At 34.9% G+C, this 518,570-nt stretch overlaps 27 protein-coding genes, 3 long non-coding RNA genes and 3 other non-coding genes across 65 annotated transcripts; 16 read left to right on the plus strand and 17 right to left on the minus strand.

The window, feature by feature from the left end:
• The first annotated feature begins 4,404 nt into the window (after positions 1–4,404).
• On the plus strand, positions 4,405–7,756 carry LOC123715212. Its single transcript, XR_006754402.1, has 3 exons — positions 4,405–5,244; positions 5,976–6,437; positions 6,763–7,756. It is a non-coding gene; the product is annotated as an uncharacterized LOC123715212 (long non-coding RNA).
• A 211-nt stretch (positions 7,757–7,967) lies between these two features.
• Positions 7,968–11,996, minus strand: LOC123715211. 3 transcript variants are annotated; one of them, XM_045670138.1, is made up of 5 exons: positions 11,853–11,996; positions 10,880–11,371; positions 10,307–10,564; positions 9,550–10,037; positions 8,919–9,315 (listed from the first exon to the last, which is right to left on the minus strand). In XM_045670138.1, the coding sequence occupies exons 2-4, from the start codon at positions 11,312–11,314 to the stop codon at positions 9,567–9,569; spliced, it is 1,164 nt and encodes a 387-aa protein (XP_045526094.1). In that variant the 5' UTR covers positions 11,315–11,371; positions 11,853–11,996; the 3' UTR covers positions 8,919–9,315; positions 9,550–9,566. The 3 variants fall into 3 exon arrangements, with proteins under 3 accessions (XP_045526096.1, XP_045526094.1, XP_045526095.1); XM_045670140.1 differs by lacking the exons at positions 8,919–9,315; positions 11,853–11,996 and adding an exon at positions 7,968–8,405 and having other exon boundaries at positions 10,880–11,606; XM_045670139.1 differs by lacking the exon at positions 11,853–11,996 and having other exon boundaries at positions 8,919–9,328; positions 10,880–11,606.
• Positions 11,997–12,210: 214 nt separating this feature from the next.
• Positions 12,211–38,929, plus strand: LOC123714947 (monocarboxylate transporter 13-like). 3 transcript variants are annotated; one of them, XM_045669645.1, is made up of 8 exons: positions 12,211–12,404; positions 21,375–21,570; positions 25,386–25,502; positions 28,164–28,307; positions 29,819–29,945; positions 30,463–30,642; positions 30,991–31,117; positions 36,986–38,929. In XM_045669645.1, the coding sequence occupies exons 2-8, from the start codon at positions 21,456–21,458 to the stop codon at positions 38,144–38,146; spliced, it is 1,971 nt and encodes a 656-aa protein (XP_045525601.1). In that variant the 5' UTR covers positions 12,211–12,404; positions 21,375–21,455; the 3' UTR covers positions 38,147–38,929. The 3 variants fall into 3 exon arrangements, with proteins under 3 accessions (XP_045525601.1, XP_045525603.1, XP_045525602.1); XM_045669647.1 differs by lacking the exon at positions 36,986–38,929 and adding an exon at positions 34,618–36,693; XM_045669646.1 differs by lacking the exon at positions 12,211–12,404 and adding an exon at positions 16,632–16,724.
• A 3,852-nt stretch (positions 38,930–42,781) lies between these two features.
• Positions 42,782–55,961, minus strand: LOC123715552 (myb-like protein A). The gene is made up of 13 exons (XM_045670661.1): positions 55,791–55,961; positions 54,973–55,107; positions 53,908–54,143; positions 51,498–51,668; positions 50,138–50,737; positions 48,705–49,615; positions 48,483–48,615; positions 47,424–47,515; positions 46,509–46,668; positions 45,759–45,891; positions 44,980–45,052; positions 44,029–44,156; positions 42,782–43,250 (listed from the first exon to the last, which is right to left on the minus strand). Exons 2-13 carry the CDS (start codon positions 55,087–55,089, stop codon positions 43,122–43,124), a joined length of 2,883 nt encoding a protein of 960 aa, XP_045526617.1. The 5' UTR covers positions 55,090–55,107; positions 55,791–55,961; the 3' UTR covers positions 42,782–43,121.
• Positions 55,962–56,359: 398 nt separating this feature from the next.
• Positions 56,360–78,078, plus strand: LOC123714948 (xaa-Pro aminopeptidase ApepP-like). Of its 3 annotated transcripts, none has more exons than XM_045669650.1 (17): positions 56,360–56,430; positions 62,721–62,847; positions 67,026–67,197; positions 67,263–67,375; positions 67,530–67,665; positions 68,000–68,095; positions 69,194–69,393; positions 70,574–70,660; positions 70,832–70,921; positions 71,146–71,276; positions 73,034–73,186; positions 73,359–73,488; positions 74,308–74,485; positions 75,188–75,279; positions 75,714–75,827; positions 76,948–77,073; positions 77,993–78,078. In XM_045669650.1, the coding sequence occupies exons 2-16, from the start codon at positions 62,752–62,754 to the stop codon at positions 77,071–77,073; spliced, it is 1,914 nt and encodes a 637-aa protein (XP_045525606.1). In that variant the 5' UTR covers positions 56,360–56,430; positions 62,721–62,751; the 3' UTR covers positions 77,993–78,078. The 3 variants fall into 3 exon arrangements, with proteins under 3 accessions (XP_045525606.1, XP_045525604.1, XP_045525605.1); XM_045669648.1 differs by lacking the exon at positions 56,360–56,430 and adding an exon at positions 60,808–60,944; XM_045669649.1 differs by lacking the exon at positions 56,360–56,430 and adding an exon at positions 62,167–62,357.
• Positions 56,458–59,267, plus strand: LOC123714950 (histone chaperone asf1). Its single transcript, XM_045669651.1, has 2 exons — positions 56,458–57,446; positions 58,279–59,267. The coding sequence occupies exon 1, from the start codon at positions 56,798–56,800 to the stop codon at positions 57,443–57,445; it is 648 nt and encodes a 215-aa protein (XP_045525607.1). The 5' UTR covers positions 56,458–56,797; the 3' UTR covers position 57,446; positions 58,279–59,267.
• Positions 78,079–80,488: 2,410 nt separating the features above from the next.
• On the plus strand, positions 80,489–81,347 carry LOC123715217. The gene is made up of 2 exons (XR_006754403.1): positions 80,489–80,626; positions 81,196–81,347. It is a non-coding gene; the product is annotated as an uncharacterized LOC123715217 (long non-coding RNA).
• A 524-nt stretch (positions 81,348–81,871) lies between these two features.
• LOC123715587 (ruvB-like 2) lies at positions 81,872–90,280 on the minus strand. The gene is made up of 12 exons (XM_045670729.1): positions 90,154–90,280; positions 89,705–89,891; positions 89,123–89,239; positions 88,772–88,853; positions 88,158–88,320; positions 87,201–87,297; positions 86,736–86,867; positions 85,978–86,090; positions 85,416–85,636; positions 84,554–84,692; positions 83,387–83,504; positions 81,872–82,006 (listed from the first exon to the last, which is right to left on the minus strand). The coding sequence occupies exons 1-12, from the start codon at positions 90,157–90,159 to the stop codon at positions 81,975–81,977; spliced, it is 1,407 nt and encodes a 468-aa protein (XP_045526685.1). The 5' UTR covers positions 90,160–90,280; the 3' UTR covers positions 81,872–81,974.
• A 402-nt stretch (positions 90,281–90,682) lies between these two features.
• On the minus strand, positions 90,683–104,044 carry LOC123715316. 2 transcript variants are annotated; one of them, XM_045670280.1, is made up of 9 exons: positions 103,769–104,044; positions 102,037–102,144; positions 101,517–101,629; positions 96,895–97,006; positions 94,641–94,767; positions 93,820–93,987; positions 93,083–93,203; positions 92,283–92,569; positions 90,683–91,877 (listed from the first exon to the last, which is right to left on the minus strand). In XM_045670280.1, the coding sequence occupies exons 1-9, from the start codon at positions 103,840–103,842 to the stop codon at positions 91,845–91,847; spliced, it is 1,143 nt and encodes a 380-aa protein (XP_045526236.1). In that variant the 5' UTR covers positions 103,843–104,044; the 3' UTR covers positions 90,683–91,844. The 2 variants fall into 2 exon arrangements, with proteins under 2 accessions (XP_045526236.1, XP_045526235.1); XM_045670279.1 differs by having other exon boundaries at positions 90,683–92,569.
• Positions 104,045–107,064: 3,020 nt separating this feature from the next.
• LOC123715423 (60S ribosomal protein L4) lies at positions 107,065–112,017 on the minus strand. The gene is made up of 10 exons (XM_045670418.1): positions 111,927–112,017; positions 110,943–111,123; positions 110,472–110,553; positions 110,115–110,278; positions 109,659–109,783; positions 108,859–108,957; positions 108,497–108,632; positions 108,049–108,184; positions 107,520–107,679; positions 107,065–107,276 (listed from the first exon to the last, which is right to left on the minus strand). The coding sequence occupies exons 1-10, from the start codon at positions 111,927–111,929 to the stop codon at positions 107,088–107,090; spliced, it is 1,275 nt and encodes a 424-aa protein (XP_045526374.1). The 5' UTR covers positions 111,930–112,017; the 3' UTR covers positions 107,065–107,087.
• A 169-nt stretch (positions 112,018–112,186) lies between these two features.
• LOC123715338 lies at positions 112,187–113,317 on the plus strand. The gene has a single exon (XM_045670309.1). It carries the CDS (start codon positions 112,333–112,335, stop codon positions 113,263–113,265), a length of 933 nt encoding a protein of 310 aa, XP_045526265.1. The 5' UTR covers positions 112,187–112,332; the 3' UTR covers positions 113,266–113,317.
• Positions 113,318–114,245: 928 nt separating this feature from the next.
• LOC123715516 (la-related protein 1) lies at positions 114,246–167,462 on the plus strand. Of its 6 annotated transcripts, none has more exons than XM_045670551.1 (28): positions 114,246–115,039; positions 133,362–133,488; positions 133,928–134,004; positions 146,139–146,252; positions 146,716–146,818; positions 147,179–147,292; positions 148,048–148,229; positions 149,670–149,917; positions 150,786–150,975; positions 151,064–151,351; positions 151,648–151,832; positions 152,733–152,840; positions 153,220–153,320; positions 154,822–154,901; positions 155,725–155,867; positions 156,537–156,690; positions 157,112–157,168; positions 157,328–157,459; positions 157,833–157,927; positions 158,835–158,942; positions 159,442–159,593; positions 160,261–160,369; positions 160,675–160,823; positions 161,559–161,692; positions 161,850–161,986; positions 162,232–162,321; positions 162,815–163,137; positions 164,080–167,462. In XM_045670551.1, exons 1-27 carry the CDS (start codon positions 114,692–114,694, stop codon positions 162,894–162,896), a joined length of 3,807 nt encoding a protein of 1,268 aa, XP_045526507.1. In that variant the 5' UTR covers positions 114,246–114,691; the 3' UTR covers positions 162,897–163,137; positions 164,080–167,462. The 6 variants fall into 6 exon arrangements, with proteins under 6 accessions (XP_045526507.1, XP_045526509.1, XP_045526510.1 ...); XM_045670553.1 differs by having other exon boundaries at positions 162,232–162,317; XM_045670554.1 differs by having other exon boundaries at positions 149,700–149,917.
• Positions 167,463–175,554: 8,092 nt separating this feature from the next.
• Positions 175,555–183,417, minus strand: LOC123715768. Of its 4 annotated transcripts, none has more exons than XM_045671046.1 (9): positions 182,858–183,417; positions 181,409–181,710; positions 180,289–181,022; positions 179,825–180,002; positions 179,283–179,340; positions 178,013–179,190; positions 176,750–176,847; positions 175,805–176,143; positions 175,555–175,727 (listed from the first exon to the last, which is right to left on the minus strand). In XM_045671046.1, the coding sequence occupies exons 2-9, from the start codon at positions 181,652–181,654 to the stop codon at positions 175,598–175,600; spliced, it is 2,961 nt and encodes a 986-aa protein (XP_045527002.1). In that variant the 5' UTR covers positions 181,655–181,710; positions 182,858–183,417; the 3' UTR covers positions 175,555–175,597. The 4 variants fall into 4 exon arrangements, with proteins under 4 accessions (XP_045527002.1, XP_045527000.1, XP_045527001.1 ...); XM_045671044.1 differs by having other exon boundaries at positions 182,572–183,417; XM_045671045.1 differs by having other exon boundaries at positions 182,568–183,417.
• LOC123715767 lies at positions 183,414–196,709 on the minus strand. Of its 4 annotated transcripts, none has more exons than XM_045671042.1 (14): positions 196,309–196,709; positions 195,959–196,129; positions 194,701–194,994; positions 193,251–193,984; positions 192,791–192,968; positions 191,495–191,552; positions 190,228–191,402; positions 189,541–189,647; positions 188,660–188,974; positions 188,006–188,184; positions 187,357–187,561; positions 185,221–185,404; positions 184,506–184,679; positions 183,414–184,203 (listed from the first exon to the last, which is right to left on the minus strand). In XM_045671042.1, exons 2-14 carry the CDS (start codon positions 196,043–196,045, stop codon positions 184,039–184,041), a joined length of 3,855 nt encoding a protein of 1,284 aa, XP_045526998.1. In that variant the 5' UTR covers positions 196,046–196,129; positions 196,309–196,709; the 3' UTR covers positions 183,414–184,038. The 4 variants fall into 4 exon arrangements, with proteins under 4 accessions (XP_045526998.1, XP_045526996.1, XP_045526997.1 ...); XM_045671040.1 differs by having other exon boundaries at positions 187,357–187,573; XM_045671041.1 differs by having other exon boundaries at positions 187,357–187,573; positions 195,959–196,709.
• Positions 196,710–197,561: 852 nt separating this feature from the next.
• On the plus strand, positions 197,562–199,135 carry LOC123715697 (28S ribosomal protein S35, mitochondrial). The gene is made up of 2 exons (XM_045670923.1): positions 197,562–197,892; positions 198,306–199,135. Exons 1-2 carry the CDS (start codon positions 197,683–197,685, stop codon positions 199,110–199,112), a joined length of 1,017 nt encoding a protein of 338 aa, XP_045526879.1. The 5' UTR covers positions 197,562–197,682; the 3' UTR covers positions 199,113–199,135.
• Positions 199,136–199,696: 561 nt separating this feature from the next.
• On the plus strand, positions 199,697–225,043 carry LOC123715429. Its single transcript, XM_045670425.1, has 12 exons — positions 199,697–199,872; positions 200,628–200,699; positions 202,694–202,872; positions 203,234–203,372; positions 211,575–211,708; positions 212,241–213,154; positions 213,865–213,993; positions 215,487–215,611; positions 215,909–216,072; positions 222,943–223,090; positions 224,283–224,428; positions 224,901–225,043. Exons 1-12 carry the CDS (start codon positions 199,791–199,793, stop codon positions 225,036–225,038), a joined length of 2,370 nt encoding a protein of 789 aa, XP_045526381.1. The 5' UTR covers positions 199,697–199,790; the 3' UTR covers positions 225,039–225,043.
• On the plus strand, positions 206,575–208,638 carry LOC123715432 (putative aminopeptidase W07G4.4). Its single transcript, XM_045670430.1, has one exon. The coding sequence runs from the start codon at positions 206,619–206,621 to the stop codon at positions 208,152–208,154; it is 1,536 nt and encodes a 511-aa protein (XP_045526386.1). The 5' UTR covers positions 206,575–206,618; the 3' UTR covers positions 208,155–208,638.
• LOC123715431 (heat shock protein 68-like) lies at positions 218,365–221,579 on the plus strand. 2 transcript variants are annotated; one of them, XM_045670427.1, is made up of 4 exons: positions 218,365–218,821; positions 218,981–220,431; positions 221,190–221,277; positions 221,435–221,579. In XM_045670427.1, the coding sequence occupies exons 1-2, from the start codon at positions 218,536–218,538 to the stop codon at positions 220,423–220,425; spliced, it is 1,731 nt and encodes a 576-aa protein (XP_045526383.1). In that variant the 5' UTR covers positions 218,365–218,535; the 3' UTR covers positions 220,426–220,431; positions 221,190–221,277; positions 221,435–221,579. The 2 variants fall into 2 exon arrangements, with proteins under 2 accessions (XP_045526383.1, XP_045526385.1); XM_045670429.1 differs by having other exon boundaries at positions 218,766–218,821; positions 218,904–220,431.
• Positions 225,044–225,297: 254 nt separating the features above from the next.
• LOC123715433 lies at positions 225,298–225,999 on the minus strand. The gene is made up of 2 exons (XR_006754429.1): positions 225,813–225,999; positions 225,298–225,449 (listed from the first exon to the last, which is right to left on the minus strand). It is a non-coding gene; the product is annotated as an uncharacterized LOC123715433 (long non-coding RNA).
• Positions 226,000–226,182: 183 nt separating this feature from the next.
• Positions 226,183–226,896, plus strand: LOC123715430. Its single transcript, XM_045670426.1, has 3 exons — positions 226,183–226,305; positions 226,386–226,681; positions 226,826–226,896. The coding sequence occupies exons 1-3, from the start codon at positions 226,290–226,292 to the stop codon at positions 226,826–226,828; spliced, it is 315 nt and encodes a 104-aa protein (XP_045526382.1). The 5' UTR covers positions 226,183–226,289; the 3' UTR covers positions 226,829–226,896.
• A 4,880-nt stretch (positions 226,897–231,776) lies between these two features.
• On the minus strand, positions 231,777–239,208 carry LOC123715704 (zinc finger protein 33A-like). 3 transcript variants are annotated; one of them, XM_045670938.1, is made up of 8 exons: positions 239,069–239,208; positions 238,559–238,668; positions 237,340–238,288; positions 235,902–236,107; positions 234,274–234,396; positions 233,733–233,927; positions 233,172–233,379; positions 231,777–231,890 (listed from the first exon to the last, which is right to left on the minus strand). In XM_045670938.1, exons 1-8 carry the CDS (start codon positions 239,162–239,164, stop codon positions 231,807–231,809), a joined length of 1,971 nt encoding a protein of 656 aa, XP_045526894.1. In that variant the 5' UTR covers positions 239,165–239,208; the 3' UTR covers positions 231,777–231,806. The 3 variants fall into 3 exon arrangements, with proteins under 3 accessions (XP_045526894.1, XP_045526895.1, XP_045526896.1); XM_045670939.1 differs by having other exon boundaries at positions 238,918–239,202; XM_045670940.1 differs by lacking the exon at positions 231,777–231,890 and having other exon boundaries at positions 233,242–233,379; positions 233,830–233,927.
• On the minus strand, positions 236,877–236,950 carry Trnan-guu. The gene has a single exon. It is a non-coding gene; the product is annotated as a tRNA-Asn (tRNA).
• A 605-nt stretch (positions 239,209–239,813) lies between the features above and the next one.
• LOC123715657 (oxysterol-binding protein-related protein 8) lies at positions 239,814–278,836 on the plus strand. Of its 5 annotated transcripts, none has more exons than XM_045670869.1 (23): positions 239,814–240,223; positions 245,568–246,253; positions 246,719–246,782; positions 247,366–247,469; positions 248,442–248,612; positions 249,191–249,277; positions 250,616–250,760; positions 251,497–251,617; positions 252,214–252,314; positions 252,563–253,025; positions 253,550–253,689; positions 265,009–265,163; positions 265,656–265,834; positions 266,900–267,077; positions 267,603–267,699; positions 267,967–268,106; positions 268,357–268,413; positions 269,304–269,429; positions 271,955–272,095; positions 273,082–273,202; positions 273,408–273,450; positions 274,416–274,586; positions 276,293–278,836. In XM_045670869.1, the coding sequence occupies exons 2-23, from the start codon at positions 246,146–246,148 to the stop codon at positions 276,540–276,542; spliced, it is 3,162 nt and encodes a 1,053-aa protein (XP_045526825.1). In that variant the 5' UTR covers positions 239,814–240,223; positions 245,568–246,145; the 3' UTR covers positions 276,543–278,836. The 5 variants fall into 5 exon arrangements, with proteins under 5 accessions (XP_045526825.1, XP_045526824.1, XP_045526828.1 ...); XM_045670868.1 differs by having other exon boundaries at positions 246,162–246,253; XM_045670872.1 differs by lacking the exons at positions 252,563–253,025; positions 253,550–253,689.
• Positions 245,455–245,528, plus strand: Trnan-guu. Its single transcript has one exon. It is a non-coding gene; the product is annotated as a tRNA-Asn (tRNA).
• On the minus strand, positions 247,728–247,799 carry Trnac-gca. The gene has a single exon. It is a non-coding gene; the product is annotated as a tRNA-Cys (tRNA).
• A 2,238-nt stretch (positions 278,837–281,074) lies between the features above and the next one.
• Positions 281,075–282,252, minus strand: LOC123715287. The gene is made up of 2 exons (XM_045670244.1): positions 282,144–282,252; positions 281,075–281,825 (listed from the first exon to the last, which is right to left on the minus strand). The coding sequence occupies exons 1-2, from the start codon at positions 282,184–282,186 to the stop codon at positions 281,101–281,103; spliced, it is 768 nt and encodes a 255-aa protein (XP_045526200.1). The 5' UTR covers positions 282,187–282,252; the 3' UTR covers positions 281,075–281,100.
• Positions 282,253–284,532: 2,280 nt separating this feature from the next.
• On the minus strand, positions 284,533–325,475 carry LOC123715286. 2 transcript variants are annotated; one of them, XM_045670243.1, is made up of 28 exons: positions 325,359–325,475; positions 319,397–319,488; positions 318,891–318,944; positions 312,138–312,284; positions 311,310–311,391; positions 308,440–308,561; positions 307,381–307,550; positions 306,189–306,295; positions 304,711–304,818; positions 304,443–304,515; positions 303,452–303,633; positions 302,484–302,563; positions 301,976–302,088; positions 301,347–301,501; positions 300,325–300,418; positions 299,676–299,782; positions 298,573–298,710; positions 298,167–298,270; positions 297,222–297,423; positions 296,753–296,835; positions 296,003–296,097; positions 295,552–295,690; positions 294,423–294,612; positions 290,353–290,479; positions 289,534–289,691; positions 289,060–289,146; positions 288,641–288,749; positions 284,533–287,816 (listed from the first exon to the last, which is right to left on the minus strand). In XM_045670243.1, the coding sequence occupies exons 2-28, from the start codon at positions 319,458–319,460 to the stop codon at positions 287,688–287,690; spliced, it is 3,219 nt and encodes a 1,072-aa protein (XP_045526199.1). In that variant the 5' UTR covers positions 319,461–319,488; positions 325,359–325,475; the 3' UTR covers positions 284,533–287,687. The 2 variants fall into 2 exon arrangements, with proteins under 2 accessions (XP_045526199.1, XP_045526197.1); XM_045670241.1 differs by having other exon boundaries at positions 318,891–318,947; positions 325,359–325,474.
• A 14,289-nt stretch (positions 325,476–339,764) lies between these two features.
• LOC123715414 (ATP-dependent RNA helicase abstrakt) lies at positions 339,765–353,513 on the minus strand. The gene is made up of 12 exons (XM_045670408.1): positions 353,105–353,513; positions 352,750–352,932; positions 349,595–349,762; positions 348,391–348,580; positions 347,526–347,662; positions 346,441–346,538; positions 345,728–345,891; positions 344,363–344,568; positions 343,394–343,510; positions 341,753–341,943; positions 340,603–340,699; positions 339,765–340,101 (listed from the first exon to the last, which is right to left on the minus strand). Exons 1-12 carry the CDS (start codon positions 353,307–353,309, stop codon positions 340,013–340,015), a joined length of 1,845 nt encoding a protein of 614 aa, XP_045526364.1. The 5' UTR covers positions 353,310–353,513; the 3' UTR covers positions 339,765–340,012.
• A 59,365-nt stretch (positions 353,514–412,878) lies between these two features.
• LOC123714990 (phospholipase DDHD2) lies at positions 412,879–495,978 on the plus strand. 7 transcript variants are annotated; one of them, XM_045669731.1, is made up of 20 exons: positions 412,879–413,141; positions 464,068–464,625; positions 472,985–477,324; positions 477,949–478,078; positions 479,248–479,362; positions 480,330–480,402; positions 481,663–481,803; positions 482,361–482,495; positions 482,998–483,148; positions 484,162–484,247; positions 484,530–484,688; positions 485,918–486,067; positions 487,690–487,819; positions 489,446–489,554; positions 490,412–490,497; positions 491,324–491,517; positions 492,556–492,677; positions 493,272–493,392; positions 493,759–493,783; positions 494,711–495,978. In XM_045669731.1, the coding sequence occupies exons 1-20, from the start codon at positions 412,988–412,990 to the stop codon at positions 494,743–494,745; spliced, it is 7,014 nt and encodes a 2,337-aa protein (XP_045525687.1). In that variant the 5' UTR covers positions 412,879–412,987; the 3' UTR covers positions 494,746–495,978. The 7 variants fall into 7 exon arrangements, with proteins under 7 accessions (XP_045525687.1, XP_045525692.1, XP_045525691.1 ...); XM_045669735.1 differs by lacking the exon at positions 412,879–413,141 and adding an exon at positions 423,415–423,722; XM_045669730.1 differs by lacking the exon at positions 412,879–413,141 and adding an exon at positions 436,691–436,726.
• LOC123714991 lies at positions 413,776–451,744 on the minus strand. The gene is made up of 20 exons (XM_045669737.1): positions 451,573–451,744; positions 442,779–443,085; positions 442,180–442,297; positions 439,762–439,995; positions 433,203–433,303; positions 431,054–431,218; positions 430,658–430,780; positions 428,986–429,090; positions 428,071–428,200; positions 426,639–426,762; positions 426,197–426,339; positions 421,396–421,492; positions 420,678–420,790; positions 419,755–419,921; positions 418,490–418,576; positions 417,475–417,572; positions 416,301–416,401; positions 415,698–415,880; positions 415,111–415,284; positions 413,776–414,840 (listed from the first exon to the last, which is right to left on the minus strand). Exons 2-20 carry the CDS (start codon positions 443,067–443,069, stop codon positions 414,686–414,688), a joined length of 2,709 nt encoding a protein of 902 aa, XP_045525693.1. The 5' UTR covers positions 443,070–443,085; positions 451,573–451,744; the 3' UTR covers positions 413,776–414,685.
• Positions 495,979–498,424: 2,446 nt separating the features above from the next.
• Positions 498,425–509,721, minus strand: LOC123715165 (protein MEMO1). The gene is made up of 9 exons (XM_045670035.1): positions 509,599–509,721; positions 507,134–507,215; positions 506,150–506,218; positions 505,361–505,473; positions 504,885–504,996; positions 504,052–504,117; positions 502,453–502,606; positions 501,654–501,758; positions 498,425–501,057 (listed from the first exon to the last, which is right to left on the minus strand). The coding sequence occupies exons 1-9, from the start codon at positions 509,645–509,647 to the stop codon at positions 500,920–500,922; spliced, it is 888 nt and encodes a 295-aa protein (XP_045525991.1). The 5' UTR covers positions 509,648–509,721; the 3' UTR covers positions 498,425–500,919.
• On the minus strand, positions 507,794–509,060 carry LOC123715166. The gene is made up of 2 exons (XM_045670036.1): positions 508,532–509,060; positions 507,794–508,251 (listed from the first exon to the last, which is right to left on the minus strand). Exons 1-2 carry the CDS (start codon positions 508,900–508,902, stop codon positions 507,843–507,845), a joined length of 780 nt encoding a protein of 259 aa, XP_045525992.1. The 5' UTR covers positions 508,903–509,060; the 3' UTR covers positions 507,794–507,842.
• A 271-nt stretch (positions 509,722–509,992) lies between the features above and the next one.
• Positions 509,993–517,825, plus strand: LOC123715567 (ferrochelatase, mitochondrial). The gene is made up of 10 exons (XM_045670693.1): positions 509,993–510,321; positions 510,782–510,903; positions 511,556–511,721; positions 511,945–512,062; positions 512,399–512,500; positions 513,337–513,499; positions 514,500–514,655; positions 515,290–515,406; positions 516,048–516,175; positions 517,218–517,825. Exons 1-10 carry the CDS (start codon positions 510,306–510,308, stop codon positions 517,306–517,308), a joined length of 1,179 nt encoding a protein of 392 aa, XP_045526649.1. The 5' UTR covers positions 509,993–510,305; the 3' UTR covers positions 517,309–517,825.
• Positions 517,826–518,570: the final 745 nt, after the last annotated feature.

Below are 518,570 nucleotides of genomic sequence, written 5' to 3' on the forward strand. Positions count from 1 at the left end.
CCGTTTACGAAAGAGTTTGAACTTTTCTGTCGATTGAAATTATGATTTTCGCAATAATTATTTTGTTTTTTTTTGTTTTAGTTATAAACTGGTTCGGTACAAAATATAAGATTGATAATGATGCTTGGAACATGATAATAATGATAAAGAGCCAGAAGATCTATTGTATGGCATGTAAAAAAATTGATGATGTCCAGCAAAAACTTTACCATTGCTCTGGGAAGGCACATATAGAAAATCTCAAATTATGTACACCAGTTGAGAAATATAAGAATTACATTATAAGGAAGGTAAATATATCTTAGTATTAATATTAATTACAAAAATAGTGGGGTGGGGGGGTGTATGATATCCTTTTTTGGTGTTTACATCAACAGTAATTATTTACTTTTATACACATTACACACACATTGTCTATGCTTGACGAAATGCATTTACGTGGATTGCTAAAAAAAATACGATTATGTACTCTTTTTTTTTTTTTGAGTTTTGCTGACAAGAGGAGGGGGGGGGAGATAAATTGCAGAAAACCTGCTTGCTAATAATTAATTAGCCCCTATTGACTCAGTGCAGTACATGGGCCTATTTTATGATGGAAAATAAAAGTATTAAGAGTGTAAGCTGTATTATGGAGTAAAATAACTTGATAAACATTAATTGTAGCGGCGTTGGTCTGGTGGCTTCATCTCTCACTCCATCCACTCACATCGCCGAGATGGGGTTCGATCCCCGGCTTACCAATACTTTCTATATACGCATTTAACATTTGATCCAACGGTGAAAGAAAACAGCGTGTGGAATCCGGCTTTCTTAAACCCAAAGTATAGTAGTAGTATAGTAATAGTCGGTGTGGCTAGGCACAGGAGTACTTGCCTATTAGATTTACAAATGATCATGAAACTGATACTATTATATTAGATAGATATTTATTTATCAAAAAAGAATTTGTACGTCAGTCACGTGACACAAAACAATCACAAATAAATGTTTTCGTATTCCTAATACAGTATTGGGATTAGACACAGAGAGGGAGGCAGACATTTTAATTGAAAAATAACTTAATTGTGAATTTAGGAACGATAATAAACACTATAAAAAATATTTTTACGGGCCTGGTAGGTCTTAGGGTCTGGTATGAGGCCATATCTTTTTTTATATAATAGAAGGGGAGTCTAGGGGACCACCATAAAGAGTAGTCAACATAGTCATTACAGCCAAGGATGACCCGTTTAGTGGGTTCTTAAAATTTTGAATTTTGAAAGAGTATACTTAGCAGAATTAAATATAACATTTGTATAGATTCTATTATCTAAATTAGGGATGCATGTGATACCGATATCGGCTATACTTTGGGTTTGCCGATACAACGATACTTCTCAAATTTTGCACTTAAATGTAAACGCGTATCTTGTTTGATCTAGTTCGTTGCAAACGAGGCACGGACTATGCCCGGGAAATCCCCGCGTTTTATTCTCTCATTGCATTGTTGTCTCTCTCACTCGCATTGTCCCCGAGTATTACATTGCGCTAGACACTTTAGTTGGTTGCAACTGCTATCGCGAGTAGTATTGTTTCGATACCAAATTAAATAAAATACAGAATTACAAAAATCTTGTCAAAGTTAATTTTAACTATTATTCTTATTTTAATTTAATTATTAATAATTAAACCTTGATATATTTTATCTTAATTTAATTTTAATTCAATAAGCGTTGGTATCGATATAGGTTGTATTTCTATAAGTATATCGGCATCGGTATCGTATAGGCAAAAAGGCGTATCGATGTATGCCTAGTCTTAACAAATAAATCTGAAATTATTTTTAAAATCTTGTCAAATAGCCCACACATGTGAATGTCTTCCGTTGACTTTATCCTCTTAAACTTCATACCGCTCTAGATAAGCAACTAATCGAATTTAAAGGCCAGCAATGCACCCACGGTCATGGATATCAAAGCCGCTGTTGATGGCTGCTCCGTAAGCTCGCCTATCAAAAAATTGGAAAGCATAGCAGACTCCCTCAACGACCGGCAATGCATATAATAGATAAGAAGATGCGCATAGAATGTGTGTTCAAAAAGATACCATTAGGACTGAAAATGATAAATACATTTGGGGATCTCTTGTTTAGGTTCCATTCAAAGCAGTTGAATGACGCTTTTGAATTGAAAACAGTTGTTCGTCAGCTTAGGAGTTTTATTTGTGATCGCCCGCATAGTGCGATCACCTTCCTTTTACCTTCACTTCCTTTTTAATATTTGTAGGTAGTTTCAGAAAATTAAAATTTAAAAAAAGCGTATTCAGCTGTTTATTTGTTATTTAACTATCATTATTGACGTGATTTGTGCCCGATAATTTTTGGTTTAGTTAATGCTAAGCGCTAATATATGTACTGAATACCTCATTTACACTTTTCTCTTCTACGACTCCTGTCGCTGCCCAAAATATGGTACAAAAGTCTTGTCTGAAGGAAAATGTTTTGTGATATCATATTGATATTAAATAAAGAAGTTTTATAATTTTAGGTTGACGAGAAATTCTACCACTGCGCCAATTGCAATAATCTTCAACTAGAGAGTACGGTCGCTCATCATATTGAACGGACACACAAACAAAAACCAAAGCCACTGTTAACCACAGGAGTGCCAAGAAACCCGAGAAGTGAAATTCAAAATGAGAAAGAACGTAAAATAATCAGCAACAGTATGCAAATGAACAGCAATAAATATAAAGTTACTAAAGAAAAGTTTCAAGAAATTACCGTCACAAAAAGTAAGGGTCAACAAATAAATGACACCCAAAATCAAGCAATAAACGAGATCGAAATTAAAAGCCAAGCCATTAACGAGATCAAGATTCAAGGTCAAAAAGCCAATGTAATCAATTGTCTAATAAAAAATAATGATGATGATATAACCAAACATGAGATTATAATACAGCAATTCGGTTGTAGTATAAAATTATCATTACTATCGTTTCATTTAATGTTTGTTACCCTAAATAATGATTGTTACTGTAATCTATGTAATAAAACTATGAGTAAACAGTATATTTCTCAGCATCTAAAGGACGATGTACATATATTTTTGATGCAGCGAATGTTCATACCAAATATGGGTGTTAATTTAATAAGAATTATCAATGTCCTTTTGGAGAATGGAAACGTACGGGTATGTTTCAATATTTAATATATTACATAAGATTAGATTGTTAGACATACATTTAATATTGATATAGTCTCTATAAGATGTTAGGTTAGCTAATTACAAAATGTCCTTATTCATTACATTACATATTAAAATATTAAAGGCCAAGCAAAAAACCAAATCGAAATTAAAGACCAAGCCGTAAAAGAGATCGAAATTGATCGATACATTATTGTATCTATCATTGATCTTACAAGTTGCCAAATCTATTTATTTAAAACATACAATTAATATGGTCAATATAAGATGTTAGGTTAACTAATTACGTAATAACTTAACAGAAGGTCCTTTAAGTAGGGACTGAAGAACTTAACCTACTTGGTATTACATCACAATTTTTTACGGTAGAACTGAATTGCTAGACTTGGTTTTTATAACCCAAAGTGGCATACAGCCACGTTGGGTTTGGCCCACTGCTTAACATCAGATCAGCCTTCAGCCCTGTGCCCCCTGTTATATAAAAAGAACTCTTAAGTACAGTACAATGTGTTCCTTTCGGAAAATATTAATGTGTACTTAGAACTAAAAATTGGGTTTGAAGGCACACTCAGAGACCTCATCCTAAATTTCTATCTAACACTATAATTGTTTAATTTTGTAGTTAAATGGCGGGTTACATTGCGCTTTATGTCATTTCGTTATGAACAATAACAGTTTAGAACTGAACAAGCACATAACGACGTCATTTCATATTGTTAACTTAAATAAAGCCCTTTGTAATGGTCAAAGAACCCAGGATGTCAATACAGAAGAAAAACAGGACCATATACCAATAGAAATAGAAAATGATGATGAAAATATTATAGATAAGGGAAATAATGGTGAAGATACCCCAATAGGTGTTGTTTACTTAAATAAAGCCCTTTGTAAGAGTCAAAAAACTCAGGTTGACATTACAGAAGAAAAGAACGACCTGATGCCAATAGAAAAACATGATGATGAAGAAAATAAACTTCAGGATACACCAATAGGTGATATTGGCTTAAATGAAGCCCTTTGTAATGATCAAAGAACCCAAGATTACAATGCAGAAGAAAATAAAGAAAGTGATGAAGAATATATAAAATATGAAGGAAATAAAGTTGAAGATACACCAACAGGTGTTGTTGACTTAAATAAAGCCATTTGTAAGGGTCATACAACCCAGAATGACAATACAGAAGAAATTAAAAACCCGAGGCCAGTAGATAAAGAAAATAATGGTAAATATACACCAACAGGTGTTAACTTAAAAAGAGACCTAAGTGAGAGTCAAAAAACCCAGGATGACAATACTGAAGAAAAGAAATACCAGAGGCCAATAGAAAATGAAAATGATGAAGAAAATAAACGTCAAGATACACCGACAGGTGTTGTTATCTTAAATAAAGTTCTTTGTAAGGGTCAGGATGACAATACAGAAGAAAATAAAGACCAGAGGCCAATAGAAAAAGAAAATGATGAAGAAAATAAACGTCAAGATACACCGACAGATGTTGTTATCTTAAATAAAGCTCTTTGTAAGGATCACGATGACAATATAGAAGAAAATAAAGACACGAGGCCAATAAAAAAAGCAAATGATGAAGAAAATATTAAATATACACCAATAGATGCCGAAAAGCCAGATAAAGACGATAATTTGGTCAATATTGAAAAACCCTCTGAAACAAATATTAAGCATACTGAAAAAGTAATTCGCAAATCAAAACTTATTACAGTTTCAAAAGAAAATAAAATAGAACGAGATCCAGTGAATGAGATTTATACCGAATTAGTTAATAATTTAAAAAATCAAGGTTTATGGAAAAATATCGGTGACCAACGTGTGAATGAAATTTTCTTTGAAATAATAATGGCTAAGTTGAAGAATAAAAATATAAAAATTAGTTTTGCATCATACAACACATTTGTGTCTGTGGGCAACGGGACTTGGTATTGTGTCGTGTGCTCTGTGGAATTATTTAAAATGGGCGTGCACTTTACTATTGATGGTCATTTGAAGAATTTAAAAAAATACACTTTTATAGATAAATACGATATTAATTTAATTCGTCGGGTGAGTTTTTTGATACTTAAATTTTGTTGTTGATGTCTATTAAAGCAGTTTTGGTATAGTGGCCTCAGCATACGACTCGCATCCCTTAGCCTACGACTAGATTCGATCCCCGGCGGATCCCCTGCACCAATGGACTTTCTGTGTATGTGTGCATTTAACATTCGCTCGTAAGGTGAAACCGGTTTGCCTTAGACCCAAAAATGGCTAAAGGCGTGTGTCAGGCACAGATCACGGAACAGATACAAAATCTAAGGCCCAGAGCTAAAAAGGATGTAGCGCCACTGGGGTTTTATGTAGAAATTATGTTCCATATATATATATATTAGGGGTTAAGAGTAATCTGTTTAAATGTGTCTTTAAAAAATGTTATTGGGTAAAATGTACTCTGAAGTATTTTCCTTAATTTATCAAAACATATTCATTGACTTTAAACGTCAGTCACGTGACAGAAAACAATCAAAATAAGTTAAATAAAGGATGACATAGCATGGTACTAAATAATGCCCTCGTCCCTCTTCGGAGTCTATTTTTAATATTTTTTTTAATTTCATCGGAGACTGATATTGATCGCAATAAATACTATGACAATTAAAAACTTGACTTTCGAAGCATGGTACGACGCCATCTTGTCTCGAAAAGAATGAAGAACGAATGAATTAAAAATAACATTTTGTATAGTACTAATAAGTAATTTGACATAATACGTTAATTGGATTATTTTCTAATTTCAGAATAGGCAATTTTATCACTGCGGAATATGTAATATAATGATCACGAAAGAAGAGTTACAAACACACATAGCATGGAATGAACACAGTAGTAATTTGTCTGATAGTATAAAAAATCGGCACAGAAATTTAAGAGATTTAAAAACAATCGAACTCAGTCTGGGAAAGGAAACACAATTCCAGGACGTTTCGTTACACACAAAAATTGTTGCAAACTATAAATTCGAAGCTGTCATCACTACGAGTGTTGCCAAGAAAAATAAAATCATCACCCACGCTGGCAAATCTTTTAAGTTAACGTGGGACGCGTGGCAGGGTGTTACGAAGAATAAACACGGCTACAAGTGTATATTGTGCAGGGTCGAAATGAAAAACTACGATTTATCGGGCCACGTGACTTCAGAGAGACATACAAAATTATTGAAATCATTTGACTATAAATACTTGCCAGCATTGATAAGGAAGGTACGTTTAACACAATTCGATTTTGCTAAGATTTTTTAAACTTCATATTTGTAACTTAGAGTGGAGTAGTAGAACACTCTCATCCCTGAGGTCATGTTTTCGATTCCCGGATCAATGGACGTTTTTGTGGGCATTTAACTTTCGCTCGTACGGTGAACGAACACGTGAGGAAACCTTGCTTAGACCAAAAAAGTTAACGGCGTGTGTTAGGCACAGGAGGCTGATCCCCTATTATTTTGACAAATGATCATGAAACAGATTATTTTTAACACAAATAAAGACTTTTCACAGCAAGATTGATTTTATAAAAAAATATTTGTTTTAGATCAATGACTCGACTGTCAATTGCCTCACTTGTGACAGTGAAGTATCGAGCAAAGAACACATATTATTAGATCACATAAAAGGTAAAAAACACTTAAGAAACCATAAATATATCCTTAATGTGTCAGATAAAAGTTGCTACGATGATGTACTTAATCTGTAATGTCAAATGTCTACGATATGATATCTGTCAACAGATAATGACATTTCTCTAAAAAAATTATATTTATACATATGTTTTAAAGACTGATTATATTTTTTTTATATCTAATATCTTTATTGTTACGAGTCGTTTGAGAAAAAACTTAAAAGTCTACGTCTCGTAGCAATTACGCTGTTTAGAGAATTGCTTCTGAGACTGTTATATCTTTTTTTAATTTGTAATCTTTTCTGTAAGTATTTGCGGCCAGGCTCAACTTTCCGTCTTTCGACTTCGCCTAATATATTCTACTTTCAAATTATATTCTGGTCAAATAAATGTTAAATGTCAGTGAAATACTGACGCATAGACAAGCTGTTTGAAAGTTAATTTTATATTTTAGATTAACTGTCAAAATGTATTGCACATTCCGGACATTTTGTAAGACAGAGTCCTAGATTAAATTATGTCTATTAGTACATTATATATAATGAACGGTGCAAATTATTAGTTAACTCTTAAAGATTCTTTAAGTTGCATTTATAGTGGATAAATCCTTAATAAATAGTTTATGTAGGTTAGGTAACTTTTAATGAACGATTCTGAGTAGGAGTGACTGTGATTCTTATTGTATTTTTATAGTGATTTTCTCTCTCTATGATGATTTTTCTTTTTTACCTTTTCTATATTGAAATAACTTTGTTGATTTATTTTTTACAAAAGTGACCAAAGTAATTTTTCGTGGCTTGTTTTAATTCAATTAAAACAAATTAAAGCTGCAAATAAGTAATTTGTAATATTTTTGTAAATTTTAAATTTATGAATATCCTCTCATATTGTATAGCGAATTTAATTAGTAACTTTAGTGTAAGTAAATTATTTATTGAAAAATACAGATTTAGGGTAAATTATGTCGGTATGTCGAGACTTAGCGCGAACTATGACATATGTCCAAGCGGAGTACTAGACGTGTGTGTCATGCTCTTACTCCCGTTTGACATAAACGTCGTAGTTCCGGCTAAGACATTTCGTCTCGTACATTCAACAGCATTTAAGTGTTACAGTATTACATAAAGCCATATTGTAAAATTATAACTAATTAAAATAAAGTTGTTGTCATATTTGGTGTTTTTTTTTAATATTAAAAAATGTCATCATGGTTCGACATTTTAAAATATTTTGGCAAACGGGCAGGAGGCTACCTGCTGCTGAGTGATACCGGCTATAGACACTCACATTTCCAGAGGGCTTGCAAATTGCCGGCCTTGGCCTTTTGCCTTTCTTGATCCTCGGTCGAATTGGTTCGGAAATAAACCGTTGGCAGGTGGCTCCGCTGGTAATTATTTTCAGTAGTAATAATAAAGGCATTTTAATTGTGAAACAAAAATATTTTATACTATATATTCTACAGATGTTGTTTTTAAGCCTAACCACCTCCGACGTCAAATCACGATGATTTTCTTCGCCATACAAGCTTGTGTTTTCTGGTTATGTTATAGTAATACCTGCAAAACACATACTGATAAGACCTTGTGCTAGACATACTATTTATGTTTGTTTATTGGTTGTATTAAAGATAATATAAGTTTTACGAAATGAAAATTTCTCAAATCATAACTTCTTGTTTACTTCGGACCACACTGTTAAAAAAAATACTCTACCGAAAAGTGATCCTGTATAACAAGTTTTGGTGCATTTAATATGGATTCTAAAAAGGTATTAGACATGGTCATGATTGGCTTTAATTTTTTAGCGGCCTCTCAGGCTTTGTGTGACTGGACTGGAGTTCCTAATAGAGACACAATTATATTCGGTTCAGTTCAGAGAGGTTATTCCTAACAAAAATACAAACTTTGAGCATAGACTATGACTTTAATTGTCTTTGATATGAGCATAGATTTGTATGTGTGGAAAACTGATATACCGGTTTTTTTTAAATTAATTTATAACCCTTTACTCCCCTGCCATAGTGTCCAGGGACTTTTCATCTCACATTTTTTCCAAAAATAAAAACAAGATACATTTAATTAATTTTACTAGTTCGCGAATGGCGGGCTACGCGTCGCGAAATACGCCCCGACTGCATCGGTAATATTTTTATTTACAATATTCATGGGCGAGCCGGGGCGCAATTCCTTGCGAGACCCGCTCTTTCGGTTTTGTTTGCCTCCTTTAAATATGTAATATTTTTTCCGCAGAACCGTTCCAGGCGCGGTCTGTGCTTTATTAACATGTCCTGTAGGTCGTCACGGTCTACAGTCATCTGCATTTGTTGCTCCAGATCGTGCCTGGACGATGCGAATATAGGGCAGTGTAGAAGCACATGTTCCACTGTTTGTTCTTCATTAATGCAGGCACATGTTGGGCTTGTCCTAATTTTAAACCTATGCAGGTAATGTGCAAAGGCTCCGTGCCCTGTAAGAATGAACTGAAATGTCATTCGATATAAATTTTAAAAAGTGACAGAGTCGCGAAAAATATCTTTTATCTATTCAAATGCGTTAATAAATCGTAATTCTTTAATAAATATTAATAATTTTAGCTACGTCGTGTCGTGATATTCTGCAGTAAAAGTTTGAGTTAAATTAACGCATAATTCCATCTTTAAATAGAAATCACGTAAATAAAGTTAATATAAATGTCAAATACCTGTTTTATTTGAGTTCTCAATAGTCATAATAATCCGATTCATTTTCAACTTCTTCGTAGAAGTCCTGAATTTTCTTGCATGGTGTTTTTTCATTTATCGGTTTCTTATTTATCATATCCGATTTAATAGGTTTAAACCATTCTCCCGAACTATATTTAGAAGTTTTCTTTTTTGGATTTTTATAAATCATTACAGCATTGTTTTTTAAATTAAGGTTATTCAATAACGGTTTTTTAGTACTCGATGTTGCCAGTTGATAAACTTTGCTTGTAATAAATGTTTCATTCATGTTCTCTCTTTTGTTTTTTAGGTTATGTAATAAATCAAGTACAATGTGTTTTTCATTTTTAACAATGTCATGTTGAGGGGTTATATAACCGCAATCATCAACGCATGCGTAATTCGTTTGACCACTTTTCATTACACGAGAGTAAATTATATGATTGGTTGAATTTATAATACGAAATGTAATTGAATCTTGCTTGATCTGTAAACGATATAGTTTAATGTAAAAAAATAAGTATATATGACGCGAGATGTGCTATTCGGTATTTTTTTTGTAAAATTTTAAAATATTGTTTTAAAAAAATTATATTTTTACATATGAACTGATTTGGTATACGAAATGGTATGAAAGAGTGTTTGGACTTGTGTTATGACGTTATGCTTACAAATATATACAATGTATATTTAGGAAATTAATTGTTTTAGTGACAGAAATATGTTGATTTAAATATTAATTTTATTTGATATTACCGAATATAATGTTGTTATTTCGCAATTATCCCTTCCTTGGCAGATGGTTATCGAATTCTCGCTTCCAGAGTAATTACGAAGAATCCTCCATTTTGTTTCTATTGGATTACTACATGTTTCCATCAATTTATCTAAGCTAATTATCTGAGGACAATGCTCAAATGGTTTATAATATTCTGTTATATTAATAACACATAATATTTTTGGTTGTATTAGCGAATAGATTTCATAAGGGCAAGGTGGACTTTTGTCTATAATCTGAAAAAAAAAACAATAATATGTTGTGAGTAATATTTAAACCGTCCAAGCATTCTTTGACGACACAAAAGTTATTCATTAAAAATAAATATTAAAGTTTTTCAATTATAACGAATTATACAGTAGTAACGGTGCACTCCATTCTGCTAGTAGCGATAAACAGCGATTTTTTATTTAAAAAAAATGTACCTATGTGGGTATATAATTTATGAAATATGTTTTGCGTATACGTCTAACATTGTTAAAACCAAATATAATACTAAAGATATTCTTCTTAAGTTAATCCATAATAATTTCTTATTTAATAATACTAACCCAATAGCCATTGTAGCATTTAGCACACGAAACATTTAAATAATTCTGACACTTGTAGCACACAACTGTTTCATTATTGTTTAAATTTATCTTTCTCCATGTCCGCCAGTAAAATCCTCTTTTGTAGACATATGTTACTCCATTCATAGTAAAAAATTCTCTGAACACGTTTTCGTAGTTTATAGAGTTTTTTTCACTTATCTTCGTATGTAGTATATTTTCTGAGTACACAGTGTTAATTGATAATGTGTCAAACATCTTCAGTCTCATATCTTGATTTTTATCCTCTATTTTCCTATCAAGAAATCTTCGTCTTAAATTGTCTCTCTCAGTTATCGAATGAAAATCATAGTCAGGGAAGATCCATCGTTGGTTTAATTCAATTTCCCAAGTAACTTTAAAAAAAAATACTAGGCCAAATAATTTCAAAAGCATATTTCTGGAAAGCGATAGTTGAAAACAAGTTTCACTTTCCGAGTCACCACTTTAAAACTACGAAATCGAGTAAAACGTTATAAAACAGTAAAGTAGGGCGTATGTTTAGTCTAATGTTTATAAATATTTGACTCGCTATCGGAATATTCATTTTGTATGTTACACGAGAAAGTTAATAGAGTTCGCATGCGAGCATGTGAACTGTAAATTGTAATTATTTTAAATTTTGTTAGGAGTCTTTAATGTAGTTAAATTATTGACAAACTGCACTGAACGACTACGAGAGGCTGAAAACTAGTTAAATATATAAATATTTACGGAATGTTTCCACCAATAAGGATGAGAGGGTTAAGGTAAAGTCTTGGCCAGTTTAATAATGAGCAATATTCTAATCTTTATTTTAATTAAATTACAGCTTACAGTGATATCGGTACATCGCGCACCTTCAGCTCTATATTGTTGGGACTACCGCGTCAGCATTATCATCGGTTAATCAATATTCTATAAAATCTAAGCAATTTACTATAGTACAATTGACCTTCCATATCGGACGTCCATGGAAAAATGTCTATAATATATATAAATTATAATCTCTAAATATCAAAATCACTTGACACCGTGAACAGCGCATATTGCTTATTAATTGTATTAGCCTAACAAGTAGCCACTTGGTAGACACCACAATGCAATTGAACTCGGAACATTCTTGCAGTTTAAATTAGCATCGCAATTCGGTGAAGAATAACCACAGAAACAATTGTTTATTTTATTTATTGTAGTGTTTTGCAGAATATATTTTTTTGTAGCTGAAGTATAATTCCTTAATTGACAGTCTAATCAAAATTGGTAGTGGCAACATTTCCTTCTGACAACTAACAATCAAATACGAATTGTCAAATACGTTCGTCGACGGTCGTACGTAGTATTTTCACGATTCATTGAATTTTTCATTCATTGTTTTGCGATTTGCAATGTGATTCAATCCGAATTATTATTTTTGTGAATTTTAATTTTTGTGTGAATGTCGCGTAGTTTCTGTGAAGTGATCCTATGACGTGATATTTATTTACGTATCGATTGTATTTAAATGGTAAGTTTGATGAATTCTCTAAATAATATTATTATTACAATATGTTTGTAGAGCGTGGAGACGAGAAATGGAAATCTATGACTAATTTATTGCTGATAATACATTAAATTACGATATGTGCATAAAATAAGATAGAAAATACATATGGTTATATAAAGTAGAGAAGGAATAAAATATTTCAGTTGATTTATAGAATAGTGCTGCATAAATATTACTTCTATTGAATAATAATAACACGAAGATTATCTAGTGGTAACAAGAAATTATAATTAATAAACATGATATATGATGATAAAATAGTTAAATACAAATCATTGGTTACTTAGAAATGCAGCTCAGTTTGGCTTAGTACAAAGAAATGTAGTTCTTAAGCTTAAACAGATAATGGTAAAAAAATTCCATAAAATTAAACTTCTCACTTCTTGAAGTATCAACTTAAGTATACTTTTTTTAATCATATAAATTGTTTTAAAGATAAACAAGGCCAAATTATGTGGGGATTGTAACTTTTAATTGACTGTACAATGAGAAACACAAAGACTACATTTATTAAACCAGCTCATAACTGTTCATATATATATATTAGGAATAAAAATGAACAAAGTTTTTAGTTGCCTGTCACTGCTATAATATGTTACTAGCAGTAGTTTTATGCCAGTGATATAAATCTATAAATTTTAGATACTTAAAATAAAAAGATTATCCTCAATAGAACACTAACTGTAATTATTAAATGGCCTCGTTATTGAAAACAATAACTCACCTACTTAGCAGAATACAATTTAATTGCATCATTTATTTAATGATCAGAGTTATCAGTTCAGTTGATTATTTGTTGATTTAAATATATTTCTATCTCCATATACATAGATAGACGGATAGTTTGTTAGTTAAGTTTCTGAGAAAATTTAAGTTTTGTACTAAAGAACATTATTGTATGATAACAAGTTATGCTAAACTTAAAAGGATAAATAAATAGTTATAGGACTTGCTCCATAGTCACACTGTCTAAGTTCACAAGAATACTGGCTATTTTGACATGACATGCGGTAGTTATCCACAACCTTGTTTGCCTCCCATACTATAAAAACTACATGTAATCTTAATTTTTAATTTGGGACACATACACTTAATTGTCCTCTAAAAAAGACCTAGCTGCAATAGAAAAAAAGGTTAAATTTTAATTTATTAACAACAATTCATTATCTGGTTTATTTATATATATATATATATATGGTCAAGTCAATGTATGGTTATTAATTTTTCTTAGCTCTGAATAAATAAGTTTTGCCTTTGTTTAGGCAAGTTGGCGAAAAGCCTTCTGTGATCTGGTTGAATCATGTGCTAGTTATTTACAACTAATATCTCATTATTCAATATGGAAATTCTGTATTCTGGAATTTCCATGGGAGTTTTCTTAAATGATAAATGGTTTACTTTGGAACATTGCCAATTTACAATGTTTTGCATTGTGTAATAAAAACTCACATCGTAATACTTTTCATAGCGCTTTTGTGTACTCCTTTGAAAAGTGATTAATAACGATATAATACTTAGGACAGTATGACCTCGCGGTATTTTCCTTCACCATTCGGGCAAGTGTGTAATTGGAAAGATTCATTCAACCGGGAATTGAACGTACCACCTCATTATTGAAAGTCACGCGCTTTAACCACCACCAGGCCAAAACTATCCTAACTTTGTAAAACGTTATAATGCAACTATAGTTTCGGAATTCATATTTTAAAGTTCTGAATTGAACCACTTGTAGAACCGCACGATACGTTAAATTGATCTGGAACTAGAGATTTCACGTCCTTTCCTAAAAGTGATTAAACTTGCTTCAACATAATATATATAAATCCGAATATAAATTAATACGAATATTAAACCGAATATATTATAAAGATAAAATATATGTTTGGAATGAATAAAATTCTTTTGAACTGATTTCAAAAATTCTTTCTCCTAGTCAATGCTACATTTTCGCTGAGTAACGGAAGCTAAATTGTCGAAAATATTTTAAAAATATACGTGCATCCGGGGCCAGTTTAGTAAATTTATATTACATAAACAACCCACATGGAAATGGTTCCCACATCTTACATATACTATACTATATATCTATACTTACATTAATGCATATGTACTTATAATGAATAAACACATTTTTTGAAGTGAAACTTCATTATCGGCGATGAAAAAAAAATTACCGTCACTTTTTACTGAAGAGATTCGAAGCCAGTAATAACAAAAATATATAATAACGATAATAATGATAGTAATAATTCTATTACAATTAATGAGATTCTGTAATAATATTAGTTGTAATAAGGTAAAATGAAATAATTGTATTATTTGTATTCATGTCTATGGTTAGACTTGTTAAACTTTATCTAATTAAATTTATTTAACGAATTTCTGTAAATTTGCATATAGTAGATCATTTTTCGAAAAATAAGGTCATAAAGAAGTTTGACTTCTCACGTGCGTACACTAGTGCAAGCACACAATTTTTTATACATATATGTCATATTTTCTTTGGACTCACTGAAAATGAGGTACTACTACGATTTAATACGTACTTTCCATAGTTTTTATAATAATAATAATAATTTATTGCAAGAATATGGTACAAAAATGTGTAATGTGGTACAATAGGAAGTTCGCATATTCTGCCACACAATGGCGCGCAAATTTATCTTTAAAGGAATTTTACATTATTAGTCATATGAATTGGTCAACTCTTATATTATTTGTATCGTACATATCATATAAAACGTTATTGCATTTATATCAACTACAGTGGCTCACGCAAATAGTAATTTATTAAAAAATATATTTTTTTCAAAGTTATACATCGAGTCGATTTTTAAACACTCTTCAAGATCTCAAGATCTTTTAATTCTTTTGGTAAATTATTGTAAACATCAATTGCCATACAAAAGGTGTTTTTCCTAAACAGTTCCAGATTGATTTTTGGCACAGCCAATTTCTCCCCATGTCTGCTTCTTACTTCGACATAAAAATATGTATGTTTCTGTGCACGAATAGGGAAATTTCTAAAATATAAATACAGGGAAGAGATACATTTTGATTTTGAACTTCTTAAATAAAGGTACGCAACTATCAAGACAGTTCGCTCCACAAATTACTACTTCACAATGAACACATGTCTGTGTGTTCATAATATTTTCTCCACAATACTTTAGAGATGATACAATCTACATGGCTATTTGACAGTATATGAAACGTGAAGTGTTATCTTAATATCTATTATTTAGCCACGTGACACAAAATGGTCACAGACTAGCATGATGATAACATGTAAATAATGTCGTCGCGTGTTCATCCTAATCTTTTTTTTTTGATTTGAGACTGTTTTTGATCGAAATATGTAAAATATGAATGAAGAATGTTTTTGTTGATTTTACTTACACTAAGGATCACATAAAAGAGTGCTTTACATGAATTACAATCTAGCCTATACAATATAATAAGTAATATTATTTTGAATTTTCTACAATACTAATGAATAGCTTAAACTAAGGTTATGTTCATTAACAGTCTTAGTGTTGATAATTAACACGTAAAAAACTAGACGACTTTTTGTGTTTAGAAGTATCTTGGCGGGTTCTAGAAAAAGACTTAATTTAAATTTATTAAAGCCAAGTAACCGAATTAGAAATATCTGTTTGTGTAGGTTCTATAAATAAACTGAAATTTCTTTTAAAATCTTGTCAAATAACTCATTAACCAAGTCCAAATATGACGTTGAAAACTTATACTCGACCGGACTAAACATTGAGCGTTTTCCTTATAATGTAGGTCATTGCAATAAAGTTTTTCAAGATACGGAAATTTATAAGCGACATTTGCGAACCACAGTTATGTGGTACGTATAGTAGATAACTTTTGCAAAACATGCCTTCTTAATTTGGCTGTCTTACCGCGAACCATGACTCCAGTACGTTTAATATGATATATTCTTTGCTCCATACATTTGGTTTTGTAATTATTGTCAAAGCTGTTGGCTATCTAAATAAGAAAAATATATTGGATTTGGGAGCGTTCAAGTATTACGTAACGAATTTGGAGGGGGGGGTCCTCTTGTAAAAGTTACGACGCGGGGCGGGGATTGAATTAAGCGTTATTGTTTATATTATTTTCTACTTTCCAGTACTTTACACCACATAATGGTAAGTTTTAGGTATAAAGAGTCACTGGTGGTCACGAAACGTTTTACTATTGGATACAGAAAACGTTACGGCGCGTTTCATGGGGGCGGAGGTCAAAAATGCGTGACGTAAAACTTTCATAGTAAGTCATAGTTTCGGTCTCTCTTGTTCTCTACATTTTTATATTTAAAAAAAATTGGCGGTTAAAAAGAGAGGCGGAGAGTAAATTGCCAGTTCTTCTCTTCCGTTCTATGCCCTTGATTTGAGAACTGGCAGTAAATGTAAAATTAGTAGTATTTCATGAATAAATGATTTTTTACTTTGTCGTTGACTATAGATCGCGCAAAGTGAATTACCCTAAGACCTTAAAACCAAAGATCTGCAGAAAAGCCCATAAGGTGATAACTGATAAGTTGCAGCGCCAGGTTATAAATTAAATTAAAGAAACAGATCCTCTTAAACCAATTTTTTTTTCTCATTCCGATTTAGGAAGTGTGGAGGAATTTGTAGCCTTATCGCCCGATCTACGGCCTATATGAAAAGGCTTACAAACATTTTAAAGATTTTAAAAAAATGTTTATGGCGTGGAATCTGCATCAAAAAATAATACACAATACTTCTCCGCCTCTTTCGGTCAAATTGTATTATTGCTGCGTCGAAATGAGACAAATAAATACTTTAGTTAAAAACTAGACGGATTTTTTGAATTACTAGCAGACCTGGTCGCTCGGAAGTGCGAAGTGCCTAGCTAAGTTCTGAGCTTCTGGGAGGAGCTAGGCTGACTAAGTCAGCCAGGACTTTACGCACAACAGACCGAGTACGAGTCTAAGTGCGGAAACTGGGTCCACCAACCGTTAACCATTGACTAGCGGACCTGGCTGACGTCTTGAAATCTTAAATATTCTCGAAACACAACAAAACAATCAAAATCCGTCCACTTTGGGAGTTTATTTACGTACAGAAGATTTTTACATAGAGATATATCTACAGATATATAGCTATGTGTATATTTGATATTTCGTGATGAGTAACGAGGACAATATTATTTGCTTTAATAAGTTGCTCCCCCGTTCATTGATATTAATGACGCACTGTTGTTTCAACATATTTAGGACGATGTGTACAAAGTCTTTTAAGTGTTTATAATTATTAATTATAAGTAAACTTTAATATATTTTCATTACTTTTTGTTATTGCTTAATATATTTTAAATAAACTAAAATTAAAGAATAAAATAAATAAAAACGTGTTACATCATTTGACAACAATTCATTATATTGTGTGTGTTAAATCTAATTAAAGAACATATAAAATATAAACAAATGCATATGTCAGCACAATGGAGTAACTGTCAGCTGTCATTGTCATAATGTCACATGCTCACGAATTATCAACGTCAACGTCAAATTAGTTTTAAACCGTTAATACTTTCGTTTTGCTAATCTATAAATTATCTACTTTTTTATAGTATATAGTAATTGTGCAAATGTTGTATGTAGTAGACGTTCAATCAACAGCCTAGCCTCTTAACAAAACAGTGCACTTTAACTAACGGCCTGAATATTTAGCCAATTAATCAAACAGCTAGGCAGACGACTTGGAACGATGACGTTTCATTACATGCCTGGCCTGTTGACTGTTAATTTAATTTTAGTTACACTTTCAGCTACTCTCAAACGATGTCTGAAACTCTTCAAACTGTCTAATAACGGCTCTTATGGCGTCGGCAAACCACAACCTTGCTGGTGTTCTCCAAAGTTCAATGAAAAATAACAAGTACAATGGATGAGCGTAGTGTCCAATAATAATGTCAATTTAGCTGTGACTGAATTAAGCAATTTAATTTTTAAAGAAATATTTTCTACATCAGATGTTTGATCTCTTTTATTTCTGTCATGTGGTCACTCTAACGTACAACTGGCATTAGCCAGCCAATTTATTAAACGGTATCAACGCTACGGGTGAATCTTTGAGGCCGCTAGTTAAACGGCGCTGTTGAGATAAAATGCTGTTAATTGAACGGCTTATTAAGCTAGTTGGCTGAGACATATATAGCAGGGGGCAAACGGGTAGGAGGCTCACTTGATGTTAATTGATATAGCATATAGCAGGTCTGATTTTAAAAATTATTTCACTATTAGAACTCTACGTTATCCCTGATGAACATATGCTAAAGAATTTCCAAAACGTTATGGTTATTTTACGACAGTGTAGGTGAGAATACCAATAACAATTCCTAAATCGCGTGCGCAGCGGAAACTATGTACAACAGTTTTATAGACGACTCTCTACAAATAAGTCGGTGATATTACAAAATAAAATAAAAATGTGGCGCTACAACCTTTTGATGTCTGGGCCTCAGATTTCTGTATCTGTTTCTTGATCATTTGTCAATGTATGGCCTTCATCAGCCTACTGTAGCTGACACACGCCGTCGACTTTTTTGAACCATGGCAAGCCGGATTCCTCAGGATGTTTTCCTTCACCGTTCGAGCGAATGTTAAATGCGCACATAGAAAGAAAGTCTTTATTGCACAGATCGAACCTACGACCTCATGGATGAGAGTCGCACGCTGAAACCAGGCCAACACACCGCGATACTATATGTCTAAAAAAAATTTTTTTTTTCATTTAAAAGTCTATTGATAGAGGTTTATACAGGTGGAACTGCAGAGCACAGCTAAAAAAACAACTCCTTTAATGTTGTTTCGTTTACATTCTAAATATAAATTAAATATGCCTAAAGTAATATTTATTATACTTATTAGCTATATGTAAACGGTTAATTATTTAATTACAGTTTGTCCTTCGATAAAGGCATTCTTTAAGATTTCCAGTCTTGGCGTTCTTTTGCGGTTTGAATTCACATTGAACCCGTTGCCTTCTTTATACCGTCCTCCCGTCTGCCTGCTTTTGTTTCGTTCTTTTTGCTTCTTTTCTCTCATAGTATGACCCGTCCATCTCCACTTTAGTTTTCGCTATGTGGTGTACAGCTGTTTTAGTACAATTACGTATATTTGGATTTGTGGACTCAGTTTCCGCTTTAGACTCTCAATAGGTACGTTGTGCGTAAATTACGATTATTATTTTCAAGACGATTTAAAAAATATATAACCGACGACGTATCGAAAATTTTTAAAGAAAGAAAAAAGATTTCATATATATTCTTCGAAACTGTTATAAACCAATTTTAATTAATTTACAGTTAACATTAATTAGTTTCGCATGTAAGATTATAAAACTGTTTTAAATAATTATAAATGTAAATTGTATTTACTTTTAAAGTGATATTGTAATGTAAAAGTTATCTGTGTTAATAAAAAAAACCTTTTAGCTGTGGGCCTCAGATTTCTGTATGTATCGTCGCCATTTTTTGTATAGACAATTAGTGATCAGCCTTCTGTCACTGAAACACACTGTCTTGTGTATAAGGCATACCAGTTTCCTCATAATGAGGTCCTTCACCATGCGAGTGCTTAATAACACAATTAAAAAGCCCACGCACAGCCGGGGTTCGGCTCCAACCTCTGGGAGTAGAAGCCGCTAGGCCCGGCTGGTTTTTTTAAAACAAAAATAATTTTCTCTATCCAAAGTTACATAACCGTTTGGACTATTCAACTCTTCCTATTATTACTGTTAAGAAAATTAACACCGATCTTTGATAAGTGTATTTAAAAATACATCATGCGTTGATAAGAGTGTAATGACCTTGTTTGATGATTAAAGGATTGTACTGTTGATATGTGGTAAATAAAATTCTGGGTTATCCAAACTTGAGAACGATTTTGGACAATTTATACTTTGTTCGTTGAAGTATTTCGAGTCTGAAGTATATGTGCTCTCCAACATCAGGCATAACCTAACATTTCTCCTTAGAACATATTAAACGGGGTTTATTGCGACTGTTTTTATTTTAATAACACCAAAGAACCGCTTGAAAAAATTATTGCTTCAACAAAGACAATCAAAACTTATTACGGCGAGGCAACTATATTTAATGGCAATATGCTTTTTTTGGAATCAAACATCGCCCATACAACTCCATACGCAAATCAAACCGACATACGACTGTAAGCTACACAAAACATTCTTCGCCCACGGCTATTGAAATATTTTATATTTCTCTGGCTTCAGCAAAGAGTAGAATTAGTAGTAGCGATAATTTAATTTCGTGGTACAATTAGTAGTCTTTTTTTTATGGTTGTTTGTATCTACTTGTTTTCGCTGGTCGTGTCCGCATGGTGTACATCAATTTGTATCATGTGTCTGTTCTGATATTGTGAAAAAAGAACTCTTAGAACGTTTTTTTTTCTTCCTAAAAAAGGATGATCGTTTTACAACCGCGCTATTCGTCGATAGTATGTAAGTAATGACCTTGGAATAATGATTTACTGATAAGATTTCGCCTTGAAAGTTTATTGCACTTTATATCGCAATAAAATGTTGTGTGACATCAGTTTTAAAATTTAATAAGTTATATGATTAACGTTGACTATTATGTACTATTATATATTAAACTATTTTATAGGCGAAAGTTTAATAAAATTTAATAGGCGAAATAGGTGATTGCTTAATAACCTACCAAGATACCGTCTGTGGTCGTTTTTATTTATAACCGGACTGAAAAGTTCTTAACACAGGTCTTAATTTAAAAAAAAACTATCTATATTTTTATACCTTTCCTGAACTTCCACAAATATTTCAAGATCAAAATGAACCATTATCGGTTTTCAGCAAGACAAACGAACAGCAATAATGTTATATATAAAGATACATAATATTATCATTGCAGACCGAAACCAGCCAACCAGAAGACTGACTATGCAACTAAGCCACATTCCACAAAAAAGCATGCGCACGAGCAAGTGACAATATGGCAGCACCAGCGATACGGCAAGAGGAGGTGAGCGATGAGGCGCAGGAGAAGTTGTTGGTTACTCCTGTCGTCCAGGATGAAGGTTTACTATCTGTCAAGTCTTCAAAGAAAGGTGGGTAACATCAAAATAATTCTTAGAAATAAGTTTCTATGTCATTTGTCACTGTCTTTTCATATTTATAAATAATTTCATCAATACGCACAGTAGTTGCTTTTAATTGTATTTAGACACTCTTTAAATGAATAAGAATATCATTACATAAATTAAAATATATAGTCAATACTTTATAATATCTGTGAAATTTTTGATACTACCCTCAATTTTAATTTAACTTAAATAACTGCATGTGGGTGGGTAGTAGGTGTCAGTGAAGTTGTATTGTGTGCCATTTAGTTGTAATATTTATTGAAATCAGGTTATTAAATATACAAGAGTGTGAAATGACAAAATACCAAAAATTAATAAATAAAACAAATAAACTCGGTAAGTATTGACGAAGTGATTTTTAAATTTGGAATATACTTAATGCGCATGGGGTTATATGCTTCTAAAGAAGAACTAACATTTCTCTTCATAACTACGATATATTTGTTTATATCGATATGTCGCAGTATAAATTAAATAAAAGAGTTAATTGAATCTCTAGACAGTTAATTAAATGTCGATATTCAATCTAGAGATCAATTAACTCTCTGATTTAACTACTTACTATATATATATTAGGAAGTTTCTTAATGTATGTATATATATGTTTGTACAAAATATATGTTTAGAGTAAGGTCCCGCACCACAAGAGTCGGGAATATTGGGAACTACGATACCTTTGGCTTTGGATAAATGTTATTTTTTTTCAATTGTTTTCTATTTATTTATAATATAATAAAATCGTAATATGTTACATTATGGAACCGCTATGGTCTGTATAAATCTAAACATAGCAGTCTTTCAACAGTTTTTTATCTTACTTTTTATGTTGGTTAACGTTATGCTAGAGTATTGTTGGCCTAGAGGCTTCAGCGTGCGAGTCTCATCCCTGAGGTCGTAGGTTCGAACGCTACGCATTTAACATTACCTCGAACAGTGAAGGAAAACATCGTGAGGAAACCGGCTTGCCTTAGATCCAAAAAGTCGGATCAGTCAGCTACAGAAGGCCGATTACCTACTTGCCTAATAGATTAACAAATAATCATGAAACAGATACAGAAATCACAGACCTAAATACGTTGTAGCGTCATTGATTGTTTTTTTAACGTTAGGCTATCAGCAGTAAATACCTCAACGTTATCTGGCCATATACGTTGTTAGCTCTCGATCTTACAGCCCGGGTTCGTACGTCATGCTCAACTCGTTTTTTATGTCATCTCGATAAAAGGGCTCGACTAGAAGACATTTATACTTTTTCTGTTATACGCAGTAAGGTATAGAAAGTTTTAAGTTTCCATTCCGGCGTGTCATAGGCAAATTTATTAGCTTAGATACCAAATAATAATTATAATAAAGTATGACCCGGTGAACTTCGTATCACCAACATATATTTGTGTTTTGTAATACAACATTTTTTAAACAAACAAAGACATCGAATCTCGTATTACAGTTAATACACAAAATTTCTGATTCTATGAACAAATGAGTGACAATTTCTGTCCAGCCATTCTCGAGTTTTAGCGAGACATTAACATCAATTCGTATATATATTTGTTTATTCCACATCATTATTCTATATTAAGAGTTACTACAAATTCGATAGATAAAAAAATAATTCCCGGACCGATTATCCTACATAAAAACATTAAAATATATATTTATATACATAAATTTCATAACTAACCATATAGCTAGCAACTCTTGTGAACACAGCCAGTTTACAAACAAATAGGTCTACCTCAATAGAAATTTTGTTTATTTGTATCGCCCGGCACATCCAAAAGTTTAGACGGAAGTATCTGGTTTCTACTAGGTCTACCAGTCTCTCCATTATATCAACATAACGAACCCAACCCCCCAAGTATCTTAAATATATACACTGACAAAGTTAGCTCTCTTCTGAGGTCACAACTAAAGTGACCATTTATTCTTTGATTCAAAACGGGACATTGGTTAATCATAAATTATATATTGTCACAAAATATAGGTAGCCAAAATGATTAGTAGTATTCATATTTATCAGAAGAACAAATTTGTTTTAATATAGCTGGTGACGATTTCAAATACGAATGAAATTCTCGATCACGTCACGGTTTTTTTTTATATTCTGCTGCTCAAATTTTCACGCGGTCTTTGAAAACGAGACAATTTTGCGTCCCATTCTTCATTTAAGGGATACCGGGACTCGTAATTGGAAAAAGGGACGTCTGGTCTAGTCATAACCCACCTTATCAAGAACAAACACGGTCGGGTACATAGCTATGCTATTTCTACTTAAATAAAAACATCTTATATTCGTGTTCCCATACCTTTTACAAATCTATCCAGTTCTGGCCCAGAACGGAGGAAATGGTTGAGCAGCTTATAACATATTCGATGGGGATAATTACAAACTTCAAGGCATTTTTGTTGCTAGCTGTTTTTTATAGTTCAGGTGACAAACGTTCACGGAGGTTCACCTGGTGTTAAGTAATAGTGAAGCCCATGAACTCTGTATGCCAGAGTTTACGTAATGGGTACGCTCTTATTGACCCTAAGTCGAATCGGTTCGGAAATATAAAGTAGGTATTTCGATATACGGAAGTCTACGCGCTAAATCTCGTCTATGAATGACCTGATCCCATTTAGACGCGTGTAAAATTTGTTTTTTGACCTGGCAAATCTCGACTTTGTATCTAAGCCATGGAGTCTGTGAACTTTGCAGTATAATAACAAGAATATTTGAATTAAATTTGTATATGTTTCCGTTACGATTTGGCACGAGATAAATATTTTTTGGACAGTACAATTGTTTAATTATTCGCACAGAACTCGTGTAAAATATGAAAATTATACCTCCTGTGTCTTATAAACTATGATTTTTTAAATTGTTTTACTCAATATTACAATAATTCATCATTTTGTGACTCTAAACATATGGTACAATAAATTCGCTTAAGTGTCTTCAGCACTGATACCCAAATCGAATGAATCGATTTCGAATATAGATGGTGCTTAGAGAGCGTTCATTTATTACGTAGTAGGTATTGGACATTTTTGACACCCTTCCCCCCCCCATGTAACGCGCCGTAACGTTTTTCTGTACCCCTCTCTGCCCCCTAGTAAATACATTGGTCATTTTGAAAAAAAAAATTTTTTTTTGCTTGAGTGAATCTCTGCCGTTCTGACGGGTTTAAAAAAACAATGTTACCTTACGCGTAGTTCCAACCAGTTTCCGCCCCTCATTGTAAAGTTTTAAAAATCCCGGAAACTTAATACAATGAAATTATGTATATGACTTTAGTGTGTATTATAATGTATATTTATATTTATTTATTAAAATTAAAATCAATGAACACTATTTTTTAGGTCTGGTCTAATTTCTGTAAATGTTTCATGATCATTTTTTAATCTAATAGGCAAGTAGGTGATCAGTCTTCTGTGCCTGACGCACGCCTATTTGGGTCTCAGGCAAGTCGGTTTCCTCACGATGTTTTCCTTCACCGTTTGAGCGAATGTTATATGCGAACGTAGAAATAAAGAAAATCCATTGGTGCACAGCCGGGGATCAAACCTACGACGCACGTTCTGCTCAATTATTTACACATAATATACATATATTAATTTTTCTATGGTATTTTAAAACACGTGACAATAACGGTGAACGTAAAAGCTTCACAAAATAATAACGACACGACTAAATCCAAACATTAAAAGTAATTTCCTATTTATAACAATGCTGATAAGGTACTCGATAGGCGCTGGACAAATCTTTTTTTTTTAATTTACTTATTATGTTACAGTGAAACTACCCGAGGATGAAGAGGGAAAAGTCGGACGTTTTACGATCGGGCCGGCTCCTGAACGAGACTGGGAGATGGTGCCTCCGGACGGCAGGTGGGGCTGGTGCGTGCTTGTAGGTGAGTGAACCTTATCACCTTTACTTTAACCAGTCAAATTATGCGACTTTAAAACTTTTTATTGCATATTTGTTCGTTTACATTAATTAGTCATTCTAGTTGGTTGGACCTCGGTTCGATTCTTGGTTGAAATAATTCATGTACATAAACTTGTAAACGTTGAGTCATTTCGTAATCCTAAAGCTAAAATAAATTATATATAACAAAATTAATAAAGAGCCAAAGATAGAATACATTATATATGTATACAAAAGGGTTCAACATTTACGAAAGAAAAACAATAAATATAATTAAATACATATAGCTAAGTAATACGTAATTCGGGTGTGATGTGTGGATGGTGTGTGTACGTTCGTGAGGTGAGGTGTGCTCATGGTGCTGGTTATTTAGCGCTTCTTAATACTCCTTTCAAGCTATCCGTGATAGCTTAAACATGTCGAAGCCTAATTGGTGATGGTTGAATCTGGAAGTGATGTGAGGAACTTAAAAAAGAACGATTCAGAAGTGCGTTTATTCTGCGTGGGATGAATACGTACATTGTTGTTGTCGGAAGTCTCATTTGTAACCGTAACTCGTATAACACATGGCTTTTCGAAAGCCTTTCACAGAAACATTTCTTAACCATATCCTACGCCTTTGTTACACATTGTTAAATGCCGGGGAGTGTAGGGTTCAAGGTCGTAAAATGTGATGATGTATGGGATCCACTAAAGCCACGAGGGACAACTGTTCGCAATGGGACGAGGGCGTGTAACAGACATTTTGACCGCGCCCCGTCCAGACCATATCCAATCCTGCTTAAACGTGACTATTCATGAAGTTTAATATTAGATTGGTTAATAAAACATTCACTAACACTTAAACAAGATCTCATCCTGTCTTGTCAATATCAACAGTAGTTTAATTATAAAAATGTAAGTGTTATGTAGAATTTATTTAGTATTTAAAATAATAAGTGGTATCGAAGAGACTAGCTGCCCACGACACAGGGAATCCTTGGGGATCTAGCGGACTCTCTCTTTTGTTATACACTTGCTACCGATAATTCCGCCTGTTACATTCTTTATTTGTATGTCTAAGTTTTACGGTTATACATATATACACCGTAACCATGGCAACAACTTGTTTTATAGTAAGGTCAATCGACGTTATAACTTGTACGGAATGACGATTAATCTTAAGCGTTTTGTGCTAATTCTTCTAGCGGTGACTCATTTTATAAGTAATAGGGGCAAGGCGAAACTGTCTTACACTTGTTCATGAGGACTTTACTATAATATTATGAAGAAACTTGCTGCCCCCGCAAAAGCAATAATTCTTATAGTAATGATAAGTTTGATAGTGAATCGATCATGACTACGTCCTGTTAGATCTGTTTTTAGATTTTAATTGATAATATCCTTTGAACTGTCGATACACGTCAACATCCGTTGTGGAAGACTTTTATTATAATTTCCATTCTTCTATATCTGTAGTTATTTGTATTTTAAACTGTTATAATGGTTCTTAATTTATGAGGCGGGATTTGATTTTTATTTAAAATAACAATTCCAATAAAGTTATATAATTTGTAATACTATTACAAGATGGCTTTGGCTTTGGCTTTGGTGATGGCTTAAGGAATAATGCTTCGGAGTTATTATATTGATAAAATAATTACGGTCGCTAATTGTTTGTGGCATTAATCTTGAAAATCCATGTTGTTCACATGGCCAGTTACCTATATGTCGGAATACGAACAAAACTATTTATATACGCGTCAGAAATACAAACAAAGAATGTTGTTTATCATAAAGCATTAGGATAATAAACACTTTGTTTCTGAAATATTTTTTAGTTATTATACCAATTCGAAATTAATAGTCATAGTTAAGACAGGACAACATCTGTTGGGTCCGCTAGGTATTTTTATAAATAATAATTATATAAATGTAGCTTTTATACAACAAAACCTAAAATGACGATATTTTCCATTTTTTTAAATATCGCGCCGAATACACAAATCCGTATTATTTGTATGTATATAACAAATAACATTGGTAACATGAATAACCTTGCGTTAGTCCTTAAAAGGATTATTTTAACTAAAGTACCTACTGCTGTCTTTTTCTGTCAAATTGTGTTAACGCTGTGATGAAAGGAGTCAGTAAGAAGCTGTACATCAGTTAAAACAGTGAAATATGATTTATTTTTATGACGAAGGAGTATGGGCTCAACTAATGTTAAGTGAAAAGCGGTATGGACGATTACATAGCGAGAAGACTCGCAAGTACGTTGCCGACGTTTAAGAATTGGTACGCTCTTTTCTAGAAGAAACCTAAGTCGAATTGGTTAGGAAATATTTCAGTAGGCAGCTGGTTCCACATAGTTATGGTGCGCGCAAACTGCTTTAAGAAATGCTCGGCTGTGGAACTGTGAGATGATACGTGTATAAACAGCCTTAACGAGTTAATTAAAGGCCGGCAACGCACTCGCGAGCCCTCTGGCATTGAGAGTGTCCATGAGCGACGGTATCGCTTATCATCAGGTGAGCCTCCTGCCCGTTTGCCCCTTGTTCTATATCAAAAAATTAAACACTGTTTTTTATTATATATAACAATTAATTTTACAAGAAATAACCAGAAAAGCTAATCTGTAATGTAATATGACTAAAAATTCCAGGTGCGACGCTCGTGAACATCCTCATCCCGGGCACGATCAAGTCATTCGGAGTGCTTCTGGTTGAGTTCAACGACGTATTCCAGTCGAGTGCCTCTGCATCATCAGGGATAGTAGCTTTATGCTACTTCTTGTACAGTAGTCTGGGTAAGTCTTTAAGTGTTTTTGTTTAAGGCATTGCGAGTGATATATATGGAATATACGAATAACGAATGGTTTGAGTATGAAAACTATGTTAATCGTGAGATTAACTACAAGTTATGTTTATATATATTTTCTAACGCATTAGTTTTATATCTGGGTTCTATATCATATGTGCATATGTGACTTTTCTTACAAAATCTTATCTGTATAAGATTTCCCATTGAATGGCAGTAAATTTAAAAATACGTGACTTCCAATTTTTTTATTATTTTTTCTGGCGTCACCCTGTACTTGCCTTATCACCTGCGTGATTCCCTAAGCACCCGCGTGACCACTTTATCCCGGATTGGGGGTGACTTATGGGACACTGTATAAAAGGCTTAGGCTAACTCACGTCATGTTTCTAAAGTGGAGTGCGCTACCAACGGCTGACAGTGACAAAACTTTGTTGAAATAGAAGCATCATGTGCTCATATGGATTTAGAACAGATATTCGTTGTCTGTGAACTCATCAGACTCAGAAAAGCAAAGTAAAAAGAATACTGGATACACCCCCTTTGGAGTCACAGGCTAACACTAAGTGGAAAGTTCTACACTATGTTCTCATCGCGTAAAAAAATGTATCACACACTGTAAGGGACAGTCCTGTTAAGGTCAATCAGACCTTATGCCCTAAAATCTCTTATCTCGATGAAAGGAACTTTGTCATAGTCCGCTTCTCCAGGTATTTTCTTTCGCCAGCTAGCGAGCAGTGGAATCTGCTTCCACTTGAGGTCTTCCCTGGTTCATTCAATTATTTTTAAACAGCATACTTCTCCCTATAAAGATAGACAGATAAAAGGTGAACTTTAAAGACAACTATGTAGAAAGGACTAATGGGATATGGAGAAGAGGGATCCCCAAAAAAAGGTGGAGAGAAGAAATAGAAGCGGTAGCTGGAAGCGAATATAAAAAGAAAGCCATAGACAGAGTCAGCTGGAAAAAGCTGGAGGAGACCTTTAACCCGTGAAGGGTTTTCCATCGACGGCACCGGTTGTTAGGGAATAAGATATATTTTATTGCCGCGATTGGAAATGAAACGAGTTTATTTTTATTATTATACTTCTCCCTAAGGTAAGGCACGCATTACCATTGGCGGTTATCCATGGGCTGCCTTTTATCGCTGTAGACTCGACTGCCTTATATTGGAGAAAAAAACCTTTTTTTATAGAACAGGGGGCAAACGGGCAAGGCTCACTTGATGTTTAGTGACCGCCGCCCATGGACACTCAATACCAGAGAGTTCGCGAGTGCGTTGCCGGCCTTTCAAGTATTGGTACGCTCTTTTCTTGAAGGACCCTAAGTCAAATTGGTTCGGAAATACTTCAGTGCGCAGCTGGTTCCACATAGCGGTGGTGCGCGGCAAAAATTGCCTTAGAAAACGCTCAGTTGTGGAACGACGGACGACGAGGTGATACGGGAGGAATAACACACAGAGACAAATAGTTACTCATTGTTATAACACTTAATTTCAGGGCCACTATCGTCAATTCTATCTGTAAGATGGTCGTATCGGACAGTTACTTTAATCGGAGGCAGCTTTGCAGCCTTCGGAATGATTTTCAGCAGTATGGCGTATTCAATAGGTTATTTGTATATTAGGTAAGTGAATTTTATGTAATTTACACTTCGTTAAATTTATAGAAAAACAATAAACATGCTACATACAAATTAGACGGGATAATAAATTGGCCAGTTATCCCTAACAAGCGATCTCTTTCCAGGCAACCCTTGTAAGAAAAACATGAAATGTGATGGGTAAAGTACAAGAAGTTCAAAGTACAAGAAGTATATATCCTAAAACTATATGTTATATGTATTTTTCACTTTTCGCCTACCTTATCTAATTGAATACATTTTCAATTTTTTTCTCACAGTGGTTACCAGGAAGAGATCGCTCGAAAGCGATAATGCCGCCAGTGACCCTTAGTTTTTTTTATATATTTTAATGCAACGAAGTGGTAATAAATAATAAATAAATAAAATAAACTAAAAATTGTGATACCAGTATTTCAAAATATTGACCAGGATAGGATATGGTTATGTAGAAGAGTTTGATGTTAGGATATTTCACAACCAAATTACAAAAAAAAAACAATTTAATCGTTTTGTTTTTTAGTTTTGGCGCCATGGTGGGTACAGGAGCGGGGCTGGCCTTCCCCCCCACAGTATACATCGTGACGTCGTATTTCGTTCGTCTCCGCGGATTAGCAAACGGAATTTGTATGTCTGGTTCAGCATTTGGCAGTATCATCCTACCACCAGTATTGAGATACTTATTGGAGACGTATGGTTATAAGTGAGTATTTTTATATTCATTTTTATGAACCAATTTTCTTTTCACAATTAATTCTTTGATATTACAAATATCGAAATATTTTATATTAATATTTATTTTTTACTTTGATGGGGCCCACCCATGAAACGCGCCATAACGTTTCTGTATCCAATAGTAAAACGTTTCGTGACCACCTAAAACTTACCATTATGAGGTATAGAGTACCGCGTAATAAATAATAATAAACAATAACGCGTAATTCAATCCCCGCCCCGCATCGTAATGTTTTACAAAAAGACCCCCCCCCCCCCCCCCCAAATTCGTTACGTAATACTTGAACGCTCCCTAACCGTTTGACGTATATTTCAGGGGCGCAGTGCTGATCCTTGGTGGTATTATGCTTAATGTGTGGGCTGCTGCGTTACTCTTTCAACCGGTGGAAGAGCATATGGTGAAGAAATTCAACGAGCCTGAGGAGGATGAAGAAGGGCCGCAGGTAAGAAAAAAAATTGTAATAAAAAATCACAAAAAGTTGAAATTTCATGTTGAGGACAGGTTCTTCAACGGCTATTTTTTTCTATGATATCTTGATGTTGGTCTTAAGGGCTATTTTGGCGAGTATAGCCTGAATGGGCGTTTTCCCACGACGGAAGCTTTCTCGAGTGAGCGAAGGTCCACGCCTTCCCCGGTGAAAGCGTTTTAGGTTATGACGTCATTGTAGCGATTTGTACAGATTATAGACTACAAGAAAAACTTCTTGCTTAAGAAAGTTTTTTTAATTTATATATAGTATATTTTTATCGCGATATTTTGGGTAGAGTTTTCGTGGATTTAATAAAATCTAGTTGACAGTTCCAAAGTACAGATTATCGTAAAAAAAATTTTTTTTTGATCGGACATATGCTACGGGCTGCCAGTTAGCAATATCTTCCAGTAACACTTACAAAAAGAAATACTAATAATAACATTATTGCAATACTTAGTACTATTTTTAGTTTTAACTGTTCGTTTTTAAGTACTATTCGTAAGATTGTTTGTTAATGATTATGCGAATATGAAAAAATACACACGACCACATTTTTTTTAAATACTTTCATAATGTTTCTCTGAACGCAATTTGGCAAGATTCGTTCGCAGACATGCGCACGAGTTCTTGCCAAGTTTTGTTTTGATAAAGTGTTTTGAAAATGAAACGAACATAAGGAACGGTGATTTCTTCTCATAAAGTAAGATATTTCATTTTTTATTCATGTCAAGTTGTCGAAAAGGTATTTTTGACAATTTACATTTTTACGCTAATATTGCTTCATTGTGTTTGTGTGGGTGGCAGTCTAAAACTTGTCAAACTGTGTGTTTGTCACCCTAAAATCTTTTAGCAGCTAATGGACATTCACCGAAATACTAATCCATATACAACCTGCTTGTTTTATCTATGTCCGAAAATATGTAGTCTGTTATGGACAACAGAAATGTCTTTGGTTTACAAATAATATATATTTAATGACGGAAAAAAGCGAATCACAACATTTATTGAACTCCACATTTTGAAAGCATTATTTGGTACATTTCTGGACGTTCTCCTTTCGGTACGCCCTGCATCCACTAGAAGCCAACCTCGTTCCAGTCCATCGAGTCGATGGGCGGCCCGCGGTCATTTGTTCTGCTTAGGTCTCCATTTTAGAACCTTCAGTTCTTGTCCTTGCGCGCTATGTGGCATCCCACACTCGTTTACACTGCGACAACCTTTACTGTGTCACTCACGTCCAGTCTTTTCAGCTAATATTACCATTAGACTAAAAATAAATAGTAAATTTGTTTGATTAATGGCCACAAACTACATCTATTTTATATTTCGTTTAATAATGGAGTCACTACAGACTATGAAATAGTCGTTAACCACAGGTTTCGATATACAGATTAACGACGACGTTACACTAATTAGACTTTGACGTTAGCGTGACTGAACTCATTTAAAATAAACTTAAGATATATAATGGATACAAAAAAGTTTTCTGGTAATTTTATTAAAATCATTTACATGTATAAAGTTTTGTAATATTTTTAGTTAAAATCTGGCCATACATTTGCTGTATATAAACATTGACGATGACAGCTGACAGTATAGCCATTGTTCCGACATATAAATAAAAAAATACAGTTAATGATAACACGGTAGTCTTATAACGCATTTTCATATTACGCGATTTCGGTCCCTCGTATAACACGGGTATTTTGAAATCTTTCGTAATTTTAGACAGAAAAGTTAAACGAAAATATTTTTGAACATAACGCGTTATATGTGGCCATACAAGCGCGTTATGCGAAAATACATCTACAACGCAGAACCAATCTACCGTGTTATAGCTGGGATATACCATCCCAAGTCCTACGTGTTGACACGCGTCATCCGTCATATTACGTTGACCAATCACAACGCAACGATTCGGTAGTTTTACGTTCTCACTGCGATGCTTTCAAAATGTCAATGAAATATATAATAATAATCTTAAGAAAACACTTTTTAAACGGAATGAATTTAAAATTATGTAAATAATTAAAACTATATAATAATAATACATAGCTTCAATCCGTTTAAAAAGTGTTTTCTTAATGTGTAAAAGCTATCTTAAAAAAAGACAATAATAATAAACTATTAAAGTTAACGAATTAGGTTAAAATTTCTTACTAACACTATTCAATTTGGAGACTGTCACTTATACATTCATTATCACAGCTTTGCACGACACTAACGCACATCGGTTCCAATATTTAACTACAACAACTTTAACGAACGGTTTAAATATGGGAACCGGCCATTAATAATCACTTTCCCTAACGTGTGAAGTTTCATTTTCAAAGGGCATTTTTACGCTTAGTTATAAAGTTAGTTAAGAAAGTGATTATGGGCGGGTAGCGCCGGCTTTTGGTATAGTTTTAACATGTTTGGGTGTGGCAATGTAACCAAGTTTAATAATTACGTACTTTAAGTATAGGTGTATTTTGGGACGATGGCCAACTTCGTGTCTAAACGTTTCTATTTTTACTTAGTAGATTTATTGTTTCAGAATTTCAATTAAAAACTAACAATAAAGCATATTGGTATTTTGATTCATGTACAGTAAAACGATTTTCCTTTGAATAGTGTGCGATAGAAAATTACAGCTTATATACTGTGTCTGAAGTTACTGTAGTTCAGAAACATTTTGAAGCATGATTTATGAGAGTCGAGACCTAAACTAACTTCTTGTACGTTTTTAAGTCTTTAAAACTATAATAATAGGCCTGAAAAACAGCTTAAAATTGTGTCACTAATTGTGTGTGTCAATTGACTGACAGTTTATTAAGATTACATATATGTCGCAGTAAAGCAGTTAAATAAGAGAGTTAATTGAATCACTAGATAAATAAAGATCGATATTCAATCAAGTCGCTAAAGTTCCGTCAGACAAGTGAGTGAACAAACGTTTAACGAGTTTCCTAAACGTTCCGAGGCAACAAGACTAACCTAACCATTTACAATAAAGCAAAACATGGAATTTCCAAGCTCTCAGTTCTTCAGGATCACACCGAAATAACAATAACAAATGAAATAATCATGGCGGAGTCTTGTTTTACATTGTTAATCAACAAGCTGGCTTTCGGTCAGACAGATAGTTAAACATTTTCGCCACTGCTTTATTTAAATCAAAATGCTAGCGACTTGATTGAATATCGACATGTAATTCACTTTCTAGAGATTCAATTAACTCTCTGATTGAACTACTTCACTGTGACATATATATCAGGCCGCTTCCAGAAATTCTGTGATACCAAAACACGCAAACTGAGGCCCCTATTCTTAAACGTCGATCAAACCTGTATATAATTTCAAAAGCCGTTAAACCATTTTTATATTTGACAGCGCTCTAGATCAGATAATTAGAATATGGACCAGAAGTTACCAATTTCATAAATGATTAATAGTACTACAGATTCTAGCGATTTTTTTCTTTGCAGGACGACATTTTATTCGAAGAGGAGGAACCAATTGAGACGTTCAATCTACGTACAGAAAAACAAAATGGCGAACCCGACTTAAGCAAGGAGACCTCTGAGAGGACCCTTTCACAAGTTCAAATACACACGCCACGCACAAATTCCACACAAAACCTACGTCAGAATGCTTCCAAACGGAAGCTTTCGTACACTCGTCCCATTCCAAAACCCACCAGTTCGGCTTCCATGGCCCTAGATGGCGTACCCGATAGTAGAAAACTCGGCTCCACTGAAACGTTCAGCAGACGGCTCAGTACTACCAAACGGAACATGTCGACCACTAGCTTTGCGTACGTCTCCACACCATTCCACGGTTCTACTTTGTCAGCTTTCGATCAGCCGAACGAGTTCGCCTCCCAATTTTCCCTGAAGTCCATAACGGACAGCGTGGCTGATGTCGCATACTGTTGTTTCTGTTGCAAGCGGAAGAAGCGGAAGGAGCCAAATAAATTCTTTGACGTTTCCCTTTTGAGTGATCCCACGTATTTAGTCATTTTGATTTCCAGCAGCACAGTCGCCATCTCCGTGACGAATTTTATTATCCTCCTACCCTCATACGCGCAAAACATCGGCTTCGATAAGTCGCAGGGCGCGTTGTTACTCAGTACGGTGTCGGCGCTCGACTTGGTCGGACGTATCGGCGGCTCCGCGTTGTGCGACCTGAATATTATACCGAAAACCGTGTATTTTGTCGGTGGTCTATTCTTTTCCGGTATTATATTAGCGATTATACCGTTTTTACATTCCTATACAACGCTGAGTATTTTCTGCGCGCTGTTCGGTTTGACTTCAGGTGTAAATAACGGTGTTACAACTTTAGTAATGGCCGAAATTTTGGGGGTGGATCGGTTAATGTCGACTTACGGTATTAGTTTATTTGTCAACGGTCTGTTGCAGTTGATAGGACCGCCAGTCTGTGGTCTATGGTTCGAGCACGATAAAAACTTTGTCAATATGTTTGTTACCTTTGGGTTTATTTTCATAGCGGGGTCGTCTCTATGGTTGTTTATGCCCATAATTAATAGACGTAAAAAGAAGTTGGAGGGCCAACACGTGTAGCGTACAAATTAGTTTTAAGGTTTTTTTTTATATTTTTAGTACTAATAAAAATTTTACGCGCAAATGTATTTAGCACAATTTTTAATTATATCTAATAAGATATGTACGAATTTATAAATTTTACATAATATATTCGTTTACATCGAGGCTTGAATTTTTGCCAAAAAATACTTTTATAGCGGGTCAGCTGACGTCCACACAGTTCTTGCAGGATAAAATAGGAACCTCCTAGCTTGAGATTCAGAACTATGACTCGTATGTCAAAAAAACTTGGATTTGACATACGGAAGTCATACTTAGCGCTAAGTATCGACTCTAAATATCACCATTCTATGTGAGTTACCTTTGTTTATCCTAAGTAGTGATGTCAAACTTAATATTTTAGACAAACGAATTTTTAACGAGTATTTTAAATATAGTTACCTTTTCTAGTTTTAAAGCGAGTTACTTTATATAAAAACTCAATTATTTTTATAAGATAGAATATTTCATAACATACGTGTCATTTCAGTGACACCCAAAACAGTTCGTTAAAATGATAAAATCCTAATTAATTATAAATTTAAGTATCAAAATTCGTCAGCGAATATTTTTATCATATTTAAATCACTGACAAAAGATTCTCAATCAAAAATTCTACTAATACGGGAGAAACCCGTGAATTATGACCAATAATTTACTACGAAAACGTTACGTCTCGAGAACTGTCAAAAGTCAGTGAAACTTGACACATCTAAGGCTGTCTTTGGTTGACGCGAGTAAATTTAATTAATTTCTTTTACACAGATCTAGGCAATTTATAGGGATTTGACGTTTCGAGTGCCGATTGAGGTTACACGAGGCAGTCTTGATTTATCCTATTAGTATTTTTTACGAGAGATAATACAGAGTAAATAATGTATTCATACTTGTAACAGCACAATGTATGTTACTAATTAGGGGATTTGTATTGTTATGTAAATAAATATTTTGATATTTTTAATGTTTTTTATTTACAACATTTGTAACACCCTAAAAGTAAGATTAAACAATATTGCTAATACACGGATTTTTTTAGGAGGCTGTGTTAAGTGATACCACCCATGGATACTCACATTGCCAGAAGGTTCTCAAGTGCGTCCCGGCCTTTAAAATAATAAATTGCATATACATACAATATTTATAATTTAGCTTACACTTTTAGAGATTACTCGTATATGTTCAAAAAAGTCACTACTGGACCTAACCTAACCTAAAACCTATTAAAAGTAAATATCTAATAATTTTTCAGTTGGAAACTTTCATGGAAGAAGACCCTAGTGATTTGAATCTCTCAAACCCAAAACTGGTCTTCACCACTGAGGATGATCAAGAGAAGCAGCCGAACGGATCCCCGCTCAAACACAAGCCAAAATCTAATACACACTTAGACGAGAGAAATGATGTCGTAAGGTCTGTGAGCTCTGCCCAAGTCAACGAAAGGATTCGTAAAGTATCAACTTCCAAGGGCCTACAGCATATATCCAGCAAGGTTTCCAATCTTCCAAGCAATCCATCCTTTCTAGAATCTGTGCCAGAGGGAAGGACCAGTCGCGTCAATTCTCAAGAGGGTTTCGGAAAGAAATTGTTACCGAAAACGCCCAAACGCAGCCCTTCCACCTCAAGTTTCCAGTATATGTCAACACCATTCCATGGTTCCACTTTATCCGCGTTTGAGAAACCAAGCGAATTCGCCTCACAGTTTAGCCTAAAATCCGTCACAGATAGCTTAGCTCCCATAACCTACTGTTGCGGCTGCAGAAAACGTAAAGACGACGGTACGAAGAAGGAGCCAAACAAATATTTCGATGTAAATTTATTAAAAGATCCAATTTATTTAGTGATATTAGTATCGAACTGTACTAACGCAATATCATACACGAATTTCCTCATTTTGGTTCCGTCGTACGCGCAAGAATGCGGTTTTGACAAGACTTTAGGCGCGTATTTACTATCTATAATATCGTTGCTCGATTTGGTTGGCAGAATTGGAGGATCCGCGCTGTCAGATGTGGTGACAACACCGAAGCGTTATTTTTTTATAACCGGCCTACTACTCTCTGGTATAAGTTTGTCTATGATCCCGTTGGTTTCTAGTTATTCGGCGATCAGCGCTTTTTGTTCTGTTTTTGGGCTTGCTTCAGGGATAAATACTGGTGTGACCGCTTTAGTTATGACGGAGATGTTGGGTACAGAAAGATTGATGTCTTCTTATGGTATAAGTTTGTTTGTAAATGGTATATTGCAGCTGATCGGTCCGCCTATATGTGGAATATGGTTTGAACGTACAAAATCGTATAAGTCGTTATTTGTTACACTCGGGTTTATATTAAGTTTCGGCGCGTCGCTGTGGATCTTTGTACCGTTCATTCAAAGACGTAGGAAGAGGTTGGAAAACGCTGAAAAGGCGTAATTTAGCGAGGAAAATGGGTTTTAGTTTTAGGTGTAAAGAATCATTGTGATAATTCAACTTTTAATGCATTCGTTTTACACTCAGTATTTAATGAAAAACATAAATGTTAAAGTAATTATGTGATATACCTTACCCTCGAATAAATAATTAATAATTACTCGCACAGAGGATGTACAGCCAATATATGTTTGTATAGCGCCATGTTTTATAAAGCTACCAAATTAAAGAGCCAATATCCCCCACAGATACTAATAAAATTGGTGACATTCCCAAATTACTATTAGTAATTGTTTCGAGAATTTGTTAGATAATCTGAAATGTCACAGTTATATTGAATTTCACTTGAATGGTTATTTTATTTCTAAAATAATATATTTCAATTTCTAATAGATGGCGCTAAATTAAAATATAATTCTGACATTGTAAATTGTCAATTTGTATTTAAACTGCCTTAATAGATTAACTTTAAGCAGATGTTGTTTAAAGGTTTTTAATGTTACTCATTTGAATACTTTGTAATTTGATTAAACTTATTTTTTTATTGCTAATAATTAAATCATCACAATTCGAGATGAATGGATTCTTTAAAGGATTATTGTAAAAGTATCGTTATTAATGTTCCTGAAGTGTTGCCAAGTTTTTATTAAACTTATTTAGATAATTTTACATCACCTGGCGAAAATCAACAAACAATCAAGACAACAGTTTGTCTATTATTATTTGTTGATATTGACGTTAATGTTTTATAAAACGACGAACAAAATATTTTACGTACTATGCATTAATTTTAGTTTACGATTTCTATATTAATTAGCTTTATTAGCGTAATTTTATATTTTAACTAATAGAATTGCTTTTACAAATAATTTTATGTAAATAATAATAGGATTTGTTTTAATTATTTCAAAATATTTTTCATATTTTATTTCTTAATCTAATGTAAATCAACTTATATACAGGTTTTGGAACTTTTAAATATATTTTTTAATCGATTAAGATTGTTTTATTACTGGTACAGTAACCTAGTTTCTACATTCTACGTTACTGTCTACATATGTTTCTACCTTCGTCGTAATACTTTAAAATCAATGGGACAAATCTACTTACGGGAGCTGTCTTTTTTGTACGAAGCCTGACATTTTTGACAGCGCTAAACAATAGATTGTGATTCGTGAGATACAAATTTTTAAAAGTATCAAAATTTCTGAGCGATACCTTTATCCTAACATCAATCCTTGGAGCCTAAGGGTTAGCCAGATCTTCACCGGTCAAGCGTAGTACAAATTTTCTTTGAATTTTACTATATTACTCGACTGTAATACTTTTTGAGAAACCTTAACACGCTTTCCCGCGTTTTTTGTAAATGTCCATAGACATCATTTTTATCTCTTTCTAGCTCTACCACAACTTTCAAAATTATTAAACTTTACACATATGTCTTTAGTTTAGACAAGTACTATGTAGGACTATGTAACTATGTAGTTAAACTGACGGGAAACGGTAATTATTCGCATATAATTACCGTAAATCACTGGAAAAGGATGGAACCAATTTGCGATTATATATACGAAACAACTTTTATTAACGCACAAGATTTTTACTAAAAAGTAGCTTTTCATGTACAACACGCTAGTTTTTTTTAAAACAAATGTTATTGCAAATATTATTCATGAATAATTTGAAGCTTGGGTTAAATAAAACAAAATAATTCTTATAAACATATATTGATCACAATGTTAGAGATATGTATACAATAGTGTACAATACAAAATATCAAAGACATAAATTACTTAAATTCGAAATTGGTCGTAAATTTTGAGAATTACAGCTAAACTGTTTTTGTATAACCAAAAAGTTTTGTATGAGAGTCGAACCTCGGCCACGGATATAGGCCGTTGGACTACGTTTCTTATTATACAGTGTTATTTCGTAGAATATAATTATGTAAATGGACATTTTTCTTGTGTTTAAACAATAAAGAATATTACTAAATATAACAAATGTAAATTGTTGGTAATGGGTTAATAACTCTAAATTAATTCAGAAAGCTGCTTAAAATACACGGGCACAAGATACAAAATACAAATTAAATGGAACTAAAGTAGATTTTAGCACCCGGCATAGACTTCGTACTAAATAGCATAAAATGTAAACATTCCACAGAACTATTTTACCATTAACTTACTGACTTATTTTTAGCAGAAAACTTCGTGTGCCACGATGCAGATGTTTTGATACAAAGACGTGAGATTGTGTAAAGTTCGTATGTACTTAGTAAAATACCTAAAACATACCTTCTAACATCTAATATTATTCACATTTTTTATCACATCTATTCAAAAAGAGTTTGTTTATTCTTAGTGCCACATACTTTTCTTGGCCGGCGGCTGACATTGCTACTACTGTTCATTAAATAATTTTACTATCTACCATCTAACAAAAATCCAAGTAAAATGTATTTATTTTTATTCCTTGCATATTAAATATGGCAAAGTTTTAACTGTATTTTCTAGTTACATTGTTTTATTAAGACATTTCAATAAATTATTAAGTTAGCCTGCATGACTTCAAATTATTCCCCTTATATTGGTTAGTTTTTATTTACTGGCAATACTAATATTCATGACAGCAACAACGCTCTTACCGGCCAAGAAAAGTAGGTGTGTCCCTAGAAATCAAGTGATTTGAATTTGGAATGTGGATAATGGTTCAATCACCAGAGAGTATCGAATGCTGTATAAAAACGATACTGGGTGTCAAAATTTTATCTATGTGAAAAAAAAGGTTATGTTAAAATGTAAAAACGCGCGAAACGCTTCTTTTGTTATTATTATACTGATTTAAAAGTTATGTCTGCCTAATAAAGCATAGTAATAAACTTTACTTCACAAGTTACATTTATTTTCTGATAGAGGTGATAAAAAGAGTTCACCTCGGAACGATGTTCAAATGACGTAATTGAAATCCCTCGGTTAACTCGTGGTTTGCCACCTTCGAAATAATATTCTATTTTATATCATGATTATGTTACATTACATTTTTTTTCAAACACCTTATTGTTAATATTTAAGTAAATATTTCCAAAATCTCCATAAAAACATATCATTTGGTACTTTTACATTACACCTAATAATTTTACATAATATACAGTCGCGCTATATTTAAGATCAAACGAAATAGTTGCCTAGGGTATAATATCTTCTATTCTCTCTACAATTTGACAGCGATTTATATTTTTATAAATTTCTTAGTTAATATGGACAAAATTTACCAAAAACAGGTAAAAATAAAAATAGAAACTGTACGTTCTGTTTGTTTGTGATTGGTCACAGTTATTATTGGAATAGAGATTCTGACATAATATATATTATCTCCGGTTGTCCAAATCACAATATAACGACACGTTTTGTCACCTGCTTTACAATCACTATTCTGGGACTTCGACAAACCAAATGTTTTCAAGCTTTCATCTTTTACTAAATTATGAACCACGCCATTTATGCTGCTGCTGTCAACTTAAATATCTGTGTTCTTAATAGAACAGGAGACAAATGCAAACGGGCAGGAGTCTCACCTGATGTCAAGTGTTACCGCATGGACATGGTGATACACTGCCAGAAGGCAAGTGCCAACTCCTTAGGAAACGGTACGCTCTTATATTGAAGGATCCTAATTCTCTGTTGGTTGCAGTAGTTCTCTCAATATCTGTAGCGCTGGTGTTGCCACCATGAGCGGAAATTCTCTCGGATCTTACAGATTATATCAAAATGTCACATGATACCAACGCCCATTGACAAACAATTATATATTTTTAAAGTTTGTAATAATTTAATGGGTCGATTTATCTATCGGACATCTATAGTTTATTACAACAGGCGTTCAATATGGAGTTGCAATATAAAGGACAAAATATATCGTGTTGATTATATTCTATAGAGATATTGTCCAAAGAGACTCGTCGTTGGAAGGACGTATTTCAAGTCTACTACTAAAAAAAATCTTCGAATTAGAAGTTCTATTAAAATAAGCTAAATTAAATTGTTATAAAAAGTCTGATATGAAAGTGCACAGTCATACAATTGCATTTGTTAATCACATTTTCGTTAATAATATAATTAAATATAATAATAATAATGTATTACTATATATAAATTATTTATTTGCAATCTAGATTCACTGTCAGTCTAATCGAATAAATCAAAAATTGTCTTTTGTTAACATAGATTTTATACATTGAAAGAAAACACTTTTTTTACCGGACTGAAGCTATTTATTATTTTAAACTTATAATTATAACAAACAATCCGCGAAAAAAGAGGACACCGAGAGTCATTTCTGCAAAAACCCGTCATCTTTTAGTCGATACCAACTCCGGGCAAATAAATAAAAATTAAATTATTTTAATTATTTATTAAAATTAAATAAAATTTTAAAATTATGTAAAATAATTATAAGTTTATAATACATAGCTTCAATCCAGTAAAAAAGTGTTTTCTTTCAAATCAAAGATTATCAAAATGGCGTATAAAATGTTTACATAAATGACGCGATAATAATAAAATTTAAAACATTCTTAAAATAAAGTAATTAAACAAGTTATAACGGATATAAACGCGAATTACATTTATTCGTTTAAGTATATTTAAATAATGTACGGCGTAATTTAAAAAAAATATCATACTTATAAATATTATAAACCAGGTGCGAAAATAATCTTCACATGAGTCTAAATAAAATTATAGACCTTAGCGATATTATTGTATAATTGTTTTCTCTTAAATGTATAATATTGCTGCCTTTACCTTACAGGTCCTTGAGGTCAATGTCCGCTCGGTCATTGATCCCTGAATATTAAGTTCTTATAAAAATCCGATGAAAGATGACTTTAGTCACAAGTTTTTTTTATGAATGAAGAAATTCCAATGAAATATTTTGTATATTAGTGTATATATATATCGAAAATCACAATTAAATATTATCTTATAGCCAACAAGGGTCTGCCTTTCAGAGCTGCCCGCAATTTTTTCACTAACGCAGTCGGCTGAATGAGAATCGATACCTCCGTCCCTCTCGCACTCAGTCTATTCATCTCTTCTTCGCCCCCCTAAAATATATTTCATACACACCACAATATAAAACACCAATTCACAAAAGTAAATTTTAATTAGAATCGAGGCATCTGAGCTTCGAATGATTTTTAGAAGAAACAAATCGTTGCCTGTAAAGTCGGTTTACGAACTATAGTTTAACGTGACAACGTCTAATACAACTTACTACGATACTTAATTATAAAGAAGAGAAACCTTTTTATCTATCATCAATTATATGAATCATAATTATTTTTTTGTCAATTGTAACACAACGTATCATATCTGCACTCGGCGAGCGATGCTATTTTTAAAAAATACAAAATGTATAACGTTTATAAATGTCGAAAAAGTTCACGAGTAAGTTGTGTGCTGCCATTGTCTTTCTTCTCCTCGGACGCATAGGAATCGAGTGAAAGAGACAAAGATGCGTAACGGGACAATGGCTCATGCTTCTTCGTGCGTCGGCTGCACGACGTTCATCCATTTATTAGACGTTGTCACGTCATAAAGTAATTTTAAAAGATTCATTCTCGTTTTTAATTTAAATACATCGCAATTTTAACTAATAATTTAAACACACACAGAACAACTGAGCTAAGCGAAGCTATAGATCGAACAAAGTGGGGATAAATAACTAGTTACAGAGACAAGCGTCAACAATTAAGAATATAACTCGAAAGAAGAAGTTTTATGACGTTTAACAGACTCTGAGTTAGATTTATAATTAAACCTGTTCATAACAGACAATCAAAGTAAGCTCTCTTTAAAAAGCTAAAGCAGCAGTAAACTTACCTTAAGTAAGTTAACAGGCCGGTTATTGACTTCAGTGACCGCCCACTTACCGGGCGGTAAACCGACCCGAGAGGCAGGGCTATCACTATCCACAGATTGTATCGTACATTCATTGTCTAGTTTTATACCTGAAAACCATGATAACTATTTGACAATGATGTCCACATTGATGGCCAAGGGGAGAAAAGAAACATGCTATTTTTGCAAAACATGTGAGACAAAACCTTCGCTTCATCCTGGGTTTTTTTTCGAAAAATACCATACCAAAAGTCATTATAAAGATTAAAATTTAGGATTTTAATATAGTATCATGTAATTACTCATAAAATAAAGTTTATTAAATAAGAAAAATTCGTTTTTAATATACTATACAGATATATAGTTATATTTACGGCTCTTTGTAACATATAAGTCATGTTTAATAATACTTAAAATTCCTTAAAATAAAATACAGTAGCATGTTAGTGCCTATTTTTTTTATATAAGTTGTTGATTAAGGGCCTTAAAGACAAAATTTTGGAGCCGTGTCGAGCCCGAGGTCGTAGCTACGATCCCTTGATGTGCACCAATAAACTCATTTTCTTTCGAACGGTGAAAGAAAACATCACAAGGAAACCGACTTGCCTTGCACCCAAAAAGTTCGGCGTGTATCAGCCACAGGAGACTGATCACCTGTGCCTATTAGATTGACAAATAATCACCAAACAGAAATCTGATGCCTAGACCTAATAAGGCTTGCCGCCACTGATTTATTTAACGACAAAATTGTATTTTTGTAAATATTTATTTAACCAAATGTCATTACAGGTCACACATGCGTAAGTATTTTCACTTATTAGATAAATGAATATAAAAAAAAAACATCAAAAACTAGGACATTTATTATATATATACATATATATTACATATATTAAGGACTACAAGACATAGTATAATGACAGGAGAACTTACCTAAACTCTCGTGGTCCTTCTTGGTTATAACATAAATCTTTCCTAATGGCACCCGGTGAAACAGTAAGTCTACCTGTAAATGGAAAATGAAATCATTTAACAAAGACATAATATCCATAATCCGTAACCCCAGCTTGCTAAGGGCTTGTCGAATTGTGAATCTAGAGACATTGCGTCTCTATGCGTATTCTACAAAATGTACTATGGACAGTGTTCTGAAGAGTTGTTTGGGTTGAACCCTCCTGCCTCATTTTCATCAATATAACCTTGATGGGTGGAAGTCTTCCACAGTCACAAGGCATTTTCTTTAGCGAAATAGCTGTGGAATCGACTCCCGGTGGAGGTCTTCCCTGAGAGATACAACGTCCAACTATTCAAATTTAGAGTGTACTCCTCCGTCAAGCGCCGGCAACGCATCCACTAAGCTGCGAGTGGTATATCGAATACCTGGACGTCCGTTGTATTTTAGCTGCCGGTACAACAACTCAACAAATCACACTCTAACACTCTAAATGCGGTAGAAGATGCTGGAGGAGCTTTACTCAACGCCATTAATGTCAATTTATTCCCAAAAAATATACTAATTATTAGTAATGATTACTGTCGTACTATAATGACGTAACAATGTACAACCTAACTGTACTGCTGCCACACGCCAAATCCCACGAAGATTCTCTTAAATATTATATTGAGAAAGAAACCACACAATCAGCCATACTACTGTGCAGCAGTATGTCTGTTCTGATTACGTGCAACCTCGAACAGCCAGTATAACTCACCATATGTCTATTGGAGCCTTTCATGAGATGCCTCGCGTGTTGCGCGGACGTAGGCTGGGTGCCCCCCACCGCTGCCAATCTGTCCCCCACGCGGCCCCCACAACGCACTCCGGCCCCACCCCAACGGGCCACCCTGGATAACACAAATTGACAAAGGCCCTAAACAAAACACGACTTCAAACGTTCAAAGGAAAAGAGAGATTAACAAAAGAAGAAAAAAGGGGGACGTTTGTACATTCCATTTGATTAGGATTGGCAACTTTGTAGTCTAGTTATTATAGATAACCTTACCATAAAACATGGACTATTACTTTTTAAGAAAACACTTCTTAAATGGAATGAAAATGAACGTGTGCTTTACAGCGTGCGTGGTCACGGTGAAGCACGAAAAACGTCGGAAAAATTAAAAATTATGTAAATATATAATAAGTTTATAATAATACATATCTTCAATCCGTTTAAAAAGTGTTTTCTTAATGTGTAAAAGCTATCTTAACAAAAGTACTTTTATTATCTTAACTAGTACTTTTTATATTTCATATAATGTTGTATACATCAAGGACATACTAGACAAATCTATCATGTCACATATTATTTATGAGTTGTGGACCCATTATTATCGAATTATCTAGTTTTCTTTACAAATATTTGAGGTAAGAAAATATCAGTAAATATATATCGATATTTCCAGTTACTTTTACCGATCTTTCTAGTTATTTTTACAGAGTTTTTTAAAGTTAAAAATCTTACCAAATCTGCTTCTCATAATCACAGAACAATGGTGGGTCTCTAACTGGGACTGTGGTCGCTACACACGCCCCGCGGCGTTGTTCGGCCAACAGGGAAGCCGCTTGACGCGCCCGAAGGGGTAGAAGCGTGGGGGGAGATTGTGGTATCCTTGGGGTTTGACCTGCGAATGTGAATAAATGAAGATATCTTCAAATGATATTTAACTTTAAGCAAATCAATAATCATTAATTTTAAATTTAATATAGTCAAAAACTGTTATGAGGACATCTAAGGGACTACTCATATGTGGTCGTAAAAACCGATAGTCGTAAAAGCCGAGGACGTTATTAAGTAACTACTACAATAGAATTCAGCCGGGACCTTTGATTTTGGTCTGTAGCATACACATGTATAGTATTTTTATCGACACTCGCACGTACCTACAGAAAACTGGTTTTGCATGATTCGCGCGAATGTGTGCGTGCACGCAGGTAACCGCGTTGTACGTAAGAAGTGCGCTTGGTGGCTTTGTATTGGATGCACATATTATGTTTACTTCTTTATAACAAAACATTAAAATACAATTAATTTACTTTAAAATGGTGGTTAATTTATCTACTATCTACCCCATAGGTCACTATAATAACCCCGGTATGTTGTTCTAAACGATGTCATAAACGGCTTTGACTATATTTCTATTAATTGTTGATGTTATTTAAATTTTCACTTGTTTTCCCGAAGGGGTAGGCAGAGACAACAGATCTCCACTTGCTACCGTCTTACTTGTGTCGCTTCATCCAATTTTATAACCATTATTTTATTACATATATTTGCAAATATTCACTAACACAAAAAAATATTGCTGCAACAGGATTATCCCTGTGTTTTCAAACAGTTTAACTAATTCACTTAATTAGAATTTTAAATCAAACTCACCATTGCTAAGAGAGTTACTTCTTCTCCTACTGCTGTCCACTCTTGTATCTGCTCTTGAGCGATGGACCACTTTCACTGATGATGTTACAGATCTGAAATGTATTTTATTACTAATTATGGAGAACGATAATTATGTCTTCTATTCACGTAATTTCTTCCGGGCCGATATAATATACAAAAAAATTTAAACATAAACAAATAACGCGTGGATGGAGTGCGTGTTTCGTAGCCCTATACCATGGAATCTGCATTTCGCAATATATCAAGAATAACACGTCGCTAATGTTACATGGTGTCGAAACTTACACGAGTTACACGAGCCTCACGTTGCATAGTGTCAGCAATTGGTGCCTCTTCGAGCCTTATTATTTCCATATTTTATGCGCATTCAATTTCCTTACTTCGGGTTGTTTAGCCGTATTTTAATTATAGTTTAAATTGTAATTTTATTTTTAAAATAAATTAGTTTAAAACATTTGGGTTTTTTTGAAACCTTCGGCTGTGGCCTTCGTAATTTGCGATATGTATGTGTCGCAGGAAAGCAGTTACATAAGAGAGTTAATTGAATCTCTAGATAAATAAAGATCGATATTCAATCAAGTCGCTAAAGTTCCGTCAGACAAGTAAGTGAACGAAACAAGTTTCCGAAACGTTCCTAGGCAACAAGACTAACCTAACCTAACGATTTACAATAAAGCAAAACACGGAATATCCAAGTTCTCAGTTCTTCACGATGACACCGAAATAACAATAACAAATGAAATAATCATGGTGGAGTCTTGTTTTACATTGTTAATCAACACGCTGGCTTTCGGTCACACAGATTGTTAAACGATTTCGACGCTGCTTTATTTAAATCAAAATGCTAGCGACATGATTGAATATCGACATTTAAATAACTGTCTAGAGATACAATTAACTCTCTTATTTAACTACTTTACTGCGACATATATAGAAGGTGTGGTTAGTGATAAAACGTGATTTTCCTTCATAGTAATGTTAGTTTATACTATAAATGAATTCATAATAAATGGACTGGAGTGAAGAATTTGAAAATACCTGTCATTTTCATTATTCTGTCTGGAAGGACTTTCTTGACGTTTTAGGCTGATACTTTTTAATCTTGTCAATAATGACAGCTCCGTCAATCCGCGCCGCCATATCGGTTTCTGATGTGGCGTTTCCGGTTTGTCTGAAATTTAATATTATCCGATAAAATCTAGCGGGTTTATATAACAATTTAATTGCTATTGACACGAAATTAATTGTAACATCACTCACCATTTTTTGTCTCTGTCTTAGGACTGTTATTCAGCAATCTCCGTCTCTCTCTAACACCAGGTGCAACATCATATGCATTCTGACTATGTGACCTTTCTATATTAGACCTTAACCCTCTTACATTAGAGTCTATGATCGGTCTAGCTACGTTATTCGAATTTCGAACATTCGAAACAAAGTTTACATTTGAATTAGATATTGAAATAGGACAAGATACATTCGAACTGGGAATGCAGTTTGAAATTGGAACAACAGAACCGCCATTCGAGTTTATGTTTGAATTTAAAATTGGAACACTTGAAACGTTTGAAGTGGGCACAGGCCTCGAAATTGGTATTATAGACTTATTAGACGAATTTTGAACATTTTTAGAATTAATGTCCACATTGTTTAAACTATTAATTTGACTAGGAAATAAGCATTCATATGTGGACTCCGACAAATCTAAATTAGGTAATGATGATTTCCGGACTTTATCGACATTTTGTAAGCGCCTTATAGGTAAAGGGGAAGCGTTCGACGTGGACGCCATACACAACCTCTCATATACAGCATCATTTGGCCCTTTGTCACCATTGACATTGGTCACAGAACACCCATTGGGGGCAGCGCTGCCAACCGCACTGACATTTGTAACAGAAGTGACATCAGTCAGCGAATTGACACCCGATCTGGTGACACTGACAGTTGTTGTCAAGCTTATATGGCCATATTCCGAGTCGGATTTTTCAAAAACCGTTCCATAATCATTTTGTTCCGTGTTAACTATATTAACGAAATCGGGTTTAATTTGTAAGTTTTGTTTAAAATTAAAGTCGAAAACATCTGTTTCTTGGCCTAGTACAGGTATGGCGGTGTGTGGAGGACCCTTATTTGAAACTTGTATGACCGTTATATTAGAACGTTGTTGGCTGAAACAAAAATAAAAATTGTGAGAAAGAATCCTATTTAAAAGTTTAGCAACACTAATACAAATTATTTCGCAATCCTACACTAACATAGATTATATACAACAGAAAACAATAATACTAAACATATAGCCATAGATGATATACATATGCAAAAAAGGTTCACACATTTACGAAAGGAAAACAATAAACATGATTAAATACGTACTAAAATCTATTTACAAATTATTTTTGTCAGGCTATATAACGTTCAATGTAAGCAGATTACTGCAATTTAATTTCACCCCCCCCCCCCCACCTCTTCTCAGCAAAAGCAAGCAAAACTCTCAAAAATAATATTACATAAACGTATTAATATTTTGTAGGAATCCTCCACAATGCATTTCGTTTTCAAACATAGACAATGTGTGTGTAATATGTGTAAAAAAGTAAATAATTACTGTTGACGTAATCACCAAATAAGGAAATCAAAGACAACGCCTACAGATCTCCGATCGTAGTGTCTTATAGTAATAAAATACATACCTATCTGAACCTTCAGGAACTTCATCATCATTGATTCTCAATCTTTGTGTATATGTAAAATCGTCATCATCAACAGAGTCACTAATCCTATCAAGCTCAGCAAAAAATTCATCATCACTATTCCGAGATGTCCTTTTCAAAATTGAATCGTCCAAACAGACATTTTGGCCACAGATCTTGGCAACACTTTTGGACTCAATTTTATCACGTGTTTTATTATCTGTTTCTCTACTTGTACTTGGCGTAGCATCCCAATTCGAAATGTCAATGTCAGATGTCACTATACTGTTTAGTGCGTTTCTGACATTTGTCAGTGATGTTGTGACATTAATGTCATTAAGTGTGGAGTTGACATTGGTCGTGTTGACTGTGAGCAGATTTCTCGCGTTTGTCAATGTTTCCCTTGTTGCTTCACTCTGTACTGATAAGTTCGTGGCATTTGTAACATTATCTGTCACTGTTGTGACATTATTTATACATCTGTGATTTTCTGGTTCTGGGTTTATATGTGTAGTAGTTGTTATACTATTTGTGGTAGCATTTTCTGTACTACTTTCGGTTACTGGACGGACATTTGGACCCAACTCAATGCCTGGTACCCTGAAATTCAAATATAATATCAATACCTTATACCAAATTAATAAGAAAGTTGTGGGAAATATTTTTATAACTTTTAACTTTAACGTTTGAGCAGTGTTAGGCTTCAGCGTGCGACTCTCATCCCTGAGGTCGTAGGGTCGAACCCCGGCTGTGCATCAACGGACTTTCTTTCTATGTGCGCATTTAACATTCTTTTAAACGGTGAAGGAAAACATCTTGAGCAAACCGGCTTACCTTAGACCCAAAAAGAAGACAGCGTGCGTCAGGCACAGGAGGCTAATCACCTACTTGCCTATTAGATTACCAGATTTTTATATTTCACTTACCAGAGTTTAGCACTTAAAACTAAACATATACTAACACTAATGGTTTTTCCTTTTTTTCCTAATCTTGTCATTTTGCTCTTGGTGTCAAGAAGCTGAATATCCTCGACATTCAAGGGGTGTAAATGATACAAATATGCTACTTTTGCGGCAAATGGGCAGGAGGCTCTCCTGATGATAAGTGATACCGCCCATAAACACTCACATAGCCAGAGGGCTCTCAAGTGCGTTACGGCCTTTTAAGAATCGGTACGCTCATTTCTCGAAGAACCCTTAGCCATTTATTTATCACAAGTTCAAAAGATGTAATTGCAAGACGAGACCTAGTATCAAGCATTTCATATAATCGTACTTAATTAGTTGTGATTGAATCCTCTGAAATAGATTAAACCTGAAACCAGACGTATAGACTTATTACAAGCTTAATAGATACTCACCTATCAACTGGTACGGGCGGAGTAGGTGGCAAAGGTGAATTGGGATCACGTGCTGCAGCACGGGGCAAAGGGGCGACTGGAGGCGCCCCATACACATTCTCGCCGCGAGAGAGTATTCGTAGTTCGTGCAATTTATTTCTAAGTGTCGTAACCCAGTCTTGCATTGCGTCCCTGGAACATATAAATATTTGTTCTATAGTGTCTAACTCTATTACATTAAAAATAATCACTTCAGAGTGATTAAAAGCCGTATTAGACGCAATAGATGGCGCTATAATTTGGAAAAACAATTTTTTGTTTAAAACTGAAACTTTACCTTGTTACTTGGGAGACAAGTAACAAGATAAAGTTTCGGGGTAGTTTAGGGGTAGGGGTTAGGGGGTATATTTATTTAAGGGGATATTTAGGGAGTACTTAATTCAATAAATTTATTAGAATTTCTTTAAAAAACGCACATTTTTTTACAATTAAGCCTTCAAAACACTCCAAGCGTGTGTTAAGTTCAGTGGCGGTTGTATATGTTCAGGTATATGTTAAATGAAACAATTTGTTTGAAACATGGTAACAACTGACTTTACTCGTTTAAAATATAAGCTTATAAGTAACAAAGTTAGGCCTAACTTATTTAGGAGTTCATTAATATAAATGACACCTCAATAGTGTACTCGACCTATTAGGGCAGTATGGGAAACAAGAACGTTGCAATACAATGTATGATAGTGGAAAAAAACTAAAGCGCTCAAGCTAGCTAGCTTCAAGTTTTAGGCGATTGCTAACATTTGGTTCACGCTTGTGGTAATTAACTTAAATACTGTCAAAATCTTTTAACGACATTGAAGGAACTACTCATATTTGGTCGTGAAAACCGATAGTTATAACAGCCGATGACGTTGTTATTAAGTACCTAATGCAATAGAATTCAGCCGGGAGCTTTGATATTGGTCAATATAACCGGTATGTTGTTCTAAACGATGTCGTTGTAAACGGTTTTGATTGTAAATAAAAGAATCTAATATTGAGTTACATTACTCGTGCCATATACGTGACTGACGTATCAAATACTATAAATATTCCAAGATTGAAATAACAGAATAATAATACTTAAAAGTATTTTTGTTGTGAAACTTCTTTGAGGGTATTTTTTTTTAGTGATGAAACGCAATAATAATAATATTAGCGTCACGAAGATGTGCAGCGGTTTTGTCGAAGAAAAGGGAGAGAGCGATTGAGACCGTTTGAGAGAGAGTGAGAAAGGGCGAAGGGAGCATGAAGCAAAAAGCCATGGAGCGAGAGCAGAACGACAGTAGATGCTATTTTTTACCATATATTTAAATAATGTTAAAACGAGGAACTTATATCGCATATTTTACTTATCATAATGCTTTAGTCACAACAATACCAATAGAAATCGCGTCGAATAATGTAAATATCGAAGAACTAAATTATAAAAAAATAATTTATAATTTGTATTAATTTTCGATAGGTACCTTTAATATTTTAATGACAATTACATTCCTAATATATCCTCCCTCTAAATCTCGGAAAAATAACTTTTTGATTTGTATAAATATGAACGAGACTTAAAAAATTGTTTGCCAAAGAAGTTTCACTTCTGACATGTGCGCACGCACTTTTTGATGCATATTTGAATTCCTTAGTGTACAAACAAAAACTTAAGAGGTCTTTAATCAATATATAATAGGGGTATTTGAATTTGGTCCTTCGAACATTCTATAGGAGTTACTGTTAGGCATTACTGCTTTTGGGTAAAACAAACCCAGTCATCATACCATAATTTGACGTGACCGTGACGAATCGTGAGCTTATGTCACTCCCATAAAAATTATTTGTCGTTAGCGCGCCGCAAAGTGATTTTATCTCATCACATCAATCACCCATTAATTAAAAATATTACAGAGGCCAGAATGTCAAAGCAATAATGTTTTTAATTGAGAAACAAAATACTCAGCTCGCAATAGGCACTAGCTCATATGACAGGAATGTATTTTCAAACCATTTGTGATATACAAACAATTACTGTTTCTTTTTAGAATGTTTATGTTAAGACATTTTAAACTATGTTTCTGAGTCGAGATTAAAAACGAATCTTGTATAAATTCTCATAATAATGATAAAATATGTGTACTGTAATACTTTATAAACTTAGTAATTCTTTATAGTAACTGTATTGCTAAACCTATTACCTAAAGTCTATTGCAAATTGCAATGTAAAGATATATTTTGACTGCCTTTGATTTTTAATCACATTAGTTATCTTGAATAAAATTATCCTTACATGTAAGGGAGTGGTTTGAAATAGGTTGTAGTCGTGGTTTGTACGCTTATCTTTAGGCGGCCTAGTTCCCTGATCATGTCAGTGAATTTGTCAATAAATTAAAACCAAACATACCAATCTGGCGCAAGCATTCTAACAGGCCCAACATCTGTGTCAATCAAAAAATCATACTCCTGCCCACAGACGGGTTTCACACTTGCTGTCACGTGTCTTGTGGTTTTAAGACAGGCTCTCCATAGTGGTCTATGAGCATGAGTGGATGAACAGTCCTGCTGTGGATACTGTTCGAGATATGGTATTTTACCATTGTGCACACAGAATAATGTCCACATAGGCTTAAGAGGCGGCTTCTGAAAGTGAATTAATAATGGTAGGATAGGATTTATATGTAATACAATAAAACTTATGATAGTAAAATGAGTGAAATATTTAGAGAAAGTTTTATAATGAGCAAAAAATTTATTTTTTATTGTTGAAGTTTACACACAAAGGACCAAAAGGACAAGTGTGAAAACTAACCCAACACTACACATGTGTGAACTTATAAATATGTATATATATATATATATATATATAATATATAATATATAATATATAATATATAACTTTTTGTATAATAAGTGAGGCCCATTTCTAATCCTGGTTCTGTTTGTATATTATTAAAAAGAAATAATTAATCCCAGAGATCTTACACCTGTCTTATTAGTTTTATCAACAATTAAACTAAAACACAATTAATCTTTTACTATACACACACACAACTCCAACATTAGTTATAAACACACTTCATTATTATGCTATTGCTAAAAGTGAAATTCTATAACCCCAGGGGCAGTGGGTAATAATTATGCATTTGTTTTAATTATTACTTTTCTTTTAAGCAAGATGGTAACAAATTTATGTTTTCTGAATTTAGTTCTACAAGATTCCCATCTACATTCCATTATATCCTTTACATTTGATTAAATAGAAAGAAAAAAAGAAAAGTTATTATGAAATGTTATTAGCATTAATTGATATCACATATTCAAAATTTTAATATTGGAAAGTGTTACTGTTTGCCAATCGGCAACATCCCTTACTTACATTTTATAGACATGCATGCATAATTGCAAAATAATATGGCTTCTCTATACTCATTAACATCTTATAGGATACATGTTTTTTTTATCAATTTACCTTATGCACCAATGGTCGCAGCTTTCCACCATTGAAGTCATCTGGTATTCTTTTAAGATATGCATTTTTCTGTATCTCACGGTAGTACACAGGCCCTTCCTCTCGACTTGATGACATTTCAACTACATTCAGGAGCTAAAATTATGAAGGGACTGTTAAATAAAAAAAAATAAAAAGAATATTCGATAGAATAGAATATATATTGAAGTTGCAGTTCAATAATGTTTTCTACCTTTATATAATTTTTCAAAACTGTTTATGTGCATTATTTACTTAAAAAATCAATAGCATTAAAGCCTTTATCTATCTCTAATTGTTTACATAAAAATCACTAGCACACAATTGGTTTGTTGTCCAACAGATCTGTGGATATATATTAATACCTACAATCTATAGATACAAATATTGCATGTTCCTTCAAGTCGCTAGTACTACAGTTAATTACAAAATGTTATTTTATAAGCATGTGGAAAGATAATACATAAATTTCTCCATATCCAAGTTTAAATCAAACATGATTGCAAAATATCTTGACCAATTTAGGTATTGCGAACAATTAAATGAACTTGATGCCACCATTAATAAAGAATAAATTAGGGTCTCGGTGAGTCAATAGAAAAAAATGCGAATGCCATTTAGGGAAGTAGAAAAATAAGAGAAAGTATATTGCGACATAACATTGTTTAAATACTGAGGATTAGAATAGTTTAGGTCATAAATATAACAATTATTTTTAATCAATTATAGTGTATAGTAACAATATTCTATACAAATGGCAATTAAGTTAAAATACAAAATTAAATTAACAATAAAGTTACCTTTTCAAAGCGCGCATGAACGGTTTCACTAGTTAAATATTCATTTAATACGCTCGACCTTCATTATTCTAACGATACATATCCTTGTTTCAAATAGTGCATAGCATTAATTAATAATGGATTATATATCATAAATGACAAGGGACTTCACTTAACAAACATTAGATTGGCACGAGCCGAAGCCATATTTGTTTATCTGCTTTATTTTTTTTTAATTACGATTTGCTGAATACAAGGCATTTTGCAAAAAATACACGATGAGCGTTAAAGAACTTGAAATTAATTTAATGACTTAATTACATTTTATTACTATTGAAACAATTCATTTTATCCGTTAATTTAATACAAGTGAAACATTAATCATAATTAAGGCAATAGTTGTATACCACAACGACATTTAAATACCTTATACATTTTTAATGGATTTGTTTCTATTTTAGTGTGTATACAAACATAGAGTAATCATAACGAAATTTATCAATAAAAATTATTTGCTGTAATTTCTTTGTCAAAAAGACTAGTACCTAAACAACATTTTATCAGTATTATTTTAGAGATTTGACATGTACTTGACGTCTAAGTTTTGACAGTGCCTTGTTGTTCAAGAAGAAACAGGAGGTTAAATTGAAGAAAATCTTAGGTAAATAAAATTTAATTTGATTCCTTGTTAGTTAATCGTATAAACGATGTATTCACTTTTCGTTATTTACACAGAACCGTAGAAAAAATATGCTCCAAATTTATCAAACTGAGCCAATTATAATTATCCAAAGCGATATCTCATGATTGTCAAAATTGGAATGACGTATTTTGATCACGTGATTAAGTAAAATAACCGCCAAAATGCTTGTCACTGTCATTTTCAGCAGATCGGCATTTTTCTAAATGTCTTATTGTAACGTATTTCTTTCTGTTAACAATTAAACCTATTATCACTTTTACAACAAATTTTAAATAACTTTATACTACAAGCATATTGATTTTTTTAAAGAACCGTCACATTCGTAATGGCTAAGGTGCATATAACCAATGTTGTTGTACTCGACAATCCTAGTCCTTTCTTAAACCCTTTCCAATTCGAACTAACTTTCGAATGCATAGAAGAGCTCAAGGAAGACTTGGAATGGAAGATGATATACGTCGGATCAGCTGAAACAGAGGAGCACGATCAAGTATTAGACACAATTTACGTTGGTCCTATACCAGAAGGCAGGCACATGTTTGTCTTCCAAGCACCACCACCAGACGTTAACCGAATTCCAGAGAACGACGCGTTAGGCGTAACAGTTGTACTTTTAACGTGTTCTTATAGGGGGCAGGAGTTTGTCCGCGTCGGTTATTTTATTAATAATGAATACAGTGAATCAGAACCCGAATTACGTGAAAATCCTCCAGCAAAACCGCAATTCGACAAAGTATTAAGAAATATTCTAGCTTCAGAACCTAGAGTGACACGATTTAAGATCAATTGGGCAGAACCAGATGCAGTACCAACAGATTCTGGTGATGGAAACATAGAATCAACTCATGCACCTAGCAATGATTCATATGGGGCATCTTTCAATGCAGATAGTCAAATAAGTGGTATAGAATTTCAAGGAAGCCTTAGTGGATATGGTGATAACTCAAACTCTATTGCTCCTATGGAGTGCTGAAGTAAGTTTGACACTTTTGATAGCTAATATTTATAATATTTTGTATTTAACTAATAAGAATGATATTGGAATTAAATCATATATTTTTTTTTATCTAGATAGTTCAAAAGAATATAACAAGGATAATTTAGTTAAATGAAGTAATCTAAAGCATGTATAATATTATTATTATGTAACTATAAAAATTAGTAGCTTTATAAGCTGATGCCTACATATATATTTTCACTTAAAAAAAAAGAGTGTCTCAATTCCTGGAATTTTATAGATTTCAATGAGATTTCCTCTTAATCTCCTGCTTCCTAATTCATTAACATCAAGTGCTTCCGATGCTCATTATAAGGCTTGTTCCTAACCATTATCATGGCTTTTCTATAAAACCTTTGAAGCATATTATTTATTCATGAAATAATTATCCCAAATGCTGTAGGAGTAGGTCTAATGTAACATTTATATATCTTCAAGTTTGTTCTTGGTGTGAGGTATTTGAATGATTTTCTCATTTAATAGAGCATGGAATTAGGCTTTTTTTACAATATGCATGTGATGTGACATTCCTATTTGAAATCATAACAGATAGTACCCAAGCCTTTGTGCCAGTATGGCTGCAGTTGATGTAGACAATAAGTATTGTGTTACAGACAATAATAACAAATTGGTGTTCGCAAAGATTGAATGTCTATCATGCCTTTAATTTAGTTGTCTTGAGTCAAATTAAGAATAGTTACGGGGCAATAAAAATCTGAACACCTACTAGCCATTAAAAGAAATTAGTAAAATAAAGAAGCTATCTACTTAATAAAAACAGGAAAGATAATTTTATTGTTTCTTTTCAGATTGTATATAATAGATAATGAAGATTAAATTTGAGCAAGTGGGTCTAAAACTAAAGGACTGTTGTGATAATGTTTGTGAAATAATTTGAGGTATAACTATAAAACAGGGACTGAAATTATTTTGTATCTGAACTGTAATGTGGTAATTTAGTGTATGTTATTTCAAATTGTAAATACATTCATGACACATAAAACAATTGAGTGGGTTAAGTTTTCTGGTATAAGTGGATATATTAATGTTATGATTTTTTTGAGAGGAAATATGAGATTATAAGTTCAAATCATAAAAAAATATTGTTAGCTTATCAGAGAATTTAAGTTTAATTGGCAACTATATATAAGTCTCTCCCTGACTCATGAATTTTTTAATAGTTGGGACTATTTACCAATTAACTACAATCTGTATATGGAGCTTTGATTATTATACTAAATGTAATTAAGAGTATACAACATTCACATCAATAATAATAATAGATAATGTTTAATTGATGATGAACTTTATTTGTATGGAAAAGAAACATGAAAAAATTTCTCCTTTTTTTTAATTTTTACATCATGCTCTGCTGGCATAGTATGCTTAAAAAGGTTTTATTTGTTATATGATTTAAATACATCCAATAAGTCACATATAACTTTTGAAATTATCGTCTATACCATTAAACAATCCTAACTCAAAAACACTTAGTTGATGTTAAACTATACAACATCAAGTTATTTATTCATCATGAAACATATGGTAACAGTTAATTCTAAATCTTCTTGCAATTGGTTATTTATGCATTGGTATAGCAGCAGTGGACATCATATGGTCACATTACTCTCTAACATTTTATTTGTTGTAGGCCTAATTAAAGAAAAACATAATGCTATCAAATCAATGCCTTTAATTAGTATCATATGAATAAAAACAAGTTTCAGTGTATTTAAGTATGTAACAAATTGTAGATATGTTATTTTTTAATATTAGGCTAATAAAAATATAATATGAATGCAGTTTTTTATTAAACTAATACAACCCACATTCTTCGTTCATCTTATGGTCAAAACATGAGTTTATTACATAGATTTTCCATAAGAACTCTCTTATGTAAACATTATATATAATTTTCTTATTCATGTGGAAAATCCTCAGTTTTTTTACATACAGAACTTGACACTGAACCTTACTCTAAATATTGTTATTTGACAATTATTGTCTAGTTACTATTCTTAGACAAATGGCCAATCCTTAAAGCTGAAGTACTAAAAATTCCAATATTAGACCTCCATGGTTGCCGGATGTCATCAATAATATTTGAAATTGTGTGTAGTAATAGTCTTTATTACATAGCATTAAAATATATTTTTATTAATGTAATATGTTATAGTCATAGTAATCCAGGTCTGCATAATTTGCTACAGAGGTGACTCTTCAAGCCATGAGCATATTAATATTTAGTACTAATTTTAAGTCAAACAGTAAATATGTACTTTAAAAGGTCATTTCAGAATGCCAAGTCAACCATAAAATTTGACCTTATGAGAATAGACTCTGTATAATGATTTTAGGTTTTATTATTAGACAAGTGGGATTATAAGATCTTTAATTATTAAATTGATTAACTTTTTTTGTTTGGGATTTATGCTTCAATATGAGGAGTTACCATACAACCTTCTTTCAATAGCGGCATGTCCCCTATTTTAGAAAAACATATATAGTACATAATTCTAGAGACAAATATAATTGGTTAAGAAGTTTAAAGTTTATGATTTACAATACAAATCTCTTTGTGTTTAAATCATTAATAAAAAAGAATAATGTCACTTTAACTAAAGTACTCTTGTCTCTTTCTGACAAATTGTGTTTACACTGTGATGAAAAGGAACAGACGAGCGCTTCTGTTAAAATGGTGCAATTACATTTAGTTTTTACGAATAAAGCAATATTTTGTTTTCAGATGTGTATTTTGTAAACCATTGACCTAGTAGCTAAACGCGTGATTCTGAGTTACGTTCTGCGCACCAATAAATTTTTCTTTCTATATTAACTAAAGCAGGATTATATTTCGCAGTTAGCAGAGAAATAAACCACTGAAACAAATAAATATCCCGAGGAAATCCTCATGATCTAAAAGTCGACTAGTGTACCTACAATGCTGATCAGTTATCATTAGTGAGTTACATACCTAACATAAAGTAATAATAACCATTGAAATAATGTAAAACACTAATGTTTTATGAATAGATAATTTGTATTTACATATAAAATATACGTACAAGATAAAGAAAACGCAAGGTATTTTTTTTCTACTTGTAAGCGGATCATAACTAAAATCTCAAATATAAGCGTTAAGCCAGGGGATACCGCAAATTTTTGTTTGATTAAAAAAATTTGAAAGATATTTTTTTTTGTATATATTCTCCATAATATCATGTTTCTGGATCGCGGACTGTCAACCGATGAGTCCACTAAGTCCGTGGCGACCTCTCTATATACAATTAATGATCATTCTCTCTTCTACTTTATTGATAATGTAACGTATTTTTTGTCATCAACTGTTATTCACATTACGTAAATTAGCAATTTTTTCCTAAATTAGAAAACAAATTGGTTCATTATTTAAGTAATTGCTTTCATATGAGAATGTACTTTAAATTGTAAAAATGTGGTTTTGTTGTATTGTCATATAAGTATTTTTGCTTTGATTCGCTTATATTCTTATTAATAGCGTAAAATCGGTTTTAGCTGACGAGTGTTTCAATTTTAAATACGATAGGTTTATTTTATGCGGTCGCAAATATTTGTCTATCCTGGGTTATTTTTAGGTGGGTCTGGGCGTTTTTTTACGTGTGTGGCTTACAAACGGTAACCTCACCATCGCAAATGGCTACGAAATAGTTGTATATAAATCAAGTAATAAATGTTCATTGACATATACAGTGTAAACTCCATGTAACGACGGACGGAAAAATGCTCCCTCGATTTGCTGGGTGTCAACTGGCTTCAACATAAAGGGGTAGTGAGGTTGGGGCGCTATAAAAGTACTTTATTTAAGGTTTCTTAAATCTAAGTGACCAATGAGGAGTGAGGGCCTAGTGGCTTCAGCGTGCGACTCTCATGAATAAGGTCGTAGGGTCGTGCCCCGTCTGTGCACAAATGAATGTTGTTAAACGTGAGGAAATCTAAGTGACGTCTCAATACAAGTGTATTGGACATTATCAGAATCAAGAATGTTATATTAAAATGTATCAGTTACTTACTGACATCAACAATAATGAGTCCTTTTTGTGTGTGACATTTGGTTGCGCTTAGAATTATTAAATAAAATATAATTTAACTTAACGTGGCAAGGTAACATAACTCGCGGCTCAATTTTTTTTTAATATTTCGAAAATAAATCTATGTACTACGAACACAGGAATGGTGAAAGAATTTTTTTGCTCTAGTAATTTTTAAGTTGAGTCCTTATAAAAATGCAAATATTTCACCTTTGTAATGCAAAATGTATGAATATTTAGTCGTATGGTGTGCTTTGCTTGCTTAATCATTTATATTGCGCAGCTTGAAGGCTCATTAACATTAATGTGAAAAAGGACAAAACAAAAGTTTAGCTTTAATTAAGCACCAAAACTGAAAACAATTGTTTTTTGTTATTTTATACACGTACACAATTAAATCAAAAAGCTTTGATTGAAGTTTTTTTAATGGATGTAAATAAGGCTTGGCAGTTTCGCAAAGGGTCCTAAATCGGTTCAAATTAAAGTTAGTTAGATGTAGGATTTCGGTAGATTCAGAGATGTAATTTTTATACTGTGGAAAAAAGCATAAACAAATATTCTATATGGCATCTGTAGACGCGGTTCTATAGTTTATTTTTTAGAAGTATGTAATGTGGGTAGCGTTCAAATACTACCGACATTTTACATAATTGACAACTCCATGTTCAAAAACCAGTTCTTATTCAATTCCATGTGCCTCATTTTTAAATTCTTTTATAATGTTGCATGGTGAATCATAAGACGTGTATATAATAGTATATAACTTTTGATTGAATCGTGCGCCGTGTATATCGTGTATTAATTAGTAATTGCGTATTTGGGTAACGTATGATATTTTTAAATCTTCCTTATTATATAACCGTTTAGCACAGTACAGCGGTCCAGTTCAAACTTGTTCATTATGTCTAACGGTTGAATACTATATAATTAGATAAAAATATGTCGGTTAAGTGGAAATCTGTTACAAAATTTTATGCACTATTATCGATTATTTTAAGGAATTGAAAGACCCTTTTTTAGCTTCCGATGGCCTTATCATATTATAATGAACTTATTTGATCTAATCTGTAAAGTTACCATGAACCCTTTACGAATATAAGTCTAACGAACGTCAGATGCAGAAACAACAGTCCAAACATTGTCTCCTGTATGTCAAAATCAATTTTTTCCTGTTATTGTTACAGAGTCATCCCGTATGTGGCGTGCGTAGACAAGATGGCGTTACAACGTTTAACAACGCTGCGGGCGTTAATGGCCAGTCAGCCGACTGCGTTATCAGCTTACATTGTGCCTACAGCAGACCCTCATAGTGTGAGTAACCTCAAATCGTGGTTATTGTTGCACCCTCCCTCGCGAGGGGGGTGTTTTGTCTTGTTCGGGGCGTATGCCCCCTTCAAGTGGTGTTTCTGTTCGCGCCCTGCTGATACAGGGCGGTACGGGGGCGGGCATATAGCCCATCGGTGGGGGCTGCAGGCGCGCGGGGAGACTCAGTCTCTACCCGCTGCGCGCAGCCTGTGGGGTCATGTCCGGGGTGTCAAATCCGGTGGTAATGAGGGGGCCAAGGAGTAGTCTCGACTTGGCCCTGGTGTCATGATAGGTGGTATCGGGCAGCTAGCGCGGCTCGCGGTCAAGCTCCGCCGGGTGAGACCCCCAGTGGACCCGGGGGAGGCCCAGCGAGGCGACCAGCGGTCGAAGCCGCAGCTGCTGCCCTGGTGTCGTCGGGACCCGCGGAGAAGAGCTCACGCGGGTACTTGTATCGGTCGGGCGGCCTGGAATGCCACGGCGCGATGTTTTGGAGGTGAGGATGTTGAGAGGCGTCCGCTCGATCAAACATCCTCATCGCGAGCCGTGCGACGAACTCGTCGATCGACTCCATCCGCAAGTCTCGCGCTATGGTGGCGTTCCTCACGTAGCGTGGTGCCTTTACTGCGCGTCGTAAGACGGTGTTTTGCACGATGCGCAGTCTTCGGCGGTTGGTCTCGCTGGCATAGGAGAACCACGCCGGTGCCGCGTACGTGAGGTGAGGGCGCACATACAGTTTGTGTAGCGCGAGCTTGGTGCGGAGGGGTAGGTTGCCTGTGATCAGTGGGCGAAGCGTGTGCGTCGCCCACTTGGCGCTCCTTACAGCCCTGGAGATGTGGTGCTTCATGGTAAGACTCCGGTCTATGGTGACCCCTAGATAGGTGACCGGCGACTTCCACGGCACGTCTCGATCCAGGAAGCGTAAGGGTGGTGGCAACCTACCCCGGGTAACCTCAAAAAAACTTATCTTTGCTTTTATACCTACCTTGTGGCCTCCAAGTGTTACCATTTAAAAACTTGTGTTAAAAGTTTTTATAGTATGTGTATCCTATGTATAGTCTATAAACTGTTATCTGAATTCTTTACTGAAATTGTAAAGCTGATAATAAATATTGGGAAATGATAAACAGAAACACGAACATGCATCTTTTAACAGCAAGGGTACCCTTAAAAGGTATTTTATGGATAACCTGGAAAAAGATTTAAAAAGTAATATTATGATCTAAAAATTTATTTTTCTCTCCGTTTATTGTACGTTTTCGTTTGGTTTTTTGTGTTCATTGTATTTTTTAAACTCTAGTTTATATGGAATCTAAAGCACTGTTCTAGCCCTTCAGACACCAAGGCAACCCCACTGTGGGTTTTTTAGTACTTTATGTTTATTTATAATGTTGCAATAATAAAAAGACAAAAATAAAAACAGACTTTCGGATGCGTATTGACATTTGTCAAGTCTACATGTATAGTATGTGTATGTGTACAAGTCGATATGCCAGTTTCAGATAGCATACATATATTATCTATTATATGTTTTTTTTTTTAAATAAAAATTACTTTTCTAGATTTGGTCACTTCATAGAGCAGTGACCAAGTGTCTTGCGTGCGACTCACATCCAGTCGTATTTTCAAACCCCGGCTGTGCTCCAATAGACTTTCCATATGCGCATTTTAACCAAAAATTTGCGCGACGCGTGTCAGATACTTGCCTGTTATAAACGAATGAATACGAAACACAAAAATCCGAGTCATTTTGAGGGTCGTACCGCCACTGGTTTTTTTGATTATCAATTAAATGGTAACCAAATGATTACTTAGGACAATTTTCTTTTTGTTACTTACTTCCCTGGGTCTGCAACCCACAAAGTGTTTTGAGCTTAGAAAATAAGAAACTTCCTCCTACCAGTCCTGTGCTACCTCTCGCGAATTGCTGGCTTTCAGCTGCAGCAGGTCCACACAGTCGATCCAGCGGTACCTTTTTTTTTTTTTTTTTTTTTATGAAGGAGGTAAAAATGCACAACTGCAGGCCCGCGAGCGCATGCAGTCGCTATCGCGGGGACTGTGGGGATGGTTAACTCTTATCCCTCTGCTAATCAGAGGGGAGAAACCCGACCCACTAAAATTTCCTCCTGAGCCCTCCATATCGCCTGCTATGCCAGACACATTCATTCTGAATGAATGACGTCTGGCACCGCATTGAGTCCCCCGGGGGTCGCACTAGGCATTCAACCCAGGGAACTCAGGCGAATATGACTGCATACGGGCTCAGCGACGGCGCAGGGGGATACTGTTGGGCAAACGCTCCTCGCGTCTTGCCCCCGCACCCCCGCCTCGCCGCCGCCGAGCACAACCCCTTCGGCCATCGCCACGCACCTCCCGCTGACGCTCGGCAGCCTCCTTCTGCAGCAGGACATGCTCACAGAAGAAGGCCACCGCACGCCATGCCTCTTGGCTACCAAGCATTGCTGCAACAACGCTCGGTAGCGAGAGGTCCGTCCCGACGACCGACACTAGGTCATGGCGTTGCCTCGACCAAGTGGCACAATCGGCCAGGGTGTGCTCCGCCGTGTCCTCTGGGGCACCACAATGGTGGCAGATGGGAAGGGTTTCCCGCCTCGCCACCCTGTGCAGATACCGCCCAAAGCACCCATGCCCAGACAGTATCTGCGCCATCCGAAAGGACACGGCTCCACTCGGGCGATTCACCCATTCCCGTAGGCATGGGCGAATCGCCTCCACGGTGCGTACTCCCGCCCTAGGCATAGCCAGATCATGGGCCCATCTATTAAAGGTGGCCTCCCTGGCTTGCCTCCTTGCCGGTCCGACCAGTTCAGCCCATCGGCCACCTGCCCTAGTCTCACACTTGAGACGATACAGGTCGCCTAGGGCCAACGCCTCTAACTCCCAGGGGGGAGTCCCCGCCAACAGGCACGCCGCCTCGAACGAGACGGTCCGGTAGCATCGAGCCGCCCGAACCGCCATCACTCGCTGTGGCCTCCTGAGTAGGGTGCGGTTCCTCGCCCTCAGCCTATCATCCCATACAGGGGCCCCATACAATGCCATACTGCGTATGATTCCGCAGTACAGCCTCCGCACACTCTGCTTAGGGCCCCCAATATTCGGCAATAGCCTTGCAAGCGCCCCCGCCGCCCCTACAACCTTCCCCCCGAGAGCTTCAAAGTGGGCCTCGAAGTTCCAGCGGCCATCCAAGACGAGACCAAGGTACTTCATCTTGGACGCCACCGGAACCCCCACTCCTTCCACCATCAAGACCGCCCCAGGAGGTGGACCATTCCTAGGGCCATGGAACAATAGGGCGTCCGTTTTTTCAAGAGACACCCTAAGGCCCAGGGCCCTTATCCGTCTCACAACAAGAGAGGTGCCGACCGTTGCGAGTCGAGCCACCTCCCCATAACTTGCCCCGTTGGCCACTACGAGGGTGTCGTCTGCATAGCAGAAGACGCGCAATCCCGGAAGAAGCGCGCCCCTCAACACCCAATCGTAGGCCATGTCCCACAGAAGCGGCCCAAGGACTGAGCCTTGAGGAACCCCACACCGCACAGGGTGGTAGGAGATCGTGCCCTCCATGTTGGAGTACACGATCCATCTTTCCGCAAAATAGTCCCCCAATCCAGCGGTACCTAGGCCGACCTACGGTCTCCGAGCTCTAGGTAGCCTAAGGTATGCCTGGCCAACATAGGTCTTGTAATTCGCCTAAACTGTTGGGCTGCTCTACCAATTCTTTTATTTTGGCATTTTTTCGAACTATCCATGACGCGTGATCCCTCCTTGTCGGCACTAGGATTTTACGCAGTATTTCGCAATCCTTTACCAGTCCTGCTTCTCTTTCATGGTTAGGGTACAAGCCCTCCTGTACATTAAGACAGGTCATATAACGGTATTGTATAAGTGTGTATGCTCAATTTGGACTTTTCGTTAATCTAATAAATAATACATAGAGAATATTCTTGTAGGTGATTAGTACGTGTCGTAATGAAACAGTGATGTGTCCTGACAAGGACAGTTGTAAACGTTATCGTCATGAAACAATAATTTGTTCTGAAAAGAACACTTAATTGCGTTATCGTTAGCCCACGATATCGAACTGTTCTGAGAAGAACACGTTCGTACCCTTCCTTCCTTCCTAAACAACCTAAATTCTCAATATTAACTAAACGTTATTATTACAGTCAGAATACATAGCAGATATAGATGCGAGGCGGTCCTGGTTGACAGGATTCACTGGATCCGCTGGTACAGCCGTTGTGACAAATGACAAAGCGCTGGTATGGACTGATGGGCGGTACTACACACAGTTTGAAAAGGAAGTCGATTTGAATCTGTGGACATTGATGAAGCAATGTTAGTATTTTTTTGTCAGATCTATTTGGTGTCATTGCTTTGTACGAACCTGTGTTCTGTTACAGCCTTGCCAGATACACCATCAATCGAGAAATGGTTGAGTTCCAATCTGGCAGCAGGGTCCGTTGTTGGTTACGATCCCCATATTATAAGTAGAGAGGAGAAAACGCCTTTACAGGTACCTTATCACTTCATTTCAATGTTCAGTATGTACCACGTAAACGATATTAAAATGTCAAAATTATTTAAATGTTTAATATGGCATAGGTTACTCGCTAGTATTTTATATATGAGAAAGAATTGTACTAAAATATTGTATGATTTGTTTACAGCTAGCCCTTAAGAAATCAAAGATTCAACTTCTAGCAATATCGAAAAATCTCGTGGATGTAGCAAGAGTGGAACTAAAGAATCCTCCACCAGAACGACCACACAACGATATTATTTTTTTACCTACTAATTATACAGGTAATATAAGGGGGGGGGTGCTGGACAGGGGGAGACCAACGTTTTTAGGTCTGAGACTCAGATTTCTGAATTTAAAATTCATTTGTTAATCTAATATGCAAGTAGGTGATCAACCTCGTTGCCTGATACATGCCGTCGATTTGGTTGACTTGGCAAGCCGGTTTCCTTACAATGTTTTTCTGTTCGATCGAATATTAAATGCGGCCATAGAAAGAAAGCCATTGGTACACAGCTGGGAATCGAACCTACGACGTCAGGGATATGAGACGCACTCTGAAGCCACTAGGCCAACACTGTATACGTAATAAAAGTTATACATAAAAAAATTTCATAGGTAAAACTGCGGGAAAGAAAATCGAAGAGTTAAGAGAAAAAATGACTGAAAAACGAGCATCTGCCTTAATTATTACTGCCTTAGATGAAATTGCTTGTAAGTGTATTTAATATATTATATATGTGTGTTTCATAATCGGACGTCAAGACAGAATACGAAATTCGACCTGTAACATCTCGACGTCCGTCGTTCCACAAGTGTTTTTATGGCAATTTTTACCGTGTATTTTGAGACACAATAAACATTTTTGATTTTTTTTTGTACTAGTGTACACACTTAAGAAGTGAAACTTCTTTATGACCTTATTTTTCGAAAAATGATCGTTATACATAAATAATACAATTATTACTATCATTGTTATCGTTATATTGCTTGCTATTAATCGTTATATTGCTTGCTTCGAATCTCTTCGAATCAAACGTGGTAGGGACAAGATAAACAAGTTTCACTTCAAAAATTCGATTAGTACATGTGTGTTTTTAGGGGCTTCATTAAATTGAATCTTTGGTAACGATAGACATGGGGTATACTTAATAAACGATTCGTTTCTTTCTATCATCACATATTTTACCCCATGACTCACTGCTAGTGTTGAATACTGGAATAATCTTACGCTAGTAATATAGACACGATGATTGATACACACGTCTATACAGTATGGTAGGCACTGGGGCTCGGGACATCTCTTTTAGGCCGACAACACACTTGCGAGCCAAAAAAATTATTGAATCGCCTTCGTCAAATCATCGGCATATTCTGGACTTAGTGAATTGACAGGACTATAAAACGCCGAAAGTGGAAGTAGGTCGGCCATACGCTCCCCAGGGATAATAGTCATATTGCTAAGCAAGCGCTGGACTGGAATCCTTCCTCATCCAACCCTGAAAGCGAAAATAAATGCCGCCCAAAACTGAGATGGCAATGAAGCATCACTGTAGAGGCTTGATGACGTGGAGTGATGTTAAAAGAGCTGGCCAAAACCGATCAGGTTGGTTATCTACGTAACCCTACCTGGGGGACATAGAACCTTAATCAAGAATGCATTAACATTAGTTCACGCTTTGTGAACGTGACCATTTTCATAAAATATTCCTAAACGTGAAACGCGAAACGTCACGCGGTCCGACAGGCGTGACTTGTTTCTTCTGTTCCCTACGATATATCAATTACTATGTACTGATATTTTGCCTTCAGATACACTAAATCTTCGTGGCAGTGATATTCCATACAACCCAGTTTTCTTCTCGTACCTCGTTATAACACCTGCAAAGGTGAAACTCTTTTGGCACGATGGAAAAATACCAGAAACGATTTCAAAGAGTATGGACGAAGAGGGAGTCCAGATCGAAGGTCTTCCGTATGATCGAGTTGTTCCAATTCTGGAAAATATGGCTGTGAGTTCATTATCTATTTTATTGTACCTGTAAATGTTTTAAATGTCAGATATTAAATCAGTATAACCCTGGCTGAGTTTCGTGACTTGTTTGTCTTTTTGCGACTTCCAACGAAGTTTCAAAGTGACCATATAGGGTTTAGGCCTGAGAATTGTTACGTATGCCAATATGTCATAGACTAACATTAGATAGTCTCATTAATTAGACTCTAAATATTACTTTAAATTATTGATATTTAACAGACAGGAAGAAAACCAGTGATGCGGTAATGCATTAATATAGTTAGCTATTTGACATTAGAAAAAGAGACAGTAGAAAAGAGCAGTGTTGGATTTAACGTACGACTGAGGTCCCAACGTATCCCTGAGGTCGTTCGATCCCCGGCTGTGTACCAATCGACTAGTCTATGAGCGCGTTTCACATTCGCTCGAACGGTGAAGGAAAACATCGTAAGGAAACCGTCTTGCCTTAGACGCAAAAAGTCAACGGCGTGTGTCAGGCATAGGCGGCTAATCTACTTGTCTATTAAATTGCGAATGATCGTGAAACAGATACAGGGGTTCTAAAAAATTATGTTAAATTTGAATTTTTTCAAAATTGAGATATCCCATGTATAGGATCCTTATCCACTAGTAAATAATTTAAAAATGGTTCTCAAATAGCCAATTCTAATTATAAAGCTCATTTAATTAATCCACGAAAAAATATTTTTAGTGAAGTTTAGTTTTCATAAATTATCAAGATCGTCATATAAAAACAAAGGTATTCTACAACTGCAGCGATCTCAAATCCCATGACAGTTCTCTTTCTGCACAGACTACAGAAATAGTAGTTTATGGTTTAAATCGAGCTAAACTAGTAAAGCTCGATGATGTTTCTAGTAACTTCAATCGTATTCTTTTTAATCTATTAATTAATGAAACGTCAGTGTCATGTCTTTTTTTTCCTTTATCATCCTATATCAATTGAAAGACTAACCAATTGTATTGTAATAAAAATTGAAGCGATTTAAAAAATAATTTCACTCTTACACTTGTACGTAGGCTTAAATTATCTCTTGTTCCTCGTCTCTTTCTGTCAAACACTTATCGCTATGATGATAAGAGGCAGATATGTACTTTAGACTGATTTGTTTTAAGGAATAGGTAAACTTTTAGTGACGATGTTATTTATTTTGTAGAAGGAGCTGTCAGAGAGTGGTGACGGTGAACATGACATCTGGCTGTCAAGTGAAGCGAGTGAAGCCATACATAGAGCAGCTGGAGGGGTAAAATGATTGCACAGTAATATTGTATTAGGGAGCGTTCAAGTATTACGTACGGGAAATTAATGGGGGTGGGTGGGTCAAGATCTCCAAAAATTGCGTGACGTAATAATTGAACGCTCGCTTATTAAAATTGTATTATTATGATTTGTGTTAATAATAAAAATATTTTAGGAGGACGTTTTGCAGAAGCCTCTGACTTTGATGTCTGAGGTCTCACCCGTCGCACTTATGAAATTGGTGAAAAACAATATTGAAATGGAGGTAACTAATAAAAATATACTCTTGAAAGCAATCGCTAAGCGGCGGAATCACATTCAACATCAGGTGTTGTTAAGTGTTCGGGTTGTCTGGAAGGACCTTTTTTTAACAGTAGGCTCCATCTAAATCCTTAGTCTTTATTATTTTTTAAACCCTGTTTTGTCACATTATGTAAATTGTTACGATAATTTCCAAAGACTTCTAGAGGTTTGTATTTTTGTTTTTAGGGTTTCAGACAGTGCCATATACGTGACGGTACCGCGGTAGTTCGTTTCTTCAAATGGCTTCACGATGAAATTGCTTCCGGTACCAACGTAACTGAGTTGGAAGCTGATGCCAAATTGTTAGAGTTCCGACGGTAAGTGTTTATTTAAATAAATAAATGATTAATAGCCTTTATTCGTCAAGTAGAGCGACGTTTTTGTGAAGCGTAGGAGTAATATTATTAAGCCTTTATTGCTAATACCCAGTATTATATATATGAACACTTGTTTTAGTTTTGATGATCAGCGTGACCTGTGAAATATAGGCCTCTCCCAGCTGATTCCATTATTTTCTAATGTTAGCTCTTCTTGTCCAAGTTGAACGTCCTATTCTCTTTATATCGTTTGCCTATCTCTTTCTCTTTTCTTTCCTCCTGCTGCCTCTTGTCATGTGCCCGGTCCAGCGCCATTTCAATGGTCTTATTCTATTGACAATATCCCCTACTTTGGTCGTTAATCTTCTGCTCTTTTGCGATGTCCCAGTGTTACTCGTGCTTCTTTCAATTCCTCTTTGGAATGTCCTCGACTTTAAACGATATTTCTGAGATAATTCCCAATGGGGGGTAATTTTTATTTATTTATTTATTTTATTTATTTATTAACTCTTCCTTACACTACAATATAAAAAAAAATTAAACATATTTAAATCTAAATGAGGGCAGCTGGCGGCCTTATCTCTTCCAGACAACCACTGACACGTGAGTGAAGAAAAAAATAAATAAAAATGTATTCAATTACATAAGATAGGCAAGAAGTACAAAAATACATGTTATTCACAGTTATTAAGACAAAACTAAACAGGAACAAAAAAAACAAGCTAAACTAAAAAGATGATACATTAAAAATAGAAAGTAAAAAGACACATAAATCACGATAATTTAAGATAAGTCTCACGTCAGTAAGTAGTAAGAAAGCTAGGGATAAGATGTGGACAGGTAATGTTTGTACAGAAGAAATTTAAAGAATTTAATATACTCTGATTTAAAAAATATACTTTAAAAAGATTAATGAATAGCAAATGGTTTTCAGGTAATTTTACAGAAATCACGTAATTGAATAATATTTTAATTAACAAAATTAATTACGAAGTCTTTGTCATTATTTAGCAGTAACAATTGAGTTTTAAGTTAAATATATCGATTATTAATTGTCGTTTATTTAAAGTTTATTTTTTTTGTCTATTAATGTTTTGTTATTCTTAATATATTTTGTATAACAATGTAGATTGTTTTGTTATTCTTAATATATTTTGTATAACAATGTAGATTAAGGTTTTAGCTAGTTTGGTTTACAGTTTTGGGTTTGTACATTTTCTTAGTGTTTTCTTGTATAACATGTATGTGTTAGCTGAAAATAAATAAATAATTAAGGCTTGCCTCATATCTTCGCTACTAATTTTCAATCTTTCTCCGCTATTGTTTCTTCATTCCCATGTTTTCTGGTGGGTATCCTCACCCAAACATTTAATCTAATATAACCTAGGATAAGTTAGCTAAACAAATATACATATATAGTATAAGATAAATACTTATATTTTACTTAATTTTAACACTACAAATAAATTTGTCCAAATTAAAAATATTAGTACTGGCTGGAATGTGTCCATGGTTCGCTTTTTCACAGGACAATTTCTTTTACGAACTATCGAACTGTGGAACTACTCCCGGTAAGGGAGTCTTCCCTGGGAGTTACTATCCGAATTGTTTAAAAAAACAGCATACATCCTGCAAAGGTCGCACCTACTAGAATGGGTGTCCATGAGCTCTGATGACTACTCTTTTTGTCCAGTAGGCTCGGCTGCCCCATATCTTATATTTATTATTACAGTAATAACATAGTTTATCTGTATCAGAGACGAAAAAGACTTTATGGGTCCCTCGTTTGACACAATCCCTGGTGCTGGGGAAAATGGCGCGATCATCCACTACAGCCCATCGAAGGACGGACCCCAACGCATCATTAGGGGAACAGATATGTTTCTGCTCGACTCTGGTGGGCAATACCGGTGAGAAAATTTACAAATATGATTTAATTCTATTTCCTATACAGTACTCCAGTAAGTCGTTACCAGTATAACGCGATGTCCGTAGTAGTAACGCGTAACTGAATTTAATAGAACTTGTATGTTACACAGTCCAATTCGTGTTCCCTATAGAATTCCAGATGTATTTTCACAGAGACGGGACAACTGATATAACTCGGACGCGTCATATGGGCGAACCTAGCGCGGAGCAAATTAGTGCGTTTACACGTGTACTAAAAGGACAAATATCGCTGGGATCAGCACTGTTTCCCAAAGGAGTTAAGGTACAATGTTGTTCTAAAACGAAGCAACCAGAGGCTCGCCTAATTGCGAATGCGTTGCCGACATTTCATTAGTTCTCTTATTTTAAATTCGATTATTGAGTGTGAGATTCGTGTGCCAAAAACAGACCGGCAACGTATTTGGAAGCCTTCCGGCAATGTATGTGTTCATAGGCGACGGTATTAGCTGTCACCTATCATGTCATGTTGACATAACTATTTGGTCTTGATTAGTCTAATATTTATTGCTTTATATTCTCCTGGACTTTACCAATTACTTTATTGTATTTCCCGTTTATATTTTATATCAGTTCAAAAGTTTTATTTATGGATATGCACCAGCTTTTTTAAATTTCCTGCCATTTGGTTGTTTAATGCCTGTAGTCATTCAGACCTCACAGATTATGTCTTTAAAAACTGAACTAAGATGATACCACTTACACTTGTTGTGTTTTAATACTCTGTGCATATATTTAATTACGTCGGGTCTGGAAGAATCTTTAAGCAGTAAGGGTGACCTTGTCTTGTGATGTAAATAAATCACTAGCTTTTTAATTTTGACGATTTTTGATCCTAATCCTTGAGATTGGTTTACTTCAGTGCAAACAATTTGTATGACTCAAAACTTGGCGATTAAAAAGAGTGGCGTAGAGTTTCTTCGCAGTTTTTCCCGGTCTACGCCCTGACGTGTGAATCGTGTGAATCGGTAGTAAATGTAAATTTAAAGTTAACATCTTTTCTCTTGACATTCATAAGTGTACTTGGTTACCTATATGAATAAAGTTATTTTCAGTTTGAGTTTGAAATATATCATTATCACAGGGTAATGTCCTCGACACATTAGCCCGTAAAGCCCTTTGGGACGTGGGCCTGGATTATGCCCATGGAACGGGACATGGAGTGGGACACTTCCTCAACGTACACGAGGGGCCATCAGGCATCTCCTGGAGGCCATACCCGCATGACCCTGGTCTAAAACCTGGACAGATACTGAGTAATGGTAAGTATTGGGTGTCTCGTGGGTGCTCGAAATTAAATGTTTTTGAACTTTACTGCATTATTTTATGAGTGAGTCTTGTTTTTATATAATGTAAAAGTTAGACATGTCGCTGCCTTGTAGGCATCATATATCTCTCATCGTTGCGTTTGTAGAAAACCGTTGCGTTTGATGTTTTTTTTTACTTTGCAAGTATGCCGACTTTACCTTATATATAAACTCCGACAACTTCCCTGTCTATTGGTGAAATAATTTTTAAAATCTGATCTGTAAATACAGAGTATAGGCAAAATAAATGTATTTGTTCTGTGGTCATTTCTAATAGTAGGTGATTAATCTTCTGTGCCTGAAACACACCGACTTTAGGTCTATGCTGGTTTCCTCGCGATTTATTCCTTGTGAATGGGACATGGGCTCTTCTTGTTGTTGGACCGAGGACGCTCGACTCGGTCCTGGGCTCATATTCTTGGTGTCGAATCCGGTGGTATGGGACCAAGGTTTAATCTTCGCCTTGGTCCGGGTGTCGTAGTAGGGTACTTGTATGGGTCGGCAGGTCTGGAATGCCACGGCGCGATGTTCTGGAGTTGAAGATATGCATCCGGGGAGGAGTTAACTGTATTCTGATTTCAGCGTCGCTATATAATTATATCTTCCTAATACATAGACAAGTAAAACTACAATGAAATTGACCAAGATATGTTACAGAACCTGGGTACTACAAGGTGGGAGAGTATGGCATCCGCCATGAGGACCTGGTGGAGATTATTGATGTTAACAAAAATTCCACTCATCCGAGGGTGAGTTCCACAAGAAAACTGCTATTTTTGAACACTGTGCAGTGTATCGCGATTTCTTTCCCCCATAAAAGGTGTATATTACCCCCCCCCCCTATAACGTGGAGATTTCTCAAGTTAAATTTCTGTAGTGAGAGATTTATAATTATTTTTTTACTTCGCCTACCTTTTTAGTATATATGGAACATTTTTCTATGCTACCCTATAGATATACGTTCGTGTACGTTCACAATTATAGAAAAAGTCAAAACAAAAACTGGTTTTTAGGATTGCCCCTGCAATTTATTTCTGTACAAAAACCTTCTTCAGAGTTCATGGAAGAAATCTTCGAATTTTGTGCTTAGCGGTTATTTTGCGATCTATTTTTATTCATATAGATTCAATCAACAGGATCATCAGGTACCACAACTTACTATTAACGAGAAATTTGTCCACAGGCATCAAACCTGCTAGGAAACTATGACGGTCGAGGCGTCCTTGGATTCTCCACGTTGACAATGGTGCCTCACCACGTGAAATGCATTGATTTGCAATTGCTTGATGATTTTGAGGTGAGATCGCCGGAACGGATATTTTTTGTAGAATCTGGATCTTAAAAATTTATTTCAAAAACGTAAAATTATTTTTAATATGAAATAAGTAACAATATTCTTTAATATATATAACAACTAGCTGCCCCCGCGAACTTCGTTTCTCCTTAATATGGTTTTAGTTAGCCTTAATACCGCGACACGAAAGATTTACACTTGATTTGATTTGATTTACACTTCGGTCTAAGTAACACGTGGTTAGCTATGTTAACACCAAAAATTAAAAAAAAGTAGAAATAATTGAATTTCACGGTATTTCGTTTACTACAAAATAAATTTAATTTATATTTTAACCTTAATAACACGTGGTAATCATGATATTGATTTTTAGCTTATATGACACGTTTGTCGGTTTACCATAGCAATGCCATCTATTGATTACCCTCTCAATCCAGTCGAAAAGTATCGACATATGTTCGAATCTTTTGGAGTTGACAGATAATTGTGACTGTCAATTAATTATAGACAAATAATTTGCAATAAAATAATTTTTGCGACTATAATTAAAGATCTAAGCTATCATATCTCTTAAGTTGGACCAGACTGCTCACTGTGTGCCAATTTAATTTAAAATCGGTTAAGTAGTTTAGGAGTCCATCGCGGACAAACATCGTGACAGGAGATTTATATATTAAGATGGCGCTACAGCCTTTTAGGTACGGGTGTAAAAATGACTAATTATTGGAATTGGGAACTTAAAAATTACTAAATATTAGAATTAGGTTGTTGAAAATTACTATATGTTAAGAAATTATTAAAATAATCCCCTATAAAATTCTTGCTCATTCATAAACTGAAGCAGTCTTTCATCTCTTTCTGATTGCGGTTTGTTAAATAGAGATAGATTCAGTGGCTGATTTACCAGCAGGTTCAGTAGGCAGGAGCCTAGGGCGGCAGATTTAGAAGTGTATTTTTTTTGCTTTACAAATCAAGAAAGATTTCTGCCTGACGGTTTTCTGATTTACAGATCTGAGAGAAGTCTGCAACAAAATTTTCCGATGACTTTGTACTAAAAAAATGCAATGTAATGGGAAATTATTCGTTATATCGTATAAAATATGGTATAAATATTTTTTCGCAGTTGTCATATTTAAACGGATACCACGCTAGAGTGCTGAACATATTGGGACCGATTCTTAAACAGCGTGGCCTTTTGGAAGATTATAAATGGCTTGCGAAGGAGTGCCAGCCCATGAAGAGACAATAAGTATAGTATTGTCTTTGTTTAACATAGCTTTTACACATTTAAAGAAAACAATTTTTTAACCGGATTAAAGCTAATTGTATTATTATAAACTTATAATTATTTACATAATTTCTTCAGTCACCGTGACCACGCACACTGTAAAACACGCGAAACGTCGGAAAAATATAAATTTAAAATTATGTAAATAATTATAAGTTTATAATAATAAAAATAGCTTTAATCCGGTTAAAAAAATATTTTCAGACAATGAGTAATTTAAAGTACTTATTTCTAACTGACTAAGAAATTTCGTCATAACATTCATTAGAATTTATGTTGTATTATTGTGCAATATTTTCTTGGATGTCAAAGGGATAATATTATTTAAGTAAACACTTCAAGATTCATCCAAATCGGTACAGTATTTGAGAGATGGGTGTATCTCTGAAGCGGACATTTATAATATAGGTTAATGACGTTGATAGGTATTTATTTTTCGATCAGAATGTTTAATTTTTCTGAAATTGTTTTACCATTTATTTCATAAAGAACAGAAAAACATCGATTATTTAGTGATAGACTTGATTTTGAACGAAATTTTTAATTCTGTGGCTTTAATAATTAAACAATTGTCATTGTACGAGCCGGCCATAACTCCTAGACAGTATTCGGATTTCAAGGCAAACACATCTTGTCTTGTCTCAATGTGTGAAACTTCATACAAAATTATTGGAATGACAGCTCTTGCATTTTTTTTTAATAATAGATTATGGTCTATCATTTACGACTAATCTGTGACCGTCTTGTGTCACGTAACTAACGTATAAATTTAGTTATCGATTGTCGTTAAATTTATGATTAATTGCAAATAGAAACACATCCTATTTCAAACTGTCAAAGTTTATTGTAAACTTATATAAAATGCTCCTTTTTGTTTCAGGTACAAGCGCAAACAACGCATATATTTCATACCTACTTATATTTGGTGGCAGTAAATTTTATTCATTAAATTTTATTCAGCTTAAATTGTTTTTATTTAGTATACCTTAAATCATATCATTATTTATCCTTTGTCTGTCTATTTTATATTTATACGTTACGAATGACAAAATAATTTCCATAATCATTTTTACACAGATTATTGAAAATAAAAAATAAATATATTAATTTAAAACCTATTTGGCTCTAAACGTTTTATATGACTTATTTGTAGAGTGAATGAGACACCTATTTTTCACACGTGTGCTTTTTGCTTGGTGGTCGTAAACTCATTTATAAAATTTTCATACTCAATGCTTTTCCCTTTGTATATGTCGCAGTAAAGTAGTTAAATCATTGAATCTGTAGACAGTTAATTAAATGTCGATATTCAATCAAGTCGCTTACATTTTGTCTGACCTATCTGTCTGACCGAAAGCGTGTTGATTAACAATGTAAAACAAGACTCCGCCATGATTATTTCATTTTCAATGTTATTATTATTTTGGTGTGATCGTGAAGAACTGATAGCTTGGAAATTCCGTGTTTTGCTTTACTGTAAATGGTTAGGTTAGGTTAGGTTAGTCTTGTTGCCTAGGAACGTTTCGGAAACTCATTAAACGTTTCGTTCACTCACTTGTCTGACGGAACTTTAGCGACTTGAATGAATATCGATTTTAAATTAACTGTCTAGAGATTCAATGAACTCTTTGATTCTACATTACTGCTACATAAACATTTATTAAACAGCCTCTTTCGTCATTTGCTACTCCAGAAAAAAATTGAATTTGAAGGGGGAATACCTACACAACCCTTAATTCCACTCTTTTTTATTACTTGCACGTACAATACAAGATCACTTTCAAATGAGAGACTCATCAAAGGCTCTCTGAGATACGAAGAATAGGACATTGGAAGACTAAGAACATATTTTTTATGACTACGGCAAAACTACAGGGTTATACGTATAGACATGACGTATAATATACGTCGGTTTTGCGATGAAGAAAAACGTAAAATTTTTATAGCTTTTTACCAATTTTAGAATTAGTCTGTATCCAAAATTTTGTATTTCAATAATTCAAGCTTATTCTCTTAAAAGCGGTGCCAACTATACAGTTCAATGTCGATGTTTAACTACAGCACGCTATTGATCAAAGCAACAAAAATATTATTCTTTACATATTTCAAGGTTTTTTATCGGTCAGGAGCAAAAAAATAACGAACGCACTATATGTCAATATTGTTATGGTACAAGAAATAAAAGAGGAGAAATTCTTGTTCATTTTGCCCAAGAAAATAATTTTACCTTTGTTTTTACCTTTTTAATTTACCTAAAAGAAATGTGTTAAAAAGAAGGAGAAAAAGGGCTTAACCTTCATTATAAATCATCAATTAAGGTACACAAGAATATAAAAAGGGAGTATTATGCACATAGACTACATACTCTGGAAAATCAATAACTTAAAAAAGCCTTTAAGGAACTGTACTCTTTAACTACTACTACTTAAAATACTACTTACACCTATTCACACATACATAATATTATTTAAGTGAGATGTTGGTGTATTACGCACCTTCAGCTATTAACATTTTGGAACACACGTGAGTCGTGTCAGCAATTGATCAATATTCGAATAAAATATAATTCAGAATTACTCTTCAGCTAATAATATTTGGAACACACGTGAGCCGTGTCAGCAATTGATTAATATTCGAATAAAATATAATTCAAAATTACTCTTCAGCTAATAATATTTGGAACACACCGTGTCAGGAGTTGGTCAATTTTCAAATGAAATCTGAACACTTTGATAAAAAAATACTGCAAGCTTGTCTAGGAATCTCAAGTGGCCAAGAATCGTAATGTCAAACTTAATTGATTTTTATTTTTTGTACGAGCCTTGCATGATTTTCGCTAAAGAGGCGAACCAAACCAATGCCTTGACTGCACGCGCGAAGCTCGCAAATGGTTCGCAAGCTGCACATTCGCGGCATATTCGCCAGATGTGGCTGCACCCTAAAGAAGTTGGTGGAGAAGATTGAGAGATGAAGCCAATTGGAGGAGACCTATACTATTTAAGATATTCTTGAAAAAAAACACATACATAATTTATTTATGTTATGTGTGTGTGTATTTAATTAATATTTCCAGTAATAAAATAATGCCAAATGTTTATTATTTAATGTATTTTTTAAATTTATATTTGAAACTACCTATCAAAACGAATGTACAACAAAAAGTCTTTTTGGGTTGCTCATAAATATTAAGGAGACTTTGAAGTTGAATTCAGAGAAAACATTCAGTAGGATTTGCTCAGCGACTATGGCCATTTGATTACACATGACATTCATGTGTTGTAGCTGACAGTTGACAGATAGCATTTTTTCAATAATCTCATAGCACAACATTAAATTTTATTTTAAAAAGTACGCTCGTTCTCCTGCATTGCAGTGTCTTTAAATTGATTGATTAAAATATACCATGCAAGCCGTCAGAAGCCTTTTAAGGACGACTCAAGTCGTCAAGAATGCTCCGCAGGTCAGGAATATGAGTGTGGTCTCCATCCCAACCAGAAACAAGGTTTCCAAGGGGGTGAGTATCATATTTTTATTGGTATGTCGTTATTATAGTGTTATAATTGTCCTTAATATGTACTATAGGTTTATCCTCATAAATTCTACGTTATAGTTAATCGATCAAAGTATTTTTGGTTAATCGATATATTACGTAATTTTATAAAAATAGGTTATCTTTCTCATCGTTTAAAGGTTGATAACACTTTTTATGGGATTATTTTATAGGCTTTTGTCCTTAGAGAATTAACAAAAAGATTCAATCACTAATTCGTAATTATGGTTCTTTATTTATTATTGGTGGTGGATTCTGTCAATTCTAACTTTGTTTCTAATCTCTGTAGTTTAGCATGTCTATTATGAGACCAACCAAAATAATCATAAGGTACCATTTCAATATTTTCTGGTCTATTCTGATATTTGTGTTAAATACTAATTAAATCAAGCTATACATAATCTTTAATGACTTTGAGTACAAATGAAAGAATTACCTGTACCTATTAATGTTAAGTCAAGGAACCAAAAACAGTTATTAAGTTATTACAGTGATCTTTCCCAAGCTCTTTTTAATTAAATTCTGATTTTCAGGAAATGATCACACTTTCCGTTGGTATGGTGTTTGGTTGGTTGTTTATTCCTGGGTGGGTTCTTGTCAACATGAAGAACTACCGTAGCAAAGAATAAATGCTAATATTAATGTATTATTGTAGTGTATTAAGTAAAATTAAATTATAAAAGTATTAAATTATTTTCATTTGTAACCTCTTATATTAACACTTGTTGTTCATTTAGTATAGATTTGGAACTAGACCTTGACATGCACCTCTGACCAACAAAGCAATAAAAACTAGCCCTTTGAAATTATAGAAAAATAGTGACTTGGTTTTCCTATACTTATGTTAGTCGTTTTCCTGTTAGGAGGTGATAATTTATATGCAAAAGATCCATTTTAGAGATGGGTATATTTAGCTGTTTTCAAAATAAGGCAAGCCTAGTTTCATAACGTTTTTTCGGTGTTTTGACATTATTTTTGATTTTAAAAACATCTAAAACACAACTCAAAAATGGTTCAATTTTGAATAATGAATATGGGGTTTTAAATTATCACTAATGGTCACCTATATTACATCCTAACAGGAATATGTCGAGTTACAATTAACCCCATGTATGAAATATTTAATTGAATTTTCAAATAAATTTTGTCCAAATTTAGGATTTAATTTACCTAATAAATTATCTTCTGACATCCAAAAAAACACAAGTCTCTTATGATATAGTATTTAATTAGTAACAAAACATAAAGCTAACTTCTTATAGTAACTTAAACAAAATGTCCTTTTACAATTAAAATTTTTCACATTAGATAATTACTGAGACACTTCCATCAATTGTGGTCCATCTGAAATAATATAGATTACATTAAAACAAATTAAGAATAGAAATCGAGATCTATAAGTTTGATTAATAATTTTTGTTCAACATTTTGAAAAAATATGGGTGTTGTAATAGGACCATTAAAATAGACCGCAGACATGTCAGCTCTTTTTTATATAGAACAGGGGACAAAAAGGCAGGAGGCTCATCTGATGTAAAGTGATATCGCCATGGACAATCAATCGCAGAGGGTTCGCGAATGCGTTGCCGGCCTTTCTATTATTTATACCCTATTTTCAACCATATATTTGGGGCTCAAAATGTTAGTTTAAAGTTTTATTTATTGTTCTGCTTGTAAAGTATCAAAAATAATAAAAAAACAATATTCATATATAAAATGAAAGATGGACAACTTCAGAAACGCGGCGCATGCGTATTTGGAACGAAACGGAATAAATTCGTTCAGTAAATTGTATATAATATCTATAAGATACGTGCAAACTATCACAATCTAACAATTGGGAAAAAAAAATTATTTTAAACGTCAAACCCAGCTGTAGTTAAGTGAGACTCGGCCTAGAGGGCGCGCCTGTCTAACAGAAGCCTGTTTAACCTCGGCTTATATGAACCTATCGTAAAGTTAAAGCCAGGTTGACAAATCTTTAAGGTTCTCGGTTTCTATTATAAAACCAGCCGATTTAGCAAAATATCAACTGCGCTATTTAATAGTTACATCTGTTTCGTTGTGATGGAGATTAATAAATAATAAATTATTTATCAAAAATTCCAATTTGTATTTATATCTATATTCATTGCATCTGTAAATCAATTATTCATCTAAAATAATATTATAAAGGAAAGATTAATATTCTTTTTTTTTAACTGAGGGCAGGAGGCGTACGTGATACCGCCTCCCATGGACACTGAATGGGGTTCGCGAGTGCGTCGCCGGCCTTTTATTCAATTTCACCATAAGATACATAGTACGCCAGTTTTTTTTTTGGGGAATGGCATCTCGCTTTTGGCCTCAAGGGCATTTAAAGGTCGGCTTGGCCGGAATTGGCGTTTTTCCCGCGACGACCACAAGGGCGTCTCCTGCCATACTCGGACCTTAGCTTGGGCCGGGTGGTCAATCCCCTGAAGGGCAGGCCGGAAGCTCACGGAGGGAGCGAATTACGAAGTAAAGGTCCACGCTTTCCCCAGTGAAGGCGATTTGTTATCCTAATCTGTTTTTGACTATCATTATTTGCCGCGCTTTTAATTTATTGTTAGCTACAGTGATTGGATCCGTTAGAACATATCGGGAAGGAGTGATACGCCTGAATATCGTAGGCTTTATTTATTTTGCAGCCATGTGCAGTCAGAAATACTGATATATTGTTATTGGTAAATAATATGGACCTACCACCAGATCCAGATACATCGCTAAACATAAACTCATCCTGATATTCCTTAAGGAACTGCTCAGACCGATGCTCATCAAGGAATAAAGAATACACCTTCTTCACATCCTCCATGCTTACCTGAAAAATATATTTCACATACAAAAACTAATACATGTCATTATTAATTTGGATACACAGACGGTCAATAAATATCGTCAGTAGTCACAGTTGACTTACTGACTAGTATTGCCATAATATAGGGCAAACTTTAATTTATCTAAATGCTATATTAAGGTAAGTTCATCAAAACAATAAATTTGCGTAATCAGTACACACAAAAATACTTTTACAGTGATCCAACATCTTACCCTGAGTGCTCATCCAAATCATCAACACAACACAAACACAGTCAATAAATATTGATGGATAACAAAAAAAAACTAGATTTCATGTCAATATGCTCAATATTTATTTCTGCCGTGTTTACTTATCAGTAAATATTGACGAGATCTCAAGGATCACGATATATATATTGACCGCCTCAGATAAATGTTCCTTTTTATGGCAACCGAGCCTAATAAAAATAAAATCAATGGCGCTACAACCTTTTTAGGTCTGGGCCTCAAATTTCTGTATGTGTTTCATGATCATTTGTTAATCTAACAGGCAAGTTGGTGATCAGCCTTCTGTGCCTGAAGCACGCCGTCGACTTTTTGGATCTAAGGCAAACCGGTTTCCTCACGATGTTTTCCTTCACCATTCGAGCGAATTTTTAATGCGCACATAGAAAGAAAGTCCATTGGTACACAGCCGGGTAACGAACCTTAGACCTCATTAATTAGAATTGCACGCTGAAGCCACTAGGCCAACTCTGCCTGACCAACAACCGGGACTAAGGGACGCCCAAAAAGGGCTGTCGTCGCGTTTGGCCATGTCGAACGGATGAAGGAGAAGCGTTTAACGATGTCGGGTTAGGTAAGCCTTGAACATAGCTGGACCAAATCCAAAAGACAAGTTAAAAGTATCCAAATGGGACGAGCGTGCATAGTGAATGAAGCGAGAGGATGTCTGGACTGTAGATGGAGATCCGTGTCTACCCCGTCAGGAAAAAGGCATGATAATATAAATAGATATTTAATTTTAAATCAAATTATTAAAAGAAGAAGTTATGTAAAAGTAGTACTCACTTCGGTGGCCTTCCTCCGTTTAGCAACAAGCGATGCAGTAGTGATAAGCTGTATCGCATAGCGGAGTGAGGTCTCTGTGGCGACACGCGTCAACACTGTCAACGCGTCGTTTGACATCTGACAGTCTTCCTCTTCACACCTATGTAATTAATTAAAAAAAAATTAATTAAGACATCACGACCGCAACGGCAGTGACATTTTTCGTCATAGCCATGTCATCAGCCTTCCATGCCTGACGACACATATCTACCATATTTGTGTGCGTGAGGTACTTATATAAAATTATTCATATGTACGGTATTAAAATACACAAGCACAACAGTACAAGTGAATATAATACTAAAGGTTAAAATTAACTTCCTGTAGCTGTTAAAGTATTTTTATTACATTTATTAAATTAAATTAAACTCATCTTTTAGCTTTGTTAACTAAAACATCATCATTAACTATTAAAAAAACTCTAAGTTTTGCTACCACCACTATTTAAGCCATGACTTTTAAATGTGCACATAGAAAGAAAGTCCATTGGTGCAGTCAGGGATCAAACCTAGGACCTCAGGGATTAGAGTTACAAGGCCAACACTGCTCAACAACCTAAATATAAATAGTTATAAGTTCTTAAAAAATAATAATGGCTGAGGTGTAACTTCGACCAACAAAACGTCTAATACTTAAACGCAAAATTAATGTACATAATGTATCACATATGTAAAAAAAGTATACAGTTACAGATTACTGCATGCACTTGATACATACACAATCCTGCATAGGTCAGTCTCAACAGGAAGAGCCATCGTGTTGTTCAGTTTGCTTAAATCCGTGGATTATTATGAGTATTTTTGTAAAAAAATAATTAGCTTACCTAATATTAAGTATTTCTTTTAATTCCTGGGCCGAGTAAGGTGCTGTGGGGACTATGATCATTCTATCCAGAAGGTCCAACGGTATTCCATGTGGACTTTTATAATTTGTCCCTCGGATTCGGGTTATCCCGCGGTTAGTTGCCATTATTACCACTGGAGCACTTTCAGATTCAAGAGCTCGGTTGAGGAATGAAAAACATTCTATATCCAGCATGTGTGCCTAGAAAAGATATTGAAGCTATAGCTGGTAAAAATTGGCAGCCTTACTACTCCACAGCCACACTAATATTCATTGCAATGAATCAATTTGTTTCTATATTTTGTTACTCACAAGAATGATCATTAATTTGATATAGTTCTTTTATTATCGACAATTTTTTTTTTATGGAAACCTGTTTTTGCAATCTCAGTAAACACACGGTAGTAAATAAACATTTGGATTTTGAAAAGTATAGACACTAAATGTTGCTTGCCTCCAAGCAAAAAATAACTGAGAACTCCTTAGTAATAGAAATTCACTGACATTGGACTAATAGCTACTTCGATATTCCATAGTCTTACCTCATCTATAAACAATACTCCAGGAATCATTTCTGCCTTCCCCTCCTCCCTCCACTCGGCCACTTTGCTATTAATCTGCTCCCTTATTTCTGACTTAATTTCACCAGTGTCACCTGAAATTTGTTAAATCAATGTGTAAAAAGGTTTATTTACACAGATAAAGTAATAAACATTTACGTGTTTAGAAACAGTAATGCCACCGACTTAGCGCTATCGAATCTAGCGCAAGTTTTAATCAGCGCTAACCAAATTATTAAGCGTCTAATAAGTCGATTATCTTATCGATGGGATGATGACATCAAACAAATCGCGGGTCCTCCTCAATGGATGCAAATAGCTCGAGATAGAGAAAGATGGCAAGCCTTGGAGGAGGCCTTTACCGGAAGGGGTTCCTGATACATACTAATTTGAGGCTTATCAATAAAAAAAATGTTTTGTTTTGCCCCAATTACCGAGACTTAGTACGAAGAACAAATAGCAAAGTTGCAAGATCAAATACGCAAGCAAACTCCCTAAAGCTGTTATGTTTCACCAAGATAACGCCCCGTGCTCGAGTTCAGCCTGCCCAGATACCTTCGAATTGGTGGAACATTCTCTATATTCATCAGACCTATTTCTGGGGTTAAAATAACATCTGAGGTGCCATAGATTTGAAGATGATGACGCAATACTTTTTTTAAAACTAGCTTTAGAATAAAGGTCTTCTTATTGACCACCTCTACTTAATATATAAATTAATATTCTCGATAGAATCTCACCAGAGAATAAAGCTAGAAATCCATGTGTCCTCGAGTTGATGACATCTACTTCATGCAATGTGACGGTGTGGACTACTTCTTTACGCTTCTGAAGTTCTCCTTCGGGACATTGAACGAAACGGGCTTGTTGACCTGTACAATGATATATATCAGGGCGTGAGACACTGTACTTGATATAAATTTAATAACGTTCGATATGATATGTACGATACAAATGTAAGAATTGACCAATACATAGACTAATAATGTAAAATGACAAACTCCTTCAAAGACAAATTTGCTAGCCATTGTGTGTGGCAGAATATGCGAACATACTATTGTACCACTTTACACATTTTTGTACCAAATTCTTGCAATAAATTATTATTATCATTTAAAATACATACATAACTTTGATTCATGTGTATTGTTAGTATTCCTCTAAAATAAATAAATTTTAGGACTTCAATAAAAAAAATATATTACCTGTAGCATCATAGTCTCTGGCTCTTGCAAAACTTCTGCCGAGTTTGTTTATCTTTCCCGTTGCTTTGTCTATGGTAATTACATCCCCTGCTTGCACCTGCGATTGTATAATGAATTATTAAACTAGTACTGTTACAAAATCAATATTTATCAAGTTTCTGCTTATTAAGATAAAACTGCTGTAACAAATATATGTAAATACATATACCACGTTTTAAGGTGATAGATAAATGTGTGATATACACAAATTAAAAATTATTGTCACTATATAGACTAATTAGTTAGTCTATTGATTGAAATAGCAATTTACAATCTGTTATTTCCTTTGGTCACGTCATCACGCGTGAACGACTGGACCGATTTCGCTAATTCTCGTTTTTTTGTGTTTGTTATAATCAGGAGAAGGTTCTTATAAGAGAAAAGAAAATCATTTTTTTTTAAATGAATAGCGCCTTAACAATTAATTTTTTTTCATGTACCCTTCATTTTCATGTGACACAACATTGACAGTACGCGTGCTGTAAATATCGTCAAAGAGGATGTAAGAATAATGTATATCGTTTAAAATAGATGCTTCGATCGGAGTTATTATATTGATCAAATACATATAAAATAATTACAGTCGGTAATTGTTTGTGGCATTAATCTTGAAAATCCATGTTTTTCACATGGCTATATGGTTATATGTCGGCTGTTCCCATGTCGGAATACCAACCAGAAAAACAAACAAAGAAATCATATCATAAAGCATTTTTAGTTAATTATACCAATTCGAAATCAATATTCATACTTAAGTCAGGACAATGTCTGTCGGGTCTGCTAGTATTTAATAGAAGAGCACTGTACTTGAGTTATGCAAACAGTGTGATTTTCATTTTGCCCTTAAACAAGTTTTATTTAAATGGTTAACCAAAGACAATAATTCAGTAATGCACCGACAGACAGAAGTAGAAATACCTTCTCTTTAAGCAGTGAGTCGATCATCTTAGTTCCCATATCATAATTAGTCTCCATATCAGTTGTCTTTAAAGTGAGACGACCAGTTCTGGCTCCACCCCCACCTGCTGCCCTTTCCACCACTACTTCTACCACTTCTCCTTCTATTATCTCTGATTCTTCTCTGTTTACAAAAATTATCAAATGTTAAACTAAAGCTAAGAACTATAACATTTTATATTTAAACTTTAAAGACCTGTAAAACCCATAATACTGTCACGAGGAACACAATCTGTTAAATTAATAATTCTTCTAGCCAGACATTTTAGTTTTGCTAGAAAATAAAACCACAGACCACAGAGGTCACTTAAAGGCAAGCAAGATACTGATCCAACTAATTCTAATTGATTATTCATTCAATTTATTAAGTATTTTTAAGGGGGCAGAAAGAAACAAATTATCGAAGATTCAGATTAACAAGCATCAAATCAACTGTATTTAAAAAACAACCAATAAAGTAAAAATAAAAAACAGTGTATTCCTAACTGGGGGTACATACTGTATGTGATTCTATAAGCTTAAAAAACTATTGCTAGTAAACACATTTAATACAAAAAAAATCGAAAAATACTTACTTTATTCTTATTCCAATGGACTTCCTGATGGCTTGAGTTAATGCTTCAGTCTTACTCATTTCCAATGAATATATTTCAGATCCTGAAACAGTCATGGATGGACCATTAAGTACAATAATTATAAAAAGTACAATATAATAAAACCATATTATAACCTTATTCTCTTTTAATTAAAGTATCCTTCTGTCCAATTGTGTTTACAGTCTGATGAAAAGACAAAAAACTACTTTTATACCTGTTGATGAGAATTAATAATGAAACCACTACAGGTACCACAGTACCATTGAACACATACAAAGTGTGATTTCTTATTAACATATTATGTTAAACTTGAATTTAATTTCTCAATACCTGCCATGCTGGTGAATGGTGTGTCAGGTCCTAAAGCTTGTGCCAATCCCATTGCAATGGCAGTCTTGCCAGTGCCTGGCTGTCCAGCTAATAACACTGCCCTGCCTGCTATTTTACCTATATTATTAAAAAAAATATGATAAAAGCAGAACATTCTTGTTTTAAAACTTATCTAAAAAGTCATTATTTCCTTTGGTCACGTCATCACGCGTGAACGACTGGACCGATTTTGCTATTTCTATTTTTTGTGTTATAATCAAGAGAAGGTTCTTATGAGAGAAAAAAAAATCTTTTTTTTTTAAATGAATAGCGCCTTAACAATTAATTTTTTCTCATGTACCCTTCATTTTCATGTGACACAACATTGACAGTACGCATGCTGTAAATATCGTCAAAGAGGATGTAAGAATAATGTATAATATAAATAGACAAAGAATTAAATCCACCTGTTTATTTCCCAAAATGTTTAAGAAAAAAAAATTGTTTATATTAAAAGGCTAAATCCTAATAAACATGATCGGTCACCTCACACATTTTAAGCAATGTGGTAGTCATGGCAACAAACAGATTGATCAATCATACCTTCTCGTATCATTTGTAGAATGACTCCAGCTGCCTTCCTTGCCATCTTCTGCCCCACCATACCCTGTGACACTGCTCGTGGCTCCAAGGCATCATCAAGACCTAAGCCACGTATATGGGAATGCGCGCCAATTCTTTCTATTCGAGTTATTGAGCGTACCTCTTGTACCTGTGCTGCTGCTAGGGACTAAAACATATTTTATGATACAGGAGAGTAACTAGTTTACCTATTATAAAGAATGATAGATTTAAGCGCCATATGATAAATAATAAAAATGTACTATTATTAAGTTTAAACACAGTTTTTTAAACGCATTTTAGAGATTTAAGTATAAAACTGACTTCATGTTTTAGCCGACTTTGAGGTTATATTGGAACAATAAACAATTCGATATGTCATGAACTTCCCAAAGATATTCAATAGTTATAACAAACTTTCCATTACTTACAGCCATCTTTTTGTTTTGTTTTCCAGTAAATAAGAAGTAAGATATGCCAAACAAACACCTAGCAACCACACTAATACCAACGCAAAACAATACTGTTTTTGAATTATGAGGCAACGGAGTACGGACACTTAATAAGATGACATTGACGGATACTGCCACATAGCCACAGGCTTCTTTATTAATTACTGGTCGGTAACTATAGAAATTTTATATAAAATAATGTTATCCTGATGTGATCCATTTTTTTTACTAAGTAACTAATTAGAGACGAAGACCTATTTTTGTTCAATCGTAATGTTCTTCCGTTTAATGCTTCATGATTCTTCTATCTAATCCTCTGACCCGACAAGAGTTGCGTTATCTATATAATTATAAGACGAAACATACTTTCTCGGCTGTTTAAAGGTGATTTCTTGACCCCATTCACGATTTGAGGACTGTGGGAATAAATTTAGGACAGTGAGATGTTCGTTCTCTACAGTTCTTTATGATCGTGCGAATATAGTTAGGGATAAAATAAAACACAACATTAAAATGTTATTATATTCAGTACGTAACGAAACTCAAAAACATAATTTTTGTGGAAGAATGGCTAATTTATACTAGGTGAAAAGCCATTATCTGTACATAATTTATTTATATGTAGGATTTCAATGATAAGTGTTTCTTCTGATGTACTAAGTTAACATTAGAGCCTTGTCAAAAGTAGTATCTAAATAGTGTAGATACTGTAGTTCACAGTAATCATTGATTAAACATAACAAGAGAATTGTACATCAGATATTGAGCTATGCTTCACCCTGCTGTCAATGCTAGGGGTAATATTCAGAGTAGACTTATTGCGTAGGACTCGTAAGTGTCAAATACATATTGGTTTTGACATACTTAAATCTCTGTCTCCACTCTGGATCTTACCCTGATTCAGGGGTTGTTGTAACTGAGGTTCACAAATAGTGCAACAAATATAGTAAACACCTATTACGGCTCATTATCTTTTATTTTTAATATGAACATCTAAATTACTTAGCTTGTTTTGATTTTTTATTAAAGTTGAATTAATAAAAATTGGCTTTACACATTCTTAATATAGTGCTCTATTTTTTATACTTTTATTTAACTTAACAGATAGTGCATTTTATGAACATGAATCACCCCACCTTATTATTAACGGGTATTGATGCAACATGGAGTAACACAATTAGCATTTTGAATTAAATACTACCCCAACATTATAAAATCACCTATGATTAATCTTGAAGCAGTTATTTTTTAAAGAAAACTATACTATTGACAAACAATCAAATATTCTCATCTACCCTCAAAATTTCTATCTCTGTTAGGAATTAAACTTAATTGTGAGTGTAGATGAAAATTTTCTTAACATTAATAACGTGAATTACACTAATAATGATTATTTAGGAAGCAAAAAAATACATTTATAATATATTAATATCTATACTACACATTTTATTTCCAGTTATGTAATTAAGGAGTAGAAATTGAAGATTTTTAGTCAGCTCCTTATTTGAGTTGATTTTACACAGGAATAATTCTCCATTTAGTATTTGCCATGTTTCTTTTCACACTAACATGAAACAAAAGGAGCTTTTAAAATAACTGCTGACCCTGTTTTAAGAGAGTGAGAACCAACCTCCTTTATATATAATTCCTTTATTAATGGCTTTTCTGTATTAGACATTCGTTGAAAAATCATTTAAATACACCTAAAACAAAATTTTATGGGTCATCCAAAATTCTATTCAGATAATTTATAATTTATTTCACCACTGTCAATCGTTATGATTATGAACCAAAAACAGTAGTATTTTTAATATTGCAACATGCTCATAGAACTCTCCTCCCTCCATAGAACAGATACCTGAGGTGGAATAAGATATCAAACAGCAAAATTATCTAAATTCAAGATTGTCCCAAATTTTTGAATCAATCAAAAGGAACGGAATAGAATAATTTTAATTTAGTATGTGATATCTAAATTAATACAAACTGTCACTTTGACAATTTTAATTATATTTCCATCTCAGGATCTCAAACCTGTGTACAACTCAAACAATACAAGTCTATGTGACAAAATCATAGCCTAAATATTTTTTATTTTTTCTCCTCACCCTGGCCGCTTTCTTGTCATCATATTCTTCATCTTGCTCCTCATATATATTACTGTCAATTACCCAGTCTTCACCAATTTCAGTTTTTATTTGCTTTACTTGCTGTCTGACGGTAGGGGGAGTTTTTTTTTTCCTCTTTCTTTCGGGATCACGTTTTCGTGGTCGCTCCTCTAAGACCAAGTGGGGATACTCTTCGACTATGTAATTTTCCTGGTCATAGCTCGTAGTAATTTCAACACCAACTGAAGGGTCTACATCGGGGAGTATGTAGTAGTTTTCGAAGTCACCTGCAACATCAATTAATTTTAAGTCTAATATTAACTACTTATTATTAATAAACATCTAATGACAAACAACTTAACCAATTTGTTACTGACACTGCATGGAACTAGCGTTTTAGATACAGACTAGGCCTAAAACGCTAGTGCTCATAAAAGTATAGTGGTTCAAAGATACTTTATTTCTCAAAGAATTACATTCGCTTACCGAGAATATTTAGAGTAGGTTAGTTGTGTACATCACGTTATGAAATTATTTGAAAAAAAAAGAAAAAACTAAATAAAATTAAAGCTGTATAAAGTAAAGCTATATATAAAGTTAACTAAAATTAGTATTGTATCTCAACAATTCTTTGTCTATTGTATGTTTACAAAATGTAATGTTTTTGGAGTCAAATAGAGTAATTGTTATTATGGTCCATGGTATCGTTTGGGCAGTCACAAAAATCTCCTTTAGCAGAAACAACAATAAAATTACAAACATACAAAGAAAAAATAATCATATAATGAAGTAATAATTACCTTGTAAAGAGATGGTATTCATTTCTGATGTGAAGTGTCGCTTCTTCTTGCCCGAGTTGCAATGTTTGATGTACGCGTATTTGGGTTTAGAGTCGTCCGGTATTATGTTAACAGTCCACTCCTAGAAAATAAAAATTAATAATAACTATTTGTTGATTGCTAATTAACAATTATATTTTAAATATATAAATTCTCTAAAATGTACCTTACTAAATATATGCTACCTTAAAAAAATAAAAATCCTGGGTTTTTTAAAATGATCTCCAGTACTAAATTCTTCTAATATATGTACTGAATACTATACCAATTTTATTTGTTTAATCTTCATTATATTGAGTAACCACCAAAATAAGAAGACTTGGAGAATGGCGATGGGCTGGGCACAAGATAGGGAGGAAAAATGGAGTAAAATTGTGACACAATGGTACCCTAGAGAAGGCAAAAGGAGTAGAGGAAGACCACAAAAAAGATTGGAAGACGACATCGGACAAGTAGCAGGAGTGCAGATCAGATATGCAGAAATCAAGCAAGATTCATATAGTAGAATAGTTTTTTCAACTTCCTTACACCTAGTTTAATATAATGAACTATGTTTATGTGTGTACCTAATTTGATGAGACTAAATTCTAAACTATTTCTCAATATATTAATATTATTACACACTACCGGCCCTTCCGAAGCATACTTAAATTAAATTAAAAAGTAGACAAAAATCAAACAACTGACTAGTCAATTACCTGATTCTCAGCAGCCGGTATTTCCTTCACTTCATCCATGGATATCTCTTGTTCTTCAGCAATCTCATATATGAAGTTATCTCCGATTGTGCCATCGTCTATCATTTGAAGCACTTCAGTCTGGTTTTGAAGACTGTTGTCTACTGATTGAGATGTTTGTGGGATTATCTGTAAGGATCATTTAATATTAATATGCACCATTACAAATAGATATACACAACAAATTGTATTGAAGCAAAAATGTAAGGTACAAATTATTTTAGATGCTATTTTTTTTATATTATTTCATTGTCACTATACACTACTGTGTTGGACATTTTCAGTTACTTAATTTGTATATAAATATGTGTACCTTTTTAATAAAATCAATTTATTTTTATGGGATAGATCAAATTCAGCAGGAAGATATCGATTTTTTTATATATATAAAATAAAAAAAAAAAAAAAAAGAGAAAGTCAACACTTTCGTTTTAGGAATTTACTCCACTTTTTAAGAAATTTTCAATATATTATATATTATATGTATAACTTAGTTTTGATATAAAAAAACCAGTAGCTCTACTATCTTTTAGGTCTGAAACCCAGATTTCTGTATCTATTTGCAAGCAGGTAATCAACAGACACACAGACAGAGTTTTTGGGTTTTAGACGTGTTGGTTTCCTCGCTATGTTTTCCTTCACCACACGAGCGAGTGTTAAATGTAGATATAAATAAAAAGTCCATTGGTACACAGCCGGGGATCGAACCTACGATCTGCCATTAGGTCAATTCTGCTTTCTAAAATCATAAAGACTATACATTAAATTAGTATTAATGTTACCTCTATAATCTGTTTAGGATCTTGCATCTTAGTGATGACCTGCTCCGACTGAGTGATGGAGGCTTCAGCTTTATCACTTTCCACTTTCACCACCCATAATTGCTTCTTCTGTAGGTTCTTAAGTGATCTGTAATAACATTTAACAAATTTATTTACATTACAAAAATAACATACATACATACATTTTCACTGATAGATATTTTTTGTGACATATACTCACTTTCACACCACACAACACACCCGAATTTAACGTTTACGGTATTACGTTGTTAAATGTATAAGAATATTTATTGCTTTTCTTTCGTAAATGTGTAACCTTTTTGTATAGAAATATGTATACCATTTTTTATTATATATTTATTTTATTTAAAAGTGTCCCGCGCTGTGTACGATTCGCAAGCTTTCCCCCACTCCCTTGTTTAATGCTCAAGTTTGCCGGTATCTGGTATATCTTTAACTTGTTTGTACGTAATTTTTTATGTAATAGCAGGCAAACGGGCAAGAGGCTCACCTGATGTGAAGCGATACCGCCGCCCATGGACACTCATATTGCCAGAAGGCTCGCAAGTGCGTTGCCGGCCTTTCAAGAATTGGTACGCTCTTTTCTTGAAGGACCCTAAGTCGAATTGGTTCGGAAATACTTCAGTGGGCAGCTGGTTCCACATAGTGTTGGTGCGCGGCAAAAACTGCCTTAGAAAACGCTCAGTTGTGGAACGACGGACGTCGAGGTGATACGGATGGTATTTTGTATTTTGCCTTGACGTCCGATAATGAAACTCAGCTGCGGGTATTAGACCGAACAACTCTTCTGAACACTCCCCATGGTAAATGCGGTAGAAGATGCAGAGGGACCCAACATCTCTACGCAACGCCAAGGAATCAAGCCGCACGGAAAGTGATTGGTCGTCGACGATTCGAACCGCTCTTCGTTGAATACTTCGTTCAAGTGGAAGGAGCTGGCATTGGGGAGCTCCCGCCCAGAGGTGAGAACAGTATTCCATGTGGGGCCGAATTTGCGCTTTATAGAGTTGCAAGCGGTGGCCCGGAGTGAAGTACCGTCTCGCCTTGCTGAGCACACCAAGCTTTTTGGAGCCTAATTTAGCCTTCCCTTCCAAATGACCGCGAAACTGGACGTTATTCGATATGTCAACGCCCAATATTCCGATGTTAGCTGAGGCTTTAAGGAGAGTGCCTTCAAAGCGGGGAGTAGCGGAAAACGCGCAGACTTGTGTCTTCTTGGGGTTAAATTGGACTAGATTTAGTCTACCCCAGCCCGAGACTCCACGTAAAAGAGTTTCGACTTCAGACACAACTTTGTTCCGGCACTCATCAACAACAGCCCGAGAAATACCTGCCCGGCCTGTATAAAAAGTATCCCCAGTGCTGTCGTCCGCATAGCAATGAAGGTTGCTAAGTTGCAACATATCATTAATATGCAGAATAAACAGGGTCGGGGATAGGACACAGCCTTGTGGGACACCAGCATTGACGGGTTTAAGGTCGGAGCATGCTCCGTCGATGACGACCTTAATGCTCCGATCAGCGAGAAAGCTGGAAATCCAGTTGCATAATTTCTCGGGGAGCCCATAGGCTGGAAGCTTAGAGAGCAGTGCTCTGTGCCACACCCGATCGAAGACTTTCGCTATGTCCAAACTTACCGCCAGCGCCTCCCCCTTGGACTCAATTGCCTCTGCCCACCTATGTGTAAGGTATACAAGGAGGTCACCAGCTGAGCGACCACGACGAAAGCCGTACTGAGAATCGCTAATCAGCTGGCTGCCCTCTAGATACCTCAAGAGCTGGCCGTTAATAATGGTTTCCATTATTTTGGAGAACAAGGAGGTTATTGCGATTGGGCGATATTTGGACGGATCAGAGCGATCGCCTTTTTTAGGGATCGGATGTATCAAAGCTGTCTTCCAGCACTTCGGAACAGTGTTGAGGGAGTACAGGTACCGGAAAAGGCGCGTTAGGACCGGAGCCAACTCAGGAGCACAAGTACGCAGCACAATTGGGGGGATGCCATCAGGCCTGCTCGACTTATGGATGTCCAGGGAAAATAAATGTTTACGGATAGCACGTTGCCGGAATGTAACTTCAGGCATCGTAGTATCACACCGCAATAATGTCGGTGGTTCCTTCCCCTGTTTATATTGTTTGTGATATAAATAAAGTGTTATTATTTATCTATCTTTTTCTTAACAAGACACTGTATATGTGTGTGTCATACAATTAAATGTAAAATGATACTTACAGATAACCGAGTGTATCAACCAATTGCCTGACATTCAGACGAGAAATAGACTCCGGCTCCTGCTTACAAGCCTCCATGCTATAATTGTGTTCCACACGAATTATTTCCGCGGCTGTAACAAATAACTATAATTTTAATACAAATCAAACGGAAGGTCAAAAGGAAATAGTACTAGTAGAGTGTGATGCCAACTCCTAAGCAACTTCAAATACCCATAACTAAATATTGATTAAAACCCTCTAAAGTTTTTGTTTGTACACTTGGTTTGAGAGGTGAATTCAAATATCTATCAAAAATACATTTAAGTAGCAAGTAGTATTCAATGGCTGTTATTTCGGTATTGGAGTAGTATATATGTAGAATTGATGTTTAGTTAAGTTTGTTGGTTTGATTTCCTCTAAATTTGGGAGCGAAGTTGGTATGAGTGGTTGGAGTCGAAACCAAGAAGATTAAACTAGGCGATATATATAGCCCCCACCATTGCAGACGCGTCATATGGTTCGAGCAGCCGGCGCTGCGTCACGGATAGAAACTTAGCTTAAAATCATTCCCTTACCTTAATGATAACCGTAAAATTAGTATAAAACATTATCAGAATAGTTTAGTTTTGGATTTTAAAAAATTACAGAAATTGCGGTGGAACAGTGCTCACAATTTCTCAGTCCACCAAAGCGTCAACATTCATCACAATAATGTTATATTACTTAAAACAAAATTAACTGCTTGAAATAATGCCTATTATTTTAAATTAAATTAAAATATATATTTTTATTCTCAGAATGGAATTTCGATGTTGGCCTTAAGGGCTTTTAAAGGTCAGCTTGGCCGGAATGTGCGTATTTCCCGCGACTACCACAAGGGCGTCTCCTGCCTGACTTGGACCTCAGCTTGGGCCGTCGCGGGGTGGTCAATCGCCTGAAGGGCAGGACGGCAGCTCACCGGAGTGATCGAAGTACGAAGTTCACGCCTTTTCCGGTGAAGGCAATTCTTTTAAGCCGCTTTTTTAAGCTTTTAATTTATTGTTAGCTACTTGTATTGTGATTGGTGATCCGTTAGTATATATCAGGGTCTCCTTCGGGCCCTTCGCGAAGAGGTAATAGTTGATGCTTTCACGCGCCAACGCGCTATGGTAGGGAGCTCCAGGGAGGTCGTGGTGGAGGTCGACTTTCCTCACGTAGAATGGCGCATCGCGATTCTCATAGAGGACAAAAGATGCCTTCTTGCGAACGGCGGCTATGTGTTTACGAAAAGACATGCCACTATCGAGCGTGACTCCTAGATATTTGATGGGGAAACTTTTGCCACGGGATGGCTTGCCCGTAAATGGTTACCTCTTTTCTGAGGCGAGATTGTTACCGACAATGAGCAAGAGCAACCGGGTTGCCCATGCAAAGAGAACGAGATATATATTGCTATTTTTATGATTCCACGTTTATTCAAATGAAGAGCGAGAAATTCAATTCTGTCATCAAATATTTATACAAGATCCCGTTACTAGGGTAAAATGAAACTTCACGCAAATATTTTTATGAAAACGGTTTCGAAGACGTATAAAAATGTATTATAGTTTCCAACTCATGCGTAACATCCATATTACATTGGGTTTGAGTACCTTTTTGGTTCCCTTTAGCGAATTTTGCAAATAGGTCTTGGTACGTTGACCCTGCAATAAGAGGGCAATCTGAGTATCTCACAAGCGAATACGCGTATGTCGGAATAAATTTAAACGAAAACACAAACAAAAGAAACGAATTTTTATGAATCGTTCCCACGATATATAATAATAAAAGATTTTAATACATAACATATATCTTATTTCTCAGAAGGTAAAGTTCAAATCAATATAACAATTAATGCCAACAATGCAAAACAGGTGGTTAATGTCTTTCGGCTGCAGATCAGGCGTAAAGTAATTAAACGTAAAAATCTAGGAAAGGGTCTGGAGGAAAGTTGGAACTTTGATTTAGTTCCCTTTGGAGAACACTCTTGGGCTGTGGGGTTCCAGGGGCTCTAATAAAAGATTTAAGTTGGCACCTGGTTTCACTGGTGATCCGAGAGCTGGTGATTTCCTCCATAGCCATAGCATAGCAACCTATTTTAGTGGGTGCGTGACCGGCCTTGGAGGAGCATGCTCTGTTTTTAAACATATCAGGGACGACTTTCCGGGAGTCGATGCCACAGTTCGCAAAAATTCCTAGTGAAGCGGACCGTAGTGCACTGCCATTGGGACCAAACTTTTAAACTTATTTTAGTATTATATATACCTTTAATAACAATCAAAAAATGAAATATAACGCTGAATCGATGGTATGACGAAATATCTTAAAAAGCAAATAAATATACATTATTGAGACTGCGAGTCGCTTGTATTATTAGAAATTATTTTATGATTACTTAAGTATTAATATATTGTGATTAGTTGGTCAGAACTTAAATACAGTCCATGCGGAATGGACACAGAAAGATTATTTAAAAAAATTACTTTTAATTTATTTATGCAATGGCGTACTTTGCTTTGTGTAGAGCCACAACTTGCTCTCAAAGTATGTTATGATGCCTCCATCTCTGGGATGATGTAAAAAATGTAAACTACTAATCTTTTTATTTATTCTTCAGGTAAACATATTAGATTTAGTTTTTATTAATAAAAATAAAGATTTGCTCCAAAACTACTGAAACGACTTAAAAAATTATTTCACTATTTGAATCCTACCTCCCTGTTCAACATAGACGTAAAACGCTGACGCTGCGATAATAGACCAAAGCGATGTGCAGTTCATGTACTACAGTTTTATATAGGACATTAATACTCAAAGTCCGCGATAAATAGCCATGCGAAACCGAACGAAAGTTATGAATAAGCAGGTTTATTTTTACTTCAATAAATAAAGTTCGCCGGGGTTTGCTACCACAATAATAAATCTTACTATGAAAAGAGTCTGACCCCCACTGAGTCTAATAACATTTTTATATCAGGGATACATTGGTGTTTAAGGGTGATAACCGATATTCTAAAAACTTAGGAAAACTGTCGTATGTCACGTACGTCTCTGACATACGAGTCATACTTTGTTCTGAAATCGAATTCGTATAGCAAAGTCTTGTCACAATATGTCAAACTTCATACAGAAAGAAGTGATTTGACAGGCTGAAACTAGGTTTAAATTTTATTGACTCTACCTACTATCTACTTAGACTCTGAATTACCATTTGCTTAGTATTGGGATAAAACATCCAATGTTCATTGGGGCCGTTCAAATATTACGTAAGCATTATAGGGGATGAGGACTTTTTCCATTCCAATTTTTCTCTCCATAAAAACCTTTCTCGAAAAATTACTCTTGATTAAATTAATTTTGAGCCAAGCAATTTTTTCCTTTTTCAAGTTTTTCGACATCACTCCTTTCACCAGTCTTAAAGATAGGCGTTATATAAGATAATTTCCAGCAATCAGGAAAAGTGCCACTGGACATACACTTATTGAATATAATCTGTAAAGGGACACACAATGAACGATGTGTATGCTTTAGAAAAACTGGTCTAATTTGATCTGGACCAGGACCTTTACTCGGATCAAGCAAATATAGTTCCTTGCTGATCTCGTCTACATCGAAATACAAGTTATGCACAAGGATCTGAGAGTCACTGGAAAGGCTCTCTTCAACTGTCACAGCGTCTCCGTCCGAGTGAGTTTGAGGTTCAAATACTGACTGAAAATAATTTGAAAATAACTCAACTATTTGTTTGGGATCGTCGGATGAAATGCTGCCATACTTCATTAGTTTAGGGTAACCTAAATTACTTTGTTTTAGAGTGGACGTGTATTTCCAAAAATGTTTGATATTAGATTTAAGCGATTGTTCAATCCTTTCTATATAGCGATTATAACAAAGTTTCATAAGATTTTTAACACGTGCTCTTAATAAAGAAAACTCTTGATAGTCGAGTAAGCCTTTGTAGGTCTTCCAGCGACACCAGAGTTTCTTCTTACGATTAAGTTTTCAAGTTTTTCCTATTACTTTTTATTTATATAGATTTTTAATAAACATTTTTTTCATTAAATGACGTAATGTTGTAAATACTTTATTATTCAAATAAAAGGTTTTATATTATTCTTGAGTTTAGTCAGCTGTTCATTCAAAATTTGTACTACAGTCGCAACCGTTTACGAGTACATCGTTCAGAACGGCATCACGGTAAAAGTATTGGATACTTAATAACAACATCATCGGCTGTTACGACTATCGGTTTTTACGACCAAATGTGAGTAGACTCACGATGTCGTTATAACAGATTTCGACTATATTAGTTTTCTTAATCAGTATATTATTTTTATACTTAAAGAACCTGACACATTTATCTTCGAAACATACACACTAATGGCGCAACACCCCTATGTCTTAGCTTTAAACAGTATGAATATATTTGTTCATTTTATTTTATAGACAAGTAGGATCAGTCTTCTGTGCCTGACAGGTTTGTGTCTAAGACATGTTGTTTCCTCACTGTTTTTCTTTACTATATGAAAAAGTGTTGTTTGCGATGATTAAAATGAATTGAGCAGTTGGGATTCAATTAGGGACAAGGCCAACACTGTACCTGGTAAAACAAGAATATATTACCTTTTTTCTCTTCGGGGGTTTGTCTCATGGCAGCTTGTTCTTGAGGCGACAAGAGCTCAGGTAGCATTGGTGAGTCTATCCAAAGGCCCTGAGAGTCCAACTCAAAGTGATACCTGAAAAATTATATAATAAAGATTTATCTTTTCTCGGTATGTCATTTAAATGCATCTCATGCGTTCATTCACAATTAGATTTTGACATTGGTAAATATGACTATTTACACTAAGTCTCGACTCTGAATGTATCCCCAGACTCAGGCTATATAATATATAAAATGTAGTCTTCCTGGTGTAAGGAGTTTACTGATTCATGTGAGTCAGTGTTGCAAATTATTACAATTTTACAAGTTTAACTTGAACAATTAACTTGTAGGATAAATGAAGACAAAAAGGTTATCCTATTAATCCTATTCAATAATTTCTGTATTTCATACTCTAGAGAACAATTGTGTGGCACAGATGGATTTAATATATAAAATAATTTTAATGGCAACAGGGTAGATGTTAAATATGATACATACCCACACAACTGTAAGTTAACATGTCGCCAGAGACACTCACTCTCCTCATGCATCGCCCCCTCGATCCAGTCCTGTCGCTTCTCATCCACTTCTGATGAGGTGTTAACACTAAAAGAAATATTCTCAAAATTAATGATTTTATTGCATATATTCACTTCTAATTGGAGTGTACAAAATACAAAAACCTTTATAGCTGATAAGCAATAATAATAACATCTGTTTTGTTTCTAAGTCAGTGTATTCTGCATACACATAGGCCTTTTTCAGCAAATTTCCACCCCCATATATCTCCCGCCACTCTCAGCCAGATGAACCAGCTAACATTTTTATCTTCTACAACCATCGATTGAGCTGTTTCCCACATTTACGATGAACAGCCTGCGAATATATGAAATATATTCTGTGGTTTTCCTTGTTCACTTCCCTGTTTCTCTATGTGGCCTGTGTGCTTCCATTTGAGTTGTCAACTTTTTCAAACAACACCCTCAAGCTTCATGAATTTTCTAACTTCTGGGGCCCTTTTCTTGTTACTCCTCCTGTATCCTATGGTGCTTCTCGCCAAGACTCTCTGGCTAGTTCTTAGTTTATTGTGAAGGGTTTGTGTAATAGAACAAGTCTGGCAACTATGTGTGAGTATTGGTAAAATCTCTGTATTGAAGAGTTTCCTTCACTGATATGGTGGTGGCATTCTTCATGGAGTCTTTTATGGACAAGTACCTTTTCCACAATTTACAATCCTTCAATAGATTTCCAGTATTTTTCTTCTTAAGTTATTATTCTATCATAAAACCAAGCCCATACTCTTCTTTTGTTACTTCTTTGTATATTATGTAGTCGCTATGCTCTTAAATTATATCTTATAATCTTCTTATTTTACTGAGGTATATCATATATTAAATAGGGGAAGTAATATAAACATACTATACTAAAATAAGTTGATGGTTGCAATTTAATCCTTGATACTACAAAAGTTAAGTTTATTATAGTAATAATTGAAAAAAACAGTCACAACCAAGTATTTTGACCGATAGAACTTTATATCTCAATCTTGCCAACATTCAATTTTTAATTACAAAAATTGAACTTACTATACTTAATTTACTCCCTGCTTGAGACCATGACTTAAATGCTTTAATAATTTTCTTTACCACTGTACCATGGAAACTCTTGGAAACTGTGTTTATCTTTAGTGATACAGGTGGTAGTAAGAGTAATAATGTACTTTTAATATTGGTTTCATGCTTCTCATTAAAAGTAGTTCAGCTATTAATTTTTAATGAACTTGTTGGTACATACATATGATAATAATAAACAAACATTTTTATTCATAAATAATGAAACAAATAGAAAGTTACTTTATTGCAAGGATTAAGAGAAATTTAATGATGACAAATCCATCAAATGTTCATTTTATTTATGACCCTTACTCCCATATAAATAGAGTTCAGTTTTCCACCAAAAATTACATGTAATTCAAATTTAATATAATGCATTTTGGAATTAAATTTGCATGAAATCTTTCAAGTTACAACACTTTATAGTCAGTTATCATGTTGTTATGGATAAAGACAAAATGTAAACATCCAATAGGAACTAAATGTATAGGCTAGCGTTATCAAGCGCTTTTGGTGGGAACAACGCTTCGAGGTCAATGGGCGAAGCCCGGGATATCCTATACAAAGCAATAAGAAATTTTCAGATTCAATTGAATAAAAGGCGGGAAAACACTCACTTGTAGAAGGAGAAACTGCACACTACATCATATTCCAAGTTGCAGCCCTCAACAACGCATTTCTGGGCACTCATCTTGGGTACCTTGAAACGCGCTAACCAAACACGGGTCCTGTTCACTCACATTCTTATTTTAACGTAGAAACTTAAAAATATACACACTTAGCGCCTAAAGTAACTTTCAAACAAACTAATTTGATGGATCTTTGGAAAATTATCAATCAAATGTCGAAAATGACATGCTGTCACGAAAAGTCCAAGTCCCAAATGCGTGCCACTGCCATGAAAATATGGTGATGTAATTTACAATAGAAATAGATTATAGCAACACTGAGTAAGAGTTCAATAATCGAATACGAACCAGTGTTACTTTTCAAAACGATAATCGTTTCTGATTTAAGAAATTGATGATCTATTTGAAAAAAAAACTTGTAATAATAAGTTTTTAGTGTTACACAGTCTGTTGTGCTGTAATTTAAATTTATAAAAATTTTGACTGGATTGGTAAACTGGTACTCAATTATTAAAGTATTATGAATTTTTCTTTAATATACAATATTCCTGTATATATTATGAAAACTTTCCTTTCATTGTCATTTTAATTTTTTACCTTCAATGTCGTTATGTCGAATAAATATATCGATAGTAAATTATTGGGTAATCGAATCATAGTATTACAAGATGTAAAAATAATATCATAAACTAAAAAATATTTTTTAATTCATTAACGAAAAAGTTTAACTAGAAATGTTGCCATCAAAAATATATAAAGAAATGCTTAAATAAAACGTTACTTTTACGCTTAAAATTATGGTATTAACCTTAAAGTTTTGCATATATTATTAAGATAATAGTAGAAATGTCCACACTAATAATGAGTATTTTTCTTTACTTTAATAATTCTTAATACGAGTCATAGACAATGTTTGTGTATTGATCCGATAGCTCTCTTCGCCGTGTAACTTCCGGTGCATCAAGGCTATTTTTGGAAATAACCTATTTGTAAAATTTTCTCTAATTTGCATGCATTTGTTACCTTCAGCTAACGTAACACATTCAACTTTTTGTTTTCATAAATAAGACGTCATTGTCATTTAAATAATGACAAAAATTGACAATTATTGTGTCAAGATGTCAAAGGACAATCGCTGATTTGTCCTTGAAGATGTTATGTGATAGGAAAAGAAAAAAAAAATGTACTAAGACCGATATTCTAAACAACAATAAAGGGACATCTGGATATTGTAAATTATATTATATAATTTGCTTTCTATATTCGCATAATTTAACTAAGCAGTGTTAAGATATAGGTACTAATACCAGTACCCGGTGATTAAGTTTGAAAATCTCAACTCTAGCACAGTAGTAGGTGTGACCCGACTGTGCACGAATGATTTTTATGTCTATATGCGCATATAAAACTCATTCAGTTAAGGATACAGCGTGATACCTAAAAGACACTATGCCAAAAAAATATGATGCTCTAAGAGGTATCAACCACTTGCCTAGTTTTAAAAAATTATTAAAGTTTCATTGCAGAAATCTGGGGGCTTATTTTTATTATTCAATTAGCAAAATACTATTTTAGGAACTCAAATTATTACCTTATTGCAAAGAACTTTAAATATGCTACACAGAATTGTAGCATTACCCACAAAACATTATTTCCTATCGTAATTAGTAAATTTTTTTATGTAATAGGTGGCAAGCGGGAAGGCGGCTCACCTGATGTTAAGTTATACCGCCGCCCATGCTCACTCAAATAGCCAGAAGGCTCGCAAGTGTGTTGCCTTTCAAGAATAGGTACGCTCTTTTCTTGAAGGACCCTAAGTCGAATTGGTTTGGAAATACTTCAGTGGGCAGCTGGTTCCACAAAGTGGTGGTGCGAGGCAAAAACTGTCTTAGAAGAAACTCAGTTGTGGAACGACGGACGTTGATGTGATCCGGATGGTACTTTGTATATTGCCTTGACGTACGATAATGAAACTCGGCTGCAGGTATTAGACCAACTCTTCTGAACACTCCCTATATATGGTATGGTAAATGCGGTAGAAGATGCAGAGAGACCCAACATCTCTACGCAACGCCAAGCCGCACGGAAAGCAATTATTGGTTGTCGACGATTTTATGCTCATTTCGAGAAAAGAACTGTTTTCCTTTCTAACTATGACAAACGGTTGCTGAAGTCTTTTAATGTTAAAAAAACATAACATTCGAGAGCTTAAAGGGTTTTTTCTCATAAATAAATTTACTAGGTGTTGCACGTTACATTTTGTCCATTCATCTACAGAATACAGATGAAACATACGACTTAATATAGGCCTTACCTGATAAACGGTGTCCAATCTATGTATATTTTTCTCTTTCTAAGTTTAGAAAGATGCCAAATATCTTTCTACAATTGAAACGCCAAAAAATAATTTGTGTAAATTTTATTAAAACCAATCATCTAATGTATGCAAGTCGAATATGCGTATGATGACAATTCTGTTTTAAACACACATTCCTGGATTGTTTTGAAGATTTTCATGCCGCGAGAGCTACTGTAGTTATTTTGGTAGTTCCTGCCGTAAGAACCGTTAAGACCTCGCATCAGCTTTGGTCATGTATAATTTTTAATGAGTGAGATTTCTCGTATTCACAAGTTTTCTTTTTTAAACGTACCTGTAAAATGACACCTGGATCCGTCCTTGGCCAGACTATAAACGAATGTAGTACGAGAAAAGTATACTATAAAGCGGAGAAGCTAGTTGGAAAGGGGTTTTTCCTTAATTAAGTACGTATGTTTCAGACATAGTAAGGCCTTGTTCACATGTAACGCGCCTTAACGTAGGTCAACGTGCCATCATGTTTGGATTTAAAATGACAAGCGCTAATTAATGCGCGTTTCGATAGAGCATAGAAAATGGCTCTAAGCAGCTATTACCTTTAGATTATGTTACATATTTAGATTTGTATACCAAAACAAGTCGCTAAAAAAATGTGCAATCGTGATGGAAACGTGTGCTCAACGGAAGATACATACATAGCTATCGAAGCACGCGTTACCCAGAGTCTTTTCTCCGAGTCTCGTAAACACTCAGACGCGCACCCATGTGATCGGTTGTACGTAATAAATGCCATGTTGTCTAGTAGAGCGATTTGAAAACGTGCGTCAAAATTTTTGAACATTGCCTATATGTAGCGTTAATATTATAAAGTCACAGTAAAGTAAAAGTTCTTGATAAAGATCAAGGGAGGCGTTATAGCTTGAACTAACAGGGGTGAAAATAAACACAGCTAAAATAAAACTCGACAATCAATGGATAAATTTATTATCTTTACTTCTTAGCCGGCACTTTCTTTTCCTTCTTTTCGGTCTTTTCTGCCTTCTTTTTAGGAGGTGGTGGCGGGGTCTTCTTAGCTACGGGCTTCTTGGGTAGCTTGGAACGTGCCAATTTGATAGATTTAAGGCGCTTCTCACGGAGCTTTTCTCCCTTCACAGCCACGTCGTCTTCAGGCAGTTGAACCTGAAAAATGAAGATGATAATTTTTTTCCTAGTGGTAGTTTTTTTATATTCTTGTACAAATCATCAGAAAGTGTCAACGTGATGAGTAATCATGGTTAATCATAACCCAATGCTCTGATAAGAGAATATCATCATGAATTAAAATGTATAATTATCTTATCTATCTCATACTTTTCCTCAACAGAAAAAAACAGGCATTTTAGGGGTTGATCAAATTTCTTAATCTAGATTACATATACTTACACCACGCTTTTGAGCGAGTGTAATAGCTCTGATATTCCTTCTCCTCTGCTGGTCCAAGATAGCTTTCCTCTTGAGTACAGCAGCGTAAGGGTTAAGTCTCAACATCGCGCGTGTGTTGGTCAGAGGGTTCAGCTTACGCTGGGCATGTTCCACGCGTTTGCTGAAAGATTACTTGATTTAAAATTGAGCCATTTGAAAGAAGACTAAGTTAAATTCGTCGTCGAGAATGTCAGAAATTGTCAACGTGATAGGTAATCATGGTTTTTCATAACCCAATGCTCTGATAAGAGGATATCATCATGTGCAAAGCAAACAAACCAGGAACAGTTTATTTATTTATTCATTTGGGAAACAAACAGATACATCTCTAAAAGGAGAAGTCAGAAAAGAAATATAAACATAAGAATTAAAGCATTGGATATATCCACAAAAAGTTTCACTGATAAAAAAGTGATAATTCTAGTATTTAATTATAAATTTACCATCTAAATCAGTTTGAAATATGTATAAAAGTTTATCGAGGACTTACTTGGCTGGTCTGAGGACTTTTCTGATCTCGTCTGATTTAAGCAGTCTGGTCAAGTCAGTGTTGGCCATCTTAGGCTGAGGCAGGTTGAAGTTCTTCTTCAACTTGGATGGGGTCTTCCATGAACCAAAGAGGGCATCTGTTAAAAGATATGATTTTATAATAATCCAGATACAATACATACATGCAAATGAAGGATAACATGTATCATAATATATAGCTGCGTTCTGTACTCTGTACTAGTGTATGTTGAACAGAGTTACAGAGAGAACATAAATAAAAATGTAGGCCTCATGTCGACACACCAATAGACAGATTGTCTCTTTGATGTTTCCTTCGGGCCTATCTTAATATACCCCTTTAATTGTAACCTGAACCAAATTTAAAGATACAGGTAAGGCTTATTGGGGACACGTTTCGGTTTTGTAACTAACGAAAGTATGTACTTTACCTAGCCTCTCAAAAGCAGAACGGGTCCAAATGATGAATCTGCCAACATGGCCACCAGGGGCAAGTTTAAGCAGGTTCAGCTTGTTTACGTTAAGCATCTCAACACCAGGGATGTTTCTGAAGGCTTTGCTAAGACCCTAAACAACGTCAATAATATAAAACGCTATTCCCACAAATAAATCATTGAAGGTATATATAAAACAACAAAAAAAATATTTTCTTAGTTAATGTTAGTTAAGTTAGGTTTAAGTCAATTTCATTGGATACACAAGTTGGATCATTAAGAGTTATTATTGCTTTAAATTAACAATACTAAATTTGGTAAAATACATTGAAATATTATTACAAATCAGCTAATTTTACCTGATCTTTGAAATATACAATCAATGGCCCCTTGCGTTGTACGCGACGACGGTTGCGCATTTTACCTTTTCCTGCGCGGAGACGTTGCGATTTGTACACCTAAGAGCAATTGTTTTAGGTTAAGCTACATTTAAAGGATTTAATAGCTATTATATTTTATAATCATGTTTTTGTTTTCCAGACTCTATATCATGTTATGATGTATTAACACGATTGTTGTGCCAGAACTTTAATATTGTCCCTTATGGAATAACACACAGATTATACACTGAGTGACATAGAATAGGGACTTGGGTTAGTGACCCAATTCTTTTGGTAATTATAATCCAAAATTATTCCTTTTATACATAAAATATGATGCAGGAAGTATAGGGACGTTCAAGTATTATGTATGCAGATTTAGTACAATTTGTTCCCCTCCCTCCTCTTGTCAGCAAAAGTAAGCATTTTTAAAATAATAGCACATAAACAAATTATCTTTTTGTAAGAATCCTCGAAAATGCATTTACTTTTTGAAGCATAGACAATGTGTGGGTAATATGTGTAAAAAAGTAGATATGACTGTTGACATAATCACCAAATAAGAAAATCAATGAACCCCTGCCACACTATAGTGTTACGTAATATTTGAACGGCCACTATGTACCATAACAATATGTAAAATTAATGTCAGATTCAAAGGAGTGTATGTATTTAGTAAGATTCTATTGCTTGAAGATATGTGCTTTAAGAAAATGTTTGAATGAACTAAAACTTCGACAACTTAGTTGTTCTGGTCTATTAAAATAAATAATTTGCACCTTAAGCACGTCAGACCAGGCCTTGACGCGTCTTAGGAAGATCACGGCTTCCTTGGTCTTCTTGATTTCTTGCACCTTGTCAGATACTACCAAGGGCAATTCTGGGATCTTCTCGATCACGTGACCTAAGAAATTAAAATTATAACTTTAGCAACGAGCCTCAGATGGCATAGCCTAAATAATTGATTTAGTCTTAATGCCGCGTACTTCATCTATTTTATATGTGTAAACTGACAAATATAAGTAAATAACATGTATAACTATCACTACTTTATTAAATGTCCCCCTGTGTGTCTACTTTGGAAACATTTTATTTTACTATACACAGGCTCATTATCAAAACAACATAGCAAACATGACTTTATGTCACCACATACCATTATCACAAATAACCAAAAGTGTTTCCAAGTAAAAGAATAAGTATGAAATAAAAAATGTATCTTTAAAAAATCTTACCTCTAGCCTGAACCAGCGCGGGAACTCCTGCAGCGGCAACAGCGGCGGCGGCAGCAGCCCTACGCTGACGTAGGTTTACGCGGCGGTGCCACCTACGCCATGGCTTGGTCGGCGCAAACATACGACCTCCACGACACATGTTACCGAATGCTCCCTGGCCAGACCTGAGGAAATAAAGATAATTGGAATAGTAATATATATTAAATAAAAACATTAGCTTCTACTGTTGATAACAGTAATGTGCTTCCCAAAATGCGTTAAACCAACTTCTTTCTTTGTCCTAAGAGGCCTATTAATCCAAATTATATATTTTATTCTAGTCAAGATGGAAAAAATTCATATTGAATTTCATGTTACCTGTGAGTACCACCACCACGGACACGGGGAATACGGGCTACAGCACGACCTGTACCCCATGACTCAGCACTTGTCTGGTGACCTGTAAAGAATAGGAATCAACATTAAGTAATTACTTTATACATAATTGCAATAATTCTTTGATTTGAGCTTAATTAGGGTTATACAGTGAATTATAAACATAACTTAAAAAGGGCCTATCTTTCAGGCTACTTTTGATAAAAAGAAAATAATTTGTTGTATACACAATGCACCCATCGCTACTACAGAGAAGCTATGGAACGCCTAGCAAATACATCAATATAGCACTATTCCGCAGTAACACTCAATGATATTTATAATCATTTGAATGTGGACATTTAGTGCACTTTATTTTGCAACATTTACTTTCATGTTGTAGTTACTGGCATAAAATTAGGTGATAACATTGCTTCCTGTTTATATCATGAGATACAAAATAATTATTCTTACCAGCTTCCTTGCTAACGGAATAGGGTTGTCTAGCATTCTTGGACATTGAGACATGGACATCATTAACAAGGTCTGGGCGGATGGGTGCCTTGAAAACGAATGGAAGTGGAAGAGAGGCATCTTTGACCACCTCACTTTTCTCTGAATAAACCGACACAAGTGGTCGGGCAACTGATAGACTCTGAAAAAGAAAAGTATTTGGTTATAAAAACTATTTAGTCTTATTGTAAAATTTGAACTAATAAAGATGTATGGATTTATTTTAGTAGCTATTTAAGATTATTATGATAGTGAGAATAAAGATACATAGAAAAAATAAATGGACGAAGTGTTTAATGTTTTCCATATGTCGACACATCATGAATAAAGACATCATGCTGTTTCCTAGAGGAAATTTTAATTTTCCCCCATACATGTACCTAGGAGACAACAATGCACAACTAGGAAGAGTTTTAGGGGGTTGTTCTAATAAGCCTCATTTTAATCGAATTGGAACAATAACCACCATTAAGCGGACAAAAAACCTTAAGTTGAAAAAAGTTCTCAACATAGCATCAGAAAAAAAATACATAGAACTAAGTATAACCTCAAAAATAAGATCCAAACAGTATAGATAAAATATGAAAATATGTCATTTAAGCTATGTAAATCACTGCAATCCGTAGCAACGCCAAGTTTTCGTCCATGTTTTAACCAACACAATTCTTCAGTGACACCATAACCACAACAACAAAATATTCATTATAACAGAACCATGAACTCAACAATTTTAGAAAATATGCAATAAATAGCTCTAGGAAAACCCAATCATACCATAAAATTTTCTTATTAACGCTCAAATTGAAGTTTTTAAATCTATTTTGCACACCAACACGTGGATTCCACACCGCGAATCAAAAACAATTTGAAATAGTCGATTCATAACAGTTCTTACCACTAAACAAATATTAACAGTTATTGCATGGTTATTTTAGCTTTACTTACCATTTCGCTTGTTTAGCGAAGCTATTACTCCAAAAACACACTATCGGCGGCGGTATAGACCATCCGCCATGCCACGGAGAAATAAAAGGACCGGAAGACACGCATTGTCAAATTCACCATAACGTCGCTTTGACAAGTTTTAACGACCGTTACCATATAAAATAATAAAAAACCATTAACTAAATAGCAGAGTATAAATTTAACTCTCAAAGAATAAAAAAATATATCTAAATATTTTACTACAAATTAATTTTTTCGGGTCACTGCCATAAAAATTATGACAAATTAAATGTTTGCATGTCAAAATACTATTAAATATCTTTATAATATCTATTTGTCAGAGCTTTTTGTGCCTCTTAAAAATGTAATGTGTACTGCATAATAAGTGTATCAATTTATTTTAAGAATGGAAAATAGAAATCTACAGATAAATTTAGAAGACAACAACCCTACCACATCGCAAGAAATTCAAACTACGCAAGATAATGACGACTCGTCGATAGTTTCGAATGAATTGGTTACTAATACAATTGACTTCACATCCACTGAGACTGAGCAAACGATGTCTCATACGTTACCAAATCATAATGTGGAAATATTACCAATTAGTAAGCAGCCGACGACTTCAATACCATTATTAATTTTTAGTAGACCAACGTCGGTGGTAATGCAAAACCCAGTGGCACCATCATTTAATAGCAGTATAAAGAATAAAACAATTATAAAATCTGAAACCATTCCTAATCAGCCACAAACTTTATTTTTACTAACTTTGGCAAAGTTAAATGAAAGTTCTATTAGCTTAGCTTTCGCTAATAATAAAAAAATTAGCGAATTACTTAGTAATACCCTCAAAAAGGAATATACATGTAATTTACCAGAGCTTTCACCACCTGACTCCATAACAAGCGCACCTCCTTCTTATTCTTTTGTTCTACGCCAAATGAATGCTAGACGAAGACCCAGACTTATGGGAACGTTTATTCCATCACCTTCTTTTGTTACACATCCTCCTCCTCCGAATTATGCTGCTGCTTTTGACATTTATTTGGGTAGTACTTTACCGACTCCGACCACTCGAGTTTATCATTTTGGATTTACTTCGATGCCTGTAATTTGTACAGAATGTGGATATACAGGAATGACTATGGTTAGGACAAAAGTAACATTATGTACACATTTGTGTGCATTTGTCTTGTGTATATTTTGTTGCTGGATTTGCGCACCTCTTCCGTATGTTTTACGTTCTTGTAAAGATGTATATCACTATTGCAGAAATTGTCGTAACTATTTAGGTATGTACTGCCCGACAAACCCAGATAATCATTCATATTCGTAATATACATTGCAAAACTTTAGCATTTTTATTCTATTATATTATCCAGATTATATGTTAATTTCTATAGACTATGGTTTGTTAACCTATTTTTTATATAATATATAATATTTTATAATTTAATGTAATTAATTTTTAGATAAATTGAAAAACTACTCGTTTCCAATTATTTCTTTCATAAAAAGGTATAGAAGCTATGAAAGTCATAAAAACCTATATGTATTCGCATCTAATCAAACTTTAAGACTGATCTTATACAACACGGTCTATAATTTTTCATATAGAACCCAGCCTTCTGGTCCTCCGTTAATAATTAGAAATTTTAGGAATGCATCGAGAAAATGAAACTTGATTTTGAATGAATTTGTTATTATGAATCCATCTCGTTATATCCTTTGTAACATAAAGTTAAATTTGTAAAGAAATAATTTCACTGTTCGGGTCTAGTGATAGAGTGTTACCTATGCGAGGACTAAATTTTAATCTGTCGTTACAATAGAATAAGAAAAGATTGTTAAATGTTGCCATTTATTTATTTTTTCTTATCATAAATCGTATTCAACATTGGGGTTTATAACAGATAATAATAACATGCATCGAAAAATGTTTGCCTACAAAAATTTTCGTTAACATTGCAGACATATTTGATGTTGAATAGAGGATATTGAATAACTTAATTAGGTTATGTTGAAACTAAAGGTCAAATAGAAATGCAATGTGATTTTTTTTTGCAGATGCGTTCAAGCTTTATATGAAATTAAATATGAATATAAAATTTCAAATTTAAGTAACCTCGTTGTATAGCAATATTTTACATAGTTTTGAGATAATTTATTATTAATGTATATATATTATTTTAAAAAATTCCCTAAACATTGCTTATATGTAATTTTAGCTTCAAACTATTTGAACGCAACTAAAGTCAACCACTTTAAGCGCCCTCTGCTGTCAAAACGTCGTTTTGTATAATTAGAAGTCGGCCTTCTGCAAGTTCCGTGTGTGTTGCGGAAAATACCCTTTTTGGGCGTCCGACCACATGTGTGAATTGTGAACAAAATATGGTTTTTGAGTGATTTTCGGTTCTGAAAGGCCTGTACGGTGGTGTAATATACTTCCATTTGTTACGAAAACGAGTCCTCGTGTTCAAGTGCTTGAAATAGTTGGAACAATTCGACGGAAGTGAATTTTTTCGATGTAAATACGATCGGTCCAGGGTCAACCTGGTGAGCATTACGATTTGTGCGCATATATCTCAGTGACCGAGTTTTTGTTGGATAGATTAGTGATACAGATTTAACCTTCGATATATCGGGAAAGTTTTTCGATTGCTAGTTTCGTTGCAAGCATGTGTTGAGGTTCCATGGCGTCGCGCTCGTGATCGTCGGTTGGCGCGGAGCGCGCGCCTGCACTTACATAACTCAGCAGTGGTATGGCCACACAGGTCTCCGTCGAGGGAAGCGGACCCTCGTATGCGTCAGTTTTAAATTTCGGTGGTGCGGAGAGTAACAAAGAAAACATTGAGTCCACGGAGGTCGTGGAAACTCCTCCTCGACATGAAGACGAGGGGGAGGAAGGTTTTGTGCCTGTAGTTTCGCACACGAGAAGACCAGGAAAGAGCCGCAGAGAACGGGAGCGTAGGGCGGCTCCTCGGGCTCATAACAAGGCATCGCAGTCACATTCAGAGCCCCAGCCAACTCCTGAGCAGCAGCAACAATCAACAGATCCTCAGCCTAAGAAATTTGTCGAGGCTCCAATACCCAAAGTAAACCCTTGGCAGGTTAGTGATTTCCTTGTGCTAAATCGTTTTTCATTGAACTTTTTTATTATATATTAATAATGTACATATATTATTCATATATACTCATTATTGATCCATATGCATACATTGGTACATACAAATTACTAAATATTGTGTAAGTTTGTATGTGCATAACATACAATTTATATTATATTAGTAGCTATGATGTAATGTTAGTCTGAGTAAAATAATATTTTAAGACTGACATGTTTACATAGCTCACATAGTATTAAGAAATTCTCAAAATTTAACAGTTTCTGTTATCACCATGTTTTTCTGACATAACCTTAAAATTTATTTCCTGATAGTATTGCCTAATGTTGAATATTTTAGCGTTATGTAATTTTTGCATCAGGTTTATAAATTTAAATAAGAAAAATATACCATACTTTGCCCTGGGCTAGATACATTAATGTGATATTAAAAAAAAATTAAATTGGAAAGTACTTTGTCATTATGCCAAATGACAACATGTTCCACTAATAAGATACATGTTGTTTACTACAAGACAACTGCTTATTTGTCAAATTATGATGATTTGTCCACCACTCATCTAATTATTCTCATAAAAGTATTATTAAAAATTATACATTGCTCTGTAATAAGTTTTCAGGGTTATTTTTTAAGAATCGTAAGTATGTAATGTAGTATGTTAGCTGAGATTATTTATAATAAAAACATAAGAAGTTGCTGGGGCATATACAGTCAGGTCAGATTAAGGGTTGAGACTGCCTCTTGAAGTTGAAAATGTGTTAGTTTTGAGAAATGGGTGTCATACTTAGTACTAACCACCAAGTCTTGAATCTAGCTCTGACACTTATAATACTATTCTTATCTTAGTTAGTCTGGACCTTATTGACTATAAATATACAGCGTCTGCTTATTCACCATGTTTACCTTAAGTATTTCATTATACAATCAGAAAATTACTGTCATTACTATTAAATTACTTATTCTTGATCAATGTCCCCCCAATGGGAAAGGGAAGTCCCCTATAATGAATCAATAGTTTTAATGTGCATGGAAAATTGATTTCAAATTAAAATTTTAGGCACTTATTCTTATTATTTATTAATATTTTTTCATAATCCTTATTTTTTTTATATCAAGGTAACTTTCAGAAACCATAGATGAGTGTTGTTAATTTATTTAAATGTGTTTCAGTCTGTCCTAACATTAATTTGCATGAAAATAAAAGTATCATAATGATGCCATAATTGAGGTATAATTGATAACAATATATACTCAAGTTTAATACAGTTAATAGAATTTATATCCTCCTTGGAAGTTTTTTATCCTAAATTGCATTTACTGCTTTTAAAGATAGTATGAATGTTAAGGATAGTGTGTCTTATCTTTTTGTTAGTTAACTATACATTTATACCAACAATATGTAGAGGGGTGTTATTTGTTCGAAACTTTTCTTTTTTGAACCTACCTACTTTTTTTCATATCTTATAAATTTTCTTAGTATTCTTGTGTTCAAATTATATATTGAAATAATAATTAGTAGCAATACAGTTTGTGTTAAATTTTAATTAAAATGTTCCATTTTTGTTCTTCTAATGAATTGATTATTAAAAAAGCAATTTCACTTTTAAATTTTATTAATTGATCAAATTCATTATGTGGAATAATTATTGGTCTAATTTGTTACATTTTAGAAGTCATTTGTTTGATGGAAATTTTTATCGTCCTGTATATCAATCCTATGTTTTTATAATTTTAAAAGATTCAATGGCTGAACCAATTGGATGAAATTTTATATGGGTCATCATATAGATACATAGTAGATTACTTTGCAGAAGTTGAGAAAGGCTAATTAAGATAAATTACAATAACAAATAGTCCTTATTATTTAGCTGTTGCTATAACAAATATAATTTGAGTTACTATAGAAGAAAGTTTTAATATTGATAAGAGCTTTTAAACTTAATGAAATTCTGTATAGGATACATTTATTTAAAACGGCTGTTAACTTCAACTGCATTCAGTTGGATAAAAAGCATATGATGTCTGTTACCAAGGTTACAAATACTAATAGGTAATATGTTTATTATTTAAATTAACTTTTTAAATTTAATTAATTTAATAATGATAGATGTATTTATTAATATTTATTATTTTAGAAAGTGTCTTTTATAAGTGATATTTTTCAAATGTTAGATAATACAATGATAACATATCACCTACAATAAATACAATCTTCATTATTTACAGTTACTAGAGTAATGCTAATATAAATTCATAGCTTGTGGTGAAATATATTATTCAGGATGAATTCAATTCCCAGAAAATAATCATTGTTTTAATTTGGTTTTCGCAAAAGGCATAACACTGACTTGATCTTTAAAAAATATCAATTAAGCAAAAGCATGTCTGGCTATGTCCGATGAGACTCCCATTCTTAGGTGTTTAGAGTACAAATAGTTAAATAGAAAAGATATCATTGTTTATATTTTACAATTACATAAGGTGACCAAACTTGTGATTACTTAATAAGCTTGAAACCTGTTATAAATATAATTTTCCTGTTACTATGAATCACATTAGATAACCAATGTATTACGATAGATTCTTAAGACTGTAACAGATTATTATAGTTTAAGAGATATGTCAAAGAGTTTTTAATTTGAGGTAATCAGTACAGCCATGTGCCCAGAACATTACACTGACTCACAAAGGTCTTGTGCATTGATAACTCAGTAATTTTATTGGCAAGTAAGACATAGTAATAATTTTTCTTTTGTACAACGTCTTATCAAAATTCAAGTCTGGACAATGCTTTTCTTTTTAATTAAACACATAAACTTTGCTTATATTTTCAATGACTATGATATTTTTTTAATAAATAGTGAATTTTTATTACAAAGCATGTTATCACAAAATATAGGTTAATGTCTGTAAGATCATTTATTAAAAAGGACAAAGCCCATTTACATGTTAGTTCAACAGCTGGATTTTCCATACAATTTGTATATGTTATATATTTTTTAATATGTAAATAAATTAAAATTCCTGCTTAGTTCTAAATGTGTCTATGAAGTGCTCCTAAAGTTTCTTTATAGACAAAACATAAGTAACTGTTAAATATTTGATTTTAGTAATTAATATAGTAGTGTAACTTGTTTTTTCTGTATTTTTTAATAGACAGATCTGTGCTTATTTTTTAATAACAATTGTTATTGTACATTACCCTTTCTTATAGAGTAGGCTGAATAATGGAATAGATTTTGATTTTCATGTATGGATTGTCTGAATATGAGAAACAAACGAAATATAAAATCACTCTCACTCGCACACTTGGCCAGCTTTTGTTATTTGCCACATGTATATTTCGTAAATACGCTCTATTTTGTATTATATTACGTATTGTGTAACGAAAGATTTGCTTTCGTCGTTTTCGTTTTTTTATACATATAGGCACTTATAGATAAAATATTACATTTAAAAAACACAGAAGATAAATAAATTTGCACGATATATGTAGAGATGTTACATAATATTAAAAAAAAAAAAGAATATTTTAATTAATTATGTTGGAATAATGGCCGCTAAATTATATACTTGCCATGGAGACTATAATTTCAATTCATTTCTATTATTGTTATCATTTGGGACATATCGAGATTATTTATTTAAATAAAAAGACGTAACTTTATCTAAAAACAATTCTACGATAGGATCTACCTGACATACCTTTAATGACAAAATACTTGTAGTTTTTATCTACTTAAAAGAAAATGGAAGGTTGTCAATTCAATATTTAATTTCATTATGAAATTTAGACCTACTGTATGTATTGACTGTATTACTGATTTCACAAGAAGACCAGTGGCAACGCTTGTCGTAAAGACAAGTTGTTCTTATGTATAACACTAGAGGAACGTTTAAATAGAGTTTTAATGTGGTTGATACGTTATCACTTCGTGGTTTAGACATAAAGATGTAATAAACTCATTAAACGGTTAAAAATCTAATTATTTATAGTGAATCGTGCATTAATACATTTTAATATGAAGCTAAGCTAAACAGCATAGAGCAATTAGTTAATAGTAAAGTTCGCTTCAAAATTGGATTTGTTGGTCAATTGGGCTAAAAGCGGCATTTTTTTTTGTAAGTGACTCGTAATTGACTTCAGAGTTGTTCGGATTAATACTGAGTTTCATTATCGTCGAGGCAGAATACGAAATTCTACTGAGCGTTGCTTAAGGCAGTTTTTGCCGCGCACTACCACTATGTGGAGCCAGTTACCCACTGGTTAATCAAGTCGTAAAAGGCCGGCAACACGCTTGCGAGCTTTTCCGCAATGTGAGTGTCCATGGGCGATGCTATCGCTTAAAAGGAGCGCCTCTTGCCCGTTTGCCTCATATTACTAAAACATATTACTGATAATAGAATCTATATGTATAAAATTATAGATGTAATTTATCAATTGCTGTGGTTGGTATAGAGGATCATACGTCAATTGTTATAAGGCCAGTTTGGTACAGCACTGTGGGTGTGAATATTTGTATGCGTATGAAAGCAAAACCAATAATAATGCATTATTTCGCAATTTATATACATATTATATTTATCGGAATCCTATCAGCTCCTTATCATAATTGTAAGATAAAAAGCCATGTGCTTCATTCGGTGTTGCCATTGAACAAATGTTGCACGAATGTTTCAAATATGATGCGGATCCTTTACCTGGGTCTCGGCTTGAGAACGATAGTCATTGTAAAAAAATTGTATAGCATATCTTTTAGAACAATTCATTATTTCTGTTCGGGATATCTAGTTATTGTCTCGCCTTTTGTAACAATCTAAAAAGGGATACCTTTTTTGTACTTAACTTGTTAAGCAAAATTTTAGTGACGGTTGTTTTTGAATCTCTTGTCTTTGAGCCATGAAGGATTAGTTGGGTATATATAATAATATGTCTTCTGGCTTCAATTACAATGCCATTTACATTAAAATAAAGATCGAATTGTTTTATTTTTATTTAATTGCTACCGAATTCTTTAAAGCATTTATAGTGTAATCAGTTTATTTTAAGCCTTATCGTTCTGGATAATTGTAAGCTTCATATATCCGAAATTATCGATACGCGCCGATAAAGTAATTTGATTGCGATATCGCCACGTTGTCGTTGTTTTAAATATGCAAGCACAGAACAAGACATTTTGTCGTAGCTATACAGATAAAGATTACAAGGCCGAAGCTGATGCAGAGTTGACCCAGTGGTCGTGCGTTCGAACCACGGCTGTGCACCAGTGGTGTTTCTTTCTATTAACATTTAAGATTGCTGAAGCAAAGTGTGAGAACCGGCAGGTTGACCCAAATGTCGTGGGTCAGGCACATAAGGCTATTATATATATATTAAGAAAAATAAGTTATTACGAAATCTAAAGGCCACCTAGAGGTTATAGGCCACTGCTTTGTTTGAAGGCTGATGCGGGACTGTTTCAGTTTTATTAGCGGCTGTTTAAACATATTTTTTTATTAAAAACATACTGTTTGAACAGTTATATTGATTTTTTATTGGACACCGTACACTTACCATGGATTGTAGGTAAATTTTATTAGGTTTTCACCCAGGGGTATTGAATTAATTGATTTATAGTGGTCTAAAAACGCCTTTACACCTCTGTTACTCGGCGTTCCGAGGTCGATATCCGTCGTAAAAACAATTTGTTAAAAGTCAAAGTCAAAATCATTTATTCAATAAAGTACACGTATGAACGTAAATAAATACATACATATTAAATGCTAAATGCTTCAAGTTTTACATTTACTGCCAGTTCTCAAATCAAGGACGTAGAGCAAACGAGAAGAACTGGCAATTAAGTCTCCGCCACTCTTTTTAATTGCCAAGTTTTTGTTTTATATAGTGTTTATAAGGATCTGCCATTACACCATTTTGCACATGACATCTTAAGTAATTAATATTGAAAAAAAGAATAAAAAACAAAGATTTGTCCTCTATCAGCAGTAGGCAGGGTGAAATAGGAGCACGGCAAAAGGATACGGTGGTTATATAAGTATATAATATCGTAGAGCACAGATAGCGATATTCAATATAGGGTGATACGACCTAAGAAAAAGATATTCCTTCCGCAATGGCTGGCAACACACACAAATATCTCCTTTTTACATTAAGTAATCAAGGAAATATGTCTGCCTCTAATGCTTTTAAATTAATTTGCATTTCATCCAAACATATGAGAGACGGTGAGCGCAAAGTCGTTTTTTTAATCAAAACTGTGTTACTGTGCTATTAGGTAAAGTTAGCGAGAACAATATAAAAGATATTTCATGTTATCTTCAAGGCCATTTGACGACAATGTACGTCATATTCGGTTATCGTAGGAAATTCGTCAGACTTAATTTAAAATATTATTTAAAAATAATTGCCACGTTCTGTCGTTATAATTATTATTTTTCATATAACATGATTGATGTTTGTTTGTCAATGTTCGATGGTGTATCAAACTACATATATACAGTAAAACCCGCTTGAGACGATTTCTCAGGGACCCTACCAAAAACGCGTCTTAAGCGAAAAAGGGTATAATACGGGATATGGAAAATAATACGTACTACATATTATTATGTTCGAATTTTGGTATATATAGGTATTAAATTATACATTTATAATTACGTAGTGTAATTATAATTACATTATTTAAAATAACCACTTATTTTAGTTTGACAGAAAGATTTTAATTCATTAGCAATAAAAAATAATACATAATTCAACTTTTGCAGCGCGTCTTCGCTTTGATCCAAAGAAGCTACATAGTGTCTTAAATCATTAACACCTGATAATGCCTGGGCGTTTGACAAAACCGGAGTTGACTCATCTTCGTTTTCATCATTATCACTTAGGGCCTCGTTTAGTGATTGAATTTCGTACGGTGCTACATTGGTATCAATGGAAGGCGTATTAAACGGGATGACGAATCGTATTAAACGTGATCGTCTTAAACGGGTTCTACTGAATTTTTAAGGAACACGAAAATGTTGTATATCGTTAATCATCATCATAAAATCATCTATTAAAATATAATTAGGGTAATCTTGGTAAGGTAAAGGGTTATCTTTGAGCTTAGTTTAGTTAAATAACACCGTTTCATCACCGTTCGACCCGAACTCCAGATTTCTTCCACATCACTTTGAAGGACACACGGTTTACGTTCCGCTTTGCTAGGTGAACTAGGGTATCGAAGTCCCGTAGGAGGGCTTCCCCGGAAGATACGACCTCCAATTGTTCAAAAAGAGAGCATACTTCTCCCCCAAAAACTCATTATAGGTGGTGCGTAAGGCACGTTTTCACACTAATCCTATAAAAAATAATTCATATTTTAAAACAAGACTTATAAGTTTATGCGCCGATCGATATGAAAACTAACAGTTCTTTAACTTAATATGAATAAGTTATTATTTTATTACTGTGATGAGGACAGAACATTTCATTTTTAGGGTATGGGGGGTTGCCTCAGTGATTATTCTAGGACATAACACCTTTCAAAGTGACGTCAACATGAACGACCTTGCACATAACACTCGCAAATAGCTATTATATGGTGACTACTGTTTTAGCACGCGTAACGTTTGCGTACGAATGCCAGAGCCTAAAATTTAAATATCTTACGGATCTCGTTAATTAGCAATGTTATATGATAGATTAATTGAATATGAATTGTCTTAAGTGTTGTGCTTTATTGGACATACCTGAATGGGAGTGGTTGCTATAAAATAATTAATTAATATCTACTAATACGGCAATATTATAGCGGTGAGGTTTCTACTCTTTTCTCTCCAATGAAATTCTTTCTTTTAAGTGAATATTTAATACATGCTGGTGTGGTAGAGACAAATCTGCTAGTTTCTCCATGAAAATCCCTTAAAAGTCTACGTCTGGGGGTTTACGTATGAATCTTTCTTCATCCATTATAATAATAATAATAATAGTTTATTTGCCAAGATAGTGGTACAGTGGTTAGATCGATCAACTACAAATATACGCATAATCAGACATATATAAATAGGCATGTAAATGTCATCAATTTTTACAATGTCTTATAATAAGAACATAAAATAATGTCAAAGTTAAGTTATTTAGAATAAGTTAAATAAAATTAATATAGAAATTTGAGGACTTATGCATGGTTGTTGCGCTGGAGTCCTTTTCTATAGTCATTCGTTGTTCCACAACTTTTTTAAGGCAGTTTTTGTCGCACACTACTATGTGAGACTCACTCAAGTGTTTTCGAACCAATTCGACGGCTCCTGCAGAAAAGAAATGCATTAAAAGGCCCTCACTTGCGAGCCTTCTGGCTTTGTGTGCCCATGGGTGGTATCACTTAACATAAGGTGAGCCTCATGCGCGTTTGCCTCCTGTTTTATATACTATACAGTTAATATTAAACTCTCCTCTGATGGAGATGTTTTGTGTCGAATATGACAAGTTGCAACGTAACAAAGCCACTGGCCCTGTGACCTCTACGTATCTGAATATCGAATCTGCGTATGACAAATGCAACCTGGCAGACATCCAGCCGTTATAATGAACATGACCTACGCCCTTGAATTGTATTGATATAACTGCTTTTCCCTTTTAAATATCACCGTAACTCCTGATCACGTATGCATTGAACAAGAATACCATTGTGCCCAATACGGCGGCACAAATATCCTAAATGGACACCCATTTAATCAGAGTTTAAGATTGCATCCGTTATTATTTTATTGGCAAGTAGGTGGGCTTCTGTTTCGTGTCATCGAGATTTTGGATTAGAGATCAGTTTCGTGCCGATGTTTGGGTTCTGTGCGAGCAAGTTTATATGATTGCCGTGATTCGAACCACGACCTCAGGACCGAGGGTCGCATGCATGAGCTACTAGACCATGGCATTCGTATGACAGTTGCTGAATGAGGCATGGCCACTATTTTTTCTCAGTTTCTTGTTGCCAATTCCACCAATGAACGCCACTAACACAAAGAGAGCAGTGTTGGTCTAGTAGCTCATGCGAGTACAGTCAAAAACGTTTACGACGATATCGTTTAGAACGACATACCGGTTATATCGACAAAAATCAATGGTCTCAGCGGTTAATGTATTAGGTACTTAATAACAACGTTACCGGCTGTTACGATTCTCGGTTTTTACGTCCAAATATGGATAAGTAGTCCCTTGGATGTCGTTTAGATGATTTTGACTGTATATATGTATAGATATTTATCGTCTATTTGATACTTATAAATGGTATTAAATTAACGCGTGTCCCTATGATCTTTTATTAATATAGATTAGTTATTAACGTTATGAATATTCAAGGAAAATTATTTACATAAATATACTCAGCTCATTCTATAAGTAGAATACAACAGCCACGAGTTAAGTTCGGTGGCGGATGATTGAGGGATGTTCAAATTAAATGAATATTTGTTTGAAGCCGGTTGCCGGAACCGTTTCAAACTTGGGCTTAAAACTAATATAAAATTAGGGGTGGTGGGGCTAGTCAAACAAAAAACTAATTTGACTTATCTAATGGTTCTAAAGTCATAGTCAAAAATCATTTATTCATATAGGTAACACAATGTACACTTGTGAACGTCAAAGAATATTACATTAATTTTTCATTTACTGGTACTAATATTAGTAAAGTCGACCTATTGGACATTGTCGGAAACGAGAATGTTATATTACAATTTGTGAGTGTGAGAAAAATACCAAAGGACTCAAGTGTACGATAATTGCTAAAATTTAGTTGATCGCTCCTAATGATTAACAAAAATATATATATGTAACATAACTATTGTTAGGTCACATAACATACGTTACAAATTAAATCATGATGATATGAACATTTGTGAAATTTAATATAGATTTTTTATATATTTAAACCTACTTCAATATTTGAATTCTTCTGGTGCCTCTCCATTACTGAAGGTTGGCCGTCCCGTGAAGCGTATCTTGTCCTGTGTCAGATGAAGCAACTTCCACTGTCCTCAAACGTTATACAGCCTTGATTTTTTCCTTCTATCATCACGCCGTTTATCCTGGATCATACCCATCATATTGAAGGAGGTGGTACCGGTCATGGCCTCAACACATGGCCCAAGTACGCTCTCCCTTGCTTGATGTTCTGAGATGCTTTTTCGACATTCCGACACATCGTGAACCATCTCGTTTAGGATGGAAGGATTTTTTTTCTTCTAATTAGCATAATTAAGCTTGTAAGTATTTTATAAAGCTGTTCTCGAACGGGAATTCGTTTTACTAATTGTTTTATTGTTTGTTTCGTCATAGTGATCAGCTGAACTGTTAACATTGGACCAACGCCAGTCACTAATAATACACAACGCAACCTTAGATTACTTTATCCATACCTTTGGGTTTGACAAATGTTAATTTGCCGAAGAATTGATTCGTATATAAGGGATATTCAGTTATTTGCTTCAAAAGTATTAATGTTTAAAGGCCTTTATTTCTCAAATCAAAAAAATGATTTTTTTTTACATGAGAAACTATATACATAATATGCGAGCGAGATGAGATACACGTCGCCAATAGCGGTCCCAATTTTAGTCTAATAGGTTCACTTTGACATGAATCTTTAATGAATTTGTTAAACGCTCTAATATTGCGAATTTTCAATGGTAATTGATTAAACAATTGAACACACTTACGCATTCAACGTACATATACTAGTCACCGTGACCACGCACGCTGTAAAGCACGCGAAACGTCGGAAAAAATTAAATTAAAAATTATGTAAAATAATTATAAGTTTATAATAATACAAATAGCTTAAATCCGATTAAAAAATTGTTTTATTTCAATGTGTAAAAGCTATGTTAACCAAAGACAATACTATGTACATATACTAGACAAAAAGACTGACGGAACCGATGTCATATCACAATCTTTGTAACTAAAATAGCATGGTCATGTAACATGATACCTAGAATACAGATGGAAACAAGGGAAGTTACCACCCGGGAAATTAGGGTGGGCTGATGACTTGATTGAAATAGCAGGAAAATACCGGCAGGCTATTGGCAAAGATGATACAGAAAGGGTTGAAGAAGGCTTTCACCCAAGAGGGGTTTATATAAACGTACTACATTGGAATCTCTATAAATCGAATGTCAAATCAAGTTAACGAGTTTTAGACTTAACAAGAACTTCGAGATACATATGATTTAACTTCTGAAATTTCGATACACAGTCGCGCGATTTCTTAGCGTATTTTTCGTTTGTATGCAATTAATGTATTCATGTATTCATTGATTGCACGTGTACAAGAGAAAAACAATAGATTAGAAGCCCCGAACCCGAAAATTCATTTTGGATTTTATTGCCATTATTTCGGGAAATTCCAAGTAAGACGTCTTTATATGTTACTAACTACGACTTACGGAGTCTCCTTTTTGAAGTTCTAGTATAAATATGTATTATCAAATACTACGTAGAAGAAAAAATTTCGTTCGCGTCTAGTCTTTAGTCTCAAAGTCTAAATAATTCGTGATACCGCGGTAGGAAACGACAATTTTTTTCTACTTTCTGAGTATTTCAACTTAACTAGGTTCGAGGTATATATTAATAATATTTGTATGGAAATTATTCAGTTAAAGTCAGGTAAAGCGTCTAATTTCTATAGATCATGCTCAGGTAAATGAAGACCTTCGGTAAGAATTTATTGTGGGACTTAATTAATTTCACGTAAAATTTGGTTATTGTTGGCTTAGCCGGTCATAAAACTATTGTATGTAAAAATTACAGACAAAAGACCCAACTTTTACTGCCATAAAACAATTTACCAAGGGTTCAAAATCTTTACGAAAGACGTTAAGCCGATTTTGGGTTTACAATGTACTTCCTAGAAATCGGTACAATGTGATGCGTGGTATTTTTTAAATTGTTGATGCATATTTAGAATTTAATAGTTAATTTTGCGAAAATCTAATATAATTATTATAAAACAGCAGACGTACGTGGCAGATAGTGGCAAAGTGCTGAGAGGAATGACGGGATTTGGAGGAGGCCTTTGCTCAATAAGGACACACAGATACCTAAAAGAAGATTGATATAGAAACGTGTTTAAATGTAAAAGTATCTGAATTAAAAGACTATCAGTATTAGAATAATCAGAGTCATGTAACAGGGCGTGGTTAAATTTTTTAACTAAAAATATATAATTGTTATGCAAAAGTGATTTTTTATATAACACAAGTAAGTTTTTACTTACACAAGTCAAATGTTGATGATAACACATAGTCTTAATAACTATTTATTTCCAGACTTTCTCTCTTTAGTATTATTGTTTTTTTTATATTATTATAATGTATTTTTAAGAGGAGTTTTTGAATAAGCGTGTGTCAGCTTTTGGAATGAGTTTTGGGGGTTCTCACAGAAATTTTGGAGGAATCAAGATGTCCTGGGGAGTTTTTACTAGATTTTTTTCTTCATAAAAGACGCACGATTCTACTAAATTTATATTACTATAACTGAAATATCAAACTGCTGTAATACTTCGAAGTTCGAAATTTTAAACGACTTGAATTTTTGATCGCTTGTACACAGTTTTGGGGTTTAAAATCGGTATTTAGGGGTATTTGAAGTTGGTTCAAGTGTGGAAATTCTGTAGGAGTTGGTATCACCGGAATAGGCTGATCTATATTGACTATGTTCATGCGCAACCCGTCGTAGGGCGAATAACAATTTTACCTTGTCATTCTGAACGCGCGTCGTTTTTGGCTCATAGCCAGACATTTCGTCTGTCACAGTTACATTTACTTCTTTTTATGGCTTATTTATTCATCTGTAGACGTAATTAACAAAAAATTATGTACACTTTTAGGTGGTTGCTGTCTGTGTTATGTCAGAGGGTAAGATTCCGATCAGGTAGATTCGGAGTGCAGTCATGTATGAAATACTTAACTTGCCAACTCCAAGTGGGGCAGAGGGCTTTCAGCGTAGAAAACCAGTCTGATCGATCCTGGGCAGCTCTAATAATTTAACATCAATATTGTGCAATGCAATAATGTGTAAATAAAAAAAATGTGTGCGTGTACTACTGTACACACGTAAGAAGTGAAACTTCTTTATGACCTTATTTTTCAAAAAATGATGTACTACATGCAACTTTACAGAAATTGGTTAAATAAAGTTTAACAAAAGGCTTTTATATCATAGACATGAATACAAATAATACAATTATTTCATTTTACCTTATTACTGCTAAGATTATTACAGAATTTCATTAATTATAATAGAATTATTACTATCATTGTTATCGTTATTATATTTTTGTTATTAATGGCTTCGAATCAACCGTGTTAGGGACAAGAATAATATGACGTGTAACCGAAAATGTGACGGTAATTTTTTTTGCAACGTCAATAAAGAAGTTTCACTTCAATAAATTATTATTAAGGACACTATAAGTTTGGGTTTTAATTAACCACAGATGATATATGTAGCAGATTTTTTAATTTTTAATAATTTATTTAATTGGACGTTGCATACACGAAATGTTGTTGCGATAAGCGGTGTGGCAACCAAATTAAAAATGAACTAGTAACCCATACCGGTTTTATGGCTTTCTTCCGTCAGCTTCAAAAATTAAGTAGAGCATAGACCCTTAAATGCCGGCAGCGCACCCACTGACATACTTGTCCATCATCTCGTTTACCTCCCTATCATATTAAATAAATATAAAAATCCCCAAGTTCTATTATAGAATGTTATATGAAAAGTATTAGTTTTGTGCGCATGAGTGTGTGTGCAAATATATAACGACATATTTTATTCGTGTAATATAATATATGATACTTTTCCAAACATAGTAGAGCCACTGATTGTAGCTTCTATGGGTGAGATCCAAAGTACTAAGTATGACTTTCGTAGGTCAAAAACGTATCCGAAATTTACGATATGACTTACAAGTATTTTTATGTACAGACACATTCCAGCTACATTTTTATAATATAGAAGATAATGCGCTGGCGCAACTATTTAACTGATTAGCGGGACCTTGGCGCGATAAGGAGGCATCGATCTGCTAATATCGTGTCTTCATTGCTCACGGGCCTGTGTATTGATTATATGCTCTGCAGTTAAACAGGTACTGGGCCTGGGCCACCAGATATGGAATCCTGTCGTAAAGTCTTGGATATATCAATAGATTTTTTTGGCAAAAAGCAATGATTTTTTCACACACGAAATTTTATCCACTTTTTTAATCCCACAAACTAATACGACAGTTGGAAAATTTATACGTGTCTTTTGAAGGTTAGGGATAACAAAAAATCATATTAACTTAATACTAGTAGGCGTCAATGTTTTAGCCTTTCAACGAACCTTTCAGTCCACTATATCATTATAATACACTTAGTATATTACAAAAATTACTGTTATTTAAATATATTTAGCACAAAATTTTAATAATATTAATATTTTTTTTTTCAAAGTAGACATGTACTCGATATTACACATATGGCAACCCTTTTGGCAATCCACTCCGAGAGCTTTATGTGACCTTGTTGGAACTATACAAGGTGGTTCGCTCCTCAGAGAGCAAAGTGGAGGATGTGAAGTGGAGTGGATAATCCAAAAGATTCCGTCAAAAAAAGACAGTGATACCTCGTTGCCGTATCTATTAAAAACATCTTTAGTTGATGTCAACGACCAATGTTACAAAAAGTGCTAGCTACATTTTTGACGTCTCGTGGGTGTTTCGTGCTGCCTATGGCCAGTAAATCGGCGATTATTTAAAACTGATATATGTTTGTACGGTCTAGTTTACGCTGACATCGACATATTTTAAAATAAATCTATCTATTTCCAACTCACAAACAGTATTTACAATATTTACAATATTTTTAGTAATAAAAATAATTTATAAGTAGGAAATTAACACATATTTGTAAAGTTTAGTCCCTGGGGCAGTGTACCTGTAAGGCTGGTGATTATACTGTGTACCAGAAATATTCTTGCTAATTTGTTTTATAGCATTGGTATACGGTCCGTGTGAACGCGTATACACGCAATACTTGCTTTGATCCAAAACAGTGCCAAACTAATATTCACAATAGTCTTTTCGTGGCCATTACGCGATAAAAACGGAAGTTTTTTTTGTATAAGTGCGCAATCGTGTAAAAACAGCTTTTGGCTGTGCAATGATATAATACTTTAAAGTTCCTAGACGCTTGTCGTCGTACGATTAAACAAAATGGCCCCGAAATGGTGTTCTATGTCGATCCAACGGTTTTTGGTTCAGATCACGGAGGCTCTTCGACGTGTAATGAGTCTCAGTCGGCATAGGTTCTACGAAAATCGACTAAGTTATATTCTTGTCTATCGCGTTTTACTTTTTTGTGAACTCGAATTATGTATTGGTAATGTGCAAAATGAATACACTCGATTCTTTTATCTATTGTGATGATTTTGGTGGCAAGCGTGAAGTCATACAAAACATAACTACGATAAATAGTTGCCTGGCCAATTGGCTACTCTTTAAATTTAAAAATTGTTTTATTAAAAATAGGAAACAAAGCACTAGATATATATATATATATATATATAGTGTTAGTATTTTTTGACATATAGAAATCAGACTTATCTTGTTGAATCTTCCTTTATAAACAATGAAATATGTTTAGAAAGATAATAAGATAGCCAGAGTATTGCCTATAAAATAATTTCAAATAATTGTATGTGCTTTGACAAAAGTACATCACAGGACGCATTCTATCCCCTTCGCAATTTTGATCGAGGGTTGAAGACCAAGGGCGTTGTTGGGGTGTACTAGCGTGGATTAAATAACATTTTTGGCAGTTTCGTTTGTTAATATCGAACAAGAAACGAGGAGAACTTTATAAAACCAAGTCTCATTACGAATACAGGAGCAGTAGTAATGTTTTGAATGCAGTATAGTATATAAGAAGTATGTCCTATTTGAACATATACATTCGAATATATATGTATATTACATTATATACTCGACGTTTGGATTGCTTTAAGGAAATCATAGTGAGAGTGAAAAGTACTCTAAAAATAGATTATTGTTATTTTTATCGAACAGGGGGCAAAAGGACTCATCTTTTAAGTGATACATGGACCTTCAATGCCAGACGGCTCGCGTGTGCGTTGCTGGTGTTTTAAAACGAATGTTAGATAAGGATAAATATATTGTAATGCGGTTTTATGCCTAGTCTTCTATTTCCACTAGAATTGCAATTATATTTTTTATAAATTATAGTAAAAAGGCAGGATATGAATGGTCAAGTCTGGACATGGCGTGGTATTTCTTGTACTGGAAAGGTCTTACGGCAAAAATGTATCATGGGGGACCAGATAACAGCGTCATTGGTCATATGCTTCGTCTTTAAGAATGTCTAATAAACTAAAACAATTTGGTAATAAGCTCTTTAATTGTTTTCTTTTCTACAATATTGAATTTTATTGACAAGTTAGTCCATAACAGACGAGAATGCATGATGATTGTCCTGAAAGTGGATGAAGCGTAAGAGGTACGTCTGGACCGCAGCAGGTAGAGCTCTGTGCTGCTCCCTTCCTACCCCTTTGGATAAAGGATAATATTAATAAATGATGTTTTGTCTTAACTATAAATAATTTCGGGGCACTCCTAAAAAAGTTGCATAGAAGAAATAGAAGCCATGAATAGAGATATTTGGAAAAGGCATTGTTTCAAACCCCTCTAGGTTTAGATCAATGCTCTGAAGGAAATTAATATATTACGATAACAAGAAATGAAATGTATAGAACATAAATTATACGGGCTCCATTATAATTAATAAATAATTTCATTCGTTTTAAATACGCAATATGACGTAGTAAATGCACTTTTACCACATAATATACTTGAGAAATGAACGTATACTAATTACTCAACTGAGTTGACATATTTGTCCTAATGACCCGGGGAATATAGGTTGTATCACCCGCTAATAAGATCCAGATTGGTATGCAATTATTGTAACGAATTATAGCGAATTGATACCATTTGTAAATGATGCCTGGTCCAATTTGCGGACGGGAGCGATTAAATGATTTAAGTAGGCCTTACTTTATTTTCTTTATAAACACTTCGTTGCAAGTATACATAAATATAGTACAGTATTAGGGAGGCAACTGCCGGCCTTATTGCATTGGAGCGATTTCATCCAGGCCACCCCTGTAAGTAACAAAATTAGATAAGATAAGCGCGAGACGTGTAAAAGACATATTTAGACGAAACTCATGAAACAAAGCAATTCAAATATATAAACAGTGAAAGGGACTCAATAATTAACACTAAGACACAACGTGCACATGAATCCCGATAATTTCTGATCAGTTGTTAAAGTTTTTTGTTGTTTTAGTTAATTGTAGCCAGGGTTTAAATACATTACTTAAAATGAATGTATACCGTTTATTGTAATTTGTATTATAATCAAATTTAAATTAGTTTCATTAGCTGTCAAATGAAAAGGAGGGCAACTGGCGGCCTTATCGCTTTCGAGCGATCTCTTCCAGACAACCACTCTGAGTAAAGAAAAAATAATATCAATGTATTAAATTGCATAAGATAGGCAAGAAGTGCAAAAGTACATGTTATACACAGTTATTAAGATAAAACTACACAGGAACAAAAAAAAACTAAACTAAACATTAAAAATAAAAAAAATAAAAGACACACGATAATATAAGATAAGTAATAAGATAAGATAATATAAGATAAGTCTCACGTCAGTTAGTAGTTGGAAAGAAAGTTAGGGATACGATGTGGACAGGTAATGTTTGTACAGAACAAATTTAAAGGAAGATAGAGAAGGAGCTACTTAATATAAATCGCTCTTTGACCATGACCTGTTCCACACATTTTTTTTTGACACAGAACAGGTTCTGATATCAAAACTTGATTCGGTCAAGATTACAAAAATCGCTCGGCTTGTTGCAATACGAGATGCAAGTAGCAACAGAAATATATATATGCTATAATTACTGGATATATAAGTTTATATCTTTCTCTACTCTATTTTTATACAAACTGGTAACCATGGTAACAGACTTTCGAGTTTTCCCGTAAGGTTATAGTCTTAATGCAGACACTAATGGAGCGGGTATATATTTATGTATATTTTATTAATGTTTGCGTAGGATAAGAATTCTCTGTACCACTAAGAACCACTTTACTAATAAGACGTTTCCACTAAATATCATTTTGTAATGAGAAATAAAGTTCTTTAAACATTATAATGAATATCATATCTAGATTTAAAAAAAATATATTTTCATCAGGTTCGTGGCGGCAGTACCGGAGTGCCTCCGCCAGCGCCGCCCGCCCATGATACGGAGAAGAGATCGCCTCTGCTGCCGCAGCATCAGCAACAACCCAGGCCTGCTCCAGTGCCGGTTGTAGCACCAGGTATTATTTGACAATTTATTTCAATTATCTCCCGACTTCGTGTATGTGGAAGGCTTAGTCCAGCTACAGCTTTTTGGCTCAGTTTGATAATTATTGCAGACAGGTGGTCTATAGGGAATATCCTCTTGAACGCTCATAAAAATCGGTTCAGCCGTTTAGGGGTTTAATTTATATATTAATAAAAGACATAAAATGTTTTGAAGCTAGAACGGATTTAACGGAAGTATGTATGCTTATGTTTTTGGTGTTTTAATATATGTTATATATGTTTGTCACCAAGACCAATGTTCTCTCAAGGTCAGAAATTTGCCAATCGTTCCGGTCTATCTATATAGAATCATTTGTATATAGATATACAAAAATCAGCCTGCGTAATTATATTAATTCGTTTTTGTATGTTAAAGGGGACTATGATTATCATTAATGAAATATCGTTTAGTTCCAGAGCCGCCACCGCCTGTTGTAGTGAAACCCATAGTGGTAAAAGCTGTGAAGAATGTCAAAATCAATCAAAAGGTATGTTTTATAATTATATATAGTCGAAATTTGACACTCGGTTTTTTCTTCTTGTTTTTGGAAAATAAATATATATACATTGATAAATGGAATAAAAGGCAGTCGAGGCAGAATACGAAATTCCACCCGTATCACCTCGACGTCTGTCGTTCCACACCTGAGCGTTTTGTTAGCACCGCCACTATGTGGAACCAGCTGCCCGCTGAAGTATTTGTGTACCAATTCTTAAAACGCCGGCAACGCACTCGCGAGCCCTCTGACATTGAGTGTCCATGGGTGGCAGTATCCCTTAATCCGATGAGCATCCTCCCCGTTTACTCCGTTCTATAAAAAAAGATATTTGAAGTCAGGGCTTCCATACTCTCCATAATTTGAAGTGTTTATCATGCATACCTGATATTACTGACAATAATAGTCAGAACTTGCTCACTCAAAGATTACAGACTTCTTTTCGAAATAAAAAATTGTGAATTGTATTTATTTGTTAAGTTTAATATTAAGTTTAAGCTCTGATAATATTTGGTCTATGGATCAGCTGTAAGGTTCCGATTCAATTTTTTTTGTTGTCAGAAATAGAGTTCTGTCACCCAGTAGGTGATAAATTCCGGTTCTTGAGGTTGAAAATTGAAAAATAATATAATTAAAGTGATTAGTGCGTCAAGGAATATAATAATGTTTATCGAACAGCATATTGTAGTGTGCAAAAACACGTTTCCATTTTGTTCTGTGTAATGGCCTCTAGTGATGTATAAAGGTCGATAAATGGAAAAGAATCTTAACGGTTTAAGTGTTGATAAATCGGTGTTTAATATCTATCATGAGTAATTTTAATTATACCGTTATTTCTTAAGTAGTTAGGGATTTCCTAATTGTTTTTCTGTATAAACGCAGACAATAGGGGCTTTAGGCCAGCTGTTATATAAATAAAACTATACATTGTTAACGTCATAAAAATATATTACCTTTTTATTTCAAATATCTTTTGTTTTTGGGGATAATACCTTTGCACCGCCGCCTATTGTATAGGTTTCAGGTATCGAGCCTTACCCAGCTCTAGCGTCTCTAGCCACAGTCAGTTCACCTCCGCGCGTCTCGGGTGTCGGTTGTGTGTCCGCATTATTCGAATTTCGAATGAAAATAGAACTTTAATTTGAATTCCGAATTTAAATTTGTAAAGTTCTATAACGTGCCAGTAGTGTCGCGCGTTAATTGTTGATAGAATCTAGTGACAACAAGTGGAAGTTTTGTTGGTGTATGTGTGTGTTATCAGAAAATTGTTTTCTACCAGATTTGTTCTGGTGATGGAATGTTTATATGGTTTACATAACGCAGTAAATAATTTATTCTCGTCTGGGTTTAATGTAAATTGGAATGCATACAACCTTTGTGGTTAAAATCATTAAACATTGCATCGCAAACAAATGTTGCAAAATCTAAATCCCGAATACACTGACTCTTAAGTACCGTACTCGTAAGTTTAGGACGTAAATTTATTCATTTATTAACGTACATCATATATATATATTGTATTTTCTACAGTATATGTTATAAGATATTCTAAAATACATGACAATTATGGTAAACAATTAAAGAAAACACTTTTTCAACGGATTGAAGCTATGTATTATTATAAACTTATAATTATTTTACATAATTTAAATTTTTCCGACGTTTCGCGTGCGTGCGTGCGTGGTCACGGTGACTGACAGACATTTTTTTATTGTAAACATATTTAATTAAGAATAATAATTCCACCTAAGATACATATATATACATAGTTTATTCGAGCTAGTATCAACGTCTCGCGGCTTTTCACGGCTGTACTTTGGAAATAAGTATAGTATTACTCATATAATGTAGCATTTTAATAGTGCAATCGGTTCAGAAGTTTTGAAGCTTAGAGGTAGTTAAAGCATTTAAACATATAGCAAATAATATAATTATTGAAGTGGTTATTATATCGTCATATGATAAAAAGGAGTCTTGAGTATTTCGTTTTAGCTAGTTTAAATAATAAAGAAATACAGACTCAAATCAATGTCAAGCTGAGGTCTGGTAATAAGGCAGCTGATTAAGGCTAGATAATAATTCAGATGTTTCGTGATCATTGTATCGATAAAATTTATGGTTTCTTAAAATTCTTTTCTGAATAATTTATATTTAAAATGCATTTTTTGTTCTGGGGTACAGTGCTGATAGATTATTTGCATATAAATATACGTTCCGTCGATCAAATCGATATCAAAGGTCAATTAAAAGTAACGATAAAGGTCAGAACGGCATGTATCGTGTTGTAACTAGTTTTTTTTTCCATTTTTTCTTCTCTTTATTATACAAAATAATATAATCAGACTATGTTACATTAGAAAACCGCTGTGGTTTGTATTAATGTAAACATAGCAGTCTTGTTTAGGAGCGCGACAATTGCATATAAAAGTAGTTTTTTTAATTTACTGTTTAAGTTGGTCAGCGTTAGGCTGTCTAATATCTGATCGGGTAGACCATTAATTAGCCGCGGTAGCAAATACCTCAACATTCTCTCGCCATATAAGTTGTTTGCTCTCGATGTACACAGCCGAATCTGCGCTTCCGCTCGAGTCTTTGTCATGCTGCACTCGTTTTTTTATGTCATCTCGGAAATTTTATACATGTTGTATATGTAAAACGTGTTTGTAAACAAAAGCAGCGGTGCTCGCCTAGTGGCTTCAGCGTGCGAATCTCACCCCTGAGGTCGTAGGTTCGATCCCCGGCTATGCACCAATGGATTTTCTTTCTATGTGCGCATTTAACATTAGCTCGAACGGCGAAGGAAAACTATGTGAGGAAACCGACTTGCCTTAGACCCAAATAGGCGTGCGTCAGGCACAGAAGGCTGATCACCTACTTGCCTATTAGTTTAACAAATGATCATGAAACAGATACAGAAAGCTGAGGCCAAGACTTAAAAAGGTTGTAGCGCCATTGATTTATTTTATATGTAAAACGTATCTCTAGTTTAAAAAATTATAAATTTCAAGAAAAAGTTTTGACTTAAAACCTTTTTTGGAGTAAAAAATAAAAATAATAGTTACTACCCAAACATACTACTACTATGTGGAAATATTTGTGTTTTAAATACTAACAACTATGTGGAAATATTTGTGTTTTAAATAACAATCCAATCCCAGAATAGATAAGCATCAACAAGACCTGGGTGTATGGACTAAAGTCCTTTGCCATTCCCATTGAGATAAATTAATATCATCATCATAATAGACAATAATCCAATACATATCGAGAACCTTAGGAAAAACAGTATTAGAAATTCAATAGATGTTTTCGCGTCATGCTCTAATTGAAAATTATTAAAATAAAACATATCGTGACTGTTATGTGTTTTGTTTATACATAATGGTATGTACATATTATTGATTATTACATTGATAACGAAGTCCCCGGTTCCGAATTCAAAAACTATACAATGTTTTTTTGAAATGTTACCAAAAGATAGTGTTCTTTGACGAAGGTTGAGAAGTACAGTGAATCCCTCTAACGCGGTAGACTAGGTCCACGTTACAGGAAATCGCGTTGTAGGGTTGTTCTCGTAATACCACTTTTTTTAAACAAATTAAAAAGTAAATTTAGTTTAATTTTATCTTATTATTTAATATTTTTTAACACAATTGAAGCAGCTGCAAAGGTACGCAAAACTTGACAAATCTTTTCTAATTGTACAGAAATATAACTTAAGATTATTCCGCGGTATATGAGTGAAATCGCTTTATAGAGGATATAACTATTACTATGTTGAAATAAAATGATTATTTTTCTATCTTGTCAATTAACAGGAAATCTGCAGTGAAGCTGTGTTTTTGTCCTGATACAGCTTTAGGTGTATAATTCATAGATAACTTGAATAAAAATGTATGTACAGTCAAGATCTATTATAACGACATCAAAGGGACTACTAATATTTGGTCGTAAAAACCGATAGTCGTAACAGCCGATGACGTTGTGATTAAGTACCTAATGCAATAGAATTCAGCCGGGAGCTTAGTTTTTTTTTTCAATATAACCGGTATGTTGTTCTAAACGATGTCGTTGTAAACGGTTTTGACTGTATTTATGTAATACATTTATAATATACCGTATTTTTAATATATAAATGTTATTATTTCGCACATTAGATCAAGTGGCTTATTTTTTACAAAGGAATACACTTACGGAAGTAAGGTTTCTAAAATTCAAACCGTACATCTAAATACTTGCCTATATTATTAATAGAACTTGGCCAAACATCAACATTGCTTTGGAAATTTGTATACAATGTTGTCATCTAAACACAGTTTTGTCTGTTACGCGTTTACCGCCAATATGCTGATTGATAGTGCAAAACACTTTTCTGAATAAATCTCATAATTATATCTATGAAAGCTATAATAATAGCTAACCTAACCTTTTTCTAAATTATGTGAAAATGCCCTGCGCAAGCGCATTTTCACCCGCGCCATGGATGTCGAGCCTGCCGCGAGGATATTGGGCTTAGGTGTACGCTCAAAAACCCTTTACTATTCAGAGGGCTAGCGAGATTCCACACACAAACCCCATCACACGCCTTAAAGATGGGCCCTCGGGGTTCGTCAGGTATTCTACCCAAGGTCGCTAACCTAACCTGACCTGCGAGCCTTGTACCCAAAAATCTGATTATTTATTTACAAAAGCTTGCTAACACTCGACAAATACATACATACATTGGTAAATAAGGAAAAATACAACGTGACCAGCACTTATAGGCAAACAAGAAACACGAAGAAAATATATATATTCATAATTATATAAACAGAAGGAAAAATGATTTATATATGAGGAGAGTGGAGTAGGAATGTGAGAGGAGAAACTATGGATATCCATCCAGACTAAGCTCGTGATCAGAATGCTCAATCTGGATATCGATGAGTTTAGGCCAAAACGCGTCCTTTTAACGAATCATGTCGGAGAGTCTGTCTTGAAAAATATTGGAGTGGGATGACGAATCATTGTGATTTAGGGCTTTCATCTTTTGTATAAAATGTTTCGATAGTATTTTTGAAACATTATACTACGAAATAAAGTAATAAAAGTTTCATAAGATTGTGGAATTGTGCAAAATGTTACGAATCGGACCGGTCTAACAGGTGAACGTAAATGACGGACATATTAATTATATATGCGTTTTAATTATACGCTGATGTTGTATTTGTCACGTAAATTTTATATAGTCTTATAGTCGGTTTCGGACGCATTAAGTTGGTAGTGAAAAAAAAGTACACAGTAAGCCAGAGACAAAATAGACAAACGTAGCTTGGTACGAGAGTTGAATTAAAAAAATGAACTCTCTTCATTTTAAGTCAAGTTTTTCAAGAGTGGAAGACATCACCAGATCATTATGTATTAAAATAGATAGTTATTTTGACTGAAACAGTTACCAGCATTAAACAGCCACCATAATGGAGTCACACTTGGAGATTTTTTGTAGTACTGGGGCAAACGGGGGTGGGGTATCAATTGATGAGATAGCGTTGCGTTGGAGGCATTATGTTACAGTCTCACCAACAATAGATAATTTGGGACGTGGACTACACGTTACTGTTTATATAAACATCGTTACTATTGTAACGAAATTAGATGCTATAATAGACTCGAAATGAAATTGTTAAAATAAGCCCTAGTCGACGAATGTTTTGTTTCGTTTCTCTATTAGTAAATTCACAAGAGAGTTATAAAGACGATATCGTATGCTGAATTTCCCTCAATTATTAGAGGCTTAATGGAGTATAGAATTGATAGTAGCAATAATTTATAAGAGCTTAAAGGTCTTGCAAATTATATGAATTAAAATTGTTAATAATAGAATTATGTGCCGGTTAACCTTGTGTAGAGTTAGCATACTATAATTTTTTAATAAGTTTTTTTAACCGTCCCAATTAACCATAATGCCAAAGTTCATAGAGAAAGGTGTTGAAGGTCTACTTGTATGCAGTTACCCTGCCATAACCCTCCAATGGACTTCGTAATTTCAGGGTGATCAGCCGTCTGATACTCTAGAGTTAGGTATTACAAATTCAGTGATGTGAATAGAAACGTAGGAAGCTGCATTCTTAGCCCAGAATGAGTATCATTATATATATAATTCAACTGTACCCGTGTACGTCACTAGTACAGCTGAACTGCTCTTAAACGGCTGGACCGATTTGAATAGTGTTTTTATAAGCGTTTGGGTGGCGCGCTGGATGTTTTAGATTTACAAGTGGGTACTTTCATACTTTGGTTAATATCCTTATCGCGTCAAAATATCCTGCAGGACAACGTACTTGTTGCGTTTTTATTGTTGTGTATGCAGCATAACTTCATAATAATTGATGAAGGTATATCTTTGCAATCAATTACGTTAGGTTAATGATGGCCTACTACTGTGGGGCCACTTGAAACTAAAACTTTAATATAGAAACACAACATTGGCTGTCAATAGGGTAGCGTCAGTGATCACTTTACGGTTAAATGGTATACTTAATGTTATCAGATCGATTGAACGTACTAAATTGAAAGTAAAATTCCATTTGGTTCCGGAAGTAACGAAAGTGCCTTACACAATGCCTTGACGCAGTGAATACTAATTTTGTTATTAAAAACATGTCTTTCCGGTGGTAGGATTCCATTTCCAGATATTAAAACTGTAAGAGAATGATTTGAGAACTTCTTCTTGCCGGAGATCAATTAGCAGCCAGTTTATCAACCAAGGGTGGTGGATGATGGTTGTGGCGATCTAAGATTTGCAATGGTCTCCTGTGTTCGCTTAAGGAAACATGTGGTACATGGCAGAGAGTGGCACAGTGCAGACGGGAATGGAGGGATTTGGATTGGAGGCCTTCTCAAAAAAGAGTATACAGATAGCTAAGAAGAATGAGATAGAAATATAATTGTGTTTATATTTAAAAAACTAGACAAAATATAATTTGTAATTTAAATCCTGTTAGGAGGCATCGCATTGTGGTCGAATTTTCATTTTGCAGGTAGATGGAAGGGTACTGAAAAAATTTGAGTCTGTTTTACGATAAGCATTATGTTGGTTGCATCAAACAATGTACTATGTACAATGAAAGCATTGGGACATCAAAATATTTACATTAGACAATGATACAATGGAAAGGGTGGCGCGGTATGAGGCAGAATGTCGGCATGGATTTTCAATTATAGTGATTTCTGTAGCGAGACCAAGTAATGTATAGCTGTAATATACAACAAAGTTGCTTCAAGAAATGAGCGTCCCAATTCTTTATAGGAATGCACTCACGTGCTGGCATTGAACGTCCATGGGTGCTGGTATTACTTTTCATCAGATGAGTTCCGTCCTCCTGTCTGTTTGTCTCCATAGAAAAAGCCTAACTGGAGCTTCTTAACAGTTTTTTGTCGAATACGAATGTCTTATAAAACACGTAACTTATTGCAAGAGTCTAAGTTTGGTGGCGGTTGTTATATGTTCAGATGTATGTTAGAGGAAACACTTTGTTCGAAGCTGGGAAACTAAGATAATATTAAGGGTGGTGGGTCTGCCACGCTGGATTAACACAAAACTAACTTCTTGAAAGGTTCGTAAATCTAAGTATGTTTTGGACACGAAAATTTTGATATACAAATTATAAGTGAGGTAAAACCTAAAGGGCTCATTTTTTTATTATTATACCCAATTGGGTTGCGCTTCCATATATATGTAATTTAACTAATGTTAGGTAACATAATTCAAGCCTATATCAACTATGTATACGAATATTTGCTTCGAGGTCGTGGAAGCGATGCTAATGTGTCAGTATCTCGACACAATAGTGAGATATCTGTTATATTTTTATGTTATGATGAAACTGCATTGTTCGTTATTGTCCGTTCATATTTTATTAAGCTGTCCATATGTACGTACGAGACGTACATATCGTATAAGAAAACGTTGGTTTGCGGCATTTTCTCAGCTGATGTAAATTGATCTTTAATTAATTAGTACGCTCTTTTCTCTTGCTCTTAAAAGACCCTTAGTCGATTTGGTTTAGAAATAATTCAGTGGGCAATTGATTCCATATAGTAGTGGCGCGTGGCTTAAACTTTCTTAAAAACGCTCAGTTGTGGAACGACGGACGTGGAGGTGTTGTGGCGTTTCATATTCCGCCTTGATGGCCGATGATGAAACTCAGCTGCCGGTACTAATCTGTACAACTCATCTGAACACTCTCTATTGTAAATGCGGTAGTAGAAGCAGAGAGACCACATCTACGCAAGACCAAGCCGTTCGGATTGCTTTTAATTCAGTGACAATTATTATGTCACCGTAACATATAAATAAGTTTTATTTTTTATTTTTAACACGTAACGTTTTATCTGGCTTCACAGATTAGTAAAAGTTTATTTTGTCATAACCAAATACGATAGGGTGATGGGAAGTTCGACAAGAACAATGTTTTCCTAAACTTGGCATAACCCTGACTTCGAACAATTTACGATAAATACTTATCCTAAGTTACGTTTATGTGACGGCAGGTGTTTCCAAGAGCAGATGCGTATATTTATCGGAAGTATAAGGACCTTATAAATCGCTAATTGGGTGGCTTTGTGACCTTTATTTAATTTATATGACCCATTAGTCTGTAGTCTGTTCCGTTGGCTGTAAGAAACAAAAATAATGCCTTAGTAGTTAACGTACGTCGAGCAGTGGTGGTGGTTTTAGCGCGCCACTGCCATCCCTAAGATCGCCGCCACATAGATTTAGCATTCTGGTAGGTTCGAACGGATCCAATGGACTTTCTATATGCGCAATTAACTTGAGGAAACCGGCATGCCTGAGACTCGAAAATCGACGGCGTGTGTCTGAGTACAGAAGGCTGATATACTTGCCTGTTAGAAAAATCAAATGATCACGAAACCGAGACAGAAAACTGACGTCCAGACATATAGGGTTGTAGCGCAACTGGTTTCTTCAATAATTAATGTATAGTGTCTTAACTGCAAAAATGAAGTTTATTTTAAATGGTAAATGATATTTTCTAATAATTTCGACCTGGGTTTTTCGACTTTATTTGGGTTAAGATTGTGCATACGTTTTCTTTATCTTATCAGGTAAATGATATATGTACGGATTTTAAGAAAAAAATTGGTATCGTATAACTATATTTATTGTTGTAGTGGGAATCAATATTCATTAGATTTGGATAGTTACTCGCATTGCATTAGGATGCAAATAGTAACGATAAATTAATGTAATTAACGTATTGTAATTATTTTGGTATGTAGGTTAGCGGTAATAAGAGTAATTTACGTACAAAATATGCCTTTTCCGTTAATAAAATGAGTAGATAACATTTTTTATGAGGCTGAAACAGACCGAGGAAAGACATAATCATTATTTCTGATATTTGTACCCTACCGCTTGATACACTCGATATCTAGGTGTAAGATGCCAATTTAAGTTGAAGGAGACCATGGAGGAAACAAAGTAAAACAAAAGAAGTCCTACTTATTTAGCGTGATCGTGATTGGTAAATCGGAAAATGCGCCATCTAATTGTCATATCCCGTGAAGATTCAAGTCCTATATCCGGTCCAAGCTCAGATTATAATTTAAACTGTTATTACACATCAGTCGTTAGTATATCTGGGTAGACCTACCTCTAAAGGCTTCTGAATGCTAGAAGCAAGCCTTTAGGTGTAAAAGTTAACTCACATAGTCAAGCTCATTTTGCAGACATAGCTGCTCCTTGATGTGTCTCCTAGAGCCAATATCCGACTAGTCGTCCAATCCAAGGCCAAGCTTTCCTTGGGCGCCCGAACGTATTATTTACTATTTAACATTGAAAACTGTTTGTGATTTTACTCAAGTATAGACAATCTTTCCTAACCTAACATAACTTTTTATCTTTAGTAAGTTGCTTATCAATATAGCTCAATATAGACAATCGAATGCAGAGTTTTTATTGAGAAAGGATTTACATTCGAATAGGCAAAGGTCCCCACATATATGTAGCATTATGGTAAAACATGAACAGCTTTATATTAATGCAAAAGCTATGTATGAATAAAAACTATGGTAAGGATCACCTCTATTGAATAATTAAAATACATTACAGAAAGATAGTGCTTATACACAAGGATATTAAATCTATAATTCTATTTAATTTCCCGTTACTAAGAAACAAGGCGAATGATTGATTGTGAGATCGCGTCGGTCGCGCTGACCTTGGATGTACGAAAGAGATAGAACCGGCGAGGTGTGCGAGCGAGACAGATGCGTAAGCCGACAACGTGGTCCGAGCACGTGGTTTTTAGGTTATAAGATTACGCAATTTTTGAACGTGGTATATACTGACAATTGACTACAATTGACTTGCAATTTCCAAAGACAAGCCGGTCTTCTATATATTGTTACATCGAATTGGAGACGCCGCCACAAATACAGAAATAAAACTTTAGGTTATATTTCTAGATGTTTTGAAAAATTATTGATTATTTATAAATACATTGCTTAGCTTGTGACAGTTGTTAGACGTGTGTTGTGTTTCTCGGAGTATTGTTTTCTACCTTAGTGAACAAATTTCAAGACAAATACATGATAATCATGAAATTTATATTGATTAAGTTATTTGAGCTTAGTAATGAGAAGTCAAAATTTTTGTAATAAACAGCTTTCTCAGCCAAGACACACGGCGTTACCTGTTACTGGTTTGTGAATATTGATTAATATCACATCGATACGATTGCGATATTATAACGTGTCAAACGCGGAAGTGCTTATACAATTTTGGAACTGATTTACGTATGTTTATTAAAATGAAATTTATGTAACACCATATATTTTTGAAATAAAGTCAAAATTAAGGAGAAATTTAATAAATGTTAAAACATCAGCAGTTGTCCTTTCTTGAAAATAAAATCATATACACATTTATTTATTGGCAAAGTAACAATTCGTTTAATTAGCGGCCTTGTAGCAATGTGATATAATATATTCGTGTGACATATAGTATGTTAATATTGACATTTCGAATAGGAAGACATTTTCGATTTCATTTTAACCAGTTTTCAACTTAGGTTATGATGATTTTTGGGTCAGACAGAAATAGTCATTTTGGATCAGTCGAATGAGAGTCCGAATTATTTTTTTAGACAAATTATAAAAGTTAGTATATTAACACAAACGTATTTTTTTAATTAATCAAAATTATAGTATATTTATTAAACAATTTATTAAGACTATTTATTTTGTTTTAGATTTTATCCACACATTAGAAAAATAAACTTTTGAAACACAAATTAAATTACGAAAAAGATTAGGTTAGGCGTAGTATTAGGCAAAAGTACATTGCGTTTTTCATGTGTTATTTAGGAGTCTTAGTGTATTCGGGGCTTATGTTTTATTTTAAAAAATACTCAACAATGATTATTACACAGAAACCAGCAGGATTATAAGAGAATTTAATAAAAAATATGTGCTACTGAAGTGTTAGTGTGTGTTAGTGTGTGTTAGTGTAGTAAGTCTGTAAGTCTGTAACTGTGAAGTCTTCTGTTGTGATAATGACTGCCGGCGTGGCAACCAAGCGCAAATCGCGCTCGAGGAAGAGTTGGGCGCGAATTGAGAATGACACCCAGGTAATTATTGAAGATGTTTCGGGTGTTTATAATAGTCATTAGTTATCGTAAACAAAAAGTTAAAAAAAGGTTTAAAGTATTGGTGCCAAATAAATATAATTCGTGTTTACTTTAAAATCAAGTTAGATTATTGATAGAATTAATTTAAATTATTCAATAACTATACATATTTGGATTGTTTTAGTGTTGTAATAATTTAATAATATTTTACTTTGAAATGCTACAAGAATCCAATACATTTATCTAACGTGAAAATCTTGTTTGGTTTATCGCGACGCGCGAATTATTTTGGGGGTAGAATTATGAATCACGTGAAGAAGTGATTAATAGTATAAAGATTAATATCATTTACTTAGTACTTTTGAAGAAAACAATCTAAATTTACATGTAATCAAGGGCATAGAAGAGTGAAAAGGCAAGAAACTCTTCGCCACTTATAAGTTAATTAAGGGTATAATCAGGTCATTGAACTAACCCTGTGTTTGTCAACAGGCATCGGATTTCACGGATATAGGCGATTGGCCGACGCTAGGCGCTGCTGTGGCCGCTCGGTGTCATTCAACACCGCCGCCGCACGACGACCCCGCGCACCATAATGGCAATGCGGTGAGTTTTTAGTGGGAGTACATTTGTGTCTTATAGGTCTGTGCCTTTTAAGTTTTGAGGGCTTAATAGGCAGGGAGAAGGTTCTTTATGATGAACTGATGAACTTAATGTTGAAAAGTAGGCATAGCTTACATAACACATAAAGACGGTACTTCGTATAATACTACCCGCATTTTTATAATTGCTTTGTTATCATGGATGGGTTAATTTTTGTGTTTTTAGTTAATTAATTAAAAGTTAATAGTAGTAATATTATCTAACGAAGCCTTTTTTTTCATAAATGATCTTTAAATAGTTAATTTCACGAGTACTTTTTTTTTAATGAAGAGATTGGGGTAGAAAGCACACAGGTGCAGAGTATCTTTTTATGTATGTTTATATTTAATAATTATTATCGTTGTATTGTGTGTAGTACTGGCAATGTTATTCTTGTCAATAATTAATTAAATCTTAATAATTACAGGACCAAGAGAGGAACCCTCCAGAAGAACCGCCCAAGCCAGAAAAGTTGGAACAACAGAATCACACCGATAAACACGCGCATAGCGAGAAGAATAAGAATACTGGTAATTTTATATTTTTAGATACAATGTTACAAATTATTTTATTTACTTATATTATAGCGCCGTTTTCCCGAAGGGGTAGTCGTATCACGGATCTCTTGCTATGGTCCTGACATACCTATTTAAGGTAGTTGTCTAGTACCTCTTGGATTTGGTTCAGATATGTCCAATTCCTACCCAAATCGTTAACCGCTTCTCGTTCACGCCTTTGGGCCAAATCACCTAAGCAGTCCCTTTCGTATTCTTGTCTCTTCTTACCCACAGTGCCCAAGTATCTCACTATTACTTATCCAACTTACAACTCACATACATCATAAAATATTATTAATATGTATAATGAATAATTAAAATGTATAATTTCAGGTGGTAGAGGCGGTAATAAGTCGGGCAAACATAAATGGGTGCCGCTGGATATTGACGTGAAGGCTGCTCGTCCGGGCAAGCATGGTGGTCAACATAATGCCAGGCAGGATAACGGTATGTATATATAATATACTATGTGTATCTGCCCGGCTGTCCATCACTATGGGCTTTCATCAACATCATGTATCAAATCCAACGAACGATGTGTCACACAGAAGGCTGATCACCAACTTCTCTATGAAATAAAACGGATCATAAATGCAATAGAAGAAGACCCATTTCGCGTTGTAGCGCCAGTAGATTATTATATACTGTAGGTAGACCTTGGCGGTTAATTATTGCATTGCAAAATGCTTGGAAAAATATTCATTAAAAGAATGTTGACATTGCTATGTAAAACATTTACAATGTTATATTGTAAATGACGTTAATGGTCTCGTTATTTTAAAATTTAAGAAAATGTGTAGTCTGTAACATATTTACAATTTAGATAATCGTTTCTATAGGTTTATGACAATTGACAGCTGACAGCTGATGTACAAAGTTTATCTGTGTACATGTGATAAAAAATTTTAAGTAAGCCAAAGTCGTCCTAAAATGGTTATATATCCTACTAAAGACACAAAAAATAAAAATGTATCGATAATTGGTCATTCAATAATTATATCAAGTGCTAAGTTGATGTCCTTCCTCGGGTTCCTCGGTGCGAATTCAAAACGTCGGCGTCAGTAGAGAAAAAGATCACCTGATGATGTACTGGTTATTTAAGTTAGGAAACCGCGAAGCTAAAGCTTCGGCGAAAGAATCATTTGTTTCCCTAATCATTTATAAATACTTAATAAATTATAATAATAAGTTCATATGAAAAGGTTTTTCTATAGATACAGTGTCTCTGAACGGGGAAGACAGACAGAGGGGTGCTACACGCGGTAGGGGCGCAGTGAGGGGTGCAAGGGGGATCAGGCGGCCAGGTCCCCGTCCTGCATCCGTTCACTCGCATCCACATCCGCTGTACCATCACCCGGATTATCCGCATCACGATTTAGCTCAGGTAACATTAGATATAAAATATAGTTAATAGTTTTTCAAGGTGTGTGTCATATTTTTTTTTTGCTTTTCGAGCAAATTTGAGTCCAAAGACAATCTTGGGTGCTCTCAAATATCAATTGACAGATTTAGAGGGAAGCTTTACAAAAAAATCAGCGTCTTCAGTTATCTTTCGTCTCTATTTGTCGAATTGTGTGTCAAAAGAGATAGCTTTACTTTTTCTTCTTATCCGGTACACTCTTGCCACAGCGGGCGTGATCGCTATGTAGTAGTCATTTTAAAAGGGGCAGATGTAACTTTGAGACGTTTCGCCACTGCCTTTTAGAGGACATCTTGCTGCACTCACTGAGTGAACCTTCTACGACAGATTTGATCTTAGTCCAACGCGTACGTGACTTCTCCTTCCCCTACACGACAAGGCGTTCTATGGACCGATTACCACGCCGAGATAGTTGTACTAAAACGGTGTAATTTATAATATGAATGTCAATATTTAATTTAAAATTTATTTTAAGTTTTAACTGCGGCATGCGTAAATGGCTGATTGCGTCATGTCCGTGGTATGATTACTTTTTTTATAATTTCATTTTGGGGTTAATTAAGAGGAATCATACCTAAACGCGATCCCAATTATCCCCGCCTGGGTGTCATTTCAAATCATTAATATGCTTTTAATAATTATTCATTACTTATTATCAATAATAGCTTAGTGATAAGTGTACATCTCAACCCGGAGACCAGAAAAGATTCTTTCTCTAATCAAATAATGCTTGTAGAAAGGGAAACGTGAGGAAACCTTGAACATTTTACACAAATTTTATGGCCTAAGTAAATTCACACCGCTTATTGCCTTATCTTACCTAAATAAAGTATTATCGGTGATAATGTAGTTCATTAATAAATTTTTTAAACAGATTTATTGCTTTGGTTCCTGTATGGGAATTTTTGAACATTTTGCTTTTCACTTTTTAATAAGAACGTATGGAATTTGATTATAAAATTTCAATAAATACAATGTAAACTACATATATCAAAAGTAATTACATACACATGTAATTAGACAATTTACATTCTACATGTACATTGTCTGGTTTTGACAAATGGAGTTTATACAGTATTAGTTTTCATTTCATGTTTTGCTTTGGTGTATATAATGGTTCACTTCGACTGTGTATGTCCTTGTAAGCGTTCGTAATACCTGACTTAAAATAACAAAATATATAAATTTCATTATTATATTACATTTATAATGTATTTAAAATTGTAGATATATGTAACTGTTATCATTAAATGATTTCACGTAACACAATGTTATATAAACATAATAAAGGTTCATCATCACTGTACATATATAATAAAAAATATATTTTTGATAATAATATCGCTAAACATACACAGTCGGATGGGTTAACTAACAACGCATAACTCCCTACCCCTCCCCTAGCTCCGAGTTGCTCAGTCGGCGATGCCTCAGGGTCTCGTGCTGCATTACGGGATCGGGGCCCTAGGGCCTCCCGGAGCGCTGACCCCTGGAGCCATCGCTCCTGGGGGTCTGACGCCGGGAGCCCTCACACCGGCTATGGCGCCTCCATTGGCTCAGGCGTACTACTTTGGTGCTGCGGCGGCGAATACGGCTGCCTTCGGAATTGGATTGGACCAAGTCACGCTTAAAGATCTCATTAAGAAACAGATGTAAGTATTATATTGCCTAATCCCGGATAAATTACATAAGGTAATATACTCGTAAATAATATATAGTGAATAATAGGGAAGATATGTTGAGATAACGTGTCTTTGTAATTTTAGTATATAAACAGGAAAAATTACTCTGAAAACCAATACAAATGGTTGTTTTATTCATTAAAGTTATCATTAATATCTATCATATGTCACTTTTTATATTAATATATCATTTAAGTTGAATATATGTAAATCGTGGTTACTACACTATGAGCTTCAATTGTATTTTTTATTTTATTTAAGCTGTACATGTATAAAACACGTACATGAGTATTTACAATATTCTTAACCTACATAGTAATAATAAAAATGATAAACTTTTTTGTCTTCAAGTCTAATGCTATATTATTTTCACCACCGTATAATTATAACTATTGGTAGAGGTGCTGTTGTAAAAATTACAACATTTCTTTGAATGACTATAAATATAAATATATAAATCTGAATTTAATTTGACTCGAATTTTTGAAAATTGTACAATCGTTGTCAATCACTAAATTCGCTTTTAATACGCGTAAAGAATATTATTCCTGCGAAGACAACACGAATACATGAGAAGTAAAATTATTGTTTTTGTTCTATTTTTTCCGAAATATGTGTTAGATCGTCGTTTCTCAACCGATTTTACGTCACGACCCACGGAAAAGCCAATGTGTATTGTATAATACACAATGGCTTACGTATACGTATACACATACACAACATGTACGTGGCGCGCTATTTTTAATGAAGTCGCCACCTACCGTTAGAGAAACGATATGTTAGATATAGAATACGTATACTTATAGGCCTACCATAAAGATATATTTATATTTCGCAGCGAGTACTACTTCAGTCCGGATAACTTAGCGCGTGATTTCTTCCTCCGTCGTAAGATGTCGTCCGACGGGACAATTCCCGTGACGTTGATCGCGTCCTTCCACCGCGTACGTGCGCTCACAGCTGACGTGCAACTCGTGCTTGATGCTATACGGGATTCTGATAAGCTGGAACTCATACAAGGATTTAAGGTATGATAAAATTTAAGGGAGACTTGGTATTGTATTATTAGTGTTTAAAATATACAGAATACGTTATAATCATATTATATCTCATCAGGTGCGAACAGCTATCGAGCCTATGAAATGGGTGTTAGCTGACATCGCCTTAGGTGCAAATGGCGAAGAGAAAACTGAAAAAACTGAAAACACGGACAAATCCCAGAAAACTGAAACAATTGATAAAACAGACACGGAAAAACAACCTAAGGATAAAGGAGAGAAAACTGGAACGGATAAAGAGAGTTCTGATAAGGAGACAGTCGATGTTAAAGATAAACCGGAGGAGGATTTTCGCGGGGAGCGGATAGAAGACCCGCCGAGGATAGATAGTGAAGATGTTGTACTGGTAAGTTACCCCCACAAAGACTATGCTTAAATTATGGCTCCTTCGTAAGGCTGCTGTCTTATTTTATTGTTGCAGTCTAAATCTCTCAGTCTTGACATACATAACAATTTTACTAAAAATTTCGCTACGATAACTTACGCTAGCGTAATGTAGCGTGTATTTTTAAATATAAAATCTTTAAAAAATTAAGCCTTTACCTAACATTATGACAATCACAAGGATTAGGTCAAATTCATATATATGTCTTGAACAACATTTGATGGTATGATTTTATAGCATAATATTAAAATTCACAGAAAACAATTTCTGAAAGCGCCCGGCAATCCGCTAACGAAACAAACGAAATTAAAGATGAAGTGAAGGAGGCTAGTGAAGAAAATAACGATGTGGATGAGGAATTGAAAGCTGAAGATGCGCAAAAGGAGTCCAATGATGACCTCCCGCTACAGTCTGATGGGTCTGAGAAGCCTGGGGAGAAACGGTAAGTGTTCAAAAATGAATAGTTCTTAATTTTTTTTTAAATAAAGATATGTATTATATGATTTCTTATAGTATAGGGAGGGTAGTTGCAAAATTTGTTAATATGAATGAAGAACTGATGAAAAATTAATTGTTTGAACTAAAGATGTGTCCTATAATTTTAGTATTTGGATGATATCATGCTCAGAGATTAAATAATACTTTAATAAATGTTCCTTGACGCGTTCTTACTGTAATAAATTAATTGAAAAGAAATAAATATTAAATTTATTCAATACCTATTCAATCGTTATGAAAATAAATAAAAAATGTGTTTATTAATTTTAAGTACATATGCATTACAATGTGTAAGATTTGGGAACCCTTTTAAGTAAAAAATGCGTGGATTCCCAGGTGTTCCATAACACATTATACATTCCTAAATATATAATTCAATTACATATTTTATTGTATTTATTTTTGTTTTTACAACTGTTATCAACACGCTTGAGAGGATGAGTTAGTGAGTGAATGACTTAGTGTGCAGCTACATATTAGGTCTCAGAAGCAGCTCTAACACTGCGTAGGGTGTGTTCATAAGCCAGTCCTTTAGTCGTATTTTTAGATTGTAGACGTTGAGCGGGGTAGATATTAAGCAGTCTATTTCATTTATTATAGATATAGTCTGCTTGCATATTGGGCTCGTAAATAATTCGATTGTATAAAAAAAAAGTTGTCTCTTCATACATGGTACTTTACAAACATGAATAAGTAATTTAAAACTACTCAAAAGCATATTTAACATAGAAAACTGTCCAATGACACAACTTACAGTCTCTATTAAAACTCTGTTCTCGTATGCAATTTTCACTTAATTTGTTTATTTAGGCATGGTTTTGATTTATTGATGATTTTTTTCCAGCCGTAAGAAGCAAATGGTGGGAATATTCCCGTTAGCGACCATGGGTGGTCCACTGGTTGCGCCCGTTTCCAGTTTGTTGCGATGCGTTCCGCCGCCGCCATTGCCAAGGTTAGTTTTATCTGCATTTGGCTTTATATATCATATTTAATTATCACATTTTCACAAAATAAATGTTGGACTAGTGCCTTCAGCGTCCTCTCATCCCTGAGTTCGTAGGTTTGATAGGCTGTGCCCCAAAGAACTGTTTATATATGCGCATTTAACTTACGCTCGAACAGTGCAAGAAAATATCGTAAGAAAAATCGGCTTGACTTATACCCAAAAAGTCGACGGCGTGTGTCAGGCGCATGAGGCTGATCACCTACTTGCCTATTAGAGTGACAAATGATCACGAAACAGATTTTTGATCTTCTTTGATTGCTTTGTCATCATCTACATCTCATCAATCTCTTGTTATAGATTTCTATAATTAATCTTTTACTAACAGAATGTTCCGGAGCAGTCGTGGCCCGGGTTCCATATCGCCTCTTGCCAGGGACAACTTAAACCCGGATGTACCCGAGTTTGTTCCGCAGGCTGTGAGACAACGTGAGTATACATGGTTTTTAGTTTAAACCGTTGATCAGCACCTGAAGTGTGAATGAAGTGAATTACGGATATTGAACTACGTCTTGCATTGAAATACGTCGCTTTCGCGTTTGGAAGTTACAGAGTACCAATGCAGCTTCCGATACAGTTATTGTTTCCTCTATATAAAAATGTTTTATTGTCCATAAGGACTAACCATTATTTAGCCATTTATTAATGCGTACATGGGTAAAACCGTGGGGTTGAACACCGCTAATTTTCTTAACTGAAAGTGTATATAATTAAAATGGCGTTTTTCAATTGCGGTCCCAAAATTAAACACTAGATTCGGTCGTTGTTTATATAAATGAATAATGATAAGAAATAAGCCTAAACCCGTAATTTAGGCCCGAAATCTCTCATCAATAGAGTCTTTGGGTTACGCATTATGGGTAAATTAAATTTCACTTTCGCGAGAAAGTCTTTTTGTCAGAGATTTTTTTCGACATAAGTGACGTACACGCGAAAGCCATGCTATCAATATGCTTTGTATTTTATTAATTCATATGTATTCTGAGTTCTGAAGGCTGAAGCATGCAAGGCCCATTTCTTTCAACGCTCTCTAGTTTTAAAGTTTAGTAGTGCGCATGCGCATGCTATAGAATTCCTGATTTGACATTGAGTTATATCATTGTTTTTCATATTTAAATAATTGAAAAATATCTATTTTTATTCTATTTACGTATTCCGCTTAATAGAAAATAATGTGAACTTAATTTTTATTTTTATTAATACAAAAAATAATAATAATTAATAAGAAATTAACACAACGAGAAATACCTGTTAACGCAAGCATGAATATTTGGCAACTAATATATATTTAAAGAAAACACTATTTTTAACGGATTGAAGCTATCTATTATTATAATCTAACGGATTGAAGCTATCTATTAATAATATATATTGTACAAAATTTTTCCCGACGTTTCGCGTGCTTTACATCATGCGTGGTCACGGTGACCACTAATATATATGAACTGTAAACTACTGTTAACTAATATATATGTCAATCGTTTTTCATTACTGACATTTGTGTTCATTTTTACATCTTAAATTTGAAACCTTTGTTAAAACACGTTCTTCAATTAAACTAACCGTATCGACCGGATAATCATAAAATATTTAACAGTTACGAAACCCAAGTTTTGTATCGTATTTTTTTTAAATAACTTTTCGTCAATTTTATTAATTCTTCTGCTATTCGGGACGCATACAAATACAATAAATAAAAAATCATACAGATCGGGAAAATCGTTCCCAATTTATAAATTGTTCGAACCCATCTTTATATATTTCATCTTTAAAATTGACTGACGAACGTTAATAAACGGTCTCCGTGGCAGTATCCGGTCATATAACGGCCACTCTAACGTGGCACTTATAGTGTGACGTCATCGTCATCATTTTTAGTATAAAGATTTCGCTTGTTGAGCTGGGTTTAAAAAAATATGGTATATTACAGAGGAACCAATCGAAAAAGAAGCAACGGAGCAGCTAAGCAGCCCTAACAATGAAATTGCTGATCCTAATGTTTGGACAGAGGTTAGTTGAAGTGATTTTTTGAAGTTCTTCTTTTGGCGCGTTAGGGAAAAACGATGAGAGTAAATTTTTACGATGCGCGTGCGCACCGGCACAAAAAATTAACCTGAAGTTAGCTAAAGTCAACATTTATGTAATTATATTTATATTTATTATAATATTTTAATATAATTTTGTGATATTTATAAACTATTTAACTAGATAATAGAACTATCAATGTATTAAATACCTTTTTTCTATTGTTTTTTCTACACAAAAAGATTCGAAGCTATGAATAACAAAAATACATAATAACGATAACAATGATAGTAATAATTCTATTACAATTAATGAAATTTTGTAATAATCTTAGCAGTAATAAGGTAAAATGAAATAATTGTATTATTTGTATTCATGATATTATTTGTCTATGATAATGAAAGCCTTTTGATAAACTTATTCATATTTTATTAATTTATTTTATTTAACCAATTTCTGTTGCATAAAGTATATCATTTTCGAAAAATAAGGTCATAAAGAAGTTTCACATCTTATGTGTGTGCACTAGTGCACACACACATTTATTAAAGTACTTAATACATAGAATTCACCCTTTGATTTTGACCAATATAACCGATATTTGTATATCGATATTTTGTTCTAAACGATGTTGTCGTAACCGGTCTTGACTATATATAATCACCTCTGCTGCCAATGGGGTGTGCGTAGACCAGTTGCGGTCCTTCCCTCTTGATTCCTCCGCTCTGGTCATATTTACCATAAAGGCCCAATATTGAAACACGAATGTGGTCCACAGACTTTTTCTTACATGTAATTTCCAAAACAGGTGAAACGTCGCACAAAAGCTGGGTCCCGCGAGCGAGGTAACGCACGCGAGGAACCCGAGGAGCCTCGCGAAGAGCTGCACTTCCAGCTGGATGAAGAGCTGGATTTGCCCCCTCCGAGGCATAACACCTTCACAGACGCCTGGTGAGTGAACTTAAACGTTTACTTAATATATAAATTTTGCACTGAATGTCCACTTTGAATAGATTTCATAACTATTCTGAGTTACTGCGAAAGTAGTGCGATAGAGAATGTGTCGCCAAGGCGTTCCAGACACGTTTTGATGATGTGTATGGGTGCAATGTTGACACAACATTTTTTTTACATGTGTCTTTGCTAAGACATCATGGAACATTAAGATCTAGCTTAACTTAAGACTATAAGTAATTTAAGTCTAACCTAATTTACTAAAAAGGTTTTTTAACATAACGAAGTATCCAATAACACTACTTACAGTCTCTATTAATGGGAAGACACTCTGTTCTTGTGCTCGATTTTTTCTCGCACTGTTTAGCACTTAATACTAACGTACTAAAACTTTCCTAAAATTAGAAATATAATTAATGTTTGGAACGAAATGCTGTTATACTCCTAAAAAAATTTTTTTTATATAATTTTTGGTAGCCATTGTCCCATAAAAATAATAATCAATGTACATAGTATTGTCTTTTGTTACATCTTTTGTTCAATTCGGTAAAAAAGTGTTTTCTTTAATATCAATGTATTTTATAAGAATATTTGTTGCTATAAATTTATCAGAACGAAACTAAAATGTAATATTTCGCTTAATAAATACAATATTTTCATTGTCAGGTCTGACGACGAATCAGAATCGGAGTTCACAGACGGGGACATAGGCCGGCTGCTCATCGTTACCCAGACGACTACCAGGGCGCCTAAACATGACGGCTACGACCGTCAAGGCGATTGGTCCACTCGCACTAAGATCACTCAGGACTTGGAGCAGGTAAAATAATGCTTTTCTGATAGCGGCTTATAGGTATTAGGAAATTATGTAGATGCAAGTGCACTATCTGTTTCATAACTCTTTAAAATGGATGTCCGGCACGCCCGGAGTGTTACCAGTAGGCTCAGGCTTTATTATTCCAAGACATGGGTGTTAAAAAACACTTTAGGAGTGTTAGGTTAAGATTCAGAGTCGAGTCTCAGCGCGAACTGACTCCCGTATGTCAAAATCTAATACGTTTATCATACGGGAGTGATACTCAGCGAATTTGAATCATTTTTATCCTTGAATTATCTGGAAAACAAAATGGCAAATCTATTTCTTTTTTGTTTTGTACGCGAGATCTCATTATGATGTTGATGCTATTAATTTTTTGGTAAATGTTTGAAAAGTTAAATAATTGTTATTCGATGAATTGCAGGTGATCACAGATGGACTCCGACGCTATGAAGAGGATTTGTGGGGGGAATTTTCTATGGTAATATTTTTAATGTATTTCAATTTTTATGATGCAAATACTGGCTTCCAACCGCAGCTTCGGCAATATTCTTTGCGACTTTATCAAAATGTTTAGATTTTAGTCAATTGTATTGTTGTGTTGTAAATAAAAGTTTTACATAAATAATTCCCTGTGCAGTGTAACAGTGGTGGCAGTCAATACCGCACCGTGTCCTTGATCAGTCGTGAGCAGTTTGAAGCCACTGTTCCTGCTGAGAAGCACAGCAACCCCGCGGAACCTCCGCCACCGCCGCCGCATCAAACGCAACAGGTATAATTTTTTTTTTTGTATATGATGGTTTAAGCTCCTATATTAGGTCCACTAATATATATAACGTAAAATTTCTGAAAAAATGTAATGTCGAAATAATTAAAAAAAAACACACAATTTTTGGAATGATTTTAAAAAATTACGTACATACATATAGTTTTACATAAGATTCAATTTAATATATATAAATTATACCTGTGTCCAGTTACATTTAACAATACAGATTATGGTATTGTCATATCATGCAATGTTCTGTATTGTGAAAAAAATATAATTATTTTTAATTTACTAGCATTTTTAACGCTACATCTAAAACTTACAATAAATTCTATATTTTGGTATATATGAATTATAATTATTTTTTTTGGAACAGATGGAGTCCCAAAACGAAGCGGGTAAGGTGAAGCGGCCAAGACGCACTGCGCGCTTCTACGCCGCCAGCAAGGACCCCCACGCCACTGATGTCATGTGAGTTTCCGAACCAATTTGACTTCTCGTTCTACAAGAAAAAAGAGGACCAAATTTAGACCTCTCGGCGTTGGTATCATTTAACAGCACGTTTGCGTATATAAAAAAAGAAAAAAGTGATGGCATGAGTGAAGGAGTAAGAGAGGGAGAAAGAGAAGACGTTTATAGCATGAACTTGCCACTCGTAGAAATATTGCTTAATAACTGAATAAGAGGACATACATAGACTAGAGTTAGATATCTAGATAGAGTTGCAAAGAGAAATCGAGCAGGCTTTGGGTTTTTTCAATGCTCACATACGAGAGGTTCTCAGTTATATCTTCAACGAAAGAAAAATACGTCCTCATGATAGTATGATGTCTGATCAAAGAAGGCATATGTCAGACAAATTTCAGCTTACTTGTATCTGCCAAATTTGTTGTTGTTACAGCATGTTAATAATTAATTTTGATCTAATTTTATAATTGAACTACTTAGGGATCATTCAAGTATTACGTAACGAATTTTTCCTCTTGTAAAACGTTACGATGCGGGGCGGGGATTGAATTACGCGTTATTGTTAATATTATTTTCGACTTTCTAGTACTTTACACCACATAATGGTAAGTTTCAGGTATAAATAGTAACCGGGGGTGGTCACAAAACGTTTTACTATTGGATACAGAAAACGTTGCGATTCGTTTCATGGTCAAAACTTGCGTGACGTAATACTTGAACGCTCTACTTTTTGACTTATTTAATACATTTGGATTGGGGAAAAAGTCTAATTTACATATTATTTTTATAATTTTGTTGTCACTTCTACCACGTGTGAATTGCACGTGTTTTTTTTTAAATTAAATATTTCTAATAAATTTACTCGTGAGTTATAAATGTGACATCTGAAAGTTTTATTTAATTGTTTTAGAAGCAGCCGCAAACACAAGACACGGCACAGCTTGAACCCTCCAGTGGAGCATCACATCGGGTGGGTCATGGACATCCGCGAGCATAGGAGACATCATAGGGATAGCGGGTGAGATAATCATTTCTAAATCATTAAGAACCAATGTGTTTTCACCGACTGTTAAAACACCGTGATATATTTGTTGTCTACCGTCATTTTAAAAGATTTCGTTAGTACCCACATTTCTCTTTTTAGGCTTTTAAAAACGGTTAGTTTCACATACGTACATTTGGTATATGTATTTTAGTGGACTTCTATTGTGTGCTAAAAACTGTTTGTCTACCTTTTGTATACCTTTGAACAATTATAAAGTTTTTGACATATCCATACTGTGTCGAAACTGTGTTTCTGTACGTAGAAATATTTTGACATTTGAAGTTGGATATTTTTTTCTAGTGAGACCAATGACAGTTGGTCTAGTGGTGAAAGAAACTAATATAATTGATAATTCGTTTAGATACATTTTTTTTTCATATTAAAAGTAGGATTACTTTCAAAACAAGGACAAAAACGGCCTCAAATTCCACGATGGCTGTCTATACGTTGACTTATATAAATATGTTTGTAGGTCTTCCCTCGGCACTTCACCGACACTAGGCTCTTCATGCGGCTCAGCTCCTCAATCGTTGCCTGCCTTCCATCACCCTTCGCACGGATTGCTGCGAGAGAACCACTTCACGCAACAGGCCTATCACAAATATCACTCACGGTGCCTTAAAGGTAAAGATCGTCCAATAGGTAGAGAGATTGAGATAAATTTTCCTAATTTAATGATTGTTGCAATAATATTGTTTATGAAAAACCTTTGTAAACTAGCATTTTAGAACAAAATGGTTATAGCCAGTCTTTATTTTGTACATTTATTGGAATAAATAACTATCATAAATATTTTTGCGTAACTAACATACATTACGAAATTAGTGGCAGGAAATTAAACATTATTAGTTTTAGCAACAGCTTCACATATTATTTAATATTTACGTAAAACATGCAATAATTTAGCCATGGTTAGTGCATTACTTACTGGATTATGGTTACTGTGGATTTCACGATACTAATTATTTTAAGAAAATAAATTCGTGAAACTCATTTCATATGCAGGCCACTAATTTCGTAATGTAGTTCCGGCTTAACAGTCTCTATCTAGAACGTATTTCTTTTCTTTTTCACACTGTTTGCTTCTAATTTTTAAATAGCAATATTGAGTTAGTTTTATTCAATTTTGTAGAGGATCTGATAGCATCATTCATTGTTCCTATAATAATATCGGTTAAGATTCCGAGTTGTAACTTAGTTTTTTTTTTGAATGAAAGCCTGCCAATCGGTATTGTGCCAATTCTAGTTAAAAGATTTATGATTGCCATATTAAAATTTTGATTTAATTTAGAACGCAAGAAGCTCGGAATCGGTCAGTCGCAAGAGATGAACACACTTTTCCGTTTCTGGTCCTTCTTCCTTCGGGACCACTTTAACAGGACCATGTACAATGAATTCAGGTAAGAAATACTGAATCTGAAATTGAGTTACATGATACTTTTATCTATAAACGTCTCTCAACTAAGAGTACCTTTTAAAGTACTGGTTTTTTTAATTACGATGTTCTGTGTAAAAAGTACGTCATAATAGTTGTCGTTCATAATTCATAATTTTTCTACACGAAATTATTATTTGTATTATCAATTCCTATATTCAGTTGTTGATTTGTAAAGAAGTTAAAATTATATTTTGAGGGTAGTCGCAGTTTTTATTATGTATAAAAAAAAAAAGAATTCACGATTTAATTGTTAATTATTTTGTATAGAGCGTTGGCGAATGAAGACGCTGTTGCTGGTTTCCGTTACGGCCTCGAATGCCTTTTCCGTTTCTACTCATACGGACTCGAGCGTAAATTCCGTCCGGAGCTGTACCAAGACTTCCAAACTGAAACCATGCAGGACTATGAGAATGGTGGTGAGTCGATATTTTTTTATAAACTTCTTTTAAAACATACTTTTATAAGATATTTAAATTATAGTTTGTTTGATGTGGCATAAAGTAATAGTTTTTCTTTATATATATTGTAGAAAATAAATCTGAACAATTTTGGTATTTATATCGTAAAAAACACGATATTAATCCTATTTCTTATTAATGCATCTTAAACTAAGTCATCGGGCAATAAATATCAATGACTGTAGGAATGTGTACGCAATGCAACCCGTTATGTTGATAACGGGTTCGATAACTCTGACTCTTGATTGGTCGTTACAAGTTAGGGTTGCTATTTTTCTATAAATGTAAATATAAGAATTTTTGTTATGACTCTCATTACATTACGTTTCGTTACGCAATATGCTCTATAAATAATTTATTTTCTAATAGCGAAAAATTATTCCTATCAATACTTAGCATATCGATCGTACCTATTCCGTTTTCGATATGCACTCGAATTCTTACGCACATCACTACATCTCTCCATAAGACCTGTGAGTGCCGACCTGTGAGACCCGAAGCCTGAGTTAATAATGCATCGACTTTATTGATATCAACACTCTATTTTCCCGAAGGAGTAGGCAGAGATCACGGATCCGGTCCTGACATACTGCTGTCGATTCATCCATGACATTCACTATGCATACTCGTCATTGATAATTGTAATTTTCCAATAATAACTGTTTAAAACATATTTTATTTATTTCATTTTAGGTCAATTATATGGATTAGAAAAGTTCTGGGCGTTCCTGAAATACTACAAACATGCTGCAGCGCTTCAAGTCGAGCCTAAACTCAAAGGATACCTCGCCAACTTTAACACTATCGAGGACTTCAGAGTACTTGAGGTAAGATTTGATTCTACCGTCATTTTAAATATAAATTATGACGTTACCCCTGTTTTTATGTTGTAAATTTGTTAAATCATTTGTTAATTCTTTCACGAATGTACACACAAGAATGATTGAAACTACCCTCATTTAACGTTTATTTATCATATTCCAGCCCCAATTGAACGAACTATTGGGTGCGCAAGGGCCCAATGCACCAGGCCGCGGGCCCCACGCCCGGCCATACGACAGACACAGATCTGTGTCCGAAAGCGATAGGCCACACCATCAGCACCACAGGAACTATTTCAAGTGAGTAAAAGCTGACATTATTCAATTGTATGAATTGATGTAAAGAAGCAAATGGGACATCCATTTTTGTGTGTCTGTTTTTTTAAGTGGCTGGCCTGACCCACGTCGAGATTTAACCCTAAACATGACTTCCGTAGGTCATAATTTCGACCCGGTATTCACACAATGCCTTTTCTTCATAAAATTAAAAGAACTCTTAAATGGCTGAGGTAGTGACTTAGTCTAATAAAGCATAATTTTTGTAGAGCTCCAAACACATCTGGCAACAACGAACGCGGCCGAGCTGGCTCTTGCGGCGCCCAAAGCGTTGTCGCTATCAACAGGACTAGGCGTAGGTATCTACATTTTTTATATCTTCACGACTTCCAAATATAATTTATCCTCTTGGTAACTCTTTTTCTCTCTCTCTATTTGTATAATGAGAAACTGCGAATTTGTTGCTGCGTTGCTGCGAGCTTGGGCAGAATTTGAAAAAAACATAGCTATGTTATTATTGTATATATTTATTTCTATGACCCTATGTTTTTGAACTATTTTGTATTTGTGTCCAGTCATGCAATAATTTATTGGAATGCGTTTAAAAGAAGAGAAAGAACTACTGAAGGCTAACTATTTTGCACTGAATGTCCACTTGGAATAGATTTCATAACTATTCTGAGTTACTGCGAAAGTAGTGCGATAGAGAACGTGTCGCCAAGGCGTTCCAGACACGTTTTTATGATGTGTATGGGTGCAATGTTGACACAACAATCTTTAATCTAATAACATCCTGTATATAATTTAAATAACAAAATGCGTAACAGGATAATAATATTATTTTGTTTTCAGCACCAAAATCAAAACCGGATCAAGAAATGAAGCAGCCGGTCGCGGCGCGTACGCAGTGATGCGTACAGACGAACGTACATAACGTGTATATACATAGACTGAGCCGTTCGTATAATTATAGGACATTGCATTTTTATATAAATAAAACAAAAAAAAATTCAAAAAATCTTATGGACCCAAAGTGTTGAACGCTAGTGTTAAGTGTATGTAACCGGTTCTCGACGGTACCGACCGGTCGAATCCGGTTATCACCGGTTTTACTTCGGTCACGATGCGACCTCGCGGTTTTCTGGGATTGCAGGCTGTGTGTGAATGAAGCATAGGTGAGTTATTCGAACTTTGTATACATAAGTTTCTGTCAAATATCTCTCCATATTTCCGTTAGACGTCCATAAACAAAACGCAACTTATCAACAGAATGACACATATGATACTATTTTATTATCTACCTAAGACGGGGGGGAACAATTTAATTTTAATATTAAATTCTAAATACTATATATATCTAGGATGTTTTTTTTAATGGAATCTCGCTGTTGGCCTTAAGCGCCATTACAGCTCAGCTCGGGCTGTTTTGGCGAGCGTAGCTCGGCCATACTGATCTAGGATGTCGTTATGCAATCGCGTTTTATACATGCACAACGCCATCTATTGTTTAAAAAATGAATTAAATGATAAAATTATTCTAAAGTTATTTAATCATTCAGGTACAATTTGTACACTTAAGCATCTCAAATTTACGCCATCCGTTCATTATTCTACCAGGAGGCCTTGTTCTGAGAAGATCGGACAAAGAACTCTAAAGTTACTCCCTTTGCATTATTCATTTTTATTTTGGGAAGTTCACAATTCACAAGTTCAATAAGTCTATTAAATAATATTAACACCAAAACTATAGTGACTTATGGATTAGAATTTATATTACTCTGAGGTTTATCTCCATACTACAGTGTCATTCGTCTATTTTTTTCCTATATATATTTCTTTCTATATAATGATAACAGCTGCAGCTAGCAGTGTGGCTACATATTGTTTGTTGTAAATAATCCTTAACGAATATTCGTAACCTTATGAATGAGGATAATTATCAGTGTATAAGTATAAATTTACTAAATAAACTTATTTAAATAACAAAATGTGTTAACATTATGGCCGTTTCGTTTTATCAAACTCGTTTGACAGAAAACGGCACTTTCCATTCAGTAAATTTATATTAAAATATTATTTGATTATTTTTATATAAATGTTCTTTTCTTTGTCCACAGCTTGTAAACGCATCGACAATAAGGCTACGGCGTTGCACGCATTCAGTAGCTATAGTTATATTACGAACTATATTTATATATATTTTTGACATTGTTAATATACATTGATTTCAAAAATAGCATCTTAGTGTACTACTGCCTGTGCGCATATCTAGATTAATCCAAATAAATCGTTAAAAAATCTTTGGCTAAGTAGGCGTTGATGCGGAATAAGGCAGTAGCTTTTGGTAGTTAAGTGGCAACACTGTGGTGCTGTCGTGTCTATGGGCAATGGCGGGCGAGTTTGACAGATTGTCAATTTATACCAGGCTCTCAGAGGGTGACAGGATCGCTTCTCGCATGGTCTTTTCCATACAAATTTGATGGGCGATTGTTGCTGCCTAGCACTTTAGGGGCTCTCTCCCCATTTTAATTTCTACCATATTTAATTAACTCCGGCGCAGAAATAGGCTCTTTCCTTTTTGTCATTCGACAAAGACGTGTTAGTTCCATTTTTCAATAGCCAAAACTTCATCTATCCTTTTCGGAAACTTAACTTTCTTTATTAATTAAATGAAAAAATCTGTTTTGGAAAAATGTCCGTTATAATCGCTCGCGGTTGTCCTAAGACCGGTATCTGTTGTACAGTTACGTTTCATTTGGGTCTAGCGGGAATTATATAAAATAAAATTTACTATAATCTATCTATCTGTATACTGTATACTGTTAAAATATAACCAATAATAAGTTTATATTAATTACACGTGCCTCTAACAATTCTCCGTTAGTCCCGAACTATTTTTGGCCCCGGAAAATCTGTCGGAAAGACTGGCTATTATGCTATTTAGACGAAATTTGTAAAAAGTTATTTTCGGTAGTGCTAGTTTTATATGTTAATTTTAAAGGATGGTTTCGAGTGTTTGGAAACGATACGATATAATAATTCTTAGATTGCTTACTAAATATAGATATCTGAAACGCTAAATGTGAGAAGTTATTCCTTTTAAAAACTGCCAATTTGTTCACGACACAAAAAGCATATGGGTTTTATTTTGTTTTTAAGGTTGCATGCACGTAATGGGCCACTCGCGGGGATGTTTGGGGTCGTCTTACTAGAAATTGATATTTAACAATCTTTCTCAACAATTTGGCTTTATGGCCTGATAGTTTTTAATCACATAGAAAAATAAAGAGCCCCATATAACGTCACTATCGCATTAGCGAGCGAAGATTGTAGCTGTCGAGTACATATTTTATTCGCATAATTATTAGCATAATCGATCTGCCAATTTATAGGTGGAATGTCAATATTCATACTTCAACTGTCAAGACACATGACAGTTGACACACGATGTCACAACATCCCTGCGACGACGTACATTTCGTTTTTTTGTATAATTCGTGAGTTTCGCTTAGATTAAGTATAGACATGTATTGATCACGTTCAGTTTTTATGACGCGTCTGTGCTAAATAGCCGTTTTGAATTAGCACAAATTTTTCCTTTTTCAAACTGAATTCGACAGCTGACATTGACAGCTTGACAGTTAAATCGCAATATTGACGTTCTCACATTTCGTCTATATACTAAAATGCACTCAACGTCAATCTAATTCTCATGAGTTTACAAATTATGTGATTTTAATACAGACGTGTCAAAAAATAGTTGCACTAACTTGCTCAATATGGTTTTTTATTCGGATGTTAGGTTGACAAATGAATTTTTCAATTAGAGAGACGAATTTCCTTTAAAAGTTCACCGCGATTAACATGTAAAAATTCAATGAAGTTGAACAAAATCCTCTTCCTTCTTGATTAATTCATGGCTAAATAATCTTATGTATATTACACTAATATAAACAAAGTTAAGGGTGTGACGATTATTTTTTCTTTTTTTTTTCTAGTGTATAAGGATGCTTTTTTTATTAATATTAAGTGCTAACGATTCATTGGATTTCGGTGATATCAATTTGCTGTTAAAATTAGTTTACACAACCCCATAACTCTGAATAAAACGATGAATTAAAACATTCTCTATGGTTTTTGATTTCTTTCGTGTCAAACGTCAAATTGAGTGTCACCGGCGCCAAAATGTCGTAAGCTAAGTACGCGGTTGCCATACAAAAAAATTAATCTCCGTTACCAAGAACCCGGAGCCGCGTGCTTTATAGTAATTTTTAGTTCGCTTTGGTCGCTTCTATCATGTTAAACATAGTTCCTAATATATTTTAAAACCGTTAGCATTTTTATTTTTACAATTCAACACAGAAATCGTAAGTATGTTTAGATATTATCATTAACATCACGTCTTATTTTATTCAAGTGTTCATAAAAATAACGAATTTAGAGGCCTACCTAATAATCTGATAGCTTAGCAAGACTGCTTATATCTTTAAGTATATCCCTCACGTATAGTAAATAAATATTTGTTTTCTGTATCTCTTAAAACTCGAGAATCTATGGGGCTGGGAATTTATCTGTCATTTATTGGCTATGGCAAGGCAAATTGCGACGATTTCTGTGTTGTAAAAATTTTTTATACCGTCCCCATATTAAGCGGGAGTTTCGGAAGCGATCGAGGTGTTGTGGTATAGTTTTAAAATTAATATCACGTACGTTTTGGTTGTAAAAAAAGTTTTAAGAAACGCTATACGGTGTCAAATTTATAGGTTACCGGGGTTTAAGAGTGGCTGTTAACACACAAATGTTTGTTTTACGCTGTGCAATAGATACAAAAGAAGGTTTAGTATGTATCGAAGTGCGCAAGTAGACTAATCAGTCACACGAGCGAATTCATGTTGAACAAATTGGGAATGTCTGACTCTAAAACGAAGAGGTTTTAAAACTATACAGCAACAGTATGATTTGTTAAGTTTTTAAGTTAGTAGGTATTTTGTTGCAATTTCTTTCGAAAGAACGCCAAAGGAGACGATGATAAAAACTTAAAATTTAGGATTATTGTATAAATGAAAATACAAAAAAATGCTGTTATAAGTGGTGTAAATTAACTTTTCCAGTGAAAATTTGTTGAGTTACATTTTTTGATTTTAATTTGCTAAACGGTTGTTTGTATAATACTGATAGTAGGTCAAAATTAATGAGTTTCTATATTTTACTTGTAACGTAATATTACACCTTGATGTGCTTTCCAATGCAAAAAACTATTCGTTGTTATTAAAATATAGAAACTGTTTTAGTCGGTAATCTAGTGTACTTGAGAATTAAGAAATTTAAATAATGCTTGATTGCTGGTTGTGGTTGGGTTCATTTTATCTTGTCAAATTGAGGTGTACTTTTTTTCAAAATTAAATCCTCTTAATAAACGCATCCCGACTGGCATGTAGAAGGCTGTAAGTTATACATAATATACATATTATTATATTGATAAATAAATTAATAAGAAAACTTCACGTGTTTTTTTTAACTGCCTCTGGGACTCAATTTTTATTTCCGTACATAACAAGGAGCTAATAATGAACTATAGAACCGAAACCAATTATTTTTAAGTATTGGCTTTAACAATTTAAATTAGACAAATCAAGAACCCGCCAAAACGCTTTCCTAGGCAAAATGGCGTCGCACCATCCCTATGACGTAATACTGGTAATTGTCATTCTTAAACTAACAGTCTGTGACGAAAGTAAACTCCATGGTTACACAGGCGAAAACAGTTATTTATTTGTCACAAAAATACATACACAGTAACTAAGCCAACACAATAATGTCGAAAATAAATGGTAACATATACTGTTGTAAATGCATTATACGTGTGTGTGGTGTATTTAAAAATAACAAATGTGTGCGTGTACTAGTGGTCACACGTATAGGCAACGGCACGTAATGCCCGGTTCACATTATTCCAGTCCAGTAATCCAGTGAGTCATTCCAGTCCAGTGTTGGACTGGAATGGAACGTCCACATTATTCCAGTCATTCAAAAGCTGTTAGATCGGTAACACTACAGTGACAATGCTTTCAAGAAAGAAGTTGAAGAAATTGTTTTAAAACTGTTCAATTATTACTGTTAGAAGAAGTAGTTGATGAAGTGGAAGAAGAACTAAAAATAAAAAACCGGATTTGGGTGAGAAATTGGATTAGCGAAAGAAATGAAAAATGAGGCTCAGCAATGCTTTTGCAGCAGCAAAAGAAGATCCCTTGGAATACAGATTTTGATTTGATTTTTTACATCCTCTACTGTACCTTCTATTTGCATACAATCAAAGTTAATATATAATATAATATAAGTATAATTCCGAAGTGATATCCCACAAACACACATGTTCTCTGTACAAATAAACAAATTGAAGAGTTTAGTTTTCAGTTAATTTCATTGTTCGGAATTACCTATAAAATTCCATAAAATAACAACAAAGTGTGTTCACTGTTAAACGTGTATTCAAGCACTGGATTGGCCGTTCACACTATTCCAGTGGCGCTGGATTGGGTTAGCTGGAATGAAAAATAGACAGTCATTCCAGTCAACTGGACTGGATTGATCACTTGGATGGTACATTCCAGTGCAGGTTCACATTATTCCAGTAGCATGCCAGCGCTGGACTGGAATAATGTGAACCGGGCATAAGTCTAGCGCTGGCCGATACGTGGAGGGATTGCTGCGCATGTGTACTGTCGCGCACGCAATACATTATATGCCACTTTGATTAATGATTACCTTAAATAACGATATTAAGCTGAACGAAATGTGAAGGATAGCTGCTGCGCATGATTACTGTCGCGCATGTAAGTAATATTACCTATCTATAAGATATAATAAGACAGTAAAAAAGTGTCTGTACATAGAATGTATTTCCAGAAAAGACCTAAGATATTTTAACAAGTTTATGGGATGTAGAAAAATAAAAACATTATCTTTTAATTTGTAATCTTTTATTAATCTGAATCAGAGAACGGTATCACGCCTTCAATGGTCTCGCGACAAGGCCTTTTGCTTACTGAGGGCCCGGGCTCAGGACTGCTTCGTTCGTCGGCACTAGCGTTATATTCATTGCTATCCTCGGAACTATCTCCATCGTCATGAATAATGAATTGTTCTGTTACCAAATCCACGACATGATCACTCTTTGCATATTGCTCTTCCTTTTTACACAACTTTTGCCAATCCCATGTATCCATTAGTAAAACCTTTTCTTGTATTAGGTCTATACATTTACTGACACTCCATTTTATATTTTTGCTGCCTACATATTGTTTAATATCCGACCATGCCATTTCAATCGGATTTAGGTCGGGGTGGTATGGTGGTAGTCTCAGTACCTGATGACCTCGTTCAGCTAGGATTCGATCAATCGAAAATGTTTTAAATTTATCTTCGTTGATCTTTATTAAATTGTATAACTGAGGTTGCAAATGTGTTTCCTCGTACTGTATACCTTTTTCAGTGAGCCAGGCCTGCATATCAGCGTTTTTAGAATTAGAGGTTGGTGCGCGATCCCACTGCTTATTATGATAGGACGCGTTGTCGACTACCACGACGGAACTGGGTTGTAGGTTGGGCATTAATTGGGTTCGGAGCCATTTTTCGTAGTTTTCAAAATTCATATTGTCGTGGTAGTCGCCTGATTTGGTACCAGGGACAAGAAAAAATGGCGCGTAAAGGAAAAATGTGACGGTTAATTTTTTTTCCAACGCTGATAAAGAAGTTTCACTTCAAAAATAAAATATACAATAATGCACTTCACTATCGGCATTTGTGATATCTGGCGCCTTCCTTTTATGCACTGACGCATACTTTACAAACAAATACTTTCAAAAAATCTTGTATTATTTGTATCCGTCTTCAAACGTATTTTTCTATATAAAATTCTTGAAGATAGTTGAAAGTAAAAACTGAAAAATGTTTACAAAAAATTAACAAGAAATAAATAACTGATGCAACTGAAAACATTCCTATATTTTAAGTAACTGTGTAGTTCAATGACATCAAAAACGTAGCGTGCCCAATTCGTAAGAAACATCGAAGACTTCGGAACTCCAACAAGTAACACCAGAAGAGCCTCCTGCCCTGCCACTGTTAAAAAAATTATATTCAAATTGAAAGAGTTCTTATGCTTACTTTCCACAAATAGTCCCATTTGTCCCTGGTCGTAGGAAAAAGTTTACTGCACTCATGACATCTAAACCCAACCCAAACCACACGGAATGGTTTGTCCTGTAGTGTTTTTGTATGCTTTTTTACACACGAAAGTTTTTTTACACTTGTCACATCGGGGTTTTTTCGTGATCTTGAAAGTGTATTGTTAATAACATTTATTCTTAAATGAAGGCCGTAGAAGATTTCAAATAATATATATTATATGTAATAAACTGTAGCGACACCTTCAATAACTAAGAATTACTTCGGTGACATCGTTCCCTGGAAAGCGCTTAGAAAGTTATACCGAAGGATGGATTACATTAAGTTTATGTTTTATTGCATTTAATAATAATACGTTCTCCGACGGAGTAAAGGCCTCTGAATTCTTCCTCTTTTATCTCATCTTCGCGACTATTTACCCCGCGATCTCTTTGATTTCATTTTACCGGGTTTCTGGCGGTATCCCTTCTATATCAATAAAACATAAACTTAATGTAATCCATATTATAAAATAAATAAATCAGCGGCGCTACAACCTATTTAGGTCTGGGCTTACAACCTATTTAGATACAGAAATCTGAGATTTCTGTATCTGTTTCATGATCATTTGTTAATCTAATATTCAAGTAGGTGATCAGCATTCTGTAGCTGACTGATCTGACTTTTTGGATCTAAGGCAAGCCGGTTTTACTCACGATGTTTTCCTTCACTGTTCGAGCTAATGTAAACGACTACGACCTCTGGGAACCCCTGCTCTAACCATATTAGTACTTGAATATGTACACGCTGTCTGAAAGCTCACCACAGTTAAATAGCTATTAAAAAGATCTCAATACTTCTGGCATAATATAATTTCAAAATAGTTCAACGCTTATCGCTAACTTGGAATGATGAATTACGAAATTTCGATTGACTTTGCAATCAGTAGTGACGGATGTGAATGAAATTTAATGGAGGCAAATCTTTGTATAGTACGAAGGTTATCTCTACCCTCTCATTTCTTTTTGTCCTGGAATATTATGGAATTGAAACAGCCTTGTATAAACAAACAATGTTGGCATTTAATGAAATTAAAATAAGAATAATTTTGTATCATTACAGTGAATTCCTCTCAATGTACCTAAAGAACCTAATAATAAAATAAAGAAGAGTACCTAAAGAAATGAAAAAAGTGTGCGTCTCGAGACGCCCGACGGAAGCGATAACTAATATAAGTTGAACTATATAATATTGAAATTTAACTTAAGAAAAGCTTATTACTTAAATTGTATGTATATGTAACGGATGTGACGTCGCCAGTCACATCCTGCAAATCCAAGCGTAATTCTCTTATTTCCCTTGGGACTTTGTTGTAAAAACGACTACAATTTCCATACAAGGGTTTATTCTGTGGGTTATCTTCTGGAGTATGGCAGGTCGTACGCTTAGATAAGTTCTGTGTCCAGTATCTTACTGGTTAAATTCACCTTTTGTTTTTATTTGTTTATATTTTTTTGTACATACAACAAGGATTCAAGGATATATTGACTACATTTTGTCCTACTATCTAATTCCTTAAACATATTCCGTACCGACTCTCTTGGGGAAACAAAACTTATACCCCGAACAGCCCGCCTCTGCAGCACAAATATGGATTGGAAGTTAGATAGTAGATAGTGAGAGAAAGGAAAGCTAGACAGACTGGTGCCGTAACGCGTTACGTAACGAAATGGTTTACCCTCCCAAAATTAACGACCAACCGGGCATTGTACAAGTAAAACTTAATGATAAAGCAACCCAAGAAAAGTGGATTAAAGCTGCAAAAACCATTAAAACTATGGTGGCCGATGTTTGCCCCTATGAACCCAACAATAACAAAATAGTATTCATCAGGGAAGCAATGACTAAATACAACAAAAGCATTTTATGGGAAGCCAAACAGGAATTAAAGAATAAACAAAGATTTAAATACGTATGGTTTAAAAACGGTATGGTGCGTGCAAGAAAGGATGAAAACACTAAAATACAAAACTTAAGATCAGTGTTGGATATACAAGTGCTAAAAAAAAAGACAGAATGCCAATTAACTGACCAAATTAAATGCATATAAATTATTATTATTAAGATGGATAGTTTAACTAGTGATATTTGTGAATTAGAAGACTGTATAAACATAAGTTATTTTGTGAGTAAAATTCCTAGTAGACATTTAAATCTATTGTGTGTACACATAAACATAAGGTCAGTCATAAAATACTTTGCTAGTCTCGAGCAATGTATTTATGCGGCTGGCGCTGTTGACGTTATTGTTCTTACAGAGGTAAACATTTCTGATAGAATCAGTTGTCTGTATAATTTAGATGGATACCATATGTTTTCGGCACTCAGAAATGGTAGGAAAGGTGGAGGTATCTTAGTATATGTAAAAAAGAAACATAAATTTTATATGCAAATTGTAAAAAGCCAACATTTCGAGAATATACTTTTTTTTACCATCACAACTCAGACAAAATACACTGCACAAATTTGTGCTATTTACCGCCCACCTAGCCTAAGCAAGAACCTGTTTATTGATGAACTTCATAATATTATTAAGAACAACTGTCAGAAAAATATTGACTTGTATCTATTGGGAGACGTTAATATAAATCTAAAGCTAGATATTCCTATAAACCATAAATATTGCAACACTTTACACAGTTTAGGGCTTATGTGTGGGATCACAACTTACACTAGGGCGGAACTATACAAAGGTACCATTACAAAATCATGCATAGACCACATATACGCTCCATCCCAAACACACGACCTATACTCGGCAGCGGTTGGCACAAAACTAGCGGACCATCGAGCGATCGTGCTTGCTTGCACTAAAACACAGCCACAGGGATGTTCCAACATATAAAACATTAATTGACAATAATAAATTAACGATCCTTCTAGAGCAAATTGATTGGAAGCCGACAATAGAAATGAAGTGTCCTATTGGTATATACAAAACATATACATACAAAATAAATTAACTCAAGCATATAAAAAATCTGAATGTACAGTTAAACTTAAATCTAACTCTCTTCGAAATAGTAAGCATTGGATTAATAATAGAATTATTAAAGCATGTCAGTACAGAGATAAACTTTTTACTCAATATATAAAAGATCCAAACAACTTAATACTCAAAGAAAAATATAATAAAACCAGAAATTATGTCAATAAAACTAAAAATAAAACAATTAGAACCAATATAGAAGCTAATAAAAATAATCTAAAAAATCTAAAAAATCTATGGGATATATTAAACCAACTAACAGGAAAAATTAAAACATCCATCGACGTAGCTATACAGAACGCATTTGCAAACCAAAATATTACATGTTAAGATATTGCAAAAAAATTTGCAACTTTCTTCCACAATAGTATTAGTAATATAGCAACCAACTGTGTAAATCCACTGTTAGATAAAAGCTCTTACCAGCATGCAGAAAATACTAGTATGAGATTTCAGTCAGCAGACCCTAAATCAGTTGCAAAGATAATTAAATCATTAAACGACAGAAAGTCTACAGGTGCAGATAAAATACGAGCTATGGATATTAAAACATTATGTAATAAAATCAACGTAGCCATAGCTAACCTTATTAATACGAGCATTTATACTGAAAAATATCCTAACTTACTAAAAACAGGCATAGTACGACCAATATACAAAAATGGTAGCAAAAAAATCTATAATCATTATCGTCCAATAACTATATTGCCAACAATTAACAAAATAATAGAAAAATACATAGGTGGACAAATTCAAAATTATTATAAAAAACACAATATTCTTTCTAACAAACAATATGGATTCCAACCAAATAAAAATACCACACAATTGCTATCCGCATTCACAGACCACATTTATAAACATTTAAATAAAAAAGATCATGTTCTAGTAGTGTTAATTGACTACAGTAAGGCATTCGACACATTAAGGCACAGCGTAATCCTACAGAACTTAAATGACTGCGGAGTACGAGGAAACCCTATCAAGTGGTGTGAAAACTATCTGCAAGACAGAACTTATCGTGTTAAAGTGTGCAACGAAGAAAGTTTTCCAATATCTATTACAGAAGGTACGGCTCAGGGCTCAGTCATTGGGCCTTTACACTACCTTACCTATGTTAACACATTACCTAACATAATAAAGTATTGTCAGATATTCCAATTTGCAGATGATACATGCCTAGTAGCTGCAGGGCCTAACATCCAAGAAGCAGAAACAAAGCTACAATCTGATTTCGATACATTGGCTAAATGGTCCCACGACGTAGGACTTGTACTAAATCCTAACAAAACAAAGTTCATGCATATCCGATCCAGTCACAATCTAAATTCACGTACACCCATCTTAATCTTACACAACCACACATGTGCACATTCTTATAACTCGTACCCCAATAGCTGCAACTGCAACGCTTTAGAATTAGTTCATAACCATAAGTACCTGGGGCTTACAATAGATGACCGAATGTCCTGGAAAATGCACATTAATTCTGTCTGTGATAGGCTAAGAGCGATACTTGCCAAATTCACTTTAATAAAAAATAAAATACCACTTAAAACTCTGCTACTATTATACAAAGCACTAGCCGAATCCATTATAACATATGGACTTACAAGCTATGGGAGAACATGCAAAACTTATCTAAATCAAATATTTGCAATACAAATACGTATTTTAAAAACAATTGCTCCCTTAAAATTAAAATCACAATATAAAGCGGACTACAGAAAGCTATTTGCATTTTTCAAAATTATACCTATACACGAGAAAGTACAACTAGGATTATTAAATGAAAACTACTTTACAGAAAATTATCTCAAAACAATTAAAACTCACTATCACTACTCAACACGTAGAAAATTAAAAAACGAATTTCTATTACCCAAATACAATAATTTATATGGGAAAAAAACATTAGATTACATTATTCCAAATTTAATAAACTCGATACCAGCTACACTTCTTACTAATATAACAAGAAACAATATTAAATTTAAATTAAAAAAATACTACATAAGTCAAACAATTATAAATTATGCATAACAAAAATTATGCTATATTCGTCATTAAAAAAAATATTCGAATATAGGAACTTATCCCTGTATGTGAATGAGAATTGTCGACAAGAACAGGTTTCTTGCATCGGCTATCTATGGCGCGTCAGTGTTTAGATTTGTTTATGACGTTTTACGTGCAATTTTAAATCGTTTGAATGGTTTGATATATTAACACACATATATATGTATGATTTAATTATGTTCGACGTCCTGGTGGATAGAAAAACTGTGAACAGTTTGTGTTTCCACCACATCAACTTCCTTTATATTAAGAACACTTATACAATAAATAAATAAATAAAAAAAAGTTTTAACTTCAAAATTGTTATTTCACGTAATATTATTATTGTTTATATTTTATAATTACAGAATAAACCCCTCTGCCTGCGCTTGATGCGATGTACTAGGCGATTCAAACCTTCGCCTTGCTCTAAACCGGCTTTGTCGTTGTTTGTTTAAATGTCGCTTTCGTGCAAGTTCAGCTTGGTCCACACTAAAATTGTAACATACATCGCAAAATATATATTAACAGTTAAAACATTAATATGTGTGATAAAATAAAATAATTACTTTTGCAGTCGATCGATACTGGATGTATGTGGTATATTATTCTTGTGTTCCTGTTGTTTACGTAATGATTTTCTATATTTTCTTTGGCGTTCTGCATTCGATTGAGATTTTCGTTTATTTATTTTAACATCATGTTGTGGTTGTTCTTGCTGAGGCTGAACATCGCAAGATTGACTGAATGTAGTACATTCATTCATTTTTTCAGCTTTTCTCTTTTCTCTGTATCTTCTTTGCCGTTCAGCATTTGAATACGGTCGTGATTTTATATTTCGTTGCGACTGCTGTTGCGCCTGTTGCTGATGCTGATGAACATCTGCAACGACTTCCATTTCAATAGCACTAAAATAGCGATTTATAAATTAATATTAATATTGAACGTTTAAATACGTAAGAGAGACAAATGTACTTGCTAGTTAGATTTTTAGAACAATCATAAACACTATATATATATATATATATATGTGTGTGTGCGTGTGTGTTTTTCTGTTAGTTGGATATATATAGATATATATATATACCCAACTAACAGACAGGCTTCCTCCTTAATTCGACAGAAAAAGTCGACGTCTTGTGTCAGGCACAGAAGGCTGATCACCTAATTATCATGAAACTGATACGGAAATCTGAGGCTATCTGATCTGAATGTGACCTTGAACTAAAAAAGTTTTTTAGTTCTAGTCCACTAGTTTTTTGTTAATTTAAGGAATTTAGTTAGCGATTCAGACTTCTTACTTAGCGCGAACTATGACTCCCGAATGTCAAAATTCAATCCATTTGGGACTTTCGAGAGTCAGAATATTTCTCACAGCCGTTTACGTATAAAAATTGTTACTGAAACTGTATATTACATTCAAACTAAACAATTATGTACATTTAGACTGTAAGCGGATTTGTTTAAGGAAATTTCATTTATAATCCTTATAAACAATATAATATATAACTCACTTTCCCTTATTCCTCTGTGTTCGGTTACTTTCATCATCAGTTACATTCGTAGATATGGTGATCAAATTATTCTCAAAGTCATCACTCGAATGATGCGACTGAAATTTATAAGGATTAACACAATTATGGGTTAGCAATGTTCCAGCCATTTTGCAGCCATCAAGCGGGCGGATGGGATGGGCTTCGGTATGGGATCCTACTTGTGTGGACATATTAGCCCAGTATGAACTCCCTCGGACAAGCACAAAAGCTGGCGCGGCCGCGGATTAGGGGTTAAATAATAAACGGCTTAAATGAGTCTTTCCTCCAAATTTTGTTCCCTTTGATTAGAGACTTGTGGAGTCAGTGGAGTAACAATAGGCAGGTGGGTGGCAGGGCTGGCAAAATGCCACGGGGCCCCGACCCAAGAGGGCCCTGACCATGAGGTCTCGAGCTTTTTTATATTTTTTATTGTAAGCAGGTTTCCTCACGTTTCCTTCACCAAAACGCTAGCGAATAGATGATTAATGCATTGAGATATTATGTTCTATGGATGAATATAATACGCATTGGGCTAGCGCCTACAAACCATTCCCTCTCGCCTAAGAAAGGAGTTATTATTGTGTCATTAGTGGGACATTTCCTACGTGTATACGGTGAGTACGCTGAAAATCTCGAAGTTTATTAAAATTACACTGAGTACAACGTGTCGATTTTTACTTATAGAAAAAGTCAAAAGAAATTGCCACGGGCCCCAGATGGTATAGTTACGCCACTGTTGAGATGTAAACTTTATTAAATTGAGCAATAAATTTTATTTACTTGAGCAATAAACTTTATTAAATTGAACAATAAACTTTATTTACATGGAATCAAAACTTTATAAACTTGAAATATAAACTTTAGTAACATGAGATATAAACTTTAATAACTTGAGATATAAACTTTATCAACGTGAGATATATACTTTATTAACTTGAGATACAGTAGCGTATATAGGGTGGCAGGGCTGGCAAAATGCCACCGGCCCCAGATGGTATAGTTACGCCACTGCTTGTAGTAGTGACTCGTGGGGTTCAAGTGCTCAGATGATTATAGTAAAGAGGTAAATCAATATACTAAATATTATATATAAATAGTATAAAGGACTTGTTTTGTCATTTGAAGAAAATATATGATCTTGTTATACATAATAAATATATTTGCTAAAGTGTACATTCAGTTATTTTTGGTACGCGTGACATTTGTCTATTGGTGTTAGAGTATTTAGTCATTATTACTTACATTATAAGCAGAGCTGTCTTGGTGCCAATTCTCGCTTTGTCCGGTTAGATCGAATTCATTAATTTCTCGCTTAACTGCAATCTCGTTTTCACCAACATTAACATCTATATGATATATCCTTCTGATATCCGATAGTTTTAAATCCATTTCCGGATCCGCTTCTTCCTTTATTGGAACAGTGTCCCATGGGATATCGATTTCGACAACTGTCTCTACTAATTTCTCTACCTTTAGCGGTTCTGATAGTTGCGATTCTTTTGGAGTAATTGTTTCTAAATTTTGAGATATGTCTACCGGTCTATCTTCTTCTCGATTCTGTTTTTTCAATTGTGTATCACTTAGGTCGACTGTTATTAGTTTCGCTTTCTCCATCACGTCTACACTTTTTATAACTTCAATTTTAACATCTGATTCTGAATTTAGTGAAACATCGGTTAGCAGAGTCTGTTTAATCTTAGGTTTGTACTGTCTTAACTTTTTTATTTTTCTCGGTTTTTGCATCTTCTGTATCACTACAGGGCTTTTCGAAGACTTCGTTTTCACAAACGCCAAAGGTAGCATTCTTTCTATATCGACTTCTCTCTCATTTGTACTGGAGTGATTTATATATTTTTTCATGGATTCCATTTCTTTATAAGTAATATCCATTGATTTCTTAATATTAATCGTTGACTTTGTGATTTCTTCCGGAGTCGCTTTTAGAGTTTGCGTGTTTGATGTTTCTTTACCATGTACATACTGCGTTCTATGTGTATTAACTTTATTTAAATTTGTCGTCATAGTGTGTGTATTTATAATTCCAAGTGTAGATGCCACGGCAACATTCACTTCACTATTAGGTTCCTTTTTAATTTCATCAATACCTAATACTTTTTCATCATTAATTCTGTTTCCATCTTTAGGTATTTGATTTACCATCGTTTTACATTCGAAATCATTTTGTGGTGTAACAGTAGGTTTTGTTTTAGATATTTGTATTTCATTTTCAAGTGGTTCAGATTTAATATTAGCAATGACGCAAGGGAGATCATCGTTAGGTGCGTCATCAGATGGGATAACAATAACTACAGGTACATTATCAACAATGATGGCATCATCATCATCTCTATCATTCACCATATCTTGAGTATCATGAGACAGTAGGAAAGTATTTATTTGACTTTGTTTATCAACCGGTGCTGTAAAATTATGATGTTTTGCAATGGATAGAAACAGGAAGGATACAATGATTTAAAATACGGTAAATTTTATGTTTTACAATAATACTCACAATAATATTTAGTTGTCGTTGACTTTAACCTATCTACTATGGTTTTTGGGACGGAAATCTGAAATCAAAAATATTTTTATCAATAATCATACAGCATATGAATATATAAGCAAAATACAATGTATGTGAATTAAGCTGCAGGCCGTATAAAATATAAATACTAAAATCATCCAATAGGGAATTGAATGGGTCTGTTTTACAGGTAATTTTTCATCAGCTAACTATTCCTGCTGACCAATGGACTAAGGATACAATTATTTAACCGGCACTCGAACCCAAAACCACGTAAATATTATACGTGGTGTTGGTTAATTGAATGATTATATTTGAAATCTTAAATAAGTTTTTTGTTATTTCAACAACCAATGGCAATACAACCTTTCAGTTCTAGGCTTTAAATTTTGTATCTGTTTCTAATAGGTGATCTCCCTCCTCCGCCAAACACACATCGTCGGCTCTAAGCATGCCAGCTTTTCCACGATGTCTTTCCTGAAGTCGTTTACTCTTCTGCCGTATTAAAGTAATGAAAAATGAATACTTACAAGATCATAATCAAAATCGCGATTGGAATGATATAAAATTTTGTGTTTTTGAATCTGTTCCAAGTCAAAGATTATAAAAAAATTACAGGTGAGGCACTTATACGCCAATCCATAGTTCTTCGTATGACGAAGTGCGTGGAGATGTATTGAACAACTCTTTACTATTTTCACTTTGCATCTGAAAAAAGACAAAGCTTAATGCATAATGTTTTTTACTTTGCCTTTAAATAAATGCTAATTTAATTACTATCGCGGGTAGTTCATTGCCAGTTCTAGTACGTTCTATTTCTGATTTGAGAACTGGGAGTAACTAGGAATAGGGACTTTTTTTTGAGGGGGGAGTTTTGAAGGGGTTTATGTATACTACCACATATTTTGTACTGTGGTATAGTCCTTCAGGCACCAAGGTATTTTAGTGTTTTCTGTACTTTTAGTTTATTTATAATCTTGAAGCAATATCTTACACACAGCAGGTAAGGTTCCATTCTATTTGATGGACTGCAGCACTGCTTTCGGTGACTCTTTTCTTGCACGCACCACACGTCTTAACATATCCTTTAGATTTACATACGTGATCATCTTCATATGCCATCAGGGCCTTGCACTTCTCACAAACAGCATAACCTGGTATGGGTACATCGGACCGCACAGAATGCCGTAATATCATGTGTTCTATACTGTCCTTCTGTTTGAAAAAATAAAATCGACACAGGTGACATTTAAATATCCTCTCAGCTGATGCGAAGAGGTCTAGGTGCGGCTTTTTGAACTCCTGGCAGTACCATTGGTGTTGGCGTAGCTTGCTGCACGTGTAGAACCGTTTCTTACATCCGACACAGTTCTTCAGTTTCGTATGTTCAAACGCATTTTCGCCGCATTTCCAGCATTTTCCTTCTATATTCCCGATGTACTTGTTCCCCGATTTGCTGTAGTAAGCGACAATATTGCACTCAACGTAGTCATTCATTTCTAGAACGACTCGGAGTCTCGAAGGCTCGTGGGTTCGTATGTGGTCGCGGAAGTGGGCCAAGTGCCACCACGCCATATCGCAGATGTAGCATTTGTAGAATAACGGCGGATCTTTGGGCTCCTCTGTGAGGGAGGCCCAATCGCACCATCGTGTGAATGCTCGGTCTAAAAGTTTCTCATGGGGCGTTTTTAGTAATACTTTTACGTTCGGTTTGCATGTGTTGAGGACCTGAAAAGTTATCAAAGAGAATAAAGAAACAAATATGTTAGTGGCAAGATCAGGCATTTAATAAGAAACTATATCTGAATTACGAATTGTAGCTTGTACTGTCAATAAACAGCTTAATTTAAGGGACAATAATAATGTGTGTGACCTAAGTTTAAGATATATGAAGAAAATTGATTTCCTGCCAAATGAGCATATTTTAACTACCAAAAGAAATGAAAAATCCAGATAACAACTTTTAAGAGACATATACAAGTCATTTGACTTGATTAGCTCAGTGTCTTCAAATGTATAAACAATTATTATTTCGGAATCACTCAGGCAATCCAGGTTATTTGTGCCACCTATGGAGACTTTAAAACTAAATAATTAATTTTATTAAAGCTTACATGTCCATGTAGTATTTTATCACAAATATTATTGGATTGAAGATAAATTTCAGTAGATTTTTTCACTATTTCCCTCCAACTTCTTGTTTCAGTCTGTTTCTCTTTTGCATTCTCACCAACATTGTCTACTTCTACCTTAATGTCAAAATTCATATTATTACTTTGGACTGGAATTACTTCCTGAATGGAATTTGTGTTTGTTTGAATTGATCGAGTAGCAATAGCTATTGTAGTGCTTTTTTGCATGGCCTTTTAATTCTTGCTCATCTACTCTCCACAACACTCTAAAAAATATAAAAGACCTGAAATCACATGTGAATTTATAAGTGAATAATTTTTTTTTCAAAATGAAACTTTAAGATTACTATCAAAGAAGTTTAAGATTAAATCAACGATCCAAGGCCAAGATTCATAAACATTGCTAGTGACTAAATACTATTCATCCAGACCACTTCAAACATTTATTAAAATATGCTTATTATTCATAATTTGAAATTATAATAGTTTTATTATATAAATTAAGTTAGTGTAAAAACTTTAATAACTAAGATGTTGAGGATACACACTGCCAGGTATTAAGCCAGTGTACATAGTGCATATATAGATAAACTAAAAACTTGAGTATGCATATTATAACTCTTTGTGGGTTTGTCAAGTTTAAACAAATTTAATAGTAAGTTTAGACAATTCAACCCATAATAATAATTAAAAATTTATTATTACTTTCTTCATATACCTAGAGATTGGTACATTTGTGCAGCAAATATATCATTCAACATTTGTATGGCAAGATAATCATTTTCTGTTTCTATATTAAACATAAGTTTTATTGGAGAGGGGACCGAAACAGATTTAAATATTGTATTATTCAATAAATTGTCTATTTTTAAATAAAATTTCCAGAATTGCAACATTCTTTATTCATTGCATACATCATACAACATAAAAAACTATACATTTACTATAAAGTCCCTTAAACAATCTATTAATATAAACATATTACAAAATCTGTAAACAAAAAATAAGGTAGATAGGTAACCATAAAAATCAATAAACAACAAATATGCACAACAAATGTTTTAAAAACCCTACATAGATAAACAATTTAACAATGATAATCAAAAATTTGGTACAATAATGGATTACATTTTTGAATTACCTACATAACTTTTTAAGTAAGGTGGAGCAAGCTTCGTTTATCTACATTTTCTTCCATCATTTTTCAATTTTTAGTTCATTTGGAAACACACAAATCAATTCATATAGTGAATTATTATATTATATCGGTTCATTGAAAATGTACGGCACGCGTTCTAAAACTAACACAATTTTTGTTTCTCTTGTTTTTAACAGTAAGATAAAATATTGAAATTTGAAATATCGCTTAATGATTAATCAAGAGCACATAATGTCAATTTTGACGGCATAATATAGTATATATATATATACCTTCGTCCTTCACTCGGTAGTCGGTGCCCGGTGGACGAGGTCCCGTGCAGTGTTGCCAACTCGGATTTTGAAAATTACGTAGGCCAGATTAGAAAATTCCACGTAAATTGTAGTAACAATTGTATAGGAAAAGATCGTAGATCTACATACTTTTTTAATGAGTGAAATGAAGATGGTAGGGTAGGTAAAAGTGAATAAAATGAGTGTTTTCTTAATTAAATTTGTACATGTTTTAGCAAGAATCCAACCAAATACACTAGGCCAACAGTTCATAAGTTTATACATTTTTTTTAATAAGTTGCGTCATACATGCTTAGTATTGGGTAGGGAGACACATATAAAGATCTCCTATTATTGCAAAAAGATTCACCATTCTGCCAATCATTAAGATTTACACATCCTGTACACAAAATAATGCCTTGAGATTGGTAAGCACAGAGGCTGTTTAATAAATTATTCAATATCTCGAAGTTAACTTACTTGGTGCACAGGTGGAGTTGGGCAGTCTTAGATCTAAGAGTCACAGTCAAATTGTTAAATAAAAATGCTATTGGTAAATACATTATATTTGAGAAAATAACACGCAGAGAAATTACAAAAATATCAATTTCAAAAAACAGAATTTTTCACAATAAAAATTGCAGTAATGCTCAATATATGATTTTTAGGTTCATAGAGAATAGAACGAGATGTCTCCAGCTGTCAAACGCGTGACAGTGACAAAAATCTAGTCTCACAAATCCTTACAACTGTCAAGGAAGTATTTCAGATTTAATAATGTTTTGGACTCAATTTAAATAATTTACTAACAATGTTTAGTGCTCAAACTGCTATGTGAATTGTCTTTTCTCTGTTAAGTGATAAACATAAAACAAATAACATGTCAACAAAAATTATATTTCATGGAAATAATTCATTTTATGATGTATGTCGTTTATATAAAATGTGTTCTATGGAATGTCAAAAATATAACTATTACATGTAAAATACTATACAAACTTCATCTATTAGTAAGTTGACCGTTTTGAAAAAATCTTAAACGCAAACGACCCTACAGATGTAGAGCAATACTAAAAATATGTACCTATAGTAATTATTCTTTGACTATCGGTGTTTAAATGTCAAATTTATCCACAGATTATTAACCTAACGAAAAATTGCCCTATATATATATAAAAAAACTACTCTGGTTCAGACTTGACAATGACAGCTTCACTATCGGCATTTGTGATATCTGGCGCCTTCCTTTTATGCACTGACGCATGATGTCGTTTCAAATCGGACTTTTTCCGATATTTTGCATCGCATAAATTGCAGTCTGCCTGAACCTCTCTTTCTCTGTGTACCTGGAAATTATGTTTTATGTTGTATTTTGTTAAAATATGATTTATTTGAAGATAGTTAATGTGAAGGTTGCAAGTTAAAACTGCAGAATGTTTACTAAAAGGTAATCATATATAAATAACATCGAACACTTTCCTACACAACACAACTCCAACACTGAAGTATCTCCGAGTCAATTTGACTAAGTGCCTTATGAACCCTTTGGTATTGAGAGTGGCCATGAAAGGCGGGCAGGAGAAGAGCCTCCTGCCCGTTTGTCCCTGTTAAAAAATTATAGTCAAAGTTTAAAAGTTCTTATGCTTACTTTCCACATATGGTCCCATTTGTCCCTGGTCGTAGAAAAAAGTTCACTGCACTCATGACATTTAAACCTCGAATACACGGAATGGTTTTTCCTGTAGTGTTTTTTGTATGCTGATTTACACACGAATGTTTTTTTACACTTGTCACATTTTATCATGGGGGTATTTTCGTGGTCCTGAAAGTGTATTGTAAATAATATTTATTTTTAAATGAAGGCCGTAGAATAAGGTACTGGGAGTAAATTCCTTCAAATTTTTAACCTCTAAACGAGCCTACCGGACGCCCAAGAGGGCAGTCATCGCGGCCAGGGGACACCCATTTTTGAGGGAGATGGCGAGTATTTTTATTGTATTCCACATAACATATACTACTATCAATAGCTAAGAATTACTGTGATGACATCGTTCCTTGAAACGCGCTTAAGAAGTTATACCGAAGGATATACAGCTTCTGGATTAGCCACTGGGGCCTTCGAGCCAGTCACTGGTAGGCCTAGTCGAGGATCTTCTCTAATGAGAAAGAGCATGCTCTCTAATAAGTAATGATAAAAAAGCTAAAGTTTGGTCTCTACCGGCAGTGTGTACGTTGAAGTACGTGCACGTACGCATTATAGTGATAACAAAATGTCTCTAACTAAAATTATAATAAAATATTTTTTCTATTGACCTTTACAAATATAAATTAAAAGTCATTATGTCATTTGTCTTATCACATACCTTTATATGCTTTGCAAGGTAGGCTTTATTATTGAATTTCTTCTTGCAAATATCGCAGATCAATATTTGGAAATTGTGCACTTTCTTATGCTTAGAAAAGTTACTGGAATCACTAAATGTTCTATTGCATATTTCGCATTTGTATACTGGGAGACAGGCATGCAACCGCATGTGGCTCCTGAACCTGGAATTTTTTCTCTAATTATAAATTTATATTATTTTTGCATCACACATGTTAAAACTAGGACAATCAGATACTTATGAAAATGTATTTAAAAAATAATACGTGGGAAAATAACACGACAACTTAAGGCGCAGCGCTAAACAGATCCATGCAACTTGCTCACAATCGATTAGCCCACAATTTCGCAGTACACAGCTCATGAGACGACTTTTTGTATCGGGGAAGTCGCATTTGTATTGCAATTTAAATACATTAATAGAAGAATTGTTGACGTCTCTATGGAGTTCGTGAAACCTTCCACAGAATAGTTTTTCGTGACAGTTTAATTAGAACACAATCTTTTATCAGGATATTTAGAGCACAAACGTCAAACCAAGTCATCTGCTGTTTCATCAACTAGCTATCTTTCAAGCTAGTTAAATGGCGCTGTTGATTGAATGGCTTATAAAGCTAGTTGGCTGCGATATAACGATTATTTAATTGCATCATCTAAGTATTTAGTAGCATTCAATACATTTTTAAATAAACCACGCATTCACGCAGATACCCTCATTTTTACACCTTCACACGTCACAGCCAAATTAGGTATTAAGTAGTTAAATGTATTTAATATTTTTTATTGTTCTTTTCCTTATGTAAATATTATGCATTCGATCTTTGACTATATTTTAGTGTAATTGTTTGTTTTTACATGTTTTTTTAGCTGTATGATAACGAAATAAATAAATAAACTCCTCCAATGTCAGTGTTCTTTTAAACCAACTTACACAAACCCGTAACGTGAATTCTAAACAAATTTTTATTTGATTAAATAGACCTATTCCCGGGTGATGTTTTCTATGTAAATTAGTTGTCAGTAGTTAAGTGCTAAACGAAAATATATGTGAAAAAATAGTACAAAAGAACAGCGTCTTCCCCTTAATAAAGACTGTAAACAGTGTTATTAGACACTTCCCTATGCTAAATTATATGTTTTGCTTAAATTTAAATTACTTATTTATCTTATGTTAGGCTAGATCGTAATGTTTCTATCAACAGTGCAGAGACAATTAATTGAAAAAAAATATATAACGCACACATACTTTTAGATTTTAAGCCAAATGACACATGTCCTTGAAAAACGTTTGGTTTTGAGTTTTGACATTTGAACAACATATATCACCTTAAGAAAACACTTTTTAAACAGATTGAAGCTATGTATTATTATTATGAACTTTCAATTATTTAGATAATTTTAAATTTTTTTCCGACGTTTCGCGTGCTTTACAGCGTGCGTGGTCACGGTAACAAAAGACAATGCTATATATCACCTTGTAATACAAATTAAATATATTTACTAAAGTGTGTGTTCCATGTAATCGAAATGGGCAGGCAAAGTGTACTGATAAAAGAAGGACCGCCAAAGTCATCCAAGCGGGTCTCTCCAGGATAAAGAAACGTGGGCAGCACCAGAACCACAGTTAAAGTTTCTGGAGAAACGAATGAAGGAAGCAAGAACAGATCCAAATGGAAAGTTACAGGGGTCCATACACACACGAAGTAATGGAAATACAATAACCAACGTAGACTAAGAGATAATAACAAAACTAACACCCATTTGATAAGTAATTTTTAAAAATTTGAAATTAAGGTAGCTTTATTAATATCATTATAGAATTAAAATGGCTTTATTATTAACAATATGGAATTAAAATGGCTTTATTATTATTAACAATATGGAATTAAAATGGCATTTTTATTATTAACAGTATGGAATTAAAATGCTTTATTATTATTAACAAAAATGGAATCATAGTGGTTTTAATTATTATTATTAACAATATGGCACTAAGTGGTTTTATTATTATTATTATTAACAATATGGAATTAAAGTAGCTTTATTATATTCCATGTTATTTTCTCAAAATCAATAATCTTTAAGCGTATAAGATCTCACTTAAAAAACTACTTACATATCAATCTTCTCGAACACGTCCCCACAAATTTGACATTTCAAACCTTTGCACTGGGTCTTGCTTGTGTAAGCATTTTTAAGAAAGTGCTCAATTAAATGACGCTTGCAGTCATTTCGTCTCTTAAAATTCCGCGCACATAAAATACATTCACGGAAATTCGTTCTCTCCAAATCCATCAATTTTTCCGGGTTCAAGAATAAATCTAAAAAAAATGCTTTAGACACTCAAACAATTTAATTTTTTTTTAATAGAACACGAAGCAAACAGGCAAGAGGCTCACCTGATGTTAAGTGATACAGAGCTCTCAATGCCTGACTGCTCGTCTTGCAGGCCTTTTAAGAATTGGTACGCTCTTGTCACTAAGGACCCTAAGTCGAATTGGTTAGGTAATACTTCAGTGGTTGAACGACGGACGGTGATACGGAACTTCGTATTCCTCGACGTCCTATGATGAAACTCAGTTTGTGTTAATCCGAACAACAATTATAAATAACATATTTTATTAATTAATTAAATTAATTACAATACCCTAGAACGAAAATACAGACTTATAAACGTCAGCCAAAAAAATAAATAAAAAAAATATTCTCCAATGGCGGACATAAATGAAATGGAAATACAGAATTTTTTGTATTGTTTATCTTACTTAAAGCCTTCTTAATGTCGGGTGTGTCATCGTGGTCCAATGACTGAAACCCGTGGGGCAGATGCGGTTCTAACAACTCTGATGATTTGAGACGCTTGTTTAAATTATTTAGATCAAGATGCGTATCCCAGTGTTTTATGAAATCTGGTCGCGTGACGTCAGCATCACACACTTTGCATCTGAAAAGTCACTTGATTTAGTGTCATGGAGTGTCCGGCCGTTTACAAGCCCAAGCCGTTTACACACATACACAGGAGATTTAATATATAAGATAAAGTACACGGCGTATGAACAGATGAGTGCCAAAGTCTCATCTCAGTAGTATGAGAGCTGGACTTGTGCACTGTTTGTAGTTTTTTTTTTGTACTCGTAATAATTGTTTTTTATTTATATAGAACAAGGGGCAAACGGGAAGGAGGCTCACCTAATGTTAAAGGATACCCTTAGAAACTCAACGCCGGACGGCTCGTTACTGAGTTGCTGGTATTTTAAGAATTGGTTCTAAGATACTTCAGTGGTCACCCAGGGACATACAGTTTTATATTCGACTGTGGACAGGGACATACAGTTTTATATTCGACAGTGGGCAGGGACATACAGTTTTATATTCGACAGTGGACAATACCTAAGATGAGCCTTATAATAGGGACTTACTTTAAAACTGGCACCGTCATCGTGTCCTCGGAGTACAAAGATCTATACGAAACAAAGAGGCTTTTTATATGCAACTTCACGTGTACGCACAAAGAGTTCAAGGATATGCCGTCGTAACCGCACTGTGGACAGATCAACTCCGGCACGCCGTGCTTTTCGAAGTGCAACAGATATTTCTGCATAGAATCAAAACTTTTTTCACATAACGAACAATGATAATTATAGAGCTGAATAGATTTTTGACATTCGTATCGTTTGTGTTGTTTATATAGTCTGTGCACGCCTTTGAACTTACAGCGAATGCAGCTGTATAGTCTGTAACAAAAAAGTAAACAGTCTTTGTGTGAGAGTTTTATAAACAAAATCTTGCGACGGTTTAGTTTGTCCCGTCCCTTTTAGTGTTTTTTATTTAAGTCATTTGAAGCAGTGATGGCCTTTAGCGTGCGACTTTCACCATGAGGTAGTAGGTTCGATCCCTGGCTGTGCACTAATGCACCTTCTGTCTATATGTACATTGAACACTTGCTAGAACGATGAAGGAAAACTTCGTGAGGAAACCGGCTTGCCCAAAAATTCAAGACACAGGAAGCTGATCACCTGATCTGATAGATTGACAAATGATCATGAATCAAATACAGAAATCTGAGGCCGAGAACTAAAAAGGTAGCGCCACTGGCTTTTTTAAATTAAAGTAATTTAGGTTGCGATTCAAAATCCAATCCATTTAGGACTTTCGGGAGTAAGAATATTTCTCACAGCCCAGCCCACTGAAACTCTATATTACATTTAAACTAAACAATTATGTACATTTAGATTGTAAGCGGACTTGTTTAAGAAAATTTCATTTATAATCCTTATAAACAATATAATATATAACTCACTTTCCCTTATTCCTCTGTGTTCGGTTACTTTCATCATCAGTATTTAAAGTTACATTCGGAGATATGGTGATCAAATCATTCTCAAACTCATCACTCGAATGTTGCGACTGAAATTTATAAGATTCAACTAAATTTCCGGTTTGCAATGTTCCAGCGATTTTGGAGTCAATAGGCATGGCTAGAATCCAGCGGGCGGATGGGATGGGCTTTGGTATGGGATGCTACTTGTGTGGACATATTAGCCCAGTATGAACTCCCTCGGACAAGCCAGCATGCCAGCATAAAAGGGACACTGCACTAACACTGTCATAAGGACCAAACTATTTAAATTAGTTTTCATTTTGTATGTGTTTTGCATTTTAGTTATTATTACTATTAGAATACGTATTTTGGAACGCAAAGAATGATATTACTTCCGAATTATTTAACGAGAAGTCTTCTCAGAATAAACTGTATTTACTAAATATTCCTATTATTACAAAATCCCTGTACATTGTACTAATTACTATGTAGATTATGCATATTGTGTTGGAAACAAATATTTAGTTAAAGGTTTTGACATTTGAAGAAAATATGTCTACGATCGTGTTTTACAGATTAAATATATTTATATTTATTCTGTTATTTTTGGTACGTTTGTCATTGGTGTTGTATTAATTGACATAGTGTTGAGTTATTATTACTTACATTATAAGCAGAGCTGTCTTGGTGCCAATTCTCGCTTTGTCCGGTTAGATCGAATTCATTAATTTCTCGCTTAACTTCAATCTCGTTTTCACCAACATTAACATCGATATGATATATCCTTCTGATATCCGATAGTTTTAAATCCATTTCCGGATCCGCTTCTTCCTTTATTGGAACAGTGTCCCATGGGATATCGATTTCGACAACTGTCTCTACTAATTTCTCTACCTTTAGCGGTTCTGATAGTTGCGATTCTTTTGCAGTAATTTTTTCTAAATTTTGAGATATGTCTATCGGTCTATCTTCTTCTCGATTCTGTTTTTTCAATTGTGTATCACTTAGGTCGACTGTTATTAGTTTCGCTTTCTCCATCACGTCTACACTTTTTATAACTTCAATTTTAACATCTGATTCTGAATTTAGTGAAACATCGGTTAGCAGCGTCTGTTTAATCTTAGGTTTATACTGTCTTAACTTTTTTATTTTTCTCGGTTTTTGCATCTTCTGTATCACTACAGGGCTTTTCGAAGACTTCGTTTTCACAAACGCCAAAGGTAGCATTCTTTCTATATCGACTTCTCTCTCATTTGTACTGGAGTGATTTATATATTTTTTCATGGATTCCATTTCTTTATAAGTTATATCCATTGATTTCTTAATATAAATCGTTGACTTTGTGATTTCTTCCGGAGTCGCTTTTAGAGTTTGCGTGTTTGATGTTTCTTTACCATGTACATACTGCGATCTATGTGTATTAACTTTATTTAAATTTGTCGTCATAGTGTGTGTATTTATAATTCCAAGTGTAGATGCCACGGCAACATTCACTTCACTATTAGGTTCCTTTTTAATTTCATCAATACCTAATACTTTTTCATCATTAATTCTGTTTCCATCTTTAGGTATATGGATTACCATCGTTTTACATTCGAAATCATTTTGTGGTGTAACAGGAGGTTTTGTTTTAGATATTTGTATTTCATTTTCAAGTGGTTCAGATTTAATATTAGCAATGACGCAAGGGAGATCATCGTTAGGTGCGTCATCAGATGGGATAACAATAACTTCAGGTATATTATCAACAATGATGACATCATCATCATCTCTCTCATTTAAAATATCTTGAGTATCATGAGACAATAGGAAATTATTTATTTGACTTTGTTCCACCGGTGCTGTAAAATTAAGTTTGAATTATGGATAGAAACAGGAAGGAAATAATATGATTTATTATATGGTAAAATGTATGTTTTACAAGAATACTCACAATCATGCTTGGTTGGCGTCGATTTTAGTCTATCTACTATGGTTTTTGGGACGGAAATCTGAAATCAAAAATAATTTACTAAGGACACACCACATGAATATATTGTTACGAGCTAGGGGATCGGATAGAAAATGACGTGAATTTATTCAAGGGTTTATTTCTTGATAAATCATTGAGGAATTTATGGGCACAAAATTAATTGCAGAGATTCACTAATAGCACACAAAAACACAGTCACTAATTACTTCACTTATGCACACTTCACACAGTACTTTATCACTTATATTCACTTTATTCGCACTTTATCGCTTCGGTGTTTCGCTCTTGTTATCGCATTCAAAACTGACTAGTCGCGTTTCGGCTCGCTTATATATCCCTGGGAATAATTCTAAACAATAATCGAGAACTTTCTAGGCGGGCTTGCTACTGAGTAGCGATTGCACAATTCTAGAACGTTCGCACTCTTTGTCTCTTTCGCACGTTGCTCCGTCCTTGTCGTACGGCGTTCTAGAGTGCTCGTCTAGTTTCGAGAAAGTTCTGATCTTCTCTCTCTCTCTCTCGTATCATTTCGTCCTTGTCTCACACCTAGAAAGTTCGGTCTAGAATATTCCTTCACCAAAGGGGTATAACTAGGCCTGAAAACGCCTGAAAACGGGTCTCCTGAAAACTGCACTACTCGACTACACATGTTCTGAAACCGACTGAAAAAAGGTTTCAGCTTCCTGAAAACTAGGGTAACATTATGAAAATTACAATTTTCTAATATGTGATTGACCCTCTCCTGAAACGGTCAGAAATCGTATTACAGCTTGCTGAAAAGTTCTCTAACTAGTGGAAAAATCTAGAAACATTGCAGTCGACCCGTCTTCGTAACAATATTAGCAAATTAAAATTAATGTGATTTGCACTAAAGGTTGTGTAAATACAATATGAATACCAACATACTCCAATGGAGGGAATCCAAAGGATGGGAATTGCCTGCTTCACAGGTAATTTTTGATCAGCTCCTGCTAACCAATGGACTAAGGAAACAATTATTTTACTGTCAATTGAACCCAAAACCACGTAAAATATTTTATTATATTGTTATGTCACAATTTGTCTTAATTTTGTATTTAGAAAAATACCGAATGAAAAACTACAGTGACGCTGCAATATTTAGATCTGGTCTTCAGATTTCTGTGACTGTAACACGCCGTCGACTTGGGTCTAAAGTCTAAGCTTCCTCACGATTCCCTGATGCCACTAGGCACGCACTGTTCTACGGTATTAAAGTAATGAAAAATGAATACTTACAAGATCATAATCAAAATCACGATTGGAATGATAAAACATTTTGTGTTTTTGAATCTGCTCCAAGTCAAAGATTATAAAAAAATTACAGGTAAGGCACTTATAGGCCAATCCATAGTTCTTCGTATGACGAAGTGCGTGGAGATGTATTGAACAACTCTTTACTATTTTCACTTTGCATCTGAAACACAAAAAAGCTTAATGCAAGTTTTTTACTTTGCGCTTAAATAAATGCTAATTTAATTTCTATGGCGTGTAGTTCATTGCCAGTTCTCGTACGTTCTAGTTCTGATTTGAGAACTGGGAGTAACTGGGAATAGGGACTTTTTTGAGGGGGGGAGTTTTGAAGGGGTTTATGTATACCACCACATATTTTGTACTGTGGTGTAGTCCTTCAGGCACCAAGGTATTTTCTGTACTTTTAGTTTATTTATAATGTTGAAGCAATAACAAAACAACTTACACAGAGCATGTGACGTTCCCTTCAATTTGATGGACTGCAGCACTGCTTTCGGTGACTCTTTTCTTGCACGCACCACACGTCTTAACATACCTTTTAGATTCACATACATGATCATCTTCATATGCCATCAGTTCCTTGCACTTCTCACAAACAGCACAGCCCGGTATGGGCACATCGGACCGCACAGAATGCCGTAATATCATATGTTCTATACTGTCCTCCTGTTTGAAAAAATAAAACCGACACAGGTGACACTTAAATATCCTCTCAGCTGACGCGAAAAGTTCTAGGTGTGCCTTTTTGAACTCCTGGCAGTACCATTGGTGTTGGCGTAGCTTGCTGCACGTGTAGAACCGTTTCTTACATCCGACACAGTTCTTCAGTTTCGTATGTTCAAACGCATTTTCGCCGCATTTCCAGCATTTTCCTTCTATATTCCCGATGTACTTGTTCCCCGATTTGCTGTAGTAAGCGACAATATTGCACTCAACGTAGTCATTCATTTCTAGAACGACTCGGAGTCTCGAAGGCTCGTGGGTTCGTATGTGGTCGCGGAAGTGGGCCAAGTGCCACCACGCCATATCGCAGATGTAGCATTTGTAGAATAACGGCGGATCTTTGGGCTCCTCTGTGAGGGAGGCCCAATCGCACCATCGTGTGAATGCTCGGTCTAAAAGTTTCTCATGGGGCGTTTTTAGTAATACTTTTACGTTCGGTTTGCATGTGTTGAGGACCTGAGAAGGTATCAAAGAAAATAAAGAAACAGATATGTTAGTGGTGTTAGTTAAGTACAGGCATTTATGCCAAACTGTATCTTAATTACGAATTGTAGCTTGTACTGTCAATATATAGAAAGAACAGCTTTATTTTAGTTAGAATAATAATGTGTGTGACATAAGGATAAGTTTAATGAAGGAGATTAAGTGCTTTGCCTTCTGCGAAACCAATTTTTTTTTAATGTCATACGAGGCATATGCCATATGGGCAGGAGGTTAATCTGATGTTAGGTGATACCGCCGCCCATAGTAACTCACATTGCCAGAAGGGCACTTGCGGCCTTTCAGAATTTATACTATATGCCATATAATATAATATTGTTTAAAAGTAAATTTGCATTTGTTTTATATAATCTATATAGATGACAATTAAGAAACATCTTGAAGAAAGTAAAGTAAATAAATGATACAATAATAATTGATTACAAATAACAAATAATTTTTTGTTAAACTACAGAAAACGAACTTGTAAGAAACATATTTAAGTCACATGACATGATTAGCTCAAGGCCTTCAAATCTAAAAACAATTATTATTTTTAAACCAAACTTAGGCACTCCGGGTTAATTGTGCCACCTATGAAGACTATCAAATAGCTATTTAAACTACTGACAAAACTGTTTGATTAAGGACTTATATAACAAAACTAAATTATTAACTTCTTTAAAGCTTACCTGTCCATGTAGTATTTTATCCCAAATTTTATTGGATTGAAGATAAACTTCAGTTGATTTTTTCACTATTTCCCTCCAACTTATTATTTCATGCTGTTTTTCTATTGCAATCTCGTCAAATTTCTCTACTTCTATCTTAATATCAAAATTCATAGGCATAATATTACTTCGGTCTGGATTTATTTTCTGAATGGTATTTGTGGTAGTTTGAATAGATTGTGTAGCAACAGCTACAGCAGGTAGGGCTTTTTTACATGGTCTTTTAATTCTTGCTAATGTATTCTCCACAACACTCTGAAAAATAAAAACAAAAATGAAAACACAGGTATAAGTACAAAACTTTCTATATTTCTGATATTATAAACATATTTGGTAATTTTAGTACAAATAAATTATAAAATTTAAATTATGAAATTATAACATATGATGAATAAATATGAACCTTTAAGGTGATTACAAAATTAGAATTCTGCTAGTGACTTATTACTATTTACCCAGACCACTTCAAACATGTATTGAAATATGTTAATGCTTTAGAATTTTATTAGACTAATAATAAGATTCTACTTTTCAAATAATAGTATTTTGAAATTATTGTTTAATAAATAAGTTACTCTAAACTTAATTAAATGTTGCAGGTACATACTGCAAGCAATATTTCATAATAAATCCTAAGTTAAAACCGTTAAGTTTAGACAATTTAACCCAAATTATTTATTAATACTTGCTTAATATACCTAGAGATTGGAACAGTATTGTCACTAAACATTTGTATAGAAAGAAAAGTATTTTCTGTGAGTCTATATTCATCGAAAGTTTAATTGGAGAGGGTACCTAAACAAATTGCGTCATAAATAAAATAATTGTTTAATAAATTGTATAGCATTGTTTATTTTGTTAAAAAATTAGATGTCTATTTTATTACTTAAAATTTCCAGCATTGCAACAATCTTTATTAATTGCATACCATCATACCAATTTGCAACTGTTTAAAAAACAATACATTTACTATAAAATGCTAAAAAAACAATCATTGATATAAATGTATTACGTAATCTGTAAATGAAAAAAAGGGTAGGTAGGTAAGCATAAAAAATCAATAACCAACATGTACCTACAAATATGCATAATAAATGTTGTATTAACTTTACACAGAAATCAATAAACAATTTAATTATGATAATCAAAAATTTGCTTAAAAGATGGATTACGCTTTCGAATTACCTACATAACTTTTTAAGCAAGATGGAGGTACTACCTGCAATGCAAAAATTTCTTCGTCGGATTCATTTATTTCACGTGGAACAAGTTTCGTTTTTCTACATTTCCTTCCATCATTATCCATTTTTTAATTAATTTGAAAACATACACAAATCAAGTCACATAGTGAAAATCGTCACAAAACAAAATATTATATGATGGAAGATACCTATAACAAGAAAGTTCTTTATTAAACCAATTCATTGAAAATGTACGGCATGCTTGCTTACAACTGACACATTTTTTATCTCTCTTTTTTTTAACAGTTAGAAAAGGAGAAAATATTGAGCAACCGCTTAATTCAAGAGCATGCAATGTCAATTTTGAAGGCATATAGTATACAGATACCGGCAAACATCTTGAACCTTCTCTTGTTCCCAATATGACCGCACCTCCTTTCTGTATTCCATATAATTACTACATATTCCGATTCCTACTAAAATCTCCTGCTTTTTGCTTTATCCTTTATTGTATTATAATGTATTATCTTCTGTCATAACCAATAATAATATTAAGATGTATGTTTATATACAGATTTTGTTTCTAACTAGCTTATTCCTTTGTTTCCTTTTGATGTCTTTGTTTATTTTTTTCGCGTGTGATTAATTTCCCAACCTTTAAATTGAAACTGGCATAAAGAATTAAAACTATTGCCATTACAAAAAATAAAACATCTTGAACAAAAGTCCCTTGCCTGCGCAGAAACGATTTTTAGGTACGAGGTGGCGCCAGAGAGTGACGTGTCGATCGCGTGATTGATAAATCAGGTGACGTTAGTGTGTTTGTATGTGTACGATGCGGCAAACTTTCCCCCACTCCCATGTTTAATGCTCAGGAAGTTTGCCGGTATCTGTACCTTCACTCGGTCGACGATGTCAGTCAGATCTATGGGTAGATGATTAATAATAGGTCCTCAGCCAGTAGTGCGTTCAGAAATGTTTGATTTTGTTATTACCCTATATTAATATGTAATAATGCTTCAAATAGATCGATTGAGTAAAAAATAAAGACTAGCGAAGCCGCTATTATAGCGGCTTTATTAATAATGCAAAATGATTTATTTTGGGATATTTTGTAAATGTTATATTTCTAGACAACATAGATAAAATCTCAGTGAAATCCGAAGAGACAATACTTGATATTGCAAAATTTGAGAGTTTTGCAATTGAATTTGAAGGTAGATAATTCTTACATTAACAGTCTCGTTCCTAAATGTTCCCATCAAAGTCGCGACTAAGCGATAATTTCCACACTGGTTTGTCAAATCCAGAGTCCATTATGTTTTTCACATACGAGTCACAGTCACACTCGACATTATATCTTTGGAGTCTAATCCTTAAATCTATAGGTCTACCGGAATCTCATGGCATGACAAGCCCCATCCATCAAAGTCAATCAAATCAAAGTACGAGATCAAGTCAAGTTAAAATAACTATATTTATGAATATAAGTAAGTACACTTAAGAACGTCAGAAAAGAAGTTACGTTAAATCTGTCAACCGCTGCTGAGAACCGCTTCTTGAAATTTGTGTTGTGTTTATGTCAATTGTCATCAATCATATTTGTTTCGTCAGAGTTGACAACTGCCAAACATAATTAGATTTTGATGTTTAATTTTTTAAGATCTTACCTACTTCCTCAAATCTAACCTATTTCTAAATATTTTCAAAATAAAAAATGAGATTTTTATAGATAATTACATAAATCAGTATTAAAGTTAACATGTCGCTATTCATTAAACATTATAGGCCTGGATCAATATTCAAAAAGCAAATACTATGGCGTTTAAATTCAAGTGTGGCAGAAAACCACGAAAGCGAAGAGGAGTTTCGTGTTCTCGATATACTTAAAAAAAGAGATAAACAGCAGAAGAGAGTTGCTCGGAGGATAGATGTCCCTGCTGACAGAGCTGAGAAAATGTCTACAGATCAGGTGAAACATAATTTACTCAAACAGGCTGGTTTACTAAGTGTACAATGAGTATGTTTCTTCTCAAACTTAAGAATTGATCAGGAATCGATTTAAATTTTATACTCTAAGATTATAATTATAGTTATGGCTGGTATAAGGTGCTTTGTCATTTGGAGGATAACTGCTGGCAGAGCCATTTTGGACTGTCTGCAGCCCGCACTTTCCCACCACCATTGATGTTGGAATTCTTCTAAATATGGAATTTAAGATGAACGGAAACATATCAAGATCAAATTAAAAAAGATACCTTAAGAATGTTTTCAGTTCACTCTCATATTATACAATCCTGTAATACATTCTAGAAAGAAATTGGACATTAATATTAAGATATTTTCTAATAAACCATATATTTTTACATCTAATTCATTTTTCAGAATTGGGGCAATGTCTGGCCTGGTCCACGATCATTTCACCCATCTACTGTTCCCTTGCCAATTCGTCAAGGTTTTGTTCCCAAAGGCCAAGTACCACCTGGCAAAAAGGCAAATGCCGAACTCATGAAAATACCAAATTTTTTGCATTTAACTCCACCTGTTATTAAAACCCAGTGTGAAGCAATTAAAAAATTCTGCACAGAATGGCCAAAACTTCTTAACTCTGAGGAAGCAATTGAAAAACATTATCCAGTAGAGGTTATTACATCAGACTACTGCCACGCAAGCCCTACTATTCGGAACCCATTAGCCAGAGTTGTCACATTAAGAGTCAAATTATCTACTTTGAACCTAGACAAACATGCGAAAGATAAGTTGTTAAGATTAGTAGGAGACCATTACGATGAGAAAACAGATTTAATAACTTTAACAGCGGATAGGTGTCCCATGCGCAGGCAGAATTTGGATTATGTTAATTATTTGCTAACGGCATGTTATCATGAGGCATGGACAGTCGAAGATTGGGAGAAAGAAAAAATGGAAGCTGATATGGAGTATTATGACTGGAATAATAATCAGTCTAAGAAGAATTTAGTTAATTGGTACCATCAGTGTATTAATAAAGATATTGCACTTAGTGAAGATGAATACAAGAGTTTTGATACATCTGTAATAGATCATGAAGAAGAGTATAAGTTGGCAGTGTCTAGTTTATTTAATGATGGTGAACGCGAAGAGACAATAAACAATTATGATACAGCTGTAAGGAAGTTATTAGGTTTGCCAGAGAGGAAACCTATAGAATAGATAATAGGATTAAATGTGTAGATTTCAAATGGTGTTTTATTAAAAACCTAAGCCTTGTAAAAAAAAAATTGTATCCTTAATCTTTTGTCAAGTGCTATAATAAAGCAACGATCTTGCTCCTTAACATCAGATCTATGAAGACAAAACGATAAGTTTATTGTTCAAGTAAAATATACAGTATTTACAATTTTCTTAAATAGATATATTTCATAGATAGTACCGGTGACCCCAGAGTTTTTGCTATCCTCACTCAACGAATAAGTATTGCGATACAGTGAGGAAATGCTGCCAGTGATAAAGGTGCCACAGGGACCAAACTTTTGAAACTTGTTTTAATTTTCTCTTTATTAATTCTTTATTATTTATTATTACTATATAGACAAATATATTATAATCATCATTAAAAAAAATGTTTGGGTTTTGTTTCCCAATCTAAAACTTAAAAATTGGATCTCACTGATGTCAGTGACTTAGTTACTTTATATTGACTTCACAAATTCGAAAACAACATAATGTTCATCATTTCATTCGCGTTATATCGTTTTTTAATTTGCAAAAGTAAATGCGAGTCAAGCAAGTGTATAATAAAAAATCAAATCACAGTTTTATCAGCTCTACTAACTTTTACGAGCCGTAAAAAACAAATGAAACTCCATTTCAAAGAGAAAATTCGCCACAATGATATCGACATTTCATTTATTTTTTTTATTTAGTAATTTTATATTAGCTATATGTAAAATAGAAAATGTTAATAACGAACGTAAGTATATTTTAAATGATTATAAAGGAAATTAGTTATCTTGTTGCACGGTTTAATCTCAGGGCTTGGATTTAACTATTATTGGTTTTGGAATATAATACGAGTATAGTCTATGTTTGTCGAATAGTGCTATAAGTATCTATAACTACGGGGAAGAAACTTCTGGACGCAGTTTAATATTGTATTTTAAGAAAACAATTTAAGATTTTCTAATTATTGAGTTGGTGTGTAACCCCGAATTTGTGGGTTCTATTCCCGATGATGTTTTTCGGATTGATAGATACAGAAGGCTTTTATGAATATCAATAAAACAGCCTAATAATATAGTCTCAACTTATGGTGAAAGAATCTGGTCGTGAACGTTTATATTTATATATGTATATATATTTTTGCGTCTCCCATAACTTATATTAAAGGTATAGGCAGGGAGATAGACACAAAATAGTGGGTCAGTTGTAGTTGGCGCCAGACCCCTGACGTATAGTGGTGGATTTTCGGCCATTTGGAACTACATTACATTTTGTTTCTTCCAAGAAGACGTTACAATTATTGATATCGGATCTTCCCTCATCCAATCACGTTTAAAAAATAGACCACCCAGACGTGATATATTGTAGGGCATTATTGATTTAATAATACGAATGAAGCGATTTGTGGATAGCGTGCAAAAATTGTGCCATGGGGTTACATTTGGGTTGCGCAAATGTAACAGATACTCTCGATACTAGATAACTGATAATTGATTATAATTACAGTTAACCCGGAACGTCATTTCGTCTACTGGCCTAATGCAACAGTGCCGTTTTATATAAATTCGGATCATTTTGGTAAGTCCTTGCTGTAGCAAGGTATATGTATATAATAAGGGGTTGAAACTACTCCCACCATGACTCTAGGCGTCTCGGCGCCTACAGTAGTGTTGGGAGTTCAAATTATTAATTTATAAGTCCTAAAACGACATGTACCTACTTAAATATAAGAGATAAGTATGAAGATACTCATCATCACGAACAAAGAAATTTTAATATTTCGATGTAGAAATTGGAAACAACAAAAATCAAGGAACATAAATACAGGTAAAAGTATGCAAGCAACAAACGCAATATTAAAACTAAATCCAAAATATCTAAACATTAGGTTGAATGACACAGTTCGGTCAAAAACGTATGTTGGAAATGTAGCCCCACCCCTGTGGAACCAGCCCACTGGAGTGTTTCCGAACCAATCCGACTTAAGTCATTCAAGAAAAGAGCGTACCAATTCTTAAAAGGCCGGCTAAGCACTCGCAAGCCCTCTGTCATTCAGAGTGTTCATATCCTTTAACAATGGGTGAGCCTCCTGTCCCTTCTCGTTCTATAGAAAATAATTAGTAATTGCGACTCATCAGTGTAGTTCTCTTCAGCTAGAATGCCTTGCACACCTTCCTTAAAAAAATTGCCCACATTTTTATTTTGTTATGTACCTCCACGCACATAAACATTTTTTATGCCCCTTAACACCTGTTTAAAGATGTTCTAAGAACAAACATCTTTAAGTTGGCCAAACCTAATAAATTAAAAATATATATATATCTCATCGTTAACAAAGCTTTTGCAATTCAACATTAGAAACATTACTTAATACTTCATAGATAAAATATAATCATTGCAAACAAGATTGTAAAAATTACTCGTAAATAAAAAGACAGAATCGATGTAAAGGAGATTACACTAAACTATATAGATTATGTAACATTTTAGCGGCTAGCCTGAAACATAAATATTTTCTACTTGTAAACAATCATAGCAAACAGGATTGTTTCACTAATTTGGTGCAACATAAAACGGGCACAACGTCAATGTCCAAAGGTAAATTTGAAATACTCATGATACAAATTACTATGGAGATAGAACGTTAAAAAAACGAATTCCATACTGACTCAATAGTTTACCCGAGTACATAAGACGTGCGCCTACACTTGCTAAATTTAAAAGTTTATTAAAAAAACACTTGTTAAATACTTTGTAACCATTTACGTAAATTAATAGTTTTAATATAACCTAATTTTATAATTTATAAGCTATGTTTATATAAAGCGAGTTACTGGCAGTCAAACTAAATAAGCAGTTTTGCAGGATATGGTATAAATAAAAGTGAAACTTTTGATGAATATACATACTTTTAGAATTTGTCGTCCTTTAGGTTTTGTTCAATTGAAATCACTATATTTTATTGGTACATAATATATTATGTATATTAAATCATGCAATTGCATGGCCATGTAACATATTCATGTTGAATAGTTTACATTTGTTTCCTAAATACAGTGGAATCTCTATAACTCGAACCTCGTAAAGTCGAAATCCTCAGTAAGTCAAACAAAATTGCCATTCCTTTGCGCTGAAATACGCGGCATCTCGAATTATTTAGACTTCGTAACGCGAACGAAATTTATCGGTCCCTACGAAGTATTGATAATAAATATTTATACTGAAACTTCAAAAAGGATACTCCGTAACTCGTATTTGGTAAAGTATAATGACGTCTTGAAATTTCCCGAAATAATGGCAATAAAATCCAAAATGAATATTCGGGTTCGGGGCTACTAATCAATTGTTTTTGTCTTGTACACGTGCAATTAATGAATACAATGGAAAAATACACATAGAAAGCGCGCGACTGCTTATCGAAATTTCAGTAGTTAAATCATATGTATCTCGAAATTCTTGTTAAGTTGAAAACTCGTAAACTCGAAAAATTTTGCATTCGCCTTGACATTCGAGTCAAACGACCAGCCGTGCGAAGTCCTGACATGTCTCCAGTAGCGGTGTTCACTTTACAGATGCTGAGCAATCGCTATCAATTTTGTCCTCCCTCTCTCTCTTCGCGTTCAAGACGTGCCTCAAGTTCGCACCAGTGATGGCTGAACCTGTCAATCATCATGTCCTTTTAATTGAAAATCCCAACGGAAGAAGAAAATGCGATTTGAACAACGAAGCTCATAGTTTTGAAGAACCTCATGTAAGTATTTCGTAGTCACGGGATTTATAGCATATATGTTACTTACTGCGCTGACTCTGCGACCCAAAAACGGCCTCCAAAACAAGAAACTTCCAGAGCCACCGCCTTCCAATGGCTGGCTTACAGCTGAAGCAGGTCCAATCTGTCGATCGACCACCGAAAGAAGCTTATTTCAGTTGTCTATATTTCATTATATCGTGTAAGATGAATACGCGTTTTAACTATATTTATATAAATTTATAACTCCTGACGTTGTCCAAAAGGTTTAAACGGACTCCAACCGGCGAATAAGTTCCGACTTTGAACAAAGTTGACATTGTTTTAGTGCCTCTGGATTATTATTGTTAACGAATATTTCCAGCACCTGACTCTTGGTTACGAGTGTCTTAAGTCACCAGACATCGATATGATGATTATGAGGGCACTTGGCTTTCCCTTCGAACATAATCGAGCCAGTCGCGATGTGTTTATCGATGTGCAGTTCGAGAATATTGAATCGGGTAAGTTTCGTTACATTCTCCACACCAAACATTCAATTGTATATAAAAAAAATCGCCTTATAGAAAAATGCGATGACGCAACAAATACATATTTAGCCAGAATCTCTTAATTGTTATGTTTATAGTTGGTTTATGTTATGGTATGATTTATGTTATTGTTATTATTAAAACCTACATGGCGGTCCCGTCTTGAGCCGGGACAAAAGTCACTCATTTTCCCAACTTTTTATAATTTTTTGTAGTTCTTAATTGTAATTATTTATATACCATGACTCTTATAAACCAACGTGTATTTTTATTTAATTATATACAGTTACGACTATTGTATATGTATTCGTAAAAGTATTCGTATACTGCATACAAATTATTATGTTATTACATGATTATTTTATGGAATCTCGCTGTTACCTTGTTTTGGCGAGCGCATCTCGGCATGAATAGGCTTTTTCCCGCGACTAGCCCAAGAGCGGCTCCTGCGAGTCCGATCTGCCTAACGCACGTTGTCGACTTTTTGGGTCTAAGGCAAGCCGGTTTCCTCACGATGTTTTCACCGTTCGAGCGAATATTAAATTCGCACATAGAAAGAAAGTCCATTTGTGCACAGCCGGGGAATGAAGCTACGATCTCAAGGATGAGAGTCGCACGCTAAAGCCACTATTCCAACACTGCTTAATGTACATATATTAATTATGACGCATTAACCCAAAGATTACCTTTAAAAATTTTTTTATAATTACATTTTTTTTAGATTTTAGTTTAGTTTTATTTAGTATTTCTATTATTACATGTAATTATGTTTTTGTTAATTATTTATGCACTTCTTCGACTCTACCCTCAGTAGGAAAGAAATCGCTAGTTAGCGATAAGGCCGCCCCTTGCCTAATAACTTATGTAACCTTAACGAAGTGTAGATAGATAAAGCCCTGATATTTTTAAATTGTTTTTAATTTTCATTATAAGTTACTATCATAGAAAACATATAGCTGAAACAAATAAAAAACATTTATTCCATAAGTTAGACAGAATAATGTCTGCACTAGTATTGTACTTATCTATAACCTGTGTTGACACTTATTTGTAAATATTTATCACATAAACAGTGGCATTGTCTCCTTATCAAACTTACTGTAAATACGAGAAATATATCATTAATTATTTTCTAGTTATAAATATTTTAAAATGCCGCTTTCATTAAATAATCATACATAAATCTTGTAAATTGTCACTTTTGGTGCTATTTTTATAATGGTCTCTTGCTCGTAATGGAAAATCGTGTTAAAACAGAATGTCTAGTAGTAGAAGTAATATCTACACACTTACATTCCATAATAAACATATTTTTTTTTACAATTTTAGTTAAGTGAGCGATATATATAAGCGAGTTAATACTCGCATTATCTAAAGATCTGTATTAAAAATGTATTAATAATTAATATATAAACATTTAACAAATATAATTCCACGAAGTTGTATATACAGTATCAAATACGGAACATTGGCGTTAACAAAGGTAGCAAAAAACCAACCTAGGAGTTCAGGCACCTCTTTTCGAATTCTTTGCCAGTATAACAGAATGAATACTACTTACCCAGAGATTGATATATTCGGTAATGGGCTGATTAAAAGAAGCGTTCTTCAGCGCTTATCTGGTTCGTCATACGCATTGTTAAGCATACAATTATTATTAAAAACTGAAATTGGAAGATTTCTATTATTTTTTGTTTGTTACAATTGTTATTTTAGAATATTTAGCTTGTAAGATGTAGAACAAGCATTATATATGCATTGCTTTAATCTTTATTCATTGTCTCACAAAAACTTACTACGTAAACAATGACAATTATTTATTATTATAAATAAATAATTGTATTTCCTCTATTGAGGGAAATGCTTGTTGGTGTGAGACTGATGCCTGCTAAAGGTAGGAGTACCTGTATTACAAGTCACCAGTCCTCCACCACTTCGGATCGACAGGTCTTAAAAAGCAGAGAAAAATTTTGAGAGGATAAACAACTATATATATATATATATAAGGAAACGACGTGTGTAGGTGTGTGAGTGTGTCTGTGTATGTATTATTACTTAATTGTTAATCTAATAAACTTTACACTATTACACTATAAATTATTGTATATTACTTTCATTAATAAATACACTATGAAAATAATGTTATAGTTAGAAATTATCAATATTAATTATTAATCATGAAAAGACTGTTACAGATAAAAAAATCCTTTTAATGCATGGAATGCTAATCACGTTATGTTAGCAACAACTCCTAAAATTATTTCGAATGTTGAAATATCGGATAAGAGGGTTTATATAGTTCTTGTACTTACTTATACTTTGATTGTTGTGTACGTTTTATCGTACGGTTTATATATTTAGAAAAGCTGTTCAACGCTCGGCGCACTGATACTCAATACAAGATTTAATGTTAATTCAATACAAGCATTATGCAAACAACAAACAGGAAAAAGACACAAAGTAAAGAAATTCGTTTCAAAGTGTTACAGAAGCAATAATGGATATCCAGTCCTTGCTCGTATATCAGATTGCTCGATCTGGATATCTGTGAGCATTGAACAGGTTATAGGCAGAATAAATTTATATATAAAGAAATTATCTAGGTTTTTTTCCTGTCTTAAAGAAACAAAAGACACCTTTTTATATAATTATCATAATCACATTTCCACTTACCTCTACAATAAATGGATTAAAGGGGGCTCCTGACAGACTATTGCGAAAGATAGAGTCACCTGGAAAGGATTTACCCAAGTCCGCAAGAGACTAACATTAGCTATAAGTTAACTTTACTTTTATTACAAATACTAACAACATTTGTAATAAAACATAAAGATATGGGAATATATTAGGCATTATTATTATTATGTTTGGTAAGTGTTAAGCCAAATGACGACAGTTTTTATAGGTTTCATGTAGAAAATTGTGGGCTATTCTCGGTGATATAAATGGATTTCGGGAGGTCTCACAATTTAATAGCTTCGTTAACTATTTTGGGATTATTCTGGTGGTGGACAAAATGATAGGTTACTAAGGAGTACTCTGTTTATTTCGTGATTGTTCGTTATTTTTATAACAAAACAGAAGCGATTTTCTAGAGAAAAGTTTTCACAGCGATATTCTATAATAATTATTGTAACGCAAAGTCACGGCCCGCACAGCACCAGATAACATTTATCACACATTAATTATGATCAGTTCGTATCAGAGAGTGACGGCGCCATGTTGGTTCAAGAATTTAAATTGTACGAGAATATTTTTATTGAAACAAATATACAAGCTGCGAACTATGACGGAGTTATTTTTATTCTATATCCTCAAGAGATGAATGTCAGCATTCCGTGTCATTTAAACAGCTTCATAAACAATATTTCGAAGCTGGATAAACATATATACAAAATTCCTACAGTCTGGAATTGTGACTATGTGTCTGGAGGCCGTCTTGTACTCTCTCCAACGGGGAAGATAACGCCGTACCATGACGTAAGTGTCATTAAGGATGCAGCCAAAAAGGGAATGGCCAGAGCGTTGGACGCTGGAATGAAGAAACCACTGCTGGTAATTGAAAATGTCGTCAATTTTCCAGATGGACAGCTCGTCGGTATCCTTGGTGCGCTGGAAGCCATGTATGTACCTTTGCAAATTCGCGAGCTTAAGGACTCGAAGAATTTTATCCATATAGGATTTCATTCCGATGAAAAAATTACTGAAGCATTCGAGAAAATAGTGAGAAATGCTTTGGCGTTGGAGAGATCGAGGATCTTTGCGCGTGACATCGCTGGTGGCGATCCAGAAAGAATGGCCCCTGCTAAAATCGTTGAGTATGTGAAGAACTCGTTCGCTGGTGACACCAACATAAGCGTCAACGTCATGGAGGATCAAGAGGTAATTGCGAAGGAATATCCTCTGTTAGCAGCTGTATCTAGGGCTGCGAATAATGTGGAAAGACATAAAGCGAGAGTTGTAGAAATTCATTACAATCCTTCTATTCCAAGCCGCGTGATTGAAACCCTGTTGTTGGTTGGTAAAGGAGTTACATACGATACAGGCGGAGCTGATGTTAAGATCTCCGGTAGAATGGCTGGTATGTCCAGAGACAAAAGTGGAGCAGCTGCGGTAGCAGGGTTTTTAAAAGCTTGCTCCATTTTAAAACCACCCCATCTTAAAGTTACTGGTATACTCTGTCTATGCAGGAACTCAATTGGTGAAGATTCGTATGTGGCAGATGAGTTGCTTGTATCCAGGAGCGGTAAGTCTGTACGAGTGACGAACACAGATGCAGAAGGCCGTCTGGCAATGGCGGATTCCTTGTTCAAATGTTCAGAGATTGCACTTAAGGAACTTAACCCACATATCTACACGATAGCTACGTTGACAGGGCACGCCAGGGCGTGCTATGGAAACTATACAGCTGCGATGGACAATCACAGTGCCAAAGCCACAAACCACTCAGGCAAATTGCTGTTCAGTGGTTCCAGGATGGCTGAAGGCATCGAGGTGTCCACCGTTAGAGCTGAAGACTTGGCTATCAATAATGGTAAATGTAAGGGAGACGACTTGGTTCAATACGACACTGATGCGAAATATCGAAACCATCAGTTGGCTGCCGGTTTCTTAATCAAAGTGGGTGGTGTCGAGGAGAATAACATTAAATACACGCATTTGGACATCGCTGGTGGCGCAGGCTGTTTCCCTGAGGAGCCAACTGCTGTACCTATTCTGACACTGTGCCACGCCCATAAAGTTTTGACTATGTAATTTAATATAATTTAATGTAATTTAAGTTTTATCATAAACCAATAAACAAAGGTTTTGCGTGCCTCAATTACATGGTTACGGGTGACTGAAGATGTTAAATGTATCAGCACACGCAATTCCTTGACCTTAATAACATACAATTATCTAACCGCCTCCGAGGCTTAGATACCCGAAGTCCTGGGTTTGATTTCCAGCAGAATATAGGTAATAACACATTGGATATTTTAGTTGATATATTTTTTATTTAATTAGATAAAACAGTGTTGAATTTTTTTAACAAAAACCGCAATAAGAAAATCTATATCATGATTTTTCTATTATAAAAGTCAAATTAAGGAAACAATTTTTTATTGTTTGTAACGTCCAATATATCTTAAATAGTCTGCTTTATTTCCTTAAAATATTCATATATTCGTAGTTATACATGGTTTAGTACGATACAGACAGATACTCAGACGGATAAATAAATATATGTATACATAACTCATAGAAATGTTTCATTATTCTGCATATAATATTTAAAATATTCTTACATAATAATAATTAAAAAATGAAAAAGCTTATTACTTACTTACTTATTTGTTGGGCGAGGAAAGCAGCAGCTGGTGTCAACGGTACTTTTATTAGTTTATATTGTATACACATATATAAGTTATTAATAAATTATCAAAATTTTAGATTAAATAATTAGATAAACTTTCATAATATACTTTATTAAATAAGTTAAACATTGGCATAGACATGGACAAACGAAACGTCTTTTTTAATAAATTATTGCGTAATGAAATTTATTGTGCAGTCAAATTCAAGTTACTTGTACCTTGATACCCTGCCTCCTCCTGCCCCTGACAATCAAAAACACTACAAATTATATTCAGAATAAATTTTAATTAGATTTCAAAACAAAAATTATCAGTTAATTTGATCATATCTGCATTGCATTTGCTTAGCAACATTACAAAATTTTCTTATCATAGTAATCGTTTTATACCTATGATAATAGAATATTAAATTCACCCAAATTATACAACGACGTTGCTTTAATATAACCTCAATTCTAGTAAAAAAATATGTTTATTATGGAACATATTACATTTATCACTTATTCCACGTCATTAAATTTGAATTCGATGCTCATTGGCAAAGAAGACAGAGGGTGTAGGCCGTGAGAAAAAGCCGGTGTAAAAAACTCTCAGTACTCTTTTAAAAAAGCAAATCACCAACACTTATTTTAAAACAAACATCGCAATTTAGAAGCAGCCTGTCTAGCCCTAGTGGGCCCTTTTATCAACTAGACAATCGATAACTTTACAGTAAGCCTTTTTATATTAACTTTACAGTTCTTCTAAAACATTAAAAAATAATATTTATTTGAAACTTCAACATACAAAATGAACCTATATTGTTTAAGTTCCTGTCGGGTTCTTCAACGTGAACTGGTTACCCCATTAAATGAATTCACACACAAATAAAATGCCATTATTATTACCGAATTACACACACTCACTCACTACGCGCTCTTCCAACGCTCTCTGTGCCACCTTCCGCCAATTGTTGGCTTTCATATGCAGCTGTTATCCACCACCATTCTGTCCATTCAGCACTACCTAGGTCGACCTAATGGTCTCGGACCACTAGACTGGCTCAGGTAAGCCGTTTTCACCGGCCGATCTTGGCCCATGAGTACCGTAGTCTTGTATTCGCCTATAATGTTGGCCTGGGCTACAGATTGTATATTTCGGCATTTTAGTAACCGTATTACAGTAACAGAAAATTAAAACCTAATCTTCATCAAGGCTTAAAACATCGTCATCCAATCTCTTGCAAACCACATCCATCTTGAGGTTCTGTGAAAGTGTCTCCACTTATCTGTCTAACATGTTTACGTGTGTGATTTAGTATCCTCTATTCGGCTACTCATTTGCCAACTACATTTCTTTGTTTTCCTAATAGTACTGTTAGTAACGTTATCTGAGAATTTCAGTTCTAAAATCCTCGTTTTACATTCCTTTGACGTAGTCTTCGTTTTCTTAGAGCCAAAGTCCAGCACCCATAGATATGTCTTGGCACAGTTTTCCTTACACATACATTTTTTTGTTTTTACACATACAATATTGTCAACGTAAAGTTTTCACGCCATTTAACTATAGAGAACAACATTAATCAGTTATAAGTACATAATCTGTTATACCATTCAAAAATTTTTTGTGTACATTAAACCCTGCAGCTTTTTACCTTAAGGATCAATTTTTATTGTTTTAGGATATCTAATTAATGTTTCATTAATAAAAATAATAATTTCTTATATTTCTTTTAAGCGTGTCCTACGATAAGACTTGAGCTGAAACATTTATTTATTTTTAATTTGCATTACAATATAAAAAGTGAACACAATTCAATTCAAAGGCAACTGGCAGCCTTATCGCTTTCCAGCGATCTCTTTCAGGCAACCACTCCTACATTGTGTGTTCCATTGAAAGTTTTTCTATCTATTTCTCACTCTTACGAATATGTATAACAGAATAAACACTACTTATTGAGCAGTGTTGGCCTAGTGACTTCAGCGTGCGACTCTCATCCCTGAGGTCGTAGGTTTGATCCCCAGCTTTGCACCAATGGACTTTCTTTCTATGTGCGCACTTAAAATTCGAACGGTAAAGGAAAACAACGTGAGGACAACTGGCTTGCCTTAGACTCAAAAAGTCGACGAAATTGGAAGTGTAATCATGTCATTTTTGAAGTGAAACTTCTTTATCGGTGTTGGAAAAATTTTTACCCTAACATTTTTCGGTTACGCGTCACATTTTTCAGTTACGCGCCATCTTTTTCTTATCCCTACCGGATGATTCGAAAAAATTCGAAGCCATTAAAATATATACTAACGATAACAATGATAGTAATAATTCTATTACAATTAATGAAATTCTGTAATAATCTTAGAAGTAATAAGGTAAAATGAAAATGTTGTATTATTTGTATTCATGTCTGTGATAATAAAAGCCTTTTGTTAAACTTTATCTAATTTAACTTTATTTAACCAATTTCTGTAAAGTTAAATATAGATCATTTTTAGAAAAATAAGGTCATAAAGAAGTTTCACTTCTTCGTGTGTACACTAGTAGACGCACACATTTTTTGTAACATTTATGTGTCTTATAAATGTATTTAAAAAAGATGGTAACATATACTGTAGATATAGCATTATATATGATGTAGTGCACTTTGATCAATAAATTGCACTGAAGCGATTACTAGTCTGTGTGTGACACATTTTTTTATTCTGAGGGCGAGTTCATCGACTCCATTATGTCAAAATCCAATACTTTCTTGATATGCAAGAGTCTCTTTGTCTCTATATTCTCAGGTTTGAGAATCGCATAGTTATCAAACACTGAACATATTACTCATATATATTCTCAGGTCATATAGATCTATTCACAAAGGATTTGAGGCTGCCCCCAGAGTTAAGAAGCTTGTCGTACGATGTGAACAGTGTTCTGCACTTTGGTGATCGGGAATTTAGCAAGAACGGACATAGGACCATTCTATTTAAGGTAATTTGATAAAACAGTATTAATTATGATTGTCTAAGGCAATATAAAATATGTTTGATAAAGAGAAATTGTTAATTAGCTTACAATTGACTTTAATTGATTTACTCCAGTTCAAACAATTTGTATGACTAAAGACTTGGCGATTAAAAGAGTGGCGGAGAGTCTCTTTTTGCTCTACGCCCTTAACTTGCTAACTGGTAATAATGTAAATTTAGAATCAATTTAACATCTTTTCTGTTGACGTTCATAAGACGGCTTAGAGTATATATGAATGAAGTTATTGTGAGTTTGAGTTTGATTTGGACTTGAATAGTAGCAGAAAAGTTAATTAAATTTACGCTTATCCGATATAGACTGGTTTTAATAGGTAAATTGAGGGACTACACTTTAGCTTGTTTAAATGGAAAATTCGCATTTTCAATATGTTTAAAGAGTATTCAATTTTCGAGATTACATTTTTTTAGAAATTGTTATAATGTTAATACATAAATTCTTTCAATTTAAATATTCACGCGAAATCTGTATTTTGTAGGATCGCAACACAAAACAAAATAGAATCGGTCTAACGACTTCGGATCTTCGAAAGATTGAGATTGTCTATGGTCCAGAGTGCCAAAAGCGTGACCGCCAGGCTAAAATAGATTTATGTCAACACTACCCAGGAATTATTCGTAAAAAACGCAACATCGACCTAGAACATACTAGAAGCCTTCGAGTCAATCCCGACATAACTCCACCACCAGAAAACCTGACAGAAGAAGTATCTAAAAGTATCAAAGACCTTGGTATACACAATGAAGTTCAAAATATAATAGAAGATGTTTATAAATTAACATCATTAGCTTTAAAAAACGCTAGAATAAAATACTGCAATGATTCTAAAGAGCCTCTCCGCTCGGACTCGAAAAGAGGATATAAAAGTCCTAAAACAGATATACTAGGCATCATTGAAGTTATAACGGAGTATACACAAAATATAGTTGATAATGCTCTATCCAATTTGACTGAGTTCTGTGAAACATCACAGTCTATGGACAAATATGTCAGATCGAGATGTAGCTGGTATGATAACAAAAATGGTAGATGTAGACAATACTTTAAATCTACCAAATTTGGTGCCGTTAAGTATTCTACTCAACACAGGCCAGTTTATATCCAATCTACTAAACATCAAGGCAGAGCTGTTACGTATAACTATGCGCATATGGGCTATAGAGCGGGACCAGAAAACAGTACAGATAATAAATCAATTGAAAGAACAAAAAGAAGTGTTGCCAGTGATATAACAGACGCTGATGAAGTAAAATCTACTACACATGTAACAGAAAAAGCAAGTGACACAGATAATATTGAAACATCAAGATCAATTTTAAGAATGGCAACAACGATTAATTCCCAAAAGAAAAAGAATTACGCGCCAGTAATGCGAAGATCGTATAATAATAGGTAAGACATTTTAAAATTAAATGATCTAATGATAACAGTCTTTATATTTATCTCAAACATAATTCCCAATTTAGAAAAATATAAAGTATAAACTAACGAAGTTATATAATATTTTTTATTTATTAATAATTTTTTGACGTTTCCTATATAGGTATGAACTATTATAGCTCGACAGATTACATAAAACATAGGTTTGGTATTATTTCTGTTTAAACAGTACATGGGGACATGAGCTTATTTCATGAGATGGTAATAATTCAAAAGATGTATAACTAAAATTATAAGTTACCATAGAGTTTAGATAAAAGGAGTAAAAACGTATTTAAATATGAATAAACTTTGAATCCCTAATTTTTAAAATATATATTTCGTAAAAGGATATTTTCACTTTTTTCTTACACGTACGTTAATTCATTATTAAGTTGTTTTTACCTTGCATTTGTAAACCATATATCGTGGTCGATTTGGCTCCAGTTTCGGACCAAGGCATGGCAGTCCACCCAAAAATGACGTTTATCGACATTGGGCATTAAAATCTTTTAATTAAACTTCATCAATGTATCTACATTCAAGGCTTGACTAACCCTTCTACTACCAGTCTCGCAAAAAATTTGCCGAGTCAGCTGGTAATTTTGTAATGTCTATTTAAATCTGGTCCTATGTTAAAATGTGCCATTTCGTTTTATACTGATGGAGACGAATATTTCAAGACCTGATGACGATGATTCACAACAGAAGAGAACTAGAAGGTTACGTCACAAAAAGAGACCGCACAGAACAGAAGAAGACAGTGAGAAAATAGAGATTGTAGAAAGGAATATCGATGCAGAGCAAAACAGGTACGTTCTGTATTTTAAAACCTAGAATCAAACTCAAGAAATCAGCCAAACAAAACAGCTGTAAATCTTTATGCTTCTTTGTAGGCAAAATAGCTAATGCTGTAGTCAGTTTTAATCCCTACTGCTAGTTTCATTATCGGACGTCAGGGCAGAATACAAAATACTACCCGAATCACCTCGGCGTCCGTCGTTCCTCAACGTTTCTTAAGTCAGTTTTTGTCGCGCACCACCACTATGTGGAACCAGCTGTCTACTAAAGTATTTCCGAACCAATTCGACTTAGGAACCAGGGAAAAAACGGAAATTCACTTGCGAGCCTTCTGGCCATGTGAGTGTCCGTCAACAGCGGTAACACTTAACATCAGGTGAGCCTCCAGCTCGTTTGCCTCCTAATACATAAAAAAGTCAGACCCTTAATTTCATTGATGTTGATGTTCATTGTTCACTCAGGCTTTCTTAGTTTTATAAGCATGGGGATTATCGTCGGAGTTACGCCCCGAGAGTATAGTCAGATGCAGGCACTTCAGCAATATGAGAATTAATAGCATTTAAATAATTTTGTTATACAGGAGTGGTCAATATAGCAAATCTGAAGAGTCGGTTGATCCCTCCTGCCTCATTCATCACCGTACGAGGCGTAAAACTCAAAACTTCAGCATCACCTTGATGGAAGTCTTCCACGTTCTTCTTCACTAGCCATTTTCCTTTGCAATCTAGCGAACTATCTAATAGGCTCCTGGTGGGTGTCTCTTCTGTGAGATACGACCTCCGAAGCACCTAGTAAAAGGGGGACTATGGACTGTGATGCCCCCCCTTTAATGTCTAAGGGACGCCCCTTTTTGGCCCCGTCCCTTAGATATCGTTAGACTCGTTTGCCTATAAAAATAATAACAAAAATCCTCTATTATATAACGCATCCCGTTGTCCCAGAAATTTTACAAAATAAATGAACATATGTGAACGTACAGTACCTAATTATACCTAATGATAGATTAAATATTAAATACAGTTACGTCATCTCTGGATTAGTTGAAAAAAAAACACGAATCATTTTCTGTATCTTTCTCGGTATTATTTTGGTAATAAGTAAGTACCTGTGCCTGACACACAAACGACTGTTTTGGTGGTTCTAAAGCCGATGAAGGAGTCATGGAACGAGTGTTGCGCACTGACCTGGTGCACAGCCAGGGTTCCTATGACCTCAGGTATGAGAGTCACATGCTAAAACCGTTACGTAAAGTGTTTTAATTAACGAGTCTGGGATAACTAATATCTCGGTTCTGAAATCGAGGGTTTAAGACAATTTGGAAGATTACTTCGCTGCACTGTCCAAGCTTTAGTATCTTCTAGTTCTATATTGCATATGACATTCATTGCTATATATTCAGAAATTAATAACACCGTTTTAACGAATGAATACCTGCCATCTTAAAGACCAATACTAGCACATATAAAGTTTTCTCTTCCTACGTAACATTGTTTCGATATTCCAGTCCTAGAAAAGAAAAGAGAAAGAAAATTCCAAGGGTAAAGCTGTCGGCGCAAAACAGAGAGTTCTATAACGAGAGGAAATGGCAGGAAAATATCGTGAGATATATCATAACTGATAATGGAAAATGTATGTTTTCTTTCAATCAATAGTTTTCATAAAATAAATATATTTTCTATAGGATAGGGGGCAAACGAGCTTTCAGGACAAACATAAAGGGCAGGGACAGCCATTCTTTTCACGGTCTTTGTAGGGGGAGTATACTCTAATAAATTTATTTTTCGCTTTACGTTAAAAGTTGAAGAAGAACCCAGAAAGAGTAGGAGATTAAAATGGGCTTTTAAAGTCGGCTTCAATTTGTAAACGGACACGTATGCTTGACAAAAACAAAGATATTGGTCGACTTTTGACACAATCTATTTCCAGATAACATAGAAGATGTTAGGTCTCGCCTAGAAGAAGTAAACAGAATATTGATGAAGAAGACATGCGTCCGCTTGGAGGAGATCTCTGATGAGGATCAGTTCCTTGATTACTTGGTGCTGGATACAACTCCTGATTACGTCACAGGCAGAGTTGGTGGGAGACAGGTAATTAAAGCATTATCGTTCGATTTGAGACCTTCGCGTCGGGTTTATCACCTCTCGGGCCAGTGCAGTCGAAATTTATAGATTTAATAACAAATACGTTTTTATATCTATCAAAACCTGTGTAGTATTAGCGTACATTAACATTTATAAAGGCCGGCAACACACCCGAAAGGCTCCGGGATTGCAGGTGTGGGCATCAAATACAAAAGTAATTTCTTTAACTTTAAAGTTAAAAGTTCTTTAACTTTTTCGATACAATTTTTTTTTATAGACTGAAAGTGACACTTCTGTGTCTTTATATTAATTACTGGAAAACGAACTCAGCGACTCTCATCCCTGAGGTCGTAGGTTTGATCCCCGGCTGTGTACACAATGGACTTTCTTTCACCGTGCGCATTTAACATTCGCTCGAACAGTGAAGGAAAACATCGTGAGGAAACCTTTGACCAAAAGAGTCGACGGCAAGGCATAGAAAGCTGATCATCTACTTGCCTATTACATTATGACAGATACATAAATCTGAGGCTAAGACCTATAAAGGTTGTAGTGCCTCTGATTTCTTTACGCCATTAGATAAAAATGTGTCTGTACAAATATTTATATGCATAATAATTTAACACATTAAATAGTTTCAAAACAATTATATAGTATATAAATATTCTATATTTTTTGCTACATCTTAAGACGTAAGCGCCTGTTAAATTTTTCTCTCGGTCGGTATTGCGCTTTTACCATTAAGAAATTGAGAATAGAAAAGAAAAAAAAACGTGACGTCAAAGAAGGTCCATAGTCTATAGATATTTGTAAAGATATATCTCTAAAAATTCTGACGTATACGAGGTCATTGAATCCGTTTTTCGTTTCTCCAGCTCGTATTCTTACGTTGTGCAGAAAGCTTTTACTTAAATATAATTTAACAGGCGCCTACGTCTAAAGATGTATCAAAAAGTATAGAATATTTATATATAATATATATAAATATCCTGTCACGATGTTTGTCCGCGATGGACTCCTAAACTACTAAACCGATTTTGAATTAAATTGGCACACCGTGAGCAGTCTGGTCCAACTTAAGAGATAGCTTACATCTTTAATTATGGTCGCAATTTTATTTTATTGCAAATTATTTGTCTATAATTAATTGACAGTCACAATTATCTGTTAACTCCAAAAGATTCTAACAGATGTCGATACTTTTCGGCTGGATTAAGTAATTAATCAATAGATGGCACTGCTATGATAAACCGACAAACGTGTCATAATATAAGCTACAATTCAATATCACGATTACCACGTGTTATTGAGGCTAAAGTATAAATTTAATTTATTTTGTAGTAAACGAAATATCGTGAAATTCAATTATTTCTAATTTTTTAATTTTTGGTGTTCGCATAGCCAACCATGTGTTAGTTAGACCGAAGTGTAAATCAAATTCAAATTATAGTGACGATAATACAGTGAAATTATTCTTTCGTGTCACGGTATTAAGGCTAACTAAAACCACAATAAGGAGAAACGAAGTTCGCGGGGGCAGCTAGTACTATATACATATAATTTTTTTGCATGCATATTACATGCATTATAATAATGCTACTTTTTATACTGGCTTAATATTTAGATTACCTACTTAATTATAAAAAATAAGATTAAATCAGTAGTAGTTTTTAATATTAAATTTATAATCTTACAAAAACATTTTTTGGTAAACGTCAACAAGTTATAATATTGTTTTACAAATATTACCCAATACATTTATTGTTTATATTTTTCCAAGATGTATATATAACTTTGATTCGGATTGATTTCATAAATAATATTGTTATTCAATTCAAATTGGCGCCTTTTAAACTTGATAAACAGAGACAACATTATAAATATGTATTAGTAAAACAGAGATGGACAAAGGTTACGTTTGTCTATTGGCTATGTAGTAGATATTGTTATACCTGCTACAGAGTCAGGGCTGCCAGACATAGACCAGTTATCCCGTTTTTGGGAAAACTTTCAATATTAATTTCATTAGTGTATAAATGTTTACTTATAATTAAAATTACAATAAGTTTGTCGTTTACAACATTTCATTGATTGTGTTAAACTCAGACTGTATAAAAATCGTAAACGTCAAATGTCACACAAATATATTCAGAAACAAAGAAACTAGCCATTTTATCAATTCATGTATGTAAAGTAATAAAAAAACAAATAAAATTGCTTCAATTATTATATTCGGAGCATTGTATTGCATATAAATTACAAATGCAAATATTGCATATGTCAAGGTAATTTAAATTTCTTAAGCTGGCAACCCATTTCTAGTATATTCGCCTGATACAGGTTCCTGATTGGTCGATTCGGTTCTAGAAATCTCTGCATTTCATTCGTAGTATATAAGAGCGCGCTAAACTTGACAACGGCTTCAATGTTGTAGATTCGTTTTTCGAAGCGGTACTTTATAGTAGGAAAATGGTGGCAGTAGGTATTGACTTAGGAACTACGTATTCGTGTGTGGCAGTGTGGCAAAATAACAATGTAAAAGTGATTGTGAATGAACAAGGCAATCGAACAACACCATCATTCGTTGCGTTCACACACCGCGAGCGTGTCATCGGCCAAGCAGCGAAAAACCAGGCCGCTTTCAATCCAAAAAACACAGTTTTCGCCGCTAAACGCCTCATCGGACGTAGATACGATGATGTGGGTCTCCAAATGGATCTACGGCTCTACCCCTTCAAAGTGATCAACGAAAATGGTAAGCCAAAGATCCTAGTCGAGTATAAGGGCAAGATGCGGTCGTTTTCACCCGAAGAAATTAGTTCTATGATACTTTTCAGGATGAAGGAGGTTGCCGAGGCGTATCTAGGTAAGACTGTCGATAAGGCCGTGATAACTGTGCCAGCTTATTTTACAGATGCTCAACGGCAGGCTACTAGATTGGCTGGGAGTATTGCTGGCTTAGAAGTTATTAGAATTATTAATGAACCGACCGCCGCCGCGCTCGCGTTTGGTTATGATAAGAAATTTAGTGGTGAACGAAATGTTTTAATTTACGATTTAGGCGGTGGCACTTTTGACGTTTCTATTTTAACGATAAGTGATTCTGTGTATGAAGTCAAGGCGACTGCTGGAAATTCGCGGCTCGGTGGTGAAGACTTTGATAATAGATTAGTGGCGTATTTCGCCGAGGACTTCAAAAATCGCTACGGCAAAGAGGTGCTTAGACACGGCAAGTGCTTGAAACGTTTAAAATCTGCGGCTGAGAAAGTCAAATTAAGCTTGACCTCAGCAGCTGAGGCTACAGTGCACATAGAATCTTTATACGACCGCATTGATTACCATAATCGCATTTCAAGAGTATTATTTGAAGACCTATGCTCCGATCTCTTTGAAGATACAATCAAACCAATAGATAAAGCCCTTAAAGATGCTCGCATGTTAAAAAGGCACATCCATAACATTGTATTAGTTGGAGGAAGTACTCGAATACCAAAGATAAAAGATCTCTTGAAGGAGTTTTTCAATAAAGACCTAACTAGTTCTATTAACCCAGAAGAGGCGATCGCCTGCGGTGCAGCCATTCAAGCAGCAATCCTGTCTGGAGATATAAATGAAATAAATAACTTGCTTCTAGTCGATGTTGTGCCATTATCTTTAGGTGTTGAAACAGCTAGGGGTATGATGTTCAAAGTAATAGAACGTAACACGCCAATACCATGCCGTAAAGTCAAAGAAATCACCACTTTGGAGGACTACCAGAATTGTATGACAATAGAAGTATTCGAGGGCGAAAGAACACTGACAAAAGACAATATTTTATTAGGTGTTTTTGAACTGAACGATATTCCGCCAGCACCGAGGGGAGTTGCCAAAATCGATGTAATTTTCGATATAGATGCAAATGGCATTTTAAAAGTTTCAGCACGTGATAAACGCACAGGCAATTGTGAGACTATCACGATAGAAAATACGCATCGTTTAAGTAATAATGACGTAAGCAGAATGATCGCTGATGCTGAGAAGTTTCGAGAAGAAGATATCGAGAATAGAAAAAGATTGGAGGTCAGAAATCAGTTGGAGACTTATATTTATGGGGTAAAGCAGACAGTGGTCGATAGCTTGGAGAGTCTGAGTAGCGACGAGTGTGCATTTTTGATTGGGGAATGCAAAGACGCTATCGCCTGGGTAGAAGAGAACATGGACTGTCTTCGGGAGGAGTATGAGAGAAAGATGTCGGAATTGCTACGTCGTTGGTCTGCTACCATAAGTAAATTGAATAAGAGATGGAGGCATCGTGCTAAAAGACAAAGAAGTGAGAACATAGAAAACGAAGCAACAACAATTACGGAGGTTGATTAGGTTTAGGTGAGTTTTTTTTAAAATAAATGTATAGTAGTCCACGAGACTTTTTTACAATTAAATAATTTAAAAGATAACATACAAACATTAATAATGTTCCTTAGAATTTTTTAATTATGATAAGCCATTGTTATAATATTTTTTATAGGTATGATATGGTATCCGTATGTGAATAATAAATATAAATAAATGCATCCAAATCGGTTCACCCGTTTAACGGTGCACACGGTCACATTTATAATACATTCTTTTATCCACAGTTAAAAACCTTAATTGATTAGGGCTATTGAGATAAGTCAAGCTATAAATTTAGTTCTACAAAACTTGTAATCGTGTACATTATATTTAACTAATGATATGACGTATGAATATATAATTTATGTATTATCAATATACTATTATATATATATATATGTTTTTGTTTCCGTATCCGGCCTGGAAACTTATTTCGATCGCTTTACAGATTATGTATATGTGTGAAATGATAGTCTATTCTAATTGTCAGTACAACTGACATTTTATATAAAGTGTGATATTTTCTTTAGGTAGTAATGTTAGTAATATAAAGTTCGTAATTCTTATGCATTGTTAATAGAACAATTACTATAAAAACTAGATTTTGAATTTTGCGTTTGTAGAAATTAAAGAATTAACTATAAATTGAAGAAACGCTAATGTCAAATGTTTTTTAAACTATCGAAACTGTTAACCAATACATATATATTTTTTAATACTTAGTTGTAAGACTATCTTTTTATTTTCAGGAAAATTGTATGATGGAAAATGCGCATTATAATAAGAATTTAAATTTTACATTAGTTCTAGAATTTCAGATCACCAATTTTCTACAAGGTAAGTGTTTATATAGTATATATTTTCTATGAGATCACCATTTTTATTTTGCATAGATACAAAATCTTTAAGAACTTTCTGTCTCTTTCTGTCTAATTGTGTTGTTTATAATGTGATAAAAAGAGCGTGAATGCTTAACAATATTGCTAATTTTCAGGTTTAATCAAGGACTAAATTCACCCCATAATCCCATATTGGTCATGGGACATCTAGAACAGTTTGAAAAATAACTTTAGTACTTTTACATGACACTACCTCAATTTGTAATTAAACTAATTAAGTTAAATATAGAAAGGAATGTATACAGTGTTTTATTTTTAATCTCCAAAAATCGCAGTAAGTATATTTCCTAGTAAAAACTTATATACAAATTAGTTCCTTATCGGCACCTAATGTTGAAGGGAAATTTCGTACGTTACGTTACGTTCGATTGTGAGCAATATTGGTGCGTTGGCTTCAGCGTGCGACTCTCCCCAGAGGTCAAGGTTTGAGTCCCGACTGTGCATCAATACCGTATACTTGCTTATTAGAAAAACGAATGATCACGTAACAGATACAAAAATCTGAGGCCTAAAAGGTCATAAAAATACATACAATCCTAAAAATGTTTCTTGATATCTACGTTCAGTAAGGTAAGTCCGTGTTCCCGTCACAATCCTGTTCCTGATGAAGAAAATAATTAAACGTCTCGTTTCCATTCACTCTTATAATTGAGATGTAATTATATCAACAAATATTTTGCCAAAATCTTTGACGATTCATGGCGAGATTATTGCCAGTTCTCCCTCTACGACTTTGATTTGAGAATTGGCAGTAAATGTTAATTATGAAGCTGCAAGAACTCATGTTCTTAAGTACCTTTATGAATAAACGATATTTTATTTACTTCTTTACAAGTATGAGTATAGGAGCTTCAAGTATGAATTGACATCAAATGGGGAGGAAGGTGTCCTTCAACCTCAAGGGATGATAGTCTAAGCACTGACTTGCCGGCCCCCGTGGCCTAGCTCGAGAAGTTGTATATACGTATATTCTTAAGGGGAATATCTTCGTTAACGCGTTTTAAGATATGACGTCATCGTAGCGATTTGTAAGCGCTGAAAGGCGTAGCTACAAGCTGAAAGGCATGCCCTGCTCCGCTACATCCACAAGCACCCAAGAATTACGGGTTACCAGGTTCAGCAGTTAGCAGTCAGCAGCAATTGACACGTCTGCTTGTTCGCCTCTTGTCCACGGCCTTATTAGTCTTTCTATTTCGTTGGTCAGGAAATTTTGATTGTTTTAACGCGAACTATATATATTATAGAGCAGTGTTGGCCTAGCGGCTTCAGCGTGCGACTCTCATCCCTGAGGTCGTAGGTTCGATCCCTGGCTGTGCACCAATGGACTTTTTATGTGCGCACTTAACATTCGCTCGAACGGTGAAGGAAAACATCGTGAGGAAACCGGCTTGCCTTGGACCCAAAAAGTCGAGGGTGTGCGTCAGGCACAGAAGGCTGATCACCTACTTGCCTATTAGATTAACGAATGATCAGATATATAGAAATCTGAGGCCCAGAACTAAAAAGGTTGTAGCACTATTGATTTTTTTAACCAGAGCAAAGTAAATTATAAAATATAGGGTTTGCAAGTTGCGGTTGCATTCATTCCGTTTAAATTTCCCAGGTATTCGGCGCACTAGAATTATTTGAAGGTGGGCAACACAGGCAATATGCCGCCATGATGGTTATGGCCATGCTTGGGTTCTACTTCGAAATATCACGTCACGACAGAGACGAACATATACGAGTACATAACAGACATATACGTGCAGGTAAGGGACAATCTGTTTAATTATCTAAATATCCTGTGGTCTGTGAGGCCCAGTATTGTACACATAAATTATCAAAATTAAAACTAAATTTCCTGAACTGAAACCTCATTAGGAGCATATGAAAGTAGGATTGCGACATCAGCGCTCAAACAATGAAATAACTTCATCTGAATGCATACTTCGGGATCTTTGTTGGAAATGACAGTACTGATGCTGGTTCTTAATAGAATGTGTATTTAGAAAATGTCTGCTCTAAGTGGGGTAAATATTGGTCGTCAATTTATGGCTTCATTATTCAAATTCCCGTTTGGAGTATTTCCACTGTTTTTTTGTGAACCAATCCGACAGGGTTCTTCAAGACAAGAGCGTACCAATTTTTAAAGGGTTCGCGCGCTCGTAAGTCCTCTGGCATTGAGCGTGTCCATGGGGGGCGATATCACTAAACATCAGGTCTGCCTCCTACCTGTTTGTTTGTGGCATAAAAAAAGCAGTAATATAAATTCCACGTTGATTCATGTTGTTTAACAATGATAGTATGATTCTCTTACAATTAATGAAATTCTGTAAAAAATTTAGTAGTAATAAGGTAAAATTAAATAATTGTATCATTTGTATTCATGTCTATGATAATAAAAGCCTTTTGTTAAACTTTTCTAATTTAACTTTATTTAACCAATTTGTGTAGATCATTTTTCCAAAAATAAGGTCATAAAGAAGATTCACCTCTTACGTGTGTACACTGGTACACGCACACATTTAAACACACATCTTTGGTTAACATGGCTTTTACACATTGAAAGAAAACAATTTTTAACCGGATTAAAGCTATTTGTATTATTATGAACTTATAATTAATTTACATAATTTTAAAATTTCCGACGTTTCGGAACGGTGCGTGGTCACCGTGACCAGTTTATAATAATACAAATAGCTTTAATACGGTAAAAAAAATATTTTCTTTCAATGTTTAAAAGATATGTTAACCAATACTATTATACACATGTTTTAGGGATACAGAATCGAGTATTGACTCGGTACATACATTGGTATGACTTCCGCATGTCAAATCTATTTTGACATTTTACTCTTAGACTCCTTTCAATCCTTCGGCATACACGCCTTTGAAAGGTGATCAACTACTTGCCTAATTACCAAATAAATGAATAATAAACAGAAAAATAATATTCACCAGACAAACTGCATCATTTTGAAAAGATCCGTTCTGACGCTACGCTACCTCTGCCATACGATTATGAAAGCGCAACACACCCAGCTTGGCAGTTCTGGAGGAGGCTTGGCAAGAGAGGAATATCTTCTGTCGCTACTTTTAAAGATAAGGTAAGACATCACAATAAGGGAAAACACAAGAAAATTTCTTGTGTTGTGTGGACAGAAGTCTGATTGGCTATTAGAAAAAAACAATGTTCACGAAACAGAACTCTGCAGCCAGTGCCGCGCCACTGGTTTTATGGAAGGGTATGGCTGTTCGATCCCGGCGAGATATTTTCAACCGATTAGATTCTCATGCCTCATTGGGTAGTAAATGTGCTCGATGTGTTGATTTTGATTGAATCTCGTTTTCACGAAGTCTATACATGTTTATATACTTTATTAAAAAGAAAAGTGATTACAGCAGGTACCGATGTTTAATTATAACCATCACTAAAGCTAAAATTCACACTGCGTCAATAACTAACTAAAAATCGATCTTTAATATAAAATATGGATATTATTAATATACTAGTATCCTGCACTATTTGATTGATGATGATGTTATGATTTTATTTTATATATTTTAAAAAAATTCCAGGATCCAGACGGAAGCATAATGAAATCTTTAGGCCAACATGAGCATCTACTATCAAAATACGATATAATAAAAATCAATAGTGTATATGGTATAGACTGTTTTGTAAACCAACGACGAATGAAGCTTAAAGCGTTATAAATGTGTTGTTGCCTTTATTTCACACCCTAAAGATAATATTTTTTAAATAAAGAATAGTTTTAGTTAGTAATAGAATTTTGCATTACCTGTCATTTTATACGATTTATTGTACAAGTCCTTAAATGTGCCTTCATAAATGAATGTAAGTCATTAACGTGTTAATAAAAAATATTATGTATCTTTTAAAATAAAAAAATAATAATTTCTAAATTTAAAAAATGAGGGGTTACGTTATATCTAAAACAATAAATAACAAATATTAACGTTAATATTTATTGAAAAGTTACGCCTCAATGTTCTGTTTTGTCAAACTAATATCACTCTTACTTAAAACGTCGTAGGTGGTAACATCGCCTGCATATTGCCGCCGTTCGATGACGCATTTTTCTGCATAGATTATCAAACCTACAGCTAAAAATAATTATGTAGTTTTTAAAAATCACATTGTACTATTATATATATTAGTTTTAATTTATTAATGTAGTTGAAAGGTAAGTTTTTCAAAAAGTAATATTATAGAAGTTTAAAATCTATAAAGCAGTTTCAATGTCTTATCTTATATACTAATAGTATTTATTATATAATAGCTAATTCTTATTCAGCAAAAACATTTCCACGTTATTATGGTCGATAATTTAAATTTGTATTGGTTGTCTAGATATCGCTCGTTACTATTTATTATCAAAACACACATTGCTAAGGAACTTAGGAATAACTACTTCTATCTTCTAAAGTAAGGAAACTAGCTATAAATTAAAAAAAAACACAAAACACCTGGTCTTTCAACAGCGAACGTGGTCAGTCTCTCAATTTTATGCTCTTGTTTCCAATGAAAAAACATTCTCTTGATTATCGCTATTACTAAAGCTATCATGAAAATACTTATTCCGAATAAAATTGTGTATAATGCCATGTATTCCACAATTTATTAAAAACATATTTTGTTAATGTACAAAAATAAATAAAATGACATCAAAATAAACAATAATTTAGGATCTATGGTAAAGAATATATAGTTAAGTTATACTACCATAGACAAATCTGATCGATAAACTTTAGTGAATCTGTGGTTTGTGTGCAGTCTGCTGTCTAAAAAATCTATGGGAGGAAATAGCGGCAAAATATGATGTTTACTCTGGGTCCACTGCTCTTGTCGACGGTTTATTTCTTAATATTGTTTTAATAAAACGTCTTAAGAATAATATTAACATCGAAATTAATGTGGATTGATAATTAATACCTTTAAATGATATGGAAGAAAATTACGGTAGGTACATATTCGGTTATTACAAGAAGTAGTGTGCATTTTTTGTTGTTTCTGTGAAATAAAAAGATTATTGGTTCCAGTTGAGCTTTTGTTGCAAAAATACCGTTTAGCAGTCGTATTGGCTGTATTACAAAATAAACCAAATAATATAAGTATAGAAGATTACCTAATGGAATTGAAAAATAATATACGGGAAAGTGAGTCACAAGCGATCAGTGTTGATGAAGAAGATTTTAATATAAGCGATGATGAAATAAATTTAAATACCGTATCTTTAAATATTGATGACAATTCCAATGGAAGTGTGACGATTTTGCAAAATTTCGAAAACATATTGGATAAAGATGATTTAAATTTAACAAATCTGGATACTGAGGTAATGAATTCAAATTTTTATCTAAACAATTTTTTATAAATCAATACGGTTTTGACAATCAATCAAACAACCCCGCCAAGTCATGAATCTAACCTTAAGTCCATTGTTAAGTAATTGTTCCTTATTGACGATAACTTCTTTCAGTAACATTTAAACTTAATGTGATAAACAAAGCCGTGAATCTTCAAAAGTAGCTGCTTTTAAAAAATGCTGTCTATTACGCCAATGCAATGAAAATTTCATGAACTTACAGCAAGTTGGAACAAGTCCATCCTGAATATCCCGAGATCGAGCGTGACAGAACTAACAGCTATACGTGTTCGTGACACGATTTCAAACATAAATATGTAGATATATATATATATACTCGACATCATATATTACCTATATATATATTTTTGTAGAAAATTTGCAATAACGTTTTAGTTTTTCGGTGCAAAGGTAAACCTTTGGATAGATCGAATGAGGTCGATTATTTTTGCTCGCGTTGTTTTATATTCTTTAGGGTATTTTAATATTGGCTAATCAGATTAAATATGTTTCAAAATCATAAAAATAGCCTTCTGGTGCCAGTTTTTACCTGATATGGCAATCATGGTTTTGGACTCCTGAACCCTTTCCTATGCCTAACCATTTTCATATTTAGTAATTGTATCTTTGACGTGATCTATTAAACGATAAACAAACTAAGATGGAACGCTCTGTTCGTTTTTGAATATCATCTATTTATTATAGAATATTTAAAATATTCTTACGCTTGAATTTTTTGCAGACATTATTACACACAACTAACTCGGCAGCCTCCCAAAACAATGAAAATGTTATTTTACCTACACAACTAAATATTCAAACAAATACTAATTTAGAATTTGGAACTTTGGATAAAGAATTAAAACAAAGAATGGAAAAGAATTTATTCAAAGAGATTGAACCGAACCAGCCTCAATTGATATCTACTAACAAATTTGATGAACAAGCCTCAAACTCGTGCTATACTCAAAATTACACACACATAAGTCAAAGCCAAGATTATATTTCCGTACAATCTAATTATTTTAACAATGAGAAAATTCTCGATATGAAAAGAAAAAACGAAAATGAACTTAGTTTACTTGACAATAAAGACGATTCTGAAATTCAAGTTCACGTAAGAAAAAAATTGAAACCAATTGTGTACACAGAGAGTATTACAGATGGGAACAGTGTTCATACAGCTGAAACACAATACGAAACTTCAAGAGTAAATCAAATTTCATACGGAAGTAAAAATATCGAAACACAAATAGATAATATTAACTCGAAAACGATAGAATATTTAAACACTGTAAATTCTTCATTAAACAATATAATAACATTGGAGAATACGACTTTAAACCCGAAAAATATTAATTTTGATTGTTCCAATGAAGTACAAATTTTTGATAATACTAATGTTGTATCGCAAAATGCTGTAACATCAAAAGTACCAAATTCAATACATATAAGAGACATGACAAATTCAAAATTTAATCATGATTTTAATAGTTTTTTTGAAGAAAGCCAAGATATACTAACTTTAGCATCTCCATGCGTTAGCGCAAAAATCTGTAGCAGTCAAAATGAGTTGATATACTTAAAAAATAAATGCGACTCACTATTTGATCCAAATCTTCAGAATGTAGATGTTAAAGTACAAAATACTAATTTAAATAAAATAAATTTAACTGGAAACAAATTGAGAATAAATGACAATAATCCAGTAAATGCATTAAAAGAATCAAAAACAAATAAGGCTTATGAAGACGAAGTCATAAATACAAATACTGAAAATTTTAAATCTCATGACTTCGAATTGAACGAAAGTGATGATTTAACGGAATCTCAAGCAGAAATAATCCCATTCAAAGTGATCGGAGAACTTAATAAAATTAAGTCCTATTTAAATAAAAATGATGTTGGTGACAGCCACGCATTAGATTCTGGTTTTAAAAGCAGGTCATCTACTGGTAATGTAATTTAAATATACAATTATTATGTGTGAAATTTGTTACGGTTTTCATACGTTATAAATTATTATTATCAATAATGATACACTTATATATCGGCAATTGCTATGTTACGTTGATTTTCATTTTCGTTAATATTTGGTTCTACGGGTGTGTTAAGTGATACCGCCGCCATTCGACACTCAATGCCAGAGGGCTTGCGTTGCCGGCCTTTTAAGAAATAATACGCTCTTTTCAACGAGCCTAAGTCGAATTGATTCGGAAAGTTTTATTGGGTATCTGGTTCCACATAGTTGTGGGGAATATAAAGTTGCTCATTTAGAAAGATATATTTTTTTTATAGTATGTATTTAACGTTACAAATACACTTAAGTACAAAAATTTAAAAAATAGCACTAAGAACCTTTTCCTTGTCCCTAAACCCTAAGCCTTGAAGGGATGTAACCCCTATAGACTACAAATTTCTTCAAATTCCTTACTAAAGCAATCAATAGTGATGTATGCAAACTGCTCTGAAACAAACAGCTTTTGTGTCCCTAACACAGGTCGTCATTAAATTCAATTTAAAATATCTCAATTAAACGAATAGATATAACAAATAACCATAACCACAATTAATCAACTGGATGATCAAATTTCAAGTAAATAAATTTTTCACTTCTACGTACGAGTACCGTAGAGAACTTTACAGAAGGAAAATCTATCGCTATATCCGAATTATTTGGAATATTGTCATAATTTCTCAATAATTATTAAAGATATTTTTCATTTTATATTGTTTTTAGCATCTCAATCTACGCCCTGGCTTAACCAGTCCTCACATTGTCTATTCACGTACCTAGCTCAAACACCCCTTTTTGATTCTACCGTCGAAATTAATTACGAAATCGCTAAGGTACCCTATTTTTACTTATTAATTAAAATAAAATCTGAATCTGTTTCATGATCATTTGTCAAATAATAGGCAAGTGGGTGATCAGCCTCGCCTAACACGCGGTTTCTACTTAGGTCTAAGCCAAGTCGGTTTCCTCACCATGTTTTCTTTCACCGATACCTTTATGCGATAAATTTATATAGGGGAATTTTTGGGCGGAACTTTATTCAAAACCTAATCCAAATACAAACGTGTCAAAGCGTGGCTATAACTGAAATATCAAATATAATACTTCAAAATCGAAATAACAGCTATTGAATACTGTTTGCGTGTAGTTTTAATAGATATTTGAATTCCAACTCTTAAACCAAGTGTACAAACACTTTAGAGGTCTTTAATTAATATTTAGGGGTATTTGAAGTTGACATAACTGACTAAATAATTATTTACAAAATTGTGTCTGTGTAGTGTTACTGTCATTTTAAAGTTCCAATAAAAAAAAATTTACAGTTTTATCTTCAACAATTTTTCAGGTTCTAGGTGAACTTATAGATAGATTACATGAGAACGAAAAATATCCGAGTTTTCTCGAAGAAATGTTGGAATTTATAGCAAATTTAATTTCGACAATATATGAGGGGAAATGTGATGTGAATGTGGTAAAATTTATATATAATATTATTTATATGTAGTCTAAAGGGAAAACGTGCCCACGGTACTCAAAGGGCAGTCATCACAGTCCATGGACACCTATTTTAGTGGGTGGGTTGCCGGTCTTTTGAAAATTCCTGTCAAAATCCAATACGTATACGTATTTGTACGTACAAGCGTCTGACTGAGTCTCGCTTCTGAAACTTGGTACAATTAACTGATGTTAAATTTTCATATGATTTTTTTTATTTTCGTATTAACATTTTCTGCATTGTTATTTCTCGATGTTTCCACAGTTTTTCAACACCGACGAATCTATCGGGCGCCTGCTTCTCCTGAACAAATCTAAAAATATAATAAAGTATACAATCGAAAAAATCGTTAAAATTCTCGAATCGTTCCATGAACAATTGGAAAGAGACACAATTGAATTAACAAATATAAATAAAACCGAAAATCTCGCTTACATATTTCATTTATTAGAAACATTGCTGAAAAAACATATTAAAATTACTCAATTCAGTCAGAACACTAGATTTAGTCAGTCACAAGAAGATAAATCTCTAAAACGGTCGACTATCACCGAGATATGGCGAAAGAAATGGAATTTAACTAAAAATGAGGTTTTTCAAAAGGAAGAAAAGGATATTCTAGTGGATTGCAGTGATGTTTTAAATAAAATAATCGTCAAAGCTATGAACAATTATAGTTTGATTGCATTTGCCGCATTGCAATGTTTCAATCTATTGCAATCTTGAATAAAATATAAAAATTTGTGTCTTCTTTATTTTATTACGTATAATTTAATCGTATATTATATATATTAATATAGCCAAAATACATTTATATTTAAAACACGACGTAAAGGAATAAATTTAGGCCCCGAGCGAACGACAAACCGTATAAATGTCAAAATAAATTAAAAATGTTATTACAGGTTATGATGTATAGAAACTATCCATCTTGTTGCAGATTCTATCATAGTGTGATGAAAATGTAACATAAAGAGAATAGATTTTCTGTTAAGCTTTGTATTACGCAAGCCGGACGTACAACGATCACTATTTTAGCCTTGATTTGTTTAAGCTAATATTCTTAATTATTAGGAATATCCTAAGCTAAATAATGCATGATAAGCACACTCCACATACACACCCACACTTTCACACATCACACCCGAATTAGGTATTAATGACTTTTATTGATTATACTTCCGTAAATTCCACTTTTTTATATTATGTATTCTATCTATGGTTATATCGATATACTTGTTTTTGTTATATATAATTTATGTTAACTGTAGGAGTAACAAATAAATAATTAAATAACGTGATTTTAATGAATTGGGGTGTATATTATGATAGTGAAATTGGTGCTAAGATGGGCTTACTTCCTCTCCTGTCAGAGATTTTCTGAACACGTTTATAATCACGAACACGGTGCGAATAAGACTTCATTGTAATAAATAAATCATTTCATTTAGACCATTATAAGTCCATATATTTCATATACATGGACATGTATATGAACCCAGTATAACCATCAGTACTCGCACGAACCCTACGCATCAATAAGGCTGTCTGTAATAAAAACAACGTATATTTTAATATCACAGTTATTGGTATAAAGAAGCGAGTTGTTCCTCCAATTTAGCCTTCTCGCAAACTTGTTTTAAATGCCGGTTTAATTTATTCTTGCCCTGAAACAAATTATATTAATAATAAAGAGAAAAATTGTGGTCACACGTGCTAGACAATTTCAAAAATTTTGGCTAAAAAAAATTGAATTTTAATAAAAACTAAACTATTTTAATTTTGAAAAGTCGATGAACCGAAAAAGCGACAGTAACAACAGACAGGCACATAAATTTATAAGATTTTAATTGACATAGACATAGCATTAACCGTATTCTCCAAATTTGGTCCCACAGAGAATGCTCGTTAGACAGAATTCGAGGTAATCGCCGAAACAGAAGAGCTAGATCGAAGGCTAAATAAAAATATTTACGATGTAAGTTAAAAATAATCTATAGTAAGATGTCCGGCGCAAAAGCCATAGGTAAAAAGGACAGGTACAGCTGGTGTAAGACTTAATTTAAAAAAATGGTTGTCTGTAAAGTCGGTTCACGGACGATAGTTTAACGTGACGTCATAGCAAAACATTGATGAAATGATTGCATACAATGAGCGAGACGGGACAATAAGCGTATCGAGACAGTGATACTTTAGATTAAACAGTTACCACGCAACCATAATGGAGACAATTTTTTTATAGAACAGAGGGCAAACGGGCAGGAGACTCTGACAATCTGATGTTAAGTGATACCCACATAAACACAATTCCATAAGTGCCGAGCATTTTAAGAATTGGTATAATCTTTTCTTTTGATTGGAGGAAATTTAATTAATCTGAAATTTAATTCGCTCATCTTGTCCATATTTGCTTTTTATATGTAATAGGGGGGCAAACGAGCTTGCAGGACGCCCATAAAGGATACTCATCGCAGCCCATGGACACCCATTTGAAGTAGATGCGTTGCCAGGCCTTTGAGGTACACTCTAACTTTGAATAGTTGGAGATTGTATCTCTCAGGGAAGACTTGCCGTTTGCAAAGGAAAATGCCTTGTGAAACGCGCTGTGGAAGACAGCCATCAAGGTGCTGTTGATGAAATTTGGAATTGATACGGCTCGGACGGTGTTAAAACGAGGCAGGAGGGTTCAACCCAAACAACTCTTCCGAACACTGTCCATAGTACACTTTGTAGAATACGCAATGTCTCTGCGTAGAGAGGGAATCAAGCCGATCAGTAATACGTTGGAGATTGACAATTCGACAAGCCCTTCGCTGAATTTGGTCAAAAGGAACAAGCTGGTTTTGGGAGCACCAGCCAAGAGATGTTAGCAGCTATATAAGGTTGTACATTTGGAACAATTTTTAAAATTTTGTTTGTTGTGTTGTGTTTGCTTGCCTATAACTTACCTTAAAAGTATTGCCACACAAATGGCAGACAGCAGGCGTTATCAGATCCCGCCCTGTGTGCCGTCGCAAATGTCGTATCAACGATTTTCTAGTACTGTATGAGTTAGTGCAATGCGTACACGTGTATTGGGCGGATGCGTGCGTCTGCGCGTGCGCCTCTAACGCTAGTTGTGTTGCGCAAACTCTGCCACATATGGGACATTCTAGGCTGGAACGATTTATCTTATTTGATTCTTCTATTACATTATTTTTACTAATATATTTTCTTAGTACTTTTTAGGTCAAAGGTTCGAATCTCGGCTGGACACAGGACCTTCTGTCCATGAGCGCATTGAACATTCGCTCGAACGGTGAAGGAAAATATCAGGAAACCAGCTGGTCTTAAGCGTAAGACCAGCTGGTTTCCTCACGACCCAAAAAGTCGAAGGCGTGTGTCGAACACAGGAAGCTGATCACCTACTTGCCTATTAGATTGACAAATTACCATGAAACCTGAGGCCTAGACCTAAAAGTTGTAGCGCCAATAGTTTTTTAGGTTTATTTATCAGGGAATTCACTTACACGTTATTCTGATGAGCGGCCGTCCGCCTAAAATGCGCTAACAAACTTTTCCGACTATCAAAAACCACATCGCAAAGTGTACAGCAATGCTTCTCACCGAACACCTCGTGTTTCCTCTTGTGCTGCGCAAGAGTGTACGGGCTCTTATACACCGCTGGACACTGCTCACAATGAAATTTTCGGTTTATATGTTTTCTAAAACGTTGTTACAATATATTAATAACACTTTCTTTCTTTAAATTTTTTAAACTTTTACGTATAAATTACTTGTCCAAGAGAGCGTGAAACTTTAACCTGAAGTCGTGGGTTCGATGCTCTGCAGGAATGGGCTTTTTAGGCTGATCCCCACTTGTCTAACAAAAAATTACTAAACAACCAAGTAAAGAGCGTACCAATTCTTAAAAGACCGGCAACGCACTCACGAGCTCTCTGGCATTGAGTGTCCATGGGGGGCGGTATCACTTAACATCAGATGATCCTCCTGCTCGTTTGTTCTAAAAAAAATAGACTTAGAATCCGGTGATTTTCTCTGGTTACTTACATCATATGTGTCTTCAAGACTGACGGATTAGTGAAATTCTCATTGCATATCGTACACGAGTGGAGTCGGTTCGATGACTTTGCATGAACTCGTCTTAAATGTTGCTGTAAGCCGTTTGCATCTCTGTAATAAAATCAAATTTTTCATCATCATCATCCTACTCTCCTTTATACCAAATAACCATTTCTAGAGGAAGAACTCCTTAACGATTTTCCTTGGCCTCTCTGTATCCACTGGCAGCCAACTTGATGTCGGCAGCCCAGGTCGAGGTCTCCATTCAAGGAGTCAGCTGGTCTACTTGCTCACCGCCAGGTAGATGCTGCGACAGCCCTTACTAGGTGGTTATATTTTTTTATAAATACAAATCTATTTTGAGAGGTTGGACCGAGTTGTGTCTAGTAGATTGCAGTTCCACTCGCTGCTCGTTATAATTTCTCTTGTTATTTGTAATGTTAAAAAGAATCAATCTAAATTAAATATTGTACGATATTCATTCGTGATTTTATGCTCGTACTTTACCCATGTGAAGCTAAACCAGCTAATGACGATGTCAATATCGATTGAGTGATTTTTCTCCGACATATATCTTTTTACTGGTAGGAAATGAGTAGTACAGAAGTTTTCGATGAAGAAATTAAAAAAGAAGAATAGAAGGTAGTGATAGGACTAGGGCTGATTAATAATTGTGATGAACACCAAGTCTGGTCTTTTCTGAATAGGCAAGTAATCAATCTGTGCTTACACACGTCGACATTATGGGTCTAAGGCAACGCGCACATGGACAGACAACCCATTTCAAAAAGTCAAAAGTTGATCATTTATTCATATAGGTAACACAATGTATACTTATGAACGTCAAAAAAGAAATACATATTAAATGCTTATAATTTTACATTTCCTGCCCGTTCTCAAATCAAGGGCGTAGAACGGAAGAGAAGAAATGGCAATAAACTCTCCGACACTCTTTTCAATCGCCAAGTTTTTGTTTTACACAATGTTTGTAAGGAGCTGTCATTACACCATGTTCCACATGACATCTTAATTAGTTATAATAAATTAAAAAAAGATTTGTCCTCTATCAGCAGGAGGCATGGTGAAATAGGAGCACGCACTTACATTCTCGTGGGAATAACACGCAAATCATAGTCAAAAAAACTATCATTAGTGCATGGGTTTCGGAACTACGACCTCAGGGTTGTCTGACACGTATCGCTTTCGAGTCTGACGCATGATTCTTCACGTTTTCCTTTTAAATTCGTAGGAAATTGGTGCACAGCCCTGATTCGAACGCTATACCAGGGATAAAAGACGCGAAACGAACTAGGCTAACCAATGACAATGATGATAAAAAATCATATTGAATAATTTCTTAAATAAATATTATTTGAACTAGGTACATCACGCTAGTCTCTTTTTTAGATCTAGGCCTCAGATCTAATTTAATCTAAGGCAAGCCGGTTTCCTCACGATGTTTTCCTTCACCGTTCGAGCGAACGTTAAATGCGCACATAGAAAGAAAGTACATTGGTGTACAGCTGGGGTGACCTACCACCTCAGGGATGAGAATCGCACGCTGAAGCCAGACCAACACGGAACCCCACCACTTTTGCAGTTGAAGCGATACCCACCTAAAAAGATTCCCACACAAATGACACGAAACATTTTCTTCGGATTTCGTTTTGAAGCACGGGTGTGTCCGTTTTGCCCTCGGCTTTAGCACTTGACCGCAATTCAGACATTCATATATGTCCGAGTGGGATGTATTGTGTGTCCGTAGTAGCGCATGAGTTGAGAACCGTAGTGTGCACGTGAGACAACGAAATTCGCCATTTGACTGCAATAGATTTTTGATATGTAATGTTGCCTGTTTAAATAATGTTATTTGGTATATTAAATTGACAAGCTGTCAACATTCTCTAGGTATGTTCAGAAATATATTTCAAAATCTGTTAAACAGATTTCAATGTCAGATATTTTGATAAAAGGAATGTCGAAATTATCTTTTTAAGTAAACATGACATTCAAATTTTCTGAACGTACATAATAATAAAAAAATGTGTGCGTGTACTAATGTACACAAGTAAGAAGTGAAACTTCTTTATGAGCTTAATATCTAAAAATGATCTACTATATGCAACTTTATAGAAATTGGTTATTTAAAGTTAAATTAGATAAAGTTTAACAAAAGGCTTTTATTATCATAGACTTGAATACAAATAATACAATTATTTCATTTTACCTCATTACTATCATTGTTATCGTTTTTATATATTTTTGTTATTAATGGCTTCGAATAACCGAATCTACCGTGGTACAAGAAAAAGATGGGGCGTAACGGAAAAATGTGACGGTAAAGTTTCATTTCAAAAATAATAATAAAGAGAAAACAAGGGCTAATTAAAGATTTAAGTTTGCACCGGTGACCACAGAGCTGATCTTTCCTGGCTCAACAAATAAGTGTCGCAATACAACGAAGAAATGCTGCACGCGTTAAAGGTGCACTGCCACAGGGACCAAATTTTTAATTTACTTTTTTAATTTAATTTATGTAGTATGTACTATGATATTGTGGATTATAAGAAAAAAATTAAACAAAAGTTTTGCGCCCCCGGGTGGGCTCGAACCACCAACCTTTCGGTTAACAGCCGAACGCGCTAGCCAATTGCGCCACGGAGGCTATGAACATTGCATCGAAATTATGAATACATTTCTACCAACTATTGCGCTAATAATAATGAATTTAAAAAATATATATTGTCTTAACAAAATTCTTTATCAGAAAATATTTAAAATTACATGTCGTAAGCATACATAGAGATTTTTAAAAAAAGAAAATCTTTTCTTAGATCCGTAAAAGTGTCACTTGGCAGTATACATACTTGTTAGCAAAATTGGGATTTATTAAAATTCCATGGAAAGCTTGTGCTCAACAGCTGACTTTTAAGATTTGGCTAAGAAATTAGTGTTAAAACAAGCTTAATGATTTATTATTAATAATAATGATTAAATCATTTTTTAGAATACAGACCTAAAATTTATTTTGATATTACATGATATCTTACTCACCTCCTCATGCCTCATCATATGAGCCTGGTATGTGTCCTTAAACAAGAAGCCGATTGCACAATTATAACATTTAAACTCAGCTTCTGTGTATTTCTTAAATTTTCTATTTCTTTCTAATTCCTTCTTCTGTTCTTCTAAAGATAAAACTATCTTTTTAAAACCTTTCTTCTTTTTCTTTTTAATATTTATTTCCTGTATACTTTCAACTTCACCGCTTTCCTCTATTTTTGTATCATCAGAAGTATTTATTATGTTGCTCTGAGTTTCATCATCGGTTGATATATGATTAGTTTGTTCATTATCATTGAAATCATTATCTTGTTCTATAATATGATCAATTTCGTTTACATTATCCAAAATTTTCTCTTTATCCTCCTCAACAACATTATTATTTATATGGGCATTTTGTGGATAGTTTGTTTCTAAATCATTATTTACATTATTTAGCTTCTCTACATAAGTTTGATTTATAATATTATGTTTTATTTGATTCTCATAATCATCTAATGGAATATCGAAGGTATTTTGGCTAAAAACATTTGAATAATCATTAGTCCTATTGTCAATATAATTAAAGCCAATATTTTCATTATTTTTATTTACTTGTAGAGTATTTATCTGTGGTAATTCTTCGTTATATTTAAAATAATCAAAATTTTGATTGAAGTTATGAAAATGTTCATCATTTAGCACGGCATCTGGTTTTTCATTAATATAGTCATAGCTTTCAGTAACCTTTTCAACATCATATTGATTTTTATTAAAATAGTCATATTCATCCTCTAACTCCACATACTGGTTATCATTAAATCTATTATCATTAAAGTGTGTGTTGAAATCATTATTATAGTCATAATGATATTGTTTTTCTTGGTATTGGTCACATTCTTCTGGACATAATATGTTTATTTCTATATCACTTCTGTGTAAATTGATTGTACCCTTTTCACTGAAAATTCAAGTTTCGAAATTAGAAGGTAATTAATATTATAAATTTCCTGAAACAAATTTAGGGTCTTGTAATCGTAAATCTTATTATTATAAGTTGACTTCACTTACTTTGTCTTGTTACACATTTAAAACAGAAGAATAAATTTGATTACCATGATTATTGAGTTAATTATTTAATTACAATGTTGATAGCAAGATAAATTATTAGACTAAATTACTTATTAAAATTATGTAAAGCACACAAAGTATTATGCTGCTGTAAACCCACCTAAATAATACAGGATACTCCAAACTACGCTTCAAACAAATTGAACGAAACATGAAGAGTTTATGCAAGACATGGCAACATATATAACACAGATGAGAGTCAGGACACAACTGAAATAATACATTGCATTTGTTAATTGTGATCCCACAATAAAATAGATGCTTCAGGTCAACTGGATTTACAAATTTTTGTGTAACTGTAAAGTAGTAGGTAGTCAGTCATGTGGCAGAGCTATAAATATTATGTTTCTTTGTTTATTCCGAAATCATCCTGTTTTATGAAAAGGTTTATGTGTGAGTTATAGCCGCCGAACTTACAAGATTCATAAAATCAATTAAAAACAATAGTATAAATAGCACCTGGTCATAATAAAATACAAATCTATCAAAGATTCATAAAGCAGTTGCTGGGTATATTTTTATATATCTGAGGTATACAGGCGGTGTCATAAGCATGCAGGCTGAGCATGGATTACGCAAATATTTGAAGAACAACTAAAGAGGTTTTTACATGAATACCGACGACTTCCTTATATTTCTCGCGTGTTTCTTCATTGGTCTCATCATTCACTGTACTGTGGCATAAAAAACACAAAAATGATGACATAATTTATAATACTTTTCTTATTTCATTTAGATCATAATATTTACATTACATTTGCTTTCCTAATAAATTAAAAAAATTGCAGTGTTACCCTCTACAAAAATATATAAATGTAAGATTTATTTCTATTTTTTGAAGATTAAAGAAAAAAATTTCATCTTATATATGTATATTAATATTTAAAAAAAGACACTAGTAAGTAAGTAGAAATATAGTTCACTAGAATCTACACTAGTTATATATTCTTGTAGCAGAGTTGTATGTAAAAAAAAAACGATTTTAAGACATGAATAGAGTTATGTTGAGTGTGAGTTAATAACGTTCCCAATAAAACCGTTCTGCTTAGTTGCCTATTTGAGAAAAATTAGGAAATTTACAAGCTATGCTTTGATGTATTCTTAAATCAAAAGTATCTATCTAACATCCGAAATTTAGATTTTGACAGTTCACTTTAATATCCTGATTTTATAAACACTTTTGGTATTATTTAATAGTAAGTATGTATCCACTTGGTAAGTCCTATATAAATAAGTGAATTATAGTAAAACAATATTTTTATAAAATACTAATTTAGTAGTGGACATCTATATACATTTTTTATAATTCCACAAGAATTTTACAAATGGCAACATACATTCACGCATGTCGTACGTCAGAAAAGAAAGGCGATTTTTGTGCTTCGATGCATAAAATTATCAAAAACACTTAGTTTATTCGCGGAACAATTGCATACAGTGCTTATCGGTGGACCATAAGTAGGGAAAAATTGGTGTAGACCGGCACCTATGTATATTTACATAAACTAACGAAGTAATTGAGCCTTGATCCACATCTATCTCTGCATAGCTATTAGCTCCTAAATTATATTATTTGCGTAGTTTCCTGTGCTCGTGCGACAATCGTCTAGTTTTTAATCGCAATAAATATCTTCGTAGCACGGTGACCTCGTAAATAGTGATGTTTTTCGTAATATTTACCGGTGTAGAAAATTCCGCAGTGTGTGCTAAACAAGTTGATTGATGAAGAAACAATCTACTGATGATATTGGCTGTGAGACCTTTGGTATGTAGAAATAATTATAGTTTGCTTAGTTGATATTCCTAATTGAATATTCATATGCAGTATTGTTAAAAAACAAAAATACAACTTGGCAAAATAAAATAATAATTGGAGTTGATTTTACAGGAAATTGTGTAAAACATCTTGTAATCAGGATTAATTTTATTTATAAGATGGTGTTATTTTAATCTAATTAGCACTATTAGGTCAGTAGGCGCTTGTCTAATAGGATTCCACTTGGATTGTTTATAGCAAGACATGAATCATGCTAGTGTAAAATAGATAAAAATAAATATATTTTAGTAATTTTTTTAAGTGCAACAGCATTTAATATCATATATGTTAGATACATGATAATACATAATACATATAAGAATGTTTATCAGAAGTTATATAAGAATTAATTTGGTGGAATTATTATTTAATCAGGATACCTTATATACATTAATATACCTTAATAGGTATTTCAATATTTAGACTAATCTTAGGTATTCCAACTTGAATTATTGTTATATTCACTCATTATGTTTGTTTATATATTTTAGATTTACATATCCATATTAATTTATAAAACTAAAATATATATTATTTACATATTAACATTTTTTATATATTCAAATAATTTATAAATCATTATTATTTTTGGACTTTGGCAATATAATTGTTAGGCCTATTCTAAAATCATCACTATGACTGAGTTACACCATTTTCATATTCATACTCTTTTGAACGTTTTGTCAAAGCATAGACTGTGATGAAATAAAAAAATATTTGTGATGTGTCTTCCTAAATAAATTGACTATCCATACTAGCTCAAAAAATTGAAATCAAACCTGTAGTTTCTGAGGTCAATCTCAAGATAGAGCTTTTGATGAAACAATTGTTCAAAACAGTTGGGTCATTTTATATTTTATTCATTACAAACAATAGCAGCAGTCTTTCCTCTTTATCACAATATTGTAGTGATTATAGAATATGTAGATAAACAACACATTTGATAAACATTATTTTCTGTAAATTTTAAAATTAAATTATGAAATTTAAAAATATGTGTATTTTAGAGGCATAGGTATGTATTTTAGTCTTGTACTACCATAATAATATTATTTTAATAGGTAAATCATACATTTCAGTGAGTCACACCATATTCACTCCTAAAATAAAAGATTTCATACATTAAAATAACCATGCTGTGTTAAAAAGTAGTATGATGAGTGATGCTTATGGTATTTTTGTAGATAACTCGTGATTATTTTATTTTTATCATTATCTACATAACTGTATCTGATTATATGATTCTATTATCTGCCGCTGTAACCTAGTTCTAAGAAAGTTTTAGTTTTATCATCAGGGAAGTATGATCACATATGAAAAATTTCTTTGATGCAAGATAGAGATTAACAGCACATATTACAGGGACAATAGTGATTATAAATAGAGGGATATTATAAAACAATAATTTATATCGCTTTGAGATAATACAAAAGTAATTTTGAGGCCTACGCAGCGAGTTGGGTATGGCAAATTTATTGCTGTCCTTACATTACAGCATTGCTCATAGAAATGAAGAACTCTAAACTTTCATGGCAAGAAAAATTTGCATTTTGGAAATGAATTTAAAGAATGCATGTATGTAAATGTGCCTTTTGTTTAGGAATTGTTTCATTGTCATACAAAGATCAACATTGGCAAATTGCCAAAACTAGTTACATAAATATTAAATATGAAGACAACAATAAAATTTGGATTATTATCTCTCATACATGAGGGATATCACGATGATATATCTCATACTCTATTACATCTCATATATGTGTTTGTGTGAGAATGAGAAGTTGTTATCAAGTTATCAAATTTAACAATAATCATAGTAGTGTACCCATATATTTTAATTAAAACTCAATTGGTTATTTGAATACAAAAGCTCAAAGAGCAGAGAGAAACGAGATATGTATTAGGTGACTTGTTTTTCTGTTTTTGTTCAAATATGTATTGACAAGAAAATTATGCTTATTATGAAAGTATTACCACTTTATATAAAGATATTTTATTACGAATGCTTGATCGTATTACATACATGATAAGGCTATCGGGTTATCAGTTTCAGAGCCGGTTGATTGATTGCTTCCTAAATATTATATAGAGTGAACATTTTCCCTCTGCCTTTGGTTATGAAGGTACTGCTTTATTTGAGTGTGCAAATGTTTATTGCTAGAATGGTTAACCTTATGTTCTTTATTTGATACTTATGAATGGTTTTGTAAATACTTTAATTAACATCATCTGTCAAAGATTCTTTATATAATTATATACTCAAGTAAATTATAGACAACAAGAAAATATATTTTTTGTTGTTGTATATTTTTAACATTTTCATCAGATTACAGCATTGCCTTATTACGACACCAGATATACCAGATTATTAGACATAGTAATGCCTTTATTTCACCATAAACTGAATGTTTCTTTTCTCATGTTTTTCATATGGGTTATGAAGAAGACGGTTGAATATTTTTCTGTCTATTTTATTGACTGCCCGTATCTACTAACCGAAACGTAGGCGGCAGATAATTGAAATAAAGTACTACGGTTGGAAATGAAAATCGTTTTTTTAAATGAACGATTGTAATATTATTAAAATTTATACCGACATATTTATTAAAGTCTCAAAAATAATTCTATTCGAAATGGCCACCTTTGGCTTTTTTACAGTCGTTTAATCTATTTTGCCACGAATCGATTTCTAGTCGTTGAGATAAGGGGCCAGTCTTCAGTTCTTATAAAGCCCGGAAAGTTGTTTTTATGCCAGGGTAGTTCGTGCCTTGTGACCAGGTGCAGAATCCTGCTGGAAAGTCCACGGTATATTTTTAAAAAGTGTATTGTATTGAGAGTTTTCACAACATGCTCCAAGAGTGTCTCTTTATACCACTTCCACTTTGGCTGAAGTTTTTACTCCTTTTTCACAAAAATTTAGTTTTGTGATCTACTTCTTGATAAGACACGTCCCACCAAACCTTCACTGACGCAGGATGATGACCACGTTGTACCTTATCGACCACTTCAGCAGCTTCTTTAGAACTGTGAGCGTACACTTTATCATTTTGCTTATTGTAGTGTTCTTCAATCGTGAAATTTTTTTCATTGGTAAAGAGGATATTTCTGTGCTTTTCACCTGTATCCTGACAGAAGGCGTTTTGATTTATCCACTCTCTTTAATTTTAAAGATTGATTTAGGGCATGTCCTGTATATCGACGATTAGACGACACCCAGCTTCAGGTCTTGTTTTATAATACGCGACCGAGTCCTAGCGAGAATCTTCATTTTCGCGATAAGATTTTTTGCTTCCTGGTTTTGACGAATTCTGACTTTAGCATTAACAGTATTTGCAGTTAGCTTAACAGCACGCGGCCGCGTTGTTGTTCGACAGACGAAGTGTTGTTGTGTCTGTTTATAGTACGATATACGATAATACCAAGCTTTTGAAGTGTCGGTTATACCGACTGCTCCATACCCACTATGCAAGGCGATGCAATCCTATTTTCTTTAACACCTCATTCCATATTGTAATTTGATAATGAACACGAAAAAATATGAGAAATGGCGCAAAATCGAAAGAAGTTTTTAAAATAATATACGTGTTCCAAATTCAAAACCATTAAAAAGTTGAAAAAAAGAGGTTTTATGTAACCGTATTTATGGCCAGACTAGTTACAAACGTGATATTGGACTTGCCTAATATGATGGCGATTTTCAGGTCCAATTTTTATGTACCTAGGCTGAGACTCTCGCATACTAGCATCATTAAGGTATTTTAGTGTGGTAGTGATTTACATTATTCATTTTGATATATGTGATATATGTTAAACAAAACAGTTTGTTTGAAGCATGTTAACAACTGGCTTCGATTGTTTAAAATATGAGCTTACACACAAAATTACTGCTAGAGGGGTTGTGACGCTAACAATACCTTGGACATTATCGGAAACAAGAATGTTGTATTACAATGTACGAGAGTGGAAAAAAGGGCTCATATTGGCTTCAAGTGTACGATGATTGCTAACATTTGGTTTACGTTTCTAATTATTTACTGAAATATATATATATATTTATGTTACTCAACTATTGTTAAGTTAGTCATATATATTTTGTTTAGAAGTTGTCTATAATTTGGCAGTTAGTTATTGACCGAAACAGAGGTACTGCGTCATTGAACTTCTTTTGAAGTCAGTTAGGAAATTAACCCAAATTGTGTTTTGTTAGTGATTAGACGAATGTTTTTAGGTCGCTTGACCTTGCAACGGCGCTAACTGCGACCCACTTGTACGGGATACGATAATTATTTTGTGAAATAATTGTTTTGAAATGTTTAGGGTCCTGTGGTACTCCGACTATGTAATTTATTTACACTTCGTTACATTTATAGAAAAAGCTGGCCTTAAAATAGATGGCGTTGGCGTATTTGGGCGTTCCGTTCGCTTGCCTCGCTATTATATATTTAAAAAAAATCAAGCGATCTCTTCCAGGCAACCTTAGTAAAGGAAAAAAATAAATATGATGGGCAAAGTAGAAGAAGTACATAACCAAATCTTATGAAATAATACAAAAAAATATTCTCTTCCAATATTAATTGAATAAGCTTTATTTTTATGTAATAGGAGGCAAACGGGCAGGAGGCTCGCCTGTTGTTAAGTGATACTGCTGCTCATGGACACTCACAATTGGCTCGCAAGTGCGTTGCCGGACTTTAAAGTTCAGTTGGTTCGGAAATACTTCAGTGGTACACTAATTGTAGTCACAGGGCAATTGTACTTATTAAAAAGCCGACAATGTGTTCACGGGCGGCTTATCTGGTGAGTCTCCTGCCCGTTTGCATTCTATTAAGTAAAAAGAACCCTGAATAAACTTCTCACGATGTCTGTATGTTCTTGGAACTTTTGTTGCTAAATCACATAATTAATCATATTATTTTCAAATAATTACGTTTTATCATTTGAGGTATGTGCCAATTACTTTTTCGTGTTACTTTAATGGTTATATAGATATCGCTTGAGTAGTTATACTAATTTAAAACATTCGTCACGAATAAAATTCTGATCCACCGTTATGCGTCATCCACTTAGACATTGAAGTGACATTTTTAAAATGATGCTTTATATTAACGATATAAGTAATGGATTTAAGTTTAGTTGTGTGTTTTAAGAACCATATTCATAATTTCGATGCAATGTTCATAGCCTCCGTGGCGCAATTGGCTAGCGCGTTCGGCTGTTAACCGAAAGGTTGGTGGTTCGAGCCCACCCGGGGGCGGTAATTTTTTTTAAACTTTGTTTTTCTTTTAATTTTCAGGATATATCCTTTTCATTCCCATTCCCATACTATATTTCCTAGCGACATTCCTTACCATATAAACACTGCCAACGCCATTGTCATTCCATTAGTTACAAACCCAGTGTCTTTGTCAGTGATAAAAAATATATTTTTATGTATAAAATTCACACGCTTATAATTGATATATCTACTTTTTAGTAGAATTTATGTATTTTATACCTTAGCTTAAATTTTTCTTAATAGAAAAATTGTAATAAGAATATTTGCACTTCAATATTTTAAGCACACAATAATTGACAATTTAATTACTAAATAGAAGCAATAATTAGTATTAATATAAGATATAGCGTTATATTTGTCGATTTGTTTTAAGATAAAATTCATTATTCTTATGTAAGCCAACGACGATAATTAATCGACGCATTCGAAATTTGAATTTAAACTTGACAAATTGAAGCGTTTTGAAAAACTGACAACGCGTTCTTAATTCGAAATTTAATATCAACGTATCGTCCATTCGAAAAACATTTGGACATTGAAAGTTGTGTTCTATATTCAAATCCTGTTCCAATTCCCATGATGATCTGATCGCCACAATGAGTTCCTCTCCAGCCGTGGAGTCGTCGACACCAGCGCCATCTTCGCCAGCGGTTCGCCTGCCGGACTACACGCATTTTCACACCTCCACACCAAATTATTTAAAGGTATACATTACTTCAGAGTAGAGCTTCTATAAAGTACCTCCAAAAAAGTGGTTTGAGCCTGTTTCAACCCTGTGGTTCGTTCGAATCACAGTTGCTCACTAATTGACCTATTTTGCATTCAATATTCGCTTGTACGTAAGGAAAATATCGTGTGGAAAACGGCATGCCTTAGTCCCAAAAATTTACGTTTAAGTGTGTGTCAGGCAGATCACATATTAGAAAAAAAAATATCACGAAAAGCGCAGACCAAACAGATAGTAGCGCCTTTTTATTTTGACAATTGAACATCTCTGGCCATCTTCTGTCTCATTCACTCACAAAATTTTTCAAATATATCCTTGTCCTAATAATACATCTAATTTGATGCATTCGTTCGGAAATGCTGACCGTATATATGTTGCCTGTTCATTTTTATGCATTATAGATGGTATTCATCATTAAATTCATGTATCTAAAACATTTCAGAAGACGCACCAGCCTCTGAACGTGGTCCTGTCAAGTTCAGCACCGTCCTCTCCACCCGTATACGGTAATTGCTATACTGAAATCTGAAGAATATTTTACAGTAAAAACTGAATAACTAGGGGTACCTATTGGGTAAACATTTTTTCAGTTTCGTTATCACTGGTAGATTGTATATATACATACTTTCCGTATGTGATTATTACATCATATGAGATCAGAATATTAGCTGAATGGTCGTTTAAGGGAGTGGAGGAAGCGAGCGCGAAGTACCTTAGCTGTGGTCTGTGGACCGCAGTTTGTGGTCTATGCCCACTGCCGCTTCAAGAATCAGGCGTGTCTTACAGAATAAAATTATTTATAAGATTCTATTCTCTATTTTGTAAGCTACGTGATATGCCATGACGTCAGTAAGGACGAGACAAAAATATCTAAGACTTTTGTTTGGACTCAGTTTAACTGATTTATGTAGATGTATAGGTCAGTGCAGGGACGCCATATGCAACATTTTCTTTTTCTATATCATAATTGTTTACTACACTATGAATTTAAAAAAAAAACTAAGAACACAAGCCAGGTCTTTTTACCCATCACAATTCTGACCTCAGCCAGTGTTGCTTACCCGTTTCTTAGAAGCGCTTAATTTATAGGTGAACCAACGCTTACGCCTCCACCGCGGTCCCCGGGTGCACCCTTATCGACCCCTGCTTCAGGAGACCGAGCCCAACCGCCCGACGGCACTTCTTCAGATAAGGTATGTTCCTGGATCATGGCATGGCATCAGTTATTCGGATACAAGCTAATTACATTAATTAAATACACGGCTAATTTTATGTGATGATCCTAAAATATTTTGTCATCAGTACTTTAACAACGAATAGAAAATCAAATATTTGCTATTGTGTTATGAATGTTTTAACTAAATCCAAACATTGAACTCAGAAACTTAATAACAAATAAACAAATATGAGGGTAATTTAAAAAAAATATAATTAAAATAAAAAAAAGACCTAGGGGACACCCGGGTTTGAACCGGGGACCTCTCGATCTGCAGTCGAATGCTCTACCACTGAGCTATATCCCCACGTGTAGATAGTGTTGAAATACGCCATTGTATAATTTGCGTAGTTTTAGTTAAAAGCTAATATTAAGTTTATGAATTATATAAAATTGCTACCCATGGTTACTTATATTTAGTCTCCCTTTTATATGACCATAGCAAATTTCGTGTGCGTCTTATCCTATATCTATAATCCAAAATGTCATCCGCATCAACTTGGTAGCTGAAAGTCGCGGTGCGCTTCAGAAGAACCCATTGCGAAATATCGAACTGGAATCGACTCCCAATAGAGGTCTTGCCTGGGAGATACGGCCTCCAACTGTTAAAAAACAGCATGGTCCCTCAAAGGCCTGTAACCCACTGAACTGAGTGTCCATGTGGTGCGATAACAGCCCCTATTGGGCGTCTCGTAGTCTCATTTGCCTCCCCCCACCCCCTTTTCCTATGAATTTAACGCTGGTTCTGCGACCCAAAAAGTGTTTTGGCCTCCGAAATAGGAATCTTTCAGCGCTATTTGACCTGTCCCACCAATTGCTGGCTTCCTGCTTTCAGTCCTACTCGACTCTTTGCCTCCTATCGTAAAAAACGAATACTTAAAATATTAGTATATTAATAATCAATTAATAACAAGAAATGAATGTTTAATTATTTTGTTTGTCTCTCCAGTCCTCAGAAACGGCCGTAGGCGTGTCGAGGAACTCAAGCACGGCGTTGTCCCGGAAAGAGAGTTATAAAGCGCAAAGGCAACATTATAGGAAAGAGAAGAAGAGAGCCGCCACAGCACTTCTGCACTCGATAGAGGACCCCTCGGTTGTGGTGTTGGCTGATTGGTTGAAGGTGAGGATTTTTCATAATTAGTAGACCATATGCTCTTAAGCCCGTATAGAAGGTCAATCAAAATAAGAGCAGAAGAGAAGTTTTTATTTGTCCTGGTAAGATTCAGAGTCCAGATTTAGGATAACCATAGAGCAGTGTTGCCACAGCACAGATATCTTTCAGGCCGCTAATTAAATAGTGCTGTTTAGTTAAGGGTTTAGGCCAGTGAAGGGCAAACTTCTTAAATGGAAAATATATAAAAAAAACCATTGTTGTTAAATTTTTAATTATAATATTATAAAAAAGATACAAATAGAATCTACTTTTTATTCTCGACTGTCAAAGTGAATTTATAACGGGCCACATACAATCCATGCTGATGGACCCTCTTCGGGCCGGATTAAAGACTTTCGCAGGCCATACTTTGCCCATCACTGAGCTAGGCTGTTAATTGGACTTATTACGCTAGTTGACTGCGACATATATAATACTAATACCATCAAAAAGATTTTAAAGAACGGGAAATAGGCAAGCGGCTTACCTGATACATTGCCGGCAAAAGTCTTATTATACAGTGTTTTATTGAATCGCGTTTTCAGGTTCGGGGGTCGCTAAAATCATGGACTAAGCTGTGGTGCGTTCTCAAACCTGGTCTTTTACTGCTGTATAAGAGTCCAAAGGCAAAGGTGAGTTATATTAAGGTTTATGTGTAAGGTCAGTGGTGAAGGTCCACCAATGCACCTTCTATGATCTTCTACTCTCGGCTACGGCTCGTATTGAAGGAGAACGAGTAGAAACCAGCATGCCTAAGAAATAAAAATTCGACGGCGTGTCACAAAAGGCTGATTACCTACTTACCTCTTCAGTCATGACTCGTCATGGTCAGCAACGAAGCATCTGGAGCAGACAATCTGTTTCAACCGGTTTCTGTCCATCGCCTCTTATTTTGAGGATGATGGGTCTTTCACTAGATCTGTCCATTTGGATGGTGAACCGGCACGTGATCTTTTGCCTACTGTGCTAGCAACCACGATCAGTTTCTCCAAATTCTCATTGTATGGTCGAAATATAAGTTAAAGTATAATTTTTTGTCGACATATGCTAGACAGGCGAATTGGCTTTTAAATCGAACTAGTTGCCCACTGTTCGCCTAAGTGTCCTTTAAAAAGGAGCGTACCAGTTCCTAAAAAGCCGGCAACGTACTTGCGAGCCTTCCGACAATGTATCGGCGGCGGTATCACTTAACATCAGGTGAACCACGTTAGCCTTGTGTTACATAAAAAAATAAATAATATATCACGAAACAGATGCAGAAATTTGAGGCACAGACCTAAAAAGATGTAGCACCACTGATTATTTTTTAAGTGTTTCGCAGTAGAATTCCTTGTAAATGAATTTATTTATCAGGAAATCCATAATTATATGTTTATACAGTCTTCATTACTGAAAGACTTGTCTTCCCTAACCGATACTGCCTCCACTCCGCTATATCCTCAGCTTGTCTCAGGGCATTCAGGTTGTTGAGGACCCATAATTATCTTAATTTGGGCTGACCAATGGGGAGGCAATTGACACCTACTTCTGCCATCACTCCTCCCTACCATTACCAGCTTGTCGTGATGAACCGATTCTCTTCTGGCCAAAGTAGCTAAGCACACGTTTGTAAATAGTCGACAGTCTTGTAGTGATCTTCAGTTGGTTGGTTCTTGTAGTCCATGGTATTCGCAAAATTCTCCTCCACATATTGAATGCCTCTGTCTTCTCTCGGTCAGCTGCAAGAATTGCCCAGGACTCGGAGCCATACAAAAATTTGGACACTTCATTCCCTTGCTTATGAATAGGAATTAGATGGATTGTAATTGAATGCTTTTTAGGGCATTTTGAAGTCGATTCAATTTTTTTCGACGCATGAGGCTTATCATCAGATAAGTTTAGTGATACCAATTGACACTCTGAATTCCACTGCTCGCGAGTGCGTTGCCGGCCTTTTTTATTTTATAAATATATAAATAAATTTGTTACAGAGAAGTCATTGGGTCGGTACTGTACTGTTGACGTCGTGCCAGGTGATCGAAAGGCCAAGTAAAAAGGACGGATTTTGCTTCAAGCTCTACCATCCGTTGGAGCAAAGCATTTGGGCACCGAGAGGACCCCACAACGAGACTATAGGTATGTATTATAAAGTGGATTTGTATTTTTGTAACAAAAAATCTCACTTCTTGACCGATTTAAATTTTTGCTAAAAATATTTTTTTTTACAAAATATGTATTTTCAAAGTGTCCACCTGGGACAAATTGCGCGATAAATATTTATTTATTTAAAAAAATAATACAATCTAAATCATGTTATATGTGTCGCAACCAACTAGCTTAATGAGCCGTTCAATGAACAGTCTAGGCCTTTACCTAAACAACGCCGTTTAACAAGCGGCCTGGAAGATATTCAGCCGTAGAGTTTGTTACAACATTTAATAAATTGGCTGGCTAATCCTTTCCTACACTAGTGTTACCATGTGGCGTAAATAAAAAACATGAAACAAGACATAAAAAATATTTCTAAAAAATTAAATTGCTTGAGTCAGTCACAGCTAAATTCACATTATTCCATTATCTACCATATTGACAGTTCGAAGAGTTTTGTTTCGAGTTTGAGAGTGGCAGAAAGTGGAACTAAATTTTAATTAAAAGTCAACAGGCTAGGCAAGTAATGAAACGTCATCGATCCAAAACGCCTGCCTGGCTGTTTGTTCAACTAGCTGAATATCTTTGTGGCCGCAAGTTAAACGGCACTGTTTAGTTAAAACTGCTAATTTTTAGCGACTGCAAATAATCCCGGGTGGGGGATTGAACTTATTTTTGTATTATATTAATAAATTATTATTATATTATTGCATAAAATTATCAGGTGCAGTGGTCCAACCGTTACCAACAGCACACTTGATATTCCGAGCGCCATCTCAAGCGGCGGGTCACTGCTGGCTGGATGGTCTTGAACTGGCTCTACGATGCAGCAATGCTATGCTCAGGTGAGTTTGGTGTTATGGCGTACGTGAAGATAATAAAATAAAAGACTTGCGCCCAGACTGATAGAACCCTAATTGGTTGCATTCACTCTACTGGCTCTGAGACCCAAAAAGTGTATTGGCCTCCGAAATGAGAATCTTCCTGTCCTCTGCAAACTTCCTCCAATTGCTGGCTTTTGTCGATCTGTCGATCCAGCGGTATCCAGCTAATACCGGTAAGCTTTCTTCACTGCCCGATTTTGTTCCAACACTCAAGGTACCAGCAGTGGTGCTACTGTACCACAAAATTCATCAATTTATCCACACTAGAGAGTCTCTGTGTTGTGGCTAGATAACAATTATTCCGGGGAAATCAAACACAAGCCTTATAGTAGTAGATAGTAAGTATGTGTGTTATAAGTATACGCTTACAGCGTATACTTATGTATACTGTGTTAGTTTTTGGTACGCCAGAGTCATGTCAAGATACGTAGAGTACGTCCAACTCAGCTAGCGTAATTTTATGTGATTTGTGAGTTTTTTTCTGGATAGTTTATATTGGGTTTGAATCTTAAAGGCTTTTGTAGTATTTTTTAAATAGATATTTAAATAATGTTTAGATGTTCCCGCTCACGACCTGAACAAACGGTAGAAGCGGATGCACCCTCAACCCAAACGAATATATCACACGAGGAACTAGAGAAACATTTTAATGAACACGGTAAGTCCGGTTCGAAGGACCAAAATATTATTACTATTAAAGTTTATTAAATAAATCATTTGAATTTTAGAAGTTTCGACTAAACATAAACAGTAAAAGGTCACCCCGAAATTATAAAAACGTAATGTTTAACGATGTTTTTTTAATTAAATTTTCAGTTTTAATGTGATTATTTGTAAATGTCACCGATAAAATGTAAGTTGATAACTAATATTTATTGTTCTCAACCTATCCCGTACGCTAAGTAGGATTCAGGCTAGAATCCTCCATATCAACACCCGCTAAACCACCTAAACGATCATCATCGAGCGATAACATAAAAACCCTGGATGTAAAGCAAATTCGCCATAGGAGTCTCACCTCCAGTCCAATGGCGCTAGAAATGTTAAAACGCTCGCCGATACTCAAGTTGTTCGATATGCCGAAAATAAAATTACGCGAGTCGTTCGAGGAGAAAACCAATAGACGTAGTTCGACGCCGTCAATTAGAAAAAGTTATGTTAAAAAGCGAATTTTGAGGGACTCCGGCGTTAAGACTGACTCGGAAGATGACGCTCATAAGTTGAAGAGTATGGGTTTTTTGGGGGATTCAGAGGTTATTTGCAATACGCCGGAGAATATTTTGATTACTAAAACTGCGCCCTCGGATGAGAGGTTCAGGGATACGACTACGTCCTCGTCTGATGAAGTTCCCAGTAACTGTAGTAGAAGGTAGGTAGAGTAGGAAGGAATATATGAATGATTTAAGAGTTTTTAAATTGGCATTGAATCGCTAGGAATTAATTTTAAAATCTGTTGCGTTAAAACAGATTTTTTTCTATCTATTAAATGAATCTTTTGTTCAAGAGATGATTGAACTATATTTTTTGGCACGTTGGCAAACCTTTGCTAAACCTTTTCAACTCCTATGTCGTGAGATTGTCCAACTGGATTTTTTTTCCTACCCTCAGATATAGAAACGAAACTAGCGCGAACTAAGACTCCCGCGAACTAAGAGAGATATGTTAATATATTACTGACGTACGGTAGCCACGCCTAGCCTTAAGATTTTTACCCTAAGTTCGCAAATCCAAGGACAAAAATCTTGCTCATATGAAGAATATATCCTAAAGACACGTATGTCCTAATTTAATATTTAGAATCTAGACTGATCAGGAATTATGACTACATATTATCACTGTGAATCTTTTCCTTTGACAAACCAAATCAATAAAGCAAAGTTCGAACACTTTTAGGACGACGCCGTACAAAAAGTATTCACTAATAGATTACACAAAATTGCCGTCAGCCAGCTTTGAGGCATCTCAAACTGGTAAAAGAGACGACAGAATTTCCCAAAACAGCGTTTACATAGCGGGGAAAATTGTTGCTAAGGGTAAGGAAATGGATCCAGGTTAATGCTCTTTGAGTGTATGCTAGATCAAAACTTTGAATGGTCCAGTGAATAGGCTATCTCGCTCTTACAAATTGATTACTAACATCGATGAAAATATTTTTGTGTTTTACAACAGTCTTTCAAGTTACAGTAACCTCGCTATTCATGCTCTTAATGAGGTTTACCTTTCATTAAGTTTAGGTTATTATTGTTATTTTTATTTTGTTTTTTATCTTTTTAGTTTTATTTATTATTAATTTTTAGTTTTAGTTTATTTTTTTATTGTGTTTGTTTGTTTTAATTTTCTCCTTTGATAGATTACTTATGTTCTAATATAATTGATGTGTATATGTGTTAAATTTGTGATGTCATATTTTATTGTATTTTTTTTAGGCATACACATTGTATTAGAACGTATAAATTGTCAAGTTTTCAAATAATAAAGATTTTAATGCAGCACGTGGCTGAAAAATGTACATCTCGGCAATATTTATGCAACAGTATATGTTTTATTATTTTGTCTTCACACGGTCCACATGACGAACACATACGAGTTGCAGCAGCTTACGTTGTTTTAAAAGCAAAGTCAAAACAAAAAAGTTAAGAAAACGTGAATTCGAACTTATTTCAATAGTATCAGATATTTTATGTCTGAAATTAACTCTCGAACGTATATTTAAAAACTTTACACGAATGTTAAAGAGTGAATTTGTACACATTATTCACAAGATTGGTCCTGGACCTGTTTGTACAAGATTAGCTATAACTCTACGATTTTAGCATGAAAAAGGGTGTGTCCCTTAGGCCGTAAAGCGAGACGGCAATAATATTGCAAAGCCATCGTTCTGGCCATACCGCTGGGATACTAAACATTCATTACCATAAAAAATGCCATACTAAAAATATTGCCGAGTGCATAGTCTAGCCGTAAAGCTGGCTGATGCTACCAGCCACACTCTTGCAGCTATACATTTTAGTAAACTAGTGCCCATTTAGATCCATAAATATGTTTTCGTGTGCACATAATGCCATAAACCTTTGCTCTTTATAAATAGAGCACATTTCGTATTCGATCGCGTTTATTTCATGTGTTAGATTTTGTGTGTGTTGTGATTTTGTATTGAGTTGCGAGAAACCTAAAAGTTAAGACACAGGGAATGTTAATTTTATAACAAACTGCGTTACTACTAGCGTTACTGTCATCTGTCATTGTCATTAAATGTCACAGGGCTTATAAATTAACAATAGCTGACAATATTGACAAAAGAAATAACGTTATTAACGGGTTTGACTATATTTGACTTTGAAGTTGTTAGTTTATATAGGTGACGTAGATCGACAATGACAGCTGACGATAACGTCATTGCTCCGACGTGTATTTTATAATAATCCTTGTAAATTTATGCGGTGTATCAGCTTATAGGTCAAACTGAGGTCGTGAACTTTGAGGTGAATGACCCCGAGTTTGAGTTTATATGCAAAATAAATTTGAATTAAATTGTATTTAGTTCTATTAGGCGGAAATTAAAATAGTGTACTTAAACATAGTTTAAGTCTAACATTAATATAATATATAATAGTTGGAGGTCGTATCTCTCAGGGAAGACCCCCACCGGGAGTCGATTCCACAGTTCAGAGATTCGCTAGTTCGTAAAAGTGATGTTGCATTGATCGGCTCGTACAGCGTTGAAACGAGGCAGGAGGGTTCAACCCAAACAACTCTTCAGAACTCTCACCGTAGTAAACTTTGTAGAATACGCATAGAGAGATTTATAACAATGTGTGCAAATTAAAAATCTTCACCTATAGATTTTTTTAAATATATAGATAGATATTCGAATTAAAATGATACCCGATCAAGTAATTTATAAATTCATTATACACTTGACTTGTGACGTTTAAAAATGATCAAATCATCTATACATCGCTGTATCTTTTATTATTTACTTACAGCCAAATAAATATACCTGACTTATTACCTATAACCACTGGTTCATAGGGCGTCCACAGTGAGCCTCCGTTGAGTTCGGTGTTGAGCTTCGCATTTTAGCTCGCTCCAAGTCTTTTCGACTCTCTTTGCCACATCTGCAACTGTATATATTACCAGGCTTGCTTGGGACGCCGCTTTTCTTGCGGGTTCCAATCAAGCGCCTCGCTGGGGATATGATTGGAATCCCTTCGTAGTGTATGGCCTATTCCAGTTTCATTAGCGTTGCTTGATATGCTGGTTAATTGGGCTTTCACGGCAGTGATGACACAGTCGCTCGTTGGAGAGCTCAGTGTATCCCAGAATACCGCGTAGTGTAATTATTCTGATTATTGTTTTAAGACCCTAAGGCTACATAGACAATATAGACAGACTAGTTTTTCATTTTTAAGTTTGACACTCGACGCCTGACTCGGGCACTGTATACAGCGAACTTTGATATCAAACAACAAACAAAAAATATATAAATAATTTTAGCGAGAATTATGATTATGTAAATTAGATACGACGTGACCTTGTTTGTTAAGCGACTGTTATACAGTGTTCAATATATCTTTAAAGTAAAGGAGTCTTTCGTCTCTTTTCGACATGCTGTGCTTACGCTGTGATAAAAAGAGACGGACGTACTTAGAAATTTAGAGTTGTGTAATGAAATTCAAAAAGTTTTCCGGCCGGTCACATCACATCACGCATGATATGGTTACTGGCGTATGAAAAATAGCCTTAGAGGTCCGATCAGACGTCCACCAGAATCTGGGGAGATTGAAAGATATAGTGGGGGAGGATTGTAAAGTGGTGGCTAGGATGTGGAAGAATTTGGAGGCCTTCACTCCGTCGGAGGGGATGTTCTAATGTTAAATATATTTATTTATACTTTGTTACCATAATATACATAATTATACAAACACAAAGTAAGTAGGTTACTTAAGTTATTAGGCAACAGGCGGCCTTATCGCTAACAAGCGATTTCTTCCAGGCAACCCTAATATGGGATAATAAAAAATTAACACCTTCAGAGGGTAAGGTACAAGAAGTGTATAATTAAATAACAACTCAAAATAACATGCAACTATAACTAAAATTAAATAAAATAAAATTCAAAGAAAATATATAAATAATAATATGTATAAACAGACATTTAAAAGCTGTGCCAAAGGTGAATTGACTCGCAATTAATATATATAAGTAGTTGCTAATTACGAGGCGAGGCAGAAGAAAAATATAATGACATGGAGTCCATTGTAATCATAATTATGTACTCGAATATCGCGCAAACCCTACGCGTTTGAAATTTACAATGACCCCTTGTTATAAAACATAATTATCAAAATAATTTCATCTAGTAATTATTTTTGATTAAACGTATTTAGCTTCCCTCTTGGTGTAAAGTTAGCCTTAAGTAAAATCTAACAAATAAAATTTATGACACCCATTACGATAATGAACAATTATCGCAGCGATAACACAGTTGTGTATCTTATTGTGTGTCGTATGGACGTGTTTTGTGAAGTGTAACATAAAAGTTGTCGTTATTTAAAAGTATGGTAGCGATTTCACTGACTTTAAATCACTGTATTCATGAAAACAATATATCGGTTGTATATTAAACTAAACGTAAAACAACTTTGTTGTAACCATTTACAGTGTAAACAGACTATAAAGCTCTCTAATCTGGATAATTTGAATTTGGAATGTTGCATCAATCACCAAAGAGACCGAATAGGAATTTGAAAACTTTACTGGCTGGAATAAAAAAAGTTTGTAAAAACGCGTGAAACGGTGTTTGTTTTAATAGGGATTATAAATTATGACTGTCTCAAGTAGTAACGAAATAAATGTAATTCTACTTATCCTTAATCAAGATTGAAATTAAATACAGTTATTATTGATAGACCTATGCAGAGTCGTTCATTAATTTAAATAAGTGCACAGAACTTATAATCAGGGGCATTATGTACACAGCTGAGATTTTTATGATTACTAACATAGTATTGAAGTGAATCACTCTGAGTGCTTCATGGAAAGACGTTTTTAGTAATCCTAAATTACAAAATAAGGAGGAAGTATTTTTATGTTTGTGACGATGAAACTCAACTTCTGGATATATTCTTCTTCTAAAAACCCTGACTCCGCTAGCTCTGAAATGAGAAACTCGATGTCTTGTTTCATCTCCTGTTCACTTTCAGCTACAGCAGATCATCCATAGTGGGTACCTAGGCCGACTGGTCTCCGACTAATGACGATATATTTATTTCCAACATATTAAAAATTGGTCTCCAAAACGAGTAACGTACAGCGCTTGCGGTCGTGTCTCTGCTGGTTTTCAGCTGCAGCTGGGCTTGATCCACAGTCGATCCAGCGGTACCTAGGTCGAGTGACGTAGGCTATATTTTTAGCCGAATTAATTCAAAGTATTAGATGTCGAAGTGAGTTTCTTGTAAATTAGTTTTGTTAATAACGGTTATCTATTGATAAGATATCTAATCAAGCATTAAGCTAGATAAAAATATCTCGTGGGACATTTTTTTTCAGGTGGATTCGAATGCCTATCGTTCATATTTTGGAAATATGGTCCTTCGATATTGTGTGGATTTTTTAAATATGTAAACAGTTCGAGTTATATATCATTCCTCTATATTAGTAGAATATTTTAAAAAGCCGGCAACGCACACACCTTGACGTCCTTCGTTCCACAACTGAGCGTTTTTTGAGATAGTTTTTGCTTAGCTACCCTATAGATATATATAGCTACCCTATGAAACAGAACGCACTCTCTAGACCTCTTGAGTGTCCATGGGCGGCGGTGTCACTTAACATCAGGTGAGTCTCCTGTTCTATAAAAATCAATTTTAAAAGTTTATAATTGATACGATAACCAATAGTATAGAATATCATTACAGTGTAATAATAAGCTTTCTCCTTCAGGCAACCCATCGCCATAGGTTTTTATTATGTTGCGAAAATGGCGGCGTGTAAATATTTTATTAATACAGTTAGTTCAATGGCCCGGTGTGTATCGGAATAAATATTTGTAAAGCGTTTACAATGGTAGGTCAAGAACGTTCATTGCTTTTGCTAGGGTTGTCAAGTGTTTACTTATTGCCACAAACTGTCAACTGTCACGCGACAAATATGGAAAGAAATTTCAAAAACTAGGTATACATAAGTATAGATGTATATGAGCAGTATTGGTCTAGGCTTCAGGGTGAGACTCTCAGGCTTGAGGTCGTTCGAACCCCGGCTGTACGTACACCAATGAAGTTTCTGTCTATGTGCTGTAACACTCGCTCGAAAGACCAAAAAATCTACACGTTTCTGTCACAAAAAGGCTGATCACCAACATATCAATTTATAAGATGTCGTGATTGTTTGATGATTTAAACTGTCAATAAAACTGTGTAATACAGTTCATGAACTCAAAATATTTCGATAAATTATGTGTGACATATGTCAAGCATCACGTGCTGTGATTGGTTTAAATAACAACATAGCGGATATGAATTTTAAAATAAAAATATGTTTGCGTTTCGGATAGTGGTAAATGAAACAATTCAAATACATAATAGATTTATTCGTAATGAGTGTTTTAGATAAAAAAAGTTATAATAAAAAATAGTTAAACCGGTTGTCAACCCTAAATAACCTACGCATAAGGTAAATTTTGTTTATAATGTCGATTCTGTAATTATTTTTGTGCAAGTAAACAAAGATTCAGATATCAATAAATAATTAAACAGTCGGAATATGGTGGATGTTTTATCATAACCATAATGAAAACATATAAAGCTTCCTTATGTAGAAATAAACATGAATAAACTAAATACTCGTTTTAAAAAAGATTTCTTTAAGCATGTATAAAACTTAAACGACGTACGGAAACGGAATTAAAAATTGGAGAAAATAATTTACGAAAACGGAAATTTCTTACACTTATTTATTTATTCCAGTTTACCACTGCTACGTTACACCATAGATATCTTCAAGATTTTATTTTTAAATAAATCAGAAAATCAATAATATTAATTATTATATGTATATAGCTATATGTGCGATTTTAACGGATTAAACATTACTCATCCGGAGCTGGATATTTTCGGCAGTGGGCCGATTTCGAAGCTAATCAGCTGTTTTGGTGGTAATTTTTTCAGCCTATCAAAAGTTTCTGGTATTCTTATTTTATCTTGTACATATTTTAATTGTATTTTTTAATATGTTTTTATAACATTTATGTTTACCGAAATTGTCGTAAATTTTTAGATAAAACATTTTGTAACATACACGGTAGACTTAGTTACTATATATGACGTGGTAAACTTTAATAAATAAATATATATAATAAAACTAGAGATGATTGGCTACAATTTATGTATTAAGTTTTTTCTAAAAGACAATGGCGAACGAGCACCGCAGAATGTACTCCACTGTATGACAACAGAATGAACACACTACGCGTTTTGGTGTCACTTATTATATATCTAACCTGTAGCATTTAATTTTAACTATAAACGTAAATTATACAAAAAAAACCCGAGTTTACCAATATTTTTCGAACCATATGGCACTACTATTTAAATGATGAGTACTATTTAGTTAAACTCAATAGTCTTAACGATTTTGATGAATAAACGAGTGTGGATTCGATTTACAAGTTGTTTTGTATGTCGTGTAAACGACTGTCGGGTCTGATAGTAATTGTGTAGTCTTACAAGTATTTATGCCTCGCAATTTAGACAAGAATAGTTAACATTAGAAAAGAAACAGCTGGAAGAGGCCTATGTGTCACGGGACACGCTGGCCACCAAAACCGGCACATCTGATGTATTAGATTAAGTTAGGTTGTGTAACTTAAACAAGTGTTTATATATATTATACACCCAGTATAAACTGAAGTCAGCAATAAACGCTTAATAATAATATGCCTCGTCCTACTTACATACATAAATTGTCAGATATTATCGTATTGTTGCATTATTGCAAATAATTCTAAAGCTTAATCTTCATGAATACAGTGTTTTTAAATTTTGTGATGAAACAGTGATGAAAAGCGATGATTGTCACTTTTCTAATTGTCACCAACTTATGTGAAGTTTCAATGAACTAGATCCAAAAGACTAGAGATGGACAATGGATCACTAGAATATTATTGATATTTAAAGAGAAAATGACAATGGACGTAGAACCAGAGATGCTACGGAGGATGAAGGACAAAGGTCGGAGACGGTCGAGTATATTCTCGTTATTGAAACGAAAGGTTGGAAAGCAATCGTCAGACCTGAGCAGTTTCCATACCTTGGATTTGGGTAGGAAGTATTCGGTGGACTCAGCAATTCACACCGGGATGGAGGAAGTTTTCATTCCGTGTAATGGAGGTACGATAATGGTGGTCAGGGATTGAAAAATTAGGATTAACCAACAGCGCATATTCATAAAAATAGACATGCAAATGTCATGCTAGGTATCATAATTTTTGTCAAAACTTATGGTCTAAATACTCTCCCTATAAGGCTAAGTTCACATGTAACGCGTGTTGTTGGTCAACGATCAAATTTATACAGAATTCAAATGACAAGCGCAAACGCGTGTTGCGACTTGTGAGAGCTCGTCAGTCTGTTTCGATAGAGCTTAGAAAATGGACATGGAAGAAGCTATTGTTTTGTGGTTATATTACAAAAACAAAAAGTATGTATAGAAAAAAACAACATTTTGAGGTCACCCAATTTTAAAAATTAAGAATTTTATTTTTATAGGATTGTGAAGCTATATCGCAAATCGCTGGCCTTTTCTGGACTTCATCAATTAACCTGCGCTCATGTGAACAGTTGTATGAAAATACCACAATGTCTGGTCGCGTGATTTGAAAATTGACTAATTAAATTAAATTTGGCTTAAAAATGTTAATCACCTTTCCCGAAAGTATTACACACTACACAGTAGTGATCTACAACTTGTGTGATTGAATAGTTTGATAGCCATGGCGTAACCATTTTTTAATACATTGTGTGTTGGATCCCTAGAAATAAAGGCTAGTTTCTTTAATTGTTTTGAATAGTAAACTTTTTTACTGTCATAACAGTAACCAAGAATACCGACTTCGTAAAATAATAGTCAAACTAGTATTGTCTTTTGTTAACATAGCTTTTACACATTTAAAGAAAGCACTTTTTTACCGGATTGAAGCTATCTATTATCATAAACTTATAATTATTATACATAATTTTAAATTACTCCCGACGTTTAGCGTGCTTTACAGCGTGCGTGGTCGCGGTGACTGAAGACAAAAAGTGTTGTATGTCAAAAAGTATCACAGCTGCAGACAAATATATTTTCCCGGAGTTGGTATCGACTAAAAGATGACGGGTTTTTGCAGAAATGACTCACGGTGTCCTCTATTTTCGCGGATTGTTTGTCTTGGGGTTTTAATTTGGATATTATTGGATCCCATTACATAGCTTCAATCCGGTAAAAAAGTGTTTTCTTTAAATACTCAAACTATTTGTGCTGCAACACAAAGTGGAGGTTTTTTTAAATGCATGTGTATTTACTGAGACATTATGGAAAATTACAATCCAGCCTAAAAAGTGGCGGTTCTTTAAAGGTCGACTACGCCTCTGGTGGTGTGAATGGGATTCGTTATATCAGATGCCTCCTCCCCGTTTGCCCTTGTTTTTATGATTTAATAAAATTAAATTGACTGATTTAATCTGAGATTAAAGTGTAAATACGATATGCTTTATAGTATTTGATTAGTATATTTAGACTAATAAATAAAAATGAAAATATACTACATTTAAGTACAGGATTAAGGATGGATGTAAACTTGATGGATGATGATTAATCATTGTTAGGATTACATACTAGTTCACGACCTCCAACGGAGTGAAGGTCTCTTCTTCGTTAATCATCTGTCCGGAAACCTGGGAAGATGAAGTAAGAGATAGCGGATCTGTTACTTCATCTTCCCAGGTTTCCGGTGGGGGTCCTCTCTGTTTTCTTCCCATTGGGGCGTTCCAACTAAGTTATTTTGACTCATCTATCATCGCAATATGACCGGCTCCACTACGTTTTTTGAGTTTGTTACGACTTCTGTTTTAACCCAAGTTCTTTACGTTGTCTTTAATTTTCAAATGAACGCTCTATAGCTATAGCTTTTTGGCATACTTCAATCTTCTTCAATAATAAAATGTCCGAAAATCTTGACGTGATTTTTATTTTGTTTGTGATTTCGATAAACAAAATACATACAACACAACATAACTAATCTTTTGTCTTTAAGTATACGTGGCGATGTCAGAGAATAAAGCTAATTACACCATTATATGTAAGGTCGTTAAATATAATAAGACTTGAAATTGCTTGGTAAATATTGTTCTCTTTAAAAGGCGATTTGCGAATAATTTTGATAAATTAAATATGCTATACGCGACCTTTTTAAGGTATAAATTCTTAAATAATTTGTGGACATCACATATCCTGATATCCTGACGTTTTTGTATGCAAGTTCAATAGTTCTCTCAATATCTTTAGCGCTGATGTCCCAAACTTCAGACCATCCAGTGGCTGTGCTCCCAACTTAAGCCTTGCAGTTGTTATATACAAAAAATATATCTTATAGAAGGTTGTGTATTATTTATTTATTAAGTAAAAAAATTACCAGACTGCATGCCTAGGTATTACATTTTTAAAATTTAGGAAATTATTACAGCGAAATCTTCAATTGATTAATACTCAATGATTTCTTAAACTTGTATGTTATATGTGTATGACATGCATTGGACAATGTGAAAGACGTATTCACAATCTTATCTTTGTCCTTTCGCGTCATTAGGATCCATGGAGGTTATTTAAAAATAAGTGCCGTTGATGATTATGATCTGTATTTACGTATATTATTTCTGTAAATTCGTGGACGCTTCGCAGGTCCTTCAGAAGGAGATTGCTAGGGCAAAGTGCCGGAAATTATATTCCGGCTATGTCCTGTCAGCAAATCTATTTTCCTTGAACATTCAAAAGTCGGGCTCGATGGCATCCCCCCAATTGTACTGCGTACGTGTGGTCCTCAGTTAACTCCGGTCCTATCGCGCCTTTGGCCCGGATTGCTGACCACTACAGTACAAAAGACGATCGCTCTGATCCGACCAACTATTTCCTAATAGCTAAAACCTTGTTCTCCAAAATAATGGAAACTATTATTAATGGCCAGCTCCTGAAGTGTCTAGAAGGCCACCAGCTGATTTTTAATAGACATAACATTTATTACTGACAAAACACACAAACACATAAAATAACAATAATCAAAAAAATAAAAATAATTTAAAAAAAAGAATAATAATAGAGAGATAACATTTTTTTTAAGAAAAAGGTTTAATTGTGTAATGCGTGTGTGATGTGTTTGTAATTGGCCCTGGCTCAGGATTATGCTGAGGAGCAGAGTTGTTCCACAGCGGTGGTCATTCTGCCAGAGACCACATCAGCTAGTTTGGGCCTCAGTCGCAAAAAAACAAATAAGAATCTAATACTTAGTAGAAACAAATAATAATAGTAAAAGTTAGCAGTGTAAGCAAAGAAGAAATAAAATAAAATTAAACATAAGAATAATTGTTACGAAGTATAGTAAGTAATAGTAATAAATATTTTTGGGCGGATTAAAAACTATATTACGTGAGAACACTGGATATACCTACACTGGCCGTGCTGGTATTTCTGGTGTATACTCGAGCGGGATCAGTATCGGAACAAACTTGTGTCTAAAGTCTGATGAAACTCTGCTACGTGGAGTCTCGGCTTGCTCGAGAGGGGTTGACTTCATCTATCCACTATAAGCTTAAGAACACACAAGATTGCACGTTTTTCGTTAAAAATCAACGTATATCACCGTACTGAGCCTTTTCTAACTTTGCCATGTACCACTTCTATGTGGCTGCCCACTGAAATATTTCCGATTCGGCTTAGGCTTCTTCAAGAAAAAAAACTAAAATCTATCTAACCACATTATGGTTATTTTAAAGAACACAACGTTTTTTTCATAAAAGTGTAGTACAAACTCACATAAGTGTTTTTTTAAAGAGGGTAGTTTGTATTATTTTTTTCTATAAAAAAACATAACATAATTTTAATAAGAGCATTTTAGAGGGTCGCATTATAAATAGGGCAGTAGTTTCAAAAATAAAGTATGTTAAATTAACACAGATCGTATATTATTGGAGCTAATTAAAATGAGGGTAGTAGTCGGTATTTTTTGTAGTAGGCTTGTTATTGGCTCAAAGTGTGTGATACTGCTAATTCACTAGTACCAATTAATTCGCTAGATGTCCTCATCCCGAATGTGTCTGCAGAACTAGCAGGTGCCGCGTCAGATACAGACAGCGAAGCCTCCAGGCAGGGGATGCCGGTGGTGTCGCTCAGTGCCGATCCCTTAGCCAGGAAACGGGAGGTTCTCAGTAGAATAGAGAGTCTCTACGTCGAAGACCCGGATCGGGAGATTGGAGTGGTAAGTTTTTTTTTATTGATAAACGTAGGTAACGTATTTTTTTCTTTTCTTCTTCTTCCTGGATAATAAAGAGAAAAGAATCAAAGAATTAGTGAAAAATTCTGTTTTTTGTTTATATGTTCTTAACGTAGAACTATACATGTATCTCTGTATGTTGCTTTCTGGCAATGTGAGTGTCTATGGGCAGTGAGCCTCCTGCCCGTTTGCCTCTTGTTATATAGGAAATAAATAAATCTGTGCATTAATTATAAGTATGTATTGAAGAACATTAAAAAATAAATAAAAAAAGTTACTTTTTTAAATTAGTAGTGAAACACGTTTTAAATGCAAAAAAAACCATCTAATTATAAATCTAAGCCATTCTCTAACACACAAAGTTCACACTCCGAAAGTTTAGTTAAAAATACACTCTCGAAAGATTAATATGAAATCTCACCTGTGACCATTACAGCAGGAATAAATTGATGTTTGGAAATGGATTGTTTTTTTCAGGCTGGTGAATTAGTAGAAGAAGTAGCGGAAGAGAACAAGTCGTTACTATGGTTCTTACTAAAGCAAGTGAGGCCGGGAATGGATTTGAGCAAAGTGGTTCTACCCACATTCATCTTGGAGCCTCGGTCGTTCCTGGATAAGTTGTCTGATAATTATTATCACGCGGATTTATTAGGACAGTAAGTAGATTTTGCCTATGTGCCGGTTTTGTTAAGAGCTAGTGGATCGGATAGAATAAACATCTATATTTACACTAAAAAGCCGCAAAAGTACGCACAGAAACAGTTCTGTCACACACCAAGTTCCACACACAAAGTTCTGTCACAAATTACGTACACTTCACACAGTACTTTATCACTATTCGCACTTTTATCTCTTCGATGTCAATCTCTTGGAATCGCACTCGAAACTGAATTCGCTGGTCGCGTTTCGGTCGGCTTGTACATATGGTCATCGTCTAAGTCTAACTTTCTAAGAAGCTTAGTCAAACTTAAATCGACATTCAAGAGCTGTGAAATCATTTTCAATAATTATGTAGAAACGAAAACTAAATTTATATGAAAATTTGTAATTAGTTTAAAACCGTTAGCGGTTCTTTGATTTGTCAATGACAAAATTCATGCAGAGATGATTTCACAGCTATTGAATCTAGATTTAAGTTTGATCGACGTTTTTGTATACTAAGATGTGAAGTCTTCGGTGTTAATAAATCTGGAGTAGATATAAATATTGTCTATCAATTGGTCAATTAGGTTTCAATTTATAATATAATTTATCTAATATAAGCAGTGTTGGCCTAGTGGTTTCAACTCTGTCCCTTGGATTGAATGTTTTGGCGAACCCCGAGGGCCCATCTAGGGCGTAAGGACGTGTGGATGATCTGGCTACCATTCTGAATAGCAGAGGGCTTGACCTTAGACCCAGCCCCACAGCCTCAAGCTCGACATCCATACCGCGGGTTTTAACTGAAAATCCCAGCTGTGTAACATTCGCTACTCTAGGAAAGGACAATCTCGTGAGGAAACTGACGTGCCTTCCATTCTTAAAAATTGTCAAAGTCGTGTCTGTTATGTTTTTATATTTATATAAGTCAACGTTTCTGATGATATTCAGTAATTGTGGTCAGCCAGATACTGCCACGTCCGTCATGGTTCAGTTGACAGTTAAATATGATGATGTTCACAAGGGTGGAGAAGAGATGAAAGTGGCAATACTTTCATCATTTTTATTTTAATCAATTCCAGGGCTCAAATTCTAGAAGACCCATACCAAAGGTTCAAAGGAGTCCTTCGTTGGTACCTTTCAGGTCTCTACCGGAAGCCCAAAGGTCTAAAAAAACCATACAATCCAGTCCTTGGAGAAACCTTCCGATGTTGCTGGCGACACAAGAACGATACCTACACGTATTATATAGCTGAGCAGGTTTGTTATTAATTTACAAAATGTTACCCTCAATGCTACGACAGTTTTTGATCTTTTGACGGTAGTCATTTGAGTAATTAACAAAAAGAAAATTAAGTAGTAAAAAGATAAACAAAGATTTTCATTCATTTTACCAAAAGTTTGCTCAATACATTTTTGATCAAAAAGCTATATCATCTACATTTGAAGTGAGTACAAATATTAAAATTTAAACTTAATTTCGAAGACTGACTCATGTCGATTTTTTGACGGTTTGTCACGTCTCAGACTTGCAAGTGAACCCAATCAATTCCTTACTAACTTGCAAGTGAAACCACGTCAATTCCTTAACGACTTGCAACTGAAACCACATCAATTCCTTAACGACTTGCAAGTCGAACCACATCAATTCCTTAACGACTTGCAACTGAAACCACATCAATTCCTTAACGACTTGCAAGTGGAACCACATCAATTCCTTTACGACTAGCAAGGGAAGCCACATAAATTGACAGTTACAATAGATGCATTGTTTCTTCTTTCCAGGTTTCACATCATCCTCCAGTTTCGGCGTTTTATGTATCGAATAGAAAAGATGGTTTCGTTATAGAGGGTAGTCTGTTAGCTAGGTCTAAGTTTTATGGTACGTATTTTAGTGATTGTTCATTACATTATTTTTTATCTTGCAATAATGCGCCGAATTTATTATACAAAGCTGGAATTACATTTTAAATTCCCCTTATGTACACGACATTGAATTCTACATTTAGAGTTGCTTTCTTTCTTGTTATAGCAACGTTTATAATGGTTACCATGGTGACGAATACTGTAAACCAACCTTTTATACAAAGCACTTAAAATAAGATTTGCTAATAAATTGAAAAACTTATATTTCTTTTATAAATTTTAGGTAACTCAACGTCCGCCATTTTGGAGGGGTGCGCGCGAATACATTTACTAAATTGGGGGGAGACGTATATTACAACGGCGCCGTATGCGCATTGTAAGGGAATCGTTATTGGTACACTCAGTATGGAGCTCGGAGGAAAGGTAGGTTTACCAATTCTTAAAAGGCCGGCAACGTACTCCCGAGCCCTCGGGCATTGAGAGTGTCCATGGGCGGTATCACTTAACATCAGCTGAACCTCCTGCCCGTTTGCCCCCTGTTCTATAAAAAAATACAAAAAAAAATTGTTTTATTTTTAAATGCAACTAAATCTGAATTCTGATTTCTTTTTGTTGTATTATCCATTTAACAAAAAAATGTAATTAATAAGTTTTCTATGCAATTTTTTTTCAGGTGCACATAATATGTCAGGAAACTGGATTTCAAGCGGATGTGGAATTCAAACTTAGGGTGAGTTTGAACTGTTTTTCAAGATTCTACGACATTGTCAACTCGACACAGTCATATGTATTTCTTAATTATGGGTTATTGTAAATGACATTGGGTATTTATTTATATACACTTCGTTACCATAATATACAAAATCATACATTTAAACAACGGGTGGGCTTATCGCTGACAAGGGATTTGTTCCAGGCAACCCATTAGGGACTAATTAACAGAAAATGTGTGCGTGTACTTGTGTATACACGTTAGAAGTGAAACTTCTTTATGAGCTTAATTTTCGAAAAATAATCTACTATATGCAACTTTACAGAAATTGGTTAAATGAAGTTAAATTAGATAAAGTTCAATAAAAGGCTTCTATTATCATAGACATGAATACAAATCATACAATTATTTTATTTTACCTTATAACTACTAACATTATTACAGAATTTCAACAATTGTAATAGAATTATTACTAGCATTGTTGTCGTTATTATATATTTTTGTTATTTATGGCTTCGAATCTCTTCGAATCAACTATGATAGGGACAAGAAAAAGATAGCGCGTAACGGAAATATGTGACGCGTAACGGTTAATGTGACGCGTAACCAAAAACGTGACGATAATTTTTTTGCAACGCCGAGAAAGAAGTTTCACTTCAAATTTAAAGCAAAAATATATAAACAAAAATGTAAAAGCTAATCCAAAGGTTAATTGATTCACAATTTATATATATAAGTAACTAATTACGAGGCAGAAAAATTAAAAAGATTTTAAATAAATTCGTTATGATTTCTAAGAAATTCTTTGATTATATTACTAACAATGTATGAGTTATAATAAAAAATGGTATCGTGTACGTTTAAACGACTACTGAACGTTATAAATGTATGTATTCATATTTTTTCAGTCTTTTCTCGGTGGTGCGGACCAAACAAATGCCATATCGGGAAGGATTAAACGCGGCAAGGACACAATTGCGACTGTCGAGGGATATTGGGACGGACGGATCGATATTAAAGATAAGAAAACTGGGGTGAGTGACTTACTTTATATACCTAGGTGACACTGAAAATGTTTAGAATATGAAAAACGTCTTAATATAGAGAGTTGCCAATACTTTTATTGTTCATAGTATTGTCTTTTGTTAACATAGCTTTTACACATTAAGAAAACACTTTTTAAACGGATTGAAGATATGTATTATTATAGACTTATAATTATTTAACATAATTTTAAATTTCTCCCGACGTCTCGCGTGCTTTACAGCGTGCGTGGTCACGGTGACTGAAGACAAAAGGTGTTGAATGTCAAAAGTATCACAGCTTTGATAAACGTCAGAAACATTTAAAATTATGTAAATAATTTTAAGTTTATAATAATAATACATAGCTTAAATCCGTTTAAAAAGTGTTTTCTTAACTTTTATTGTTTTTAGGAGTAATCTCCGTTCCTCTCTACACATCGTCGCGTTCGATGGAACCGCTGAGAAAAGCATGCTTAGTCTCTTTTATGGCATTTTCGTACGCTTTAATTCATTCATTCATTGAGATTGCTACGTCCACGCTTAAACTCGTTAAACCATTGTTAATAGTGGCACGAGATGGGGCTTCATTAAGAAATGCTAATCGCAGCCTATCATAGCTTTGTTGTTGAGTAAGCCCACAACGAAAGTCATTATAAATCATTGACCGAAAATTATCTCGCGTTAGGTTCATTATTACGTGTAATAAGAGTTTTAGATATTCCGCCAATTCACAAAAACAAATGACATTAGAATCTAATATACTACATTAGATTACCAAAGAGTTCTTAAATTGAAATCCAAAAAAGATTTCATTAGCAATGTTTCTAACTTGTCAGTTTTAAACATTTTCAGTGTTACCCACGTATTAGTATATTTTCTGTTATAGTGAAGTGTTTTAATATACCTCTTACACTAAATGTTTGAAGATTTAATCGAAACAAGTTTTAAATGTGGAAAATAACTTGGACTTCATTTAGCTTAAATCAATACATCGGCTAGTTAAGTTCACAGAGTAGAGAGTAGGGCAAAGTCAAACGAGGGACAGACTTGACATAAAAGACAACTTAAGTGTATGAAGCAAATTTAAATATTACAACAAAACAGAACGTCTAGAATGAGCAGGAAGGGGGCGCGGGAAACCGTTCTTCCTCGCTTCCTCTTGTCTGAATCTTTAAAGAATCCGATCCGACAATAGATGACTGGCGCGACTGGCTTCCCATGTTGCTCGCAGCACCGTCAAGTATTGTGGCCTTCCATCCCTGATTTAGGCCGTGTGATCTTAAACATATTGAATTAATAAAAAAACAGTGCTGTCAACTTATGAAACCTTATTTAGACTTTAAAATGGCAACACGACGGCTCACTTTCCGCGCAACTTCTAATTATTAGTTAAATTAATTTATTATTTTTATTTATTACAGTATTTCCCACGTGTGGGGTCACGCCCCACAGGGGGGTAAATTGATGTGTTTAGGGGGGGGGGGATTTCTTCGTAAAACTCATAATTTAAGTTTTATTAGTGTTGTAATGAAAACACTTTTTTACCGGATTGAAGCTATGTATTATTATAAACTTAAAATTATTTTACATAATTTTAAATTTCTCCCGACGTTTTGTTTTCTTTAAACGTGTAAAAGCTATGTTAAAGAAAAGACAATACTAGTGTTGTAATATTAAAAATTATATATTTGACATTAAGAATTTAGAAAGGCTAAGGGCATGACTCCAAAGAGGTTGGGAAACATCGCAATAGATAGACGAAACATCTTTTGGATAATATTTTAATATCCCTTGCTACATCACCGTCATTAATGTAATATTAGCAAGAGGACGTGATGAGAACGAAAAGCAATGTTTAGATTGGCCACGTAGAACTGATGAATGAGAAGCGCCTAACAAGTACTTGTATACTCTATACAAGACAACCGTGGATGGTGATATCAGGTTGGGCAAGATACATAACCGGACCAAATCCAGGTGGTTCTAGAGAAAGGTCGTGTTGAAGGAGTCGTTCTACAACTGAGCGTTGTTTAAGGCAGTTTTTACCGCGCACAACCACTATGTAGAACTCAGAAGCTGCCCACTGAAGAATTTCCGAACCAATTCGACAAAGTGATCTTCACGAAAAGACCAAAAATAGAAATGTATATGAAATGCTTCTAATTTTACATTTACTGCCAGTTCTTAAATCAAGGGCGAAGAACAGAAGGGAAGAACTGGCAATAAACTCTCCGGCACTCAAACTCAAAATAACTTTATTCATATAGGTATCCAAGTACACCTATGAACGTCAGAAAAGAAGTTAAATTAATTGTAAATTTACGTTTATTACCAGTTCGCAAGTCAAGGGCGTAGAGCGGACAAGAAGCATTCGGATTGATTGATTATAAATATATAAGAAAGGCATGCAAATGTCATACTAATTATCATACTGTCATAATAGTTATTTATAACTGTTCTCAAAACTTGTGGTCTACATACTGTGCCTATAAAGACACCTTATATATATATATAACAGAATTTGTTTTCTACAGGAGGAAACTAGCCTCTTAGACGTATCAGTATTAAAGGAGCAACGTTTGCCTCGGTACTTGGTAGATGTTGACAAGCAACAGGAGTGGGAATCCCAAAGGCTGTGGATCAAAGTCTCCGAAGCCATAACGAGTGAGGATCAGGTATGTATTACCTACCATTATTTAAGAAGCTCAAAATTTTATCTCTTCCCTGTATTTATATTTAAGAAATGTCCTTATTCGTGCACAGAAACATACATATTTTAGTGTAGAAGTCGAATTAAGAACTGTAGACTCGGGGAGAAACTGGCTGTGCCGAAAATCAATCTGGAACTGTTTAGGAAAAACACCTTTTGTATGGCAATTGAGGTTTACAATAATTTACCAAAAGAATTTAAAGATTTCCGATCTTCCTCGAGTCTTTAAAAATCGACTTGGTATATTACTTTTGGAGAAATGTATTATTCAATAAATGATTATTTGCGTGAAACACTGTAGTTGATATAAATTTAATAACGTTCGATATAATCTGCACGATACAAATTTAAGAATTGACCAATACATAGACTAATAATGTAAAATGTCAAACTCCTTTAAAGATAAATTTGCGCGCCATTGTGTGACAGAATATGCGAACTAACTATTGTACCACCTTACACATTTTTGTACCATGTTCTTGCAATACATTTTATTATTATTATAACGCTAACTCCTGTATGTCAAACCCCATTTCTGACACGCGGCAGGTTGGTGTCAGATGTTTCTGAATCTTGTTAGAATGATAGCTAGCTGCTCTTTAGCGCAGAGCACTCTGTACCGACTTTAAAAGCAGGTTTTAGTGTGTTATGTGATATTGTTGTATTGTAACATGAATTTTCTAATTTATTATGCAAATGACATCAATATGTGTTCAATAGTTTTGGGTGTTATACGTAGATACAATTTTTTTCTTTAGGGATTGCAGTTTTGGTGACATGACAATAAACAATAAGTGGATACAGAAACGTTGCGGCGCGTTTCATGGGGGGGGGGGGGGGTAAATAATCTCAAAAAATTGCGTGACGCAATACTTGAACGCTCCTTTACTAAACAAGGGGCATAAAATTCCATGCAGCAGAAAAAAAGTGTAATATTGATCGTGTTTCCAGGTGCTAGCGACTGAACAGAAAACGATAATTGAAGAGGCCCAACGTGCCCGTGCACGTAACTTGGTAACGACATGGACACCGCGACTGTTCCATAGCGATACTAGAGCTGTGCCACCGGAAGGTATTAACAGTCACAATATGTATGTTATTGGAGGATACCGCCCATGGACACATTGCCAGAACATTTTCCTATTAATACTTTGTCTTCAATTTGGATATTTTCTGTCAAAGTTTAAATTTAGCTGCCATTAACGCTATATGGGAGAATTCGCAAAGATAAAACTGGTTTGAAATTGTCCTTTATATGCATTTTTTTTAATTTTTAGGAATCATCGACCAAGGATGGATATACAATCACACAAATACAAGGTAAGATTTTTATTAATCAAAACTTCTTCAGTCAGACAAAAAATGTCTGCAGTAATACATTCGTACACATACCGGCAAACTTCTTGAGCATTGAACAAGGGAGTGTTTGCGGAACGCGGGACACAAACGTCAACTGATTTACCAATCACGCGATTGACACGTCACTCTCTCATTCTGCGCAGGCAAGGTCATTTGTTCAACATGTTTGCCGGTATCTGTATTAAATGTGAATCTTAATCGAGAAATAAATAGTGATTTTTTAAAAGGTTGTTTAATTCGTTATAAAAAATCGTTTAAACAAAACAGGAAGCAAACGAAAATTTGGAATCTTGAATTTTTTATTGCTGATACGAATAAATTAATTTTTATTTTACTGTAATGGCTATTAGACGATATTAAAACCATTTTACATTACTGACTATAGACATTGTTATTTTTAACTTGGCTTATGTATGTGGAATCAGCTGCCCCAAAAATATTTCCGAACCAATTCGACTTAAAGTCCGAAAAGAACGTACCAATTCTTAAAGGCCGGCAACGCACTCGCGAGCCGGCTGTCATTGAGTGTCCATAGGCGGCGGTATCACTTAACATCATGTCAGCGGACACTACGCTGCCCCCTGTTGTACAAAAAAAGTTTTTAGATAGGCTTTAAAAAATAAACTTAAACTAATATTTTCAAGAATCCGTCAAAACATAGGAGTCGCACTAGTCCTTATGACGAACCATAAATACGGGAATAAACGTCAAGTTTTAGTGCGTTAATTGTCAATTAGACATATTATTTGCAGACGTGTTACGTCGTCGTCGATTTGACTTATCTATGACTCTCTTGTGTCACGATATATAAATATTTTACATTGTGTGGCAGAATATGGAAACTTTAGATTGTACCACCCTAACATTTTTGTACCGTATTCTTGTAAATAAATTATTATTATTATATAAACACACAATATTTTCAGTCCCTGGCAACCAGAAGAAATAATAGAGTATGAAGACGATTTCATAATAACGTCGATAAAAACTGGTGCATCCATGGGCACAAGTAACGAGGCGAGGCTTAGGGAGTTGTCGCATCGCGCTTCGGATTCCGAAAGTCATGACGACTTGGCGAGGAGATCGAAGACTTCTACGTAAGTAGCTGTTAAATAGGGGTTAAACTTTCTCTTCGTCAGTCGCTTTTCTGATGGTTGTGCTCTGGCTGCACATTTCCTCCACTTCTCCCAGTCTTCGGGAAGCCTCAGCCCCTGTGGTAAGACATATCAGAGCGTTTACTTGATCAGTCCAGCGAGGTCTAGTGCCTGAAATGGGAAATATTTTTTTTTAATTTAATGGACGTGGAGGTCCATGTTGCCATGTCCAAACAATAACGGGATCCGTTGGTAACGAAGTGTTGAAGGAGTTTTCTCGGGTTTTCTACGACGGGACAGCTGTTCAAGGAGCCCAAGCTTGGAGACAGGTCTAATACCACATTTCCAGAGCACTAGGTTTCTTATTTTTGTTCATAGTAACTATTTTTATGTTTGTTTGTATGTGTATTTAATTTGTGGGTATTATGTGAAGATTATAACAGATTCTGACAGAGCTGTGCAAATTTATGCATGACACATGATGAGGATCATGTGCAACCTTACTTTTTGTGCAAAACTTTAATTTAAAGGAGTTTAAAGACACTTCTCGTTTTTTCATTTAAGAACTGGTATTAAATCTAATAGAAGTTATTTAATAAATGAGAAAGAGAAAGACTTTTATTACATATAATAAAAAATGTTCAGTGAAGAGAAAGCGTATAATCCCTCCAGGGAATCCCTGTGTCGTGGGCAGGTAGTCTCTTCGATTGGACGTATAAATGATTATAGTACCAAGTACTTCACGTTATATTTTTGACTGATAATATTTGACTTCCAAAGACTGGACTTTAAGTCTAGTTTCTACTAGGGAATCGTCGTGAATGATTGCTGGAAGATCTCCTATCTTCTCTGTATCAAAATCCTTTCCTTATAGTCTATTGTTAGCCTAGTGGTCTGATGTGGCCGGGTACTCTTCTTAGAAATAAGCTTATAATTTATGAATGAGCTTAAAGCTTTTAACTTTGGTGGAAACAATAATTGTCTAACAAGTATTTTAAAGAAATATATTTCCTATTTTTGTTTTGATGACCAGATTATTTTAAATCTCTACTGTACAATCATTACCTGTCCACATCGTATTCCTAACTTTTGTACTAACTGATCTGATATTATTGTGATTCATTTTTACAGTCCTTCTCATCGTCGACATGTTTTAATTGAGTTTTTGCTCCAAACTTTGTCTTATTTATTTATTTAAAGTATAAATTACCGTAATATAAATAATTATACAAACAAAAAACAAAAAGTAAGTAGGTTACATAAGTTGTTACGTAGCAGGCGGCCTTATCGCTAACAAGCGATTTCTTCCAGGCAACCCTAATATGGGACAATAAAAAAAGAAACAGGGTAAAGTACAAGAAGTGCATAATTAATTAACAAAAAGAAAAAAACATGCAACTATAACTATAAAATAAAATAAAATCCAAAGAAAAAATATAAATAATAATATGTATAAACAGGCATGTAAAAGCTCTGCCAAAGGTTAATTGACTCACAATTAATATATATATATATATATAAGTCTTATGTAGTTTATGTAGTTTTAAACTTACTTTTTTCCCCTCACAGTTGTTGCCTGGAAGAGATAGCCCGAAAACGATAAGGCCACCAGTTTACCTGCGTTTTATTTAATTATTTTAAATGATTTTTAGGTACTTTGTAAATAAATACTTTTCAACACAGATTTAAAGATTATATACTCTTTTCAGCCGCACATTAAAACAAACGCTACACTCGATCGACTCGACGCTACGTGAACAATCAATTGCCATAGAAAGATTAACGAAAAGTGTTGAAATGCTGAACGAAGGCCAGAGGGCAGCTTCTTTTCACCCACAAAATGTTGCCAGGATACCCACAGCCTCGCATTCTTGGGACCTTTTCGGTGGATTTGTGCTCGCTATGGTGTTACAGGCCCTTTTAAATTGGATCTTCCACCAAAGAGAGCAGAGGGACTAGTGCAAATCCTTTTGTAGATGAGTTTTGTTGACTAATGCCGTCCCGCTCGCGCTGGTTAGAATGAGCGAGACGGCGATAGTTTGAGATTTTTGGCATGTGTGAAAATCCGTCGTTGACGATTGTTTAATTTATCAATGATCAAAACGTCAGCTGTCAGCTGAAAGGAAAGGAAAGTCGTCTATACATACTTGCCTTTAGCTTTTGTGAATTGTATATTATTAATTTAGATATTCAGAGCTTATCGATAAAATAATTTTTATCAATAATTATAATTATTGTATAGCTCGAATTGCGTTTTTTTTTAAATTGTAAAGTCAAAAATATACCCCATACGATTTTACTCACTTCGGTATATAAATTAATTTAATATAGTACTAAAACAATAAATCCTTTAAATACAATTATTTTGCATGTATATTTTTGACTTCTACAATATACGCCAAATATATTGATAATAATATATATGAAAAAAATTGTGTGCGGAGTATCTAATAATCGAATGGTATTTTCGGAGCTTTATATATCGTAACTTTATCCCATGATTGTTTAGCTGTCATACATACTCTGCATACAAAGCACTGACAGGTCTGTCAACGTCCAGTTAGGCGCCGAAATTACTGTCAGTAATGCCGCGCGGGATCTCGCAAGTTTAACGGAAACTTTTTCGTGGATTCCCGCTTGTTATGTAAATCATAGTTTTAGATTCCTTAAAATAATGGTTAAATCGCTTGATTTTTTTAAATGCAGCATACCAACGGTTCATTGGGCCGTGAAGTTTTTTAAACGCTACTGTTTATGGTTACCACAGACATTTGATAATAGACAAATTTTTCAGGTCATGTCTTAAACGTCATGCCTGTTAACTGTGGCAGATTCTATTACACTGACTTTGACATTCAGAGTCGAAACTTGGCGCCAAGTATGAAGCTACTCACGAAGATCAAAATCGTATTGGTCCGCGTTAATTATTAAATAAATTTAAATAACAAATTGTTATGGGTTTTCGAATCGATTTGAAAGTCGCTTAGATGTGAACGATACTTAACATCGGAAAACATTTGGAGCACCAACTAAACGGAATGTTTTGAATATAATGCGTGGTACAAAATTTGTCAAAATTGACAGGACACTTGATGAATCTAACGTCAAAACGTTTAAACCTTCACGGCTCAATGTATAGAATTGAATTTAGACACTTTTATACTTCGTATTGATAAGCGGTAAATTATTCCTAACAAATTCTTTTATCACATTCCTTGCACGCTTTGGAACATTTAACGTCCAATTGGATTGCATTAAGGGTTTTGTGGTTTTAAAATATTCCATTCAGAACATTTTTCGGTTTCTGTTCGTATTTTTGATCGTTGGGAGTTTTGCAGAAACAAGTAATCCCAGAAAATTGATAAACCTGACACTGAGGCTCGTACGTAAGCTTGCCGTATGCGAACGCTACCAAAATGCGACTATATATTATTTAAATTAATAAATTTATATTGTTTTTTAGTATATTTTATTTGTATAAAGACGACAGATTGTTCGTTATGCAGTGACGAAAGTTATTATGGGTTTTTATAAAAATCGATTTTAATGAAGCCTTTGCTTGGGTAATAGACATTTTTGGGACAGCTAATTCTAAACCTTATGATAAATCAATACAATAAGAGAGCTGGGGCGCTCACTGTTGCTTTAATATGAAAATGTCTTCTGTAATACTGTTGTTAATAACAAAATATAAGTACTTACGTTTTGGTGTGTTGTGTAGAAAAATGTACAATGCCGTACGATCCGAGGTTTTTGTACGTAGTTTTATGCCGTAGCTGATGACCCAACCTTTGCACATAACTCGACCTGTTCCAAAACCTCACTTAAATCTTTCAACAGATGAAAAACCATTTTCTATTTGATAAATGGTTAATGGAAATGGCCGGCATTGCACCCACTAAACTACCCTTCTATAATAATAATAATTCTTGAGGGTATATCTGAAGATTTAAGTCATTGGTATTTTAAGAGTTCCCGCCGTATACTTTGTATATTTTTAATTGTTAAAATTGTATATGCGTGTTGTCATTAGCTTTGAGAAATAAATATGGGTTTGATAAGATCTTGTGAGACGGTGAAACAGAAAATTTCGTAGGTCCATAATGCATCTTATTAAATTTTCGATATCACAAAACCCTTTTCAAATTTATTACGCCATTGTCCAACTTTATATAAAGCATTTAGATAAGATAATTTAGATTGTTGATATTTTTGTTGTTTTATTCATTGAATATATATTTTTTTCCAATTGAGAATTTGTTTTATTTCATCCACCCAGCTCCTTATAAATGAATTTCAGTATGGAGTGTTTGTGAGATTTTTCATAAGATCTGAGCAGTGTTGGCTTAGTGGCTTCAGTGTGCGACTCTCATCCCTGAGGTCGTAGGTTCCAACCCCGGCTGTGCCCCAATGGACTTTATTTCTATGCGTGCATCCAACATTAGCTCGAACGGTAAAGGAAAACATCGTGAGGAAACCGACTTGCGTTAGACCCAAAAAAGTCGACGGCGTGCGTCAGGCACAGGCTGATCACCTACTTACGAAATAGATACAGAAATCTGAGGTCATGACCTAAAAAGGTTGTAGCGCCATTGATTGATTTATTTTATTTTTTCATAAGATAAGGAAACATGATTGTAGATAATGGTACAATTGTCAAAGACTCTAAAGTTAGTTATTCTTTTTGGGAAAACGCATACTTTTCTTTAATAAAATCCCAGAGGCTCTTTTGTCTCTACCTTTAAATATATTTAAGAAATGTATTAAAGAAAAGCTGTGTAAAAAGGCTTACTACAAAGTTAACGTCTAGTTGATAAAATGGCCTGGGACTAATGCTAGACAGGCTACTTCTAATTAATTTGTGATACGTGTAATTAAAATAAGTGTTGTTTGTTTTTTTACGCCGATAGTTTTTTACGCCGGCTTTTTCTTTCGGCCTACATACTACTACTTCAGACAATACTTACTATATAGTATATACTATGTGTCACTATCTCCCGGTCTATAGCGCACAAGAGCTCAACCATATTAAATGATTTTCAAAATTTGAATTAAATCTGTTAAGGTTTAGACACAGTCAAAGTCACACAGACACACACAAAAACATCAAAGTGTATTCAGTACAAATACAATGGTTAGTTCCGATTGATAATTTTTACAAGCGACGTTGCCGTTTTGCAATATCGTATTGAGCGAAAAAGTAGGGAAATATCTTTCCATTACTGGCCCTGTCCTTACCTATTGAACCCTCAGTCGAATTGTCACAGTGACCGAAACTGGTTATTTAATTTTTTCGCGATCAGGTATCTTATGCGCGTGTTTGAATTGTAAGTCAAACTTCTATTTAAAAACCCAATATGAATTAATAAGTGTTGTGATAATAGTGGTAGTAGCTTAAGAACCTATAGAAACACCAATTAACTATAGGTACAAATAAATTAATATTTCCTAACAACAAATACAACTTTCTTAGACACTAAAAGTTAACCGTTAACGTGAGGTTCCGTAAAAAAAGCAATAACCTTGGAAACAGCAGTAAGTTTCTTACCTTAACAACCACAATTTGGTTTTTTATCTAAAGACTATAACGTGTTATTTAACGAGTAGGTACTCGTATGACTTAATATATCCATACACAAAATTATCGTTGTACATGCAACATAAAGTAAGAAATTTGAACAATGCCCAAATTTTTTTGATGTGACCGACAGCTCTAGTTCATAGCTTGTCGCGTGCCTCGCAAAGTCATATGATACTACGTATGGTTTTTACATTAAGTTTAATAACGTAAGTTAACCCAATGTAATTAAACGTAAATCTATTAAATGTATTACAAATATACATTTATCATGGGCTACACGGCACACATTAGATATAGCTGTGATTCATTTTAATATTCACACGACACTTCAGAACATCTAAAAGTAAACAATCGTATCCTAATTATTTGTTATGATTTCGACACTAGTGAACTTGGCGATACTATTTACGCGTATCTTTTATTTATGTTTACCGAACTAGCAAGCCAATGTGCGGCGTTGCCGTTCTTCACCGATGTCTGGTATGAATGAATTTGCAAGGATGTTAAATTTATTGACTTAATTTATTAACTCAATTTGTTTGTATGGAATAATTGATTTCTTAATTATTAACATTTTCCTTGTACTTTTACTTTAATATGCATATCGGCACTGATACCCTTCAAATAGAAAAATAAATGTGATTCGATTTGTAACACGTTTTATAAAGCTTGAACAATAACAGAACAACAGTTATTACTGTTCAAAGAGCCGCCAAAATAATTCGTCGATTTCTTAAAGTGAAATTTAAGAAAACTACAAATTCCGCTGATGCGAGTGTCAGCATCCTTGAACACTCACTAGTAGCGGTAAAAACCTTAATGGGATATAAGGTTGTCTATCTAAAACCATCAAGGTCTAGTAAGGTCAAACGACAATGGGTTGACGGAAATGGATGGAAAACTCGAGAAAGAAGCTAAGTATTGGAAATTTTAATTTCAATAAGGAATCCTATAGGCCCCGGGATACTTCCCCTGTGGACCGTGAATCCAGAAACTTCTCAATTCTTTAAAATCATTTTCATCCCAATAGTGCTTTTTTGGTAGGAACTGCGGCAAGCGTCTCCGTCTATCTAAATTCATTTCGTAAATCCTAGACGGTCCCTGCATATATCGATATGGATCTTTCCGTACAATTTTCTTGGGCTTAAACCTTTTCGCTTGAAATGAATGTTTATATTTCTTTATTCTTACATCGGAATCGGAACTTTCAGAATCCGAATCTGTGTTAGTACGCAATATCTTTTTTAAAACGAAATTATTGGCTCGTCTGCCGTCTTTTTTACCTTCCCGTAGACTAAAAAAATCTATATAATCATCAGCAAAGCCATTATTATCTAAATTCAATTTAGCTACTAAAGATCTTGATAAATCATCCAATTTGGCTGTTTCAACTGTGTCCTGTTTAGAATCTTGTTGATGCCATGATCTTGCATTCTTCTGGCCTTCTAAATTGTGAATACACCGCAGCTTTTTCGCCTTTGTCTTCTCTTTGAGGATACATTCATGTATCGCATTTGTAAGTCCGTCTTGGTGTTTTTCAGCAATATTAATTATTTTATCTAACAATTCTTTCGTTACTATTCCTGAATCTTTGTTTTGGGTTCCAGGTGAGTCTTTTAATTCGTTGTATATCAGTAGAGTGTAACTCTCTATAAATCGCACTGCAAGAAATTAAAAATGTTATAGAATTGTTTTAAAATATTTATACATTATATGTATCTATACTAAAGGGAGATATTTATTTGTTATAAAACAGAAATACTACTATAAAAAACCACATCACCAATACAATCCTAACTTATCATTAAAAAAGGCCAGCCGCGTGATGCTAGTTACAAATAAAATTAATGATTATAAATTAAGCTATACCAACTAGAGAAAAAAATATAAACGATTTTTAAATTTGTTTAATTTTTGAATTACTTTATCCAATTTTTATTCCACGTAATTATCAGTCCTTATTTAAAAATAAACAATACCTGGCACGAAACAAAATAAACCAAAGAAAATATTAAAAATCATGTTAAAACGTTTACATTGTCGACATATAAACTATCAACTGAAAACTCCAAGCATTACATAAACAATAATTTGTTTCGTTTGTTTGTATTTTGTTGTGAGGCAAAACATTTATTCATTATTATTTTATAAGAGAGCTTTTTAAACCATTTTGTAAAGCTTTATTAATGATATTGATGCGCAGATGAGCACTGTTGGTCAGTGGCTTCAGAGTGCGACTCTCATCCCCGAGGTCCTAGGTAACCCCAGTAAACCAATGGATTTTCTATGTGCGCATTTAACATTCTCTCGAACGGTGAAGGAAAACATTGTGAGGAAACCGGCTTGCCTTAGACTCAAAACGTCAACGGCCTGTGTCAGGCATAGGAGGCTGATCACAGCTACTTGCCCATTACATTAAATAAATGATCATGAAACAGATACAGAAATCTGAGGCTTAGACCTAAAAAGTCTGTAGCGCCATTGATTTATTTTATGAATTAGATATTGCGATATATAGGTATTATTAGCAATGTGCTAAACTTTTTACTGTGTCCACAAATTATGGAAACTAAGTCATATACTATGCCAATTTAGGGGATAGTCCAGATTCACAAAAATCGGTCTGTGATTATTACGTGTTTCTGGATGAAGCATGTAAAATATTGGTAATGTTGACATGATGGATGTTGTTGATGTTATCTGCGAAACGCATTTGAATTAATACGTCAAACGTAATTCACAGTCTAAAAATTCTAATTCACAGTCAGTCAGTCAGTGGGACTTAAATATATTTATTAGACAAGAAAACCCGTACGTAATTTTAATGTTTTAAAGATTTGTTCAAAATAATGAGATTTATGCTTCATTGACATGTAATTGTTATAATACTAATTTGATTTTCTTATGAACAAGAAATGACGCTATTTACATTACGATATTCAAGGGTAAATGTATTCAATTTCATCATAAAGCATTGTTGCATAAATTCTACAATTACTATTAGATTTATTGTTGGCCTAGTGGCTTTAGCGACTCATACCTGAGGTCGTAGGTTCGATCCCCAGCTGTACACTAATGGACACTTCTTTATATGGGCGCATTTAACATTCGCTCGAACGGTGAAGGAAACCGGCTTGCGTTAGATCCCATATTCGACGAGGTGTATCCGGCACAGGAGGCTGATCATCTACAACCTTAATAGATTGACAAATAATCAAGAAAAAAATCCAGATATCTGAGGCCCAAACCCGAAAAGGTTGTAGCGCCACTTATTTTCTTGTTTTTCCTAATAGATTAATTTATTGCCGGTAGATTTATTACCAAAAGAGATACTTAACTTAACATCGCTGTTAATACCTTCGTATTACTTAAACTGTTTAAATTTAACAATAGGTTAGATATAGATATAGATTAAGCTTTCTAAATTTACCACAAGCAGTGTTGGCCTACTAGCTTCAGAGCGCGTCTCTCATCCCTGAGGTTGCAGGAAACTTGGCTGTGCACCAACGCACTTTCTATGTGCGAATTTTACGAAAGGAAAACATGACCCAACTACCTATATGCCTATTTGAAAAAAATATTAACGAAATAGATACATAAATTTCTGGTACAGGCCTAAGAGGTAGTTTTGTTTTTATCCTACCAAAATATATTCTAGAGATAAGGAAACTGCAGTGCGTGGAATAGGAACATTGCTGGCGGATAATCATTCTAAAACATGCTAATCGTCCAGATGGAGTCATACTTTTTATTAACTTCAATTGTCATAAATTGTAGATGGAATATTTTGTAAATTTAGTACTATGTGTGATGTGGTAAACTTTAATAAATAACTGGTTAAATACCAGCACGAGTTCTAACATTACCAGTCTCCATTGCTAGCCGTCGCCCCTTAATGGCAATTAATTGTAAGGCCGATATTGTAGCTTAACTGTTAAGATAGTGTATAAGTAAATCAATGACAGGACAGCAACCATGACGGCTTGGATTCAGATTGTCAGTAGAATGTGTAGATCATGATTTTCACTGGTGACTTACGAAAGAGTCACAGACAAGCATGGCTTTCGGACGTCCAAAACGTAGCACGGAAGTATTCCTATCTATCGACTTTGACTTAATATCAAGAAATGATTGTTTAGTCAAACTGTCACTGTCATAAATGTATTGAATTTTGACATACGAGAGTCATAGTTCTCCTTTCTATATCTCAGCTAAAATCTCTAATGATTCGTTACTAAATTATTTTGTGATAATTTAGATTTAGTCTGTGGCATTATGAAAATTACGATTGAGTTTGTGAGTTGCTGCCGAAAATCGTTTTGCCTACAATTTATCCTGTTTTATGGGTTGAATAAAATGACATTTGTTTTAGGAAAGTTTATTACAAAAGCAGATAAAAAATTATTTTTACAATAATAGATCTACAGTACAAGATGATTCTAAAACTTCGTCCTAACTTTTAAAACCCGTAAAGTCATTTAACCAAAAGTTTGTCTGTGATCTTGGACATTTTAATGATACGCTAAATGTTTACAGATTTTAATTGTCTTGATGTAGAACTCTAAACTACATCTAAGCAATAGAGATTTACTATGAGAATTTACGTCCTATTTATTCATTTCGTAACTGTGTCATTTATTTTATTTATTGTATACGTAATATGAAATAAAATAAAATAATTAACAGTTTGGTGGAAACTGGACTGACACAGGACGTCGTTTTTCTATCCACCAGGAAGTCAAACTCATTTAAATAATAAAATTATATGCTAAAGCCGAAACATACACATCACGACAATATTGTCCATTAAAACATCTTTGTTTGACCAATTGAAACATCGACGCTCCATAAATAGCTGACGCAAGCAACACCTGTCTTCGATGAGAATTCTTATTTGAATAAGAATTTAATGATGTCTGATTATTACAATAGTTTGATTTATGTAATAACTTTTTAATTTAAAATTGTATTACTTAGATGTAGTTTTTGTTGCATATAATACGAAATGCTTAAAAATCATTTTGATATGAACAATAATGGACGATTCAGACAACTTACGGACACATTTTTGACCACCGGTAAGTTATAAGAATCCGGTATTAACTAAGTGAACACTACGATTTTGTACAGTCGAATACAATGTTTAAATGGTCGGATTTCGTCTACAAAAATTTATCTAAAAGTTACGTTATAGTCCTATTCTAAAAAAATATAGTTTGTAACAGAGTATAACAAAAACCCAGTTACGAATTTTACCTGTAACAAATCATGCAAATTGCTTGCGTTGAAACTTTGTCACATTAATGCTTAACTTATAATAATATAATATTTAACTGAAAATAAACATAAAATATTTTACCGGAAGTAGTTTTAAGTGTTTTTTATTATAATTTCAGTATTATAATTATCAAATTCAGATCTAATTGTCATGTTTTGATGATATTACGTTAAATGTAAAAAAATGAAAATTATATCTGAACAATGCAATGAGAAAAATCAGAGAAAAAAGAATATGGTTCCTAATCGCGCTCCGGAAAACTAAATAGATTGCAGTCTTATAGAAGTGTATACTGTAAGAGTTACACCATCACAGATCGGCAACACAAACACAAAAATGACTGTACCCTATCCTCGTTCGCCTATTTTTTTAAATCGTATAAGATACCAGGTTTTTGTTATACACTGTTAAGAAGTTTTGTTTCTAAGTTTGGTACTCGCAAAACACCTAGAAGACACAGGCGTGAATATACCAAACTTATTGATTCCTATATCCCTACGAAACGTAGTAATATACATCTCGTAATTATACACGAATCAGTGTCAATAGCTTAATCTATACACATAAACATGGTCTATTTTGGCCAAGTTTTACATAAACAACATTGCTCAGTTTATATATTCAACTAACGGAGTTGTTTACGTGTTGTACTTTTTAATTTGGAATTTTTATATGCATTTGTCGGGGTTTATATCTATAGATCAGCAAGATAAATAGCCGTCACATACAACGTGATTTATGGCATATATTATGCTTTAATTTAATAAAAGCCATGGGTGACGTAAAACGTTTAGTTAATCGTTAGTTGAATATAGGAAACCGGCGGTAGCTACATAAACATTTATTGTGTGCGTGAATAACTTAGTGATTTATCATTGCAAAGGAACTAATTTTAAGCATAAAATTACTAAATACACAGACATACAGCTCATAAGTCAAGGTTAGTTTAGCATCATATCAATTTAAAAATTCATTGTACTAATTAAAGTGATAAAATTACAGACAGAAAACAAAATGCGATCGTACGCGTGTTTTGGACTAGAAAATACTGTTGACCAACCAAACGAACGCAATCCACTATAGTTTCGTCCTGCTCACGCGCCAATACTTTAATCATATCTTTACGGCACTTTTTCCCAACCGATTTTGTACCCTAACCTTTAGCTTTTCTAAGAGTATTATATCGCATCTACACTTTTTTAATATTTTAATAGTTCACTTAAGAATCTTGATGATAAGTTTTATGAAGAACTCCCTATAAAACTGTTAACGTAACAAAAGTACATTACAAGATTTTTCTAAATTAATTTATCATTTTAATTTAGTGAGATTCTTGCGCTTGATGCTTGCTGCACAGAGCTTAGGTTTGCTTCAGGTTTCTCCACGTTGTGTTATATCCGGCCGATTACGATTGTAACAATCAAATTGACCCCCTGTGGGGCGTGAGACCCACGTCGCGAAACACTGCTTTACGGCATCAGTTATGATAACTGTATGGATATGAAATCGAGTTCGAATGACATTAGCATCCAATTTTAAAATCAAAATAGAACTTATTGACAGCATAAACTAAACAAATAGTAAATTAATTGTAACAAATAAAAATCAACTTTATTATACACGATAAAAAGGATATTTAAGTAAAGAAGAGGCACTAGCCCCCCCCCACTCCTTTGGCGTGGGCTTTCTTTTGAAATCTTTCATTTGAAATGTTAATTGTACTGGCACCTGGTAGTGGCCAGAGCTGGTGTTTTTCTGCCATGCAATGTTGCCATCGACACTGCCACAGGGACCAAACTTTTTAAAATTTGTTTTAATTTTCTATTTATCAATTTGTAATTATTAATATTTCTATGTATTGATAACAGTATAAATACTGTATATTTAAAATTAAATACCTTATTAACTCGATAAAATTGTAATACGAGAAATAGATAAGATGTAGAAATCACCGCTTTGGGTCCTACCACTTCGTTACAAGTACAAACGTTGTTAAGTGTCATTGTTGGCGCATCGTTTATTACGTTCATATTTATATATTTATTGTGTACATAACTTTAGAGAGAATTCTCTTAAACCTCGTGAAGATTGTTTTTTCCCAATCGCATAATCATTAAAAAAATAGTATTACATCAATGTAATGATGAACCTGGAATCAATTTTTGAATCGGAATCGAAGTTACAGTGTGAGCGTACTGATTTGGAGTCAGTTAGTAACGTAAATAAATCATATGTAAGAGGATATCTAAGTTTTTTGCATTGCCTGGAAGTATCTTAGTAGATCGCTATCAGCCTTTGCGACCCACGCAGAGTTTAGGGCGATCGTGTCTAATGCCGCGCTTGCGCCGTGCTGATCACCAAACAGATCTTTGAACTGAAAAATATATGCTATTCAATACCTATGTCTGAGCACTGTTAAGCGTGGGCTATTGGAGGGCCTATCCAGGAGGTGCCTATTTAGCCGCCGCTTAAATGAACCCATATTATATTAGGGAAGATGGAAGGAGGCCAGGAATTCCACTCCTTTGCTGTTATATATGTCGCAGTAATGTAGTTAAATCAGAGAATTAATTGAATCTCTAGACAGTTAATTAATAATCGATATTCAATCAAGTCGCTAAAGTTCCGTCAGATTAGTGAGTGAACGAAACGTTTAACGAGTTTCTTAAACGTGCCTAGGCAACAAGAATAACCTAACCTAACCATTTACAATAAAGCAAAACACGAAATTTCCAAACTCTCAGTTCGTCACGATCACACCGAAGTAACAATACCAAATGAAATAATCATGGCGGAGTCTAGTTTTACCATCTTTTTTTACATTATTAATCAACACGCAGGCTGGCTTTCGGTCAGACAGATAGTTAAATGTTTTCGACGCTGCTTTATTTAAATCAAAATGCTAGCAACTTGATTGAATATCGACATTTAATTAACTGTCTAGAAATAAAATTAACTCTCACATTTAACTACTTTACTGCGACATAGATAAAACGACGAACCAAATTGTGCATTGTCGCACCTGGGGATCCAGCGTGCTTCTAGATGAGTGTGTCAGGCAGATGGCCGATCATCTACTTCAAATTGAATTAATTAATTCAGAAATTGGGAAACATTGCAAAACCTAAGGGGTTAATAAATTAGGGGCCTTAGGGACTCCAAATAGGTTAAGTATGATGTGTCAGAATATATACATACTCTAAAATAATCAGCCGGTTCATAAAGACATCTTGCAGCCGCGTGTAAGGCGGAGGGTGGCAGTGGTGAATTGTTTAATACGCGCCAAACTCCTGCCGCTCCGCGCCATCTAGTTGACATAAAAAAAATCGAAATTGAATACAGATAACATATAAATCACAATTGGCTTAATGATTCTAAATTTAAAACGAAAAATAGAAGACAATCATAGACTAAAATTATTGTTCTGTGCACCTATTAACACTATTTATAATCGCTTTAGTTAACGAGAAATGCTAGAATTTGGCTACAATTGGTTGTAAATTAAATTAAATGTCATAAAAATGTTTCAACCTTTTTGGTCTTCAATGTCTCGCTTATTGTAGAAACTGGTTTCATCTATATCTTATAATATGTTACATTTTTATATAAATTCTTACCGACAAAGTCCAGCGCATAATGCAGTTGCCCAAGTATTCCACTCCCTGCCACGTTGCGCTTCACTCGACATCACCGTGTACGCGAATCTGAATGTTATTTTTTACATTATTAAAAAAAACGTAGTACTAGGTTTTGTATTTAATCGGTTTAATAAAACCTTATAGATAATATAACCTTGTTTTGCAATATGCAAAAGTGTTATTAAGAATACGTGACATTTGTTTATGTGTTTAGGGGCATGGTACGTCGTAAGGACGCCATTTTGTCTAGAGAGATTTTTGGCGCGTTCTTGATGTATGAATTTCAATTTTAGATTAAAAGATATTTATAATTAAAAACATATATGATAAATAATATTTAAAAAAGTAAAACGTTAAATATATCATGCCAGCATCGTACGCTGTTATCGCAGGCGTATTCAAATAAAGTCAATGGCATCTTATCAGCATCTAACTGTTTGCTGAAATAAACACCTGTATAAAAGCCAGTCATCAGTGGGTGATGCTAATGCTGCGAGCAACGCACGGTGGGAATATAAGGGCCGTGGAGCTGAATATGAAGACACCAACGCTTTCCAGCAGGCACGCCACGCAACTTCACCCATTCTGCGAACACCTGCTGTGAACGCTGCCTGAAAGATTGATGTATGTCAGTATTTATACCTATAAATACTAATCCAAGCACCTGCTTGGTTGAAACGTCATGTATTTGTTATTCTACTAGGCACAGGAGGCTGATCACCTACTTGCCTATTAGATTGACAAATGATCATGAAACAGATACAAAAATATAAGGCTCAGAGCTAATTATTTGGGCCAAAGGACAGACATAACATTTATTACAAACCAAACACACACACAAACGAAATAATAATAATAATAATAAAAAAATATTATAATAACAAGGAATAAAGTACATTTTAAGTGTGTAATGTGTGTGTTGTGGTGGTTGTAACTGGTTACCCACACACAGGGCCAGCCCTGGCTTAGCATTATGCTGTGGAGCAGACGTGTTCCACAGCGCTAGTCATTCTGCCAGAAACCACAAACTTTCGTTTACGCCTCAGACGCAAAAAAAGAAAAAGTAATAATAGAAAAACCAATTATAATAGTAAAAAAATAGTGTAAGTAAAGAAGTCTTGGAAGATTTGTGTTCAAAAGTATATAGCAAAAAAAAGTAAGAATAATTGTTACTACAGCTACTATAAGAAATGGATAAATAATTCTCTTGTCTATTATTCTTCGTTGACAACGACATAATATTTATGACTGATATATTCCTATCACAAATACCTCTTGATATATCTCCGGTATACTCTCATTGCTATTAATCCAAGCATCGAACAATTCTAAAGCCTGATTCGACACGTTGTCATTGCCCCATTCGACACCCGCTGTTAGAAGAGCGCCACTAAGCCATCTGTGTAAAAACAGGATTGCTTTATTCATAATATATTTAATTAAAAGAAGAAAGATAAATAGAATCGATTTGAGCGTTTAAACAAAAGCATAGGTCCCTCACTGTCTTGGAGCTTTATATATTATACTTACAACATTTTAAACAAATTTCAAAATAGATTAGATATGCTAGTGAAAATAAAAGCAAGCAGAAATGTACAGCCTTATCACATTTTTTTTGTAATATATATATCGTATTACATATAAAATTTAGGTGGCAAACATGGCCATGGACACTTACATTGCCAGAAACAACTGCGTTGCCGGCCTTTCAAGAATTGGTACGTTTATATTATAAAATAAGCTTGAGAAATCAAAATGTACAGCCTTGTGCCGTACGGTATATATTTCGTAGAAAGATATTCAGCCAGTCGATCGAATTGCTAGGCAAATGACATGGATGTGTTATTGCATGCCTCGCCCGTTGACTGTTAATTTAAATTTAGTTCCGCTTGCCATTTAACTCGAAACGAAACTCTTCAAACTGTCAACGGCGTTGGCAAACCTCAACTTTGATGGCTTTTTTCCAAAGTATAATGAAAAACAATTAGAAGAATGTAGTAAAACTAATACTGTAAATGTGTTAGCTGTGACGACTAAAGCAATTTAATTTTTAAAGAAATATTTTTATGTCCGATGTTTCATCCTTTATTATTTCTATCAGATGGTCGCTATATCGTGAGAATGGGCTAAGCATTAGTCAGCCAGTTTATTGATAATGATCAACTGGCTGAATATCTTTCAGGCCGCTAGTTAAACGGCTAGGCTGTTAATTGAACGGCTATTTAAGTAGACTAGCGAGAGAAAATTATTTAAAAAAGGTGTACACATATGGTCTTTTAAAAAGGAATGCAATAACTTTAGTAGTCCACTAAACATTATAGTTACATATAAGACTTTAACTTATACATAATTTCTATATACCTATATAAATATAAGCTCTGTGGTTCCACCCGTATTGATTCGGTATCATCATCATAGCACGATGATCTATAACCTAAAGCTTTTTTTAGTAAACAGATTTTTTTATATGGTATCGACAACTTTTTTGTAGATATTGGTGTCATCTATAAAATTTTAGTACTTTGCTCTATTGCCCACAGTTTCCGCAGCATATAGGAATATTTATTAGTCTTTGATATACATTTTTTTTATTTTCTATAACCTATCTTCATCAGGGACAACGGGTTTTACTGGTGCAAGAATTTTCCTAATCAGTCCTGTAGTTTTGGACCCTTTTCAAAGCAAACAATCAAAGATCTTCTTTATAATAATATATATAGAAATGTTTTGACCTCACCTTCATTGATCTTCATCATTTACTAACGTTCAAAGTACAGTTACTCTTTATAAATCACTTGCTGGTTGTATTTTACAGTATGTTACAGCAATCTGGTCACCACATTACAAAATGCACGTAAATACTATTGAAACAGTTCAAAAGTTAGAAAGCATTGCAGTAGACTTGCGTGGTGAATAGCAAACGTACGAGGCTTTTTTTATTTTTATGTAATAGCAGGCAAACGGGCAAGAGGCTCACCTGATGTGAAGCGATACCGCCGCCCATGGACACTCACATTGCCAGAAGGCTCACAAGTGCGTTGCCGGCCTTTCAAGAATTGGTACGCTCTTTTCTTGAAGGACCCTAAGTCGAATTGGTTCGGAAATACTTCAGTGGGCAGCTGGTTCCACATAGTGGTGGTGCGCGGCAAAAACTGCCTTAGAAAACGCTCAGTTGTGGAACGACGGACGTCGAGGTGATACGGATGGTATTTTGAATTTTGCCTTGACGGATCGCTAATCAGCTTGCTGCCCTCTAGATACCTCAAGAGCTGGCCGTTAATAATGGTTTCCATTATTTTGGAGAACAAGGAGGTTATTGCGATTGGGCGATAGTTGGACGGATCAGAGCGATCGCCTTTTTTAGGGATCGGGAGTATCAAAGCTGTCTTCCAGCACTTCGGAACAGTGTTGAGGGAGTACAGGTACCGGAAAAGGCGCGTTAGGACCGGAGCCAACTCAGGAGCACAATTACGCAGCACAATTGGGGGGATGCCATCAGGCCCGCTCGACTTATGGATGTCCAGGGAAAATAAATGTTTACGGATAGCACGTTGCCGGAATGTAACTTCAGGCATCGTAGTATCACACCGCAATAATGTCGGTGGTTCCTTCCCCTGATCATCCAAAGTTGAGTTCGACGCAAAGAGACAGCCTAGAAGATCGGCCTTCTCTTTTGCAGTATGGGCTAGTGAGTCACCCTCCCTATGCAGTGGTAGAATAGAGGGCTGACAGAAATTCCCTTGGACAGCTTTGGCAAGAGACCAGAAGGCTCGAGTTCCCGAAGGAAGGTGGGCCAATCTCTCACCAAACCTGGCAATATGCTCTGACTTTGCCTTAGCGATTTCCCGTTTGAAGGACCTAGAGGCTGAATTGTATGCTTTTTTACGTTCGCCGATAGCCGCATCACAGGATGTCGCCGCTTCTGCCCAGGCTTTAAAGCATTCACGCTTACGGTGCAAAGCCTCTTTGCACGAACGCCTAAACCTAGGACTTGCCATCGACCGGCACCGCAGAGAATGGAATAAAAAGTTCTATGCCCTGCAGGACCACATCAGCGACAGAGTCAGCGACGGCATCCGGAGTACTCAACGAAAAGCAAATGGGCCCCCAAGGGTAGGACGCAAAAAAAGACCGCATCCCGTCCCAATCTGCTGACTTATACTGCCACACACGGCGACAGCCCGCAAAGCTAGACCGTAAAGGGCGCGTGAGCGGCACAATGCTCCGTACCACACAATGATCTGATGAACCCAATGGCGGGTCAACAGAGACTTGGTAGGTCTCCGGATGTGAAGTCAGCAGAAGGTCCAACAAAGAAGGTTTATGACCATCCACATCTGGTATTCGCGTAATCGCAGGGACCATTTGCGTCAAGTCGTAGGCTAAAGCAAAGTCGTGAAAGGATCTTCCCGCGTGATCGGTGGTTTCAGAGCCGAGCCAATCGGCATGGTGGGCGTTAAAATCGCCAAGTATCACGATTTCAGCGGTAGAAATCCTTTCGAGCAGGGAATCTGTAGCCATTTGGATGTGCTCAATGAGTCGGTCAGTTTCCGGGAATCTTTCTCACCGCACGAAACGCGAGTACAAGAAGGCGAACCTTTTGTATCACTTTACGCCGGTTTTCTGAAAGACAGTGGTACTACCCCGGTCGTGCCTGCCCGTTTGGCTGAAGCCAGGAGGCAACAGCGTGGCACTCCCACTAGGAAGGGATTGACTGATTGCGCTGGTGAAATAACCTCTGTCACAGGTTATTTCACCAGTGGGCGATGGGGTCGTCACGTCCCGACGTCAAAAAAGGCGTCGAAAGAGAGGCTCCTTGGACTATTTTAAGTTAGATACTATAAAACTCCGACGTGACTTCATTGATCTATTTTGTTTATATACAATATTTAACATTAATATACACACTAACACACTTATCTTCTCACAAAATTTTCATTTTTTTGTAATCCTAGAGTTACTCGAACTAAAAGTCTTCTATACGTACCTACGGCTCGCTTATCTGCTACATTCAATGGTCTAGTGAAGAGGCTATCTCGCTCTTACAAATTAATTACAAACATCGATGAAAATATTGATGTGTTTTACAACAGTCTAACTTACCGTAACTTTGTTTTGCAGGCTCTTAATGTGGTTTAAGTTTTCATAATTTTAAAATTAAATTTCATATTGTTATTTTTTACCTTTATTTTTATTATCTTGTGGTTGTTTGTTTTTTCCTTTGATATATTGCTAATGAGTCTGTGTGTTAAAATGGAGATGTCATATTTTCTTGTATTGTTTAGGCATACACATTGTTTTAGAATGTATATTTAAATATAAACATAAATAAGTCTACTTACAGCTGATCTTCACTTAAACGTCCTTCATCAATTTCCTTGTTACTGTATAATGTAATCTCTTGAGGCAATGTACTGAGCAGCTCGTGGAGGTATGGTGCAGATGCTGATACCTGGAGTAGCTCTCGCCACTGGGAGAGGTGCTTCATCACAACTTGCCATACGGCCCAGTGGTGTTCTATGCGAAGACGAGCTATACAAACAAACACATATTATACAAATTGTTTTTGAAACGGTTAAAATAAGTTATATATATAATAGGTTATAGAATATTGTATATTTCAAAAAGCCGTAAATGAATACAACAAATTTTCGGAGCATACTAACACATAATGTATGGTTTACACACTCATGTATCCGAGCTTATTTTCTTGATTTTGTTGGCTGCAAGATTAGAGTCCGCCGAGAATTCGCGCTTGTCTTGTACTTAATAAAGTTGTTACATGACAAGGACAATTATTTGTTAGAACTACAGTGCCTGGCTTCAATGCTATATATATATATATATAACAAGTGATAGACAGGGCTTCTAATTAATTATTATAATTCGATATTTGTTTTTAAAATAAGTGTTGTTTGCCATATTTATTTTGTATGATGATATGCTATTTTTAAATTCACTTATTGTGCAGTTACTTTAGGGTCGCCTATTGTTAGGGATGGAGTGTTATTATAAATAAATAAATGTTTATTTATACCATCAGGCCTTTCTCCGGGGTAGGCACGTATCTCCACTAGCTACGATACTGACATATAACTCTCGTTTCATCAACTTTCAACACATACACCATGCACGGTCGTCGGCTATGGGTACATTGTACTTACCCCATTCTAGTACCTACTGGATGTGGTCCAGATATGTCCAAGCCCTAATTCGACATCGTTACTAAATGGACTTTCTATCTTTGTGCGCATTTAACATTCGCTCGAATGGTGAAGGAAAACATCGTGAGGAAACCGGCTTGCCTTAGAATCAAAATCTCGACGGCGTGTGTCAGACGCATGAGGCTGATCACCTACTTGCCTATTACATTGACAAATGATCATGAAACTGATACAGAAATCTGAGGCCCACACATAAAAAATGTCGCTGCGTTATTTTAAAACACAATATCTGTCTAAAGAATCACACCTGCGGCAGCGATAGCTCTGCTAGCTGGCAAACGTCGCGCTCGACTCAAGACGAAGGCATCGTCAAGAAGTAAAGCTCGCTCTGAGGCTGCACCAGAGTCGAATAATATCGCAGCGCGGGTGGCCGAGGTCTCAGCTGACTGAAATAAAAGTCAACAAAACCAATAACGTAAATCCCAGCTACTTGACGGTATTCAACAGAGGGGGGTTCTAATTTTTGACGTTGTTAAGGCAGTTTTTCCCGCCTACCACCACTATATGGAACCAATTGCCCACTGAAGTATTTCCGAGCCTATTCGAATTAGGATCCTTCAAGAAAAGAGCGGCACGACATGCAAGCCCTTTTGCAAGCAAGACAATGTGAGTCTATTACTTAAAATCAGTAGAGCCTCTCATTACATTAAAAAAAAGATTGTCACCTCCTGCACCTTCGAAAATTCGTCAATAGTTACCTCTCCGGGTTGGTCCTGAGGGGCAACACGATACAGCCCTCTCGCTCCCACGTTGTATCTCACCCATTTGTGTTTTCCCAAATCGGGGATTACCACTGAAAATTAATTAATGATTTATTTACAATTCGTTACATTTACACATTGTAGGAAAAACATGAATTATTATTATTATTTCAATGTATTTATGAATGCAACAAAAGGCGGTAAAGTAAAACGATAGGTCTTATCGCTAACAAGCGATCTCTTCCAGGCCGCCCTAGTAAGGAAGAAACCTTAAAAAATTAATATGATGGGTAAGAAGTATATAACCAAATCTTATAAAAAAATATAGAATCACCAGCATTAATCTAAAAGAAAAATAATTATGAAAATTAACCAAAAACTAAAAAGCTAATCACGGATCATTAGTTGCGAAGCAATACAAAATAATAAGAGAATTACAAAAGTCACGATTGAGCAGGATTAAAAAGATGTTAGGGAGGTAGCCAATCGTATGGAGTCAATATAATGGTGGAGAAAATTTAGAAAAAAAATTAACAGGCAACTTAAATTTTAATTAGAAAGTGTGTTATATAACGCAAGAATAAAAAAATGAGATATATATATAGTTTTGATCACACTATTTACCGTGAACATAACTACCGTTTTACATTTCGTTTCATTACAGCGTAAATAGACTTGACAGAAAGAGACGCAGTATTATAGTTTTTGTGTACTATTATTACAATATAAAATATTATATGTACGCACTTTCAGTATCATTCATCCATACTAAATAAGTGACATTTTCCGACCATTTTGATATGGTTTTCGTCTCGTTTATAATGTCGTACCTGTAATAAAAATAATAACTTTAAGTTTGTGACCACAAACCTGGTGTCCTCGCTGAACTAATAAGTATCGCAATACAGTGACGAAATGCCTGCTTGTTCACTGCCACAGGGACCAAACTTTTTATATTTGATTTGATTTTCTATTTTTATGATTATTATTTCTGTGTTATTTAAGAATTATTAACTTATAAAATCAAAAGCACAATTAAAAACGTGAAATTAATTTTTTATGATGAAGATTCAATTCAAAATTCATCAAATCAAGGGCATAGAACGGACGAGAAGAACTGGCAAACACTCTTTTAGAGAGAGATTCAGATTCTGTAGATTTGCGTATACTTAATATTAAATATAAATCACTGTTGTAACGCGTTGTCGTGTTTTACCATGTCCCGTTCTGCAAGTCTGTCCCGTTTTTCCACAATTTCGGCTCTTCTTCCATTATTGGTCCCACGCTGAAGGTAAGTGGGATTATCCATTTGGGTCCTGGGGGTGGTTTGGTTGTTTTGACGGTCGTGGGTCGTTTGGTTGTCGTCGATGTCGTTGTGGTTGCGTTTACGTCTTCTTCTATTGCTTCTGTGAAGTTTTCTAAAATAATAAGAATCTTTTAAAATGTGTTGGCGGAGATCATTCTTACTTAATAGTCTAAAGGTTTGTATAAAATAAAATAAAAAGTGCAAAGTACACATGTCAGAAGTGAAACTTCTTTGTAAATTAATTATTACTAAGGTGAAAGCCCCAATAGATGATCATGTACCAGTTTATGATCTCTTTATGTATTTGTGTATATATATTCACACTATATACACACTGTATTCGTGCTAATGATAATATAAATAAATAAAAATCTGCGTTTATTGCACAAGACGTTATGCGACAGAATTGACATCTAAAGTTCTAATATGTAACAACGAAACGAATACATCAACAGCGTGTATTTTTTCTCGTTTTTCCTTTCTCACTCTCTCTCAATTGCTCTCTCCCTTTTCTTCGACAAAAACGCAGCACATCTTCGTGACGTTTCATCCGTAAAAATTATACCCTCACGAGGTCAAAGAAGTTTCACTTCAAAAATATTTATTATGAAAACTAAGTGAATTCGAAAGAATTGAATCCTCAATTTACAAAACATTATTTTCTATCTCTTGCATTATTTAACAGACGCTGGTACTAAGACCTAAAAATATGCAGGAAAAGAAATGTCTTGGAGTTATACATCGAGGGTCAAATTTAATATGTATTTTACGTATATGTATTTTTATATAAAATTATCAAGAATTAGAAGAAGTAGAACTGTTATAAATCACATCACACGGGGCACCAGGACTAACCAGGTTCATAGAAAAGTTCATCCAGTTCCGCTCGTAGGTGGAAGGTGAGGAGGTGGTTTCTGAATGGTGGATCAGGGTTCGGTGGGTCTGCTGACATCACGAACCTGGAATAATAAGTAGTTTTTAGACTTTAACGCATCATCAGATATGGCAACGGAAGCCTGTCTCGGGACGGACCCGGGAGATATAATGTCTTACACACATCGCAGACTAAAGTGCAGTCTTTCTTCCACGATCCGACTCGGCAATCAATCACTTAATGGCGACTCCATGAAAACCAATTTCGATGTAATTCGACATCCATAACTTAGTAGAAAACGTTTTATCAGGATTGTAGTTACAGGGCTCACCCTGCATGACACAGTTAAAAAATGCAACATTCTCGAATGTTTCTATGGCATCATACCTCTCCTGGCGAATAATGACGTCATTGGAAGCGGCAGTAGCGCTGACTAGCGGATATCCTGCGCGTTCGCACCATCCATCCCACGCGTTTTCTGGGGACTCCCCGCCGCCCTCTTGTTGTAGTGCGCGCCAAAGGTCACTAAAGAATGAAAATTTAAAATAGATATATGAAATTCTTTGAAGATTTAGGATAAAACATGCTTTGCGCGATGTGTAAATTTATAAAATAATCCCAGATTTCATGATAATTTTTCTAATAGGCAAGTAGGTTATCAGCCTTCAGTAACACCCCGTCGACTTGAGGGTTTTCGAAACGTTGAACAAAGAAAAAGCATTGATTTGTCGAGGTTCTACTTCCTCAGGGATGAGTGTCATATGCTCAAGTCATCACTACTCGCAAATTTATGTGTTTTTTAATACATTCTCGTCACTAAGACCTTGGACGTCACAATTTAACCAAATTAAGACTAATAAGTAATTTAAACTACTAAAAAGAATATTTAACATAAAATGTTCAATAACACTACTTATATAAAATAAATCGATGGCGCTACAACCTTTTTAGGCCTTGGCCTCAGATTTCTGTATCTGTTTCATGATCATTTGTTAATCGAATAGGCAAGTAGGTGATCAGCCTTCTGTGCCTGACGCACGCCATCGGCTTTTACACAGTTTTTCGTGCACAGAAGGGGATCGAACCTACGACCTCAAAAGAGCGTCGCATAGTGACGCCACTAGGCCCACACTGCTCTAATAACACTATACCACGGTTGATTCGAAGAGATTCGAAGCCATTAATAACAAAAATATATAATAACGATAACAATGATGGTAATAATTCTATTACAATTAATGAAATTCTGTAATAATCTTATTAATAATAACTAATAAGGTAAAATTAAATAATTATATTTTTTGTATTCATGTCTACGAAAACAAACGCCTTTTGTTAAACTTTATCTAATTTAACTTTATTTAACTAATTTAATCTGCATATATAGATCATTTTTAAAAAAATAAGGGGATAAAGAAGTTTCGCCTTTTACGTGTGTATACGCACACATTTTTTTTTAATCCACTAAGATTAAAATGTCAATACGTTACCGAGCATCAGCGCTAGCAGTGCGGTGATCTCGCAGTAAACGAGCCAGTGCAGCTCGTCCAGCTGACACGCCGGCCGCTTCTATCGCCATGCTTACTATTGCAGCACCCTGCAATAATCGCATTTTAACTGTATATTTTTAATGTTTGTATGTTAACAACGAGCACGGTTTTGTAACTAGGAGATATATGCGACGGGCAAGGCTTGCAACTGTATAAAGTGCAAATTCGGCCCACATGGAATACTGTTCTCACCACTGGGCGACGGCTTTCCAGTACCAGCTCCTTCTATTTGACCGAATTCAACAAAGAACGGTTCGAATCGTGGATGATCAATCCCTCTCCAAGCGGTTTATATCTTTAGCGTTGAGTACAGAGGTGGGGTTGCTCTGCAACTTCTACCGCATTTATTAGGAACGTGTTCAGCGGAGTTGTTTGGAATAATACCTGTTGAGTTTCATTATCGAACATCGAGGCAGAATGCGAAATTCCACCCGTATCACGACATCTTTATATGTTCAATAGTATATATTTTATTGTTAATGTCGCCATTATCGTATTGGCATAGTAATGTTAGGATAGTGTATGTATTTTTGTTAATAAGTATAAAAAATAGTAGTTGTGAAAACTGGTTTACTGGAAGAGACAGTACCTTGTGTAACGATAGATCATCAGTCGTTGATTCTATGTCAGCCCGTTCGAGTCTCGGTGAAGCAACAGCTCGTACTGACGTACTGGAGTCAAGCCTGAAAGTATTTAGTTTTGTAGTGGTTTCAGCGGGCGACTCCTACATCCTTGTGGTCGTAGGTTCGATTCCCGGCTGTGCACAAATGGACTTTCTTTCTATGTGCGCATTTAACATTCGGCTTGCCTTCAAGCCAAAAAGTCGATGCCTTGCGTCAGGCACACCTACTTGCCCATTAGATTAACAAACGGTCATGAAACAGAACACAAATCTGAGGCCCAGACCTAAAAAGGTTGTAGCGCCATTGATATTTTTTAGGAAAAATATTAGACATGAAACGCAAAATATCAATCTCGGGAATAATCACAAATCTGAGGCCCAGACTTAAAAAGGTTGTAGCGCCATTGATATTTTTTAGGAAAAATATTAGACATGAAACGCAAATAACAATCTCCGGAATAATCACAAATAAATAAAATTAAAATTACGTTAAATGGCATTAGTTATGCTTGGAAAGATTTCAAGATCAAACATACATGGACCACAAATGGGAAATGCAAAGCACACAGGCCAATAATGAGATCTTATTCTCATCATCGTCAAATAATTATTGTTAAAACTGAACTAATTTGGGCTTAACGTATTCAGCATTTCTTATGGAGTCAGCATCTTTTGTGACTAGCCTTTGGAAGGCTTCAACATTATGGCGTTGACGGCAAAGCTTCCAGCCTGATGAATTCATATTTAAAGGGAAGGATCCATCAATGGACTGATTAATATAAACGACCTCCCATTATTTGTCAACGTCGTTCATGAGATGGTATTGTTTGCTGATGACACTTTATTTCTATTTAAAGTGAATAGAGAAACATATTATTGGACGATGTAATCAATTCTATCTATCGTATAGTCAGCCTCTAATTGGGTCGTAATTCATACCTATTAGTAAGTGGCAAAATCTAGTGTACTTTATATTTAATAAGACATACGTTAAAGCTGGCAACACATGGTCCAGCAATAGAGCATCCTCCTGCCTTTCAGTGACAGCACCAAATGCCGGTGCCTTCTCTCCGAGGACTGAGGTCAGCGCCTCCATGAGCCATTGGGAACTCCACCATCGTGGGGAGACAAGACCACCGAACCACTGAAATTGTTGTGTTATATCAAAGGAAAATTTCATCAAGGAAAAGACTAATTTTATTAACTATTATGATTTTTTGTGATTCTTCACTTTATAATTTGTTTATTGAAACCTAAACCTAACAATTAAATATACAGTATTTCCAACTTTCTTAACATACGTAGTAAGTAAAATATAAAAGTGCTTGCGTACAATGTACACATGGCAGAAGTGAAACTTCTTGTAAATTAAATTGTAAACTCGTAAAATTCGTAAAATGTTACTTAAAGTCTAAAGAAGTTTCACTTCAAAAATATTAAATATAAATAATTCCTTTTTTTTAAATGTGAAAATGTAATTTAAACTTTTATGCCAGCATTGGTTTGATAAATTATAAGTTAAGATATGATTAAAAAAAACAAAAGCACAATAATAAAATTAATGAATATATTTAATGTTCCTCTGGAATCAAAGAATAATAAAAAAAAATAAACTGACCTGCTGAGCCAATAATCTGGCGATGACCTTTGTGTCAGTGAGGGTCGCTGGAGATAGCGTTATGAGCCCCCAACCTTCAGAATACAGACTGTTGGTCTCGACCACGACTATGTCTGAAAAAAGAAAATAAATTCGTAATAACCGAATTCCGTATAACCGAAATTCATAATAATAAAAAGAATGAGGTTCTTGTTAGAAGTAATCTTATAATACAATTCCTTCTAATAAGGGCGTTATTAGAAGGAATCTAATACTATCTTCTAATTATTATAAGTCATGTAATAATAAATAATTTGCAAAACTGACGAAATCGAATAATACAAGATGTATTGTTATGAGTAATCTAATACTATAAGACTTCTTATTAGAAGGAATCTAATACTATCTACTAATATTTAGAAATAATGTAATAATTTGTAAAACTGACGAATATGTATCGCCTTTTTCCAAAGCCAGTAGGTTTATACAGTACAAAGTAAGTATTTATAGAATTATAATTAAAACTTACCAAATTTAGGCAGCGGATACGAGGTATTCAATTCGTATGAGTATAAATGAATAGTCCTTTGTATCCATTCTAAGAGCGGCCTGAAAGGATATTTTATAGAATTTAACTAACACATTCATGCATTCATCGCAGTTAATTTGCAAATATAATTTCTTCAGAATTATTCAAATAATTCTATTAAACTTTTCTCAAATCTTTTAACTTGAATTCATGAAATTAGAATAAAGACACTTCGGCTATAAATGAAAAGATTTTAAAGAATATTCAAAATTTTGTAAAATGAAGCAAAGTTTCCTTCACCATTATAAATACATAATAATAAACTATTAAATAAAAATATTAAAAGTACCTAACTAACAATTCGTATCTTCAACAACTCTGAAGAACCCTTGACAAATGATTATGAAACAGATATAGAAATACAGACCTAGAGACGTTGTGTTGTGACTTTTTTAATTACCTAACGGTTACGTTGTTACGGTAATATAATAATTGTTGGAGTTTGAATATATAACTAATGCCAGGCAACACATATGAAGAAAAAGTTGTGGTTTCGAATATTCGAATACCTGTTTAAATTTTATATAAAATGATTGTTTTCTGTTATAAAAAATGACTTCTCTGCAAGACGCGGACAGTGAAACAATCTAGTGATATATAAACGTAATTGTAATAAATGTGTAATAGTGTAGTGCTTGGAAATATATATTAATAATGAAGAAAGTGTTTTTAAAATAGCCCTTCATGTCCAGACCTCAATCCCCTCAAATTGGAAACGTCCAAGAAAATTTGTCACTCAATTGTAACTCCGTAAGAGTGAGAAAATATTTTTTATATCCACTAGCATAAATACTATAGTTTTATTAGAGAAATCTTCTATGTTACCAAGAGGATTAAAAATGTTCAATTATTGACAAAAAATATGAGTAATAATGCGAGTATGTAACTTAAATATAAATCTTTCTTACCCAGATTCGTCCAAAATAACCTGTCGGTCACTGTACAAACTAATTTCAGGTGGTGGTTCTTCTAAATCTTCCGGTACACTCGTTGCTTCTAGAAGAGGTGCAGAACGGCGTTGCAATCGGCATACAGTTAGTGATATCATATGCGGCGACATCGGTGGGGTGGTGGCAAATACGTCTTGTAGCTAGAAATAAATCATTTAATAAATCTCCAACATCTCGCTGATGATTGCTGAACATCTAGTTGAAGCACAGAAGTGAATCGTATTGAAACTTGGTGAATAAAACTTTTAAGCTCAGACAGAAATTGCATTTTAATGGAAATTGGCGATTCGTAGATTTATTTTATTTTAAATACAAATATCAAAAATTAAATTATCGCAAACCGTTACATCATTCAATACGTTAATATCACTAAAATTAACTCTGTCCATCCCATTTTAATCTAAAAAAAATTCGAATATCTTCCGACAGTAAACTTTTCGATGGATGTAGTCTTCTAGTTTGATTTTTTGACTATTTGGATCTTATAAGGATTGTAATCTTAGATCTAAGGCCAAAATTATTTCATCCACCGTTCCAGTCTTCAAAGAAGAAGCAGCATGTTATCTAACTGATACTTGTGGATGCTATTTGCCAGGCGAATTGAATGATTCAGTAAACATCCTGTAGTTCTGAACTTTTGTGCCCACGACTTTAACTGAATGCTATGGGCGTCACTTAAACTGCGGATTTCAAAGCGATTACAAAACTTGCGTTATGCTTCACTCAACGAAAACTCATTGCAAAAGTACGCCTCTACTGTGTAGGCGCGGTGCTTGCCAGATCACTGGGACATAGCGATTAGAAATCCTTTAACTACCAAACGCTACCACTCTGCCTAGCCTAGGGTTACCGTGAAATTACTGTTTAAAGTTTAAAATCGGTGCTGAGACACCCTACATTATGGCTGATATCTAGTTTTTTAATAGGAATATATCCAAATTGCACTCACAAGTCTATGTCCTAGATAAAATCCAGCCTCTTCTGTTGCGACGATTGGCATATTGGTCAGCGACACGTGGAATCTAAAAATAGTGATAGAAATTAAAAATGTTATTGTCATTCTAGTTACTGCAATAACTTTTCCTTTTGATGTTTTTGAGTCGATTCTCTTGACTGTTACTGGTTGAATGTTATTCATGGCAACCATGAGCTGGAGCAGATGCAATAGTAGTTTTTAAGAACTCTGCACACAAATACCATGTCATATTTATGCATACCGATCTCTGACAATTGTCAGCTTGAATGTGGCCCGAAGATATGGCTCGTCGAAGCACGGGAAGACTGAACGGGCGTGTGTCAACCAAAGACGAGATATTGCACAGCGACTGAAACACATTTCATCATAAAATGTATCTATATATCACCACCCATAGCCTATGTTGCATAGACTTGGCCACTCCCAGTCCAAATCATATTTTAGGTTGTAAATAAAACTATTTATATACTGTTATAACAATAAAAAACAAGCTCCCGCCTAAATGAGGAGGAAATAAGTTGTGATCTTCCTCAAAGGGAGGACCCTAGACCAGTGGAGCCACTGACTTGCCTGTAGGCTCTAGTGGCGAAAGTAGAAGTAGAAGCCAGAAACACTTAAATTCACCTGATGTTAAGTGAATCCGTCCATGGATACTCACATTGCCAGAAGGCTCGCAAGTGACATATATACTGTCACACGAATTGTAGGTGTCGCTACAAGTATTTTCTTTAATTTTCATTTATTTTAGCAAGTTTTTATTTTGCATAAGCAGCCGTTTCATGACTGAGCGCTTTTTGACAAACCTGTGCATCAAAGTTCATGGAAAATGGGCCACTATAAAGCCCATTGTAGACGTGAAAATGTATGGCAATGCTACGCTGATATGAATACAAGGATAATAAGAAGTTATAATAAAAAAATAATTCCACACTGTATACGTCAAAAAAAGGAATAAAATAAAATTAATTGAAAAGATTTAAAAAAAATTTATGAACGAGATTCATTTTTATTTTTATTAAAATTAATATAGGCGTTCTGTAACTACCTTTATTTATATAAATAAACTTATTTTTAACAAAATATTTTTGCCTGTATATTTATACCAGGCGCTGGGGGGGAATCGTAATAACATTGTTCGATATCTTAATTCCATGATAGGTATAGCATCGAGGTTTGAAAACCTAGGAAGAAGCAAATAGGAAGCAAAATATAAACTATGAATTAATCGGTATTTCATTATAGTGAGTACAATAGGATAGGTGACCAGCCATTCAGATGTCAGAATGGACGGTTACTAAAGTTGTTACGGTTCTCCCAAAATACTAAGGAAGCAAATGTATTAGTGGGAATTAAATAGAAGCAATTGGGAAGTAATTTTTAAACTACATTTTAACGTATAACACGACTAGTAACCGGCCATTCTGACGCTCGCGCATTTAGGCACGTAAAGAGGCCACTACCAATTCGAGCGAACACGGCGAAATATGCCAGTTTACGCGCTCGTCCGGGTTTTTAAGTCGCGTATGCTGTAGCGACCGTATACGCGCAGAATAATACGCAACTCGGAAACGGCGCTTACTTCTGTTTCTTGGAGTTGCGGGTGTCCGTGCTGCAACATCTGATACTCAGTATATTCGCCTAGATACAAATGATTTGTACTCTTAAAATAACCAGCAATCCTGCTTTATATAATTATTTCTACGTTACGTTATTACTCACTGTCTATGCGAGCCTGTTAAAAAGAAACCTCGCAACTTGTCACTTCTATCCAACTTCGTGACAAATCGAAGGCTTAGCGTGTAGTTATACTTGCGGCGGAGTTTTTCCTGTAACATAAGTATAGTTATATATAGATGATACCTCAAAGGAACGTGTGCAATATACACATCACACATGTTAAAATGAGAACAATAAGATACTTATGAAAATATGTTACAGAATGGATATACACGTGTGAAAATGATATGAGAACTTTAGAAGCAGTGCCAAGCAGATCCATGCAACTTCCTCACAATCGAGTAGACCGCAATATCGCGAGTAGTACACAACTATCGAGGGGAGTCTTTGTATTTAAGAATCCGCGTAAGAAAGAACCGCGTATATACAATGTAAATACATAATTATGTAACAATAAATAAAATAATAAAACATAACAGCACAGGTTTATAAAACGACTAGCGAAAGGTCTCTATAGAGTTGCTAAAGATGTGCACCGCGTCATTTTTTATCACACTTTTCTTTTGTAATATAAATCTAATCCATAAAGAGAATGTCTCTGCCCCTTAAGCCCTAAGGGCCATTCCTCACCGAGTTGCCATGGCGACGTGGCCAGTGTCGTCGTACTAATTAAGATGTATACCGGCTCTCTCACTCACTCAACTCACTTGGCAAACTGCTGGCGACTTGACAAGTAGCCAGAGTGAGTCCGGATGCGACAACGCTGGATACCATGTTTAGTTAAATCATTCCAACATAAACTCAATAATTCATCAAATGATTTTTGTGACATCCTCAGATAATTGAACATTTTCTCGGGGTATTTTCTTAAATCTCCATAGAGTTTGAGAAAAACACCGCTTTGGCTTCGGTTTGACACAAACGGTTGAACCCATATTTTTTTCCTTTTTTCGTTTCAAATTTTTGCGACGCTGGTAATAATATAATAACAGTGCAATAATGTTTTGTCCGTTCCTGATGGTGTTGAGACAGAACTGAACGCATTGGAGACGCGATTTGAAGACTCATTCTGGCGACGCAGGGCAGACGTAGCCTTGGTAACGTCGCTGGCCACTTCGCCATTGCATTTCAGTGAAGTATAGCCCTAATAGAGGCTCCACGTAGGTCATACCCTGTGTATGACCGATTCCGGAGGCTGAGGGATGGCAATGATAATGACGAGGAAACTACGTACCTTAAACTCAATATATGTTTGCTCAGCTGGAGGAAAGTCCAAAGCCTTGACGATTTTAGGCCCAATAGTCCCGCCTTTGAAGAGCGCCCTCTCTGTTACATTCATGTCGTGAAGATTAAGCACCACGAACATTGTATCCCGATCTACCTTGAAATCTATTGAGACTTCACCTGTAAAACCACACCAAAATCCCACCTAGGTATGAGGTAAATGCATTAGGTTATAAAATAACTGCAATTTTTTACTTTATTAGTTCGTACTTTACTGTTCGGGGGATCTGTTTCCCCAAGGGAGTCATTACGGAATAAGTTAAGGAATTAAATATTATATCTCGTCAATATATTCTTGAAGCCTTATTGTATATGTAAAAATATAGACGATATCAAAACAAATGGTGACTTCACCAGTATAATACTCGAAACAGAACAAATGCGACCAACCAGGCTCCAGAATATGAACCACTCCTTGTATGAAAATTATATTAGTTTTTACAACAAACTCCCAAACGAAATTAGAGAATTCTCACTGAATAAATGCAAAACTCTTGGGATTGATTGGCTTCAGTTTCATTTTTGTGGCTTCTCTGTCTTATAAAGAATTTGTATGACTCAAAACTTGGCGATTAAAAATAGTAGCGAAAAGTTTCTTGCCAGTTCTTGCACGCTCTACGCCCTTGACTTGCAAACTGGTAGTAAATGTTAATTTAGAATATAAAATCTTTTCTGTTGACGTTCATAAGTGTACTTAGTTACCCATATGAATAAAATTTGAGTTTGAATATATCAGATAAACATGAATACTTGGCATAATTAACTTGTATAACGAATATCAGCATTATTTCCATAGCTCAAGGGACATATTACGAAATATCCAGTCATTCAAGTGCGACTAAGCACTCATATTATTTAAATGGAACTTGGATCTCGAATCTAAACTACGAAATCGCGTGTTCAAGTAAAAACACTAAAGTTGTTGAGAAAAAAGCTTGTTCAAAGTAAGCTGTAAAAATATCTTTATGGAGTCATTTAAATGTACAACCGTCTTAGTGCCATTACATACCCTTCATTTCGCCAGTGGTAAGGTTGGGATGAAGCCACAGACTGTAATGTTTGGGTATGACAGAAGTCGGCAACCTCGCCCCACGCCATGGAAATACCATTCCATTTGTTGCTATGCGCTCTCTGAAAGGATAGAATTATAAAGTTTTAATAGCTAGAACCTGAGATGGTCAGAAGCGTGTATACCAACACTTGTTCATTGCAATTTGGATATTATCAACACAATTGGTAATTATTTAATGTTATGCCGCGAATACGCATCTTTAATTGGAGAATGAAGACGCAAACGTGTCTGCTTAAATGAGGGTTTTTTCTTATTTTCTCGGTCTTTCTCGATTTGTCATTGTGTCCTTTTTTCCGTCTTTTATCTTTTTTACTAAAAATATACATAAATTTAAATTATACTCAATCGTGTTATGCGTTTCCCGAGATACGCCTGGGTTACATGGGCGACCCGGGCTGCAACTGCTTGCGAGACCCATTTTTTCTTTTTATTAGTCTCCTTCAGGTATTTCATAGATTTTTTGCAGACACTGTCTGTGCTTCCAGGTCATGGACGGTGCGAATATAAGGTAATGTATAAGCACAAGTTCTACAGTTGGTGCGCCATTGTTGCTGTTACATGTTGGGAATGGCAGGTAATTGAGGGTTTACTGGGCTTTATTTAAATATACAGAAACGTTATAAATATACGCTTTTTACACCTATTAAGATCTAAATGACTCAACGATTTTTTTTAATATTTTAATTTGCACAAGTTCCGCAAGAAGCTAAATACTGCCTTATGTTGGAGCGCATACAGAATGAATTTGCACGACACCTGTATAACAGACTGTATGGCGTCTATCCGTACTAACCTTTAATGTACCAAATATTATTTGTCTTAGGGATGATGGGGTACAATAAATTGGAAACCAGGCGGGACTTACAGTTGGTCTACTACGTAATGAAGCTTTTGAGGGGTGTAGTGTGCAACGCAAGTGTACCCCAAGAACTGGGTTTCTAGTACCTATGGGATATGTGCGACGGCGAAGGCATATTTGCGATACCAAGGGCAAGAACCAGTCTGCTGCACAGATCCCTGTTATCCAGGACTTTGCAACTACTGAATGCTGTCTTCGACACTATCGATATATTAGGTCCTTACATATGAAATTGGCGTTTTGTATGGGAGGAACAAAAAGTCAAATATTTTTAAATATAATATATTTAATCAATCAAAGCATGAACCATTATTTTCTATGCACTTTTGCCATCTCATAGGTAGTTCATTGATCCCTTTACTAAAAAAAACCAGTCGGACGGGATACAATAAAATCTGTGAAGGCGATTTGGACTGCCCCATCAGAGTTAAACTTTTTCCCTTGCAAGAAGTTGTCCAAATTTGGAAAAAAATGGTAATCTGTTGGAACAAGGTCCGGGGAGTACGGAGGATGTCTTAGACATTCCAATTGAAGCTCTTCTAATTTGGTAGCCGTCTGTTGTGCAGTGTGTGGTCTAGCGTGAAGTAGCAGTGGCGTGGAGCGATTGACCAGCCTAGGTTGTTTAGCCGCTAGCTTTTCCATCATGGTTTGCAATTGCGGACAATAGACATCAGCCGTAATAGTCTGGCCAGATTTGAGAAAACTGCAATGAACAATATCGGCACTAGTCCACCAAACGCTTACAAGTAACTTTTTTGGGGTTAATTTTCGCTTGGGGCAGGATTTGGCTGGCTGGCCAGGATCCAACCATTGCGCTGAGCGCTTCCGATTATCGTAAAGAATCCATTTTTCATCACAGGTAATGATTCGGTTTAAAATACCTTCATTATTGTGCCGGTTCAGTAATGTAACGCAGCAGTCGACGCGCGTTTGCCGGTTTGCTTCAGTCAATTCGTGAGGTACCCACCTTTCAAGCTTTTTAATCTTCCCAATTTGCTTCAAGTGAATTAAAACAGTTTTATCACTAACACCGCATGCGTTTGCGATGGATCCGCTTCCACAATAGCCTTCAATACTTCATTATCAACTTGGGTCTCAGGCCATCCACGGGGCTTGCTCTGCAGGTCGAAATTTCCAGAACGAAAACGTTGGAACCAAAAACGAACTGTGTTTTCTTTTGCAATAGGACCGCCATACACATCATTCACCCTTCGAGTCGTTTCCGCAGCACTAGTGCCACGGCGGAACTCGTACTCGTAAATAATGGTACTTTAAGTTTTCCATTGTAAAATGAGTGACGCAAACAGAAAAAAAACAGAAGAAAAAATAAATGAATGACGGTCATCGAAGCACAAATACATGAGTAAATAGCTGTACAAATTTGAATTTGGAATTCCTTACCAAAGAGGAGAACATCGTGATTAAAGTGGCCAGTACGAAATACGCCAATTTCATATGTAAGGACCTAATATTTATATGTTCGCAGAGTGAATTCACACTAGCGATATTGTGTAAATTATGTGTAATAATAATAATTAAACGTATTTTATTATATTTTAATTCTTTAATTTTTCTCAATATTATCGTATTGGCATAGTGGATAATGTATGAATTTCTGTAATAAATAAAAAAAATCTAAAATTCATTTACAAATATTTCTAATTCTAAGTGATATTTCCACAACAAAAGTATTTTCATATATATTAGATGTATAGATACCGGCAAACATCTTGAACAAATGTCCTTGCCTGCGCAGAAGCGATTTTATTTTGAGGTATCACTGGGAGGGGGGCGACGGCGGGAGAGTGACGTGTCGATCGCGTGGTTGGTAAATCAGTTGACGTTTGTGTCCCGCGCTGTGTACGATGCGCAAACTTTTCCCTACTCCCTTGACTAATGCTGAAGAAATGTGGCGGTATCTGTAATGCTTTTTTTAAATGTTCCTTACTTATTAATAATCGTGGAGTTCTCATCAGATTCTGTTGGCACTTGTCCGGGAACAAGAATGTTTTCAGTCGTACAAGGGCAATCTGTAATTTTAATAATGTATATAAACTTTTCTATTCAGTTTTAAAAGGAAGCATTAGTTTTTTAAGAAGGTATAATCTTAATTGTTCGCAAGAGGTCTCGAGTGACGCAACTTAAGACAGGATTATAAAATAAATATATATTGTATAATGAAATTTATTAAAGATGTTTCGTCACTTTCATAAAGAAAATATCAATTTAAAATTCAGAAAAAGAAAATCAAAATTCTAACCTCGTAACATTTTGTTTAGATAGATATTGACAGAAAAAAAGGATGTGAATGAATCATTAGCAGATCTTTTCCACAAAAAGACAAAATAACTTTAGTCATATAGGTAAACAAGTACACATATGAACGTCAGAAAATGAGTTAAATTAATTCAAAATTTACATTTATTACCAGTTCGCAAGTCAAGGGCGTTGAGCCTGCAAGAATAACTGGCATGAACTCTTTTTAATCGCTAAGTTTTGAGTCATACAAATTATTTGAACTGGAGAAAATCAATCCCAAAGATTAGGATCAATCGTCAAATGTATGAAAAGCTTCATTGATTGATTTACGTTTAACGAGATCTTTGAATTTATTTAGTGATAATTCTCTAATTTCCCTTGGTTTGTTGTTTGTTTGTTTTTGTAAGTTTGTTGTAAAATCGAATACGATTTCAATATAAGGTTTATCTTCTGGAGCATGGTTGCTCGTATGGTTAAATTATTTATGTCTTTAATCCGGGATATTCACGAATCTTACCCGGTTGTGGTGTAGCATAAACCACAAGTAGTGCAATCACAAACATTGCCGAGAAGACCAGACCAGCGAGACATAACGCCCTGCGCTGTGAGCATACAGCCACCGGCGTGTCACCAAGTTCCCTGGCCTCGCGGGCTTTATCTGTATCTGAAATTTTATAATGATTTATGTTATTATAATACATAATGTAGGCAACAATTATTTATTTATTTACACTCCGTTACACTACAATATAAAAAAAATACAATATAAAAAAGGAGGGCAACTGGCGGCCTTATCGCTTTCGAGCGATCTCTTCCAGGCAACCACTGTGAGTAAAGAAAAAATAAAAATGTATTAAATTACATAAGATAAGTAAGTAGTGCAAAAATACATGTTATACACATTTATGAAGACAAAACTAAACAGGAACAAAAAAAAACAAACTAAACTAAAAAGATGATACATTAAAAATAGAAAGTAAAAAGACACATATACGACGATAATTTAAGATAAGTCTCATGTCAGTTAGTAAGAAAGTTAGGGATACGATGTGGACAGGTAATGTTTGTACAGAAGAAATTTAAAGGATATCTTCCTTAGGAGAAGGAGCTAAGAGAATAGGGACGGGAAGTGAATTCCATAGCTTAACTGCAGAGACCTTAAAGGAATCGCCAAGAAAGGAGGACTAATTGTAATTATATCAAATAATTTCGTTCCACAATTGAGCGTTTTAAGGCAGTTTTACAACGCACAACCACTATGTTGAATCAGCTGCCCACTGACGTTTTTCCGAGCTAATTCGACTTAGGATCCTTCAAGGAAAGATCGAAACAATTCTTTAAAGGCCGGCACCGGACAATTTGTTGGTGTCACTAAATATCATGAGCCACCTGCCCGTTTGCCTTGTTATATAAAAAATGATATGATTTGATGTTTATTATGAATTGTCTACTAATATTATAAATGTTTTCACTTACTAGAACCTATTTTAATGAAATTTCGTAGAGTTGTACGCAGGAAAGAACCTAGGACGATGCCAAACCAATTGCAGTTGTTGAAATACAGTATGTATGGAAATTCGTCGTTATCAAAATACGTAACTTAAGTTTCTTACCTACGTTTTTTGCTAATAAGAATTTCTAGGATTACTAACAGATTTTTTTATTATGCTTGGTAACTGTAATACGTGCGTGTACGCTTAGATAGATTCATGTAACTCTTTTAAGATGTCCGGTGGTGGACCTAATAGGTCAGGGACTATTTATACTTTGTTCCTCATGTTAATTTCATTTTCAAAATCTGTATACAAATTTATCTATTTCGTAACATTATGGGCTATTGTTTCTTGCATTGATTGGTTTATCGCAGGGTATTGTTTTTGTTTAGAGCAGTGTTGACCTAGTGGCTACAGCGTGCGACTCTCATCTCTGAGGTCGTAGGGTCGATCCCCGGCTGTGCACCAATGCATTTTCTTTCTGTGCGTATTTAACATTAGCTCGAACGGTGAAGGAAACCATCGTGAGGAAACTGGCTTGCCTTGTTGTGTGTCAGGCACAGAATGCTGATCACCTACTTGCCTATTCAATTCACCAACGATCATGAAACAGATACAATAATCTGAGGCCCAGACCTAAAAGGTTGTAGCGCCATTGATTATTATTGTTTTTGTTTATAAATATGGCTCTATCAAAGTAAAACTTATGAGTATAATTCTAGAATTGTTTCAGGGGTATATTTATAGTACGGTTCAAAGTTTATATTTATGTTTTTAAACCTCTAATCATTATTCGATTTCACTCGTCGTATTCATGTATTTATTTATTAATTTCGTAATTCTACAACTAAGAAAAGTTATATACAATAACAATTACACTAGAAGTGTTGACAAATTTATACAAAAAGCTTCAATTTTTAACGAAAGGAAAAAAATATGAAAAGTATTCAGGAAATTTATCCAAGTAGTACCTAATTCGGCTGTATTGTGTGATGGTGTAAAAGTGAGAGTGTGTACGTGGAATATGCTCAGGCTGCAAGTGATTTTGCGCTATGGATTTTCTTAATACTCTTTTTAGTCATACACCGCTATAGCTTAAACAAGTCAAGGTATGATAAACACGGCAGTGTTTTAAAATTTCATATGTTTTTCGTAATTATGCGGGCTAATAAAAGCAAGATATTGATTTCTCTTTAATGCACGCATTTAACATTTAAGTTCAGTTATTGAAAACAAAAGTAACACATACATTTGAATACGGCAATAAAACAGGCAAAGTTAATATAAAAGTTTATTACTAGCATCGCAATTATGTGACTTTTGAAGTACAATTGTCACGGTGTTTTAACCACTCACTTGAAATGCTTTTACACCTTTCAGACATACTTGATGCCGTGTGAGAACGACTTAACATATTACCGCCTACATATGAATGTTTATCAAACTACAACCTTTTTAGATCTGGGCCTCAGGTTTCTGTGTTTGTTTCTTGATCATATATCAATCTAATCTGTGCCTGAAACACGTGGTCGACATTTGGTTCGGTTTCCTCTTGATGCTAAATGCGCACATAGAGAGAGTGCCAGGTGTACAGCCGGGGTTCGAACGGTTCGAACATAGGACCTCAAATAAGAGAGTCGGACGCTGAAGCCGCTAGGTCAACACTGCTCTGTTATGAATGTTAATGTCTCTAGATGAAAGTTTAGTGAATATAAAATTGATCATATTCTCACTAGGTACTTATAATAAAAATTGGTTGCCTAGAAGACATCGCTTGAAGCGATAAGGCCGCCAGTTGCCTTCCTTTTCATTTAATGTTGTCAATTCTATTATATTTCCGAATGCAACGAAGTTTTGATAAATAAAATAAATAAATAATAAGGTTGCAAACCAATATGATTTTTAGTTTTTAAGATATTTAAATAATACCAGTGGTAAAGATTTCTGTATCTGTTCATGTTTAGGCAAGGATGTAAGTAGCGACACGGCGACTTTTTGGTTCTAAGGTGTTTCCAAAAGTGGGGCCCCCACACACAGGGGGGCAATTTGATTGTTAAGTTGCTGTTCGGAAATTTAGTAAAAAAAATTGCAATTCAAATTTATATTTTTTATTATGTTAACAATTACATCAAAAGAGAAAATCATTCAAGAAACACACAAGTTTCTAGTAATTTCTTCCTACAACCTATCATTTAAGTTTCTTACGTGAAAAAATCATCTGTTTATTATTTATTAATTAAAGTTTACCACATCATACATTGTATTTAATGTACGACATATTTTACAAAATCTTCCATCTAAAATGTATGACAATCGAAGTAAACATAAGTGTTTCAAAAAAGAAATTAAAAATACGATTAAAATATATACATAAAAAATACAAATAAAACATATAATAAAAAAAATCATCAGCAGAACAGCGAATTACCTTTCTCTAAAACCTATCAGCCCACCACGGAATATATCCAGCTTCGCATAAGGACTATTCAATTCGTTAAAATCGCGAAGAATTTGAAAGAGAGGTGCATTTGAAAGATATTTCTGATTTTAGACCTAGCGAAGGAGTCAGAGATGACAAAAATTTAATATCCTGCAAGAGGTCTCTGCTCTGTATATGATTATGTAGCCGTTTTTACAACGAACATATAAAAATTAAGTTCGTTATATTCGGCGTAAGAATTTTGGAAACGCTAAGGAGGAAACACTGGTTTAAGACCTGCTGGTTCCCTCAAGATGTTGTCACCGCACGAGTGAGTTTTATTTTTATACTGAAAATTAAATTGGTATACAACCGATCCCATGACCTCAAGTTTCAGGGTTGCATGATTGCTACTCGCTTGTGAGGAATGCATGGATTACTCTGCGCTTCTTAAGGTCCTATCTCAGCACGAATTGCTGTGTCAGTGTCTCGGGGTGGATTGCGGTAATGGAGAGCTGGAGCGCTGAGGCGCGCCGGCCCGTAATAACAATTAGTTATGTAAAACATTAAATTAATGTAATTTTATCAATTGTTTTTCTGAAATGGATTACTTGGCTTGCGATGCAATATATGTAATATGTGTAAAAATTTTTTTTGCCTATATTTGGATTTTTATTTCTATCGAGCGCAGTTATTTAAATAGTATATCGCTCTAAAAAATGGATACATAAACTACTCAACTCCACCATATATTTTTCCATTGTGGCTGTACAACAATGGACTTTCTTCCTATGTGCGCATTTAACATTAGCTCGAGCGGAGAAGGAAAACATCGTGAGGAAACTGACTTTCCTTAGACCTAAAAAGTCGATGGCGTGTGTCAGGCACAAAAGGTTCACCTACTTATTATTTACAAATGATCATGAAACAGAAACAGAAATCTGAGACCTAAATAGGTTGTAGCGCCATTTATTTATTTTTACAGGCACCCAACAATCGCTCCGGATAAGCACTGTTCAATCCGTTAAAATCGCGAAGTATTTCAAAAGATAGGTGTCTGGACTCCTAGTTTGGTTTACGCAGTCTGTTGTTTTAGATTCTCTATAACTAAACTAATTTATGCATAAACGCCTTGACTGCATGTCACAATTAAAAAGCTGCCATTAAGCTGAATCCACGTCTCGCTTAGTCCTACATTCGACCCTTAACCCGCATCGCTTCTATTCAAGGACAGAAAGGAACACTTGACTCACTTGACATGCTTTTGCTCGTATGTTATTTTATGCTGTTTACAGGCAAAAACGACATTTTGAATGTGTTTGCAATGCTTTCTAGGTTTCTCACTCAAGGACTGTTGACTTATGGTTCGATTCTTCGAGAGTAAACAGTTTGTTTCAGCCTTTCAGGCTTACGTGGTTATCACGTGTGACATGAGTCAAACTTAGTTTTTTGTTTTCGAATATGTATTGATAAGCAATCCCGCTACTGGAGTACCAGGTTCTTTAGGAGGCTTTAGAGGTATGTTGAAAAGGTAGACAAAAACTTTTGATTTCTTTTCCATTATTATTAAACTAGCTTCCCCTGCGAACTTCGTTTCTCCTTAATGTGATTTTACTTAGCCTACCTTTTTAATACATACCAACATGGAACATTTTGCTATGCTACCCCAGAGGCTATGTTTTCCGAAATGAAAACTTTTTAGGTTTTTCTGTGTTTTTTTCTCTATATAAACTTCAGAGTTCAAGTCATAAGTTTTTAATTAACAAATAAAAAATAGGGGTTGATTGTAGAGGGCTGAAAATTAACTGTTGTATGTATTTTTTATGCTGGATCATAAAGAACAAAAATTTGGGGTTAAATCTTAACATTTAGATGGATGAAAAATAGATGTTGTCAGTCACGCAAATCCGTCGAGCCACTATAAGTAGCCACTGTAAGGAGGAGTTTAATTACAAATACCGTGATAGGGAATATATTAGATGTACTTATTGCATTAATAATAATAATACTATTATAAGCTATTCCAGTTTTTAGTATGTAATAGAGCCTCTCCTTTAATCCTTTTCGTCCTAAATCACATTTCAGCTTGCTGAACGTCTCAGTTGTAAAAAGTACTAGACATATTTCCTTTTTTTATAAAGTATAGGAAGACAAAGGACCCAAATCCAATATAAATAATAAGGTACGGTAAGGTTTTTGTCTGAAAACCAATGTTGTTTTATTAATGCGAATGTGGGCAGTGTTGGTTTCAGCGTGTGACTCTCATACCAGAGGTCGTAGGTTCGTTACCAGCTGTGCACCAATGGACTTTCTGTCTGTGTTAACAACCGCTCGAACGTTGAATGAAACATCGTGACGAAACCAGCTTGCCTTAGACCCTAAAAGTCGACGGTGTGCGTCAACAGGCTGATCACCTACTTGCCTATCAGATTGAGAAATGATCATGAAACAGATACAGAAATCTGAAGCCTTATTGACTTGAAAGGTTGTAGTGCTGATTTATTTATTTTTTAAGGAAACAAAGGACCAGGCGCCAAAATCGTCAGTCATCGTAATGGACCCATTTTAGTAGATGCGTTTCCAGCCTTTGACGAGGTGGATGGTCATATCTCTTAGGGAGAGTTGATTCCACACTTCACTAGTTCGCCAGGGAAAGTGTCTTCTGAAGCGCACGTAGGTGAATTCCAGCCATCAAGATGAACACCCGTCTTCGTAACAATACATAACTAACTTCCTTACTGTGATAAACCCAATTTACTACCGTATTTTTTTTATCTATACGGAGTGTAACTATCTAAGCGCGTAGCTGCTAGTATTTTACACTTTGTTATACATTTTTGGTATTGTAGATTTCATTTTCAATATTAAGTGTTTGTGTAAAAATGTATCAAGTCATCAATTTCATCAAAGCTTAGCTATGCACCGTGCACGGCTAAAGTTAACCAATAAAAACTACGAAGTTGCGATCCATCTGCCCTACAAAATTCTGTTAGTTGCAATGTTTAAAAATATTATTTAAAGTTAATGTACGTTTCCTAAGTCATCGGGGTACTATCAATTATAAAGGATTTTTATTTTACTCTATAATAACCACTCGAATATAAGCAAAATGTTGAAATTTTAATTGCTATATAACGAATGAATGCAATGTTGATGAGAGTGCCTACGTCTGGCGTAACTCCATCGATTTAGGAAACCGCCTTATAAATGTCGGTCTGTCGGTAAATTTAATTTTACTTACATTTAGACATTCATTTTTAAACCTATCCCATTCAGAGTTTACGTAAACGTACTAAAAACCTTAAGATTATCCAATGCATGCAATATTTTATTTTGAGAGTTAAAAAAAAGATTTTACCTGCCAAAAACGCCACATCGTCCAGATCTTGATCAACCATGTTTCTCCAGGCAGCTGCTGCAAATATTGATGTTTATTTACTAGCATTTGTAATTGGTATACAAAAGAATATGTACATCAAATTTAATAACGTTTTCTTGAAGCTAAATGTCCAAGACATTTGTCGCTCGTACATTAAAGGAAAACTTCTTGTTGACAATTATCAACCTTTTGCCAGACAGATTTGTGAAGTCAATTTTTAGACACCTGGGTACTGGGCGTCGGTCTGGCACATCCAATGAACCAACTTTTTGCCAGCCTACCTCTACTCTAAGCCTACGAGAAAGCATCACTCAAAATTTTGTACCAGCGCAACACCCTGGCCCACCTCTTAACTAATAAGGCGCTGTGAACTCGAGGCTGATATTTGTACTATAATAGTTAATTGAAGCGAAAAGTAAGCCGTAATTGCAACGCCAGGGCAACTGGAACTTGAATTTTTTTGAACAAAATAATCACAATCTTACCTTTAGCTGAGCCGTTTCTATCTGACTTATATTTTCCAATTGGCTCCATTTGAATACCGTCCATCTCACGTCAACCGCATACCGAAGAACACCTGAAACCAATTATTTTTCGTACATGTATTTAATTGTTTTTGAATATAAATAAGGTGATACAAATAAGGCCTACCTAATTTAAAACACTCATATCTCGATAAATTATTTGAAAAGGGTGATAAATAAAAGCAAGGCATTATTCTTTGGTTTATATATTTTCAGTAATTCAGATAACATACTGTAATCTTTTATGAAAAAATTACTCAAAAATAGGTAATTCTGGAAGCCCAGCTTTTGGTCTTCTTAAACCAAGCCTATACCCTTCATTTATAGGAATATTAGAGTAATAATTATATAAAATATATATTTCTGAACCATTTATTTTGTGTTTCCAAGAGATCCTTTAAAAACTTTCTAAATTATTTTACTAAATATTATGCTTGAATTGCTAGTCAGACTTGAAGTCGCATATTAACAAGAAGTAAAGAATAATATTTAAAAGAATGTATCCAAACAAACAAAAAATAGAAAATTAACAAATCTTCTCAAAAATATTATTAAATACACTGACACTAACATATTACAGTTTTATTCGGAAATCGGACAACTACTTGCAAGGTAAAAAATTAAACTCTGATGAGGCAGTCGAAACCACCTTCAAAGCTATTATTGATTCCCGTTAGAATGGTTTTTTAGTAAAGGGATCAATAAACTACCTATTAGATGGCAAAAATGCATAGATAGCAATGGTATATACTTTGATTAATTAAATATATTCTAATTAAAAAAGTTTTTCTTTCGCCCACACAAAACGTCAATTTCATGACCTAATTATGTTACATACATAATCATATATAGTCCCTAAATCTTACCCCACACGTTCATAACAAGTCTTATTATAGTTTAATCAATACACTATATAACGCTCAGAAATTAGTTTCGAATCGTAAGTCGCTTGCATGATGCGTTCATGCCCTTGAGACATCAGAACAAACCTCAATGTTTCTGGACTACCCAATGTTTGAAACAGCGAGACACGAGCGGAAGCATAAAGCAGGCGTAGTGGTAAATTTTCAGCTTTTGCCGGTAGCATGGTAATGCTAGTATGCAAAAGACCAGAACTGCAGGAATTATATAATCAATTGGGAGACTTAATAGTAGCAGAGGAGGAGAGAAGACCGCGAAGCAACCGGTACCCACCAACTAAAGCATATTATAAGAATAATTAATAAATACAACAATGCCCAATGATATACCTATCTGATAAACTAAGAAAATGAAGAATAAATAAGAAAAAAATATAATAGCTAACGTACAATATACCCACGAAATACTATGGAATAACAATGTAATAAGTAAAATTGTTAGCAAATGTAAATTAATGAAAAGAATATGTAGCAGCTTGTAAACAGCCTTGGCGATTTAGTAGCCGAGGAAGACGATCAGAACTTTAAAAAAAGAAACACTAAATTATCTGATGTACAACTCATGTACGAAATTTAATAAATCGACTTCATACTTAAGACAGAATAGGGAAGGACCTTTTTTACGTTTCTATAAAGAATTTATTTAAGATTTTATAACCGACTCTGTATAACCGCTTAGGTTATGCACGTCAAAATTAGAAAAGAAATCGGAAAAAGAAAACATTTACTCTAAAATAGCAACCCATTGCAATCTGTCTGCAATACCTATTAAAAACACTGCATTGTGACAAAGGGAGAAACCATACAGCCATTAAGTTGCACAAAAATACAAGGGGAGCAAATGTTGCCATCTGCCAACTAATCTAAAATAAACTGCTGATAAATGAGGTGATACTAGACTTACTACTAGTAAAACGGAAACTAAAGTAAAATAATTAAAAAATATCAAAACCATATTCATCTCCGCTTCACTGGCTCGAATTCTCCACACATATTCATGTTTGCAAGAAAGCTTATAAGGAAATAGCAATGGGCCCAGATTGCTGGAGCTGGAGCTCTGGAGGCCGGTAAACAGGCACAAGACTGTCGTAAGTGGTGTTCAATTGGATTCTCGTCGGGTAAGTATTATTATTTATTAAGTAAGTATAAATCTATTTCTTTGCGTCTAATTCATCTCCTGTCAGATAAAGTGAGACAACAGAGAATCTAGTGCCAGGTTTACAATTGTTTCGATAATATGTATCGACTTTTGATACAATCTGTATATACCTAAAGACAGCGAAGATATTTGTCGCGGACGTACATTGGTAAGTTATCATTTTTATGTGTTCATCATTGTTCGACAGTCATTTTAAAATAAAATAATATATTTTTTGTGAATAATGAAATGACGAGTAACAAATAAGAATTATGTCATATCAGAATCATATAACTGCCATGTATTTTCCGTACTTGTCGTCTTTATTTTATTTATTCGAACGATGGATCTTCCGTTTAGTTATAAGCTCACTTCTACATATAAAATATATTGTTATGTAGGTATCAAATAAATACATGTATATTTTTACTTGGGTTTTTTTGATTCGTATTGTTTTTTGACTTGAAGGTGTTAACGCTTTTATCACTAGACAATTTGGAGATAAACAGTTCAAAAAGTATTGTAATTGAAAAAAACGATTTAATAAACTAATACTCATCAGAATTTTAAACATTTTCGGGAATTAAATAAAGCTGGCAACACTGCAAAGTGAGGGTGCAAGGACCTAATCTTATAACGAGTCATTGCACGACTCGACCCTCTCAACGCTTGGGGATCTAAGCATGTTGTGCTTTTTAGCGAGAAGAATACATGTTATTGGAAAAACACAATACACGAAAATTAAGCTACCTACTGATAGTAAAAAATAACATATATTTGTATATTATGGTTCTTTGTTACAAATGGCTACGTGGATTTTTTAATGGTACCTTACAAATATCATACAACAAAAATATTTTAAACAGAGTTGGTTGTACTTGATTTGAGACCTGTAATTGTAATAATTACGAAACATTGACATGGTGGAGGCTTTACCCTAAAAGGATAATACTGGAACACTAATAAAACTAATCTTGCTTTTTTGAACTAAAAAATATATTAAGAAATGAAAACACAAAAGAGTGATATATTTTTATGTTTGTAAAATACTTGGTTTCGCAATAAATTATTAATTGAAAAACTCGACTGATTTTTTTAAAAAATCTTTCTCTACATCGTTGCCCCGAGGCCTGCTATATATACGAAAGTCAATTTCCTGTTCTTCGGAAACGGATATTCCCACTTCTCTTTAGTTCCTGTCTGCCTTCGGACTGTTTTCAATTTTAAAATAGATTGTCTATTTTAAATTCTGTTAGTCCCTTTACATATTTTTAATGCAATTTCGAGTATACCATTAATACTATTATTTATTTTTTTTTATATAAAATAGGGGGCAAACGGACAGGAGGCTCACCTGATGTTAAGTGATACCGCCGCCCATGGGCACTCTCAATGCCAGAGGGCTCGCGAGTGCGTTGCCGGCCTTTTAAGAATTTGTACGCTCTTTTCTTTATTTGCAAATAATGGTAAGAAAGTTCCTGTGCAGACTCTAGCATCACTGTCTTTCTTGAGCACCCGGCAAAACCTATGGCCAAGAGTTTCACTTCTATAAGTTGAAGGAAAGATTTTACAATATATGTAGCATAATATAATAGTGTGTAGATAATATGCGGTTAGAGAGTTAGACTTTGAGGTGGGTCATAAAAATATGTTTTTTGTTTATTAAAGTTGGTTTTCTCTCGAAAACGTTTTCGACTGTGGATGGAAATACAGTGATTTATAAATCATTGCATTGCAGTTTGAGAATGTAAGTCCATTGCATGGTATACTATTTCGGAATCTCAACGAAACAGACGTATTTTTTCGAGATTTCGAGAATAGACGAAGTTCGTCTATTCATGCGCCCCAAAAATCATACTTTATATTCCAGCAAGACTTTTTTGCACATTATTCTTTGTTAATTTCTCTAAGAATCTCTCTACCGTATGAGAGAGCATACTCATAATTGTGCCTGCCTCGTACGAACACGTATTATCTGCAAATTCGCCAATGTTTCGGGTTTCATCTAACTATGACACCAACTATGAGGATATTGATATTTTCCACGTCACCAAAGAGGATGTGAGAAAAATTTTGAAGGCGGGAAGACTTGGACTTTGTTTAGTAACAATTTAGATATCCCTTTTAAGTACTAATTGTCGTTTGTTTAATGTTAAATTTCAGTTTTCTTTTTGTCTATTAATGTACTGACTCATGTTTTCTGTTTAATATATATTGTTTATCTACGTACTCTATTTTGGCTTTGTATATTATCTAAGTGTTTTGTTTTATAATATGTTTTTTAGCTGTTACTAATAAATAATTATATAATTATAATCGAAATATAATTGGATGGTGCAAATATCCAGGAATACTATCCTAAAAACGGATTGCAGAAAGTTCTTTACCACACGCAGTAAACGTTGATTTGTCGTGTAAAAAAATTTAATTAATGGCGTGAAATTCTTATTTCACGCACACTTGTTTCACAAAATGACCAATTAGCATGTACAGTGTATTTTTTAGCTGTTTAAAAAAGTCTTTTTAATCTGTATCTATAATCATTCTCTGCTTTCAAAGAAGGTGCCTATCATAAGTGTATGTTCACAAATATCTCCGAAACTTATAGTAATATTTGTATGATCTTTCGATTTAAATATTCCAAAGTACAGTAGTTAGTACAGTCCAAAGCCCATTAAAATCGATTCAGTATCTTTATAGATATACGTAGCCACGCATAGTTAGTCCTTTTAATTGGCAGGTATTTGAAGCCGGTTTTTTTTTAAAATAATTAATAGTCAGAATACAATACCTATCTTTGTATATACAGTCACACCATCACACAGCACATCCGAATTAGGTATAACTTAGTTAAATGTATTTAAGAAATGTTATGTATTTTTTTATTTCGTAAATGTTTAAATATTTTTCTTTCATTATGATTCCCACATTTGGCCATATATTGAGTACATTTTAACTAACAAAAACTAAAACGTAAAAAGTGCAAATGAATCCAATTCAAGATCAGTCTCACGTCAGTTAGTAGTTAATACGAAAGTTAGGCATACGATGTGGACAGGTCATGTTTGTACAGAAGAAAATTAAATGTGTTAATTCTTTTTGTTTTTTTTTTCATATGTAACTTATTCTAGCTGTTGGGAAATATAACTTCAGAAGAATGATGACGCCATTGAATGACGTTTGAACAAGATAAACTCTTGCTAAAAAATCCGTGTTCCTATAAGGGTGTAATGCAGAAAAAAAACAAATAAATGTATTATGAAGTATCTGTACTAATGTATAATTGACAATATATAAAACTGTCACTAGATTTATCAGCGTAACAATACCATGGAGCTCGAAAGATTCCTTATTGTTAGAACCTTATTTTTACGTACACTAAACGTCTGAAAAGTCACTTATTAGGTACATATTTAATTACATACTGTTAGTGTGTATAAAGAAGATTAATAAAATAAAACTCTAATGGAAGATAATATATTTTATGAAGCCATAATGATACAGGTCCATGAACCTTTTACGGTAATACATTTAATGTATAGATGTACAATTAACAAATTGTTAAATTAGCGCCTAATTAATTGAAAGATATAAAAATACAGGCGTTAATCAAATATTGAGTTGGCGTGATAATACCGGTGAACCAGAGCTGGTGCTCAACGATACGCAATATAGTAAGGAAATGCCAGCTTCAAATGTACACTGCCACAACCAAACTTTTAAATTTGTTGTAATTTTCTGCTTATCATTTTATCATTATTATTATTCAGGTTAAGAAAGTAAATACTGTATATTTGTGTGTTGGAAATTTGATTCTATTTACTGTATTACACACACGCAGTTATTATTAATATTTAATACATACCATTTATCGAATTGATATAACACGACACAAACAATTATCACAACAATATTTGCAAGTGAACACGTCGGAACTCAGTCGCGGTCTGAAATCGATTTTCCTCACTACGGGATCAGAGTGAGGGAGAGAGATGGAGCGATGCATTTTCACGTTGGCAGGAAAGGGAGATGCTGTTATCGTAGTTTGTATATTGAACCCTCGAAATAGGGTTGTTTTGCGTATTACCACTGGTTTTCGTAAACCAAAACGTGGAAATGACGTTTGTAATATGTAATGTATGTTGTATGTTGTATGTTGTATAATGTATAATATGTTGTATAATGTATAATGTATAATGTATGTTATATGTTGATATGTAATTCCATCTCGACGTCCGTCGTTCCACAACCGAGCGTTTTTTTAAGGCAGTACACCACCACGATATAGAACCAGCTGCCTACTGAAGTATTTCCGAACCAATACGACTTAGGATCTTCAAGAAAAGAGCGTACCAATTCTTAAAAGTCTGGCAACGCACTCGCGAGCCCTCTGGAATTGAGTCTCTAAAAGCGGCGGTATCACGTAACATTAGACCAGTTTGCCCCTGTTATATATAAAAAAAATATTTAGTATGGCTATACGCAATATCGTAATCAAGTTCTCCTTATCGAATCTAAGAGTATCCTTAGCGAAAAGAGAGAGAGAAATATAGATATGTTCTGGAGTATAGCCTCATTTTTGTTTCCCGAAAATCGAATTGACAACATTAAACAGCTAGAAAACGATTGATTGGCTGTTAATAAGGGCGAGATGTTTCTCTATTCTAGTTTAAAAAAAGTAATAATAGTTTTTTACTCTTCTAAATATAATGATTTCCACTCATAAACAGTTTACTTAATATATTTTGGGAATATAAATATAAATAATTTCATTACTTAGGGATAATGTAGCATTCTAAAGATCTTGTTTTGAATGCCTTTGCGAAGCCTAAGGTCTTCTGGGCACATGTGTTAGTCCTCACTCCCCATCAGCAGTGATTTCTGAGTGTCGATTCAACATTTCTATAATTTTGACATCCTTAAAACATTCTATCATTTCAATCGATACAGTAGTTCAGATGTAAATTAAGTAACTTTGGCTTTTCATAGTAAACTCATAATGTAAAAAAATGGCCTCGATGTGTATCAGTCTCATAAGGAGTCCGTTGTAAATCAGTATTTTGTAAATTTGTTATCTGCCTTGTATCGGGAGGATTGTACCAGGCGAGTGCTGGGTGCTTACCGTACACGCAGGGAACAGTCGTGTACGGTCGAAAATTCTGTACAGCGATCATTCGCTTGATGTCTGAGAACAGGAAAAAGTAGCTTCAAAAAAAAATATGATTTATTACGATTGAACAACTTTAAACATTTTTCAAGACACACGCATTCGCATATCCAAATATTCATCTTGGATATGTCCAACACGTTCCTCTGCTATCTTTTGGGTCTTACCTACCAACTTGACTTTACGGTTATCCAAAATTATTTTGTGGACTAAAAATAATACATCATCTAGTGGCGCCATCTATGTTTCAGCCTACGAACTTTTTTAGCCCAGCGATTAGCTGCAAGTATCTGGCAATAACGTAACGTACGTCGTCGAGTTTCGATAGTAGTGTTGATGATACAGTAACTAGTGCAGTAGGGAACGGTGAAGGACCGTAATACGTAAACTTCTCATAAAACTAGGCTCTATACGAGATGAAAAGAATAACATAATCGACATTTTCTACTAAAAAGATCGAAATACAGCCATTTTATGAAAGGAATCTTTACGATTTGCTGGCTAGATAATTCTTTTGTATTGTAGTTATTGCGATATGTTGTATATATTTTATAAAGATCAATCCTATTTCTAGATTTCATTGTCACTATTACAGGATTTATACTTGAATTTAAAAAAAAAACCTTTGGTCTAGTCGTGGGAAGAATCCATTATCAAGCTGAGCTCGTCAAAACAGATGAGCGTATCAGTGAAGTTAATAGAGAGCAGAACATTTAGAGATACACACACAAAAGGTCTATAGTTCTTGATAGTTTGTAGAGTTTATGTTTATGTAAGGTTTATAGAACTTTTAGACCAGAAAATGATTTCTTTTTAAGCGTAAACTCTCTGCTAAATCTAATCCAGAAGAATTTTAATAGAATTTCAATAAAAAAATACATATAAATAGTTCCCTATAATTTTTTATTAACAAATAATGTGTAATAAAAACATAGTATTATTCATACATTTGACTAAATTTAATAAAAACAATGTTACACAGTTATTGGATCTTCGTGGTTCCTTTAATTATTACATATTTAGGCAAACCAATAAAAGTATCACCCACAACTCTTCTCTTTCAGCATACTAGGTTGATAAAAAATTGGCAATAGCTTGATGTATCATCTGAATACAGAAATATATCAAACTTAATTAAGAATAGCCGATCAGTTATTTAACCAGAACATATTTATTCAATTATAAATAACAATCTTAATAGATTGAAGCATATAATTATTAAAAAAGCGATTCACCAGAAAGTGACGTTGATTGCGGTAAAGATTTATAAGGTACTGAGTATTGTATTGAAATGCTCAAGGCTAAAGGAAATTTAATGAGTGTTGATACAATATTAATCTATATTAAAACATCAATACATTTATGTTAATCATGTAGACACAGTACATCCCCTTAATAACATAAAAATACATAGCAAATGTTACAATAACAAAGTAGAATAATTTTATAACACTTCATTACAAACTCAGGAACTTAATTTAAAACGTAAATACACAATAAAAATAAAATGATGTAAATTAACAATATTAGATTCCGTAAACTAGATTAAACATTTTTTTAAATAAAAAAATTCAATCAGTAAGATAAAATAACTTAAACATGTTATATCATTACACTATCACAAGCTCAGGTACGCTATTCTAGAGCCCCATGAATAGCCTAAACACAGCAGGGCTATTCATAGGCAATTCCTGTAGCTCTCGTCGTAATCGTGCGAACCCTGTCTTGCAGTACCTCCACATGAAGTATATTATAACGAAAAAAAGTAAATAGATTTCGTGTCGATGAATATAACTGCTTGTGTTTCCAGGAGTTTCTTCCACTTTAGGTGCTCTTGAAGAATTACCCATTTAAATAAATTTACAGAAGAAGTGTTTACGACGCAAATCTTACGACAGGTTTTAAGTCGTCCGAATCTCGAGTTTACTAAAGCATTATTTTGGTGATAAACAAAAGTGGGAAACACCCCTGAATATATAATATGGATAGCGGACATAATGGAAGTTACAAATACAAAGCATTGTGTGTACAACCAAAAGTTAGATATACTTTTAATAACTGTACTATTTATCTATCTTCAATAGCCATTCGATTTAGAAGAGCCATAAATAATATGTAGTTCTAAGAACTTTCAGGAAATCGTCCATCGAAAAACCCATCGCATAGAAGTTGCTAATTGTCTGTGGAAAAGATACAGCTAAGAGATTATGCTAGTTCTATCAAAGAATTTACTGGAAAAATCCACCAATACCACAGTGGTAGCAGACAAGAGCAAAGACTTAGAAAAGTATGGTTTGGAATTTGATGACCCTTATTTGCAGAATTGCATTTATTGGTCACCACAGCAATTACAAATGTATCTTCGTACTTTTAGAAAAGTATGCTTTGGAATTTGGTGACCCTGCCTTAAACTCATTTGCGGAAATGCATTTATTGGTCACCACAGCAATTACAAATGTATCTTTCTACTTTTAGAAAAGTATATTGTGTAACTCAGAGTTGCCAACTTACCAATTCTACCCATAGTTGTAACATATTTTGAATGGCCGTTATTAATTGCCGTTGACAATGTATTTAGGTAATATGTTAATTTTAATGGTTAAGGAAAAATACTTCAACGCCATTACTTGTAAAAAAACAATCCCTTACCATGAACGTTCCAATTCCACCCATAGTTGTAAGATGATAATTGACAGCCGGCATTCTCCTCCAACACCACATCTCGAAAGCACGAATTGACCAGGACCAATACTATAATAGGGAAAATACCAATATTCTGGCGAGTCTCGGCTAGATACGATACGTTTCTGTTTTGCCATATTCTGGTCAGTTTGCTCATTGGTGCTGCAGCTCACCTACGGATTTCTCCGTCGTCCCCTGGTTGCTTCTGAGTGATCTCAAATGCACAAATTCCTAATGATCATATAAAAGGTTTTACTTTCAAATTTGTCAAAAGCGATACTGCTATTGAACTAAAAGATACAATAGAAGAAATTGATAATTCTTTCTTTATAGATAAAGAAACTGAAATGGACCACGTGGAGAATAGTTTATATGTTATAAAATTGTTGTAGCATTGATGAGAAATTTGTGTTGAACTGGTGACAGGATAAATGCGTACCAGACTTTGCAACAAATATAACCTCTATGGACAGCTATAATTGTACCAATATTTAAAAAGGGTCGTTTCAAAGGTATGCCAGGTGTAATTGTTAGGGACTTAAATTGTCGCGATGTTAAGTAGGAATCCCTATACAGATTGAAAGGCTTGTATTGTAAAATAACCAAGCATTACAATGCCACAGACTACTTACCGTAAATACAGATCAGAACTATAATTGCAACTTGATTGAAACTCCGACAAAATTAACTTAATATAAACGATGAAAATATGGCAAGTCCCTATATTTACAATATGACAGAAGATATCTTAAATAGCAAAATAAGAGAGTCTTCTGAAGTTAAATCACCACCATCTAAAAGCGATCGCAAGTATCATGCTTGGATGATTGGAAACTTTGCGGCAAATTACGTTTAAACAATTAAATCATACTTAATTTAACATCCACGAGTGCTTTCGACACTTTCAGGCAATAAGTAGTTTAGCAAACAAATTATGAACTTAGTTAAAGTAAAATGAAATTGTTGGCACGTTCCCGTCTTTTTTAAAAGAACAATACGTACAACGGGCCGATATTTTACTAACGTTTACAACAAGTTTCAAATGAATGTAAAGAACTTACTCAAATGTCGGACACTTAAGTCAAAGTTGTGGTTATTCATGCAGTATTTTAATATTTTCTATCAGAGACAAGAGTGTTATAACTGCACATTACATGTACATTTACAGACCCAATTTTCAAAAAATCATTTAAAGAAGAAAAGCACAAGAAATTGTTCATCGATAAGGTTCAATTAAAAAAAAACCATATTTAACAATAACAATGCATATAATGTAATAAAGGCTACAACGGTGAAATAAAACATTATGTTACATACGCACTTTCCGAAAAAAATGCTCTTTATGCTATGCTCTTTTCTTCTTAATAAATCCACACAATCCACAAATGACCGCTCCATAATATGTTGCATTATGTTCCAGATCGTCATAATTTGGTAAATTATTTTTCGAATCCGCAGTGTTCATCAAACACCAATACTGAAAGTAAATGAATCTGTTCTGGTCTTTGTTTTCAATGTTTTGCCTAGATATACATAGACCTAAGTAAACCGCGGAGTTCACATGTTGACATTTTTCGAAATGTCAGTTAAATCATTTCCAATTTTCATCAAACAGGTACGCTCTGCTGAAAAACTACGAAAAGTTCTGGTCTAAACGGGGTGAATTGCCTGAATATGTAATAGGTCTAACGTTACTGTTTTTTATAATAAAAAATCGATTAAAACGTTCATTATTTTGTTTCTTCTTTATTTTATTATTATTAAAAAAAACAAAAATTACTATCGCATTGGATGCTATAAAAATCGTTATAAATAAATAAATGTTGTGATTTCATTGAACTTATTTTTGGGACAATTTTGATTTCGAAAAGCCAGAAGAAATGTTAAGCTGTCTAACAACAGCTTAACCAGACTAAACGATCCAAGAAAATTCTTAAAATATAAGGAACTATGGATCTATAGAAGTATTTTGTGTGCTAACAGAACTCCATCTTTGTGGCCTCTGTTGCCAATTCCACCAATAGTTGTAACATATTTTGGATGGTTGTTATTAATGATAATGGATGAAGGCAACAACCCTATTACTTTTAAAAACAATACCTACCGCATGTAATGTATCGCATAAATATTCATATTTATGCCTGTATAGTAAAATAACCCAATATTCCAATGGTACAAATTGCTTACAGGAAATACCAGCTCTGGTCTCAGAACTCCGACAAAATTAACTTCAAAACTTTTTAAACAAAGCATATATGCCAGGGCATCTCATGTCATCATATTTGGACCATAGAAGAACATACTTTACATTCCAACAAAAGAAAGTCTATTGAAGTTAAATCACCATCTTCTAAAAGCGATCGCAAGTATCGCAATTATTGGATTGGAAAGTTTGCCGCCAAATTGTGTTTAAAAAATAAAATCATGCTTCACTTGAAACAATTTTCCAGACGATATTAAGTAGTTTACCAAATAAAAATAATTTTAAAACTACTTTAAACTATCAGTGTAAGATAAAGTTGTTGGCACGTTCACGAATTTATTGTAACGAAAAAAATACGTACAGCGATATACGTACAACGCCGAACTTTTACTAAAGATACCAATATTTAAAGCAATTAATATAAACACGTTGGAAAGGATTGTACAGAACTTTGTTACTAACTCAAAATGCGGTTATAGTAACGAAATAAAATATACATTTTTACTCATTAATAAAGTTTTAATAACTTCACATAGCCTTCAGTATATTGAAAAAAAGGTAATTTCAAAAAAAGCAGGTCAAGCAGCTAGAAGTATGGTCTTTATTTACTGATTTACAAGTAATCCAAACAATCCAAGCATATATAACAATAATATGCTTTAACGGTAATTTTATGCTATAATGGTGAAATAAATCACTACTTATTTTCTGGACAAATTTGATCTAAATACTTTATAAAGGCGACACAAATCTCAAATGAACGCACTAAAGCACTTTATTTTTGTTACCCTCACAATTTGTTAAAATATTTTTCGAATCCTCAGTGAAAAGAAAAATATAAAAAGCTTTGAGGAGTATATTTCCACTATACTATTAATGAAACATCTATTGTCTGCGGAAAGAAAGCGAAAAGTTCTGCTCTAGACTTTACCGTTTTATCTGTGTATGTAATAGAACTAATGATAGCTGCAGAGTTTCCGTGTCGAGACCTGGCAGAGCATCGCATTTAACACTATAAAAAAATCATTGTAGACAAAAGATTCGTCATTGTATCAATGAGCAAGGTAACTGTCACCCGGATGTTATTCCAGGACACGGTCAGCAGATAAGCAGATAGCGGCAAATAGCGTAGAAGAAGCAACGCCACTTGATCTTGGCAAGAGGAGACCCAAACATGAGGGAACTACGCCGTCGTGTAGGAGGTGCAAGATGGACTGTTGCATTGAACACAAGCCTCCACAACAACAATTGTCGAAGCAACTATCAACATCAATGGAGACTGAAGTAGTTATCCCGACCTGTATGACTAAATAGTGAAGATCAAGTCGTCTTACTTAAAGATATAGTACGGTTGTCGTAGCATATCTATATGACGGATATTTATCTCTCAATAAAAAGAAAACGAACTATGTATGTACGAGCCAAGACTGTACATTTTGCTCAGCCAGGCTTTCTTAGTTTTATAAGCGTGGTGATTTCCTAAATCGTCGAGTTATGCCCCGAGAGTATAGCCAGACGTAGGCACTATCTTCAACTGTTACATTGCATTTATTAGTTTCATAGCAAATAATATTTAATTATTTCGCTTATATTCTTTTGTACGCGAGTGGTTAATATTGAGTAAAACTATAATCCTCTACCTAATCTAATCTTATCCAATGTGGATAAGATTTTAAAATTAAAATACATAACTACGATATGCAAAGAGTCAGTAACTGCTCGTATTCTTCAATTAGAAAAGTTAGCTCTAACAAATATTAAGCCTTTTATATAGACGAGCGACAATCGTGGTATCTAGAATAGCTACGGCAAACCCATCGGTCGGTTAAGGGCGTCTACTCGAGGTCGTTTTTCTTATAGACGTGAACATATGATTGTTGTTGTTGTGATGTTTGTTTATTGTAACAGAATAATCGATATCAGGAGCCGAACTATTATTAAGTGTGGATTTCAGAATATTTACGCAGACTTTATTCGCGGGAAATCTGTGTCGAAAGGTAAGTAATTACACGAACCATGAAATATTCTTTCAAATTCACTGCATATATCATTTTTACTACGACTTATTTGATTGTAAGATAGATTATCGTATTACTAGTAATACTACTTTCGTTACTAGTAACGGGATGTTCAATTTTTTTAAAAATTATAGGGCATAAACTTTTCCAGTCATCATGTTCAGGAGGTCGTCGAAATCCGTGATGGTGGAGAAGGAATCATCCGTGGAAAAGTAATACCACAGACCAGAGTAAGTAATCGAAAGTACGACGTGTATCAATTATAAAATGAAGTCATAGTTGAGTAATAATCTAAACAAATATATTCTCAGTAACTTTTCAACTATCCATGCAATTTATAAGCGGAAATGTAGATATATTTCTTTAAAGAAATATATATATTGAAGGAATAAGTATTGTTGGGAAATGTGGAGCCGATAATAATTTCATTTATTTACAAATTCATTATTTTATCGTTTTGCATCTAGAATATATTATAGATACTAAAACAATGAAATAAAAAAAAACTTGCACGTAACTCTAAAAAATGAAAGATTTATAATTAATCACGATTAACATTTTGCATGTTGGTTTCGATTTTTTTACATTCTTTTCAGACAGACAGATTCCATCCACTTATTTCTTTTTTCAACTTCCCAACTCCTTTTCGGAAACGAATAAAAAGTTAATTCACGATTCCGAGATTGGTAATTTTTACACGCCACATCACAACAGTACATAACACTAGACCAAAATCTTACTTGGAAGCAACATTTTATCGATATGTACGCGCCTTAATAAATTAATTTTGATGAGTCGAACTCGTAAAGTGGCTTCAAAACACGCAGTTATTATTGCTTATCCTATCCCTTTCGGCTCGTTAAGGTTCGCTCTGGGCATGGATGCTTTGCCCTGCGTCGAATCGTCGGAAGAGAGGCGACACCCGCTTGGCTCGATTGTGACAGTACAGACGACGGTGAGACACACAGTTGAGGAGTGACGGCTCGGGACGGCTTTCGCTTGGCCCTTTGCTGATAGAATTTTTGGCAATTCAAAGAATGATGGAAGCTAACAATGACGGTCCCTGGAATGCTTTCAAGGCTTTTTGTGAGGCCGTCATGATTCATAAAAAGAATGCGCTCGGCATTCGTCAGCGTAATAATCTTTCAGATGCTTCGCCTGAAAGGAAACGATGACCGGTTCAACGATGCCGTACCTTCGCACGTCTGACCAAAGATTTTGAAGATTTGTGTGGGGTTGTTTTGTCGCGTTTGTCGAGCTGAAGGCATCCGTCAGGTTTCAGTGGGTAGGGTTGTATTAAGTTTGAGTCCCACATGATGCCTGCTGGAGTAAAATACCGCAGGGATATTCGTAAAAGCATTTCTCGACGTAAAAAAAAATCCTTTTATGCAGAAATTCGTTAGATGTGAATAAAGTTTTTATCGCTCAGAAAAAATGTATTAAGGCTATTATGGGCGTGGGACCTGTACGCTGTAGATCATTTTTTTATGAACTTGATATTTTGACAGTATCGAGTTTATATATCCTCGAAGCAGTTGTACGTACTAACTGTAAAAGGAACTTGCCTGTATATACCGAGAGAACCAATGTATTCAAAAAATTGTTACGTTGTGTCATCGCTGAGACCGTTAGGACTGAAAGTTTGAGACACAATATTCAGGCAAAATTTAAATAAGACTCTCCATAGTAGTTGTTGATTTAAAAAAAAAACACCACCACTACACGCAATACTCGTCGAGCGAGTTTGCTTATCTTGCCAAAGCCGCGTACAAATTATTAGAAGAAGTCTATTAAGTATGAGAGTGTGTAATTATTTAATTAATTACCGGCTAAAATTCGTAATATTAGCGCGTTTAACCAGTTCAGAAGGGTAAAAGAATACATCAGAATGAGCTTAGTAGACTGAAGTTGGGACGGCTGATAGTGACGTGTATCTCGTTCGTAAATAAAAAAACATTTTTTGTAATGAGAAATAAAGTTCTTTAATCATTATAATAAATTAAATAGGCTGCCTAATATATTCCCGATCAGCGTCCACTCGAAAAATACGATTCAAAGACTGGCTAATGAATACACTAAACACATTGGGAATGCTCCTGAGGCCTAGCACATGCCATTCTCACTCAGTCATGTACTTAGGCGTGAAAATATATATAATGAAATTTACTATTAAGTTTGTTATGGAAAAGCTGGGTACCCTGACACAGGACACACTTGTAATGAATTGTTGTCAAAAAATTAAATAAATTTGTTTCCTTCCCACCACATCGCCTACAAAACGGGTGCGCATCGAAGTGAACAGAGGTCCCTACCATAGCCCAATGGATGAAGTTGGCGTCCACACGCACTTCGACAAGATTAAACACCATCCCAATCCGCTGTTGAGTAAAAGCATCCCCATCCAATTACTATCCCTTCCCGACAAAAAAAGGCTCGTAGGACGCCTCGACATACACTAACGGATCCGGCCGAACCAATTACCGTGGCTAACAATAAATTAAAAGCCGCCCGCGCGGCCAACAATAATAAAAATAGCCAAACACAGAATAGGGTAAAAAACCGCCTTCACCGGGGAAGGCGAGGACCTTTACTTCGCACTTCGCTCACTCCAGTGAGCTTCCGTCCTGCTCTTCAGGCGTTTGACCACCCCGCGACTGCCCAAGCCGAGGTTCGAGTGTCACAGGAGACGCCCTTGCACTAGCCGCGGGTTAAAACGCCATTCTGGCATAGCAACGCTCACCAAAACAGCCCGAGCTGAGCTGTAAAGGCCTTAAGGCCAACAGCGAGATTCCATTAAAAAAAAAGTGAAGAGAGGATGGCAAATGCCAGTGCTCATACTGTTGACATCTCCGTAAATTACTTGAATAAAGTGTTGTGTTATTGGAGTTTATTGTTTTGAATTATCTTCGCTATGGAAAATACAAATACCAATGAAGTAAATGAGGTCAACACGGCTGACTTCATAGTTTTTAATAGGGTGTGAACTGGACAAATAATTTACGAAGTTGTGTCAAAAAATGTAGGCCGCTACGACGGAGTGGCTACTCTTACTTACGTACTCTTTGAAAGCTAGAACGATGCGTACTTTAAATATTATCAGCCATAGGAAGAGGGCGGTTAATTTTCGCTACAAACACATGAATAAGTTACCACTCCAACAAATGGAAGGCAATGCAATACCACGGTTAACTTGGCTTCTGATTGTTTTAAGAAAACCATACAGTGGGGAGAAACACGTCCCGACTGCATTTTTCACAAGCCTTGGCTAGATTTTACATGGAGCAGCACCTAAACAAAAATTACGACAATGACGAAGATGCTGAACGTGACTGCAGTGCATAGAAGAGGCGACAGAAAGCGACGTTTACAAAGAAACTAGAAATGAGAGCGTAGAGGCTATATTAAAAAAATGCGATAGATGCATTTAGCATAAAAAATATACCCAATATTCAATAAAATAAGTTTTACAAGCGCCGACACTCATACAGTGCAATAGAGAAACAGGAAAGACGTTACTACCTGTTATTGCCTGACTGAACACGAAATCCCAGAAAATTATAATATGGCATTTATGTGCCTAAGTATTTTTGTCATTGGAGAATCGCAGAAAAATTAATTGATATATCGTTTGCATTTATGATATTTAATAATCAAATTGCCCGAACCTTCTACCTAAATTTAAATTTCGTGTACCCTCTCGATACCTAAGGCATCCCATTATACCATTTGTCTCTCCTTTCCGTAGAACGCGTTTTGGTCAAAAGCGATATCCAGATGAAGCATTCTGGTCCCCTCACATTTTAAAATCGATTATTGTTTAGTTTTTATATTTTTTTGTTTAATATTTGTATGATCTCTACGTGTAAGTCATGTTTGCCTTTAAGTGTTTGTCACATTAAAAAAATAAATTGTGGTTATTTTACCAATGTATATTTAGTGTGCCGAGCGTTGGTAAGCTTTTATCAATAAAATAAAAAATAAATCATATAATTTAATTAACAATTTCATTGTGCCTACTAGGATAACAGCCACCACGGCAACATGTATTGACAATATCTATCTCCTCTCAACGCCTGTATTATTAACAAACTAGCAGCTGACCACTGTGGTCAATTGTTTGAATTTAAAAATAGTTAAATGTAAAGATCAAAAAAAGAAAATATGTACAATTCCTATAACAGATGCTCGGTTAGACAGATTTAGGAAAAAAAAATGATATTTAAAATGCCTTTTTGCGTAGTAACCAATGTCCTAATAATGATCATAGCACATTTTTTGATTCATTTATTGATGAATTCAAAAATGTGTTCACTCCAAACTGTGTGTTGGTCTCAGAGAAACCTATCTTTTGTGACAGGGCAACTCCGGGGCGACACAACAAAAGTGTAAAGATGAAAAACAGTATGACAGTGAAGAATTTATAATAAGCAAGAGTGTTGAATCGCTAAGGTGAAAGACTTAAGTTTTAAAATAAACAACAGCTCTGATAAGATAAAGGCTACTTAGAAAATAATAAATGAGGATACTGGAAGAACCTCCCAAAAGGATACTCAAATAATTAGTTCCGACCTCGAAGTATACAGAGGGTATTTGAAGATTTATTTTATTTTATTTATTTATTAACACTTCGTTACATTACAGTATAAAAATTGAACATAATTAAATGAAAAGGAGGGCAACTGGCGGCCTTATCGCTTTCGAGCGATCTCTTCCAAGCAACCACTGTAAGTAAATAAATGTATTAAATTACATAAGGTAGGCAAGAAGTGCAAAAATACATATGACATATAGTTACAAAGAAGAAACTAAACAGGAACAAAAAAAAACTAACTAAACTATAAAAGGATACATGAAAAATAAAAAGTGCACATGAATCACGATAATCCAATTCAAGTTCAGTCTCACGTCAGTTAGTAGTTAGTACGAAAGTTAGGCATACGATGTGTACAGGTCATGTTTGTACAGAAGAAATTTAAAGGAAGATAGAGAAGGAGCTTAGCGAATAGGGACGGGAAGTGAATTTCAAAGCTGCACAGACCTTAAATGAATCGCCAAGAAAGGAGGAGTTATGAATTGGGATTTCAAAGGTATAGTTTTCGGAAGAGCGTAAGCTATAGTTATGGGCTCCCAAAAATCATTTTTGAGATAGCAAGGATTTTTAGTAATATTCCATTAAATACAACCAAGGTTCTAAATTCTTCACCATCAGCCGCCCTTTTATTATTGCAAAGGATGTTCCTATGTAGCAATCATGAGTTTATTTAGATGCATTATCTGCCATGATATTAAAATAACATTTAAACAACTACAATTAAAAAAAGCTAAAGATCTTTGAGGTGTGTCTGTATCCATTTTACAATCCAAAGATGACCAAAGATGTCACGTGGAACATGGTGTAATGGTTGCAGCTCCTTACAAACGCTGTGTAATACCAAAACTTGGCGATTAAAGAGTGGCGGAGAGTTTATTGCCAGATCTTCTCTTCCGTTCTACGCCCTTTGGGAACTGGCAGTAAATGTAAAATTAGAAGCATTTAATGTATTAGTATACTTAGTGACATTCATAAATGATTTTTGACTTTTTGACATAGAAATAGCATTTTGAAGCAGAAAGTTTGCCGTCAACCTCAATCCAGAAATGATTTTGACAAGTTGAGGGACGTCGAGTCGAAACAACTACAATAACAATGAAGAAATGCGTTAGTTGAATCATAATAATAATCATGGTCCTGTACAGAACAAATTTTCTTTGTTTTGGTTAAAAGTTCTCCTTACGTTGCTATTAATAACCACAGAGCAGTGCTGACAACCCTATTTGACAGAGATTGTCGCTGTATAGCGTCGAAGGCATGATGCCCAGTACAGAGGGACATTTGGAGGTTTCTATAATGCTGCTTTACGGATGAAGTAAATAAAAGACATTAAGAAAACACTTTTTAAACGGATTGAAGCTATGTATTATTATTGTAAACCTATAATTATTAACATAATTTTAAATTTTTCCGACGTTTCGCGTGCTTTACAGCGTGCGTGGTCACGGTAACTGAAGACAAAAGGTGTTGAATGTCAAAAAGTATCACAGCTGTAGAGAAAGTTGTGTTATCTGTATTTATTTCCTCGAAGTTAATATCGACTAATAATAATACATAGCTTTAATCCGTTTAAAAAGTGTTTTAATAATGTGTAAAAGCCATGTTAACAAAGGACAATTTATTTTTGTACCACAGATCACATCAATATTTACAATACTTAAAAATATTTACATTCACGGCTGTAATTGAAGAAAAACTAATTTTGCCTATATTTTAAACAGCCAAATATTATGTTCTAGAACTCTCGTTAATTCGAAAGAACAATCTTTCAGTCTTTATATATGTATGCAAATCGTCTAACTATTTTTGCAACGCTTTTGCGACCATGTAAAATCCATCGAATTCTGTCCAGCCATTCTTAGTAGTCAGCAGCAGTGTTAGCCAAATAGTCTCGTCTACCGATATTTGATGCTTGCTTGTTCTGCACCGCTTCCAATTTTGGACATTCTGAAAAAAAAAATTTGTTTTAGCCTAGTAGGATCTACCCTCATACAAAGTTTAAAAAAAGAAGACTTAAAAAATGTTCGCCGTTTTTTTATTACGTACTTGCGCATTTACAAACGTAGCGTATAAATAATATATTTAAATTAACAAATCCTTAGCGGAATATTAATATCACATTGGATCTACCCTCACTTTTACAATATTTCAAAATGCTCTACCAAATGTCTGCAATAAATATTTAATTGAAGTCTTTCAGCGTTGATAATTAAGTATTATAATTTTTTTTTATTGCACTTAATTTTATCAAACTGCGGGTAAAACTGCAACACACATCGTGTTTACGACTACAAATACATGAGGAAGTAATGTTTGTATGATCGAAAACTCGTATACGACTGCACGGATTTACACACAGTTTTAACTAAAATACAGTTTTAGGTATGTCAAGGTTTTGTGTTAAGCGAAGCCAGGGTTGCTAATTAACAAAGATGGCAATAAAATTACCTGTAATCCTGTGTCCCAATCCTCCACAGTATGAACAACCCTGCCCATCCACTGCCGGCTCATCACCGCCTATCATGTCCATCAGGAACGCCGGCACCTGAAGGCAAATATTTTAAAATGTGGAATGTTTGTACATTTGTTTATATATATAGTTATTCTATAGATTTTACTTATAGTTACATGATATTTAGTGATTTTTTGTTAATTATGAATGCATTTCCTTTATTCTATCTATTTGTTTATTTTTCTATTGTTCCATACTAGGGTTGCCTAGAGGAAATCGCTTGTTGGTGATAAGGCCGTTTGTTACCTAATAACATAAGTAACGTGCTTTTTTATACGTATCTTTTTGTATAAGGTAACGAGGTGTAATTAAATAAATAAATACTGTATTGTATTTTGTACAAAAACTTGATTAAAAAGTTTATTGTTAGTTCTTTTCATCCATTCCCCCTTGATGCTAAAACTGGCAACGAAATAAACATTGAATATATCTTTAAAGATGTGTATCATTGCTTGTTTCTATTGTAAATATTTACTGAGCGTTATCATCATCAATGTCCGAACAGATAATGGGATAACGGCCCATATGGGCCTTAGTCTCCACAAGTATATTTTGCCATCGCAATCTCGTGCTTTTTACGACCAACTTTGCACACTATAATTACGATTCGATGTTTTGAAGCCCATTTGGCCAACAGGAAATAGAATTTTTGGAGGAAAATTGTACATATGATAATAATGTAATTAACAGGGGCTAGCCATATACTTAATTACGTTTGAAAAAAAAAGCTGTGACGCCACAACTTTTTTAGGTCTGGGCATCAGATTTCTCTATATATCATGATCATCTGTCAATCTAATTGCCAAGTAGGTTATGAGCATCCTGTTTGACACACGACTTTTGGGGTCTCGGACAAGCCGGTTTTGCTCACAAGGTTTTTCTTCATCGTTCGAGTAAGTTAAATGACCACAATGACGCCCATCGGTGTAATGAGAGTCACTCTGAAGCTACTAGGCAAAAATAACAAGTGCGTAGAAAAACTTATTTAGAAAAAAATATGGTCAAATTGATAACCTCCTTCTTCGGGTATTTTAAGTCGGTTAAAAATAAAAAATAAACTATCAATCATCAAGAATCAATCAATACCTTCTGTCCGGCTTCCCTCAGCAAATGCGCGAGATCTCTTAATACGCTGTCGTCTTGCTGCCTTGACAGAAGCGTGGAGGCGACGCCCGCCTGACCGGCTCGCCCACAACGCCCGATGCGATGCACGTAGTTCTCTATATCTTCTGGCATATCATAGTTTATCACGTGCTGGATGTTCTGGAAGTCCAGACCTGGAATGATATTACAATTACCTAACGGTACGAACTGCTAGAGAGCAATGTTGAGCTGGTTATTATCAAAATAGTTCCTTTTATATGGGAATGGGAATCCCCGCCCCGCTACCCCAGCATTTGAGAGTAAAGTTACCAACAAGGTAAGGAAGTATGAGGACGAATCTTGGAATAACTACTAGCAGACCCGACAGACAAACACAATAAATGTGTGCGTGTACATACGTAAGAAGTGAAACTTCTTTATGACCTTATTTTTCGAAAAATAATCTATTATATGCAACTTTATAGTAATCGGTTAAATAAAATTAAATAAGATAAAGTTCAACAAGAGGCTTTTTTTTATCATAGACATGAATACAAATAATACAATTATTTCATTTTACCTTATTACAACTAATATTATTACAGAATTTCATTAATTGTAATAGAATTATTACCATCATTGTGATATATTCTTGTTATTAATGGCTTTGAATCTCTTCGAATCAACCGTGGACATGTAAAAGATGGGTCGTAACGGAAAAATGTGAAGAAATTTCACAAACAATAAAAATTTAAAAACCATTCTGGAATCCACTTAAACGCATCAACATTTTTATGGGACCAGTCGTTTAGGTTACTTTTTTGCCGATTTTCTTGAAATGTTGAATGCATATCTGTTAGGTGCAAATCGGACATCTATTTTACATCCCAATCTATTTTATAACCCCGTGTGTGGGGTGGTCCAGCCCTAATTTAGTTTTTATGATAAAACATACAAAAATCCCTCTATACGATAAACCCCTACTTTTTAAATTTTAATTAAAAACTTATAACCTAAACTCAGAGGTTTATATAAAGAAAGAATCACAGGAAAACCTAATTCATTCCAAAAAACTCGAACAGTGTCTGCTACCCGCATAGCAAATGTTCCATGTTGGTATGTACTAAAAAGGTAGGCTAAGTAAAATCACATTAAAGAGAAACGAAGTTCGCGAAGGCAGCTAGTTTATATAGATACCGTAAATTCCTTGTAACCTCTATTTAACGACGAATTCCCTAAAGCGTTGATATCTATTGGCTTTGGTTGGTTAAGCTTATAGCATTACACCCACTCTCAATAACAACAATTGAGTAATGAAGTCCTTTTAAATTGCTAAAATTAGTAAAAACTGCGCAATATACTCGACTATGGCCATCATGCATACGAACTTTCTAAGAAATTCGTTATTTTGTTTAGAAATTGGGATTGCTTGCACGTGTACTGTTGTTGACCATGACTAATAAGTAGGAGTTATGGATTATCTATACATTTTTCTTCTCTCTCTTTAACGACAACTCTCTATACCGCCATAAAATGCACCCATGCAGTCCGTTCAACGTCAACGTAAAATATAAAAAGAGCGTCACACCAAAAGAAGTAGACTTTTTTCACTTCTCAAAAGATGACTTGACATTTTATACTAACCCTTGCTAGCGACATCTGTAGCGACTAGCACGTCTTTCTCTCCTCTCCTGAAAGCCTCCACAGCACGTGACCTCTCTTCTTGGTCTTTACCACCATGTATAGCTACAGCTTCAACACCTGAAACCGGTTCAATATTGACTACAGTAAACATATTTGACTATGCGGCGGACACATTTCATATTTTGGGACCGTTCAAGAATGACGTAAGGAATTTTTTTGAGAATTTGCAATCTCGGCAACCAGGGGTTTTTTGTACACCGGAAGAATTTAGAATTTACAGTAAGAAATGTAAATCAAACAATTATGGTATAAAAAAATGAATATCATTATAATAATAATAAACATTTTACAAGACAATTTCCGTTTTTGTCACACCCCCAAATTTGTCATTCTTAAACGACCGTGAGTGTTTTCCAATCGTTTGAAGAACTGTCCGATAAAGAGAGACTTAAACTTTATTTATTTATATTATCACGCCTTTTCAGAACAGTGTTGGCCTAGCGGCTTCAACGTGCAACTCTCATCTCTGAGGTCGTAGGTTCGATCCCCGGCTATGCACCAATGGACTTTCTTTCTATGTGCGCATTTAACATTCGCTCGAACGGTGAAGGAATACATCGTGAGGAAACCGGTTTGCCTTCGATCGAAAAATGGCGAACGACGTGTGTCAGGCACAGAGGACTGATCACCTAGTCGTCTATTATGAAAACTAAATGATTACGGAACAGTTACAAAAATCTGAGGCCCAGAGCAAAAAAGGGTGTAGCGCCATTGTTTTCTTTTATCACGCCTTTTTCCCCAAGTGGTAAGCAAAGACCAAGGATCTCTCTTTGCCATGGTCCAAACATGTCTCGTTTCATCCACTTTTATGACTACATCCTGGATTTAGTTGAGGTATCAGTCAGTTTAGTATCAGTTTCTGATTCCTTTCTCCATTACCAAAAAACCATACCTAGCTAAAAATAATACCTTTTAATAACAAATATTCGTGTATGGCATCCACGTGCTGCTTCCTCTCCGCGAAGACCAGCACCGGCGGTGGCGTCTTCTGCAGACATTGGAGCAAGTGTACCGTACGAGCTTCAGCCTTCACCAGCTCCAGTTCCTGACGCACGTTAAGTGATGCCGCACCAGCTCGACCCACATTTACTGTTACGGGTTTCACCAATGCTGATCTGAAATATTCGTTATTGAAGTACCGAGGATATTATTATTTCTTCCTTCTATATTAAATTCTTGATAAACTTCTTTAAACCTGAATTTCATTTTTCAATTTGGGCTTAGGAAATATGACCATGAATCTGTGGCGACCAAATAATACTACTCCTTTTTACCACCGGGTCGGTGATTTTACCGCTATGTGTGACGACACGAGCGTGGTGGGTGGAGCCTGCAGCCCGTGGCAGCGCGACCAGCGGAAGGTGCGATTCGAACTATCTAACGCGAAATCTGTGCGCGTGAATTACGAATTTCCCTTTGTAACTTATAATTAAATTATTCTTGTTTAACCGTTTTCCTTTCTCTTACTGTGTTATCAATTCTTTTTTTTATTTAATCTGTTTTCTTCGGTGTAAACTTTTAACTTAATATACATACTAAAGACTCGTAGAAGTTTCATTTGTTTCACTACTGCCTAGCCTAGAAACTATTATTATATGGTGCTGGCCTCACGCGCACCTATATGTCTAAATTCCGCAGGCAGCTCTGGTGGCAATCAACTCAGACGTGACGCCCATCTCCTTTAACTTCTATAGTCAATTCAATCCTAAAACTCCCTCTAATCTTAGAAATGAATTCAACTTCCTGAGGTCCTTATATGGTACGCTCCTCCAATAGATGCTTTATGGAAATTCCATCCCACGGCTCATCCTTCTTAGGCGATTGCTTTAGGATCTCCGCCATTTGTTGTCCGACTCCATAAGATTGGCTAGCTCCCTGACATATTTTAAAACTCTTCTGCATATAATTTCTTAAACATATCCTATGCCGCTCAAGCTTTACTTTTGTAATCCGCAAGATAAGCTTTTTAGTTTTTTTTTAAATATTTTTCAAGACTAAGGGACTCTATATTTTTATTTTAAAAGATTGGCTCATGTACTTGCGCTTAAACGCAGCTAATTATTTTTAAGTTTTTTCCTATGGTTGCCTGGAAAAGATCGCTTGTGATAAGGCTGTCCATGGCATCCTTTATAATTTGTATGTATTATGTTATTTGGATTGTATAAATATAACGAAGTGGAAAAAAATTACATTACATTATTCCACGGTAAAGTTTCTAAAGCTAGAAAACGTATTTTGCAAGTGATCATTTTTCTAACAGCAGATAACACTTACCTTGCAAAATTCTGAATTTTCCTCGGCATAGTCGCGCTGAACAATAAAGTTTGCCTCTGCCCCGCGAAATAGGAGAAAATAGTTCTTACGTCTTCTTCAAAACCCATATCGATCATTCGATCTGCTTCATCCATACACAGGTACCGGCATACGTTGAGACGGACCTACCAGGACAATGAATAATTATTTATAAAATACTTAATAAAATAGAATAAGGTAGAATCAAAGAATCATTTACGAAATATATTTTATTTCATTTAAGATTTTAAAAAAAATATTAGAAACTACTTTGGCGTAATTAGATACAATCTTTTATTTCTTTCGCCTTATTTTTCATTTGTAGAAAAAAACGACACTAACAATAGAAAAAAAGGTATTTAATATGTTGAAAGTTCTATTATAACGCATTAACGAGTTAAATAAAGTTTATTTAAATATCACAAAAATTAAATGTTGACTATAGCTAACTTCAGAGTGTCGGTGTTTTGTGACGGTGCGCACGCGCATCGTAAAAATTTACTGTCATCATTTTTCCCTAACACGCCAAAAGAAGTATAACTTCAAAGGCTTATTAATAAATCAATAATTCGAGTCAATATGCGGGAAAAGTCTTCAATACAATCTTCTGTTACTAGGTTGTACAGTAGTTCCCAGATACAATTAGGTCGCTTATCCAGCGAAGAGTCAAGAAATCTGTTACTGTCGTCACTCACCATTTTCTTATCTAACATATCCATAAGTCTTCCTGGAGTAGCCACCATGATGTGAACACCCCGCTGTACTGTCTCCATACATTCTGATACCGCCACACCTAAAATAGTCAAAACCTCGTGATATGTCTTATTTGCCGTTGCATGTTGTTCCCACGAGAATGTAAGTGCGTGCTCCTATTTCACCATCCCTCCTGCATGTCATGTGGAACATGGTGTGTTGGTTTCAGCTCCTTACAAACGTTGTGTAATACAAAAAAATACTTTGCGATTAAAAAGAGTGGCGAAGAGTTTATAGCCAGTTATTCTCTTCCGTTCTACTGGCAGTAAATGTAAAATTAGAAGCATTTAATGTATATTTCTTAGTGACGTTCATAAGTGTACATTGTGTTACCTATATGAATAAACGATTTTTGACTTTGACTTTGCCTCCTGTTAGGGTGTATTTTACATTGACATGCTTTTACCAATATTGGAATGAGATAGGTTGGCCGATTTATAGTCATTTTAATGAAGCCTTAATATAATATATTTTTTTTATGGTATGTAACAAGTGTCAAACGGGCAGGAAACAATATTGCTACTCATCTTTTCCACCGCGTAGGTGATTTACCGCTATGTGTGACGACACGACACGGTGGGTGGAGGCAACTGCAACGCGACCAGTGAACAGTGCGTAATCGACTGCGCGGTTACGACTTACACCTTTGCATCTCATAATTTTACGATGTCTCTTTTATTATTTGCGTTATCGTTTGTAACTTTGTATCTTCTGTACTAAATTTAATATAAGTGTTTAAGACATGAAGAACTTTCTTTTTCCTTCCTACTGCCTAGAAAACTTTATGGTGATCGCCTCACACGCATTGATAGGCTCACTTAATGTTAAATGATACCGACATAGACAGTCACATTTCCAGATGGCCTGCCTTTGCAGAATTGGTATACTCTTTTCTTGAAGGACCCTGAGTCGAGCGGGTTCCAGATAATAGAGAGCCCAGAGCCCTGATCGAAATTATATACAATGAAATCATTGTATATAGGTAAATACCTATTTACGAAAATTCACCAAAATAACAGAAACTTACCACCAATAGCGAGACAACTCCGAATCTCCGGATGTCCGGCCATTTTTAAATGTTTGATAAAATGGAGTATAATATCGTGTGTTTGTTTCGCTAATTCTCTAGACGGACATATTATTAAACCGTACGGTCCCTCATTCCTGAAACAATATTTCATAATTTATGTTATTCATAAAAATAATTACTCATTTTTAGCATGTAAAAGGCTTATATAAATGTGACAGAATATTAGCCATAGACAAAAGAATGCTACAAATAATGCGTACACATAGATGCGCGTATAGTATTGTCTGTTGTTTACATAGCTTTTACACATTTAAAGAAAACACTTTTTTACCGGATTGAAGATATGTAATGGGATCCAATAATATCCAAATTAAAACCCCAAGAGAAACAATCCACGAAAATAGAGGACACCGTTTTTTTTCAGTCACCGTGACCACGGACGCTGTAAAGCACGCGAAACGTCGGGAAAAATTTAAAATTATGTAAAATAATTATAAGTTTATAATAGTTCAGAAGCTTCAATCCGGTAAAAAAGACTTTTCTTTAGATGCGGGTAGTTCGCTGGTACCCAGCACGAGCACAAAAGCGTACTTCCTACAACCTCATATTGAATTAACCTAATGTAACCATGTTTTTAAAAAGTTATTTCTTGTCAGATAAGTTTAATTCTCAACAGGCTCTTACAAAATTCTAAACGCGTGCCTGTTAACACCATCTGATATCCCGAAGATGGTATTTGTAATACTACGCTGGATACTAATACAATTGTCTTAATATTTTCACAAATTAATTGAAATTTTTAGAAAATTCTAGATCAGATTTTTTGAAAAATCCGGTTCGATTAGGGCTTTAGTTAACTCACCGTATGAAAGGCATCTGAACCTCTTGCTCTAAGCACATCGCGATCAAGGGTAGTGTGAAGACCAGAGTTTTTCCCGAACCAGTAAACGCAATACCAATCATATCCCGACCTTGGAGTACTGCTGGTATACCTTGCACTTGAATGGGTGTAGGATTCTTGATACCTTTGGCTTCTAAGCCCCGAATAATACCTGATAACACAAAAGAAATACAAGTTATATATATTAAGTAGCTTGTTATATTTTAAATTGGTTAAAACTAAATATTTGACCATATTATTAAATATATAGGCGGCAAACAAAACTGAAAGAGTGGGTCTCGCGAGGAATTGCGGCTCGCCAATGAATGTTGTAAATAAAAATATTACCTGGTCGTATCACGCAAGACGCGTAACACCATTTTCGTAGTAATATATTTTAATAGTAAAAATTTGACAGATATAAAAAGTCTTTGGACACAATGGCAGGGGAGTACAGAACCTATTATATATATATATATATATATATATGTATATATATGTCAATCCTTTTCATTTCTGACATTACATTTTTAAAACCTTAATTATGCCATTATTCGAATATTGTGGATATGTCGCATTAAAGTAGTTAAATCAGAGAGTTAACTGAATCTCTAGACAGTTAATTAAACATCAATATTCAATCAAGTCGCTAAAGTTCCGTCAGCTAAGTGAGTGAACGAAACGTTTAAGAAGTTTCCTAAACGTTCCTAGGCAGCAAGACTAACCTAACCTAACCATTTACAGTAAAGCAAAACACGGAATTTCCAAGCTTTCAGTTCTTCACGATCACACAGAAATAACAATAACAAATGAAAAAATCATGGCGGAGGCTTTCGGTCAGGCAGATAGTTTTCGTTTTCGACGCTGCTTTATTTAAATCAAAATGACGACGACTAGCGACGAGATTCAATTAACTCTCTGATTTAACTCCTTTACTGCGACAGATATATCTTGTCGATTCGAACATTAATGTTAATGTTTGACAGCAACGAAACTCCAGAAAATTTGGTTATAGATATTTAATTCGTAAACTTCCCAATGTTTTTTAATAGACTGAGGCAAAATAAATCAAATACCTCCAGACATTCTGGAGTTATTTGTAGTTACCCTCGGTTTTGTTTTATATATGGGGTCAACTTATTTTACTTGTATAAATGTGATTAAATTGAAATCTTTTAAAAAATACCTTTAGGAAACTTCATGTGTTGAAACGTGCGTATGGGAGGCGGTACATCTTCACCTTCTACCAGGATGCGGAGCTGTTGCCTCACCCTCTCGTGTCTGGATTCTGGTAAGCTCAGGATACATCGTGGAGGCTTCCAGGATGTTTTGATTGGCTCCGAATACTGTATACCTGAGGCATTTTTCTTTGTTACACTTAGATAAAACTACTTTAAAATCCTCTGGATCTATTGGGCACTGCAGCATTTATCTAGAAGTCTTAATTAGACGTGAAGACGTTATTAACTTGAAGAAGAATTTATTTTAATGTGAACTGCAGCTAAAAAAATTCACTCAGTTCAATAAAAAAAAAACGTTGTTCAGATTACACTTGAACATCGAGTTTCTGACACGTGGTTGTTCCAAATTTTAACAGATGAACTTGCACGTTACCGCGACCGTTGAAGAATAATATTACGTGTGTGTGGATAGGTGTTACTTACTAACGATCTTTTGTAACAATAAATGAGGTTATAGGTATTTAATGTTTTGTCGGATGTTCTAGAACTTTGCAAATGTGGTTTAAGACCGATTCGAGATTAAATTTGCGTGAAAGACCGTTTAAGTTGGCTTCAGACCTTTTTCTTCAGGCCCCTTTTAGTGAAGGAACATTCTGGAGTCATAATTCTAGACAACAGGACGACAAGGATGGTCTGATGCGTTATTAGAGAGGGTAGATAAGAACTTTCTCGAAGCTTGAACATTCTAGAGCGCTTAACAAGGACGAAGTAATGTGCAAGAGGGATAAGGAACACGAATGTTCTAGAATTGTGCGATAAAGATAGAACACTGACTACATAATACTACTCCTGGCGAGAAAGTTCTCGAATTTCGTTCACGATTCTTACCAAAGATATAACTGGGAAGAATACAAATTTATTGAGCAAAAAAAATATATTCCTTAAAACCTTTGAAGACATCTACTAGGCAAGGCTTTTCTAAATGATCTCTTAGGTTTTTAAAATATGATTTCAACGACAATTCATACGTTACACAGTTCAGCAAATTTTCCTAAACCGAAAAAACTTTGTTTTAACTGTGTACAAATGATCAACATACCATAAAAATTGACGTCCTTTATTCATTCCAATGGTTCAAAATCAGCAGAATCTTTTCAATTCCGTCTGCAAAAACCAACCTAAGAATTCAGGAACGTCTCATTTAAATTATTCGCGAATATATCAGAACTAACACTATTTATCTAGAGCCTGGATTTGTAATGTTTTTGAAATTCTTGTCATCTCGTTTGGAAATCTGGAAGGGAGTAATCGTCAACTCTTAAGTTGAGAACATGCCAAAGAGGAATGTAAAGGAGCATGGTGGGTGTAACACTGAGACATTGAAAAAGAGCAGAAGAGATAAGATCAATGACCAAAGTAGAGGACATCATAAAGAAAATAAGGCAATTGAAATGGCGCCGGACCGGGCACATGACCAGGGGTAGCAGGTTAAAATGGACCAAAATAATTAAGAATGGCAACCACGCGATGGGTAATGGAAAAGAGGAAGACAGAACAAGAGATGGGCAAACGATATAAAGCGGAGGACAACTCTGACAAGAATAGCTAACATCAGAAAATAATGGAAGCAGCTGGAAGAGGCCTATATGTCACAGGACACGCTGATTACTTAAAACGGGTCATATTATGTATTAGATTAAGTTCTAGTTATGTATTAGAATTAAATTTTATTATGTATCTTAAATAAGTGTTAATATATTTTACTGGGTATCAGCAATAAAGGCTTAATAATAATCTAGAGCTTGATATATTCGGTAGTGGGCTGAACATAGTTTTATTCATGATAGCATCCAGTGCAACTAGTGTTCTCAATGTACTGGCTGCACTGTAATTCAACCAAATAGCAAATAAATCAATACTCGCCAGCTTCGCTCTTACGAGAGCGGTTCTATAATTTTCAAATTTAAGTTAATTGCCTAATTATAGTAACGGTCACAGAGATGCAAAGAAGGCGTTGATAATAAATAAAAAATGCTCCATTTATTTGAGCAGACGCTGAAGAACAAGATCACCAATGGCGATATTCTGTGGTGGAATCTTACTTGGGAGATGCGACCTTCAATTCTTTAAAGAAAGAGTATACTGCTCCCTCAAAGGCCGGTAACACCCACCAAAATGGGTGAACTTGGGCTGCGATGACTGCTCTTTGGGCGTACCGTAGGTTTTGACGCCTCCCTATACTATAAAAATAAGAAACCTGGACAATCTTAGCCCAAGGAAAGGCAAAGAATTGACGCTTCAGAAAGTTGGTGCTGGCTGTTAGGAATACTGTAAAAGAAGCGCAGGTGGAGGAAAATTATTAGCTTCAGATCTTACTATACAGCTGACCAGGATACTCAAACATAAGTTATACACAGGGAGATAGATCTAGAATGTTCATTAAGAAATACGAGCTTCCATATTTCTTTATCAATATCAGACCATCTATGGTAAGAAATTCAAAGTAAAAAGTTTTTTAGGTCAAAGGCTTCAATGACTATGATAGGCCATGTATGGAAAGTAAAGTTGAAGCCAATGCATCGGCAGCATCAATTACCAAACAATTCCATGTACCAGATTGAGAGTTATGACTAAATGGAATATGATTGGTCTATTTTTGAATTAAATTATATTTAATGTATGTTATTTATTTTGTGTATCAATGTCATTGTCACAGCTTGCTTTTGACTTAGCCAATGGTGTATGATGTTAAAAAAAACAAAGTTTGTACACTTAAATTGTGATATGAACCTGCAACATTACCAATTGGCAGTGCATATCAGGTGTTAAGGGAGCTGACCTACCAAATGATTGAGGAGGCTGGCAGAATCTATACAAGATTATGTTAACTACACAGACAACAAAAAAAAACCTAGTATAATTATTTTAAAAGTCTGTAGAGGAAATGAGCCAACTATGTGAACTTTAACCATGATTCTAGCATGGGTAAGCAATAAATAGACCTATATTTAGTAATAAATATCTTAGCTATATCCACATCCAGAATAAAAATTAGTAAAAAAAGGAAATCTGACTCAATGCAAATTTTAACTATACAAGGTACATCTAACTCAAACTTGTACAAATTTTTTATTCATTATATAAATGAATCTAAACCTACCTTTAGCTAATTCAGCAACACCCATCAAAGCTTTACTCTGAGCTACACTTTCTAATATATGAGCCTCCTCTTTGGCTTGCCTTTCAGCTGCAGACAAAGCCCGGGCTTCCGCCAGTCTTTTCAATTCACTATGCTGGTCCAATAATGAAACATTGTACCGTCTTCCCCATTCTTCTTGAGAACCTTTAAAAATAAATGAAAAGGGTTCTGCTTTAATTACCACCACTAAGACCGTTTCTTATCCTAGACTCAGCACACTCAAGTTGCAGTTTAGTTAAGTTCTGACAGCATTTTTGGAAGTTTTAGATTTGAGATCCTGCAATAGAATAACTGCTAAAAGATATTTGGACATTACCTTCATCGTCAGGATCATTATCGCTCGAACTTTTGGTTTCAGCAGCGACCTCATTAGCGACTTGGCCAAGTCGTCCCATTTTTAATAACTTTTGCTTCATTCTTTCCTTTACAGGAACATAGGGTTCGTAATTATCGACATCGTTTTCAGATCCTGATGAATTTTCATCGCGTCTATACCGTTTAATTGGTGGTTTGTTAGACATATTTAAGTATTACCAAAGTTATTTTCAGATAACCTTTAATTAAAATCGCTACTTATACGCGGCAAGACTATTATCGTAACACTGTCACCCTACCAACTACACAATATATATATTAATTTAAAAGAAATACAAAATATATTTAATTGAACGTCTAAACCTAAAGAATGTATATTAAATCTTACAAAATACAATCACAAAACATTCATAAACATGACCACAGATTGAGTAGAATAATGACGTTATAAATTCAAAGAGTAATGTATAACAGATTCTGAGTGACTAGAGTCTGGCTAAATTACCAAAGTCATCGCAGCCCATAGACACCCATTTTTAGTGGGTGCCGGCCTTTAAGGGTGGAGTACGCTCGAATTTTGAAGAGTTGGAGGTCGTATCTCTCAGGGAAGATCCCCACCGGAAGTCGATTCCACAGTTCGGTAGTTCGCAAAAGAAAATGCCTTGTGAAACGGACTGAGTTTAAATAAGAATAGGCAAGCTCCGCTGGGAGTAGCGCCTAACACGTCAAGAAGCACTCAACGTATCTACTTATAGTCGCAAAGACTGATTGTATGATTTAAAAAAAATGACAACAGCGCAGTTAAAACAAGTGATTAAAGAGTCATTTGAAAATGTAACAGGAGAAGAGTGGAAGAAAATGACTGATCATATTGTACATGGTAAAATAATTGTAAAGAAAGCGACAGGACTACAGGGGAACATTTTAAAAGTTTCTTAATCAATGTGAGAGACAGTGATAACAGCAATGACTCTGATGAATCTATAGATATTGATTTAGATTATTCCGAAAAAAGTTGTGTTTTATAATAAATATAGTTTTAGTTTTCCATGCAATACTAGTCATTTTAAGTATCAATAGGAAAAGACTAAATACGTATAGAATTTAATTTCATAGAAATACAGTTACTAGCAATGTAAAAAATTATAAAATACAATCAAGTATCAAGTAATTTTAATCCACAAAATATATTAAACTTTTAGAGATACCATACTATTTTTTTTTAATTTGCCGCGCTTTTTCGTTATTTTCTTTCATTATCCCGACTCTAGCATATATGAGGCTTATCTACTACAAATTATTTAAAACATGCTAAAATGTAATACAAACGTGGCCTATCTTTGACCTATCGTCAACAGATGGCGTTGCCAAAATTCTTTTTGCAATGCATTATTTTTCTCTGATAATAATGCAAAAGTAGCCTAAACCGCTTAGGCCACTTTTGTATACTGGTAGCACATATTTTTGGCGGGATAGGCTGACAGCTGTTATCAATGAAACGGCTCACCGCCTGCGCCCTGTGCGCAGACGGGTTCTAGCCGCGTATGATGACCGTTATAAAAGCGTTACCAACGCGTTACCTTGTTTTGTCAGTTTGAATTAATCCGTTCAACGAGACACACGTATACATGGTATACAAAATACATGGATGGTCTGAAAAAAGAAATGGCTTGGAAGGATATTTCGGATCAACTAAAACAATCAGGTATGTTTTTAAATTTTTTATTAATCTAAGTAATTTAGTGAAGGTAGCTTCAATTAGAATTGCTGAATACAAAACAAAAATACCTACTAAGTTGTTAAATATTAGTACAGTGGTGGCCTCATGGAGCTTTACCTTCTTTAGGCCGCCACTGTACTTACATTAAATTTTACAAAAAAGCAGTACCTAATTAAAAAGTTATTACAGTCGTAGTCAAATAAGTAATTAAACATAGGTAGGTACAGTGTGTGACATGGTCAGCGTTAGGTCCTTAGGTACAGTCAACAACATGAAAAGCTTTATATCAATGTGCTTCATGTACTAATATTCCAATGAAAATGTAAAGCTTGCTTACTGTACATCATCGGGTCCGCTCAAAAATACAATCAGGTATAGGACTTAATTATCTAGTGTAGTCTAATTCGCCTTGAGGTGTTTGAAAGAAATCCGCAAATGTATTGCGTACTTCAAAAGCGGTGGAAACTGCATTACCTCCTTGGTGTCTCAGATTATTGAATTATACACTATTGTTTGGTTCCGAAAAAGATATAGTTTCTTCGCGTCTTATAAAATTATGTAAAATGCAGGTTGTAAGTACAATTTTTCCGCGAATTCAGGCTTCAAGTGCATACTTCTATTATAAATACGAAATTTTTGACTTAAAATACCAAAAGCATTTTCGACTACACGTCGTGCTCGACAAAGGCGATAGTTAAAGTGTCTTTTCTTATCATCGCTAATCGATTGAGGTGTTGGATAGGGTCTTAGGAGATTATTTTTTAAAGGAAAAGCTTCATCTCCTCATATAATACATGGTGCACTTACATCAGTCCCCGGAAAAACTTTTGTACTTGGAATATTAAATTTATTCTCGAATATAGCCTTACCAAGTTTTGACTTTGCCAATATGCCACCAGCGATAACCTTTTATCGCGATAATAAACCTTACTGCATAGATATTGTAGGGCATTTAAATTATATAAATTTTATTTAAATAAATTACCTTTTTTTACAGCTGTAGCTTGTAAGCAGAGGTGGCAAGGACTAAGAGATACAGAAGAGCATTAAATAAGAAAAAAGGCAAAGGTGGACAGGCAGCGAAGAAAATTAAGAAATGGAAGTACGAGGATGAAATGTCGTTTGTTGCTTCGTTTTTCGTTGAAAGGAAAACCTTAGATTCCCTCGAGCTGACAAGTGACGAAGAAGATGCGACACCTGAAGCCCAGAACCCTGACCTTGTGATACCAATATAATATACAAATGATACCAGCAACAATAACGTTGTGGATGTGGCTTCTCCTCACGACACGGAAGTGCGGGACCATGAGACTATAAAGCAAAAAACACCCCAAAAAATCTTGCAAAAAAGGCAAAAACAGTTAAAGCTGTAGCTCTAGTTCAAACAGCATCAGCTGTGTTAATGAGTCGACTATTGGACGAGCAGAATATTGTCCACAACAACAGCACGTAAAGCTTGATCAATTGAAAAATGTTTTCACCATATGTACAAGCAGTTGCTAAAAACAAAATATTTCGTTTGGTTTCTGACATGGAGCTTCAGCAGCTCACACCAGTCACCTGTCCAAATACACCTGGATATTCACATACTCCATCTCCAGGGTTGTATTCAGACATGCAAGCAACTACACCCATGCCAACGTGTCCTGAGCCGTGGAATACCTACATTTTATTTGCACTAATAAATGTCAATAATTAATATTAATTAACACTTCAATAAAGGATTTAATTATATAGTAAACAAATTGTTTTACTTACCGTAAACACACAGCAAGCTTTTCTTTAGTTAATAGACATTCCCTAAAATAAGTGTTTCTTCTCAAAATGTCATTGTGAATGTTTTTCAGTAACATATTGAATTGGGATTGAGACATTCGGAAATACTGGTAAAACTTTTCTTCATCATCAATTAAATGCCTAAATAATGTCCAATATTCCCCATTGGTTTTTCGTTCTTTTATGGAATCGTGAATCCAGTAGCGTCGAGTTTTTGTTGTACGTTCTTCTTCTTCATCCAATATTATGGCAATCATCGCCAATTGTCTAGCGGTTCTTCTAATAGCCATAGTGACATGAAAGCACACGTCTGCTAGAGTCTGATATGCAAGTCAAAATATCTCAGCTTGTGAGATATTTAAAAAAAACTATTTATAAATTACACTTTTTATTTATAAATTAACTAGAGCTTAATGGCTATGTAGTGACGTGAATGAATCTCTGTCGCGAGTCCTGCTTATATATTGAGGATGCGACGTCTGCGGGGTAAGATGGCGGTGGTCACTGGTGTCATTTACAGAATGTGCTGATGTTCCATTATACTTAATGACTTATTGTTGCATTCCAAGGTGTCATTACTCGAAGTTGTTTATCTTTATGAGAGGTATCAGGATTCTCAAGAATAAGATCCTTATGATTTCTTTTAAAAAGAACTCTTGTGACTTGGGTGGCTTCACTCTCCCCTTCCAAATTCGAAGTCCTGGGTTTCCAAACCTGGGATCTGAGAATTTTAACAAAAATTATAACAACAATTATTATCGTTATAATACTAATCCAACTATATTGAATTATTTCGTGTTGTCTGAGTTCACTGAAAGAATCTATGGTTCTTAATTGTTTCAATTTAGATCTTATCTTTGTAGCGTCTTACGTAATGTCTATTCCTGATGCAGTTTCTATAATTGGAGTATCAATATTTGCAATTATTATTTTATCCTTCGATTCTGTAGTCTTGAACATTTTAATACCAGAGAAATTTAGTTTACAATTTTCTCCATATAAAATGTTCGATCCACTTGTCCATATAGTTTCTTGGTAATTATTACAATTTGCACTTGGTTTTATTAAAAAACATGTAGATAGCTTTTGGTGGAATCTGAAATACTTCCTGAACTGGACATCTTATTGGAACAGCTTGACACTTGTCACTTTCCTTCTTGTTTAATATTTCCGATTCACAGGTGTTCATCTTTATTAGACTTCCTTTCCATATTAGAAAATCCAAATTACGACAGTCTTCTATTTCGTAGATTTCTTCTTCATTATATGCTAAAGTAACCTTTTGCATTATAGGATAGGTACAGGAAGGATAATTTTGGATAATAGGTACAATTTTTCTCGACTTATAAATTTGAACTTTAACTAACGGTATATCAATAACAAAATATATTATCTGATTTAAAATTCGACTATTTACTGTAATGAAAGATTCTATATCATTTATATTGTTAGACAACATTACTTCTTTTGGTATATTCTCTATAGTATCTTGTAAAATATGAGATTGTAAAATGCTATAATGAAACATATTATGTTCTGCAAACGTAATCGCAGTACTCTCTCTCTAAGTCTCTCGGATACATCTTGTAAAGTTTGAGCCTGTAATAATAAATAAATTGCTACTTTTTGTTGTATTTTTGAATTAAATTCTCCTTGAAATTGTTGATTAATTTGCTGTTGAATCAAGGTAATATTAGCAATTTGTTTATTATACTCTTCCAGCGTATCATCAGTTACAGATATTTGCTTATTGTATGCTACTCGTAATGTTTCTAAATCTTTTTGAATATTATCTAAATCATTTTGATCTAGGTTACCTGTAATAGATTTGATTACAGATCCCAATCCATTAATTAACCCTCGCTTAACACGATTTATATTTGTATATTTAAATGTTTACAAATTTCTTTGACATGTTCTAAAATAGTATTTATCCTCTGATATATATGTTTAACTTCCTCAGATTTAAATCTAGTGAGAGCATTTTTTATAGAATTTTCAATACTATCTAAGTTATATCTCATAGGTTTAATATCTAATTTATGAATAATTGCCCACCGTCCTTCTAGTAATCGAGTTGGTTTGGATTCTATTAAAATTACATTTTCCGAAGGATTTAACTTTCTAAACTTGAATGCTGTGACGAAGAAGATGAGTCTGGAACAATATTTAGTTCTTCAACATGATATGATCGACCATTATTTAATTTATACTTATTGTGAGGTTCTATATAAACTATTGTAAACGGACCTAAAAATCTAGGTTTAGTTTTATGTCGATCTGCCATGCTATTCTTTAAATAAGCTATATCACCTATTTTATATACCTTAGGGTTTTTGATTTTTTTATTTATTCTTTCATTTCTAACCTTTTTTCCTTGTTGTAACAACTCATGGACATTTTTATTTAAATTCTTTGAAAAATCTCGCTGTTGAGCTGTATAATTCTGTATAATCACTTTAAGATTATCGAATCTACGTAATTTTGCCTTTCTTCCAAAATGAACTTCAAATGGCGTCATACTATGCACTTTGTTTTTATAAGAGTGCGTTATTAAATAATTTTTTTGGTTTTTTTCTAGATCTGATTCCCTTTGTAATCGATATAATTCTTGTATCGTATTATGTAGTCTCTCTACATCCGAGTTGGATTTATGATGTTGAGCTGTGGTTGTGTGATCTATAATGTTATACGTTTTAAAAAGTTCTTGTATAATAATACTACAAAATGATTGTTCACCATCATGAATTATTTTATTAGGCGTACCTATTAATGCAAAAATTTCGGCTATCGTATCGTAAACTCTACTCTTTTCAGAAGGCTTAATTATAGCGTATTTTGAAAGTTTATCTATTACGGTGAGGTACCATTGTCCTTCTAAAGACATGAAATCAATGTGCCTTATATCTCAATGTGCTATATATCTTATATATGGGGTTGGGTTTGGATCTATGCTTCTACGGTTCCCAGCACGACATGCTTGCATTAGCATGGTAGCATAGGTGCAAACCCACCCTACCACATCCTTCTGATCGGGTCGGCGTGGCACGGGACTCGGGGTGAGTTTGCGTCATCGTCTCGGGATGCGAATAGCTCCGTACTCTCTTGCGGCGTGCGGACGCGCCTGCCCCTCTACACGCTGACTCTATACCGAAGGAGTAGCTCTGACGTCGCTTGCTGAGCAAGGGACGTCCCCGACTTGAGGGCTCCGTGGCGGGTGGAGAGCTCCGACGGTGAATCTATTTCATACCACCTCATGGATAAAGAGGCAAAACACACAAACCAACAAAAGGCTGCATCCACAGATGCGCCTAAAACTAACATAAACAGGGTTGCGTCGCAGGACGTGTCGAGGTGCAAGTCACCAGTGACACGATACTCTGATGCCCCTATCTCGCAAACGGATGCACCCAATAGGGCAGCGTCCGAGGCACCAAAGGAGAGGGCAGCGGCTGAGGAAGCGCCAAACCGGGATGCACCCTTAACCGTGCCCACTCCAATGGTATCTCATACACCACCACACAAGGATGCGTCCACTGTTGCGGCCAAGCTGACTGCGTCGGTCGAGCAGAAGATAGCAACTCCGAAGGATGATACAGCAATGTCTGCGTCCATAGGGGGGGCATCCGAAGCAAGATCGATGCGGAAGACCGAGGCTGCGACGGTGAGCACGTCCAGTGCACAAACCTCGACCATGGACATGTCGGCCCTGAAATCAGCGATTCAGGAATCGACTCCCAGAATGGTCCTAAGCTCCTCAAAAAGGCGACGGCTCAGGAAGGCCAAAAGAGCGACGGAACAGCAACAGCTGATTACCGGCTCTCAGAGGATACCTGAGAATCCTGGAACTGCCCCCGCGGTTACCACAACTGCAGGACGCGGGAAAAGGGCACCGAAGCCTACTAGGTCCTCTGCCGCGCTCAAGCCTATTGGCTCTAGGTGCGGTAAGGAACCTAGAGGGGGTTACCAAACCAAAAACCCAAAACGAACCAAACAACAAACAAAGGGCCAGAAACGCGATCGGCCCGAGGAAACCGTGACACCGACTGGGGAGAGTAAAAGGGTTAAACCTAACAAACTCCAGCTGGAGTCAGGGACCTCGGCCAGTTACGCGGAAGCGGCAGCATCCTACAAAGCCAACGAGCTTTGTGTTGCCGTGATGACTGAGCCCTTTATAGACATGACACAAGAACAGGCCGATAACATCCGCCTACAAATCGAAGGTAAAATCCAAGATGAGCTCATGGCGGATCTTGAAGCTCCCCTAGCAACTGAACCCAACGACATCAGATTCCGGGGAAGAGCCCACTTCTCAGATGGTGTTCTCAAAACTTGGTGCGAGGATACCTACACGCTGGGATGGCTTACCGGAGCATGCGATGTCATCAACAATCCGATACCGGACACCAAACTGGTGGTACGGCCTCAGTCAGACATTCCGAAGAAGATGCCGGGCTTACTGCATGTTCCAGAGTTCACTGGTAGCACGGAAACTTTACGGAAACTGATCTCCAGGCAAAACCGCCACTTAAACATCAGATCTTGGACCCTGACTCACGAACGTAGAACACAGGACCCGACAGGCGTATCTCTGTTCCGGAATATGAGATCTCAAAGATCAAAGCACACGAACGCCGCATCTACTATCTGATGGGGAACATCTATATCCGAATTCTGGAAAAGGATTAACCCTCAGTGGTAGCTGCCGCCACAGTAACCACTGCCAGTACATCGGGGACGGGATCCTCGGGGCCAAAGCCGCCCTCGTCAACGACGGAGGTAGCCGCGGTTGCCGAGGCAAACGTCCCCATGGAGACAGTTCAACAACCACCCTCACCGGTGCAACTAACCTCGGATGACGAGTTCTTTCAGGAGACAGGGGGGAGTGAATTCAGCGACAGCTGTTTGCGCTCCTCCCCCTAACCGGACTGACCTTATCCAGACCAACCTCCAGCACAGCCAAACAGCGTCGGCTTCACTACGCAGACTGCTGGAGACCAACCCGAAGACCATTGCCGCGATCCAGGAGCCGTGGATCAGGAATGGCAAGGTATGCGGCCTGGGTAACACCGGTGGTAAACTTTTGCTGGATACCTCAGTAAGTAACCCAAGAACCTGCATTATCATACCTACCTTACAACCATTAGGTTACCTAGGGACGCACATCCAGACATCGTCCTGGCGTCCGCCTACTTACCGGGTGACGAGGACGTGCCCACTCCAGAACTCGGCCTTCTGGCTGACTACTGTGAGAGGGAGAAACTGGAGCTTATAATCGCAGCAGACTCCAACGCGCACCACACGCTATGGGGTAATGCAAATACCAACGCTCGAGGTGAGAATATGCTTAACTTCATTCTTAGCAATAATCTTATCTTAGCAAACAGCGGCTCTGAACCAACCTTTATCAACGCACGCCCGCAAACCATAATCGATCTAGCAATGGTGACCTCTGGTCTGTCAGATCACATACAGGATTGGCATGTCTCCAGAGAGCTATCATGCTCAGATCACAGGTGGATCCGCTTTACAATCAAAGGGGAGCTACCTAAACCACAACCACGACGCATACCTCGGAGAACTGATTCAGCAAAATTTTACAACAACAACAATACCAACCACCATTGATGTACAAGACATAGACAAACATGTAAATAACCTAACGTCCCTACTCCTGACCAGCTTTGAACGGTCGTGTCCCCTTACCATGCCTAGGTGGGGGAGTAGACATAACTGGTGGTGCCCCGAACTGGAGAGACACCGAAAGAAGGTGAGGAAGCTGTTCAATAGAGCAGGCAATACCCGTTTACCTGCCGACTGGGACAAGTACACAATCGCGAGAAGACGATTCAAAAAACTTTTACGTTCTAGGAAGCAAGAGTGCTGGAGACACTTCTGCACCAGCATTGAAAGCAAAAACCAGGCAACCAGAGTGAAATCATGCCTCTCTAGTGAGCCTTATCACTCAATCGGTTGTCTTAAAAAACCTGATAAATCATTTACAAAAACCGATGCAGAAACATGTGAACTACTGATGGAAACACACTTTCCAGGCTGCATAATTGCCAACGACCAGGCATGGCAACCCTACTCAGAAAGAGCCACCACCGACTCAGACTGGAATGTAGCTCACAAAATAATCACAAATGAAAAAGTAACATGGGCAATCAACTCCTTCCTACCATTCAAAGCGGTTGGCCTGGATGGCATCTTCCCAGGCCTTCTAAGATGGAGTGGAAACCTTTTGGTGGACTATCTTGTCTCAATCTTCCGAGCATGTATAGCCCACCGCTACATACCTTTGAAATGGAGGGAAGTGAAAATAATATTCATCCCAAAACCAGGCAGAGAGGACTATACCCAGGCGAAATCCTTCAGACCCATAAGCCTCACATCTTTCCTGTTAAAAACAATGGAGAGGCTTGGAGATCTGGAAATACATAGCCAGGTATCGCTATCCAAATTCCTGCACCCAAATCAACATGCCTACAGCCCAGGCAAATCAACGGATTCATCACTCCACAACGTTGTGTCTCGCATTGGCGACTCCCTGAAGTTAAAACAGTCAACCCTTGGTGCATTTATTGACATCGAAGGCGCTTTTGACAAAACAAACTTCACGAGCATTACCAGAGCACTCGTTACATGTGGAGTATCATCAACCCTGATAGGGTGGATAAACAACATGCTAAAACAACGAGCTATACAGTTCACTGTTAATTCCACAACACGGGGCATTGTCAGCAGAGGCTGTCCGCAAGGTGGTGTCCTATCGCCGCTACTGTGGAACCTCGTAGTTAACGAGCTCATCACAGAACTCAACGCTGGCAACCTCTACACAGTGGGTTATGCGGACGACATAGCTATCTTGATATCGGGGAGCTTTGAAAGTACCCTATGCGATCTCATGGGAAGGGCTTTCAAAGTAATTGAGAGATGGTGCAACAAGCACGAGCTATCTGTCAACCCATCAAAAACAGAGTTAATACTCTTTACAAACCGGAGGGTTCTGGGACCACACAGGCTTCCAAAACTCTTCAACACACAACTCAAACTCAAAAATGAAATAAAGTACTTGGGTGTGATTCTGGACAGTAAACTGCTCTGGAACAAACACCTAGAACACAATCTGAGCAAAGCAACGATCGCCTTCTATCAATGCAAAAAGATGCTAGGCGTGAAATGGGGCTTATCGCCTAAAATAACATTATGGCTATACACCGCCATAATCAGGCCAATGCTGACCTATGGAGCCCTGGTTTGGTGGCCATGATCTGAACTTCAAACGGCGATCACGAAACTGGGACGCTTCCAAAGGCTTGCCTTGTCCGCTGCTAGCGGTTGTATGAGAACAACTCCGACCGCAGCAATGGAGATAGCCCTGCAAATCTTACCTCTAGACCTACACATACAGCAGGAGGCAGCACTAGCGGCCATCAGGCTTATGGTATTGGACCTATGGGGAAAAAACCATTACAGTTCACACACAGTGATTCTCAACAGGGCAATAGAGTACCAACCTCTTATAGCTGCGCCCTGTGACAGAATCACTAATCAATTAATATTCAACAAGAAATATCTTATACAACTGAGAGAAGAGGAGCATGATCAGTCGCCCCTGAATGAACTACGTATATATACTGATGGTTCAAAAACAGGGTGTGGCTCAGGCGCTGGTATTTTCTCCTTTGATCTCAACATCAACATACACCTACCTCTGGGCACACAAAGCACAATCTTCCAATGTGAATGTGTCGCTCTAACCGAAGCAGCCAGAGCCGTACAGCGGATGGGAGTCAATGACTTTTACATTAAGCTCATATCGGACAGTGCATCCGTGCTGATGGCGCTCGGTAACGAAAACACAAACAGCAAATTAATACTGGAGTGTCACGAAGCACTGGAGGCAATAGCTCTAACAAATAGAGTTACGGGACACAGTGGCTCTCTCGGCAACGATGCAGCCGACGAGCTTGCGAGAAGAGGCTCTGGTATGATGCCTGCTGGCCCGCATCCGCTCCTCCCCTTGCCCTTCTCGCTAGTTCAAACCTGGTTTCGCCCGAGATCCGCTGAACTCCAGAATCAACGATGGTCGCGAAGTGTAGATTGCAAACAGTCCAAAATGGCTCTGCCGGCTGTGAACCCGCAACTTACTAAGCGACTTCTAAACCTGAACAGAACCATTCTCAAAACAATCATAGGGACAATCACGGGCCATTGTCTCCTTAACAAACATCTTTTCGTCCTAGGCGCAACAGACAGCCCCTTGTGCAGAGGCTGTTTCAGCGCAGAGGAATCAGTCACCCACGTAGTCCTGGAATGCGAGGCTGTGGCTAATCAACGTATAAAAATCCTCGGAAAAGTGAGGTCGCTCCGCGAAGCCTGTGAAGTGCCGGGGAGCCTTCTGTGCTTCTGGAAGGAGTTGGGCTGGCTAAATTAGCCAGGGCTTCTACGCACAACGGACCGACTACGTGTCTAAGTGCGGAAATTGAGTCCACCCTACCTACCTACCTACCTGTGCCTTATATCCATAGGCTCATATGGAGTCTCGGTATCTAAAGATAAAGACACATTAGGATGTCTGTTATATTTTTCTTTTTTACATGTTTCACAATATAAAATAAATTTCTTTATTTGTTTACGCATATTTTCCCAATAATACTTATCTCGTAGTTATTTATACCAGCATGCCTATTTTCAAACAAGTGATATTCTTTAATCAATATTAATTGTTCCTCCCTATTATCTATTTCAATTAAATTTCTTGTATACCTAACTGCCTTAAATATACTGTGATCAAAATATTTTCTATAAACTTCTGTTACTTTCTGATATAATTCTTCATTAGGTATAATAAAAGCATATTTATCTTTACTTAAATATTCTAACATAAATTCCTTAATAATTTGTTCTTCATTACTTGGTGGAATGTAAAAATACCACATACCTCTTTCATAATTCGCCTTTTTATATGGAGCAGCTTCAAACACTACACGTCACGGTGGATAACTGTTAATAATCGGTATGCCCCCCTCACTGTTCTCTTGACACGAGTGTATTGTGTTACCTGATGACTTATTGTCCTTATCTGACATCCAAGAATTAGTATCTGTATTTACTGGTGTATTATTTAATGACCTATTGTCGTTGTCATACTGTACAGCAAATGAGTCTTCACTTGTGTGATGTAATTGTATCCTACTTAAAGCATCAGCTACACAATTTTCTTTACCTTTAACATGCTCTATTTTATAATCATAATCTTGTAATTTCAATTTTTTTTAATAGATAAACCCTCTTCTCCCCTGCCATATTGTCCAGGGACTTTTTATACCACATTTTTTCCAAAAATAAAAACAATATACATTTAATTAATTTTACTAGTTCGCGAATGGCAGGCGTCGCGAAATACGCCCCGGCTGCATCGGTAATATTTTTATTTATAATATTCATGGGCGAGCCGGGGCGCATTCCTCCTCCTCTTTCGGTTTTGTTTGCCTCCTTTAAATATTTAATATTTTTTTCGCAGAACCGTTCCAGACACGATCTGTGCTTTATTAACATGTCCTGTAGGCCGCCACGGTCTACAGTCATCTGCATTTGTTACTCCAGGTCGTGCCTGGACGATGCGAATATAGGGCAGTGTAAAAGCACATGTTTGCTCTTCATCACTGCAGGCACATGTTGGGCTTGTCCTAATTTTAAACCTATGCAGGTAATATGCAAAGGCTCCGTGCCCTGTAAGAATTTGCGCCACCTGGGGAGTGAAACGCTTCTCTTTTATTAATTTGTACGCTGTTCTTACATTGCCGATAAATAATTTTGTTGTTCCAGCTGTTTCACCCCCCAGGTAGCGCTCGTTCCATACCTCTAGAGTACCTCCTCTGCCTTATTAGATGTTTTATATATGACAGGGGGCAGGCGGCGTATTCTGGTTTTGATCTGAGTTTTTCCGCCGCTTCTTTTGCTAATGTGTCCGCCCTCTCGTTCCCTGGCGTACCAACGTGCGCCTTTACCCAGAAGAGGCTTCCATGAGTTTCTCTTTTGCGGCACTCTTCCAGGCTCCGGCGGATCTCGGCTACCTGGGGATCGAGAGAACGTCCACTCACAATAGCATCTAGTGCTGACCTAGAGTCACTGTATATTTTAACGTCACGCTTATTTTTATTTATGTGGCTAGTCGCGTATCTTAGTGCCGTCAATTCGGCTTGAAACACTGTGCAGTAGGGCGCCATCTTCATCTTCTTGCTATTTAGTTCCATACCATGTTTCCATTCCGTCCAAGCGGCGCCCATGTAATTTCAATTTCCAACGAGTTAATCTTTGATTTGGTTCTTTTAATTTTGATAACCAAATTAAGGCTTTATGATCTGTTCTTAATATGAATTTCCTACCGTAAATGTAAGGTCTAAAATGTGTTACCGCCCATAAAATGCCTAATAATTCTTTTTCCGTTGTATTATATTTTTGTTCAGTTTCACTAAGCGTTCGCGATGCATAGGCTATCGGATGACTATCCTGACTTAATACAGCTCCTAATGCCATATCTGAGGCGTCTGTAGTTACTACAAAAGTTTTATTAAAATCTGGAAAAGCGAGAATAGGCGTATAACTCAATAAATGCTTACATTTTTCAAAGGCTTCTATATATTTTTTTGTCTGTAATATCTATAACAGCATTTTTCTTAGTAACCTCCGTAAGGGGTTTTATAATTTTACTTAAATTTGGAACAAATTTTCTGTAATATCCTATTAATCCTAAAAATCATCTAACTTGTTTTAATGTTTTTGGTATTGGAAATTTTTGAATAACTTCGATTTTAGATTGGTTTGGTTTAACTTTTCGCAAAGCTTCGAAAACTTGTTGTAATCTATTAATATGGTCCTGTTTATTTTTTGAATAAATAATAATGTCATCTAAATATACTAAACAAATATTGTGCGAAATCTCATTTTTTAATGCATTATTCATCATTCGCTGAAATGTTGCAGGTGCATTCTTTTTTTTTATAAAATAGGGGGCAAACGGGCAGGAGGCTCACCTGATGTTAAGTGATACCGCCGCCCATGGACACTCTCAATGCCAGAGGGCTCGCGAGTGCGTTGCCGGCCTTTTAAGAATTTGTACGCTCTTTTCTTGAAGGACCCTAAGTCGAATTGGTTCGGAAATACTTCAGTGGGCAGCTGGTTCCACATAGCGGTGGTGCGCGGCAAAAATTGCCTTGAAAAACGCTCAGTCGTGGAACGTCGGACGTCGAGGTGATACGGGTGGAATTTTGTATTTTGCCTCGACGTCAGATGCTGAAACTCAGCTGCAGGTATGAATCCGAACAACTCCTCTGAACAATCTCCATGGTAAATGCGGTAGAAGATGCAGAGTGACCCCACATCTCTACGCAACGCCAAAGGATCGAGCCGCTCGGAGAGGGATTGGTCATCGACGATTCGAACCGCTCTTCGTTGGATACGGTCAAGTGGAAGGAGCTGGTACTGGGGAGCCCCCGCCCAGAGGTGAGAACAGTATTCCATGTGGGCCGTAGGCCGTATTTGCGTTTTATAGAGTTGCAAGCGGTGGCCCGGAGTGAAGTACCGTCTCGCCTTGCTGAGCACACCAAGCTTTTTGGAGGCTAATTTAGCCTTTCCCTCCAAATGACCGCGAAACTGAACGTCGTTCGATATGTCAACGCCAAGTATTCCGATGCTGGCTGTGGCTTCAAGAAGAGTGTTTTCGAAAAGAGGAGTAGCGACAAAGGGTATTTTTTTCGCGGAAAACGCGCAAACTTGTGTCTTCTTGGGGTTAAATTGGACTAGGTTTAGTCTACCCCAGTCCAAGACTCCACGTAAAAGAGTTTCGACTTCAGACACAAGTTTGTTCCGGTACTCATCGACAACTGCCCGAGAAATACCTGCCCGGCCAGTGTATAGAGTATCCCCAGTGCTGTCGTCCGCATAGCAATGAATGTTGCTAAGTTGCAACATGTCATTGATATGCAGAAAAAACAAGGTCGGGGACAGAACACAGCCTTGTGGGAATGCTGGGGATTCACGGGTTTAAGGTCCGATTGATGCTCCGATCGGCTAGAAAGCTGGAGATCCAGTCGCATAATTTCTCAGGAAGCCCGTAGGCTGGAAGCTTCGAGAGCAGTGCTTTGTGCCACACCCGATTCCATTATTTTGGAAAACAAGGAGGTTATTGCGATTGGGCGATAGTTGGATAGATCAGAGCGACGGCCTTTTTTAGGGATCGGATGTATCGAAGCGGTCTTCCAGCACTTCGGGACAGTGCCGAGCTAGTTTCTTTAAACCAAATGGTATTCTAAGAAACTCATAATGACCGTTAGGTGTACTAAACGCTGTTTTTTCAATTGAATTATTTTCCATTAATATCTGGTGGTATCCTGAAGTCAAATCTAATGTTGTAAAATAATTATTGCCTTGTAATTTTGAAAATAATTCTTTTATATTTGGTAAAGGAAATTTATCAGACTTAGTTCCTTCATTTAATCGTCTATAATCTATTACCATTCTCCATTTCCTAATACCTGATTGATCTATTTTTTTTGGAATTAAATGAACAGGAGATGACCATGGAGATTCAGATGGTCGAATTATATTTTCGTCTAACATTTTATGAATCTTTCTATCAACTTCTTGTTGCTGAGTTTGTGGTAACCTAAATGGTCGTTGGTAAATAGGCTCTTCATTTATTAAATTAATCTTATGACGTATTGAAGTTGTTGCGCTATTTGTTACGTCTTCAGTAAACAAATCTCTATACGTTTTACATAAGTTTTTAATGTTTAATGAGTTCTCATCAGACATATGAAAAATCAATATTTCATTTTCTGGTAAAATTAATTTTCTTTCCCTTAAATCAATTAATGCTTCAATCTGCTCTAACATATGAAATATTCATGTTTGGGTCTAGCAAATACATTATTTGGATTCGGTGTCCAAGTATAATGTGGTCTATTCGTTTGTATTCTTTGATTAATTGATCTCTGTGTCGGTGGATAAATATGTCTACTGTTGTTTTGTGGTACGTTATACGAACGTGGATACTGATTACTAGGACCTGCCGTATTATGTACCGGATAATTTGGTCTTACATAGTTTTGTTGTATAATTTTCGGTGGAGGTAAAATTTGCGAATTTTTTTGTTTTATGTTGTCAAATCTACCTTCAGCCTCTAAATGCAATACTCGGGTTACTGTTTCCGAAAAACTACAATTTGTAACATAATTTTGATCGTGGTATGGAAGATTATTGCGTAACGTATTTTGCGCTACATTGACATATGGTATCATCATGTCCTAGAGGACATAGGGTAGACCCTACTCCTATCTTTATAACTATCCACTAACTTACTTTTAATAAAAAATAATTTTTGTTTTAATTCAAAAATTAATTCGTTAAATCTATTCTTTCTTTTTAAATTTATAATTTCTATCAATAATGTGTTAAATTACCGATTATCTTCACATTCACTTTTTAAAATTTCTTCTATAAGGGGAAACCATTTAAATTCATGGTCCATCATACTCACACATTGGGACGCTTTGCCCTCTAATTTACTAATTAATAACATAGTATTTTCTGGGGACTCACCTCCCACAAGCATTAGCCATTGTTTTGCACTATTTAAATAATTATATAGTGTATTAGAATCTCCATTATATGATGGGATGTAAACTAATAAAGTTTTGGGATCCATTTTTAATTCCCTTTTTATATTTGATCCTAAACTATCTAATGAACTTGGCACACTATGGAACAAGCTAGAATTTCCCTCACTACCAGGAGGAGGGTGATTCACACCACTATCATTAACACTTACTCTATTATATACAAAAGTCGGAGGTTTGAGAAAGAAAGGAATTTTGACGGGATTTAAAATGCAAAGGTACTCACAGAAGGCCTTGTAGCAGCTCCCGGAACATGTCCTTCTTCACTTTTTCTCTTGATATTTTGACTTATTTATTTCTGTGATTCCCAGCGTTTTGTTTTTGAGAAAACTTCGTAACTTCTTGGCCGTTGAAATAAACTGGATCGATGATCGCATTTTTATAACAAAATTAATATGCGACGAGAAATTACGTTGCTGGGCCCCACGTTGTGCGCCAGTCAAAATATCTCAGCTTGTGAGATATTTAAAAAAAACTTTATTCAAAAATTACACTTTTTATTTATAAATTATACAAAAGTATTTAAAATTTACTAGAGCTTAATGGCTATGTAGTGACGTGAATGAATCTCTGTCGCGAGTCCTGCTTATATATTGAGGATGTGACGCCTGCGGGGTAATATGCCGGTGGTCACTGGTGTCATTTACAGAATGTGCTGATGTTCCATTATGCTTAATGACTTATTGTTGCATTCCAAGGTGTCATTACTCGAAGTTGTTTATCTTTATGAGAGGTATCAGGATTCTCAAGAATAAGATCCTTATTGTTTCTTTTAAAAAGAACTCTTGTGACTTGGGTGGCTAAACTTGCACATGAGAATGTCGGATTCCGATCAACTACGTTATAATAATATAAGGACATCATACGGGTTGTGTGCGGCCATACGCGTTACATACGGGTACAAAACGCCGTCGGTCCGTTCAGTGGGCAAGGTAGACCGTGTCTTATTATTTTCCGTGCCCGACACGTTCATAGGACGGTCATGGTATAATACGGTGTAATGGGTAGAGACCTTAAAGGATAATGTTATTTCTAAAGTGCTTGATGATAAAATCAGTGTAATACACCATAATGAGGCTGCTCAATCTGTTTCAAGTAACCCTCGCACTACTAGGTCGCTTTACCAGGCGTAAGACCCTGCGCCTTATTAAAAAGTTCTATAAAAAGCATAGTAGAGGGAAGCATCAAAAAAATTGGAAGGAACATGTTGTCTTTGCAATATGATTCATTTCAGGATGCTAACACATTTTTAAATCACAAATCTATTGATGTTAATAAATATAAAGCATTTATTCCGGCCTTCACTATCACTTGCATGGGAATAGTGAGAGGTGTTCCATGTGACTGGGACGAGAAAGACATTATGGAAAATCTGATTCCGCAGAACTGTGGAAGTATTTTGAAAGTTCGGAGACTAAACAGAAAGGTATATGAAGGCGAGACGCCCAAGTTCATTCCAACTGAGACCGTAGTTGTAACTTTTGATGGAAAGGTGTTACCTCCCAGGGTCTTTACATGTTTCAACTCCCTATCTGTAGATCTTTATATTTACCCCACACTGCAATGCTTTAATAGCTGCCGTTTTGGTCACACAAAAATGCAATGCAGAGGCACTCCAAGGTGTTACAAATGTGCTAACAACAACTCAAGGATAAGCTGTAAGACTGACAAAATTGCACAGAGTACGCTAGACAAGTTGTTGCCTCTGCTTCATCGGCCTCTTCTGGTCCGACTACTCCTTATTCCAGGCCCTATAATTTAACAAGCCCTTCTAAATGCCCCACACAGTCATTTAGGAAAACAATATACATGAAACCCAAAGCTCTAGCCAGAAATACTAGTAAGGGATACGATCAAAAGGCGTCTGCAGAGCTTATTCAACATTACAGCATCATTCCTTCCTTTTCTACAGGTTGTCGCAAAAATTATAATGATTTGTCAGAAATCATAACAAAGGATCTCATAACTTCTATAATTCAATACCTTTCACAATCTGACATAATTAAAATACCGTCCAACGATGCCACTTCTTCAAAAAGTTTTTTAACTCATGGGGACAGACAGGACCATCCACGAAACCAGTCTCTAGTGATTCAATGGAACTACCGGAGTATTAATAGTAAAAAAGTGACCTATTTTTTTTTATTGAATAATTACAAACCATTTGCTGTGTCTCTTCAAGAGACTTGGCTTCGCCCTGGATTAAATTTTAGAATTCCAGGACATATCTGTGGGAGTGCCATGCTGTTGCTTTCGGGCTTCAGCCAAACGGGCAGGCACGACCGGGGCAGTACCACTGTCTCACAGAAAACCGGCGTGAAGTGATGCAATAGGTTCATCTTATTGTACTCGCGTTTCGTGCGGTGAGTGAGACTCCCGGAGCCCATCAATTCCCCCCCCCAGAATATGAAGATGCAGTTTAAACAGAGATTACCCCAGGGGGGTACCACACGTTTCCGCTGTGGAGAATCCCCCTCTGAGCGTCCATCATCGGAACAATCAGTATTCGGTGGTGGATGCACAGGCTGCCCTTCGTATTCTGGGGTGGGCAAAAACTGCGCAAAAAACTTCAGGTTTCGATCTTGGGGCAAACGGAAGGATTTACCGAAGGCATCCCCTTCCACGCTCTCAGTGGACTTACCAATGTTAGGGGGCTCAATTCTAATCTTAACGCGGTGCACTTTCACCTCGAAACTGCGAAGCCAGCCTTATTCTTCCTTACTGAGACTCAGATATCCTCCCCGGCTGATACTTCCTACCTCTCCTACCCGGAGCACAAATTGGAACATTCATTTGTGCTGCGGGCGGGAGTTTGCGTGGACGTCAGAGAGGATATCTGTTCTCGTCGCCTCGGGTCGCTTGAAGGAAGGGACCTATCTAGCCTCTGGCTGCGCGTAGACTGCGATGACCATTCGCGATTCTACGCATGCCTGTATAGGTCCCATAGCGGAAATACCGAAACTGAGCGACTCATTGAGCACATCCAAATGGCTACAGATTTCCTGCTCAAAGGGGTTCCTACCGCTGAAATCGTGATACTTGGCGATTTTAACGCTCATCATGCCTATTGGCTCGGCTCGGAAACCACCGATCACGTGGGAAGATCCTTTCACGACTTTGCTTTAGCTTACGACCTGTCACAAATGGTCCCTGCGATTACGCGAATACCAGATGTGGATGGTCAGTAACCCTCTTTGTTGGACCTTCTGCTGACCTCACATCCGGAGACCTATCCGTCCTGCGTCCTTGCGTCCTACCCTTGGGGGCCTATGTGCTTATGACTTGTGCTGGAGACTGCAATTTTGGATGAAATTCGATCTTTTGTCTACAGACGCCTTCAAGCTACCCTCAGGCAGAACAAATCCGCTGCCACACAAAGCTCGTCGGTTCCTGCATTTGCTGACACCTGGCATCATCCCAGGGACTGCTTTTTTGGAAATCAGCTAAGTCGTAGCCTTTTATTTCAACTCTAAAATTGCAAAAGAACAAAAAAATAAAAGGTAAACAAACGACCGCTTTACCGTGAAAATAGCAACCCACAACTCCGTAACTCACTGCTTGCAAAACCTCATAGGAAAGTATAGCAATTTCCTCCGGTTTGCGAATTGCGGAAATAATTGGAAAGGGGCAATTTTAAACAAACGACACCATTACCTTGAAAATAGTAATCCACAACTCCGTAACTCTTCCTCTTCCACCCGGACCGCACAGCAGTGTAGACTCTTGAGCTCCAGTACTTACAAACAGATCTTATTGGCCTTGGGAATCGCTTGAGTTGTCGAAGCGGAGGATTTATAGCGTGATTTCAGAGACACATCCTGTACCAGATAACAATGATTCGTTCTCCTGATAAATGCTATTCTGATACAAATCTAATGCAATCAGCCCTTTTGAGTGAAAATACTACGCCGACCCTACCTAACTTTGTTAGTTCTCGAACAAAGCGTAAGCGAAGTGTCGAGCAATTATCAGATATGTTTGCTACATTAATGACTCAGCATAAAGCGATTCTGGCTTCGAACCAAGAAATTGAAAAGTCAATCTCTTTCTTGTCTTCGCAATACGATGACTTGTCACGAAAAGTCTGCGACATTGAGATGGAACGTAAAAAGGATCTTGAATACATAATAGTTCTAGAAGATAAAATTAAAGACTTGCAACGTACCTCTCGCAAAACGTGTCTGGAGCTAAGGAACGTACCTAAAAAACCTGATGAATCAATAGAAGACCTGAAGAACTCTGATGTTTGCCTTGCTAAATATCTTAAGGTGGATTTTTGTGACAACGACATTAGGGACATTTATCGTGTAAATAAGAAGAATGAGTCCAATAAGCCCATAATAGTGGAGTTTTCCTCAAGTCTGAAAAAATCTAACCTACTAATGGCTTCGAAGACTTTTAATCGAAAAAACCCTTCTCATAAATTATGTGCATCTCACGTGGGGCTACATAATAATAACACCCCTAATTATATATCGGAGCACTTGACAGTTAAAGCAAACAGGCTGTACTTTTTAGCCAGGGACCTTTCTAAATCCGGCATGTTCAAGTACTGCTGGGTATCGTTCGGTAAGATTTTTCTTAGAAAAGATGACAACTCCGCAGTTGTTCATGTCACTAGTGAGTCACAGCTGACTCAGCTTAAAAATAGTTCCAGTAAATGACTTATATACTTAGTTAACCTGATGCTCTCAGTTACTTTCCTTAGTAAAATGTTTGTTTTTGTTGCGACGCTTATTCCTTTTTTAGTTTTAAGTTTGGTTTCTTAATTGTCAATACCTAACACACCTGTGCCCATCATACCTATAATTTATCACCTGTCACACCCCTTTTCCACCGCCCCATATAACGCATACACTTACCCAAATCGAACTTTCGCGCTTTCACATCATATTTATAACTTCCATGAAAAATTGCCAACTTGATAGACCGACTCTACTAAAAAAGTTGCAACAAAATTTCTATTGTTGCATATATCTACCAGTGCTTGTAAAAACTGTAATATATACCATAAATTATTTGAAGATGTCCATTTAAATTACTGTAGTATTAAGAATCATACTCATTTCAATAATGACTACAGTCCATTTAAGTAAATCATAATATGGATAACACCACAGTACAAGATGATATGGACAAAATAGTAGTTGCTAATGCCTTCTCCTGCAATCCAGAAGACTGTAAAAAATACATTGCAAATTATAATCATAGTTTTACCATAATTAGTCAGAATATTCGAAGTATTTATAAAAACATGGAAAGCTTTGAAGCTACATTGAGTTCATTATTAATAGATTACCATTTATTAGTTCTAACAGAATGTAGACTACATCAAAATAAAATCTTACCCACTCTAAACGGTTACAAATCTCACAATACTAAGGACAATCTAAATCAAAATGATGGCGTTGTAGTCTTTGTTGATAGCTTACTTCAGTGTGAAGTCTTTGAACCTGACCTAAAAGATGCCACAGGGTTAATTGTCAAAATGTCTGATACAGCTATTGTTGGTATTTATCGCTCGCCCTCTATTAAAAACGCCGATGTATTTCTGTCTTCCTTAGATACTATATTAAACTCTCTTAAAACATATAATAATATAATTATCACTGGTGATATTAATATTGATATAGCGCAAAATAATAGAGACAGTAATAGTGCTAAGTACCTTACGATGCTAGCGAATCACGGTCTTCTCCCATCCTACACAATTCCCACTAGGGAGGTCACATGCATTGACCACTTCATGTTAAAAACAAGCCATCCGGCTACTGCCCTTGTCTTCATAATTCACCAACTGATTACTCGACTACCTTATTAAATCTGAATTTTACACCTAGGAAAAAATCTACTTCCCATATTAAGCCCGTGCTCAATTATGACAAAGCTTTAATTCAACTAGAGAATTCGAATCTTAACCATTTACTTACATGTAAGGACCCTGATGCTGCTGCTTCTTATCTCGTGCAAACCCTTTTGGATGTAGTCAAAGATAATACAAACCATACCAAGATAGCACGTTGCAAGCGCATTGTTCAACCCTGGATCACGTCTGGAATTTTACGATGCATACGAAATAGAGATCGGTTACATCAAAAGCTCAAAAACATCCCCATGACAATATCCTCAGTATAACTTACAGACGTTACAGAATTTTTTGCAATAACATTATAAAAAAAATAAAACGTCAATATCAGGCAAAGTTACTTAGAGTTTCCTCCTCCAAACCGAAATCCTTATGGTGTGCAATCAAATCTGTAGCTGATATATCTCAAGAGAAATCTCAAAGTGAAAGACTGTTAAATCTTAAGACTTCAACCTCTGACTCAGTAAATCACGTAAATACCTTCTTTGTACAAATTGGTAAGTCTCTTGCTGAAAAAATCAAATCCCTCTTTCCACATATCAACCTCACCTCAGGCCCAATGGTTCACCTCATCCTTCTTCCTTCGTTCTTTTAAATACAGATCCAATGGAGCTCGAAAGTCTAATACTTAACCTAAAAAACGATGGTGCCGCTGGATGGGATGGGGTACCTACTAAATTTATCAAACTTGCGAGACATATTCTTATTCCATATCTTAACTATATTTTTAACCTTTGTTTCTCTACGGCCTGCTTCTCATCATTAGCATTATATTAATGCCCTTTGTGAACTTCAGCTAAGTGGCTGTGACATATACTCTTACGCTGATGTTACCCTGATATTCCACGCTAAAACTTGGGAACAGGTTAAGAATATCTGTGAATCAGGTTTGGTGGAGGTTTCACACTGGCTACAAAGCAATCTCTTAAGTCTTAATGTATCAAAAACAAAATTTCTTGCGTTCACTATAAGTAACCACACGATGCCTTCTTCATTAACTCTCCAATTACACACTTGCAACAAAGCCGTGGTGTGGTGTCTTGTAAATGTTCATTTATTACTCGTAAGAATTATATAAAGTATTTGTGTGTCCACATTGATCACCACCTCACTTGGTACAAGCAGATCGACAATCTTTCCGATCAGACTAGGAAATTAATATGGATATTTAAAAAGCTGAGACATGTCTCTGATCGGAATCTTCTGATCACTATCTACAAAGCCTTAGCCCAATCTATATTGACCTAGTGCATTCCAGTGTGGGGTGGTGCTTATAAAACAAAATTAATTACATTGGAGACGTTAGTTGTCGAAGCGAGTGCATGTGCGCATAGTCATCGCGCTCCATGATGACGGGTACAGAGGATTAGCCTTTTTAATACATAATATCCTGGAGTTATATTTTGACGGACGTGCGTGGCCGTTTGATAGCTGAGAGTAGCTCAGAACAAGGCTTTTTATACTTAAACGATAGGTCACATACAAGGATTGCACAGTTAGATGGTAGGATAGTTTGCACGTCACCAGACGTTACGTACGCTAGTTTGGATTTGGTTTTATAGTGTGATTGGGCAACAAGTAATGAAACATTTGGTTGTGATCATTTGGTAATTTCTATTAAAGTTAAACAATCTCATTTAGTTTATCATAACAACAAAAGAAATATGAAAAAAGCTGATTGGTGAAAGTATAAATCGAAAATAAATGTCAAGATTTCGTTCATAGTTCAGATATTCAGCAAGATTACGATCTTTTCTTATCAATTATTAACGAATCAGCTGATTCCAGTATACCGTACATAAAACCAAATTTGAATCAATCATCTAAGTTTAAACCTAAGCCATGGTGGAATCCGGACCTATCCAAAGCTGTTGCGGAACGGCGCTTAGCACAAAGTTACTTCGTAGAAATCATAGTGTTGAAAATTATTTGATACTTAAAGAAAAAACTGTTGCTGCTAGGAAACTTATTAGGAAGTCGTGGCAAATTTTTTGCGAGAGTCTTAATTCTAAAACCACCAGCTCAGAAATGCGGAGAAAGATGAGACGGATTAAGGGCTCGTATAGTAAAGCTGAACAGTTGAGTGATAGTGAAGCTTTAGCCTTTTTAACTAAGCTTACTCCTGATGGTGTTAATATGCCTCCCTATGATCATATTCAGTCTCAGCCTTTACCAACGCCTAATTTGTTTAAAATGCCAGAATTAATGTCCACTTTGAAAAGGAAGGATACTTCAGCAGGACTAGATAGCGTAGTTTATTCAATGGTCTCTAACTTGCCACAAAATGCTAACGAAATCTTGTTACGTATTTATAATTCAATATGCACTAGAGGCTAAATACCTTATCAATGGCGTCAGATAAAAGTTATAGCCATTCCTAAAAGAGACAGTGGTACTAAGAAGTTTAGACCAATATCCTTGATTAGTTGTATGTGCAAACTTTTTAATGTTATGCTTGTTAGGCGTTTAGAATATTATTTTGAGAACAATAAATTACTTAATAAATGTTCCTTGGGTTTTCGTCATGGTTATTCTACTTGTGACAATTTAGCTCGTTTCACCACTGATGTAGAAATAGCACTGTCTAATAAAGAATATACGTTGTGTGGCTTTGTTGACATTTCTGACGCATATAATAATGTTAGTATTGATGCCCTGATTAGTTGCCTTAATGATTATAAAGTTGACCCTTATATTTGTAGATATATATCAACTTTTTGAAAGAACGTTTTTTTTATTTTTAAATTGAGTGATGGAAGTGAAATAGTGAGAATGTGTCGACAAGGATTAGCCCAGAGCGATACCATTTCTCCTACACTCTTTAACATTGTGACCAATAAAAATTTGTATTAACCGTCAAAATTATGTAACGATTTCGCAATACGCAGACGATTTTTCCTTTTATACTATTAATAAAGATATTAAAACATGCGCAGAAACAATTCAAAAAGCTTTGGATAGGTTCTCTCAGATGATTCTAGAAATAGGTTTGGAAATATCACTCACCAAAACCAAAATTTGTCTTATTACTAGAAAATATAGGATACCTACCGTCTCCATTAAACTAGTTGATCATGAATTTGAAATTATTAGCTGTATTAAATTTCTAGGAGTTTGGATGGATCGTAGATTCAACTGGACAAAACATGTTAATGAAGTTGCACAGAAATGTATTCCGTACGTTAATATATTGAGTTGTGTTGGTAGTAATAATAATGGCGTACATCCTATTCACCTGCGTCGCCTATGTATCAGTATACTTAGAAGTAGAATTGATTATTCTAGTTTTTTATTCGGTAACGCGAGTTTTAGATTACTTCAAAAATTAGATACAATTATATGTGACCAATAAAAATTTGTATTAACCGTCAAAATTATGTAACGATTTCGCAATACGCAGACGATTTTTCCTTTTATACTATTAATAAAGATATTAAAACATGCGCAGAAACAATTCAAAAAGCTTTGGATAGGTTCTCTCAGATGATTCTAGAAATAGGTTTGGAAATATCACTCACCAAAACCAAAATTTGTCTTATTACTAGAAAATATAGGATACCTACCGTCTCCATTAAACTAGTTGATCATGAATTTGAAATTATTAGCTGTATTAAATTTCTAGGAGTTTGGATGGATCGTAGATTCAACTGGACAAAACATGTTAATGAAGTTGCACAGAAATGTATTCCGTACGTTAATATATTGAGTTGTGTTGGTAGAAATAATAATGGCGTACATCCTATTCACCTGCGTCGCCTATGTATCAGTATAGTTAGAAGTAGAATTGATTATTCTAGTTTTTTATTCGGTAACGCGAGTTTTAGATTACTTCAAAAATTAGATACAATTCAGAACCGATGCCTAAGAACTTGTGGTGGTTTTATCCGGTCTACACCAGTTTATTATATTCAGAGTGAGTTATGCATTCCTCCTCTATGTATTCGTCGAAATTATTTAAGTGACAAATTCTTTTTGAAAATAGCTTCTAGAATCGATGATTACTGCTTTACTCGCTTATCGGACTTCCACAATTTGATATCTTTTGGTACAGCGTATTGGCGTGGTGATAGACTCCCTCTTCTACATAATAGTTACTCAAAACTCAAGGACCTCGAAATTTCTAAATATGATATGTGGCCCTCTCATCGTCTTCCTTTTCTTGTATCGTCAGTGGTTATGTTACGAGTTACATACACTCATATTGATGACATTACCGAACCAAAATCTAAATTTTCTTCTTATGAACTTAAGGAGGCAGCCGACAGTATGTTACGTAATCGCTATTCAGATTCAGTATTATTTTCACTGATGGTTCTAAAGCTGATCGTCATAACGGCTGTTCCTTTTATGATTCAACCACCGGAACATGTGCTAAGTTCAATGTTGACAATGTTAATATCCCAATTATGGGTCTTGAACTTTTAGCTATATCGGAAGCTTTGCAGTACTTAAGATCGACTGATTACAAAAAGGTCACCATCTTTACAGATTCAAAAAGTAGTTTATTACACTTAGTAGGTTGTACCAGAGGAAAACTAGGTAGGAGAGGCTTATCTGATTATTGAAAGTATAGAAAGTATGATAAATAATGAGATTGAAGTCTGTCTTCAATGGGTGCCCTCTCACGTGGGGATCCTTGGTAACGAGGTCGCTGACATCCTTGCCAGAGCCGCTCTTACTCACACTATACAGATTATATTCCTCTCATTAAGAATACTAGTCACGATATGTGGAAAACCGATTTTGACGTTAAATCAAAATAAAAAGGGATCTGGTATAAAACTATTGTAGACCAACCTCCAAAGAACCTTGGTTTTCATCAATAATCTTGAATCGTAGGGAACTGATAATTTGCCTCAGGTTACGGTCTGGGCACGTCCCATTGAATAAGTTCGGTTTTCTTATGCGTAAAACTGAGACCCCTTATTGTGTTGTTTGTGACAAAGATGAAGACCTTATGCATTTATTGATGGACTGCCAAATTAACGAATCTCCTAGGATATAATTATTAGAGGAAACACAATGTACTCGATAAAATTTATTTTTCGTGTTCCATGCAGCTTTGAAAACAGTGATATAATTATTAGTTTTTATATATATTCGTTGAATTTAAGAAAACAAGTTATGGATATAGTTAATTCTTAAGGAAAATATTATAGTTATGTAAAATTTTATTAAATAAGCTGGCATAACCTTAATGGTGTAAGCATTAAATAAAGATTAAAAAAAAATACATTGGAGAGATCGCAACGAGCACTGCTGAAGGTGATGTTTTTCAAGAAGCGTACTTATTCAATCTTCTTACCATCCGTCAATTGTTGATACTTAAATGTATCCTTAGAAAACATAAGCTAATGCACTTTAACAAAGCACTTCTGGAAAGGCGTAGGAAGGACCTAGTGTGTTTTATACCTCAAAGTAAAACTAAATTCTCGCACCGCCAATTTTCCTATCTATCGAGTCAACTATACAATAAACTTAACAGGAAACTTAATATTTACCCTAAGTTACTAAACGAAATTAAAACTTTAATTACCAAGTTTCTTTGTGCACTGAACTATGAAGAAACTGAACTACTAGTACAATAATAATCTAATCATTTTTATTTTCACAAGCACTCATTCTATTTTTACACTAGCACTCGCCACTACACCCCACACATCCCATCCCACCCTTCCAGAACATTATTCACTTCTGGTGTGAAAAAAGAATAAAACATGTAAACCTGCATCTTTATTTTAGAATAGGTCTATTTCTTTATAAAATATTTTATAAGCGATTGTTTATGTTACAATTCAATTAAACCATTGGATGAGCGGAGTACCCTGATGTACAGGTCTCCCTAGACTTAGTTCAGGGGCTCCAATACCTGCTAAAATAATATAACTTGATATTGAATAAAGTAATTTTTAATTTTAATTTTAAAGTCTCGAAGGCACAGCAAAGAGGATATTGAATTTATTACAGAGGAGATGAGAAACCTTATAGCAGAGGGCGTGATTGAAGAAAGTAAATCACCGTGGAAGGCCCAAGTTCTAATAACAAAAAGCGAAACTCATAGAAAACGCCTTGTGATTGATTACTCTCAGACAATTAATCGTTACACAGAGCTCGATGCGTACCCTTTACCAAACATTGAGGACTTAGTTTCGAAAGTGGCAAAGAATATTTTTTTCAGCCTTATAGACCTGAAAAGCGCGTACTACCCAAGGAAAGGAAATTTACCGCTTTTGAAGCGCTGGGAAATTTGTACCAGTTCAGGCGTATTCCTTTTGGAGTAACAAATGGTGTTTCGAGCTTCCAACGACCAATCGATTGGATAATAATAAAAGAGAAGACAAAACACATATTAATAAAACCTGACAGTGAGTGACTCAAGCCACTGATTAATTTACCTCCACCAAGCGATGTACAGACCTTAAGAAGGACACTCGGCATGTTCGAAGTGGATTCAATTCAACTTTTCTGAACGGATCCACTCAATTGCTAATACAACAACTTTTCCGCTCACAAGCGAGCAAATTAAATGTTTCGAAGGCTTGAAAAATGATATCGCAAAGTCTTCTATACGTGCAATTGATGTAAATATACCCTTTACAGTCGAAACAGACGCTTCCGATCATTCTATTGCAGCAATACTTACGTAAAATTGTAGACCAGTGGCGTTTTACTCAAGAACATTAAATTCAAGCCCATGCTGACATTGAAAAAGAAGCATACGCTATTGTGGAATCATTAAAGAAATGGAGACATTTCATTATTGGTAGACACTTTAAGTTAGTAACTGACCAACGCTCGGTTTCTTTTATGTTTAATATGAAACATTCAAGTAAAATAAAGAATGAAAAGATTCAAAGAGTGCGACTGGAACTTGCTGCTTTCAAATACGATATTATATACAGACCGGGGAAAGAGAACTATGCTGCTGATGCACTATCCCGAGTTTGTGCGACTGTAGAAACACGTACTGAAAAACTTTTCTCGCTGCACGATGCTCTTTGTCATCCAGGGGTAACGAGAATGTTTCACTGGGTTCGCTCTAAAAACCTTCCCTACTCCATTGAAGAAGTCACAACAATGCCAAAATATTGTCGAACCTGCTCTGAAGTAGACCTAGATTCTTCCGAAATACCTTTGATGACCAGAGGAAACTTGTTAAAGCGACGGCTGCTTTTGAACGCCTTAGCATATATTTTAAAGGACCAGTTCCAACAAACAATAATAACAAATTCATACTTACCTGATTGATGATTGACGAATTTTCACGTTTCCCGTTTGCTTTCCCATGCTCAGATGTAAGCTCGAAAACAGTGATTAAACACCTTAACAACTTGTTTATGATATTCGGCATGTCTTCTTACGTTCATTCAGAACAGCATTTCTATCCGTCGAAGTACAAGAATTTTTACATGTTCGAGGTATTGCCACTAGTCGAACTACAGCCTATAACCCTCAAGGTAACGGTCAAGTAGAAAAATTGAATTCTACTCTTTGTAAAACGATTATTTTGGCCCTGAAGACGAAAATTCTTTCGGTAGAAAATTGGGAGCAAGTATTATTTATTATTATTAGTACAAGGCTTACATTCAATTTGATCATTGCTTTGTACAGCCATACATTGCACTCCACATGAAAGAATGTTTAGACACACACGAAGATCTACTAACGGCACTTCTGTTCCATCGTGGCTTACAAATTCTGGACAAATCTTGATGAAGAAATTTAATCGTACAAATAAATATCAACCATTAGTAGAAGAGGTTGAATTGATACACAGCAATCCTAACTTTTCATACATTCGGTTCCCAAATGGCCGAGAAACAAGGTGTCGAATCGACATCTAGCACCATTGGGTTCAGAAGGGGTAGATCTGCGAATAAATAATGAACATACTTCTGATTATGATAACGTCGCAGAACCACTTCCAGAAACAGAAGATCAAAACTTGGAAATTCCTCCAACTAATGAAACGGGACCTGTGGTACTTGAAAATAGCAGAGAGCTAGCGACCGAGTTACCGTCATCACCACAGCCGGAGCCAACACTTCGTAGATCTGACCGCGTTCGTAAAACACCGGAATTTTTAAAAGATTATGTTTTAAATTAGTGCGAGTGAATGATGTAAACTTCTTGCTTCAAACTATCAGTCATAACTTGATGACATTGTCAATCTGTTTTGTTAGTGTCTGTGTCAATGTATCTAATGTAACCAAAACATATTTTAGTGTTAATTTTAGCTTATTAAAACCTTATATTCATGAAAGGTTTTCTCTTATTTCACTGAGTTTGCAACAAAGAAAATTGATATAAGTTTCTTGTAAGTGGACATTCGTACATGACTTGCGATCAAGATGTTGGCCTAGTGGAAAAAAAAAACGATTTTTTAAAAATATTTTTGTACCTCACGATTGGAACCAAGTGATTTTAGCTGCCAGGAAAGTCAGGCCATTCAAAATAATTTCTATGACACAAAGACCTATTTTTTTCAAGTCAGTTACTAGAATGAAACATAACTAACAGGAAAATTTCAGTAGATAAGGGAAAATAGGAGTGGCAAAAAATGCAATGGCTATTGTTACATGAAATACATCCATTGAAGTTTTTTACTAGTACTCCAATAACCCTGATGTATTCTTTCAAGAGGTTGATATAAAGAAACGCAATTAAATTACGATTGAAAAACTAAATATTTTATATCCTGAGGGTCATGCCATCAGTGATAATAAAAAGAAAGATTCACTGGAGTTGTTAAATTTTATACCACCTGTACATCACAGTTTTTACAAGGAGTTAAAGATTTCAGCAGCAGAAAATGATATGATTTTCAACAATGACCTAATTAATGACTAGTTTAAGTTCTATTTACTTTATTAAAATAATAATTTCCAATTTTCTGTTCTTTTGAAATAAAAAAGTTCATTTTTAGTAAATATTTGTTTTATTAATGGCCTAACCTTGCCTATTAGTAGTGGAAATATTACAGTACTCTAAATTCAAAAGTGGCCTAAGCCACACAAATAATACACAAATGTGAATATATTCCAAAATAAACCACTTCATCCTACAGAAAGTATCGCACAAATGGATTAAAATATGCTCCGGAACTAAAATCACAAAAAATAAAAAAATCTAATTATAATTTAAAATTCATGAATATACAAACCCCAGTATTTTCATATTTTGCGCTGATGGCCTCATATATAAATTGGGTGCTCGATTTGGCACTATTTTAAAAAGTTAGGTTCTGCATTCAATCACTTTTTTGGCGGGAAGTCAAACTATGCAGGTGCTTTAAATTATTGCGATTTTTCAATAATTCTTGTTTATTGTATATATTTCTTTTTTTTTGTAAATAGAAAATTTGTAACATTTTGTAAATAGAAAATTTGTAACATTTTGTAAATACAACATAATAATAATGGGAGAAAAAAGGCGCCAGGGGCGGGCTGCGCTTGACAAAGACGCCAGGTACAGAAAATTAGAGACGATTAATGAAAATTATAAGGTGTTCACAAAAACCGAACTAAAAAAGACAGTTTCCAGACAATCAGAGCACGGACTTTGTGGTTTATATGGAATCACAAGAAAATGAGAAGTTAGGGAACAAAAATCCTATCAGATTAACTCAACTATTTACGGACAATGTTAAAAAAAGAAGAAAATGGAGGGGAAAAGAATAAATTTCTCAATCTCAACCAAATTTGTAGCTCATGTGGTGAGTATAGCTCCCATAGCCCGTCTGATGTTAGATCCTTAAGAGTTTTCGGCTATTACAAAGCTAAGAAAAAGCGCGGTAAAGTTCGAACTAAAAGGGCGCCTTTTTAAAGTTTAATTGAAAATAATACAAATGAGTCATATACTTTCAAAGGCGGCAGTGTCCACGTATTGAAGAAATCAAGCTATGAATGCCATTTTGTTTGTCTATGGACATATAATGTATTGAAAAATTATATTTTCATCAAAAACAGATTTGTCATAGCCAAAACACCGTCTTAAACCAGAAGTTTATGTCAAACTCGGCAGTGTCCAACGTATTTCAAGTCAAATATGGCAGTGTCTACGTCAGCCAATCAGAGCACTGCATTGCGCCGAATTTAGTATGGCGGACCGAAGCACTGCGTGGGTTTATCGTTTAAAGTTTTTGTTGATTGATTGTGGTTATCTCACCCAGATTGTTAATACAACTCAAAATATGGAGTGTGCAGCGTCCCCTAGCACATCAGGAAAGACGCGGAAACGCATAGCTAAACCAGAAAAGTGGAAAAGAAACGTATCAAAACGGAAGCGGTAAGTGAACTGGATTGGGCATGTTTGATACTTGAAAGGAAAAAAATTCTCGCTCTACAATGCCGGTTGATGTTTACCTACATTGGGGGCACAAAAATATTTGTTTGATAATTGTGAAGAAAAAAACTTAGAAATTTTTCCCGTGCTCCTTTAGCTACAAAAGCACCGGTTTCAGGGACTAAGAAAAATTTCATCAAACATTTTTTTTTTCGCTATTTTTACCTATGCATCGTAATTTTGCCTTGCCTTGCGGCCATAATTTTATGTCCTACGTTTGATTTCCCTAGGACCATTATTTACAGAGATACTTATTTTTGTAATAAAAATTTCTTTTATTTTTAGGTACTCATTTGTTCAAATCCCTATAAAACCTGATTGTCAACATCATACGGGACCCTTTAAGTGCAATTCTTTGACTATGCAAGATTTGATGAAATTCCATAAGAATTTTTACAAACATCCGAATAAAGAAACTCAGTACGCAGGCTGCTATCATAGTGACCGCACGCGCCGTATGCGTGCGTGCACCGGTGTTTCACGTGATTAAATTCAAGCTAGCGAACGAATTGTTTGTACTTTACATTTAGCGTAGTCTTTGACTACGTTAAATAAAAGTGAATTCCCTAACGTCAAATATTTCTCAAAGTTACGCAAGTGTAATTTAAAGTACCGTTATCCCAAAGAAAGACCAGGCTGAAAGCAAACAACAGAATATGTAGTTACTTGACGTCTAAGTCGATTGCAGATGAATTAGTGGACGTTCAACAATACGTCACTATTCAAAATAAAAAGTTTCGGATCCGACCATTGATAAGTCGAAACAAACGAATTATACTTTCCAATGTCTGCCCGATTATCCCTTATAAGGAGTTGGAAAAGAAATTGGAAGAAATAAACGTAAAACCAATGTCACAAATTTCATTTCTCCGTGCTGGTCTTAACGAGGTGGGCTACAATCATATTCTCAGTTTTAGGAGACAGGTTTACGTAACGCCGGAAGATTACGAACGGCTGCCCGAGAAAATATCCATTGAGTACGACGACACCAACTACTGGATATATCTTTCCTCGGACACACTCACCTGTTTTGTGTGTAAGAAGGAAGGCCATGTAGCTACTAAATGCCCAGAGAGAGAGAGAGAGGAAAAAATCCCTTATAGCGACGTCAGTGAAAATACAACTCATACTGTTCAGGGAAGTCATTTTAAAAGACCTCATCCTCTAACTGAATCTATTTCCACTACCAACCCGGAACTTAAAATTGAAACGACCATAAATAATGACTTCGAAATATCATCAGATGCACAAATAGAGGATTTTAACGACAACTTATCTCAATCGAGTGTGGAGGAATTTTATGAAACAAATGATGGTAAAAAACTGAAAATATCACACAATAATAACCTTGATCCCTTGGACGCCACGTTTATAGATGATTTTATCGGTAGCTCGGACAAGACATATCCGTTGACAGGCTCATTAGTCAAGGAATACCTAGATGCTATTTACGGGATTAAGGACATTGGAGACATAACTCGGACCTATACTAAGGATATTACTAGCTTAATTGAATTATTTAATGATATTATACCTTTGGTCCCACATAAGAATTTTAAAAATAGAATTCGTTGTGTGGTAAGCAAACTTAAATTACTTAATCATACTATGACTACCAAACCTTAGATCACTTCTAATGTACATAAAAAAACAAACAACAAATTAACAGTAAAATAATGAATAATATAAATTATTCATTTAATTTAAACATCATTCAGTGAAATTGCAAAAGTTTATATCATAAATTAAATGATCTAGGTGCATATTTAACTAGAGAAAATGTTCATATATGTATTCTATCGGAAACATGGCTTTCTGAAGAACAACAAATAAATTTATCTGGCTTTCAGATCTTCAGAAAAGATAGAAATGACGGATACGGCGGTTTAGCTATTATTGTTCATAATTCTGTAGCTTGTAGGCTGGGACCATCCCTTAATACTAACAATCGCATAGACACTTTGTGCTTAGAAATTTTAAACAATAGCATTTTGAAATTCATGGTAGGAGTTTACTCATCTCCCAACATTAGTATAAATCAAAAAGATTATGAAGCCTTATTCAAGGATTTTTTCCAAAAAACTTTTATTGCAGGTGATTTTAATGCACATAATGCTGGATGGTCATATTTAACTGATAGGAGGGGTAAATTACAATTAGACGTCAGTTCTGACTTTCAGATTTCTTTCTTAAACAATGGAGACTTTACACGTTGCGCTAAAAATAATAATAGAATAATTTGTACCTCTCCAGACGTTTCTTTCTGTAGCCCTGACATTTCATTCGAATTTGATTGGTCGATCACCTTATCATTTCCATTAAGACACAAAACAACAGTCAAACATTTATTGAAAAGAAAAGGAACATATCTAAGGCAGACTGGACACAATATAGTAAGGATATTGAGGACTCTTGTATTAATATTACATTAAAGGAGGAACAAAAAAGTTACGATAAGTTCTTAAATATTATTCAAGATTCAGCTAACAAAAATATGTAAATATAAATTCTCAAAATTCACGTAAATTTCAACCAAAACCATGGTGGAATAAAGAACTATCTAAAGCGGTTGCAGAAAGACGTTTTGCTCTTAAACATTTTAGAAAATCACGTACTTTTGAAAATTATACCAAATTTCATAAAAAATTGTGGTTGCTAGGAAACTAATTAAAAAAGCTAAAAGAGAGAAAAACTGGCAAAACTTTTGTGATAATATTGATTCTACTATGACATGTAGCGTTGTATGGCGTAAATTAAAATGGATGAAAGTTCGACGTTCTACTAAAGACTATTTGCCAGAAGATACAGCTAATTCTTTCATTTCAGAACTTTCACCTGATACGGTTTATCCCCTATATAGTTTTTCTGAAATTCGATCTCCATTCAAAATTTCTAAATTAGTTTTATTATTAAAAAGAAAGGACACTTCTGCTGGGCTTGATAATATCACTTATTCAATGATATGAGTCATATAATATCAAAACCGGCAATCTCCATGTTTTAGGGAAAATAACTTATCAATGCCAAAATATTCTCCATTTACTAATCATCCGTCTCAAATAATAAAAAAACTTAAACAAACGGTATTTTCCCAACCAAAAACAACTTTAAAGTTTGAAGTTACTTTCAAAAGCGGCAAACTCCTAGAGGGTTAATTTCAAACATGACAATCTCCACTTCGACCAATAAGAGCGCAGTATTTAGTACAGGATCGGCGTTGATACATAGTGAATCTGCTCGTGGTATTTTTATGATTTTATTGGGATATTTTAAGGGAATTAAGTGAAACGTGTGTTTATTTTAAACTATGGGCCATCGTGTAACACCTTGTCTACAATTTTGGTACTTGAATATTGTTTTTGGTTGGAACTTTTGATTTATTTAGAAAATCTTTTACAAAAATCAAGGTAGTTTTTATAAATAAATAAATGAATGTTATTATAATTGTACCTATAAAAATTCATTCTGGGCGTCGACGTTTTTCTTAATGTTTACAATGCATTGGTAGAAAAATTGGTATTTTATATGCATTATTTATGCGTATTTTATATTACAGGTATTCTTCTAAGGGTCTACCAGAACGTCCGTTTTGTCAACACAATACTAATGCTTTTAAATGCGCATTATTATCTATGGCGGATATCAAGTATTTTCACAATATATTTTACAAAAATCCCGATAAAACGTCTCAAGATGCATTTATTTTAAAATACTACAAACCAAAACAAATAAAAAGACGTAGAGGGCGACAGAATTCAAATAGAAGAAAATTACTACAGACTAAATTTAAGGTATTTTGTTTAAGTGAGAAGTGCATAGTTCCTGTTTGTCAAATAGCATTTCTTAAAATATTGCAAATTACAAAACATAGAGTTCAAACAATAATGAAACATTTTTTTTAAATCTGGTACGTTGTTATCGGAAAACCGTGGAGGTAATCGCAAAGAATTACCTTTCAGAGAAAAGCTGGCTGCTGTGAAGACATTTATTTGTTGTTTCAATTGCGATGAGCCTCATTATTGCCGAGGATCAACTAAAAGATTTTATCTACCAGCCAAACTTAACATTAACAAAATGTGGCGTATATATAACACTCAAGCACAGAATAATTTAAAAGTCAAGAAGGCATATTTTAGAAAGATATTTAATACGTTTAATTTAGGATTTGGCTCTCCCCAAACAGACGTCTGCTCAACTTGTTTGCAGCACGATGAATTATTAAAAGTAGAAAAAGATATATCAAAACGAAATGATATTATGATAGATAGAAGAGTTCACAAATTGCGAGCCAAAGCATTTTATGATTTAGTTCGCGAAGAATATGCTGATGTGATGACATTTTCTTTGATTGTCAAAAAAATGGTCCTATGCCTAAACTTCCTGATCAAACCACTTATTATTCTAGACAATTATATCTGTATAACTGTACCGTTATTCAGGGCACTTGTAAGACAAAACTTTCAAAGGAAAATACCTTTGCGTACTGCTGGACTGAAGACACTTTTGCGAAAGGCTCAAATGAAATTGCCTGTTGCCTGTGCCTTCTTGTATTCCACCGACTTCGTTCAACAGACTTTATTGGAATAAAAACAGTACGTCTGATTGCGGATGGTTGCGGTGGACAAAATAAAAACTCAACTATGGTGACAATGATAGCTAAGTTAGCTAAGCTAAGTAAGATAGCTAAGCTCACAAATTATGCCCCTGAAACCGTAAAAGTTGTTGAAATAGTGTTTCCTGTAGTAGGACATTCATTTATAACACCGGATCGAGTATTTGGAATGATTGAAAAAGATATACGCAAACGAGAAATAATAAAAAATCCCAAAGAATCCTTGACCATTATAGAAAATTACAGTACTGTTTTAAGTTAGGAGTTGACTTCAAAGTTTATGACTGGAGAAGCGCTAGGAAGACTTGTGTTAAAGATATCGGTCAGTGGCATTTTCAGTTTCAAAAATCTAAAAGATTTTTTATTAAAAGTAGAGTTGATGTAGTCGTAAAGGGAGACTTGTTCTATAAAGTCAACGACGGTATGTATAGAGGGATAACAAAAAAAAAAAACTTCGATACCATGACCGTTGGTAAAATTATTTCTTCTGGGCGCGTAAACACAAATAAGTTAACAGATGTAAAAAAAATATTAATAAAACATTACGGAGAAAATTGAGATAAATTAAAGATGAGGAATTGTTGTTTTATAAATCTTTATTTGAGACTGTAGAGAATACAGAAGATGGAACTACAAGTTCTAACGCAATACTTGATGTAGATGAGATTTTATGTGAATATCAGAATGAGGAACCTCTTTTACGAATATCATTATTTTCATTTTTATTATAATTAAAAGTATAATGTTCTTAAATATTACAACATTTTTTTTGTATTGACATACGCACATTCAAAATGTTTTACTGTTTACCTAGATGGGCATGATTTATCTGCGTATAGTTTTGTCAATATAACAATTCGAAATATTTTATGCGTTTTCTTTATATCAAAAAATAATTCAAAGACTCAGTTTCGAAAAGTATCAAAATAATTTACTCACTCATTGTTTAATTTAAAAAAATGGCGGTATCTGTTTCAAAAATGGCAGTCTCCAACACAGTTACTATCAAACCCGGCTATTTCCAATAATGCGTAACAAAGTTAGCAATCTCCATGTTTTTTTTAACGATTTCTTTCAATATTTTCTTGTTACCGCTATTAAATCGCTTCAAACTACTAAATAATAAAACTATGAAGTATATTTTGTAAACTGTTAACCATTTTGCCAAAATAATAATTGAAAAAACGTTTGTCATGTTTATTTCAAATGTAAAATGGAGGATGCCGTTTTTGATATTATATGACTCATATACAATCTCCCGTATAACGCTAAGGAACTTTTGCTGTACATATTTAATTTGATTTATGAATCTGGAGTCATCCCAATGCAATGAAGACAAGTAAAACTCATAGCCATTCCTAAAAGCAACTCTGATTCTATAAAATATCGGCCTATATCCCTAATCAACTGTATATGTAAAATTTAATGGTTTGTAAGCGTCTAGAATTTCATTTTGAAAGTAATAACTATTTTAACAAATGCACAATAGGATTTCGTAGGGGCTTTTCATGCCAAGATAATCTGTCGCGTTTTCTAACAGATTCAGAGATGGCTCTTTCAAATAATCAATATGTTCTTTGCGCCTTTCTGAATGTCAATAATGCTTATAATAACGTTGATATTTATTCTTTGTCTCAATGCCTTGTAGAATTCGATGTTGACCCTTTTCTTATTAGATATATTATAGAGTTTCTGAAGGAGAGAGTCTTGGTTTACAAGCTACAGAATGGGAAGGTACTTTCGAGAATATGCAGACGTGGTCTTGCCCAAGGGGATCCGATGTCTCCGATTCTTTTTAACATTGTTACTACTAATATTTGCAGAAACCTGCCTAACACTGTGACAATATCTCAATATGTGGATGATTTTGCATTTTATTGTATCAATATTGATTTATATTTTTGTATTCATCAAATTCAGTGTTGTCTTAATATGCTTAATGAATTACTTGAAAATATTTTTATGGGAAAAAGATTTTTAGCCTACGAGAGTGTTGCAAGCTATCGGGGCTGAGGGTTGAAACCCCCCTCAAACACTCCTTCACACGACAGTGTCACCGCTGTCAACTCTAGCTCACGTCAGAGGCCTTCCCGTTTCTGCCAACAAAATCGGCACCCGTGACGTCTTCCCAGGCGCCGGCGCCGACCCCTGTCATAACGGAGGGCCCACACTTAAGGTGAGCCCTCCAGCTAAAGCCCTCAGCCACACTGCGGAGGCCGCCGCGGAATAGACGTGGTCAATTTCAACGTCATTGCCCCCATACAACCGACCCGCCGCGGCATAACAGGCAACGGCCTTCTCTCAACGGACGTCATAGACGTAGCGGTTCTACGTAACGTGGCGCTACAGCCGCGAAGCGTAGAGACGCTACACGAGTTAGACTCTGACCACTTCCCAGTTCACTTTGAATTCGGCCCTCCTAACACTCGAGAGAAGAGAACAAGTCCATTGTCGACTGGCAGAAGTTAGACGAGGCTCTCAAGCCCGCCGACAGCTCTGCCCTCCCAAATGTCCCCGACAATTTAGTCTCGTCCGCTCACGCGTTAGACGCGATCTCCTCGGTCACTAATCACATTCAGACCAAGGTCGCCGAGTCGTCCCAGATGAGTTCGCTCAACGCTGGGAGCTTCCCCCGGACGCGAGGCGTCTGTTGACCGAGAAGAACGCGGCGACTCACGCCTTCGCCAGAGCACCGACCGACGAAAACCGCAGAACACTCTGCGTTATACGAAATCTGCCTGACGCATTCGACGACGACGAAAAAGCCGAGTGCTTAGCCGTCAACCTAGTGGAGCAGTGCACCCCGTATCTTGACCATAGCGACCCGGCGCACGTCGAACACGTGCACCGCGAGGTCGAACGCATCGTAGCACTGCCCCTCCCTCCCAAGCCGCTCCCTCCTACATCGATCGCCGAGGTCAAAAGTCTAATAAAGCGTTCACTGCCTCGTAAATCACCAGGTCTCGACGCCATCTCGAACAAGGTCCTCCGGTGCCTCCCGCCCCATCTGATATGCCTACTAGTGTCCATTTTCAATTGCCTCATTGAAAACTGCACCTTCCCGGCGCAGTGGAAAGAGGCCATTGTCATTGGTATTCACAAAGCAGGCAAACCCCGTAACAACCCCACGAGAAGGTACTTAAAAAGCGAATTCCCGATGAGCAGTTTGGCTTCAGGCCGGCCCACTCGTGCGTTCATCAAGTCCATCGAATCACGGAGCACATCCTCTCCGGGATGAATAGCTCCCTGAAACCGAGAGCCACGGGTGCGCTCTTCTTCGACATAGCGAAAGCTTTAGACAAGGTCTGGCACAACGACTTGGTTTACAAGCTCTACCACCTTAATGTGCCACTAAGATTCGTGCGTATCGTACACGACTTCTTGTCCGACCGCTCAATGCGCTATCGCGTAGAAGGAACGTTATCGTCTCCTCGCCCCATCATGGCCGGAGTCCCTCAGGGCTCGGTCCTCTCACCCCTTCTGTTCACGCTGTATATCGGCGACATCCCTAGGGCTCCCAATGTGGAGCTAGCCCTCTATGCCGATGACACCGCTCTCTATACCACTCACAAAGATAGGTGGTGGAGGTGTCATTGTGGACAGCCTCCAGACCGCTACCACGTCGTTAGGCGAATGGTTTCGGAAATGGGGCTTCCAAATAAATCCCGAGAAAAGCGTAGCAGTTCTCTTTGCCAGGTGCAACCCCGGTGCTAACGCTAGGGAAAAATTTCACCTCAAGACAGAGGTAAACCTATACGGGCAAGCCATCCCATGGCAAAAGTCCGTCAAATATCTAAATTAATACTGGAGTGTCACGAAGCACTGGAGGCAATAGGTCTAACTAACAGCGCTACCCTAGTGGATAAAGGGACACAGTGGTCCTCTCGGCAATGATGCTGCTGACGAGCTTGCGAGAAAAGGCTCTGGTAGGATGCCTGCTGGACCGCATCCGCTCCTCCCCTTGCCCTTCTCGCTAGTTCGAACGTGGATTCGCCCGAGATCCGCTGAACTCCAGACTCAACGATGGTCGCGAAGTGTATATTGCAAACAGTCCAAAATGGCTCTGCCGGCTGTGAATCCGCAACTTACTATGCGACTTCTAACCCTGAACAGAACCAATCTCAAAACAGTGATAGGGAAAATTACGGGCCATTGTCTCCTTAATAAACATTTTTTCTTAGGCGCGACAGACAGCCCCTCGTGCCCTCTGCACGAGTTTTCTCTGTTTCAGCGCAGAGGAATCAGTCACCCACGTAGTCCCGAAATGCGAGGCTGTGGCTAATCAACGCACAAAAATCCTCGGAACAGTGAGGTCGCTCCGCGAAGCCTGTGATGCGCCCGGGCGACTTCTGTGCTTCTGGAAGAAGTTAGGCTGGCTAAATTAGCTACGGCTTTTACGCACAACGGACCAACCATGCGTCTAAGTGCGGAAATTGAGTCCACCTTACCTTACCTACTATGTGCTAAGCCTAAAGTAGCACCATTAAAGCCGACCAGCATCCCACGATTAGAGTTATGTGCCGCTTTGCTCGCTACTAAGCTTACTTAGTCTGTTGTCGATTCCTTGAGATACAAGCCCGCGAGGATTGTGTACTGGTGTGTGACTCGAGTGTGGTTGGTCCAAACAGCCTTTCGTGAAAGCGTTCACCCGGCAAAATTTTTCAAAATTCATTTCGCGCAGGTCATGTAAAATACCACGATCATTTACTTCTAAAAGACCGGTGAAGTATTTTAAAAAAATGAAATGGAATTAAAGACCACTATAAAAATTGCCCTTAACAATGCCACTAAAATCATACAGACTAGGCTCACGTGCATTGCACCCGGTTTGGTGCCGTGCTGCTCCGTGAAAATGTAAGAAATATTTATCTAGAGTAGAGCAGTGTTGGACTGATCGTGCATTCGAATCATGGCTGAGAACGAATGGAATTTCGTGTGTGGTGGAAAATTTGGTGTGAAGGCAAACAGTCGTATGGAAAACAGCATATCTCATGTCAGACACAGAAGGCTGATCTACTTGTCTGTTAAATAAATTGATTAAAGAAAATTAAAAAAATACAGTTGTGGGGACAACTGTCGACGTGTGAAAATTACGAGTCGCGAGTCAGTTGTTTCCGGGCCCCGTTGCGCTTAGACGAGTGTTAAGCAATAAATATCAGTCACGTAATTACTCGTTTAATTTAATGCTGGCCCATAAGGAGATGACTCAACACAGTTATGATTATTCGAAACATTTTAAATTTCGCGGGTTTATGCTACTAGTACCATAAAGTCTATGGTATAGACAATAGTGCAAGTTTCATTACCGGCGCGTCGCAATTTTGAAGAGAGTTGACAGTTTGCTTGGTCATGTCAAGGCGATACACGTTTTATAATCTTCATTAACCCTTTGAAAATTACCAAATTGAAAACAAATCTCTTTACAGTAAAAATTATTATTTAATATATTTAGCAGCGAATTACAGGTGAGTGATTTTATTTGCTTTTTTGTATTTTTACTAGATTATTGAAATATAATGTTAGTATATTTTTGAGTTTGTATATTTGTTTGTATGCGCATGTTTCGAAAACAATGTTGGATTGCAATAAAATGAGACCACAAACCGCTTTTTACGACATCGCTTATTACAACATATCTCTTTAAGCGACTACATATATCTGATATTTTCAGTACACGAGTATAATCGATGCAAAAAGTCCGATTTCTCATATCGCTTCAATTAGTTTGTTACTTATCTGAACACCAGACGCATCAAAACATATTGTTGAATTATTTATTCGTGAAACTTTTAACATGTCGCAAAGAAAACAAAACAAATTACTATAGAAGAATCGCTTTTTATATAAAAGCTTAAAAGTGAAATTCTAAACAAAGATTTGGCCGCGCACTCGAAAATTTCAACCATTTGGAAAGAGAGAAAAAGATGGAACACTTTTTGAGGACCATTTATTGGAAATAGAACGAGCATGAACAACGAAGCATACGGAGAAGGAAGCTTTGCTTAAATGATCTAAATATTAAAAGGCAAAGAATTTGCCACTTAACTGACTAATTCTTTAACAAAAAGCAAACGATTTTGCTCAGCGTTTTGGTGAAGGTTTCGTTTGCTCTGCCTCTTGGATCTAACGTTTCCGGGATAGGCACGGTATCGTTGTCGGCAAAATGAGTAGTGAAGCTGCCAGTGTTGATAGTACTGTAGAAGAACAATGGATGTCACAAACGTGGCCTGTGTTATACGAAGACTACGCACCAGACGACATTTTTAACGCTGACTAAACCGGATGTTTTTACAGTATGACACCAGACAGGACTTTAAAATTCAAAGGAGAAATTGTTCTGGCGGAATGTTATCTAAAACAATACTGATTATGGTTGCAGCAAATATAAAAGGATCCTGCAAAAGGAAGCTTATATTATATTATAGCTTATAGGTAAAGAAACCACGATGCTTTAAAAAAATACGCTCACTATCGGTAACGTATGAAAACAATATGAAACCTTGGATGACATCGGAAATTAGCGAAACTTATCACACACTTAAGACACTACACTTATACACTCAATAAGACAATTCTACTTTTAGTTGATAAGTGTCCTGCTCATCCAGCCTCCAGTTACTTTTGAAGTTCAATAAACTAGTGGTTTTACCTCCAAATGTTATATCCGTACTGCAACTTATGGACCAAGGTGTAATGAGATGTTTGAAATCTCATTATGTTACCGTGCCATGCCGTGGTAACATAATGAGTAAAGTAAATTCAAAACATTGACAGTAACGACCAGAAAAGCTTTACAGTTTTACTTGATGCCAACTTGATGATAAGAAGCATGGGAACGTTTCCCCAAAAATATTCTATACTCGCCTACGCCTACCATTATCCGATTTTTCCCTGCTTGATTAATTTAGCCCAAATAATTTAAAAAAAAATCATGGTCATTTACTCCTAAACGACCGATCGAGTATTTAAAAAATGTAAATACCTAAGTAAGGAATGTCCTCAGAACTAAAATAAAATAATTTGTGTGGGTGAGATGTCACGACAATCCTGGCAAAGACGATGAGGGATATTGTCCATTGGTATTCTATAAACGGAAGAAGACAGAGGACAACAATTATAGTGATGAGATGATTATTTACCTAACGGATGGTCAGCGCAAGATAGAACGACACGGCCTATGTCAAAGGACAACCTGATAAACTAGTGTACAACATGTAGGAATACAATCTTTTCAAAGCAACGCATTCTTTACTGGCCACTATCCAATTCCTTGTATTTAAAAAAAAATGTAGGTAGACGTAAAGTCGGTAAAATGGTGCCTCTCTATCCTGGCTTGAAGAACCGTTACGGACTCTATAAACTGTCTAAACGCTTTGGAAAACAAGTTTTAACATGTCGTGTCTGCCTGTTGCCTTAGTACTGCGATCTGCAATACCGAAAGGAGACCAGCTCTGTACTACCTACACTATAAAATCATCAAACTTTGTGCTATCCGCAAGTAGCACGTTGCCGCTGAGTAGTTTACATGTTTGTAGTGAAAATGCTTTATTGCCACGACCGAATGCCACATGCCAAGCCACTGCTGACCTAGTGCTCAACCACGCCACCAGAGGCCAACAGTAGTTAGGCAGCAGGACAGGTTAAGGGCCTCATATCCTAGCGGTCTTTGTATGTGACTGCTGTGGTGAGGGGGTACTGGGTTCGATTCCCGGTTCGAGTGCAAGTTTTAATTTAAATTTGTTCTCGGCCTTTAGTAGGGTTGTACGGTACCGGGCGAGTGCTTAAACCGTACGTGGAGGGCACGGTCGAATTTCTATAGTATGCAGTGGGCATCGAACTATAGAAAGGAGAGTGTGTAGGTTTAGAATGTAGTAGTTCTAGGCCGAGGATGGAAATTACAAGTGGTCAGTAATTCAACATTCCTTTTGTGTGATTGCGTCATCTTGACCAGCGGCGGTGATTTTAGTTTAAGTGTATGAATTCTAAGTGTGTGTAGATTAAGATAGTTATAGTATTTATATTCTTTAGATTATAATTAGAATTTTTTGTGTAATACTGTAAGATACATTACTGGACGGGCAAGGCTAGGTCTCCATAAGGGGCCTGGACCTTTTTGTCGGCAAGATGGCCGAGAGTGATAGATTTGTAGGTCCCGCTCTGGATCCCGGAGGCGGGAATACCTGCTTGACCCGTCGCCCCCCAATGTTGTGGTGAAGGCGAGTAAGAAGAAGGCTGTGAAACACGCGGTTGGTCTTGAGGAGGCTGAGCAGGATATGGCGGAGCAAGTCGCTCGTTCCACTTTAGAACGCCAATTGCGGAGTGCACGTCGGGATGTTAGGCGCAAAGAAGAGGTGGATGTCTCCGAGGCCGCCTCAGGTCGGTCTGGTTTTGTCGGCGTCGGGACGTGACGACCCCATCGCCCACTGGTGAAATAACCTGTTACAGAGGTTATTTCATCAGCGCAATCAGTCAATCCCTTCCTAGTGGGAGTGCCATGCTGTTGCCTCCTGGCTTCAGCCAAACGGGCAGGCACGACCGGGGGCAGTACCACTGTCTTTCAGAAAACCAGTGTAAAGTGATTCGGCGAAGCGAAGGTTCGCCGTCTTGTACTCGCGTTTCGTGCGGTGTGAAAGATTCTCGGAGCCCATCCCTCCCCTCCCCTCTACAAGAAATATGAAGGTGCAGAAGAATCAGAATCTACTCCAGGGAGGTACCACACGCGCTGGCGGTGGAGAATCCCCCTCTGGGCGTCCACGACCAGGACACTCAGCACCCGGTGGTGGACGTACAGGCTGCTCTTCGTATACTGGGGGGGGGGCAATTCTGCGCTCTTAAAAAAAATTATCGGTCTCGGGGCAAACGGAGCAATCCAACAAAGGCACCCCCATCCACACTCGCCGTGGACTTCACAAATATTAGGGGACTCAACTCCAACATCCACGCTGTCCACTATCATTTAGAGACTGCGAAGCCGGCCTTACTCTTTCTTACCGAAACTCAGATTTCCTCCCCGGCTGATACTTCTTACCTCTCCTAGCCAGGGTACAAATTGGAACATTCATTTGTGCCGCGGGCTGGAGTTTGCGTGTACGTCAGAGAGGATATCAGTTCTCGTCGCCTCGGGACGCTTGGAGGAAGGGACTTATCTAACCTCTGGCTGCGCGTAGACTGCGATGACCATCCGCGATTCTACGCATGCCTGTATAGGTCCCATAGCGGAAATACCGATACTGACCGACTCATTGAGCACATCCAAATGGCTTCAGATTCCCTGCTCGAAAGGATTCCTACCATCTGAACTGTCATGCTGAAATCGTGATACTTGGCTATTTTAACGCCCACCATGCCGATTGGCTCGCTGCTTTAGAAGCTCAGAGGTCTGATAATATAAATAATATAAAAGAGGTGCCTGAACTGAGGTAGCGCACGATTGCTCGGGTTCTTAGTATTGTGGAAATTGCGGCGAAGTCGAATAATTTGAGGTTACCAGTTGAAGGACTATCCCAAACACAACCTGGTTTGCAGCAGCAGGGTCTTGGGGGTGCAAAGTATGGGCAGGCTGACCACAGTACTGCGCGGGTTTTCGTGGAGCCTACCACTGCCGCGGTTGTTTTAACTCTGCGGAAGGATGCGGCAGAGAGGGGACACACGTACGCCGCTCATTGGTCCAGAACCAAGCAGGACATCAGTCTATCAGGTGTGGGCATTGAAAGGGTGAGCATGCGTACAACTGCTACAGGGGCGCGGCTGTTAGAGATTCCGGGTGCCCAGAGGGGAGAAAAGGCCGACCGCCTCGCGGAGTGGCTTCGAGAGGTGCTGGCGGACGTAGCTCGGGTTGAGAGACCCGTCAAATGTGCGGATCTTTACATCCGAGACCTTGACGACAGCGTAACCGTTGAGGAGGTGGTGACAACCGTGGCAGCTAAGGGTTGTTCTTCTCAACAAATTAAGCCTGGGCAAATCCTTAGGCGTGACAATGGTATGGGGGACATCTTTATCTTGTGTCCGATCTCTGCTGCCAAGAAGTCTCCGGCCGAAGCCGAAGGGCGGCTTATTGGGGGGAGCTCGGCCAGGGTAGAAATACGTGAGGAACGACCCCTAAGATGTTTTTAGTGTATGCGACTGGGGCACACAAGAGAAATGTGTACATCAGAGGTGGATCTAGGAATGGCGTATTATAGATGTGGGAAGATCGGCTGGTGAGTGCGGTTTGCAAGCACACTGCGTGGTTTGTGCTTCGACTGGAATGCCTGCGGAGCATAAGATGGGTGGACTAGCAAAGGGGGTCTTGTTGTGGCTGCAACACGTCCGACACCGGAGGTGTTCCTTTCTGGGGAGTCTGGTGCAATGTCTGATTAATATGGATCAAAGTTGCACCAGCTTCCTACAGGGGAACCTCAACCTCGGGTGGATGTCACGCTTGCCACTTCAAATATCGCGTGGAGGTTGTCTGGATGAGAGGTAATGAGGGATTTGGAGACATTCTCAGATCACCGTTACATTAAGATTTTTGTTAATGCTTCTTCAGGGCCACCTCTGACGCCACGGAGCAGTCATCGGACTTTTCCGCGCTGGATGGTTGGTCGACTTAACCGAGAGCGAGCGGAGGAGGTTGCCGTTGTTCAGGTGTGGTGTACGGATTCAACCCCGGTTGCAAGTGTGGAAGAGGGCGTCCGCAGCCTCCAACGGAGTATGATGGAGGTGTGCAACGCCTCTATGCCTAAGTGGAGACCGCCACCTCAGCGAATGGCAATCTATTGGTTGATAGAATAGGAGAAAATCAAAAGTTACATCTATAATTGCACCTAGTGAACACTAAAAGTACTTTGGTGGGCGAAATATTTAATTCTTATCCGTTAGGTGCCATTGGCACGTCTTTTTTCTAACACGCAATTTACAATAGTTAGGTACAGATTAACAAGTATTCTAGAGAATACTAATATATGTCTAAGATCAACATACTTACTAAAAAATTATAGAAGAATATGCAATAAACGTAAACATTATTGGTCTTGAAAAGAAATCGTCAAAATGAAAAGAATACCCATGGGAGTTAAAGGCAAACCATTTTACACCTCAGCTATTCCACGACATCTAAAACACCAAACCTGGACAAATACACAAGCAAAAACAGTCAAACACTTGCAAATTGCCAACGGCTAGTAAAGAAGCATGATAATTTAACGCTAAAAGACCGCTTGAGCATCTGAAATAATAAAGCTTCAATAGCACTTTCGACAGTTAAAGATTCTAATAAAGATACTTATATATGGCACATGCCTGTTATGATACATGACATATGGTCCGATATTGAAACTAGAGCTTCAATTCCGAAATTCTCCAATACAAAAAATTACTTAACAAAAAGGCAATCAAAAACACCTGCTCATCCGGGATTATTATACTATTGAGAGTTTTAATAGTTATCTGTCTGATAGAGTTGAAAACCTTTCTATCGTATCAGTACCCAAATCGGAAACAAAAAGCTAATTTTGGATCTCTTTGTTCACGATGTTTATACGATAGGTACTTACTTACAAATAAGATTGAAAATGATGACGATTGATGAAATCCCTATTAATTAAACGTCATCATGAACTTTATATACAATAGACAAATAGATGTGAAATTTCAATGTTGTAGCAACAATAAGACCTTCAGATACTGGTGGCCACTAGTTTGGATGGTACACAAAAAGGTTGATGTTTATAGCAAATAGTAATGGAGATTAGTAATTGCATATTAGCAGATTTTCGTAAATTGAAATAAAAAGGTATTGACGATATGTATCAGGGTGAAGATTTTTTTCCCGTCCTTAATTATACCGAGAGAAGGCTTCGAGACTCCGCAAAAAATGATAAAACAAATAAGAACGGCCATAATTTCGAGAGGTGTTTATGCGTCACTATACATAGTCCCGCTGTCGAATCAAGAGTAAAACATCGTCTTTGCCTGTAAATAGAAGAGAACTAACGCTCTTGCGGTTCTTAAGGTCACCAATATCGTTGACGCATAGAAAGAGCGGCGGCTCGCATCGGTTAAGGGTATAGCGCTCACCTGAAGCTGACTAGCTTTTATGGGACCCCAAAAATTTGATGTTTATAGCAAATAGTAATGGAGATTAGTAATTACAGATTTTCGCTAATTTAGTTTTATAAAACGATAGGAAAGGTATAGACGAATTAATGCTGGTCACTTATACTTATAGCCAAACATCTGTAGTGTAAATATAAGAATAATTAATAGTTTGTAAACGCACGTAATTTCTACAACGGTATTTTTATTGTAGTAATAATCTAACAATCTACAACAACAATCTTTAAGGCTTGTAGAGGAACAAAAAAGAACTCGGATCACTACCTTGTCATGGCCAAGGTAAAGGGCAGGATCTCCAACGGTAAATCACACAAAGCCGACACACTGCACAAATTTAATACAGAAGCACTGAAAGAGCTCTATTCGAGCAAACTGGAAGACCTTCAGTCAATATACAATATACCTGCCCAACAGAAATGTGGCGACAGTGCAGTGAAGCAATTCAAACTGCAGCCTCAGAAACAATTGGTATGAAAAACAGGGAAAGAAGGAAGAATTGGTTCGATGCAGAGTGCAGAGCTGCGACTGAGCATAAAAATGACGCATATCTTAAGACGATACAGAGGAACTCTCGAAATAACAGAACCCGTTGTAGACTGGCCAGAAAGGAACAGAAAAAAACGGGAATGTGACGAGCGGGAGGTAAGGGACATAGAAGGTCTGCACAAAACAAAGGACCTTCGACTTTTCTACAATAAAGTGAACGTTGAGAGAAAAGAATTCGTTCGTACCTAGGACATGTGCGTGCCGTAACAAAGACGGTGAAATTGTGAATGACCTCGATGGTATACTGAAAAGATGGGACGAACACTTCAGTGAACTGCTAAATGGAACTACTACCTATGCAAATATTACACCTGTCCAAGATGACTCGACACTTGACCCTAATCGGAGAGACGACGAATTCTTACCAACGGCTGAAGAAACCGCGTCAGCGATACAATGTCTTAAGAACTAAAGGTCCCCAGGATACGATGGTATACCTTAAATCAGGGTGGCCCCAGCCTTGTTCGTGTCCTCCACTCGCTTATAGAGAGTGCGTATTGATGAGACTATGCCAGAACATTGGAACTCGGGAGTAATCATACCCTTACATAAGAAAGGTGATACATATGGGCATATAAAGTTCTCTCTAGCCTAATCAATCATAAGCTTCAGCCATATGTCGAGAATACAATTGGTCAGTATCAATGTGGTTTCCGTTTTTTGTTAAATTTTCGCACTCAGGATGATATTAGAAAAGATGACGGAATTCGGAATACCCACACACCATCTGTTTATAGATTTTAACTCAGCTTACGATTCTGTTCTACGCCCTAAACTTTACGAGGCAATGACTGAATTCAATATTCCCCTCAAACTTATACGGCTGACTAAAATGTCGATGGCTAATACCACTAATTATAATATAATTAGTGGTAATAAGATACAAAGTGACATCTCGCCCGCATTTACCACATATTATATAGACATGGTGACGCATGCCTACTGTTCAACTTAGCATTGGAGAATTGCATTAGAGATGCCGAACTAGAAGTTAGAGGTACTATATTTTATAAGTCCACCCAATTCGCGGAATGTTTTAAAAGCCTCCGAAAAGCAGCCACTTCTATGGGTCTGTCGGTAAATGTCGATGGCGAAAGACAGAACCCCAAGGTCCTTACTAAACTCACAACTCAGTGGCAAGAGAAATCCCGGTAGACCGAAGCTACGTTGGTGGGATGGAGTTGTGAAGGACCTCGAAACAATAGGGGTACGCAATTGGAAACGGGAAGCTCTGGATAGATTGCGATGGCGAAGTGTGCTTGAGGAGGCTAAGGCCCACAAGGGGCTGCATAGCCATGGATGCTGATGAATAATCTAACAATAAATCGGTGGAAATTCCAACAATAGAATAATGTAATGCGGTGCAAATTAGAAAAATGAACACTTATCTAACGTTTAATATGGTCGTGTCGGCACATAAATCGATGATAAAGCCAAGCCAATTCAAATCGTTACTGCATATATGCAGGCACATTTAAGTCGCTCATCACAAATAAATACTTAATAAAAGGTCAGACAAATAAAAAAGATAGATCCAATTAAAAATTGCCGAAAACCAGGTTATAAGTTTATCGTCACTTCTCGAGCTATCGTGTACTTTTAATTTCTACGATTTCGAAAAGTTACACGGAAATCGTAATGAAAGTAGACCTGTTGTCTACGAAACACTACGATTCACTCACTTGGACTTTTTTCTCAAAGAAAATCAACTGATAGAAGCTGAAGAAAGTGTAATTCCATTTAGGGAGGAATTCATACACAACGCCAGTGAAAGTGAATGTGATTGAGGACAGGGCCATACAGAAATTAATGGAGGAACATGTTTGCTGTGTCCTGTCAGTGTTTGAAATTTATCATTAAAAGGTGCAAATCATGCCAAAAAGTTAGGACATCAAAATTAAACAAACAACAGCTACACACGATCAGAATATTTTAAAAATAAATTAAATTATCCATCGCTTGAGTTAGACCAATGTTTTACGAAAATACAAAGTGTATGTGTGACACATTTAAAAAAATGTTCCAAAGTGTGCTGTGTGGTGTGATATAGCTGGTGCAGGTCGATCTTCCGAATTTTATGTGGAAAATGACCTACTCTCGTGATGAAATGAAATCTTCCGCCCAAGAATATTTCAAAACATTTTAAGAAATAAATATTTCGTTTGTATAAATGGTATTTTATTAAATTAATTGTATCACGTAGATAAATCAATATTTTTGTCAGTTAGTTACTCTATGAATAAACGAACTTACGAAGTTTACATACTTCAATATTCTTTAAAGTACACTGGTCTAGAATATATAATATATTCCTATATAATCTATACCAGCAGTACTTGTACTTTATTGTCTATACCTTTTAAAGTGCATAGCTATGTACCCTCATACATACTTATGTTTTCGATATCGATAAGAGATGGCGTTGTATGTTCACAATGACGTATAGTTTATAATATGACAAAAAACTGTAAGATGGCTCTCTATTCCCAGTATACATTATTCATTAATGCTGTGAACTCATTTGATCCATGAAGATTGCATGTGGCACTTGTGATGTTTGGATAAGTGCTTAGTGCAATACTTTCGCCAATATATATCTACTGTACGTCGATATGACGTATGGTTATCTTTAGTGTGACTTTATTTAACTTTTCTAATAATGAATTTTGTTGTCTTTACCAATATTAAATGAACATTTAAAAATGTTATAGGCCATAATAAAACCACATAACAAATACAAAACCCAATGGATACTGAAAGAATTCCTGATACCCGAGGAAATTATCCGTCCATTGTGCCAAATAATGCTGTTATGCCACAACGTCAACACCTCAGAGGCAAAAACAACCATCGTTGGACAGCTACCAAAGGAGGAACTAGTGGCAGGGTTTCATCTTGTAATATAATACGGACATATAGGGGACCTACTCGAATGAACAAAGGCCTTTACGAACCTTTGGAATGCTTCATTATATTTATAAGCGACGATATTGTGGAAGATATAGCTAATTGGCCTAATTTTTAAATCCAGTTGAAAATAAAAAAAATTTCAGATACAAAGCTGCTGGTTTACCAAAATCCCTACCTGTAATCACAACCAAAAGGCATTTCAATGCAAACAACTAACTATGCAGATGATTAGAAAAATTTTACGGCAAATTTTACCTATGTTCCAACAAAGTTACTCAAGATAATTTTATTTTGAAATTTAGTTCAATACAGGAAGCAAAAAGGAAGAAAAATGATAAACGAACAAAGGCAATGAAATACTACATTTTAGCAGATAAAGGTGCTAAAGTTCCAATATGTCAGAAAATGGGCTCTGTTAGTTAAGAAAGATCGGATCCAGTGTGTTTTAAAAAGATTTTATGAAAGTGGGGGTCAAATGCCCGTCGAAAATCGGGGTGGGGACAGAAATACGGATAAGTTTACTGCTAAAAAATTGTCTGTTCAGTGGTTCATAGAATCATTCAAAGGACAATAGTGACTCTATTGTAGATCCAAAAATATGCATAGAGTGTATCTTTCGGCAGAACTCAACATACGTAAAATGTGGCGCATATACAATGAATCTTGTGAACCAGACTTGCAAGTAAAACAACATTTCTTTAGAAATGTCTTTAACAAATACTACAACATCGGCTTCGGAACACCCGAAAGATTGAAAGCAGAGAAAGATGTATCGAATAAAAACCAATTAATTATTGAGAAACGTATTCACAGATTGAAATATAGAGCATTCTACAGCATACTTCAAGAAGAAGCTGATAGGCTTTTGACAATATCTTTCGATTGTCAAAAGAACCAAGCACTTCCGAAATTACCAGATCGGTCTGCTTATTACAGTAGACAGTTTAGTTTCTACCATTTTGCTATTGTAGCAGGGAACTCGAAAGCAAAATTGACACCAACTAACGTTTATTCTTATTACTGGGACGATACAACCCATGCAAAAAGCAGTAATGAAATAATTAGTGCTTTTTACAACTTTCTGCAAAATAACAATTTGATGGACAATATTAAGGTATTAAGAATAATATCTGATGGTTGATCTTGACAGAACAAGAATACCAGCATGATCTCAATGCTCGGTAAATGGCTTTACTTAGAAGCACCAAGGCAACTTAAAAGAATAGAAATAATTTACCCTGTTTTTCCTAAAATTGAAAAGGTCATAAAAACTAAGGAAGTTATAACATCACCAACTGAATATGTGTCCGTATTGCAAGAACATACACAATGTACAGATATGGCATCAATTCCTGTATATGACTGGAAGACTAGTTATCAGAATATTATAAAGCCTACTACTAGTTGGCATTTTGCTTTTATGAAGTGTAAACGAATATTTATTACCCGGACTAAGACTGAAAATGTATTAGTGCAAGGAGAAGTTAATTACCGGGCAGAAAACAACTCAAAAATGACAATTACCAAAAAGGAGAAAAAAAATAACTATGATTCAACCTGATATCATTCAACCTAATAAAATAATCCCGAATGCTGCCAAATTACAGGATGTTTTGAAATTATTAAAAACGCATTTCGGTGATAATTGGGAAACCTTGGAGACATTAACTTTTTATAAAATAGTTAAAGAAAGAGCACAAGAACAACCGGAAAATATGATTGAAAGTCCTACTATGTCTGACTTGTGTGAATCTGGATTTACAGAAAATAATAGTTATGTGTAATCTTTTATAACAACTATGCAGGGTATTATTACAAAGTTTATTACTCTATTTAAAGCATTTTGTAAAAAAAAAAATTTATACTTTGCAGTAACTACCTGTTTGTCTTGTCAAATTAATTTAAATAAAAAGTGTTAATTTCTTATGTACACACTTGTTTTTATTAAATATAATGCTTATACTAACCACTGTTACCTATCATATAAACCTGATTATACACAATGAACGATGTATAAACCCATCCAAGTTTAAATTTTTGTTGCTTGCAAAGTCCCCTAAAACGTAACGAGTCAATATCAAATCCCACTATAATTAACGATGAGTTTCAAAATCCGCTATAATCAAACTTTTTTATTTATTTATTTATGACTATATTGACGATTTTATTTTTTTCTTTAGTGTTGCCGTGCTTTCTTAAAAATGTTAACAGATACAAATTGTAATAGTAAATAATAAAATAAAAAAAGTACTTCCTCATCTTTTTCCTAGAATCGTTTTAGAGTATTTTGCAACTATACGCCTCATATGTTGCTGCTATGAGTAAAGATAGATTTGATTTTTTGATAACGTTCCTGCTTGGATAATAAAAGTTTGCGACCACAACGAAGAACTAATGATACGTTTATTCCAATAAGAAACATTTGTGAGACCTTTATAAACCATTGCCGGTCAACTACACCCCTGGAGCGTACGAGACCATTGACGAACAGGTTATAGGTTTTAGGAAGGAAAAAGTTCCTTCCTAAGGAACTAACAAAGTCAGTCCACGGAAGCAATAGAATTGTAACCTGCGATAACTGGTTCACGTCAGTTCCTTTAGCAAAAACTTTACACCCATACAACCTGACTTTGGTCGGTACAATAAGGTCTAATAAACGGGAAATTCCTGAAAATCTGAAAATAAAGCATTCTAGGCCTGTTGGAACATCCATGTTTTGTTATGCTGGTCCATTAGTGTCGTTTAAACCTAAGCCTAACAAAATGGTTTATGTGCTTCCATCATGCGAGGAAGAAGACACGGTTTATTCTACGAAAGGAAAACCAAACATGATTCATTTTTATAATGAAACAAAGGGTGGCGTCGACACTTTCGACCAAATCTGCTCGACTGTCATGTAGCCATAAAACAAAGAAATGGCCCATGGCGATGTTTGTATAATTACGCAGTTGTACTAGCAGTGGAAGGAAAAAAGGCTTAACAAAGATACAGTCACTTCATGGAACGCACATATGGAACGAAAATTAAAACAAAAGTTCTGGAGTTTATCACTGATTGAATTTACTAGATTTTAAAAGAATTCATATGTTGAGATGAGTAGCTGATGGTTGCGGAGTTCAAAATAAACATATTTTTTTATTAAAATGTGCTGTTTGCCTGAGCCCCAAAAACATAAAAAAAACATCAACATGAACTTATCTTCCCAATATCAGGTCACTCTATTCTACCTGCTGACAGAGTGATTGATAATATTGAAAGGGGATTAAAAAGGAAGGAAGTACTTCTACAACCAGAGGAGTACCAGAATATTTCAAACAAGATGTGCAAATTGAGATTGTTTACAATTGGAAAAATGCACTGCAAGATAATATTAAGCCGCTCGGTCTATGGCATTTTTTATTAGTAGATATGGTTATAAGGTCAAAATTAAAGGTGAACCATTATACATCTGACTTTACACAATTCAAATTTATTTTAAAAAGAGACAAATCTTTTAAAGATGTAACGACACTGCCAGTTACAAAAAAACAAAGTCATTATCAAAAGACAAAATTAGTAACAGCACATTGGGCAATTATATAGTAACCAGTTTTTGTCTTGGGTCTTACAAGGTTAAAAAATTTATATATTAATGACAATGCAAAAAGTGTTTATCACGTAGATATTGATATACAAAAGACAAGCAAATAAATGTAACAAAAAAAATACATGAAGTGGAAACTATATGCAAGAATGATCCAAAGGTGTAAAACTGTTTTTAATTCTTATTGTAAGGGACTTTTTAACAAAGTAGACAAAAAATATGTTGGTAATGATGCAAAAGACCTGCACCCGTTTTCAGATTGTTTTTAAGGCCAAAATTTGAATAATGCAATAGTCCACATTCTTTTATCACTGGCAAGTAACAATATCAACTGAATAAGGTAACAATACAAAAGGAAATATTCACACCCTAAAAAGGTCATTAATTTTAAGACATCAGAAAAAATTACATGATATACACACCAAGCAAGTATAAAAATCTTAACACTGAAATTAATGAAAACTTTAAAATAGAGCCTGAAAATGTTAGACATTAGGAAATGGAATCCAAACTATTAAAAGAAACTGGTTCTATTTGTGGATTCCTACAGAAAATGGGTTCTAGGCCATCCTTATCATATAATACTACTAATACTAAGCATCCATCAATGAAAACACCAAAAATGATATTATGTATGTAAAAGAAACTCAAAAATAAGGTATATTTAAAACATATATAAATAATTGATTATTTCTCTACTCCTGTATTTAGTTTCTGTACTGCACCATAGACTATTCTTGTAAGAAAGATTTACTAATTGGACTCATACCCTTTTCAAAATGATATGTTCAATTTAACATGTCTGCCTATATTTTTAAAATCAAATAATCTTGTTATTTAATAGTAAAAAGAAAAAATTGCGCCAACAGTATACAAACTATTGATCATTCTTTAACAAGAGGGTAAAGACAAAAATCAACCATCAACTTACAGAAAATATACTTGTAATCTTTTTATTACAATTATTTTACTACAAAAACCAGTAACACCAAATTGATTAGTAAAGAAACAACAAAGTTTGTGAATTATGAGTTTCCAATAGCCAGCAACAATGAAGTTGGTACTGTTGCTAGTACTCAACTGTTTTGTTAAAAATGCGTCGTCTGAACAATTTAGATTAACTTTAATAAACTAAAGCAGATCATAAGCCTACAGCTTTTACCGTAGACGATATGTTATAAAAACGATATCAAAAAATTAAGCCCATTTTAATTACTATTCACTCACATACTCCATAAGTCAAAGAAAATAATACTATACTCATCGAAATATAAACTCATCTGTGACTTGAAGGATGGTTTAATATTTTTCCGGTCAAAAAATGTAATGAATAAAAACATTATAGCTAAAAAGACATCACAGTTCACCTGCACAAAATAAAATAGTAATCTAATAAAATTATTCAAAGTGGAGTTCACCTAGTCATCCAGCCACCACAGACTAGTCCATACAAACAGACTACAGTACCTGTCGTAATATATATATATATATATATCCATTACTTTGAGATATATATTATGTACTTTCTAGTGCCTACAGACAAGAATACTAACAGATAATATTATTATATTAGAAATAATTTGGAAGACTAAACTTAGTAAATAATGACTATGAGAATTTTTAAATTCACATAGTCATTATTTACTAAGTTTTAATCACGGCTTTGAACCATTGTGACACTGCATACTCATACTCATTGTTAAAAAGATAAGGCTGTATATAAAATAAACCGCGTATGCTGTTTTTTTTTTTCAAGGCACAGAAAGACGTGATTGAGGCAGCTGTTGCCTCTTGTATGCATCCATCCAATTGCCAAATCCAACTCCATCCATGCAATTTGCAATGATTACATTTTTTAACATTTATTTATTTTACTAAATAAAAAACGATCAAGTGAATTTTACTTTAAAATTAAAGCTGTTGTTACTATGGATAATATTCTCAAGATGATTAATTAGCGATGTAGTGAAATTATCTGGATTTATTAATGATGGAGACCGGTAGATAGGCAATATTATATTGTAATTTGAGATTTGCAACTCAAGTCCGATAGCATTTATTAGGTTTAGTTCTTTAAACTTTATTGATAAATATTTTTTTGTGTAAACAACTGCCCCGTGATATTGGTTAATATGGTAATTTAACTTGGTCAAATTCCTTAAGCGTATCCAAAGTATGTCAATTTCATGAAAAGATAAACCAAACAACTTTTTATTTTCCTTGATTTGCTCTTACAGATTTTTATAGAGACACAGATTGCTGTGCACTTGCGGCTAGTTTTATAATTGAAAAACTTTCAAAGCGATTTCTTCCAGCCATAAGTAATTGTTAAGCTTGGTATCTTTGGACTTCCTTAGACTAAGAAAATAATATAAACTGAAATTATATGAGACGCAACAATGATTATGAAATTATAATTGAAGTAGAAAAATATTCTAAATATTCTATCTAGTAAATATTTATTTATATATTTGGTTTTACTCGGATGAGACGGTTTATGTTTGTTTAATATGAAAAGACATCAGTTTGTTAATGTGTATTCTTTAAAAACTCTAAACTCTGTCTGTGGCCCTTACCGGCTAGGAGCAAAAAATGTATGATCTAAATTTTGACAATTGACTAACGTCAAATCAAAATATAAATTTGTGACACGTAATTTCACATAATTAAATTTGTTTTTTGTGACCTCCAAATGTGAAAATTCGTGTAAAAGTTTTTATGTACCCATTAATAAAACCGTGATAATATGTCTGAAAAAGGTTTTGGTGATCATATAAACAGGAGTGTTGTGAAAAACCCATTGTTATCGACGGCTGTTGTTGGCCTTTCGATTGAGGATTTGACGCACAATGCTGTGTTGTTGCCCGCTGTTCCTAGCCAGGAACTGATCACACGACAAGGTATGTGCTATTTTAGTACTTAAATTTTTTTGAATACGATTTCGATGACCTTTGCCAGTTTATGATCTCACACCATGATTATGAATGTAGGCGTCATTTACTGACAGTTATCGCTTAAATTTGCTACAATCGTGCAGCAATATTTGCTTTCCGTAGTTTTTTCTAAATCACAAACTTTCGTTTTCATTATTATGGTTCTTTTGTGGTTCTCTTAATCGTAAATAAAAGTATAGTGACGACGGTGACGCTTGTGTCTTATAAAATGCCTTCTTTTTTGTATGGCAGTAACAAAATTCCATTTCGTTGTGAAATATTACCGGTCTTCAGACGATATTATCAACATGAATATACCAGTGGTACACTGAAGAAAGTAAGTTGTGATACTTTGTAAAACTTATTGGCATATTATACCTAAGGTTTGAATTAAGTATATGTAGTTTTCTTGTTTATTATTAATGTATATACTTTATAGTCTTAAAGTATAGTTTATCTTGTTGCATCTGGAATCAAAGAAATGAAACCAATCTCTTAAATACATGTTTGAAGCTGAGAGTAGGAATTCAAACATAAAGTGTATCACAACAAATTTATTTCAAAATAATTTAGTAAAAACTTAAAAGCTAAATATGGCTGCATTTACACTAGCAATATAAAATTTTACCCGTATTAGTAGAAACCAAGAAAATTATAATAATGTTTAGTTGAATTGCTAATTTTGAAGTTTACTCTGATACAAATATGATGATAAGATATAATAATTTTCAGCCATCTGTTATACTCATATCATGTTATATAATTGAGATAACATAATTCAGGTTTAATATATAAAGTTAAAATTATAAATTACAAAATAACTTACTGTTACAGGTAACTTAGACATATATTTTGTACACTGAATTTATGACAAAATATTCATACATATTACCCCTTGTTTATATAAACATACTATAAGCTGCTGAATATTTGACGGATACACATTACTTTGAGAATAAATTATAAACAACTATATTTATTACAGTATATGTTAATAATAATAAATTTTTATTTTATAAATAGACATGTAGGACAGACATATAAGACTTAATAGTTATATTCTGATTTGTAAGAGTGCATATTAATTGCACACACATGGAAAAAAAAATCCAGTATGAAGTGATGTGAGAGTGTGACAATTAAGCCACTAGATCAACACTGCTCCTAACTTCATCAGGGTTTATAGTATATTTATAAACAAACTTAAAGTGTCTAAAGTACTAAACATGTTTACATATATTTTTTAATACTAATATATAATATTTAATAAACTATGATTTATACAGAAGCAGTTAAAACTTCTACATCTTGCCAGAAGCTATTGCTTAAACCATTAAGTTTATATATCTAATATATTTTTTTAGTTTTAATGATAAATAAGATGATATCATAAGTTGTCTCATCCTTGTAAAAGTGCCAATCTATCTCGACAAATTCAGTTATTAGGAATATCTTACATATATATTTAAAATAATGTATTCTTTACATATATCTTAAATCTTTTATACATCTTAACTAACATTTCGTGATGTGTAAGTAGGCAGATCCCTGATATCCTTTCTCCGTCTTACACACCAGTAAATAAGGAATATTGTGAGTGCTATAATTGCAATCAATAGAAATACACCTAGAACAATGGCTGCTATGGCGGCAGGTGGAAGGTAATCTGTAAACAGAAATTAAAAAGTGAGGAGATACACCTTTGTGCTAGATTCCTTATATATTTAGCTTGGTTTTCTCCAAAAACGAGAAGGAAACTTTTAATCATACTTTTATGAATGAGAAATTGTTGTTAAATTAAATTTCTTTATCAACTTATCAATTTAATACTGGGACAAAATCAATGTATTCATTTGTTATTTACCAAAAAAAAAACCAATTTATACATCTAACTAACCTAACTATAAATATATATTAGCCTTAGCTTGTAACTTACTAGAAATATCAATGGTATAGCTGTTAGTGTTGCCCAAGGCATCAACAGCGTTTATTATCACCCGTGGTGAACAACAAGTGGCTCTGTATGTTGCCTGCAATTGCTGTCTAGAGCCAGCTATGAAGTTGCTGTCATAAAATACACCCACTGGGGATGATGTAACACGAAGCAATCCTGAAATGTTTTCACCACAGTTTTATAGTAAGTTTACATGCGAGGTTTGAATTTTTATTGTGGGACCTTATGAGTCTTATTCTTAGACAACAATCCAATTTAAATATAGTTTAAAGTCAAGGCGTTTTATTTGTTTGAAGATGACAAACATGACATTGTCAAATTTGTTAGCGCTCAACATAATATGAAGCTTGAGATATGTATTAAAATTTTAACATTGGTTATAACTACTTTAATTTACATGTAAGCAATCGAATAATTATTGTATATTACATTGTTCCTTGAAGAGGATAGAATCAATCAATACACAGTTTTTCAAGTCTTGGTTCAGTTGACACATTCTGGAGTGACACAAGATTTACTTTTTGGGGTTCATATATAATCCCATAGGCCTCACAAGCTAAAACACTTACCAGCAGCAGGATCTCTGGCAATTACATTCGTAGTCCAGGTATATTCAGCACAGTCACTCCCTTGTCGAAGTATACAGGAGCCTTGGAAATTGTGACTCACTTCTGGAGCATTTATATCATTGATAGTTTGACCCGAGGCCAGTATGTATACATATACTGATGAAGAAAGTTGTTCAGTGCCCGCTGTGAACATAGTTTTAAAGCTTACACATTCTATTGAACTGGAATATATAACCATATTATGAAGTGAAAAGATAAATAAACAAATTAATAAATCAATATAATTATTGAAAGGAATTTAAGAAGTTTTACCTACGTAACTGATAAAGAGATAATTAAATAGATAAATTAAACTGTTTTGTCAGCCGACTAAGAATATTGTTTACCGGACAGACTTGGCCACTAGCGCTGAACGGCTTGTACTTGTTATGTATGCAGGACATATGAAAGTCACAATTCGATTGCATGTATGAAACAATCTGTATACAAATGCTCATAAAATCAAATTTTACGAGATGTGAAGAGAAATTTTAAGTGTCGATGAGCGGTGGATACCACCACGGGAGCTTCCATTTCCTTCCTGTTTTATAAAACATTGCTTACCATACGCCGTGAAGGTGATGAGATCCCGACCTGGTTGTGTATTGGCTGATATTAGCAGGTTGACTATCACCGTGAATGTTTCACCCGCGTTTATGTCTCGTCTACAAAAGTTAGATTCGTAAGTCAAAGTGAGTCGTACGCGGCCAGTCCCGTCGGTATCAGGTTAGTGGAAACATTTGGGGAGAGGTTCAGAGTCGAAATTCAGCTCTAAGTATGACTTTAGTATGTTAAAGGAAAGTAGCATTTTCGCATAATATAATTAAAGAAAATAACCAGTGTCGCTACAACCGTTTTACCCACAGATTTCGGTATATGTTTCATGATCATTTGTCGATCTAATAGGCAGGTAGGTGTTCAGCCTCCTGTGCTTGACAACGGATTCCTTACGATGTTTTCCTTCACAGTGCGAGCGAATGTTAAATGCGCACATAGAACGCTCACTGCTCTAAAGAGAAGAAAAACGTATAAATAATCCATGTCTTCTACTTATTTGTCATGGTCAACAACAGTCTACACGTGCAAGTAATCCCAATTTGTCAACAAAAGAACGAATTTCTTAGAAAGTTCGTATGCGCGATGACGATAGTCGAATATTGCGCAGTTTTTTCTAATTATAGCAACATAACAAATACCTTATTACTCAATAGTTGTCGTTATTAAGAGTGCGTGTAATGCTATGTAGAGTGTATTGTATGGAAGACAAGCTAAACCAACCTAAGCCAAAATTGATTTCGACGCGTTACTGACTTCGTCGTTAAATCGAGCGACGTTACATGGAGTTTACACTGTATATCAATTTTAGTGTAATTTCACAAGTAAAGAGAATATTAACCCTAACATTCCCGCTTAAAAACTAGGCTAAGATAAGTCAGTGATTAGTATAACTCCGGCATGACAGGAATTTTGAATTGAAAAACTCTCGGGAGTTAGTTCGAGCTCAAGTGACTCAGAATCTTACTCATGCTAATGGTAGGGAGTGTGAATGATATAGATAACGGAAAACATCTAGAACAAATGTCATTCCCTCTACAGAACCGATTTTTAGGTATCACTTGGGAGAGTGCCGTGTCGATCGCGTGTTTGGTAAATCAGTTGACGTTTGTCTCGCGCTGTAAGATGCGCAAACTTTCCCCCACTCCCTTGTTTAATGCTCAAGAATTTTGCCGGTACTTACGATGTCGGCTCAATTCCATTCAGCAGAAAAAGCTCTCCTTTAGCTTCGAAATTAAATCGGATCCTCTGCTCTCTGTGATTTGTAACTTCGAAGTATAACTGAAATTGAAAATTGTACATTGCTGAGTACTACTCAATCGACTAATTTAAACCGTGTCGTTCAGATGTAATTTTTTTTACATTATTTTCGTTATTTTTATTTAATTACACTTTGTTACATTTGTAGAAACAAATAACGTGATACATCAAAATTATAAAGGATGCTACACGCGGCCTTAGAGCTAACAAGAAAAAACAAAAAGAAGTGCAAAAATTAATGAAATAAACTAAAAACTAAAATGCTAAACTAAATTCATGAATTGCGATGCAACACAAAGGAATAAGAAATAAAAGAATTACAAAAGTCGCGATCGAGCCGGATAGGATATGGTGGAGAAATGTTCATTCAGAAGAGTTTTGAAAAATATTAGGGACGTAGCCAATCGTATGAATTGCCTAAAAAGGATGAGCTGTGAGATGGGATTTTTCGTTTAGTTTGTCAAAAGATCAGCAAAGGCACCTCTCATGCGAATTCTTAGCGAATAAAACTGACTAAACACAACTTATCCAGAGCTTGATATATTCAGTCAGACGCCTTGTTAAGTGCCTTACTGATACCTTATCCGCTGTTTTGCTAGTAATTTTTAAAGGATTTTTATTTTCATAATTTTTTGTAACATTTATTATCTTAATATATATAAATCTCCTGTCACGATGTTTGTCCGCGACGGACTCCTAAACTACTTAACCGATTTTAAATTAAATTGGCACACCGTGAGCAGTCTGGAATTATAGTCGCAATTTTATTTTATTGCAAATTATTTGTCTATAATTAATTGACAGTCACAATTATCTGTTAACTCCAAAATATTCGAAGTTTGCGAGTGCAGCTAGTTATCATATAGAAAAGGAAGCTCGTAACATATACTGTAGATATAGTGTTATGTATTATATGATAAAATTTCAATTACAATTACCTGAAATCTATCTCCAGGTGATCCGTAGAGTCTTGAACTGAGTCCAACTTGTAATGTTGTTAATACCACGCCACTTTGATTCAATAACTGTAAAAAAATATCATAATTATATTCTATACCTTGTTAATTTATGGCCTGGTTGAGGTACTTATACGGCCTAATGGCGTTTACACATATTCAGAATGTATGTGTTAATATTGTTTAAACATAAATTAACTGAGGTTATAGAAAGGGCCCGTTCAAGTATTACGTATGCAATATAGGGAGAAGATTTCTTTGATTTTTTTATTTGGTGATTACGACATCAGTAATTATATAAACGTTTTACACATATTACCCACACATTGTCTATGCTTGAAAACGAATCACTTTTCGGGTATTCCTACACAAATATATACGTTTATGTACTATTATTTTTGAGAGCTTTGCTTGCGTTTTGTTGCCAAGAGGGGGGGGGGGCTGTTATAATTGCAGTAAATCTACTTACGTAATACTTGAACGGCCCCAAGCACCTAAACACTAGTAAAAGGTTATACCTAGGTACCTGTTATACCACAATACTTAGAACAAATTTAAACAGTATATTTATATACACTCCTGCCCTAATAGTCGACGCTAAATTTACAAGAGTGCACACTAAGTGAATAAAATTTACAGACGAAACAAAAAACAAACAAACATAAGAACTAACTACAGGCGCTAACAAATACTATAACTTTTGACAGTTCACTCAACGAACACTGAAAAATGTCCGTTAACCTATGTATTTCGTTAACTAAATTAATTCACATAAATATTGTGGAACACATAAGCTGGTACTGCAGGATGAAAAATCAAATATGATATTCAATAGATTCTTTTATCCAAATGTTATTTCGCGTTATCAAACGTAGTATGTGCTCAAAGTCAAAATAACTTTATTCATCTAGGTAAACAAGTACACTTATGAACGTTAGAAAAGAAGTTAAACTATTTCTAACTTTACATTTACGACCAGTCCGCAAGTCAAGGGCGTAGAGCGGTCAAGAAACTCGCCGCCACTATTTTTAATAGACAAGTTTTGAGTCATACAATTTGTTTGAACTGGAGCAAATCAAACCCACGTTACCATGGACTTAGTTTAAAATGAAGCCAATGGATTGAATGCACTCCTGATTAAGTGACATCGCCTACACTGACAGAAGGCTCGAAAGTGCGTTACATGCCTTTTAAGAGTCCCGTACACTTTTATAAGCTTAAATTGGTTATTGTACGGATTTGATTACCTGTGACATGGATCTGGCGATCGGTCTGTTCTGGTACATGACAGAATCGATTTCCTCGGCTAGTTCCAAATCGTTTGGCGTCTCCGGAAAGACAATGGATGCTGATCTTCCCAGTCGAACCTCTGTCTGCTTGTGGATGGGTCCCGATAATCTTGTGAACGGTTCACCTGGATATGACATATAATTTCGTGAAAGTGTCTCACGTAAACTAAAGTAACTGTACCTTAGCTGGCCCAAGATTAGTTTGTTTATGAAATTTTCAAATGAATAAGCATTACAATATAGTATAGGTATTTATTGATTAGGGGCCGTTCATGTATAAAGCCCCTCTTGTCAGCTAAAGTAAGCAAAGCTCTAAAAATAATAGTACATAAACGTATTCATTTTTTGTAGCAATCCTCGTTTTGTTTTCAAGCATAGACAATGTGTGGGTAATATATGTAAATAATAACTGTTGATGTAATCTCCAATTAATAAAATCAGAGGGGGGAACCCCCCCCTCCGATATTGCTTACGTAATACTTGAACGGCCCCTAACTGGAATTCGCCATCGGCGATTTCGTGCTAATTTGGTAAATGTCTTGCGATAATAATAGTTATTGTTCTTTAAATTTACTAAGTATACTGTATAAGACTTTCTCAAGAATCACAATGTATATTAATGACATAATAAATTTGTTTACTGGTTACGAGTAGCGTATTTACAAACACGCGGCCGGGGGAGAAACCTTTCTCATCTGTCATTCTAGATATTGGTGAAAACCGCAATCAATTAGACATAAGACATAGTCGTAATATTGATTATTAACGAAGTACAAAATATTTATAGAAATAATAAAAAAATATTAAAGGATTAAGATAAAGTGTGTAATGTGTGTTGTGGTTGTATCTGGCCCTGGCTTAGAATTATGCTGTGGAGTTACCTTTTATGTCCCTTCCAAGGATTCTGACGTAGATATTAGAGCTGGAAACGCTGGGTATACCCAATTCACCAAATATATCTGTTTGTTTGTCCGTCTCCGCTATTGGTTGATAGCTGGAAGCATTTTTAGAACAACATGATTAAAAACGGTGCAAAATATTTCAAATTAGTATAAGTACCAATATGAATAATAATTTAGATAGCAGCACCTGAGCGATTACTCTATATGAGAAATTGCATTCAAAAACTTAGGAAGAGAATGAAGGAGAGGAATATGGACAATATGGAAACTAATGAACCCTGGCAAAATTACCACCAAACAGCTATGAAAATCTCAGGGGTTGAAGAACTTCTATTGTTTTTAACTAAAGTGGCTGCGGTGGTGGTTCATGACTGGGAAAACTGGCTGGAAAGTTTTTTAAGATCAACAAATCCATAACAGATAATCACTTTACTGTATTGTCATGACAAGGGATCAGGCTTCGTCATGTGACATTTTGAAAACAAATTCTATGCATGGACACTTGTTCTCGAAGCCTTTATTCAGCCATGCTCCAGCTTTTGAATTGTTCACTTTGGAGACTTAAAAAATCACTAGGAAATTCTTACCGAAACGAAACCAAATAACTTTTCAACACATTCCAAAAAAATCGATAAATTTTCGAATAGGGAATGAGAGTGAGGCGTGGTAAGCACTGCCATATATCGACGTTACTTACCTAAACGGAAGTTTGGCTAGTTCAGTTCCGTATTCGTCTATTACTAAAGTGTCGCGGATGCTCGCAACTGGTCCCGTTACCTTGAGTTTCAGCATGTCTGAAAAAACATTTACAACCTTCCTCAGAGCCTCAGATTTTCGTGATAATTTCTAGGTGATGTGATCATTCTTCTGTGCCTGACACAAGCCGTCGACTTTATAAGCAAGTGTTATATGCGTAAATAGACAGAAAGTCCATAAGTTCACAGCCTATGACCCCAGGGATGACAGTCGCACGTTGAAACCACTAAGCCAACACTGGTCTTATTCATTAGTAACTTATATTAATATCGAGACATTTACGTGTGTGTATGATCACACATATATTACTTACTTCTTGATATTACTTACTTGACTAGCGTAATACAATTTACGCAGACACGTGTCTGTGTGACCCTGAGGTCACATTCGGAGGCTTTGTTCTCTTCCCCGAACGAGCTACATTTAATGGTGCACTTTAAGTCTCTAATTCGAGACCATTAGGGCAACAATAATATATTTCGTTGCAGTACAGAAAAACAGTTCAAAAAATTTGTTAAATAAAAACGAGGGCAAGTGACGTACGCCAAAAAAATTACATAAGATGAGCGTTAGAAATGCAAAACTACATAAAATATAAAGTTACTTTGACAAAAGTAATCGAGCAAAATAAAGTAATTAAAACTCGGTAAATGAAAGGGATACTTATAAAAATGGACACATGTATCACGATAATTTCAGATGTGTTAGTACGGAATTTATGGATACGATGTGGTGTGTGGGTGTAACGCTTGTACAGAAGAGATATAAAGAAAGATAGAGAAGGAACTAAGCGGATAGGGACGTGAAGTGAATTTTCATTCACACTCAAGGTCTCTTCGTTTAAGTATTCAAGAAAGGAAGAGTGATGAGTTGGGATTTCAAAGCTATACCTACATTATAAATGTATTGTCCCGGAAATAACGTTTTGTTAGTACGTTCAGATAACCTAAGCCAGAGGTTAATGTTAGAATTAACTCATACTTGTGTATGTTAATATATGCTTGTAATATACTATGTTGAGTGCAATTCCATTTGATATATGGCAGTCAGTTCACACTAGGTCTTGTCCAATTTTACTCTTTGAGTGTGTTCCAGAACTGTTATTTTATGTCTTGTGTATACTGTATAAATAACTTCCTGTGTTCTGTGACTTCACCCGCATTCTTTCGTAGTACAATGTTCTATAGTGTAAAGCTATATTTCCAAGTTAGCTTACGTTCATTAGGGATAACGAAGGGATCATTGTGAACGATTTTTTCAATCAGTCCAGAATCTTTGCTCTATATATTAGTGTTGATAAATTCTTGTTTATACCCGTTAAATAATATTTTAATTTATCTATAAATTTGATTCATTAGTTTCTTATCAGTCATGACATTAGGTTCAGATGATACTCAGTTTTCTAATCGCGTTGACGCGGGACACACGAGTGTTAAAGTGCATACCTTTGATGTAATTTGAGAAGTAGTTTGAATTCATTTAATAAATAATGTATTCTTCAATTAGTCAAAACTTGTTATAACGACATCAAAGGGACTACTTATATTTGGTCGTAATGATAGTCGTTACAGCCGATGTCGTTGTTATTAAGTACCTAATGCAATAGAATTCAGCTGGGAACTTTGATTTTGGTCAATGTCCAATGGTCAAGGTGTGTTGTTCTAAACGATGTCGTCGTAAACGGTTTTGACTGTAGGTATATATAGTGTCTAGCGTCTAGACTATGATTCAGACAGAAGTCAAACAAACGCAGGAGACTATAGAACAGGCACTGACAGAAGTGCTAACTGCTGCCCATGGACACCTGCACCGCCGGAAATTTTTACTTAGCTCTAAATCTTGACACGTCTTTTCTTTTGCGCGGAATCTAAGCCCTAATTCTTGGCAAAACAACTTAGCTATATTTTTCTGACTCTCACACACTACGTTAAAAGTAAAGATAGTATTCAATTTAGATATGTATCCTTTGCTATATAACATATAATCATCATATTGGACCCTAAAATGAAATCATTGGGTGGTTGATGTGGCTTGGATTGGCGATTGTTCTCTCGAAACACTGTTGTATTGCGTAAAAAGGAATGTATTAAATTCAATAGGACGGGCGTGCTATCGTATTTTTTTGTGTGCTGGAAAGATTCACTTAACTGCTGGACCACAACAGCTGTGAAGTTAAAGCGCGCGTCTATAACCTTGTAATTCCGATTACATAAATGACCCAGTTGAAGTGCGTCGCCATTTTGGGATGAAGTCGACGTGAGATATAAGGTTAATATTTTCTTTATTAAGCATGTTTGTGTTGTGTAATTGATATTGCATTTGACGATTAACCCAGAGTTTTTATGTGTTAACTTTCACTTTCTGGAATTGGATAACATTTGTAATGCCAATGCGTTTCATGCTCTGTCAAACTAATGATGGAACAACAGATTAACAGTTACCATGGAGCATCACTAGATGGCGTTAAATGTTATTTACAAATCTTATAATATTATCTGGTATATTTCATTAATTATGCCTGGCCGAGCTATGCTCGTCAAAACTGCTGTGCTGTAAAGGCCCTTAAGGCCAACAGCGAGGTTCCATTCAAAATATAAAACATTAATTATGTAGCTGTAGTAAAATCAATATTATTAGCATGTACGTTTGGTTAAGGCTCTCTGCGATATAGATATAGTTAATTATAATAATAATAAGAAAGCCCGTTTAATTTCTAATCATGAAAAAATTATAATATACAGCTTAGATTTTTTTACATTTTATACATTAGTTTATTTATCTTGTTATCGTATATCCTAGCTGAATTCAGTCGATCGGAACCTCTTTTGCGGGTAAAGGCCTCCAGCTTTTTCCAACTGACTCCAGTAATTAAAATAATCTTAAATCCAGTTGGCATGGTATGGCTGTCGGGTATAGACAAAGTGTGTCTTATAATCACGTGAAACGGCCGTGCCAAGTGTAGTGGACACTTGGCGTAATTATGCGTATTCTATCAACGCCTTTAGGCCGAAGTGTTAAGTAGAGGCCACGGCTCTCAACTTGCACCTTAAGACATACTTCTCTCGCTTCATCCACTTTCATGTCATTCAATATGCATGCTCGTCTGTTATACGTACTTAAACATATTTACATGGTTATTCAATTTCGATTATTTTCTTTTGCGATATCTGGGGACTGGTTAAAATCGTATCAAACATATATGTAGTATGTTCAATGTACATAATAAACCCGAAGAGTCACTTGTCGTGTTTTTTATGATTGTTTTTTTGCATTCGTTTTTATTTAATACCGGTTTAATTTGATACCTACAATATTAGTTTGGATTTGATGTGAAAAGATTACGTCAAAATTTAGTTTTTTTTAAATTTAATGTATTAGTAATACTTGATAAACATTTAGTAATCTCTTTCTGACATGCTGATTACGCTGTGGCGAAAAGAGACAACAATTTAACTGATACACAAGACCTATTAATGAGTTGGCTATGAACTTGACGATAATTTCCTTTTGATACTAATTTACATAATTAATTTTTCGTCTTAAAAGAATTGATCTGATGTTCCATAATAACGCGAGAGTATGGCTTTTTTATATATTTATTTAATTCGTAATCTTACAGCTAATATAAATAACAATTAAACTAAAGATATAGTCAAAGATGGAATACATAATGTTGTTACGAGCTAGGGGATTGGATAGAAAATGAAATCTAGAAGCATTGCAGTCAACCTGTCTTCGTAGCAATATATAGGAGTAGGTTCACAAATTTACGAAAGAAAAATATATAAAATGCCTTTAACTGAGTATTATCTAATTCGGCTGTGGGTGATGGTGTGATCCTGAGGGTGCGTATGTGGGGTGAGCTCATGATGGGTTTTAGCGCTATGGATATTCTTAATACTCCTTTTAAGCATTATTCCGTGATAGCTTAAACAAGTCAAAGTAGGGCGACGTCTTGTTTTTCGTGAATTTTGTTATTATTGTTTGTTTCACTATCTTGATTTAATAAGACGTCTGTACGCTACGTAGTTAAACACGTAATTATGATAATAAAGGTCAGTGAACCTAAGTTCCGTTTTCTAAGCATCAATCACTGTCTTATGTTTTGGTGGTACGCCATTTTGTATAGTTTGGTCTGGGTAATGGTTTCTTTATATTTTATTTATGGAGACTAGATATTTTTGATTAACATTGTGGCTGCCTTATCAGTTGATGATGCATAATGTATTTCTATGTCAGATTATTTTCTTTACACAATACTCTACTTCCAGAACTTAATGGTAGTGATGCTCTTTTTTTTTAATTGATCAGACCAATTTGTAAAACAGATAAACTTTGCGATTACAAAGAGTGGCGGAGAGTTTATTGCCAGTTCTTCTCTCCCGTTCTACGCCCTTGATTTGAGAACTGGCAGTAAATGTAAAATTAGAAGCATTTAATGTATATATTTTTTTTGACGTTCATAAGTGTACATTGTGTTACCTATATCAATAAATGATTTTTGACTTTGTTAAATGCCTATCTGATACGTGTTCGATATTTTAACAGTAAGCAAAGAATTACTAGTAAAATCTAAAATTTGAAGTGAAATTTTTATTTCTTGTATATTGAAAGAGATAGCTTGTAACTTATATATTATGCGGTAATAAATATAGAATTTGTTCGATAAACTGAGTAAAATGTATAACAGTGAAGAGCCTAAAAACATTCATTGAAGGCTCAGTTACCACACACTGACTTACCCTCAACAACGTCGACGTTAAAATGCAAAAGTGATTTTGCAGCTACCCGCAATCTGTAATCGCAGAGGTCACATTTGACGCTTAGGTGCCAGAGGCCGACCATTGCTCGGTCCTCTGCTGGGTACACTGGTAGGACCGATAGCCTGGAATAGGAGACATAATATTATTGCTTAGGAGTATGAAAACTCTTTTAATAATCTTATAACCGGTTCGGCAAAGCTTGTTCTACCTGAATGGATTGGCGTTGACGTGAAAAAAAAAGTGGTAATATTATATTTATTGACAAATATATTGTCGGCACTCGGTAGAAGTCGTGGTGACTTAAAAGAAAAAAATGAATATTTCATATTAAATTAAATATTTTTCTCTGAAAACATTCTTTCGTCGTTTAACATGCAAAAAAATAATTCTCATTTTTTATCAACCCAATTATATCACTTACATGCTCTCATCAGGCGCCATCCTCGGAAAGATCAAGAAAACCTCTCTTGGTGATAATCCTTCCGATCTGGAGGCTGCTGAGAAGGCACGGATAGATGATGCGTTGTACAGGTCGATCTGTGGACCTGGAATATTAAAACCGAATGAAGTGCAGGCTGACAGCTGAAATGCCATTTTTTCTGTGAGCATGGACTGTAGCAGTATTGCTTAACGGAGACTCTAGGACGTACTGGATTACTGGAATATGCCCTATATCGGACAAACACCTATGCCCAACATCTCATAAGTTCAATTGGCGAACAGAGAGCCAACCTTAAAGCAGTATGTAAGTGTTACAGAGGTTAGGGCGTCGGCCGTCGACGAGTCCTCTGTTCATAGGTCCAGCTTCGAATCTTCGTCAATTCCGATACATACATATGTTGAACACGCTACGTGAACACAATTTCAGGCTCAATTTTGATTTGAAATGGTAGTATCTTTATAAAAAGGGGGGCAGAGATCAAACGAGCTTGCGAGTCATATAGAAAAAAGTTCTTAACGCTGCAAATGATATCTGCAACAAGAGACTTACAAGCCCCTAAGTTTATTTTAGCAGAATAAAGTATGTTTATTCTTATTAAGTTGGCATTCAGCCGTTCCATTTCATCGGCAATCGACACCGATAAAGAGTAGTCCTGTGCCATGACATTCAAACAAATGGATAAAAATGCAATAGCCCATATATGGACATAATCACCGGCTTTTATGACTTACCATATACAGCGCGGCCATAACCCTGATATTTTAACCTTCATATGTGTTTTGAGGTTATTAGAACCTAGATAGATTAAAAGTAGCGTAAAAGCCAAGGATATTCGATATTGACTTTTGATTTATCTAATAAAATACCTAATTAATAAAGATTTATTGTTTTGAGTGGAAATTTAATGTTATTTAATTGTAAATCAATTTGGAAGCCGTGTCTCTCATGTGATGGAAAAGATACCGTAACCATAGCAACAGTAAAACGTGGTCAGTAGTCGGATGGTAATGAACACTTTTTAATGTGTTCAATGTATGTTTACATATAATATATTCTTCATTTATTACACTTTGTTGTAAATAAAATAATTGTATAAATCGAAGGATCGAGCGATCTCATCTAGGTCAAATAATTATATAAATTCATTATTATTAAGGTGAGCGCAAGACGAAGAACAGTACATGAAATATATGATTATGGATTAAAGAATGGAACAAAATAAAGACAATGAAAAGGATTGTAAAAATGACACCTGAATCACGATAATTTTAATAGAGTATAGATAATGCTAGTAGAGATTTGGAGGATAGAGAAGGACCAAAGTAGTAGTAGTAGTAAGTACTGATAAAGGAAACATTTTGAGACATATATGACTATTCAGTGCCTAATTATCTAATTTCATGATACCTACCGTCATTGGGTGGATACAGTACTGCGTGCTCGATGGCACCTTCTAAGTATATCTTCAGTGATGTGACTCCATTTTCAACTGGTATCCCTAAAGATATAGATTCCCCCCCTCCTTTCCTCATCACGAGAGTCTGTAAAGTTATTTGTTACGGTATTACTCGTATATATAATCGCGTTAAGTTACGATAGCTTAGTTTCCGATGTGGAGAGTTGGAGTCGATCGGGAACTGTCTCCCGTATATCTAAATCTTTTTGACAGAATTTTGTCATATTTGGCGTTAAGTATTAACTGATTTATAATTTTATGTCAAAAACAGATTTATTTATAAACGTACCGTAACGTTTTCTGTATCCATATGTATATAGTAAAACGTTTCGTGAGCAACCCCAGTGACTCTTTATACCTAAAACTTACCATTATGTGGTGTAAGGTACTGGAAATTCGGAAATAATATTAACAATAACGCGTAATTCCATCCGTAACGTACGTTTTACAAGGGGAACCCCCAAAAATTCGTAACATAATACATGAACTCTGCCTTACACACATTTTAATTTTCTATTTATCAAGCGATTATATCTCTTTCAACTTGGTACACAAGACAAGACTCTCATAAGTACGTTTTTGTAACGGGCAAACGGGCAGGAGGCTCACCTCAGTTAAGTGATACCGCCGCCCATGGACACTCACCTTGCCAGAAGGCAAGCGCGTTGCTTTTTAAGAATTAGTATGCTCTTGAATGACCCTAATTGGAATGCGTTCAGAAATACTTCAGTGGGCAGCTGGTTCCTCATAGTAGTGGTGCGCGGTAAATTCTGCCTTAAAAACGCTCAGTTGTGGAATGGAAGTCGAGGTGATACGGTTGGAAATTCGTATACCTCCACGATTAAACTGAAGAACTCTTTCAAAACTTACATCGAAATCGTCAAAGCTAGGATATTTCTTGACTCTACCCCTTCTAGGCTGTTCGTCTAGTGGATTCCACTGTTGGAGCTCGGCCAGCAATGATGTGTCTATGTCCTGGAATAAGTGGGGAAATTAATTTACAAAATGCAGTGTTATTTATTTATTTATTCATTTAGGAAACAAAACTATCTGTTTTGTCTCTCTCTAAGAGAATAAAACAAAAAAAAATTAACATAAAATTAACACATTAGATATACCCACACGTTTCGCCGATAAAAATTGTTATTATTAGTGGATTGTTTATGTGTTACTTATATTTATTGAGGTTAAGATAGCTAAAACGGCCTCTTCCCGATGGACCTGTTAGCCTTCTAAGAGTAGATATATTTTAATAAATATAAAATATATTTAATAATAAAAGTAGGTCGTAATTTTTTTGTTACATACCTATCCTATTTTGTACATATATATTGTACACAGTACATACTTATGTGCTGTATATAATAGATATACAACAGGCCCGTTTCATTGAGGACACTGGTGACTGGATTTAATGATGTTGGCCTAGTGGTTTCAGCGTTACTCTCATTCCTGAGGTCTTAGTTTCGAACCACAGGTGCATCCATGTACTGTCTATTTGCGCATTTAACAATCGGTTGGTGACGGAAAACATCGTGAGGAGACCGATGAGCTGCTTAAAAAGTGGTGTCAAGCTCAAAAGCCTTTTATAAAGTTTTATATGTAACTTTGTATTACCTTAATAAGGGTCTATGTATTGGTAAGAGATGTATAAGACGAGAAGGAAAGATGGACAGGTGTCCATAGTTCTATTACGTAATAGATTTAGCGAAGGAAAACTGCATAAATATTGCTCAAATCTAAGAGAAATGGAGAAATAAAAAGAAGGGTTTTACCCTTAACCGGCCATACAAATACAAATACTGGAACACTAACAAAACTAACTTTTTAGAACGTATACTAACACAACTAATACATATTATAAAAATACATTTTTTTAAAGTAAACAATTGTTATATATTTTAATAATCAAATTAAAGTTGCAAATTAGAAAAATCAAAAGTAATGGCACCTTTAACTGTAACAGTTACTCGCCTAACGTTGTCATGTAGTTTTAACACAAATGTAATGATAAATAAATTGTTTATTTATAGATCATTAATTGACAATATAAAACACAAGACCTTAAAGTCTGGTTTGTTGGGTTGATATCTTGAATTTATTTTTAAAGGAAGCACTACCTGTTGAACCACTTTACGATAAAGCAAAGAACTATAATATCCCACGTTCTTGGATGTTATGAATAAAATATTTCTTAATAATAATTGTATAAAATACGTTTTGCTATCACAATACTAACGTAATTTTTTGCTGCAGTAACACCGACCGGCAGTATGTTTACTATTATTACCTATCTCTTAATTAGCTAATTAGTTTGGCCCAAATGGAAGTCTAAATATGGAAACTGTGTGCACACTATACTACCACTGCTTATTTATATTGAAGAGTTTAAGTTTAAAAAACATTAAGGAAAACACTTTTTGAACGGATTGAAGCTATGTATTATTATTAAAAACTTATAATTATTTTCTTAATGTGCGAAAGCTATGTTAACAAAAGACAATACAATTTAAAAAACATTTTAAACGTTATAAACACTTACAGTGATAGGCAACGAATATGGCAGAACTTCTCCTTCTGTATGTGATGATATGTTCTTCAGGTCTTGCAGCGCCGCCTCTGAATCTGGTGTTGGATAGTTTGGATCCGTCCATATAGTGTACACCTGCAAAATAATCAGTACATTACCTACAAAAATTGAAAAACTTAATACATAAACTCAATTTTTTTCTAAATGGTGTCTTGTTCGCGATTCGCAAGGCTCTCAAGTGAGTTTTTATGTTGATACGCTCTTTTCTACATAATAATTGGCTTCAAATTAGATCTTCATTTTGAAAGAAGTTTAGTATTATTTTATATGTATCTAATATTAAGTTTAATCAAGGAGATTATTCTTTATTAAATTGGACTCGGCAACCATAAACAATATAGATAGTACCTTAAGCCGCTTCTCAACTAAAGCCCTCAGAGCTAAGGGAAGTCGTTGTGCGTCCCCTGGTGCCTTGTCCGTGACGAGGAATAATGCGCTGTCATACGGCACAAGTTTAGTAGCCGAAACCAAGGATCTCATTGTCCCATCAATGGTTGAATCAGTGTACACACCCTGGAATAATGTATAAGTAATTAATTAAATCTTAAATACTAAAACCGTAATAACTATACAAACGTCATCAGTTAGTAATGTAGTTGTGTTGTTCCCTCGAGAATGTAAGTGCTTGCTCATATTTCACCATGCCGTCTGCTGATAGAGGACAATTATTTGGTTTTTAATTTTTAAATTAATATTAATTACTTAAGATGTCACATGGAACATGGTTTAATGTTTGCAGCTACTTACAAACATTGTGTAAATCAAAGAACTTGGCGATTAAAAACAGTGGCGGTGAGTTCTTCTTTTCTGTTCTACACTCTTGATTTGAGAACTGGCAGTAAATGTAAAATTAGAATCATTTAATATGTATATCTTTATTGACGTCCACTACACTTAGTACATTGTGTTACCTAGATGATTGGTATTTGAAAATAAAGAACGGAATGAAAACTTTTAGGTTGTTCTGTGAATTTTTCTCTATATAAACCTCACAGTTTAATTCATAAGTTTTTAATTAACAAATAATTAGAAAATTATGGGATGTACGTATTTTTGGATTATAAAATCACAAAAATAAAAATTTAAGGGTGGTCGGAAAATAAAAGTTGTCCGATTCGCAGACCTAACCCATTGGGGGTGTAAACCACAGCCTATGGATATCTCATTTTAGTCTGCTGGTGGTCTTACAAGAAAATTACTACAATCCAGACTAGATTTCCACTCTTCCTATCAGATATATAGTGTTTTAGAATAATTGTAGTGTTATGAAAGAAATAAATAGTTAATTTTTTTCAAAAGTTGTGTAAGTTTGACTTTCATTCCTGAGGTCGTATAGTAGGTACTATTGTAAATTCGATCCCCGGCTGTGCACCAATGGACTTTCTTTCCATTTCCTTTAGACTTCTTCCTTTAGACCCAAAAAGTGGACGGCGTGCGTCAGGCACACCTACTTACATGCCTATTAGATCAGATACAGAAATTTGAGGTCCAGACCTGTTAAAATTGTAGCGGCACTGATTTTTTTATTTAGTTGTGTGATAAAACCCAATAAATCATTTTGTGTCCACCACAATAACTTTGTCTGACAGTCTTCTTTTTCGGGATGAATGTACGTGTGACCAATGGACTAAAGTCGTTCATAACATTGACCTTCTGTTTTCAGAAATATGTATATTAACAAAGCCTCAGACGATACGCGAATTAGTGGAAATTAACAGAACAAATAATTTATGAATTGTCAATGTTTTTGAATAAATTATAACCTTTTATTGTGTGTACAGGTTTCGGTATAAAATAGCAAATTTGTAACTTGTGTCGAGCAATGTGAGCGAAATGGCTATACTGGAAAGTTTAACATATAAATCTCTCGCTAACATTTATGTAAATAATTTGTTAAATTTATTCTATAATGTATTTCACAAGTGTATTTGTAAGATGGCCAATAATAATCCTATCCTACTTAATCGTGACATTTGTAGTTCTTGTATTTCTTATTCTTTTGTTATGCATCGCAATTCATGAATCCGTGAGATCAGTTTTTAGTTGTTAGTTTGTTTTATTAACCATACTAGGGTTGCCTGGAAGAGATCGTTTGTTAGCGTTAAGGCTGTCTGTTGCATCCCTTATAATTTTGATGTATTATGTCATTTGTTTTTGTATAAATGTACCGAAGTGTGAATAAATAAATAACAAAAAATAAATCTTAGAACACTTATGCGTTGATGTGTAAGGCTATTAGAACAGAACAAGTGTTTTGTTTTATTATTGTGTAATATCAACAAATGACTGAAGTATATTTAAAAAAAGAACAACAAATAATAGTCTACAATTATATAATGAAACTAAACGAAATATTTATTTTAACTGAATTGAAAGAGAGAGAGGGTGATTGGATTGACCATTTTATGTGGTTTGCATAAGTTGTTTTCCCGTACATATAGAAGGTACAACGTAGAAAAAGGCGTTTCGCAAGGCTTATAGTTCCATATAGACTTACTTGATACTTGCGCAGGAGTTTAGATAGTGCATTACCGACTGCTTTGACTCCTGAAGTGGTGACTGATGGCTGAAGGTTATGTCTGGAACGCCAGTTGACACCTGTTGAAAGTTTTATTTTATGAAATATTGTCGACGATATATGTAATAACAAACTCCCATCATCAGAGTAGCTCAGTGGCACCGTATAACATAGGTCTTCCAAATGTGAGGTCAAAAATGTGTTTAATGAAAGTGACAAGAGGACTTTGATACGCCTTTTGAACTGAATATCTTAACAGTTGTATCTTAAAACCACGTTGGCGACACTAAAAGCTTTACGCCATATACACCTAGAGCATGTCAAACTTTTAATCAGACATTTAAAACAAACTTAATTTATCTTACTGGCATTGCCGCTGCTCCATAAGTGATCATTTATGTCAGTGATGTATTACCTCCTTTGACTTATAAGACGCGCTTTCAGGCGACAAAAAAGCTCTAAAGTTTTGTTAGTAGTAAAGAGTTAAACGCGCGCGACGCTTTTGTAGCGTAGTACGCTGGATTTGTATAGTTTAATGTTTTTGGATTGCTGTTATGCGTATGGTGTAAGTAATAAGTTCGTGTAGGTCAAGAGATATTGATACTATTATTTGTTAGGTCGTATAGTTGCAAACTGTTCATATTGCATGTTTTACTGAATTTACAAGTTAAATCCTACGTATAATCGTCCTTAAATCCAAAGTATAAATTTTAGTCTAGTGGCTTCACGGTTGAGCACCAATCGTCTTTGTGTCTATGTGCGCATTTAACATTCGCTAGAACGATGAAGGAAAATATCGTGAGGGCACCGGCTTGCCTTTATTGACAGATTAGGAGGCACAACTTGGACAAGCTAATATTACATAATAATGGTAGCAGCTGGAAGAAGCGTCTTCCAGCAAGACACGCTGTACACCAAAATCGGCACATCTGATGTATTACACTTAGTTATGTTACTAAAATAAATGTCTATATATATTATACTGGGTGTCCAACTAAATTTATGTTAAGTTTTTTTTTAATGTATATTATATGTTGACAAGTAGGATTAATATTAAATGTATTATAAAGAAACAGTATAAAGGGATATAATAACATTCTTATAGAACAATGATTTGTCGTGATGTAACAGTTTAAGAATTTCACGATTCCATCCATTGTTCAATGTGAAGGTGAGCTGTAAAAAGAGCAGTTACTGTGTCAGTAATCCCAACTGAAGGCAGTTTATTAACAACGGCCAATGGTGTAATGTCGGGATGTCTTTAACTTTAAAAGCTTTTAACTGTTAGACGATTATACTTAATAGTAACAGTCAGATTTTTTTGGAAATAAACACCCTACAGACCACATCAAACACAACGCAAACCTACATATAAGCAACCCCAAAAACTCTTTCTTCGCCCAACTCTTTCTCTCCTTCCGAGGCCCTATCATCTTTAACCCATTCCTTAAAAACAAAATTACCATTTCATTCAAAACTCACATTATACACACTTAAAAAATCTCATAGAATATGATGTCAACAATCAGTTTAAATATAATTTTGTGATATGTAAAAATCGTAAAGGTAAATACAGTTTATATGTTAAAAGGAACAGACTGGCTGCCCACAACACGGAATCCTAGTGTGGGGGCCAGTGCACTTTACTTTACCTAAATGTCCTCTTAAATTGTGTATTATAAAGTTTTTCTTTCTTTCTTTCTGAATACAAATATCTACTAACATTTACACATAGTCCTGTCGGATAGAGAGTTTTCGCGGGTGTGTTTCATCATCGGACGTCGTCGCAGAATACGAAATTCCACCCGTATCACCTCGACGTCAGTTGGTTCACAACTGAGAATTTTTAAAGGCAGTTTAGTTAGATTGTTAGTTAACCCACCTGAAGGCAGGATATTGATAACGGGCAATACTGTCAGGACGTCTTAATATAAATATCTACTAAGATTTACACTTATCCAGTCGGATAGAGAAAGTCGCTGGTGTGGTAGACGTCGAGGCAGAATGCGAAATTCCACCCGTATAAACTCGACGTTCGTCTTACCAGAACTGAGCGTTTTCTATGACAATTTTTGCCGTGTACCACCACCATGTGGAACCGCCTGAACTGGTCTCGAAAAGAGCATACGTATTCTTAAAACATGACAACGCACTTGGCAGTGTCAGTGTCCGTGGGCGGTATCATCTATCAAGGGAAACTCTTACCGGTTTGTTATATAAAAAGGGAAGAGCAGCCGTAGGGACAGTAGCTGAATGTAAATTTTCTTAGCGTAACTTTTATTAGCGTCAATGGTTTGCCATCTTTGTTTGCCGGTTGATCATTCGGTGTTGATGTAACAATAGCTGTGGGCATTACTTTTCATACTTTTATTTATTTTTCAAAATTTCTGCTCCTGTGCAGTATTTTTTTAATGTGGCATTTGCAAGGAGAAAGACCGCTTCTGTACATTGTCAAATCACAAGTCGGTAAACTTCCATATAACACGGTACTCTTATAACGCATTTTAATATTACGCGATTTCAGATCCAGTGTTATACTTGGCTATTCTCATTCTATTTTAAAACATATATTATTTTTTTATACAAGCACGTTATGCGAGACTACAACTGCAACGTCTATAACGTGGAGCCGTATTGTAGGAGGGATATAAATATATGTATTTGGAATTGATTGCAAACCCTTGGCACTAACACCGAACTATGTAATATGTATTGTGACACCTGTCGACGGCCTTGAGCGGGTAAGAGATTGGCCAGAATTAGTTCCGCCCCATTTGATCACCGATGCGTGGCTGCGCGATTTTAGACAATATTCTCTTTATTGAAATAGATCATTCTTCAGAACGACTGGATCATGTGCGACTGATATTCTTGTACGCACTAGTTGGAACGTTTTAACGTGATCGTGGTTTTGAAATCGAAGTTCTTACATAGTTTTTTTTAATGGAAAAATCGGCTGTGAGGTTTGTGTCTTCTCACTGGACTTCTCTAACCATACTATTAGACAAAAATCGCAACCAGTCATATTTAGATACATATATATCCAGACCAAACTCCGCTTACGGATTCGGCTGTCTACCACATGCCGGCAGCGAATTGTATCCTATTTCTGCCATACTATGTGCAGGTAATGAGAAATTGATCGTGGTTGGTAACACAGAAGGTCGTGGTCGTTCACCAACCAGATGAATTTCAAAGAGTCATCGTCCTCAAAACTGTACACAGTCATAGGTGGCACTGGAAAACCGATGGAAACAGAGAGTCCAAATGTTTCCTTGCTGACCACGAAGCTCAGACATGAGCTACCGACTGATGATAGAGAGGATAGTAATTTTTTGTCAAATTTAAGAGTAGATTTACAAAAGGCATATCATTTTGATTTGACAGCTGACTACTCATTTATTTAACACATTGAAACATGTTGTATAAAGACTATTTGTATTACATATATATAATTTATTTTTCAGGTATGTTGCCGTTTTCCTCACTGGCAGTTAGCGAATGTAAGTAGTCATTATTAATTTATAGAAAAATCCTTTTAAAGGAATATAATATTCGAAACAGAACTAATCTTAGCGTACAATGATCCAGAAGATAAACCACTCCATATATGGAAATTGTATTCATTTTTACAACCAACCCAAGCGAAATTAGAGAATTATCACTGAATAAATTCAAAACTCTCGTTAAACGTACATTAATCAATAAAGATTTTTATAACTTTGACGATTATTTAAATTATCCTAATCCTTGGGATTGATTTGCTCCAGTTTAAACAATTTGTGTGACTCAAAACTTAGCGATTATAAAGAGTGGCGGAAAGTTTCTTGTCAGTTCTTCTTGACCACGCTACGCCCTTGACTGGTGAACTGATAGTAAACGTATATTTAGAATCAATTTAACATCTTTTCTGTTGACGTTCATAAGTGTACTTGGTTAACGAGAAACTTGACTGGCCATTGGCGTTTATGTAATGCGCAATGTACACATACAATGTAAACAATATTAAAAATGCGATTGTATTTACTTCAAGTATTTATAATGTATATTCGCGAATGAAACAATAATCTACTGGCGTCAGGTATCCTTGCATCAAGTAAGTGATGAATGGAGACAAGTAGGCGAAACAAGCTTCCTTGCCCGACTTGCCGACGTATGGGTTGAAGCTGTGTCAAAGTCGACGTCTAACACTTGTAAGAACGTATTGTATTTGATATAGGGATGTAGGTGATATATCTCAATCCTTAAATTACATATGAATTATCGGTCAACGTGTTTCAACGGCTTTCTTACTGACTACGCATTGGACTTTAAATTATATACAGACAAAATCTGTTATAACGACATCCATGGGACTACTCGTATTTGGTCGTAAAAACCGATAGTCGAAACAGCCGATGAAGTTGTTATTAAGTACCTAATGCAATAGAATTCAGCTCATAGCTTTGATTTTGGTCAATATAACCGGTGTGTTGTTCTAAACGATGTCGTTGTAAACGGTTTGACTGTACTCACCATCCGTACGAACGTAACGACTAGTTATTGATATAGAAACTGATTGAGATGTAAAAAAACATTGTGTTACGCGGACAGATGTATTTTCCCATTGTAATTGTTATGTAATATAATTGCCGTATAAATTATTGATTATAATTGACGTATAGCTGATCGCCGGTTATGTGCTAATTAACTGTTGTAGTTGTGACTTTGTAATTTAAATGTATATGAAAATTATTCAAAAATAAACATTAATTGCACCTAATGGGTTTAGTAATAGTTATATAGCGACTCGAATTGTCGAAGACCCATCACATTCCGTGCGGCTTGATCCCTTGGCGTTGCGTAGAGAGGGTCTCTCTGCATCTTCTACCGCATTTACCATGGCCAGTATTCAGAAGAGTCGTTCGGGCAGTTGAGTTTCATAATCGGACGTCAAGGCAGAATACAAAATACCATCTGTATCACCTCGACGTCCGCAATTCTACATTGAGCGTTTTCTAAGGCAGTTTTTGCCGAGCACCACCACTATGTAGAACCAGCTGCCCACTGAAGTAATTCTGAACCAATTCCACTAAGGGTCGTTCAAGAAAAGAGCGTACCAATTCTGGAAAGGCCGGCAACGCACTTGCGAGCCTTCTGTCAATGTCCATGGGCATTGGTATCACTTAATATCAGGTGAGCCTCCTACCCGTTTTCCTCCTATTACATAAAAATAAAACGTTTTAGAGAGTAAAAAACGTGCTGTTCGTCAGTGACATCATCTGTCCAGACCAGCTCTGTGTTGTACTGTACCGTAAAGGGTACTAAACGATAGATTAAAAATAATTTAGTGTCAACTAATCAGCAAGTTTTAGCAAATGTCTAATACATGTATTTTAGAAATCAATTTGCGTGTTTAATGACCCCAGTTCGCACACTAGGTACGAACTATCCAGACTAGCCCAGCCCTGACTAAATATATATGTGGGCCACAATTGAAAAATTATATCGTGTTAACATTTTCTGAAAGATGCGCGAGTTTCTGAATTTTAATACAATTATAAAAATAGGTAAAATATAAAAAAAATGAACATGATTAAAAAAGGAGGACAACTGGCGGCCTTATCGCTTTCGAGCGATCTCTTCTAGGCAACCACTAAACCACTATTTAGTAACTACTCAACTGAGTGTGGAAGTATTTTTTTTCTTCAAAAATATTCGATCAAAAATATATTTGTTTATTAAGGTAAGCCTAAGTGTTGAAAATCTCGTCATGCATAGGTTATATCACATCGTTTGAGAAATATTTATGTTTCTTTGCTAATATTTATTACTATAGTCTAACCAGTTAATAATTATCGTGTACGTAATATATTGTTGTTCTGTTTGTCGCATTCTTGCCTAGTGTTTAGTTTATTCTAGCTGTGCTATACACACCACATATATATATTTAGTTTATAGTACGATACTAAATCTTTTCAAATAGAATTTTGAAAGCAAGATTTTTTACATACGGTATCGCGGACTTTCTAGATGATGTTGTCTTCTAGAAAACTGTAGTACATAACTTGGCTCCATTGTCAATAGGCAGCGTACACGATTTAGGAATTTGGTTTGGTCTTTCTACACCTTGAGTTACACTATCGTAATTTCATATTGAAATTATTTATTACCTATGTTCACCAGGGATACCGTAGGATTTTAATGGTCCCTTAGGTAGAATGCTTGGCGAACCCCGAGGGTCCATCTTAGGGGCTTAGTGGGCGGGGTCTCGCGACCCACAGTACCCGGGTCAAGATCGATATCCTTGGCGCGGGCCTGCGTAAGCGCATTTTCACCTCATTAAATGATAAAATAATTCAATCACTCCTGGAGTTTTCGATCCTATTCGTTGCAAACAAACAAACAATATTTCCTCTTTATAGTAGTTTAAATATTGATGTGCCATTAACTCAAACGATTTTGACATAAGGGAGTCATCGCTCAAGATAAGTCTGGATTCTGAATTTTAGTCTTAATAAAGAGCATCTCTATTATATAAAGAACGTGATACACTAACCGTTTTCGTCATATCCGACTATGACAATGTCTGTCAGATTGAGTCCGTCAGCCGTCAGATCGTTCCATACAGCCAGGGCACGTGACAGCGCAGCGGGTCGTAAAGGTACCAGGATACCAGCGGGCGGTCGGAGCCAGGAGTCTTCGAGCCACGACCGTAGGGTCGCAGCTTTGCTTAGGGCTTGTGCAGGTTTGGTCTTTTCGAAGGTTCGGAGGTCCGGGAGGTTGGAGTCGGCTGAAATTATAGTAGTCGTTCAGCTTGCTAATTAGGTTAAATGAAGAATGAATGGTTAGATAGCAATTGTAGCTCGGTGCGAACGGCCGGCAACGCACTTGCGAGCCCACTGGCAATGTGTCTATGGGATATACTTATCCACTTATAAGGGCATTTCTATTTGAAAAAATACGATTTAATAAATTTAGGCATAAAATTCACCTCCCCTACGGTATTTTTAAAGTCGAATATATACGTTGAAGTCAAAAGATTATTATTAGTATATTTTGTTATCTTGAGCGTTAAAAATAGTCTTAAATAGCTTAGAACAAAAGAACAAAGTGTCTTCCCCTTAATAGACACTGTAAGTAGTGTTATTGAACACTTTCCTATGTTAAATATACTTGACTAAAATGACTTATTAGTCTATTAGTTAGTTGGGCTAGATCGTAATGTTCCTTGATGTGACAGTGAAGAGACACAGTATGTAAACAAAATTAAGTGTTGCCAGCATTAAATAACAAACAATTTTTTATTTTGTTTTAATTTTCTATTTCTCAATGTTTAATTGTTATTATGTAAGTGTTTACTTTAGCTCTGGATTGAATGAATCAATCCTGGTACACTGTTGCAGACGGAACTAAGCCCAGTTAACAGTGTTTTGTTGGTTATCATCTTGTAGAAAATGACTGATTTTGAAGGATGATAAATGGATTTCGAAAATTATTATTATTACTATGTAGGTTAAGAATATTGTATTTCTCTTTAATCGGCAGCTCATGCCTGAGCGTCGTGGTCAGCGACGAAGCATCTTGAGCAGACTATCTGTTTCCACCGGTTTCTGTCCAGCGCCTCTCTTATGACAGTGTACAGTTTTGGGGACGATGAGTCTTTCACTTGATGGTTCCCCTGTTTGGTGAACAGTCACGTGATCTTTTGCCTTCTGTGTTACCAATTACGTTTTCCAAGTTCGCATTGTATGGTCAAAATAAAATACGATTCGCTGTAGGCATATAGTAGACAGGCATTCGTCGCTCAAAGGCTTCGATCCTTTGCCTTTTATGCCATATTGTAAATACTGTATATTTGTGTGTTGGATATAAAGTGATTATTTTAAAAAAATCATGAACTTTGATAAGATTTTGGTTTTTTAAATTTTAATACCAGTTTTATAAAATTAAGAATAATAATGAAATATGAATTACTAAAGGAAATCTTTACATTAGTTTAATATAAACGTTATTGTATAATCTTGGATATTAAAAAGAAATCGCTAACAATGGAACAAGAAAAATATTAAGCCCATTAAACATTAATGATATGTGATTTGTAATTTTTTCAGTATTTAATAAATTATTTTTATTACATACATATGATTATAGTAGATAATAAACTTTCTTTCTATTTCATTTAACATCGCTCGAACGGTAAAGGAAAACATCGCTAGGAAACCAGCTTGCCTTAGACCCAAAAAGTCGACGGTGTGCGTCAGGCATAGGAGACTGATCACCTACTTGCCTATTAGATTAACAAATGATCGTGAAACGGAAATCTGAGGCCCAGACCTAAAAAGTTCATAGCACCATTGATATACTTTAAACGTAGTTCATCACCTCGTAAATTACTGTTATTGAACCAAGTCAATGTTTAAACATAAACAAAGTTTCAACCTACAAAGTTTGCTAATGGGAATGATAATCAACGTCTCGTTAAGTATAGGAACGACAAAAGATGACAAATTATCCACTTTCCAACATACACTATAATTCAGCCGCACTTTCTAAAACATTAGCTCCAATATGCCGCCTTGGCGAACCTTGATCGTAGGGTTACTGTATGGTCAGGTTGACAGATAAAATATTAAATGAACCAATCATAGTATTGACGAATATTTGAAGTAACACTGGTTATATAGAGACTCAAAGAACTCCACGGAAGGAGAATGTAAAATAATAGAACACCATCTCGTTTGTTTATGATTTGTCACTAGCATCAAGTCCAACAACTGTTGACATGTGATGTTTTTGCTTCATCACAATCAAATTCTTACCTTCGATATTGTCGGAGATAAATATGTTAGTCTAAGGATTCTACTTAGGTGACAGTTTGTTTATGGACATATTCTCCTTATAAGCTTAATTATCTGTATATATGTTGTTTACAATCTCACTAAAACAATTTTTATTACATGAACAGAGTACTCACAGTTTTCGGTTTTAGGGCTTCGCTGTCCAGACGCAACTTCATCGTCTAGTTCAGAAAGATTTGAAATGACGCCATCTATTGTGTCAGGGGCTCGCGTCGTTGTCTCTGGAGCATCCAACTAAAATGATTTGTATAAGCTAAGCGTGTATGGTCCTATTACAGTATTCATAAATAACGTTATAACATAAATTATATTATACCAAAAAACAATTATACTAAAGCCGAAGATGAAATATATAATATTTACAAAAAAGTTCAAATATTTAAAACATATTGAATACGTAATACCTAATTCGGCTGTGCTGTGTGATGGTGTGAAAGTGTGTGTATGTAGGGTGTTCTCAATGCAGGTGATTTAGCGCTATAATTCTTAATACTCCTTAAGCATATTCCGTGATAGCTTAGACAAGTCAAGGCTTAAATAATGGTCGCTGTTCGCTGCGCGATTCAAAAAAAGTTTCTTGAATAGTCGGTGTTGATGTAAAGAACGTAAAACAAAGCATTATTACGAGTCTAGTAGCTAATGGACTTCAATGGGCGTTATTAATTTGTTACTATAGTCTAGATCTATTAAACAACAATTGTTTATAACAACATACCTGCACATTGTGTGTATTAGAATAAATATCCTCTCTTATTTCATAAACATTATTGTCTAATGACATTGTGAATGCTTCTGTTACAACATCTTGTACGGTCGTCTCGTTATCACCGAAATCTTTTATTTCTATTTCTTCTCTTTCATGATCAATTTCATCGCTGGGTGTATCTGTAATGGCTTCGGTTGTCTCTCGTAGAGTTCTCTCTGGTTCTATGTCTTTGTAGTCTGTGTCGCTGTCTTGACAGCTCGCGGAAATTAATAGTAGTGTGAGAAGGAACGTGTGCTTCATGGTTGCATAGTTTGATCTGTGAAGTAAAGGGTTTAGATGAGTGAATATTGGTCTAGCTGGTTATAAGGAACAGTGCGTTGATTTTGCTTGAAACCAAAATTTTTGTAACAGACATATCTAAGGACATCATGATTTGTTTATTTATGTACTCCCTTATTTTTAAAAAGTAAAGAAGACTTCATGTTTTTATAATTTCGCTTTAGTTTGGTTTTAATGTTTATATTATTATTATTACAATACAGCGAAGGTGTTTGTGTTACTTTCTATTGAGATTGCGACTCAAATCTTGGGAGCCGTAAAAAAATATGAAAAATGTATTAATTAAAAACATTGGTGTTTATTCATTGTTAAATTTGTTTATTGTAGGCGAAAATAATAAACATAGGATGTTAATTGAAAATAATAGTTATATTTACACAGTTTTAATGTTTAAAGAAATTCAGATGAGACACGAACGCGTTGTAAGCTTGTGTTTACAAACTGGAAGATGGAGCAAAAAAGGTCCGTGGAATTTCGTGGCGTTTTCGGAGCACGTGCTATACAATTAAGGACTGGATTCCTTTGTATAAAAAGTGATTTCGTCTTTATGGTTTCGGTTCTGTATACGTTTATAAGAATGCTATTTCGTGTTTGTTTTTTATAGAAATACTCTAGGCTTGCCTAATTTTGTGATATCCATTTATACTTTCAATGCCAAAGGGCTCGGCAATGCGTTGCCGTTTTAAGAATTGGTACGCTATATAATACTTCATTGTTCCACATAGTGGTGGTGCGCGGCAAAAGCTTTCTTAAACGCTCAGTTGTGGAATGGAATTGTTGTGTTGTATAACTAACTTGGAACTTAAAGTTCGACTTTTTGAAGATCGATGATGTGGTTTACGGTTCCAAACGCATTATCTCGGTCGTAGCACGACGTTATCTAGCCTTTTCTCTTTCTCGGTAAATAGACTTTTAGATGCATGTTTTTTTTGTTAGATATACGGTATCTTTACAGTATCAGATCAGTACATCACTTTGGTCTATTACCAAGTAGGGAATCATACTTCTGTGCCTGACAACGTCGACTTTTTGGGTTTAAGGCATGCCGTGTTTTACGAGCTAAATGCGCACATCGAAAGTCCATTGGTGCACAATTTGAAAGCCAAGACTGCTCTGTTGTTAGTAGTCTTATTCAGTCTACCACATTGTCTCTTGCTTCAAAATGTACTTAACATTTTAAATATATTAAAGCATGGTCACCGTAATATTATCTTGCTTCAAAATGTACTTCAAATTTTAAATATATTAAAGCATGGTCACCATAATATTTCCACGGAATCCAAATAACCTGCTGATAATGACGGAGCCATTAGGCCCTTCGGTGACGTAAGCTATATTGTATAAGATATACTATATCACTATAAAAGCTTTCCATTTGAATAAGCATTGCAATGTCATTTATATAAAAACTAAATAGGTCAAAATGTTATGAAAGCGTCATGCAAGTGTTTATTTAATAGTTTTATGAATTAAATGATTCAATTTAAAATAAGAGAATTTGCACATATGTTTCTCTTTTGTCTCTTTTAAATTGATGTTGTGATAAGAGATGTTATTTTGTTGAAATCTTTGTAATTGTATGGTTTGAAAATGGGAAAAATAAATAGAACAGAACTGCAATGGACGTACATTAAAAAAATATTTAAAAGGCCGGCAACACACTCGCGAGCAGTCTGGCATTAAGTGACCATGGGCGCCGGTATCACTTAAGGCCTCCTACCCGTTTGCCTCCTGTTCTAAAAAAAAATAAACCTGAAGTAAGAAGACAGTCTCAATGACTTATATTAATTGTTATTATGTTGAATAAATTAAATAACTATATTGCCAAAGCTATCTCTATATTTCGTTATATCTTAGACTGGGGCATGGGGCACATACCCCGTCCTATTAAGTGTTGTTCCGTATCTGTTTTATTAGAAACTTTTACGTAAGTTGAATCTTGCGCAAGTTGTTTTCGGGTCACAGCGAGAGTTTTATTGGAAAACGACTTTGAAATCCCATAACTTCTACATTAAGACCACATTTCTGTTTCATGTGGTCTTCTAAGGACCGTCATTGTAGCTCCGGGGATCAAACCTACGTCACCATAGCCATCCTTCCTGACAACGATAATTTATTGTACCCGGAAAGATGCGCGCGCGTCATTCCAACCTTGTATACGACATTTTATATTGTCGTACATACTTAACGATCCCTTAACTATAAACATATATTTGTTACTTCCTTATTTAGTGGAAAAGAGGTAACTTTTAATTCTTAGAGGATCTTTATAGGGAAGTAGTTGGATAATACTGCATGATAACTTCTGACATTCAATGAAGTTCTTTGAATGAATGAATACTTATCTATCCCTTTCAATCACGACGTAATTACACATTGGTGCACAGCCGGGAATCGAACGAGTAGCCATTGCACACACACTGCTATCTGATATCATTAAACTTTTGCTATCATTAAACACATTAGCGTTCAAGTAGTATTTGATTAATATTTACAATTTAAATTATATATCTAAATAGAAAAAATATTAAGTATGTTAATGAAGATACACGGAGATATATTGCTTGTTTATGTCAATTGTTATAGGTATTCGCGTCGCGTATTGACAAGGTTAAAGCTTTTGTTCCGGGAGTAACAAACTTGGGTTTTTGGTTTGTGAATAAAATTGCAACTTTGACTATTATATTTGCGATACTCCTAGAGAGTTAAACCGCGATCTCTGTGGTCGTGTGAGGTGTAGGTAGGTGTATAATGTTAAAGGAGGTATATAATCGATTATCAAGCGGGGGTCGCGAATATTGGTTTGTTGTTGTTGAGTTTGTTTTAGAATGGAGTCTGTTGAAAAATAATAAAAACAAACTACATATAGGTACAAAAGATTCGTTCAAAATAGCGCGCTGTGTACATATTATTATAATATTACAGTGACGGGGTCGCTAGAATGTTTTACTTAACTTTTTGGCTTTTTCGTGGGTCGCGACATGAGTATGGTTGAGAAAGAAGAAGAAGAATGCACGCCATAGACGGCATGGCACGAGTCCGGTCGCGGTTGGTGTAGATATGTTCAAATATATGTTAAATCAAACACATTGTTGGAAGCTGGGTGTCAACTGGCTTTAGTCGTTAAAAATATGAGATTATACGAGGGTGGTCCGATAAGTACTTAGCCTACAAGAAAATATTTTAGTTTGGGAACGGTGGAGCTCTTATTTCGCAACATAATCTCTTTTTCGTTCGATACATTTGATCCAGCGGTATTCCAATTTCTTTAACACGTCTGAAAAATTCGTCTTCTGGAGGTCTGCAAATTGGCCCCCGTAACGGCGATAACCGCCTCATTTGACTCATATCTGCCCGGAGAGTGACATTTTCAAATTTGAAAACAACAAGAAGTCGCAAGGGAGTCAAATCCGGAGAATACGATAGATGGGGCAGCAACTCGTAGTCTAATTCTACCTATTTAAGCGTGGCAACGGCGGAGGTGTAAGCCGTTATCCTGATGAAAGAGCACTTTTTTCTTCGCCAAATGGGGCGGCATAGTAACCCTTGTGATCGTTTTGCCCTTCTGCAGGTAGTCGATGTAAATCACACCTTTTAAGACCCAAAACCCGGTAGCCGGCCATTCCGGCCTATGGCACAGTCTTTGCCTTCTTCGGATCAAGTTCGGATGCAGTCCACGTTGGAATTTGTTAAACTAATTTTTAATGGTTGCCATCGAAGGAAATGAATCATCGTACACTGCATCCAAAGCACTCTGTGATTACGCTTCCCGATTTCCCTTCCAAAAACTAGAATCGAATCATAGACCTATATTGGTCTTTTTCAATTCTTCTGAAATACGCGGACACGCTCGCTTCTATACGCGGTCAAAACGAAACTACGTGCTCGATTCGGCTGAAATTTTGACAGAAATTGTCTACGAGAATGTTCTAAGCGATGAAAAATGATTGCGCTCAGGATAATGGTGCTATCGAGCGGTCAGGCTAATTACTTATCGGACCGCCCTCGTAACTAGGGGGAGTGGGGTTGCGACCCTAACAGAATTCTGACTTATCTTATTTAGGGGTTTTTAAATATAACTAACACTTCAATACCGTATTCAAACAATAATGTTATATTACATTTTATGAGTGTGGGAAAACTATAGGGCTGATTTTATCTTCAATTGCGATAATTCCTAACACCAAAACCAAATGTTTACGCTTCTAATTATTTACTAATATGTATACATGTAACTAATGTTAGGTAACATAAATCACGACATGTCTTAGAAGTGTAAAATGTTTAAAACTGTACAAATATTGCTTTAACAAAAATATGACTGGCAAATGTTTAGAACTCTCAGCATTATATGCTTGTGATGGCTCAATCTAGTTTAATACTAAAAGTAAAATTTCCGCAAGAGTTAAAAAATAGTCGTGCCAAATCCGTATAAATAATATTCTCTTTAACTTTAAAATTACGTGTAGACTTTTGAGAGACTAACAAGTATGAGTTCTTCATTGCTCGAATATATTATGACAGATGAACAAAATGCATCTGTCCAACCCATACATAGGAACTAGACTTCACTGTTAAAATAAATAAACGCGCTACAACATAATTCAGGACATCAGATTTCTGAATCTGTTTCATGATCATTTGTCTAATAGGCTAGTAGGTGATCAGCCTGCTGTACCTAAGGCAAGCCGGTTCCCTCACGATGTTTTCCTTCACCGTTCCAGCGAATGTTAAATGCGCACATTGACAGAAACTCCATTGGTGCCCGGGCATCGTCCTGAGCGATAAGAGTCGCACACTGAAGACTGCATACATCTTTATCTATCTGAATCCCTATTTCCCTTGGTCACGAGAAGGTTCTTATTAAAGAAAAAAATATGAAAATTGCGCGGGAAATCCGAAAAGTTAAGAATACTTTTGTTACGATAGCAAAATGTTTCGATCGTAGTTATTATATTGATAAAATAATTAGAGTCGCTAATTGTTTGTGGCATTAATCTTGAAAATGTTTTCTATGTTTTTCATATGTCGCTTGTTCCCGTGTCGGAATACCAACAAAACTATTTATATACGCGCCAGAAAAACAAACAAATAATGTTGAATATCACAAAGCATTTTTAGTTAATTATACCAATTCGATACCAATCAATATTCATAGTTAAGACTTCGTATCGCCAGCAAAATGATGTCTTAAGCGTTGAACTGTCAAATATACAGAAAAAACGTGTTTGAGACCTGCTAAAATTACGTTTAACTCGGGCTTCAAACTTAGTTAGATTACATTTGTATCACGATGGAAACATGTCCTAATCACAAGGTTTAATTGCCATTCAACTATGTTGTATGTTGTACAAGCATGCTAAATATGTACCAATTTACCTTGACCTACAATTATTGTCACTTAAATCTATTTTACTTGTATATAGTGACTTTCTCGCTGTGATATATAAAAATGCATTCACACCGACTTTCAAAGCTGACGATCGTTTGAAAGTATGCAACAATTACGCGATTAACCTATAAAGGAAAATATTGTGATAATGTGTCAAATCAAAAGTTTTGGTGAAGAAGGCTGATCACTAGAATCGCGAAACAGATACAGAAATCTGTCAAGACCTCTTGGTCTTGGGACCCCCTTGGGACTATGTATGTGTAGGTAAGGACCTAAATTAATGTACATTTATATGTATATATATCATGGGATGCCGAACAGCCTCGTGTAGTGTGCGACCGTTACAGAAGGAATCTTTGGTTCTCTTTTGGTTATGCACTTCTACTACATATATTGATGGTTTCCTTGGGAAATGTCACTTTGGTTAAATGTCGATTAATCAATGGTTAAAGTTCGTGACTGCATACACCTGCATGAGAACAGGTTTTATTGTTTACTAAATATATTTAAATTTGCGGTCATAACGTCAATTTGTATTACTTCCGCTTATTTATTAATTAATTATTGAAATTTGTCTTTATTTTGAGAGCGTGTAATGCGACGAGAAGATTATAGCTCAAATCGACATTTCTTACTAAAATCGAAAGAGGAAAGACCTTTTCAATTCATGTTTTTTGATCAGATCAGAATTAAGGTTATGTTTATTATTATAACTGCTTAATTATACTGTATTACGTTATAATATATATTTTAATAACTTAAGATGTCATGTGGAACATGGTGTAATGGTTGCAGCTTACAAAAAAATTGTAAAACAAAAAACTTGGCGATTAAAAAGAGTGGCGGAGAGTTTATTGCCAGTTCTTCTCTTCCGTTCTACGCCCTTGATTTGAGAAGTGGCAGTGAATGTAAAATTAGAAGCATTTAGCTTTTAATATGTATTTCTTTATTGACGTTCAAAATTATAATTATATAAATGGTTTTGATTTAATTTGATTTGACATTATATATAACTACTTAGGTGACGGTCCTGCCTCCGTACTCGTTTGAAAAAGACTGTCTTACAGGAGGTATAGGTACCCAATGACGCACGAAAATTTCATTTGATTATATAATATATAAATATATACTACTATAGAATAACGAAAATATAATTCAGGTGATGGTCCTTCCTCCGTACTCGTTTAAAAAAACTGTGTTATACAAAAGCAAAGCCTGGAGTTGAACTTACAGATACACTGTAATCTAAGACAGAGTTTCTATAATAATCGTAAATAAATGAATATATTAACTTAATATATGTGGAATATTACGTCCGATCTGGGCAGGTCATTAAAAATATTCTATTAAGTAAAACAACTCGGCGGTATCACTTAACATCAGGTGAGCCTCCTGCCCGTTTGCCCCCTATTTTATAAAAAAAAAAAAAAAAAAAAAAAAAAAAAACTGATAAAATTTTCCGGTTATACGACGTTGCTTACGCGTAACAGTCCGATGGCTGGAGCTTGAACGCTCAACTTTGGGTTCAGAAAAGCAGCTATTAACTAAGGTTCTTATTAATACGTGTGTTAGAAGACATCAAACTGATATCTGATTGAGTTTTTTACGATAAAGTGCTAATTAATGATTACAAAATTTTATGTAGTTAAATGGTTATATATCCTTCATTGCCAAGCGATTAATTAATATGTAAATATAAAGATTGCAATCATTTAAACGTTTCAAATAAATTATGCAGCCTTTGTACTTGTACTGAACAGTGGTCTAGTGGTTTCAACGCGTAACTCTATCATTGGAGTCGTAGGATGATATGTCCATGAAGACTATGCGCATTAAACACTCGATCGGCATACCTTAGACACATAAAGTCGTCGTAGCCAGGCACAGAAGGTTGATCACCTAATACTTGCCTATTAGAAATGATTACGGAACAGATACTGAGGCTCAGACCTTAATGGTTGGAGCGCTATTGGTATGTACTGTATTTATACTTTGAAATAATTTGGGAAATTTCTTTCGTAACACAAATAATACTATAAATTTCTTTGGAACCTTAAATGAGAATAATTTTGTGGACGATATTTTGGTATATTTGTGAATTGCAACAAATACACCTTTTAGATGACTAACGAGACGATAGGCATTATTTAATTGATGGAAGTAATAGTTTGGCTCGTGGGACGTATCTTTTTATTTACTTCTGGAAAACGAAAAATTATAGCGTATGTAACACTGTTTGAACGGAATTTAAGCTTTAATAGAATGTAGACTACTCACATAATATAACTTTATATAAATCTAATTCTACTGTACGTGTGTATGTCACTGAACTCCCTTAAACGACTGGACCGATTTGAATTATTTTTTGTGTGTTTGGGTGGCGGATGGTTAAGATTTTACAAACCAGCCCAGCAGATGGCCCTGCCGTCGATACTTTCATACTTTGTTTAATGTACTAATTGCTTGACATGCAGGATAACGTCTGTCAGCCCCGCTAGTTGTATATAAAAAGTGGCTTTTCAAATTATATGCTGTTGCTGCGAATTATATGTAAAATTTAATTTATCAATATATAATGTAAATTAAACAAGTTTCCTTTTAACAAAGTTCAGGTTTGTTAGTAGAACAGAGCCTGTTAAAATTATCAGTCGTTGCTATTATATTGGATGGAAAAAAATATATTTTCAAATTAAATTTTCTTGGTTTCTGCTTAAGTATTTTTATATTATAGTTTTTCGTTTAGTCATAACTAATAACTATTTGGTTATTTAATGAAACTTAAATATTCCGTATTAAAGCTTTTATAGCGACAAAAGGAGTTGAAAGTTTGTATGGAAGTTTGTTATCATCAGTATTCTAAAATTTTAAAACTTCTGCCCCTGGTGAGTGAGCCACGAGGATAAAGCCTCGGATAAAAGCTAGTTTACTATATATTTAAAGTTTTATTATGTTATAGGCTTATAGTTATTGAAATAATTAGAAATTATTTAATTTTACACAGCCTTACAAACACTTTAAACAATCATAGAAATATTAAGATTTGGCGATTAAATATATTTGTGCAAAACATACCACACTTGTACTTGTAAAGTCTGTTTTTTTGTTTGTCACAAAATCTACACTAAAGTTGATCATGCAACACATTAAAAAAATTCTCAAACTGACGAAAAGTTTCGGAATCCAATTACACAACACAAACACTACACAGTTACCGGTTTAATCGACGCATGCGCACGCAACGGCATTCGCGCGTAGACTGATCGTCGGCGCAAGCGCAGGTGATTTTTACAAGGATCAATGGTGGATGGTGTTATGCGTTAAGCCGTTTGTACTCAGCCGGTAGTATTATTTTAATATTGAAAATTGCGTATATTTTTTTTATTATACCTGATGACAGTTTTTCACTCACTAAAATTAAAAAAAAAAACAATCTGTGCATGGTCTACTTGAACATTTTTGTCGTTAAACACCACAGCCAATTCTTATATGGCGTTACTGTCAACTGCCATTGTCATATGTGAAAGAGGTCCAATGTATTCATTTGTTTCGTAACATAAATTATGTACAACAAAAAACAGTACCTAATACTAATCAAAATACTGAATACTAATAGCCAAAGATGGAATACATAATATATACAAAAAGGTTCAAACATTTACGAAAGGAAAATATCAATAAAACTTCTTATATACGTAATAACAACTTTGGCAATGCTGTGAGCTGGTGTAAAAGTGAGTGTGTATCTGGGGTGTAGTCATGCTGCAGGTGATTTAGCGTTGTAAGTACTCTTAATACTCCTTTTAAGCATATTCCGCGATAGCTTTTGTAACTTTACTGCTGTCAGCAGTAGATCCACTCAGTATGTCATCACTCAAACTTTGTTTTATGTAACTATAGGAGACTCATCTGTGTTCATCATCATCATGTTAAGGGATACAGCCGCCCATGGACACTCACGTTGAATAAATAATTCCTACGCTATTTTCTTGAAGGAAGTGATCTTAATGTAAGCTACAGTTATTTATGACATATGCCAACGTTTCTCTTAATAAAGGCCCAAATCGTCAATTTTCACGATTATTTCAGACAAATACTATAACATAATACGAAAATGACTTTAGACTTGTTTAAAAAAAATCGGCTGAAGTTGAGTGGTGGTTTTTGGAATATAATAAATGTATGTACACAAGCCTGAGTCGTTATCAATTTTCCGTTCTGGATTCCGTTATCGGGAAAGTCAGAGGATAGGCATTTTTATTTGGAAACCTTTGGGTGGAGCTGATAATGCGTTTTGTCATTTCCTTTATGAAGTAAGGCTTTTAACATTGTTTGTTAAGCAGTTATTGAGTGGATAAGTGAGCATCTAAATCCCGGAACAATGGGTTTTATGTAATAAATAGATTAAGGTGTGTTGTATGGTAAACCTATCAATGGTTTAGGGATTCTGAAGTTAATTTAGGTCAATAGTCACTTAGACGAGAACTAATATACTAAAGATACAATTTATCACGACGTGGGTCATTGAAGAGCTTCAAGGATGAATTAGTGGAGTAGAACTTAGGTGGACTTTCATTTACGTAGTTAACTGGGATCACTCAAGAGATGGTCTTTTAGTCTTAATTTAAATATTGCCAGTATTGTATAATTTGAGTGATGTTTTATATAGTTATTATCAATTTAAAGAAGCGCTGTTAAGTACTTTTATTTATAATACGTCTAATTTTGTAAACTGTTTGTTTATAGTAATTGTCATATATTTTAGACTAAGGACTTTAACTTACACTGAAATGTATTGAAGTGTGTATTAATTGAATACTTATTAGTTACGAAGTTAGAATAATTTGCACTTGCCTCATCCAAAATCCTACTATGGGTTTGAAAAAGTTTGGAAATTTGCCCGTCAAATTATATAAATATATAACTATTACTGAAATCAATTGAAATAAAATATTGAGCTCAATTGTGCTTAACGAAGGTACCAAAACTTGTGTATTTTACAAACAAACAAAACACCACCGCCTCTTAAACCAAGGGGATATAAGTATGTTCACCTAAATAACAATTATTCTTATTTTTAATTTCTTTTACTTACTTTTTTGCTTCTTTGCTTACATGGCTAACTTTTACTATTATTATTATTTGTTTCTACTGAGTATTAGATTCTTATTTGTTTTTTTGCGACTGAGGCGCAAACTAGCTGCTGTGTTCTCTGGCAGAATGACCAGCATTGTGGAACAAATTTCTCTTTAAAAAAAATTGTTATCTCTCTATTATTATTTTTTTAATTTATTTATTATTGTTATTTTATGTGTCTCTCTCTCTCTCTCTGTGTGTGTTTTGTTAGTAATAAATTTTATGTCTAAATAAAACTACACATCAGCTGTCTCATGGAGGTGGAAACGCGTTTTTTCCGCAAGCAGAGCATTCTCTCTGCATCATCTCACACTAAACGGCGCTAGTGCAGCGCCAGCATATCAACCGACCGATTGATAGATTTGGATATGGTGTAGGTGTATAAATCTATGGTCGAAGTCACTTATGAAGTTTAGGTTTAAAGATGATTATACTCGAAAGAAAACACTTTTAACCGGATTGAAGCTATGTATTATTATTATAAACTAATATAATATATATATAGCACGCGAAACGTCGGAATTTTTTTTATTTAAATAATTATAAGTTTATAATAATAATACATAGCTTCAATCCGGTTAAAAGTGTTTTCTTTCAATGTGTAAAAGCTATGTTAACAAAAGACAATACTATGTACTACTCATTAAAAAAACATGTCACTTATATCACAAAAAATAATAAACCACCACCATCACTATGGAGTATTCATTACCATCTACCACATAACGGGTCTGCTGCTAGTATTTCCCATATATCAGGTGACAAGCTGCTCTAAAGACTCCCTCCGAAATAGGTAATTAGGTTCTGATTTTAGGTAGATGTATATGATTGGTGCTATGCCGGCTACGTGTGGGATTGAAGTTGACTTTAATGCTTGTATTAGGTAATTTTTTTAAAACTAAAACGCATGCTGTGTATTTAAACAGCTGCTTAATGTTCATTAATTTAGTTTCAATGTATAGTTTGTTAGTGTAAGTAGGATACGGAACGAGCTTTTTCGTTAATTTCTTTTGTAGAAAATGAAGTTGTTTAAGTTTACTTTATAACGCTATCGGTTTGTTTAATATAATAAATGTGATTTTAATTTTTTTATATTTTTGTATAGTTATTCGTTTACACATTCGAACTGTTATTGGAAAGCATCTAGCAATTTGTATGAAGCCAGAGGAGATAATTTTAACATCGCATTTCAACTAAACGTTTAAGAGCTTTTGGAACAAGCTCGTCGTCGTGGTTCTCAACTGGATAGGGTTATACGTTAAAGATAGTACTGATTTGATTTTTTATTTTATTTCGGTAAGTCTTAATATATTTTTTTACCCAATTAATGCTAATGATACAGAAGGTTTACCTTATATAAAGGGAAATTTATTATTTTCGAAAGAAAAAAAACACATTTTATACAGAGATAACATGACTTTTAGATGAGAACCGAATTGACTTAACAAACTGGTAATGGTAGGGAGTGATGGCAGGAGTCGAGTCGAGAAGTCGAGGTTGATCGCCTACCCGTTGGTCTGACCAAATTAAGATCATTATGAGTCGCAACATCCCTGATGCTCTGGGACAAGCTGGGTGGAGCGGTGTGGAGGCAGCAATTCCAAATGCCCTAAGCATTTCTAGACAGCCACGTCCTCCAGTAATGAAGACTACGAAGGGGTGGATATGACTTCTTAGCATAATCTATATAAATTAAAATAATCACGAAACCTGATGACGAGGAATTCGATTTTTTTTAATAGTTCTTCCTTGAACCCTAAAGGAGGTTATAGAGAGAAATTTATTCAGTACTTAATTTTCAGAAAAGCGAAAAGGATAGCAGAGCAAAATGTTCCATTTGTTAATATGTAAGGTGGGCTAACTAAATAATCATATTGAATTAGGGAGCGTTCAAGTATTACGTAACGAATTTGGGGGGAGGGGTCCTTTTGTAAAACGTTACGATGCGGGCGGGGATTGAATCACGCGTTATTGTTAATATTATTTTCCACTTTCCAGGACCTTACACCACATAATGGTAAGTTTTAGGTATAAAGAGTCACTGGGGGGTGGTCACGAAACCTTTAACTATTGGATTCAAAAAGGCACGGCACGTTTCATGGTGGGGGGGGGGGGGGGGGTGTTAAAAATATCCAAAAAATTGCGTGACGTAATACTTGAACGTTCCCTTAGTCATTAATTAAATGGCAACGGGACTTGCGAGCCGTTTGCCTCCTATTATGGAAAAAACGACGTTCGCGGGATAATAAATACGTAGTAAATAGTGTTGCCTCGTTAAAGGCAATAGAATACACAACTTATAAAAAATGCTACGAGATGTTGTTATATATTTGATTGCATTGCACCGTCCATAAAATTGATCGAAATTCGTATGCAGCGAGCGCGTAGTAAGGGCAGACCGGTTCCCACTCGGTCACCATTTACCCGCTAATGTATTATTATTGTGTTGTTGACAACGCGGTTTCTTGGTACGAAGCTTTGAACCCTATACGTTTGATATACAAAGATTCCTTGGCGTTGTGTAGGGATGTGGTCGGCATCTTCTACCGCATTTATCGCGGCTAAGCTAGTTTCATCTTCATGTGTCGAGGAATACGAAATTCCTGTCATCACCTCGACGTCCGTCGCTCCAGGACTGAGCGTTTTATAAAGCAGTTTTTGCCGCTCACCTCACTATGTGGAACCAGCTGCCCACGGAAGTATTTCCAAACCAATTCGACTTAGCGTCCTTCAAGAAAAAGAGCCAATTCTTAAAAAGCCAGCATACATTTGTGAGCCTACTGGCAATGTGAGTGTCCATAGGCGGCGGTATCGACTATCAGTTAACATCGGGTGCTAAGCTCGATTTCCCTATGTCAAAAACGTTGAATTTCAATATAATATTTTGTGTATCTAGAGATTGATCTCGAATGGTTTGTCCTATATCACAATTACTACCACTTGATACGACGATGTACTCCTGTGTATTTAATGAGGTGAAAATGCGCTGGGCCCTGGGGACTGTGGGTCTGGGTCTACACTCATAATCCTCTGTTTTTCAGAGAGGCAGGCCCTACGCACTAAAAAAACCTCAGCCCTCCACACGCCCTTACGATGGGCCCTCGGGGTTCGCCAATGCATTTAATCTCAATCAAGACCTGCGATTCCGCGTTGCTCAAGAAATGATGATGGACTCCTAATATATAGTATATATTGAGTAAATTAGCACTATGTCTTTCGTATTGCCAATACGTTTTTGCCAATTGTGCGCTAAGCCACGACTTAATTTTAAATTCATCGACTTGCGTCAGACAGAAGCAATTTTTTAAATTTCCAAATACTCTAAAACCACGCCGTTAATACTTTGGTATTAACGGCGTGTTATTTGTAACATAGTACGAAAAAAATTAAAACGTGTATTGAGAACATTTAGTTTTGAGAGATTAAAAGTGAATTTAAATAATTACCTAACATTACCTAACCTTCCCTTGGAAGTAAATTGGAAAACATTTGTAATCGACCAGTCTCGATCGGCACGTACAGTTGCGTTATCTCTTGCCGCATTATTTATACAAATATTACATCAAATTAAAAATGTTAATTGTTTCTTTGTGTTGGTAGTGACGCGTGCTTATCTTGGCAAATAAGCAACAGTATGAGTGTGCATGTTGGTGGTATCAATGGCGGCAGGATATATTTATTAAGAAAACACTTTTTAAACGGATTGAAGCTATGTATTATTATTATAAACTTATAATTATTTACATAATTTTAAATTTAATTTTTTCCGACGTTTCGCGTGCTTTACAGCGTGCGTGGTCACCGCATACAAAATACTAGGATATATCTAAATCGTATTTTATTGATTGGTTTCCCTGTGAAAAAATTGCAATTCAAGGACGTCTCCAGCGAGGCTCGGTACTCGGCTTGGCCCGTCGCGAGGTGGCAATTGTATGAGGACTTTGGGAGAGTGAACTACGATGTAAATGTCTGATTGTTTACTCTAATCTGATTTTGATTTTTCATTGGCATCATCCGGATCCTTTAGAACGTGTCGGGTCTTTTTGTCGGATAGTAGTTAAAGTCGAGATGTTGTATATATATATCCTTACGGCCAGAATGACATCGTAGTAATTGTAGGTGTCGCTATAAATTTATTTACTAGCAGAACGCAGGAGCTGTTCACACGTTGTTTACGACTCTGTTACCTTACGGCGTTTACGATTCCAGCAGGTGTTAATTGCGCATAGAAAAATCCATTTGCAATATGACCTCAGACTTTTGTAACGTTGTTATGAATTTTCTATAGACACATTTATGGCTATTAAATTCACTACTGACCTGTTTTTTTATAGTATTATTTTGACGTTAAGTTTCAAGAGGAAGAAGGAGACGAGGGCGCCCCAGAAATAGGTCGATAAATGAAATAGAATCAACAGGAAGCGAATAGAGAGTACCATAGACAGAGTCAGTTCACACATACACACACACACACGCAGACACAAACACACACCAAATGACTCCGTTTTCAATGTTTTTTTTAGCACTTACTTATTTTCTTCTATTGTATCTTATGACAACGACCTGATTGTACGTGTTCCGGTCCGGAGGTGGAGAGGCTGGCTATCTGTCACTCAGGTCTCCTGTTACAGAGACCAGTCTCTCACATACACTTCCAAATGTTATCATCTTAGTTTAATCATAATAACCTTCTATGTATATGTGAGAAGAGAAATAAAGATTAAAGATTGAAGTTGGAAAAAGCTGGAGGAGGCCTAACCCGTTAAGGGTTTCCGACCAACCTTTCTGAAGGTAGCATATAGGATAACAATATAAAAATAATGTATGAAATCTAAGCTGCATATTGTCATTTCATGATTGAAAATTTGACGGGCTTTGTTAATTAATAATTAATAAATATTACTTTTAGACGTTTAACTACAGTAAGGAAATTACAGAATTATTGTCTTATTACATAGTTTGGTAATAAATGTCCTCTTTGAATAGGGATAAAGTAGTGTTTGATGAAATATTTTTTTATGATTGCGTTAGTCATTTTTGATTCGTTATAAACATACGAAAATTAAACCGTTATGTTTTTAAACTGACACTATAAAAGCGCTGCAATTGCATTAAAATTAATATTATACCAATTTAATCATGTTATTTATGATGTAATTAGATTGTGATAAAAGGTTTCGTTATTATGTGTAATTTAGATATGATTTGACAGTTTTTAACGGGTCTTATGAATGTTATGTTGCTAATAAATTCCGACTAAGAGCTTAGTATAAATTTCTTTCAACAAAGAACGTACCCATTTTTAAAGGCCGGAAACGCACTTGCGAGCGTTCTGGCAACGGGAGTGTCCATGGTCGGGGGTATAACTTAACTTGAGGTGAGCCTCCTGTCCGTTTGTTTTATTACGTAAAAGGAATGTAGAAGTATCTTCTTAATTGGTAGATCAGTATTAACTGAACTTGGAGTTTAGAACTCGGAGAACTCTGTAGCGGAGAGTTTATAACCACCGTTCCGTTCTACGTCCTTGATTTTAAAACTAGCAGTAAATGTAAAACGAGAAGTATTCGATATGTATCTCTTATTTGACGTTCAATTATTATATTATATAAAGAAATGATTTTGAATGATTCTCCATCACCAGAATAATGCCAAAACAGTCTATCAAACTGTTAGACCACCCATAATCCATTTATATCATGCTTCAAAAAGCTATTTTAAATTCAAATTATATTATTTACGACAATAATATCACGCAATTTCTACAACGTAATAACCTACAAAAAACTGTGTTCACTTGGCTCCGTCCCGTGTGTAGCAGTGTACCAGCATTGATTCATTCAATCCAGAGCTTAAGTAAACTGTTACCAAACAATAATAATAATAATAATAATAAAGCTACTTTATTTCCAATAGTTGAATATATAATATCCTAATTTCCTTATGTACCATAGATCGAAACCCCTTCACAGGTATAGTCCTGTTCCCGGTATATATATATATATATCTCTATCTATCTCATTCTCCATCCTCCCTTTCTCCATTTGCTTCCTGCTGACGCTCCTACTTGTATATCTTCTATCCACTTGTTGTTAGGTCGACCTCTTCTACTTCTTACACTTGGTCCTTCCGGACCCGCGTTATGTATAGTATATATTCTCATGCATATTTCTGGCATTTCTTCTTTCTTCATTACCACTGGCTCATTGGTCAATATAAGCCCTGATTTCTGTACCATTTTCGTGATATTATTTCTAAATGCACAGTACCTGACAGACGCCGTCAACTTTCGTCTAAAGAATGCCTTCCTCGCGATGTTTCAAACTGCATGAGCGAATGTTGAATCCGGGCTTGGACCTAAATCTGTGATGTTTTTATTTAAGCTACTAGGCCAAAACTATCAAGGCTCTAAACTGTCACCTGCTTGTCATATTACATAGCCAAAATAAGACCTTGGCGGCAAGACAGAGCAAGTGGGTTTATCTGAGTGTAAAAATCGCGGTTCTCAGATGTCTATATCTGTTTTGTGATCATTAGTTTTTTCTTGTGCCTGACACGCGGCGTTTTTTTTTTGGTCTAAGGCAAGCCGGTTTCTTCACGATGTTTTTCTTTGCCGTTCGAGCTAATGTTAAATGCGAACACAGAAAGTCGATTGGGGCACAGCCGGGGATCCACGGCCTCAGCGATGACAGTCCCACGCTGAAGCCACTAGGGCAGCACTGCTCTGTGCAAGAAATGTCAATATTGTACGGTAACCTAAATGATTCATGTCGTATTTAATCTAATCGCCGCTCCCATTTCCTTTGTTGTTAGTGGAAATTACTTTAAATACCCTGAAATTGTGTGAAATTTCCTAAATATGAATGTGTGAAACAAAGCCTGTGTTGACTTTTGATAAATAAAAAATAGCCTTTATTCGAGCAAGTAATAATAAATTTTCCATTGAGCAGTGTTAGCCTAATGGCTTTAGCGTGTGACTCTCATCCCTAAGGTCGTAGGTTCCTTAGACCTAAAATAACGACGGCGTGCGTCAGGCACACGAGGCTGATCATATACTTGTCTATTAGAGTCAGAAGTCTGAGGCCCAGATCTAAAAAAGACTAGCGTGATATACTTAGTTCAAATTATATTTATGAATGAAATTATTCTAAATAATTTTAACATCATTGTCATTGGTTAGCCTAGTTCGTTTCGTGTCTTTTATCCCTGGCATAACGCGTTCGAATCAGGGCTGTGCACCAATGGACTTTCTATGTGCGCATTTAACATTCGCTCGAACGCTGAAGGAAAACATCGTGAGGAAACCTTAGACCCAAAAAGACGACGGCGTGCGTCGGGCACAGAAGGCTGATCACCTACTTGAATATTAGATTAACAAATGATCAAGAAGCAGATACAGAAATCTGAGGTCCAAACCTCAAAAGGTTGTTACGGTAATGATTCATTTTTTAATAATAGTTTTAAGCTATTATGACAAATCCTTACACAGTACACAACCTTCACTCATCTTCGCAGCGCTTTTTCAATATTTCCCTGCTATTGCCTTGGTATTTTCCTCTTAGGTTTCTGGTGGCCGTCCTCCCCTTTATCTGCCCATTGGGCTGTTTCAAGTGTAAACACATTTGCCATCAGAAACGTGGGTAACCTACCGTGTTTGACCATTGGGAACAAGTACCAGAAACTCCCGGCTTTCTAGGCTAGTAAGTTATTATTGACGTGACAACGTCTTATAATTCGATGGAGCCGGCTGCACGCACGAAAAAATTACTCATGCGGCGTTACCTCGCTCTGAGGCGTTCCATTTAAGCGCAGAACGAGCGACAAAGAGGCACTATTGGCCTCAGCATTCGGCAGCGTTCGATATCTGTATTTCGTCCACCATTCCGTCAGTATTTTCTTATGAGGTTGTCACGTTCAACCATCGCCAGTAAATCGACTTTACAGACAACCACCTTTTTTTTTATTTAACGTATTTTTATTAGATTTACAAATTCTACACCTTCCGCGTTACACGCATAGTGCGTTACCAAGTAAAGAAAACTTAATAAAGACATAAAATACTAGTTAATTAGAAATGTGTAAATAGAGAATGTGCCTAATTGACATGGCCACTTCGTTAAGTAGATCTTACTTCAGGTCGTTATCTGTGATTGACTGTACTACTTTCTAGGACAGTCAAGTAGAAAATGTATATGTTTACAATTCTTGTTACGAGATCAAACTCCTTCATGGCTACATGGCTCATTGTAAATACATAATAGGCATAAAATTTATTACTAACGAAACACACACAAAATACTAATCAAAAATAATAATATCAAAAACATATGGAAAGAAAATTGTGTTGTGCTAGTAACTGGCACTGTCACCATTGTGCTGTGGAGCAGACGTGTTCCACAGCGTTAGTCATTTTGCCACAACACTTAAAATCATGTAATAATAATAATAGTAGACAAAATTTAATAGTGAAAATTAAATTATTTATTACTGACGTTTAACAATAACACAAATGTGTACAAAATAGAAAATGACAGACAAAAAAATATAACACATGAAAAAATGACACTAGGGTGGAACCCTGCTATAGTGGGGTAAATCATCATAGTGATACTTATTACCTAATTGTCAAGCGCAGAAGGCTGATCTGAAAATTACATAAAATTAATAATAAGGCAATTTAATTATGTGGAACCCTTTAGGGTAAAGTAAATTTCTTGGCATTTCCATTTTTTTCTTTGGATCTGTTTTTAGCTTTCTCCGTTATAATAATAATAAGCCTTTATTCATTCACATACATTTAACAAAAATATATTTCAATACAAATTTAATTACTCCAGATGCGGGGAGAGCCTTCTCTAACCTTTTCCATGCTATTTGAATTTTTGCCAGTGTCATTCAATTTTTTTCAGCTACCTTTTCGATCTCGTCGGCCCATCGCACTATTGGTCTGTCTTTGTTCCTTTTTCCATTCGGTTACAGTTTTAGATCATCTGTCTTCTGTGTTACGGGATACGTGCAATATTGAATAATAAAGTAAACATAATTAATTTCTACCCTCTTAGTCTGAATCGGATAAGGCAACAATTATACTATCGGCTGAAAATTTTGAGTTGCACAGAAATGGAGGATTTAATGATTATTATATTACATTACACATATATTTGCACAAACGCACAAATTCGTACAATACGCTACGCTATGAATTTCCACTTAAAAGGGTACATTGTATATAATTTTATTTAGTATATTATATAGAATAAATTTTGAGTTATTCTACTCTTACAGTTTGAGTAAAGCGATAGACATACTTGCAAATAAAACATGGATTTCAATAAAAGAGGACCTTATATTCCCATATCATCTAAGACAAAATTTTATGGATCATGCAAGATTGTTTAGGAGCTATAAATTAACAAACCGTCAACCTTCCTGGATTTTAATTGCATTGAATAATTTGTTTTAAAATGTATTTTAGATAGATATTATTTTAATGTTGGATATTTAAATTAGGTCATTAAAATATATTTATTATGAAATATTCTTATATTGCATACAGGTATCACTTATTCCACGTCATTAAATTTGTTAAAATAGCAAATCATCATACCAAATGTCAGCAAATAATACTTATTTTAAACAAATATCGCAAATCAATTAGAAGCAGCTCGTCTAGCACTAGTCCCAAGCCCTTATCAACTAGATAATCGTTAACTTTATAGTAGGCCTTTTTACACAGCATTTTCTTTAATACGTGTATTAAAAGGCAGAGATAAAAGAGCCTATGCGATAAAGAAAAGTATCCCTTTTCCCAAAACCTAATTACTAACTTTAGATAGTCTAGTACGCGGAAATTGCATCCTGCGTTTGTTTGTCGAGTATTAACATTATGCACTGGAATGGTTGGGATTTCCGTCACAATCATACGTTTTGATTAAAGGGGTCTGTCTAGAACTGGTTACATTTATTGATCAGTCCTGCAACTTCTTTGTTTGTATTTTAAAGAATATTTTTTATGGAAAAAAGGACAAAAAGTGATTACTGGCGCCCATGGACACCTGCAACGCTAAGAGGATTTATTACTGGTTTTTGAAGGTTCTTTTCTTGAAGGAGTCGTATCGCTTCGTAAATACCTATGTTTGCTCTTTTTGTTTATTATACAATAAATAACTTCGTACTTTTCTAAATTTCTTCAGAAGTGTACACGATTTGTAGTGATTACAGCTCAGGACCATAGGCCTATGTAAAATAACTAGGCACTTGTTTTCTTAGTAATTACTATATTTTCGTTGGTAAAGTTTGCTGTGATATTTCAAGTTATGTCACTTTCTTTTGTGTCAGACACGCTTTATTTAAAAGTTTATTAGTGCTAAAAAAATCTTCTATCTTCGTAAATTAAAATTGGACATTTTAATTAATATTGTTATTTTTAATTTTCAGATAAACAATACGGGCCCCAAACAACACCCCTGGCGAACACCAACCTTCCATCAAACCCATCTGGCGACGCAAACTCAAATCAACATGAAATAAACTTAGATACACATAATGAATTCAAAGAAATTGGTTTAGGTACTGAATTAAAAGCTTCGTTGAAATCTGATGATGATTTCGACGTAAACGAATACTTCGCTAGACTACAGGGTACCAGATACGTAAGCGCTCCGTTAAATAGAAAAGAAGATCAGAATGCTAATCTGCCGGTAGAAGAAAATCTAGAAGAGATAAATTTAAATGAACCTGAAAAAGAGGAACATAGTATAACAGCGGATATAGCGCAGAATTTCTCGCAATTACCAACTGTTTTACCACAAGTTGCCAGTGCAGTATTTAGTTCATTTTCTAATATGTTGAATTTGAAGAGGGATGTCGATCGATCACCTGCATACCAAGATGGTTTTAGTGGAATCAATGAAGTTAACTACAACCATTATAAGGAACAAGAAGTGCCGGTATCGAAAAGTGTGCCTCCGCCGCTGCCAGAGCCTCCTTTAAGTGGTACGTATTTTTTGGTAATCAATATTCGACATTGCAGCTCATGTACTATTTTAGAGTAAGGTTACAGTAGCGATAGTCGCTAAAGGCGCGCGGGTAGAGGCGCTACAATCTTATTGATAAAATATAGATTAAGGTAATAATAATAAATGGTAAAAACTTTATTCGTAACAAAAGGGTTGTGACAAAATTCATACATCGCTAGTCCCCACATTAGGAAGTCCCTGTATTGTGGGTAACTAGGAAGCAATTATTCCGTGGTAAATGTTTAAACCATTAAAAAAAGTATTTTTAGTGTTACAGCTATGTCTAAAAAGACATTAAGTATGAGTAAATGAGTGTGTATGCGCATGTATTCGAGAGTGTAGCTGAGAGTTGTTATGATCGTGCGCATAATCTGTTAGTTTTTGGATTTGAGATTAGGCTTCAGATTTCTACAACAGTTTCATTGTTATTAAGGAAACAATATACTCGACTTAAAGTATATGACAAGTTTCCTCTGCCTATATTTTCTTTGTCGGCGTGGGCAAGTGTTTCTTGCGCAGACAGAAAAAAAGGGTTCCATAAATCTGCAAATACCACTTAAAATATATCAAGAGCAATAAAAATTATGTTTAAGATGTCCGATACAGCCGGCTAGGAGCTTTCGATTTTCCGCTTTTTTCTCGCTTGATTCCGAAAACAATAATCGCAGTTTATAATGCGGAAGAAATTACATCTAGAAAATTTACAACAATTTCAGTTTATTGCCTTTGTTGAAGAATTGAAAATGATCAAGTTATTAATGGCGTGTTTTTGGTACTGCCATCAATCTTGTAGCAATCAGAACTTTTGGGTGCACTCTTTGACGTTATACAGAGACGCGAGAACTCAATTTATCTCTGGAGCCTGGGCAATATAGGATTTGGAGGAACTTTGCTTTAAATATTTTGTTATTTATTAATAATTATGTATGTTGAATGTATAATAAATGATCTTTGTACTGGATCTTTGACATCGAAATTGAAAATTATTATATTAATATATACTCGGCCGTGGGCTGATCAGTTTTAAAGAAAGCATTGTTAAGTGCCTATCTCGAACCTAATCCGGTGTTTTGCTGGTAGTTTTTTTGCTGCTTAACAGGAATTTCTGGTATTTTATTGTAATTTATAATTTATTTTTTGTAACATAAAATAGTTTTTTTTTGTGTGTTTGAGTTTGTTTAGTACTATGTATGATGTAGTTAACTTTCATAAATTTGTTAAAATAGAGCTAATTTAGATTCCCATTGTCTAAATGTGGAATGAATATAAGTATTTCTATTATTAATAAAGAAAGAAAGAATATCTTTATTATACAGGATATTTAAGGTAAAGTAAAATGCACTGTGGGGGCCCCACACTAGAATTCCCTACGTAGCCAGAACTTTTAACTAAGTATTAACTTAATTAAGTTTGCTGTACGAGTAAGCTTGGCTCCGAAGCTTAAAGTAGGTTTTGAGTTTAACAGCATCGAGCATTCAATTCATAGACTGTACGTTTCCTGGATCATCTCTATATAAACCACTCACAACAATACAATATATGCGAAATAATGAAATCTTAATTGCTAGGTAACGAATTAATTCAATTAACAGTTGTAGTGACTACGTCTGGGGCTATAGGGGCGTAACTGCTATGATTTAGGAAATCGCACGCTTATGTCAAGAAAGCCTGAAGGAGAAAATATAGACATAACATTTATAACTAACGAAATACACAAAATAATAGTAATAAAAATGAAATAGAATGAAAAACAATGTTTTTTTGTAAAGAACAAGGTACGTTTTAAGTGTGTAATGCGTGTGTGTTGTGGTTGTAACTGGCCCTGGCAACATTCTGCTCCACATCATAATACTGAGGAGCAGACTTCAACAGCGCTGGACATTCTGATACCTTGGCTCGTACAAAGTCAAAGTATCTTTTAACAAATCGTCTATATAATATCTTCAATATTATTTATGGTAAAATCAATAAACAATTAGAAATGTGTGGGATGACATTTCCTCTAGTAATTACATACGTAATGTATGTACAAAAACTATGTAACTCTTACGCCATTGACAATGTATGTCTTAATTTAAGAAGTGAGGGACGAAAAAACCGTGTAGGCAATGACCTCACGTGACCCCCGGTTTTTGGTGGTACAATTATGGCCTCTGCACAGTGTATGAAACTTACAGTTATACATTTATAATTTCGACTACAAATGTCATGTTTGTAGGTTACTTAATAACGGATATGGTAATCATATCTAAACAGCTACAGATTGCTTGGAAAGGTTTTATTCATACTACATGGCCTCAAGGGGAGACCCTTAGACCGCTGGGAAGATGATCTGAAAAGATCAGCTGGCATAAACTGGCACTCAATAGCACAAGACCGACAAAAATGGGCAACTTTGGAGGAGGAGTTCCGGGAGTTCCTGTTAATTTACAAATATATAATATATATTTTATTAGATTATGTTAGTAAAATATATATATACCTACTAACAAAAATCAATATTTGTGGTTACTGTTATGTAACCACTACAAATAATTGTAAAACAGGAAATAAAGAAGCTTATTATTATTATTAATTAACGTGCTTTCACAGAAATAAATTACTTGTCTTCACAATTCGCACTTCTATCTCTCGGAATTGCACTCAAACCTGAATTGACTAGCCATGATTCAGCCCGTTTATCCTAGCGAATAATCTTGAACGATATTCGAGAACTTTCGGGGCAGTAGTATTTCTTGAGTAGTTGGTGTTTTATAGTTATTGCTCAAGTAAAATGTTCATGATTTTTATTTCTATCGCTTATTAATCCATCATTATTTTACGGCGTTCTAGAGTGTTAAGTCTTTTTTCGAGAAGGATTTTTCTTCTGGCGCATCATTTTGTGCACACCTACAAAGGTTATACATATAGAGTCTTTGACCAATAATTATTGTGAACAAAGGTTCCTCCAAGCGAAGTCCTGCCGCTTCGTATGAAGCTCGTTTTGAGGAACTAGTAGCAGCTAAGAAAATTAACTAGATTTTTTAAATTTGTTACAGATTATTAGAGTAACAACGTTTGGATAAATGCTATTTACATTAAACTCTTGCGTTCAAACTATAATTGGGAAATAAAAAATGTGAGAAAAACTAAAATCATTATTGAGACATTCACGCCTTTTTTACGATGGGTTAGGTAGGGAGCATGGAACTCTCGCTTCATCCACTTTCAAGACATTCATGCTCGGCGGTTATGGGTCACTTGACCCTTTTCTAGTACCCCTAGATTTTTTCCAAGTATGTTGTACATACCTACATACCTACCAGGCCTACCTAACCCAACTTCACCATCCACAGTTGCCTTGTATATACTTGCTAACTGCTAGCGGTTATGGTCACCACTAATTGATATCCCTCGTCCCAATAGTATGATTCGTATAAAGTCTGTCGATGATATGATCTCTAAATGTAATTGAACATCACAACGACTTTGAACCACTGAGTCCTATAAACTGTGTTTGAAGCAGGTGTGCATGAATGAGTCAGTGTTGCAAACATGATAAGTGAAGTGCTCGCGATGATTCCTCAACCCAACTCTGACGAAAAAAAAATATTTGATGTATAACGGACTTTGATGATGTTTTTTGCCTTTTGGCTTAATATTTGCTTATTGCTGAGAGTGGATGAACCTTAATACGGTATTGTTTTTTGGAATAAAACTGAATGGGCGCAGCATATACCAAGATGCACAGATATAAGGTCGGTTTTAAGGACAGGAAGGAAAGGAGCTAGGGGAAGAAGAAGTCATAGATAGACATTTGGCAAAAGCTGGAGGAGGAGTTTCGATCAAAGGTATTGAAGGAACTTAGGGTTTTAGGATAACAAGAAAAAATATATAGCAAATCTAAACTGTAATTTATGAAGATTGGAAATAAATGGGCATTATAATACTATTTGCCTTAATATGTTATGTGGAGCTATAAGCCATGATGTAATGGTTGCAGCCTACAAGCGTTTTGTAGAATAGTCGAGAAATAAATTTCTTTATAACAAAATATATACTGACCAAAATTAAATAACAATATTTTGTACATAAACACATTTATATAAGTGGTATCAAGAACGTATTAAGTTCTTCATCATCAGTATCAAGTCACAAAGAAAGCCTCGCAAGCGCAAGAGGTCCACGGGCTTAGGTATTTTTGGAGTTAACAACAGTTTTGGAGAATTTTCTGCTAGTTCTACTTCATTTGTAAATGTATGTAAATTATATACGTTTATTTATATATTTATATACGTTTACTGGATGGATTCAAATTCTTCTATTAGAACGCTGCATCCCTTAGTAACAGACTACTTCTAAATCACTCTTGACAGAGCGGTCGTGAACTTTGGAGTGACTCTACAAGGCTCAAGTACTCTCATATATGTATATACCTCGGGGCCGATGCCCGCAAAAACCAGCTATTTCCTTTTGAACAGCGCATAGCTTGTCGGATTGTCAATGTCCAATCTATTACTGATCGGCTTGAGTCTGTCATTCTTAACAGCTGCATAGATTGCTTCGGCTGTATGCGGTTAACAAATTTAATCTTATTATCCTGCAATACCACTTCTGCATGTTTTGCTATTGTTTTTACTAAGGCGCGTGCAGATTCGTTTGTGGTGTTTCTTGTTATTTATTCATTCTATTTCACTGTTGTTGCTTATTTATTTGGCATCGTTCGTCTATTAGAGAATTATTTTGAATATCATTTTTCAATTAATTTATATTCTTTCTTAGATACACAGCCTCATTCAAAAAGGGTTTGTTGAGATATTTTTAGAAATTCGAAGTGACGCAAGTCTGGAATTAACTTTTACAAATCGTCCTTCGATACACAATCGCATACTGTATCCTTTTCAGTGTGTCGTGTCGTTAAACTTTGTCAGGAGAGGTACTCTGGCCGAGATGTTCTATGCGTGAACACTGAGCAAGGTGGACACGACCTGCAATCGATCAACACCTCGGACATTGTATTCGCACTCTTATTGTGACAACTTCTAAAGCATTTGGTACATCCGATTTGCTTGCTTATATTTAGAAACCTGGAGCAAGCAATACATTCGGTATTATAAAATACATTAAATTTTTGATGCAATCAGCGCCAGGTAGAGATCTGTGGCGATTTGACTGCAATATTTATAATCAAAGTAATTATTGAGTTTAATTCTCACAATCAATATAATATTTCCATGTAGAGCAGTGCTTACCAACCATTTTTCTAAAATTCTTATGTCCCTTATGTAACATAAAATATATTAAATAATTGTTCACCTAAGAAACTTAATTTATAGGTTTGAGGAAGAAATCACTAGGACATTGATAACGAAAACCAGTAAATAAATTTTCAAATTACTTAAAAATCAAATGGCACACCCATCTAAAGTATAAGACAATATATCTTTTATTTTTGCTCGTGGATTTCATCTCCGAACTTTTGAGCAAATAGTTTACAAATGTGTAGTGTGTTTTATTTTTATAAGCTGAAAAGTTTGTACATTTTATGTCCAGTCAATAAATACTCACATCCTACTCGATTCCTTTAAGTGTTCTTAATTTCATATTATTGGCACTTTGTTGTATTTATTCACATTTATGCGATAAAACTTGCTCGCATGAGGCGTTGTAGTTGTGGAGAAAATTTCTATACATACAATACTTAAGGCTGAGATATAATTTACACTGTTTTGACAAAATTTATATTCATGACTGAAATAACGATTTTTACGTACAGGTCGCGCATTTGTGTTAAATGTTTTTTTCCAAAACTTTAACATATACTTTACGTATGTACAAATGCATGTTATAGTCGTGCAAAATAGGATCACTTGTATATAATATGACTGTATAAACGAGGGTAAGACAAAACTGCTTGACACACAGTGACCATGAAACATGTGTCGTTATCGTTACAATGACAATAATTACGTATTTGTATGGAAACGAATTACAGTTGTACGATTAGTTTCATCGGAAATCGTTAAAACCGTTTCCATTGTTAGCAGGTTAGATGCGAAAGATTAATTTGTTCACTACCTTCAGATGCTAGGTTAATTTACATATATTTATTATATATGACACTTTTTATATCTTGCCTGAACATTGAAGTGCGCAATATATGTCAATAATAAACAATTACATATCCAATATAAAATTATAGTGAATAATTGAAAACCTTTGCCAATACCGGTAAAAAATAAAAAATAAAATATGTTTATTATGGACCATAAGATACAAGTATCACTTTTTCCACGTCATTAAATTTAAATAGGTAGACATCCTTACTCATCGGCAAAGAAGACAGAGGATGTAGGCCGAGAGAAAAAGCTGGCGTAAAAAACTCTCAGTACTTGGACGGGCATTGAAGTTCACGCGGGCTTTGAATTCTCCAGTTAATACCACAGTTTGTCTTACCTTATAACACAAATAATTTTGATTTATAAATTGTATATTGTCACACAATTTAATCTGATATATGAATTAAATGTGTATGGAAGACAATATACCTCGAGATATTTTTGATTGTTAAATTACATTATCGGGAAGTCGAGGCAGAATGCAACATTCCATACTTACCAACTCGACGCCTGGCATTCCACGACACAGCTATTTTTATGGCACTCTCTGTCTGCCAATCACCTCTTTGTGGAACAAGCTGCCAGTTGTGGTACGATACGACTTAGGGGCCATCAAGAAGAGCGTACCAATCCCTGAAGGGGGCAACAGATCCGCCAGACTGCGGCATTGCGGCTGTGAATTCCGGCTCATTTGACTCCTGTTGTTATAAATATTAAATGATAAAAGTGAAAACTTTTTAAATAACTTGTTGAAAGCTCAGCTTTTCGGTGATCGTGAACAGCGAAACTGCCAAATCAAGTCCACATGCAACTGTTGGATAGTGTGATTATGGCCATTTGAAAAGTTGCCTTATGAAGGATCTTTAACTTAAACTCAAACTCAAAAAACTTTATTCATATAGGTAACCAATTACACTTATGAACGTCAACAGTAAAGATGGTAAATTGGTTCAAAATTTACATTTACTATCAGTTTAAGTCAAGGGCGTAGAGCAGGCGAGAAGAACTGGCCAGAAACTCTCCGCCACTCTTTTTAATCGCTAAGTTTTAAGTCATACAAATTGTCTGAACTGGAGCAAATCAATCTCAATGATTAGGATCTTTTTAATGATCATCAAATTTATAAAAAGCTTTATTGATTAATTTACGTTTAACAAGAGTTTTGAATTTATTCAGTGATAATTCTCTAATTTCACTTGGGAGTCATATAAGGGTCGGTTTATCTTCTGGAGCCTGGTTAGTTGTACGCTTACATTAGTTCTGTTTCGAGTATTATACTGGTGAAAGTCACCAATTTAAAAAAATAATATTCGTACATAAAGCAAGGCTTCAAGAATATATTGGCCTTACGTTTGAAGATTGATAGATGGTTTGAGTAAAATGGAGAATGATTCGTGTGATTTCGTCTGTATACTCATTTTTATTGAAACTCTTGTCTTTTTGATTTTTCTTTTCTATTGAATAAGTGTAAAGTTACTCTAATGGTACAAAAATTATAAAAAGAAATAAATGCTCCACAAATAGTATAATTGAACGGTCTGTCTATGGGCGTATTTAATATTCACTCGTAAAGTGAAGGAAATGTCTTCCTTGTGAGGAAACCGGTTTGCCTGAGACCCAAAAAGTGGACGGCGTGTATCACGCACTTTAGGCGGATCACCCACTTGCCTATTAGATTGATAAATTATCATGAAATAGATACATAAATCGGGGGCACAGACCTATTAAGGTTTTAGCCCCACTGGTATACAAATAGTACTTCTCGGTGGTATTTAGAGTTGTTGTCTATGATTTTATAGACTATTTGGACAGACTATGTATTTTCACAACATGTCCTACACACTGTGGCAAATGACTACAAATTCTATTGTTGTAGGCGATTAAGTATAATTTTTTAGTACATTACGATGTCAAGTTTGTTTGCGTTTTAAAATTAATACATTTACCACGGTAATTTTTTTATCCTTGAATTGTTCGAATCAAGGCTAAATTAATAAGGAAAAGCGTTTTTATTTTAACGCATATCTACCAAATTTTGATTTTCAAAAGCAATATTTTCTGTTTATTATAAGAAGACGAGAATTCGAAGCGTAAGGAGGTATTATATATATGAACTAAAGTTCAATTAAAGTCACATGTAGTTTTATACTGTCATGCTTTGAATGAAATATATTTCATTATAAATGTGGCGATTTGTAACCTTTAATAAATGTAATAATTATAATTTTCTTATTTCAGGTTCATCGAATTATCGAATCACGACAAGGAAAAAAGTCTATGCTCAGATCCCTGGTTTAACTGGAGAAGCACCGACTTGTAACCCAGCAGCTAGCCCATCCTCATCGTACTTTACAAATATAACCACTAACCAAATCACACATACTGATATACACAAAGACTTTTCGCAATCACCATATTATTTTACACCTGAAATGCGTGACTCGCTACCAAAAACAGATCCTCCTCATGCAACACCGCCGAAAACAGAACCTATAGTATTAGAGGAAGATATTAAAGCATTTCCAAAACCTGTTCTGAACACAGAATCAACTTATAACTTCTTCACCCCAATACAAAATGTAGAATCCTCTAGAAATGATGTACGAACTGTAAATGAAACATTCCAAGCAAACGCTACAGCGCCCATCATCCCGCCACCGCCAATGTTTTCTAATCGAAGAGACAGTCAAGGATCTGTTGGAAGAACAGTATTACCACCATCTATTGCAAGGAGAATAGCAGGAAATCAACCATTAATTAAAACACAAGCATCGCCACTGATAACGCATGACAATATTTTTGTACCGACATTTTCTGATCACAATCAAGATGTATCTACGAATGCCCCTCCAATGTTTTATACTCCGACTTACGACGGTGAATTTGTATCAAATCCGATACAAGCTGCACCGCAAGAACTACCGATTACTAAGAAAACACTACCAAATGAAAATGTACCATATTCAGAATCTGTAACAGCTTTTCCAACCATTAGCCCACCTGTAACTGAGTTTTTTATTCCAAGTAATGAGCCGTCCCAAGAAACAAAAATCGAATCTAATCCTGTTTCAGAACAGCCTAAAGTAGATGCGCTCGTGTTACATTCAAATCCTCTTGAAAACTTTTCATCAAGCGCATTTATGCAAGTCCCTTCACAAGAACAACAAGTTGAATCTAAGCAGGAACCTTTATTACCTCCGAAGAAATCGTTTGATGTCGCAAACCCTCCTCCACAATTTTTCGATCCAAGCTCAATGAACCAGCCAAATGTTTATAACGAGATATCCGTTTCTAATGTTCACCAAGTACCACCTAAATCTATTCAAGAGCCGCCAAAAATGTCTGGTAGTGTAAACTATAGAATGAGTAAGAAGCGACCCCAATATTACTCTGGACCTATTGAAGGTGTTGGTAATATAAGCAACAATATTAAACCGACTCTGAATCCAGTACAGTCGTCATTTGATTCCTTACAAGGTCCTCTTTTTACACCGAGTCAAGACCCTGATATATCAGGAAATAGTTCTGTAGCACCCCCAATTCATACAGATATTTCAACATTTAGTTCGGCAGCTTCAACTTATGGACTTCCTCCAGCTCAGCCATACCAACAAGACTTTAATACTGCTTTTGATTTAAGCAGACCAACAACAGAATATTACGACCAACCTCAAACAGAGGCAAAAAGCTTTGGATTGTTAGGTTCTTTAAAGTCTAAACTCAGTTCCATAGACATTAATAAGATCCAAAATACAGTTACTACGTTTTTCGACCCAGCTTATACTGGTGAACCAAAGGACGACCAACAGGGATTAGCTCCTTACCAATCTTCGCGTATGGATCATGCTCAAGATAGTTCTACTTTTGATATTTTTGTTGGGAGCTCGAATACGACTCAACCAAATTTTACCTCGAATTATTCATCCGACTATAATATCCACCAATATAACACTCAAAAACCATACTATGACCAGCAAACTTCCAATTATTCTTCGTGGCCCACTTCTAATCCAGTCATTGAGAATAACTTTGCTGGTCTAAATTTGGACAATACTGTCGATATAAATTTTAATTCTCACATTAATACAATTGACACACCCTTTGCGTTGCCATCTTTACCTATAAGTATAATAGAAAAACCAAGTTCTCTCCAAGCGCCTATATTTTCTGAAGATACGAAGATAAGCAATGTATCTTCAGTGATAAGCGTATCTAATCCGCTAAGTTTTTTTAGCACACCCCTTGAAGTTTCGCCATCTGAAATTTTAGATGATGAAATTATCGAAAGCGTAACTAATGTTGTGCTTGGTCCCACTCCACAGCCTTGCGAGATCACAGCCCAAGAAAATAAACGGATTGAAGTTTCTTTTCAACGGAATGAAAACACATTTAAACTCTTTGATCCTCATCCATTATTACCTTGTGATAAACATTTTACACCTGAAAATACATTTACAAGTAAGGCTGACATATTACCTGTAAACAAACAACAAAGTAGTCCGAGTCTAGTAACAAAATCGTCTATTGGCAATTTACCTCCAACAAGTGACTTCTCGTTTCTTGAACCAGTTGATAATGACGCTTTCTTAAAATATTTTGAACCCGCACCTAACACTTCACATCTGTTTGATTTCACGAACCAAAGTATAGATTTACCTTCAAAAGAAAGTGAAATAAATTTAATTGAAAGGAAAGTAGCTGAAATAGCTTTGCATGATTCACACGAAAAGTCTAGTGAAGACTTGGCTGAAAATGTTTCCGAATTAAATATATGTGAAACGTGTCGAGAAGTAAATAAACATGAAGAAAAAAGTGAAGTTGAAGATTTAACTTCGCAGCTTATAGAGAATATAACTGCGCCCATTCAACTATTAAACCCTGTAGGAGCGGGTTTACCAGTTTGTGAGCATGTACCAGAACTATCTCTAACAGAAAGTGCATCAGATCCACTTGAAGATATTGCCCAGATTTCAGAAAATTTTATAGAAAATATACCGATACATTCAGTCACTGAACTACTAGGAGATGTAACTCTTGATAAAAGTGTGCCGAATTATGGATTTAACACCACTGATATTAATGATATAATCGACACTACCTCTCTGACAGAACACAATTATAACTTACCTGATGTAAGTGATCAGGGACTTTTCCAGAGCGAATTAGCTGAAAATATACCAAGGAATGCCAGTGATGAAATAAAGGCTGGACTTAAAAACTCTCTCGACGAACTGGTACTTCCACCATTGCCAATTCTACCAACTGCACCTGTTGATGATGATAATAAATCAGATGAAAGTGGCTTAGATGTGCACTCTATAGAACAGGATGCTAACAAAGATTTTCCCATTTATGAAGAATTTGTTATCGAACCATCTGAGACTGATGATGATAAAATCGAGTTTATGGTGCGAGAAAAGAGTACAGAAGATCTCTTACCAGCGGTAGATACGTTTACAAATCGCGTAGAAAGATATAAAAAAATGGAAACCGTAAATGACGAATCACACGTTACTATGGCAACTATACCAACATCTATCAGTCCTTCGTTAACCATGGCTTCATACTTCGATACTGGAAATTATGCTGTAGAAACTTATTACAAAAATTCTTTGTACCCACGACCGGAAGAGAACTTATCAACCAGGATTCCTCCTGGATTTGAAAAGGAATTTAGCAAACGATTTTCTTCCGTAACATCTACTGGTTTTGTTGAAGATCATATAACACACATTCCAGATACGACAACACAGACACGTTTAACCCCCACAATAACATTTACCCAAACTACCCAAAGCGATGTGACTAAGATTTCTCAGACCACAACAGCTGTGGAACCAGTGTCTACCATAGAAACCCAACATACGATGCCTTTAGATGAACCTATACGGATGGACACGGACACGGAGCGCTTACCTGCCTTCACCAATCTCACTGAACACCTTAAAGAAATAGAAGAATCCAAATCAAATACAACAGAACCTAAAACATCTAACGAATTACCAGACCCTAAAAATTTCTTCACATCTGACCCAGGCCCGTCTAACAAGGAAAACGACGAATATAACAGTTACAATCGTCTATCCAGCTATTTCGCGACCCCACCAAAAGCCGACAACCCAAAGTCTTTTTTTGAATTAAGTCAATCTCAAGATCACTATAGGCATGCCACACACACCGAAACGCACAATAATAATATGAAATTAATACACGACCTTGCGATGTATAGGGATAAAGCTCCGATAGAAATAGTTAGGACGATAAATTATTTTACAGTTGAATACGATAATCATTCGATCGAATCAATAGGCGATCCGTATAAAACTAACGATATAGAAAAAATGCCGCTCGATATTGTAAAAAAATGTAAAAATTGCTCTAACTTTAACGTTGGTTGTGTGAAAAAACTGCAGTTAGAATATGCTAACTTGAAAATTAAGAAATATATGGACAATCAAGATCAAAAAGCGGAGGTTAATATGGATGTGGGGAGTGAAACACATGCTCAGAATGTTACCGTTAATCTTATGGAACATTCTGTGAAGGAAAATGACGACGGTATCGCTATATTGACTGAGGTATACTACTTCTTTATTTATTTAATCTAAATCATGATTAAGATACATAAATTAATATAAATGTAACCATAGCAACAGTTTTTCAAATTTCCTTTTTTGTTAGTTAACGTTAGGCTATCTAATAACTGACCTGGTAGTTCATTGATCAGTTGCTGTAGCAAATACCTGAACGTGCTCTCTTGTAGATGTTTCTTCCCGAAGTACAGAACCGTACTTTCGTTACTTATAGATCCGTCTATACGTCATGCTCAACTCGTTTTTTGTCATTTCGAACTGTACCCCCACTACTAAATGTAAGCTGTTAATGTATGGATTTTATCAAATAAATACGGATTCAGAATTCAATGTTACAAGAGGCTAATTTGTGTGTATAATACATATTTTGTTGATATATAGTTGGTAACAAAAAATTCGTTGATACCTTAAACACTTCTCAACTGATTAAGAAACTAAAACAGTTCTTAATTTAATATATACCGAAGTAAATAAATGTTTATATAACAATTTATATATATATATACTTTGCTTATGTGCTTGGAAAGTTGATAATTTAATTCCAAGAATATCTCACAAGCGGGGATGTCAATGTTGCTGATTATCTTAAATGACAGATGAATCTTTCAGAACCGCCCAACGTCAGAGTACTCGCCAGTGAAGTATTACTGGTTCTATCGTGTTGATAATGATGGCCAGTCGACATGGCGAGGATTCTCTGTCGCCGATTCAAGAGCTCTGGAGATCGCTTTTAATAGCTGTAAGTACATTTTAAAGCATAGAATATTTACTCCACAAAAACCTTTGTCGAAGTTCAAAGTTAAGGACTGGTAAGCAACTTATTTTTTTTTTACAAAGGAAGGCTTGCTGCAATCGGGAAAAATGATTAATTTTGAAGTTGACCTGAACTTAGACAACAAGAGACAGAGACCGCGGCTGTATTGGTGGGATTGAGTTGTCAAGGACTTCGAAACAATAGGTTTTGGACGTAATAGATTGCGATGGCGAAATATATTTGAGGAGGTTTAGGCCCACAACGGGCGGTATAGCTATTGGTGGTGGTGGTGGCAATATGAAGATGAACTTCTGTGGCAGCCGGGTCAATCAATGCAAGTCAAATCCTTTCAAAAATCTTCTTAATTTTGCTCATTTTGCTTGGTTAACATTCAACTATTTTAACGGCAATCTTTTTATTTACGTGGTGCAACTTTATCGCAATCGAGTAGCCCGCAATATAGGATACAACTCATGAGGGGACTCTTTGTGTCTAAGAAGTCATATGGGTCCACCAAGCAACTGCGAATATAGACTGTAGGTACAAACAAACAATCCGCGAAAATAGAGGACACCGTGAGTCATTTCTGCAAAAACCCGTCATCTTTTAGTCGATATCAACTCCGGGGAAATAAATTTCTCTGCAGCTGTGATACTTTTTGACATTCAACACCTTTTGTCTTCAGTGACCGTGACCACGCACGCTGTAAAGCACGCGAAACGTCGAAAAATTTTAAATTTAAAATTATGTAAATAATTATAAGTTTATAATAATGCAAATAGCTTTAATCCGGTTAAAAAAATGTTTTCTTTCATTCTTTATATTATAGGTATCTATAATAATGAACATAACAAGGTTTCTCAAACTTCTCGATTTTAAGTCGTTTTAGGTTAGAGAATGATAATAGTGTACTGTACCGAGAGATTTAACATCGGTTTTTCCTTCAGCGTGTACCCTCTGTCTTCTTTGCTGATGAGTAGAGATGTCTGCGATATTTAAGAAATTTAATGACGTGGAATGAGTGGTATACATACTTATATTCCATAATAACCATATTTTATTTTACGTGTCAAATCAATTTGAAAAGTGACGTTTGACACTTTACTGTTTTGTGTTTACAAACTCGAGATTGATATTTTTCTTTTACATTCCAGCTGACCTGAACGAAAACACCTTGGTGCCAACAGATGGTGGGAGATACGACGTGAACATCATTGGCAGGATTCGAATGCCGGTCTACTGGTCTGAGAAGCCTACCAATGTTAGGCGGTAAGCAATTTTTTATATGATGGGGCAAACGGGATCACCGGACGTAGTGGTACTGCAGCCCATAGACTAATGTCAGTAGAGAAGTGGGTTGCTGGCCTGGATTTGGTTACGTTAATTAAATGATCCTAATCCTTGGGATTGATTTGCTCCAGTTCAAACAATTTGTATGACTCAAAACTTAGCGATTATAAAGAGTGGCGGAAAGTTTCTTGCCAGTTCTTCTTGCCCGCTCTACGCCCTTGATTAGTGAACTGGTAGCAAATGTAAATTTAGAATCAATCTTTTCTGTTGACGTTACTAATTGTACTTGCTTACCTATATGAGAATTAAAAGGTCACTTAGTTTAAGTTTCGTAAAAAAAATCATCAAAAGCGGAAGGAAGCAGTCCAAGTTTCATCAAAAGACGTTAAGTTATTTGATATCTACGGCATCCAAGCTTGTGGTGGTTCATTATTTTAAATACATGCATTTTATGGCGTTATAGAGAGTTGTCGTTAAATTGAGACAAGAATAACGTATAGGTAGGTAATCCATGACTCCTACTTATTAGTCAAATTGTAAAAAAAAATTAATTTCATAGAAAGTTTGCACAATGCCGACGCGTATATAAAGTGACGTACACGTACACAGTTTTTACTATTTCTAGCAACTTAAAAAGTACTTTATTACTCAATTGTCCTTATTGAGACTGGGTGTAATGCTATGTAGAGTGTATTATTGTTTGGAAGATAAGCTAAACCAAGCAAAGCCAATTGATTTCCATGCTTTAGGGAGGTCGTTGTTAAATCAATAGACGTTACATATAGTTTACTCTGTATATTGAACAAAAAAATCTAATTTTAATATGATTTATGCAATTTGTGGAACCTACTTATGAGACTTAGCTTTGGAAGGTAATTTTTCTTCATAGTGATGAAGAGCTATTTAAGATTTTTAGCTTGAGTAAATTTATTTAACTGTTTTACAGATGTAGCTGGTTCTATTGTAACACAGATGGAAGATACGTCCCGTACGCAGAGGCCGTGGCGGAGAAGTTGGAGGTGAGAAAATATATTTAGTTTGTTAATCTTCGAAAGATTTCAACTACCCTCAGTTTGTACGCACTATCTTGATATGGATCTACGCAATTTTTTTATAGAAAAGGGTGTCAAACAAGCATACAGGACGCCCAAAAAGGGCAGTCATCTCAGCTCATGGGCACCCATTTTTAACGGGTGCTTTTGTCGGCCTTTGAGGAAGCAGTATACTCTTACCTTGAACAATTGGAGGTCGTATCTCCCACCGGGAGTCGATTCCACATTTCACTAGTTCGCAAGAAAAAGTGTCTTGTGAAATGGATTGTGTAAGACTTCCAGCCATCAAATTCTGATGGAATTTTGAATGGATACCGTTCGTACGGTGTTGAAACGAGGCAGTAGGGTTCAACCCAAACAATTCTTCAGAATACTCACGTCAAACTACCCAGATATAAACTCACGAAACTATGATAGCCAATTTGAATTTCGAGGAGTCCGTGAGTCATTTCTGCAAAAACCCGTCATCTTTTAGTCGATACTAACTCCGGGGAAATAAATACAGATAACACAACTTTCTCTACAGCTGTGATACTTTTGACATTCAAGACCTTTTGTCTTCAGTCACTGTGACCACGCACGCTGTAAAGCACGCGAAACGTCGGGATTTTTTTTAAATTATGTAAAATAATTATATGTTTATAATAATACATAACTTCAATATGATATTTTGGTATTTATTACAGAAATACATACATTATTCTTATAGATATATAGATGGCAGTACGATAATATCAAAAAAAAACAAAATATAATAAAGTATATAATATACACAATATCGCTACTCTGAACTCAATCTGCGGACATGGAAAGATGTTGGAGACAGCATTCAGTAGATGCAACGTCTAACGATCTGTGCAACAGACTGGTTCTGACTCTTGGTATTGCAAATAGATATACGCGCTGTGGAACAGCTCTGCTCCTCAGCATAATGCTGAGCAAGAGCCAATTACAACCACAGCACACACACATTACACAATAAAACCATTGAGATAGAGAGAACCATGATTCACAAGAGATAACAATTTTTCTTAAGAAAAAAATTGTAAATCTCTATTATTTTTCTTTTTATATTTATTTTTGATTATTGGTATTTTACGGGTTTTTGTGTGTGTTTTGTTGGTAAAAAATGTTATGTTTATATAGTATCATGTGGTAAACTTCACTAAATAAATTAACTAAAGTTTCAAGCGAGCTCACCAGCTGTTATATTCTATTTATTTCCAGGTGGAATACCAGCACGGTATGGCAACCGGCGAATGGCATAGACGTCTAATACTTCCCAATAACGAGCTGGTGGTGATGCATGGACCTGGTGTGATGGTCCATTTTCTCCAGAACTCTGTTGACAGCTTTAGCGGAAGTCCGGTAAGTGTACCAGCAAAAATATTATTGGGGTTTTTTTTTTCTTTATGATGAATATAGGAATTCAGCAAAGGAACCTTCTTTCCTGGTTCCGCCCTTGTTACTTACGCCCTTTAATCTGTGTCAAGTTAAATGTGTATTTAAAACTAAATAAATAGCGCTACAACCTTTTAGCTACAACTAACCTGTATTTATTTCACGATCATTTGTTAATCTAATGGGCAAGTAGGTGATCAGCCTTCTGTGCCTGACGCCATCGACTTTTTGGACCTAACGGCGGTTTCCTCACGATGTTTTCCTTCACCGATCGAGCCAATGTTGAATGCGCACATAGAAAGAAAGTCCGTCAGTGTACGGCCGGGAATCGAACCTACGACCTCAGGGATGAGAGTCGTACGCTGAAGCCACTAGGGCAACGCTGCTCACTGCTCAGTGTGCATTTAGTTTGTTTCATAATAACTAATAGGAAAGACGCTTCTCTTAAGTTTTTAGATATCCTTTTGAAATGATCCTTTATAATTTCCCTTACCCATTATCCATAGTCCAACTTATCCTTTCAGCTGTTCAATTTTGGCAAAACGGTATATCGTAACCCACCAAAGATTGGCGTAACTGGTGATCAAACACAGAAAATAGATCACTTAGTCTTCCTGGTACACGGAGCTGGAGAATATAGGCATCAGAAGGAGAGACTTGTTAGTTATCCTTATGTCTTTAGGGGGTTGAGGATGTAGAACGAAGACGGTTGACGCTTTCAGTTGGATTGTGATTGGTCAATGGCATCTCTACATGTTGACACATGATGCGTCAGCTTACGTCCGTTTGACGAACGTAAAAACGAACGCATTGTTGTACGTTTTTATCTGCCTCATTCTTTCCGATTTCCGAAAGATTCATTAGTTTGACACGTTTTTATGTTTTACGATGGTAGTTTCTTTTTTATAGAACAGGCTGTCTATGCCTTTTGCCAAAGGGCAGAAGTCTCTCCTGATGCTACGTATTAGCCCATAGAGACTCTCAATGCTTAGTTTAACTACGAGTCTTCATAAAATCTCAATCCCTATTGTTTTTAGTTGTGTCTCAATCCGTCGAATTGTATTCACGCGATGATGAAAAGAGACGGATCTATGTTATTGTTAGTTTGAATATTCCTTATGACGATGACACACAAATAATATTCCAGCGAAATTCTTTCAGCAATCAATGACGCGTCCGCGCGTGGTGAAACGCGGCGCGGTGGAGTCGGAGATCGAAGACACGGAGCCGTCGAGTATTGATCACCTGCTGCTGTTGTGTCATGGGGTCGGATCTGCTTGTGACATGCGCATGAGACCGGTGGAGGCTGTCGGTAAGATTTTGGAATTAATTAGAACAATGTGGAACCAGCTATCGTTCAAGATATTTTTAAATCAATTCCATTTGATGTCTAAGACTAAAAACAATCATAATCTAATTGATTCATAAAGGTAACTTAATATACACATATGAATGTCAGTGACAAATGAAAAAAAATCCAAATCAAGGACGTAGACGAGAAAAACTGGCAATACATTATGAATTCTTATAATTCGCCATGTTAACTTAACTTAAACAGGAGGCTCATCTGATGTTAAGTGATACCATCGCCCATGGACACTCTCAATGCCAGAGCGCTCGCGAGTGCGTTGCCGGCCTTTTATGAATGGGTACGCTCTTTTCTATATGGACCTTAAGTCAAATTGGTTCGGAAATACTTTGCTTTTAAAAACGCTTAGTTGTGGAACTGTATTGAATTTTATTTAAAACGGATACGACCTACGACGGAGTGAAGGCCTCCAAATCCTTCCACTTGTCTCTCATCCTCGCGACTATTTTCCAATCTGTCCACGCTATCTCTTTTATTACATCTTCCCATGTGGGCGTCCTCTCTTTCTCCTTCCCACTGGGCCATTTTGAAGGGTCCTTTTGAGTCATCTGTCATCACAAACATGGGCATAGTTCCACTAGACTGAGTGTGTGAACGCATTTTGGGAGGGGGGGCGTTCTTTTTGTAAAACGTTACGATGCGGGGCGGGGATTGATTTGCGCGCTATTTTTAATATTATTTTCTACTTTCCAGTACTTTACACCACATAATCGCAACTGGAGTTGGTCACGAAACGTTTTACTATTTCAAATTTGAAATAGAAACGTTACGGCGCTTTTCATGGGGGGGGGGGGGGTCAAGAATCTCCAAAATTTGCGTGACATAATACTTGAACGCTCCCTTACAACGTCTGTTAATATTGTAATACTTCGTAGTCTTTGATTTTCAACTCATGAATAGGACGCTCCATAGTCCTTTGGCAAACTCCTAATCTCAATGAGCGTCTCTTTTTCCAGTGGATGACTTTAGGAAGACAAGTATGCAGCTGCTACAATCGCACTACAAGAACTCGTGTGACAGTGGGTTGGTTGGACGGGTCGAGGTAAGGACGCTTTTGATACAAGATTGTTTTACTTTTTAGTACTAGCGATTTAGACAAAAATTACGCGTCACGTTTTTCCGTTACGCGTCATCTTTTATCTCACATAATTGTATTTATGCGTACAAATAAATGTAAAATGATCAATTCTATTGTGATTTCCATCTAAAATTAAAATTTTCTTTTGAAAAAACAACCAATCATCAGTATTTGCTCATGACGTTGTCACGTTCAACTATCGTCAGTAAACCGACTTTACAAACAACCAATTTATTTTCTTTAAAGGTACTCCCAATCTCCTGGCACTCGAGCCTACATTCAGGCGAGACGGGCGTAGACAAACGTCTGGCTAACGTCACGTTGGACAGCATTCCTTGGTTGCGAAACTTCACGAACGATACAGTGTTGGATGTCTTGTTCTACACCAGTCCAGTGTTTGGACAGGTGAGTTAGTGAACGAAAATTTACTAGGATTATCAAAGTATTGGATTTTGACATTTGACCAGATAGACGTTGTCCTTTATATGTCTTGCCATACAATAGTCGAATATCACACACACACAAAATTTCATCGAAATAGATCCAGCCGTTTAGAAGAAGTATAAATAATGACTAGTGGACCCGACAGACGTTGTCCTGTACATATCTTATAATATATAATTGAAACTCTAAAGGGTTAACGAATCCATTTAAACACATAAACCAGCTGCCCACTGAAGTATTTCCGAACCAATTCGACTTAGGGTCCTTCAAGAAAAGAGCGTACCTATTCTTGAGAGGCCGGCAACGTACTTGCGAGCCTTCTGGCTTCTGACCTCCTGCCCGTTTGCCTCCTATTACATTTTTTAAAAAATATCAGAACTTATCCAAAAATAAAAATACCCAAACAGTAACAGTTAATAATATATGTCGGAGAAATATATGGACATCTTTCTGTCTTTTGATTGAAGTTCTAACACAAAAGACACGAATAATTATCGTTGAGTATTTAATTTGGATTGATTCCTTTTACGATTACAAATAACACTTTTAGCTTAAATTCTATCGAGCAGCGGGTTCAAGATCTCACTTCATCACAATCTACTCGACCACAAATCACATAGTGCTGAATCTATCAGTACTGTCTTGCGTTCCCTGAACGCATTGTCCAAAGACGAGATGACGCTTCAACCCCACTCGAGACAATATTCGTACTTTTATTCGTTATTTATACCCAAGACATATTTTCTAATCATAGAGACGGACGGACTTTCTAGCTTCCAGTCCCAATTAATAGATATTAAGTTAGTCTTAAGCAAATCACCATTGGAACCGGTCCAATTAAATTTATTCTTTTTAAAAACACTCCAGCGCGACCTCGAGTTTTGACTAAATAATGCTTCTAAATTATGAAACAAATAAAAAATCACAACTGATTTGTTTTGTTATTATTTATTTTTAAAGAAAACACTTTTTTACTTATAATTTTAAATTTCTCCCGACGTTTCGGTAAAAAGTGTTTTCTTTAAATGCGTAAAAGCTATGTTAACAAAAGACAATATTATTTATTTGTTAATTAGTTAATTATGATTCTTAAAAGACAGAAGAAATCTTAATTAAATCTGTGTTCATTTGGGGTTTGAACGCACAATTTTAGGCTTCATCTTGTCTATTGTTTGTGTAACTAATTTCAGACAATAATAGACACGGTGTGCAAGGAGTTGAATCGAATCTATGGCTTGTTCAAGAAACGTAATCCGGACTTCAGAGGAGGTGTCTCTTTAGGCGGACATTCTTTGGGGAGTGTCATTTTGTACGACTTGTTGGGGCACCAGATACCCGAGGTGATTAAATCAGTAGAGATTAAAAATCAGATTTTTCAGTTTAAATACATCAATTTCATTTATATTCCCTTATTATTAAAAACCATTATTGCATTTCTAAAACAATGACACATAACGTCCTTTAATATCAGAGCCTCCCAGATAAGGGAGCTTTCAAGTATTACGTCACGCAATTTTTGGAGATTCTTGACCCCCCCCCATAAATCCTTCCATAACATTTCTGTTTCCAATAGTAAAATGTTTCGTGACCAACTCCAGTTCATCACGTCGGGGTTATTCGTGTCTATGTAAGGTACTGAGTATTGTAATGAAAGGTTCTTCAAGACACGACTATTTAATACGAATGTTAGTACAATACTAATCTATATTAAACATCAATACATTTAAATCAATCATGTACGCACAGACTCTTTAAACCTAAAACTTACCATTATGTCGTGTAAAGTACTGGATACTTGAAAATAATATTTACAATAACGCGTAATTCAATGCCCGGTCCGCATCGTAACGTTTTACAAAAGGTCCTCTCCCCTCCCAAATTGCGTTACGTAATACTGGAACGCTCCCTAAGTTTGTGACAAGTTTTTTTTAAAGGCAATGCAGTTGCTATATAACGACACTGAAGGGACTGTCCATTTTATGGCGTTATAGAGAATTGTCGTTAAAGGGCGAGAAGAAAAACGTATAGATAATCCATGACTCCTACTTATAAGTCAATTTGTAAACAAAAGAACGAATTTCTTAGAAAGTTTCCACGATGCCTACGCGTATATAAAGCGACGTACGCGTACACAGTTGTTACTAATTTTAGCAACTAAAAGTACTTTATTACTCAATTGTTATCTCTTTACTCAAGTGTATTATTGTATGGAAGACAAGTTAAACTAACCAAAGCTTCGACTTTCAACGCTTTAAGTAGTTCGTTCGTCCATGTAACGTCCCCGTATATAACTACGGGGACGTTACATGGAGTTTACACTGTATATGAAAATAATCAAATTGAGTTTACCCAGTCATAGAATGAGACATGGCCAGTTAAAACGGTGTTAGAGTTTTTAATGGATAATATTTGTTGACTATAATTGATAACAGATGGCGCTGATATTTCAACATAGTAATACATAGATGGCGCTATTTCTTTGACAAATAAATTTATCTTAAAATAACATAGTATTTATCAAACTCTTGATTTTAAAAAATGGAAGGAAGTGATCATCCTGACATGTTCTATGGCAAGCCGGTGTCCTTACGATGTTTTCCTTCGAGAGTGTTAAATACAAACATAGAAAATAATTCCTACAACCTCAGGAATGACAGTCATTCTCCCAAGACATTAGGGAAACACTGCTCCTGCAACTCCTGATTATATACCTCCATCATTTTTGTAGGAGCAGTGTTGGTGTAAGTTCCATCCCTGCTTGGTCACCAATGGACTTTATATGTGCGCAATTAACATTCGATTGAACAATGAAGGAAAACATCGTGTTGTAACTGACGTAAAAAATTGAGTGTGTGTCAGGCACAGGAGTCTGATCTCCCACTTGCCTATTAGATGGATAAATGATCATTATGAAACACAAAACCCTGAGGCCCAGACCTAAAAAGGTTAACTTTTTTTTCAGGCTTCAGCCTCGAATGGTTCAACGGAAAAGAATTACGTCCAAGAGTGTGCCGGCACGGGTCAGCCAATGTTCAAATACCCCAAGTTGGAGTTTTGCCCCGAAGCCATGTTCGCACTTGGTAGTCCTATTGGTAAGTAAAACCCCCAATAGGTTTGTTAACGTTGCTTATACACTGTTCAAATTATTTGTGATTTATAATTTTCACTGTTATATAAAAAAACTCCCTTTGTCGCTACTCCCCGCTTTGAAGGCACTCTCCTTAAAGCCTCAGCTAACATCGGAATATTGGGCGTTGACATATCGAATAACGTCCAGTTTCGCGGTCATTTGGAAGGGAAGGCTAAATTGGCCTCCAAAAAGCTTGGTGTGCTCACCCGAGGCGAGACGGTACTTCACTTCGGGCCACCGCTTGCAACTCTATAAAGCGCAAATTCCCCACTTGGAATACTGTTCTCACCTCTGGGCGGGAGCTCCCCAATACCAGCTCCTTCCACTTGACCGTATTCAACGAAGAGCGATTTGAATCGTCGACGACCAATCACTTAACTTGGCGTTGCGTAGAGATGTTGGGTCTCTCTGCTTCAGTTGTTGTGATGTTGGGTCATCTTCTACCGCATTTACCATGGAGAGTGCTCAGAAGAGTTATTCGGTCTAATACCCGCAGCTGAGTTACATTATCGGACGTCAAGGCAAAATACAAAATACCATCCGTATCACCTCGACGTCCGTCGTTCCACAACTGAGCGTTTCTTAAGGCAGTTTTTGCCGCGCACCACCACTATGTGGAACCAGCTGCCCACTGAAGTATTTCCGAACCAATTCGACATAGGTTCCTTCAAACAAAGAGCGCACAAATTCTTAAAAGGCCGGCAACGCACTAGCAAGCCCTCTGGCATTGAGAGTGTCCATGGGTGGCGGTATAAGTTAACATCAAGTGAGCCTTCTGCCCGTTTGCCTCATATTACTTAAAAAAAATTCTTTGGAAATCTTTCTTATGATTAAAAAAAAGTTGTTAGATTATATGTCCATAGCTGTATTCGTTTTCTTTTCTTTTTCTGTTTTGTGTATGTCTGTATATAATTATAGAAGTTTTAAATTTTCTAAAAAAGCTAATTATTATAAATATTTTTTAGAAAGCTATCAGACAGCTATCTATGGACATATAATCTAACAACTTTTTTTTTAATTTAGCAATATACACATATAAACAGAAAAATTATAATTTCACACGAGAAAATTTATTATTACTATTATTAAATTTAAATTATTATTATATGTATGTCGCAGTAAAGTAGTTAAATCAGAGAGTTATTGAATATCTGGACAGTTAATTAAAATCGATATTCAATCAAGTCGCAAAAATTCCGTCAGACAAGTGAGTGAACGAAACGTTTAACGAGTTTCCTAAAAGTTCCTAGGCAACAAGACTAACCTAACCTAACCATTTACAATAAAGCAAAACATGGAATTTCCAAGCTCTCAGTTCTTCACGAATACACCGAAATAATAATAGCAAATGAAATAATAATGGCGGAGTCTTGTTTTACATTGTTAATCAACACGCTGGCTTTCGGTCAGACAGATAGTTAAACGTTTTTGCCGCTGCTTTATTTAAATCAAAATGCTAGCGACTTGATTGAATTAACTCTCTGATTTAACTACTTTACTGCGACATATATACCAATTTCAAGTAAAGAAATATCCAGATTTTTTAAAAATAATTAGCGAAAGGTTAAGACTAAGTTTCTTTTTTCAGCTATTTTCGAATGTGTCCGCGGCGTGGAGATGCTCGGAAAAGATTTTTGTCTACCCACATGTGGGAAGTTTTTTAATATCTTCCATCCGTACGACCCCATCGCTTACAGGTACGTACACAATTTTGACAGACGGGAGTCGTATTTAGCGCTTTTTAACTTAGACGTAGCAATAATGAAAAAAATTACAAATACCTTTTTTTAAATTTATATTGAGGTTTTACGAATAATATATGTCAGAAATCTGTAATAACAGAAAACGATCTCATTTGTTTTATTAGAATGGCAACACCACGCAATATCATAGACGTCTTACGGGTCAATGAGTCAACGTCAATTTGTGGTCAAAGTACAGTTGGTCTCTGACCGGCGCCTTCGCCGGACACGTGTATTAAATATTAAGTATAAATGTCGGATGGCGGTAGTGACAGTAATTTAGATTTGAATCTCAGTCTGTTATATTGTTTAAAATTTAATTTAAGTAGAAAATCTTAATCTAAATCTTAAATCAATAAATATTAGTTTCTATACTTACCTAAATAAACACTAAATTCATATCTCGTATTCAAATTTCTCATCCACAAGACTTAAAAATATTTATCGAAGTTCACACTTACTACGGTCTAACCCATTGCAACAACTTAAATAGATTCTACCCTTGAAAGAAAACACTTTTTAACCGGATTGAAGCTATGTATTATTATAAACTTATCACTATTTTACATAATTTTAAATTTTTCCCAAAGTTTCGTGTGCTTTACAGCGTGCGTGGTCACGGTGACTGAAGACAAAAGTCGTGTTATCTATATTTATTTTCCTGGAGTTGATATCGAATAAAAGATGACGGGTTTTTGCAGAAGTGACTCACGGTGTCTCCTATAGCTTCAATCCGGTTAAAAAGTGTTTTCTTTCTAATAAGTGGAACGCTTAACTATTGTAATTTATTTTAAATTCTTTTTTTTCTTCAGAATCGAACCAATGATAAATCCAGAGTTGCGGCAGATAAAACCGTATCTGATACCCCATCACAAGGGACGGAAACGGATGCACTTGGGTGAGTTGACTTAGGGTCCTTCAAGAAAAGAGCGTACCAATTCTTAAAAGGCCGGCAACGCACTCGCGAGCCCTCTGGCATCTAGGGTGTCCATGGGCGGCGGTATCACTTAACATCAGGTGAGCCCCCCGCCCGTTTGCCCTCTGTTCTATAAAAAGAGTTCTCGTAGGGTTTAGGACATTTGTATTTATTTACGTAAGTGCTGTATTTTGTAGAACACAATATATGTTGAGGGTTTTTTTTACCAAATAATTTAATATTTATGATATAATTAGTCAAGCAATAGATTCATACAGACGCGTATTATGTTACGTACGTACACAAGCAAATTGTCAAAGACAAATTTGAGCTGCCATGAGTCAGACGAAGTTATCACTTGATACATTATTGTTGGTCCTTCGAAGCATGTATACAGAATTTCGTAAATATATGTTTGTCGCAAAATTTCTCGGAAACGAAATTTCTTATTTAAACCATTTTAAGTTTCATTATTTTTTATTATTTTTTTTGTTAATTATCTCTTAAGTACGTTATCAAAATCCGTAAATTAGTTTAAACCCTATCTAGATACTGACACGCTTTAGAAGTTATACTTTATGGCGTAACAAGATAAAAATCTTTTCAAACATGTTATGCTACGTAGAAAAAAACGAGACTAACTGTAAATAGAAATTAACTTAAGTAAAATTGACTATAGCTAAATTCAGGGTGTCGGTTTTTATACAGTGCGCGCGCGCATCGTTGACATTTACTCTCATCATTACTCCTTAACGCACTAAAACATACATAAATATTTCTGGCTAATGTATTTTTCTCTTTTATACAGAACTCAAAGAAACAATGGCCCGTGTCGGCGCTGATATTAAACAGAAATTGGTGGAGTCCATAAAAAGCACTTGGTTTAGTATGTGGAAGACGGCTCCGCCTCCGACCGATCAGCTCGAGAAGGTGGTAGAAGAAGAGATGGAGAAGGAGGAGTTGAACGATGAGTGTAAAGAGGACGTCACGCAGGATAAAGAAGTTATTATAATGATTTTTTTACTTAAATAAGAGCAGTGATGGCTTCAGCGTGCGACTCTCATCCGTGAGGTCGTAAGTTTGATCCCCGGCTGTGAACCAATGGTCTTTCTATCTTTGTGCGCATTTAACATTCGCTCCAACGGTGAAGGAAAACATCATGAGGAAACCGGCTTACCTTAAACCCAAAAAGTCGACGGCGTGCGTCAGGCACAGAAGGCTGATCTTGAAAGAAAACATTTTTTAACTGGATTAAAACTATTTGTATTAATATAAACTTATAATTATTTAAATTTAAATTAGATAAATAAAATAATTAAAAATTATGTAAAATAATTATAAGTTTATAATAATACAAATAGCTTTAATCCGGTTAAAAAATTGTTTTCTTTCAATGTGTAAAAGCTATGTTAACCAAAGACAATACTAATTACTTGCCTATTAGATTGAAAAATGATCATGAAACATATTCAGAAGTCTGGTGCTACGATCTAAAAAGGTTGTAGCATCACTTCCATCTCCGCCATTTGTTGTCCAACTCCATAAGATTGGCTAGCTCCCTGACATATTTTAAAACTCTTCTGCATATCATTTCTTAAACATATCCTATGCCGCTCAAGCTTGACCTTTGTAATTCTTGTATTTCTTATCCCTTTGTGTTGCATAGCAATTCATGAATCCGTGAAATTAGCTTTTTAGTTTATTTTATTAGTTATTTTTTTGTATAAGATTTGGTTATCGACTTTTTGCACTTTACCCATCATGTTTTTTCCTTACTAGAGTTCCTAGGAAGAGATCGCTTGTTAGCGATAAGGCCGCCCGTTGCATCCCTTATAATTTTATGTATTATGTTATTTGATTTTGTATAAATGTAAGGAAGTGTAAAAAAATAAATAAAATATACTCTCGGGACGTAACTCCTACGATTTGAGAAATCGCCACGGTTATAAAACTAAGAAAGCCTGAGTGAGCAAAATGTACAGCCTTGGCCTAAAAGTGTCTCTTTGGATATTTTTTTTCTTAACAAATTATATGTTTTAGGCGACCCCAGAAATGCTTGGGCGCTTGAACAGCGGACGCCGTATCGACTATGTGTTGCAAGAAGCTCCCTTTGAAATGATCAACGAGTATCTCTTCGCCATGACCAGCCATGTTTGTTATTGGTGAGTCAATGTCCGCCTTCTCACGGGAAATGACAACCCGTAAAAAATTAAGTTTAACGTAAATCTTCGTGAATCATTTGAGATATTGGTGAAAACCGCATTAAATTATGTGCAGTAGTTTTTATGTAATATAAAAATATCTCTCGTTATGGCAGCGTAACAAACGTTTTTCGTTAGACCTTATTTTACCGCGAATTCTTAATTTTTAGTTCGTCTATGACGCTTAAATAACGTGGCTTTAAATGGTAACAGTTTTCAAAATCGGTTCAGTAGATCCAGATATTACAGCGTAACAAACTGACCTCGTACATATCAATACGGAATGTCGTGTGTATGAATGATATTTTTGTTTAAATATACATTTTATATTTTAATTCCTAGTATTATACTGATTTTACTATAGCAACTTTTCGATAATTACTTTTTAACAGTATTTACAATATACATAACCTACATAGTAATAATAATAACTCAAAATTGATACTAATGTTCGTCTCCTAATGTATTACAATCTCTCATTTTTATACATTAATTATTTATTGTAACAGATTCAAAGGATTTTTTTATAGAAACTTTTTGATAATCGTTCTCCAGGGAATCGGCCGATACGATTCTACTGATTCTTCGGGAGGTGTACGCCTCTATGCGCGTCCAGCCTGACTGTTGTGTGCCACAAAATAACCTCACGGTGCAGCGGACACGCATTGTTACTACGGTCAGTGTTACGCACGCAGACGAGCACGTACAATCACGTATACGTATAACACACATATGAATAGCCTTACATAAGTTTGTTATTGTATTTAACAGTATACGATCTCTGACACAGTGAAGGCCTCCAAATCCTTCCACCTATTTCTTTTCTTCCCAGGTGGGTGTCCTCTCTTTCTTCTTCCCACTGGGCTATTCCAAGTAAGGGTTCTTTTTGAGTCATCTGTCAACACAAACGCAGGCACTGCGACCAGACCATTTCCAGCTTTGGCATCCATATGATATACATGAACACTATTGAACACACAAAGACATTTGAAAATTACAAAAAAAGTCTAAAATTTTTTTAAAGTTTAATTTCTTTTTGCAGGATGGAATGGTCGCCTCCACATTGGGTAAGATAACTGTTATTTTAAACCTATTTAAGTTGAACGCTAGTTTTTTTACTGTAACGAGAGTTCAATTCTGTAGCGGTTGTTGTAATGAGATGTTCAAATAACTCTTTGTTTGAAGCTAGGTAACACAACGTACCAACTACGCGTCTAAGTGCGGAAATTGAGTCCATTCTACCCCTCCCCTGGTTTAAAATATGAGTATTATAGTATTTACTTGGCTTGTCTAAGGGTTCATAAATCTAAGTGACACTTATGCTATAAGACATTCTCAGAAATGCGAATGTTAAATTACAATTTATGAGTGTGGTAAAAACTAAAGGGCTCATTTTGGCTTCAAGTGTGATGATTGTTTACATTTTGTTTACGCTTTATTAGTAACTAAACTGTTATTGTTACTTAACTAACTTTGGGTTACATAACTCGTGTTTAATAGTTTTAAGATTTAATGGAAACGATTAGTTTTATATGCCGAAAATGACTGAGACTTTATTTAGTTGGAAAAAAAATACATCGGCTAGTAAAGTTCACAGAGTAGAGAGTAGGGAGTAGGGCAAAGATAAACGAGTGACAGACTTGACATAAAAGACCAAAGTCAACGGAGCAAATGGCGCGAAATTTAAATATTACAACAAATTGTTATCGGGTTATATATTTTAATTAACCTATACATAGTGTTGTCTTTGATTTACATAACTTTTACACATTTAAAGAAAACACTTTTTTAACGGATTGACGCTATGTATTATCAGGTGGTCAGTCACCGTGACTACGCACGCTGTAAAGCACGCGAAACCGCGGAAAAAATTATATAAAATTATTATATAATAATGTTTTGTAAACATTTTTTTGTACAATATGATATCGAGAGTACAGGACAATTTTAAGGATACTAAAACTCAGTTTAGCAGTTTTTATTATTTTTTCCAGACTCACCATCGACAAGTAGAGGCAGTCCATGTTGAAAATGGCGGAAAAAATAGTTAAATTATTGTAAATAAAAAAAATATATTTATTTATAGATATTGGTTTTTAGTTTTTAATTTTTTTTATGTTATTCAGTGGCCTATCCAAAAACAGACATTTGATATTTATTTATGTATGGTCTGTGGTAGTTTTTCTCTACGCTCAAAGTGTAAAAACATATTTTTTGTTAAAATATTTTTGAAATTAGCTAGAAATTGTTGAATTAAACAAGTGACGCGCATAAAGTTATTTTTTATTGCTAGTTATAAATATTTTTTTTTATATTTTCCCCTTAACTGTTTATAAATGTCAGTCACATTCAGCGTTCAAGTATTACGTACAGCAAAGTTATGATCGCAGCTTAGAACGCGCATTGCGAAAAAATAAAAGTATAATTTCAAAAATTGGAAGCGTTCTAGATCTGGGTTTATAGACATATGCTTAAATATGTTGAATTATGGCACACAGTGGCAGGTAAAGGATGCACGTTTGGTTGAAAAACCTTAGACAATGGTTCGACGAAGGCACCAAGTCATTAGAAACGCGGCAATTGAAAGTAACCAAGATGATCGCCAACCTTCGCAAGGATGACTCCTCCGGCGGCGTAACGTTTTTCTATAAACATCCGCACCCCTCTACCCCAAAGTCTTAAAGTATTACTTGAACGCTCCCTTACATATTAATCAATTAATTAATTAATTTATGCTGCGATTAAAAGACATGAGTGCTTTTATTAATGATGTATTTGGACTGTTATTAAAGGACATATTTATGCATTCCTTTGAAAAAAAACTTTTTTTTTTTTTGTGACAGTTATTGTATACTGCTTTTTTACTGTCATTTTTATAGGTAACAAAATTAAATAGCAGAAATTATGATTGAAAATATGATTTGTCAATTGTATTGTATACAGTGATATTTTGAAACGACTTTGGAAAAAGACAGCGTAGGTCTTATCTCTCTCAAACATATTATCGAACCGATCGTTATCAACCGTGTAATTCATGTCCATATAGACGAAATAACAAATTTATTACATAGCCACATCTAGACCAATCCTAATATCGTGCGACAAGGACGACATTACAATACTATCTCTTTCCAAAGTCCGATGGAGATGTCTCCGATACAAGTAAAAATTTAGGTTGTTTGTATGTTACAAAAATGTATTAATTATTATGTTAAACCTAGTTTAATGCAAATTATTAAACAATAAAATTTATATTTTATTATTCCTTGTTTTAATTACTTGATAAAGTAAATTACAATCGCCTTAGTACAAAAAAATCACTGTGAGACTTCTTATCAAAATTTATCATAATGGATGTATGGTGATGAAATTTATCATGATAGACGTTACGTGAAACCGTATTTATGATTTACAAGAGCAGTGTTGGCCTAGTAACTTCGACGTTCGACTCTCATCCCTGAGGTCGTGTGTTTGATCCCCGGCTGATTGTGCGCAATTATTCGCTCGAACAAGGAAAACATTGTGAGGAACCCGGCTTGCCTTAGACCCAAAAAGTCGACGGAGTGCGTCAGGCACAGGAGGCTCACCTAGTAAATTGATAAATTATCACGAAACAAATACAGAAATCGGAGGCCCAGACCCAAAAAGGTTCCAGTACCACTATAAAAGTTAGTTGGGAAATACACGAAGGACCAAAAGTTAGGTTGATAATATAATTAAAACTTTCTTTTTCCGACACTGAACATAAATAAATTCAAAGTTTAAACGTAAATTAATCAATAAAGCTTTTTATAAATTTGACGAATACTTAAATGATCGTAATCCTTGGGATTGATTTGCTCCAGTTCAAACAATTTGTATGACTAAAAACTTGGCGCTTAAAAAGAGTGGCGGAGAGTTACTTTCCAGTTCTTGCCCGCTCTACGCCCTTGCCTTGCGAACTGGTAGTAAATGTAAATTTACAATTAATTTAACTTCTTTTTGACGTACGTTCTATGTGTACTTGTTTATCTATATAAATAAAGATATTTTGAGTTTGAGTTTTGAATAGTTGCGTCCATTAAACAATCGGCCATAATTATTGCCAATCATGAAAAAGCTAAATTTCTATACTACAAAAGCATCAATTGGTAAAAGAGATTTTTTAACAGATATATTACATTTCTAGGATAACTCGATGTTTTGATAGCTTTTCTGCAATTCCTTTTAATATCGAGGCTTGCTCGTTTACGAATTGGGTCATGAACATTTAAAAACACAAAGACAAGGAAAAACACGTACCATTTTATTGAACTAAAGGTATGTTCATCAGGTCCATTCGAAGGAATCATTACTTCCATTAAACATGTCGTCTCCGATTGGGAAGTCTCCTGGAATTGCTATGCTTCTTTGTGGAATAAAAAAAGCGAAACTACAGTAAATTAATAGTAATATTGCTAGAATATAGCAGAAATTGGACGATAACTTTGTTATTATTTCGTGAGGATACACTAATTGATCTGGTTTTTCGGATATGATAATGGGTTGGTGATACTTCTGTTTTATCCTCATTTTCTTTAGTGGAATAGCTTGATATTTTGTTATAAAGTCACCATCTATGTCTACTTTGTACCAGGAGTGGCATTTTTCAAATTTTGATTTTCTATCCATTTACTACAAATTTATCATTGTTCAATACATGACAATGGCGAATTAATTGATTTTGACACTAAAGAAGTTTTCATCGGATTGTTTTTCTAAAAAGATCTTATGATCGTTAGTACATATTGTTAGTTAATTTTGCGTATTTACTTTACTCAAAAGAATCAACAGCTACTCTCGAACAAACTCCTTTAATAAAAAAGGTCTAAATAAGGCAACGATCGCCTTGCATCAATAACAAATGAAAATATCGCCTAAAATAACTTTATGGGTATATTAGTCCAATGCTAATTTATAAAGCCTTGGTTTGGTGGTCGAAATCGGAACTCCGAACGGCAATCAGTAAACTAGGTCACATCCAAATGTCGCCTTTTGCCGCCGGTTGCATGAAAACAACGCCGACAGCAGCGATGGAACCTGTGAAGTTTTCTAGAGTTATACTGGCCCTAACGCATAACGGACTAAATGGGCGTGTAAGTAGGGAAAATGAGCCCAGACTAAGTACACTACATTGTCAAATTAATAAGATTTATTTCTTGTAATATTTATTGAAATCGAGAAAAGTTGTAACGTGCCCAATTGCAAGAGCAATCTTCTTATAAAAAAAAACAATGGCGCTACCACCTTTTTAGGTCTGGGCCTCAGATTTCTGTATCTGTTTCATGATCATTTGTTAATCTAATAGGCAAGTAGGTGATCAGCCTTCTGTGCCTGACGCACGCCGTCGACTTTTTGCGTCTACGGCAAGCCGGTTTCCTCACGATGTTTTCCTTCACCGTTCGAGCGAGTGTTAAATGAGCACAGAGGAAGAAAATCCATTGGTGCACAGCCGGGGATCGAACTTACGACCTCAGGGATGAAAGTCGCACGTTGAAGCCACTAGGCCAACACTGCTCAATCTGTTGCAATCTTCTTAGTCATCATAAATCTCTGTTTTAATGTACGGAAATAGTCAGCTGCAATTTTAATTTGAGTAAAATTCTAGAATTATCTTTTAGGTAAATATTATGTCAAATTAAATTAAGTGAGAAAATGGAAGGATTTTAAATAAAAAACACATTTAATTATCGAATCTTGTTAACACCAACATTTATTAAGTTTTAAATCCAAGAACCAAAACAAAATGTCTATTGTCTTTTGACAATAAATATTTTAATTGAGAAATAAATGCAACCTCGAATACAACCGGATTAGGAAAAATACGTGTATTCTTTTCACAGTTAGGAGCCATTGTTAGTAGCTTAACCATGGCTTTAAAAAAGCTTTAAAACAAGAATACCATTTTGCGATAACATATTCGACCCTATTAGTTCGAGTTAGCCCTTAATGTTAATAACATGAGAAACTACAAAAGAAAATCGTTTTTCGACATCGATAATAGTCTAACTAGCTAACTCGTCATTTTTAGCAAGTGCACAGACTATTTACTTAAAATTAACTATATAGTCTGTGGACGCAAGTGAATATATTATTTATAAAAAAATCAAGTTGATTGTATTTATTTTAATACAGAAACTGTTTGTAATTGATTTAAAATAAACACGCATATTTATATATATTACAGAAAATTGAAATCGTTTTTCTAATCACAATCTTGCCTTGAGATCTGTAAGTCATACATAAAAATGGTCAGACTTGTAAAATACCAAAAATCTGTCAAATTGACAGTTAGTCATTATCTACGGGATTAAAGTAAAAATGCATTTTGGAAGGTTTTGAAATAAGTATAAATCTGTTAATTATATTTTTCCTTAAATCTACTTACATTAAATGCATGTTTTAGTACCATAAAGGCTGTGCATTTATTCCAAGCGCTCCATAAAATCCTTAATAAAAATATTGTAAAGGGGACCAAAATGCAGTAAATTATAATTTAGGAAGAAATTATTCTAGGAAAAGCTTTTTATAAGTAAAGGCATGTATGTATTTTTTTTTACTAAAAAAACATACTAAAACCCACCTATCGTTTGCCAATAATACAAATTAAGCGCTTTCAGCAATTTAGTAAAGAAAACTAATTGGCTATATTTAAACCGTTAATAATGTGATGGGAATGGGAATGTCAATGTCATTACATGTCAAGTCAACATTTTTGACACTTCGACGCTAAAGTTTCTTCTAAACACGTGCCCCCTTTACAACTTAATGAAACAAAGTCAGATAATTTATTTATATTAAAACTTTTTAGATATTTGTGACAATCACTTAAACTGAGTTCTCCTAAAGTAATGAGTGAAACGGGAACTACTAATGTACTGAAATTAATAACAAACTAATTTTCATTCGTAAATTGTACTTAAAATATTTCCAAAAGGAACCGAATAGTCGTTTTATGAACTTTTTATAACGTTAGATTCATAAGAAGTTCCTGTTTTTACAATTTATATATAAAATTAAAAATGACAAAAGCTTAGACTTAAGAAAGTTTTACTTTAACTAAGACAGGGGCAGACGGTCAATATAAATCGTGATCTTTGAGATCTCGTCAATATTTATTGACGTGTGTTTACACGTGCGGCAGAGATATTGAGCATAAAATCTAGATTTTTTTGTAATCCATCCATTATCTGTCAATATTTATTCACTGTGTGTGTGCGTGTTGATTTGAGCACTCAGAGTAAGATGTTGGATCACTGTTTTTTAATTAAAGATTTTTTTGTTTATGCTTATTAAAAATTTAAGTACACATTACGCAAATTTATTGTTTTAATGAACTTACCTAAATATAGCATTTAGATAAGTTAAAGTTTGGCCTATATTATGGCAATACAGGCCTTATTTATCGTCCATTATTAGGAAACACGTCTATTCCGAAGAATGATATTCTGACTACTGACGATATTGAAGTCAATATCTATTGAAAGTGTAGTACGACCAGTTGATTCAATATACGTAAAACCCGCTTAAGACGATTTCTCAGGGACCCACTAAATACGCGTCTTAAGCGAGAAAGCGTATTATGCGGGATATGGAAAATAATACATACTACGTATTATTATGTATTATGTTCTAATTTTGGTATATATAGATAATTAATTATACATTAACAAATTACATTAAATAGGTATTGTAATTATAATTATATTATTTAAAATAATCACTTATTTTGGTTTGACAGAAAGATTTGAACGCATTAGCAATTCAAATATTTTCAACATAATTCAACTTTTGCATCGCGTCTTCGCTTTGATCCAATGAAGCTAGATTGTGTCTTAAATCATTAACAGCTGATAATGCCCAGGGCGTTTGACTAAACCGGAGTTGACACATCTTCGTCTTCATCATTATCACTTAGGGCCTCGTTTTGTGATTGAATTCCGTACGGTGCTACATTGTCATCAATGTAAGAATATCCAGGAAAACCCTGCAGTATCTCGGGTTCTTCACGTAAGATCGGGGGGCCTTGGCGTAAACTGGCGTATTATGCGAGAAATCGTATAAAGCATGATCGTCTCAATATACTACTGTATATTGATACAGGTATCGTGATATTGTATCGCGATTTATTGGCCGTCTAACCCCTGCCTAAGAGTCTTTAAGATACATTTAATACAAGACTAGGTTACTCAAATACTAAAGAAGCGCTCGCGTAAGAAACGGAGGAGTCCTGCATTGTCATACATTGTGAGGATTGCGCGTATTTGAGAAATTGCATGGTCATTTTCGGGCAACTGGGCTGACTTTGAAGTTTAGCAATTGCCTGAAAGAAAAAGCCAGAATTCTAAAACTGTTTCTGATCATTCCCAATAGGGGAGTAGGTGATCACCCTTCTGTGCCTGACACATTTGACTTTTTAAGTCTAAACTGATTTCCTAACAATGTTTTCCTCCACCGTGTGAGTGTTACACACATACAAACACCTTTGGAGTACAGCCGGGATCGAACTAACGACCTCAGGGATAAGAGTTGCACGCTGAAACCACCGTTAGGAAACCGGCATGCTTTAGACCCAAAGTCGTGTTTCGGGCACAGAAGGCTGATCACCTACTTGTCTATTTAAAAAGAAATTATACAAAAATCTGAGGCCCAGACCTAAAACGTTAATGCGCCACTGGTTTTATTTATTGTCTCAGTGTCTATGTTCGTATGTAATTATATTTTTTATTTTAATGTTTAGCATTGTTGTGCTGCTGGTCTGTCTCTCCAAGAGTATGGACCCATTGAAAATTATTATTGCTGATGACAGTAACTTAATGACTGACTTGTACCAATTTTTAATGAATGTACATTTTTTAATATATGTGTATTTTCTGCCTCAAACAAAACCTCCAAATTCATTACTTTGTACGTCCTCACCTGTAACAAAACACCGATGGGATGTCTCCCACAAATAGTGTTGCCATATTTATTAAGATACGCCGTGAACGATGCTGGATCCATTTTTTCTATTATATCCATGCCCTACAATAAAAGAAAAAATATTTAACTTACTAAAAAACTTTAAGTAAACACCTTTTAAACGGATTGAAGCTATGTATTATTATTATAAACTTATAATTATTTACAAAATTTTAAATTTTTTGTCCGACGTTTCGCGTGCTTTCCAGCGTGCGTGGTCACGGTGACACGGTGTTTTTTTTTTAATTATGTAAATAATTATAAGTTTATAATAATAATACATAGCTTCAATCCGTTTAAAAAGTGTTTTCTTAATATGTTAAAGCTATGCTAACAAAATACAATACTATGTGCAAAATTACTAGAAACTTACGTAAATTTTCGTATTTTTACTAATTTTAGCAGCTTAAAAAGTACTTTATTACTCAATTGTTGTCGTTATTGACAGTGGGCGTAATATGTAGAGTGTATCATTGTATGGAACTGGAAGACAAGCTAAACCAACTAAAGCCAATTGATTTCAAGGCTTTACACTGTATATTAATTTGCATATTTGTATTTCTTAATCTAGTGTATTGTCTGTTAATTTAATTGTATAATTCTCTTCTATCATCTTCTTATGTGTGTTTACATCTTGTAATGTTTCCCTCTAAATGGTGAGCACACTTGTCATGCATGTATTGTGTTTTTGTATGACGTGTGTTCTGTGTATGTGTTCCATTAGTGTGCCTTATAAAAATACAAAATTGAAACATACCTGTCTATCCAGCCACTCAATGCTCTGATATATATTTCCACGTGCGTTATCACGCCACGTGTAACGAAACCGTGATCCCCAATGGCAAAAGTCCGAGGATATTACCACCAAGTTCTGGGGATCTGCGAGGTATGGAGCTAAAATGGAGCCATATCTAAAAAAACGCTTTGTTATAGAAAGAACAGTAATAACATCGGTAAAATCCCTTAATCAGGGGTATTTAAAACAAATAGTTACTTTCACCGGTTTAACACTCGAATCAGAACTAATCTAAACTTATGAACAACCAAGCTCCAGAAAATAAACAACTCTTTATATGAAAATTGTAACAAACTCCCAAGCGAAATTCTAGAATTACCACTGAACAAAATCTAAACTCTCGTTAGACGTAAATGAATCAATAGTTTTTTTTATAAAATTGACGATTATTTTAAATCCTTGGGATTGATTTACTCCAGTTCAAACAATTTATATGACTCAAAATTTAGCGATTAAAAAGAGTGGTGGAGAGTTTCGTGCCAGTTCTTTTCGCTCGCTCTACGCCCTTGACTTGCGAAATGGTAGTAAATGCAAATTTAGAATAAATTTAATGTCTTTCCTGTTGACGTTCATAAGTGTACTTGGTTAACTAAACGGTAGTTTAGGTTTTGTCATAAAGAAACTGTCCTAAAATAAAAAAGTTGGTTTTCCCTTATTTCACAAGTCGATCCATTCTGTAACCTACATACAAACAATCCATAAATATCGGTCAAGCCGTTTCGGAGTTTTGTTAAAAGATCTCATAATATATAAAGACTACCTAACCTAAACATTTCTGTTAAATCCGATAAAATTTTGAAATGTATTTTACAAATATTTTTAAGATTATTTTCATAGTTTAATAAAGAGGTCGTTAAAGGCCCGCATCTCCTCTTGGCATTGTGACTAATGACTTAAAAAAACTCTTCCTATTAATGGACATTTCTGGATACTCTAAAAAAATAAAATTTCTAATCCACATTAGCCAGAAACCAATCTCCAAATTAATAATGCAAATACAGATCTTTGCTACGTATTTCCAGAAACACCCGAATCATTGAATCTAAACACCTGGATTTTGCACCTTGTTCCAAAGAAATAGGAGTCAATATCATGTGTACACAATCGAAAACAATTCGGGCGGTAGACGGCGGTCGCAGTCTAAGTTCAGTTAGTCGTCTTTAAATATTGGCGCTGAATTATCGAATGAAATCTCGTTACTGATAAATCAATATTTATGTCTTTTCGCTCAAAATACATATCTCTACTAAATTATGAAGGAGTAAAAGCACGTTAGATGCAATGGCGAAGATCACTTTCGGAGCACTCTACATTAATAATTTTATGCAGTGTTGGCTTGTGACTTGTGACTCTCATCCCGAGATTGTAGGTTCGTTCTCCTGGACACCAATGGACTTTCTGTCTATGTGCGCATTTAACATTCGCTCGAACGGTCATGGAAAACATCGTGAGGAAACCGGCTTGCCTTAGCAATGATCAGGAAACATATACAAAAATCTGAGGCAAAGATTTAAAAAGGTCATTTTTGTTTTGTGAGTGAAGAGAACAGAAAATACTCACTTCGCCTCTTTTTCTGGAGTAAGCGTCCCCACTAAGATTGGTATAATGGTAAAACTGGTTTGGTACCTGGAAAAAAAATGCTCCTATGTATTATACAAAAGACTTTCTGTACATACGAAACATGAATTCTGGATTTGTTATTATATGATGTGTGCGTTATAACACGGGGCCAACAGAAGGCTCATCTGATGTTAAGATAGTATGTGGCGATATCGACCATAGACAATTTTGCAGCTCGCAATTCACCTTTTAAGAATTGGTACGCTCTAATATATTTTGTTTAAGTATAAATACTTCTAGTTGTCTTTTCACATTAGTGTTGACACTGGCATCAACTGTAGTCGACAAAACATAATACAACATAAAGATTGAAAATAAATATATATAAAAATAGTGATTTTTTTGCGGATCATCATAAAGTACAAAGTACACTTTTCAGAATTGAAACTTCTTTGTAAATTATTACTAAGGTAAAAGCCCCAATAGATGATCATGTACTAGTATATGATCACTCCATGTATTTGTATATCTACATTCACACTGTATACGTTAATGATAATATAAATAAATAAAAATGTTCGTTTACTGCACAAGACGTTATGCGACAGAATTGCCATCTAAAGTTCTAATATGTAACTACTAAACGAATACATCAACCAATAGCGTGTATTTTTTCTCGATCTCCCTCACTTCTCACTCTCACAATCGGTCTCAACCGCTCGCTCTCTTTTCTTCAACAAAAACGCTGCACATCTTCGTGGCGTATCATCCGTAAAAAATGTATCCTCATGCGCCTAAAGAAATTTCACGTGAAAACATACAAGCATACTCACTCCTCCATAACTTTAGCGATGTAGGGTAAATGCATTTCTATAGAGTGCTCATCTTCATCCGTGGTTACATCCATTCTTTGAAACTGTCTTGTTGCTTCTAGCTCGGCGTATACTAAAAAAAATATTTTTACAATATTTAAATAAAACACATTTTTTGATGACATATAAAACGAATTTAATTTTTTATTAACAATACATATTTTTTAAATAAAAATATATATAAAGAAAAGTAATGAACACGTGTTAAATAAAAAAAAATGTACATCTAAACCATTCTCAGATCCACTTGAACACACAAATTTCACTAAAATCGATCCAGCCGTTTAGGAGTTTACAAAAACTCAAGATTTATTCATACAAAGTTAGTAAAAAACAACAACAAATAATAAATAGTGTGACTTACTTACAACATATAGTTTGGTCCAATTTATTTAAAATATTAACAAAAACACTGGGCATTTGTTACCCAGACTTACTCTGCTTATCTATGATTAGATCATACAGCGGTGTGGCATATTTGTCTAGAGATGAAAGCGCACAGCCTCCAAGTCTGACATGATGCGAAGGCCCCAGTATGAAGATACGTTTTCTGACAATTATGAAAAACAGCAATAAAACTAATGAAATTCTGTCCTATACTTTACTTTATGACAGTGCCAGTTATGATATTTGTAAACATTTTGTGAGTTACGTTTCGTAACGTATGTGGATTACATGTTTTCTAATGTAATGGGAAGAACGAGCAGGCTCACTTGTTAAGTGATACAATAGACGCTTAAATTATTAGGCTCGCAAGTTTTTAAGAAATTGTACGCCCTTGAAGGGGCCCTTCGTGGATTTGGTTGGGAAATACGAATGATGGCAGCAAAAACTGCTTTAAAACGCCCAATTATGGAACGATGGCCGTCGAGGTGATACAGAATGATGACCTCCTCGACGTCCGATGATAAAACTCTGCTACAGGTTCATTTAATATATAACATACTCAGATTCAGTCATGACTTCCGAATGTGAAAATCCACTACATTTAGTACTGGAGTCTGGACTTATTGATGTTAAGTGATACCACTCATGGACACTTACAGTCCCAGGTGCCTCGCGAGTTGCCGGCCTTTTAAGAAAGTGTACGCTTTCTTCTTGAAGGAAACTAAGTCAATTTGGTTCGGAAACATCCTTAAGCATAAGAGGCCATTAATATTGTCAAATTTTAGAGCAATAGTACTTAAGTAATGACATTTATGTATAACCAATTTATTTATACTCACACCACCACCGGGCTAATTTGTCTATAGGCAAATGCTGCGCAAGCGCCGCAATACGAGTAGCCGGCATGTCTGTAAAAATTGGCATAGGTATCGTTATGGTTCTACGTTATATAACAATATATTATAACAATGAATTCGTTTGTCTCGCTAAAGCTCGAGAATGGCTGGAACGATTTAGTTTGATTTAATTTTGTTCTTGAAATTTTATTAAAAAAATAGAAATTTAATATTTTTATTACATAAAAAATTGTAAGGTATGCAACATAAAACATGAATTTCCAACGTCATGCGTAACGCCCGCAAATTACGACTGCCATATGTTGTTCACCTAACCAAAATTAAAATTAAAGACAGTTCTCTCTGTGCGTGTGGTATGGACGAAGGCTCACAAAACCATTCTTTAACTGTAATTAATGACTCGTTATTTGAATATTTGACCATTTTTCAACAAATTTTCCTCGTCCATGTAACCTTAACTCCCTACATTCCCTGCCATCATCCCATCCAGCCATCTCAGCTTTGTCGTCAAAATTTTAGGGAAATTTATTTCTGTTAATAAGTTAAAATTATAAATAAGACCTCTTGTATATATTATTATATGTCTGTGTGTGTTGTCTTTATTGTGTCGTTATCTTTGTTTTAGGTAACTCTGCTTAGATTAAGTTCAATCTGTCAAAACTATCCTCACCGTGCTAAGACTTAGAACGCGACATTGGCGGAATTGTGATTTACACAGAAGTCGCCATTAAAAAAATAAAGTGATGTATTTTTATTACATATTTGTAATTACCTTTCAAACCGAGTGTAAAACAAACACTTTAGGGGTTTTAAATCGATATTGAGGGCTATTAGCAGTTGGTTCAAGAAGGACTATACCGTAGGAGTTGGCATCACTGGCTTAGCTTATCATTTGTTACACACTTGACACCTATTCTTAGGTTTCATAGTTGGACTAAATGGTGCTAGTAATCTCTCATTACTTACGGGGCAATAATAGCACGCGCCGGTCCATGAGTAAGATCAGCTTTTGACAACCATAGATCTAACTGTCTCGATAATTCAGACCCTGAAAGAATTATTATTGAAGTTCATCAGTTTGACTTGTACATATTAAGTGATATTATTGCAATCTGCTAAATTAGGTGTGTAATATATTTTTGAATTTTCTAAAAACTGAGACAATAATTTAATACACACGTCCCTTAATTTAAATCAGTTTTATTACAACTTAGACATACTTCAAATTGTCACACACTTTAGTTGTTTTTAAGATATGTTATCCAGGGAATTTCAGAATGTGTAATATAAGTAAGTAAATTTTTTTTTCTTAGTTGAGAGTAATTAAAAGTCACTTTTTAACTAAATAGATATAGTTTATTTCGGTAGATATAGTTTCTATTTGCATAAGTTCCTTCAAATTATATTAGTGATTTTATGAGTATTCAAAAAAAATATTATTGGTAATTGGACAAGAAGCCTTCAGTTTAGCAGTACACAAGAGCGAAAAAAGTTTGTCTTTTTGTAGAAACTTATTAAAAGAATGCTGGAACAACCTGTCACCTACATTGTAATTTTTTTTAATAAATTTATGGAGACATGGAGGATAAACACAAAATAAATTCATATAATAATTAAACAACTGAAAAAAATAAACACAATTTAATTTTCTCTAATTTTCTAAGTATACATAACATTAATCAGCCTTCAACATAGTGTCCAGTTTTTCCGAAACTTCTTGGAGCAACTTATCACAAAATTTTGGGAATTTTTTCTCAAATTCAGATTTTAAATTTTCAATATCAAACTTCTCCTTTTCAACCTCATCTAACATTGTTTGTGTAACCTCAAACTGCTTTAACTTGTCTATGTCTAGGCCAGAGTGTTTTTTTATTTCTTCCAAGCCATCAATAGCATCATTTACAGCATCTAGAAGTTGTTTGTGACCAGTTTCTTTGTTGTAACCAAAGTCTATGTTTTTGGTCTCAAGTTTGTCAAGATATGCCTGTTCTGAAGTTACCAGATTATTAAGGATATCTGTGACCCCAGATCCTTCAATAGTTTCATGGAATCTAGAACAGTCTATAGTTTTTAAATCTAGAAGCCTGAAACAGACACAAAAGCATTAATTTCAGAGGAAGACAAATGTTTATTACTTTTTTAAAACAGAAATCAGCCCGAGTTTAAATCAGTATTGATCATTTTATTATATATTTCATTATATATACTTTCAGGTTTTTATTATTAAGAAGTGTTTTACATCCATTTCACGTTGTTATAGTTATAACCATTATTATAGTAATGTAGGCTTCATTGTAATTCCCAGAGTCCCTTTTGTAAAACATATAAATACAAAATAAATTTTCACCAGAGTATACAACTTACCTCTTCTGTTCAACAACAAACGATATATCCTTTAACCGCCTGTTGGTTTTCTCCAACTGATCAACAGTTTTACTAAAGCGGTCAGCCAACTGTGTGATTTGAATATCAATATCGGTTTCTTCACGTTTTATTTTCATATCTACCAAGCAATCGGCAAGTACATCTCGTAGACACTTTTGAGAAATGCTTTCCACAGCTAAATCCTCTCCATCATTATCAACAAAAACACTGGCATCGTTGATTAAAGTTGCATTTACATTTTGACGTGTTTTTATTTCCCTAGCCGATAATTTTTTCGACGTAGATGGCACAACTGATTGCCGTCTTGAAGTTTTTAGGATTTTCGGTGGACCCATTACAGTTTTGTCCATTTTGGATTATTTTTCAAATTAGCCTAGTTTAAAATAATAAACACAAAAAATTATGAACACAAATCCCGATAGAATACAAAATTCGTTAATCGTTACGTGATTGACAATTTAACGTTGTTTTAAACTGCTGTCATGACTACGCCGGTGACCGCTATGTCCCGTTTGGAAACATCATAGTTCAAACAAAACCGTAATAATAGTATGTAATGATAACTATTATCTTGATCCATTGCTAATAAAATATATAAAAAAAAACTACGTTCCATTTATTTCCAATGAAAACATTAATTTTAAAAATTATTTGAAATATTTTAACAAAAGTAGCGTTTCTGAACGAATGTGTCAAATCATCACAATTCATTGAACTTTTAACTCTCTTTGACCTTAGTCATTATTTATATTTTTAATCAGATTTCACTTTTTTTTTAATGTACTAATTTTGATTTATAATGCGAGAAATTAAAAATAACTATATTGTATTCTTTGACATCTAATATTTTAATAAAATATGTACGAATACTTTTATAAATATACAGTATAAACCACGAACAATACTACTAGTTAATATTATGTATATATTGGACTCTTCTAAATAGTGAACACTTATTGTTCCTAAACATTTTGTGCCACACCAAAAACTTGAAACTTATCTGGATCTGTTAATCAACGGTAATAATATAATTTAAACGTCCATACCATTTTCTGTGTACCAGCTACCAGCATGTGAGGCATTACGACAGGACATTTCGTAAAAAAGACAACAAAAGAAACAAGAATACACCACGAAACACCAAAGTTAAAATCACAAATCACAATAAAAAATACACAATTTGATAATTGACCGTTGACATTGACATATTAACAACCATTTTAAGTTTTGTCAATTGTCCTTGGATTAATATTCAATCCACTATTGTTTTGTGTACTAAGATTACAAATTATATTTCGAGCCCAACTAAATACGTGTTTAATGGTATTTCAAAAATTAACATAAACATTATTCTCTTTTTTATTTTAATGGTTTTATAGCCTGGTAACATATTATTCTTTATCCCTTTCTTGGCCTGCACAACATATTATTTATTGTTGATAGGTAAAAACTATAATGTCAACTGTCTATATACATCTTTCTCCAAATCACAACAAATTAAAAAAAATACTGATAGGTGTAATTTTGCTACAAAATACTATTGTAAAATTATTATTCAATTAGCGATTATTCGATTAGCATTCAATTTGCAATTTTAAAGTCGTGTTATTTATACTTAATTTAAATTTGCTTCAAGAGTTTTTTAAACTAGATGCAATATTTTTTATCTAACCTAACCGGTTTGTACACTCAATTTTTTTTAATAAATTAAAATTCAGTGCACTTCCGTAACAAATTACAGACAGTTTTAAAAATGCTGTCTTTAATCTGTAAGTATTATTTTATGTTTATATAAACTAAAAACTTACTAAAAATTAATTAGAACAACCTAATTAAATTAACAAAAATGTAAGTTTCAGTTCTATTAATAGTGAAATACACCAAAAACGAGATTATTGCGCCATATATACTTATTTTCTGAAACTAGTAAAATGTAAAATATCAAAGTTTTTATAGAATGTTTGGGGTTGATGACTTTTTTGTTTTTAAGTCTGATTTCAAATAATAATCTGACTCCCATGACATGAATTGAATTTTCTTTCATAGTTCATGCTAAGTCCTGTTTCTGACTCTCATCATAAAGGGTGAACATGACCACAATACATTAAATGCAACCTGTTCCATAAATGAATCTGAATGGTTTATGAAAGTAAAACTGTGATTTATAATTTTAGTTGATTTATTTGATATATGAATATAACATTTAATTTTTGTTTATTTGTATTATAGGTCAGCAGAATGCTAAAATTCTACCTCAGTTATTGTGCAATGTTAGATATGCAAGTCAATCGCATAAACCCAAAACTGCCATAATTATGTTAAACATGGGAGGACCACAATCAGTAGATCAGGTGTGTTATATATATAAATATATAATTTATATAAAAATGTTATTAAACCTAACAATATTGAAATCCAGTTGGACCATTGTGGGTCTCACAGTTGACTTTCACAATATTTATACTGCTAAAGTCTGTGCAGAAAGAGAACCATATAATTAATTCTTATTAGCTACAAGTCATTCATTTACTTACAAAAGTTATATCTTTGTTCTTTTATTTGTATTTTTTCATATTCAGTATCAAAATGATCAACAGTGTTGTCTATGTAACAAAAGAGTAGTCACTGCAACTTCAAATACAACAATACTTCTCTTTCTGCACAGACTATTCTCTAAAAGTAATTCCTGTGTATATACTCTGGTGATACTTTAAGGAAAATATATTTAACTCAGATCATTACAATGTAATTCATATTATTAATCTTATTATCATATTATATAAAATTCAAATGAATGATATAGCTGTCTGTTTTTACTGATATAAATTATCATAGACAACAAATATTTTGTTGGTATAGGTGAGTACTACATATTAGGATAGTTGGATATAAAAACATATATTTTATAATTTTGCAAAGAAGTTGAGCTTATACAATACTTTTGCTATGTACTGTTAATGAATGCAAAGACTTGTTATTTACTTCAATTTAATAACATTCCAGGTTGGTGATTATCTTCATAGAATAATGACAGATCGTGATATGATACAATTGCCAATTCAAAGTAAGTTAGGACCGTGGATAGCTAGTCGCAGAACTGAGGAGGTAAAAAAGAAGTATCAGGAAATTGGTGGAGGATCACCAATTTATAGATGGACAGATCTACAAGGTATTTAATTATTAACACTCTATTATCTAAAATATCTTTGTTACTTCAATTGCCGGACTCACAATTTTTATTTTATTTGGAAGCCTGGTCAACTATGTTTTAAAGAAAAATATGCATTTATCAGACATGGGTTTTGACTTTAAGGCATTTGACTGAGTGCTTTGTATTATTGATTTTTTATAAATCCTAAATAACACTAGGATTGTATTATTTGTTACTCCAGGCAAATTGCTAACAGAAGCCTTGGATCAAATGTTACCTGAGTCTGCGCCCCACAAACACTACATAGCATTTAGATATGTACCACCATTTACTGATGAAGCTCTGCAGAAGATGGAGGCGTAAGTGTTTTTAGTATAATCATGTATTTTGTTTGTTTTGATAATTATTATAATAATACAGGAATTTGTATTTTCAGAGTTTATGCTCTGATTGCTTTGACAAAAGTTTAACTTTAATAAGTGATTGTTGTCTATTAGTATTTTTTTTATTAAAAATTAAGTTTCGCAATCTTGCATTTCTTCTGGTAGATATAGATAGCACTATGTTTTTGTTTTTAACTGAGTTTTTTCTGAACAAAGTGTAACAGTACTACAAAAGATATTTAGAAAAAAGGATCATATAATAAATAATAATATGTAAGTGAAATCTTACAAGAAATTATTCCTATGTTTAAGTGACGGTGTGCAAAGAGCTGTGATATTCTCACAATACCCGCAATACAGTTGTGCAACCACTGGGTCTAGTTTGAATGCGATCGCTGACTTCTATAAGGACAGGTGAGTTGCGCACTAGAAATAAAAAATAAATAAATAAGAAAATTACAATTATTACATGGTACATATTTTTATAAAAAAAGTGTGTAAATAGGTGTGTATGTGCATATATTCGAGAGTGTCAGAATCATCAATCATCAACCAAGATATTAAATAACGCCTCTGTACATTAAAATTCGATTTTCGAGTTTGTTTCTGGATGGTTTTACTATCTCAGAATACATAGATTAAGAAATTAGATTATTTTTGTTAAAATTATTATTATATTATAATTATTGTAAAAATTTACAATGGTATAAATCTGTGTTTCCCAATTTGGGGCTCTCGCCCCATAGAGGGACAATCTGATTTCTAAGCGAGCGTTGAAGTATTATTTAACGAATTTTGGGGGGGATCCTCTTGTAAAACGTTACGATTGGGGGGCGGGGATTGAATTACGCATTTTATTTTCCACTTTCCAGTACTTAACCACATAATGGTAAGTTTTAGGTATAAAGAGTCACTGGGGATGGTCACGAAACGTTTTACTATTGGATACAGAAACGTTACGGTGCCTTTCATGGGGTGGGTGGGGGTTCAAGAATCTCCAAAAATTGCGTGACATAATACTTGAACGGTCCCTAATTTCAGTTTTTCTGTATGTTTTGAAATTTTACTTGAATGTCTTTCGTTAATAAGTTCCTATTGATTTGTGTGTTAACTGTGATCTGTGTAAAATGTCAAATGCACAAGGGCTCGAATGTACGACTAGGCCAATACTAACGCATTTTAAAGCCACGTCTTATGGAGATTATTTTTGTCAAATAATCTGTTATATTTTTGACATGCGTTAATTTCAGGAAACAACCAAACATAAAATTCAGTTTGATAGAACGATGGGGTACAAATCAGTTCTTGGCCACGGTTTTCGCTGAACGAATAAAAGAGAAGTTGAAGCTATTTGACGGGAGTGTCAGAGATGATGTCATGATTATGTTCACTGCGCATAGTTTACCATTAAAGGTAAGAATATATATAGTATTGTCTCGTATTGTTAACATAGCTTTTACACATTTAAAGAAAACACGTTTTTACCGGATTGCAGCTATGTATTATTATAAACTTATAATTATTTTATATAATTTTAAATTTCATTGTCATCTTTTAGTCGATACTAACACCGGGGAAATAAATACAGATAATACAACTTTCTCAGAGAGAACTTGAGCAGTGTTGGCCGAGTGGCTTCAGAGTGCGACTCTCAGCCCTGAGGTCGTAGGTTCGTTCCCCGGGTGTGCACCAATGGAATTTCCTTCTATTAATGGGTATTATACATGTTGGAGAAATATCGTCACTCCATATGGACATCGTGATTATCGGTTTAGAGCGTTATCTGGGTAAAGTGCGAGCACAGAAGACACGAATAATTATCAATTTATACTTATAACTACAAAGAACAGCTGAAATTATAACGAGCAGGTTCTGAGCCCTGATCTCACTTATCACAATCTTCTAGATCCGTCTCGGTCCAACCGCTCCACTGAATACTCAATCGGAACTGTTCCACTATCCCTGTACGCATTGTCTAAAGGCGAGATTGTGCCTCAAACAAATTTACTGCCAGTTCTCAAATCAAGGGCGTAGAACAGAAGAGAAGAACTAGCAATAAACTCTCCACCACTCTTATTGATCGCCAAGTTTTTTTATTGTATTACACAAGGTTTGTAAGGAGCTACAACTATCACACCATGTTCCACATGACATCAGCAGGAGGCAGGGTGAAATTCCTATTTCCTGCACGCACTTACATACGTGGGAATAAGACTCAAATAACTAACATCACCGCATACACGAATTCAAGTACGACGAAGTCACCACAAGTAGCACCCGTTCACGCGTATGACGCATGACCAGCCATCGATCCCCTCGTCATATTTTAGGGAGAGCGACAACTCGACGCATGGACGACAACACGAAAAAATAACGAACAAATAATGACCTTTGAACCCTCTTATCACTTCAGGCGGTATCCCGCGGCGACACGTACCCTCACGAGATAGCAGCTTCAGTTGCGGCCACCATGAGTAAACTCCAAGTACCGAACCCTCATAGGCTTGTGTGGCAATCGAAGGTCGGACCCTTACCGTGGCTTCAGCCATACACCGATGATGCTATTAAGGTATTAATTTTGTACTTGTGTTACCGTCACTGAACATGACACACTGTATAATGAAATTGTTGTTTTGTCTTTGGTTAACATAGCTTTTACACATTGAAAGAAAACAATTTTTTTTAAACCGGATTAAAGCTATTTGTATTATTATAAACTTATTTTAAATTTAAACGTCGGAAAATTTAATAATAATTATAAGTTTATAATAAACGCCGTTTAAACTTTCCACAAATATTTTAAGAGCCGATAAGCCAAGTCGGTACATCCTCTCATTTTATATATGTATTGTATATAGTAAGAAGGTATAACAAATTATTGTATTTGTATTCCCTATATGGCGCAAAATCATATCATAAAATCGGATAAAAGTCTGATTACAGATGGGTAAAAACATATATATGTCGCTGCCAACTAGCTTATTAGCAATATCTTGCGACATACATATGATAGCTAGAATGTTTAAACTTAAATCTAGTTTCAGGAGCTGTCAAATCATTTTCTGTATGAAGCTTGATAGTTCGTATGAACCATAGATAAGCATCGAAAACGTTTAACTATCTGCGACATATATAAATTGTGTTACTACTATTTAAATGTTTACTAATATACATTAATGAATAATTGCGATTAATTGTTTCAGTCATACGCAAAGAAGGGAGTCAAACACATGATCCTCGTGCCAATAGCGTTCGTCAACGAACATATTGAGACGTTACACGAGTTGGATATTGAATACTGTGATGAAGTCGCTAAAGAGGTATTATATGCTCTGTGTAATAACACTGTTAGGCTAAACGCTCACAGGTTACGTTTGTCACCGTTACATTAAAGTTGTTGTCATTGTAAAGTCATGTTTCTAAAGTGGTTTAAAGCTCAAGGGTGACTGACACAAAAAAATTGTCCCCCTTGACAAAGCTAAATGTTATTATACTTATATCATCCCATTCTTTCATTTTCAAATGAATGAGAGTTCTTGTGTCTTTTCCACTTCTTCAATAATTTTGATTTTGACAAAAAGTTTGATCAACTTAGGTCTATTCTATTATCTATTGTATATATATAGTTTATAGAAAAGAGTTTCAATAATATATGTGTGGGTGTGTGTATGTATTACTGGAGCCTTAATTTATAAAAATGTAGAAGTAAATGGTACAAGGGTCAAAATGAAGGGATGTATGGGTTTCTTTATTGTCAAATAAACACATCACCTAGGGATATAAAAATAGATCACATCCACTCTGATCTACACACCTACTATATAAACAAAAAATTATTAAAATCAGTGAAGCCGTTTTGGAGAAGTTGCTTACACAGACTGTAATACGAGAATGATATATATACATATATATATATATATATATATATATATATATATATATATACAGTTATTATTTACAGGCAGGTGTTAAGCAGATAGAGAGGGCTGCAGCACCCAATGACCATCCCACATTCATAGCAGCAATGGCCGATGTTGTGGCCAAGCACTTAACAACTGGACCAAGTGTGTCCCGACAGTTTTTGTCCAGGTATATTTATGGCAGTTTGAAACCCAATATTTAAAATTCTAATATATATCTCCAGCCATAATATCTAATGTGCCAAACTTCATACAATTCCCAACTATTGACAGTTTAAAGTTAGAGTGAAGTCTTCAATTTTTAAAATGTTGTAATACTAAGGGACCCGACTGATAGTGTCCTGTCTTCTATGATACAAGTCTTACATAAATTAAAAAATAAATCTTCTCATATAAATCATGTTAATTTGATCAAAGCGGTTCAGCCGTTTAGTAGGATTTTACTAATAAACAGACACAGAAGATTTGTATGTAGATTAAGCCTTTTTGTAATTCACATTACACAAAATCCAAAAGTTTGAAGATGTTTTTATTAACTTAGAAACATTTGCAGGACAGGTCTCCGCTAGTGCCAAATAATGTTATACTTTATTCATGTCAACACCCAAACAAGAACCATATTCCATGTACATATGACAAAATATTACAAGCTGAAAATTAAAAATAGGACCGTTACATAATTATTCTCTTTCACATCTCCAAATCGAACCAGAAAAGATACACATTTACACACACACTTGGAAGCTTCTTTACTATCAACACCATGGATCTAAAAATGGGCACCCTTGGCAGCTTCTTCCTCCAACTCAGACATACCAATACAAACATTAAAAAAAACAAAGAATTTTATAGTTAGTAAATAAATCTTTAATTGTAACAGGTCAACGAGATAACCTCCTTTTTAAGTTGGTTAATGTTTTGTATAAATCAAGTATTTAATAGTATGGGATTGTTCCGATAATTAATTGATGATGCTGAAGCTTTTTAATTATTTTTTTTTTATTTTCAAAAATGGATTATGTTTTTCTATTCAAAAACGAAATGCAGTTTTTAAATGATTAAAAATGGAATGAAGTTGTTTATTATTGTTTTTTTTTAAAGAAAGTAGTTATTTATTATTGTATTTTTCTATTTTCAAAATTGGAATACAGTTTTTTAATCATTGATTTTTTAAATGGAATGCAATTTTTTTATTATTGTTTTTTTTTCAGATGTCCCCACTGTGTTAGTGCAAGATGTCAATCGTCAAAAGAGTTTTACAAAAAATTATGCAATTATATTGAGTGCTCTAAAGAAATGTAAAAATTATAAATCAAATTTAGGTTTTATATTATAAACAGCCAAAGTTTGTCTGTTTATTTAATAAAAATATACGGTATCTATCGCGGAATATCTTGACTTGTTATATTGATGAAATTAGATTGGTTTACAAAGGAATACTGCCAGATAAAAGCGTTTAATTGTAAGAAGATTGTGCAATAATAATACGGCATGGTCACTTGACTAAATTGTGGTAAATGGATGGTCACGCGACTAAGGTGAATATCATTCTAGGGTCAGAAAAAAATTGCAACTGATACCCATCCTAATGATGTTAACAAGGCTCAAAGCGATAATTAGCCTACAGTCGTGACCATGCAATGAATAATAGTAAACGCATTGTACTGTATTTTCTAGATAGTTTGTATAAAGGACATGACGTTGTTATAATGAAGCAAGCAATCACAATCTCAATGCATTTCAATTATATTTAACGGAACTGTTTTCTAGAGTTTTAGGTTATTGTATATATTTGGTGGATAATAAATGTTTTTGGTTATCTTTGTTTTTATTTTTAACTACACTAGTCTAAAGATCAGCCCCCCAGACTGCTTGAAACAAATGCCCCCCAACTTGGGGGAGACTAACTGGAGATATGAGATATGGAACTAAATGGAGATATAGTGGAGCGTTAACCGTAAGAGATGTCTGGTATTCTTAAAAGGAACAAGGGCAGGTCAATAGAGCGACGGGATTGAAAGGGTAACTGGAAGAAATTATGACGATGACAAAAAATAAAATGTGGTGGAAAAACTAAAAGGAGGCCTTCTCCCAGTCAGAGACATCTTAGAGTAGTAAAATTTGTTTTGATATATATTTTTGTTAAATGTATGTCAATAAGATGTGGATGAATAAATGCTTATTATTATTTGACTAAAGATGGCTTAGTTCAACTTAAAGATGGATCGTGTCGTGTGTCTATGCTGTTAGCCAATCACAAAGAAAACATTTTTATATTAATATTGGATTAACCTCATTATTAATAAGAATCAGTTTAATTGCACTATTAACGAATTAACTGCCTCGTCTATGTTAAATTGTGTGGAAACAGTGTACTCTAGCATTAACTTTACGTAATATAATAATAACATGACCATGCAGCAGCATCCCATTATTAGTAATTGTTATTATTAGCGGATAACAATTACTAATAATGGGATGCAGCAGCATCCCGTTATAGCTTTAGTATTTGGTTCATTCTTTTAAGAAAAAACTATAAAATTATTTACCTAGGTTCCGTAAAC

Source organism: Pieris brassicae, chromosome 10, assembly GCF_905147105.1.
Source record: "Pieris brassicae chromosome 10, ilPieBrab1.1, whole genome shotgun sequence".
NCBI classification, from domain to species: domain Eukaryota; kingdom Metazoa; phylum Arthropoda; class Insecta; order Lepidoptera; family Pieridae; genus Pieris; species Pieris brassicae.

What these genes read in the sequence shown, in the direction of transcription:
- LOC123715767 (XM_045671040.1), bottom strand. Translation starts at nt 196,045, where the DNA reads ATGGATAATGATGGAAGGAAATGTAGAAAAACGAAACTTGTTCCACGT. An exon ending in GGGAACGTCACATGCTCTGT is followed by an intron (nt 192,969 to 193,250) that starts GTAAGTTGTTTT and finishes TTTGTGTTTCAG; the next exon opens with ATGCAAAGTGAAAATAGTAA. An exon ending in GTGTTCGAGAAGATTGATAT is followed by an intron (nt 185,405 to 187,356) that starts GTAAGTAGTTTT and finishes AAAAAATTCCAG; the next exon opens with GTTCAGGAGCCACATGCGGT.
- LOC123715704 (XM_045670938.1), bottom strand. Translation starts at nt 239,164, where the DNA reads ATGTCATCATTTTTGTGTTTTTTATGCCACAGTACAGTGAATGATGAG. An exon ending in GAGTATCCTGTATTATTTAG is followed by an intron (nt 238,289 to 238,558) that starts GTGGGTTTACAG and finishes TTGAATTTTCAG; the next exon opens with TGAAAAGGGTACAATCAATT. An exon ending in GCCGCTCATCAGAATAACGT is followed by an intron (nt 233,380 to 233,732) that starts GTAAGTGAATTC and finishes AAATCGTTCCAG; the next exon opens with CCTAGAATGTCCCATATGTG.
- LOC123714947 (XM_045669645.1), top strand. Translation starts at nt 21,456, where the DNA reads ATGGCAGCACCAGCGATACGGCAAGAGGAGGTGAGCGATGAGGCGCAG. An exon ending in TGTCAAGTCTTCAAAGAAAG is followed by an intron (nt 21,571 to 25,385) that starts GTGGGTAACATC and finishes ATTATGTTACAG; the next exon opens with TGAAACTACCCGAGGATGAA. An exon ending in CTTCTTGTACAGTAGTCTGG is followed by an intron (nt 28,308 to 29,818) that starts GTAAGTCTTTAA and finishes ACTTAATTTCAG; the next exon opens with GGCCACTATCGTCAATTCTA.
- LOC123715567 (XM_045670693.1), top strand. An exon ending in GCTCTGCAGAAGATGGAGGC is followed by an intron (nt 512,063 to 512,398) that starts GTAAGTGTTTTT and finishes CCTATGTTTAAG; the next exon opens with TGACGGTGTGCAAAGAGCTG. An exon ending in TCCCGACAGTTTTTGTCCAG is followed by an intron (nt 516,176 to 517,217) that starts GTATATTTATGG and finishes TTTTTTTTTCAG; the next exon opens with ATGTCCCCACTGTGTTAGTG.
- LOC123715211 (XM_045670140.1), bottom strand. Translation starts at nt 11,314, where the DNA reads ATGCTTTTGAAATTATTTGGCCTAGTATTTTTTTTTAAAGTTACTTGG. An exon ending in AATGCTACAATGGCTATTGG is followed by an intron (nt 10,565 to 10,879) that starts GTTAGTATTATT and finishes TTTTTTTTTCAG; the next exon opens with ATTATAGACAAAAGTCCACC. An exon ending in AAATAACAACATTATATTCG is followed by an intron (nt 10,038 to 10,306) that starts GTAATATCAAAT and finishes TATCGTTTACAG; the next exon opens with ATCAAGCAAGATTCAATTAC.
- LOC123715431 (XM_045670427.1), top strand. Translation starts at nt 218,536, where the DNA reads ATGGTGGCAGTAGGTATTGACTTAGGAACTACGTATTCGTGTGTGGCA. An exon ending in CAAAGTGATCAACGAAAATG is followed by an intron (nt 218,822 to 218,980) that starts GTAAGCCAAAGA and finishes CTTATTTTACAG; the next exon opens with ATGCTCAACGGCAGGCTACT.
- LOC123715657 (XM_045670868.1), top strand. Translation starts at nt 240,181, where the DNA reads ATGAAGAAACAATCTACTGATGATATTGGCTGTGAGACCTTTG. An exon ending in GTCCTCTCCACCCGTATACG is followed by an intron (nt 246,783 to 247,365) that starts GTAATTGCTATA and finishes CTTAATTTATAG; the next exon opens with GTGAACCAACGCTTACGCCT. An exon ending in CGTATTATATAGCTGAGCAG is followed by an intron (nt 267,078 to 267,602) that starts GTTTGTTATTAA and finishes TCTTCTTTCCAG; the next exon opens with GTTTCACATCATCCTCCAGT.
- LOC123715432 (XM_045670430.1), top strand. Translation starts at nt 206,619, where the DNA reads ATGTTGGTTCAAGAATTTAAATTGTACGAGAATATTTTTATTGAAACA.
- LOC123715338 (XM_045670309.1), top strand. Translation starts at nt 112,333, where the DNA reads ATGGAAAATAGAAATCTACAGATAAATTTAGAAGACAACAACCCTACC.
- LOC123715516 (XM_045670551.1), top strand. Translation starts at nt 114,692, where the DNA reads ATGGCCACACAGGTCTCCGTCGAGGGAAGCGGACCCTCGTATGCGTCA. An exon ending in CGCACCATAATGGCAATGCG is followed by an intron (nt 146,253 to 146,715) that starts GTGAGTTTTTAG and finishes TAATAATTACAG; the next exon opens with GACCAAGAGAGGAACCCTCC. An exon ending in ACCATGTACAATGAATTCAG is followed by an intron (nt 160,370 to 160,674) that starts GTAAGAAATACT and finishes TATTTTGTATAG; the next exon opens with AGCGTTGGCGAATGAAGACG.
- LOC123715286 (XM_045670241.1), bottom strand. Translation starts at nt 319,460, where the DNA reads ATGGACGGTATTCAAATGGAGCCAATTGGAAAATATAAGTCAGATAGA. An exon ending in TACCGGAGATATATCAAGAG is followed by an intron (nt 289,692 to 290,352) that starts GTATTTGTGATA and finishes TCAATCTTTCAG; the next exon opens with GCAGCGTTCACAGCAGGTGT. An exon ending in GATGACTGGCTTTTATACAG is followed by an intron (nt 289,147 to 289,533) that starts GTGTTTATTTCA and finishes AATAACATTCAG; the next exon opens with ATTCGCGTACACGGTGATGT.
- LOC123715768 (XM_045671046.1), bottom strand. Translation starts at nt 181,654, where the DNA reads ATGCAAAAAAGCACTACAATAGCTATTGCTACTCGATCAATTCAAACA. An exon ending in ATAAAATACTACATGGACAT is followed by an intron (nt 181,023 to 181,408) that starts GTAAGCTTTAAT and finishes ATAACTTTTCAG; the next exon opens with GTCCTCAACACATGCAAACC. An exon ending in AGTATCGATCGACTGCAAAA is followed by an intron (nt 175,728 to 175,804) that starts GTAATTATTTTA and finishes TTACAATTTTAG; the next exon opens with TGTGGACCAAGCTGAACTTG.
- LOC123714950 (XM_045669651.1), top strand. Translation starts at nt 56,798, where the DNA reads ATGGCTAAGGTGCATATAACCAATGTTGTTGTACTCGACAATCCTAGT.
- LOC123715697 (XM_045670923.1), top strand. Translation starts at nt 197,683, where the DNA reads ATGTCGCTATTCATTAAACATTATAGGCCTGGATCAATATTCAAAAAG. An exon ending in AGAAAATGTCTACAGATCAG is followed by an intron (nt 197,893 to 198,305) that starts GTGAAACATAAT and finishes TTCATTTTTCAG; the next exon opens with AATTGGGGCAATGTCTGGCC.
- LOC123715165 (XM_045670035.1), bottom strand. Translation starts at nt 509,647, where the DNA reads ATGTCCTGTCGTAATGCCTCACATGCTGGTAGCTGGTACACAGAAAAT. An exon ending in GCGCGTGCTATTATTGCCCC is followed by an intron (nt 506,219 to 507,133) that starts GTAAGTAATGAG and finishes CAATTTTTACAG; the next exon opens with ACATGCCGGCTACTCGTATT. An exon ending in CAAATTAGCCCGGTGGTGGT is followed by an intron (nt 505,474 to 506,149) that starts GTGAGTATAAAT and finishes CATAATTGTCAG; the next exon opens with AAAACGTATCTTCATACTGG.
- LOC123715287 (XM_045670244.1), bottom strand. Translation starts at nt 282,186, where the DNA reads ATGATTTTTAATATTTTCTTTGGTTTATTTTGTTTCGTGCCAG. An exon ending in TTTATTTTGTTTCGTGCCAG is followed by an intron (nt 281,826 to 282,143) that starts GTATTGTTTATT and finishes AATTTCTTGCAG; the next exon opens with TGCGATTTATAGAGAGTTAC.
- LOC123715166 (XM_045670036.1), bottom strand. Translation starts at nt 508,902, where the DNA reads ATGGACAAAACTGTAATGGGTCCACCGAAAATCCTAAAAACTTCAAGA. An exon ending in TTTGTTGTTGAACAGAAGAG is followed by an intron (nt 508,252 to 508,531) that starts GTAAGTTGTATA and finishes TGTCTGTTTCAG; the next exon opens with GCTTCTAGATTTAAAAACTA.
- LOC123715414 (XM_045670408.1), bottom strand. Translation starts at nt 353,309, where the DNA reads ATGTCTAACAAACCACCAATTAAACGGTATAGACGCGATGAAAATTCA. An exon ending in ACACATGAAGTTTCCTAAAG is followed by an intron (nt 348,581 to 349,594) that starts GTATTTTTTAAA and finishes TTGTGTTATCAG; the next exon opens with GTATTATTCGGGGCTTAGAA. An exon ending in AAAATTCAGAATTTTGCAAG is followed by an intron (nt 344,569 to 345,727) that starts GTAAGTGTTATC and finishes CGAATATTTCAG; the next exon opens with ATCAGCATTGGTGAAACCCG.
- LOC123714991 (XM_045669737.1), bottom strand. Translation starts at nt 443,069, where the DNA reads ATGAAGCACACGTTCCTTCTCACACTACTATTAATTTCCGCGAGCTGT. An exon ending in AAGCCCTAAAACCGAAAACT is followed by an intron (nt 439,996 to 442,179) that starts GTGAGTACTCTG and finishes CTATAATTTCAG; the next exon opens with CCGACTCCAACCTCCCGGAC. An exon ending in CTAGCCAAACTTCCGTTTAG is followed by an intron (nt 420,791 to 421,395) that starts GTAAGTAACGTC and finishes AAATGCTTCCAG; the next exon opens with CTATCAACCAATAGCGGAGA.
- LOC123714948 (XM_045669648.1), top strand. Translation starts at nt 60,922, where the DNA reads ATGTGGTTTTGTTGTATTGTCAT. An exon ending in GACTCTGGTGGGCAATACCG is followed by an intron (nt 73,187 to 73,358) that starts GTGAGAAAATTT and finishes GTATTTTCACAG; the next exon opens with AGACGGGACAACTGATATAA. An exon ending in TGGACAGATACTGAGTAATG is followed by an intron (nt 74,486 to 75,187) that starts GTAAGTATTGGG and finishes GATATGTTACAG; the next exon opens with AACCTGGGTACTACAAGGTG.
- LOC123714990 (XM_045669731.1), top strand. Translation starts at nt 412,988, where the DNA reads ATGTCTGAAAAAGGTTTTGGTGATCATATAAACAGGAGTGTTGTGAAA. An exon ending in GGAGATCGCTTTTAATAGCT is followed by an intron (nt 478,079 to 479,247) that starts GTAAGTACATTT and finishes TTTACATTCCAG; the next exon opens with CTGACCTGAACGAAAACACC. An exon ending in CGCACTTGGTAGTCCTATTG is followed by an intron (nt 487,820 to 489,445) that starts GTAAGTAAAACC and finishes TTCTTTTTTCAG; the next exon opens with CTATTTTCGAATGTGTCCGC.
- LOC123715423 (XM_045670418.1), bottom strand. An exon ending in CGCGCTGGTTCAGGCTAGAG is followed by an intron (nt 109,784 to 110,114) that starts GTAAGATTTTTT and finishes TTAATTTCTTAG; the next exon opens with GTCACGTGATCGAGAAGATC. An exon ending in CACTCGCTCAAAAGCGTGGT is followed by an intron (nt 107,277 to 107,519) that starts GTAAGTATATGT and finishes TTCATTTTTCAG; the next exon opens with GTTCAACTGCCTGAAGACGA.
- LOC123715429 (XM_045670425.1), top strand. Translation starts at nt 199,791, where the DNA reads ATGATATCGACATTTCATTTATTTTTTTTATTTAGTAATTTTATATTA. An exon ending in AGAAAATGTTAATAACGAAC is followed by an intron (nt 199,873 to 200,627) that starts GTAAGTATATTT and finishes TTATAATTACAG; the next exon opens with TTAACCCGGAACGTCATTTC. An exon ending in TAACAGACATATACGTGCAG is followed by an intron (nt 223,091 to 224,282) that starts GTAAGGGACAAT and finishes AATATTCACCAG; the next exon opens with ACAAACTGCATCATTTTGAA.
- LOC123715316 (XM_045670279.1), bottom strand. Translation starts at nt 103,842, where the DNA reads ATGAGTGCCCAGAAATGCGTTGTTGAGGGCTGCAACTTGGAATATGAT. An exon ending in GTTGATACACTCGGTTATCT is followed by an intron (nt 94,768 to 96,894) that starts GTAAGTATCATT and finishes ATGTTATTACAG; the next exon opens with ATCACTTAAGAACCTACAGA. An exon ending in TACCGGCTGCTGAGAATCAG is followed by an intron (nt 93,204 to 93,819) that starts GTAATTGACTAG and finishes TTTATTTTCTAG; the next exon opens with GAGTGGACTGTTAACATAAT.
- LOC123715552 (XM_045670661.1), bottom strand. Translation starts at nt 55,089, where the DNA reads ATGTCATCAAGTCGAGAGGAAGGGCCTGTGTACTACCGTGAGATACAG. An exon ending in GTTCCTGAAGGTTCAGATAG is followed by an intron (nt 49,616 to 50,137) that starts GTATGTATTTTA and finishes TTTTTGTTTCAG; the next exon opens with CCAACAACGTTCTAATATAA. An exon ending in CAGAATAATGAAAATGACAG is followed by an intron (nt 47,516 to 48,482) that starts GTATTTTCAAAT and finishes AATACATTTCAG; the next exon opens with ATCTGTAACATCATCAGTGA.
- LOC123715587 (XM_045670729.1), bottom strand. An exon ending in CAGAGACTATGATGCTACAG is followed by an intron (nt 86,868 to 87,200) that starts GTAATATATTTT and finishes ATCATTGTACAG; the next exon opens with GTCAACAAGCCCGTTTCGTT. An exon ending in CGATGTATCTGGATCTGGTG is followed by an intron (nt 82,007 to 83,386) that starts GTAGGTCCATAT and finishes ATATTATTTCAG; the next exon opens with ATGGACCACAATTGATGGAA.